The 576,716-nt window shown below is 47.8% G+C and overlaps 1 protein-coding gene and 1 non-coding gene across 2 annotated transcripts; one reads left to right on the forward strand and one right to left on the reverse strand.

The window, feature by feature from the left end:
* Positions 1-37,832: 37,832 nt before the first annotated feature.
* LOC147725821 (uncharacterized) lies at positions 37,833-310,368 on the reverse strand. Its single transcript, XM_086959996.1, has 9 exons — positions 310,218-310,368; positions 294,827-295,067; positions 292,825-293,186; positions 155,930-161,394; positions 150,168-150,387; positions 128,737-129,008; positions 50,643-50,879; positions 39,347-39,453; positions 37,833-38,765 (listed from the first exon to the last, which is right to left on the reverse strand). The coding sequence occupies exons 1-9, from the start codon at positions 310,305-310,307 to the stop codon at positions 38,536-38,538; spliced, it is 7,224 nt and encodes a 2,407-aa protein (XP_086816122.1). The 5' UTR covers positions 310,308-310,368; the 3' UTR covers positions 37,833-38,535.
* Positions 117,865-117,937, forward strand: TRNAS-GGA (transfer RNA serine (anticodon GGA)). The gene has a single exon. It is a non-coding gene; the product is annotated as a tRNA-Ser (tRNA).
* Positions 310,369-576,716: the final 266,348 nt, after the last annotated feature.

Consider the following 576,716-nt stretch of genomic DNA (forward strand, 5'->3'; position numbering starts at 1 on the left):
CCTAGGATTGGATGAGGTCATTGCGGATGCCTAGAAGTCAATGCAGACACCTAGGATTGGATGGGGTCATTGTGGACACCTAGTATTGGATGAGGTCATTGTGGACACTTAGGATTGGATGGAGTCAATGCAGATGCTAGGATTGGATGAGGTCATTACGGATAACTAGGATTGGATAGGGTCATTGCGGATGCCTAGGATTGGATGGAGTCAATGCAGACACCTAGGATTGAATGGGGACAATGTGGACACCTAGGATTGGATGGGATCAATGAATACACTTAGGATTGGATGAGGTCATTGCAGATGCCTAGGATTGGATGGAGTCAATGCTGACACCTAGGATTGGATGGGGTCATTGTGGACACCTAGGATTGGATGGATTGGGTCATTGTGGACACTTAGGATTGGATGGAGTCAATGCAGAGGCTAGGATTGGATGAGGTCATTGCTGATTCCTAGAATTTGATGGAGTTAATGCAGACACCTAGGATTGGAAGGGGTCATTGTGGACACCTAGGATTGGATTGGGGCAATGAGGATACCTAGGATTGGATGAGGTCATTGCGGATGCCTAGGATTGGATGGAGTCAGTGATGACACCTAGGATTGGATTGGCTCAATGCGGACCCTTAGGATTAGATGGGGTCAAAGAGGATACTTAGGATTGGATGGAGTCAATGCTGACGCCTAGGATTGGATGGGGTAATTGTGGACGCCTAGGATTGGATGGAGTCAATGCAGACATCTAGGTTTGGATGGGGTAATTGTGGACACCTAGGATTGGATGGGGTCAATGAGGACACTTAGGATTGAATGGGGTCAATGCAGACACCTAGGATTGGATGGGGTCAATGAGGACACTTAGGATTGGATGGGGTCAATGAAGAAGCCTAGGATTGGATGGAGTCAATGCAGACGCTTAGGATTGCATGAGGTCATTGCGGATGCCTAGGATTGGATGGAGTCAATGCAGACACCTAGGATTGGATGGGGTCATTGTGAACAACAAGGATTGGATGGGGTCAATGAGGACACTTAGGATTGGATGGAGTCAATGCAGACGCCTAGGATTGGATGAGGTCATTGCGGATGCCTAGGATTGGATGGAGTCAGTGCAGACACCTAGGATTGGATGGGGTCATTGTGGACAACTAGGATTGGATGGGGTCAATGAGGACACTTAGGATTGGATGGAGTCAATGCAGACGCCTAGGATTGGATGAGGTCATTGCGGATGCCTAGGATTGGATGGAGTCAATGCAGACACCTAGGACTGGATGAGGTAATTGCGGATGCCTAGGATTGGAAGGAGTCAATGCAGACACCTAGGATTGGATGGGGTCATTGTGTACACTTAGGATTGGATGGAGTCAATGAGGACACTTAGGATTGGATGGAGTCAATGCAGAAGCAGAGGATTGGATGGGGTCATTGCGGATGCCTAGGATTGGATATAGTCAATGGAGACCCCTCGGATTGGATGAGGTCATTGCGGATGCCTAGGATTGGATGGAGTCAATGCAGACACCTGGGATTGGATGGGGTCATTGTGGACACCTAGGATTGGATGGGGTCAATGCAGACCCTTAGGATTAGATGGAGTTAATGCAGATGCCTAGGATTGATTGGGGTCAATGAGGACACTTAGGATTGGATGGGGTCAATGAGGACACTTAGGATTGGATGGAGTCAATGCAGACACCTAGGATTGGATGAGGTCATTGCGGATGCCTAGGATTGGATGGAGTCAATGCAGACACCGAGGATTGGATGGAGTTACTGAGGACTCCTAGGATTGGATGGAGTCAATGCAGACACCTAGGATTGGATGGGGTCATTGTGGACACCTAGGATTGGATGGGGTCATTGTGGACACCTAGGATTGGATGGGGTCAATGAGGACACTTAGGATTGGATGAGGTCATTGCGGATGCCTAGGATTGGATGGAGTCAATACAGACACCTAGGATTGGATGGGGTCATTGCAGATGCCTAGGATTGGATAAGGTCATTGTGGACTCCTAGGATTGAATGGAGTCAATGAGGACACTTAGGATTGGATGAGGTTATTGTGGACACCTCGGATTGGATGGGGTCATTGTGTACACTTAGGATTGGATGAGGTCATTGTGTACACTTAGGATTGGATGGGGTCATTGCGGATGCCTAGGATTGGATATAGTCAATGCAGACTCCTCGGATTGGATGAGGTCATTGCGGATGCCTAGGATTGGATGGAGTCAATGCAGACACCTAGGATTGGATGGGGTCATTGTGGACACCTAGGATTGGATGGGGTCAATGCAGATGCCTAGGATTGGATGGGGTCAATGAGGATACTTAGGATTGGATGGGATCAATGAATACACTTAGGATTGGATGAGGTCATTGCAGATGCCTAGGATTGGATGGAGTCAATGCTGACACCTAGGATTGGATGGGGTCATTGTCGACACCTAGGATTGGATGGATGGGGTCATTGTGGACACTTAGGATTGGATGGATGGGGTCAATGCAGACGCTAGGATTGGATGAGGTCATTGCTGATTCCTAGGATTGGATGGAGTCAATGCTGACACCTAGGATTGGATGGGGTCATTGTCGACACCTAGGATTGGATGGATGGGGTCATCGTGGACACCTAGGATTGGATGGATGGGGTCAATGCAGACGCTAGGATTGGATGAGGTCATTGCTGATTCCTAGGATTTGATGGAGTTAATGCGGACACCTAGGATTGGAAGGGGTCATTGTGGACACCTAGGATTGGATTGGGGCAATGAGGTTACTTAGGATTGGATGAGGTCATTGCGGATGCCTAGGATTGGATGGAGTCAGTGATGACACCTAGGATTGGATTGGCTCAATGCGGACCCTTAGGATTAGATGAGGTCAAAGAGGACACTTAGGATTGGATGGAGTCAATGCTGACGCCTAGGATTGGATGGGGTAATTGTGGACGCCTAGGATTGGATGGAGTCAATGCAGACATCTAGGTTTGGATGGGGTAATTGTGGACACCTAGGATTGGATGGGGTCAATGAGGACACTTAGGATTGAATGGGGTCATTGCGGATGCCTAGGATTGGATATAGTCAATGGAGACGCCTCGGATTGGATGAGGTCATTGCGGATGCCTAGGATTGGATGGAGTCAATGCAGACACCTGGGATTGGATGGGGTCATTGTGGACACCTAGGATTGGATGGGGTCGATGCAGACCCTTAGGATTAGATGGAGTTAATGCAGATGCCTAGGATTGATTGGGGTCAATGAGGACACTTAGGATTGGATGGGGTCAATGAGGACACTTAGGATTGGATGGAGTCAATGCAGATGCCGAGGATTGGATGAGGTCATTGCGGATGCCTAGGATTGGATGGAGTCAATGCAGACACCGAGGATTGGATGGAGTCAATGAGGACTCCTAGGATTGGATGGAGTCAATGCAGACACCTAGGATTGGATGAGGTCATTGTGGACACCTAGGATTGGATGGGGTCATTGTGGACACCTTGGATTGGATGGGGTCAATGAGGACACTTAGGATTGGATGAGGTCATTGCGGATGCCTAGGATTGGATGGAGTCAATGCAGACACCTAGGATTGGATGGGGTCATTGCAGACGCCTAGGATTGGATAAGGTCATTGTGGACTCCTAGGATTGAATGGAGTCAATGAGGACACTTAGGATTGGATGAGGTCATTGTGGACACCTCGGATTGGATGGGGTCATTGTGTACACTTAGGATTGGATGAGGTCATTGTGTACACTTAGGATTGGATGGGGTCATTGCGGATGCCTAGGATTGGATATAGTCAATGTAGACGCCTCGGATTGGATGAGGTCATTGCGGATGCCTAGGATTGGATGGAGTCAATGCAGACACCTGGGATTGGATGGGGTCATTGTGGACACCTAGGATTGGATGGGGTCAATGCAGATACCTAGGATTGGATGGGGTCATTGCGGATGCCTAGGATTGGATGGAGTCAATGCAGACACCTAGGATTGATTGGGGTCAATGAGGACAGTTAGGATTGGATGGGGTCAATGAGGACACTTAGGATTGGATGGGGTCATTGTGGACACCTAGGATTGGATATAGTCAATGTAGACGCCTCGGATTGGATGAGGTCATTGCGGATGCCTAGGATTGGATGGAGTCAATGCAGACACCTAGGATTGGATGGGGTCATTGTGGACACCTAGGATTGGATGTAGTCAATGCAGACGCCTAGGATTGGATGAGGTCATTGCGGATGCCTAAGATTGGATGGAGTCAATGCAGACACCGAGGATTGGATGGGGTCACTGAGGACACCTAGGATTGGATGGAGTCAATGCAGACACCTAGGATTGGATGGGGTCATTGTGGACACCTAGGATTGGATGAGGTCATTGCGGATGCCTAGAAGTCAATGCAGACACCTAGGATTGGATGGGGTCATTGTGGACACCTAGTATTGGATGAGGTCATTGTGGACACTTAGGATTGGATGGAGTCAATGCAGACGCTAGGATTGGATGAGGTCATTACGGATAACTAGGATTGGATAGGGTCATTGCGGATGCCTAGGATTGGATGGAGTCAATGCAGACGCTAGGATTGGATGAGGTCATTGCTGATTCCTAGGATTTGATGGAGTTAATGCGGACAACTAGGATTGGAAGGGGTCATTGTGGACACCTAGGATTGGATTGGGGCAATGAGGTTACTTAGGATTGGATGAGGTCATTGCGGATGCCTAGGATTGGATGGAGTCAGTGATGACACCTAGGATTGGATTGGCTCAATGCGGACCCTTAGGATTAGATGAGGTCAAAGAGGACACTTAGGATTCGATGGAGTCAATGCTGACGCCTAGGATTGGATGGGGTAATTGTGGACGCCTAGGATTGGATGGAGTCAATGCAGACATCTAGGTTTGGATGGGGTAATTGTGGACACCTAGGATTGGATGGGGTCAATGAGGACACTTAGGATTGAATGGGGTCAATGCAGACACCTAGGATTGGATGGGGTCAATGAGGACACTTAGGATTGGATGGGGTCAATGAAGAAGCCTAGGATTGGATGGAGTCAATGCAGACCCTTAGGATTGCATGAGGTCATTGCGGATGCCTAGGATTAGATGGAGTCAATGCAGACACCTAGGATTGGATGGGGTCATTGTGAACAACAAGGATTGGATGGGGTCAATGAGGACACTTAGGATTGGATGGAGTCAATGCAGACGCCTAGGATTGGATGAGGTCATTGCCGATGCCTAGGATTGGATGGAGTCAGTGCAGACACCTAGGATTGGATGGGGTCATTGTGGAGAACTAGGATTGGATGGGGTTAATGAGGACACTTAGGATTGGATGGAGTCAATGCAGACGCCTAGGATTGGATGAGGTCATTGCGGATGCCTAGGATTGGATGGAGTCAATGCAGACACCTAGGATTGGATGAGGTCATTGCGGATGCCTAGGATTGGATGGAGTCAATGCAGACACCTAGGATTGGATGGGGTCATTGTGTACACTTAGGATTGGATGGAGTCAATGAGGACACTTAGGATTGGATGGAGTCAATGCAGAAGCAGAGGATTGGATGGGGTCATTGCGGATGCCTAGGATTGGATATAGTCAATGGAGACGCCTCGGATTGGATGAGGTCATTGCGGATGCCTAGGATTGGATGGAGTCAATGCAGACACCTGGGATTGGATGGGGTCATTGTGGACACCTAGGATTGGATGGGGTCAATGCAGACCCTTAGGATTAGATGGAGTTAATGCAGATGCCTAGGATTGATTGGGGTCAATGAGGACACTTAGGATTGGATGGGGTCAATGAGGACACTTAGGATTGGATGGAGTCAATGCAGATGCCGAGGATTGGATGAGGTCATTGCGGATGCCTAGGATTGGATGGAGTCAATGCAGACACCGAGGATTGGATGGAGTCAATGAGGACTCCTAGGATTGGATGGAGTCAATGCAGACACCTAGGATTGGATGGGGTCATTGTGGACACCTAGGATTGGATGGGGTCATTGTGGACACCTTGGATTGGATGGGGTCAATGAGGACACTTAGGATTGGATGAGGTCATTGCGGATGCCTAGGATTGGATGGAGTCAATGCAGACACCTAGGATTGGATGGGGTCATTGCAGACGCCTAGGATTGGATAAGGTCATTGTGGACTCCTAGGATTGAATGGAGTCAATGAGGACACTTAGGATTGGATGAGGTCATTGTGGACACCTCGGATTGGATGGGGTCATTGTGTACACTTAGGATTGGATGAGGTCATTGTGTACACTTAGGATTGGATGGGGTCATTGCGGATGCCTAGGATTGGATAGAGTCAATGCAGACACCTAGGATTGGATGGGATCATTGTGGACACCTAGGATTGGATGGGGTCAATGCAGATACCTAGGATTGGATGGGGTCATTGTGGATGCCTAGGATTGGATGGAGTCAATGCAGACACCTAGGATTGATTGGGGTCAATGAGGACAGTTAGGATTGGATGGGGTCAATGAGGACACTTAGGATTGGATGGAGTCAATGCAGACGCCTAGGATTGGATGAGGTCATTGCGGATGCCTAGGATTGGATGGAGTCAATGCAGACACCGAGGATTGGATGGGGTCACTGAGGACACCTAGAATTGGATGGAGTCAATGCAGACACCTAGGATTGGATGGGGTCATTGTGGACACCTAGGATTGGATGAGGTCATTGCGGATGCCTAGAAGTCAATGCAGACACCTAGGATTGGATGGGGTCATTGTGGACACCTAGTATTGGATGGGGTCATTGTGGACACTTAGGATTGGATGGAGTCAATGCAGACGCTAGGATTGGATGAGGTCATTGCGGATAACTAGGATTGGATAGGGTCATTGCGGATGCCTAGGATTGGATGGAGTCAATGCAGACACCTAGGATTGAATGGGGACAATGTGGACACCTAGGATTGGATGGGATCAATGAATACACTTAGGATTGGATGAGGTCATTGCAGATGCCTAGGATTGGATGGAGTCAATGCTGACACCTAGGATTGGATGGGGTCATTGTGGACACCTAGGATTGGATGGATGGGGTCATTGTGGACACTTAGGATTGGATGGAGTCAATGCAGACGCTAGGATTGGATGAGGTCATTGCTGATTCCTAGGATTTGATGGAGTTAATGCAGACACCTAGGATTGGAAGGGGTCATTGTGGACACCTAGGATTGGATTGGGGCAATGAGGATACCTAGGATTGGATGAGGTCATTGCGGATGCCTAGGATTGGATGGAGTCAGTGATGACACCTAGGATTGGATGCGGTCAATGCAGATGCTTAGGATTGGATGAGGTCATTGCGGATGCCTAGGATTGGATGGGGTAATTGCGGACGCCTAGGATTGGATGGAGTCAATGCAGACACCTAGGATTGGATGGGGTCAATGAGGACACTTAGGATTGGATGGGGTCAATGAAGAAGCCTAGGATTGGATGGAGTCAATGCAGATGCTTAGGATTGGATGGTGTCAATGCAGACACCTAGGATTGGATGGAGTCAATGCAGATGCTTAGGATTGGATGAGGTCATTGCGGATGCCTAGGATTGGATGGGGTAAGTGCGGACGCCTAGGATTGGATGGAGTCAATGAGGACACTTAGGATTGGATGGGGTCAATGCAGACACCTAGGATTGGATGGGGTAATTGTGGACACCTAGGATTGGATGGAGTCAATGCAGACACCTAGGATTGGATGGGGTCATTGTGGACAACTAGGATTGGATGGGGTCAATGAGGACACTTAGGATTGGATGAAGTCAATGCAGATGCCTAGGATTGGATGAGGTCATTGCGGATGCCTAGGATTGGATGGAGTCAATGCAGAGACCTAGGATTGGATGAGGTCATTGCGGATGCCTAGGATTGGATGGAGTCAATGCAGACGCCTAGGATTGGATGAGGTCATTGCGGATGCCTAGGATTGGATGGGTCTAAACACCACTGGGTATGGGCTCCCAAGCAGCAAGGCCAAGCCACAGCCTTATGTACTATATACTAAAGAAACGCCAATGCTGCCTATCTTGATTTAATGTCTCTTCTTCATCCCACCTTTGAATGAAACATAAAGTGAGGAGACCTTAGTTTCTTGAATCAATCCTTTGTGTCTGCATTGATTCATGATTGTAAATAAGAATGGTATGATTCAAAGTATGTCTGAGAGTGTTTGACAGTGATCTGTAATGATAGTGAGTGTGAATGACAGGAGGGGTTTGGTTTATTGTATAGAATGTTTTGCATATAATGTGTGTTATAAGTTCTTTTGAGATGTATAAATTTGATTAAAAAATTGACCAAAAAAGTTCTAATGAAGTAAAATAAAACAAAACAAAGGATTGATTCAAGACACTAAGGTCTCCTCACGTTATGTTTCATTCAAAGGTGGGATGAAAAAGAGACAGTAAATCAAGATAGGCAGCATTGGCATTTCTTTAGTATATAGTACATAGGATTGGATGGGGTCAATGCAGACACCTAGGATTGGATGGGGTCCTTGTGGACAACTAGGATTGGATGGGGTCAATGAGGACACTTAGGATTGGATGGAGTCAATGCAGCCGCCTAGGATTGGATGAGGTCATTGCGGTTGCCTAGGATTGGATGGAGTCAATGCAGACACCTAGGATTGGATGGGGTCCTTGTGAACAACTAGGATTGGATGGGGTCAATGAGGACACTTAGGATTGGATGGAGTCAATGCAGCTGCCTAGGATTGGATGGGGTCATTGCGGATTCCTAGGATTGGATGGAGTCAATGCAGACACCTAGGATTGGATAGGGTCATTGTGTACACCTAGGATTGGATGGAGTCAATGCAGCTGCCTAGGATTGGATGGGGTCATTGTGGATTCCTAGGATTGGATGGAGTCAATGCAGACACCTAGGATTGGATGGCCTCATTGTGTACACCTAGGATTGAATGGGGTCAATGAGAACACTTAGGATTGGATGGGGTCAATGCGGACCCTTAGGATTGGATGGGGTCAATGAGGACACTTAGGATTGGATGGGGTCAATGAGGACACTTCGGATTGGATGGAGTCAATGCAGACACCTTGGATTGGATGGGATCATTGCGGATGCCTAGGATTGGATGGAGTCAATGCAGACACCTAGGATTGGATGGGCTCAATGAGCACATGTAGGATTGGATGGAGTCAATGCAGACACCTAGGATTGGATGAGGTCATTGCAGATGCCTAGAATTGGATGGAGTCCATGCAGACGCCTAGGATTGGATAAGGTCATTGTGGACTCCTAGGATTGAATGGAGTCAATGAGGACACTTAGGATTGGATGGAGTCAATGAGGACACTTAGGATTGGATGAGGTCATTGTGGACACCTCGGATTGGATGGGGTCATTGCAGACGCCTAGGATTGGATAAGGTCATTGTGGACTCCTAGGATTGAATGGAGTCAATGAGGACACTTCGTACCTCTGCAACTCCCTCGCTTCATACTTCCACAACAAGATCGCGGACATACACAACAGCTTCAACAACCAACCAACGCACACCATGACCGAACAACCACCCCCCACCACCACCCTCCACGCCTGGACCCCGATCAGCACCGAAGACACCATACGCACAATGAACTCCATCCACTCCGGATCACCGACCGACCCCTGCCCTCACCACGTCTTCAACAAGGCCGACGCTGTCATCGCACCCCACCTGCGGGACATCATCAACACCTCCTTCGACACCGCCACCTTCCCTGAGAGCTGGAAACACGCCGAACTCAGCGCTCTCCTCAAGAAACCAACAGCGGACCCCACCGAACTCAAGAACTACCGCCCCATCTCGCTCCTCCCGTTTCCAGCCAAAGTCATCGAGAAGACCGTCAACAAGCAGATGGCCGCCTTCCTCGAGACGAACGGATCCCTCGACCCCTCAGAGTCCGGCTTCCGAGCCAATCACAGCACCGAGACCGCCCTCATCGCCGCCACCGATGACATCCGAGCCCTGATGGACAATGGAGAAACAGCGGCCCTCATCCTCCTAGACCTCTCCGCGGCATTCAACACTGTCTGCCACCGCACCCTAGTACAGCGCCTCAGCAACGTCGGAATCCAGGACAAGGCGCTGGAATGGATCATCTCCTTCCTCGACGGAAGAACACAGAGAGTCTGCCTACCACCGTACAAGTCAGAGGCCTCCGAAGTCATCTGCGGCGTCCCTCAAGGGTCATCTCTGAGCCCCACCCTCTTCAACGTCTACATGAGCCCCCTCGCGGCCATCGTACGCAAACACAACCTCAGCATAATCTCCTACGCCGACGACACCCAGCTGATCCTCTCCCTGACCAACGACCCCGCCTCCGCCAGAGCCAACCTGCACGATGGGATGAAAGAGGTAGCCGAGTGGATGACGACCAGCCGCCTGAAACTGAACTCTGACAAGACGGAGGTCCTCATCCTGGGCTCCTCACCCTCCGCCTGGGACGACTCCTGGTGGCCTCCCGCCCTGGGCACCGCACCCAAACCGACAGACCATGCACGCAACCTGGGCTTCATCCTGGACTCCTCCCTCTCCATGACCAGGCAAGTCAACAACGTCTCCTCGGCGTGCTTCAACATCCTACGCATGCTACGAAAGATCTTCTGGTGGATCCCCTCCGAGACCAGGAAGACCGTCACCCAGGCCCTCGTCACCAGCCGACTGGACTACGGCAACGCCCTCTACGCCGGTACCACCGCCAAGCTCCAGAAGAGACTCCAGCGGATCCAGAACGCCTCAGCCAGACTCATCCTCGACATCCCACGAACCAGCCACATCACCGGACATCTGAGAGACCTCCACTGGCTCCCCGTCAACAAAAGAATCACCTTCCGCCTCCTCACCCACGCACACAAAGCCCTACACGACCAGGGCCCGAGGTACCTCAACAGCCGAATCAACTTCTACGCTCCCAAACGCCACCTCCGATCAGCCAACCACGCCCTCGCCGCCGTCCCCCGCATCCGAAGAGCGACTACGGGAGGAAGGTCCTTCTCCTACCTGGCCGCCAAGACCTGGAACTCCCTCCCGACCGACCTGCGCCTGACCCAAGACCACCTCTACTTCAGGAAGAAGCTGAAGACCTGGCTGTTCGAGCAGTAGCGGCACCCCCCCCCCCCCCCCCCACCCCCCCCCAGCGCCTTGAGACCCTACGGGTAGGTAGCACGCTATATAAGTGTCACTGATTGATTGATTGATTGATTGACACTTAGGATTGGATGAGGTCATTGTGGACACCTCGGATTGGATGGGGTCATTGTGTACACTTAGGATTGGATGAGGTCATTGTGTACACTTAGGATTGGATGGGGTTATTGCGGATGCCTAGGATTGGATATAGTCAATGCAGACGCCTCAGATTGGATGAGGTCGTTGCGGATGCCTAGGATTGGATGGAGTCAATGCAGACACCTAGGATTGGATGGGGTCATTGTTGACACCTAGGATTGGATGGGGTCAATGCAGATGCCTAGGATTGCATGGGGTCATTGCGGATGCCTAGGATTGGATGGAGTCAATGCAGACACCTAGGATTGATTGGGGTCAATGAGGACACTTAGGATTGGATGGGGTCAATGAGGACACTTAGGATTGGATGGAGTCAATGCAGACGCCTAGGATTGGATGAGGTCATTGCGGATGCCTAGGATTGGATGGAGTCAATGCAGACACCGAGGATTGGATGGGGTCACTGAGGACACCTAGGATTGGTTGGAGTCAATGCAGACACCTAGGATTCGATGCGGTCATTGTGGACACCTAGGATTGGATGAGGTCATTGCGGATGCCTAGAAGTCAATGCAGACACCTAGTATTGGATGGGGTCATTGTGGACACTTAGGATTGGATGGAGTCAATGCAGACGCTAGGATTGGATGAGGTCATTGCGGATAACTAGGATTGGATAGGGTCATTGCGGATGCCTAGGATTGGATGGAGTCAATGCAGACACCTAGGATTGAATGGGGACAATGTGGACACCTAGGATTGGATGGGATCAATGAATACACTTAGGATTGGATGAGGTCATTGCAGATGCCTAGGATTGGATGGAGTCAATGCTGACACCTAGGATTGGATGGGGTCATTGTGGACACCTAGGATTGGATGGATGGGGTCATTGCGGATTCCTAGGATTGGATGGAGTCAATGCAGACACCTAGGATTGGATGGCCTCATTGTGTACACCTAGGATTGAATGGGGTCAATGAGAACACTTAGGATTGGATGGGGTCAATGAGGACACTTAGGATTGGATGGGGTCAATGAGGACACTTCGGATTGGATGGAGTCAATGCAGACACCTTGGATTGGATGGGATCATTGCGGATGCCTAGGATTGGATGGAGTCAATGGAGACACCTAGGATTGGATGGGCTCAATGAGCACATGTAGGATTGGATGGAGTCAATGCAGACACCTAGGATTGGATGAGGTCATTGCAGATGCCTAGAATTGGATGGAGTCCATGCAGACGCCTAGGATTGGATAAGGTCATTGTGGACTCCTAGGATTGAATGGAGTCAATGAGGACACTTAGGATTGGATGGAGTCAATGAGGACACTTAGGATTGGATGAGGTCATTGTGGACACCTCGGATTGGATGGGGTCATTGCAGACGCCTAGGATTGGATAAGGTCATTGTGGACTCCTAGGATTGAATGGAGTCAATGAGGACACTTAGGATTGGATGAGGTCATTGTGGACACCTCGGATTGGATGGGGTCATTGTGTACACTTAGGATTGGATGAGGTCATTGTGTACACTTAGGATTGGATGGGGTCATTGCGGATGCCTAGGATTGGATATAGTCAATGCAGACGCCTCGGATTGGATGAGGTCATTGCGGATGCCTAGGATTGGATGGAGTCAATGCAGACACCTAGGATTGGATGGGGTCATTGTGGACACCTAGGATTGGATGGGGTCAATGCAGATGCCTAGGATTGGATGGGGTCATTGCGGATGCCTAGGATTGGATGGAGTCAATGCAGACACCTAGGATTGATTGGGGTCAATGACGACACTTACAATTGGATGGGGTCAAGGAGGACACTTAGGATTGGATGGAGTCAATGCAGACGCCTAGGATTGGATGAGGTCATTGCGGATGCCTAGGATTGGATGGAGTCAATGCAGACACCGAGGATTGGATGGGGTCACTGAGGACACCTAGGATTGGATGGAGTCAATGCAGACACCTAGGATTGGATGGGGTCATTGTGGACACCTAGGATTGGATGAGGTCATTGCGGATGCCTAGAAGTCAATGCAGACACCTAGGATTGGATGGGGTCATTGTGGACACCTAGTATTGGATGGGGTCATTGTGGACACTTAGGATTGGATGGAGTCAATGTAGAAGCTAGGATTGGATGAGGTCATTGCGGATAACTAGGATTGGATAGGGTCATTGCGGATGCCTAGGATTGGATGGAGTCAATGCAGACACCTAGGATTGAATGGGGACAATGTGGACACCTAGGATTGGATTGGATCAATGAATACACTTAGGATTGGATGAGGTCATTGCAGATGCCTAGGATTGGATGGAGTCAATGCTGACACCTAGGATTGGATGGGGTCATTGTGGACACCCAGGATTGGATGGATGGGGTCATTGTGGACACTTAGGATTGGATGGAGTCAATGCAGATGCTAGGATTGGATGAGGTCATTGCTGATTCCTAGGATTTGATGGAGTTAATGCAGACACCTAGGATTGGAAGGGGTCATTGTGGACACCTAGGATTGGATTGGGGCAATGAGGATACCTAGGATTGGATGAGGTCATTGCGGATGCCTAGGATTGGATGGAGTCAGTTATGACACCTAGGATTGGATTGGCTCAATGCGGACCCTTAGGATTAGATGGGGTCAAAGAGGACACTTAGGATTGGATGGAGTCAATGCTGACGCCTAGGATTGGATAGGGTAATTGTGGACGCCTAGGATTGGATGGAGTCAATGCAGACATCTAGGTTTGGATGGGGTAATTGTGGACACCTAGGATTGGATGGGGTCAATGAGGACACTTAGGATTGAATGGGGTCAATGCAGACACCTAGGATTGGATGGGGTCAATGAGGACACTTAGGATTGGATGGGGTCAATGAAGAAGCCTAGGATTGGATGGAGTCAATGCAGACGCTTAGGATTGCATGAGGTCATTATGGATGCCTAGGATTGGATGGAGTCAATGCAGACACCTAGGATTGGATGGGGTCATTGTGAACAACAAGGATTGGATGGGGTCAATGAGGACACTTAGGATTGGATGGAGTCAATGCAGACGCCTAGGATTGGATGAGGTCATTGCGGATGCCTAGGATTGGATGGAGTCAATGCAGACACCTAGGACTGGATGAGGTCATTGCGGATGCCTAGGATTGGATGGAGTCAATGCAGACACCTAGGATTGGATGGGGTCATTGTGTACACTTAGGATTGGATGGAGTCAATGAGGACACTTAGGATTGGATGGAGTCAATGCAGAAGCAGAGGATTGGATGGGGTCATTGCGGATGCCTAGGATTGGATATAGTCAATGGAGACCCCTCGGATTGGATGAGGTCATAGCGGATGCCTAGGATTGGATGGAGTCAATGCAGACACCTGGGATTGGATGGGGTCATTGTGGACACCTAGGATTGGATGGGGTCAATGCAGACCCCTAGGATTAGATGGAGTTAATGCAGATGCCTAGGATTGATTGGGGTCAATGAGGACACTTAGGATTGGATGGGGTCAATGAGGACACTTAGGATTGGATGGAGTCAATGCAGGCGCCTAGGATTGGATGAGGTCATTGCGGATGCCTAGGATTGGATGGAGTCAATGCAGACACCGAGGATTGGATGGAGTCACTGAGGACTCCTAGGATTGGATGGAGTCAATGCAGACACCTAGGATTGGATGGGGTCATTGTGGACACCTGGGATTGGATGGGGTCATTGTGGACACCTAGGATTGGATGGGGTCATTGTGGACACCTAGGATTGGATGGGGTCAATGAGGACACTTAGGATTGGATGAGGTCATTGCGGATGCCTAGGATTGGATGGAGTCAATACAGACACCTAGGATTGGATGGGGTCATTGCAGACGCCTAGGATTGGATAAGGTCATTGTGGACTCCTAGGATTGAATGGAGTCAATGAGGACACTTAGGATTGGATGAGGTCATTGTGGACACCTCGGATTGGATGGGGTCATTGTGTACACTTAGGATTGGATGAGGTCATTGTGTACACTTAGGATTGGATGGGGTCATTGCGGATGCCTAGGATTGGATATAGTCAATGCAGACGCCTCGGATTGGATGAGGTCATTGCGGATGCCTAGGATTGGATGGAGTCACTGCAGACACCTAGGATTGGATGGGGTCATTGTGGACACCTAGGATTGGATGGGGTCAATGCAGATGCCTAGGATTGGATGGGGTCATTGCGGATGCCTAGGATTGGATGGAGTCAATGCAGACACCTAGGATTGATTGGGGTCAATGAGGACACTTAGGATTGGATGGGATCAATGAATACACTTAGGATTGGATGAGGTCATTGCAGATGCCTAGGATTGGATGGAGTCAATGCTGACACCTAGGATTGGATGGGGTCATTGTGGACACCTAGGATTGGATGGATGGTGTCATTGTGGACACTTAGGATTGGATGGAGTCAATGCAGACGCTAGGATTGGATGAGGTCATTGCTGATTCCTAGGATTGGATGGAGTCAATGCAGACACCTAGGATTGATTGGGGTCAATGAGGACACTTAGGATTGGATGGGATCAATGAATACACTTAGGATTGGATGAGGTCATTGCAGATGCCTAGGATTGGATGGAGTCAATGCTGACACCTAGGATTGGAAGGGGTCATTGTGGACACCTAGGATTGGATTGGGGCAATGAGGATACCTAGGATTGGATGAGGTCATTGCGGATGCCTAGGATTGGATGGAGTCAGTGATGACACCTAGGATTGGATTGGCTCAATGCGGACCCTTAGGATTAGATGGGGTCAAAGAGGACACTTAGGATTGGATGGAGTCAATGCTGACGCCTAGGATTGGATGGGGTAATTGTGGACGCCTAGGATTGGATGGAGTCAATGCAGACATCTAGGTTTGGATGGGGTAATTGTGGACACCTAGGATTGGATGGGGTCAATGAGGACACTTAGCATTGAATGGGGTCAGTGCAGACACCTAGGATTGGATGGGGTCAATGAGGACACTTAGGATTGGATGGGGTCAATGAAGAAGCCTAGGATTGGATGGAGTCAATGCAGACGCTTAGGATTGCATGAGGTCATTGCGGATGCCTAGGATTGGATGGAGTCAATGCAGTCAAGTCAAGTCAAGTCAGAGAATTTATATAGCGCACTACATACCCAGAGGGTCTCAAGGCGCTTAGAAGGGGAGGAGGATTACTTGTCAAATATCCACGTTTTAAGTTGCTTTCTGAATGCTAGGTGGTTCTGGGTAAGGCGAAGGTAAGCGGGGAGTGAGTTCCATGTTTTAGTAGCCAGGTATGAGAAAGATCTGCCTCCCATGGTGGTCTTGTTGATGCGAGGTACAGTGGCGAGGGCTTGGTTGGAAGAACGTAGTTGGCGGGAGGGGGTGTAGAAGGACAGTCGAGAGTTGAGGCAATCTGGTCCGATGTCGTAGAGTGATTTGTGTGCGTGGGTTAGCAGACGGAAGGTGATCCTCTTATTGACGGGTAGCCAGTGGAGGTCTTTAAGGTGACCAGAGATGTGTTCGTTGCGTGGAATGTCTAGTATGATCCTGGCTGAGGCGTTTTGGATACGTTGGAGTTTCTTCTGGAGTTTAGCGGTAGTGCCTGCGTAGAGGGTGTTTCCATAGTCCAGTCGGCTCGTGACCAGAGCATGGGTGACTGTTTTCCTTGTTTCGGTGGGGATCCAGCGAAATGTTTTTCTGAGCATGCGAAGAATGTTGAAGCAGGAGGAGGATACGGCGCTGACTTGTCTGTTCATTGAGAGTGAGGAATCCAGGATGATGCCTAGGTTCCGTGCGTGGTCTGTCGGGATGGGTGCTTTTCCAAGGGCTTCCGGTCACCAGGAGTCGTCCCATGCAGAGGGGGATGTACCTAAGATGAGGACTTCTGTTTTGTCTGAGTTCAGTTTCAGACGGCTTTGTTTCATCCATTCGGCAACTTCTTTCATTCCTTCGTGTAGGTTAGTTTTGGCGGTGCTGGGGTCATTGGTGAGAGAGAGGATTAGTTGAGTGTCATCCGCGTAAGAGATGATGTTGAGGTTGTGTTGGCGGGCGATGGCCGCGAGGGGGCTCATGTATACGTTGAAGAGGGTGGGGCTGAGTGAGGATCCTTGTGGTACGCCACAGATGACTTCAGTGGCCTCCGACTTGAATGGTGGGAGGCGGACTCTCTGGGTTCTTCCGGTGAGGAACGAGGTGATCCATTCAAGAGCTTTTCCTTGGATTCCGATGTTATTGAGGCGTTGTAGAAGGGTGCTGTGGCAGACTGTGTCGAATGCTGCAGAGAGGTCGAGGAGGATGAGGGGACTGTGTCTCCATTGTCCAGTAGGGTTCGAATGTCGTCTGTTGCTGCGATAAGGGTGGTCTCAGTGCTGTGTTTTGCTCGGAAGCCAGATTGTGAGGAGTCAAGGGATTTGTTGGCTTCGAGGAAGGCGGCGAGCTGGTTGTTGACAGCTTTCTCGATGACTTTGGCCGGGAAAGGAGGGAGCGAGATGGGGCGGTAATTTTTGAGTTCGGTGGGGTCCGCTGTGGGTTTTTTCAGAAGGGCGCTGAGTTCAGCGTGTTTCCAGCTTTCCGGGAAGGTGGCGGAGTTGAAGGAGCAGTTGATGACGTCTCGGAGGTGCGGTGCTATGACGGAGTCCGCTTTGTTGAAGATGTGGTGAGGACATGGGTCTGTGGGGGATCCTGAGTGGATGGAGTTCATCAGGCGGATTGTGTCCTCAGTGGAGATTGGGTTCCAGTCGTTAAGGGTGTTCACGGGGGGAGAATGTTCAGCAAGTGGTAGGGTGGGTTGGTTTCCGGGTTGGTTGTCGAAGCTGTTGTGGATGTCTGCAATCTTGTTGTGGAAGAATGAGGCTAGGGAGTCGCAGAGGGCTTGAGAGGGGGTGATGTCGTTGGAGTTGGCCGAGGGATTGGAAAATTCCTTGACGATGTTGAAAAGTTCCTTGCTGTTGTGGGCGTTGTTGTCAAGTCGATCCTTGAATGCTGTTTTCTTGGCCTTACGGATTAGTTGGTGGTGAGTGCCGGTGGCGTTTTTGAAGGCGTCCTTGGTGCTAGTGGTTGGGTCTTTTTTCCAGGCCTTTTCAAGGTAGCGGCAGAGTTTCTTGGACTTCTTAAGATCATCGTTGAACCATGAGGCCTTCTTGCTGCCAGGTTTGCTTTGACGTTTTTTCAGTGGTGCTCAGGTGTCGGCGGTGTTGGATAACCATAGGGTGAGGTTGGCGGCGGCTTCGTTTGCGTTAGAAGAGTGGGCTGGGGTGTTTAGAAGGAGCGATGCGGCGATCTGGTCTGTGGTGATTTTGTTCCAGTTTCTTTGCAGAGTTGGTTGGAGGTGGTTGGTGGGTTTTGGTGTGTTGTAGGTGAAGTGAACGCAGCTGTGGTCAGTCCAGAGGAGATCCGTAGTGTGGCTGAAGGAGACATGATTGCTGGAGGTGAAGATGGGGTCGAGTGTGTGACCTGCGATGTGGGTAGGGGAAGTGACTAGTTGTTTAAGTCCGAGGTTGGCGAGGTTGTCTAAGAGGGTGGCGGTGTTGCGGTCGTTGATCTTTTCAAGGTGAAAGTTGAGGTCTCCCAGAAGGATGTAGTCTTTGGAGGGGAGCGCGTGTGGGGTGATGAAGTCCGTGATGTCTTCACTGAATTTAGCGCGGGGTCCTGGTGGTCTGTAGAGGAGGGTGCCTCTGAGAGTGGTCTTGGGGTCGATGTGGATCTGGAAGTGAAGGTGTTCGGAGTTAGCGAGGTTGGCGTCAGAGCTAGTTGAGATGCGGATTGATTTCTTATGGACAATAGCGATTCCTCCTCCTGTGTGGCTGGAACGGTCCTTGCGAGTGATCTTATAGTCGTCAGGGATGGCAATGGTGATGTCTGGGGCGGAGGAAGCGTTCATCCAAGTTTCTGTTAGGAAGGCGACGTCTGGAGAGATGGTGTCTAGTAGATTCCAGAGGTCAATGGCGTGTCTGTGGACCGATCGGGTGTTGAGAAGGATGCATTGTAGGTGGTTGGGGTCGGGAATCTGTGTTGTGGTCGTAGCGGAGGTGTTGTCGGTGCCGATGAATTTGCAGGAGTAGCAGGAGAAAGGTCCATGGGTGTGTCCAGGAGCGGCTTGGACGCAGTTGGGGGCGCGGCCGGGGTTAAGGGCTAGGAGGGTGGCGGCATCGTAGGTAATGCGGGAGGGCTGGGCAGCGCGAGGGGCAGGGGGTCTGGCGCTGGGCGCAGTCCAGGCGCGGACGGGCGTAGACGGGCTTACCTTTGGCGCACCTTCGGCGCGGATTGGGCGCGAACGCTGCGCGTGAACGCTGCGCGCGGGAACTCCTGTCATATATGGATAGTGGAGGGGGAGGGACGAGGGCGTCTCAGCTGGGAGGCGGGGCGGGTACACGAGGACGACGAGAACAACAAACAAAATGGAGGCGGAGGGGGGAGGCACAGCGGAGCGCTACAGGTAAACGCGCTGAAAACGTTAGGGAAGCAGTTACAGTAACACAGAGCGCAAATGAAGCACAAAGCAAGCGAAATGAAATTAAACGGCACAATTCGAGCAAAAACACAGAGCGCCAATGCAGTTCACAATTCTGGCAAATAAACAGCGCAGATGAAGCAAAGCGCGACTTTAGTATACAGCAGGCGAAATGAAACAAGTGGTTAATTCAGGCAAACGAGGCAATGCAGCGCTGAGATACCAGATGTCTGCAGGGACACTGGGAGCGACCCCTCAGCCCGTGAGAGAGGAGCGAGTCACGGCGCTTGCAGGGGGAGAGATCTATTTGTGGACAGTGGGAGGGCGTCTCAGCTGGGAGGCGGGGCGGGTACACGAGGACGACGAGAACAACAAACAAAATGGAGGTGGAGGGGGGAGGCACAGCGGAGCGCTACAGGTAAACGCGCTGAAAACGTTAGGGAAGCAGTTACAGTAACACAGAGCGCAAATGAAGCACAAAGCAAGCGAAATGAAATTAAACGGCACAATTCGAGCAAAAACACAGAGCGCCAATGCAGTTCACAATTCTGGCAAATAAACAGCGCAGATGAAGCAAAGCGCGACTTTAGTATACAGCAGGCGAAATGAAACAAGTGGTTAATTCAGGCAAACGAGGCAATGCAGCGCTGAGATACCAGATGTCTGCAGGGACACTGGGAGCGACCCCTCAGCCCGTGAGAGAGGAGCGAGTCACGGCGCTTGCAGGGGGAGAGATCTATTTGTGGACAGTGGGAGGGCGTCTCAGCTGGGAGGCGGGGCGGGTACACGAGGACGACGAGAACAACAAACAAAATGGAGGCGGAGGGGGGAGGCACAGCGGAGCGCTACAGGTAAACGCGCTAAAAAACGTTAGGGAAGCAGTTACAGTAACACAGAGCGCAAATGAAGCACAAAGCAAGCGAAATGAAATTAAACAGCACTATTCGAGCAAAAACACAGAGCGCCAATGCAGTTCACAATTCTGGCAAATAAACAGCGCAGATGAAGCAAAGCGCGACTTTAGTATACAGCAGGCGAAATGAAACAAGTGGTTAATTCAGGCAAACGAGGCAATGCAGCGCTGAGATACCAGATGTCTGCAGGGACACTGGGAGCGACCCCTCAGCCCGTGAGACACCTAGGATTGGATGGGGTCATTGTGAACAACAAGGATTGGATGGGGTCAATGAGGACACTTAGGATTGGATGGAGTCAATGCAGACGCCTAGGATTGGATGAGGTCATTGCGGATGCCTAGGATTGGATGGAGTCAGTGCAGACACCTAGGATTGGATGGGGTCATTGTGGAGAACTAGGATTGGATGGGGTCAATGAGGACACTTAGGATTGGATGGAGTCAATGCAGACGCCTAGGATTGGATGAGGTCATTGCGGATGCCTAGGTTTGGATGGAGTCATTGCAGACACCTAGGATTGGATGAGGTCATTGCGGATGCCTAGGATTGGATGGAGTCAATGCAGACACCTAGGATTGGGTGGGGTCATTGTGTACACTTAGGATTGGATGGAGTCAATGAGGACACTTAGGATTGGATGGAGTCAATGCAGAAGCAGAGGATTGGATGGGGTCATTGCGGATGCCTAGGATTGGATATAGTCAATGGAGACGCCTCGGATTGGATGAGGTCATTGCGGATGCCTAGGATTGGATGGAGCCAATGCAGACACCTGGGATTGGATGGGGTCATTGTGGACACCTAGGATTGGATGGGGTCAATGCAGACCCTTAGGATTAGATGGAGTTAATGCAGATGCCTAGGATTGATTGGGGTCAATGAGGACACTTAGGATTGGATGGGGTCAATGAGGACACTTAGGATTGGATGGAGTCAATGCAGATGCCTAGGATTGGATGAGGTCATTGCGGATGCCTAGGATTGGATGGAGTCAATGCAGACACCGAGGATTGGATGGAGTCACTGAGGACTCCTAGGATTGGATGGAGTCAATGCAGACACCTAGGATTGGATGGGGTCATTGTGGACACCTAGGATTGGATGGGGTCATTGTGGACACCTAGGATTGGATGGGGTCAATGAGGACACTTAGGATCGGATGAGGTCATTGCGGATGCCTAGAATTGGATGGAGTCAATACAGACACCTAGGATTGGATGGGGTCATTGCAGACGCCTAGGATTGGATAAGGTCATTGTGGACTCCTAGGATTGAATGGAGTAAATGAGGACACTTAGGATTGGATGAGGTCATTGTGGACACCTCGGATTGGATGGGGTCATTGTGTACACTTAGGATTGGATGAGGTCATTGTGTACACTTAGGATTGGATGGGGTCATTGCGGATGCCTAGGATTGGATATAGTCAATGTAGACGCCTCGGATTGGATGAGGTCATTGCGGATGCCTAGGATTGGATGGTGTCAATACAGACACTTAGGATTGATGGGGTCATTGTGGACACCTAGGATTGGATGGGGTCAATGCAGATACCTAGGATTGGATGGGGTCATTGCGGATGCCTAGGATTGGATGGAGTCAATGCAGACACCTAGGATTGATTGGGGTCAATGAGGACACTTAGGATTGGATGGGGTCAATGAGGACACTTAGGATTGGATGGAGTCAATGCAGACGCCTAGGATTGGATGAGGTCATTGCGGATGCCTAGGATTGGATGGAGTCAATGCAGACACCGAGGATTGGATGGGGTCACTGAGGACACCTAGGATTGGATGGAGTCAATGCAGACACCTAGGATTGGATCGGGTCATTGTGGACACCTAGGATTGGATGAGGTCATTGCGGATGCCTAGAAGTCAATGCAGACGCCTAGGATTGGATGGGGTCATTGTGGACACCTAGTATTGGATGGGGTCATTGTGGACACTTAGGATTGGATGGAGTCAATGCAGACGCTAGGATTGGATGAGGTCATTGCGGATAACTAGGATTGGATAGGGTCATTGCGGATGCCTAGGATTGGATGGAGTCAATGCAGACACCTAGGATTGAATGGGGACAATGTGGACACCTAGGATTGGATTGGATCAATGAATACACTTAGGTTTGGATGAGGTCATTGCAGATGCCTAGGATTGGATGGGGTAATTGTGGACGCCTAGGATTGGATGGAGTCAATGCTGACACCTAGGATTGGATGGGGTCATCGTGGACACCTAGGATTGGATGGATGGGGTCAATGCAGACGCTAGGATTGGATGAGGTCATTGCTGATTCCTAGGATTTGATGGAGTTAATGCAGACACCTAGGATTGGAAGGGGTCATTGTGGACACCTAGGATTGGATTGGGGCAATGAGGATACCTAGGATTGGATGAAGTCATTGCGGATGCCTAGGATTGGATGGAGTCAGTGATGACACCTAGGATTGGATTGGCTCAATGCAGACCCTTAGGATTAGATGGGGTCAAAGAGGACACTTAGGATTGGATGGAGTCAATGCTGACGCCTAGGATTGGATGGGGTAATTGTGGACGCCTAGGATTGGATGGAGTCAATGCAGACATCTAGGTTTGGATGGGGTAATTGTGGACACCTAGGATTGGATGGGGGTCAATGAGGACACTTAGGATTGAATGGGGTCAATGCAGACACCTAGGATTGGATGGGGTCAATGAGGACACTTAGGATTGGATGGGGTCAATGAAGAAGCCTAGGATTGGATGGAGTCAATGCAGACGCTTAGGATTGCATGAGGTCATTGCGGATGCCTAGGATTGGATGGAGTCAATGCAGACACCTAGGATTGGATGGGGTCATTGTGAACAACAAGGATTGGAAGGGGTCAACGAGGACACTTAGGATTGGATGGAGTCATTGCAGACGCCTAGGATTGGATGAGGTCATTGCGGATGCCTAGGATTGGATGGAGTCAGTGCAGACACCTAGGATTGGATGGGGTCATTGTGGACAACTAGGATTGGATGGGGTCAATGAGGACACTTAGGATTGGATGGAGTCAATGCAGACACCTAGGATTGGATGGGATCATTGTGTACACTTAGGATTGGATGGAGTCAATGAGGACACTTAGGATTGGATGGAGTCAATGCAGAAGCAGAGGATTGGATGGGGTCATTGCGGATGCCTAGGATTGGATATAGTCAATGGAGACGCCTCGGATTGGATGAGGTCATTGCAAATGCCTAGGATTGGATGGAGTCAATGCAGACACCTGGGATTGGATGGGGTCATTGTGGACACCTAGGATTGGATGGGGTCAATGCAGACCCTTAGGATTAGATGGAGTTAATGCAGATGCCTAGGATTGATTGGGGTCAATGAGGACACTTAGGATTGGATGGGGTCAATGAGGACACTTAGGATTGGATGGAGTCAATGCAGACGCCTAGGATTGGATGAGGTCATTGCGGATGCCTAGGATTGGATGGAGTCAATGCAAACACCGAGGATTGGATGGAGTCACTGAGGACTCCTAGGATTGGATGGAGTCAATGCAGACACCTAGGATTGGATGGGGTCATTGTGGACACCTAGGATTGGATGGGGTCATTGTGGACACCTAGGATTGGATGGGGTCAATGAGGACACTTAGGATTGGATGAGGTCATTGCGGATGCCTAGGATTGGATGGAGTCAATACAGACACCTAGGATTGGATGGGGTCATTGTGGACACCTAGGATTGGATGGGATCAATGAGGACACTTAGGATTGGATGAAGTCATTGCGGATGCCTAGGATTGGATGGAGTCAATGCAGACACCTAGGATTGGATGGGGTCATTGTGGACACCTAGGATTGGATGGTGTCATTGTGGACACTTAGGATTGGATGGAGTCAATGCAGACGCTAGGATTGGATGAGGTCATTGCGGATGTCTAGGATTGGATATGGTCATTGCGGATGCCTAGGATTGGATGGAGTCAATGCAGACACCTAGGATTAAATGGGGTCAATGTGGACACCTAGGATTGGATGGGATCAATGAGAACACTTAGGATTGGATGAGGTCATTGCGGATGCCTAGGATTGGATGGAGTCAATGCAGACACCTAGGATTAGATGGGGTCATTGTGGACACGTAGGATTGGATGGGGTCATTGTGGACACTTAGGATTGGATGGAGTGAATGCAGACGCTAGGATTGGATGAGGTCATTACGGATGCCTAGGATTGGATGGAGTTAATGCAGACACCTAGGATTGAAGGGGTCATTGTGGACACCTAGGATTGGATTGGGGCAATGAGGATACCTAGGATTGGATGAGGTCAATGTGGATGCCTAGGATTGGATGGAGTCAGTGATGACACCTAGGATTGGATGGGGTCAATGCGAACCCTTAGGATTAGATGGGGTCAATGAGGACACTTAGGATTGGATGGAGTCAATGCAGACGCCTAGGATTGGATGGGGTAATTGCGGACGCCTAGGATTGGATAGAGTCAATGCAGACACCTAGGATTGGATGGGGTAATTGTGGACACCTAGGATTGTATGGGCTCAATGAGGGCACCTAGGATTGTATGGGGTCAATGCAGACGCTTAGGATTGGATGAGGTCATTGCGGATGCCTAGGATTGGATGGAGTCAATGCAGACACCTAGGATTGGATGGGGTCATTGTGGACAACTAGGATTGGATGGGGTCAATGAGGACACTTAGGATTGGATGGAGTCAATGCAGACGCCTAGGATTGGATGAGGTCATTGCGGATGCCTAGGATTGGATGGAGTCAATGCAGACGCCTAGGATTGGATGAGGTCATTGCGGATGCCTAGGATTGGATGGGGTCCTTGTGGACAACTAGGATTGGATGGGGTCAATGAGGACACTTAGGATTGGATCGGGTCAATGAGGACACTTAGAAATGGATGGAGTCAATGCAGACGCCTAGGATTGGATGGGGTTATTGAGGATGCCTAGGATTAAATGGGTTCAATGAGGACACTTAGGATTGGATGGGGTCAATGTGGACACTTAGGATTGGAGGGAGTCAATGCAGACGCCTAGGATTGGATGGGGTCATCATATACACCTAGGATTAAATGGGGTCAATGAGGACACTTGGGATTTGATGGGGTCAATGCAGACGCCTAGGATTGAATGGGGTCATTGTGGATGCCTACGATTGGATGGAGTCAATGCAGACACCTAGGATTGGATAGGGTCATTGCGGATGCCTAGGATTGGATGGAGTCAATGCAGACACCTAGGATTAGATGGGGTCATTGTGTACAACTAGGATTGGATGGGGTCAATGAGGACACTTAGGATTGGATGGGGTCAATGAGGGCACTTAGGATTGGATGGAGTCAATGCAGACGCCTAGGATTGAATGGGGTCATTGTGGATGCCTACGATTGGATGGAGTCAATGCAGACACCTAGGATTGGATGCGGTCATTGCGGATGCCTAGGATTGGATGGGGTCAATGCAGACACCTAGGATTGGATGGGGTCCTTGTGGACAACTAGGATTGGATGGGGTCAATGAGGACACCTAGGATTGGATGGGGTCAATGAGGGCACTTAGGATTGGATGGAGTCAATGCAGACACCTAGGATTGGTTGAGGTCATTGCAGATGCCTAGAATTGGATGGAGTCAATGCAGACGCCTAGGATTGGATGGGGTCATTGTGGACACCTAGGATTGGATGGTATCAATGCAGACACCTAGGATTGGATGGGGTCATTGTGGACACCTAGGATTGGATGGGGTCAATGAGGACATTTAGGATTGGATGAGGTCATTGCGGATGCCTAGGATTGGATGGAGTCAATGCAGACACCTAGGATTGGATGGGGTCATTGTGGACACCTAGGATTGGATGGGATCAATGAGGACACTTAGGATTGGATGAGGTCATTGCGGATGCCTAGGATTGGATGGAGTAAATGCAGACACTTAAGGTTTGGATGGGGTCATTGTGGACATCTAGGATTGGATGGGGTCATTGTGGACACTTAGGATTGAATGGAGTCAATGCAGACGCTAGGATTGGATGAGGTCATTGTGGATGTCTAGGATTGGATAGGATCATTGCGGATGCCTAGGATTGGATGGGGTCAATGAGGACACTTAGGATTGGATGGAGTCAATGCAGGCACCTAGGATTGGATGAGGTCATTGCGGATGCCTAGGATTGGATGGAGTCAATGCAGACACCGAGGTTTGGATGGGGTCACTGAGGACACCTAGGATTGGATGGGCTAAATGAGGACACTTAGGATTGGATGGGGTCAATGAGGACACTTAGGATTGGATGGAGTCAATAAAGACGCCTAGGATTGGATGGGGTCAATGAGGACACTTAGGATTGGATGGGGTCATTGCGGATGCCTAGGATTGGATGGCATAGTGTTTCATGCATGAATCAAACTTGAAGAGTGGAAAAGGCAATGGGGCATATTATAAAGGGCACTATCGCCACTTTAGCTGGACTTTTTCCCGCTAAAGCAGCGATAATTTTATCGGCCTATTAGCAAGCTGTCGCTAATAGCAGTTAGCGACAACTTTTAGGTGATAGCTACAGATTTGGGACCCGCTTTGCATGGCAGCAATATTTATCGCTAATGACATGCAAAGTGAGCGTACCCAAATTCTTAGCGACTGAAAACAGTTGCTTACACAGCTATCGCCTATTAGCAAGACAGGCGAAGCGATAAAAAAAATCGCTATAATCTAACACCTGCTAAAAAGTTGACTTACCTGTATAGTCAATGGGGAGTGGATTATCACATTAAGCCCCCATTGGCGTTAATGCTAGAATAACGCTGGATTTCCAGTGATATTCTCGCATTTCGCCGCTATCGCTGGATATTTTAGCACAATGGAGAAAAACGTTTCTAATAGCATGTTTTCTCTGCTAAAATATCCTGCGATAGGCAGCGATAAAAAGAAAGTCTCTAGGCACGTTTAGCGATAAATATCTCTATTCCTTGCTAATATGCCCCAATGTTATTAACCCATGAATTAACCAAACAGCTGAATTTGACTCCGCTACAAAAAAAGGTAAAGGTTCCAACTTTTCAATATGCAAAAGGGAATATGCAGCAAACTTCTCTGACATAAATTGTTGCTTCTCAGTCAAATGAAACGATAAAATAAGAGAGGAAATGTTCATGTTGTCCCATGGAACTTTCCCAGCTTTTAAAGTTTTCAAAGTCCAAGTAAACTGCATATTGGAACGTAATTGATTTTGACCATTGTACAATACAGACACTTCATCTTGCACAATATCAACGACAGACGAAACAATATTATTTAATGTGTAAATCCTGGAAGAAAGTGTATTAGTGCTATTATCGACAACTGCAAGCACCTTTTCTAAATGAGCTTGATCAATAGCTCTTAAACTGGAAGCAGTTTCAATTTGAGACAGTTTCCAAACTTCTTTGTAAATAGCATATATCCATCTTTTGGATCTGCTAGCTGCCGGACACTTTACAAAGTCATTCAAATCAACATCGTCAGTCAATTTAGACAAACGAAGCTTAACTGATGCTAAGGTAGTGACAGGATGGCCGCTTTCTAAATGGGGATCCACCCTAACCTGTGTATAGCCAGGGCCAGGGGCCAGACCCAGAAAACAATGTTGGCATGAATCTGAATTTTTTTACCTTAACAACCAACCCTGGGGATCCAAACTGGAAACGTTAAATGTGGAATTTAGTAACAAGGACTGTAATTCATCCAGTGGTTTATTGATGTGATTGTACCATCTAGGGTATTCTCCCAAAGCAGGAGGAGAAGGAGCATTTCATTTTTTAGACGTGGCCAATCCAAAGCAGGTGATTTGCGAAATAGTCGAATTCAAAAAACTACATATGGTTCGGGATGAGACATGCATGATGCAAAGCCTGAGTGCCTTTCACTTGCCAGCTTTTACAACCCCAAACAGATTTAAGATCAATAGTATCTTTCCACAGCTCATAGCCCCCTATTGCTAAATGGTTGCTAAAGGACTTCGAATATAGTAATTTAGTGTGGGCAGGTCTAACTTTGGAAGAGGACTTAGCAGTTATCCTAAAATAAAATGTGTCAGGATTGGATTGATTAAAATCGGTAAAATAAGTCAACTTTTTCAAAGGAGATTTCGAGCTGCTTTCAACAGGAGCGGGACAATGCTCCCATTGAGTATAATTAACCACATTTTTAAATGAAGTTGCTTTATGCAGAAAGTGATTGCCATAATGTTGGTAGCAAAATCGGTCTGCATAATTGGCTGAGTCTAAATGCAAATCTTCAGCATCAAAAGCAGCTTAATATTTCAAATCAGAAAACAGAGCCTCTACGGCTTGGACATCCCAATCATCAGAGCGTATATTTTGTTTCACAACATCTCCCATTGAAACACGAAGTGCATTTGGAACATTAATAACCTCTGTTGGGCCATGGATCTGAAATTTCACAGCATCCCACACAATCTCATCTAAGACAGGCCAAGCCGTGATATTCAGAAAAGTCTGGTCCCTCTTCATAATGTGTGATGAGGAGTGGGGTGCCAAAGTTCCATCAATTAGTCTAATTGTTGATCGTTCTTTAACATAATGTCCATTCACAAAACGGAAATAATACCCACAAATCCAATTGCCATGAATTAAAAAATTGAAAAAAGTACCATCAAAATGTAAGTCCAAGGGGGCAAAACAACAATCAAAACTTTTGATGGGGACTTTGATGTGTTAGAGTCAGTGTCAAATGAAAATCGTGACTGATTAACTGCACGTGTTTGCAAATCGGGAATCGACATGTCAGTAGGGTAAGTATACTTGGTATCATCCACGGGATCATCAGCCGGTGGATTCAATAATGGATTAACAACTGTATTCATCTTGATGGCAACATCAGACCTGGTGTTACTTGCCAGAGTCAAAACAGAATTCCTCAGCGTAGCTGGACAAGAGACCGCAGGGGTCATTCTAAGAAGAATTGACCACTCGTTGTAGTTTGACATTGTTAATGGAGATGTACATGTTTTCCTTTCGACCTGGAAGTGGAGGTAAAATGACTGTTCTTATGCCCTGCACCCCAAGCACAGGAATTAGTGCACAATATGAGGGACCAAACTTCTTCTTGTTCTCAACCTCCTAACTGATCAGATCTCTGAGCCGGGGTAGCCAGCCAACTACTGGTATCTGAAGCACAGCATCAGTTGTGGAGGGCAAATGTTCCTTTGCAAGACTGTCACAGGTCTTTTGTAGATTCTGTAACACAGCACAATGATCATCTATGTCAAAGGGTGCCGCAGATGCCGCCAGGACTAGACCCTCAAGGTCCGGGACAAACATTTTGATGCCAAAGAGCATTTTGTATGGGGAACGCCCACCCAGAGACCTTCTAGGCAGATTATTAAGTGCATACTGAACGCTATAGAGATGGGCCAGCCAGTTCCGGCCAGTACCTAAAACCCTAGCTGTCAAGGATTGCCCTAAGTCACGGTTAATTCGCTAAACAATTGAATTGCCCTCGGGCCTATAAGGAGATGAAAATTTGACTTGGACCCCCAATGAACGCATGGCATTCTTGTAAGCCTTAGAGGCGAACGCTGGCCCTAGTCCGGGTGAAAGGCACCACTTGCAAAAATTCCTACAAAGAGACGCAAATCCCTTCTGACAGTGTGGGCATCAGCACTCCTTAGTGGCCATACCAAACAAAGCATGTGCACAAATCCACTGCAACTAAGCTGTACTTATAAGCAGTATCGGAGGAGAAAAGACTGCAGTGATATAGATAAACACAACCGAGTGGTTTATTAGATATGTGCAACTCTGGTGGGCGTGCAGCAGTTGAAGGTTTAATCTGCTAGCAAATGTCGCAATAAAGGACATAATCACACGTTTGTTTGTATAAACCGCACCACCAGTAACGCTGTTGTAAAAGAGATACAGTCGCATACACGCTGGCATGAGCAGAGGCCATACCCTCGTGAACGGCTGGTATCAGTGAGGACTTGCGGTCTGCGTTGGAATCAATCTGTCACCAACGTCGTTAATTCTCACATGGGGAACTTTTTCAAAACTTAAATGAGAAGAGTATTTAGAAGGGAGAAGGGAAACCTCTAGGGTAATTACTTCCATTCTCAGTTGCAGCAATGGCTGCCAAGATGTCATCCTCATTCTTACTTTTGGAACATGTAACTGCTGCTACTACATATGTTGCTAATGCTGTCTTCTCTGCTTCATCAGCAATACTATTGCCAACAGCGTGAACCTCTACACGCTGATGACCAAGAGTATGAATTACAAACACGAGTGGCGACCGTTCTTTAAACTCAGCCACTCGAACCCATAGCATTTTGTGCTACCTTTGGAATCACGAAATTCATTTTGTGTACAAAAGAATAAATCGTCATTGTAAGACTGTACACAGTAGTAAGAGTCGCCCACAATGATAGTAGTCACACAAGGGTCAGCATACTCCAGTGCAAGCACTAGAGCACGTAGCTCTGTCAATTGGGTGGTACAGTCCCCTAATATCTGTCTATGCACTACATTGGACTTGAACTCTCCATTCACCATGGTACCAACCACTATTGAGTAGGCCGCTGAATACTCGTGCTTAGATACCGTCGCGTAAATGATTCAATGGAAATCCTCCAGAGGGCACATGGTCAGAGTAGCCGGTTGAACGAATTCATACTGCAAGTACTCTTGTGTTTGCAAAGAGGAATCAAAAATGAACGTGACATCCGGAGACGTCAAGTATGTAGCCATTGTATCCACCGGGGATGCAAAGCTTTTGAATTTGGTACACTACCTTTCGTCACTGCCTCCGATGCAGGATACGGAATAACAACTAACATGTGCTTCTCTTGCGACAGTGCCCGTTCTTTTAGAATCGCCATCTGCACTGCTGTCAAAACTTTTTCCACAGTGGAAAAATGCATTTCAGCCGAAGTGTACAAGTGTGACTTGTAAGCAATAGGGACTGTGTCACCCTCATTAAAAGTGAGGTACGTAAAACCAACCGCCCCAGGCACGATTCTTATCACCAGGTGGGTGTGGTTATCACGAGTCAGAAAGAATTTAGATTCTAGAAGATCAGCCCGCAAAGATTGCAAGATGGCTGAATGTGTAGGCAGCCAGCACGATTTGGTGAAAGTAGGCATACAGAGGCTTGATACGCTGGACATATTTGGGAATGTAAGTACACCCGAAGTTAAAAAACCCAGTAAAGATTGTAGTTTTTTCAGAGTTGTAGGAGCGCGCAGGTATGCACATTTCTCCAGGAAGTGAGACGCTAAACCTCGACCTTCATTGTTGAGCTCATAGCCCAAGAACAACACTGTGTACTCTGCAATGTGAGACTTTGCAAAGTTAAATTTGTAACTGAAGTCCGCAAACATGCATGTGATGCAGTCAACGTGAGACAGATGCCTCCATAATTCATCTTCTGTGAGATAAATATCATCCACATACGAGCATGCATCAGGGTCGAGTCCCTCTAAAAGAGAGACAATGCGGGTGGTTAAGACACCTAGCCTGTTCTTATAGTCCATGACTAATCTTGTGAACTGTTTTTGTTTGCCGCCACAGGTGAAAGCTGTCCATTGACTACTAATAGAGGACAGATTATGGCTGAAAGAGCCATTGGATAGGTCAAGTGTGGTTTTAAACCGTTTATGCACAAGACTATCCACAAGGGCAGAACTGTGAGTATTCTGTACCGCGCAGGTCTGACAATGTGTGTTTAAATGTCGGTAATCCAATACCAAATGGCCATCAGGCTTGGTCACAGTAAAAAGAGGATTATTCATCGGTGACTGGCATGTTTCAATCACACCTTGAAACTCCAATTGTTCAAGGATTTCCGTTACGGGAGTTTTCACTTCACGTCGCATGGGATATTGGGGTTGAGTCTGTGGCATAGATCGCAAAGGAATCTCATGTTGAGGGGAAAGTTTGTCCCATCCACATTGAGTACAGTACAAAGCCAACTCTTCTGAAAAATTCAGGGCCTGCTCTTTTGGCACAGTGTGCGCGAAACTAGGGAGGATTACCTCCTCCCTTTGCGGAGCGGTGAGAACGAAAGGTGGGGGACAGTCATCCTCCACCAACAAAATGTCATAGGTAGGGGTTAGATTTTCACAAAATATCCCTTTTATATACCGGTGAATGTCACCTTCAATTAAAAGAACTATTTCATATAGTCTGTCAGGGGGAGCCACTCTAGTGTCAGCTGTCTCAACACCAACGAATGTGTCAGTTGTTGTCGCCTTCAGATATGGACGCAATGCTTCCTGCACTACTGTAATTTCCGCTGGGCTGTCTAACAGCGTCAGCGCTCATGTCAGGTTCCGAAACTGTGTTCTCACTATCCGTGGCTTTCTTCTTCTGAAACTGGGGTCTTTGACGTGGAAAGTCATCCTGCTTGACTTTACCTTCTTTTGGGCGGGACTGCTCACGGCTTGTCTCCACCCCTGGTCGATGAGACCGATGTTTCCTGTAAAGAGCGAGGAGAACATTGAACAGGAACCTGAAAATGATCAGGTGACCTAATATTATCGCGTATGCGCAAATCATATGTGCGCTCAGTACACAAAGGTATTGGCAATTTAGGACGTGGCCCCTGTTTCTGTTGCTGTTTACCCTGTTTTTTATTCTTATTCCAATTCTGTTTTGGAAAATTCGGGCGAACATCCTTGTCGGTCCTCGCCGTCTGAGTATGCTGCTGTGCTGATTTCTTAGCGAAAGGCTTAACACCCAAACTATTGCGGCCAATGGTCTTATAAGCCTCCACAATGATCTTTGGTAACCCCGGCATTGGGGACATCGCGTAAAGCATTACTCACCTGGAAATTTACCGCATCGCTCTTGACATTTGCAATGACGGAAACTACGTCAAACACTACAACGAGTCTCAGTCCCAATTCAACCGCTGCCTCTGCCCCGTGTTCACCCTGGACACGCTTAATGACGGAGGGTAGGACAGCCATGGACGGAGTGCCGAAGCACTTTGCATAGACTGCCGCAATAATTCTACCCCAGGTATTACAATCAGGCACCTCTGGTATTAAGTCTTTCTGCAAACTAATTGTTCCAATCCTGTGACTTGCTGATAACACGGATGCAGTGTGTAACTGGCCAAAACCGGCCACGTGGCCCCGGAATGGACAAAGGGCCAAACTGATCCGCAGTTATCGATTGGGGAAGGGCGTTATTAAACCAAACACGATGCTGCCAGGCTGTAATAGGAATCTCAAGTGTTCTATATGGGGTGTAGTTTAGAGAAACGTACCAGAACCCGCATCGACTGCAGGAAAGGTAACCCATGAGTAGAAGAGCTCAAACGGGTATACAGCCTCAGCACTCACCACAAAAACAACTGCCATGCTGTCCAAGGTGAGGCCAGACGTGTGCAAATGATTGCAGACTGCCATCCTACTATGCTATGGGATGTCAACGTCTGCCTTGAGGACGCAGTAGAGAAAAGATAATGCAAATGAAATGTAGCACAAATGGGTAGTAATTCAAAGTTCGAACCTTTTTAAATTATCAAGCTTGATTAAACCATGTAAATATTGGTAGGGTATTCCGTCACCACTGTCAACCGGAAACAATAGTGAGGGTGTCGTGGACTGATATAAGCACTACTCGAGATTCTCAAAATAAGACCACATCGTTAGGTGCGCCATGTTGCAGGGATTCTGCTCATACACAGAACTGTGCACAGAGACCCAGGACCTCAGTGAATTGTAGTGTACCAAAAAACTCACATCAGTACCTAGAACCCCCTAACAGACTAGAATCAGTGTCTCATTAGCTCTTCGTCCTATAGCAAAGTTATCAATGATTAGACAACCCAGAAAATGCGACTTAGGGTACTCTCAGGAATGGTGGGATTCAAGAACACTCTTTCGTTTGTTTTTATCATACAAATTCACAACGTGAGGAAATAGAGGCACGGAAAAGTTTAAAATCTTTATTTTTAACGACGTGCTCTAAGATGCAGTATTTTTGCTAACATAAGCAGGCATATGATTAAACATAATACGATCAGCGTTGTTACAATTCCATAAAACACAAATGGAGAAATCATGGTTTAATGATAGTGGAAACAGGACCTACAGAGCCTCATGTACCGCCCTCCCTTGCTAGAAGCTAATTTTATTATAATATTATAATAATAATAGAAAGTCTCTTAGGCTTGAATGAGGGACCCCAAACCTACAAGATCAGTAGAGACGAATCACATCAGGATCTGCATAAGCTCTCTCTCTCTGAAAACGGATTTTCTCCAAGTGTCTAAAATCAGGCATGCAGTGCCATATCAAGAAGCCAGAATTTCAGTTAGCTGCAGCTGCGTGCATGTTGTGTCTATAGCGTGGGCAGAACAGGCCGAATAACAGCTACATTGTTATGATAATTGGAGGCTTCTGTACTCGCTTTGTCGACTAAGGTGGGGATGTAAGTCTAGGGATGTTGAAAATAAGCCATTCTCAATTCAAGCAGGCTAACTAACAACAACAGTTACATGTTGTGTTGTGTGCAAAAAGCAGCAAAAAGGTAAAATGGCGTTTAAACTTCTAGTAAGTCTATGATAACATAGCAATGTGTGCAAACAGGGCTCTGCCTTTACTACTGTAGGTATGCCCTATGAATGATGTGAATTTGTACCGCCATGGAATGAGTGTTTCATGGAACATGCAGAGCCGCAAACTGTCGATCTGTGCAAGGATGGGTGAGGTCAGCCTCCCACCGCTGTCTAAGAGCTGTCAGGGAGACTGTAGTCCGGACACATAATGACGCAAACCAATGTACCAGATGGTCTCCGGATCCTATCACATGGAGGTACTGAACACTGAGATGAATTGGGGGCTTGTGGGATAAACCACCCCATTTGCCCCGCAGTGGGGCGAACATGAAATAGTATCATAGAAAAGGGCCAGGAATGTCTCATAAGGAATAAGGGCGTGTTGATAATATAGGTCACACAATGTATGCCCTCCTCAGGCATGCCATACAGTGAGTTTTGCAGCGGAAGTGAAGACGTTAATCCTCGGAGTGCGCAGGACGCCATCGCTGGTGCATAAGGAGTGTGGGACCGTGGGAGCACGAGGCACCTCCAATAGCATCTGTAATAAAGGTGTATGAGGTCTAGTTTGGGCACGGGAATGGAATAGATGGTAAATAGAGTCCAGGCGGGTACGTTGTAGCTGTGTTCTCAGTCTGCTGGCCAGCCATCTAGTGGCCCACCCATTGAATCTGGGAGGCCAAATAATAGTGCCCAAACTCAACTTTATATTGCGGCACTTAAAAATTAATAAACTACAATGTGTTTGCATATTAGTTACCTCTCGGATCTCCCCTAGGTGTCCCAGGGGTGGGTGGTCTGATATTTATAGGAAGATTCCTTATAAAATGGTTTTTATATGCCCTGGGGTTAGTGAAATTGCACATTTCACTCTCCACATTGCAGTGCAGTGCTTCCCAAAATCGACTTTTGTGCTAGGAGCAATGAGAAATGAGGATCTACAGTATCTTGACATAATCAGAACCTCTAAAGTCTCCCCTAGCTGTTCCAGGGATGGCGGTCCTGTAGGGGTAGGCAGGGTCCTTATAAAACAGGTTTCATAAGCCCTGGTGTTGGAGAAATTGCCCAGTTCATTTTCCCCATTTCAGATCCCCAGCCACATAGGTTCACATGGCAAGAAGTTACTAGCTAATAATTCCTGCTGGCTGAATCATAAAATATAGATCAAGGACTTCCTTGAAATTTATTGATAAATCCAACAATATGCTACTGTTGAATTTCTCCTGAAATGTACATGCAAGAAGTTATAAGACTTTCTTTACTGTTAGCCAAAATTCAGCCTTCCAGCGGTCTGTCCTGATTGGTCAGAGTTAACTGGATTAGCCAGGCTGCTTTGAGGAGGTGATTAGAATATCAAGGGGTCAGCGAGCCACACTGGGTTCTGCTACATAGGAATGCCAGAGCAAGGGGAAGGGGTCGTAAAACATCCTCTTCAAAGAGAAGAGGGGAAAGACGGTGTAAGTAAGGTCCAGTTACAGCCCTACCCTTTGTACCCAAACAAATGGTGGGATTAAGGAAGGAACGAGCAGATGCAACGTGGACAGTGTGGAGATGGGCCACCCTGAAGGTGACCTTAGAGATGGTGCTCTCTGGGAGAAAACAGTGCCACACTTTGGAGGATGTGGTCAAACCCTGGGGTGTTGCCCTGTACCTCATTGGACAAGAGCCCCCACCCCCGGTTTGACCCAGAGAACTTGGAATAAGTGTCTGAGTGGGGAGGAGCGTCTCAGATCTGCTGCTTGAAAATCAAGGAAGAAGAAAGGGCCACGTTGGGGAGTTTGATTTGCACCAACCAGGCCCTGCACACTGAAGACTGCGCCTGCTGCACAATCTAGAACTACAGCCCTGTGGACTACCTTGCTTCAAAAGGACTAAAGAGTGGACTCCCTGCAAGCTACAGGTTAACAGAGCTCACCCGGACCACCACCACCAAGAATTCTCAGCAGGGAGTACTACCAGTAGATTTGTAAGGGTTTTGTCCAAGCGGATTGTGGGAACTGAAGTCCCAAATTTTCCAGGACCATCTTAGAGCTTGCAGACCCTTGGGGTAAGTTTTGGACACTGCGAAACCCTCTGGGTAACTTCAGGAAGAAGTTCCAGAAGTTTGGAGAACTTTGGAGCAATTTTGGAAAAAAGCTCTGTAAGTGGACCAACCCAAACTGGCCAGCCAATCCGGCGACCCCAACCGCGAGCCGGCCAGTCATCCAGGTTTGTCCTGCTGAAAAGCTACGGTGGTCCGACTTCCAGAGTTTTTCCAGGAGTAAGATGAAACACATGCCAGCGAACCCACATCGAAGCCGGCCTGGTGAAGAGCATCAAGAGACCCCTGAAGGAAAAGCTCTGTAAAAGTTTCTAAGACCGTAATGTAGGAGAGGTGACCAGGACCAACCTCAAGAGTAAAGCCGCCCACCTTCAACCTTGTGCCATCCTGGACCTCTGGTCTTCCTGCTTGAAAGATCAAGAGGTCTGACTCTGATGAGTTTGGCCAGGAGTTCGTTGCAAGGCAAGCGATGGAACACTCACTAAATCCGGACTGGCTGAGAGCCTCGAGGGACCCTGGGAAGAAAGGCTCCAGAAATGTTTCTAAGTCAGAAGGTAAACATTTTGACTGAGACCTACCATGTGCTGTATGTTTCTATGTGTTATATAGTGCCAAATCTTTAAAAATTCATATCTCTGGTTCTCATATTGGAATCTTTCCGTTTTGGTGTCATTTTAAGGTTACAAATATTTCCTATTTCTATAAATTTGTGTTGGAATTCTATTGTGTGTTGTGTCTTGATTATTTACTGAATTGGTGTTTTAAATACTTTACCTACCTGTCTTTGCAGTTAAGCCCGCCTGCTCACAGCCAAGCTACTAAGGGTTGAGCATTGGAATAATTTTCTAAGACCGATTATGAAGCCCTAGTCTGTGTTCGTGGCCCCATTGCCAGTGGCAGATGTACATTTGCTAGTATTAATAATCCACTTTCCAATAGTGTGTGAACGATCATACATGTCTCCTCACTCTGCCCCACCTCATGCTCCCCTGGCTCCCACACATCGTACAGCAAATCTTGGACTTATGAGGTTCACATCACCTACACCATCTCTGCTCTATCACCTTGTTGACGCTGAAGAATACACAGGTCGAAACAAGAACACCAGTAAAGGCCACCTCTACCTCCCCGGATACCGTGCAGAGGAAACTGTTCTAGATCTTTGCCACATCATTAAGTAGTTCTCTCCTGAGATGGGGTCTCAGGAGAGACAGTCCTACTCCTGACGGAGACTCTCCAGGATCTGCTGGTATTCAGGCGTGCCCTTCTGCAAGTACGACTCTTGCGCGACCCAGGATTCGAGTGCCTGCCGCTGCGTATCCTGAAGGACATTCAGCTCCCAGTAGATGTTCAGTAGCTGGTAGAAGCCCATCTGGTAGTAGGCTTTGGCGCCTTCATCCGACATGGATCTTGCAGATGAGAGCTTTACACGTGGAAACTGCAGGGCTGTGAATGAGAAACACAGAAGCTGTTGCTTGATGTCCCTTGGCGTCAACATCTGCATCTAGGGGACCCACCCAGGGGGGAATCAATGCTATTGCTTCATGTCATGGGCTTTAGCACTTGAGACCTTTGAACACATGAGTAGATGCGGGATAGTTAAGGATTCACGTGTGATGTCATGGCCATCCAGGCGTTCCACCACACAAATGAACAAATGCATCAGTGTCGGAGATTCAGACATCACGTGCTTCAACATCTGGAGAACCTACCTTAGAAACAAACTCATCAATGGGTTGAGACAGCAGAGATAATGCTTCAGGTGTCATGGGTTGGGGTATCTGCATCCAGTGACCCACCCAGGGGACATCACAGGCACCCACCCACACATCCATGCTAATGCTTCATTCTTCATGGAATTCCTGCAATGCACTCCACCTGCATCCTGCTGAGGTTCCATCTTTAGCGTCCCTCACTGATGCTACCTGTGTGTGAATCTCTCCATCACATACCTGCCTCCTGCCTGAGGTTCTATCCTTAGCGTCACTCACTGATGCTACCCGTGTGTGAATCTCTCCATCACATACCTGCATCCTGCCTGAGGCTCTCCGATGCCAGTGGATGAGCAGCGATCATGGACAGTTTCAGCACCTTCTCCCAGTCTCCACTCAAGATCTCCTTTGCGATCATCGCTCTGTAAATCACAAGGACGCATTGTGAGGCAGCGCTCAGAGTTCAGGTTTCCTTCTTTCAACCTTGTTGCTGCATTGGCCTCTCATCAGTGGGAGTTTGCCACATTCAAGCACTAAAGAGACTATGAGCAAAGTGCAGGTCCCTGTAAAGTAAGGTGAGTGTGGGGTGCATTTGACAGGGGTGCTGAGTGTTTGTGCTTTACAACTAGCAGCAGTTGGATGCCTTGGAGTAGAAATGCAAGCTCGAGAGATTTGGAGACCGGCTGAGTCACACATGCCTAGCTCTAATCCATAATGGCAGGGGATCAAAAATTGATGGAATGGAATGCATCTTTGGGTAATTATTAGTAGTTATGATCAATTCAAACATTTCCAGGATCATATTTTGCCTTCCTGTAGAGTCCGTGTAGGGAGCTGGCCCTCTGTGCAGTGCACTAAAACTAAGCACACTATGTAGAGTTCAAGAATCCCCAGGAAGTGGCATAGTGGTAAAGTAGATAGGACTAACGCTCTATTTTGTGGTAAGTCAGGGCGAGCAGTTAGACTTATCACAGGGTCATGCAAAACCTTTGTTGTGACACAGAGGAAAGAAGCAACACAAACGCTAGAATAAATCTGATACAAATGTTGTATAAAAATAAGACTAATCTTTATATATTTTTGAGAAGCAAGACTTCAAATCGGAGATTTACTTTGTACACCTTATAAATACTCGAAATACTTTGTAGACTGTGAAATTCAAAATAAAAGAGTAGTTCAAAGTATGCAGTCCGTACGGTATCTACGCACTCGGCAGTCGACAGCGTTAAATGTTTACCACCGTGGACAGTGCAGAAGGCAGTGGAGCGGGGTTCTTTGTATTGAGTTCATTGGATCCCAAAGCGTCACCGTCGCGGTCGCCGGTAGCAGCTCACTGTCATTTCATGTGACACCCCCACCCGGCGGTTGAGGTCGCTGGGATGAAGGTGCAGCCTTGGTCGGGGGAGTACCGCTGATGCTGGATTCCGCTGAGGAGTTTCTAATGACCACGCTACTTGGAGGTCTTCTACACTGGATAGATGAAGATCTTTGAGGGTCCATTGTTGAGGTACAACAGGCAATTGGCAAAGGCTGGAAGGTCTTTGGGGTTTTCTTGGAGACCTCGCCGCTCTCGGGTAGGGCAGCCAGCCCAGTTGTTGAGTCTAGGATTTCACCATTTGTTTCTGCAGCAGAGCTCAGTTCCTGATCCATCAGCGGTCTTTTTCCGTTGTCTTCTTCTGTCTGTTGAATCTGAGGTCAGGTTCTCAGAAAGCAACCTAAATACGAAATTTAAGGGCATTTTCAGGTGAGGCCAGGTAATAGCCAATGGGCCGCTTACAGGCAAGGTGCCTACACCCTCTTTATGCTCACCTCATATAGGGGGCGGGCATAGCCTGACTCCTAGCAGACTACTATACTCATATTCAAGATCACGGATAGCCAAAAGTGAGGTCTACCTCACCTGTTCCACCAGAGGGTGGGTACAGGGGGAGGCTGACACACCTCCTAATTTACCTACTTTTCCTGCCAATCCTGCTACCAGCAAGTGAGGCAGGACTGGGGGGTCACCATCTGCTTCTAACAGTGGAGGATGGGGGGGGGGGGAGATGTGACCACGTCCACCCAGACAGGCATTGCCTCTGAATCTGGAGAGCTCTGGCTCTACCCTGGGCCCAGAAACAACTGGCTACAACCAGACAGGGACTACACCAGTGGTTGGTAGGTTTTAGGGGATTCTCTTGAAGGGTCTCCTGTGTGAATGTATTAATAAATCCACCATTGGGACTAGCGAGGATTTAGTAAGACAAGATGTTTCATATCAACATCCCTTGCGAGAGTGAAGCCATCATGGGGCTGGGAAACTCGTGACGAGGGGCACCGAGCTCATGTGCTCTTTATGGCTTCATTGGGCACAATAGCCCCAGAATGGACCTGACAATGTAGGGGCACCCCTGCTCACGCGTGGGGCCTCACCGGAGATATAGTGCACCCAGCCGTAGGGTTATTGAGGCCTTCTAGAGGGGTTACTTATGTTATGTTATGTTAGAGATATTTGTAAAGCGAAACTGTTACCCTAGGGTGTCCTGGCGCTAGCTACAATCCTCTGAATGAAGCATGATTTATGACCGGGTTATCAATCAATCAAAAAGCCACATTTTGAGGGACTTCCTGACTACGGGTAAGACAGCGATGCTCCGCAGATGAAAGGGGAGGTCACTCCACGCCTTTGCCGCACATGCAAAAAAGCTTCTGCCACCCCAACTGGTTTTTTTTGTGCGTAGTACTGTCACCAAATTTGCTCCCATGGAGCGGAGTGGTCTTTTTGGCACATACCACTGGAATTGCCTCTTCAAATTATCTGTTCCAACGCCTTGTAGGGCTTTGAATTCCATACGGAGGGACTTAAACTGTACACGTTTCTTGTCGGGTAACCAGTGGAGTCTTTGGATTTCACTAGAGACAGATGCAAATTTAGATGTGCCGGGAAGCAGTCTAGGGGCCGCGTTCTGCAGCAGTTGGAGTTTGTGCAGAAGGCGATCCTGAATGTTCAGGTAAAGGCAATTACAATGTCTAGCCTAGCCATAGTTAGTGATGTGATTACCATACGCTGAATGTCCCTTGGCAAAAAAGGCAGAATTTTTTTGCATGTTCTACGGACATATGACGTGGCCGAGACTGCTGCATTGACTTGGCCACTAAAATTGAGTCTGTTGTCTTTACAAACTCCCAAATGTGTTACTTTCCTAGTGGTTGTCAGGGGAGAGAACTCATAGACACCGGTCACCAGCTTAGGCTCCAAAAGTTGGGATCATTTCCAAACAGGATAAGGTCCGTTTTACGTGAGCTTAGTTTCAGACAATTTTGAGACATCCACCTCCCCGCTGCTTCTATAGAGTCATGGAACCGTTTAACTATTCCATTTTCCTCCCCTGGTAGCAGCGACACCACAATTTGTGTGTTTTCCGCGTAGTAGGAGAGACAAAAGCCAAAGCAGTCAATAAGGGGGGCCAAGGAGGACACATACTCCACAAGGCTGAGAAAACCGTGTGGAGCAAAATTCACCTTAAGAGACAATTTGCGATCTGTCCGAGAGGAAGGACTTTAAGAGTTTCCATGCTTTACCCTGGACTCTGCAATCCTGCAACCGGTCCATCAATAAATCATGATGGACTGTATCAAAGGCCACAGAAAGGTCCAACATAATCATAGCGGCCTTTCCTCCCTGAGCTAGGGCTACCCTGATCTCTTCCGTAGATTTTAGGAGCGAAGGATATTCAATTGTGTATTCATTTCTTTCTCAATCAGTTTAGCTCAAAGTGGGAGACGTGAGATGGGTAGGAAACTGTTGGGGTCCCTGGGTTCTATCTTAGGTTTTTTTAAGCAGTGGTAATATTGATGCAATTTCCCAGGATTTAGGAAAATACCCGTTGAGAAACATTGCGTTAAATAGTGAGGTAAGTGCAAAGGCAATCGGTTCGGGGGCCAGTTTTAGCACTGCGACAGGACACCGATTATAAAGGAATCCTGATTGTGTCGACATTAAAAGATTATGGGTGTCCATAACGGATAGTGGTGCGAAATTGTCAAAAATAGACTCATGACCCTCTGTTGAGTCTACTGTCCTGACCGTTGTCGGTCCTTTGAATGTTGAAAAGGTGGCCTCCACTTTTTCCAAGAAAGACCTGGTGATTTCGATTTCTTTTACTTATATAAACCTCAAGTAGTGCGTGTAGGCATGGCACACAGAGCTGTGTCTAGATAAGTGATAGAATGCAGACCATCTTTCTTTCAAATGTTCTTGATTGCTTAAGGCATAAAAAATACCCTCCCACGTGCAGACTTGGTCCGTGCCCTGCCTCAATGCCTATAAACACGTTTGTGCACTTTTACGATGGAGGCAAGGGAAGCAGCTGAGGCTGTTGAGTTTGCAATTACCCCTGCCGAAGGGCTATTGAGCCCAAACTGCATTGAGTTTATGTGAATATGACTTTCAGGGATAAATGATGTACGATATATACCCACGTGCTAAAGAGAAAGGCATGGATAGGCTTATTAATCTTTAGCATTTGAAGCTATGGGAAAACATGAGGCCTTGCATGTGGATGAAGAAAGTTATGAATAAACATTTGACAAAATATGGAGTTTAATTGATTAACATGGTTATTAAATGAAAAACTGAGTATTTGGGGTGCTGAAGTATGTTATTGTGCGACTAGTAATGGGGCGCAACTGCTCTCCATTTTCCTTGGATTTGAACACCAGGCTCTCAGTCAACAAGAGAATCATTTTCAAGCTCCTCACACAGGCCTCTAAAGCTCTCCACAACACACAGTACCAGCCAATGTGAACCACTGCCTCACATTCCATGTATCCGCCAGACAACTCCATTCCGTCCATCGCACCCTCGCCTCCGTCCCCAGGATCCACAAGACCAGAACCGGAGGAAGTTCTTTCTCCTACCTCACTGCCAAGACCTGGAACACCCGACCCCTGCACCGACCTGGAACACCCTGCCCCTGCACCGACCTGGAACCCCCAGCCCCTGCACCGACCTGGAACACCCTGCCCCTGCACCGACCTGGAACACCCTGCCCCTGCACCGACCTGGAACACCCTGCCCCTGCACCGACCTGGAACACCCTGCCCCTGCACCGACCTGGAACCCCCAGCCCCTGCCCCGACCTGGAACCCCCAGCCCCTGCACCGACCTGGAACACCCTGCCCCTGCACCGACCTGGAACACCCTGCCCCTGCACCGACCTGGAACACCCTGCCCCTGCACCGACCTGGAACACCCTGCCCCTGCACCGACCTGGAACACCCTGCCCCTGCACCGACCTGGAACACCCTGCCCCTGCACCGACCTGGAACACCCTGCCCCTGCACCGACCTGGAACACCCTGCCCCTGCACCCTGGCAATTAGTGTTGCTGACCCAATTCAAGAAGGACCTGAAGACCTGGCTCTTCGAAAGATCCTCCACATCCAGAAGGACCAGTAGCCCCCATGTCTTGAGACCCTCACGGGTAAGTAGCCACACTTTATAAACCCCTAATTGATGGATTGATGTCGGCTATTTGGTTTCTACTATAGCTAGACGTGTGGCCTGCGATAGCAGTGCTGCATTGTCCAGGGGAGGGGTCCCTAGTAGATCTTCCTCTGTCCCCGTTCCCTAGGTATCAGGGGTACCAATTACTAGGGACTTATAGGAGGAACAGAAGCAGTGCCAATCGTGGTACATTTTTAGGGCAAGAGGTCAGGTTTTGGGGCCCTAGTTGTCAGGACCGCAGCACTCTTACAGGTCGAAGTCACATCAACATCAGGCAAAAAGTGGGGGGCTAACCATGCAAAAGACAAAGCCGGAGAAGGAGCGCAGTCCAGGTGTTCACATGGACATTTACACCGGATGTATGTTGTTACAACGCATGCTTTTTCCACACATGCCTTTACAACGCAGGTTTTACAACGCAAGTCGTTACAACGACTTGCGTTGGGGGGCGATGGATAGTGAATAGTTCAATTTACTATTCCAACTCCAGTCCCCGTGGATAGTAGGGACGGTTTTGGATAGTAAATTAAACTATTCCCTATCCTACTTTGCACTCCAGTACAAGTCTTTGTAACGACTTGCGTTGTAAATCCTGCGTTGTAAAGGTACTGCATGGAAAAAGTTTCGTTGTAAAGGATGCTTCCCTTTACACCACATGGGTCAACCACTGGGTGACTGAAGGGGCCCAGGGATGCTTTTCAACGTATTCAAATGTAAGCACCCGAAATGTACCCCACATTACGGGATGCAAAGGAAGTTGTGCCAGCTAACCCACACTTGACTTTCTAGTCTGCCATGTGTTTTCCCAGGTACTTAGCCTTCACATGCACCAAAGAGACTCCACATCTTCATGGCAGTGGTAGGCTGCTCAAGGGTCAGCTACTGCCCCCTTGTGCTCTGCTGTGAAGAGCCTGGACCTGCTGGTGGCAGCACATTAGAGATCAATACAACGGAGTGACCAACGTGTAGCCTATCTGAAGGGGACGGATAAGAGGAGAAGGGGCTCCTTCAATTTCCAAGACCCCCAGGTGAAAGTGTCCGACTGTCTCTTACCCCTTTGTCACTATGCTGGGCATCATGCTAGGACTCAAGAGAAACAGGGGATGTCCTGGCCACTGTACAGCCTGCCCGGCTGATGCCAGCCTCTCTTCTGTGCTATCCTGGCCACTGTACAGCCTGCCCAGCTGATGCCAGCCTCTATTCTGTGCTTTCATGGCCACTGTACAGCCTGCCCAGCTGATGCCAGCCTCTCTTCTGTGCTTTCATGGCCACTGTACAGCCTGCCCAGCTGATGCCAGCCTCTCTTCTGTGCTTTCATGGCCACTGTACAGCCTGCCCAGCTGATGCCAGCCTCTCTTCTGTGCTTTCATGGCCACTGTACAGCCTGCCCAGCTGATGCCAGCCTCTCTTCTGTGCTTTCAAGGCCACTGTACAGCTGCCCAGCTGAAGCCAGCCTCTCTTCTGTGCTTTCATGGCCACTGTACAGCCTGCCCAGCTGATGCCAGCCTCTCTTCTGTGCTATCCTGGCCACTGTACAGCCTGCCCAGCTGATGCCAGCCTCTCTTCTGTGCTTTCATGGCCACTGTACAGCCTGCCCAGCTGATGCCAGCCTCTCTTCTGTGCTATCCTGGCCACTGTACAGCCTGCCCAGCTGATGCCAGCCTCTCTTCTGTGCTTTCATGGCCACTGTACAACCTGCCCAGCTGATGCCAGCCTCTCTTCTGTGCTTTCAAGGCCACTGTACAGCTGCCCAGCTGAAGCCAGCCTCTCTTCTGTGCTTTCATGGCCACTGTACAGCCTGCCCAGCTGATGCCAGCCTCTCTTCTGTGCTATCCTGGCCACTGTACAGCCTGCCCAGCTGATGCCAGCCTCTCTTCTGTGCTTTCATGGCCACTGTACAGCCTGCCCAGCTGATGCCAGCCTCTCTTCTGTGCTTTCATGGCCACTGTACAGCCTGCCCAGCTGATGCCAGCCTCTCTTCTGTGCTTTCATGAAATCTGGGAAGATGCACTCTGAACGGCTCAGAGGAAAGTTCACAATTTAAAGAAGGTTTTGTGTGTGCTCTACTCCACTTCCTCCAGTGCTCAGAAATCAAGATAAATACTGGATAAATACAACCCGTTGTCCAGTCGGGACACAGGATGACCCCCCCCCCCCAAAGGAACGACTCAAAAGGAGACTTGAGGACCTTACCAGCTAGCCCACTGTGAATTGAACAGAAAAATGTTAGGAAAGGAAAAGTACTGAACAAGCACTGTCCCCAACAAACCCTGTATGATGAACCACTTTGCATCTTTACAGCATGACAGGGAGACAGATATTAGATGTCTTCTACTCCTATCACTGTTCCCCATATTAGACGTTACTTCCTCCTAGCACTGTTCCTAATGTAAGATGTCTCCTCCTCTCCTCAGCCTAGTCCTAATATTAGACGTCTACTACTCCTAGTGTTGTTCCTAATATCAGATGTCTATTACTCCCCTCAGCCTCTCTAATATTATACATCTCCTCCCCTGTGCCTGCTTCATATGTGAGATACCTCCTCCTCCTGGCACTGTTACTAATAATAGATGTGTCTTTACCTGAGCCTGTTTCTAATATTAGACGTGTCCTCCTCCTCGTACTGTTCCTAGTATCAGACGTCTCCTCCTCCTCGCACTGTTCCTAATATCAGACGTCTCCTCCTCCTCGCACTGTTCCTAATATCAGACGTCTCCTCCTCCTCGCACTATTCCTAATATCAGACGTCTCCTCCTCCTAGCACTGTTCCTAATATCAGACGTCTCCTCCTCCTCGCACTGTTCCTAATATCAGACGTCTCCTCCTCCTAGCACTGTTCCTTATATCAGGCGTCTCCTCCTCCTCGCACTGTTCCTAATATCAGACGTCTCCTCCTCCTAGCACTGTTCCTAATATCAGGTGTCTCCTCCTCCTCGCACTGTTCCTAATATCAGGTGTCTCCTCCTCCTCGCACTGTTCCTAATATCAGACGTTTCCTCCTCCTAGCACTGTTCCTAATATCAGACGTCTCCTCCTCCTCGCACTGTTCCTAATATCAGACGTCTCCTCCTCCTAGCACTGTTCCTTATATCAGGCGTCTCCTCCTCCTCGCACTGTTCCTAATATCAGACGTCTCCTCCTCCTAGCACTGTTCCTAATATCAGACGTCTCCTCCTCCTCGCACTGTTCCTAATATCAGACGTCTCCTCCTCCTCGCACTGTTCCTTATATCAGGCGTCTCCTCCTCCTCGCACTGTTCCTAATATCAGACGTCTCCTCCTCCTAGCACTGTTCCTAATATCAGGTGTCTCCTCCTCCTCGCACTGTTCCTAATATCAGACGTTTCCTCCTCCTAGCACTGTTCTTAATATCAGGTGTCACTTCCTCCTCGCACTGTTCCTAATATCAGACGTCTCCTCCTCCTCGCACTGTTCCTAATATCAGACGTTTCCTCCTCCTAGCACTGTTCTTAATATCAGGTGTCACTTCCTCCTCGCACTGTTCCTAATATCAGACGTCTCCTCCTCCTCGCACTGTTCCTAATATCAGACGTTTCCTCCTCCTAGCACTGTTCTTAATATCAGGTGTCACTTCCTCCTCGCACTGTTCCTAATATCAGACGTCTGTTCCTAATATCAGACGTCTCCTCCTCCTCGCACTGTTCCTAATATCAGACGTCTCCTCCTCCTCGCACTGTTCCTAATATCAGACGTTTCCTCCTCCTAGCACTGTTCCTAATATCAGACGTCTCCTCCTCCTCGCACTGTTCCTTATATCAGACGTCTCCTCCTCCTCGCACTGTTCCTAATATCAGATGTCTCCTCCTCCTCGCACTGTTCCTAATATCAGACGTCTCCTCCTCCTCGCACTGTTCCTAATATCAGACGTTTCCTCCTCCTAGCACTGTTCCTAATATCAGACGTCTCCTCCTCCTAGCACTGTTCCTAATATCAGACGTCTCCTCCTCCTCGCACTGTTCCTAATATCAGACGTTTCCTCCTCCTAGCACTGTTCCTAATATCAGACGTCTCCTCCTCCTCGCACTGTTCCTAATATCAGACGTCTCCTCCTCCTCGCACTGTTCCTAATATCAGACGTTTCCTCCTCCTAGCACTGTTCCTAATATCAGACGTCTCCTCCTCCTCGCACTGTTCCTTATATCAGACGTCTCCTCCTCCTCGCACTGTTCCTAATATCAGATGTCTCCTCCTCCTCGCACTGTTCTTAATATCAGGCGTCTCCTCCTCCTCGCACTGTTCCTAATATCAGACGTTTCCTCCTCCTAGCACTGTTCCTAATATCAGACGTTTCCTCCTCCTAGCACTGTTCTTAATATCAGGTGTCACTTCCTCCTCGCACTGTTCCTAATATCAGACGTCTCCTCCTCCTTGCACTGTTCCTAATATCAGACGTTTCCTCCTCCTCGCACTGTTCCTAATATCAGACGTCTCCTCCTCCTCGCACTGTTCCTAATATCAGACGTTTCCTCCTCCTAGCACTGTTCTTAATATCAGGTGTCACTTCCTCCTCGCACTGTTCCTAATATCAGACGTCTCCTCCTCCTTGCACTGCTCCCAATAGTTGGCTTCTTTGTTAAGAATCCAAATATACTTACAGTTCAGCACACATAACCATGTCCTCTTTGAGTGAGCCATTGCAAGCCTCGGTGCTCCCTGTTTGGTCAAAGGTGGAAGATATCACTCACCGGGTCCTAGCAGCGGGTCTACTGATCACTCACCTGGTCCTAGCAGCAAGTCTGCTGATCACTCACCTGGTCCTAGCAGCAAGTCTGCTGATCACTCACCTGGTCCTCGCAGCGGGTCTGCTGATTGCTCACCTGGTCTTAGCAGCGGGTCTGCTGATTGCTCACCTGGTCCTAGCAGCGGGTCTGCTGATCACTCACCTGGTCCTAGCAGCGGGTCTGCTGATTGCTCACCTGGTCCTAGCAGCGGGTCTGCTGATTGCTCACCAGGTCCTAGCAGCTCGTCTGCTGATCACTCACCTGGTCCTACCAGCGGGTCTGCTGATCACTCACCTGGTCCTAGCAGCGGGTCTGCTGATCACTCACCTGGTCCTAGCAGCGGGTCTGCTGATTGCTCACCAGGTCCTAGCAGCGGGTCTGCTGGTCGCTCACCTGGTCCTAGCAGTGAGTCTGCTGATCACTTCCCTGGTCCTAGCAGCTCGTTTGCTGATCGCTCACCTGTTCCTAACAGCGGGTCTGCTGATCACTCACCTGGTCCTAGCAGCGGGTCTAATGATCACTCTCCTGGTCCTAGCAGCAAGTCTGCTGATCGCTCAACAGGTCGTAGCAGCTGGTCTGCTGATCGCTCAACAGGTACTAGCAGCTGGTCTGCTAATCACTCACCTGGTCCTAGCAGCGGGTCTGCTGATCGCTCACCTGGTCCTAGCAGTGAGTCTGCTGATCACTTCCCTGGTCCTAGCAGCTCGTCTGCTGATCGCTCACCTGGTCCTAACAGCGGGTCTGCTGATCACTCACCTGGTCCTAGCAGCGGGTCTAATGATCACTCTCCTGGTCCTAGCAGTGAGTCTGCTGATCACTTCCCTGGTCCTAGCAGCTAGTCTGCTGATCGCTCACCTGGTCCTAACAGCGGGTCTGCTGATCACTCACCTGGTCCTAGCAGCGGGTCTAATGATCACTCACCTGGTCCTAGCAGCGGGTCAGCTGATTGCTCACCAGGTCCTAGCAGCGGGTCTGCTGGTCGCTCACCTGGTCCTAGCAGCGGGTCTGCTGATCGCTCACCTGGTCCTAGCAGTGAGTCTGCTGATCACTTCCCTGGTCCTAGCAGCTCGTCTGCTGATCGCTCACCTGGTCCTAACAGCGGGTCTGCTGATCACTCACCTGGTCCTAGCAGCGGGTCTAATGATCACTCACCTGGTCCTAGCAGCGGGTCTGCCGATTGCTCACCTGGTCCTAGTGGTGGGTCTGCTGATCACTCCCCTGGTCCTAGCAGTGAGTCTGCTGATCACTTCCCTGGTCCTAGCAGCTCGTCTGCTGATCGCTCACCTGGTCCTAACAGCGGGTCTGCTGATCACTCACCTGGTCCTAGCAGCGGGTCTGCTGATCACTTCCCTGGTCCTAGCAGTGGGTCTGCTGATCACTCACCTGGTCGTAACAGCGGGTCTGCTGTAGTCATTGGCCAGCGAGGACCAGCAGTGGTCGTACAGCACGTTGACTGCTACCAGTGTGCTTCCAGTAGTGTCCTGTAGGGCGCGCACTATCAGGGGGTTCTGACTGCTGGGCGAACGCTCTGCTGCCTGCAGGATTGAAGCCTTTGGAGGAATGTACTGGGCTTCGACCAGGAGCTGGTCATTGTCCCCTCGGACGGTGGACGTCGAGACTCTGTATAGAAATATTTTGTATTATTTCAAGTGCAGAAGCATTATTGGAGCTGTAGAGAAATGCAAACAAGAAAAATGACTCCAGCCCCCTTCAGTCAAGTAGTAAAGTACAGTCATATTAGAGATGCAGTGGGCCTCTCACAGCCCTAGGCCTTGGTGCCACTACACCAGCTGCACTATTGTTAGCCGTGCCACTGCACAAGAGACTTCAGAAGAACAAAGCAGGGTGCCCCACTGATAGTGGTAAGATTTGTGGTGCCCCACTGATAGTGTTAAGATCTGGGGCCCCACTGATAGTGTTAAGATCTGGGGTGCCCCACTGATAGTGTTAAGATCTGGGGTGCCCCACTGATAGTGTTAAGATCTGGGGTGCCCCACTGATCGTATTAAGATCTGGGGTGCCCCACTGATAGTGTTAAGATCTGGGGTGCCCTACTGAGAGTGTTAAGATCTGGGGTGCCCCACTGATAGTGTTAAAATCTGAGGTGACCCACTGATAGTGTTAAATCTGGGGTGCCCCACTGATAGTGTTAAGATCTGGGTGCCCCACTGATAGTGTTAAGACCTGATGTGCCCCACTGATAGTGTTAAGCTCTGGGTGCCCCACTGATAGTGTTAAGATCTGGGGTGCCCCACTGATAGTGTTAAGATCTGGGTGCTGCATGGAAAGTGTTAAGATCTGGGTGCCCCACGGACAGTGTTAATATCTGGGGTGCCCCACTGATAGTGTTAAGATCTGGGGTGCTCCACTGAGAGTGCTAAGATCTGGGTGCCCCACTGAGACTGTTAAGATCTGGGTGCCCCACTGAAAGTGTTAAGATCTGGGGTGCCCCACTGATAGTGTTAAGATCTGGGTGCCCCACTGAGACTGTTAAGATCTGGGTGCCCCACTGAAAGTGTTAAGATCTGGGTGCCCCACCGATAGTGTTATGATCTGGGTGTCCCACTTATAGTGTTAAGATCTGGGGTGCCCCACTGATAGTGTTAAGATCTGGGGTGCCCCACTGATAGTGTTAAGATCTGGGTGCTCCACTGATAGTGTTAAGATCTGGGTGCTCCACTGATAGTGTTAAGACCTGGGGTGCCCCACTGATAGTGTTAAGATCTGAGGTGCCTCAATGATAGTGTTAAGATCTGGGTGCCCCATTGATAGTGATAAGATCTGGGTGCCCCACTGATAGTGTTAAGATCTGGCGTGCCCCACTGATAGTGTTAAGATCTGGGTGCCCCACTTATAGTGTTAAGATCTGGGGTGCCCCACTGATAGTGTTAAGATCTGGGGTGCTCTACTGATAGTGTTAAAATCTGGGTGCCCCACTGATAGTGTTAAGATCTGGGGTACCCCACTGATAGTGTTAAGAACTGGGGTTCCCCACTGATAGTGTTAAGATCTGGGATGCTCCACTGATAGTGTTAAGATCTGGGTGCTCCACTGATAGTGGTAAGATCTGGGGTGCCCCACTGATAGTGTTAAGATCTGGGGTGCCTCACTGATAGTGTTAAGATCTGGGTGCCCCATTGATAGTGATAAGATCTGGGTGCCCTGCTGATAGTGTTAAGATCTGGGGTGCCCCACCGATAGTGTTAAGATCTGGCGTGCCCCAATGAAAGTGTTAAGATCTTGGTGCTCCACTGATAGTGTTAAGATCTGGGGTGCCCCACTGATAGTGTTAAGATCTGGGTGCCCCACTTATAGTGTTAAGATCTGGGGTGCCCCACTGATAGTGTTAAGATCTGGGGTGCTCTACTGATAGTGTTAAAATCTGGGTGCCCCACTGATAGTGTTAAGATCTGGGGTACCCCACTGATAGTGTTAAGAACTGGGGTTCCTTACTGATAGTGTTAAGATCTGGGATGCTCCACTGATAGTGTTAAGATCTGGGTGCTCCACTGATAGTGGTAAGATCTGGGGTGCCCCACTGATAGTGTTAAGATCTTGGTGCCCCACTGATAGTGTTAAGACCTGGGGTGCCTCACTGATAGTGTTAAGATCTGGGTGCCCCATTGATAGTGATAAGATCTGGGTGCCCTGCTGATAGTGTTAAGATCTGGGGTGCCCCACTGATAGTGTTAAGATCTGGTGTGCCCCAATGAAAGTGTTAAGATGTTGGTGCCCCACTGAGACTGTTAAGATCTGGGATGCCCCACTGATAGTGTTAAGATCTTGGTGCCCCACTGAGACTGTTAAGATCTGGGATGCTCCACTGATAGTGTTAAGATCTGGGTGCCCCACTGATAGTGTTAAGATCTTGGTGCCCCACTGAGACTGTTAAGATCTGGGATGCTCCACTGATAGTGTTAAGATCTGGGGTGCCCCACTGATAGTGTTAAGATCTGGGATGCTCCACTGATAGTGTTAAGATCTTGGTGCTCCACTGATAGTGGTAAGATCTGGGGTGCCCCACTGATAGTGTTAAGATCTGAGTGGCCCAATAATAGTGTTAAGATCTGGGTGCCCCACTGATAGTGTTAGGATCTGGGGTGCCCCACTGATAGTGTTAAGATCTGGGGTGCTCCACTGATAGTGTTAAGACCTGGGGTGCCTCACTGATAGTGTTAAGATCTGGGTGCCCCTTTGATAGTGATAAGATCTGGGTGCCCTGCTGATAGTGTTAAGATCTGGGGTGCCCCAATGAAAGTGTTAAGATCTGGGGTGCCCCACTGATAGTGTTAAGATCTGGGGTGCCCCAATGAAAGTGTTAAGAACTTGGTGCTCCACTGATAGTGGTAAGATCTGGGGTGCTCCACTGATAGTGTTAAGATCTGAGTGGCCCAATAATAGTGTTAAGATCTGGGGTGCCCCACTGATAGTGTTAAGATCTGGGGTGCTCCACTGATAGTGTTAAGATCTGGGTGCCAAACTGATAGTGTTAAGACCTGGGGTGCCTCACTGATAGTGTTAAGATCTGGGTGCTCCACTGATAGTGTTAAGACCTGGGGTGCCTCACTGATAGTGTTAAGATCTGGGTGCCCCTTTGATAGTGATAAGATCTGGGTGCCCTGCTGATAGTGTTAAGATCTGGGGTGCCCCACTGATAGTGTTAAGATCTGGGGTGCCCCAATGAAAGTGTTAAGAACTTGAAGCTCCACTGATAGTGGTAAGATCTGGGGTGCTCCACTGATAGTGTTAAGATCTGAGTGGCCCAATAATAGTGTTAAGATCTGGGGTGCCCCACTGATAGTGTTAAGATCTGGGGTGCCCCACTGATAGTGTTAAGATCTGGGTGCCTCACTGATAGTGCTAAGATCTGGGTGCCAAACTGATAGTGTTAAGACCTGGGGTGCCTCACTGATAGTGTTAAGATCTGGGGTGCCCCAATGAAAGTGTTAAGATCTGGGGTGTCCCACTGATAGTGTTAAGATCTGGGGTGCCCCAATGAAAGTGTTAAGAAGTTGGTGCTCCACTGATAGTGGTAAGATCTGGGGTGCTCCACTGATAGTGTTAAGATCTGAGTGGCCCAATAATAGTGTTAAGATCTGGGGTGCCCCACTGATAGTGTTAAGATCTGGGGTGCCCCACTGATAGTGTTAAGATCTGGGTGCCTCACTGATAGTGCTAAGATCTGGGTGCCAAACTGATAGTGTTAAGACCTGGGGTGCCTCACTGATAGTGTTAAGATCTGGGGTGCCCCAATGAAAGTGTTAAGATCTGGGGTGCCCCACTGATAGTGTTAAGATCTGGGGTGCCCCAATGAAAGTGTTAAGAACTTGGTGCTCCACTGATAGTGGTAAGATCTGGGGTGCTCCACTGATAGTGTTAAGATCTGAGTGGCCCAATAATAGTGTTAAGATCTGGGGTGCCCCACTGATAGTGTTAAGATCTGGGTGCCCCACTGATAGTGTTAAGATCTGGGGTGCTCCACTGAGAGTGTTAAGATCTGGGGTGCCCCACTGATAGTGTTAAGATCTGGGTGCCTCACTGATAGTGCTAAGATCTGGGTGCCCCGCTGATAGTTTTATGATCTGAGTGCCCCACCGATAGTGTTAAGATCTGGGGTGCCCCAATAATAGTGTTAAGATCTGGGGTGCCCCACTGATAGTGTTAAGATCTGGGTGTTCCACTGATAGTGTTAAGATCTGGGGTGCCCCACTGATAGTGTTAAGATCTGGGGTGCCCCACTGATAGTGTTAAGATCTGGGTGCCCCGCTGATAGTGTTAAGATCTGGGTGCCTCACTGATAGTGTTAAGATCTGGGTGCCTCACTGATAGTGCTAAGATCTGAGTGGCCCAATAATAGTGTTAAGATCTGGGGTGCCCCACTGAAAGTGTTAAGATCTGGGGTGCCCCACTGATAGTGTTAAGATCTGGGTGCCTCACTGATAGTGCTAAGATCTGGGTGCCCCACTGATAGTATTAAGCTCTGAGGTGCCTTCTAGGAAGTTGTCGGGGTTTGGAACCTCTAACCCCCTGGTGCAAGGACTCAGGGCCATATTACCAAGGTGAAGTATCGCGAATTGTGCCGAGAAAGCGGCAATACTTCTCGCGCCCTATTAACAAGGGCATGCTAACGCCTGCCTCAAGCCCACTTTGCACGTCAGCGAGAAACATCGCTAATGACATGCAAAGTGGGCGTTCCCACGTAAAATGTGGGTGGAGGTGGTAACAGCCTATTACCAAGGCAGGCGTTGGGAGAAGGAGGCCTGCGATAAACTTGTTTATCGCAGGTCTCCCAACCCCTGCTCTGATCAGGTGTTAGGCATTGATACCATGGGGGTGTAGATCATAAAGCTGAATCCACCCCCCCCATATTATCAAGGCACACATTAGCGCGTGACAACAACGCTTGTTTTCTCGCGCTAATGTTTCCTATCGCCGGCTATCGCCGGATTTAATATCGCCTACGTGTTGCGCGTTGATAATGACGCGCTAACACGGCGATAAAATCCGGCGATAGCCGGCGATAGGGAAATGTGCGTTTTTTAACGCACATCTTGGTAATACGGCCCTCAGTTCAATGCACCAACACGAATGAGGAATCCAGTTGGACTGTGACTCAGACTCATCCGACTGATCTATACTATGCAGCGGTGTTTTCTGGTCATTGATCCCACTAGGTGAGTTCATGGACACAGGGAACCCCAAGCCCTCTTTAATGAATGAATAACACTTAAAATAGTACTATGAAAAGGGCTGAACTTAAAAACGTTTATTAAAAAAACCCAAGTCTAGTGCATTAAATATGAACACTAACCACGCAGAATGAGAAAAAAAATGTAGTAATGACTGAGAAGGACAGAAAATCAATATGAACATTTCTAACATGGTTAGCAAGTTCCAAGCTTCTTACCACCCTATGGCTAAGTTTAAAATGTATGGTACATTTTAGCACAAGCAGAAAATATATATTGAGTTTAACATAGTTCACACAGCATACCTTTTCATAACTGGTTAGATATTCTCTATCACAGCCCTTGCCAGTGCAAGGCTGAAAGCTACTTCTCTGCACTGCTCCTGGAGCCCCCCCCCCCCAGCAGGTCTGCTGTTGTGCCGCTGCTGTGGAACCCCATTCACCTTTGCTGGTAGGTGTTCGAGGCCCTCCTTCCCCGCAACTCCACTGTTAAGTGCCACCGCTCCGGGCACTGTGCTCTGCTGGCTCAGGTAGGTGTTCGAGGCCCTCCTCCTCTCGCTGGCTCCTGCCAGCGCCTCATCCCTGGTGGTCCAGAGGGAGAGCCTTGCTCTTCTGCTGGTCTGCTGCTGCCTACACTGTGTCTGTGCCCGTTTTTCTGTCTGTTGTCTGTCTTTAGTGTTTTTTGCCTGTAAATTGTCTTTTCTTATTCTGTTGTATTATTGCCTGTTTTTACTGTTTTCCTCCATGCTTGTGCCGTTGTTGTGCCCTCCGTGCCCTTTCCCACTGCTGCTGCCTCTGCGGCCCCTCCCCCCTGCCAGTTCCCACTCCTGCCTCCCAGGTGTGCTTCCCTCTCCTCTTTAATAGTGGCTGCGCGGACTGAGTGCTGATGGCGCACCGAAGGCGCACCAAAGTCAAGGCCATCTGCACCCGCACATGACCCAACCGCGACCAGCACTAGGGACCCTGGATATCCAACCACCCACCGGTACATGGTGGGTACCTGGAGGTACCCTGGAGGGAACAACAACTGCCAGTTGTCTAAGCCAAACACCACCAATGGCTAGTTCTCCTACCAACACTACCAACAATTCTTCACCATCCTCAGCACCCCACGACATCGTACCCACGCCGAACGCCTGCACCACCGAAACCCCGAAGTGCATCCTCCTCAACGTGCACTCCCTGCACACACATTCTGTAGAGATCTGAGAACTTCTCGACACCCTGTCGCCAGACATCCCCTTCTTCACGGAAACCTGGACCAACGCCTCCTCCGCCCCAACATCGCCACTGCCATTCACGACGGATACAAGATCCAGAGGAACGACTGCTCCAATCGCCCAGCAGGAGGCTTGCCATCGTTCACAAGAGCTCCCTCAAACTCTCTACCTCCAGTATGAGCGACTCCCCCTCTAACATGAACACCTCCACTTCCAGATCCATACCAGCCCCAGAACTATGCTTCACGGCACCCTCGCCTACAGACTCCCCCGGGCCTCGTGCTTCGTTCACCACCACCACTGCCGACCTCATCGCACCCCACGCTATCACCTCCATGGACTACATACTCATCAGAGAGCTGAACTTCCGCCTCGACAATCTCAGCCACCCTGCCTCCACCGCCCTCCTGGAGAACCTTGTCAACAACGGACTGAAACAGCTCATCACCACCCCCGCCAACAAGGCAGGATACATCCTCGACCCCATCTTTGCAGAAGGGACCAACATCTTCTTCAGCCACACCTCGCAGCCCCTCTGGACAGACTACCCCTGCGTACACTTCTCTTTCAACACCGCCACTGCTCACAACCCCACTCCGCGCCCACCATAAAGGAGCTGGAGCAAGGTCACAGAAGAGCACCTCGACTACACCCTCATCCACGACCACACCCGCCTCGACCGACACCAACTCTGCTGCCAAGGAACTTCATTGCTGGATCACCAACTGAGCAGACAAGCTTGCACCCAACCACAACCCCGACAGAAAATGCCTCTTGAAGGCCACCTGGTTCACTACCGACCTCCAAGAAGCCAGATGCTCCTGCAGACGTCTCGAATTTCAATAGAGAAACAGCAAAACCACTGAAGACCAGACCACCTACAAGAATGCTGTGATGGAATACCAACAACTCATTAGATTCACCAAGAGGACCTTCATCTGGAACAAAATCCTCACCAACTCCAGCAACCCCCAAAGAACTCTTCAGCATCATCCAGCAATTAACCAAACCCCACAGAGAAACCATGGACGTCACACCCTCCCAAGACCTCTGCAACAAACACAGCTCCTACTTCCATCTGAAAATCAAGGCCCTCTATGACAACTTCACTAAACAGACTTCAGAAACCACCCTTCCCTCCAGCGACGACAGCCAGCCCGACATCACCACCTGGACACCGGTCACCACCGAAGATACCACCACAACCATGAAGAGCACTCACTCAGGACCCCTACCCACCGCACATCATCCACAGAGCAGCTGCCGCCATAGACCTGAGCTACGACGCACCATCAATGCCAAACTGGAATCTGGCACTTTCCCCGATGACTGGAAACGTGTAAAGGACAAACCCCTCCTCAAGAAACCCTCTGCAGACCGAACAGACCTGAAAAACTACCGGCCCATCTCTCTCCTTCCATTCACAGCAAAGTTACCGAGAAGATCCTCAATGCCCAGCTAACTAACTTCATCAAAGAGAATACCATCCTCGACTCTTCCCTGTCTGGATTCCGCAGAAACCACAGCACACAGACTGCCCTCCTCACTGCTACATATGACGTCTGCACACTCCTCGACCAAGGCCACACTGCGCCCCTTATCCTGCTAGACCTCTCTGCAGCCTTTGACACGTCTCCCACCGCACTCTCGCACCCAGACTCCACTACGCCGGCATACAGGGAACCGCCCTCAACTGGATCTGCTCCTTTCTCGTCAGCAGAACCCAAAGGATCAGACTCCCGCCTTTCCTATCTGAACCCACTGAGATCAACTGCGGAGTACCCCAAGGATCATCGCTCAGCCCCATGCTCTTCGACATCTACATGGCCCCCCCTCGCCACCATCGTCAGACAGCATGGGCTCAGCATAGTATCCTACACCGGTGACACCCAGCTCATCCTCTCCCTCACAAAGGACCCTGGAACCATCAGACTCAGCTTCCAGGAAGGAATGAAAATCGGCCTAGCTTGGATGAGCAGCAGCTGTCTAAAGCTCAACCCACCACCTAAGCTTGGACAACACCTGGTGGCCCACCACGCTCGGCAACCCACCCACCCTTACGGACCATGCCCGGAACCTTGGCCTTATACTCGACTCCTCCCTCACCATGACTCGCTAGATCAATGCCGTTACCTCCACCTGCTTATACACACTCCGTAACCTCCGCAAAACCTTCAAGTGGATCCCCCCTGAAGCCAGAAAGACTGTCACCCATGCACTCATAACTATCAGACTGGACTACGGAAACGCCCTCTATGCTGGAATCAACAAATCCCTGCTACGCAAACTCCAGACCACCCAGAACATTGCGGCCAGACTCGTCCTCGGCGTCCCACAAAATGAGCACATCACCCAACACCTGCAAGACCTCCTCTGGCTCCCCGTCGAGAAAAGAGTAACCTTCAAGCTACTCACCCACGCCTACAAATCCCTTCACAACACCGGACCCAAATACCTTAAGAAGAGAGTCTCCTTCCACGTACTCAAAAGAAACCTCCACCCTGGCTGTGACCTCGCCCTAGCAGAAATCCAGCACATCCGCAGAACCAGAACGGGTGGAAGAGCCTTCTCCTCCATCGCGGCCAAGGCCTGGAAAGAGTCAACATCAGACGCTCCCCTACTCTGCACACCTTCAGGAAGAGCCTCAAGACCTGGCCTTTCGGATGACTCGGAGGTGCACGTTCCCCCCTCCCCCGGCACCTTGAGACCCTCATGGATGAGTAGCGTGCTTTAAAATTCTCTGAGTGGTTGATCGATTGAAAGGCTGGCTTTCACAGCAAACCTGTGGGACCTCTGGCTTCAAAGTACTTTCACAAAGTCTCTATGATTAATGATTATTTACCAAGGATTTTATAGTATCCGATTGCTGATTTTATCTCATGTTTATAAAATAAAACAGTATTTAGAGATGCCAAAGTCTCAACAAAACAAAACAAGTATGATGATAAATGTGTCATCTCGATTTACATGCAGATAATTCACTCCAATATTAAGATAGAAACATGTCAGCTTCCACTGTAAGCATCCATGCTATGGCAGGGACTATAAAAAAACAAAACATGTCAGCCAAGATAGGAGGCAGCCATGGTGGTACTTCCGCTCTGGTCTAGAGCTTCACACTTTCTACTGAAAGAAGAAACTCTGCAAGGAAGTACAGAATGAAAACAAGGAAAGGTCTCAATATGGCTTCTTTCTTTAAGCTTAATTGAACAGTTTTCCAAAGATTAGTACAGAAAAAAGGATGAGGCTTGTACATCATGATGTACACTTACTCGTTGCATGACAGGTAAAAGCATTAGTATGCGTCTCATAATTGAGCAAAAAAGCAGTGAGACAATCGCTGACTATGGTAAGGGGGATAAAGAGAGACCCATGAGACGGGAGTTCACGGGAAATCCTCGGAGGACCATGCATTGGCCCCCTCTATTTAAGTGACTTGCCTCACCAATTGCAAATTGGTTCTAATCTACCGCCGAAGATCGCCCAGCAAAGCATAATTTCATTACTCTACGCTGACGATATTGTATTATTAGACCTAACCCCTTTTGGACTGCAGGCATCATTGGACATTCTGTATCAATATTCGAAGGAAAATTATCTAATACCAAATATAAAGAAAACTAAAGTGATAGCTTTTTCAGGAAGAAAACAAAGCGCCAAGTATACCTGGAAGATTGGTGAAGAAAAAATAGAAGAGGTAGACAATTATCCTTATCTTGGAAGGATTCTCTCCAAAAATTTAACAAATTCAACACAGGTATCAAACTTACAAAGGAAAGCTGATATACACGCCTCTGCTCTCTTGAGACTTTACAGTGCAACAGGAAATAGACATTTCTCTGCACTGTTAGGCACATACAGAGTAAAAATACCACCTGTATTATCATATGCGACGGAATACATCCCCATAAAGCAATGGGTTTTCATGGATCAAAAAGAGGGGAAAATTTTAAGAAGGATCATGAAAGTTTCCGATGCGGTACCTGTACAGGCACTGAGATTAGAACTATCAATCATAAGCTCTTATGCTATAGCTATCGCTAATGTAATAAGGTGGGCCTACAACCTGATACACGCAAAGGAGAACACTCTAAGGTCAGTGTTGAAAAAAGAGTCTTTTGGGGCAGTGCCTAATAAGCAAGTCTTTTTGGAAAATTTGGCTGTTGCATTTCGGTTGGCAAACATTAAAATTGAAATGTTGAGTACTTGGTCTCCAGCGCATTTAAAATTGTTCCTAAAAACTTTTACCCCTAAATTGAGCTACGAATTGGACTGTTTACACTGCAATAAATTAACCATCTACAAGCCATTTGTGGAAAAACTTGAATTCAAGCAAACTCGACCTTATATTGGGTTTACCCTGACACATGGTGTAAGAAGAGCGATCACTATGTACCGGTTGGGCATCTTACCACTATTAGCATTTACCTCCAGATGGCTTCCAGGAGGATCTCCTCTATGTACTTTGTGCAAAGGGGGTGACCAAACTATAGAACATTTATTACTTGTGTGTCCCAATCAAAAAGTAACCTTAGCTCGTACTAGATACCTCAATCCTATATTCCGCTGCTGCAGAATTACTAAGGGGAGTGAACTTTTAGATATGTGTGGTCTACCTCTGAATGAATTCATTTGTTACAATTTGTACAAGTTTTTAAAACAATTTTTATCTTTGTATTAATACTGTTGCACTTTTTGTAAAATGTAGATTTCTTTTGTGGTCCTCTGTCGAGTACCAATACAAATAAAATTTTTGACTTGACTGGCCCCTTGGCTGGGCAAGGCCGAGGGTCCCAGAGTCGCAGGGGCCTGAGTGGCGGATACCGGGGACTCCGGATGCAGAGAGAGAAAGCAGAGTCTTGCACGTTGGACGGACTGAGGGATGCTGAAGTGTGGGGTATCCCTCGCTCCTTGGGTCGCATCAGGTCATGCTGCAAAGCCAGGCCTCAGTGATGGGCCGTATACTGTTCCGTATAAACAATGAGAGAGTGAGGTTTATTCGGCGGAACAAACTCCCAATCCCCTGGGGTCAAATAACAGAAAACAAAGAGGGAGTATCCCCAGGACACAGCGTCCTAGCGATTCAAAGACATGGAGAGAGATAACAAAGAAAGGATTATTTCTTTATTTAAGAAACCTCTCACTCGCCAACCTAGCAGGTGTCATGCTTCATCATCGGGCTCCACCCAAGAAGCCGAGTGCCACTTGCGTGTGCTTCGACGCCTGAAACTACAGCGGAGCTGGTTTTGTGATAGTGTGAAGGTGGTGTAAGTGGGTGAATTAAAAATGTCTTTGTTGTACTCCCTAAAACTTTCATTTGGACCCACAAGACACAATAAAAACCAAGTGAGATTCTCATACTGGCTCAATGGACTAGGAAGTATCAGTGTTTTAGGGAAGAGATGGTCAACATGTTTCAACCTTTAAAGTGACCAGGTGTATGAACCGGGAGGTCTGCGCGCGCTAAGGCGCCCCCTTCCCTGGTTCACCAGATTGCCAGACCGTGTGCTTATGGTTCGGCCCCCATACAGCCTTCTGTGTAGGGAACAATGGGTATCTGAAAGAAATAGAGCAGAGCATATGGTATGGTTCACAGTTATATACAATGATCACTGTGAGTGTGCTGCTTCATTAACTTTGTGTAACCCTGCGTGGTTCAAGGGTGAAGGTACTTGAACGTTCACACTATTCATGGTAACATTATTTTGTGACTTAATTCTCATGCACTCGTTCAGTGATGCGTTATAATAGGAGTTTAGTGCGTACTCCCCCCATTCAATACATACCCGCCAACATTCAAAGTGGCAAGTGGGTGTCACGTGCCTCCCTGCATCTTAGGAGCGTTTGGCGTAGCGCCTAAAGGTCTCTTAGTCATGCATCCCCTGCATCACTTGATTCAGCTTAAAGTGACAGTGCATTTAGAGCAACAGACAAAACCGGATGTTTAAATTGGGAGAAACCCCTCTTTTCTTACAAAAGAGCCAAGAGTATTAGCGACACTCTAGTCAACACCTGCCCAAGACAGGAGGAACATGAACAAACCACAACAGCACCGCAGGATCCGATGAAGGAAGGTGTCAGATGAAAAAAAGGATGTGACATGAGGGGTGCCCAGATGTGACTCGTCAGCCTCGGCGCATGTGATTTTCTTGCAGGTGACACACCAAAGGGCCCATGGCTATAATAAATAATCAAGGTGATAGTTGGAATCCCTGTCTGGTGCCTCTGGTGATGTCAAAGAGGTCAGTGATGAAACCCTTAATTCGTATATGGCTCGAATACAATAGAGAGACGCCAAGTTTCCGAAGGGCAGAATGAAGAAAGGTCCACTCCGGAGAGTCGAAGGCCTTCTCTGTGTCTAGAAGGGCGACCACTGCAGGGGATCCGGGGAGATCCCATTTAGGACCGAAAAGGCGGCACGAAGATGAAGTGAAGTGACCCTATGGTCTATGAATCCCGCCTGTCTTGGTGACAATATCGCGAAACCTAGAACGGGGCAGTGCACCCAAAGACAGAACCAGCGCTCACACCCTTATACCCCTACAGTCACAGAAGGTCCTGTGTGCACCACGCTGTATGCACTTTCTGCCCACAAAGTGCTCCCTACACTGGGGAAAAATGCATACAAATACTAAGACCAGAGTAGCACCACATATGAATGTAAAATACAATACAAAGACATGAATATTTCAAAAATTGATAACAGTAATTCTTGAATTGTCTGGTGATATTCTTTGTTTATTAGTGCCTCATATTGAAGTTAATAAAAAAACAGCCAAAGCATTTTGTCCACTAAACAATGGACTTCTCCAGGGCAGAAAATTCACTGGTATCTGATGCTTCCAGTCATCGCATCATAGTGTTCCACATGTGCGCCATTTCTGTTGTGGCATTTGTATTCAAGTATTTCAATGTCATAATAGAAGCGCATTTTACAGACAACGCTTTCAAGTAGTCCTCCACATTCTTGGTTGCTTAGAGTCGGAAGCAAAGTACTGTCATGCGTGTGTGTAAGCTCTTCTGTTGGAAAACAGGAGGTGCCATCTATAGGGTTGACATTCCCCCACACAAATTCCTTATTATCTTGACAAACCGAAGGTGGATGACTACTTGAAAACACTGGACCGAACTTTCTCTAACTTGTTGCTGAGTATCTCCAAGGGCTTGCAACCGAGTTTGCCTCCTATTCACGAAGTCTCAGAGACAGCAAAGACTTCACTTACCTCTGGGCGCCACCTCTGGAATCGTGGGTTTCAGTTGCCGTAGAGGAGGAAAAACAGCCAACTCCGCCTCTCCGCAGTTGCCGCAGAGGAGGAAAAGCAGCCAACTCTGTCACTGGCTCCGTGTCCTGAAGGCACCGCAGAGGACACTGCCGCATCTCGGACCAACGCCATCACCACTGAGCCGCTGCTTGCACTGTGAGCTGTGAGCACCGCATTCCGTACCACCTCCCATTCACCTCACCACCCTGGACTCACCCACGCCATTGCTGCTCTTCAAGCGGCCCTGTCGCCTGCACTGAGATCTGTCAGCACTGCACCGAGCATCGCCCCGCTTCGCACAGCAGCCCTGGTCTCATCGATGCTGCGGTGGTCAGTCAAAACATCATTTTTTAAATATCGACTACATTAATATCGAGTTTTTAATATCGTAGGGACAGAACATTGAAGTCAAGAATATCATTGACCAGAATATCGACCCCCAAGGTAAGTAATATAGTTTTTTTTTATATCGAACTAAGTAATATCAAAGTAATATCATAAGCAAAAATATTGTTGTCAATAAGATTTTTTTTAGTGTTATGTATTTTAGCATGTATTTTATATGTAGTTTAAACTTTTTTGTAATGTATTTTCATACATTTTTAAATAAATGTTTAGAAATTAGTAATTTTGTTAAAGTAATTTTTGTGTTTTAGTATCACAATTATCTTGATTATAAGTAATGTAGTATTATTATTTATTTATTGTTATTGTTAATTAATTTATTGTTAATTAATAATTAATTGGTGAATAATTAATAATTGGTGATTATTATTTAATAATTAGTTCATTTATAAATATATTAATTATAATTAATTTATTATTAATTGTTATTAATTGATTGATTGATAGATACATTAATTGTGTTTTCTGTGTGTGTAGTGTGTTGTGTGTTAAAAGGGGAATAGATTGGGATGTAATTTAATGTTATTTAAATAAATATTAATTTTAATTGATTGGAATTTATTAATAATGTTTTTGTAAATTGATTATTAATAATGTTATTTTTTAATAAAAACATATTTAATTGGTAAGTATGTTAATTATACCCCTGCGCTTTTCCAGCACTTTCCCTACTGTTGCACTCTCTGGAGTTGGAATAGTAATTTTTACCCCTGCGCTACCCAACACATTCCCTACTGTTGCACTCACTGGAGTCGGAATAGTAATTCTTACCCCTCCTCTATCCAGCGCTTTCCCTACTGTTGCACCCTCTGGAGTGGGAATAGTAATTTTTACCCCTCCGCTATCCAGCGCTTTCCCTACTGTTACACTCTCTGGAGTGGGAATAGTAATTTTTACCCTGACACTATCCATCGCTTTCCCTAATGTAGCAATATGTGGAGTAAGTATATATATTAATTTATATGTAGATGTTTAATTAATTTTAACAATTATATGTATTAGTTATTATTTTTTCAATATGTTTTTATATTTATATCTATAACTTTTTAAATTATTTAAATTATTTACTTATTTTTACATTATTAGTAAAACATTTTAAAAAATGATATTTTTAACATCGATATTTTTGACAGCGATATTTTTTTCTGATATTTTTGTACTTACCTTTATGTAGTTAGGACTTCGATATTTTTGACTTCCATATTTCTGTGTCGATATTTTTGTAGGTCGATTTTCTGTATGTCGATATTTTGTCAGACATTCGATGCTGTTGGACGACCATCACCGAGCCACGGCCTGCACTGCAACCTGAGGGCACTACACATCGCACTGCTACGCTTCGCATCGTAACTGCAACTATTGCTACATCCAGTTGGATCAGCCGCAACGAAAAAGGTACTGTTTAGGAGTCTGTCGATTCTATTGCTGACCTGCTGTGAAGCAGTCAGCAGAATTTGTTGGTTTCTGTCGTTTTCAGGATTGTGGTAGCCCCGGATAGAGCTACTGACTTTAAGGAACTGCATTTTTAAAGTTACTCTTGTAAAGTGTATATTTTCAAGTACCGTATATTAGATCTTTTGCCGTTTTGGTCATGTTTTGGATATATACAAATATTGGATATTTTTCTAAACTCTTGTGGTGTCCTTTTGTAGTGTTTTCACTGTATTACTGTTGGTTATGTGCAAATGCTTTACACACTGCCTCTGAGATAAGCCTGACTGATTGAGCCAAGCTACCAAGGGGATGAGCACGGGTTGTTTTAGAAGTGCAACTCCCTTACTCTGACTAGGAAGAAGGGTCCCTACTTGGACATAGGTGCAAGCCATTGTCAACAAGAGACCCCCATTTCTAACATGAAGCAATTCTAGAACGATAGATGAATTACCATGTGGATATTTAATTACATTTTATTTTATTTATTTTTAGAATAAGTATAAAATGATTTTTACATAAAAAACGAATTCAAGGAATGACTCTTATTGTTATTGCAGTTTTTATATTCTGCGAACTTTACCCAAAGCTTTCGGAACGCTTTACATGAGCACCAGTTACATTACAAAGTGACAAATTCTTTTTTGGTAGGCACTGAAAGATTAAGGACTTGATTGGCGGACAGGGTTACTCGTCACAAAAGCAGCAGATACCCCGTCCGCCAGGACTCGTAATGCAGCAGACAGGATATCCGTCATGTTTACGACAGAGTATCCCATCCGCCAAGATTGTAATCAGGCCCCTGGTGATTACCCAGAATCACAGGATGTTGAGCCGACGCCGAGACTCAGACCTGGTCCCTCGGTTCCAAAGTCTGCATCTCTGGTGCTTCCGCCACATCCTCTCCCCATATTATTGATCTTGAGAGAATAAAATGAGCAGAAATATTAGCTGTGAATGTATCATTGTTGCCATAAAATGAATGACTTGCCTTCTTGACTGTCAACTATCTGGACAAGCAAAATAATTTGTGTGAGAAGGTGGCCTGATATATAATGCTCACTATTCTAGTGAACACTATGTATCAGTCCAGCGACCCTTATTGATGATTGGTTGTAAGTCAACCTTATAGACCAGCTATCCTAGTAGCGTGGATACAAGCAGTCTAAGGCGAGAGGGCGTGTTAAGCCAGCTGTTATACCATCACATATACCCCTTGAACACCAAGTGAAAGGACACCACACAAGTGTTATGAAAATAAACAGTGTATTTATTAGAATCACAACAGCCCTGTACTCTTTATGAGGACAGAGTACTAAGCACAAAACAAAACTCTTACGAAAATACTTAAGTTAGCACAGTATATACAAATGCCCGAGGGGCACGGAAAACCATATACTCTGAAAGTGGAATGCGAAATTACTAGCAGGTAAGTACAGTACTAATAGGCTTTGGAATCGCTAGGACTTGTGTAATGGCAGGGTTTTTGGCTTTATTTAGCAGTGATAATAGATCATTATTCTTGCTCGCATCTAGTATAGGCATTCTTAGCCTGTGTTGGCCCTTTTAAGCCCTTTTTCCAGACCTAGAAGAGGATAGCTGCTTAATATGCCTTTATTCTTGACTTTAACCTGTCTATTGCCTATTGGCTTTGACATATTAGACATATTGGTATGGTTTATGTAGGTATTCTGACAGAGCTAAGGAGCATTTCACCCCTTTCAGGCCTAAAGCTAGAGAGACTCCATCTTGATGGAAGCAGGGAGGCTTTTCAGGGCAAAGGCGAAGTTTATAGTTAAGGCTGTTTTCCACTTGGAGAGAACCGGTCTGGGCCAGCCCTTATCGGTAGGCTGTATTATTCTCTGTGTAGAAGACACAACAAAAGGCCGGCCGGCTGGTGTGTGTCCTTGATGCGAGGTGATGCAGGGACCTGGTAAGCGGAGGGCTGATGGATGGAACTTTCCATGAGGAAACAGCATTCTATATTTGTGAAGTGCAGAGGCGGAGTCAGTCAGTCAAGCAGAGGGGAGTCGAGGAGTCAGTCGAGGAGAGAGTCCAGCAGAGAGGAGAGCAGTGGAGTGGAGTTGGCAGAGAGAGAGAGAGGGTTCAATCTGGAGAAGAGCTGAGTTGAATAGTGAGCTGGAACTGAAGGAAGCAGTCAGAAGCAGTTGTTTATCAGGAGGAAGTGTGAATAGCTGGAGTCTGAAGTAATGCCTTTTAGAAGAGATAGAGGAGAGCTCGTGGATTAACCTATGGGAGCAGATGGAATTGGACATTGGCGCAGAGATAGAACGACTAAGATAGTAGAATGAACGGTGATCAGAGCGGCAGGAACTATAAAGAGTGAAGACGCAAAGTGGAGAGACAGGTCGTGTGGGGAAGAGGAGTCCAGAGACAGAGCGATCAGAGCAGAGGTGTACCCAAGAGTGCAGGAGAGGAGAGAGAGCATGAGATGAGCCAAGGCACAGACGAGAGAGGAACCCAGATGACAGCTAGAACAAGACTTCACACTAATCAGGTGATATTGTTTTCATCACATTAGCTACACTTAATCTTTTCCCTTTCAGCGGAGTGTTCCTGTTATGTGTAATCCTTCTCTTTCAAGCGGTGTGTTCTACCTATAGCCTTTGTTAGATTTGTATTAATGTTTATATTACTGTAATAAATAACCCCCCAGTTTATAACTAACTGGTGTGTAGTCCCTATTCTTGTTCACTGAAGGTAAATGTACCTCCTAGGTAGTTGCTGCATGAATGGATGAGTAATCCCAATCAGGTAAGTGGTGATCACATAAATAGGGAGTGAGTGGACCTTTGATGCCAAGAGCAGGTAATACACAATAATCTGGACCCACATCTAAAGTTATTATTGTAGTTTCATCCCGAGTAGACAGCTGAGATAATATCCCAATATATATATATATGTATAGGTGTTCATAGGAATGTGGTCGTCGTTTGACACGCGGCGTTAATGAGAGCACTGGGGGGTCAAACCAGTGTTTATACCCACAGGATTGTGGCATAAGATTAATGAGAGCGGTGAGAGGGAGATCACCGTGTAAGTTTCGCAGGATCGCGAACGATTTGGAAAAGGAGAGCACTGGGGCTGCAGACCCACGTGTGTAGCAGATCTGCCCTAGGGTAGAACGGTCTGGGTCAGGGTGGCCGCGAGACCAACTGATGTAAATAAGTGTGGTGTAGGGTATGGATATCCCTAGTAATCAGTGAGTATTCTTAGTATCCCTATAGATTTAGTGGTGTTCTTAATAATATGAGCTTGTATATTGCGAGTTCCCTATCCTCAGGTAGGTACCAGGTGCCTGGATATAGAGGAGTCCTGAGGACGGAAGGTGAGTACGTTTTGGCTGGGTCACAGGGGCCCCTGGGGGCTGATCCCATCTAAACAGAAAATCCAGCCATTACAGACTTGACTATAGAATCTTGAGATTACTTCTAGGAGGCCCAGGGGACTCGGGTGCAGAGTGTGCACTCTCACGCGGGATGCGGGACAAAGTCTATGGTAGCTAGTAAAAACAAAGTTAGTGTTCTCGGGTGAACCCGACCTGGTAGGAGGAAAACGAAAGTGGATTCTGACCCTTGGATGGTGAGGCTATGCTGGGGCACCGAAATGCCAAAGTTACCTAGCCCAGGGGCTGCAGCTGCATAGGTCTCAAAAGACGTCGGGAATCCTCGTAGACGGACCAGGAGCCTGAAGGAAAGATGCTGGCAGACGACCAGTGGAGAGAGTTCGAAGTGATCCAAGCCTGGATCTTGAAGATGGACGATACCTGAAAGCAGAGGGGACCAAGTTCGTGACTACTAGCCAGTAGTCAGGTGGCACCAGGAGGGCACCGGATGGTAGTCACCTCGACTAGGTGAGTGGGCGACGCTGGGCTCTGCAGATCTCACGGACCAGGAGGCGTTGTCGGCGTCCAGGATGGAGGAGCGAGCTGTCCCACGATGGATGGAGGAGCGAGCTGTCCCACGATGGATGAAGCTGTCGGCGTCGCTGGACCCAGGATTGGGCAACAAAGCCTTGGCTAATTCAAGCCCACGCGGTGGACCTAAAATGGCGTCTTGTGTGGACCAGGAGGGTCCGGGGTGCTCCTCTTTTGGAAGGGAGCAAGGGCCAGTCTGGAGCAACCAGACCAGCAGCGGAGATGTTGTCGGGCGTCGTTCAGAAGGCCACAAGCCAGCGGGCTAGTAGCCAAACAACGCGGTGAGCAGCAAAAAGCAGAAGGGCCCCACGCAGATCGTGGAGATGCTGGGAGGCTGTACTTCGGTGCTGGAGCTGCTCAGGGTCGGGGCTTCTCTGACCCCAAAGCACTCACCAGAGGATCCCTCGGCGGTCGTGCTGGAAAGAAGTCGTGCAGTCTTGAAGATGGCCGGTCCCTCGAGGTCTCGTCGCACCCACGGTTCTCAGCTTTGCTGTAGAGGTGAGTAGAGGTCAGAGGTGCCAGGGAAGCTGGTTCTCGTTGAGCTGGGCAGTCGGATTCCGGAGGAAGGACTTGCAGCAGACCGCAGTGTTCTTAGGATGGTGCCTGTGGATGCAGGGTGACTACTCCTTAGCCACAAGGGAGAATCTTGAAGAAGAAATCTTGAAGTCCTTTCGAAGAAAGTTGTGTCTTGATTCCAAAGATGATCTAATTTGGAAGGGGGCCCGCTCCTAACTTTATACTAGGAAAAGGGGCTGACCCGGTGACTAGGTCCTGCCTATGGGTGGGACCAGGAGGGGGGTGGTTACACCCCTCTCCCATGCCGGACTTTCCCCAGGCCAGGGGCTGGTGTGCCCCTGGAACTGGTTCTAGCCGGCAGATGCGTAGTGAGCACCGGGCTGCCACTCAGCAGTCACCTTCCTGTAAAGCCCTGCCTACCCAGGATACACAAAACCTTGTCTGGGATGGTGCTAGCACCGCCCCTGACAGGAAACCCTTTGTCCAAGCTCTCCTTGCTGGAAGGACTCCCAGCAGCAGGAGGTCAGACTCGTGTCTGTGGTGGCAGCATCCATTTTGTGGAGCTGAGGCTTCAGTTAACTTTAACCGGGGTTCACAGTTACATACATGTCGTGTCCCTCTAGAAGGGTGGAATGCTAACCCCGTCGCCAGAATTGGCGAGGGGTTAGTATTCCAATTCGTATGACACCTTACTCGACATGTTTTGATAAAGCAATACCAGAGATAGCATTTAACCGCGAGGATTATAATGCACTTAAGAGTATATGGTATGCGTTATCATGGAACAGCTATTAGGACTTGGTTCCGCAAGCTGCAAACGGGCTCAGCTCATGCCAGAGCACCATTTCACACGATTCCAAGCACTCTGCCTTCAGGATTGTCAAGGCCTGCCATAGGAGTGACTGATAGGAATCGGTGTGTCCATTTTAGGGTTAGATATAGGTATACTATATCTAAAGCAAAGGGTCATTACACCACCTTGCCCCAGCTGTCGTGCAGCCAGTTGTGTCAGATTTAGATGGCCATCCAGGGGTGGCATAATACATGCTTCAGCCCCTGGTAGGCCCTGGGTACACCTATGCCCTGAGTTACAGGGTCTGATAAGGTGGCCCAGTCCCAATTGGATAATGCACCTAAGGTACACATGTCAATTTAGTGAGAGAACAGCTAGGCTGTGGGTCTGATTGGCAGGCCCACAGCCAGAGAAAGTCGTAAACCAGTGAAACAAAAGCAAAAAATCTGGGTGATCATAGGATTGCAGACCCTACTCTCCTACATGACCCCCCCCCAAACTTTGGGACAATAAGCTAACCTTGACCAGGTGAGTCTTCTTGTTCTAAGTGGAAATATCTGGAGAGCCCATCGGCATTGCCATGATCAGTACCAGGTCTATGTTCCACTGTAAAGTCCATCCCCTGTAGGGAAATGGACCACCTAAGCAGTTTGGGGTTTTCACCCTTCATCTGATTTAGCCACAAGAGGGGCTTATGGTCGGTCTGAATCTTGAAGTGAGTGCCAAACAAGTATGGCCTCAGCTTCTTCAGGGCCCAAACCACAGCAAAGGCCTCCCTCTCAATAGCTGACCAATTCTTCTCTCTGTGGGTCAGCCTTCTGCTTATAAAAGCAATGGGCTGGTCTTGACCATCAAAATTCAGTTGAGATAGAACAGCTCCCACACCCAACTCAGAAGCATCTGTTTGGACAATGAATGGTTTGGAGTAGTCTGGACTCTTGAGGATAGGTGCTGTGCACATGGCCTGCTTTAGGTCATCGAATGCTTTTTGACAGCCTGCTGTCCACTGAACCTTTTTTGGCATTTTCTTACTTGTCAGTTCATTTAATGGAGTCACAATTGATCCATAGTTCCTGACAAACTTTCTGTAGTAACCAGTCAGGCCCAAGAAAGCTCGAACCTGAGTCTGGGTGGTTGGAGGAGCCCAGTCCCTGATTGACTGTATTTTGCTCTCCAGTGGCTGAACCTGGCCTCCACCTACAAGGTGGCCCAGGTACACAACCTGTGTCTGCCCTATCTGGCACTTGGTGGCCTTGATAGTGAGGCCTGCTGCTTGCAGAGCCTCTAACACTTTCCTCAGGTGGACCAGGTGATCCTCCCAGGTGGAGCTAAAGACAGCAATATCATCTAGATATGCTGCACAGAAGTCATCCAACCCAGTGAGAACATGATTCACCAGCCTTTGGAAGGTGGCAGGTGCATTTTTCAGACCAAAGGGCATTACCACAAACTGATAATGCCCACCAGGGTTTGAAAATGCTGTCTTGGGCTTGGCATCCTCAGCTAACCTGATTTGCCAATACCCAGCTGTCAGGTCAAATGTACTTAAGTAGTTGGCAGAAGCCAATCTATCTATAAGTTCATCTGCCCTTGGTATTGGGTGGGCATCAGTCTTAGTGACTGCATTGAGACCCCTGTAGTCTACGCAGAACCTCATCTCTTTCTTACCACCCTGGGTGTGAGGTGTTGGCACTAGAACTACTGGACTAGCCCAAGGGCTATCTGAGGGTTCCATGACTCCCAACTCCAACATTTTCTGCACTTCAGTTTTGATGCAGTCTCTAACATGATCAGGCTGCCTGTAGATTTTACTCTTGACTGGCAAGCTGTCACCAGTGTCAACCTCATGGGTACACCAATTGGTCTGACTGGGTGTCAGAGAGAACATATGTCTGAAAGACTGAAGAACCTGTTTACAGTCTTTCTGTTGATGCTCAGAGAGGCTGCCACAAAAGACAACACCATCTACTAACCCATCATCAGGATTCTGAGTGAGCAGGTCTGGGAGAGGGTCACTCTCTTCCTCCTGTCCCTCGTCTATGGCCATGAGCAAGCTCATGTCCTTCCTGCCGACATATGCTTTGAGCCTGTTGACATGGAGCACCCTGTGGGGGCTCCTGGGAGTTCCAAGGTCCACCAGGTAGGTGACCTCTCCCTTTTGCTCAAGAATTGTGTGGGGCCCAGACCATTTGTCTTTGAGTGCTGCTGGGGCCACTGGCTCCAACACCCACACCTTCTGTCCAGGCTGGTAAACAGTCAGGACAGCCTTTTGGTCATGCCAAGCTTTTTGGAGTTCTTGGCTGGCCTTAAGGTTTTCAGATGCCTTCTCCATATACTCAGCCATCCTGGAGCGGAGACCAAGTACATAGTCCACTATGTTGGTTGCAGGCTTTCTGAGAGGTCTCTCCCATCCTTCCTTCACCAAACACAGGGGGCCTCTCACAGGATGCCCATACAAAAGTTCAAAAGGGCTGTAGCCAACTCCCTTTTGTGGGACCTCTCTGTAAGCAAACAGAAGGCAGGGAATCAGGACATCCCATCTTCGCCTGAGCTTTTCAGGTAGTCCATGAATCATCCCTTTTAGGGTCCTGTTGAACCTTTCAACAAGCCCATTGCATTGTGGATGATAGGGTGTAGTGAACTTGTAGTTGACACCACATTCCTTCCACATAGCAGTTAAGTAGCTTGACATGAAGTTTGCACCTCTGTCAGAGACAACCTCCTTAGGGAAGCCCACTCTGGAGAATACTCCAACTAGGGCCCTTGCCACTACAGGTGCTGTAGTGGTCCTAAGGGGTATAGCTTCAGGATACCTGGTGGCATGATCCACTACCACCAGTATAAACTTGTGCCCTGATGCTGTCTGGGGTTCCATTGGACCAACAATGTCAATCCCCACTCTTTCAAAGGGCACCCCCACCACAGGCATTGGTATAAGGGGGGACTTTGTTGTGCCACCTGACTTACCACTGGCTTGGCAAGTGACACAGGAGCGACAAAACTCCTTGGTATCCTCATTCATGTGAGGCCAGTGAAAGTGTGAGACAAGCCTGTCCCAAGTCTTTGTCTGGCCTAAGTGACCTGCTAAGGGAATCTCATGGGCCAAGGTAAGAAGGAAACCTCTCTGAGACAAGGGGATAACCAGCCTCCTGGTCATGCCAGGCTTGGGGTCTCTTGCCTCAGTGTACAGGAGTCCATCATCCCAGTATACCTTGTGGGTACCTGTGGCGTTCCCTGCAGCCTCAGCAGCAGCCTGCTGTCTGAGGGGTTCAAGGGAAGGGCAGTCTAACTGTTCCTTCCCCAGGTCTTCCCTTGAGGGGCCACCTGAACCCAGAAATTCAACTTGATCAAGTTCGAACTCTTTAGGCTCAGTTTCCCTCAATTCCTGTAGGTCAGCCTCCTCTGAGACTTGATCCACAACCTGGGGCAAGGGGGAAGGCGATGCCTTAACCCTACTGCTCTTCTTCTTGGAAGGTGGCTGGTCCATTGTTCCAGGATCCAGCACCTGTTCAGTGGGGCATTTTCTGGCCTGTGACCTAGTCACAGCAAGCACATGTGCTGGCAAGCCTAACATCTCCATGTGAGTCCTATGCTCCACTTCTGACCATTGTGATGACTCCAAATCATTGCCCAACAAACAATCCACTGGGAGGTCTGAACTAACTACAACCTTCTTTTGGCCAGTTACCCCTCCCCAGGAGAAAGCAACAATTGCCATACTATGACTGGTAGTGACATTGCTTGCATTGGTCACCAGGAAATCTGTACCTGGCATGATCTGTCCAGGGTCCACAAAGTTAGGTGTGACCATGGTGACACTGGCACAAGTGTCCCTATAGGCCTGAGCCATTTTTCCATTAATAAAAGGTGTCTGTCTGTATTTGCCCAAAGTATTGGGACTGACATCAGGGGATATATCCACATCCCCTGTACAGACAAGGACAGCCTGAGTGAGTGTGCCAACTAAGTTGTCACACCCCTCAGAACCCAGGGTTAACCCAACTAATCCCTTGGGAGGCGCACTACTACTGCTTGCTGTACTAGGGGGCACAGGTGCCTTAGGGGCTGCAGTAGTAGGAGCTTGTCCACCTCCTTTCTTGGTGCACTCACTAAACCAGTAAGTTTTACTCTTACAGTATTGGCACCACCTTTTTGATTGGCCTTCTTGATTCTTCTTTTTCTGGGAAGCCTGACCCCCACCTTCTTTGGGTTGTTGGGGACCTGTTGAAGACTTCTGGTCACTTTGTTCCCCCTTAGAATCTTTACCCTTCTGGTCTGCTTTCTTCTGACCACCCTGGTTCTGGCCCTGGTTTTGCTTAACTCTTGTTCTGACCCATCTGTCTGCCTTCTTTCCCAATTCTTGGGGAGAGGTCAGATCTGAGTCAACAAGATGCTGATGCAACAACTGGTTCTGACAATTGTTTAAAATTTGTTCTCTCATCATCAAATTATACAATCCTTGATAATCAGTAACCTTACTGCCCAGCAACCAGCCCTCCAAAGCCTTAGTGGCACAATCTACAAAATCAGACCAGTCCTGAGACTGAGTTTTCTGGGTATCCCTGAACAGCACCCTGTACTGCTCAGTGGTTAGGCCAAACCCATCAATCAGTGTGTTCTTCAGGACCTGGTAATTGTTAGCATCCTCAGCCCTTGTGGTGAGGAGCTTATCTCTACCTTTACCTTCAAAGGAGAGCCACAAGATAGCTGCCCACTGACTTGGGGGAACACCCTACACAGTGCAGGCCCTCTCCAAAGCAGTAATCCATTTGTGGATGTCATCCCCTTGTTTAAAGGGGGGCACTATCTTACTCAGGTGTCTTGTATCAAAACTCTTTTCCCTATTGCTAGGTATAATGCTGCCACCAGTGGGTTTTGACCCACTCAATTCTTGCTCTCTAGCAAAGGCAAGTCTTTCTTTGGCCAGGGCAAGTTCTTCCCTTTCAATCCTCAGATTGAGTTCCCTTTCCTTGGCTTCATATACTCTCCTCTGAGGGGAGGTCATCCTCCTCAGAGCAGAGGCCTGAGAGCCATTGGTTTGAATGGATCTGTTAGAGCCTCTGGATAGAGACCTAACTCGTCCATTCCCAATGTTAAGCTGGCCTGAGAGGGGTCCCAGGGGTCTCCTAGTACCATTCTCATGCCGGCTTAAGTTGTCCCTAGTTAGCTGACTAACTACCTCTGGACCTTTGTCTGCCTCATCCTCAGATGGCTCTTGATCCTCATCCTCCTCTTCATCTTCTGCAGAGAGATGGATACGGTCAGGGTCACCTAAGGTTCCCTCTAGGGGAGGCATGTTCCCATCTGGATTAGAAGGGTCTGGATTACCAGCCCTCCTGGCATCATATGTCTCTAAGAGACCAATCAGGAATGGGATTGTGGGGTTAGACCCCTGTTTTAGTTTCCTGGAGGTACACACTTGTCTCATCTCCTGGAAGCTAAGAGCAGCATATCTGGAAGTGACCTGTGGAGGGTCCACTGACACAAGGGGAGACTCAGAGTTTCCTCCTTTGTCTGACATGCTGATTCTAGCGTGGTGTAAGTGATGCACCTACCTACACTATTTGTTTGCCTACTGATCCCTTGCTAAGAGTTGTAGCCAAGGTGTGCTAAGCCTTGAGGAGCTACAACAGCTGGTTCAGTAGAACTCAGAGTATTCTAAGCTAAGTTATATGTACCTGGAGTATTAATGTGATCTTTCACAAGATATTCTTAGGATACGTGTGGTAAAACAACAGCAAGCTCAAATCCCAACCGCTGCTCACCAATGTGAGAAGTTGGCCTGATATGCAGTGCTCACTATACTAGTGAACACTATGTATCAGTCCAACAACCCTTACTGATGATTGGTTGTAAGTCAACCTTATAGACCAGCTATCCTGGTAGCGTGGATACGAGCAGTCTTCGGGCTAAACTCTAGAGGGCGTGTTAAGCCAGCTGTTATACCATCACATATACCCCGTGAACACCAAGTGAAAGGACACCACACAAGTGTTATGAAAATAAACAGTGTATTTATTAGAATCACAACAGCCCTGTACTCTTTATGAGGACAGGGTACTAAGCACAAAACAAAACTCTTACGAAAATACTTAAGTTAGCACAGTGTATACAAATGCCCGAGGGGCACGGAAAACCATATACTCTGAAAGTGGAATGCGAAATTACTAGCAGGTAAGTACAGTACTAATAGGCTTTGGAATCGCTAGGACTTGACTATAGAATCTTGAGATTACTTCTAGGAGGCCCAGGGGACTCGGGTGCAGAGTGTGCACTCTCACGCGGGATGCGGGACAAAGTCTATGGTAGCTAGTAAAAACAAAGTTAGTGTTCTCGGGCGAACCCGACCTGGTAGGAGGAAAACGAAAGTGGATTCTGACCCTTGGATAGTGAGGCTATGCTGGGGCACCGAAATGCCGAAGTTACCTAGCCCAGGGGCTGCAGCTGCATAGGTCTCAAAAGACGTCGGGAATCCACGTAGACGGACCAGGAGCCTGAAGGAAAGATGCTGGCAGGCGACCAGTGGAGAGAGTTCGAAGTGATCCAAGCCTGGATCTTGAAGATGGACGATACCTGAAAGCAGAGGGGACCAAGTTCGTGACTACTAGCCAGTAGTCAGGTGGCACCAGGAGGGCACCGGATGGTAGACACTTCGACTAGGTGAGTGGGCGACGCTGGGCTCTGCAGATCTCACGGACCAGGAGGCGTTGTCGGCGTCCAGGATGGAGGAGCGAGCTGTCCCACGATGAATGAAGCTGTCGGCGTCGCTGGACCCAGGATTGGGCAACAAAGCCTTGGCTAATTCAAGCCCACGCGGTGGACCTAAAATGGCGTCTTGTGTGGACCAGGAGGGTCCGGGGTGCTCCTCTTTTGGAAGGGAGACAGGGCCAGTCTGGAGCAACCAGACCAGCAGTGGTGATGTCGTCGGGCGTCGTTCAGAAGGCCACAAGACAGCGGGCTAGTAGCCAAACAACGCGGTGAGCAGCAAAAAGCAGAAGGGCCCCACGCAGATCGTGGAGATGCTGGGAGGCTGTACTTCGGTGCTGGAGCTGCTCAGGGTCGGGGCTTCTCGGACCCCAAAGCACTCACCAGAGGATCCCTCGGCGGTCGTGCTGGAAAGAAGTCGTGCAGTCTTGAAGATGGCCGGTCCCTCGAGGTCTCGTTGCACCCACGGTTCTCAGCTTTGCGATAGAGGTGAGTAGTGGTCAGAGGTGCCAGGGAAGCCGGTTCTCGTCGAGCTGGGCAGTCGGATTCCGGAGGAAGGACTTGCAGCAGACCGCAGTGTTCTTAGGATGGTGCCTGCGGATGCAGGGTGACTACTCCTTAGTCACAAGGGAGAATCTTGAAGAAGAAATCTTGAAGTCCTTTCGAAGAAAGTCGTGTCTTGATTCCAAAGATGATTTAATTTGGAAGGGGGCCCGCTCCTAACTTTATACTAGGAAAAGGGGCTGACCCGTTGACTAGGTCCTGCCTATGGGTGGGACTAGGAGGGGGGTGGTTACACCCCTCTCCCATGCCGGACTTTCCCCAGGCCAGGGGCTGGTGTGCCCCTGGAACTGGTTCTAGCCGGCAGATGCGTAGTGAGCACCCGGGTGCCACTCAGCAGTCACCTTCCTGTAAAGCCCTGCCTACCCAGGATACACAAAACCCTGTCTGGGATGGTGCTAGCACCGCCCCTGACAGGAAACCCTTTGTCCAAGCTCTCCTTTCTGGAAGGACTCCCAGCAGCAGGAGGTCAGACTTGTGTCTGTGGTGGCAGCATCCATTTTGTGGAGCTGAGGCTTCAGTTAACTTTAACCGGGGTTCACAGTTGCATACATGTCGTGTCCCTCTAGAAGGGTGGAATGCTAACCCCGTCGCCAGAATTGGCGAGGGGTTAGTATTCCAATTCGTATGACACCTTACTCGACATGTTTTGATAAAGCAATACCAGAGATAGCATTTAATCGCGAGGATTACAATGCACTTAAGAGTATATGGTATGCGTTATCATGGAACAGCTATTAGGACTTGGTTCCGCAAGCTGCAAACAGGCTCAGCTCATGCCAGAGCACCATTTCACACGATTCCAAGCACTCTGCCTTCAGGATTGTCAAGGCCTGCCATAGGAGTGACTGATAGGAATCTGTGTGTCCATTTTAGGGTTAGATATAGGTATACTATATCTAAAGCAAAGGGTGATTACACCACCTTGCCCCAGCTGTCGTGCAGCCAGTTGTGTCAGATTTAGGAGGCCAGCCAGGGGTGGCATAATACATGCTGCAGCCCCTGGCAGCCCTGGGTACACCTATGCCCTGAGTTACAGGGTCTGATAAGGTGGCCCAGTACCAATTGGTAAATGCACCTAGGGTACACGTTGTAATTTAGAGAGAGAACAGCCAGGCTGTGGGTCTGATTGGCAGGCCCACAGCCAGAGAAAGTCGTAAACCAGTGAAACAAAAGCAAAAAATCTGGGTGATCATAGGATTGCAGACCCTACTCTCCTACAATTTGTTCTTGAATTTAATCAACTCAGAGCTATTTTATCTCTCACTACCGCCAATTTATTGTTTTTTTAATGTAATTTTATTATCTAACCTAATTTTACATATTTAATAGGAACTAAAGACCTTGGATATTACCCAATAATGTTTGGATTGAGACAGTTGGTCACCAACCTACACATAATGCAGCTCATTGTATTGACCACATTTTTTCGAATAAAAATTAATTAACTTGAAGACATCAGTATTTGATTCTATCTAAGTTACGTACAGCCTAGAGAGCATTTTCTGCCACCACTGAGAACAATATGAATTGCAGATTAAATGAAACTCCCAGAGCAAACACTGATACAGGTGTGGATTTTCTGGTACAAATCCCTCAATACTGGGTGCAAAGACCCATGAAGTATTGCTCCATAGAAAAGGGTCAGGACTAACTGTAAATATCCCTCAGCAGCAGCTAGAAGGATTTCTTGACATGAGGGAAACTGCCATGTGAGGCCCTTGAAAGGGAAAGGCATGAAAATAACCTGCTTTTGACTTGGCAGCACATATTGGACCCTTTACTATGCAATGGAAGCAATCAAAGTGGAGGAATGGGCCTTTGTGGATAAAATTGAGGTTCAAGTTCAATGTGGATCGCGTTCTCTGAAGCACCACGTAGCCGTCCAAGCCATACACTGGAATATGGCTGGTGAGTACCGTCGCGCTGGTGCAGAGGCAGTAGTTTGTTGGGGACACCGCCTATGGAGTTGTGAAAATAATATTTTAAGGAATCTAATGCTTTGAGAAATTAGTTTAATACTGTTTTTGGTGGAAATTCGTCCTTTTCACTGCGGGTGTTCCAAATTGAACAGGATGGTTTAAAGGTCTGCTCCAGGGGGCAATTAAAATGACTGTTGAAAAAATGAGAAGGTAATTTTAGTTGTGAGTGGATGAATCCAAAGCACACCCTGCCTCAGGCAACTCGGAGCTCCCTGTACAGAAGACATGCAAATTCAAGCTGCTGAGCCACGCACACAAGGCTCCGCACAAACAAGGACTCGCCTACATTAACCACCGCCTGAATTTCCACCAATCGTCTTGAAGACTACACTCCGCCTCCCTTTCACTTGCCCATACTCCCCATATCTACCGAAGCAGGAGTGGAGGACGCTCCTTCTCCCACAACACTACAAAAGCCTGGAACAGTCTCCGCACACAAGTCTAGACCATCACCTCACTTCCGGAATTCTGAACGGCCCTCAAGACCTGTCTGTACGAGTAAGCCTCTGATGTCTGCAAGGGCGTGGACACCCTATTGGAGGATCAGCTGTGCTTTATAAATTCAGACTGATTGATTGGAAAGAAAGAAACAGAAATGACCATTCTACCCAGCACTTGCTCCCAGGAAGCAATGCAGCCACCAGCTGCTAGGGGCAGTCTGTCCTCACTGCCCCTTTGACCTGGGCATACCTTAAGACCTACACCATTTGTCATTTGCTACTACGCCTTAGTCTGCTCCGAATGCTTCGACTGCGTGATATCAGCCTTAAAGCATTCTGTATCAGTTCACTCCATAAACATTATGTGCATAGTTGTGCTGCTCTAACTGTTGCATAGGTGCACAAAATAATTGTGAGTGCATTATTCAATCATGGCTCAACGTTTCGGTCACTTCAGTGTAAACAACATGCTCGGGATTGCTTGTGGTATTCAGTGTTTCCATATCACTCCTTCGTACTCACACACAGTAGGTGTGAACCTTAGGGAGCGGCACTCTTGTCTCAGACACAACCAACATAGAGTGTAGAACCCTGAGAACACCCCCGTCTAGGGATTCTCTCCCCATCCTACTACTTTCTAGCTCATCATGGGGCAGTCACATCCGCTGAAATAGCACTGAGTGAGGCCAGTGAGAAGGAACTCTTGCTTACTCACCTTCTGTACCCCTTACCCCCATTTTGTTGCCTGGTCTTTGATTCAACTTTGACTGCACCCGTACCGGTGATCTTACCCTTAAAACTGTACCTATTGTTTCCACGATTTACACCACTTTAGCTTCCATATGAGTCCCTAGCAAAATAAGGTACCCCTCGTACCAAGGGCCTTGAGGTCAAAGCAATTTCCTCAGGCCTGCAGGACAAATTGTGCCACCCTAAGGGATGCTTCACCAAGCACGTGCATGCTGCTACAGCAGTCTGCGTGTCTTGGTGCACGCAAAACTGAAGAGTCGACATGGCAAACATCTCTGTGTGCCCTGCCTATAGACACTGCATGAGATACAGATTAGATACCCCTCTAGCAGGCCTAAGGCCGGGTGCACTGTATCTCCTGTGAGGGCATAGCTGCATTACCCATATCAATTCTTGGGCATTGTAAGTGACCAGGGAAGTCATAGTAAGTACATGGACTGAACACTTGTCGTTATGGCTTCACTGACGTATGGGATCTGTGGTACCAAACACCTCATAATAATAAACCTGCAGTGATTCTATTGTCAGATTTATTAAGAATTACACACAGAAGACCCCTTAGAGGGGTTCCTGAAATCTACCAACTCCTAATGTGGTTACCAAGTGGCCTATGCCAGCCTGCTACCACCAGACGGTGTTGTGACCTCATGAGGTGAGCAACTTCGTGCTATGAGATCGAGAACATAGCCTTTCCTGGGTGGATGTGTTCACACCTTCTCCTGGTCAGGAAGAGCCATCCATGAAGGGGAGCTCCAAAGGCCTGGCAGCCTTTCAAACGTGACCCCAGCCTCTCCTGATAGGATTAGGCCCCCCTTCCTGTCCACATCCCCTTTTTGCAGGGGGAACAGGTGGGGAAACTCTGTCAGAGTAGGGCGGGTGCCCCCTTTGCCAACTTCACCTCTCAGGTGCTGGAGGCAAGGTGAAGTACACTCTTCAGTGCCCACGCTGTTAAAGATTATGAGCCCTATCCAATCAGGGCTAGGACTATGCCCCCTTTCCACCGGAGCTGAGCATAACAGAGGGTGTAGAAATCCCAGGTAAGAGGCCCATTGGTCACAACCTGTCACTCCCTTGCAGCACCCCTAAATATAGTATTTAGGTGGCATTTACAGACCTTGAACTTCAGTTTATGATGACCTAAGAAGAGCTGGACACCACAGAGTCGCACCAGCAGAGAAGACTCCAAAGAACTACTGACCTGGCTGAAGCCCTGATGGCCTTTCTGCCGCCCTCGATGATCATGCACCAAAAGAGGACTCATTCTGCAGCCCAGTGACCTCCAAAGCCCTGGTAGGACGGCCTGCCGTCGACAAAGGTAAATATCTCCTGAGAACAGCAGATCTGCTCACCTGCAACAAACTACAAGCAGGGACTCTATAACGTGAAGAATCACAAAACCCTGCTCTGCACCTGATGCCTCCGGCCCGAATCTAAGTGACCCATCAGTCCCAGTGAGGTTCTGCAGTGCTCCAGAGCCCGAGTGCAGCGTGAGTTGACCCCTCACAGACTCCTCAACGTCGCCTGCAGGCTCTGCATGGAGATGCCTCAAACGCGACCTGCAACTGTAAGCCATTTCTGACTCCAAAAGATACAGCTGCACCTGTTGACCCTGGGCCGTGGTGAAGAAGACCAAAGGTGTCTCTCTGTCCCGAGCTCATAACTTACCTCTCCAGCTGTGGGTTTCTGTCGTCCGGCTCCCTGGCCTGAGCCTGCAGCCCATTTCCGATGTTGCCTTTCTCCCTTGCTTCACATTGGGCACCCAACACTGTGTGTTGCACCCTGCACTCGGCCGCCCCTGTGCCCGGGGAATGGAGTTTTGGTGCTGCGCTGGACCCTGTCTAGTGCTTGCTGCAACCCCCGGAGACTGGCTTTCTAAGCCACTGGTAATTACCTCAAAGTAGCATCTGTCTGATTTCCCTAATCCCCATTGATCTGCATTCGTCCCTCGCACCATATTTTCACCTTGCACCCGGCCGCCCCTGTGCCGCTGGTGGTACACGATTGGTGCTGAACTGAACCTTGTCCAATATTGACCTCAAGTCCTGAAGACTGGTTTTGAAAGTCAATGTTACCTCTCTGTATGTCAAATGTTTTCTTCCTCCCATAGGTTAACATGGCTCTGTGTCTACAAAATAAATATAACCAAGTTTTTTTTTATAAATTGGATTTATTCATTGAGTGTGTGACTCATTGACACTGTGAGTACAACAAATGCTTAACACTTCCCTCTGATAAGTGTAACTGCTCGCACACACTAACACCAAAGAGAGCATTAGTATGATCTACTTGAGCCTCTGTAAAGCCCCTAGGGATCCACTGGACTCCGTGCACACTACACCTCTTTTTTGTATAGTGTATGGAGAGCCTGCTTCCTACATCTGCTTTCACCTCCATCTAACTATCGCCCGATATCCCTGCTGCCATTCCTATCAAAAATTCTGGAGGCACACGTTGCTAGCTGTCTCTCTAGCTTCGTTGAAACCACTGGATATCTGGAGCCCAATCAAGCTGGGTTTCGACCAGGGCATTCAACCGAGATGGTGACACTGGCGGTCCAGAATGTACTAAGAAGCAATGCAGACAAGGACATTCACCAAGCACTGGTACTCCTTGACCTGTCGGCCGCATTCAACACGGTCGACCATACCATTTTGGTAGACCGTGTCGAACAGGCTGGCCTGAGAGGCTCGGCATTTAGATGGCTGAAGTCATTTATCTCGGAGCGTACCCAGGCAGTGACATTAGGAACTTTTACAGCCCCTAAAATCAAAAACGAATGTGGAGTCCCTCAGGGCTCGTCCCTGTCCCCACTTTTGTTTAATTTGTATTTACGACCCCTGTTATTCTCATTAAAAAAGTTTAGAGCCTTAATTTTTAACTATGCAGATGATCTGCAACTGATCTTCTGTCTGGACTCCCCTGGCGCGGCCACCGAATTTCGGGAGGCCATGATTCACATTCAGAGATGGATGGGCCTAAATCACCTGAAACTCAACCCAGGCAAAACTGAACTGATTTTGCCTGGGAAGAGTGAATTGTATTGGGGACCACACTTCTGGCCTCCAGAAATGGGAAACCCCCCAGCTAAGTCCCAAACAGTTAAAAGCCTAGGAATCACTTTCAACGAAGATCTTTCGCTCAAAAGTCAGGTAGGGACTGTGGTATCTGCAAGTTTCTTCCAACTTCGCAAGATTAAGAAGATTGCCCACCTTTTAACCCACCCTGCTCTGATTCAAGTCATCATCGCTCTTGTGCTGTCCCGTTTGGATTACTCCAATAGTTTATATTTGGGTCTACCAGCCGGGCAGCTCAAGAGACTTCAACTGGTTCAGAACCAAGCGGCCAGGTTGATTTGTAAAATTCCTAAGTGGCAGTCCATCATGCCGGGTCTGGCCAGTCTCCACTGGCTGCCTGTAGCGCAGAGAGCAGCATTTAAAGCGGGATGCATTATCTTCAGGGCTCTACAAGGTAAGGGCCCTGGATTCATTAGCAGCCTGCTTGTCAGTTATACTCCCTCCCGTGCTCTCCGCTCCGGCCAAAAGAACCTGTTAGTGGTGCCCCGGATCAGGAAACAACGCCAGGGAGGAGGATCCTTCCACTTCCTAGCTTCTTCCCTGTGGAACTCCTTGCCACTGCCGCTAAGGCTCCATGAAGATCTGTTAGCCTTTAGACAGGCTTTTAAAACTTGGCTCTTTAAGCAAGCTTATCCTTAGTTAACTTTTCTTTCTGTCACATGTTATGTTTTGCCAGTCTTCCACAGCGCCATGAAGCCTACGGGCGTATGTGCGCTTAATAAATTTAATTTAACATAACATAACATAACATAACCAGGGCCCAAACCCCACTTTCACCTGGCAACACTAGCAGAGATCCGTGTTCTTGGGAAAGGCTATTATGAACTTACAACCGTTTGTTTAAGTGACCACTACACCAGAGGAACATGTTGTGGTTGTCTCACAGCACACTTCTCCAAGCCACAATTAATGATAGCCCTGCAATGTCCACCATTATCAACATGACATCCACAGCAGGGCAGCTGATATTAACATGACTCCACTGCAGGGAACTGGTGAGAGAAAGGCTGACTTAGCATCTGCTTCCAACATATGACATTTAGTTAAATCCTTATTGATTACTGATGCTAATGTCCAGCAGTTGGGAGCATTTCTGTGACAAAGTGATGCTCAGTCTCAGAGGACCATCATGTTTAAGATCTGGAGCTGAATTTTTCATGAGAACGAGTAGTCCTGGCGACTCATTCAGTGTTGAGGAACTTGAGAAAGTTCTAGTGGGGAGTCTTTACAAAACTGAAGTCATTTGTAAGCCACTGAAGGAAGTTTTCACAGTGGACTGATTCAGTTTCCTGAAGAATAGCCAATGGGTTATTTCTTAACAGGTATTTACTTTTGATGTGGAGTATTTTCCAGGTGAAAAACCCACATTGCCGATTGCTTTCCAAGGGTGGTGTCTACAGAGGCTGAAAGTGAAGATGACGACGATGAAGATAAATTGGTTAATTTTAAGGTGTGACGTATCAGGAGGGATTATCACTGATCAAAGGTGGAGAAAAGGAGTAGGCAAAGGTGATGTTTTATTAGAGTAAGTTGGAAGCGCAAAGTGGCATGCAGAGAGCTGCAGAAAATGTAGGAGTATTATAGCTTGTCAGAAAGAGACAAGCTAGGGGCATATTAACAAGGCCAGGTGATAATTATCGCTAAGTGCACTTAGCGCTAGGATAATTATTGCCGGCCAACTCTGAATTTTATTGCGGAGATAGCATGCTATCAGCAACGCTTATCTCCAAAGCGATAAAATTCATAGCGCAAGCTGACAATTGTGAGATTATTTCTGGAAATACAGCGATAATCCCACAAGGTTTGGCGATAGCTCGCTGATAGGGATAGACATACTTAGCCATGATATCCACCTTACGTAGGATATCATGGCTAAGTCAGAAAAATACCAGACGTAAAAAAACTGTGTTAACCGCGGTTAGCGCTGCTTTTTTTTAACACTAACAGGGTTAGCGATATCCTTGATAATAGGAGAAATGTCGCTTAGCAACATTTCTCCTATTATTTTAGTCTGGAACGCCCCCTTTGCATCTCACTAGAGATGCAAGGGGAGGCGTAGAGTAAAAGGGTGCTAACATGCAAATGTGCGTGTGTAGTGATGAATGTCCACACATGGATTTATTTCTAGTACGTTTATTCAGTAACAATCACCAAAGGTGCTCCCAGCTTGACAGGACCGAAAACCACAACATTCTAATGCTGCCTTCAGGGACAGCTACAGGTCATACCAAGTGGGCAGGAGAAGGGAGGGGGGAACAAGGGAGTGTGGAAGATACCAAGTACCAAGTTACAACACATCATCCTCCCTAGGGAGACAAAGGAGGGGGGGCGAAGCATAGAGCAGATGAAAGAGCGAGTGGGTGAAGAGGAGAGAAGGGTGAAAAGTGAGGCAAAGAGGAAACAGAGGAAGATGGGAGAGAGAGAGAGAGTCAGAGTGAGTGAGAAAGAATAGTGAGACCAAAGGGAGCGAGGAAACAGAAATGGAGAGGGAAAGAGCTCGATAAGAGGAACAGCAAAAGAGAAGAAGCAGGGAAAAGAGAAGGAGGGAAAGGGGAGGCACCCCAAACCCCAAAGCCTGCGAAGGCTGTCCCAACGGGGTGGAACTGTTTCAAGGTAACTGTAAAGGAAAACTTATAACCATCCTCTATGAGGAACTAGCAGAAGAAGGGGGGGGCAAGGCAGGAGCCGGTGATCCTGTTCCACTAGGTCCCACACTATATACTGGCTTGTGTCGCAAAGGGATGAGCAGCTAAGTGTCACAGTAGGAGTTGCAGGAACTTCCCATCCCTAAAGCGCGTCCTCAGCCACCCCACCTACTATTCTGCAGTCTAATCGATGGACATTATGAAATAGAGTACTGCACTTCTCCTACTAGTCCTTCCACCCCCCTCAGGAGGGATGATCCAGGAGGTAGCGCTCATATTTACTTCTTTATGCAGAAACTTGGGCCAGGACAATGCCCGGCAGCTCCTTCTGGCACACTATGTCTCTATTACAGTGTCATCAACGGCGACTGGTCTAGGCCATCTTTTATCCTTCCTCCCTTGGCCATTACCAGCAACCAGTACTTTCTTGACTTCCTTATCAAATAGCTCGCACTTAACGACCTGATCATCAACGGTGACTGGTCTAGGCCATCTTTTGTCCTTCCTCCCTTGGCCATTACCAGCAACCAATACTTTCTTGACTTCCTTATCAAATGGCTCGCACTTAACGACCTGATCCACTACTGCCCTAATTCCGTTCTCCTGTTTCATCCCGCATGTTCCCTTGGAGGACTCAGAGGTGTTTTCTGGATCCTGAAACTTATGCTTGCTCCTAAAATCATAGCGTGAACTCTTCAGACCTGACTGGACATTTGGTAGGAAATCTTTTAGTATTATTCTTTGCGTTTCCTTGCTCTCTCTCTCCACCTTCCCACTGTAGGGCCTTTGAAGGTATTTACCTTTCTTCTCACTCTTCAAACTTGAGTCCACTTCTCTTTCCTTTTGACCATTGACCTCATACTCCTCCCTCACTTTAGTCTTGAACTCAGACGGCATGGTCATTTGCCCCGTCTCTTTGCAATTGAATAGATTACCCTTACATTTTATCTTTTTCCGCTCATTTGCTGTTGCACTTATGCGTTCTCCCTTCCTTTTGAATTCTTCTTCTTCTCCAATTAAACCTTCTCTGCTTTTACTCTCTTGTTTCTTACGTATTTCTCTCTCATCCACCAAACATTGGTAAGATTCTCGTTTTTCTTTCATGTTGCCTTTGGCTGTAATTCCCCCTTGTTCTTTAATACTGGCAGCCCCATCAAAAACTTCTGCACCCTTGGAGGGAGGCGTGGGGATCTTCGTTGCACCACCCTTTGTTACACTCATGCTTTGTTTCTGTGCCTGCTCCCTCATTTGTTCTCTTCTTCTTCCCTTGAGTGATATTCTCAGTTTCATTTGATCCTTCCACCCTAGCAGGGTGGGTCCACTTTCTGTTACATATATGGTACTCCTAGTATGATTTCCCTTGTACATTAAGTCCATGACTTGGTATCCTATTACTCTAATGTCCTCCCCTGTATACGACTTCGGGGATATGTTTGCCTCTTTCAATACGTTTCCATATCTTTTTACTAACTTACAGTTCCATTCACTCTTGCTTATCATACTATGACCTGAACCTGAATCTGTTATCATATCTGTCTTCACTCCGCCTATACAGATAGTACACCCCGGGTTTATATTACTTAGATTGACTTCCTCTTGACCACCCATCCTTTCCTTTTTCACTTCATCCCTTTGTACTTTTTCCAACGAGACCTGTACATAATATTCATCCAACACCCACAAGATGTCCTCATAAATATTCCTGACCGTTCCTTTCATGAATGCCTTTTCCATTTCATGGTACTTTTTCCGTCCCCCAGTTCCTAAACCGTATAGTAATATTTCAGCTTTTTCTTTAGGTACAAAGGGCACTGCTTCTTACTCCACAACTGATATGTAATTCTCAAAATATACTTTCCATACCCTCCATTCTGCAACGTTTTGATCATCCCCCTCCATAAACGGCACTGGTGGCGGAAAATTATACTTCTGGCCCCACTCCATGTTGAACACGCTGTTGTCTAAAGGGGTACCCATGAAAATGTAAAGTTCACCTCCTACCTCAAGATAGCGGAACGAGTGTGCCTCGTTATACTCTCTTACGCCCCACCTGGCTGACAGTGATGCGCCGGTATGGTAGGCAAAGTAGAGGGGGAAGACGGGAGTTATACTGAATCTGAAGCTCTGGTCTAGGAGGGTGGGTCTGATTCCAAACTGCGGAGTGAAAAGATGTATAGGTGTATTCTCAGCTGCAGCATATGCTCTACACTTGTTAAATTTGCATCTTAAGACCTGCGAGTGTAGGGGATTCCTCCTCTTCAAATGTTCCCAATGACCCTGAAACAGGAACGAAGTCTACCCTGACCCGTGAAACTGACACTTCCAGTCCCGCCAATTTTCTTCAGAGTCTAATATTCTCCCTTAACGAGTCAATGTGCGTATTTGTACACCTTTATCATTTTTTTTTTTAATATCCCCACACGTCTTCACCGTCCTTATATATATATTTTTTTCCAATCAGGGATTGTAACAAGAGTGCGATGGAAAGAATGGCCCACAGGGTGGCAGTGCAATCTGGCGCTTGTTCGACTACGAGCTGTAGGGGGCGACTCTAGTGCCTGTCACACTTCAAAACTTTTCTCTGCTGTGTAGGAGGACTATAAATCTACAACCCACTTTCATCTTCTCCTCACGATCAACATCTTAGGTGCGCCTTTTGGGAATTCAGGGACCAGTCACATTTCTATCGATTGGGTTGTACCCTTATCCAATACTTCACATGCGCGCTCCCTCCACGTTGCGCAGGAAACCCTTGAATACTTTATCTAATTCTAAATCAAGGAAGTTCGTTAATGACTCACTCAGATTTCTCCTTTAAGGATCGGAAAAGCCCATTTACTTATTTCATAATTTCCTCATGAGCAAGCCAGACCCCCCTCCCCCTCCCCACGATGTTGTACCTCGACTCCTTAAGGGGAGAGTTAGTCAGCCGACCGGATCTAACCTTGAGACGTTTACTGTCCGAGTGTACCTCTAAGTGAAGCGCTGAACCCTCGGTCTCCTCAGTGCAGCTCCCGGCTGGGGCCGTGTGACAACTTGCCTTTAGCACCTCTCCTCATATCGCCTCTCACCACCTCTTAGTGCTTTATCCCGCGAAGGTGGATCTCCCTTTCCTTTTGTTCGGCTCACACACTCGGAATGCCCCACACCTACACCAGGTCCGACTCCGCCTGGGACACCCTCAGGGATGTTTTCCGTTGTCACTTCTTCCTCATCGGCTCAACTGTCATGCGCTGAACAGGGATTTTCTTCACTCTTTATTGCTTAAAGTGTCCACACGGTGGCAGTGTCTTCCCTGTGTTGGTTATTATCGGCGGTATTGGAAGAGAATGATAATGGACGTGACTGAACCTTGGCTGCACACAGAAAGGCTGAGGAGGGTTTATTTTCAAACGCTAATATTTCTAATTCCCCTCAGTATCACCTTGGGAATAAGAGTACGCAGGGCACTCCAGCTTCGATCACTTTCTCACTCGTCCCCTTTTCACACGGACTTTTGCTCCTTTTCCAACTTCATTGCCAAGGCTTTTATTCTTAACTTCAAGATGCGGCGAGAACGATTAACACCAATGTCGTCCCCCGCTCAGCCCAGCTCTTCTCATGCGCTTCAGCAGCTCACCTCACGAACTGTCGTCATGTACTTGGGTCTCACTCCTTCCCATTACACACGGACTTTCACCTTATCCTGAGCTCCGCTCAGCTCTTATCATTAGTTTCAACAGCTCTCCTCACGATATTTCGCCAATTTCAATGCTCTTCAACTCGGGTCTTATTCCTCTTCACCAACTCAATTTCATTAGAACGCCCGACATAGATCATCACTTCACATGCCTCAGTTGCTCATTTCACGGACTTTCTCCTACAGAGCTCTTTTTCAACTTCATCACCAAGGCTCATAATTTCACTTCAAAACGCGGTGGGAACGATTAACAGCAATTTCGTCTCCCGCTCCGCTCAGCTTTCCTCATTAGCTTCAGCTGCTCACCTGACAAACTTTCTCTCCGTTCAAAGTTCATTCACTCGGGTCTTACTCCTCTTCAGCTTCTCAATCTCCTTGGAACGCCCGACGCAGCTTATCAACTCATTTCTTCATCTTATTTTCCTTGTCCAAGCTCAACTCATTCCAGGGGAGAGCACCCCACTGACCCTGGCTCAGCTCCGTTTCCCTCGTCGCCACAAATGTAGTGATGAATGTCCACACGTGGATTTATTTCTAGTACGTTTATTCAGTAACAATCACCAAAGGTGCTCCCAGCTTGACAGGACCGAAAACCACAACGTTCTAATGCTGCCTTCAGGGACAGCTACAGGTCATACCAAGTGGGCAGGAGAAGGGAGGGGGGAACAAGGGAGTGTGGAAGATACCAAGTGCCAAGTTACAACAGCGTGTTAGCACCCTGTTGCTGATAGGGCGCTAGTTTTATAGAGATAAAACTCCACAGAGGCTTCTTTGGCTTTTAAAGCCAAAAAAGCAGAGATAAAGCCCTTGTTAATATGCCCTTTAGTCTTTAGAGGTGTGATACAGATTCCTCTCGGGGTAGGCTCCATTCTCGAACCATTGCCACAAGTCTGTGACTTCTATTTCAAACAGCTGGTACAATAAACGGAAGCCTATGTACAAGATACAAGAGATATACTGAAGCTAATAAAAGTTATGGACTTTGATCCTTCCATGGAGTTTTTAGTGGGGCTGGACATCGAATCATTCTATGCCAAGATCCCACAGGGAGAAACTCTGAGGGTTGTGGAAGATCTCCTATATGCACAAAAATGGGCACATAATACACCCAGATCCTTCACTCTGAACCTAGCAGAGATTGCCCTCCCCACAAACGACTTTGAGTTCGAGGGGACCATCTATCTACAGACCCTTGGTACTTCCATGGGCAGTACATTTGCCCCAAGCCTGGCAGGTCTGTACGTTGGGGCATTTGAAAGGAGTACATCCATAGCCTAGATGGCGGAGGTTCATTAATGATGTTTTACTGATTTGGAGGGGAGATGATTTGTCAGTAAGAGATTTTCTACACTGGCTCAATGGTCGAAATCCTTTACCACACTTCCCTTTGACCATTACACGGACATTAGGACATTATACAAAATCAATTATTAATAAATCAATGAACAGCTTTTAAAATCTATCAGTTTCTTCCATACACTCTACCTCAATCAATCAATCAGAAATTTATAAAGCGCGCTATTCACCCGTTAGAGTCTCAAGGCGCTGGGAGGAGGAGGAGGCGCTACTGCTTGAACAGCCAGGTCTTGAGTTGTTTCCTGAAGGAGAGATGGTCCTGGGTCAGCCGAAGGTCGGTGGGGAGGGAGTTCCATGTCTTGGCTGCCAAGTAGGAGAAGGATCTTCCTCCGGCGGTGGTTCTGCGGATTCGTGGGACGGTGGCGAGGACGAGGCTGGCTGATCGGAGCTGGCGGGTGGGTGTGTAGAATGTGAGGCGGCTGTTGAGGTATTTGGGGCCCATGTCGTGGAGAGCCTTGTGTGCGTGGGTGAGGAGTCTGAACTAACCCTGGGCGGAGTTGGCGGAGTGGGGCTTCGCGGAGCTACGCAAAGTGGGCGAGAAACTACGCCCACCTCCGCACTCTGCGTAGCCCCACTCCGCAAACACCACTGGCCGCCAGCCCCGCCACCCGCCTCCCTCCCGCCCTCCCTAAATACTTTAAATTAAAGGAATCAAATAACTTAAAACGCACTTACCTTGCCCGCCGCTGCCCGCGGCGTCCCCGGGGCTCGCTATCTTCCGTCTTCCGTCTTCTTTACTAATGCGCATGCGCGGGCGGCCGCGCATGCGCATTTTCTCGTACCCCTTTTGTAAAGCCCACCTCTAAGGGATTTTGAGTTGCGCCCACATCTAGGCAACAAATTATCTCCTTTATCTTCTTTTTCGCCTCAGTTGCCCATTTTAGCCTACTATGTCGGATTTCCTCACTGACCTTTTGGCCTTCCCCTTGAGATTGCCGTTTCCAAAATCTTGCCACCGCCATTCTGGCCTGGGTATTCCACCCTATCAATCCTGTTTCCAGTCTGACTGCCTGTAACATTGCTGACATTGGCAAGGACAGAAGCGTTTTTACAGCCTTACCTTCCTCCCGATCCCAGCCGCCTTTACCACTAAAGAAGAGCACCTCTGCACCACACAGTACTTGGGGGGGAACCATGGCTGTAAAAGCTTTTATCACGGGTTTGTGTGACATGTCTCCATAGTTCTTGTTAAATTTTTTCAAACCGCAAATGGAGGAAGAGGCTTTTGCAATTTGGTTTTCTACATGTTTGTCCCATTTTAAGGAGGATTCGAACCATAGGCCCAGATATTTATATTCTTTTACCATTTCTAATTTGGTTTTATCTAGATACCAGAAAAAGCTCTTTGTCCTTTTTCCAAAGCACATAACCTTTTTTTTTATCCATATTTACTATTAGCAATTTACTCTTACAGTATTCATTAAAAGCATTTAATTTCCTCTGTAGCCCTAGCTCTGTCTGGTCGGTAATGACAAGATCCTCTGCATACAATAAGCATGAGACTTTCCTTCCACTCATTCTGGGAACTAGCGCTTTTTCCACCTCCAAAACTGCAGGCATGTCTGCTTAAAAAATTGAAAAGAGAAGAGGGGCCAAGACACAGCCCTGTCTTAGCCCGTTACCTATAGCTATTTTCCTTGTAAGTGCCCCCTGCGTGTCTTTTATTACTTGGGCCTAGTTTCCTCTATGAAGTTATTTTAGTATCACTAGTAGGTCAACTGGAATATCCTATTTAGTCAGGCACTCCCAAAGTTTCCCATGGTCCACCGAGTCAAAGGCTGCCCGGAAGTCGACAAAGCAACAGAACATATTTCCCCTTTGCTCTATCGACTTCCGGGCCAGTGCCAAGAGTACATAACAGTGGTCCACCGTGGAGTGACCTTCCTTAAATCCCCCCTGTTCCACAGGGATAATGAGGTTTGCTTCTACCCAGTTTTTAAATTTGCCTAGCACTATTTAGGCGGAAATCTTCTCCCCAATATCGAGTAAATTGATTAGTCTATCATTTTTAGGACTATACATATCCCCTTTCTTGTGTATGGGCCGTATTATAGCCCCTTTCCAAGTGTCGGGGAGTCTCCAAGTTTCAAGAATTATTTGGAACAAATCTGCAAAGAATTTTGCCCACCAGTCTGGTTGTGTTTTAATTATCTGTGCCGGGAGGTTATCTGGGCCTGCCGCTCTTGTAAGGTTCAAACTCTTTATCATTTTTCTAACCTCAGAGACAGAAAAATCAGGCTTCATATCTACTACCAGACCGCTCCAGTCTGTGTACAGATTCTCTTCCCGATCTGTTCCTGGGCTATACAGGTCCTGTAAATATTCCTCCCAAGCAGCTTCTTCAACAATACAATTCATTGCCCCTGGGTGGCGATCTGCTGCTGAATGCACTAGTTTCCAGAACTGGCGTAGATTCCTTGTTTCAATCGTCTCCAGAAGTTTTAACCAGCAACCTTCTTTAAATTCTCTTTTTGCCCTCCTAGTTAAAATATTATACTCTCTTTTTAGGGCCACTAAAGCGTTTCCACTTTCCTGATCCCTATTTCGGGCATTCCGGCGTGCCATTCTCCTGACTTCTCTTTTCTTCTCCTGACATTCCCTTGTAAACCAGCCTGTTAATTTCCCTAACTTTCTATTACTCACTTTGGTTGTGTTTTTTCTCCCATTTCCATCTCTCAATCCTTTACAGAGTGTTTGGACAACCTCCTCGATTTTCCTTACGTACCAGTCAAGAGTTTGGCCACTAACTGTCTCCAAATCTAAATTTTGTTGTAACCTTATTAATCTTGAGACATATTCTTCTGTTAGCCTAGTTGTGCAACGTCTAGGATAATCCATCTGTTGTTCCATCACTTGTGGGCGGGGTTCTAACTGCGCTTCAGGGAACTCCAGGGATAGCACATTATGGTCACTCCCTTCTCTATTGATGATCCTAAACCCAGATATTAGATGGAAGTTCCAGGGTGCCAAAAAAACATAATCAATAGGGCAGCTTTCTGCAACTAACTTAAAGGTTATTTTAGCGGGACAGTCTAGGTGGCCCCTTCCATTTAGGCAAAAGAGATTTGTAGCTCCCAGGAAATTAACCAACTGTGTATCCTTTGCTCCTATTATACATTCAGGGAATGTTGATTGTGGTATCTCATACGCCTCTAGTATTTCTCGGAAACAGCAATCTACATTCTTTGGATGTAGTTTATGATTAAAAACGCCAAGAAGTATAATCATGTCCTTACAGTCCTTTTCACACACAAAAAAACAAATCCTCTTTAAAAAGAGCCATTTTCTCTGCATATTGCTCCATAGAGGCCCATTGCATATACACATTTATAGTCAGAATTGTATCCAAATTTATGCACCCTGATAGCAGTATTCTACAGACTAGCAGCCATTTGCATTTTACAGTTATTTCAATTACTTTTTTCCTAATTTTTGTAGACACCAAGGTCATTATTCCACCCGCGGGACGCCCAAATCTATTCTTCTTGGCGGGTCGGTTTAGCTGGCAGAATCCATCGAAAATTGGGGTCTTGCCACATAACCAAGTCTCCTGGATACACATGATCTCTATGTTTTCTCCAAGTTCCCTTACATTTTTTTGTTTTTCATCATCTCCTAGCCCATTTATGTTCCAGGAGGCTAATCTTATGCCATGTGGCGTACCTTTTTCCTAATCGATGTCATCTAACCAACCTTCCTCCCCCTGCTCTTCCACGAATTTCTGTGAGGGGCTCGCCTGGCCTAACTCATTGCTCCAGTTTCCCCACCAATGATCAATATTTGAATTGTTTGCTAATATTTTGATGTTTCCTCGCGTCACTCCATCCTCTTCCTCGAGCTCACATAACCTGACCTGTCTCTTTCCTAAGCCTGCGTGACATTTAAGAAAAAACATTTCCTGCCATCCCTTCTCGTCTACGTCTGCCAATACTTCGTTCTCCTCTAGTAGTCTAATTCCCTCCTTCTGTAACTCATTTGCTGCTTTCTTGATCATCTCTTTTACCAGATTGGAGTACCGTGTAATTCTTGTAATCTCCTTGCCTTCTCTTGCCTGTCTGAAACCCACTACCCTTAGGTCGTTCGTTCCTATTGCTTTCAGGTTCTGACATTTTGCAAATCCTTGCAGCAATTGTAACCTATTTAAGGGCGGCCTCTTTCCTAGTTTCTTCCCCCCTTTTCTTATCGGGATTTGTTCAAAGTATAACCCCATATTCTCATTCTTCTCTTTTCTTAACCTGCTTAGTGGCAGCATTTATTTCATCTTGGCCTTTTCTACTTGTTCGTTCTGACTATTTAGTCGAACTCCCTTGTAACCCAGGCCTGCAGATTTCCTCCCAGTTGTCTCCCAGCCACCTTGGGCTGTACAAAGGGGTTGTTACTGTCTAGGTCCTTCTGTGTATTCAAGATCTTAGGTGGAGGCACAGACTTTAACTGCCATTTTGATGTTTCCTTCTTTAGTACACTACTATGGTGAACGGATCCTTTTATATCCCTTCCCCGTGTACCTCCTTCCTTTACCACCCCTGGTTCCTCCTCAATGGTTCGCTTAATTTTCCTTACACTTACTCTTCTAGTTACTCTACTTGTTTGTCCACATCTAGTTTGCTCTGCTCTTCTTATTATCCTCATAGGCCACTTTGATATATATATCTGATGTAATCTTCTGATTCTCTCGGCATCGGGGAGGCCTTAATAGATACACAACAACAAGGTGTGGTGTTTGCCTACACAGCAACTGTTTAATGTACACAGTATGGAAATGTATAGGAAAGAAAGAATGATTGCTTAACTGTCACGCTATGGTGAGAATGTTTTCATCCACCATTCACTAAATAATAATGTAACAGGAAAAGTATACGATACCCATCAGCCGTCGCCCTGGTCCTGAGAAGGGCTGAGTTCCAACCGTCCTCCGCAGTAATACCGGTCCCGGTATTATTCCAACAGAGGACACTGTGCAAAGTAACGGCCGAAAATGCCGTTTGAAGACGACTGATGGGGCAGATTAAGTTCTATGCATAACAGCGCGTGGGTTGGTGACCTTGCGCTGCGTCTTATAACGCTCGGGAATGCCCGGCCGGGCACTCTACCGATGGGTTCTGTTGCTTCTGGAAGGGAGCGGCCGCTCTACCTTCGACTACAACACGCAGGTTTCTGCTGTACCGGTTGGGAGTGAATGCACCATGGGTAGTGCCAGTCACTACACCCCTCTTGGGTTCCCTCCGGTAAGCGTTTGCCAAAGCCCAAGCAGAGACGCGGCTAACACCTCCCTTGGTGTGCGTCTCTGCCCCAAATCCGTCCTGGAAGTGTAAAAGCCACACTCGACCAAGACTCCTTCAGTACTATAACGAGACGAGCAGCCTCTCGTCCTACCTCCTTCCGTGATCCTGAACACCAGAACTGCGGGTCCGTTTCCTTACGTAAAGCTGCTCTGGTCGGGCTTCTACGGAAAACACTGCTACTGCTGGAAGCAAGGAGGCCAGCAAGAAACCAAAATATCCGACGGAGTCCCGTCGTCTTATGCGTCTTATATACGCATTTCCTTGTGCGCGCTAGTCGCGCCAGGCATGCTGGTTGCTGTAGTTTAATGTCCGTCCGCCGCTGCCGGGTTTCCGCGGCTGTCTCCGTTGGTATGCCCCATTGAGCCATACATCGTCCCGGGATACCTGACAGTACATCCTCCACCCATCAGCCCCTTCCAACGGGGCCTGCGCAGTCAGGATGCTTCTTGTGGAATGAGGACACCAACCTGGGGGCGTGAACACCTGACGCGGGCTCCCACGATTGCTCCTCCGGGCCGTACCCTTTCCAATCCACGAGATACCATAACTTGTTACCCCGCCACTTGGAATCCCGTATTCCGGCCACCTCATATCCCACATCGGCGTCCACCGACACGGGCACAGACGGCGCCCGCCGGCCAGGAGCAGAGGGCTTTAACAGGGACACGTGGAACACAGAATGGACTAGCAGGTGTCCAGGCAAACACAGCCGTACGTTCACAGGGCTGATACACTTAACGATGCGATAAGGTCCGATGTACCATGGATGAAACACACGGTGTTTGCGGAACCGCAGGTTCCTGGTGGATACCCAGACGGAATCCCCAACAACATACACAGGTCCAGGTCGCCGTTTCTTGTCCTCCGCAGCTTTGTACGCCGCCTTGGCCTTCTCTAGGAACGTCTTGGTTCGAATAAGCGTGTCCTTGATGTGCGCCACCCTCTTGGCTGCTTCTGGCACCCGAAGGTCCCTGATGGGGTGTATGAACGGTAGAAACCTGGGGTGATGACCATAGTTGCAGTAAAAAGGGGATGCTTTGGTGGAGCTATGCGTGGCGTTGTTGTAAGCAACCTCCACGAGCTACAGAAGATCCACCCAATCCTCAGTTCCCTGATTCACAAAGCAACGCAGGTACGGTTTGAGGGACTGGTTAAGGCGTTCCGTCTGGCCGTCCGTCTGAGGATGATAGCTCGTCGACAAAGCAGATGTGACGTGTAACGCCGAACACCATTTCCTCCAGAACTGGCCCGTGAACTGCGATCCCCTGTCCGACACGATTAGGCTGGGCAGCCCATGCAGACGTACTACATTCTTCAGAAGGAGCAAGGCTAGCTGGCCTGCCAAGGGAACCCTTTTACAGGCTATGAGGTGCCCCATCTTCGTGAGGTAGTCCACTACTACCAAGATTGCCGTACAGCCCTGATCCACCGGCAACCCCACGACGAAATCTAGGGATATGTTCTCCCATGGCCTGCAGGGCGTTGGAAGAGGCCGAAGCAGGCCCTGCGGACGCCGATGGTCCGATTTCATGGCTGCACAGACAGAACAGTCATCTCCCCATCTCCGGACATCCGCACGCAAAGACGGCCACCAGAACTGCCTCCCCAGGATGGACACGGTTTTCTCGAACCCCAGATGGCCCGCGCATGGTGATTTGTGGCACCAAGCAAAGGCCTGTTTCCTAAGCCGTGAAGTAGGCACTAGCAAACGGCGACCATTCACTGGTATTCCGTCCATCACCTGTCATTCCTTGTGGCTCATGAGCCATCTCCTCCAGGCAAAGGTTTGTATCCCCCTCTGGATGCCCTTAAGAAACGTGTCCGTCTGGATTACTCCAAGCACTGCCCCCGGAGGAATGATGGAGTGCACTGGTGCAGGTGATGGAGCCAGAACAGATGATTGACGTGAAAGCGCATCCGCTTTCCTGTTTTCAGTGCCAGGCCTGTAGGTGATGTGGAAGTGAAACCCGGAAAAGAAAAGAATCTACCGCATCTGCCTAGGCGAAAGGTGTCTTGCCGCCGTCATGAACTGCAGGTTGCGGTGATCAGTGAACACAGTCACTACATGTCTGGCTCCCATCAACAAGTGTCTCCATTCCGCGAATGCGTCCTTTATGGCCAATAGCTCCTTCTCCGCTATATGGTAGTTTCTTTCTGCAGTGTTCAACTTCCTGGACATGAAGGCCACGGGATGTAGTGCTCCTGAGTGCTGGTGCCGTTGTGATAAGATGGCCCCCACCCCGACCTCAGAGGCATCCGCCTCCACCACATACGAAAAATTCCGGATTGGGATGAGCCAAGATGGGCGCAGAAATGAACGCCTTCTTCAACGCCACGAAGGCGGCCGGAGCATCCGTATTCCAAATGAAGGGCTGCGACTTTCGCAACAGTTGAGTAATCGGGGCCACCAACCCTGAAAACCCCTCGATGAAACGGCGATAGAAATTGGCGAACCCGATGAAGCACTGTACGTCTTTCACCCCCTGTGGTGTCGGCCAGTCTTCCACCGCCCTGACCTTGCGCTCTGCCATCTCCTGGCCATCCGGGCTCAACATTACCCCAAGAAACTCCACGGACGTGACGTGGAAATCGCATTTGCTGAGCTTGCAGAACAGCAGGTTGTCTCGGAGTTTCTGGAGTACTGTGGCTACATGTCATACGTGTTCCTCCTCTGTGTTCGAATAAACGAGAATATCGTCAATGTACACCACCACGTACTCATCCATGATGTCGCGGAATACCTCGTTTAGGAAGTACTGGAAGGCTGCAGGGGCATTGCAGAGCCCGAACGGCATAACGAGGTATTCAAAGAGGCCGAATCTGGTTTTAAACGCTGTCTTCCACTCGTTGCCGTCCCGCATACGTACCAGATGGTATGCCCCTTTGAGGTCAAGCTTCGTGTAGACCCGGGACTTTTTCACCTGTTCCAATAAGACGCTTATGAGAGGCAAAGGGTACCGGTTTTTCACGGTAATAGCGTTCAGAGCCCTGAAGTCCACACAGGCCCTAAACTCACCATTGGCCTTAGGGATGAAGAAAAGAGGCTCTTATGGAGGGTCTTATGAATCCCAGCCCCAAGAGTTTATCAAGGTAGGCGCGCAGATGGACGTTCTCAGGCTCCGTTAAGGCGTACAGCCTGCCACTGGGTACACAGGCACCCGGAACCAAGTCAATTTGACAATCGTAAATACGATGCGGGGGAAGGACTTCGGCCCGTACCTCATCAAAGACGTCCATGAAGGCATGGTATACTCCGGGCAGCGTAACCTTCTTTTCAGCCGCTGTGGCCACTGTGTGTACCAACCTTTGACCGATGGCGGACCCTGTCTGTACCCCACAGTGTTGGCGACAGTACGAAGAAGACATCAGGATCTCGTGAGACACCCAATCCACGGTCGGGTTGTGCTTCTTGAGCCATGGTAAACCCAGGATTATCCCGTACTGTGGTGCTCGGATGATACTGAAGTCTATGCCCTCCTCGTGCTGTTCCCCATATCTTACAGGCAGTACACATGTGTGGTGTCCTATGGGGCCGGTGACCAGCCTTCTCCCATTCACGGCATAAACGTCCTCTGGTATGTCCTTGGGCATGAGGGCAATTCCCATCCGCCGGGCCTCTTCTTCGTCCATGAACAGGCCCGTGGCCCCTGAATCAACCATGGCTTCAACGGGAATCCACCTGGCATCTACGGATACTTGGACTGTAATATACAAGTGCTGCGGGTTTGTATGAGCAAGGCGAGACAAAGAAGGGATGCTATAACGACTCCGAGAGGCCCCTTCGCTGTTCTGGGAGTCTGTTAGTTTTCTGCCTGGACGTCAACTGCTGCGGTCACCGGTCTGGCGGTACTGAATCGGCTGTTCTTTGGCTTGGCTGGGCATTCTCGTACATAATGCCCCTTCTTGCCGCAGTATAAACAGAGGCCTGTTTGCGGCGTGTCTCTTTTTCCGTGGCGGTAAGGCTGGCCCGAATGGCTCCAATGTCCATGGGCTCCGCTTTGGCGGTGGTGTTGCTATCGGGAGTTCCGGGCGTCACGATCAAAGGCAGAGGCTTCCCTTTCCTTTTGTGGTCTCCTCTGCGTTCGCTCAAGCGATGGTCCAAGCGTAGGACTAAGGCGATGAGACCTTCGCAGGTCTTGGGCTGTGGGTCGATCTGAGCAACAACATCCTTGAGGTCCTCACTCAGTCCTTGGTGAAATAGCGCTATTTGTTTCGAGACCGGCCATTTGGCCTCTGCCACCAAACGACGAAAGTAGTTCAGGTAGTGTACTATATCATTGCTGCCCTGACGTAATTCAAGCATTTCTCTGTCTGCGCTGTATGAATCCGCACGTCTATCGAAGACTTTCAGAAACTCTTCGGGAAAGGCTCCCCAGTCACATAACAGTGGGTCATCCCTGCTAACCAACGGAACCGCCCATTGAGCTGCGTTCCCTGCAAGATACAATATGAGAAAGGCTACCCTAGCCTGACTAGTGGGGAACACCTTGGGTTTGCAGGACAGTTGCAACGCCACCTGCGTCAGGAAAACCTGAACCGTGTTGGGGTCACCGCTGTATCTTTCTGGTGTGGCCAATGGAATGGTTACGGGCATCTCAACCACTACTGCTGGAGAAGTGGGAACAGCCTAACTTCCAGCATCAAAAGGATTCCTTTGCACAGCTTCGAACCTGGCCTTCAAATCCGCTGTTTCCTGCCTGGAGGAGGCCAGCTCGACTTGGACGGTGGCCAGAGCAGCTAATACATCATCAAGGGTGGCCATGATCCTACGTCCCCGATCAGGAGATGATTTGTGGATAAGGTCGGATATTATGTAATCTTCCGATTCACTCGGGATCGGGAAGGCCTTAATAGATACACAACAAGAACAAGGTGTGGTGTTTGCCTACACAGCAACTGTTTAATGTACACAGTATGGAAATGTATAGGAAAGAAACAATTATTGCTTAACTGTCATGCTATGGTGAGAATGTTTTCATCCACCATTCACTAAATAATAATGTAACAGGAAAAGTATACGATACCCATCAGCCGTCGCCCTGGTCCTTAGAAGGGCTGAGTTCCAACCGTCCTCCGCAGTAATACCGTTCCCGGTATTATTCTAACAGAGGACACCGTGCAAAGTAACGGCCGAAAATGCAGTTCGAAGACGACTGATGGGGCAGATTAAGTTCTCTGCATAACAGCGCGTGGTTTGGTGACCTTGCGCTGCGTCTTATAACGCTCGGGAATGCCCGGCCGGGCACTCTACCGATGGGTTCTGTTGCTTCTGGAAGGGAGCGGCGGCTCTACTTTCGACTACAACACGCAGGTTTCTGCTGTACCGGTTGGGAGTGAATGCACCATGGGTAGTGCCAGTCACTACACCCCTCTTGGGTTCCCTCCGGTAAGCGTTTGCCAAAGCCCAAGCAGAGACGCGGCAAACACCTCCCTTGGTGTGCGTCTCTGCCCCAAATTTGTCCTGGGAGTGTAAAAGCCACACTCGTCCAAGACTCCTTCAGTACTATAATGAGACGAGCAGCCTCTCGTCCTACCTCCTTCCGTGATCCTGAACACCAGAACTGCGGGTCCGTTTCCTTCCGTAAAGCTGCTCTGGCCAGGCTTCTACGGAAAACGCTGCTACTGCTGGAAGCAAGGAGGCCAGCAAGAAACCAAAATATCCGACGGAGTCCCGTCGTCTTATGCGGCTTATATACGCATTTCCTTGTGCGCGCTAGTCGCGCCAGGCATGCTGGTTGCTGTAGTTTCATGTCCGTCCGCCGCTGCCGGGTTTCCGCAGCTGTCTCCGTTGTTATGCCACATTGAGCCATACATCGTCCCGGGATACCTGACACCTGATGGCTCTCTTTAGGTTGTTTATCATTTTGTAACTGACCTTTCCCCCGAGTATCCGGGTCTGGAATTGAATTTTATCATCTAAGGTGTATGCTCACTTCGTATAGTAGGTTCATTACTTTCCTCCTGTGCCTGTATTTGTGGTTCATGGTCGGGGATTTGTCTTACCAAATCTGGCATATGAGCCCTTATCCCCTGCAGCTCCCCCTCTATTTTGGCTAAATAAACTTTTTGATTTTTTAAAACCGTGTTATTAGACAGAGTTACTTCTAATAGACCTTGCAGAGTCCTTTGAAGAATCAACATTAGATCCAACATAGAGGCAGCAGACAATGATGATAAGTCCTGATTTAATTCTGGATTTAGCTCATGTGTTGTATTCAGTTTGTCGACCTGATTCAAGCTGTTATCTAGGGTTCCCCACAGACTTTTATAATCCTTTCTTTTCTGGCTTGTCCTGCTGCTCAAGGAAATTTCTGGTACTCTCTCCTTCCCTTCCGTGGTAATTGGGCTGTCCTGTTGAATCAGGTTGTCCAGGGGGTCTTTCTCCAAGTCGTATGAGAAGAGGACCTGCGGTGATGACGGCAACCGTGGCCATGGTAGGCCCCCCTGATCCAATGATAACTGTAGAGAGTGATTGACCATGTTAAGGGAGTCGGTACTGTGCACCTCCACCGGTAGGGAGGCACATGCTTTCTCTCCCCTATCAGAGTTCCCATTCATGGGTGTCAGTTTACTTATTGTCTTGTTCATGTACTTGTGCAGGTGTAACAACTTTTTAAAAATGTCTCCCCACGAAATCCTTTATTGCTGTGTCTCTGCCTGGGGGGTCAACCACTGCTTTGGTCTTCTTTACCCCTTTTCTTTTCCCTTTTGCTGGGGACGGCTCTAAACTCCCACTGCTTCCCTCCAGGGAACCCAGGCTTGCTGTGTTTGCCACATTCAATTTTGACCTTAGGTTATGTTCTGCCACCTTTTTCCCTTTTTTTGAGACCATCTTGGTGATTTCCCCAGTACTGTTGTTACTCCCTGGGGCTAGTGTCTCTTTTTCATTGTATAGGAGGGGTAGTATTATAGGTAGTATAATAGGATCCACTACCGATGTAGCCTAGGTCAAGAGAGCCTTATTACTTAGACTCTTCGTGTGCACTAGAGTTTTCCTCGCTGGGGGTACCAGTTCAGCCACCAATTTGTGGCTGTATTGTCTTTACCTGGCCACCCGAACTCAAAGTCGCCCGTCTGTGCAGGCAAGGTGCCCGCAATTGCACACGATTACAGGAGATTCACACTCCTCTCCCCTAACTTACCTCTGTGTGTTTGACTCGCTTGAAACTCCTCGTGCCCAGCCCGACTGCCTGCCGCTGTGCGCAGGGAGCCCCTTGCACCGCCACGTCTCCTCCGACTCTTAATATCGTGTTTGTTATAGCTTTCCTCGCTGTCCTCGGCGCCGGTGGGCTTACTGCTCGCCGCCGCTTGCGGCTTCACTCAGCCTGCTCACACTGCTCATGCTGTCAGGCTGTCACGCTGTAACGCTGTCACGTCGGACGTACGGGGGGATGTCTGAGGCGGAGGCAAAGGCGGGCTACGACGCGATCAATCAGAACACACAGAGGAATCTGCACCCACACACAGAGGAATCTGCAGTCTCTCCTTCCCCATTACACGGACAGAGCTCCCATTTTTAGGTCTCACCTACGCGGTGCGCATGCGCTGCATAGGCAAAAGACCTTTAGGAATCGCTTCGTCTTTTCAGCCAAAAACGTGCACGCGTTCCAATGGCAACGCGTGCACGTTTGGCGATTCACTTGCGGGAGCGAGCAGCTGGTGCCATATGTTATCAATTAATGTGCCTTGCTGCTTGCTCCCGCAAGGGAATCGCACAGGCCCCCTCGTCTCTCCCCCCACTGCCGTGCGAGGCGTGCATGTGCGCTTGTGCTTGTATTAGCAAGGCAGCAACTTGAATTCAACCACCCATCAAAAACCCTTGCCTGGCATGTGACTTTTGTTAGTGAGCAACCGAAAAACTCAGCGCTGTAATTTGCAACTGCTGACTGGCTTGCAGGCCAAGCGTGAGACACCATTTACAGACTCCCTACGGCTCCGCTTTACCATGAAAAAGCCACTGTGACACAAACACGTTTAACGTTTCTTTATAAAGTGTTTGTGATGAAAACTGCGGCGTAGAACAGAGGATGAACCCCTCTGCATCTGTTAATCAGTAAACAAATTGATACACACAGGTAAACCCAATCAGCCTCTCTGGGACCACGAAGGACGACACACACGATTGAGACATTGGGCAGTACCTGAAATAATCCAAGCTGGGTTCAAGACAACCCTCAGATAACTGTAGCCCCTCCTTAACCAACACAGACACACAATATTGGGTCGTTAAACAAATCCAGCAAAGCCACAAGCTCTTGGAGTAGATCTAGCTGAAATCCCTCCACGGACACACCCCATTATTTTATCTAGTAGTCCCTCAAGGCTACGCGGTCAGGGACAGCATCTGTCAGCTGACTGTTCCGGTGGAGGCCAGTTCTATATGTATGTCTGATCTTTAGTTTCATAAAAATGAAAAAACTAGCCTAGTTTAGAGGATGTAGAGTTTGTAGGGTCAATTCAGGCAAACATGTATAGGAATGTTAAGTAGTAATACTTCAAGTACTCAAATGCCTTTGTGAATTGACACCATAATAGTTTCAATGGCCCTAAATTATTTTCAGTTTTGGTGCATTCTTCTGGCATACCTGAAACCTATTTTTCATACACTCCTATTTTCCAAACTATAAGGCCAACTCATAAGGGCATTTATGACTACGTGAAGTTGAACTCCAGGAGTACGACTTTAAAAAACTCAAATGCTTTTGTGAACTGGCCCGGGCAGTTCGATGTTTTTGCGTTAAAGATTAGCAAGTCTTTAACACTAAGTTGGATTGTTTCTTATTTCTTGGACTCATACATAATGTCTTCTGCTAAAATAATGGTAATTTCAAAATGAGGTAAGGGAAACAATTACCATTTCACATTTATTGATCAGTGGTGGCTTATGTTCATCAAGGCAACATATCCCTCTTTATCTCAGGTAGCGGATGGCAGTTCCATGCACTGGCTTTGCCAATCCTTTTACTTAGGCCGCGTGACATCAGCAAAAAAACAAGCAATGGCAAAGCCAATGGGTCGCGCCTTTGGGAACTATTGCCTTTTCTAGTGGTTCAAGCCGTGTTGTACAGAATCACCAATATTGTGCAGCATGGCTTTTAGAAAAGAGAAAAAAAATTGAGTGACCTGCATGTCATTTTGTAGGTGCGCACACCAAGAATACATGTGCCTAAAAAATGAGTGCCTTTTTTCTATTTATGGATCCAAGTTGAATGGGCAAATGAAAAATAAAATAAAAAAGTTAGCACAAATGGAGTGGGGTGCTTCTCTGTCAATCTCGGTACAAAATGGGGTGGTGATGGACGGAGCATCTGAATCAATCAAACACTCACACCCAGTCAAAAGATCTGGGTTTAATCCATCACCGTTCTTTAGCCCACTCTGCCACCCCAGTTCAGACATGGCTATATGCAAATCAGCCTGACCCTGTGCCTCATGGGAACAGTCCAGCCCGAACTGCCAAGCCATGTCTTCCCTGGACCGGAAACAAGCTTCCGAGGACCGGTTTCTGGCATTCCAGCCGTCTTCAGCCCGGCTTGCTTGAATCCAGTGGCAGAGTGAGCAAGGGACTCACGTCTGAGCATACCCTGCCACACTTATGGCGGCCAAAAGCGGTACAAAAGGGGGTGGTGATGGACGGAGCATCTGAATCAATCAAACACTCACACCCAGTCAAAAGATCTGGGTTTAATCCATCACCGTTCTTTAGCCCACTCTGCCACCCCAGTTCAGACATGGCTATATGCAAATCAGCCTGACCCTGTGCCTCATGGGAACAGTCCAGCCCGAACTGCCAAGCCATGTCTTCCCTGGACCGGAAACAAGCTTCCGAGGACCGGTATCTGGCATTCCAGCCGTCTTCAGCCCGGCTTGCTTGAATCCAGTGGCAAAGTGAGCAAGGGACTCACGTCTGAGCATACCCTGCCACACTTATGGCCCCCCCGAAAATGGGGCTGGGCCCCCCAGACCATGGGGCTGGGCCCCCCAGACCATGGCACTGAACCCCCCCCCCGACCATGGGGCTGGGCCCCCCAGACCATGGGGCTGGCCCCCGACCATGGCGCTGAACCCCCCCGACCATGGGGCTGGGCCCCCCAGACCATGGGGCTGGGCCCCCCGACCATGGGACTGGGCCCCCCGACCATGAGGCTGGGCCCCCCGACCATGGCGCTAAACCCCCCCGACCATGGGGCTGGGCCCCCCAGACCATGGGACTGGGCCCCCGGACCATGGGGCTGGGCCCCCCAGACCATGGGACTGGGCGCCCCCGACCATGGGGCTGGGCCCCCCAGACCATGGGGCTGGGCCCCCCTGACCATGGGACTGGGCCCCCCGACCATGAGGCTGGGCCCCCCCGACCATGGGGCTGAACCCCCCCCCGACCATGGGGCTGGGCCCCCCCGACCATGGGACTGGGCCCCCCCGACCATGAGGCTGGGCCCTCCAGACCATGGGGCTGAACCCCCCCCGACCATGGGGCTGGGCCCCCCAAACCATGGGGCCGGGCCCCAGACCATGGGACTGGGCCCCCACAACCATGGGACTGGGCCCCCCCGACCATAGGGCTGGGCCCCGACCATGGGACTTCCCCCCCTCCCCCAACCATGGGTCTGGGTCCCCCACATGATCGGAGTAGGTCCCGTAAAGCAGAGGAGCCGCGGGGTGAGGACGCAGCCACACGGCGTGAGGAGCGCGATGCCGGGCTGCGGGGTCACCCCCATGAAGTAAGGAGTCGGGGGGTTGTTTTCCAATTCAAACCCGTCCCAGCAGATGGTGTTCTGTGTCACTCCCACACCTTGAACTGCTTGAACAAGAGGGACTTTGAGAGAGTTTGAGCAAATGGACAGAACATCTACTTATAGAAGTGGGGGCTGCCCAGTTACACTGGGCTAGTGAACATGGTTAGCAAGCTATGTCAACTAGTTAAACCATATGGATAGAAGGAGGCTGACCCTATGGATAGCATATATACCTATCGAGGTGGGGCTGCCCATTTTAAACCGGTTACACTCGGCTAGTGAACATGGTTTGCAAACTATGATAACGTGCCCTTTCTAAGGACGTAGACACATGAAACAGGAATACCAGGAAATACTACTTGAAACCAACATTTTATTATTTCTACACAGTGTGTGGCTGCAGAGAGCCGCTCCTACCCCGACGCCACTTCGAGCACACTCACTGCTGAGACTCGGTGGTAAAGGTCCCTTAATGGGGCCTTAGGAGGCCCAGATCTCGGAGCAGTAATATTAATGGGTGTTTGAAACACAAAGAGGTGGTTACACACCTGTGCAATAATGTTTTCTATAATCAATGATTTTACGAAATAAATATTGGGACATTTGGTCGATTTGATCAGAAGGAGTGGATCTGGACATACACTCGTTTGAGCTCCAGTGCCCCTGCATGGGGGTGTGATGTATGAGGGATGTATAATGTGAACAGACACTATGGAATGTATATACCCAACGACTTTTAAAAGGCAGGTTGGTTTACAGTTGTGTTTACTGTGGTAATTCTTACACCCGCAGATACAACGGAAGTGTGTGTTACATGTCCCCTACTGGAAGAGGGAGACTCCCTCGATTGAATCCGACAAAGTTGAGGTAGGACAGGAGGGGTCTGAAGGGGGTCTAGAGGTCCCGATGAAGGCCGTGCAGAGCTTCTATTGAAGGCTAAGGTAAATCGGCTGAAACATGTTCATGCACCACAGTACGGAGGGGTGAACGGGAACTTTTGCACATTTTTGTAAGCTGCACCTATCTCACTTTTATCCTGGAATATCTCACTTTTATCCTGGAATGCACCGATTGATACCTCATATATTTACGTATATTTTTGTTCATTGTGTAAACTGTATCGTGTGCTACCTCATATTTTATTTGTATCCTGCCCTTATATACTATCAGTACTATACCTACACTTACACCTTGTACTTTGTAATTCACCGTATATACCGTATGCTACTATTGTGTATCAAGTGCACTTGCACCTATTGACACTATGGTTTTAGAGCATGTGAGTCCCCATCCGAAATGGCCAGCTGGACTAGGAGTCTGCAAGACTTGTAGGGCGCCAGGCCAGTAGATATTTATTGGTGTTGGAAATCGCTTTGCATATAGTATGTTCTCCGCACCCTGCCCTGAGCACCTCTACTGATAATCTTAAGATGTTGAGGCTGGTTTGCACACCTAGACTTTGCTAGTCCCAAACGGCACATTAGCTCTGATATCCTCACCTTAACGTCCGGACTATGTGCCCCCTTTATGCCCTTCTATTTCTCTTCTCCACCGCTTTCCCAGTAACACCTTCCTCTTATCCCCCCCACACTCCTTCTCCACTTTTCACCATCATGGCCACCCCCCGAGTTAAGGCTGGAACTAATTGCTACAAAATCATTTATCCTCCTAGCCTAAAGCCGCAACTAAACGATGGAAACATAACACTATTGAACGTTTCCCAGATTCCCTTTTTGTGGATCAATTTTACAATAGTCGTTTTGGGAGGCTAAAAAATGATTTCATTTTCTTCACTCATGACATCCCCTCCTGGTCCAACAGTTTTTACTATTCCCTCAACGTCACCTCCTCCTCCTCTATCCCCCATGGGAAAAAACTAAAAATTTCCCCCTCTGCTTGCTTCAAAGGTAACCTCACTATCTCACTCTATAACAACGGTACTGTCCTGATCCAAGGCACAGACAACTGCCTCTCGCTCTTTGACTGCCTCTTCCCCTCCCTACTCCCCTCCTCTGCAACCGGATTCCCCCATCACTCTCCTTCCAGCTCCACCCATTACTCCCTTTCTCCTCCGCAGACCCCACCTCACTCCAATTGGCGGCTCCCTCGAGGAGCACAGGTCGGCCCCCTTCCCTCCCCCTCCCTTGTGACCTCCCCTCCTATTCCTCCCCCCTCACAGTATATCCCTTCACACATCATTTCAACCTTACCACAAGCCAATACGCTCCTCGTCCCATCTGCACCATCCCGTTTCTCCAATCTCTTCTTCTCCCCCATCTTCCTTCCCATCACCCCCCTTTTTAGCCCACCTCTCCTCCGTCCCTCTCCCCAAGTGTACTTTCCTTATGCTCCCCTCACCCCTTCCATCCCTCCCCCTTACCCCCTCCTCCCCTCGTTATTCACCCCGTCCTCTCCTCAATCCCACTGCATCTCTCTCCTCCCTCCTACTCCGCCAGGAATGCTGCACTACTCCCCTTCCCCGCCCGTTAACCACCTCCACTTCCCGCCCTCGGGCCCAGCAGAACCACTTCCTTTCTTCAACTCCCCTTTCTCCCAACACCCCTCACTCTGCCTGATGCCCGTTCCCTCGCAGCCACCTCTCCTAGCTGACAGGTCCTCCACAACCACCTCACCTCTTTTCCTCCCAAACCTCCTACATTCTCATGACACCACACAGGCCTCCCCTCTCATTCTACCCAACCGCCGAGTTTCGCACACCTCTCCCCCTAAATTTGTCCTTAATTCCTCTCCCTCTTGCAACACCAACATAGACAACTCTCCCTTAACCTCCGTTTCACTAACTCCGCTCTCACCCACCACCCTTCCCCACTTATGAACCCCACACCCAAAATTACCTCCTCTCCTGCCACCTCTCCCTGCCTGCCACCACCCACTCCACCCCCCCTTGTTTCAATAGAGCCACCCAACCTTCCCCAACCCAACCTTCCGTGCTCTGCCCCATTCTCACTGGAAAACACACTAGGCTCTCTTATCACCTCCATCTCCCAGCTTACAGCTGCCATTTCACTTTTATGCTCTAAGATTGTCACCCCTTCTTGCACCGCTACTCCTTCCCAACTTCCCACGAGATGCACCTCGCCCCCTCACCCCAGTACAGCCAAGCTTAACCTATCGTCGGGAAACTCTGTTAACTCGCTCAAGCCGTTGAGCGCCACCCCTCCTCAACCGGCATACCCTAGCAACCCCACTATCTACGCCATTCCGATCATCACCTCTGTCAGAACAAAGCATCCACCTAAACCCCCCCGAGCACCCCCTTATAAGTACAATATCCCGATCACCCTTCAGAGCCCTAGTGCCCCCGTCACCAAAACAGTCTTGACAGAGCTGCGCTGCCTGCTTCACAACTGCAGATCTGCAGTAAAACACAAACTTGAAATCTCCGATACCATCACCCCTCATAATATTGACATGGTCTTCCTCACAGAGACCTGGTTCAAAGATACATCTCACTCTATATTTGATCTCCTATTACCCACAGGCTTCTCTTTACTTAGGAATGACAGAACTGACAACACGGGGGGAGGTGTTGCAGTCATCTTTAGAAACACCCTCCAACTCAAGTCCTCTCCTAACAGCTCCTCCAAAACCTTTGAATGCCTTTCTCTTGAGCTTCAATTGCAACACCGTTCACCCCTCAGATTCCATGTCATTTACCGCCCGCCTCGTAGTGGCCCTTTGTTTATGGATGAACTCACCGACTTCATCAGCGACCAATACTCGCGAAGTGACAATCAGACCTTCGTGGGTGACTTCAATATCCACTGGGGAGTACCGCAAGACTCCTCTGCGAACTCACTGGCCACTTTCCTATCTACTAACGATCTTATCCAACACTGCACTGAATCAACCCATTCTAAGGGCGCAATCCTGGACCTTGTTATTTCTAAAGCAGGCATGCTTTCTACCACTACCCCAATTCATGTAGATTGGTCTGACCACCTCCTCATCCCATTCTCTCTTCAACTTTCACACTCTATAACTCTTGGCCAACCCAAGAGGGCCATCTCATGGTTCCGGGATGCTAAAAATATTGATGTCGGTCCCCTCTGTGAATCAGCTTTGCTATCTCTTCCAAGGCTAAACCCGAACCTAGATGTTGACGAACTCACCTCCCAAAGCCTCATAGTTCTTGCAGCTGAAATTAATAACGTTGCTCCACTCAAAAGCAAAAGGTTAAGGCCCACTCCCTCAGCACCTTGGTTCAACAAATCCCTTTATGAGGAAAGGTAGCAGCTAAGATCCCTGGAGAAACAATGGAGGCAAGTGCCCTCCTCCGACAATTTGGCCAAGCTTCGCTCAGCAAGATCCAAGTACCACAAGCACATCTTCCTTGGGAAAGCGACGCACTTAAAAACCCTCCTTGACTCCGCCAAAAATAGACCCAAAAAACTATTTGATCTCATCAAAATGCCTAACTGCTCTCCCCCAACCTCCAAGGTGGAGGATTCTACAAAGAGAGCAGCGGATTTCGCTACTTTCTTCGATGAAAAAGTGAAATCACTTGTGGATCAGGTCGCTCATCCTACCCCTCCAGAGGAGCGCAAATCCTTAGCCATTTGGCAGAGCTTTGACCCCATATCTGAAGATGCCCTTCTCAAGTGCATACGAGAAATGAAGCCATCCAACCATTCTCTTGACCCCATCCCCAGTGCCATTGCCATTGACTTCTATACCCATTCCCTCTCCTATTGGATCACTCTGATCAACCTCTCCCTCTGGCAAGGCTCCCTTCCTGCCTCCTTCAAAACTGGGCAGGTCACCCCTCTTCTGAAAAAACCCACTGCTGATGCGAATGACCTCAACAACTTCCGCCCCATCACTAACCTTCCCTTTCTGGCAAAGATCACAGAAAGATGTGTAGCAAAACAACTCTCCTGTCATATCAAGGACAATGACCTTCTAGACCACTGTCAGTCCGGCTTCATCCAAAACTGCAGCACTGAAACAGCCCTACTGCAAGTGGTTGATGACGCGTTGAGGATACTCGATTCAGGGGGGTCCTGTCTGCTAATTCTCCTTGACCTTTCCGCAGCCTTTGACACTGTCAATCACAATACCCTCCTCAATATTCTTCAACAGAGAATGGGCATGGAGGGCACTGTGCTTAAATGGTTTGCATCCTTCCTTTCTGGCAGATCCCAAATGATCAAAATAGCGAACAGTCTTTCACCTCCTGTGGCGGTAGGTCAAGGTGTTCCCCAAGGCTCGATACTTGCTCCCACACTGTTCAATCTCTATTTAGAACCACTGGGAAATCTCCTAAGTAAATCCGGGATTCACTATCATCTTTATGCTGACGACACTCAACTCTACCTCAAGATTGCCTCTACTCACGATCTCTCCATCCTAAGCTCCACTCTCGACTCCATTCAAAACTGGATGTCAACTCATCAACTGATTCTGAATCCCTCCAAAACTGAATTCCTCCTCTTCTCCTCCTCACTCTCTCCTCCCCCGGTTCAATCATGGATGGATCAGATGAATCTACTAAACAATAAACCCATCATTGTCGGCAGCGCCAAATCCCTTGGTGTCATACTAGACAAAAAACTTAATCTAATTCCCCACATCAATTCCATTGCGAAATCAGCTCGATACCATCTGCGCCTTCTTTGGGGAATCCGTTGCTTCTTCCCGGAGCGGGACCTTATAACCCTGGTGCAAGCACTGGTCCTCTCCAGACTCGACTACTGCAATTCTCTTCTTACTGGCCTCCCCAAATCCCACTTGTCCCCACTTAAGTCTGTTTTCCACTCAGCAACTCGTTTCATTTATGGGGCCAAAAGAAGCGATCACATCACACCGATGTTATCCACCCTCCGCTGGCTTCCCTTCGAGGCTAGAGCTATCTACAAGACCGCTTGTATCACCCACAAAGCCTTGCACTCCTCTTCTCCTCTCTACCTGGCGAATAAACTGAAACTCTCTGGAGGTTCTAGACCTTCACGCAATGCGGAGAATCTACTGCTTGAACCTCCCACTTTCAAGAAGGAAAGAACGATGGCCCAATCCTTTTCAGGCAACGCAGTGAGAATCTGGAACTCATTCCCGCCTCAGCTCCGGACCACCGCCTCCTCCCAGGCCTTCAAAAGGGACCTCAAAGCTCTCCTCCTCCAGAGACACCTCCAAAAGTAACTCTCTTTTATCTGAAGGAAGATCTCCCACTACTGATAATTTCTACTTCCCATGTCCATGGAAGTGCCTTCCCAGTGTGTTCTTGCGGTTAGAGTGTTTGCCTTTTATTGCAGTATTATCCATGTACTTGTGTTTGGTACCCTCTTGCAACTTGCACTCACCACTTTGCCCCTGTAACACACGGTTTGCTTCCTCTCACATGTTTTTTACCTTTGATACTTGCACAAGTGCCACTTTTGCCTACGTAATCGTTTGTTCTTGTGCTTGAGTGTGTAACATATATTGCAGTATTATACCGCAAATTATACTCTATTTTCTCTTGTAGCCTGCATACTTGTCACTTTTCCCTCCTGAGCACTTTTTACTACCTCATGTATTTTTGGTAGCCCACATTTTTACTACCTCATGTAATTTGTTTGCTCACAAGTGTCACAATTACCTTGTCTACCTCATGTATTTTTGGTTTCTCACAATTTTTACTACCTCATGTATTCTTGGTTGCTCACAATTATCACTTTACCGTATGTAACGTAACGTATGCCTCTGCAATCTGTTGCTCGTGTAATGTTCTCAGTTTGTATCATTTCTGTTCCTATTGTGAAGCGCTCTGACACCTTCGGGTAAAGTCCGCGCTATATAAAATTGCATAAATAAATAAATAAATAAATAAAAAGAATCATCTTTCACCCCCAACCTATTTGTTTTTAACACTTTACGAGTAATCCAGGAATAAAGCATAACCACGGATATACCCGAGCCAGTTTTAAAAAAATCATTAACTGCACATTTATTATTTTGTTGATGCTGCTATTATTCCTCTGTGTGTATTGTTTCCCGGCCCCTCCCCTTTGCTCCGCCCCCGGCGTGTCACACTGTGTGAGTGAGGGCAGGCCTTCGCACTGCACTCGATGCTGAAGCCACACCCTCCGTTCCCGCCTCTCTTTTGTGCGGATCGTGATACAGATTCCGGCAGAGAGGCTCAGGGGAGCAGGTGATGATATCAGGGTCTTCATGGGGTCAAAGGCCAGGGAGGAGGCATCGGCGGGCAGAAGAGATGTTCAAACTGAGAGGGCCCGATTCACAGAACTAACTTAAGACAACATCCTACACTTACTACTTTTGGTATTCACAGAAATTAGGATTTGGGACAAATTTAAGACAGACATAAGACAGACTTAAGTTAGGAATCTGTCTTAAGTCTGTCTTAAGACAAACTTAAGACAAAATCCTAACTACTGTGAATACCAAAAGTAGTAAGTTTAGGATTTTGTCTTAAGTTAGTTCTGTGAATCGGGCCCAATGAGCAGGTATGGACTATATGGAGTGTTTGCTAAGGGGTAAGATGCTGACGCTTCGGCTGCAACTCGTAGTGATACAAATATAACCAGGACATCCTTGGGAAGAGGTAGCCTGGATACTTTAGGTCCTCTCCCAGCAGCTTTGGAGCGTTTCATGTACCGGTGCACATTGACGCGTGTTCTAGATGGCTGGAGGCGCGCTCCGGCAGTGGTGTTTACTCAACACTTAAGATAGGATTTTTAAGAGACGAGACGTTTAGGTTAGAGAGGGGACACGGAGCATCCTATTGACTGAGCAGGGCGCACAGCTGGTGTCACGTGAGAGAGACCATCCCACAGCAGGCGGGATAGAAGGATGGCTAGACAGGGTCTCAAGAGACCGTTCAGATCTCCACTTATGGTGGGAAGGGTTGTAAGTAAGACGAATGTAAGAGCTTGAAGTGCACAGCCTTACAACACGACTAGGAAACTACCATTGATACTATTCAGAACTTGGAGGTTGGAGAACCGATCTATAGGTGTCCCCAGCAGGAGTGACTGAGATGGAGACAAGTTTGGGTTTGTAAGTGAGGGGTGATGAGGGAAGGAGGCAAGGGTACTATGGATGTGCAAGCAAAAAGACTGTTGTAGCTGTCAGTGAGCTAGTCTGGACTAGAAACCCTGGGTGTAGCAACGAGGGAAGTCACTTCTCCAGGCCTAGTAGAGTGAAAAGGTTGTTTTACTTGTGATAAAACAGGTCTCTATGATTTGCAATTTAACCAGGAGGTGGTGAAAAGCAGTGAATGTGATGAGGGGAAGAGAGCAGACATGTTAGGACAGGAATCTGTAGCGGGAAAGATTCACTGCGAAGGAGTGAAAGGGAGGCGCAGTTACTGGAGTATCTGCGCCTACCCGAGGCCACGCAGTGGCCATAAGGAGGGCGGGCTCCTAGTCACGGAGGGCTGTCCCGCCCCCGTATGACTCAGCAGTTTCCTCACCCGAGGCAGTCTCCCCTGGTTGGTGGAGGCTGGTAGGTGATGCACGTCCGGGGCGGCTGGGAGGAGTCTTCTGGAGTACTTCAGACCTCTGCCCCTTTGGGGAGGCCTCTTTGCCGCACCGGACGTCGCGGTACAATGTTGGGACACTCTTGGTCACGTCGGGACACTCTTTCCTTCTCCTCGGGTCGCCGTCCTGAGGTCTGGTGTTGCTTCGATGTTATAGATCCGACGTGCTGCTGTTGCTTTGTTTACGGTGAGTGGGGATGCGAGGTGTCCACTCGTTTCTTTGTCCCTCGGTGTTTGTTTTGGTTGTCTCGCGGTCTATGAAATGACCGGGCACTCCCAGCGGTCAAAGCTAAAAGATTGAGCCCATTTTGTAACCCTGTAGTGTGACGGGAGTAACTATTCCTCCTCGGTCCTGTTGCGAGGCGTTTGTGTCGGGGCCTCGCGCCTGAGCTATTGGCCGGATGTCGGATGTCGGATCATGGAGACTTGTGAGGGGATCGGGGACTGTGTGGCGTATGGTATCGGTCATGGCTCCCATCCCGGGCCTCCGAGACCGGGTAGTTGTGTGTGCTGAGCGGTCCCCCCTGTCCGCCCCCCTCCCTCCCCCTCAGCGAGCGCGTGTAGGGTTGCTCGGTTTTAGGACTGAATATGCCGGTGTGTCTCCGGAAGTATGTCCTGGGTCGGCTGTGTTTGTTCTTCCGCGGCCGATATAGCTTAGTGGGTAGAGCGTTAGAACGGAAATCCAAAGGTCCCTGGTTCGATCCCGGGTTTCGGCAGAATTTTTGTGTGGTATCAAACATCGATCATTACAAGTTAAGAAACTTGGGGAAGGAAACGCGGCCGATATAGCTCAGCTGGGAGGACGTTAGAACGATAATCCAATGGTCCATGGTTCGATCCCGGGTTTCGGCAGATGCTTTGTGTGGAATCAAACATCAATCATTACAAGTTAGGTAACTTGGGGAAGGAAACGTTGAATGCACAACAGTAACCTTTTCCGCATGCTCCGGTCGGGCAGGGTCTAGCTGGTATGTGTCGCCTGGTTCCACGTCCGGGGGCTGGACGATGGCCTCTCCCTACCTGCTTGTCACCATGTTGGTTTACGATTGCGAGTGAGGGGTGATTTCTGTGCATAGTGAAGTCCTATTGAGCGGGATTGCCTTGTGTCCCTCGCCTATTTGGCTGATCTGTGGTTTGTATTTGTGGGGTCCTGCTCCGGGGGCATTTCGCTGTGGGCCCACGTGTGGTTCAAGGTGCGCGATGCAGGGCGTGGTGCTTGCCACGAGTCGTGGTTCGTTTCCCGATGGGGCCTCGTGCGGCGTGGGGGTTTTTTCGCGGTGTGTTTGGAGTGCAGCGGGGTTGTGTGTGTTGAGGAGCCTCGCTCGTGCCCACTGCGCACAGATTGCTGCCGCTGGGCTCCCGCCGAGCCTGGCTTGTCCCGGGCCGTCCACATTGTCTTCAGGTGGCCTCCGTTTCCTGGGACCTCGCCGCCATGTTGTGGGTTCGCAGTCTTGCCCCCGCCGCCGAGGGGCATGGGTGTTTGCAGCTTCTCACACGTCGCGTGCTGGTGATGCGTGTCTTGCGTTTCTGCAATGCGCGTTCGGTTTGCAGATCGGTACAGTCCCATCCCTGGCGCGCACGCCCTGGTGTCCGTCCTTCCATCCTTCACCCACCCCCCCCCCTCCCACCCCACCCAGCAGTGCCAGTGTGTTTTGAGTTATGGGTATGCGGCACAGTGCCATCATCGTGCTATGGGGCGCGGTTTTGCGGGGTGCATCGTTTATCCGGCACTGGGTGTTGGGGGGGCATGGGGTGGCCTCACGGCGGTACAGGGGTAGGGTGCTCTCAATTTGCCTCGTAGCAGCAGCATGAGTTGAATGTTAGTTCTCGGCGCAATTCATTTCAGCTACGCTTCTGCGAGGGGGTGTTAGGCTCAAGATTGATGACCTTAGCACATCCGTTGGCCCAGGTTTGTTTGGCAGCGTGCTCCCCCGTGCGCAAGCGACGGTATTCCTATTCCCTGCAGTACATGGCTTGTTGCATATCTGTAGCGGCCCAATCGGGTGTTATTGACGAGGTGTACGCTTCAGCCTGCTAGTCCACAGCGAGCCAATTTAGCCGGCGTTGCACTCGGGAATTGCACTCTAGAGATCCTTTACAGATCAGGGGTACTTCAGTGTTAGTAGGTCCCTTCTGTGTTCACATCCTTTGACGTTGGTAGGCTACCCGTGGCCGGGCCATACAGTATAATCTACATGTGAGATGTTGCCTGCCGCATATTTGTGAGATCTGTTAACACGTCGTGAAACCACTTTAGCGTATGCCCAGCTTGTGTACATTTGATCGGTAATATCCGCGTGCTTGCGGCGCTGCTTTAAGGCCAGAATATGTAAGGGTTCGAAAAATGCAGCATGGTGTCTGACTCGCCAGCTTTGGCTTGGTTGGTGCGAGTCTGCAGGAGCTGCGGTACAGAACATTGCGGGGTGGGGGGGTCTCGGCCCGGGTCTGTCTCAGCCCAGGGTTGCTTCTACCCGGTACCCACGCGGGGAATTCAGGGTCCCGGGCTTGAGCCTCGGCGAAGACACCGAACAGCCTGTAGTACAGTGAGCTATTAACTGCCATCTAAGAGTTGCCTGCAACCCACAAGTTATAGGTTCGAAGCCTTATGTTGTGGGTCAGCATGGATAGGAATGCATTCTTATTAATAATGCCAATTCCAACCACTGTGGTATGTTTGGAGTCCAGAGTTGGTGCATTGACATAACAAACTCACTTAAATATACTGTCTACTGGTAGGGATGCATTTCTTTCCCACACCTTGTTATCCTGTTTGTCTTGTTATATCTCCTATAGACTGATTCAGCATGTTTGATTCATCGTCTGTGTTTATGTGTGCGGGTGATGTTAAGTGCTCTGACTCCCTACACTGGTTGGGTAGTGCTATAAAACAAATGAAATGCATGTGAGATACGTGCCCTATGCTGAATACTTCAGCATCGCGAGTTGACTTACTCCTTGGAGCTCTCCTTTCACCCTCATACCACAGCCGCTCTAGTGTACACATGATTAGATTGCGGAGCTTACAAATAATGCCCACCCGTTGGCACTACAATGCGCCCCACACATCTGAGGCCCGGGGTCTCTGGCTCACTTCCAGGGAAATAATCCTATTCACGTTGTTTTCCCCTAGCTGAGAAACACGCTTTCCCTGATTAAATTGTGCGGGCTCGCGCTAGCTATGCCCTGGGTTAGCCACTGGTCGGCCACTGGCTCTGGCGGTCGGTGAGTATTGTTGTGATTTTAGTCTACACTCGGTCCTTTGTTTGAAGGCGAACGACCAGACCCCTGGTCGTGAGTGTTAATCTTTTAGGACTGCCCTTTAGGCCATCTATCCTACAATGTGATCTCCTCTCCACGGCTTCCCCGCTCACACCCTAGTCTGGCCGCCGATCATACCTATCTTTGTAGACTTGCACGCGGTGTAGAAGGGCAAGGTGTTTCGACACCACGGGTGTCGGTTCAGAGGTGATACATGCGTGGTGGTGTTTGCTGGTCTGGAGAGGGATGGTATGTTGTTAACTTGCATGGACAAGCGCTAATCGCGGGCTTGATGGTTATTGCCTGGATATCAGTTTCTGACAATTCTAGTCATTCATTACAAGTTTGGAGCCGTTGATTCTAGTCCAGTGTCGGCGCACACGTGGAGACGTCTGGCGGTCGCGCTAATGTTTAGGCTTTCAGAAGCAGGGCTAATATCACTCTAGTTTATTGTTGTATATATCACGGACCCAGGCACTTGTCTCCTGCTCTATTAGCCCATTGGGGGGCTAGGCCAATTTCTCACACGGTGTTTCACTGTATGTCATGCTTCTACACTGGTGCTTGACAGGAATTTCTTGTCAGGATGACGCAAAAGATGGTTGTACGCATAGGGTGTCTTGCTATGATGGCCTCTAACGACCCTAGATGGCCAAGTGGGTATTGGTGGTTTGGTGTTGCAACTGGCGTTTGCTTATGCATGTTTGCTGATCCAAAAGCTGCGGTCTTTCGCGGGGCGGTCAGTTTCCGCCGCAGAACCTCCTAACATTTAAATGTTCTGCTACTACCATCGGTCTTATTCTTGTAGTAGGGAAAGGGTTCCTTTCGGCAGCTATGTGCTAAAGTCGGGATTTTACCTGCGCTAGGAAAGTACTCTAGTGCCCTTATCATCCCAGTTGTATCGCTCTGGTATCCAGTGACACTAAGTCCGGGGACATTAACGGTACCTGTCTTTCCATCCTAAATTGACAATTTGTCTAGAAGTCGCTGGTGTCTCCTTTAAGTTGTCTGTGGTGCAGAAATGACTGGACGGCCAGAGGGGTTTGCAATCTTGGTGGGGGCTCCGATATGCTACCATCACTATCATAAACCTTCTGTGCTGTGCCTCCCTCCTTTCCATAGCCCTTCTCTCAAAGGTATTTATTGGTTTGGGGGTTCTTCTCTTACATATGTAGGGTGGCGGGGCCCTGCACTCGACAGGTGGGGGTAGTCTCTACCTACCGGTGCTTCCTGTACAGTCTCGGGAGTATTCGGATACCCTGTACCCCTTTTCTAAAGCCCACCAGTTGGGGCCGCTGTGTCGAGCTAGGGCCAGACCTGTTTCTAAGTTACTTCACAAGTGAGCTTATGGGCCCTTACAAGTGGAAAAGGTCTGGTATGCATGCTGCAAGAGTATATTATGTGCAGGTAGTGGGGTGTTTTAAGAGTGTAGTGCGCACTTTCAGTAGTGGCCCAAGCTCAGAGAGCAGGAAACATGCTGCTTAATATGTGTTGGGGGCAGACTTTCACCCCATCTGTACTCCTTGGGAGGACCTCCGGAGCCGGGGGAAGTTATTACCCTACATTAGTGGCTCCTTTTAGTCCAGAGCAGGGGCTTGTTATTTCGGAAGAAAAGTGACAATGCAGCAGTCTTCCTGTCCTACTCTTGGAACATGTAATTTAGTTTCCTCCTGCACCTCATTTGCGATTATGGTGGTCGACCTGCTTTTAGTCTCTGACATCACACTTGGCCTTGGTTGTGTGCGGCATTTAGGGCCTTGTCCCACCTCAGGATTGCATAATTATATGTGGGGGGGGGGGGGAATTGGCCATTGGGGGCGTGTCGGGACTCCACTTATCGTCATCCCAAATAAGATAGTGTTGCGACGGGCAGAACAGCAGGTATGTATATCTTTCAGCGGGGAATCAGTGTACATTAGGTGCTAATTCTTAGTCACTTGGCAGGTATTCTACGTATTTTGGTCTGTCAAACACGGTAGAATAGGCACTGCATAGATTCTCACGTCCTGTGTGCTATGGGGGAGGCCCCGAGCCACGTCATGTGAACCTTTATTGGCTGTGTGGAAATTTATGTTGGCACCTTATTACATGCACATTACAGTTTTGCCGCTGTTCTTTCTCCTGTGACGCTAAATTGGGTAGGACCCTCACACCTGGGGTTTTATCTGACTGTCTGGCTAGGTTTGGCTACTCGGAAGACAGTCAGGGATGTGCCGAAGTGGGATTGTTAGCAAGTTCTAGGCCCAGCCCTATACTGTGGGAATATCCCCTGGCGCATTTCTACTCCGGGGGGCCTCAATCAAGAGGTATAGCTAGTCCTGTTACCTGTACACCCCCGATACCGGCACAGGGGTTGCTCTACCTATGAGTAGGGAAGGTCGCATGTCAATAGTAATTTCACCCCTTCCATTGGTCCTGTTGTCCATCTTTCATCCAAGGCTCGGGTACCCGATGGCAGCCCACCCGCGGTCTGCAGCCTACAGCGTAACACTCAATTCAGGTATAAGTAGAAAAACTGTGGCAACCACAGCCCGAGCCCGGACTGCCAATAATCCCTAGGAGGTGGGCCCCTAGAAGACTTTTAGAGAATTTTCTATCTGGTATCTTACCCCGTGCCCCCCCCCCACCCCCCCCGGTTCAGTTTTCTATCCCTTAGGGGGGTCCTAAGTTAACCTTAAGGACAAGCTATCCCCGTGGTAGCATAGACTTGCAGCCGACAGGTTAAACTAGGGGGCATGTATTAACTAGGGGGTCATGTGTTTCCGGCTGTCACCGTGGCTTTCTGCATTTCACTTGTAAGTCCACGTCGCAAGTTATATCAATATATGCATTGGCGCACTGCAGTAGACTTCTGTATCCTCTGGGTGTTTAGTTGCTCAAGCGTAAACCTGCAGTTAGAATGGAATTTTGTGACTGCGCTTGTATGTTAGGGAGGGATCTCAGCAGGGGGGGGCCCTCCTCATCACCTGGTCTCTTGCCTGGGATAGTCTACACTATTGCTGTAGAGGGATTGTACCCGGGTGGTTATGCCGACTGGTGTCGGAGTGGCTTTGGTTTCTACAGGCGAGTCTCTGCGCAGGTCAGGAGCTTAGGGGGCTCTTCGTTGCAGTCTCAGCTGTCCCTGGGAGGTGGTCGTAAGTCGACTTACAGACTAGCTAACTTAATGGTATCATGGCTTTAGCCGCTTCCAGCCTAAAACCCAAGAGGGCAGGGGAGGCCGGCTGTAATTGCCTGTTGACCCTGTATTTAGCTTAATCTGGGACTCGCCCAAGTTTTATAGTATATGTATTGAGCCCTCCAATTCCCCGGTCCTCTTTTGAGGTTAGCAGCACAAGCGTCATGTAAGCACACTTTCTTCTGGATTGTGCAGAAGACGGCGTTGCAGCAGTAGCTGTGACTTCACCTTGGCGTAGTTTTCTGACGCTCAGTGGGAGGGATAAGTTGGCGTCCCAGCGGCATATGTTGGACAGCCTAATTCATGATACAAAGGGCATTCTGTAGTAGGGGCCCCTCCTATCCCTTTAGTTTCTCTGATTTGGTGAAAGGACCCGGGGGGGCCTGCAGATCATGTGGCAGAAGGGGCCTTTCTTTCCTTCAGGCATGTAAGGTCATGTCAGGGGCCTTGGTCTCTTCAAGGTGGATAGGGTCCCCGCACCTGGCATTTGGTCGTGTTCCCGGGACTGACGAGGAGCTCGGCCGAGCTGGTTTTGTAGGTCAGGTTTAATGGTGGCGGATGGTGTCATCCCACGCCTATGGGCGTTGCCCTGTTCCTCCTCTATCTGAAGGAAGCAATTCTAGGTGAAGGTTGCAGGTAAAGAGCAGTAGCAGTGGTGGGGGGACCCGTGCGGCAGCGGGAACCACCGCACGGGCTGTGGCGGAGTTACTGGGCGATCCGGAAGAAGAGAGGTGCAAACGCTGGACGTCAGCGGGCACATAGGGGTGCCAGAGCATAACCTCAGAGCCTAACCTGAAACCTCATGGGAGGGGCAGGAATTTGTGTCGGCGCCCCAGTAGTCCTTTGGGCGGTTGTGGGCCTGTGCAACCGGGGGTTTGCCAAGTCATGCCCCGCAATGGGCGTGTCAGTATAATTATGGTAATTGTGCAACAGTTGGGTGGTTCGCCACTGTGTTGTTTGGCTCAACAGGCGGGCAGGTGGCGAGAATGCGGCCTGCCCTAGGATCGCCCGTAAGTTAACCCACCGTCATTACATATGTTGTATGTAATAAACCTGCAGCAATTTTTTCCCAAACCTAACACTTGTGTCTTTGTGTTATTTGCGGGTTTGGGCATTGTGGGGCGGCGGTTCATGTGGCCCTGATGTGACTATGCGCCTGCCCGAGGCCATGCAGTGGCCATAAGGAGGGCGGGCTCCTAGTCACGGAGGGCTGTCCCGCCCCCGTATGACTCAGCAGTTTCCTCACCCGAGGCAGTCTCCCCTGGTTGGTGGAGGCTGGTAGGTGATGCACGTCCGGGGCGGCTGGGAGGAGTCTTCTGGAGTATTTCAGACCTCTGCCCCGCTGGGGAGGCCTCTTTGCCGCTCCGGACGTCGCGTACAATGTTGGGACACTCTTTTCCCGCCCTTCCTCGAACCCAGAGTGTCTGCTTGAGGGGGCTACGGGGGGAGCTTTAATGTGTTCCTTTTTCGTTGCAGCGGAGTTACTGGGCAATCCGGAAGAAGAGAGGTGCAAACGCTGGACGTCAGCGGGCACATAGGGGTGCCAGAGCATAACCTCAGAGCCTAACCTGTAACCTCATGGGAGGTGCAGGAATTCGTGTTGGCGCCCCAGTAGTCCTTCGGGCGGTTGTGGGCCTGTGCAACCGGGGGTTTGCCAAGTCACGCCCCACAATGGGCGTGTCAGTATAATTATGGTAATCGTGCAACAGTTGGGTGGTTCGCCACTGTGTTGTTTGGCTCAACAGGCGGGCAGGTGGCGAGAATGCGGCCTGCCCTAGGATCGCCCGTAAGTTAACCCACCGTCATTACATATGTTGTATGTAATAAACCTGCAGCAATTTTTTCCGAAACCTAACACTTGTGTCTTTGTGTTATTTGCGGGTTTGGGCATTGTGGGGCGGGGGTTCATGTGGCCCTGATGTGACTATGTCTGATTGCAGGAGCCAGTGATGTTGATCTTTATTGCATCTTCTGCTTGCTCATTGCTGTCTGTGATTGTTTTAGGGTTTCATGTGTAGCTTCCATTCACAGTTCATTAATGTATATTCGTTCATCTCTTTCTCTTATTGTATATGGTGAGATTTGACGGGAGATGTATTTTCTTTGCTAAGGACGGGGAAGGGGTCTGCTGTCTAAGTGACCAGTAGGAGGCCTGCTCTGCAGAGGGCCAAGGCAATTAAGCAAAAGGGGGTGGTGATGGACAGAGTTTCTGAATTAAGCAGAATACTCTCACACAGTCAAGAGATCAGGGCTTGATCCAACACCGTTTTTTAGCTCACTGCACCATCCCAGCTCAGTACCTGTCTATATGCAAATTAGTCTGTCCCTGGCCCAGTGCATCATGGGAACAGGGCAGACCAAACTACCAAGCCAATTCTTTCACTGGAAAGGAAACAAGCTTCCGGGGACCGATTTCTTGCATTACAGCCGTCTTCGGCCTGGCTTGCTTGAATCCTGATGGTGCAATGAGCAAGGGACTCACGTCTGAGTATACCCTTCCACGCTTATGGTGGACAAAACAATTAAGCAAAAGGGGGTGGTGATGGACAGAGTTTCTGAATTAAGCAGAATACTCTCACCCAGTCAAGAGATCAGGGCTTGATCCAACACCGTTTTTTTTTTAGCTCACTGCACCATCCCAGCTCAGAACCTGGCTATATGCAAATTAGTCTGTCCCTGGCCCAGTGCATCATGGGAACAGGGCAGACCAAACTACCAAGCCAATTCTTTCACTGGAAAGGAAACAAGCTTCCGGGGACCGGTTTCTGGCATTACAGCCGTCTTCGGCCCGGCTTGCTTGAATCCTGATGGTGCAATGAGCAAGGGACTCACGTCTGAGTATACCCTTCCACGCTTATGGTGGACAAAACAATTAAGCAAAAGGGGGTGGTGATGGACAGAGTTTCTGAATTAAGCAGAATACTCTCACCCAGTCAAGAGATCAGGGCTTGATCCAACACCGTTTTTTAGCTCACTGCACCATCCCAGCTCAGAACCTGGCTATATGCAAATTAATCTGTCCCTGGCCCAGTGCATCATGGGAACAGGGCAGACCAAACTACCAAGCCAATTCTTTCACTGGAAAGGAAACAAGCTTCCGTGGACCGGTTTCTGGCATTACAGCCGTCTTCGGCCCGGCTTGCTTGAATCCTGATGGTGCAATGAGCAAGGGACTCACGTCTGAGTATACCCTTCCACGCTTATGGTGGACAAAACAATTAAGCAAAAGGGGGTGGTGATGGACAGAGTTTCTGAATTAAGCAGAATACTCTCACCCAGTCAAGAGATCAGGGCTTGATCCAACACCGTTTTATAGCTCACTGCACCATCCCAGTTCAGAACCTGGCTATATGCAAATTAGTCTGTCCCTGGCCCAGTGCATCATGGGAACAGGGCAGACCAAACTACCAAGCCAATTCTTTCACTGGAAAGGAAACAAGCTTCCGGGGACCGGTTTCTGGCATTACAGCCGTCTTCGGCCCGGCTTGCTTGAATCCTGATGGTGCAATGAGCAAGGGACTCACGTCTGAGTATACCCTTCCACGCTTATGTTGGACAAAACAATTAAGCAAAAGGGGGTGGTGATGGACAGAGTTTCTGAATTAAGCAGAATACTCTCACCCAGTCAAGAGATCAGGGCTTGATCCAACACTGTTTTTTAGCTCACTGCACCATCCCAGCTCAGAACCTGTCTATATGCAAATTAGTCTGTCCCTGGCCCAGTGCATCATGGGAACAGGGCAGACCAAACTACCAAGCCAATTCTTTCACTGGAAAGGAAACAAGCTTCCGGGGACCGGTTTCTGGCATTACAGCCGTCTTCGGCCCGGCTTGCTTGAATCCTGATGGTGCAATGAGCAAGGGACTCACGTCTGAGTATACCCTTCCACGCTTATGGTGGACAAAACAATTAAGCAAAAGAGGGTGGTGATGGACAGAGTTTCTGAATTAAGCAGAATACTCTCACCCAGTCAAGAGATCAGGGCTTGATCCAACACCGTTTTTTAGCTCACTGCACCATCCCAGCTCAGAACCTGGCTATATGCAAATTAGTCTGTCCCTGGCCCAGTGCATCATGGGAACAGGGCAGACCAAACTACCAAGCCAATTCTTTCACTGGAAAGGAAACAAGCTTCCGTGGACCGGTTTCTGGCATTACAGCCGTCTGGAAGTCTGTTCTGTTGTGTCTACTCGCTGTTGGACGGTGAATTACTTTGTTACATGACCTAGTTGGGGAGGGAAAGAAGGAGTCACAGATCAGCAGCTGTCAAGACTACACTGGCTCTGACTCCATTGGAGGCTGGTGGGGCTGGGCTGGAAGGAAGGCGCTCTCAGGTGTCTCTGTGACCACAGAGTCAGGGAAGACCACCGCTCCAACAGCTGGCAGCGAGAAGCTCCATGCTACTCGTTACCAGTGAAAAGAAACAGATGTGATGGTACGGACGGGGTCTGGGCACCGCAGGCAGGTCCAGGACAGCTGGCCTGCCAGCTCCCATAGCGCCTAGACGCAGCCCTCAACTTACGGGCCCTCAGTGTTTGCCTCATGCCACGCTCAGGATTCCTCCACCCTTCCAGACCATATGCAAACTGGGTAAAAAAACATTTTAATATACAAAAAGAGCACAGTCATACAAAACTATATTCTTTATTTAAAAATAATCAATATTTTGAACGCCTACATTGAAATTTGAAATGACTTTCAGATGGTGATGAGGTACCTGTAACCTCACTTTCAGCTCCAGACATGAAGACAGGGCTATTTCCACTGCCCACTAACACCCTACACATGTGAACAGTCACACGCGTGTTCTCAATGTTCTACGAGGGATGTGTCTGATCATCACCCACCTTGAATACTCATCAGCAGTGCCCACCACTGCCCACTAACACCCTACACATGTGAACAGTCACACGCGTGTTCTCAATGTTCTATGAGGGATGTGTCTGATCATCACCCACCTTGAATACTCATCAGCAGTGTCCACCACTGCCCACTAACACCCTACACATGTGAACAGTCACACGCCTGTTCTCAATATTCTATGAAGGATCTATTTGATCAATCATTCTCTCATCACCCACCTTGAATACTCATCCGCGGTGCCCAGCAGGTGCATCAACACGATGTCCTGCTCGTCGGAGCTCATCCTGCTCAGGCAGCTCCTGTTCTTGTCTGGGAGTATGGCGCTATTCTTTCTGTTACCACCGGAAGTGCCTTGTTCGATGTCTTCCGCCATGTCTCCAGCAGGTGCGTCCGCTGCCTGGAGTGTGTACCTCCCTGCGGCGGTGTAGAGCTTCTCAAACTCCAGCTGCTGCTTCACCAGGCGTCCATACCGATCCAGGTTCTCAGACACCTGCCACGATTTGGAACAAGGAGAAGACAGGAGTCAAGTGACCTGTAACCTGGACCCCCCAGACCTCCAGAACAATCCCCAGAAGGCAGCAATGGAGACTAAAAGGACCTGTTGGAGGGAGGGCTGCAGGTGAGGGTAGATTTATAGCTTTCATCTCCTTTCCTGACCTTCCTGGGGGCATCAAGGTATAGAGCCCCCTCATCAGTGCAGCATAAGGAAAGGCAGCACGACTGCTGCACGCCCTTCGCTTCAGAGGCTTGTAGCTTGTACTGCCTCATTTCCAGGTACCTAGCCTCTGCTGTACAGCCTGACAAATGTCTGAAGAAACTACCTTGGAATGTAATCCTTCCACCACTTCATCCCAGACCAGGCACATCTGAAGACTGAGGCACAAGTTGCCCAATCCAAGGAGTCTGGACCCTGCAGCCACTCAGGGACCGCGGACTAACGGAACAAGGACAATGTCCACGTCCGGCAGGTCGAGCTCTAGAGAGACTGGGAGGAAGAGCTCTCCAGACCGACAACCCCTCCCCCTGAAGAAGAAATACAAAGGAAAACAAAAACAGGCTCAACAAGAGACGAGGACAAGAGCAATAGGAGATCTGGCCCGGGTCAATAGAAGAAGTGAGTGGAGGGGGGGCTGGGTCAACAGAATACAGGAGGGGGGGCTGGGTCAACAGAAGACGTGACAAGAGGGGGGCTGGGTCAACAGAAGACAGGAGGGGGGCTGGGTCAACAGAAGACAGGAGGGGTGCTGGGTCAACAGAAGACATGACAGGAGGGCTGGGTCAACAGAAGACGTGACAGGAGGGGGGGCTGGGTCAACAGAAGACCTGAGGGGGGGGCTGGGTCAATAGAAGACATGACAGGAGGGCTGGGTCAACAGAAGACGTGACAGGAGGGGGGGCTGGGTCAACAGAAGACCTGAGGGGGGGGCTGGGTCAACAGAAGACATGACAGGAGGGCTGGGTCAATAGAAGAAGTGACAGGAGGGGGGGCTGGGTCAATAAAAGACGTGAGGGGGGGCTGAGTCAACAGAAGACGTGACAGGAGGTGGAGCTGGGTCAATAGAAGAAGTGACAGGAGGGGGGGTTGGGTCAATAAAAGACGTGAGGGGGGCTAGTCAACAGAAGACGTGACAGGAGGGGGAGCTGGGTCAATAGAAGACGTGAGGGGGGGCTGAGTCAACAGAAGACGTGACTGGAGGGGGGGCTGTGTCAACAGAAGACCTGAGGGGGGGGCTGGGTCAACAGAAGACGTAAGGGGGGGCTGGGTCAACAGAAGGTGTGACAGGAGGGGGGGCTGGGTCAACAGAAGACGTGACAGGAGGGGGGCTGGGTCAACAGAAGACGTGACAGGAGGGGGGCTGGGTCAACAGAAGATAGGAGGGGGGCTGGGTCAACAGAAGACAGGAAGGGGGCTGAGTCAACAGAAGACGTGACAGGAGGGGGCTGGGTCAACAGAAGACAGGAGGGGGGCTAGGTCAACAGAAGAAAGGAGGGGGGGCTGGGTCAACAGAAGACAGGAGGGGGGCTGAGTCAACAGAAGATGTGACAGGAGGGGGGGCTGGGTCAACAGAAGACGTGACAGGAGGGGGGCTGGGTCAACAGAAGACGTGACAGGAGGGGGGGCTGAGTCAACAGAAGACAGGAGGGGAGGCTGGGTCAACAGAAGACAGGAGGGGGGCTGGGTCAACAGAAGACAGGAGGGGGGGCTGGGTCAACAGAAGACGTGACAGGAGGGGGGCTGGGTCAACAGAAGACAGGAGGGGGGCTGGGTCAACAGAAGACAGGAGGGGGGGCTGAGTCAACAGAAGACGTGACAGGAGGGGGGGCTGGGTCAAAAGAAGACAGGAGGGGGGCTCGGTCAACAGAAGACATGAGGGGGGCTGGGTCAACAGAAGACGTGAGGGGGGCCTGGGTCAACAGAAGGTGTGAGGGGGCTGGGTCAACAAAAGACGTGAGGGGGGCTGGGTCGACAGAAGACATGATAGGAGGGGGGCTGGGTCAACAGAAGATGTGATAGGAGGGGGGCAGGGTCAACAGAAGACGTGACAGGAGGGGGGCTGGGCCAACAGAAGACAGGAGGAGGGCTGGGTCAACGAAAGACGTGAAGGGGCCTGGGTCAACAGAAGACGTGACAGGAGGGGGGCTGGGTCAACAGAAGACAGGAGGGGGGCCTGGGTCAACAGAAGACAGGAGGGGGGCGGGGTCAACAGAAGAAGTGAGGGGGCCTGGGTCAACAGAAGGTGTGAGGGGGCTGGGTCAACAGAAGACGTAAGGGGGGCTGGGTCGACAGAAGATGTGACAGGAGGGGGGGGCTGGGTCAATACAAGACGTGAGGGGGCTGGGTCGACAGAAGATGTGAGGGGGGCTGGGTCGACAGAAGACTTGTTTTCAAAAGGAGGGAGAGCGTGATCCAGGTGGATCGGTTAGGGCGTGATTACCACTCAAAAGGAGTGGAAGGTCCAGCCTCAGTCCGTGCCCTCGGTCGATATTCTATTCAAGAAGTTGGACAAGGCTGTTCCTCAGATGAAAAGGAGGAAGGGGAGTGGGGGGTGGGGTGCACTGGTTAAGGTAGAGAGTGGTAGTTAAAGGGTGTTAACCTCCCACTGGGTATCCATTGTGTTGGATATGTTTGCCTCACACACCCTTGCAGGTGTCATGCTTCATCATAGGCGTTGCTCCTCGTCGGGGAGGCGGTGCAATTCCCAACGGGCTCACCTCAAAGAGGGGCTCTTTAGCGGAGATCTTTTGAATCCAACTGCCTATTGGTGAAGTGTGGGTATGGGGCCAAAGGGATTGTAGACTTAATTGTGAGTTAAAATGCAGCGTAGGGTACCTGAAACTACTTTATTTGGGTGGTCCCTCGTTACAATTAAAAGGTGGGACTAGACTAGACTATCTGGAAAGTAATGTTTCCTTATTCTAGACTAGACTAGGGTATAAAAAGACGGTCGACATGTTTCTCGCTATGTGCATTGACTTGCGATTCGTCAGGACCTATATGGTGTTGTCTACAAAGAAATATTCCTTATGTCAACTAAGAAAGCTCATACATAAGATTATGGGAAGAGTTTTTACCTCAATTGTGTTGTTCCTTGCCTAAAAGTCAAGAGTTATCCGCCCCATAAATACTCGGCGGGTTGTACAGTGTGAAAGATGCCTCTAGATTTGAGGCTTAAGCTCTCCGCGTAGCAGGCTTTAGTCCTACCTTTCGTCCGCCAAGATCGACAGAAGACATGACAGAAGGGAGGCTGGGTCAACAGAAGACGTGACAGGAGGGGGGGGCTGGGTCAACAGAAGACGTGACAGAAGGGGGGCTGGGCCAACAGAAGGTGTGACAGTAGGGGTGCTGGGCCAACAGAAGACATGACAGGAGAGGGGCTGGGTCAACAGAAGACAGGAGGGGGGCTGGGACAACAGAAGACATGACAGGAGGGGGGCTGGGTCAACAGAAGACGTGAGGGGGGCTGGGTCAACAGAAGACGTGAGGGGGGCTGGGTCAACAGAAGACGTTAGGGGGGCTGGGTCAACAGAAGACATGAGGGGGCTGGGTCAACAGAAGACATGACAGGAGGGCTGGGTCAACAGAAGACATGACAGGAGGGGGGCTGGGTCAACAGAAGACGTGACAGGAGGGTGGCTGGGTCAACAGAAGACGAGAGGGGGGCCTGGGTCAACAGAAGACATGACAGGAGGGGGGCTGGGTTAACAGAAGACATGACAGGAGGGCTGGGTCAACAGAAGAGGTGACAGGAGGGGGACTGAGTCAACAGAAGACGTGACAGGAGGGGGGCTGGGTCAACAGAAGACATGACAGGAGGGGGGGCTGGTTCGACAGAAGACGTGACAGGAGGGGGGGCTGGGTCGACAGAAGAGGTGCCAGGAGGGGGGCTGGGTCAACAGAAGACGTGACAGGAGGGGGGCTGGGCCAACAGAAGACGTGATAGGAGGAGGGGTTGCTGGGTCAACAGAAGACGTGAGGGGGCTGGGTCAACAGAAGACATGACAGGAGGGCTGGGTCTACAGAAGACATGACAGGAGGGCTGGGTCAACAGAAGACATGACAAGAGGGCTGGGTCAACAGAAGACATGACAGGAGGGGGGGCTGGGTCAACAGAAGACGTGACAGGAGGGGGCTGGGTCAACAGAAGACGAGAGGGGGGGCTGGGTCAACAGAAGACATGACAGGAGGGGGGCTGGGTCAACAGAAGACATGACAGGAGGGCTGGGTCAACAGAAGAGGTGACAGGAGGGGGACTGGGTCAACAGAAGATGTGACAGGAGGGGGGCTGGGTCAACAGAAGATGTGACAGGAGGGGGGCTGGGTCAACAGAAGACATGACAGGAGGGGGGGGGCTGGTTCGATAGAAGACGTGGCAGGAGGGGGGGCTGGGTCAACAGAAGAGGTGACAGGAGGGGGGCTGGGTCAACAGAAGACGTTACAGGAGGGGGGCTGGGCAAACAGAAGACGTGATAGGAGGAAGGGTTGCTGGGTCAACAGAAGACGTGACAGGAGGGGGGCTGGGTCAACAGAAGACATGACAGGAGGGGGGCTGGGTCAACAGCAGACGTGACAGGAGGGGGGGCTGGGTCAAAAGAAGACATAAGGGGGGGCTGGGTCAACAGAAGACGTGACAGGAGGGGGGCTGGGTAAACAGAAGACATAAGGGGGGCTGGGTCAACAGAAGACATGACAGGAGGGGGGCTGGGTCAAAAGAAGAGGTGACAGAAGGGGGGCAGGGTCACCAGAAGAGGTGACAGGAGGGGGGCTGGGTCAACAGAAGACGTGACAGGAGGGGGGCTGGGTCAAAAGAAGAGGTGACAGGAGGGGGGCAGGGTCACCAGAAGAGGTGACAGGAGGAGGGCTGGGTCAACAGCAGACATAAGGGGGGCTGTATCCGGCAGCTGGACAGGAGGCTGAGGTGGGCTTCCCCACACCTAGTCCTCCTCTTCCTTAGTGCTCTGTACCCTCCCACCTGGAGCGGTACCTCCTTCTAGAATAGTCAGGGCACCTGTGGCAGGTACCCTGCACCATTCATCCACCAGTTCAGGGGTTCTATCCTGCAACTGGTATTCCAGGTCAGGGGGGACCCCCCAGACCTGGCCCTCAAACCTAAGCTCCAAAGCCTCCAGGTCAGACAACACCTGAACCTGGCTTCCCCACCAAGGGACCAACCCCTGCGGTGGAACACTTGCCTGGCACACCAGGACTTGACTCCCTAATGTGCCCACACTAGTTGACAGTACCCGCCTGGCCAACACCAGGGTGTGGCCTAGTCCACCCCCAGGGTGAGACTCCTGCCCTCCTTCCAGGGGCAACCCTGTCCACCAAGACAACCAAGAACACAACTTTCCTACCAGTTCAGGACCTCCCTCCAGCAACTGGTCTCCCAACCTAGGGTTTAACCCCTCAGGTTGTACCGGGGTCAGAGGCGAAGACTCCCTCTCTCTGCACCCCCTTCCAGAGCGCTGCACCCTCCATACTGGAGGGGTACCCCTGGGAACCATATTGGTCAAGGCACTGGTTACAGATGCCCTTCCTTCCAGGTCAGGCAGATCCTGGACCTTGTCTCCCAACCCAGGGACCAAAACCTGTGGTTTTGCATTTGCCTGGCACACCAGGACTTCTGGGGACGCACATGGTACCCCCTTGAGGGTGACACACAACTCATGTGTCCTGTGAAAGTATGCCTGGCGCAGATCTCTCGACCCCTGTCCACCTGACAGTGCGGGAAGATCCCCCAGGACAGAAGTGGTATCTCCATGGTCACTCCTGGGAGACTCAGCTCTTCTGACTGGTCCCTGACCCACTGGTTCTCCCACTGGGGACTCCTTCCCCCTCTCACCCCTCAGTCCGGACTTCTGCACCCTCGCAACTGGGGTGGCACTGCCAGACACCAGAACTGATGGAGGCCTGGTTACAGGCACTCCCCCTTTCAACAGACACTAGGAGTTCCTCCTCAAATGGCCTACAAGCTACAAGTACAGTCTAGGTCCCCAACCTGGTGTTCCCTTAAGGAACCCTCCAGGCCCTGTGTAGGAGAGTAGGGTCTGCTATCCTATGGTCACCCCAAATTTTTGCTTTTTGCTTCACTGGTTTCTGACTTAATGTGGCTGTGGGCCTGCTAATCAGACCCACAGCCTGCTGTTCTCTCTCTAAATTGATGCCCATGCACTCTAGGTGCATTACGAATTGGAACTGGTTCACCTTATGAGCCCCTGTAATAGTGCACCCTAGGTGCCCAGGGCATAGGTGTATCCAAGGCCTACCAGGGGCTGCAGCACGTATTGTGCCACCCCTGGCCTGGCCTCCATCTTTGACACAACTGGCTGATCACTCAGCTGGGGTAAGTCGGTGTAACCACCTCTTACTTAGGTACAGTATGTCTGTGCCTAACCCTAAACTGGACACATATGTTCCTATCAGCCACTCCTATGGAAGGCCTCATCAATCCTGGAGGCAGAGTGCTTGGAAATATGTGAGATGGTGCTCTGGCATGAGCTGAGCCTGTCTGCAGCTGTCGGGAACAACTCCCTAAGCTGGTCCGGGATATTGCCATACCATATACTCTTAAGTGCATTATAATCCTCGCGGTTAAATGCTAACTTTGGTTTGGCTTTATCAAAACATGTCGAGTAAGGTGTCATACGAATTGGAATACTATCCCCTCGCCAATTCTGGCGACGGGGATAGCATTCCACCCTTCTAGAGGGACACGACATGTGCGTAGCCTTAACCCCGGTTAAAGTTAAACAGAGCCTCAGCTTCACAAAATGGACGCTGCCACCACAGACACAAGTCTGGCCTCCTGCTGCTGACCGAAACTCGGCAGATGGTGGCCTGGACAAAGGGTTTCCTGCCTTGGGAGGTGCGAGCACCACCCCAGACAGGATTTTGTGTATTGGGTAGGACAGGGCTGAATAGAATCAGACATGCCCGGGGCACACAAGGTGTCCCCGTGCATAGGCCAGCCCAAACCGGTTCTGGGGCCTTCCAGCCCCAGTCCTGGCGCGGAGCTGGACAAAGGAAAGGGGGTGTAACCGCCCCCCTTCCTGGTTCCTCCCAGAGGAGGGACCTAGTAGGTGATCCACCCCCTAGATTGGAATAAGAGGGGGAGCAGTGCCATTGCACAGCAGATCATCCCGAAATCAACTTAAACTAAGAAGAAGACTGGACTTCGACATTCTGCTGCACAGAAGACTGAAGAAGAATCTCCCTTGTGGCCAAGGAGTGACCACCCTGTGAACACAGGTACCAACCAGCGACTCGACGTCTGCTTTGCCGCCGCCTCCCGCCGGAGACCGAGCCCAGAGCCCGACAAGAACCAGACTCCCAGACCTCTCAGAGCCCGATCCACAGTCCCTGCGAAGAAGGGACCCGTGGAGGCACCGAGCGACGTGGGACCGGACCTCTTGAAAGACACCCGACAAGCTGACTGCGCAGCTTCTGAGGCATCCTCGACGTTGTGCTTTGGGGATTGAGAACCCCCACCACCGAGCAGCCCTTGCACCGAAGATCAGCCCTCCAGCATCTCCACGATCTGCGTGGGGCCCTTTTGCATTGTGCCACTCGACGCGCCATCCCGGCCACTAGCCACGCGGCCAGCGGCCATCTTGGCGACGAACCCGAAGATTTAAACAGCAGGTCTGGTTGCTCCAGACCTACCCAAGCTCCTGTGAAAAGGAGCACTCGCTCTGACCTTGCTGGTCCGAGTGAACAGCATCTTTCAACTCCTGCGTGGCTTGCATTTGCCAAGGCCTGTTTGCTCCGATCAGGTCGCCGACACCGCCAACAGCGAGAAGCCTACGTGGGACAGCTCGTGACCGACTCCTGGACGTCCTCGACCCCGGGTATCCACGTGGCTGCAGAAAGAAGCTACCCGACAACGCCTGTTTGCACCCGACATCGCCTGGTTCCAATCTGGTTCCACGGTAGTCACTGGCTAGTGACTTTGAACACTGTCCCCTCTGCTTTCAGGTCTTCAACTCTTCAGATCCACCCTTGGATCCACCGGAACTCTTCTCATCGAGCCGCCTGCAGCATCTTCAGCTCCAAGCACCATCGACCAGCGTGACGAAACCCGACACATCTTCGACCCTGTGCACCCGCTTCCTGTGGGTGAGGTAACTCAGCTCCGCCGGTGCTCCTGCACTGGTACACATCCCAAGGGCCTGTGTTTTAAGTTTCAGCTCCGTAGGTCACTCGGAAGGTTCCTAACTTTCTAACTTTGTGCTTTTTACGCACCATAGACTTTGTATTGAGAAGTGCGTGCACTTTGAACACTGCACCCGAGTCCCGTGGGCCTTTCCCGACTTAGTTAACTCCAGTCTCGAATAGCTCCAGCGATTCCCAAGGCCCTAGGCCTCTTCACTTTCCTTTAGGTATCTCTTATACCACTTATTTAGTATATGGTTTAGGTGGCCCCTAGGGCTCATCCATATTGTGCAACTTTTGTATATTTTAAACTGTCTTGTGATTTTACGCTTGTGCTTCTGTGCTCATAAAGAGTCCAGGGGGATTTTAATAGTTAATAAATCAATATATATTTTCAATATATATCTGTGTGGTGTCCCTTTCATTTGGTATTCAAGGGGGTTGTGTATGGTATAACAGCTGGCTTCACATGCCTTTCAGAGTTTAGCCTAAGACTGCTTTGTCCACGTTACCACTAGGATAACTGGTCTACAAGGTTGAATTACAACCATCATCATAAGGGTTGCTTGGCATGGTACAAAGTGATCACTAGAACTAGTGAGCATTATATACCAGGCCAACTTCTCACATTGGTGAGCAGCGGATTGGGATCTGAGCTTGCTGTTGTTTTACCATTACAATCTTTGAGATTATCATTTGAAAGATCATACAGGTACCTGCTAGGTACATATAAAACAAGACTAGTATACTTAAGTTCTACTGAACTTAGTTGTTGTAGAGCAAAGGGAGTAGCACACCCTAGCTACAACTACTAGATAGGTTTAGTAGGTAAACACCAGTGTAGGTAGATTGCAACACATCCACCCACACTAGAGCAATGTCTGGAACAGAGGGGTCCAGTGGACTTACTCCTGTTGAGAGTGACCCTCCAAGGGCACCATCCCAGTTTGCTATTTTTCCCTTTAAGGAATTAAGACAGCTTTGTGTCTTAAGGGGTCTGAAGACAGGGCCTACCCCTACTGCAGACCACCTAAGAGAGCTCTTGGATCAGTCTGAAGCTCTAAAGACCTCTAAAGCAAACCCCACAGGGAATGCTGAAGGAGGCCATCCTTCAGAGGATGACACTGTAGACACCCCTACCCCTATCATCCTAGTAGATGAGGAAGCCTCCACCACTGGAGCTCCTCAAGTAGATGTAGAGGAAGAGGAAGAAGAAGAGGAGGAGGAGGTGGAAAGCAGTGAGTCAGATGATGACAGAGATAGTCAGGTGCTGGTCAGTAGACTGAACCAGGCTAACTTAAGTCAACTTGGGAATGAATCAGGTAACAACCCATTCAGACCCTCAGGTGGACTTAACCAGGGCCATAGGAGGAGGAGGCATCACTCAGGTGAATCCAATACCTCCCATGTCTCTAGAGGCTCTCATGGTCACTCCAGGAAGGAGATGACTAGCCCTCAGAGAAGGGAACATGAGGCCAAGATGAGAGAGGCTGAGCTTAGGATCCAGAGGCAAGAGTTAGAGGTTGCCCTGGCTAAGGAGAAACTTGCTAGAGCAAGACAGCCTAGAGAGAGTGGGGTAATAGAACCCACTGGTGGCAGCAATATCCACAAGGATAAAGACAGGTCTTTTGATAATAGAAACCTGAGTAAGATTGTGCCCCCCTACAAAGCTGGGGATGATATCCATAAATGGATTACTGCAATGGAGAGAGCCTGCAGAGTACAGCAGATCCCTCAGGAGCAGTGGGCAGCAATCTTGTGGCTCTCCTTTGAAGGTAGAGGCCGAGACAGACTCCTCACAGTTAGTGATGGGGATTCTAGAAACTACCTGGTCCTGAAGAGTGCTCTGATTGATGGGTTAGGCTTAACCACTGAACAGTACAGGTTAATGTTCAGAGATACCCAGAAGACACAGACTCAGGACTGGTCTGAATTTGTTGAGTGTGCCACTAAGGCTCTGGAGGGATGGTTGCTGGGAAGTAAGGTTACAGACTATGAAGGATTGTACAATTTGCTGATGAGAGAACAAATTTTAAATAATTGTCAGAACCAGCAGTTGCATCAACATTTGGTTGACTCAGATTTGACCTCTCCCCAAGAATTGGGAAAGAGGGCAGATAAATGGGTAAGAACCAGAGTTAAGCAAAAGAACCAGAACCAGAACCAGGGTGGTGACCAGAAGAAAACAGACCAGAAGGGTGGGGAGCAGAAAGCTAAAGACCAGAAGTCTTCAACAGGGCCCCAAACTGAGACAGAGGGTGGGTCCCAAACTTCCAAGAAGAAGAAGAAAGAAGGTCAGAAGAAACCCTGGTGTAAAACTTGTAAGAACACCTCTCACTGGACAAGTGAGTGTAAAAAGGGTGGAGCCCCCAACACTGCAGCCCCTAAGGCACCTGCACCCACTAGTACAGTTAGCAGTGTTGGTCCTCAAGCCAAGGGTTTAGTGGGAATCACTTTGGGAACTGAAGGAGATTCTGACCTAGTCAGAACCCTTACACAGGCTGTTCTGGTTTGTGAAGGGGACATAGATTTGACCCCTGACATAAGTCCCAGTAACCTGGGCAAATACAGACAGACACCTTTGATTAACAACAAAGTGGCTCAAGCTTACAGGGACACATGTGCCAGTGTCACTATGGTGACACCTAACTTTGTGGACCCTGGACAATACATGCCAGGCGATGATTACCTGGTGACCAATGCCAGCAATGTCACTACTACACATAGTGTGGCACTTGTTAACTTTTCCTGGGGAGGGGTAACTGGCCTAAAGAAAGTTGTGGTTAGTGCTGATCTCCCAGTAGAATGTTTGTTGGGCAATGACCTGGAGAACTCTCTATGGTCAGAAGTTGAGTACAGGACTCATGCAGAGATGTTAGGGATATCATCACATGTCCTTGCTGTGACCAGGTCACAGGCCAAAAAGTGCCTCTCTGAACCTCAGGTCTTGGATCCTGGAACAATGGACCAAGTACCTCCCAAGAAGAAGAACAGGAGGGTTAAGGCTGTGCCTTCCCAACTGCCTACAAGTGAGGATCAGGCTTCACAGGAAACTGATCTAGAGACCCCTGAAGGAACTGTCCCTGAAGAACTTGAACCTGATCAGGTTGAGTTTCTGGGGACAGGGGGACCTTCTAGGGCAGACTTGGGGCAGGCTCAGTTAACCTGTCCTTCTCTTGAACCCCTCAGACAGCAGGCTGCTGCTGAGGCTGCTGGGAATGCTCAAGGTGCCCATAAAGTATATTGGGACGATGGACTCCTTTATTCAGAGGCTAGAGACCCCAAGCCTGGTGCTACCAGGAGGTTGGTTATACCTCTGCAATTTAGGGGCTTCCTACTCACCTTGGCCCATGATATTCCTTTAGCAGGACACCTAGGCCAGAACAAGACTTGGGACAGGCTTGTCCCTCACTTTCACTGGCCTCACATGTCTGAAGACACCAAGGAGTTTTGTCGCTCCTGTGAAACCTGCCAAGCCAGTGGTAAAGCAGGTGGAACAACAAAGGCCCCCCTGATACCACTACCTGTGGTGGGGGTTCCCTTTGAGAGAGTGGGGATTGATATTGTTGGTCCAATGGATCCCCCTACAGCATCTGGGCACAGATTCATACTGGTGGTAGTGGATCATGCCACCAGGTACCCAGAGGCAATTCCCCTTAGGACCACAACAGCTCCTGTTGTGGCCAGGGCCTTACTTGGAGTTTTCTCCAGAGTGGGGTTTCCTAAGGAGGTAATATCAGATAGAGGTACCAACTTCATGTCTGGATATTTGACAGCTATGTGGAAGGAATGTGGTGTAAACTACAAGTTCACCACTCCTTATCACCCACAATGCAATGGGCTTGTTGAGAGATTTAACAAGACCCTAAAGGGCATGATTAAAGGATTACCTGAAAAGCTCAGGCGAAGATGGGACATCCTTCTGCCCTGCCTTTTGTTCGCTTACAGAGAGGTCCCTCAAAAGGGGGTTGGCTTCAGCCCCTTTGAATTGTTGTTTGGGCACCCTGTAAGAGGACCCCTGTGTCTTGTGAAGGAAGGATGGGAGTTACCTCTCAAAAAGCCTAAACAGGACATAGTGGACTATGTACTTGGTCTCCGCTCCAGGATGGCAGAGTACATGGAAAAGGCATCCAAAAACCTTGAGGCTAGCCAAGAATTACAAAAAGCTTGGCATGACCAAAAGGCTGTCCTTGTTGAATTTCAGCCTGGACAGAAGGTATGGGTGTTGGAGCCAGTGGCCCCAGCAGCACTCCAAGACAAATGGTCTGGACCCCATACAATTCTGGAAAAGAAGGGAGAGGTTACCTACTTGGTGGACCTAGGAACTCCCAGGAGCCCCCATAGGGTGCTCCATGTGAACAGATTGAAGGCATATGTCAGCAGGGCAGACATGGGCTTGCTCATGGCTACAGATGAGGGACAGGAGGAAGAGAGTGACCCTCTCCCAGACCTGCTCACTCAGAACCCTGAGGATGGCTCAGTTGATGGTGTGGCCTTAGGTGGCAGCCTCACTGAACATCAGCAACATGACTGCAGACAAGTTCTACAGACATACAGGCATATGTTCTCCTTGACCCCCAGTCAGACTAACTGGTGTACCCATGTGGTGGACACTGGTGACAGTCTTCCTGTAAAGAGCAAGATTTACAGGCAACCTGACCACGTCAGGGACTGTATAAAGACTGAGGTGCAAAAGATGCTGGAATTAGGTGTCATTGAACCTTCAGAGAGCCCCTGGGCTAGCCCAGTGGTTCTGGTCCCCAAACCTCACACCAAAGATGGCAAGAGAGAGATGAGGTTCTGTGTGGATTACAGAGGACTCAATGCTGTCACCAGGACAGATGCACACCCTATTCCAAGGGCAGATGAGCTCATTGACAAGTTGGCTTCTGCCAAATATTTGAGCACATTTGACTTAACAGCTGGCTACTGGCAAATCAGGTTAGCTGAGGAGTCTAAAGCCAAGACAGCATTTTCTACCCCTAGTGGGCATTATCAGTTTGTGGTGATGCCCTTTGGTTTGAAAAATGCACCTGCCACCTTCCAAAGGTTGGTGAACCAAGTCCTCACTGGGTTGGATGACTTTTGTGCAGCTTATCTGGACGATATTGCTGTCTTTAGCTCCACCTGGGAGGATCACCTGATCCACCTGAAGGAAGTGCTGGAGGCTCTGCAGAAGGCAGGCCTCACTATCAAGGCAACAAAGTGCCAGATAGGGCAGAGCAAGGTTGTATACCTGGGCCACCTTGTAGGTGGAGGCCAAGTTCAACCACTGGAGAGTAAGATCCAGACCATCAAGGACTGGTCCCCTCCAACTACCCAGACTCAGGTCAGAGCTTTCTTGGGCCTGACTGGGTACTACAGGAAGTTTGTTAAGAACTATGGGTCCATTGTGACTCCTCTTAATGATCTGACATCCAAGAAGATGCCCAAAAAGGTTCAGTGGACAGAAATCTGTCAAAAGGCATTTGATGACCTGAAGAAGGCCATGTGCTCTGCACCTATCCTGAAGAGTCCTGACTACTCAAGAGAGTTCATTGTCCAAACAGATGCTTCTGAGTTGGGAGTGGGAGCAGTGCTTTCACAGCTTAATGTAGATGGCCAGGACCAGCCCATTGCTTTCATTAGCAGAAGGCTGACCCCCAGAGAGAAACGTTGGTCAGCTATAGAGAGGGAGGCCTTTGCTGTGGTGTGGGCCCTGAAGAAGTTGAGACCATACTTATTTGGCACTCACTTCAAGATTCAGACCGACCATAAGCCCCTCCTATGGCTTAATCAGATGAAGGGTGAAAACCCCAAACTACTCAGGTGGTCCATTTCCCTACAGGGGATGGACTTTACAGTGGAGCACCGCCCAGGGACTGACCATGGCAACGCAGATGGTCTCTCCAGGTACTTCCACTTAGAACATGAAGACACAACTGGTCAAGGTTAGTCTAATGTCCCTGCGTTTGGGGGGGGGTTATGTAGGAGAGTAGGGTCTGCTATCCTATGGTCACCCCAAATTTTTGCTTTTTGCTTCACTGGTTTCTGACTTAATGTGGCTGTGGGCCTGCTAATCAGACCCACAGCCTGCTGTTCTCTCTCTAAATTGATGCCCATGCACTCTAGGTGCATTACGAATTGGAACTGGTTCACCTTATGAGCCCCTGTAATAGTGCACCCTAGGTGCCCAGGGCATAGGTGTATCCAAGGCCTACCAGGGGCTGCAGCACGTATTGTGCCACCCCTGGCCTGGCCTCCATCTTTGACACAACTGGCTGATCACTCAGCTGGGGTAAGTCGGTGTAACCACCTCTTACTTAGGTACAGTATGTCTGTGCCTAACCCTAAACTGGACACATATGTTCCTATCAGCCACTCCTATGGAAGGCCTCATCAATCCTGGAGGCAGAGTGCTTGGAAATATGTGAGATGGTGCTCTGGCATGAGCTGAGCCTGTCTGCAGCTGTCGGGAACAACTCCCTAAGCTGGTCCGGGATATTGCCATACCATATACTCTTAAGTGCATTATAATCCTCGCGGTTAAATGCTAACTTTGGTTTGGCTTTATCAAAACATGTCGAGTAAGGTGTCATACGAATTGGAATACTATCCCCTCGCCAATTCTGGCGACGGGGATAGCATTCCACCCTTCTAGAGGGACACGACATGTGCGTAGCCTTAACCCCGGTTAAAGTTAAACAGAGCCTCAGCTTCACAAAATGGACGCTGCCACCACAGACACAAGTCTGGCCTCCTGCTGCTGACCGAAACTCGGCAGATGGTGGCCTGGACAAAGGGTTTCCTGCCTTGGGAGGTGCGAGCACCACCCCAGACAGGATTTTGTGTATTGGGTAGGACAGGGCTGAATAGAATCAGACATGCCCGGGGCACACAAGGTGTCCCCGTGCATAGGCCAGCCCAAACCGGTTCTGGGGCCTTCCAGCCCCAGTCCTGGCGCGGAGCTGGACAAAGGAAAGGGGGTGTAACCGCCCCCCTTCCTGGTTCCTCCCAGAGGAGGGACCTAGTAGGTGATCCACCCCCTAGATTGGAATAAGAGGGGGAGCAGTGCCATTGCACAGCAGATCATCCCGAAATCAACTTAAACTAAGAAGAAGACTGGACTTCGACATTCTGCTGCACAGAAGACTGAAGAAGAATCTCCCTTGTGGCCAAGGAGTGACCACCCTGTGAACACAGGTACCAACCAGCGACTCGACGTCTGCTTTGCCGCCGCCTCCCGCCGGAGACCGAGCCCAGAGCCCGACAAGAACCAGACTCCCAGACCTCTCAGAGCCCGATCCACAGTCCCTGCGAAGAAGGGACCCGTGGAGGCACCGAGCGACGTGGGACCGGACCTCTTGAAAGACACCCGACAAGCTGACTGCGCAGCTTCTGAGGCATCCTCGACGTTGTGCTTTGGGGATTGAGAACCCCCACCACCGAGCAGCCCTTGCACCGAAGATCAGCCCTCCAGCATCTCCACGATCTGCGTGGGGCCCTTTTGCATTGTGCCACTCGACGCGCCATCCCGGCCACTAGCCACGCGGCCAGCGGCCATCTTGGCGACGAACCCGAAGATTTAAACAGCAGGTCTGGTTGCTCCAGACCTACCCAAGCTCCTGTGAAAAGGAGCACTCGCTCTGACCTTGCTGGTCCGAGTGAACAGCATCTTTCAACTCCTGCGTGGCTTGCATTTGCCAAGGCCTGTTTGCTCCGATCAGGTCGCCGACACCGCCAACAGCGAGAAGCCTACGTGGGACAGCTCGTGACCGACTCCTGGACGTCCTCGACCCCGGGTATCCACGTGGCTGCAGAAAGAAGCTACCCGACAACGCCTGTTTGCACCCGACATCGCCTGGTTCCAATCTGGTTCCACGGTAGTCACTGGCTAGTGACTTTGAACACTGTCCCCTCTGCTTTCAGGTCTTCAACTCTTCAGATCCACCCTTGGATCCACCGGAACTCTTCTCATCGAGCCGCCTGCAGCATCTTCAGCTCCAAGCACCATCGACCAGCGTGACGAAACCCGACACATCTTCGACCCTGTGCACCCGCTTCCTGTGGGTGAGGTAACTCAGCTCCGCCGGTGCTCCTGCACTGGTACACATCCCAAGGGCCTGTGTTTTAAGTTTCAGCTCCGTAGGTCACTCGGAAGGTTCCTAACTTTCTAACTTTGTGCTTTTTACGCACCATAGACTTTGTATTGAGAAGTGCGTGCACTTTGAACACTGCACCCGAGTCCCGTGGGCCTTTCCCGACTTAGTTAACTCCAGTCTCGAATAGCTCCAGCGATTCCCAAGGCCCTAGGCCTCTTCACTTTCCTTTAGGTATCTCTTATACCACTTATTTAGTATATGGTTTAGGTGGCCCCTAGGGCTCATCCATATTGTGCAACTTTTGTATATTTTAAACTGTCTTGTGATTTTACGCTTGTGCTTCTGTGCTCATAAAGAGTCCAGGGGGATTTTAATAGTTAATAAATCAATATATATTTTCAATATATATCTGTGTGGTGTCCCTTTCATTTGGTATTCAAGGGGGTTGTGTATGGTATAACAGCTGGCTTCACATGCCTTTCAGAGTTTAGCCTAAGACTGCTTTGTCCACGTTACCACTAGGATAACTGGTCTACAAGGTTGAATTACAACCATCATCATAAGGGTTGCTTGGCATGGTACAAAGTGATCACTAGAACTAGTGAGCATTATATACCAGGCCAACTTCTCACACCCTGAGACTGGGTTTCGGGCACCGTGAGACACACCGTCCCACACTCATTCCTTCTCCACTGAGACCGGACTTGAGCCCCTACACCCCTCCCACTACACTGGGACCTTACTGGGCTACACCGAACCTCTTCCACCTCACAGGTCTGGAAGATATCTGAGCCACTTCCTTTGGGATCACTCCCCAATGCCTCCTCAGACTCTCTGGAATCCACCAAGAGGTCTGCCTCCAACGCAAGCTCTCTGGGGTCAGAGAACTCACACTTCACCGGGTGTTGACGTAGCTCTGGAAAACAGGGACTTAAAATATGCTCTCCAACAAATGAATCACACAGCCCCCCACAGTTGTTAACCAAGCTACCCTTTGCCTCACCCTCCAGTGCCTCACACAAGTACCCCACACCACTCTCCTGAGACTGGCAAGACAGTATCTGACTGTCTGTGTCACACAACCCACACTCTTCTGGCTGGTCTTCACACACACACCAAGATTTCTACCATGGGGGAACCCCTCTCCCTGTACCTCTCATCTAGAGTCAGTAGAGTGTCCCTCCCACCACTAGGAATATGGCCCCCTGTGCCAATCCCTTCAGGGACACTGCACTCCACTGGAACTACATCATAAACCTGAACCCCCTGGTGTATGTTGACCCCCTCCCTCAAGTCAGGCGCCACATCTCTGGGTGTTTGTACCTTTCTCTCCGCACTAGATATCATAATCATGCTGCCACCATCTGAGCTGGACTCCACTCCCAACTCAGCAAAGCTCCTTCCTTGAGCGTCCCATTTTTCTTTCTGGGCTAAGGCCCACCGGATCATACCCTCCTTGTTTAGCTGGTCTAATTCTCTGCACCTTTGCTCAGCAGCAAGGAGCAACTCATCTTTCTCTTCCTCACTATCAGAGAAGTCCTCCTCCTCAGAATCATCTGCTAATGTTGCTTCCCAAATTCTGGCCTCATGGGTATACAGACATGCCTCAAGATCCCTCCTTGTGGAACCTTTCTCCACGGGCAGCCCCCTCTTCTTGCAAAAGGCTGTTATCTCCTCTTCTGTGTAGATGCACAGGTGGAAAAAGTTGACTTCCATTTTGGCAGGATTTTACAGGTGCAACACTTGCCAGAGTCTCAATATCCAAAAAATACTTCTAGGAGGACACCGCAAAAAACAAACAGTATGTGGTGGCATAGTGGTCTGCACTCACTAGTGATGTACACCAATCACTGTGGGGCTAGTACAAATACAAGCTCAAATCCCCACCGCTGCCCAAAAATGTTAGAACTGGGGCTCTCTAGTTGGCAGAGGTAGGTACCACTGTCCAAATAGGGACCCTTGATTCTAGTCAGGGTAAGGAGGGAACCCTCTGAGATAACCCCTGCTCACCCTCTAGGTAGCTTGGCACGAGCAGTCAAGGCTAATCAGAAGGCAATGTGTAAAGTATTTGTACCAACACTCACAGTAACACAGTGAAAACACCACAAACTGACTCCACAACAGTTTAGAAAAATAAAGGTATTTAATCTAAACTACACAAGACCAAAATGACAAAAATCCAACATACACAGTTCAAGAATATGGTTTCAAAAGAGTTCTTATGGTTGCACTAAAGGTTCTTTAGGTTGCGATAAAATAATCCACAGTTGCGTGAAAAGTTCACAGTTGTGTCACGTTTCAGACACAGTACCTTTAGCTGCAACAAAGTTCCAAAAGCAGAAGCTGGTGCGGTGGAAAACAAGCAATGCGTTGCTCCTGAGACCCTGGGGAGGCGTTTGCGACATCCCCGCTGCAGCAGCGGGCGTGTTGCGACGAATCCGGTCTGTATGGGGAGGAAAGCCACTTGTATGGATTCCGGTGCGAAGGTTCCGTAGGAAGTTTGTTCTCGCAAAGGCACGATGCGATGATCTTTGGAGTTGCGACGATCTCCGGGGCGACGATGCGCGGACCAGCGGTGATCTCACTCGCAGCTCCTCGATGCGATGGCTTCGACGATGACTATCGCAGTGACGTGATGTGGTCCGCAAGCAGGCGGTGCAGCGATCTCACCTAGCGACGACAGGTTCTGCGACGACACTCTCAACGATGTTAGACTTCCCGGCACCGATCGGGTGCCTCCCGCAAACGAAGGATGCGACGGCTCTGACAGCGGCAACAGGCGCTGCGACGATCTCGACCTTCGTAGCGGCGGGAATTTCCTCGCACTGTCGGGGATGCACTCCGCAGCGAGCGATGCCATAACTTTTCTGTAGAAAAGTCTCTCAAATATTGGTTTCCAGCTTCCCAGCACAGGTACAACTTCCAGAGGCACCACACATGGGCCAAGCACTCCAGGAAGGACAGAACTCTCTCAGTAGAGCTTAGGGGAAGCTGGGGGTGAAGTCCTTTTGTTCCTGGGACTTCAGAACAGGGAGCCAGCTCTTCTTCCAGCCCTTGGAGATTCCTTCAAGCAAGGGGACACAGCACAAAGCAAAGTCCTTCCCCTCTTCTTGGCAACAAAGCAACTGCAGGTCAGCCCTGGCAACACATCAGGGCAGTCTTCCTTCTTCAGTCTTCCAGCTTGATCCTGGGCAGAGGTTCCTTCTTGATTCCAGGATGATCTATTTTTCTGTTGTCAGGGGTCCTGTACTTATACCCCTAAAAGTCTTTGTTTTCTTTGTACAAGTGGGCCCTGAGCCCGGTCTGAACCAGTTCTGGGTGTTTCTTGAGCACTTTGTTTTCCTGGCTTCTCCTTTCCTTTCAGAGTGAGGGGCAGGGACTTCAGCAGCCCAGCAGGAGGTGGAGCCAGCATTGTGGAAGGCAGGCACAGCCCTATTCAGGCCCTGGTGCTATCTCCTCCCACCACTCAAGTTGCAAATGCAGTCATTCAGCCTAGGGCTGACTCAGCCAGCCTCCTGGGGAATCCCCAGCCCCTGTCACTCTCAAACCAGACAGTCAATACACAAGCAGGCCAAGGCACACAGAAGGGTCAGACAAGAGAACAGCAACTTTCTAAAAGTGCTGTTCTCAAACACAGGATTTAAAAACAACCTTTCCCTAAAAGATGTGTTATAAATTGTGAGTTCAGGGATACTATACACTTATGTCCTATCTTGTTCCTATGGGAAGAAATGCTGGTAGCCACTGTAGCCAGCATCCCCCATGTTAACCTATGGTGCAAGATAGCCTTACAATAGTGAAAAACGAAAAATGGCTGTCATTCACTACCAGAGCATGTCACCTGCACCAGTACATGCTCTACCTTTCACATACACTGCACCCTGCCCAGGGGGGTACCTTGGGCCTTCCATAGGGGAGACCAATGTGCACAAAAAGGGAAGGATTAGGCCTGGTCAGTGGGGACACTGATCAGGAGGACATGGCAGTTCACAGACTGCACACAGGCACTGCGGTGGCAGGCCTGAGACACCATTTCGGGGCTACTCATGTGGGTGGCACAATCAGTGCTGCAGGCCCACTAGTAGCATTTGTCATCACCAGCCCTGGCACACCCAGTGCACTTTACTAGGGACTTCATGGTGATACAAATATGCCAATCATGTATATCCAATCACAATAACAATTTACACAGAGAGCATATGCACTTTAGCACTAATCAGCAGTGGTAAAGTGCGCAGAGTCATATTGCCAACAGCCATGGGTCAGGAAAAATAAGGGAGGAAGAAGCAAAAAGTTGGGGGATGACCCTGCAAGAAGGGCCAGTTCCAACACCCGTCTACATTTTACTCATTCATTAGGGGAAGTAATGATGACATGTAAAGGGCGCCTAGAAGGAAATGGGAGCTCACACTTCTGCGTTAAATGTAGTGCATTAAGTTGCAGTCTCCAGTATTCATCTTGTGGGCAAAAGAATCTGCTTCTTTGTGTACCCCTAGTAGATAATATCGACAAAGAATGAAAAAGTAAATGAAACTGTGAATCTGCCTAAGTTAATTGATCAAAATTTGTGGAGATAGAGAGGATTGATTCAATAGGACGTCTGCTTGTCACCAAAGTTGAAAGATCTTGTGACACTCCGCAAGGGGCACAGTCCATCTGCTTAGGCACTCCGACTCCTCAATAAAAGATTGCCTTACACACATATATCTGAAAGAAGAATGTGGTGCTCATAGGGGTGGGTGGGAACTTTAATTTATTGGCGATAAGCATGTGGAATAATGGTGAGACTACAAAGTCCACTAAAGGAATAGTTAATAAGACACTGACATAGAAGCAAGTCATCAAACTTTTAAAACTCCAAGACCACAACCCAATCATGTTCCCGGGAAGATGGATCAATACTCTGAAGTTACATTACCTCCTTGTGCACCTTCTTTTTCAAATCTTCAGCTGCCTTTGTGATATCCTGGTCTCCCTGGATCCCGTTGGCCAGGATCAGAGCACGGTATAGAGAGTTCCTCACTTCAGACTGGCCTGGAATCACAGACCCATCAGCAGGTACCAAGCTGAATTGTCCCTTGTATAAAGCTTCTTTTCCTTTCACACGATTCTTGACTTTGTCTGTCCAACTTGACCCACTATAAAAATATAAACTTATTAGAGCACTTGTACAAGAATATCTGTGAACAGTGTGATCATGGCTGAACTGCCATGATATATGTGCACATAAGAATGTTAATACCAGTAAATAAAAGTTCGATATTCGCATGACAAATGTAAGCATAGTAATGAAAATGTCAGTTAATGCGATATCAATGACCGCCATGTTAGATGTGCATGCAGTAACAAACTCATTTTCTTGCTGTTGAATCCACCTGAGATGATCTCCCCATCAACCCAGAGTCAGAGATATGTGATCAGACAGGCCCTGAGACACATACCCAAGCCTACCGATTGATAGGTCATAGGTGGGGTTACACTTAGTCAGAAGACTAATGCGATTGGTTTATCGAGCCTGGCAGCTGCAAATGGAGAGGGAACCCTGTATGGACGGATTCACATCTGCGCAACAAGACCAGTGAGCAGAGCCATAATTGATTAAAAGTTCTGCCGAATCCGCGGGGCAGAGGTCCGTCAGAAGGCTGTTGTCACAGGGTAATAGACTACAACAGATCCTTAGTCCACTCCCAGCATGCATCATGTGGAAAACTAGGACAAGCTCGTTAATCATCAAGATGTTACTGACAGACTATCGGGTTAACTTAGCTCTGTGTACCGCGCAATGTATTCCCTCTTCATTGGGCTAGGAGCAAGCTAAGATTCTTTTGGACAAAAAAACATTTTTTCCTTCAATTGTTTTCTCTTGTATTGCCATTAAGGTTTTCAATCTTTGCATTGTTGATGTTGCGGTGCTGTTACATTTTGCAAGTGTAGTTTATGTAGAAATGTTATGTCCTGTCAGTTTATGCATCTTTGAAATAGTAACCATTTTTTCCCACAACTCTGTACTACAACTTGCATTGTTCTGACCTAATCCTTGCACTTTCATAGGTTGTTGTTATTTCATTGCGTTGTCTTTGTTTACTGTTAAGTGTTTTATGTAACGCATCATTCTCCTTAATAGAACTCATAATCAGTGGGTGTGGCCTGCACAACCCTGTGTACACAATTTCCCCACCACCAGGGAAGAATTTGTAATTATTTAAAAGCAGAGAAAGTCAGAAGTTTATGAACTCTCAAAAAGTTTCCTAACTCATCATGAAGTAATCGCTATACAAGAAAAGGTGGATTTGCTATTGGTAACCTGCACATCAAATAGTGTCCCCTTATTATAAAATTTAGCAGCTATACACAAACATCAAGTATTGAATGCAACTTTGGTGTTTAACGCTCATCCACCTAGGGCGTTAAGCTCTGTATCCACAAGGAGTGCAACAGATATCACATTAACAAAAGAACACCAGAGCACATCACATATGGGTAACTTTTATCCTTTGTGCAATCTGCACTCTTCTCCAATCAATGTTCTTGTAGGAAAAACATGTTTTTCAATCAAAGAGAGTCACGTAGCGTAGACCAGTTAGATTTTATTCCTTTCAAAACACAATCTTCCACTTGGCTGTGGAACATTGTGTTTTGAAAGAAATAAAATCTGACTGGTCTACGCTACTTGACGATCTTGGATTGAAAACAAAATTTCCTACAAAAGAGAAGAGTGCAGATTGCACAAAGGATAAAAGTTACCTGTTAGATTTTGGGGTCTCTAGTTGGCAAAGGTAGGTACTTGTGACACATAGAGACCCTCTCCGCTAGTCAGGATAAGGGGATTACACACCCAAAATAACCCCTGCTCACCCTCTTGGTAGCTTGGCACGAGCAGAAGGGCTTTACTTCAGAGGCGTTTTAAGTTAAGCAGTTGTGACCACATACAGTGACCCAGTGACAACACTACAAATAGACACCACACAGGTTTTATATTAAAAATAAGTAGACTTTATATAGAGTTACCACAAGACCACAAACAACAAAAATACACACTATGATAATTTAAGATGGTAGATTTAAGTTTAGTTCAGTTCAGTTCTTAGATGCGACACTCTGCATCATTGTACCTTAGGTTGCGTTGCGCTTCAGCGACAAGCAATGTCGCAGCGATAGGAAATGCGGCAAAATTCAGATACAAAGAAATAAAGCCGTGAAGATCTTCCAGATGCGGCACGCTTCTCGGGGATGCGAGAAGTCTTTGTTTCGATGCGTAGACTGCAGCGGCAACACCCTTACGATGCGACGGCAACAGCTCCAGCGGCAACGCTCTTCTCCCACGATGCGTGAAGCTTCCGCTCGATGTGACAACTACAGCGGCGACATCCAACATGCGACGGCAGCAGCTCCGACGGCGGCGCGCTTCTCGGAGATGCAGGGTGCTCTTGGTCGATGCGGTGCAATGCAACAGTTCCAGCGGCGACACCCTCCTTCGGAGTTTTGACGGCAGGCACAGCGACGGCGACACACTCCGACCTCGTTGCGAGATTCGTCTCCTGATGCGGTGCAGTGCGAGAACTACAGCGGCGACACCCTCCTTCGGAGTTGCGACGGCCGCAGCAGCGATGGCGACACGCTTCCTCTTCGTTGCGGCAAGCTTCTCTCAGGTGCGGTGCAGTGCGACAGTTCCAACGGCGATACCCTCCTTCGGAGTTGCGATGGCAGGCCCAGCGACGGCAACTCGCTTCTTCTCGTTGAGTCGCGCTTCCAGCTTCTTGGGATACGCAGTTCCTCAGAAGGCCCAAAACAGCAGCAGGAACTTCCAAAAGAACTCTGGGGAGCTGGGGGGTTGAAGTCTGTTGTCCCTGAGACTTCAGCAGGAGGCAATCTCTTTTCCAAGCCCTTGAAGATCCTTCACAAGTTGAAAGCAAAGTACACAAAGTTCCTTTCTCCTTCCTTTGGCAGTAAGGCAACTACTGCAGGCCAATCCCCCAAGCAGCACTTCAGCTTGGGAATAGTCTATCTTCAGTTTCTTCAGGTTCCTCTCCTCAGTAAAGGTTTCTTCTTGTAGTCCAAAGTGATCTAATTTCATGGGATCAGGGTCCCAATATTTATACCCCAAAATCCTTTTTTCTCTGAGGGGAGAGGGGCCTTTGCCCAGTCCAAACCAGTTCTGAAGCACTCTGTTTACCAGACTTCTCCTTTCCTTTCACAGTGCTGGGCAGGCACATCAGACACCCCACAGGAGGTGGAGCCAGCATTGTGGAAGGCAAGTACAGTCCTGGAGCACTTTGTTCACAGGACTCCTTCTCTTCTTTCAGTGTGCAGGGCAGAGACATCAGCCTCTCCCCAGGGGGTCGAGCCAGCATTGTGGAAGGCAGGCACAGCCCTATTCAGGGTTCAGGTGCAACTCCTCCCTCCCATCTAGATGCAGATCTCTCTATTCACCACTGGGTGACTCAGCCTGTCTCCTGGAATTCTCCAGCCCTGTCACTCACAAAACCAGACATAGGAATACACAAACTAGCAGAGGCAGGCTTGAATGGTTAGAAAAGCAAATACCTACTTTCTAAAAGTGGTATTTGCAAACACAATATTAAAATAAACTTTACTAAAAGATGTATTTTATTATTCTGAGTTCAGGCATACCAAACTCGAATGTCTACTATATTCTCTGAGACAGTTAGGATTATAAAATGTAATAACTCTAACAGCCCCTTCTGGCCTATGGAGAACAGGTAGCCTTGCAATAGTGAAAATTAAACCAATTTAGAGTAAAATTCCTCATCATTACATGGGACTAATGTGTTTTATGTTGCATTTGCAAGTTTGTTTAATATTCCATAACTAATGTTGTTTTGTCTGTCCTATTGTCTTTGTCAACATTAATGCGGCTGATTATCTGATGGCATGTGCTTTTATTATGCGTGCTTATGTGTTTGTCTATGTTGTGTCTGTTTATCCATGTTGTGTTTGTCTATCTTTTTACTCTTTCAGATATATGAAGAATCCTGCTGGACACTATGACACTATGAAGAATGGTAGATATTAAATGTGCTGCTTTATTTGTGTGCTTCTGCTAGGTGACTTATACTAATGGGTTAACATTAGCTATGTAGGTTGGAAACAGAATGACTTTCATTACCTGAATTAATTATTGTTTTGTGTTTGTTTAAATAATAGTTTTCTGAAAAAGTGACGCAAGCTAAAAGTGGCGCAGTGACGCAAGCAAAAGTGGCGCAGAAAATTGATGCTTTCTGAAAAGAGGCCTGCGGATGAAAAGCCACATGAGAAAAACTTATTTTGAAAAGGATGAGAAGCCTATGAACTTTTATTGTGAAAAGTTTTTGAAAAGAACTGCAAAAGGCACTCTTTGGAGAGGTTTGCTAATGTGCCACGAGAAGCTCAGAACGGACAGGCTCAAGGCCAGGATGTGAGTCGCGGCATTTTTGTGCACTACATGAACAATCTTTGCTACAAAATGTAGCAGCCTAAGGAAGTGCCGCCAGGACTCTGTGCATGAACAATGGCTTTGTGTAAAAGCCTGGACTTGAGGTGGAAGATGTCACAGTTTACTGTGGCGTGAGGCGGTTCAGCCAATGGGGAGCCAGAATTCAGCTGATGGTATGTGAAATTAGTTAGTTTAGCCATAGTTTTAGGGTATAAGAATAGGCTCCGGGAGCAGATTTTTGGCTTACGCTTCTTGATTCCAGAGGGACGTGTTCTGCTGTCCGATGATTACACGTAAGGAAAGCTGACTTTAAAAGATTTTGTTTCCAGGCAATGAGGGTAGAGACAGAGAGTTAGTTAGGGTTTGGAAATGCTCTTTTTCACTTATTTTTGCTAATGAATAATATTTTCTTGAATTAAGCTCTCTTTATAAATGCTGAATAAAACTTTCTTATGACTTTTTAAAATGCTTGCTTAATAAAGTTCCAAAACCTAAGTTTTCCTGAATATGTTTGAATAAACTTTTAAAATGACAAGCTGGTCTTGTTTATTGTAGATAGTTTAAACAACATATCAGATCCATTCGCCTCATGATTCAGCTGCTCTGTTATTCTTATGGGCCTGGTATTGATTGGTAAGTTTGGTGGTAGATGGTGACATCATTTATGCAGAATTTTAGTAGGAGCGCTGGATCACTCTGCAATGGCAGACCTGAGACACACTTTTACAGGCTGCTTCTGCGGGTGGTACAACCAGTGCTGCAGGCCCACCAGCAGCAGTTGGATTCACATGCCCTGGCACACTCAGTGCACTAGACTAGGTTCTGACAAGTAAACCAAATAGTCAATCATGGAATCACCAATTAATACATTCATTTACAGTAGGGAGAGCACATGCACTTTAGCACTGATCAGCAGTGGTAAAGTGCCCAGAGTCATACAATAGCCAACAACAGGTCAGAATAAATATAGGAGGAAGGCAAAACTTTCAGGGATGACCCTGCAAAAAGGGCCTAGTCCAACAGTGGGTATGCATCCACCTCCAGGAGAGAGACAGTTGGATTCTGGGAGCCCCCTGAGGCGTCGCAAAAACCAGGATCCCTGTAGCGGTCTATGGGCCATCTCAAACTGATTCATAAAATATAACATTTGCCACAGTCTCATTTCGAGACCTTTTTGTATCAAATGTGAAAAAATAGTTCCAACACAGAAATATGAATGAATAAATGATTGATTCTTGGTGCCTTACCTTTCGTCCCTGTTCTTTACTTTGAGCAGCTGCAGGGTGATGACGCCGGCTGTGGAGTCTTTGCCCGGGTAGACCTCCGTGGAGATCTTCTTCTGATTCTCGTCCACCATGATGACCTTGATACCTTTCCCCTTCAGCAGGTCACTCTTGGTGAGGATGTTCAGATCCAGCTCTGTGGCTGGGGAGCTTGTGTTCTCCATTTTCTTCACAAAGTCATTCACCTCCTTCTGCTCCGCCTCTGTTAGTTGAAGTTTTTCTCCATCGTCTGGCGTCTTCTTCATCTTTCTTTTGTGCTTTTGTTCAATGAAGAACCGTTCAGTCTTGTTTCTCCCCAGGATATTGTCGATGGTTTTACCAACATGTTGATTCATTTCTCTGCGGATAGGATTGTTTATCAAAATTGTTAATCGGTTTGTGAATATACTAAGCAATTCATCATTTAATAACTGGGCTACTGTATCTAATAATTCAGTTTTCACTGTCTGTACATCAGGAAAATTGTGGCGTTCATCTTTCTTATATTCAGCTACAGATGAAAGCTCACCACACTTCTTAACCATAAACGGGATGACTCTTGTTTCAATCATGTCTTGAGTCGGGGCAGAGTTTATCATCTGCACAAACTCAACAGTGCTTTTACCAATCGCAACACTGAGCTTAAAGCCTTTCTGGATGGCTCCTTTCACCTTGGCTTTCTCCAGAATATCGAGGATACCATTTTCCATGGTCTGGAGGTAAGTAAACACCTTACTCATGGTGTCGTAGTCATCGTTAATATCGGCGACTGCATATCGACAAACCTCTGCCATTACATTCTTCATGATCTCTCTGTGGGCTGCTCTCACCTGAAAGGTGGTCGGGGTTTCTGTCTGAAGAGCTTTTTCTGGAACCCCATTGACTATTACAAACTTGACCATTATCTCGTTCAAAGATTGATCTCCCTTGACTGATTTTGATATCATGTCTTTGAATGCTTTCTCAAAGATAGCTTTGAAGACGGCTTCAAGCCCTTTGTCCATGCCGTATTCCAGGCCTTTTAATGCCCCTTGTTTGGCGATCTCTTGACCAGCATACTTTGCTGCATGCACAAAATTTTTTTTCAAGGCAGAATTTGAGGCGAGGGTCTTGATGGACCTTGCTAGAGACTCTTTGGTCACAACAGAGGCTGTTGATTTTGCTGAAGTAGCAATCGTAGAAATTAGAGCTTTCCCTGTACGAATGATATCATCAGCGACAGATGCAAAGGATTTGGCTCCAGTTATCAGGCTTTTTGCCACTTTGATGACAGTTTCAGCTACTTTTTTGATGGTGCTAAATCCTGCAGTTATGAGTGATAGCCCAATACTAATGGCCTTGGATATTGCCCATTCTGCCCAATCGAATGCACCTTTTATCATCCCCTCGATCCCTGATATCATGTCCGACACACCCTCAGAAATCAGACCCATTCCGAACTGACTAGCTGTTCCTAATGTGAGAACACACACAAGGACCCCAGCGAGGACCTGTAGAGCTCCAAGGATAAAACAGATCAGAGCATTAATGCAAAATTCTGGCTTCTTCTCCACTTCAAACACAAAGGACAGGCCATAGTCATACAGCACATTCATCTCATCAGTGGTGATAAGGCCACGATCCGTTGACAAAGAGAAGACAGCCTGGTCCTTGGTTATAGCATTACTTTTGCTCTTTTGGAGCTCAGTTAGCTTTGCTACAGACTTATCGATGTAGTCGATCCAGGACTTGAATAGACTGTTGCGCGTTTGCATTTGTTTTGTGAAGTTGGGATCGTCTCTGTTGTGAGGTTCAAACTTGGCTAAGCAGGACATCTGGCAGGCAACTATAGTGTTTGACACCTCAGATACATAGACATCGATCATTTGCTTAGATTGCGTTAAAAGATCTATTGCCTTCTGCATGTATCCTTCCTGTCTCATATTAATTGTAATGTAGGCCTGATTGTAGAGGGAGACGGCACGGTACACCCGATCAGTCTTCTCTGCTTTCTGCCAGAATGATAGCGCCCCATAATCCGATCCTTTATTCTGAGTGTGGAGGTACATGCGATCCATAGCCTGTTTGATGAAGTCGTAGAAGTTATCTGATTCCCCTCGCAGGAGGCTGTCTGCTCTCTTCTGAATCACTTGTCCAAGGTCTTTCTTGAGCTCATTGATGTCTTTATGGTCTTCAATGTCCTTGTCATGTAGTGTGAGCCAAAGGGCCCAGCTCTCCTTTAACGCATTCAGAGCCGGGCGGTAGTCTAGCTTTGTCTTTGAGTAGTCAATGGTGTCATCACGCATCAGCAAATCGGAAGACATATAGATATCTTGTTTTTCTTCCTTATTATAATGACCTTGGAAAAGATTTAGATTTCCACAAAAGTTCTCAAAGAGTTCCTCCCGCATCTGTACTTCCAAGAGCTCATCGTTTTCCATGTCTGCAATTCGCTTCTTTTCATAATCTGCTCTGAGCCGTCTCATCACCTCGATGGGTTGGCCCTGATACGATGATGACAGATCAGTTTGGTTTAATATCATCTGCACCATACCTGGGTTTCCTTTACGAGAGGTTCGACCAAATATTTGTTTTTCGACTCTCATGTTTGTGGGGAAATGAGTAAGGATAACAAACAGTCCTCCACTTTTATTCACATCTTTAGTGATTTTAACATCCGTGCCTCTTCCTCCGAGGTTTGTAGCAATGATAACATCTCCTGAATCAAAGATTCTCTTTTCAATATTGTGCTTATCACTTCTGGTGTACAAGGTTATTTTATCTGGATTGCAAACCTTAAATTCTACTAAGTCTTTTTGCAGCCTTTCAGATGTTTTCACATCTTCGCAGACAACTAAAGTCGCTTGACCTTTGCCCCGCTGATTTGGACTTATGCGCTCCTTCACATACTTACAAATACTTTTGATCCATGGATCGCGCCCTCCTTCGACCTGCAGAATGGGCAGTTCAGTTTTTTTGGTATGGCGGTGAGTAGGCATAATATAGCAAGACACCTTGTAGTGTTTTTTAAGAAACTCAACCTCTGCCTCATCCCCTAGGGTCCCAGAGACCCCAAACATGCCTGTGCCTTTAGTGTATCGCTGAAGGAAATGGAAATTTGACATGAAGTTGGTGACATTGGACAGTGGTGAGATCGCCAGCTGGTGCTTCATCTCCAGGAACTGCTGTAAGCCGTCACCCCAGCGCTTGTTCTTCTCAAGGACACCGGTAGCTTTGAAGTCCACTGGGATGATGTTGTGGTATTCATGGATGGGTGTGGTGGACTTCACTTGTCCTGTGTCTGTGGCTGATTCTATCATGTACTCTCGATCCTTCTCCATCACGATTGCCTTCAATGCATTTTCCACCAAGGTCTTTGTCCGGTTTTGTGTATATTCCTTCAGGTAGGCTGGAAGGAGAATAAAGTTCTCATCCTTATTCTCTTGTTTATCTGCTGGCTGGTAGGTATCTGAGTACCTGATTCTGGATTCCAGTTCACTGACCGCTCCTGCCACCAACGCCTTTTGGCTCATCAACTCACAGGCACGGCCATTGTTCAGGAGAAGAATTTGAACCTTGTCATGATCAGATGTGGATATTTTGTCCAATGAGGAGTTATCCAATGAGGAACTGATCTCAAATGCAGATGCTTTACCATCCTTTACCTCATAGTAATCAAAAACAACAGCATCTTCAAAGACTTTCTGAAATATAGACAAGAGATTTCTTTGCTGCTCAGGTCCAAGTTTATCCATGAGTTTCTTAATTTCAGATTCTTGTGGCTCATCTGTAACTGACCTTTCAGAGTTATTCAGGACAGTTTCTATCTGCTTAACATCCTCTTCAGTAAAGAACCCCAGCTGCAATCCCGGAAATAGAATGTCGAGGGAGGAGAAGTGCTCTGATGTGTTTGGCCCCATGACTGCTGCTGCAGCAACTTTGTGAAAGTATTGTGTTCCCGTTGCCCAAAGAATGTCACCAGTTTTGGCCTCCTGGATGCGTTGGCAAGTGCACATCTTGGCCCAAACGGCTGCCATCAGTTGTTCTAAGTGCCGCATTCCTGTTGCTGCATGTGAAAGGTATGTGACTTGGACGCCGCTGTCTAAGGTCATATAGTCCACTTCATCCACAATGGATATGTCAAAGGTCCGGTCTCCACGGGTTTCGCGTTTTTCAAACTCTTGTTTTAGAATGTCAGCAGCAAAGTTTCCAACGGTGCCATACACAATATCAGCTGCATATGCCTTTTTAACTGCCTTGTCAATTTCTCTTGAGTCGGTACATTCATCTAAACCTGGTGGTGGTACAACGCTGCAAGACACATCGAACATCTTGTAGAGTTTGATCCATTCTTCTTGATCACGACGGGCAAGCACTGGTGAACTTGTGATCACATCGACCTTCTTCCCTCGGATGGCATGAACAAGGGCGAGCATGGCTACAATGGTAGATTTACCCTCTCCAGTAAAGATCTCCAAAAGACAACCATTGCATGCAGGATCTTTAGAAATCAGAAGAGTCAACAGAGATGCGAGTTGAGTCATGCGGGGGAAATAGCCCTCAATCTTCTCCCCCGATTGATTTACAATTGTCGTGGTGTCCTGAACAGCCACACACAAACCAATCAAAATTTTCACCAGTGTCTCAATATCAGGATTTTCGAAGTCCATAGATCTGGTCATGGCAATACCTTCTTTCTTCATATTTTCATTCAGATCTAGGGTTTGATATACTGGAAGTCGATTGCCAACTTCGCTAAGCACTTGTTCGAGGATAGAAAGAACCTTTTCAGGATAATTGTTTTTCCTCATTTCAGCTAGCATGGTTTTTAGGTCCTTGTCTTTCTCATTCTTTACATGTTGCTGTAGAGGAAGCATCGGATCCTGGTCCTTCAAAGACGCTAGGGTTGTGTTTATATCGATCTGGTACGTCTGCACACATTGAAGGATGGCCTCCACCTTCTCTTGTGAAACGCTGCTCTCCTGCACCTTTAGAGCAAATAGAACTGACTGGATTGGAGTCCAGGTTCCACTGAATAATATGTGTCCAAGTAGGTCTTGGCTGGTGCTGGAAAGCTTGGCAAACACAACTCTTGATAGCTTTGCAGCTAAAGTCTTGTTTGTTTTGTAGAGTATATCCAGGATGCGTATAAGGTAGCTGGATTTATCATCTAGTTCCTCCTTAAACTGCAGAATGTTAATCATCTCTAGTCCAGCACCCTTCAGTGTCACTTGGACTGTTGCCTGAAGGAGACTCAGATGTTCAGTCAGTGACAAGTTGTCATAATCAAAGGCCTTATCCAAGCTCGCATGACACCAGATGGGTATGTCCTTTTCCAAGAAGTACTGAGCAATGAGCTGTTGCTGTAGTGCTTTCATCCGTTCACCAATGTTCTGTGGTGAGGGACCTTCCTCTTCTTTCATCTTGTTATCAAGTAGGAGCTGGTTAAATTTCTTCTCAGTGTCCTCCTCCTGAAATAAAGGTAAAAAGGATAAGTTACTTCCATAGCCTCTACAACTTTAGAGTTCCATCAGAGACCAACCCCCCCCCTACCTGCACCATGAAAGAAGGAGCACTTTAATCATCACTTGGTGCCTCCCTCTGGTTCCGTCGAGTATTCGTGTTTGTCGCAAAGCTTGAGGGCTGAGGGCTGTGCTACAGTGTACTACCATAGTTATGCTGAAGTATGTCAAATGTTGTTGCTCATGGAGTTTGTTGGCATGGAAACCTGTCTGAAGAAGTACAGACAGTGCCCCAGAAGTTTCCCAACATCCCTCCAAAAGAGGGTGAATGGAAGAACAGTCTCAAGAGAACCCAGTTGGGTTGCTTGAACTTCACAAATGTAGTTTTTTTCCAATCGCATTTCACCATGTCATCCTTAGAAGTATTTTTAAAACCCTGCTTCTAGAGCCAGTGTACCTTCATGCTCTATCGACCTGTGGCCCGGCACCTCTGATTGCAAGATGACTCTTCCTTTAGATTTTATATCACAATCTTCTTGTTCTTCCTTTTCATCATCTCACTCAGTTATCATCACATTTTCCCCCTATAATTTCTCACCCAGTGAACTTCCTGTACTTAGTAACTTATGACACCAGGCGGTAGGCGATCCAAGCTCCCCACAGCATCAAGAAAGGCAACAGTCTTTCAGCTAGGCATATGAATTCCCAGGTCTATTTAATTAAACTAATAACAATTATTTAAACTGTGAATCACCACGGGGAGAACAAAGAACTGAATCTATGTTAGTAACAATATTTATGTGGTACAAAACAAGCAGAGAAGAAAAAAACAGTGACTGGTGGGCTGGAGCCCAGGAGAAAAAATCTATATGGTTTGCAATGCAGCAGATCACCCGTCAATTTCTATTGTGTATGGTAAGGGCCGGCGGACGTGGTGGAATGCAGGCCTCAGAATATATATTTTATGCCAATTTAGACTGAGAAGAGCTCTTGTTTGGGGCTATATTGTGTTCAGAGGCCATAATAAAAACCTTCCAATCCCAACATCAATCATCTTCTTCCAAAGCACATGATCACCTCTCTGAGGGCACAAGTGATCCTGCAAGTGACGCCTTGAGGACTCCCTTGACATGATTCTTTCCATCACATCCTGATTACGCTCAATTGGATTTCAAACACAACCTCATCAAGGTGTCCCAGACACAGGCCACATTAGACCCCTCATTTTAGATGGACGGTCCACCCTTGCAGGAAGGCGCCATCTTGAATTGGGATGGACATCAAGGTGTCTGGTACATGTCATATGCCTGATGTTCTCTCGGTCTTGAGCTGTGCGTTCTCTCTCCGCTGAGAGTGCGCCCATCCTGCTGGATGAATGCATGTAGAGTGCATGTTGTTTCATTACAGGGAATCCCTTGTCACTTGAGGACAGGGATTCCCGAGGATTCATAGGTTTTTGTGCACTGTGTTATATGTAGCTTCACTCAAAAAACATTTGTTCTTAGCCTACAAAACAGCATTGTGGAGCATGTGCTGCAGAAGGGTTAAACATGTTGATGGGGTCTAACTTTGTTATGAAGTCTGATGTTACATACAGAGTTTAAAAAGTTTGAATTCAGAGACTTAAAGTCAGCATTTTCCGCACATCACTTAGGTGGATGAGGGTGTAGCTTGGGGGTGCTTCCCTTGCCGGCTAGAAACAGGACGGAATAACAGCATACCATTCTGTACCAAGCAACAACTTATGATTCTCCTGAGGTCTGCACCAAGATGTAGCCTATCGCTCAATCCTGGGGTTTCAGCGCTTGAATACCCACTTGGGTGATAAGCCTTGCTATACAAGTAAGACTTGATTGATTGACCTCACCCACTCATCGATCTGGTGGTCTGCGCCAACATGTAGCCTATCGATCAGTCCCTCAGAGAGCATTCACTGGTGGTTTGATACCAGGGTGTAGCCTATCAGTCAATCCTGAGGCTATCAATCCCACATGAGTATTCTCTGGTGGTCTGCACCAACATGTAGCCTATCGATCAATCCTAGGACCATCAATCCCTCACAGAGCGTTATTCTGTGTATTTCACTATCAATCAATCCTTGGGTTATCAATCACACACAGGGGATTCTCGGGTGGTCTACACCAGGGTGTCATCTATCAATCAATCCTAGGGTTATCAATTCCACATAGAGTATTCGCTGGTGGTCTGCACCAACATGTAGCCTATCGATCAATTCTAGGACTATCAATCCCTCACAGAGCGTTCTTCTATGTATTTCACTTTCCATCAATCCTTGGATTATCAATCACACACAGAGCATTCTCTGGTGGTCTACACCAGGGTGTAGCCTATCAATAAATCTTGGAGTTATCTATCCCACAGAGAACATTCTCTTGTGTTCCGCACTAATATTTAGCATATTGATAAATCCTGGGACTATCAGTCGCCTCCTTCTGCTTTCACCCCTTTGCATGCTCCTCTGAATCTTCAGCTGGATCCCAACAAACACCAGAAAGTCCATCACGCAGGCCCTCATCACCACCCGCCTCAACTACAGCAACGCTCTCTATGCCAGAATCTCTGCCCAGCTCCTCTGAAGACGCCAGACCATATAGAACGCTGTTGCAAGATTCATCCTCGACCTCTCCAAATGGACCCACATCACTTCACACTTCAAACCTGTTCTGGTTCCACACCCAGAAGAGATGCCTGTTCAAGATCCTCACGCATGTCTACAAAGCCCTTCACGACCAAAGACCATCTTACCTCAACCACCGACTAAACTTCCATCTGCTCCCAAGGAGCCTGCACTCTGTCGCACTCATCTGCCCTCCACCTCCGAACAGCACCCTCCCTGGCAGGCTTCAGAAAGAAGCTCAAGACTTGGCTCTTCGACTGAGACATGGCACCTGCAGCTCCCAGATACCTCTAAAAGTGGCAGGGTTGTGCTTTACAAATACTGATTGATTGATTGAGTGAAATAAGTGTGTAGGTGCTGTCAGGTTCCAACCCCTGCTAACTGTTCCCTGGCTCTAATTTGGTTACCTACATGTACCAATGCTTTACTATCCAGCCTTGTGGTGCACTGATTTGAACTGTTACCTACATTTACCAATGCTGCTTACATTACCAAGCTTGTTCAGACTGTTACTGTAGCAGCAAGGCTTTAGGGTGTATTTACCAATGCTGGTTGCTTTCAGTTCATTGCCAATGCTTGTTAGTGACTAGGGTAGCGTCTTTGTTAACATGCCAATGTTTGTTTAAATTCAAGTGGGCTTCGTTTCTGGTTTCTCGAAGTTTTGCTGTTGTAGTTCTTTTCCCCTTTGCAGCTTCCGTACCTGCTTCCAAGGGTATTTAAGCAGCCACGCCCTGGAATCCGTGCGGATTATTCTCGCCGGTTCCTGGGACACGTCGCCTTCAGCTTCGCTCCGTCGGAAGAATCCTGCAGCTGTTTCCGGTCTTCGGACGAGCCCCGCAGTAGTTCCAGTTAAGGTCCGCAGCTCCAGAAATGGTAGTAGACTACCACGAATCTCCGCTTGCTTGAAAGCAGGTAGGACGTACCCTTTTTCTTCTTTGAAGCACGAACGTCGGAAGTCCCGGCTCATCTTCTTGTCGTGCCATTCTTCTGAGTTTACTTGATTAGAGTGTTCAAGTCCTTGAGCTCTGAATATTTTGGATCCTTGTTTGCAGCGTTCTTGAGTGGCATTATAAACTCGATTTCGAATCTTTTGTTGCAGCGCATTTGAGTGACATTACAAACTCGTTTTCATGGTGAAAGCCTTCCTGCGCTGAATTAAACTGTGGTGTTAACAGTATCAACCTCGCTAACTGATGACTCTTGAAACGCTATCTTGTGAAGTTATCTGTACTAAAGAATATTAACCTTTGCACATCTTTTGGGGCTAATTTCAAAACTCAGTTAAACTCGGGGTATCTTGCATGAAACCAATGCAAGGGAGATATATTGAGAAGTATATATATTTTATGCTGTTCTTTAGGTAACACTGGAATGGGACAATCATATGAATACAGGATAGGAAAACAGGAGTTATGTTGCCTTATTCTGAGTAATGCTAAGTTCCGTGATGTTTATTTAACCTGATATTTTTCTTAGGTGCAGAACAATAGTACAGTTTAGTTTCAAGCTGGAGTACACAGGAGTTCGAGTGTTCCAGTATTTTTTCTCGTTCCAGATCTCCCTCCCCGCAGTACCCTCCCTTACCTCCCCTCGTCTAGCCACTTTGATCTTCTGCGTAACTTTCTAAAAGTGCAGAGTCGAAGCTGCTGGAAGGTGGGCTTTTGGGTACTGCTCCCGGGGAACACTAAGTGGACTTTTAAAATCAAAGTCCCTGACAGAATAATCCGCCCACGAATTTTGTTCCTCGCGAGCAGTACTCAAAATGGCCACTATGAATGACCTATGTGCCTTGATAGGGAATTTGCAGAAGGAACTGACCGCTAGTAGACATGAAACTGCTGCTTTAGCTAATAAAGTTACACATTTACAGTCACGCTTGGATTCAGTTCCGCCCTCAGTTCTCCCTCAAACCAATGTGTCCAATTCTTCTCCATCAGTCTCAGTAACTGCCCCTATGACCGTTCCCTTGGCACAGCCAGAGAGGTTTGCTGGGGAGCCAAGTAAATTCCAGACCTTCATGACCCAGGTTCAGTTACATTTTATGGTCAAGCCAACCTCGTTTCCTGATGCCCAATCCAGGATCGCCTTTCTGATTTCCTTTTTAAGTGGAGATGCAGCAATGTGGGCGGTTCCCTTAGTTCAATCAGATGATCCTCTGTTGTATAATTGGGTACAGTTTAAGGGAGAGTTCGAGAGAGTCTTTGATAGGCGCACAATTACCGGCTCTGCAGACCGAGAACTTTTGGAACTAAAACAAGGAAATAAAGATCTTGTGCATTACCTTACCCAGTTCAATCGTCTAGTGGCAGAGACCGATTGGCCAGAGGCTAAAAGAGCAGCTCTATACTATCAGGGACTAAGGGATGAGTTAAAGGACCTTATAGCTCCCATTGACCCACAACCCAGAACATGTGCCGACTTAATTGCGCTCAGTCTTCGTTTGGATCATCGAGTAGCTGATCGAAAAGGTGATAAAAGAAGAACTGATTCCCGAATCTTTTCTAGGGCCAAGGACAGATCATTTTCTAATCCTCAAGAACCTACAGAACCGATGGAAATCGGAAGTTTGAGAAAACCCCTTACGTCTGAAGAAAAGGAAGCCCGACGAAAGAATGGTCTTTGTCTTTACTGTGGAAAGAAAGGTCATTTCGTTAGAGAATGTTCTTTGAAACCTAAAAACTCTTGGTCACGAGACAAGAAGGAAAACAAGTCGGAAAACTAGAAAACTCGAATCTGGATCAGGAGACTTTTTCGAGTTGGCAACTTCCTCCTGAACAATCAATAGCGAACACCCTACAGTTAACTGTCCCTCATCTAACTTTAAACGTTCTTTTTATTCTACCAGACTAGAAACAGCTCATGGTAGCCGTGATGATTGACTCTGGTGCCACCGGAAATTTCATTGATTCCAAGTTTATTTCCAAGACTAACATACCAATACTTGCAAAAGCAAAGCCAGAAATTGTCTACGCAGTCGATGGCACTCAGTTGACTTCAGGAATGATCACTCACAGTACCCATTCCTTATCAATGATTTGTGATTCTGGAGTCAGAAAACACCAAGAAACCATTTCTTTTGATGTTATCGATGCACCTCAATTCGGGGTTATCCTCGGTATCCCATGGCTAACTCAGCATAACCCTACCATCGATTGGGTAAAACGCTCTATTGAATTCACTTCTCCGTGGTGTAAGACAGAATGTTTTAATCCTGAGCAGACTTTACAAAAATCTCCGAGTGCCATCCTTCATACTGCCTCCGCACTTTATGTCTCAACAGCTGCTGAACAGAACATCATTCTACCCCCGGTTTACGAAACTTTTGCAGATGTCTTTTGCGAACAAAAAGCCGAAACCCTACCACCACATAGGGACTATGATTGTGCTATTGATCTGATACCTGGGGCTAAAATTCCCTGTAGTAGGATCTACGCTTTAACCGAATTGGAAAACAAGCATCTTCGTGAATATCTGGACAAATTTCTGAAAAATGGTTTTATTCGACCCTCCAAATCTCCTGCAGCCTCCCCACTCTTCTTTGTGCCTAAGAGTAATGGAGAACTACGTACTTGCATTGACTACAGGGCACTCAACGATATCACTATCAAAAATCGGTACCCATTACCATTAATTCCTGTACTCCTTGATCAAGTGCGGTCTGCTTCAATTTTTACGAAACTTGATTTGCGAGGTGCCTACCACTTAGTCCGTATTCGACCTGGAGATGAGTGGAAGACGGCCTTCAGAACTCGCTTCGGGCTGTTCGAGTATAATGTAATGCCATTCGGCTTATGCAATGCTCCAGCCGCTTTTCAATTTTTTATTGACGATGTCCTTCGGGATTTTCTAGATAGATTCGTCATTGCATACATTGACGACCTACTAATTTTTTCATCCTCAACGGAAGAACATATACAACATGTTAAAACTATTTTAACCACTCTGAGAACCCATGGCTTATTTTGTAAATTGTCCAAATGCGAATTTCACACTACAAAGGTTGAGTTCCTGGGTTTCATCCTTTCTCCTTCTGGTATCACTATGGCTCCTAGAAAAATTCAAGCGATTCTTGATTGGCCCACCCCAACCACAGTGAAAGACATTCAACGTTTTCTTGGATTTGCCAACTTTTATCGTCGTTTTATTAAGAACTTTTCAACTCTGGCTACTCCCTTGACTCAGTTACTAAGAAAAAACGTGAAATTCATTTGGACCACAAACGCAGAGTCTTCCTTTCAGTCTCTCAAGAAGACCTTCACCCAAGCCCCTGTTCTACGACATCCGGATACAGAGTTACCCTTTATAGTGGAAGCTGATGCTTCTGATTCCGCTATAGGAGCTATTTTGTCACAAAATGACCCAAAAACGAATGAACTCCATCCCATTGCCTTTCTTTCAAGAAAATTTCTCCCAGCAGAAACTAACTACACTATAGCAGAGAAAGAACTCCTAGCCATACGTTATGCTTTCAAGGAATGGCGTCATTACTTACTAGGGGCTAAACATACTGTGACTGTATACACAGATCATCGCAACCTTCAGTTTTTGAGATGTGCCAAAGCTTTGACCCCTAGGCAACTTCGTTGGACACTATTTTTTGCAGAATTTGATTTTGTCATAACTTTTAGACCTGGCACAAAAAACAACAAAGCAGATTCCTTATCACGTTATGACTGTAGACCTGAAGACTCTTCCCAAACTCTCAAACCTACGAGCATGCTTTCTAGCAACCAAGTCATTGGCGCTACAATATCGGACGTCTTCTTTCTGCAAATAAGACAAGCAATGCCGATTCCTAAACTACTAACCTGGGTACAAGAAGGACCTCACAGAACTATCCATCAAAATCTGCCCTTCTTCTCAGGCCTCTTGTTTGTTCCAACCAAAAACTTACAGAACCAGGTTTTGCATTGGTGTCATGACAGTCAATTGGCAGGTCATCCTGGCATCACAAAGACTAAGGAATTGGTTCAAAGGAACTTCTGGTGGCCGACTTGGAAAAAAGATGTGATCTCTTTTGTTCAGGCCTGTGATGTTTGTGCTCAAGCCAAGGGGGAACATGGGCGCAAGAAAGGCCTTTTGCTTCCTCTTCCAACTCCAACCCAAGTTTGGGAGGACATCGCTATGGATTTCATTACTGACTTACCAGAGGATCAGGGAATGACTACCATTCTGGTTGTAGTGGATCGCTTATCTAAAATGGCGCACTTCATCGCTTGCAACAAACTCCCCTCTTCTTTCCAACTTGTGCAACTCATTTTACAACACATAGTACGTTTGCACGGACTTCCTAGATCTATTACATCTGATCGTGGTCCGCAATTCATCTCACAATTTTGGAAGGGCTGGTGTAAAGCTCTTAACATTAAAAGTAACACTTCCACTAGTTTCCACCCAGAATCTGACGGACAAACAGAAAGGGTGAATCAGATTCTCAAACAGTACTTAAGATGTTTTCTGTTCAAAAAGCAGGGCTCTTGGTTGACTCTCTTGTGGGAAGCAGAGTTTACATACAACAATCTACACAATGCTTCCACAGGTCTGTCACCATTCTTTGCTGTGTATGGTTATCATCCTCATTTTACACCGTTGCTGTTAGCTAGTGAGAAAACTAATATTCCATCTTTGAATGTACATTTCCATGAGATGAAAAAGATCACTCAGGTCTTACGAAGGAATGTTTTGAAAGCTAAAGCTTCATACAAAAAATTTGCAGACAGGAAGAGACAAAAGGGGCCTGACCTCCAGGCTGGGGATATGGTATGGCTTTCTACGAAGAATTTCCAGTTCAGGAAACGGTACAAATTTCATCCAAAATTTATTGGTCCCTACAAAATTGTTCAGTGCGTGAACCCAGTGTCGTACAGATTGCTTCTTCCAAAGGACATGAAAATTTACCCAGTCTTCCATGTCTCACTGTTGAAAAAAGCGACCCCTAAAAAGAGATTTCGCCCTCCTGCTGTGCTCGTGAGGGACCAGGAGGAATTTGAGGTGCGTTGTGTGAAAGACTGTAAACGCATCAGGGGGAAACTTTGGTATTTGCTATCATGGAGGGGTTATGGGCCTGAGGAAGATTCCTGGGTGTCCAAGGATAATGTTCATGCTCCTCGATTGGTGCGTGATTTACATGCTAAACATCCGAATGTCCGTTTCTGATTCTCGAGGAATGGGTGTCCCCATTTTTGTTGGGGGGCACTGTCAGGTTCCAAACCCTGCTAACTGTTCCCTGGCTCTAATTTGGTTACCTACATGTACCAATGCTTTACTATCCAGCCTTGTGGTGCACTGATTTGAACTGTTACCTACATTTACCAATGCTGCTTACATTACCAAGCTTGTTCAGACTGTTACTGTAGCAGCAAGGCTTTAGGGTGTATTTACCAATGCTGGTTGCTTTCAGTTCATTGCCAATGCTTGTTAGTGACTAGGGTAGCGTCTTTGTTAACATGCCAATGTTTGTTTAAATTCAAGTGGGCTTCGTTTCTGGTTTCTCGAAGTTTTGCTGTTGTAGTTCTTTTCCCCTTTGCAGCTTCCGTACCTGCTTCCAAGGGTATTTAAGCAGCCACGCCCTGGAATCCGTGCGGATTATTCTCGCCAGTTCCTGGGACACGTCGCCTTCAGCTTCGCTCCGTCGGAAGAATCCTGCAGCTGTTTCCGGTCTTCGGACGAGCCCCGCAGTAGTTCCAGTTAAGGTCCGCAGCTCCAGAAATGGTAGTAGACTACCACGAATCTCCGCTTGCTTGAAAGCAGGTAGGACGTACCCTTTTTCTTCTTTGAAGCACGAACGTCGGAAGTCCCGGCTCATCTTCTCGTCGTGCCATTCTTCTGAGTTTACTTGATTAGAGTGTCCAAGTCCTTGAGCTCTGAATATTTTGGATCCTTGTTTGCAGCGTTCTTGAGTGGCATTATAAACTCGATTTCGAATCTTTTGTTGCAGCGCATTTGAGTGACATTACAAACTCGTTTTCATGGTGAAAGCCTTCCTGCGCTGAATTAAACTGTGGTGTTAACAGTATCAACCTCGCTAACTGATGACTCTTGAAACGCTATCTTGTGAAGTTATCTGTACTAAAGAATATTAACCTTTGCACATCTTTTGGGGCTAATTTCAAAACTCAGTTAAACTCGGGGTATCTTGCATGAAACCAATGCAAGGGAGATATATTGAGAAGTATATATATTTTATGCTGTTCTTTAGGTAACACTGGAATGGGACAATCATATGAATACAGGATAGGAAAACAGGAGTTATGTTGCCTTATTCTGAGTAATGCTAAGTTCCGTGATGTTTATTTAACCTGATATTTTTCTTAGGTGCAGAACAATAGTACAGTTTAGTTTCAAGCTGGAGTACACAGGAGTTCGAGTGTTCCAGTATTTTTTCTCGTTCCAGATCTCCCTCCCCGCAGTACCCTCCCTTACCTCCCCTCGTCTAGCCACTTTGATCTTCTGCGTAACTTTCTAAAAGTGCAGAGTCGAAGCTGCTGGAAGGTGGGCTTTTGGGTACTGCTCCCGGGGAACACTAAGTGGACTTTTAAAATCAAAGTCCCTGACAGGTGCGCTGGTCTACTGGGGTGGCTACCAGTAGGGATTCCTCTTTGAGAGGGGACACAGTGGAGTGATAGCGATGTGTGGTGGAAGCGGCCACGTTAGGGGTGGTGCGGTTTGCTGCTCCACCACACTCTATGCTAGTAGCACTACATCTTGATTTAAACCACTGGTTATCGGTTGTCTGCTGTGTAATTCTAGCCCTACTGCATTGATTAATCAGCTCTCCTGAGACACCCTGGTGATTCCTGTTTTTAAAGCACTAGGAGACGTGAATAAGAAGGACGCAGAGTTTTTAGGGAATTAAGATTTTATAGATATTAACAATAATAATGACTGCAAAAAAGCTGTCATCTGCTCGTCTGCTCCAACGAAGACCCTATGTAAAGACTAAATCAAATCTTCTCCAGAACAAAGATGCCTCCCCTATGGTGCTAAAAGGGAAAAAACTGATATTTAGCTTATGGGAAGATGCTAGAGGAGCCGAATTCTTTGGTGGAGTCAAATGGGGGGTTACCTAAACGCCAATATTGTGTATGTTAATGGTTCTGCTGAGCCTCGTATTAGGGGAGAGGAGTTGCCTCCCATGCAGAAGGATACTATACAGTCTTTGGGGGCATTTCTAGTTTATCCTTCTCAGGTCCATTCCCACTTTCGATAACCTCAGGGCCCACTTTATCAGTCTCTTGGGTGATAATGGATAATCCCGATATAATCCCCCAAGAAGTTCCTTGTCACCAAACAGTTGCAAAGGTCCAGGTTGAGGATCTTGACCTTGCATAATCTAGATTTAGATTTATGTAAAATATGTCAGTTAGAAGAAAAAAGTATGATTTTGGAGACTGTGGGTAAACCCACTGTGATTACTCCAACAGGATGGCAACTGTAGGAGAGTAGGGTCTGCTATCCTATGGTCACCCCAAATTTTTGCTTTTTGCTTCACTGGTTTCTGACTTAATGTGGCTGTGGGCCTGCTAATCAGACCCACAGCCTGCTGTTCTCTCTCTAAATTACTGCCAATGCACTCTAGGTGCATTACGAATTGGAACTGGTTCACCTTATGAGTCCCTGTAATAGTGCACCCTAGGTGCCCAGGGCATAGGTGTATCCAAGGCCTACCAGGGGCTGCAGCACGTATTGTGCCACCCCTGGCCTGGCCTCCATATTTGACACAACTGGCTGATCACTCAGCTGGGGTAAGTCGGTGTACCCACCTCTTACTTAGGCGCAGTATGTCTGTGCCTAACCCTAAACTGGACACATATGTTCCTATCAGCCACTCCTATGGAAGGCCTCATCAATCCTGGAGGCAGAGTGCTTGGAAATATGTGAGATGGTGCTCTGGCATGAGCTGAGCCTGTCTGCAGCTGTCGGGAACAACTCCCTAAGCTGTTCCGGGATATTGCCATACCATATACTCTTAAGTGCATTATAATCCTCGCGGTTAAATGCTATCTTTGGTTTGGCTTTATCAAAACATGTCGAGTAAGGTGTCATACGAATTGGAATACTATCCCCTCGCCAATTCTGGCGACGGGGATAGCATTCCACCCTTCTAGAGGGACACGACATGTGTGTAGCCTTAACCCCGGTTAAAGTTAAACAGAGCCTCAGCTTCACAAAATGGACGCTGCCACCACAGACACAAGTCTGGCCTCCTGCTGCTGACCGAAACTCGGCAGATGGTGGCCTGGACAAAGGGTTTCCTGCCTTGGGAGGTGCGAGCACCACCCCAGACAGGATTTTGTGTATTGGGTAGGATAGGGCTGAATGGAATCAGACATGCCCGGGGCACACAAGGTGTCCCCGTGCATAGGCCAGTCCAAACCGGTTCTGGGGCCTTCCAGCCCCAGTCCTGGCGCGGAGCTGGACAAAGGAAAGGGGGTGTAACCGCCCCCCTTCCTGGTTCCTCCCAGAGGAGGGACCTAGTAGGTGATCCACCCCCCTAGATTGGGAATAAGAGGGGGAGCAGTGCCATTGCACAGCAGATCATCCCGAAATCAACTTTAAACAAGAAGAAGACTGGACTTCGACATTCTGCTGCACAGAAGACTGAAGAGAATCTCCCTTGTGGCCAAGGAGTGACCACCCTGTGAACACAGGTACCAACCAGCAACTCGACGTCTGCTTTGCCGCCGCCTCCCGCCGGAGACCGAGCCCAGAGCCCGACAAGAACCAGACTCCCAGACCTCTCAGAGCCCGATCCACAGTCCCTGCGAAGAAGGGACCCGTGGAGGCACCGAGTGACGTGGGACCGGACCTCTTGGAAGACACTCGAAAAGCTGACTGCGCAGCTTCTGAGGTATCCTCGACGTTGTGCTTTGGGGACTGAGAACCCCCACCACCGAGCAGCCCTTGCACCGAAGATCAGCCCTCCAGCATCTCCACGATCTGCGTGGGGCCCTTTTGCATTGTGCCACTCGACGCGCCATCCCGGCCACTAGCCACGTGGTCAGCGGCCATCTTGGCGACGATCCCGAAGATTTAAACAGCAGGTCTGGTTGCTCCAGACCTACCCAAGCTCCTGTGAAAAGGAGCACCCGCTCTGACCTTGCTGGTCCGAGTGAACAGCATCTTTCAACTTCTGCGTGGCTTGCATTTGCCAAGGCCTGTTTGCTCCGATCAGGTCGCCGACACCGCCAACAGCGAGAAGCCTACGTGGGACAGCTCGTGACCGACTCCTGGACGTCCTCGACCCCGGGTATCCACGTGGCTGCAGAAAGAAGCTACCCGACAACGCCTGTTTGCACCCGACATCGCCTGGTTCCAATCTGGTTCCACGGTAGTCACTGGCTAGTGACTTTGAACACTGTCCCCTCTGCTTTCAGGTCTTCACATCTTCAGATCCACCCTTGGATCCACCGGAACTCTTCTCATCGAGCCGCCTGCAGCATCTTCAGCTCCAAGCACCATCGACCAGCGTGACGAAACCCGACACAACTTCGACCCTGTGCACCCGCTTCCTGTGGGTGAGGTAACTCAGCTCCGCCGGTGCCCCTGCACTGGTACACATCCCAAGGGCCTGTGTTTTAAGTTTCAGCTCCGTAGGTCACTCGGAAGGTTCCTAACTTTCTAACTCTGTGCTTTTTACGCACCATAGACTTTGTATTGCGAAGTGCGTGCACTTTGAACACTGCACCCGAGTCCCGTGGGCCTTTCCCGACTTAGTTAACTCCAGTCTCGAATAGCTCCAGCGATTCCCAAGGCCCTAGGCCTCTTCACTTTCCTATTGGTATCTCTTATACCACTTTCTTAGTATATGGTTTAGGTGGCCCCTAGGGCTCATCCATATTGTGCAACTTTTGTGTATTTTAAACTGTCTTGTGATTTAACGCTTGTGCTTCTGTGCTCATAAAGAGTCCAGGGGATTTTAATAGTTAATAAATCAATATATATTTTCAATATATATCTGTGTGGTGTCCCTTTCATTTGGTATTCAAGGGGGTTGTGTATGGTATAACAGCTGGCTTCACATGCCTTTCAGAGTTTAGCCTAAGACTGCTTTGTCCACGTTACCACTAGGATAACTGGTCTACAAGGTTGAATTACAACCATCATCATAAGGGTTGCTTGGCATGGTACAAAGTGATCACTAGAATTAGTGAGCATTATATACCAGGCCAACTTCTCACAGCAACTATTTAGCAGTACTCCCTCAAATGATTTGTCCTTGGTATCCCATCTCTATGTGACTCCTGTTCGTGATATAAGTGGTAGGTAGACATCCCTGTCATCCTTCCGACCATGAGGTAAAGGTATCAGCCTCCCTACTCTGCACAGAGAGGCTTTTATCTTCAACCCTAAAGTTGTTACACAATTGTTCTGGTGGTTCGGATTGTATTTTTGATACTGTGTCGGCAATACTTAGGGAATTGGAAAGCACTAAAAAAAAAAAAGGATGTAGGCCCCGGAGAATCCATTGAAACAGATGGGGCTTTGATGCCTGGGAGAAAGAACCTTCACAAAGATATTTGTCGTCAAATTGATTTTGGCTCCCAGGCAGGTAAACCACTATGTAAGAAGTTTACCAAAAACGTTTTACATATTAAGAGGCCAGATGACTCTATACATTTTTTTTATAATATCTTCCCAAATGTGGAGAATTTGAATGGTAACGCTTAGAGTGTTGAACAATATTTTAAATCCAGTCCAGACAGGAGTTAAAGGATGGTAAATCATGCGCTCCTCAGGGGAAGGTGGTGGATAGGAAGAAAAAGCGAAGAGACAGAAGAAAAAACCTCTCTGTAGATTTGTTAAAAAGGGCTGAAGGAGATTTTGCTTTAAAGAGGCTATTGATGCCTTACAAAGTGCAGAGGGCACAATACAACCTCTGCAAGTAACTCATCAACTTATGGACCCCGATTGAGGCCCAGTATGTGCATTGGCCAAGGGGTCTATAGCAGTGCTAGTACCGGATCACGGAGTCCAGCCTTCTTGTACACCATCCTCATTGAATCCAATGGCCACCCCCTTTTTAGATTCCAGTATAAAGAGGGGCCCAATTGAGCCAGATGGGTTAAACAATATATGCTGTACTGTGGACACTTAAACGTTGGACTTTATTCCCTTCTCTCTCTTTGAATTGCAATGATTTAAAACTTGCCAGGACTGCATATTTTGCTCTTGATCAGTGATGTGTCTTTAACACTCATTACTCGTTGAATTGTATGGTATCATTTTTGATTAGTGATGTGTCTTTGACATTTATTGTTTAGTTGTTTAAATAAATAGTGTCACTCCTGACTCAATTCCTCCTTCTCAGAAGTTTGTCTTGTTATTTCAAATAACAAATTCAGTGTTAGTTTCTGTGTGATGAAAACCCACCCGCTAACAGTTGGCGACCACGAAGGGACTATTTAATTAGTTATAAATAGGAAAAGGGGAGTTGCTTCTTGCATCTCTCAGCTTTTGCGGATTCTAAGGGGTTAGAACACCTAAGGTTTCTCATCTGTCCCCGTGCTCTCTCTGCCCAGTCTTTCCTTCTGTACCCCTCGCTGCCCGTGTCTCTACCCAGTTTTCCCTTCTGTTCCCCTCGCTGCCCCATGCCTCTCTGCCCGTTCTGCCTTCTGTTCTTAGCTGCCCCTATATTTCTGTATTCTGTATTTTATTTATTTATTTATTTATTTATATCATTTGTAAAGCGCATCTGCAACCCTACGGGCATCCTGGCGCTATGTACAAATTGCTGAGAAATGCTGTGCAACAGAGGAGGGGAGGAGAAGTATTAAGGTTCAGGAGAGATTACGCTTTGGGGAAGAGCCATGTTTTCACTTTTTTCCGGAAAGCCATCAGTTCGTCTGTTTTCCTGATGTCGATAGGCATTTTATTCCACAGATGAGCTGCGGCTATGCTGAAGGCTCTACCACCATAAGTGGCTTTCCTAATTCTGGGTATGCTTATGAGATTGGAGGATGAGGATCGGAGGGACCGTGTGGGTGTATACCATTTGAATTTCTTTTGAAGTGGCCGGGGGCCCATCCCGTGTACTGCCCTAAAGACAATGCAGAGGGATTTAAAACAGATCCTTTGATGTACAGGTAACCAGTGAAGGTCGGCCAGAGCGAGGGTGGTAGAGGATCTACGCTCTCGGGAGAGTGCCAGCTTCGCTGCTGCCGCCTGGATGCTTTGCAGTCTGGAAATCAAATAGGCCGGGGATTCCAGAAGCAGAGCATTACAGTAGTCCAGGCGGCTGAGAATGGTGCTCCTAACTATGGTGGTTCTGACCTGTGCTGGTAGGAGGGGTAGTAGTTTTCGCAGTCCTCTCATTAAAGCAAAGCAGCTACTCACCTGCTTATTAACATTGGTCTCTAGACTCAGACTGTCGTTAAAGCTGACTCCGAGATTCTTCACCGATTTCACTGGGGTTAATGGTTCCCCTGAGTCTAAAGGCCAGAAATCGATGGGTAGACTTCTGGTGATTCTGCCCACTGCGCAGTGCATTATTTCCGTTTTATCACTATTGAATTGTAGTGAATTCTGGTTTAACCAGATTGTCATTTCTGCCATACAGGTATGGAAGGTCTCAAGTGAGTTAGCCTGGGCACCGTCAAGGGAAATCATCAGCTGCGTGTCGTCCGCATAGTTGATCACGCTAATACCGTGGGCCTTAATAATGCCCAACAGGGGTTGCATATATATATTGAAAAGTATCGGACTGATTGCGGACCCCTGTGGGACTCCATGTGGGACTTTAACAAATTCCGACTGATAAGGGGGGATGGCTACTGCCTGCCATCGGTCCTTTAGGTAGGAGTGAAACCAATCGAGCGCCACTCCACCGATTCCAATGTTCTTTAATCTTGTCAGCAGGATATCATGGCTCACCGTATCGAATGCGGCGGACAGGTCCAGCAGAATTAAGATTGCCGATTCCCCCCTGTCCGCCCTCATTCGTAGGTCATCCAGGACTGTCAGCAGAGCTGACTCTGTTCCGTGGGCTGGTCTGAAACCGAATTGTTCCTCTTCTAGGATGTTGTTGGTCTCTAGAAAGAGGGCAAGGGATCTGCTGACCCACCGCTCTACGATTTTTATGGGGTATGGTAGGGTATGGGGTATTTTGCCTCTCTGCCATTAGTTTTTTGTGCCCATCTGCCCTCTGTGCCACTCGTTTTTGTGACCCTTTTGCCTTCTGTTCCACTCGTTTTTCCCTCATTTTTTGTGCCTTCCTGTCCTCTGTTCCACTCGTTTTTTGCCTTTCTGCCCTCTGTTCCACTCGTTTTTCCCTCGTTTTTTGTGCTTTTCTGCCCTCTGTTCCACTCATTTTTTGTGCCTTTCTGCCCTCTGTGCCCTTCGCTTTTTCTTCGTTTTTTGTGCCCTTCTGCCCTCTGTTCCACTTGTGTTTTGTTCCTTTCTGCCCTCTGTTCCACTCGTTTTTCCCACGTTTTTTGTGCTTTTCTGCCCTCTGTTCCACTCATTTTTTGTGCCTTTCTACCCTCTGTGCCACTTTTTTTCCCTCGTTTTTTGTGCCCTTCTGCCCTCTGTTCCACTCGTGTTTTGTGCCTTTCTGCCCTCTGTTCCACTCGTTTTTCCCTCATTTTTTGGGCCTTTCTGCCCTCTGTTCCACTCGTTTTGTGCCTTTACTGCCCTCTGTTCCACTCATTTTTCCCTTGTTTTTGTGCCCTTCTGCCCTCTGTTCCACTCGTATTTTGTGCCTTTCTGCCCTCTGTTCCACTTTGTTTTCCCCTCATTTTTTGTGCCTTTCTGTCCTGTGTTCCACTCGTTTTTTGTGCCTTTATGCCCTGTGTCCCACTCGTTTTTTGTGCTTTTATGCCCTCTGTCCCACTCGTTTTTTGTGCCTTTCTGTCCTGTGTTCCACTCGTTTTTTGTGCCTTTATGCCCTCTGTCCCACTCGTTTTTTGTGCCTTTCTGCCCTCTGTCCCACTCGTTTTTTGTGCGTTTTTGCCCTCTGTCCCACTCGTTTTTTGTGCCTTTCTGTCCTGTGTTCCACTCGTTTTTTGTGCCTTTATGCCCTCTGTCCCACTCGTTTTTTGTGCCTTTCTGCCCTCTGTCCCACTCGTTTTTTGTGCGTTTCTGCCCTCTGTCCCACTCGTTTTTTGTGCCTTTCTGTCCTGTGTTCCACTCGTTTTGTGTGCCTTTATGCCCTCTGTCCCACTTGTTTTTTGTGCCTTTCTGCCCTCTGTCCCACTCGTTTTTTTGTGCTTTTCTGCCCTCTGTCCCACTTGTTTTTTGTGCCTTTCTGTCCTGTGTTCTACTCGTTTTTTGTGCCTTTATGCCCTCTGTCCCACTCGTTTTTTGTGCCTTTCTGCCCTCTGTCCTACTCGTTTTTTCTGCCTTTCTGCCCTCTTGCCTTCTGTTTCGCTCATTTCCCCAGCCGCTGTGGCCTTTTGTTTAAGTATTGCTGTTAATCAGAGCCCCTTCACAGGCTCAGATTAAAAGCAATACTTAAACAAAAGGCCACAGTCTTTACTAATAAAAGCGTAGAGACAGTTTCCAAACACAGTGTGTGCTAAAGTACGCACTGTGTTTGGAAACTGAGTACGCTTTTGTTAGTAAAGCGCGGGGCAGACTATGGCCTTTTGTTTAAGTATTACTGTTAGTTGCGCCACCGCTCACTTCTTTAAAGTGGCTGGTGGCGCAACTCTCTCTAGCGACGTCCTGTGTGCCCGATCCACGCAACGTGGTGCGCTCTGATGTCAAGGGAGGTGCGCGCGCCCTAGAGGGAACGCTGGTTCTGACTACTATGTCAACAGATCCACTGATGATTTGAGGGGCTAGAGGGAAAGCCTTGTACCACAGATGATTCCGTGGCCACAAGATGGATCCTTTGATCCACAGAACATGGCAACGGCAGAAGACTGTATCTTTCACGGGGAGGGAGATGAAGATTGGGAGTATCCTTACATGATGGCAAGCTTAAAGGTATGGGAGAAATATGAGCGTCAATTTGATCCCACACGACCCACAACAACAAATACCACGGTGACCTACCAGATGCCCCTACTGTTCAAAAGCCCAGACGCTGTCCCTCAATGTGTCCCATTGCCCTAAATGGACAAAGACATTTTGAAAAAACAACTACCGCCGCTAACAGAGGCTGCTGGTAAATGGATGGCAGTCTTAGAACAACATACAGCTGGTATCACCTTAGCGGTTGGTGACATTAAAAGCCTGCTCACCTCCCAGATTGGAGTGGAAGCAGAAGACATACTTAAAGCAAGGAATAAAAGTAATCATGCAAACAGAAGCAAATTATGACAGTACTCGATTTAACAAAATGCGCACCGCCCTATGGACCCAGTTACACTTCAAGTAGCCTGATATGCATTAGCAGGCAACATGCAGGGTGTTGCACCCCACATGCAGCAACAGCCCCAAGCAATTCATACCCAAATAATTTACTCTTTCTTGCCTCCAATTCAAAAACAGCACATGCAGCAATCAGTGCCACCCCTCCAGGCACCAGCAGTAGCTCAAAAGCAAGCACCCATCCAGTATGTACAGCCACAGAACACACACAGTTAGGTAATACAAGAGAGATTTCGAAACTGCGACTCATGAACAAGGACCAAACAAGACTACTTTGTGGCCCTGACTTCCTCTCTTTCATCTCCCAAAGAGCTCTTCAGGATCGTGGACTCTCTTACATCTCTTCAGGTCCCCGATCCAGTTGTTCCATCTCAGGAGCTCTGTAATGACATTGCTCGCTTCTTTCAGTCCAAAATAGCGGACATTTACACTGCTCTGGAGTCTCAGAGGCTTTCTACGGTTGAGCCACCAGTTACCGTAGTCCCGGATGTTCCCTCGGCAGAGCCTCCCTTGGCCGGCTATCTGGAATCTTTCCCCCCGCTCTCCCTACAAGATCTCGACACGCTGCTTGATAAAACCAAGTCAGGGTCTCCACTAGATGCTTGCCCTCTTAAGATCTTGAAGCAGTGTAGGGGATCTCTTCTACCCCCCCTACTTGAGATCATGAACGGGGCCATGAGGGAGGGTGTCTTTCCACAGCAGTGGAAAAATGCTGTGGTCAAACCTCTTCTTAAGAAACCCTCCCTAGATCCTGGGGTTTTAAAAAACTTCTGCCCCATCTCACTGCTTCCGGCCCCTGCAAAGATGCTCGAGTCCCATCTTAACGAGCATCTAGCTGCCTTTGTGGAGAATTCAGGCTGCCTTGACCCTTCCCAGCATGGTTTCAGGAGGGAACATAGCACCGAGTCCGCCCTCACCCTGGTTCTCGACTCCATCCGCATGAGTGTGGATGAGGGCCGGACATCCCTCCTGATCCTTCTGGATCTCACAGCTGCCTTCGATACCCTATCTCCCCAGGTCTTAACATCTCGACTGGGTGAGATTGGGGTCCAGGGGGCAGCCTTGGGTCTGCTCTCTTCCATTCTCGACCATAGGGAGCAGAGGGTAATGCTGGGAAAATATCTATCTCCATCCCTGTCTGTGCAATGTGGGGTCCCTCAAGGGTCGGCGCTTAGTCCCACCCTTTTTAACATCTATGTGACCCCCCTTGCCAGACTTATCAGATCTTTTGGGATGGAGGTAGTTTCCTACGCGGACGACACTCAGATCCTCGTGTCTCTCTCCCAGTCAATTGAGCTGACCGCCTCCAGATTTAGATCCTGTATGGAGGCCGTCGGCCAGTGGATGATTTACAATTCACTCAAATTGAATGGGGAGAAGACCGAGGTGATGGTGTTCGGTGGAAGGGACGATATTTGGTCCATGGAGTGGTGGCCTGACTCGCTCGGTCTTTGCCCTAAACCAACTTCTTCGGCTAAAAATCTTGGGGTAATGATTGACCCCACCCTGTACATGCGCCAGTAAGTCAATAGGACGGTATCGACCTGTTGGGGCATAATTCATGTTCTTAGGAAAATTAGGAACTACCTTTCCCAGCCGGCAAGAAGGCAACTTGCTGTCGCCCTTTTGGGATCGCGTCTGGACTACTGTAATGCGCTGTATGCTGGACTGAATAAGAGCCAGATGCAGCGCTTGCAGGTAGTCCAGAATGCGGCAGCTAGATTTGTCCTCGATCTTCCCCGTCGCTCTTCGGCCACGCTGGCCAGGAAGCAGCTGCATTGGCTTCCGATAAAGGAGCGGATTGTTTTCAAATCCATGTGTATGGTCTATAAGGCCCTGGCTAAAAGCAGACCCACAGGGATTAGAGCCATCTTGACCTATTACAACCCTGGCAGGAGCCTCCGCTCCTCCAATCACTCTTTCCTCCACATCCCTCGCATTCGGAAAGCCAGATGGGGTGGTAAGGCATTTTCCTTCTTGGCCCCTAAATGGTGGAACGATCTTCCATTGGAACTTAGGTCCCTCCCTTCCCTCCAAACCTTCAGAGCTGCCCTTAAAACACGCCTCTTTGTTCAAGCGTACATGTAAGTGCATGAGTGCCCGCTTTCTGATCTTTTTTGTTAGGCGCCTTGACACCTTCGGGTTTTAGTTTGCGCGGTACAAGATGCTAAATAAATAAATAAATAAGGAAGTGAGTGACACTGGACTAAGAGCAACAGTAAAATCAGAGCAGATGATGAACAATAGACAGAAGGGAGGGATTAGCAAAACAAGCTTGTTCTTCTCTCCCGATTTCAAGTGCACAAAACTTCTAGGCTTTATGAGTAATACACTAAAAGATGAGGCGTATTACACAACATGCACCTCTGGGGGGACTGGTTTTGACTTTATGCTCACAGGTTCAAATGCCGGCAGGTCTACTCAGCCTCTCATCCTTCTAAGGTGGATAAATGATTACCATTGAGTTGGGTACCAATAAACATCTGCTATTCAGCATCAAGGTGCCCTTCTGGGTGAATGTGTGCTTTGCAAATGCACGTTATGTTAAAATAGGCTTTATTTTAAGGTTAGCAAAATGTAAAATTGGGATTCAGCACAACAAATGCTTTTTGATATTACGAGGTGTTGAAGGGTTGTTATGTTATGTTAAACCGTTTTATATATTGCAACCGCTGCCTCAGCAAAAAGGCGTCCTGGCGCTTTCAGCAGCTTCACCAGTAGTGACGCTGGAGCCTGAGCCAGAGGGAAGGGATATGTTCTAATAGCCTCCCGGAAGGCCAGATAGCTGTCCAGGCCACGGATCTGTAAAGGGAGGGAGTTCCAAAGTTTGGCCACTAGATTGCGGAAGGAGCACCCCCCGCACACAACCTTTTCACCCGGGGGACAGTGACCAAGTGTTGCCCCATGGAGCGAAGTTGGCGCATGGGTACGTAGGGCACCAGCAGATTGACCAAAATGCCTTGAGAGATAAGTTTCACAATTTTAAAGGCCATGCAGAGGGTCTTGAATTTGATCCGCTGAGCCATTGGCAGCCAGTGTTGCCGGCGAATGGCACCCGCTGTCGGGCATTTTCGAGGGAGCCTGAGCAGGGTTCTGACTGCCGCGTTTTGGACCCTCTGTAGACGCGTGACCTTTGCCTTGTTTGTTCCCTGATAGAGCGAGCTGGCATAGTCCAGCCTCGATAGAATTGAAGCTTGAATAATGATTTGCCGGGTAGACAGATCAAAGAACCCCAGCAGAGGTTTCAGCCCTCGTAGTAGGCCGAAACAGGTTCCTGACACTCTCTTTGTATGTCCTGAAAACTAAGAGTCATGTCAAACCACACCCCTAGATTTTTAACCACCAACTTGAGGATGGATGCACCCCCGAGGGTAGTAGGCCACCATCGCTCACTTCAGTACTCAGTGTCTCTCCCCACCAGCAACAACTCAGATTTATTAGCGTTTAGCTGGAGACAGTTGGCGGCCATCAACTCCGCGACCACCACCAGACTGCTTGTAAATTTAGGGGCATCCTGCGTAGAGTTGTCGGGGAGAGCCACCACCAACTGCGCATCATCAGCATAAGAGACAATGATAAGTCCCCGATCCCTAGCCACCGCTGCCAGTGGTTGTACGTAAAGATTGAATAGTACAAGACTCAGGGCAGAGCCCTGTGGCACACCTTGTCTGATACACTGAACGGGGGAGAGGAGAGGAGGGGCTGCCACCTGGAAGAAGATCTAACCCTTTCTAGAGTTGAGCCAACGACACCGGCCTCCTCCAGACAATGTAAGAAAATCTGGTTGGAGACCGTATGGAATGCGGCACTTAGATCTAATAGTATTAGTACCGCAGTGCGCCCAGCATCTAGAGCTGTGCTTAGGTGTTCAGTCACTGCAAGGAGGGCTGTCTCCGTGCTGTGACCTGGGTGGAAGCCATTCTGGGAGGGATCCATTACACCTTTGTCGTTCAAGAATTTGGTAAGGATAGTATTGATATGCACCTCGGTAATCGTTGCTGTCCACGGTAGAAGTGATATAGGGTGGACGTTTTCTGGCTTGGCCGGGTTCAGTGTCGGTTTCTTAAGTAGGGAGACCACCATAGCCTGCTTCCATGGCCTAGGGGCAACAGCAGTGGAGAGAGAGGTGTTGATCACCTGACACAAGGGTGCTGGGAGCACTGGCCGGGCTTAAGAGGGTCTGCAGCAGAGCCAGATGTGACTTTGCTGCACAACAGACGGAGCTCATCCTGTGAGATTGATGGAAAAGCCGCCAGAGTAGGGGTAGGAGGGGGTGTAGCTGCGGCGCTAAGACAGGTGGGGACTGGATAAAAGGACTTATACATAGTTTGCACTTTCTTAACGAAGAATGTTGCAAGGTCCTCACAGCGCCGAGCAGATGTAATCACCGGCGCGGTGGGAGTTTTCCTTGACTTGAAATCATGAAGTATAGTGAAGATACGCTCTGCCGGGTTACTGCTAAACTTAATTTCATTTGAAAGTGGGCAGCCCGTTCTAATTGGATGGCGCTATGACAGCGCTTAATAGCGGCCAGGTAGCATCCTTCGCCGTTGAATCATAATCCCTTCTCCAGCCGCGGTCTCATTTTCGACAGGTTTTACGCAGAATGGGCAGTTTATCATTGAACCAGGGGTTGGAGTTAAAGTTACGACACTTGGACTATTTCACCGGGATGAGGGAATCCAGCGACTGAAGAATCCAGTCACATAGGGCCCGATGTAGGTAAATCTACATTTACCACTTCATAAATACCGAATCATACCGAATCGGTATTTATGAAGTGGTAAATTAGAGGGGGGGAGATGTAGGTATTTCAGATTAGGTAAATACCGAATCTGTAAGATTCGGTATTTACCGATTCTGTAAATACCGATTCGGTATCCCCCATTGCTTCCTATGGGCCTTGAAGCCCATAGGAATCAATGGGCATTACCGAATCGGTAATTACCGATTCGGTAATTACCGATTTGTGCAAGGGTGCAGGGGGTGTCACTTTGACACACTCTAGCACCCTGAATTCAGGCACGTGTGCCATGTGGCACACAGACATGCCCTAAGGGCATGTCTGTCTGTCACATGGCATAGGTGTGCATGCACACATGTGCATGCACACCTGGATTCGGTATTTTAACACCCAATTGGATTGGGTGTTAAAATACCGAATCTGAAGGGCCTGTGGGACAGAAAGTAGTCCCACCTACATCCCAAATTCAAAAAATCGGTAAAATTACCGATTCGGTATTTTTGCGATTCGGTAATTTTACCGAATCGGTAAAATACCGAATCGGACAAAAAAAGGTCCCCTACATCTCAGTAGGCCAAATACCGGTCGGAAACGGCCGAAATCGGCCGTTTCCGACCGGTATTTGGTACCTACATCGGGCCCATAATGCAATAACCTTCCTGTGGTTACGAAAATGACAGAAAAAAAATCTAGTTAGTAGAAGACAAAGAGATGTTTAAATGTGTAAATGTATTAACTGTACTGAAATAATAGGTTTATTGTATAAGTTTCCCTTTGCGAATGTTTAATTTCCAGGTGCAAGGCCATGGGAAAGGAGATGCTTGTTTTTTGTACGCGTCTCTTTTATGTTTTGTTTCATGACGTGTTTGTCGTCAGCTGATGCCCCGTATAACCGATTAGCTCAGTGTGTTGAGTAATATTATTGATGTTTCAAGGACTAGTTATAAATAATGAATTCAGAGAGACTGGTTCTTTTCCCCAGCATGACAGACATGCCAACGTTGAACTAAGAGTTAAGCTAGAAAAGGAGACAAAGATAAATAAACTGCCTAGGATCACACAATTCGGTAACATGGGAAAGCCGGGACTAAATACAGGGTTTCAAGTTTCAAGCTATGCAGTTCAGTCACTGGATATATAGATATGCTATGCTCCCCTATGCCGACTGTACCACAGACACCCTCCTGCCTGACCCCCTCTTTGCCTGGCATCAATTCAAAACACTCTGCTACTTCCGGTGTGGGCTTGTTTCATGGGTAGAGTATTCAGCTTGCTGGCGCAGCACTTCAGGCCTCTGCTCACAGACTTCCCTCCTCTCATGTGTGTGAATTAGACCTCTCTACCAGTGGGTCACAGGGTCCACTGTGCGATCTCTGACGAGTGCCCGAATAAGTGACAGGTTACAGTACAAAAGAAATGTGTTAGTGAAGGAACATGGGGGTGTTTGGCAGCAACAGGAAAGTTAAATAAGGGATTATGGGCCCGATGTAGGTAATCCCAGATTACCGATCAATACCGAATCATACCGATTCGGTATTTATGAACTGGCAATCGGGATGTAGGTATATTTACCGAATTATTTACTGAATCGGAATGATTCGGTAATTACCGAATCGGTAAATACCGATTCGGTAATTGCCATTCATTCCTATGGGCCTGGAGGCCCATAGGAATGAATGCCAATTACCGAATCGGTATTTACCGATTCGGTAATTTAAGGAAACATTGAAGGGTGGCAGGGTGTCACTTTGACACCCTGTTGCTACCCTCAATTATGTATAGGTGCACATGTTGCAGACATACATGCCATAAGGGCATGTATGTCTGCAACATAGCACCGTTTAAAAAGCAAAAAAAATGTTTTTTAGAGGGTGTTCATTATTTACCACCAACTTCTAGTTGGTGGTAAATTATGAATTCTTACACCCCTGTAGCACTGATTTCAGTGCTACCTACATTCCAAAATACAGATTCGGTATTTTTACCGTTCGGTATTTTACTGAATCGATAAAATTACCGATTCTGTATTTTGAAATGCCCCAACATATCTATATCCAAATACCGGTCGGAAACGGCCGAAAATCGGTATTTTCGGCCGTTTCCGACCGGTATTTCTATACCTACATCGGGCCCTATGTCACTACGTGAAATACCACTGGCATCACCTTTGCTTGGAAGAAAAGTCAGTTAAATGTATGTATGTATATATATATAGATACATATATATTACCTACTGGCAGTCGCCAGTAGGTAGTTATAGTTAGGATTTTTTTCAATGGTAAATCTCAAAATTCTATTTGGAATAACTTTGGCGCTGGTTGACGAATCTGCCTGAAAATTTCCTCAAAATGGCCTCGCGGCGCCCCAATCCTTCCCAGAAAGTTTGGGGGGGATTCGTGAAGCGGGGGCCGAGATAAAAGGGGGGTCCCAAAACGTGTTTTCCCCATGTTAATTTCCATAGGGCGGTCGACCTCACTTTTAGCCCGAACGGCTGAATGGATTTCCACCAAACTTGGCAAAATTGTAGGGACTGGTAGCCCGATGTGCCTTTGCTATGTCTCAAGATATGTGGTCCAGTGGATTTTGAGTAATTTAGGTTAAAAAAATATATATATATCTATAGGCGCGCCCCGGTACGCGCACCGGGGAGCGCACCGGGCGCGCCACGCGACTTGTGCACGGAAAGCTGATTGGTTCTCGGGTGTCTGTAAACATTCGAAACAGTCCGGAGCGGCCGCCATCTTGTGTCTCGGTAGGATCGAGACACAAGAGGTGGCATAAAAAAAGGGTGAAATGACTATAAGGGGGCAGGGTAGACCCCCCCCCCACTGACCCCCTAGGTTTGATGTGGGGGCTATAATAGGGTCCCGCGGGGCAAAAAAAAAATTAATTTTTTTTTCGATTTGCGTGGGGGAGCGCCCGGTACGCGCACCGGGGAGCGGACCAGGGAGAGAAGCATGGGGAAAATCCAGGGCCTTATTTATGAAGGCCTTGCAACAGTTTTGCGCCGCCGGTGCATCCCTTTTTGTGACGCACCAGCGGTGTAAAAAATGCGCCTCGTTGCGCCATATTTAAAAAGTGACGCATCTAGGTAGATGCGTCACTTTTTAAACCCCTGCGCCACATTATACCTGCGTCAGGTATAATGTATGCAGAGGGGGCGTTCCCCCGCAAAAAGCCTCATAATAGTGACACAGTGAAATCTATGAGATTTCACTGCATCACTTTTAGGACGCTGTTGCGTCAAAATCTTGCGCCTGCCTCACAGCAGGCATAAGACTGACGCAAGCCCTTTCACATGGGGCTTGCCCCATGTGAAAGGACGCATTACTGGAGTTGCGTCACTTTTGTGACACACTCCAGCAATGCGTCACTTTTGCGCTTACAGATACGTCAGAAATACTGACGTATCTGTAACTCCTTGCGACATGATGCGTCATACATTAAATATGACGCATCAGGAATGTTGTAAGGAGTGCGCAGTGAAAAGTGACGCATCGCTGTTTTCACGCAGCGATGCGTCACTTTTCATAAATGACGTCCCCAGTTTATTCACTGTTTCACCTCTACGACCCTTTCTTGCGTCAATACGTCCCTTTTGCATGCATTACACCTGACGTAGGAATAATGTGGCGCAGGGGCTTACAAAGTGACGCAACTACCTAGATGCGTCACTTTGTAAATATGACTGAATAAGGTGCATTTTTTACAGCACTGGTGCGTCACAGAAAGTGATGCTCCGGTGGCGTTAAAGTGACGTATGGCCTCATAAATGAGGCCTTCAGTCTTCTACTCATGCGTCATATTAAATGTATGACGTATTATGTTGGAAGTTCTTACAGATACGTCAGTATTTCAGACGTATCTGTAAGCGCAAAAGTGATGCATTGCTGGAGTGTGTCACAAAAATGAAGCAACTCCAGCAATGCATCTTTTCACATTGGGCCAAGCCCCATGTGAAAGGGCCTGCACGCCTGCTGTGAAACAGGCGTAATATTTGGAAGCAACAGCGTCATAAAAGTGACGCAGTGATATCTCATAGATTTCACTGCGTCACCTCTACGACCCTTTCTTGCGTCAATACGTCCCTTTTGCATACATTACACCTGACGTAGGTATAATGTGGCGCAGGGGCTAACAAAGTGACACATCTACCTAGATGCGTCACTTTGTAAATATGACTGAATAAGGTGCAATTTTTACAGCACTGGTGCGTCACAAAAAGTGACGCACCGGTGACGTTAAAGTGACGCATGGCCTCATAAATGAGGCCTTTAGTCTTCTACTCATGCGTCATATTAAATTTATGACGTATTATGTTGGAAGTTCTTACAGATACGTCAGTATTTCAGATGTATCTGTAAGCGCAAAAGTGATGCATTGCTGGAGTGTGTCTCAAAAATGATGCAACTCCAGCAATGCATCCTTTCACATGGGGCCAAGCCCCATGTGGAAGGGCCTGCACGCCTGCTGTGAAACAGGCGTAATATTTGGAAGCAACAGCGTCATAAAAGTGACGCAGTGATATCTCATAGATTTCACTGAGTCACCTCTACGACCCTTTCTTGTGTCAATACGTCTCTTTTGCATACATTACACCTGACGTAGGAATAATGTGGCGCAGGGGCTTACAAAGTGACGCATCTAGGTAGATGCGTCACTTTGTAAATATGACTGAATAAGGTGCATTTTTTACAGCACTGGTGTGTCACAAAAAGTGACGCTCCGGTGGCGTAAAAGTGACGCATGGCCTCATAAATGAGGCCTTCAGTCTTCAACTCCAGCAATGCATATTTTCTTACCCTTCCACACCCCCGTTCCTTTTCAACATTTTCTTTGAATATCCACATTCCCCATATTCACTCTTCTTCTCCTTACTTTCCTTCCCAACACTCACCTTCTTTCAGTCCTCCTACTTCACTTCCTTTCTCCTCTCATACCTTTCTGTTCTTTCTTACTCATTTTCCTTTCCATTATCAATGCACTCCACTTCACTTACTCTTTTTCATTTTTTTAAGAATATAGCTCTTTGATGAGAATTGGAGGTAGTTCTGAAAAGAACTTTTTTTTTCTTCTTTTTTTTAAGAACAGAAACAAAAACAGGGAATGGAAACTGCTCAACAGGAGCAAAAAAAACAAAAACAATTAGGGCTGGGAACGGCAGTGATGGTTCTCCAATGCTTGCACCATGAGCAGGACACTTTGCTCCCCAAAGGTAAGTAGTTGATCGCAGTATCTGCATTTTACGACACCTTTGTTGAATGCAGGTTGTATATTAGGAACCATCTCCTGCGATCGCCCCCTCACAGAAGTAGTTGCTCCTCCGGTGGATGTAGAGGCCCCATCACTGGGAACCTCTTGTGCCAGAACCCTGACACTTTCCCGGGCAAAATTCTGGGGGTGCCTCCTCTCCACATGCCGTATCATTGTGAAGTTCCCAAAAGAATTTTTTTTTTTTGGGGTCACCCCGTGACAGGACTTGTTTGCAGATCCTGCACTCCACTTTTGGAGCATTCACCTTTTTCTGGTTAGGTGGTATTGAAAAAAATTTCCAAATGAAATGCTCCTTCACCTTTGGCTGAGGAGGCTCTTCATCGATGAATTCAGGCACATCTTCACTGCTGGATGGTCTGGCAGCCATGATTAACCCAGAAAGATGCAAGAGCAAAAAGCCATGTCTTTCAGTCACAAAAGTGAAAGAAGAAGTGAAGGAAATGGGTGGGGATTTCATTCTATGTAAAAAAAAACTGTTAGCAACCAATGAAAAGTGTTATTTTAAGGTCACATGACTTGACGCGCTGCCGCTGCGCGCACTGGAGCGCTTCCGGGTGCGCACACGCGGCACGAACGTAGGCGCTTCCGGGGCGCATACGCGGCGCGAACGTAGGCGCTTCCGGGGCGCATACGCGGCGTGAACGTAGGCGCTTCCGGGGCGCATACGCGGCGCGAACGTAGGCGCTTCCGGGGACGCTTACGTGGCGCGCCGAAGTGACGTTTTGATAGTTTCAAGGAAAAGCAAAATCATTATCATTTCCTTATTTTAAAAAAACTGCTTTTATATGTATGGTACTAAATGTCTTGCGTTATTATTTACTTTTCATTCATATTTTTTTTCACGAACGAAAGTAGCGCTCTGGGTGCGCTTTCCAGAGAGCTTACCGGAGCGCGCACCCAGAGCGCCCCAGGAAAAAATGATAAAAAAAAAAAGAATAATTAATACTTACTCAAAACAGCAAATTTATAAAAAAAATCGTAGGTTAGAACCTCGATATAGAAAGGAATTAGCTTTTAAAAAGCCTATGAAATTCACTGAACAAAAACATAGGTTTCACACCAGTTATAGTTAGGAATTAGCATTTAAAAAACCTATTAAATTCAGTGAAAAAACCATAGGTTTCACACCAGTCATAGTTAGCTGGAAATTTTACTGACATAAAACCAATGAAATTCCACGTTATAGTTAGTTGGACTCACTATAACTTGCGCATGTAATGCACTGCTGATGACATCACATATTACATCACTCATGACATGGTCAGTGACATCACTCATGACATCACTGATGACACCATCCTTGTGACAGAGTGACAGACCCTGTAAAGTAACCCTTGAAACATATAATCAAAAATAGAAACTAACATTTTCAAACAAGCATTTGCAATGCAATAGGTCTCGCATTAGGAAAGTTTGAGCTATTGGTCTTGTAAATGACAATTTTTTTATTTATGTGTTTGTTTTGAGAATAGCTAAATTAATAGCTTTGTCATTTACAATGCCAATAGTTATATCTTTCGCAAATGTGACACCTATAGCATTTGTAATGCAACATGTTTTGTATTTACGTGACTTAGATGTATTGATATTACAAATAACAATGGCTTTTAATTTTTTTAAATAAATAATACTTAAATAAAAGTGATTGATGTTATGGATGTGTAATTTTCTTTATTTTTTGTTAATAATAGACGTGAAAATGCAGCCAACACGTGTTTCGTCCATATGCAATTAGTACTATTGGACTTTCTCAAGGCAATAAGGCGGTCCAAAATATCATCAAAGGTCACGTAATGGTAGGAACTCCTAAGCGCAGTGTGTTAGGAACCAAATCTTGAAAAAGTATATTTAGAGCTGAGGTAATCAAGCCCTCTGCACAAACAAATCGATGGTTATACACAATCCGTATTAATATGGCCCCCAATGACAAGCAAAATAGTTTTGTAGCGTGACCCGTGCATTAGAAGTTACTTAATCACGGTCAGAATACGATCCATAACAAACAGACATGAAGTCAATAAAGAAAAAATGCGTGTCCACAAGGGAACACACAAACAAAGTCAATAACGACAGGTGCTACAGGTTCACAGACACATAGGCATAGCCATTGATAATCATAGATGTACACACAAACAGAAACATGCATGCAGTCAATAATGACAAATATTAGGGGCCCACAAGGGCACACACAGCCACATACACACATTAATGACAAATTCAATCGTTCACATGGGTATAAATGGACAGGAACACACAACACAAAAATTCACAGTCATCGATAATCAGACGCACACACAAACGCACACCCGGAAATAGATAAATGCACACTCAAAAGTACATAGACACAGAACGCTGCTCTCGCAAACACACAAAGGGGCACAGAACCTGAACACACGCCACTATTGCACTCACATTATAAACACTCTTACCCCATGCATGCATATCATCATAGTAATGGACACATTGCAGAATCTCGAACCCCATCAGAAAACAGAGGCATACAATAGAAACAAAGAACAAACATACATATAAATTTTCACACATGAAAACACACCTATGACGATGCACGCAACCCACAGAATTATGAAACCATGCGTGTACACGTACAAACGGAAAAAAGGGCACAAACACTTGTGCACATACATGCCAGCTAAACTCACAAACAGCAGGCGCCGGCACACATGGTGATGGAGGGGTAAACAAACATTGGCTCACCCAAACACACGTACACAGGCAATATCACACACAAACACGGAGACAGGGCCATGCTCATGCTCAAACACGGATACACAGGTATGCTCACGTGCAAACACGATACACAGGCAAGCTCACGCACAAACATGGATATACACTCATGACCACAAATATGCGGATTCACTAGCATACTCACGCACAAACATGGTCACAGGCATGCTCACGTCTAAACACGAATATGTAGGCATGATCACAATCAAACACGGGTACGCAGGCACGCTCACGCACACACACGCCTTTCATAGGCAGACAGCAACCCGTTTAATGACACACACAGGCATTTCGATTATTGACTGATTTCCTAAGATTGGCCTTGCCTTTGCAAACATTCGAAGGTGCGAGAGTTATCATCAATACCTGAAAAACGCCGTGAAATGAAGGCAAACGAAAGTACCTTAAAATCTGCATAACGAAAACTATATAAACTCCACAAATATTTAATGAATGAAAATGAAGCGCTGCAGTTTGGGAAAGTGAAAGCGGCAAGAAGATTTAAAAGGCTGCCAAAAAAAAAGTTAGTGGCCGTGATATGTAAAAAAGGAAACACCATGAAAATGGAAGAAGCCACCTACAGTAGAACACTAGGGAGAACTGTAGCATGAGTCGACCGGATACAATGCCTGGTGTTGGTAAAGCGAAAGCGCTCTAAAGATCTAAAAGGCACAAACACAAAATGAAGTGCAGCGGCTCGGAAAGTAAAATATAAATCAAGTGAGCGCGGTGTCCTTAGCGGGTACCGCGCTCCCTAAAGTGAATAAAAATTAGTCGCATGCAATAATAAAAACTCACCGCCGCAGCCCAGCTTGAACAGGAAGCCAGGCAACCTGTGTTGGGACGGGGGCGGGGCCGCAAAAAGACAGGAAGCAGACGGGAGCCTACCCCGCGCTCCTGTGCTGAAGCGCTCCTGTGCCCGTCAGCCGGAAGATTTGCGTGTCAGCTAGCGGGCTCCCGTGCTCGTGGAGAGCCCCGCCTGCTGCTGAGGATGACCCGCTGCCTGCCGAGGGAGAGAGGGACACACGAAAAGAACTCGGTGAGTGGGGTGTGGGGGGGGGTAGTGTGCGCATGCGCGTGTGTGTGTGCGAGGTGTCTGTGTCTGTTTGTGCGCGTGTGTGTATGCGTGTGTGCCTGTGTGTGCGCGTCTGTGTGTGCGCGTGTGTCTGTGTGTGTGTATGTATGCATGCATGCATGCGTGCGTGTGTAAAAAGAGCCGATGACTGGTGGGGGGATGGAAAGTGAAAGTAACCAGCGCGTGTGTGTTTCAGTGTGTGTGGTGGCTGGCTGTGTGCGCACAGTGCCGTGCGCGCCCACGAGGAGGAATCTGAGACAGCGAGGCGCGTGGGCGATCGCTGTCTCACATTCCCCCAGACACGCCAGCAAAAGTTGTCGAACAGACAAAGCATGCTTCGCATGCTTTTTAGGTCTGCTCGACCTAAAAAGTGGATATACCCATACCAGTTACAACAACCAATTCAGTAATTCCACCATCTATATACACATCCACTCATTCCCCAACAGTTCTATATAGTCACTCATACATATACTCACTCATCATATGTAGTGATACACCTATACATCCTGTTAAACACCGACAGTCATCAAAAAGTTACTCACACACATATTCACACATGCAAATAAACTAATAAACATCCATTTATTAACATATACAGATATACACACACTACCACCTTACTTCTAAGGAAACTTACACATACTTACTCTCTTAAACAATCACTTATAGAAACACATACTTATTTAAACAGGAACTGTTTCAATCTCTCACTCTCACATATACTGACTTATATATATCAATACTCACATATACTAGATTAAAACAGATGTAGTTACTGATAAAGACACTACTGAGGCAGTCATTCCATCACTAACACACACATATACACACTCATCCACCCATACCGTCCTGCTTATGCTGTCTTCAAAAAACATATAAACAGTAAGTCAGTCATTGATGCATCTATATGCTAAGTAACACCCCCACCAAACCATACAGACACTCATACTGATACTAAAAAATACCCATATACACACACATGTAGCTACTCACCAACCCATGTAGCCATTTATACACAAAATGAAACACTGATACAAACATTTAAATATTTAAACATTACTCGCTGATATATGTGTTCACTAAGATACACTTAATAAGCCAGTTAACCAATCATTAAAAAAAAAAAAAACATTCATTAAGACAATAATTTAAACATTTATTCTTCCATCGACCTTTACATATACATAAATAAAACAATTTATTTTTCAGAAAGACACACATTCACTGGATGGTGTCATCAGTGATATCATGAGTGATGTCACTGACCATGTCATGAGTGATGTAATATGTGATGTCATCAGCAGTGCATTACACGTGCAAGTTATAGTGAGTCCAACTAGCTATAACGTGGAATTTCATTGGTTTTATGTCAGTAAAATTTCCAGCTAACTATAACTGGTGTGAAACCTATGGTTTTTTCATTGAAAATATATATATATATATATGTATATATATATTTGCATACCAGTTCCCCAGAGATGAGGCCGCACTCCTCCACAGGTCGATGTCACCACTTTTATTCTTGAAACAGATTGTTTCACACCTCATTGAAGCCCCCTGGCCTGACGCGTTTCAGGAATTCCATTCCTTTCCTTTTTGTTGTTGTGCCCGGAGCCCGCCCCCTACACCACGCACCCGCCTCCCAGTTGCTCCTCCATTCCACTTAGAGGCAAGGCTTCTCCCTGAACATCAAGGCGCTGTGACCGTCCTGACTCTGTCGAAGGCGGTCGCTCCCTTCTGCCCTGCTCTCTCCTGACCACGCTGGCTGGGTATCGTTGCGCTGCTCTGCTGACCTTCTTTAGCGCTTGAACATAGCTGATTAATTATTCGCACACGCCCGTTGTATCTGCTTGACAGTGCCTGCATTGATAGATTCACTAATTTACAGTGCCTGTGCTTAGATCGCATTTGCGCTTCGTTTGTCTGCTTGTTACTGTGTGCATACCATTGCCTCTGCGCCCCGCTACCCACCACAAAATAATTCAATAATTCAATCTCCCCAACCCGGTCTGCACTTCCCTTTTAGCCGCCATTACTACTGTTGTTGTTGTTGTGCCCAGAGCCCGCCCCCTACACCACGCACCCACCTCCCAGCTGCTCCTCCCTCGCCCCTCCCCCTCCACTATCCATTTATGTCAGATGCTATTGCGCGCAGCGTCCACGTGCAGCGGTCGCGCCCCAGTTGCGCCGAAGGTGCGCCAAAGGTAAGCCCGTCTACGCCCGTCCGCGCCTGGACCGCGCCCAGCGCCAGACCCCCTGCCCCCCGTCCCTCCCACCCCACCCGCATTACATACGACGCCTCCACCCTCTCAGCCCTAAACCCCGGTCGTCTCCCCAACTGCGCCCAAGCCGCTCCTGGACACACCCATGGACCCTTCACATGCAACTCCTGCAAGTATGACGGCACCAAGACCAACTCCTCATCCACTACCACCAAACAGAGATCTGACACCAACCACCTAAAATGCATCCTGCTCAACACCCGCTCGATCCACAGACACGCCATCGACCTTTGGAATCTACTAGACACCATCTCTCCGGACGTCGCCTTCCTAACAGAAACAGGGATGAACGCCTCCTCAGCCCCAGACATCACCATTGCCATCCCGGAAGGCTACAAGATCATCCGAAAAGACCGCACCTACCAAACAGGAGGAGGCATCGCTATCGTCCATAAGAATTCCATCCGCATCTCAACCAGCTCAGATGTCAACCTCGCTAACGCCGAACACCTTCACTTCCAGATCCACACCGACCCCAAGACCACACTCAGAGGCACCCTCCTCTACAGGCCACCAGGACCCCGTGCACAATTCAGTGAAGACTTCACTGACTTTATCACCCCACACCCCTCCGAGGACTACATTCTATTGGGAGACCTCAATTTCCACCTGGAAAAGAGCAACGACAGCAACGCCACCACCCTTCTGGACAATCTCGCCAACCTCGGACTCAAACAACTTGTTAATACCCCCACTCACTACGTAGGTCACACACTCGACCCTATCTTCACCTCCAGCAAACATATCTCCTTCAGCCACACCACAGTTCTCCATTGGACGGACCACAGCTGCGTTCACTTTGTCTACAAAAAGGCCACAACCCACAACCATCCTCAACCTACTCTGCGAAGAAACTGGAACAAAATCACCATCGACCAGATCTCCTCATCGCTTCTTCAAAACCCCCCTGCCCAGTCTTCGAACCCCAACCAAGCAGCCATTAACCTCACTCAATGGCTAACCAACAGCGCTGACAACCTAGCACCTCTGAAAAAACGTCAAATCAAACTAGGCAGCAAAAACGCCCCCTGGTTCAACGATGATCTTAAGAAATCCAAGAAACTCTGTCGCTCCCTTGAGAAGGCCTGGAAAAAAGACCCAAACACCAGCACCAGGGACGCCTTCAAAAACGCCACCCGCATACACCACCAACTGATCCGGACTGCCAAGAAAGCCGCATTCAAAGACCGACTAGACAACAACGCCCACTACAGCAAGGAATTATTCAACATCGTCAAAGAGTTTACCAACCCTACCGCCAACTCCAACGACATCACTCCCTCTCAAACCCTTTGCGACTCCCTAGCTTCGTTCTTCCACGACAAAATCGCAGACATCCACAACAGCTTCGACAACAAACCCGGAGACCAACCCACCCAACCTTCTGCCATACCTTCACCCCCCTGAACATCCTTAATGATTGGAACCCAATCTCCACCGAGGACACCATCCGCCTGATGAACTCCATCCACTCAGGATCCCCAACAGACCCATGCCCTCACCACATCTTCAACAAAGCAGACTACATCATAGCACCACACCTCCGAGACGTCATCAACTGCTCCCTCAACTCCGCCACCTTCCCGGAAAGCTGGAAACACGCCAAACTCAGCGCCCTTCTGAAAAAACCCACAGCTGACCCCACCGAACTCAAAAACTACCGCCCCATCTCGCTCCTTCCATTCCCAGCCAAAGTCATCGAGAAAGCGGTCAACAACCAGCTCGCCGCCTTCTTCGAAACCAACAAATCCCTCGATTCCTCACAGTCCAGCTTCCGAGCCAAACACAGCACTGAGACTGCACTCATCGCAGCAACTGACGACATTCGAACTCTACTGGACAATGGAGACACAGTCGCCCTCATCCTCCTCGACCTCTCCGCAGCCTTCGACACAGTCTTTCATAGCACCCTGTTACAACGCCTCAGAAACATTGGAATCCAAGGAAAAGCACTGGAATGGATCACCTCGTTCCTAGCCGGAAGAACTCAGAGAGTCCGCCTCCCACCATTCAAGTCAGAGGCCACTGAAGTCATTTGCGGCGTGCCACAAGGATCTTCACTCAGCCCCACCCTCTTCAACGTATACATGAGCCCCCTCGCGACCATCGCACGCCAACACAACCTCAACATCATCTCCTACGCTGATGACACTCAACTGATCCTCTCACTCACCAAAGACCCTGACACCGCCAAAACCAACCTACACGAAGGGATGAAAGAAGTAGCCGAGTGGATGAAGAACAGCCGTTTAAAACTTAACTCAGACAAAACGGAAGTCCTCATTTTAGGATCATCCCCCTCCGCCTGGGACGATTAATGGTGGCCACCGGCCCTGGGAACCGCACCCATACCAACAGACCACACACGTAACCTGGGCTTCATCCTGGACTCCTCCCTCTCGATGACCAGACAAGTCAACGCCGTCTCATCATCATGCTTCAACATCCTACGCATGCTCAACAAAATCTTCTGTTGGATCCCCCCCGAAACAAGAAAGACGGTCACCCATGCACCGGTCACAAGCCGACTAGACTACGGAAACACCCTTGAAGGAATGAAAGAAGTTGCCGAGTGGATGAAGCACAGCCGTGTGAAACTGAATTCAGACAAAACAGAAGTCCTTATCTTAGGTACCTCCCCCTCCGCCTGGGACGACTCTTGGTGGCCAAAGCACCCATCCCGACGGACCACGCACGGAACCTGGGCGTCATCCTGGACTCATCACTCTCGATGACCAGACAAGTCAACGGCGTTTCATCATCTTGCTTCAACATTCTTCGCATGCTCAAAAAGACATTTCATTGGATCCCCACCGAAACTAGAAAAACGGTCACCCACGCACTGGTTACAAGCCGCCTGGACTACGGAAACACCCTATACGCCGGTACCACCGCAAAACTTCAGAAAAAACTCCAACGCATCCAGAACGCATCAGCCAGACTCATACTAGACATCCCGCGTAAAGACCACATTTCTGATCACCTAAAAAACCTCCACTGGCTCCCCGTCAATAAGAGGATAACATTCCGCCTCCTAACCCACGCACACAAAGCACTTTACGAACTCGGACCCGAATGCCTCAACACGCGACTCTCCTTCTACACCCCCTCCCGCCAGCTACGCTCTTCCAACCAAGCCCTTGCTGCTGTTCCTCGCATCAACAAAACCACCATGGGAGGAAGATCCTTCTCCTACCTAGCGGCTAAAACCTGGAACTCACTTCCCATTCACCTTCGCCTCACTCAGAACCACCCAGCATTCAGAAAGCAACTTAAAACCTGGATATTTGACATATAATTCCCCCCTTCTTCAAGCGCCTTCAGACCCTCTGGGTATGTAGCGCGCTATATAAATTAACTGACTTGACTTGACTTTCCTCAGAGGCCGGCACGAGCAGCTTGTTGTGGGCCTGCTACACTGTCCTCTGCATGCTGAGCATTTGGCCTCAGGCTTGCCGCTTTGATAATTCGTTTACTTCCGTTTGACATTGCTTGCTGGGACCTGTAGTTTATAGTTGCACCAATACTGACCCTCCAGTGGGTTAAGTGCTCGTGTCGCATTTCGGGGGCATATTTGTTGTCCTCCACAAGAACCTCGTGAGATTCAATCTGTTTAAATGTCAAGACCGGCTGCGCCAAGCACGAAGACACGTTTTCTCCGCGCAGACCCTGAAACAGTATACGGGCGGTGCGTCGCCTCCACGGCCTGGAAGCGCCGTGATTGTATTTGCATACCAGTTCCCCAGAGATGAGGCTGCACTCCTCCGCAGGTCGATGTCACCACTTTTATTCTTGAAACAGATTGTTTCACACCTCATTGAAGCCCCCTGGCCTGACGCGTTTCAGGAATTCCATTCCTTTCCTCAGAGGCCAGCACGAGCAGCTTGTTGTGTGCCTGCTACACTGTCCTCTGCATGCTGAGCAATTGGCCTCAGGTGTGCCGCTCTGATAATTCGTTTACTTCCGTTTGACATTGCCTGCTGGGACCTGTAGTTTATAGTTGCACCAATACTGACCCTCCAGTGGGTTAAGTGCTTGTGTCGCATTTCGGGGGCATATTTGTTGTCCTCCACAAGAACCTCGTGAGATTCAATCTGTTTAAATGTCAAGACCTGCTGCGCCAAGCACGAAGACACGTTTTCTCCACGCAGACCCTGAAACAGTATACGGGCGGTGCGTCGCCTTAACCCACACGAGGTGATCAAAGCTATCTCTAGCCGAAACGCGTCATGGCGGACTGGTGCTGGGCTAAAATTTAAATAAAAGAAACATTTGCACCTTCCTGGGTCTCGCTGGTTCCTGTCTGTTTGTGTGGCCATATTTGCTGCGCCTGCCGACATTGGGAGTCCTACATACCTCATATATATATATATTACCTACTGGCGGTCGCCAGTAGGTATATATAGTTAGGATTTTTTCTCTATGGGATTTTTGAAAATTCTATGTCTAATAACTTTGGCGTTTGTGGACGGAATTGGCTGAAATTTTCAGGAAAATGGAACATTTTGTTTCTGAGCAGCCCCTGACAATTTGGGGGGGTTTCATCAAGGAGGGGCCGAGAAAAAAGGGGGGTCCCAAAACGCGTTTTTCCCATGTTAATTTCCATAGGGCGGTTGGCCTCACTTTTAGCTCGAACGGCTGAATGGATTTGCACGAAACTTGGCAAAATTGTAGGGACTGTTAGCCCGATGTGCCTTTGCTAGGTCTCAATATATGTGCTCCAGTGGATTTTGAGTAATTTAGGTTCAAAAAAAGATATATATCTGGGCGGAGCCTAACCACACATCTGATCTGATTGGCTGTCAGCACTTCATCCAAGAAGTGTTGGCAGCCATCTTGGGACCAATATACATGATAGCACCTCATTAAAAAGCATTGTAGTTAATAGAGGGTTTTAGGACTTTAGTTACATTATAAATCATTTGTTGATGGTACCATACTCGTTTTAGGAATTGTGGTGGGTTCTAAGGTGATTTTACCATGTGAAAAAACCTTCTGCTGTGATATCATGAATATTGTTTGAAAGAAAACTAATATCTCATGATTTTCCCACAGTGGTTTGGAAGGGGATCTATAAGCTAAACTGAAAGCATATTTTCTGTAAATTTACATTATCTTTCTCAGTCATGTGAAAATGAAGTCTGACATTCTCAGTAAAACATGTACATCCAACAAGGACAGAGACTGTCAGTTGATTCCTTTGTGTTCTACTGCAGCCTCCTAGAGTGTTCTAAAGAACAACTAGAGCGCTAACAGTCCTACTTATTACAAAGGTATGGCACACCTGCAGCCATCTTGATTGGAATAAAGTGGTAACTTTTAAAACATTTAATTTAAAAAGAAACAACATGAGGGGGTATATTTTGCCATAGAAAGTATGATTAGTGCTGCAGAATGAAACATTAGGGCACATTTTGAGTGACTTCTCAAATCCTTTTCTATTTCATTAAAACATTCTGACATGCAGTCTCCCAAAATGGCCACCAGAGACAAAAGAGCCCAAATGTAGCCCAAATATCACCCGATGTAGCCCAAGTATAGCCCAATGACAGAATGTCCCAGAGTGTTCTAAAGAACAACTAGAGCGCTAACAGTCCTACTTATTACAAAGGTATGGCACACCTGAAGCCATCTTGATTGGAATAAAGTGGTAACTCTTAAAACATTTAATTTAAAAAGAAACAACATGAGGGGGTATATTTTGCCATAGAAAGTATGATTAGTGCTGCAGAATGAAAAATTAGGGCACATTTTGAGTGACTTCTCAAATCCTTTTCTATTTCATTAAAACATTCTGACATGCAGTCTCCCAAAATGGCCACCAGAGACAAAAGAGCCCAAATGTAGCCCAAATATCACCCAGATATAGCCCAAGTATAGCCCAATGACAGAATGTCCCAGAGTGTTCTAAAGAACAACTAGAGCGCTAACAGTCCTACTTATTACAAAGGTATAGCACACCTGGAGCCATCGTGATGGGAATAAAGTGGTAACTCTTAAAACATTTAATTTAAAAAGGAACAAAATGAGGGGGTATATTATGCAATAGAAGTTATTATTTGTGCTGCAGAAAGAAAAATTAGGGCACATTTTGAGTGACTTTTCAAATCCTCTTCTATTTCATTAAAAAATTCTGACATGCAGTCTCCCAAAATGGCCACCAGAGACAAAAGAGCCCAAATGTAGCCCAAATATCACCCAGATGTAGCCCAAGTATAGCCCAATGACAGAATGTCCCAGAGTGTTCTAAAGAACAACTAGAGCGCTAACCGTCCTACTTATTACAAAGGTATGGCACACCTGAAGCCATCTTGATTGGAATAAAGTGGTAACTCTTAAAACATTTAATTTAAAAAGGAACAAAATGAGGGGGTATATTTTGCCATATGAATTATGATTAGTGCTGCAGAAAGAAAAATTAGGGCACATTTTGAGTGACTTCTCAAACCCTCTTCAATTTCATTAAAAAATTCTGACATACAGTCTCCCAAGATGGCCACCAGAGACAAAAGAGCCTAAATGTAGCCCAAATATCACCCAGATGTACCCCAAGTATAGCCCAATGACAGAATGTCCCAGAGTGTTCTAAAGAACAACTAGAGCGCTAACAGTCTTACTTATGACAAAAGTATGGCACACCAGAAGCCATCTTGATTGGAATGAAGTGGTAAGTCTGAAAACACTCAATTTAAAAAGGAACAACATGAGGGGGTTAATTTTGCCATAGAAAGTATGATTAGTGCTTCAGAAAGAAAAATTAGGGATCATTTTGAGTGACTTCTCAAATCCTCTTCTATTTCATTAAAGAAATTGTGACATGCAGACTGAAACATGCACTTTGAATACCAGCAGCAGAGGTCCCTGGTGAGCAGTATCTTTACTACAGTGATATAATGTGCAACTAGAGTGCTAACATTCAGAATTTATGGCAAATGTGTGCCACATCTGAATGCCTTCTTGATGGAACCAAAGTAAACAAGCATTGAAAATGCAATAGATCTCACCCTCGTTTAAGTTAAAGCCATTCTGTTTGTAATGAGGTGGCTTTTTAGCTTTGCTTTTATTAGTGTTTTTTCAACTTTCATGTAAATAACATGCATCTGTATGCATATAAGTATATGTATGCATGCATTTATGTTTGTATTTATATAGATATACAGATGATATATGTTTATATATGTATGTATATATATATATATTCACTGAAAAAACCATAGGCTATAGACCATATATAGTTAGGAATTAGCATTTACAAAACCTTGAAAATTCACTGAAAAAAACATAGGTTATAGACCATATATAGTTAGGAATTAGCATTTATAAAACCTTGAAAATTCACTGAAAAAACCATAGGTTATAGACCATATATAGTTAGGAATTCGCATTTACAAAACTTTATTTTACTCACACAAAACCATTGAAATTCCATATATAGTTAGTTGCACTAACTATATATCGCGCACCCGCAATCCACTGCTGATGATGTCACATATTACATCATTCATGACATGGTCAGTGACATCACTGATGACATCACTGATGACATCACTGATGACAACATCCAGTGACTGTATGTTTCTGTAAAGTTAAAATATGTCTTACATATTGAAGAATGAGTGGATGTATAAGTGTCTGGATGAAGGATTTAGTAGGTGCATGACTGACTGTATGAGTGAGTGATTAAATGTGTCTCACTGAGTGCATGGGTTAGTGACTAAACTGTCTTAATTTGTGCATCATTATGTCTGTTGTTCTGTAAACTGTTGCATGTGTTGATAAGTAGCTATATGAGTAACTATATGGGTTATTGATTGGTTGCCCAAGTATTTGTATGGGAGACTGAGTGTGTGTGTGGGTGGCTGGGAGGTGTATGACTCTGTGCATAGATGTGTGAGCAGTTGATTCACTAGATGTATGGTTTCAAAAGTGCATGTGGAAACAGCTGTATGGGCGGTTGACTGTGTGCATGAGTGTATTGGTGAGTGGATGGATATCTCAGTGCTACATGTCAAAGTAAGTACATATGTAAAACACAGTACATGTGAGAGTTGACATATATAAATAACTGTGCATAAGAGCCAGTGAATGTGTGAGTGGCTGTATGGATCATTGTGAACTTGTATCAGGGATTGTATAAGAGAGTAAATATGTGTTAGTATATGTTTGAATAAGTAAAGTTTGTATAACTGTATAGTTGAGGAAATGGAGGTGTGATTGATTCTTTGCATGACTGACTAGGTGTGTGAGTAACTCCATGGATGAGTGACAGTCTGTGAGTGTCTGTTTACACTGATTGTATCTAAGGTTATATTAGAGTCTGAAGAGGTTCATCGTATTATCACATGAATGATATCATCAGTGATGTGATCAGTAATGTCAAATGAGATGTCATCAGTGATGTCATCAGTGATGTCATTTGAGATGTCATCAGTGATGTCATTTGAGATGTCATCAGTGATGTCATCAGTGATGTCACTGACCATGTCATGAATGATGTAATATGTGACATCATCAGCAGTGGATTGTGGGTGCGCGATATATAGTTAGTGCAACTAACTATATATGGAATTTCAATGGTTTTGTGTGAGTAAAATAAAGTTTTGTAAATGCGAATTCCTAACTATATATGGTCTATAACCTATGGTTTTTTCAGTGAATATATATATATATATATATATATATATATATATATATATATATATATATATATATATAAATTCACTGAAAAAAACATAGGTTTCATTGATGTTATAGTCAGTTGGACATTTCACTCATAGAAAACCATTGAAATTCTGCTGTTATAGTTAGTTGAGCTAACTATAACTTGCACCCCCGCAATGCACTGCTGATGACATCACATATTACATCATTCATGACATGGTCAGTGATATCACTGATGAAATCACTGATGACATCTCAAATGACATCACTGATGAAATCATCCAGGGACTGTCTCTGTAAAGTTTAAATATGTTTTATATATATATATGCCAAGTTGTATTGAAGAATGAGTGGGTGTATAAGTGTCTGGATGTAGGATTTAGTAGGTGCGTGACTGACTGTAGGAGTGAGTGACTAAATGTATCTTAGTGAATGCATGGGTTAGTGACTTAACTGTGTGAATGTCTGTATCAGTCTATCTATTCCATTGTAAGCTGCTGCTTTGGTTGGTGAGTAGCTAAATGAGTGTCTATATGGATTATTGTTTGGTTGCGTGAGTATTTGAATGGGTTCCTGAATGTGTATGTGGGTGGATGAGAGGTGTGAGACTCTGTGCATAGATGTGTGAGTGCTTCATTCACTGGGTGCATCGGTTCAAGAGTACATGTGGAAACACCTGTATGAGTGGGTGTGTGTATTTGGTGAGTGAATACATATCTGAGTGCTACATGTCCAAGTAACTACATATGTAAAACACAGTGCAAGTGAGAGTTGGAGCATATAAATGACTATACAAAACAACCAGTGATCATGAGAGTGGCTGTATTTGATCAGTGTGTACTTGTATCAATGATTGTATAAGAGAGTGAGTATATGTAGTATCATTGATGTCATTTGAGATGGCATCAGTGATTTCACTGACCATGTCATGAATGATGTAATATGTGACAACATCAGCAGTGCATTGCAGGGGTGCGAGTTATAGTTAGCTCAACTAACTATAACGGCAGATTTTCAATGGTTTTGTATGAGTGAAATGTCCAGCTAACTATAACGTCAAGAAACCTATGGTTTTTTCAGTGAATTTCAAAGGTTTTTTTAAATGCTAATTTGTAACTATAACGTCAATGAAACCTATGTTTTTAGTGAATTTCAAAGGTTTTTTAAATGCTAATTTGTAACTATAACGTCCCTGAAACCTATGGTTTTTTAGTGAATTTCAATGGTTATTTAAATGCTAATTTTCATGAAAAGTATGTTTTTTTCAGTGATTTAAAATTATCATTCCATTCTCAACCTAGTGAAAACAGCCGATATCCCGTTTTCCAGCAATAGCTTCCACAATCTTTTTTTGCCACAAATGAGAGCAACAACTAACGGTAAAAATATGCAGAGTAGAGGTTCCCGTGAAAAATAACACAAAAACACCACTTTCCGATATTTTCAACGTGCAGCCAAATCTGGTGTGCGATCCAAAAACAGGCAATAAGCTGTGTTAGCAGTAGGAATGTAATATTTGCCTTTTACTGGTGTAAACCAGGACGACTACCTACAATGTGAAAGGGAACCCAGCCCAGAATCACATCTGAAGACCAACACAAGTCATAGAGTTACTGATCATGCAGCTCAGACACCCATGAAGGGCACAACACCCACTGCCACCAGCCTCAGGACGTCTACCCTGGACCATCCCCCTCCCTACTAGCACAGAGGCAGCGCAGAATAGGACAGCGGACCTTCTAAAAATGTCATGGTCCCTCAGCCACACAATACTTGAATGTTGGCAGATGTGGCAACCAGTTATGTGTGAAGGACGCAAGTCACCCACCAATTATAATGCAAACAATACCAAGTGTAGTGGTGATGTGCTGGACAGACCTCACTATGCAGAGCACAGACCTCTCCATGTGGACATATACTGCTGGTGCTTGTAGTGTTGTGGACAATAGACGCAACCATGTTACCTCAGGCAGTGGGGAAGATCTCAGACAGGTAGCTGTGTTGTTCTCCCCTGGAAGCGGAAGCGCAGTGGGCTGGTCCAATGTACACCACTCCAGCGTGGGAGAATGAATAAATAAGATGGGGCTCTGGGCGTGGTTCACTTCTGAACTGTGAAGGCCAATGCAATGAGTATGCCAGAGTGGGGGGCCACACCGTGCCACGTGGCTGCCGCGATGACCGGGGGCCTCCTCGACACAGGCCCCCTACGAACCCAGTGGCACAGCACCGCAGACTTATATCTGTACAGACTACTGCCTTCAATATAGACTGCGGACAGCAGGCCTCACAATTCAGATGGAGTAGCGATTGCAGATGACGCAGTATAGTACGCAAGACACATTGCTCCCAGTGCCGCCCTCTCAGACCACGCATCATCGCAGGATGCGCACGTGCTGAGTGCTTCAGGTGCTGATAACTCACTGCACCATAGTCATCACCACGTGGCCTTATTAAGGTAGAATTCAATAGACAAAAGATACTGCTCCGAGTGCGACCCCCACGGACCATGCATCTTTGCAGGAACAATCGCAATGGACCGCACACCGCTAGCCCCTCCTCTGGATCGCCCCTAGGGACTCTGGTACATGTAGTTCTTGAGTGGTGCAAGTAGGTACTTGTTGAACTGATGATCTCTGGACCCGATACATGTCCCGGGTTTTTGGATATCGCCCGAGACATGGCTCGGGTTTCGGGATAACTTCCCTCATCAGTAAAGAAAATAGTTAGGGGTGGAAGAGAAGGCCGCCAAGCAACTGTCAAAGGCCTCGATGCCCAAACCGGCACGCAGGTGCGTCGTCCAGGAGCTCGTCAGCTCAAAGCTCAAGGGAGCCAATTTGTAGAAATGATCGCAATGGACCGTACACCGCTAGCCCCTCCTCCGGATCGCCCCTGGGGACACTGGTACATGGAGTTCTTGAGTGGTTCACCCCAGTGAGTGCAAGTAGGTACTTGTTGAACTGATGATCTCTAGACCCGATACATGTCCCGGGTTTTTGGATATCGCCCAAGACGTGGCTCGGGTTTCTGGATAACTTCCCTCATCAGTAGAGAAAATAGTTAGGGGTGAAAGAGAAGGCCGCCAAGCAACCATCAAAGGCCTCGATGCCCAAACCGGCACGCAGGTGCGTTGTCCAGGAGCTCGTCAGCTCAAAGCTCAAGGGAGCCAATTTGTAGAAAGAATCGCAATGGACCGCACACCGCTAGCCCCTCCTCCGCATCGCCCCTAGGGACTCTGGTACATGGAGTTCTTGAGTGATTCACCCTAGTGGGTGCAAGTAGGTACTTGTTGAACTGATGATCTCTAGACCCGATACATGTCCTGGGTTTTTGGATATCGCCCGAGACATGGCTCGGGTTTCGGGATAACTTCCCTCATCAGTAGAGAAAATAGTTAGGGGTGGAAGAGAAGGCCGCCAAGCAACCGTCAAAGGCCTCGATGGCCGAACCGGCACGCAGGTGCGTCATCCAGGAGCTCGTCAGCTCAAAGCTCAAGGGAGCCAATTTGTAGAAACAATCGCAATGGACCGCACACCGCTAGCCACTCCTCCGGATCGCCCCTAGGGACTCTGGTACATGGAGTTCTTGAGTGGTTCACCCCAGTGGGTGCAAGTAGGTACTTGTTGAACTGATGATCTCTAGACCTGATACATGTCCCGGGTTGTTGGATATCGCCCGAGAGATGGCTCGGGTTTCGGGATAACTTCCCTCATCAGTAGAGAAAATAGTTAGGGGTGGAAGAGAAGGCCGCCAAGCAACCGTCAAAGGCCTCGATGTCTGAACCGGCACGCAGGTGCGTCGTCAAGGAGCTCGTCAGCTCAAAGCTCAATGGAGCCAATATGTAGAAACAATCGCAATGGACCGCACACAGCTAGCCCCTCCTCCGGATCGCCCCTAGGGACTCTGGTACATGGAGTTTTTGAGTGGTTCACCCTAGTGGGTGCAAGTAGGTACTTGTTGAACTGATGATCTCTAGACCCCATACATGTCCCGGGTTTTTGGATATCGCCCGAGACATGGCTCAGGTTTCGGGATAACTTCCCTCATCAGTAGAGAAAATAGTTAGGGGTGGAAGAGAAGGCCGCCAAGCAACTGTCAAAGGCCCCGATGCCCGAACCGGCACGCAGGTGCGTCGTCCAGGAGCCTGTCAGGTCAAAGCTAATGGGAGCCAATTTGTAGAAACGATCGCAATGGACCACACACCGCTAGCCCTCCTCCGGATCGCCCCTGGGGACACTGGTACATGGAGTTCTTGAGTGGTTCACCCCAGTGGGTGCAAGTAGGTACTTGTTGAACTGATGATCTCTAGACCCGATACATGTCCCGGGTTTTTGGATATCGCCCGAGACATGGCTCGGGTTTCGGGATAACTTCCCTCATCAGTAGAGAAAATAGTTAGGGGTGGAAGAGAAGGCCACCAAGCAACCGTCAAAGGCCTTGATGCCCGAACCGGCACGCAGGTGCGTCGTCCAGGAGCTCGTCAGCTCAAAGCTCAAGGGAGCCAATTTGTAGAAACAATCGCAATGGACCGCACACCGCTAGCCCCTCCTCTGGATCGCCCCTAGGGACTCTGGTACATGGACTTCTTGAGTGGTTCACCCCAGTGGGTGCAAGTAGGCACTTGTTGAACTGATGATCTCTAGACCCGATACATGTCCCGGGTTTTTGGATATCGCCCGAGACATGGCTCGGGTTTCGGGATAACTTCCCGCATCAGTAGAGAAAATAGTTAGGGGTGGAAGAGAAGGCCGCCAAGCAACCGTCAAAGGCCTCAATGCCCGAACCGGTACGCAGGTGCGTCGTCCAGGAGCTCGTCAGCTCAAAGCTCAACGGAGCCAATTTGTAGAAATAATCGCAATGGGCCGCACATCGCTAACCCCTCCTCCAGATCGCCCCTAGGGACTCTGGTACATGGAGTTCTTGAGTGGTTCACCCCAGTGGGTGCAAGTAGGTACTTGTTGAACTGATGATCTCTAGACCCGATACATGTCCCGGGTTTTTGGATATCGCCCAAGACGTGGCTCGGGTTTCTGGATAACTTCCCTCATCAGTAGAGAAAATAGTTAGGGGTGAAAGAGAAGGCCGCCAAGCAACCATCAAAGGCCTCGATGCCCAAACCGGCACGCAGGTGCGTTGTCCAGGAGCTCGTCAGCTCAAAGCTCAAGGGAGCCAATTTGTAGAAAGAATCGCAATGGACCGCACACCGCTAGCCCCTCCACCCCTATTGACTTTCTCTACTGATGAGGGAAGATATTCCGAAACCCGGGCCATGTCCCGGGTCTAGAGATAGGGGGAACAACAAGGTGAACCACTTATGAACTTTCAGTAATTCTTCGAACTTCAGGCACTTCACATACCAGAGTGCTTAGGGGCAATCCGGAGGAGGGGCTAGCGGTGTGCGGTCCATTGCTGTTTTTTCTACATAAGGGCTCCCATGAGCCTCCCAAGCTGACGAGCTTCTGGACGACGCACCTGCGTGCTGGGCAACAAGGCCCGTGATGGCTACGAGGCGGCCTTCTCTTCCACCCCTATTGACTTTCTCTACTGATGAGGGAAGATATTCCGAAACCTGGGCCATGTCCTGGGTCCAGAGATCGGGGGAACAACAAGTATCTACTTGCACCTACATAGGTGAACCACTTACGAACTTTCAGTAATTCTTCGAACTTCAGGCACTTCACATACCAGAGTGCTTAGGGGCGACCCGGAGGAGGGGCTAGCGGTGTGCGGTCCATTGCTGTTTTTTCTACATAAGGGCTCCCATGAGCCTCCCAAGCAGACGAGCTTCTGGACGACGCACCTGCGTGCTCGGAAACAAGGCCTGTGACGGTTACGAGGCGGCCTTCTCTTCCACCACTATTGACTTTCTCTACTGATGAGGGAAGATATCCCGAAACCCGGGCCATGTCCCGGGTCTAGAGATCGGGCAACAACAAGTATCTACTTGCACCTACATAGGTGAACCACTTACGAACTTTCAGTAATTCTTCGAACTTCAGGCACTTCACATACAAGAGTGCTTAGGGGCGACCCGGAGGAGGGGCTAGCGGTGTGCGGTCCATTGCTGTTTTTTCTACATAAGGGCTCCCATGAGCCTCCCAAGCTGACGAGCTTCTGGACGACGCACCTGCGTGCTGGGCAACAAGGCCCGTGACGGTTACGAGGCGGCCGTCTCTTCCACCCCTATTGACTTTCTCTACTGATGAGGGAAGATATCCCGAAACCCGGGCCATGTCCCGGGTCTAGAGATCGGGGGAACAACAAGTATCTACTTGCACCTACATAGGTGAACCACTTACAAACTTTCAGTAATTCTTCGAACTTCAGGCACTTCACATACCAGAGTGCTTAGGGGCGACCCGGAGGAGGGGCTAGCGGTGTGCGGTCCATTGCTGTTTTTTCTACTTAAGGGCTCCCATGAGCCTCCCAAGCTGACGAGCTTCTGGACGACGCACCTGCGTGCTGGGCAACAAGGCCCATAACGGTTACGAGGCGGCCTTCTCTTCCACCCCTATTGACTTTCTCTACTGATGAGGGCAGATATCCCGAAACCCGGGCCACGTCCCGGGTCTAGAGATCGGGGGAACAACAAGTATCTACTTGCACCTACATAGGTGAACCACTTACGAACTTTCAGTAATTCTTCGAACTTCAGCCATTTCACATACCAGAGTGCTTAGGGGCGACCCGGAGGAGTGGCTAGCGGTGTGCGGTCCATTGCTGTTTTTTATGCATCTTTGCAGGGTACATACACGGTGAGCGCCAAAGGTACTACTAACTCAGTGCACATAAGTCATCGCCAAGTGGCCTTATTGAGGCAGAATTCAATAGACAAAAGACATTGCTCCGAGTGCGGCCACCCCCGGACCCCCCCATTATCGCAGGGTACATACACGCTGAGCGCCAAAGGTACTATTAACTCAGTACATCATAAGCCATTGCCACGTGGCCTTATTGAGGCAGAATTCAATAGACAAAAAGACATTGCTCTGAGTGCGGCACCCCGGACCACGCATCATTGCAGGGTACGTACACGCTGAGAGCCAAATGTACTACTAACTCAGTGCACCATAAGTCATCGCAAGGAAAAGTGAACAGTTTTATGTCAGCAGTGAGGCATACTATCACTCAAAAATCGCCCAAAAATACTTATAATATAAAAAGAACAGAAGAATCGAAGTACAATAATGATTACAATCCGGTGATTTTGAAGATGTGGACATACAATATGTTGCAGATAACTCAATTGCTGTTGCTCGCTATGTCACGTCATATATTACCAAATCTGAGAAGACAGAATTGAAAGAAATGTGGGAGGAAGTTTCACAGGAGAAGACACTTAGCAAAAAATTGTATAGCTTCAGCTTGAAGATGCTTTAACATTGAGAAATTGGATCCTACGAACGTCCCTGAAACCTACATATTTTGACAGTGTATTTCATAAATGTTTAATCTTTTGTTCCATACATCTACACTGCGGACAGAAGAGATCACAATTTAAATTGAGACATGTTTTATTTATTACAGGGAGAATTGTATTTTATATCCTCGAACTTTGAGAAGAGGAAGTGTCTAAAAACATTCCTCGATGTATGTGCTGACTACTGCACCCGAGATGTGGAGAACGTTACTATGCCTGATGTGATGTGGCAGAGATCGTACTTGCACCTTTCTTTGTAGCTGGACGTAGTTACCAATAAATTATCACTGAAATTACAAATACGTCTGTGGAGTGGTCACTACAACCCTTGATGATACAATATTTTGTGTATAATTTCACATCTGCTGTCCTACCTCAGTGTACCACAAGTCATGGACCCTTTACGATAGAATATTTTCAGTATTATTTCATATCTGGTGCCCATACCTTAGTGCAGCACAAATCATTGACCCTTTATGATTGAATCTCTGTGTCTGATCCAATGATTACTGTTGTACTTGTTGCCAGCACTAACCATTCCCGGAGGGTTGGCTTACAATCACCTAACACGCATTCAGCACAGAAGTCACTGGACATGTGATCTTGGTATTAAAAAGGAGTTGAGCGCACGTTCCCGTACCCAGTTACACTATCTATCTGTGTCCGTGTGTTCATTATGTATGCAAGATGCTGCCCTGGGTCCTACCTCATTACATAGTGCTCTGGACAGCGTATACAGCCATCTTACCTTTGACAGTGGGGGAAAACTTTAGTAATGTAACTTTGTCTTGGTCATTGTACAAGTACGTACGTAGAGACTGCATCATTAGAGTATTGCAAGGAGAGTGCATAGTGAATTTATAAGTGTGTGAGGATTGTCGGAGTGATTGTATACGTACATATGTTGGGGCAGCCTAAATCTGACAACGAGCTTGTCTCTAATTGGCTGCCCTGCATGTGCCAAAAACTGAAACTTCAACTTCCAAGGCCCTGTATTGCTACAGCTGCAACACTCCACTGAATGCGCAATGAACATTCATATCCACACAGATGTGTCATGTCCACCATCTTTCATGTGTGGAAATATGGATAAATGTAGGGTCAGTGATTCCCCGTACCTTCTATGTTGGCCATGTTGTGGGACTTGGCTCACAGAGTAACACTTTGGCTTTTGCAACCCAGGTGACGGCAGCACTCCAACACGGACACCCGCATCCAGTGTTGTCAAATTTGTTAAGCTTTCTATAACCCAAAGCCAACCAAAAAGTAGCCCAAAGTAGCCCAATATTGCTACTCTAAGGAAAGAGGGTCAGGGACAGCGTCAAGCAGGTGGTTAATGCATTGGAATTGATGTTGCAGCAGGCTGCACAGTGAATATTTGTCTAATAAAGCGCTTTAACATACTACTTTGCTGGAGCGCTGTATTTATATCTATAATCTGGCAACTAGCACAAACCAAAGTTTTAACGCACAACTGGGAAAAATAAAGCCCAATTGTGCGTGATCTAGCCCAATCTGGCAACACTGCCCATCAGTTGATTCCTCATAGAACTCACGATGGAGCCACACCCATAGCTCCGCAGTCATTCTCCACAGCCTCACGCTGGACTGACATACGTCAGGCCAGCCGACTCCGCTTACAGAGGACAGCAACGCTAAATGGCCCAGATTTTCATTGTAGTGATCAGCTGGTCACAGGTCTAGTTGTTACTATGCCACTACAGTGTTGCCAGATTTTTTAAGCATTCTCTAGCCCTAAGCTAACCAAAAAGTAGCCCAAGATTGCTACTTTAAGGAAGAAGAGGCAGGGACAGTGTCAAGCAGGCGATGAATGCATCGGAAGTGATGTTGCAGCAGGCTGCCAAGTAAATCTTTGTCTAGTAAAGCACTTTAACATACTACTTTGCTGGAGCGCTGTATAAATATTTATAATCTGGCAACTAGCACAAACCAAAATGTTACAGCACAACCAGAAAAAATATAGCCTAATTGTGCGTGATTTACACCAATCAAGTCAAGTCAAGTTTAAATTTGTATAGCGCACTACTCACCCAGAGGGTCTCAAGGCGCTTGAGGGAGGGGGGGAGCTTTACTTATCAAATATCCAAGTTTTTAGTTGTTTCCTGAAGGAGAGGTGGTTCTGTGTGAGGCGGAGGTGGGTGGGGAGGGAATTCCAGGTCTTAGGCCGCTAAGTAGGAGAAGGATCTTCCACCCATGGTGGATTTTTGGATGCGTGGAATTGCGGCGAGGGCTTGATTGGACGATCGAAGTTGGCGGGTGGGGGTGTAGAAGGACAGGCGTGTGTTGAGGCATTCGGGTCCTAGGTCGTAGAGGGCTTTGTGTGCGTGGGTGAGGAGGCGGAAAGTTATTCTCTTGTTGACGGGGAGCCAGTGGAGGTCTCTCAGGTGACCGGAAATGTGAGCTTGGCGAGGGATGTCTAGGATGAGTGTGGCTGAAGCGTTTTGGATACGTTGGAGTTTTTTCTGTAGTTTGGCTGTGGTTCCGGCATAAAGGGTGTTTCCGTAGTCTAGTCGGCTTGTGACCAGTGCATGGGTGACCGTCTTTCTTGTTTCCGTGGGGATCCAACAGAAGATTTTGTTGAGCATACGTAGGATGTTGAAGCATGATGATGAGACGGCGTTGACTTGTCTGGTCATCGAGAGGGAGGAGTCCAGGATGAAGCCCAGGTTACGTGCGTGGTCTGTTGGTATGGGTGCGGTTCCCAGGGCCGGTGGCCACCATGAATCGTCCCAGGCGGAGGGGGATGATCCTAAAATGAGGACTTCCGTTTTGTCTGAGTTAAGTTTTAAACAGCTGTTCTTCATCCACTCGGCTACTTCTTTCATCCCTTCATGTAGGTTGGTTTTGGCGGTGTTTAGGTCTTTGGTGAGGGATAGGATCAGCTGAGTGTCGTCTGCGTAGGAGATAATGTTGAGGTTGTGTTGGCGCGCGATGGATGCGAGGGGACTCATGTATACATTGAAGAGGGTGGGACTGAGTGAAGATCCTTGGGGTACGCCGCAGATGACTTCGTGGCCTCTGATCTAAAAGGGGGAAGGCGGACTCTCTGGGTTCTTCCGGCGAGGAACGAGATTATCCAGTCCAATGCTTTTCCTTGTATTCCGACGTTGCTGAGGCGTTGTATGAGGGTGCTATGACAGACCGTGTCGAAGGCTGCGGAGAGGTCAAGTAGGATGAGGGCAGCAGTTTCTCCATTGTCCAGTAGAGTTCGAATGTCGTTTGTTGCTGCGATGAGGGCGATCTCGGTGCTGTGTTTGGCTCGGAAGCTGGACTGTGAAGGGTCGAGGGATTTGTTGGATTCGAGGAACGCGGCGAGTTGACTGTTGATGGCTTTCTCAATGACTTTGGCATGGAAAGGGAGGAGCGAATTGGGGCGGTAGTTCTTAAGTTCAGTGGGATCTGCTGTAGGTTTCTTCAAGAGGGCGCTGAGTTCGGCATGTTTCCAGCTTTCTGGGAAGGTGGCGGAGTTAAGGGAGCAGTTGATGACGTCACGGAGATGGGGTGCGATAATGGAGTCTGCTTTGTTGAAAATGTGGTGGGGACATGGGTCGGTTGGCGATCCTGAGTGGAATGTGTTCATCAGGCGGATGGTGTCTTCAGTGGTGATTGGGTTCCAGGCGTAAAGGTTGTTGGAGGGGGGTTTTAGATCGGAGGTAGGTGGGGTGGACTGGTCTCCAAAGCTGTTATGTATGTCGGCGATTTTGTTGTGGAAGAACGAGGCTAGAGAGTCGCAGAGGTCTTGGGATGGAGTGATGTCGTTGGTGCCTGCGATGGGGTTGATAAACTCTTTGACGATGTTGAATAGTTCTTTGCTGTTGTGGGCATTGTTGTCGAGTCGATCCTTGAATGCTGATTTTTTGGTGGATCGGATCAGTTGGTGGTGTTTGCGGGTGGCGTTCTTGAAGGTGGTCAGGTTGTCAGAGGTTGGGTTTTTTCGCCAGGCTTTCTCGAGGGTGCGACAGATCTTCTTGGATTTCTTAAGGTCATCATTAAACCAGGGGGCTTTTTTGCTGCCTTGTTTGATTTGATGGTTTTTCAGGGGTGCTAATTCGTCAGCGCTGTGGGTGATCCATTGTGTGAGGTTGGTGGCTGCTTGGTTTGGGTTCGATGATTTTGCAGGAGGGTTTTGGTGAAGCGATGTGAAGAGCTGTTCGGTGGTAATTTTATTCCAGTTTCTCTGGGGAATAGGTTGTGGGTCATGGTCTTTTTGTAGTTGAAGTGAACGCAGCTGTGGTCCGTCCAATGGAGAGCTGTGGTGTGATTAAAGGAGATGTGCTTGCTGGAGGTGAAGATTGGGTCGAGCGTGTGCCCGGCAAAGTGGGTGGGGGTGTCGACAAGTTGTTTGAGTCCGAGATTGGCGAGGTTGTCCAAAAGGGTGGTGGTGTTGCTGTTGTTGTTCTTTTCCAGGTGGAAGTTGAGGTCTCCCAGTAGGATGTAGTCCTCGGAGGGGAGGGCGTGAGGGCTGATGAAGTCAGTGATGTCTTAGCTGAATTGTGTGCGAGGTCCGGGTGGTCTATAGATGAGGGTGCCTCTGAGTGTGGTCTTAGGGTCGGTGTGAATCTGGAAGTGAAGGTGTTCGGCGGTTGTGAGGTTGTCATCGGAACTGGTCGTGATGCGGATGGTGTTCTTATGAACGATGGCGATTCCTCCTCCTGTTTGGTTGATGCGGTCCTTTCGGATGATCTTGTAGCCGTCTGGGATGGCTATGGGGATGTCGGGCGCTGATGAGGCGTTCATCCAGGTTTCTGTGAGAAAGGCGACGTCCGGCGATGTGGTGTCGAGTAGGTTCCAAAGTTCAATGGCGTGTCTGTGGACCGAGCAGGTGTTGAGTAGGAGGCAATTCAGGTGGTTAGTGTCGGAGCTCTGTTTGGAGTCTTTGGATTTGGTGTGGGTCCTGATGCAGTCGAACTTGCAGGAGTGGCAGGTGAAGGGTCCATGGGTGTGTCCTGGGGCGGCTTGGTAGCAGTTTGGGAGTCGGCCGGGGTTAAGGGCTGAGAGGGTAGCGGTGTCGTACGTTATGCCGGTGGAGAGGAGGTTGCGGGGGCCAGGGGGTCTGGCGCTGGGCAAGGTCCAGGCGTGGACGGCCGTAGACGGGCTTACCTTTGGGGCATCTTCGGCGCGCATGGGGCACATCCGCTGCGCGTCTGTTGCGTTGACATATGTAGATAGTGGAGGGGGGCGGAGTGAGGGAGGAGTAGCTGGGAGGCGGGAGCGGGGTGGAGAGGCTGGCTACGAGGCACAACAACAAATATGGCGGCGAAAGCAAAACCGAAACAGGACGAGATTGGGGGCAGAAAGTTGGATGTCGCTATGGGCAGTGGCACCGGCACAATCAGGCAATAATTGGTAATTTTAAAATCAGGCAATGCGAGCGCTCCAATAATAAATGAATTTGCACAGATTAAAATGCGAGCAGCAGCAGTGAGCAATAGCAGGCAGCAATTCTTGATAAGTAAATCGAACAAAGAGCTACGATACCCAGGCACCAATTCTTAGCAGGCAGTGCAAGCAAAGCGCTTCGATATCCAGGCAGGGAGCGTGGGGAGCGACCGCCTCTCGGAGAGTCAGAACGGTCACAGCGCTACTGCCACCGGGACGAGCCTTATCAGTCAGTGGGAGGGAGGAGCAGCTGGGAGGCGGGAGCGGGGTGGAGAGGCTGGCTACGAGGCACAACAACAAATATGGCAGCGAAAGCAAAACCGAAACAGGACGAGATTGGGGGCAGAAAGTTGGATGTCGCTATGGGCAGTGGCACCGGCACAATCAGGCAATAATTAGTAATTTTAAAATCAGGCAATGCGAGCGCTCCAATAATAAATGAATTTGCACCGATTAAAATGCGAGCAGCAGCAGTGAGCAATAGCAGGCAGCAATTCTTGATAAGTAAATCGAACAAAGCGCTACGATACCCAGGCACCAATTCTTAGCAGGCAGTGCAAGCAAAGCGCTTCATATCCAGGCAGGGAGCGTGGGGAGTGACCGCCTCTCAGAGAGACAGAACGGCAACACTGATGCCACAGCCACTCCCTCACGGCTGGTATATACCCACACCACACCCATCCAGCACAGGCATTACAGGACACGTGACCTTGCTGATATAAAAGACTGGGCGCACGTGCTCTACACCATTTTAGAGTTGCTTGCAACGCATGCACTGCAGCCGGCACAGTAACACCGCCACGGTGATGGCCCATCCCGGTGGTCCGGACACCTCATATTTTGTGTGCTCTGCTGCACCACAGTGTATGCCTGAGCCCAACAGCGAGGGCCTACCACCACGTGAGTGACCTCACTTGTCACTGAATAAGTAGCACCACAACATTGAGTGGGTGTACAACCTGCGATGATGATAGGTGCACTAGTATGTCCTCTGCCATGGCAATATCAAGACTCACTACTAAATGTGAGACCTGGTCCCAGCACGTGTTTGGAGACACAGTGGTGGCATAAAGGTGAGCTGTGAGGGTTTTGTCCACAGTGTTGGCCCTCAGTGTCCCTCTTCATCTCTTCCTTTCCCTCACACTCTTTCTCTCTCTCTTCCTCTCATACTGTTTCTCTCTTTCTCTCTTCCTCTCACTCTTTCTTTCTTATTCTCTCTCACTCTTCCTCTCACTCTTTCTCTCTTTCTCTCTGTCTTCCTCTCACTCATTCTTTCTTTCTTTTTCTCTCTGTCTTCCTCTCACTCTTTATTTCTCTCTCTCTCTCTTCCTCGCTCCTTTGAGGGACGCATGACACGCAAACTTATCTTGCTTTTTATCTAACAGGTAGTAATTCACGAATCAACGTTCCCCCCAACACCACCACAGCTTAGTGTGTGTAGATTCTGCAATGATGTGTGGCCATCCTGACAACGCCTCAGAAAGTTGCTTCGGAACGTGGTGAACCCTCTTACACACACGCCGTGGCGGAAGGTGAGCAGAGAGACTTCTTTCCGCAGCAGCGTGCAGTCACTCTGGGCGGTGGGAGGGGATAGTGTGCAGCAGTCTAGGTGTACAAGAGCGCACAGACATCTCCGAGCAGTAGGAGTGGATGGGGTGCAGCAGCCTCATTGCGCATTGGTGAAACAGAGAATTAGGCGAGTGCAGTTGTATGTACTCTGCAATTACTAATTCTAGTCTATCTTTCAGATCACTAAACTTGAGGGTGCTCTATCTCCTGGCACGTTATTGGAGACACACCGGTGGCACAAAGGTGAGCTGCGAAGATTATCTCCAGTGTCAACACTCCCTGTCCATCTCTCCCTGTTTCTCTCTCACACTTTCTGTCTCTCTGTCTCTTCCTCTCTCTCTCTCATTCTTTCTTTCTCTCTTCCTCTCTCTCACTCTTTCTCTCTCTCTCTTCCTCTCTCTCACTCTTTAGCTCTCTCTCTTCCTCTCCCTCACACTGTTTCTCTAATTCTCTCTTCCTTGTATCTTACTCTTTCTCTCTTTTTCTTTCACTCTTTCTCTCTCTTTGTCTTCCTCTCTCTTCCTCTCTCTTTTTCTGTCTTCCTCTCTCTCACTCTTTCTCTCTTCCTCTCTCACTCTTTCTCCCTCTCTCTTCCTCTCCTTCACTCTTTCTCTTTCTCTCTCTTCCTCTCTCTCACACTGTTTCACTGTTTCTCTCTTCCTTCAAACAGAGAATTATGTGTGTACAGTTGTATTTACTCTGCAACTACTAATTCTATACTATCTTTCAGATCACTAAACTTGAGGGTGCACTATCTCCTGGCATGTTATTGGAGACACACCGGTGGCACAAAGGTGAACTGCGAAGATTATCTCCAGTGTCAACACTCCCTGTCCATCTCTTCCTGTTTCTCTCTCACACTTTCTCTCTCTCTCTGTCTCTTCCTCTCTCTCTCTCATTCTTTCTTTCTCTCTTCCTCTCTCTCACTCTTTCTCTCTCTCTCTTCCTCTCTCTCACTCTTTAGCTCTCTCTCTTCCTCTCCCTCACACTGTTTCTCTAATTCTCTCTTCCTTGTATCTTACTCTTTCTCTCTTTTTCTCTCACTCTTTCTCTCTCTTTGTCTTCCTCTCTCTTCCTCTCTCTTTTTCTGTCTTCCTCTCTCTCACTCTTTCTCTCTTCCTCTCTCACTCTTTCTCCCTCTCTCTTCCTCTCCTTCACTCTTTCTCTTTCTCTCTCTTCCTCTCTCTCACACTGTTTCTCTCATTCTCTCTTCCTTCAAACAGAGAATTATGTGTGTACAGTTGTATTTACTCTGCAACTACTAATTCTATACTATTTTTCAGATCACAAAACTTGAGGGTGCACTATGTCCTGGCACGTGGGTGGAGACAAACCGGTGGCAAAAAGGTGAGCTGCGAAGATTTTCTCCAATGTCAACACTCCTTCTCCATCTCTTCCTTTCTCTCTCTCACACTTGATCTCTTTCTCTGCCTCTCTCTCTCATTCTTTCTTTCTCGCTTCCTCTCTCTCACACTTTCTTTCTTCCTCTCTCTCACTCTTTCTCTCTCTCTCTTTCTCTCTCTCACCGTTTCTTTCTGTCTTCCTTGTATCTCACTCTCACTCTTTCTCTCTCTCACTTTCTCTGTCTTCTTCTCTCTCTGTTAGAATTGGGGGTCTCTGGTTGACACAGGTATACACTTGTGACAAACAGGGACCCTCTTCTCTAGTCAGGGCAAGGGAACTACCCCTTAAGAATAACCTCTGCTCACCCTTTAGGTTGCATGGCGCGAGCTGTCAAGGCTAATCTCAAGAGTGTTAAAGTTAGTTAAGCATTTATGACCATACACAGTAAATAATAATGACCCGCCACAAAAGGACACCAGTCTAGGATGTATATAAAAATAAGTGTTCTGTTTATATATGTTTTAAATGCAGGCTTAAATACAAGACCAAATAACGTTTTAGATTATGTCACAATACTTTCTGGTTAAGAAGAGTTCTTTAAAAATGCTTGCTTTACAGTGGCGGTTCTTCCTTGGGGGCGTTTGGGCGCCGCCCCCCCTGCTTTCTCGCCGTGCGAGAAGGCAGAAACAAATGGTAGTTATTTATAACTACCATTTGTTTCTGCCTTCTCGCACGAAGAGAAAGTAGAACTAACTTCCTGGTTTAGAGTGGGTGGTGTTCGAGGGCAGGGGGAGTGGCTTGGGGGAGTGGCTTTCCCACTGTTGTTAATACTGACTGATTGGGCAGCCTGAGGTCGCCCAAACAGACAGTATTAACAATAGTGGGAAAGCCACTCCCCCAAGCCACTCCCCCTGCCCTCGGCTCGAGTAACACCACCCACTCACTCTCCCTGTTCTCTCTAGAGAGAAAATTACGTAGCCTGGGGCAGCCGGCCGCACCAATCAAGAGGGAGGGAGGCTGGCTGGCTGCCTGCCGCGCCGCCTTCCTGATGACGTGCTGCAGGACTTGAAATCGAGGACGGCGGGATTCGGGACGCAGTCTCCGGACTGTAAGTTTACTTTATTCTATTTTATATATTTGTTTTGTTTTCAAACCCCTCCCGCCTCCCCCCTCATGTCGTCGCGAGTGGGACCCCATTTCCAATCCCCCCCCCCCCCCGCCCGTAATGCCGGCCGTGACTGCACATAAATAACTTACATAAGCTGACGGCACAAAAGAAACAAATATTCGCATTCTCCAAATGCACTTATCACACAGCCTTCTGTAGCACGTGAGGGGCTTGTTCAACAGTGCTCTATTAAGAGCTGGATTGCCCCAAATTCGGAAGAGAGAGGGCATACATCGGTGCAAGTAATATGAACGTTTAAATAGAATATGGATACCGTGGCAAGTGAGAGAGTGTCAGACCAAGTCTCTGTTTCCATTGCCGCCACTTTCCGTACCTTGTACCAAGCGGTGTGTATTTTGTATCGTGTGCTTGCGAGCTTGTCAGGCTGCTTTCAGTTTTTTCTTTCGGCTTTGATGCTCATGAATCCGTTTATTTCTACGGTGCTGGACCCACATTCTGTAAGTGTGCAGAGTAAATCATGAACCTGGCTGTGCAGGCTTTCCAGTGAGTGCTTGAAATCGGCCTGCTGTTTGTTATCTTCACCGGCCTCTGCCTGCATGCTTCCCTGAAATGAAAATGAATCGCAGATGAGGAGGCTGGGCGCGAGCGGCTTGTTGGTAATGCCCAGAGATGGGAATCAGGCGCTTCATTTTCTGCTTTCATGCTTGTGGTCGGGCTTGCTTTCCTCCATGTTCCATGTGTACGATGTTTGCATTGCTAATTCCGTGCACGCTCCTGCACCTTTCCAGCTTGGCAGACCAAATGAGATGCCATTGTCTATGGCCATGCAGGGCAGTGCGATAGAAAGCCAGTTTTATGCCAGCGCCTAGCACGTAGTTGAATTTCAGCATTTCAGTTGTTTCTCTTGGCTATCGTTTTGGACTGCAGAGTAGTTGAGGCTTGAGCCCTGGTAAAGTGCTTGGGTGAGATGTGAGGTGTGGGGTAGCAGAAAGTGGAATCTTTGAAAATGAATGATACCAAATGGCAGTGCTATGTACTAATAACTGACCTCTTTTGGCTCTAGAAATGCTTCATCCACCAAATTCTGCAAGCTTCAACGAAATGCCCCTCCTTCCTTGCTTAGTTTGACAACAGTTCAGAATGGCTACACTGATTGATGCTCGTGAATAATAATTCAGAATATGTTTAATTGCGTAGAAGCGTGGAGAATTCTACCTATTCCAGCGCTATCCAGATTGAAATTGAATTAGCAATGTAAATATAGTATCTGAACTGCGCATGGACAAACTGAATAAAGGATTTGAGTACGGCTATTGTTTTACGCCCTACCACTTTCAAATGTCACCAGCCGCCACTGTTGCTTTATAATTGTTTGTGCGAACCGGGCCTCTTTAGGTTGACCTGCAGGGTTAAAATGCTGCCACAGTGCTTACATCCACGAAGCGGAAGCGCGTGGATTGCAGAGGGGGGCGAGTCGCACAAAGTACCTGGGGTTGGTTGCGGGCACAGCGTTGAGCGAACTTTCAGCGTTACAGGCGGGGTTGTCTTCCTCCGTGTTGTGAGCTACGGCTCGGATGGGCCCAGAGTCGCATCACTGAAGGAAACGGGGCTTTCTGTGGTGCGGGGGCTGCTCGTTGCGGTGTACACGCCGAACTTGAGGAGCGGGGGCCGGGATGTGCTTCCTAGCGCAGTGCGATGCTGGCAGTACGCTCCAATGGTGCGAGACGTACCGCCGGCACGATCCTTTCACACAGGCTGATGTGGGTAGTACGCTCCTAGAGTGCGAGACGTACCACCGGTGCGATCCTTTGGGTGCAGGCTGAGGCTGGCAGTACACTCCGCTTTGAGAGACGTACCTGCCGGGGATGCTCCTTGAAGCGCCGCAGTCAGTCGAGGTTAGAAGCAGGGTGCAGGGAGAACAGGACGGTGCAAAGGGCTGAAGCCAGGGAACACAGCAGAGTCCGGCCTTCGCGTTGTGAGCTACGGCTCGTAGGGGGCCAATTAGTCGCAAATGCTCGGGCCGGGCGAGTCCTGCCTTCACGTTGCGAGCTACGGCTCATAGGGGGGCCAAATAGTCGCGTTGGTAGGGCGGACAGCTGGGCACAGGTCCTTAAGGGGCGCGGTGATTCTCCACTCGGCGCACACGGCCCCCTGCTTCAGGGTGGCGGGAAAGACGGCAGTTTCAGCTCCTCTCCAGGTCGTTTGAACCCAATGGTCCTGGGGCTCTGGTCAGGGGGCAAGCTCAGACACAAGCCCTTGGAGATCCTTTTCCAAAGATGTACAAGTTGAAAATCAAAAGTCTTTCTCAGTCTTAGGGTTCTCTCTTTTTTGCAGCAAGGCACCCACCACAGGCCAGTCTCTCAGGTCAGAGACAGTAATCCTCCATGTAGTCTTTCCTGGGTCCTCCTCTTCGGGCAGAGTTTCTTCTTGGCGAAAACAGGATCGGATTTGTTAGGAGCAGGGCTCCTACATTTCTAATCAGTTTATTTTGTTCTTTCAGGCCAAGGGGGCCTTTGCATAGTCCATTTCAGTTTTGGAGCACTTTGTTTTGCTGTTCCTGGCTTCTTCTCTCAGAGAGCAGGGCAGTGGCATCAGACGCTCTCCAGGAGGTGGAGCCAGCATTGTGGGGACAAGTACAGTCGGGAGCACTTTGTTGACAGTCTTCCCTCTTCCTGGACCAGGTGTAGGGCAGAGTCATCAGTCGCTCCCCAGGGTGCGGAGCCAGCATTGTGGTGGCAGAGCACAGCCCTATTCAGAGTCAAGGGGCACTCCCACCACCTATCCTGGTGTAATCCCTCTATTCACCACCTGTCATCCCCAGCCCTGTCACTCACAGAAACCAGACAGCAGATACACATGAGAGCAGAGGCGGGCTGAAATGGTCAGGCAAGCAAATGCTAGCTTTCTAAAAGTGGCATTTACAAACACAGGATATTAAAATAAACTTTACTAAAAGAAGTATTTTATTATTCTGAGTTCAGGCATACTAAACTTGACCTTCTACCATGTTCCCTGAGCCTGCTGGGATTATAGAGTGTAATAATTACAGCAGGCCATTCTGGCCTATGAGAACAGGTAGCCTTACAATAGTGAAGAACGAAAATGGCTGTAATTCACTATTAGGACATGCCACACACATCAGGGGTTGTCCTAACTTATGCTTACAATGCACCCTGCCCTAGGGCCTACCGGAGGGGTGACTCACATGAAGTAAAGGGAAGGTTTAGAGGCTGGCAAGTGTGTGCACTTGCCCAGCCAGCATGACAGTACTAGACTGCACGCAGGTTCTGCTATTGCAGACCTTAGACATATTTTAAAAGGCTACTTCTGTGGGTGGCACAACCAGTGCTGCAGGCCCACTAGCAGTATTGGTATTTACAAGCCCTGGCACTCCTGGTGGACTTTACTGGGGACTGACAGTGACTCCAATGAACCAATCACGGAAATCAATTACAGGTACACTTTACATTGGGAGCACTTGCACTGCGGCACGGATTGGCCGTGGCGCAGTTTCCTGAGCAGCTAACACCAGTAAAACATCTGAGGCACATCAGCAAAAAGTGGAAGGGAGACTCACGCAAAGGTGCCAGGTCTAACACTCTCACTCTTTATTTCTTTCTCTCTCTCTCAATCTTTCTCTCTTTTTTTATCTATCTCCTTTGCTGGACACATGACGCACCATCTTATCTTTCTTTTTGTCTTCCAGGCTGTGATTCACAAACGATCCAGCGATGACACGCCACAGCTGTACATCGTTTCATTTGTTATTGGTTTTTAAATAAAATGTTTTATTTGTAATTCTATACATGACTAAGATTCTTATTTGTCCAAACTCACAAGCATCTTCTTATTAATGGCTCCCAGAGGGACACTTCCGGGCCCAAGAAAGTTAATGGGAGTATGCTGGTGATGTGGGAAGAGGGTGTGCTACCTGTTAATGTGAGGAGATGCAGCGTAAAAGGGGTATCTCTCACAGAAAGAGCTCCGGTATATTTTCAGAAATGCCTCGGACAGATGCCAGCTGACAGACTGAATCACAAAATGGCTTTTCAATGCTCATATAGTGTGACAATCCGGACTCAGGGTCTCAGAGGGACAACTGCGGCCCATGGGCTCGACTCACAGAGGCAGAACTACTGGCCGTCCACTCCCAAAGGAACAGCAGTGTAGTAGCTCGCAGACGTAGAGGCAGCGCAGCGCAGCGTACTAGCTCGCAAAGGTAGAGAGCTGCGTACCAATGGACTGGCTTCTAAAGGCATAGCTGCGAAGTGGTGATGTTGGGCACAGGGAGCGTGAAAGGGTTATCTTCCTATGTCCTAGAGTGGAAGTCGTGCTGCCTGGCGCTCACCTGTTTCTCCTTTATTGTTAATACATCTTAACCCTTCACTGTGTCCATATCATCATTGCACAGAGCTCTGCTATATTAAATTGCACCCGGGACCTTTCTTTTATAATTTCACTCGATGCGAGGCACAAGATTGCTGCTAACACTTCCTGGTTTGACGTGTTAGCAGCCAATGAGAGGCAAGCTCGTGCTCTGGAGTTAGACACCAACCAGAGATATATATGTATATATATATATATTTTCTTTATTATCTCAAAAACTACTGAACAAATTTACACCATTTCTTCAAAGGCTCGCTGTCTGGACTAAGACCTTTCTCTCTGCCAAATTTGGCAAGATTCCGTTCAGCAGTTTGATCTGTAGCCTCGTCTAAAGTTTCCTATGGAAAATGCATTGACAAAACACGTTTTGGGACACCCCTTTTTTCTCAGTCCCCCTTGACCAATCACCCCTAACCTTTCATGATAGGCGCTCATTTGCAAAAAACAAGAAAAGGGGGCAGGGTAGAAACCCCCTGACCCCCTAGACCTGCTCAGGGGGTCCCAAAAAAGCATTAAAAAAAATTATTGGCTGAATTTGTGTGGGTGCGCGAATCCAGCAGAGAAAATAAAAGACAAACGAAGCGCAGGCTCCCGTTGTATTGAGGACCCCGGGTGGGCCAGGTCCTGGGGGCAGTGAAATGAATGTGTGGGGGGCTCCAATCCCTCCCATACTGCCCCGGGGACTGCCAGCTCCCCAGGGCTTGATTAAAGAGTTGAGGGGGGCACACAGCCCCCCCAACCCCCGGGGACTGCCACCCCCGGGGCTTTTATTGTTTCTTTTGCAGGGGGCAAATGGCCCCCCGCTCTCCCGGGGGCCACCACACCCCGGGGCTTTATTTTTAAAAGAAAATTCACCTGTGTGGGGGCTCAAGTCCCCCCACACGCCCCGGGGACCGCCACCTCCCTGGGGCTGTGCAAACGTTGGGAGGGGGGCCCCCTCCTGGAGCCGTTGATAGCCCTGGGGACGGCCATCCCCCAGGGCCAGCTCCTGCAGTGTCCCAGGGTGCCCACCCCCAGGACACTACAGTTTGCTATGGTAGGGCAGGAGCCTTGCGGCTCCCGCTCTGTAATAGCAAACTGTGGTTTGGGTTTTGAAAGCGAGAGCAGGAAACCTGCTCTCGCTTTCAAAAATGAAACCACATTGCTTTTCCACACGGGGAGCTGCATGTCAGCAGCTCTCCATGTGGAAAAGCAATGCCGGCTCCCGCAGGAAGCGGGGAGCCGGCAGGGACCGTGGGGGGCATTGGGGCTTCCCCCACGGTCCCCAATGAAGACGCCAGGCCCCGGGGGACGGGGTCACCAGGGCCAGAAGTGGCCTAGGAGGGGGGACACGCAGCCCCTCTCCATCATTTATTTATTTATTTATTTATTTTTTGCAATCTTTAAAGCGCGCAAATACCCGTACGGGTGTCTCGGCGCTAGTGTTTACAGAGCTCACTGATGGTGTGACGGGGGAGTTAGGACGATGAGAACAGCCATGTTTTAAGGCTCTTTCTGAATTTGAGGAGCGTGGGGGCAGTTTTGATATGAAGTGGTAGGGTGTTCCACAGTTTGGCCGTGGCGGTTGTGAAACATCTGTCTCCCCAGCTGGCCTTTCTTGTCCTAGGGACGTTCAGCAGGTAGGCAGAGGAAGATCGAAGGGTCCTGCGTTGTTCCAGTGGGCGGAGAGCTCTTTTTAGAAACTGTGGTCCTGCATTATTCAGAGTTTTATAGGCTATGCACAGAGCCTTAAATTTGATTCGGCTCCTAACCGGAAGCCAATGTAGTTCCTTGATATGAGCTGAGGTTGAAGTGAACTTAGGAATGGATAGTAGGGTTCTGGCCGCCGCGTTTTGTACTGTCTGGAGCTTGTTGAGAACCTTTTCTTGGGCATTCAGCAGAAGAGAGTTACAATAGTCGGTTCTCGAGAACACTAAGGTGCTGATGAGTGTTTTGCCCGCGGACTGTGGTAGGTAAGGAAGTAATTTTTTTATTTTTTTTAGAGTGTAGAAGGCAGATGATACAACAGCATTGGCATGGTGTATGAAAGTAAGTTTATTGTCAAAAATGACTCCGAGGTTTCGGACCTTGACCACCGGTTGGGGGGGGACCCCATCTGAGGTGGCCACCATGCTGGGTGCAAGCTCCCGAATGTCATCACCTCCGTTTTGTCGGAGTTAAGTTTGAGGCAGTTTGATGACATCCAGGAGCTTATCGCCTTCATTCCCTCTTGAAAGTTGGCGGCGATAGATACTCCGTTGTTGTGCACTGATAATACTAATTGGGTATCGTCAGCGTAAGTTGTCAGGGCAATTCCATAAGATTTTATCACCCTCGCTAAGTCCGATACATAGATATTAAAAAGCGTTGGACTTAGCGAGGAGCCCTGTGGAACGCCGCATGGGAGGGAGAAGGTCTGGGAGGTGAAATTACCCATCTTGACAGTCTCGGGGCGATTGGCTAGGAAAGAGGCAATCAGGTCTTTAGCTTTGCCTCTAATTCCTAGAGCTGAGACACGGTCGATCAGAGTGACATGATCGACCGTGTCGAAAGCCGCAGAAAGATCTAGGAGTATTAGGACTGCCGCTCCTCCCATGTCCATTGTCGTTCGAATTTCGTCAGCGGCCTTTAGCAGTGCTGTCTCCGTCCCGTGTCCCTGTCTGAAGCCAAACTGAGTGTCATCAAGTAGGTTGTTGTCATTGATGAATTTCGAAAGTTGAATGTTCATGGTTTTTTCGAAGAGCTTGGCTGGGAAGGAGAGACATGCGATGGGTCTGTAACTGGAGGGGAGCAGAGGGTCCAGGGTTGGCTTTTTTAGAAGTGGCTTGATAATAGCCTCCTTCCAAACTGAGGGATATATTCCTGTTGAAAACATGGCATTGCAGATGGTAGTCAACGCGGGGGAAATAGCTTCTGGAATGAGGTTCAGGATAGCAGGGGGACATGGGTCTAGGGGGGATCCGGATTTAGTGCTGGTTATCAGGCGTTGAATATGCTTCTGGTCAATGGTGTCGAAAACTGATAGAATGGGCGAAGTATTCATGGGGAGTGCCATAGGCGAAGGTGAAGGGGAGGAATGAGAGAAGGTAAGGAAAATGGAACTGACTTTTTCCTCAAAGAAGCTGGCCAGATCATCTGTTAAAGACTGGGAACCTTCTAGGCACGGGGCAGGGGGGTTAGACAAAGTGGTAACCACCCGAAATAGTTCTCCAGCTGAATTTTTCGCCTGATCGATTTGGGAAGTATAGTAGAAACTTTTTTCAGCAACTATTAGTCTTTTGTAGATAGAGAGAGCATTTTTGTAGGTCGTTTTGTCTGCGGAGTTGTAGTTGCGACGCCACTGCCTTTCAAGATTCCTGCAGTATTGTTTCTGCTTCCGGAGGGCTTCAGTAAACCATGGGGCTGAAGGTATTTTCCTGTTTCGATGGGAGGATTTTATCGGTGCAAGTATTTTACAGGCCGTATCTAGATTCGTCAAATAATTGAAGGACGCTATAGTGGGGTCCTGCTCACCGGGAATATGATTCTCCTGCATCCTCTCTGCTAACTGAGCTGTGTCGAAGTTTTTCCAGTCTCTATAGGAGGATTGATTAGGGGCAGTGGGAGTAGGTTTGGTATGGTTTGTTTCAACCGTAAAACAAATCGCTGCATGGTCTGTCCAAATGAGGGGGATAGTTTGGGTGACAGTTACAAGGGGACTATTGGTAAATATACCGTCTAATGTGTGGCCTGCCTGGTGCGTAGGAGAGTTTATCAGTTGTAACAGGCCAGCAGCTGATAGGTCTGTGAGTAGCTGAGTGGTATCGTGGTTGTTGGTGACTTCTAGATGAAAATTAAAGTCACCTAGTATGGTGAAGTGAGGGGAGTCTGCAGCTGCTTCAATTAAATTGCCTATATTGGCGAGAAATTTGGCTCTTGAGCCCGGAGGGCGATAGATTAGCATGCCTTTGAAGGATGATTTGGCCGAGAGGCATAGTGTAAAAATGAGAGACTTATATTCAGGGCAAATATAAGGTTTCGTCGTAAGTTTGAAGTGGTCTTTGTAGATTATAGCAATGCCACCCCCTTTTTTTATTGGCCTGTCTAATCTACAAACATTGTAGTTAGTAGGAGTGGCTGCTCTAAAGTCTGGTCCGGAGGCTTCGTCCCCCCAAGTCTCTGTGATGAACAAGAGATCTAGGTTATGCGCGTCAATCAGGTCGGCGATTTCTAATTTGTGCTTGGGGAGGGATCTTGCATTTATTAGTGCAGCTTGAACCAAAGGGGGGTCGGTTGTAGAGGGTTTCGCCGCAGCTATTGTGCAAGTAGGACATGGGACTGGGCCCAGAATTGGGCTGGAGTATCTGAAATGTGGTAGGACATGAGGTAGGGCAGCTGTAGGCCTAAGTTGTAGTAATTCGGCAGAGGAGTATGTCCTTCTCACCGTATTAGTAGGTCGTGGTAGTGGAGCAGCAGGGGGGGTGGCCACTGGCCCGTCCTCGGCGCGGACGAGCGCAGACGAGCTTGCCTTAAGAGCGCCTTCGGCGCGACACCGGCGCGCCCACTGCGCTCGTCCGCTGCGCTTCCGGTATTGACTCATGTTAAGTAGTGGGTGCTCTGGCGTCAGAGGAGGTGTGGCCAGCCGAAGTGGGCGTGCCTGGTGACTCCCTCGAGCGAGGTGATGGCGGCGGTAAACAAGCGTTTACAACCGAGACAGCAATTCGATCAGCTGCTCGGTGTGCTAAGGGTGGTTGCCTGGGTCACTAGCAAGTGCAGAGTAAGTTTAAAATCACATTATACAATTTTAAAAAATAGCGAGTAGTTCCCTTTCCACACTCCCGGCTTTCCGCCTCAGGAGACTCTCTGTGAATGGATCAAAATATAAAAATAAAAAAAAGAGGCACAGCCCTGTGGGATGGGGTCCCCGGGGCTAATAATAGAGGCCTCAGGAGGAGGGCCACGCAGCCCCCTCCTAGTATTAAATTATAATAATAATTAAAAAATAAATTATTGCAATGCCCTGGGGGATGGGTTCCCCGGGGGCCCAAAAAAAGGAACGAGGAATGGGGCCACACAACCCCCTTCTTAACAATAAAAATGTTATAAATAGCCCTATCTCGGCTAGGCCCGCCCCCTCCCTGCAGCACTCAGCAAACACGCCCTCTGGCGCTTTGTAAGTTGGGGAATTAATTCCCCTTGAATACTGAGGGTCCCTGGGGTCAACTAGCCCACCAGGTACCTCAAGTATGTGCCAGGGATCTTTGTTGCAGACAGGTGTTCAGAGGTCACTCCCCTTTTTACACCTCTTTGTAACACAGCTCTGTGGCGCTTACTGGCGGTACTTGGGTGGCTAGTTGGACTCCAGCGTCACTCAGGATTCAGGGGGACTTAATACCCCAACTTAAAAAGCGCCATGGACGCATTTGCACAGTGGAGAAGGGAGGGGGCGGGTCTGAGGTGACATGTGTGCAAACACGCCCTGTGGCGCGTTATAAGTTGGGGGGTTAAGTCCCCTTGAATCCTGAGGGTCCCTGGGGTCCAGCTAGCCCACTAGGTACCTCCAGTAAGCGCCACAGAGCTGCGTTGGAGAGAGGTGTAAAAAGGGGCGTGGCCTCTGAACACCTCTCTGCAAAGCAGCTCCCTGGCACATACTGGAGGTACCCGGTGGGCTAGTTGGACCCAAGGGACCCTCAGGATTCAAGAGGCCTTAATCCCCCAACTTAAAATGTGCCACAAGCGTGTGCACCGTGGTAAAGGGAGGGGGCGTGGCCTGAGGTGACATGTGTGCAAACACGCCTTGTGGCGCATTTCAAGTTGGGGAATTAATTCCTCTTCACTCCTGAGGGTCCCTGGGGGCCAACTAGCCCACCAGGTACCTCCAGTAAGCACCACTGTGTTGTCTTGCGGAAAGGTGGCCCAGACAAAGCCCCTTTTTACACCTCTCTGCAATGCAGCTCTGTGGCACTTACTGGAGGTACCTGATGGGCTAGTTGGACCCCAGGGACCCTCAGGATTCAAGGGGACTTAATCCCCCAACTTAAAACGTGCCCCGGGGCGAGTTTACACAGGGGTGAAGGGAGGGGACCGGGCCTGAGGTGACATGTGTGCAAACATGCCCCGTGGCGCGTTTTGAGTTGGGGAATTAATTCCTCTTCACTCCTGAGGGTCCCTGGGGGCCAGCTAGCCCACCAGGTTCCTCCAGTAAGCACCACTGTGCTGCCTTGCCGAAAGGTGGCCCAGGCAAAGCCCCTTTTTACACCTCTCTGCAATGCAGCTCTGTGGCACTTATTGGAGGTACCTGATGGGCTAATTGGACCCCAGGGATCCTCATGATTCAAGGGGACTTAATCCCCCAACTTAAAACGTGCCCCAGGGCGTGTTTACACAGGGGTGAAGGGAGGGGACCGGGCCTGAGGTGACATGTGTGCAAACACGCCTTGTGGCGCATTTCAAGTTGGGGAATTAATTCCTCTTCACTCCTGAGGGTCCCTGGGGGCCAACTAGCCCACCAGGTACCTCCATTAAGCACCACTGTGCTGCCTTGCGGAAAGGCGGCCCAGGCAAAGCCCCTTTTTACACCTCTCTGCAATGCAGCTCTGTGGCACTTACTGGAGGTACCTGATGGGCTAGTTGGACCCCAGGGACCCTCAGGATTCAAGGGGACTTAATCCCCCAACTTAAAACGTGCCCCAGGGCGTGTTTACACAGGGGTGAAGGGAGGGGACCGGGCCTGAGGTGACATGTGTACATACATGCCCGTGGCGCGTTTTGAGTTGGGGAATTAATTCCTCTTCACTCCTGAGGGTCCCTGGGGGCCAACTAGCCCACCAGGTTCCTCCAGTAAGCACCACTGTGCTGCCTTGCCGAAAGGTGGCCCAGGCAAAGCCCCTTTTTACACCTCTCTGCAATGCAGCTCTGTGGCACTTACTGGAGGTACCTGATGGGCTAATTGGACCCCAGGGACCCTCAGGATTCAAGGGGACTTAATCCTACAACTTAAAACGTGCCACGGGGCGTATTTACACAGGGGTGAAGGAAGGGGACCGGGCCTGAGGTGACATGTGTGCAAACACGCCCCGTGGCACGTTTTGAGTTGGGGAATTTAATTCCCCTCCAATCCTGAGGGGCCCTGGGGGCCAACTAGCCCACCAGGTACCTCCAGTAAGCGCTACAGGTCTGCGTTGCAGAGAGGTGGCCCAGGCCATGCCCCTTTTTACATCTCACTGCAACGCAGCTCTGTGGTGTTTACTGGAGGTACCTGGTGGGCTAGTTGGACCCCAGGGACTCTCAGGATTCAAGGGGACTTAATCCCCCAATGTACAATGCACCAGCGGGCGCATTTGTAGAGTGGTGGAGAAGGGGGCATGACCTTTGTCTACCCTTCACCAATCCCACTGCGTGTGGCTTACTGCAGGTAAAGGGTAGGCCATCCAAGAGCGTGCCAGGAAGCGCGTTTGGAGAGTGTTGGGCAAAGTGGGCGTGGCCAGGTACGAGTACTTACCAATGCTGCTGTGTGGGACTGACTGGAGGTAATAGTTTGGGAAGTTGGCCCCCAAGGATGTTCTTGGAGGCCAACTACCCCTCTTGTTACCTCCAGTAAGTCCCACACAGTGGGTTTGCTAAGATGTCTTCGTAGGCCATGGCCACCTTTCTCTACCACTCTGCAAACGTGCCTCGTGGCAGACTACGGCATGGGGGATGAAGTCCAATTTAGTCCTGAGGGAGTTTGGAGGCCAAGAATCCCTCACGGTACTTTCTGTAAGTCCTACGCAGCGAATTCCTGAGTGTTGGATGGACACCCAGCACCCTTTCTCCACCACTCTGCAAACGCGACTACTAGTTAAAGTAGCATATTTCTGCCCCTCTGGCTTAGAGGTAGGTTTAAACCCCCTGCCCAATTATATACTAGGCAAACACAACAGGTGATGGACCGAATGTGGATCAATGTCACACACTCAACCCAGTCCAAAGATCTGGGCCCAAATCCATCGTCTTTTTGCACTCCACACCACCCTGGGTTAGACAATGGCGATATGCAAATCAGCTCTGACCCTGTGCCCCATGGGAACAGTCCAGTCCGAACTACAAAAGCCATGTCCTTCCCAGAACGGAATCAAGCATCCGAGGACCAGACCGGTTTCGCGGAATATGTCTAACCCAGGGTGGTGTGGAGTGCAAAATAACGATGGATTTGGGCCCAGATCTTTGGACTGGGTTGAGTGTGTGACATTGATCCACATTCGGTCCATCACTTGTTGTGTTTGCATATTCCGCCCTAAGTGCGCTGGGGATGCCCAGACGTGGGTCCCAGGCACTCCACACCACTGGAGTCAAGCTAGCCGGGCTGATGAGAGGTGTTACCTCGAAACCGGTCTGGTCCTCGGATGCTTGATTCCGTTCTGGGAAGGACATGGCTTTTGTAGTTCGGACTGGACTGTTTCCATGGGGCACAGGGTCAGAGCTGATTTGCATATCGCCATTGTCTAACCCAGGGTGGTGTGGAGTGCAAAATAACGATGGATTTGGGCCCAGATCTTTGGACTGGGTTGAGTGTGTGACATTGATCCACATTCGGTCCATCACTTGTTGTGTTTGCATATTCCGCCCTAAGTGCGCTGGGGATGCCCAGACGTGGGTCCCAGGCACTCCACACCACTGGAGTCAAGCTAGCCGGGCTGATAAGAGGTGTTACCTCGAAACCGGTCCGGTCCTCGGATGCTTGATTCCGTTCTGGGAAGGACATGGCTTTTGTAGTTCGGACTGGACTGTTCCCATGGGGCACAGGGTCAGAGCTGATTTGCATATCGCCATTGTCTAACCCAGGGTGGTGTGGAGTGCAAAATAACGATGGATTTGGGCCCAGATCTTTGGACTGGGTTGAGTGTGTGACATTGATCCACATTCGGTCCATCACTTGTTGTGTTTGCATATTCCGCCCTAAGTGCGCTGGGGATGCCCAGACGTGGGTCCCAGGCACTCCACACCACTGGAGTCAAGCTAGCCGGGCTGATGAGAGGTGTTACCTCGAAACCGGTCCGGTCCTCGGATGCTTGATTCCGTTCTGGGAAGGACATGGCTTTTGTAGTTCGGACTGGACTGTTCCCATGGGGCACAGGGTCAGAGCTGATTTGCATATCGCCATTGTCTAACCCAGGGTGGTGTGGAGTGCAAAATAACGATGGATTTGGGCCCAGATCTTTGGACTGGGTTGAGTGTGTGACATTGATCCACATTCGGTCCATCACTTGTTGTGTTTGCATATTCCGCCCTAAGTGCGCTGGGGATGCCCAGACGTGGGTCCCAGGCACTCCACACCACTGGAGTCAAGCTAGCCGGGTTGATGAGAGGTGTTACCTCGAAACCGGTCCGGTCCTCGGATGCTTGATTCCGTTCTGGGAAGGACATGGCTTTTGTAGTTTGGACTGGACTGTTCCCATGGGGCACAGGTTCAGAGCTGATTTGCATATCGCCATTGTCTAACCCAGGGTGGTGTGGAGTGCAAAATAACGATGGATTTGGGCCCAGATCTTTGGACTGGGTTGAGTGTGTGACATTGATCCACATTCGGTCCATCACTTGTTGTGTTTGCATATTCCGCCCTAAGTGCGCTGGGGATGCCCAGACGTGGGTCCCAGGCACTCCACACCACTGGAGTCAAGCTAGCCGGGCTGATGAGAGGTGTTACCTCGAAACCGGTCCGGTCCTCGGATGCTTGATTCCGTCCTGGGAAGGACATGGCTTTTGTAGTTTGGACTGGACTGTTCCCATGGGGCACAGGGTCAGGGCTGATTTGCATATCGCCATTGTCTAACCCAGGGTGGTGTGGAGTGCAAAATAACGATGGATTTGGGCCCAGATCTTTGGACTGGGTTGAGTGTGTGACATTGATCCACATTCGGTCCATCACTTGTTGTGTTTGCATATTCCGCCCTAAGTGCGCTGGGGATGCCCAGACGTGGGTCCCAGGCACTCCACACCACTGGAGTCAAGCTAGCCGGGCTGATGAGAGGTGTTAACTCGAAACCGGTCCGGTCCTCGGATGCTTGATTCCGTTCTGGGAAGGACATGGCTTTTGTAGTTCGGACTGGACTGTTCCCATGGGGCACAGGGTCAGAGCTGATTTGCATATCGCCATTGTCTAACCCAGGGTGGTGTGGAGTGCAAAATAACGATGGATTTGGGCCCAGATCTTTGGACTGGGTTGAGTGTGTGACATTGATCCACATTCGGTCCATCACTTGTTGTGTTTGCATATTCCGCCCTAAGTGCGCTGGGGATGCCCAGACGTGGGTCCCAGGCACTCCACACCACTGGAGTCAAGCTAGCCGGGCTGATGAGAGGTGTTACCTCGAAACCGGTCCGGTCCTCGGATGCTTGATTCCGTTCTGGGAAGGACATGGCTTTTGTAGTTCGGACTGGACTGTTCCCATGGGGCACAGGGTCAGAGCTGATTTGCATATCGCCATTGTCTAACCCAGGGTGGTGTGGAGTGCAAAATAACGATGGATTTGGGCCCAGATCTTTGGACTGGGTTGAGTGTGTGACATTGATCCACATTCGGTCCATCACTTGTTGTGTTTGCCTATTATATACTAGGGGCTTACAGAGGAGGTCATTCTGATCACAGGGGTACCCCAATGCATAGTGTTCCCTAGTGTATGTAGGGGTTTTCACTGCATTCTAAGTGTCTTTCAGCATAGCACTGGCTCTAGGCCTGGTTAGTCAGAGACAGTTACCACCAGTACCCGTCTGAAAAAAATGTGGGCACTGGATGATTTTGCAACAAGGCCTCTTTCTGCTCCTCTGTTGGTTCTTTCTGCACATGTCTAGCTTCTTTCTGTACCTTTCTTCATCTTCGTGGACTTCTGTTGCTTCTTTCTGCATTTCATTTGCTTCTTTCTGTGCGTTTTTTCTTCTTTCTTCACATGCCCTACCTCTGTAGGCATAGTTATAAACTAGCATTTAAAAAACCTTTGAAATTCACTTAAAAACCATAGGTTTCAGGCACTTTATAGTTAGAAATTAGCATTTAAAAAAACCTTTGAAATTCACTGAAATAACCATAGGTTTCAGGCACGTTATAGTTAGAGATTAGCATTTAAAAAACCTTAGAAATTCACTTTAAAAAACATAGGTTTCAAGGGCGTTATAGTTAGTTGGACATTTCACTCGTATAAAACCAGAGAAATTCCCCCGTTATAACTCGCGCCCCCGCTATGCACTGCTGATGATGTCACATATTACATCACTTATGACATGATCTGTGACATCGCTGATGACATCTCAAATGACATCACTGATGACATCACTGTTGACATCATCCATGTGATAATTTGATGCATCTTCTCACACCCTAATATAACCTTTGATACACCCACTGTAAATTACAGACTGCCATTCTCAAAACCATAGACACTCCAACACCAATAACTACATACCCAATCACTGATTCTTAGGTTTACACACACATCCACTCATTCATCCGTACAGTCACTCGTACTTATGGTCACTCAGGACATGACTATCATAGGCACTCACACACCTATATAGACACTCCCAGACCACCACTCATCCACAGAGGTACTCACACACCTAGTCAGTCATGCAAATAATAATCACAGTGCCATTTATTCACCTATACAGTTATACAGACACCTGCTCACTCACTCATACAAATACTAGCACATTCTTATGCTCTTATACAATCACAGATACAAGCACACACTCATCCATACAGCTACTCTCAAAATCACACACTCTCATGTATAGCCATTCATATACTCCAACACACATATATACTGCCTTTCACATGTGTAGTTACTCACACATGTACAAATGAAATATATATTCACTCACCAACACACCCATGCACACACTCACCCTCCCATACAGTCCATCACAGATGCACTCTTGAAACAATGCACCCAGTGAATCACCCACTCACACACCTATGATCAGAGTCACACACACCCCACCCACACAAACAAGCAGGCACCCATACAGATACTCAGACAACCAATCAATAATAGACACTCATGTAGCTACTCACACACCCATGCAGCTGCTTACACACCAACAGACAGACGGATATAGACATTCACACAATTTAGTCACTAACCCATGCATTCAGTAAGATATGTTTAATCACTCACTCATAGAGTCAGTGACGCACCTACTAAATCATCCATTCAGACACTTATACACCCACTCATTCTGCAATATGCCTTTCCCTATATATAATAATCATATTTAAACTTTACAGAAATACACAGGCACTGGATGATGTCATCAGTGATGTCATTTGAGATGTCATTAGTGATGTCATCAGTGATGTCACTGACCATGTTGTAGTAGTGGGCATCAGCAAGGCCTACCAGTGCTAGGGGTTCTCCCTTCTCTGCACAGAGTCCTCAGACCAATAGAAAGAAGTTGGCACAGAATCTGGAATAGAAAATACAGAGTTTATTAAACATCATGAGGTGGAACTACATTCACACAGCACCCTTCGGTAATGTAGGAAGTAGCACACAGAATGGAAGGAGCTTGTTCCTTTTATACCCACACAGGGGCTCAAATGAAAGCGGTACAAGTACAAAATGCTGGTTTTAGGTACATATAAGGTCATACAGAAAATGCACAGTCAACAAGTGGGAGGAGCTAACAGTTCCTAATTCTGGTGAACACATCCTGACAGTTACAGACTGGGGACAGCTGCAAGGACAGCTGCAAGCTCAACTGAGCATGTGCGGAGCAGAAAAGGCTAAATATATCTCATCTCTAGGCAGATTTCAAGAGCAGGTAACAGGAAGGTAGGACAGCACATGGGGAGCACATGGTAGCACATGGCAAACAAAATGGCTGACAGAAACACAAAATGGATTCCACAAAACGGACAAGATAGTCTCTAAATACAGGATGGCTTCTGCTAATGCTGACCCCATCGCGGCCAAATTACAACAATGTCATGAGTGATGTAATATATGATGTCATCAGCAGTGCATTGCCGGGGTGCAATTTATAGTTAGCTGAACTAATTATAAAGGGGGGATTTCTCTCGTTCTGTACGAGTGAAATGTCCAAATAACTATAACGCCCCTGAAACCTATGTTTTTTTCAGTGAATATATATATATATATCTATAAACTCCACTAGAAATAAGAAAGAACTTCACCTGCAAGACAGAATTTGCAATTTATGTCTTGCAATGCACATGCAACAAGAAATACGTAGGGAGCACAATACACCCTGTCCATGTGAGGATATTGCTACACCTATGTGCGATCAGTAATGACAATCCCACATATCCTGTGGCACGCCACATCAATACACACCATGGCGGGATGGCAGAAGATCTGAAATACTTCGTAATTGATAGTTTAAAGAAAAACGCCAGGGGCGGAAACAGACAACTAGCCCTCAGGAGACTGGAATCTAGATACATCATCCTACTAGACTCCAAGACACCGAACAGCCTGAATGCAGATGAAGCAATGAGTGTGCACCTCTAAAACTCCAAACATTTTACACCACAAAGATCTAACGCTCATAGATTAGCAGACTCCTTGTTCCTCGATCCACTCCTCTTAACATCTGACCCATGTCCCTTCAAGACATCTATTTTCACATTTTACTTGCTTGGTAACAACTTTAAACACACAACACTTTCCCTCTTCAAAACTTAATCACAAACACCACTAATCACTTGACCTTCACCTTCCAGTGCCCACCAAACACAAGTTTATTCAACCCCACACTAACCCAGAAGGCAATCACATCGAGTAGGCCTCCACTACAAGGGAAAACCATGTCCCACAGGCCCACTTGGGCAACATGAGAAACACCTGCTTACTTCCGGTACCTAGTATTCATAGACACAGTCGAGATTAAAGGCAAGATCGAAAAATCAGCCGCAACATCGCACTGGAAAGACAGTGACAGTATTTAAACACAAAACATAGCCGGCAGACGACAGGCCAGGACATACAAATATACACACTATCTACACCATAGTCATGATCGTGTAGGTAGCCAAGGTACTAGAATGGCGGGACACAAGCAACAACAACTGCACTTACGGGACATGGCAAATACGACATTGTAGACACGAGCCAAGAATACCCTAGTTATCAAAACTCGGTATAAGAAACAACAGACACAGAAATTACCTATAATTTATATTAATGTTTCGCTTCTGGGCCGCAGTAAACAACATGGGGAGGACACACTGTCCAAACTCGATAAGATTTATCTGGATAAGCACAATGTACATATTGCATAAACCTCTTACTATGATCAAGTAGTTTACATTATTATTTTCTCCACTGGTGAATGGAGATGTGACACACAACATTTCTGGGTCCAAGAATACCACTTGCCTAGCCATTATGTTAGAATTTATAATTGTGATTTATAAATGTGTTTAACTTGAATGGTGTTAAAAGAAATACTGCAAGTCATACCATGACTAACCACCTGTCACGGAGCGCACCTCTTCTATGTCTTTCACATCGGGAGAGTATCCATGACAACCCACGTATGCTGTTGCCAAGTCAATCACTTGTATATAATGCACTATTCTCATTGTGGACAGATGTTGTGAACACCGCGGTTCTGCCGCCGAAACGCGTCAAGTCTATCGCATGGAATACATTTTCTCTTTGATATATTGATCCCACGGTGTCAGCGCCTGTTTGTATACGCAAGGATTCAGGATTGGAATTTATATATATATATATATATATATATATATATATATATATATATATATATATATATATATATATATATATATATATATATATATATATATATATATATATTTCAGTTCAGTTCAAAGCTTTATTCGAATTGAATTTACAATTCATAAAAGTATACAGATAAAATCACAGTTAAAATTCCATCTTTTTCACTCAAGCTTTAAGCAACACTAAAAATAGTTTTTTTTGTTTTAAATATTAAAAGGGTTAAAAGAGAGATATAAAACAATACAATCGGGTCACAAACATATTGATTATTTATAATTAATTGGCTATTGCTATTCCATAGTTATGGTCCTTCTCACTCTTACGATTGCATTCAAATAGGAGCTCACTGTGCTAATGGTAAGGCAATCGTCTAAAGACCTTAATCTATTATAGGCATCTCTGGCTTTTCTTAAGCCCCGGACTAATAGGAGAGGTTTCAAAATTTGCCGCCTGGGGTGGCTGTATAAAGTGCAAAAAAGAATGCAATGAATATTTGATTGGTATGATTTAAAATCACAATGACAGCGTCTTTTTTCTCTCGCCCAATCGTTACATATCGGGAATGTTACAAGTCTGTAAAAAGTTTCCAGGCGGAAGTACGTCAGGAGCCTACGATGATGCAGGGGTTGGTCTAATACAAGATACAACCGAGTGCCCCTTTGGGAGGTCACCTCATCGTGGCTCATGACAGTTATTTTAGTCCTTTCACCCTTCCATCTTTGTAATTCCAAATGTTCTAAAAGAGTCTTTTTTAGCGTGGATCGCGAGAGCTGTTCCAGTGAGGCCGGATTGGAGAAATATTCAGGATGACCAATCTCACTTACAAAATTCTTGATGTACCTGAACCATTTAATGTGTTTTGCCCCATCACAGGCTAAACAGTCCTCTATGATGGATCTATTCAGTTCTGTGGCTGGGTTAGTCCAGACATTATGCCAAAGTAAAACAGGGGCTAATTTTATAGTATCTGTGATATGAAGGAGGGCAACTTCAGCGTGTAGCACATATATGGCAGTACTCTTTGGTGTGGCTGTTAGGAATCGCAGAAAGCTGTTCTCGATTCGCTGTATTGCATCTACTTGCTGCCAACCCCAAATACCCGCCCCATAAGTACCAGTGGCCACACATTTGGATTTGAATATTTGGAGGAGCTCTCTGACTGGCCTAGTCCCTATTTTTTTTGCAAAATTCACAAGATCACCAGTTGCTCTATTGAATGCTATGGCCCCTGCATTCACAGCGGGCTTCCACGTGCCCCGCCTATCAAAGTGCACGCCTAGATAGCAAAAAATATCGGCTAACTCCACCCGCCTATCGTCTAAGATAATTGGACATGGTGTTCTTTGTTTGTTTGGGCCACATGACATGGTAAATGTCTTAGAGACATTTACACGTAGACCCCTGAGCTTCATAAAATTTGAGAAGCACTGTCCTGCTTTTTGGAGGCCCACCTTTGTCTGCGAGAGGATAGCCGCATCGTCAGCATACAGGAGGATGGGGATGGGTTTGCCTTTGATTACAGGATAATCATAATACTGTTGTACTAAGCAAGAATCCACCCCGTTGATATAGAGGTGGAATAGCAAGGGGGCTAGTATGCACCCCTGCCTTACCCCTCTACTGATCTTAAAAGACTCTGTGCATTCCCCCTCCTGCCGTATCTTACACGTGCACCTGCCCCAGCATAGAGTTCTCTGATATAGACAATTATTTGGCTATCCAATCCAATGTCCCTTAAAATTTGCCAGAGATTTTCATGCAGGACGCAATCAAATGCAGAGCTGAGGTCCACAAATGTCACGTATAGGTTTTTCTTTTTGCATGTATGTATTTGGAAACAATTAGGGAAAGATTTAACCCTTGCTCAATTGTCCCCCGCCCTCCCCTAAACCCATACTGGAAGGGCGATAACACTTCCTGACCTTCCATCCAAACCTGAATACGAGCGAGAATGACCCTACCTGCCATCTTCATAAAACCATCTAACAATGAGATGGGGCGATAGCAGGCAGGATCATTCCTGTCCCCCTTTTTATAGATCGGGACCAAGATTGCCTCCTGCCATGACGAAATGAAACCTCTTTTGTTTAAACAGTTTAAAACTCTAGTGAGTAAAGGGGCCCACAGGTCCGGGAGCATTTTAAACACATCAATAGGGACACAGACGGGTCCTGGTGCTTTAGAAGCTGAGCTTTCCCGTAGAGCCTTATAGACCTCTTCCAGTTCAAACTGAATATCTACGGGGAACGGAGGGTCTGCTCCCTCAGCGGCTGTTGCTGGTTTTGGGGGGGGAGGGGCGCTGGTGAAGCTAGCATGCCATAAAGGGCTTGGAAGTGGAGCACCCACTCCTGGGCCGTAATAGCATTGTCTATACGTAGGCCCTGGTCATCTTGGTAGAAGGGAGCGTTCACAGCCTTCCAAAAGGCAACAGTGTCCTTTTGTAAGGACGCTGCGTGAAGCGCTGCCCAAGCTTCAGATTTTATGTCTTTCTTCCTTCTGGCCAGGGCGACACGATAGTTTCGCCTTGCCATTTGTACCTGTGGTCTATCTATTGGTGTAACATGTAGAGCTTGTTTAAGTTCCCACAGTGCCCTAGTGCAATTTGAGTCAAACCACCCAGGGGTTCTCTTAACTACATTGCACGGGTTTCTGGTCAAAAGCTGTTTAATTGAGGAGCAGATTTTTTTAAAGGAATCCAAGACGAGCTCTTCATCCTCTTCTAGGGTCAGGCACGTATTAATTTCCTTTAGGGAGCTAATTACTAGGTTTTTTAGAAAAGTAGCTGGAATTACCTTCTCCCATTTAATGCAAAATCCATTTTGCTGACCAAGAATGGGATTAAGGTCATAGTTACAGTGAGTATTATGGGATTGCACTTCCCGGTTTAATTTAAAAGTAACTGAGATAGGGTAATAATCACTTATACCACTGGTATGTGTCTCCCAATTAGTGACCAGTGGAACATAACGGGACGAAAGTAAAGTAAAATCAATGATTGTTTTTGCCCCTCTTGCGTTGAAAGTGGGGTTGAATAATTTAGGCAGGGAGCAGGCCTCATTAATAAATGCCAGGGAATGATCTGCTAGTAGATTATTAAGCATATCCCCTAGTTTTGTGTGGGCAAAATGGCTAGACGCCCCCTGGTTTTCATCTTCCCAACCACACACTCCATGTAAGCTCATTGGACATAATGGACAATTAAAATCCCCTACCCACAAAAGAGCCATGTCCCCCGGGCAACTATCATCGATGTTCTTAAGGGTGCCTGAAAAGTCCTTAATGACAGTTTCCAGGTGTGCCATGGTGATATTGTTAAAAAAATTAACAATAGCAATATTTTTTAAAGAGCCCCATGTTACCACTAGTATTTGATAATAGACACTATCCAAAAAGCTCTTAAGGACAGTGGGGCCGGTGTAAATCGACAAATATATAAACAACCCTCCCTTATGTCTACCCCTTTTGCTAGGGACTGCCGAAGTAAAAAAGGTTTTATATCCTAACAAGTGGGATTGCTCGATGGCCCATGTTTCCTGGAGGGCTATGATGGAGTCGGTCATAGTTATTGATTGCTAGGCCGCGTCATTGATTTTTGAGGCGAGGCCCGCTGTATTCCATGAGATTATGCTACCGGGAGTTTCGGTGTTGATTAACCATGTTGAATTAATAGATGTTAGAGAAGCCAACTCCGATGAAACACTGGGAGTTATCACCGGGGTGTTAACCAAATGGGGGATGATGGTATTTCTTCCCCTAATAATTGTGTTTGAGGCTGAGGGACTATCTCCTTGTAAGATTCCTGTGTACGTATGATTTGTACAGGTACCAAAGTTTGTTCTTGGGAGTTTAAGTTAGCTTTTATGTCTTTATTCTCACCAGTCGGAGACATGTTAATAGAGAACCCCGTCCGTCATTCGCAGTCATCAAAACCTGAAAAGGCTTCAAATCTGTTAGCGACTTCCAGTGGAGTTAATGGCAACAAGTGATCCATTCTCCTGTTTTCTTGCAGGTGGTCCATGTTCCTAATACCATTACTATGTCCCCTGTAAGGTAAAGTGTCCCACCCAAATAAATTTTTAACAATCATAGGATTGGACATTATAGGTGCCACCAGGGATCTTGGGTAAAAATAGGTCAGTTCACAGGGAACGATGGAATTACCAACGTTCCCTGGAATCCAATTTAGGATGTATCTGACCTCTCCAGGATCTCTAAAGTTTATAACTATTAAATCGCCCTTGATATCTTTCTCTCAGCTCCCCAACCAGGAGACTCGCAAACATGCATATATATTACCTACTGGCGATAGCCAGTAGGTATATATAGTTAGGATTGGCTACCATAGGAAATTCCGAACATCCTATTGGGAATAACTTTGACACCAATTGAGGGATCTGCCTGTAATTTTCCTTAAAATGGTCTCGCTGCGCTCCGCTCCTTCCCTGAAAGTTTCGGGGGGATTCGTGAAGTGGGGGCTGAGAAAAAAGGGGGGTCCCAAAACGTGTTTTCCCCATGTTAATTTCCATAGGACGGTCTGACAAGTCTACTGCCCAAACCGCTGTACGGAATTACGCCAAACTTGGCAAAATTGTAGGGACTGGTACGCAGATGTGCCTTTGCTATGTTTAGTGAAAATTGCTCCAGTGGTTTTTATGAAAAGTAGGTTAAAAAAAACATATATATCTATATGAGCTTACGGGTCCGCGCACCGTACGCGTACCGTACGCGTACGTGCACGTACCCTTACAAGCGTGATCCTGATTGTCTGGCAGTCGTCTGTCAACATTCCAAACTGTCCAAACCAGGAAGAGTTGGCCACCATCTTGTTTCTCAGGAGAACTGAGGCACAAGAGAGCCCAAAACAAGAGTGGAAAGCACGAAAAGGGGGCAGGGTAGAGACCCCCAGCCCTCTAGCCCTTCTCAGGGGGTCCCAGAAGGACCCCCAAGGGCAAAAAAAAGAAACACTGAAAAAATCACGGGGTGCGCGCACGGTACGCGTACAGATCCGCGTACGTACGTGTACCTTGCGCGCACCCCGCGATTTCATGGGACAACCTGAGAAGGGCTAGGGGGTTAGGGGGTCTCTACCCTGCCCCCTTTTTGCGTTTTCCACTCTTATTTTGTGCTCTCTTGTGCCTCAGTTCTACTGAGAAATGAGATGGCTGCTCAGGTGGTACCAGAAGGATATTAACATATAAAAACATTATTCGCTGATAGAATTTGCATTTACAAAACCTTTGAATTTAAAAAAAAAAAAAATAGGTTTCACGCCAGATATAGTTAGGAATTAGCACTAGAAAAACCTTGCAAATTTACTGAAAAAACCATAGGTTTCAGGCCATATATAGTTAGGAATTATCATTTAAAAAACCTTGCAAATTCACTGAAAAAACCATAGGTTTCAGGCCATATATAGTTAGGAATTAGCATTTAAAAAACCTTGCAAATTCACTTCAAAATCCATAGGTTTCAGGCCTTACGCGATTTTATAAAAAGATATATATATATTTTGCCCTTGGGGGTCCTTCTGGGACAACCTGAGAAGGGCTAGGGGGTCAGGTGGTCTCTACCCTGCCCCCTTTTCCGCGTTCTCCACTCTTGTTTTGTGCTCTCTTGTGCCTCACTTCTCCTGAGAAACAAGATGGCTGCTCAGGTGGTCCCAGAAGGATAATAACATATATAAACGTTATCCGCTAATAGAATTAGCATTTACAAAACCTTTGAAATTTATTGAAAAAAAATATAGGTTTCACGCCTGATATAGCTAGGAATTAGCATTTTAAAAACCTTGCAAATTCACTGAAAAAAACATAGGTTTCAGGCCTTATATAGTTAGGAATTCACTTAAAAAACCATAGGTTTCAGGACTTATATAGTTAGGAATTAGCCTTTAAAAAACCTTGCAAATTCACTTAAAAAAACATAGGTTTCAGGCCTTATATAGTTAGGAATTAGCATTTAAAAAACCTTGCAAATTCACTTAAAAAAACAAAGGTTTCAGGCGTTATATAGTTAGGAATTAGCATTTAAAAAACCTTTGAAATTCACTGATAAAACCATAGGTTTCAGGCCTTATATAGTTAGGAATTAGCTTTAAAAAAAACTTTGAAATTCACTCAAAAAAAGTTTTAGGGGTGTTATAGTTTGCTGGACATTTCACTCATACAAAAACATTGAAATTGCTCCTATATAATTAGTTGGACTAACTATATTTCGCGCACCCGCAATGCACTGCTGATGATGTCACATATTAGATCATTCATGACATGGTCAGTGACATCACTGATGACATCTCAAATGACATCACTGATGACATCACTGATGACATCATCCAGTGAATTTGGTTTGCTTCTTTATTTAAATATGCATTATATTTATAGCAATTTGCATTGAAGAATGAGTGGATATATATAAATAAATATTTGGATGGAGGATTTAGTAGCAGTGTAATTGACTGTTTACTTGACCAATTTATAGTGTCTCACTAAATATAGTGGATAGGGACTAAACTGTGCGAGTATCTGTATCACTTTGTCAGTTGTTGTGTAAACTGGTTCTCCAGTTGCTTAGTAGCTATGTGAAAGTCTATATTAGTTATTGATTAGATAACTGAGCATTTGTATGGGAGAGTGAAAGTGTGTGTGGTTCATTGGGGGGTGTGTGACTGTCCAAAGATGTGTGAATAGTTGATTCAGTAGATATATGAAGTTAAAATGACATGTTCTAACAGTTTGGGTGAGTGAATCTCTTTAAGGGTGTGGTGATGAGCAAATATATTTCTCAATGGTATACGACCCGATGGCCAGACTTGCATACAGGACTGCAATTAAAGCTTATAACCGTGATATCCTCTGTGAGAAAAAGGACTACCTGGCTAGGAGGATTGAGACAGCCTCCAATTCATGCAAGGAGATCTTTACTGTTGTGAGGGAGTTTACAGCCCCTAGATCTAATCCCTCTCAAACCGCTCCCTCTGAGTCGTGGGCCTGTGATCTTGCAAAGTTTTTCACGGATAAGATTAAATTGATCCAGGACTCCTTCCCTGGGAGGTCGGTTAAAGTACAACCCAGCAGTGGGGTTGGGTCAGTTCTATCGCCTACCCTGGATTCTGCCTTGTCTGTCTTCCCGCCTATCTCTCCTTCTGCGTCACTGGCACTTCTGGCAAACCTTAAATCGGGGTCGCTGTTAGACCCCTGCCCGGCCAAATTTCTGGCGAAGATGGCGGATGTGGTAAACCCATGGGTTAATCCACTTTTGAACCTCTCTTTGAGGGAGGGGATGGTCCCGCTGGCTTGGAAACGGGCAATGGTGATCCCCCTCCTTAAAAGCCTGGCCTAGACCCAGAGGTGCTCGCTAATTATAGGCCTATCTCGCTCCTTCCAGCGCTGGCTAAGATCACGGAGAAGCACGTGCATAGCGTGCTCTCTGTTTTTTTAGAAACCAACGACCTGCTGCACTCCACCCAATCTGGCTTCCGCCCTAATCTAAGTACCGAGACGGCGCTTTTGGAAGTGTCTGAGGCCATTAAGGAGGCTCTGGATTCTGGAGGCAAAGCCATGCTTGTCATGCTTGATCTGTCGGCGGCCTTCGACACCGTCCCCCATGAGGGGCTCCTCGCCAGACTTTTTAACATCGGTCTGAGGGGGACGGTGCTCAGCTGGTTTACATCTTTCTTAGCTGGCCGTCGACAAACGGTCTGGGCCCCCCCTAGCTCCGCTGACATGCAGCCATTGGGAGTCGGAGTTCCGCAGGGTTCTGTGTTGAGCCCGACTCTTTTTAACATCTTTATGACCCCTTTGGCGGCACTGGTGGAGTCCTTTGGGGCCCAGATCGTTTCTTACGCTGATGACACCCAGCTTCTCTTCACGTGTAGGAAAGGTGAGGATTTCGATGGAGAGAGCATTCGGGAATGTCTCGGGCTGTTTTTACTTGGTTTCAGCAGAACAGCCTTAAATGTAACTCTGACAAGTCGGAGGTGCTGTTCTTTGGCTGTACCACAGACCCTGACTGGCAGGCATGGTGGCCGATTGATATGTTCCCCCCAGCACGGGCATCCCAGCTGGCAAAAAATCTGGGAGTCAAGATCGATAATGGTCTGACGCTGAGATCTCAGATCCTCGGTCTTATGGGCACATGTTTCGGCATTCTTAAGATGTTCCGGAAGTTTCTCCCTCTGCTCACAGAAGAGCACAGGAAGATTACGGTGCAAGCCTTGATTGGCTCCAGATTGGACTACGCCAACGTCCTTTATCTAGGTCTCCCGGATTATCTTGTACAGCGGCTGCAGGTCATGCAGAATTCTGCTGCACGCGCCATTTTTGGCCTCCACAGGCACACTAGAGCGTCCGGCCTTCTGGAGTCGCTCCATTGGCTGCCTATCCGGAAGCGGATAGTTTTTAAGGCGCTGACCCTGGCTCATAAAGCGCTCTTTTGCTCGGGAGCAAAATATCTTCAGCGTAGGCTTGTCTTTTATCGCCCGGCTCGATCTCTGCGATCTGAATCTTTGTCTCTTGCGGCGGTTCCCCGAGTAAAGAGGGCCCGTATTGGGGGGGCGCTCCTTTAGTCTGAGGGCACCTCAGCGCTGGAACACTCTGCCTCTGGCCTTACGCAGTACTTCCAATCTGCTGTCTTTCAGGAAGGGCCTTAAAATCTGGCTTTTTACCTTTAGTATATGTCACTCTGCTGTTAATGAATGTCTGCATTTGTTATGTTTTTCTTTTTATGAGCTGCCAATATAAAGCGCCGGGACACTCCATTGGAGTAGCCGTGTGCTATAGAAATTAAATTTAACATAACATAACATAACATACATGTCCAACAAACTACAAAAATAAAAGGCAGTGCATGTGTCAGTTGTTGTATATAAATAAGTATACATAAGACTCCATGATTGTGTGAGTGACTGTATGGATAACTATATACTTGTAATAATGATTTTATAATTCACTAAGTATGACTTACTATATAAAGGAATAGATGAAGTGGTGTTTGTATAAGTGTGTAGCTAAGTAAATATGTAAGTATGATCCATTGTTTGCCTAAGTGAGTAGGATGACTTCATATGTGAATAAGAAGTGTGCTGCTGTGTAATGTTGATATAGGTGTATATGTATTTTTGATAGTGTTCTATTGTTCATTGACAGCATGTATGAGTGAATCTACAGGTAAGTGATTAGATGTGTGCATACATCTATGAATCACTGAGTGGGTTTTTAGATACTTGTATTGCTGTGACAATGGATTCAAATATGATACTCTGTATTTTACAAAGAGTGATGAAAGATTTTACTAGTGTATGAAAAGGTGTATGTGATTGTCACGTGGATGATGTCATCAGTGATGTCATTTGAGATGTCATCAGTGATATCACTGACCATGTCATGAATGATCTAATATGTGACATCATCAGCAGTGCATTGCGGGTGCGCAAAATATAGTTAGTCCAACTAACTATAAAGGAGCAATTTCAATGGTTTTGTATGAGTGAAATGTCCAGCAAACTATAACACCCCTAAAACTTTTTTTGAGTGAATTTCAAAGTTTTTTTTAAAGCTAATTCCTAACTATATAAGGCCTGAAACCTATGGTTTTTTCAGTGAATTTCAAAGGTTTTTTAAATGCTAATTCCTAACTATATAAGGCCTGAAACCTATGGTTTGTTAATTGAATATATATATATAAAAAAAAAAATAATATATATATATATATATATATATATATATATATATATATATGTATATATATATATATATATATATATATATATATATATATATATATATATATATATATATATATCCACCACGGGTTTTCAGCAAGGCATTCAGCACTTGAAGCAGTCTGACATCGTGCTACCACAAGAAGACAGCAGACCCAGTAATTCCGTGAGTTGATCATTTATTTCAGCAACACAGCAGCATAACGTTTCGGCCTCTCACAGGCCTTGATCACATGGTGTTACCCTAGGGTATGGCTGAATATAAAGTGCAAAAGTGCTCAGTGGTAACCAATCACAATACAGTAAAGTGCTATCGTGCAATGAACATGGTAGAAATACTCTGTGTCACATGACAAAGGAATAAAGAAAATACCATTCAGTTCATTGTAAACATATAAGGTCAGTTCGCCAATAACGGGATAAATCCCAGTTCAGACCCAATGATCAAGTGTATATTAATTCACAACACCTGAATTTCAACAATAACTGGATAAATCCATTTGGGGGTTTATGTGTCCATAGAATCACAAACCGAAAAAAGCCACAATGTATTAAATCATAATCCCATGGTACCACGCACATTTTAAAAAAAATGTTTTCTATTTGTGCTGTATTTTTAAGCATTTGGATAAATCCTATTTGGTGTGTGAACACTCATGTTGAATATGCATATATAGTTATATAGCGTAATTCCATAATATTGAAACATGTTTTTATACACCAGAAACATTGTAAACCATTTCCCTTTGGTCTCATGAATAGGCGAACATGCCCCACAAAGCACTGCAACGGTTACCGTAACCAAAATATCTAAAGTAAAGTGCAAAGTGAACGGTGATTAAAATCCCAAGACAGACCTTTTCAACTGAATATTAATCTGACATGATATTAAATTAATTATAATCAGATCTGTCTAATGGAAAAGATAGGAACACTGGGTGTATTATTTGGACAATTGAGCAAGCGTTAGGTCATAGCATCACCTCCTGGCCAAGCTGGAAATACATTATTTAACCATGATATGAGGTCCTTTGAAACTGGCCTAACAACTCACCCTAAAGGAACATATCTGACTGGAGAAACCGATAATTGATCTATAGACAGGTATAAAAATCCTCTGAAGCATTCAGGCCATTTGGGGACTTACTATCCAGCATGAGGATGTATCTCGTTTCTAATTTTCTCAATGCTGCTTCTCTGTTGCCCCCCCTTCTCATAGGTAAAATACAGTCTATCACATAGTACTTCAGGAGCTCACTATTGCTGTTATGTTTCTCCCTGAAGTGCCTGGCCACCGGGTAAGCTGGGTCGTTGGTCTTTATGGCCCGTAGGTGTTGTAAGACCCTTTTATGTACCTGTAATTTGGAACTGCCCACGTACCGTAGGCCGCACGGGCATTCCAAAACATATACAGAAAATTCACTTTTACAAGTGAGTTTTTTCCTGATCTTACATGAGGATTCTGAGAAGGGAATGGTATACTCTGTCTTGTTCACACCCTGAATGCAGGCCTTACATGAGGCGCACTTCCTGAAGCCCCTGCTACCAGCTAACCAGTCCTGCCTAATAACAAGTTCAGGGCTGGATTTCACCAATGCGTCCTGCAATGAAAAAGCTTTTCTATAAGTGATTGCCGGTTTTATATATATGGCGGTCGCCAGTAGGTATATATAGTTAGGATTAGGATAGTTAGGATTTTTTTGAATAGGGATTTCTGAAAATTCTATGTTGAATAACTTTGGCGGTGAAGGACGGAATTGGCTGAAATTTTCAGGAAAATGGCACATTTTGTTTCCGAGCGTCCCCTGAAAGTTTGGGGGGGTTTTGTGAAGTGGGGGCCGAGAAAAAAGGGGGTCCCAAAACATGTTTTTAACATTGAGTTTTCCGTAGGGCGGTTGGACTCACTTTTAGCTCGAACGGCTGAATGGATTTCTATGAAACTTGGCAAAATTGTAGTGACTGGTAGTCCGATGTGCCTTTGCTAGGTCTCAAGATATGTGCTTCAGTGGATTTTGAGTATTTTAGGTTCAAAAAAATATATATATCTGTGACAGCGACCCGGTTAGCGCCCCGGTTCACGTACCAGACGCGGAACGGAACTTCGCGAGGAGAAGCGGATTCGCTCTCCGGTGACTGTGAACATTCTAAACAGTTCGGAGCGGCCTCCATCTTGTCTCTCTGTAGGATCGAGAGACAAGAGGTGGAAATAAACGAAGGGGGAAATGAATAAAAAGGGGCAAGGTAGACCCCTCCTGACCCCCTCCGATTGATGTGGGGGCTATTAAAGGGCCCCGCGGGGCAACATTTTTTTTTTGATTTTTCCGCGGTGGAAGCGCTTCCCGGTACGCGAACCGGGTAGCTTACCGGTAGCGTAACGGGAGTCCGCCATCTTGCGTTAAGGTCTAATTTGGACACAAGATGGATGATAAACAATGCTGGGATTGTGTAAAAGGAGGCAAGGGAGACATATCCTGACCCCCTAGGTTTTGTGAGGGTGGATGAGGAGGCCCATATATGCCCCCCCAAAAAAAAACATTTTCTAATTTTCGCGCGGTTAGCGCCCAGTGCGCGAACCGGGTAGCGCTCCGGAAAGCGTAAATCGTGAAAATTTGTAAAAAAAAAGTTACATTTAAAATTTATTTAGAGTGATCATAGTTAGGGTAGCTCTGAAAAGAGCTTTTGGGTCTGTGGAAGATTTAGGTACTTATACGTAGGTACCAATACACAGTCTTAAATTCTGGATGAAAACTCTCTTCCCCTCATCTGAGAAGTGCACACCATCTCCTCTGTAGATATCTTGTAGTAACGCAAGTTATTGTTGTAGATGGAGCCCATTCCATGGTCTCTCATGTAAGCTGAAACAGACTTATTTACATGCTTTCTCGCTTTCTCAATTTGTGGACAAAATTGATTGGACCACCTCCATTTCTGTCTTTGGCATATATTTGAATATACCAAGGCAGTTTGAGGAAAAAGTGCCATCAATTGCTCAAAGGTGTCCTTTAAAAGCATTTCCAGACCTACCCCAGTCAAAGTGCCCAAATCATTTCCTCCACAGTGCACTATTATGAGGTCAGGGTTTGGCAAATGCAAAAAGGTTTTCACAAATGGTATCAATTGGTGACATCTCAATCCTCTCTGGCCAATCTAGTTGATTTCCGCATTTTGTAAATTGAGGTTGTGTAAATTTCTGTTATCAGCATACATGTGAGCCCAGTGGATGTAACTATGTCCAACAATCCAGACAGAAAACATGGTGAGAGGAGGTTCTGCTGCAGTCAGATGAAGTGTGGGAATGAAATGGCAGTTGAAACAGTAGGAGTTTGTAATGAAAAAAACTGTGGAGTTTCAGTGCTAATGATTCAGTAGCAGTGATTGGTGGATTTTGATTGCTGAAAACAGAAAGTTAGGGTGCATGGATGTGTTCTTTGAAAGATGTAATTCGAATGGTTAAGAAAAAATCATTTTAAGAAACATTGCACTGGATAAGCAGGTGTACTGAGAGTTCAGTTGAAACATTGTTGTGTGAACTTGTAAACATGAGAGGTCTGTCAGGAGCTAGTTGCTATGGAAAAAAGGCAAAAAGGGCAGGGGGGGAAGGGTGTTGATTTGAAAAAAGTGAGGGAAGAGTTTTGATTGGTTGACATGAGAGATATGTGTGATGATTTACAGCATTTCTGTGCCATTGTTGGTTGCAGCCTCTGGAGTGCATACCCTTTGCTCTGTTAAAGAAAAAATGGTGTGTGTCTGAGACTGTTTTGAAATTCAAAAAGCATTTGCTAAGGTGAGAAAAGATTCATTTAATTTAGATAGAGACTAGTATGCTTTAGGGAGAAAATTAGGAAGCAAGTTGTGTATTTAAAATGTTGCTTTGTATCAAGTGTTTTACAAAAAGATTTTGTTTCTTTGAGAAATTGTAATTGGAGATAATGTAAAGTATTAGTACTGACAGGGTGTGCTTGTTCAAATTATGACTTGAAAATCGTTTTTAAGGAAAAGGAATGCTTTTTAAATTTATGAGAAGTAAAAAATGGTGTCTGCTTCTTTAAACAAATATTTCACTTGCCCCATGAATCAGGGAGAATAATTTGCTTACTTGATGTGTTTAAAAACGTTTCTTGAAGTCATTTAGGTTTCTTGATATGTACTGCTAGAGTTTCATAGCCAGCATGGGGCATATTTACAAGGTCTTTGTGCCAGTTTCACGTTATTTTCCCCATGTTAAAAGTGACGCAAAAGTGGTGCAAGGGCCTTGTAAATACGCCCCCATGTGTGTTAGGGCATTTTAAGTCACTTCCCCATGAATCTGGGAGAATATTTTGCTAACTTGATGTGTTTAAAAACGTTTTTTGAAGTCATTTAGGTTTCTTGATATGTACTGCTAGAGTTTCATAGCCAGCATGGGGCATATTTACAAGGACTTTGAGCCACTTTCACGTTATTTTCCCCATGTTTGAGTTTGAGTTTGAGTTTAAAATTACTTGTAAAGCGCACATACACCAGCGGTTTCTTGGCGCTACAACTAACAAGATCCGGGGCTAGAAGACAGGGGAAACTGTTGGGGATTTAGTCAAAGGACTTAGTGAACAAGTGGGCCTTGAGGTGTTTACGGAATTGCGGGTACAGAGTGATGGTTCGGAGTTCAAGGGGAAGGGAGTTCCAGAGGATCGGGGCAAGGGTGGCAAATTTCGAGCCTCCCCACTTCTTTCTCCGGTAGCGTGGGATGGTGAGGAAGGACTGGGAGGACGAGCGTAGTTCCCTGGTGGGAACGTAGGGGGTGATCTCAGAAGAGATGAACGCTGGTGCCAAGCCCTGTCGAGCCAAGAAGGTGATGGAGGCGAGCTTGAATTGGACCCGAGCTCGCACAGGGAGCCAGTGTAAAGAATTCAAGAGGGGGGAGGAGTGGTGAAATTTGGGAAGATTGAAGACCAGGCAGGCCGCCTGGTTTTGTATCTGCTGCAAGCGCCGTAGGCTATATGCAGGAATACCTGCATATAGGGCGTTGCCGTAATCCAGGCGGGACACCACCATGGCCAAGATGATAAGTTTGAGGGCAGAGAAAGTAAAGAAACGGGACACCCTGCGTATAGTGCGCAGTGAAAGGAAAGAGGAAGATACCACAGAGCTAACCTGGGAGTGAAGAGTGAGTTGAGAATTGAGTTTTATGCCAAGGGTTTTGACAGAGGTAGTGGGTGCAGGAGAGGGGCCAAGAGAAGGGGGCCAGAAAAGAGAGGATCAGGGGCTGGATGAACCACCTGTCAACACCAGCTCGGTCTTATCTGGGTTGAGTTTCAGGTGATTGTGGTTCATCCAGTCCCGGATGTGGAGCATGACAGATTGGAAGTTGAGAACAGAAGAGGGGGAAGAGGACAGGTTGAAGACAAGCTGGAGGTCATCCGCATAATTAAATACGGCGACCTCCATTTGTTGAAGAGAGAAGATAAGAGGGGCGACATAAAGATTAAACAGGAGGGGGGAAAGGGAGGAGCCTTGGGGGACCCCGCACTGGACTTTCCGGAGGTCCGCTGTAAAGTCACCCAGGCGGACGGCCTGGGTGCGGTCACTCAGGAAGGAGGATAGCCAGACTAGAGCAGTCCCCCCGATTCCCGCCGCCCTGACACGGGAAAGTAAGATGGTATGATCCACCGTGTCAAAGGCGGCTGAGAGATCGAGGAGCACAAGGGCCTGGCGCTGGTTGGTATCCATACCCTCCCTGAGGTTGTCCAGGACCGAGATGACAACGGACTCCGTGGAGTGTGCGGGGCGGAAGCCGGCCTGGCGGGGAGCAAGAGCTCCATGCGTCTCCACAAAGGAGCTCAGAGCGCAGGTGACATGGCGCTCGAGCACCTTTGCCAGAAATGGCAAGAGGGAGATGGGGCGGAAATTGGCAGGGACAGAAGGGTCTGCCCCAGGTTTTTTTAGAATCGGCACAATAACCGCGGACTTCAAGGGATTAGGTACTACACCTTGAGCCAGAGAGCTGTTGAGTAGATGAAGGGGGTGGTCTGGGCAGGTAACAAAGATATGGCGAAGAATGTGAGCAGGACAGGGGTCAAGTGGAGAGCCAGATTTGACCAAGGGGACTAAGGAAGTCAGGGCTTCCTTAGATATGGGGGGAGGGTGGTGAGTTCTCCCTTGGGAGGGGGACATTGGGGATCAACAAAGGAGGGAGAAGGAGGCGGGATGTTGGCTTTAATGGTAGTGATTTTGTGAATAAAGTAGCTATTGAGGGAGTGGCAGAGTTCTTCGGACGGGGCGGGTTTAAGGGTTGTTCTGTCCGAGAATGCCAGGTTATGAACAATCGTAAATATCTCCTTAGACTGGTTTTCTGCAGCAAGGATTTTGGAGGAGAAGTAGGTGGTTTTGGCCTCCAAGATGTCTTTTTTATACTGGGTAAGGATGTTGGTGTACTCCAGTCTTAGAATGGGGCAATAGTTTCTCCTCCAAGCCCGCTCCGCGCGGTGTACTGTAAGTTTGGTGGCCTTAAGCTCAGAGTTGAACCACGGGTTGGCATCCTTATCACGCTTGGAGGTGATACGTTTGGGCGGGGCAACAGAGTCACTGCCAGCGGAGAGCCACTGATCTATGGCCTCAACCTGGGAAAGGGTGGAGAGGCCCTGCATGTTAAAAGTGATGCAAAAGTGGTGCAAGGGCCTTGTAAATACGCCCTCATGTGTGTTAGGGCATTTTAAGTCACTTCCCCATGAATCTGGGAGAATAATTTGCTTACTTGATATGTTTAAAAACGTTTCTGGAAGTCCTTTAGGTTTCTTGATATGTACTGCTAGAGTTTCATAGCCAGCATGGGGCATGTTTACAACGACTTTGAGCCACTTTCACGTTATTTTTCCCATGTTAAAAGTGACGCAAAAGTGGTGCAAGGGCTTTGTAAATACGCCCCCATGTGTGTTAGGGCATTTTAAGTCACTTCCCCATGAATCTGGGAGAATAATTTGCTTACTTGATGTGTTTAAAAACGTTTTTTGAAGTCATTTAGGTTTCTTGATATGTACTGCTAGAGTTTCATAGCCGATTTACAAAAAGGGGGTGGTGATGAACAGAGTGTCTGAGTTAAACAGACCACTCTTACCCAGTCCAAAGATCAGGGCTTGATCCATCACCGTTATTTATCTCACTGCCCCATCCCAGTTCAGAACCTGGCTATATGCAAATCAGTCTGTCCCTGGCCCAGTGCATCATGGGAACAGGGCAGACTAAACTACCAAGCCAATTCTTCACCAGGAAGGAGACAAGCTACCGGGGAACGGTTTCTGGCATTTCAGCCTTCTTCGGCCCGGCTTGCTTGAATCCTGATGGAGCAGTGAGAAAGGGACTCATGTCTGAGTATACCCTGCCACACCTATAGTGGCCAAAAATGATTTACAAAAAGGGGGTGGTGATGAACAGAGTGTCTGAGTTAAACAGACCACTCTTACCCAGTCCAAAGATCAGGGCTTGATCCATCACCGTTATTTATCTCACTGCCCCATCCCAGTTCAGAACCTGGCTATATGCAAATCAGTCTGTCCCTGGCCCAGTGCATCATGGGAACAGGGCAGACTAAACTACCAAGCCAATTCTTCACCAGAAAGGAGACAAGCTACCGGGGAACGGTTTCTGGCATTTCAGCCTTCTTCGGCCCGGCTTGCTTGAATCCTGATGGAGCAGTGAGAAAGGGACTCATGTCTGAGTATACCCTGCCACACCTATAGTGGCCAAAAACGATTTACAAAAAGGGGGTGGTGATGAACAGAGTGTCTGAGTTAAACAGACCACTCTTACCCAGTCCAAAGATCAGGGCTTGATCCATCACCGTTATTTATCTCACTGCCCCATCCCAGTTCAGAACCTGGCTATATGCAAATCAGTCTGTCCCTGGCCCAGTGCATCATGGGAACAGGGCAGACTAAACTACCAAGCCAATTCTTCACCAGAAAGGAGACAAGCTACCGGGGACCAGTTTCTGGCATTTCAGCCTTCTTCGGCCCGGCTTGCTTGAATCCTGATGGAGCAGTGAGAAAGGGACTCATGTCTGAGTATACCCTGCCACACCTATAGTGGCCAAAAACGATTTACAAAAAGGGGGTGGTGATGAACAGAGTGTCTGAGTTAAACAGACCACTCTTACCCAGTCCAAAGATCAGGGCTTGATCCATCACCGTTATTTATCTCACTGCCCCATCCCAGTTCAGAACCTGGCTATATGCAAATCAGTCTGTCCCTGGCCCAGTGCATCATGGGAACAGGGCAGACTAAACTACCAAGCCAATTCTTCACCAGAAAGGAGACACGCTACCGGGGACCGGTTTCTGGCATTTCAGCCTTCTTCGGCCCGGCTTGCTTGAATCCTGATGGAGCAGTGAGAAAGGGACTCATGTCTGAGTATACCCTGCCACACCTATAGTGGCCAAAAACGATTTACAAAAAGGGGGTGGTGATGAACAGAGTGTCTGAGTTAAACAGACCACTCTTACCCAGTCCAAAGATCAGGGCTTGATCCATCACCGTTATTTATCTCACTGCCCCATCCCAGTTCAGAACCTGGCTATATGCAAATCAGTCTGTCCCTGGCCCAGTGCATCATGGGAACAGGGCAGACTAAACTACCAAGCCAATTCTTTACCAGAAAGGAGACAAGCTACCGGGGACCGGTTTCTGGCATTTCAGCCTTCTTCGGCCCGGCTTGCTTGAATCCTGATGGAGCAGTGAGAAAGGGACTCATGTCTGAGTATACCCTGCCACACCTATAGTGGCCAAAAACGATTTACAAAAAGGGGGTGGTGATGAACAGAGTGTCTGAGTTAAACAGACCACTCTTACCCAGTCCAAAGATCAGGGCTTGATCCATCACCGTTATTTATCTCACTGCCCCATCCCAGTTCAGAACCTGGCTATATGCAAATCAGTCTGTCCCTGGCCCAGTGCATCACGGGAACAGGGCAGACTAAACAACCAAGCCAATTCTTCACCAGAAAGGAGACAAGCTACCGGGGACCGGTTTCTGGCATTTCAGCCTTCTTCGGCCCGGCTTGCTTGAATCCTGATGGAGCAGTGAGAAAGGGACTCATGTCTGAGTATACCCTGCCACACCTATAGTGGCCAAAAACGATTTACAAAAAGGGGGTGGTGATGAACAGAGTGTCTGAGTTAAACAGACCACTCTTACCCAGTCCAAAGATCAGGGCTTGATCCATCACCGTTATTTATCTCACTGCCCCATCCCAGTTCAGAACCTGGCTATATGCAAATCAGTCTGTCCCTGGCCCAGTGCATCACGGGAACAGGGCAGACTAAACTACCAAGCCAATTCTTCACCAGAAAGGAGACAAGCTACCGGGGACCGGTTTCTGGCATTTCAGCCTTCTTCGGCCCGGCTTGCTTGAATCCTGATGGAGCAGTGAGAAAGGGACTCATGTCTGAGTATACCCTGCCACACCTATAGTGGCCAAAAACGATTTACAAAAAGGGGGTGGTGATGAACAGAGTGTCTGAGTTAAACAGCCCACTCTTACCCAGTCCAAAGATCAGGGCTTGATCCATCACCGTTATTTATCTCACTGCCCCATCCCAGTTCAGAACCTGGCTATATGCAAATCAGTCTGTCCCTGGCCCAGTGCATCGTGGGAACAGGGCAGACTAAACTACCAAGCCAATTCTTCACCAGAAAGGAGACAAGCTACCGGGGACCGGTTTCTGGCATTTCAGCCTTCTTCGGCCCGGCTTGCTTGAATCCTGATGGAGCAGTGAGAAAGGGACTCATGTCTGAGTATACCCTGCCACACCTATAGTGGCCAAAAACGATTTACAAAAAGGGGATGGTGATGAACAGAGTGTCTGAGTTAAACAGACCACTCTTACCCAGTCCAAAGATCAGGGCTTGATCCATCACCGTTATTTATCTCACTGCCCCATCCCAGTTCAGAACCTGGCTATATGCAAATCAGTCTGTCCCTGGCCCAGTGCATCATGGGAACAGGGCAGACTAAACTACCAAGCCAATTCTTTACCAGAAAGGAGACAAGCTACCGGGGACCAGTTTCTGGCATTTCAGCCTTCTTCGGCCCGGCTTGCTTGAATCCTGATGGAGCAGTGAGAAAGGGACTCATGTCTGTGTATGCCAGAAACCGGTCCCCGGGAGCTTGTTTCCTTCCCAGTGTAAGAATTGGCTTTTGTAGTTTGGTTTGCCCTGTTCCCATCATGCACTGGGACAGGAACAGACTAATTTGCATACAGCCAGGTTCTGAAACTGGGATGGTGCAGTGAGCTAAAAAACGGTGTTGGATCTAGCCCTGATCTCTTGACTGGGTGAGAGCTTTCTGCTTAATTCAGAGACTCTGTCCCTCACCACCCCTTGTTGTAAATATTTTTGTCCACCCTAAGCGTGGAAGGGTATTCTCAGATGTGAGACCCTTGCTCATTGCACCATCAGGATTCAAGCAAACCGGGCCGAAGACGGCTGTAATGCCAGAAACCGGTCCCCGGGAGCTTGTTTCCTTCCCAGTGTAAGAATTGGCTTTTGTAGTTTGGTTTGCCCTGTTCCCATCATGCACTGGGACAGGAACAGACTAATTTGCATACAGCCAGGTTCTGAAACTGGGATGGTGCAGTGAGCTAAAAAACGGTGTTGGATCTAGCCCTGATCTCTTGACTGGGTGAGAGCTTTCTGCTTAATTCAGAGACTCTGTCCCTCACCACCCCTTGTTGTAAATATTTTTGTCCACCCTAAGCGTGGAAGGGTATTCTCAGATGTGAGACCCTTGCTCATTGCACCATCAGGATTCAAGCAAACCGGGCCGAAGACGGCTGTAATGCCAGAAACCGGTCCCCGGGAGCTTGTTTCCTTCCCAGTGTAAGAATTGGCTTTTGTAGTTTGGTTTGCCCTGTTCCCATCATGCACTGGGACAGGAACAGACTAATTTGCATACAGCCAGGTTCTGAAACTGGGATGGTGCAGTGAGCTAAAAAACGGTGTTGGATCTAGCCCTGATCTCTTGACTGGGTGAGAGCTTTCTGCTTAATTCAGAGACTCTGTCCCTCACCACCCCTTGTTGTAAATATTTTTGTCCACCCTAAGCGTGGAAGGGTATTCTCAGATGTGAGACCCTTGCTCATTGCACCATCAGGATTCAAGCAAACCGGGCCGAAGACGGCTGTAATGCCAGAAACCGGTCCCCGGGAGCTTGTTTCCTTCCCAGTGTAAGAATTGGCTTTTGTAGTTTGGTTTGCCCTGTTCCCATCATGCACTGGGACAGGAACAGACTAATTTGCATACAGCCAGGTTCTGAAACTGGGATGGTGCAGTGAGCTAAAAAACGGTGTTGGATCTAGCCCTGATCTCTTGACTGGGTGAGAGCTTTCTGCTTAATTCAGAGACTCTGTCCCTCACCACCCCTTGTTGTAAATATTTTTGTCCACCCTAAGCGTGGAAGGGTATTCTCAGATGTGAGACCCTTGCTCATTGCACCATCAGGATTCAAGCAAACCGGGCCGAAGACGGCTGTAATGCCAGAAACCGGTCCCCGGGAGCTTGTTTCCTTCCCAGTGTAAGAATTGGCTTTTGTAGTTTGGTTTGCCCTGTTCCCATCATGCACTGGGACAGGAACAGACTAATTTGCATACAGCCAGGTTCTGAAACTGGGATGGTGCAGTGAGCTAAAAAACGGTGTTGGATCTAGCCCTGATCTCTTGACTGGGTGAGAGCTTTCTGCTTAATTCAGAGACTCTGTCCCTCACCACCCCTTGTTGTAAATAGAGTTTCATAGCCAGCATGGGGCATATTTACAAGGACTTTGAGCCACTTTCACGTTATTTTCCCCATGTTAAAAGTGACGCAAAAGTGGTGCAAGGGCCTTGTAAATACGCCCTCATGTGTGTTAGGGCATTTTAAGTCACTTCCCCATGACTCTGGGAGAATAATTTGCTTACTTGATGTGTTTAAAAACGTTTTTAGAAGTCATTTAGGTTTCTTGATATGTACTGCTAGAGTTTCATAGCCAGCATGGGGCATATTTACAAGGCCTTTGAGCCACTTTCACGTTATTTTCCCCATGTTAAAAGTGACGCAAAAGTGGTGCAAGGGCCTTGTAAATACGCCCTCATGTGTGTTAGGGCATTTTAAGTCACTTCCCCATGAATCTGGGAGAATAATTTGCCTACTTGATGTGTTTAAAAACGTTACTTGAAGTCATTTAGGTTTCTTGATATGTACTGCTAGAGTTTCATAGCCAGCATGGGGTATATTTACAAGGCCTTTGAGCCACTTTCACATTATTTTCCCTATGTTAAAAGTGACGCAAAAGTGGTACAAGGGCCTTGTAAATACGCCCCCATGTGTGCTAGGCCATTTTAAGTCACTTCCCCCATGAATCTGGGAGAATAATTTTCTTACTTGATGTGTTTTAAAAATTTGTTTTTTGACTTAAAATGGCTCAAAGGCTTTGTAAATATGCCCCATGCTGGCTATGAAACTCTAGCAGTACATATCAAGAAACCTAAGTGACTTCAAGAAACGATTTTAAACACATCCAGTAAGCAAATTATTGTAGAAGCATTCCATTCCATTGCTACTATTTGTGGGTTTAAAATTTGTATATGCTGCTAAATTACCGTAAGTAGATTGACAACTAGTGTGTTAATTGTTTGCTTACTGTTATTGGTTTACTGTTTGGTAATAGTGGTTAATAACATTTTTTTTTAAATTTACCACAGATTCAACTCAAGATCTTTTGAAAAATTCAAAAATGCCCTCAAGGCAGAGGAGAAAAAAAGAAGCAAAGCGACTTACACTCCACCTTGGTAAATCTTTGCAGCAGTCCTCTACAATAAAAACTTGTCAATTCACCAAAAAAACTCTGGGTAAGACAACAAATTATTTTTTAAGAAACATTTGCAGACGAAAAAGTATCACTACAGAACATGTTTTAGTCCAGAAGAAGAGAGCCAATTTAAACGGGAAGGAAAGGCCCCTCAAAAATGTTAGTGCTAGAGCAGGAGATAACTCTGTGCATGGCAGTAGAAGGCAAAATCAGTTTAGGGACATTCGTAGACGAATTGTCCGCAATAGGATAATTGGCAATTTGTTAGAAAATATTATGAAAGGTCAACAGAAAGTGGCTTTCTATAAGAGAAAGAAAAATGTAGAGAAAATTATTGATCAGGCTTTTGAAATTAAGCGAAAGTTATTTATTTTGATAATCAATAGAATTAGGAAACTAAACAAGGCAATTTATGATTTCAAATCAAATAGTAGATGGAAGAGAACAGTTAATCGTAGTAATTTCTGTGAAGTTTTTTCAGGAGAATGGATGCATAGTTCAAGTTGTGAGGCTTTTTTTAATGAGGAGAGTTATTTCCAGGACAATGATTTGGTGCATGCAGTTGACACCAGTGGTCGAGCATATGAGGTGAAAGACGGTTGTCCGGTTGAAAAAGAAAAACTTGTGTCAACAGAGGCAGAAGAGGTGTTAGGTAATTAAGTTTTAGGGAGACATCCTAAGGGACCAGTGTACACCTGGAAGTGTAGTACTATTTGCAGTGTGCGACAGGATTCCATCAATTTGCTTTGTGATTTTGTACAGACATTTAATAAGAAAAGTTTAAAACAGAAAATGAAGTTGTTGCAAGAATTAGATCCTTGCAGAGTGAGAGAAGTGACAGGTTTGCATGGTCATTCACTGGCTTGTCTTTCCAGGAGAGTATGCCAGAGTGTTTTTCATCATTTCAGCATGCTAGCAGTGCATCATAATAAAGTGAGGAAATTAGTTAGAATGTTGTATTATGCTAAGAGTCCAGCAATTATGCTTAAACAATTAAGCACTGCTCTTTTGCATGGTTCTGAAGTAGATGTGAAGAATATTTGTGAAGAAATTGAGTTTTGTTACTTTGCTAGTAAAGAGAACAATGTTGAAATTGACCCAGTAGAAGAAGGTAATGTGGAAGAGAGTGTACAGATTTCCAGTACAGATAAGTTTCTGAAGGGAATTTCCACGTTTACGGTGAAATCAAGTGAGAGGCCTAATTTCACTTGTGTGTGTTGTCGACGGACTTATTATAAGAATCAGACTAAGTTAGTGGATTTATATGCAAAAAGTGAAATGGAAAACAATAGTGAATGGAAGGATTTTGTGACATACTTGATGGTAGAAAATTGTTTTGATTTGGGATCAGATCAACGTATGTGTACTTATTGTTTTAACAAATTAAATCAAAACCGAATGCCTGCTAGAGCGGTTCATAATAATCTGGAATTGGTTGACATTCCTTCTGAACTGAAGGATTTAAATACTTATGAATCTATTTTGATTCAAAGTGTCCATCCTTTTCAGGCTATTGTTCGAATGGAGCCTAAGACAGGGAAATTGCCTCCTTCAGATTTACAGAGAGGATTAAAGGGAAGAGTTGTTTATTTGCCTCTGGATTTGAAGAAAAATATTGGTACAATTGGTGTAGACAAAGTGGAAGAGGAACCTCTGGTTATCCTAGTTAATGGGGTTCCGACAAAGAGTAAGAAAATCTGGCAAGATTTAGTGGATGTTAGGAAAGTCAAAAAGGCAACGTTGTATTTGATGAAAAACAATGAGTACTACAAGAATGTATGTGTTGCAGAAGAGGAACTAAGTGAAGAAGAGGACAGCATTTTGTGTGCTGGACAAATAGAGAAAGTAGATGCTTCTAAAAATGAAGAAATTTATGAACATTATAGTGTTCATCCTTTGCATTCTAAAGAAGTCATGGGGAATGCTATTGAGTTGTTTCAAATGAAACAAGCCAAAGGGAGTCCCATTAGTGTTTGGGAGGAAAGTTTGGAAGCTCGGTGTTTCCCACAGTTATTTCCAACAGGTTGAGGTGGAAGATATGATGAGCGACCTGATCAAATTCCTGCTTCTGAATACCGGACTTTACGATTGTATGCAGAAGATCCTAGGTTTCGTCAATGCATTCCCTATTTGTTTCATCTACTGTTTGAAAGTGATCTGTCTGGACTGTCTTATGCAGTGAACCACATCCTGAAAAGTGGTGTACAGCTGCAAAATATCTTGGCAAGGGAGTTTATGGATAAAGTCAATGTGCAAGACTGTATTTTGGATTCTCACCTGATTAATCTCATGGCATGTCAGCGTGGTACTAATGAGTATTGGTACCGTCGTCATGGTGACTTAAAATGTATGCTGAGGAACTTAGGAACTCCCACATGGTTCCTCACTCTCAGCTGTGCTGAGTATGGCTGGGGAGACTTACTTGAATTTCTACGAGAGGCAAATCGAAACATTGAAAATATTGAATTCAAGACACCCGGAGAACTGTGCTCTTTGGATCCAGTGAATGTATGCAGGTACTTCAATCATAGATTTGAAACTATGATGTCTTTCATCACGAACAAGAAAAATCCACCTCTTGGAGAGGTGTTGGATTTCTTCTGGAGAAAGGAGTATCAAGCAAGAGGTGCTCCTTATATACATATGCTGCTATGGATCAAACATGCACCCAAAGTTGGAACAGATCCGGATGACTTAGTGATGAGATTCATAGAACAGTATTCTACATGTGCTGTTCCAAAGACAAAGGAAGACAAAAGTTTAAGAGAACAAGTTTTACGCTTTCAAAACCATCGTTGTGGAAAGTACTGTTGTCGTAAATTCAGAAACAAGAACAAGTTCTATACAAAATGTCGTTTTGGGTTTCCACGATCAGTGATATCTAAAGGAAGAGTGAACAATTTGATGTCTTTGCTGCGACATAATGGGACGAGGAAACCACCCAAAAATACATACAATTTAAAAAGAAACGAAGAGTCCAAGTACATCAACGACTACAACCCAATGATTTTGTCCATGTGGAATGCTAACATGGATATACAGTTTGTGGCTGACAACTGTATGGCTGTGGCTCGGTATGTGACGTCTTATATCACAAAAAAAGAAAAGACAGAACTGAAGGATATGTGGGATGACATTTCACATGAAAAGAGCCTCAGTAAGAAGTTGTACAGTTTCAGTCTAAAGATGTTGTCGCATCGAGAAATCTGAGCATACGAATGTTCTGATCGGTTATCTTCAGCAAGTCTCTATGCCAAATCTAGGAGTATAATTTGGGTGAGTCTTGGTCTTTCTGCAACACGTACTCGAGTTCTGAAACCTGTACGGGATATTGAGTATTTGGCGGAGAAGGAGCCAAACAGTACAGATATTTGAAGACCAACATGTTGGATACATATTATCCAAATAGAAGCAGTCACCTCGAGAATGTTTGTCTGTATGAGGTTCTACAAAATTACATATTCAAGAGGAACATCAAAGAAGATATTGATAAAGGAGTGTATGCTGTAATTGGAAGTGAGGGATGTCTGGTCAAGCAAAGAAAATGCCAATTGGTAAATCATCGAAAATTGAGTTGCGAATCTTCTGAAAGAAAAGAGTTTTTCTATTTAGCTCTTTTGCAACTTTTCAAGCCTTGGCGTGCAGAAGAGGAACTGCTTGGAGATTTCCTCTGTTATGAAGATTCTTTCAATGCAGCCAAGGAGTCCATAGAATGTCCTGTTTTTCCAAAATATCTAGAAATGTTGAATGCATAAATCGAGCAGGAAGCAACAATTGCAGCCGAGATTGCTAGAGATAGTTCTCAGGACAGTCGGAGTTCCACTTCATTGAGTCAGGATCCACTAGGAGGACCAGTTATCGAAAATGAAGCTGCCACTGCCATGATTGAAGTGGAAAGAGCCATGGCACATGCTCAGAAGGATGCGGTTAACTTAGAAGATTTGGAAAGACAACTCAACGTTGAGCAGAGGAAAATATATGACAAAGTTACCAACCAAATTGATCATGGATTAAGTCATGAGAAGAAAGAGTGCTCATGTACGTCGTTGAAGCCTGTCCGACTGTACGTGAGTGGAGAAGCAGGAACTGGAAAAAGTTTCCTCATTAAAGCAATTTCATGCTATTTGCAGAAAAGGACTGAGTCATTGCTGTCTTGTGTTGTCACCGCTCCAACTGGACTGGCAGCACATAACATTAAAGGTATTACTTTGCATCGTCTACTGATGCTGCCAGTGGAGCATGATAACAAATTACAATACCACAAGTTATCTGGAGATGCTTGTTGTGAAGTTTCAAGAGTCCTAAAGAAGATGAAACTTCTTATCATTGACGAAGTAAGCATGGTTTCCAATGTCATGCTTGCCTTTGTGCATTTGAGAATGCAAGAAGTTCTTAAAACAGAGTATGATGTGTTATTTGGTGGCAAACACATCATTGTTTTCGGTGATCTTCTGCAGCTGACACCAGTGAAAGGACAACCAGTGTTTAAACTACTTACGCATGAAGATACCAGGAAGTGCCTAGGGAGCATTGGCAACGTTAATATATGGTTAAACTTCAATTATACTGAACTGCGTGAAAATATGCGTCAGGCGAAGGATGAAGATTATAAGAATATTCTACAAGATGTTAGAATCGGAAAAGTGACAGAGCATGGGAAGGAAGCTTTACATGCATGATTATTGTCAAATTTGTATCCAGATGAAGACGTTCTGCCAGAGAATATTTTTCAGAAAATTACTGAGAAGAAATCTTGGATATGTTTGATGCCAACTCTGCAAGAATGTTCCATCTTCAACAACAAAATTTTGAATTTAGAAAACCAAGACATAGTGAAACTGGAAGCTATTGACAGAATTGAGCATATGGGAGCAACAATTATTTTGTCTGAAAATTTGAAATCTAAATTGAATTCTTTAGAGAAGACTATATCTAAGACTGCTGGTTTTGAAAAGACTCTGAATGTGTGCTTAAATTGCCGTATTATTTTGAGAAGGAATTTAAATGTTGAAAGAGGTCTGGTAAATGGATCAATGGGTAATGTTGTTGATTTTGAGAAATACAGAGAGATGGAATTGAATTTATAAAAATTAAATTTGATGGCATTGAGGATGTACAGCAAATTGGTTGTTTCTCTGCTAGGTTTTTGCTTGTTAAAGACTTATATGTTCGCCGTAATCAGTTTCCTGTTTGCTTGGCATATGCGGTGACAATCCATAAATCGCAAGGTTTAAGTGTAGACAGTGCTTTGGTGAATATTGTCAGTTCTGTGTTCAAGGAGGGTATGGCTTATGTGGCATTATCACGAGTCAGAACTTTATCTGGATTGTACTTGATTGAGTGTGATGAGACAAACATTTGTGCAGATCTAGATTGTGTTAAGGAATACAATAGGTTAAGAAGAGAGTATGCGCCACATTTGCCTCAATATCCTTTGTTTGAAAAACGTGTGGTAGGCCCGAAACGAAGAAATGTAACCAATAGTAGGGAGGTTGTAGCAAAAACACGAAAAGTCGATGAACCTGAAATTGTAAGCAGAAAGAAAATGGATGCTGTTCAAGATGTTGTTGGTTTTCAATTTGAAAATAGTTCTGATGTCAACTGCTATGCTAATGTAGTGGTTAATGTTGTCTTTTCTCTAGAAACTTTAAAAGAACAGATTGTGGTCAGTTCGGATCAAAGATTTTGCTGTTTGTTAAATTCTGTGTTAGAGAAATGTAGCACTGATAGAAGAAAAATAGAAAGTGTGTCTGAAATTCGAAATCTCTTAGACAAATGTTCAGGTCAAATGCAATTCTCTCAAAATATTCAGCAGGATTGTCAGGAGTTTTTAATGTATATGCTTGATGTATTGCAAGATGAAGGTGTAGATGTAGATTATCTGTTTGGCCTTTCTTATCAATGGCAGCATGACTGTGAGAACTGTAGGCTATCAAGTACTACTAGTGTAGACTCAGAAAGATTTATATATTTAACTTTGCCTGACAGTAAATCAGTATCCTTTAATAAGCTAGTAAAAGCAGCTGATCAAAACATGGAGTGTAGCCAATGTAAGTCTGCAATGATGTCCACATTATTTATACGAAGTTATGGCCAGTATGTCATTTTAATGTTCCAACGATGTAGGTCTGATGGAACTAAATTGACAACTTTAATTAAAAATGTTGTGGCTTCGCAGTTGTCAATATCAGGAAGGACTTTTGTAACTGCAGCAATTATATATCATGATGCTCCTTCAACAACTTCAGGACATTACACAGCTCATTTAAAATCTGGAAACGGCTGGTCATTCTGCAATGATTCTGTTTTAACTTTAAAAAAACGTTTACCTTTTGACTTAAAAAATTCTTACCTAGTGTTTTTACAACCAACATTTTAGGGAAGGAAAGTGGCCTACGAAGATTGGAGCAGTTGATAAATTTTAGTTTGCTGTTTTAAATTGCTTTGTGAATTAGAGTGATCATAATAAATACAAATGCAAAGTAGTCATAGAGGTACATAACTGGCCTATAATGATTCAAAGAGTTGATATGATTTACTCTGTTGTTTTAAATTGCTTTGTTAGTAACTGAGATCAAGAGAATGAAAAAATTGGGAAAGTCATAGAGGTAGTGTAAGTGTGCCTCATAGTAAGTGGTATCAATGTTATAGGAAATGTGAAACATGAGTAAACTAGAAGGGGAGATATTATTAGTACAAGATTGTGAAAGTGATTTTGGAGGTTTTCTTTCTGAAAGTCGGGGAAAAAGAAAATGACGGGATTTGCTTTGAGGAATTCGAAGAGTTTAAAATGGCTCTTGCACGATTTGGCCTTGAGGAGAAGTGCGGTAGAGAGCGAAAAGTCATTTATTGTTTCTAACATATTACTCAAAAAATTAGAGCTTTTCTTTCAGAAAGTGGCGGGCACGGATTTTTTAGAGCACAACAGAGTATAAGCTGTTCATAGCATATGATTCGACGTCATGGCAAGTAAGTGTACTTTTGATGAGTTCTGATTTGTTATATTATATGGGTTTTTTAAACACAATCATTTTGATGCAAGAGAGCCCGATCCAGTCCGTATTTTACAGCTGACCTGCAGAAAGCTGTTGAAGCTGATGATTGAAGCCCGCCTGCAGTTGCCTGTCCGTAACCGCTGGACATTGACGGCATCCCGGTGAGCTGGTGAGCCAGGGGCTGGGCTACCTTCTTCAGCAACAGCGGTAAGCCCTGGCGACTTATTGTGACTTATTGTGACATTTTGTGTCTCTCTGCACGGCGGCGTTAAAATTAGGCAGGAGAACGTCAGGATCACGTTTTCCTCAACGCAAGCAGCAAGCAGCAAGGAGCGGTGGGGGAAAAGAGTTGTGAGTAGCTGGGAGCGGGCTACTTTAATGAAAGTAAAAATCAGGCACTAATCCGGTACCAACCCGGTATCACTACTGAGTCCTGACACAACATCAGAAAGCTATCTCCAAACCCAGGGCAATACTTGACCATACAAAATACCTGGTAAATTTGCCCTTTAAAAGCAGCACTTACCGGAACTTGCACGATACACCTCGCTAGTCTCCGCAAAAACGTAACTGCACCTCGCTATCCTCCCTGACGGCAGCTATTCCTATTAGAGGGGTAGATAGGCTTGGGAGGTGGGGGAGTGCAGGTGGAGTGGGATTGGAGGTACAGTGGCACAGTGGTAGAGCTGGTACAACGGACACCAGGATACCAAGTCACCAAGGTATCAGTCTGCTAGGCTTTCTACCTAATAGATTTAAAGAATGAGATCTGGAAAACTGCGCCTCAACACAAGTGTAAGATCAAGAAAAGACGAAGAAGACCAGACCCAGGGTTCAAATAAGCCAAGTAAAAAAAGGAAGAGGATGGCACAACAAAGAAAGAGACTAGTGTCGGCACCTGAGCTATCAACCCCTAGCTCAAAACAACGTAACATAGGGATTCAAAAATTCTTTTCTCCTAAGGAACTCATGACGTCAATTCATGGGCAAATGCAGGAACAAGCCCTCCAATCAAGCCTGATCACACCGGCATCATATGCAAAGGAGGATGTGCAACGCCAATCAACTAGTTCAAAGGAGAAGAACAGGGATTCACAGGACACTCACACTGAGAGTTGTCCTATTAACAAATCATCTGACAAGAAACAAATCTCTCAGTCTACAGGCAAACAAAAATGCAACATTGGCTGCGGCAATCTCATTGTGGCAATAGCCCAAATAAATAAGAACGTTTCACAATCCAATGATAGTAATAAGGAAATAAAGTCCACGGACCAGGGCAAAGTCGAAGAAGTAATACCAAGGAATAAATCAGTAGCGGGTCAAACTGCCGCACAGGAAGACTCATGGCCAACTTCCTTCTCCCTACCTGACGACATAAGCTTGGAAATACAAACAGGAACGGAAAACATCAACCAACCCCAGTTACAAGTTCATCCAAAACCCAGCCAAGGTACACATGACACCTTCAGATCTCAAGATCATGTGAAAAACGGACCAGGGTGTAATGGAAGACTGGAATCTACACCTTTACACCAAAACGTCAACCCCCATGAATGGGACAAAGACCGAAATAAAAATATAGGAAGGAGCAACAACATTTTAAACCTGGAATCTCCAATTACGATATCTTCAATGAGCAGGACAGACGAAGATTTAGATGTCCAGGAAACATCGCCCAAAGAAGAAGACAAGACCCCATGGAGTAAAACACTTCTAAACACCTTAGAGCAGGCAATGAAAGCTCTGAACTTCCAGTCGGATAAAATGGATGTTCAAATCGATTTAATAAATCTCATAGCGAGCCATATCTCTGGCATAAACATCAGGCTGGACCACATGGCAACCCTGCTTCATGGGAGAGCTGACAAGGGACTTTGTACAGAGATTATCCATCCTAGCTGTGTTTGTGGCAAACTAGTGGATAATATGTCAAATTTACCATTAATATTAAATGACATACTAAGGGCGGTCCAGTCATCAATGGATATAAAACATAACTCCAAAACTCTGAGTAACATTGAGTCAATAAAATCAGATGTGGGAATTGGAAGCCAACTTATAGTAAGAGTTTCCACACAAAACAGCTATGTAGAAGAAGAAATAAGCAAGCAGCCTAAAGAAAAACCTGACAACGATCCAGGTCAAAAAGAGGAAGCACAACACGCAATGACCCAGTCTAAAGAAAAGCTAACAAAAAGACAAAGGAAGCGCGCAAGGAAAGGGAGGGTTCAACTTAAATTTCAACCATCAACAGATATTCATACCTATCCAATCTTTCATCACACCGCTAATAGGAAACAGAAACCAGCACCTGAAGTAATTGCATCAAAACACATCAACACGCCCCCGGTCCAACCGAACCAGTCAAATGCTGTGAATGGAACCATCCTGAGTATAGAAACTTCACCCCTCCAAACCTCCTCAAAACCAAACCATATACAATGGATTACACAACCGAAAAGTCAAATAAAGAAAAAAGAAAACTCCCCAAGAACTCAGGATAAAGATAAGATGAAAGAGGAGTCTGATGAAAGGGTCTTAAATAATGAAGTCAGTGTAAATCACACAGTAATGATCCACCAGACAGATGAAACGCAATCACTCCAGGTCAAATCAATAAACCAGGAATTAAGGCATCAAAATGGCCCAATCTTCGTGGATATCGAACAAAACATAACAGATAAATACAAGCAAAGTCAACCTATAAAAAGAGCAGATGAAAAGGAAAACAAAAGAACACCAATAAAAATAAACTTAAACGAAGATGGACGAACCTGCAGTACTTACCAACCAAACAAACAAACAAGGCGCATACATATACCACAAAACCCAATCATCGATAAAAACACGGACAGGAATAATGAACCAACCACCTATCTGAGAAGAACAGACGGTCCATTCGAAGATCTAATAATAAAAACATTAAGTCAAGGGAGAAGAATAATAACAAAAGGGGAAACAACAGTAAATTCAAACCCAGAAGAAGACACACAAGCTAAAACGAGTTCACAATTACAAGCAGAAACAAATAATAAACTGACATTTATACCGGAATACCAGACATCAGGACCACAAGATTTTCTGAATAGAGGTAACATAATGAGGCTATTAAGAGAAATTCCAGAATTGAATGATATAGAATCTCAAGATCTCTTGTCAGTAGAATTTAGGTGCACCAAAAATATGTCAGAGGTAGAAGAGTCCTTAACCACCTGGTCAACTAAAGAAACAGTTGATAGAATACTTGAAATGAGTTCGTCATTTGAAGCCTGGGGCATTACACTGAGGCGAGACGATCGGAAAAAATATCCTTTTCCACTTTTAAAAACTTTAACTTTATGTAAAAAGACAAAGGCTGAGGGGAACATTCAAAAATCATGTTTAAAAGGAGCGTGTGCGGTATCTTCGCAAAAAAATACACCACAAAATAGACAAGAAAATGCAGCGGCACAAAGAGGCACCCGTGAACAGGCAACAGATTGGACCTGGGTGGCTTCGGCTTTGAACAAAAAATGCTCCTAACAAGACGAGTCATTTAGAAAAATATACCATGTCACACCACTGGTCAACAGCTGACAATCAAGAGGAATCCATTGCTGCAAATCCGCACACGATCAGCCTCTGTTCCTGGAACGTACATGGTTTCAGCAGCTTGTGCCATGACCACGAAACTGCAAACTTCTTGGAACAACACGACTTAATACTGCTACAAGAAACCTGGAACCTGCACCAAATCTCCATCCCGGGATACATCGAATTTCACGTCCTCGCCGAAAAACCCTCTAACTTTGGTCACCCTAGAGGAGTTTTATCAACGGTAGGGTGTTAAAATATCGATTACAAAAATATAGCTGACATAAATATCGTTGCAAAAATATCGTTTACAAAAATATCGACACCCTATACTTAAACAGGTAAGTACATAAATATCGACTCCAAAATATCGTTGTAATTAATATAGATGTAAAAAATATCGACTTTTTAAAATAATTAAAATTACATTAAATAATAAATAAATATAAGTACTATTAACAAAATACATTACATTACTTTTATTTTTTAACTATTTCAAAAAAATTTACTACACTTTTCAATTATAAACTTAATAAATGTGGACCTATAAATTGATTTTACACATTACTTTATATAACAACAATAATACATACATATAATTAAAATACCCCTTTACCCAAAAACCCAAAACTGACCCTGAACCCTAAAAATACCCCTTTACCCAAAAACTGAAAACTGACCCTGAACCCATAAAATACCCCTTTACCCATAAACATTTTCACTAAAAAAATCCTGTACACACACCTAAAATTAATTTAAAAATTAACATAATTAATTACATAATTATTATTCAATTAACTAATTGAAATTAATTAACTATTATTTATTACACTATTTACATTCATTTAAAACATTAATTAATCTATTATTTCATTATATTTAAATACCCCTTTACCCAAAAACTGAAAACTGACCCTGAACCCAAAAAATACCCCTTTACCCAAGAACTGAAAACTGACCCTGAACCCTAAAAATACCCCTTTACCCAAAAACTGAAAACTGACCCTGAACCCTAAAAATACCCCTTTACCCAAAAACTGAAAACTGACCCTGAACCCTAAAAATACCCCTTTACCCAAAAACTGAAAACTGACCCTGAACCCTAAAAATACCCCTTTACCCAAAAACTGAAAACTGACCCTGAACCCTAAAAATACCCCTTTACCCAAAAACTGAAAACTGACCCTGAACCCAAAAAATACCCCTTTACCCAAAAACTGAAAACTGACCCTGAACTCTAAAAATACCCCTTTACCCAAAAACATTTTCACTAAAAAAATCCTGTACACACACCTAAAATTAATTAAAAAATTAACATAATTAATTACATAATTAATATTCAATTAACTAATTGAAATTAATTAACTATTATTTATTACACTATTTATATTCATTTAAAACATTAATTAATGTATTATTTCATTATATTTAAATTACTTCCCACCCTACTCCCCTATAAACCCATAACCCGCTACGGAACTATTATTACTAAATTCAACTGAAAATACATTATTAAATAATAATATACTACTAAAAATACTACTTTGACTACAAATATTCATTAAAAACACTACATTACTTATAATTATTTAAAAAACGATATTATTGTAAACTATGTTTTTGTAAACGATATTTATTACAACTATATTAATGTTAACGATATTACTTACCTGTCTGTCGATATTCTGGTCAGACGATATTTTTGTCATCGATATTTCTTCCTGTAGATATTTTTGCAGCGATATTTAGGTTAGTCGATATTTTTACGACGATATTCCTGCTCTGTACCTTATCAACGTATATCGCCCAACAACACAGATGGCATACTGAAGAAGTAGACACTATGGTTAAATGGATACAAGTAATAAAACTCACGGAGAAATTGGTTGCTGGCACAGGCTCTTGTAATCTACTATTGCTCAACGTTTATGTTCATCCGGAAAAGAAGGAAAAAAATGAAAAACTGATTACTCTACTCACCTTGATCAGGGCCTTACAACTCACTCATGAGAAGTATTCCATGATTATATCAGGTGATTTTAATAGCAACCTAAAAAAAGATGACAAGATAACGCAAGCTCTTGAAGAACTGGGCCTTTTTATTCTAAATAAGGAAGTCAGTGGGAATAGTGGTATACCAATAACCTTTCTAAGCGGTAACCGAAAGTCAACAATAGACTTCACAATATTGAGCAACAGCCTGTTACCAACGGTGAGTGCTTTTTCAGTGGAGCAACGTGTGGAAAGTGACCATTTCCCTCTAATTACCAAAATGATAATGTTGATTACCAAGACGGAAAAACAAAATACCATCATCCAGTATACTGAAAAATTTAATCTACGTAAACTAAAATGGAGAGGAAAGGATATAAAACCAACAATGGATAAAATCAAAAATGAACTGCTTAGTTTAACACCGGAAGAAAAAGGAAATCTGGTAAAAACATGGGAACACCTATGCGAAGCAGTAACAAGTATTCCCCACGTACAAATCAAAACCCAATAAGATTCAACACTGGCAAAAAACCTTGGTACACTACTACCCTGAGGGAAGAAAAAAGAAAAATTGCACGCGAAGTCCGCAAGCAGGCATCATTGATAAAAAATGGAAAAAAATCAAATAAATCGGAATTGAAAGTTATGCGAAAAAAATATAAGATCATGCTAAGGAGCGCAAAAACACTGTACCAAGAGGAAATGTGGACTAACTTACTAATAGCTAGTAAACATAAAAATGCCAGTACATTTTGGGGTATTATCAATAAATTGACAAGGGGGAATACCCTAAAACAGGAGGCAGGTATTGGAGAAAGTATATGGACCCAGCACGTTACGAACATGTTCAGCGACAGGATGGGAGGTGAAAAAAGGCACTGTAATTCGGAGTGCAAAGTATGCACTAGAAACTGCGAGCATGCAGAAAATTTGCTGGGAAAAGGAGTTAATGCTCCAGGAGACAAGCTGAAGCAATCGTTGGGTAGTGGAAACGAGATCAACCCCAAAAATTCACAGTTTAGTAAATCAGAAAAAATAGTGAATGCCGTGACCGACACCCTAGTAACAACAGATCAGCTTAAAGACAAAATAAAACGCCTGAAAAAAGAGGGTGCAGCGGGTCCAAACGGGCTCCCAAATGCTATTTTTAAATATTCGCCTGAATTTTGGGCAGAATATTTAACTCCACTCTTCAATGCAATTTATAACCAGAACAAGCCACCAAGATCCTGGAATGGGAGCATAATTCACCCCATTTTTAAACACAGTGACCACAACGAGCCGGGGAACTACAGGCTGATATCGCTAACGGATGTTGAGGCAAAACTATATGGATCATGCCTATTATCACTCCTTCAAGACTGGATGGAAGATACGAACATAATACCAATGTTCCAAACTGGCTTCCGGCCAAGGACGGGTACATTGACAAACCTGACAACCCTGGCGCTCCTGAAGGAAAAAGCTGCAAAAAGGGGGACGAGACTGTATGCTTGCTTTATAGACCTTCGAGCAGCTTTTGATAAAGTGAATAGATCCCGGCTATGGGAAAAACTAAGATCATGGGGTATCCCGAAGAAGTTATTGGAGGCAATTATAGTTCTGCACAGCAACACCTGGGCTTGAGTAAAACTGGGAGACGGTAGCAGCGTAACGGCCGAAATAAGAACACAACAGGGCCTAAAACAAGGCTGTGTACTGGCCCCAAGTTTATTCAACCTGTACATGGCAGATATTGTCAATCACATGGAGATTGGGGAATGCCATCCACCCCACATGTCAAAAATCCCAATTCCCTTCCTGCAGTATGCAGACGATATTGTTGTTCTGAGCCAAAGCCCAATAGGGTTGCAAAGATCGATCAATAATTTGACAACCTATTTGGAGCACGAATGCTTGGAACTGAATAAAGAAAAAACTAAGGTTGTCCGCATTGTGGATCCTAAAAAGCAAATATTCAAATGGTATGCAAATAGCACACCAATAAAGGAGGAAACTTCATACAAATACTTAGGTTTGAAATTGGGGCGAGGGCCGACGAACAAAGAACATAAAACCGAGCTAAAAGCAAAAACACAGTCTCTGATCTACGCATACCGGCAATTACAAAATAAACTGAGTTGTCCAAATTATTCACATCTGCTGAAAGTGATCAAAGCTCAAACCCTACCATCCTTATCATACGCACTGGCCACCTGGTGTGGCAAAGATGCAGGGCTGTTAAACAGCCTACAAACAAAAGTATATAAGGCAGTACTAAACCTTCCAAAATCATCAGCTCCGGCGCAGGTTCGCCTAGAATTTGGCCTTCTAAATCAAAAATTTCGCAGTATGGGAACCTTTGTGAAACTCTGCCATAAAATACGCACGTCGGAAGCCAATACATTGGACAATCTGTGCTGGAAAGAAATTGAAACTCAACAGAAACAGCAAGTTCCAAACAGTTGGGGAGGCTACCTGTCTCAATCCCTAATCTGCATAGGAATTGAAGAATCCTGGGACATGAATCCAGACAGATCCACCTTTGATAAAATTGTAAATAATGCGGTCAAATGGGAATCCTATCTGGAGGACAAGATAATTACCGCAAAAAGACGACACGGGTGGACTGTGATAAATTCATATACCGGGATAAAACCGCAGTCCTACCTAGAAAGTCACTTTAACAATTCGTTAAAACAAAGATATATAAAACATCGATTAGGTCTACAGTTCTCAAAGGACCTGCTACCAGCCTGGAAAAACTGCCACACCGACCCCCATTGTCGCCTATGTGGATATCGAAATGAAACACTACCGCACTTACTATGTGTGTGCCCGGCACTTAAGGACTTGAGGAGACGGCTTTTAAAGAACATTTTTAACAAATTGAATATTCGGACTTGTAGGCAAGCCGTAATCCAATGGCTAGATGGATCATGTCCTATGCTGGCCTGCAGAGGGGTCAAATATATGATGAAAGCCCAATCTCTCCTACAGCAAGCTGACCTTGGAATTATACCACCAACCTGAAATAACTGACTCTTACTTGTCACTTACAAACAGTTTTAATTGCCAAAATTTTAAAATGTGTTTTATGTCTCAAGTTGATCTAGATGCATTTTGTAACGATTTTTAATAATTTTATACAATAAAAATTGACTTGACTTGATTGTGGTTTTTTTCCCCCGCTGTTATATGATGAATACCTTCAACTCACTGTTTTTAGTGAAATTTGATATATTCTGAGAACAGCAAAAATAAACCATTTAACATGTATAATTAATTCTATATTTTGTATTGTGATTTTTAATTTGTACTCGTCTTGTCTCATGCTCACTTGTCTTTTACTACCTTATATCAATCCTCTTTACATACTCACATTGCCTTTTGTTTTATTCTCTTTCAACCTTGTTCTCTAACTCCACTTATCTTTCAACCTTTGTTTCCTTATTCCAACTCTGCTTTTTTCTTTTCTCTCATGCACCATTTTCTAGCTTTTAGACCCTCTGCTTCGCTTCTCTTTTCCATCTTTTCTCCCTTTGTTTTCGAAATTAAATATTTTTGGGTTCTCCTTTTTTGTTGCAATCAGTTAGTATAACTCACCTTAACTCATTTATTTTTCTTTGTTGCTTCACTCAGTCTGTATCTGACACTCTTTCCTTCACTTTCTCTGTCCCCTCTCTTCCTCACTCTCTTTTCCTTATTCACCATTTCCTAATTTAGTTTACCTTACTCACATTCTTTTAGTATCTTACACATCTTCAGTTTATTTTTCTCTTCTATCCTTCTTTTCTGTCACTGAATCTATCCTCCTTTTAATTCTCTTAGTAATTTACTCTATTTCTATTTTTTTTGACTCTGTCTGTCTTTCACCGTTACTTTATTTTCCTTTCTGAATGTTTATTTCTAACTTTCTTTCTTTGTAAAATTGTATGATTTTCATCCTTATGCCTTGTCTTTTCTATTTTTTAAATACATGTTTTAATATTTTTCAAATTTTTGTTCTTTCTTTCACAGATTGAAAGTAAAAAAATTATAAGTGATGGAGTTAACAACAACTATAAAGTAAGTATTTAGTACTCTTTTCCTTACATCTCTATCACATTCAACTTCTATTAGTTCCACTGCTTTATTTCCTTAACCCTCAGTTTCCTTCCTTTGCTTTTTCCCTCAATTATTTTCAATTACTTACTTACTCCACTCCTTCCACTCCTTTTGTCAGTCCCTCTGTTCTCACAGTTCCTCACTCCTTTTCAATCAGTCCGTCTCTCTTACTCTCACTGTCTCTGTCTCTTTACTCTTTTACTAGTTGTTCATTATGCTTTCTCCCTGTAGTTCAAGCACACTATCTTATTTACATTTTTTGCTTCTTCAATTATTCTTTTTCTGTCACTTCTTCTTTTCTTCTTTCTGTTTTTTCTCTCTGTCATTCCACATGTTTTAACCTTATTCACTATCATACACCTTGTTTTAATCCTATTTACTTTCACTCACTGTTTTTTTAACACCTTCCCTCAGGGTTGTTGTTTTAGTCCGGTTCTATCCCTACCTCTCACTCCACATCCTTTACACACTTTCTTCTTAATTTGAACATTCACTCACATTCTCCAAGTAACTCTTGTTTATTATTCATCTACTCTCTTTTTTTCTTTCACGTCCTTATCTATTTTCTTTTTCTCAATTTTTACCCTCTTACATCTTTTCTTTGTATAGTTATCTATTATACAGTATCTCTGTGTTACTCCCTCTAGCTGTCTTTCTTTTAACATTATTCTCTCTGTCTCCTTCCCTTATACTCACTCTTTATTTTTTTTTCATTTTTTTTTTGGTTCGCTTCTGGTTCGCGCACCGGCGCGCGAACCGGGAAGCGAATCAAAAAAAAGAGATTGCCAGAATGTTAAACATTTTAGCAATTTTTTATAAATGGGAGGTAGTTCTGAAAAGAACTTTTTTTTAATTGTTTTTGTTGTTTTATATTTTTTTATTACTTTTCTGAACATTTTTTTTTGTATTTTTTGAACAATTTCAATTTTTTTGCTTTTTTTGAGGGGGAACAACGAAAAACAGGCATTAGAAAGGGCTCAACAGGAGCAACAAAAAAAATTACTTTTTGGGGCGTTTAGAGCACTTGTGGTTTTCATATGCTCTATTCATTAAATTGACACTCCTCTCCCCATAACAAAGTAGTGCACCACAATAAATGCACACTAGCTTTATGTGTGCAAAATTGTTCTGAATGCTTGGGACCGTCTCCCTCGCCTCTGGTCCCAATAGACTTTCCTGTGACGAGGTACTGGCCACAGGAGTTGGTGGGTTTTCTTGGAGGTGACGCACCTCAGCAACACTGTAGTTAATTGGATGCCACCTCTGCATGTGGCGGTGCATAGTACAGTTTCCGAAACTATACTTTTTGTCTGTGCCTCGGGACAGAACTGCTTTGCAAATGAGGCATGTCACATGTCGGGCATTGACCTTTTTTTGGACTTGAGGGAAAGAAAAAAATTGCCAAATAGAATTGTCTTTGTGGTGGGATTGCCGGGGCTGTTCAGGCAAAAATTCTCTGTGCTGTACCTCCTCTTCCTCTTCTTCTTCCTCTTCCTCTGGGTTAGGAAGGAACTGTGTAGGTGGTCCTTCCTTCCTAGGTGGTTGTGGAGGTGGTGGGGGTCCACCAGCTGCAGCTACTACTGATGCCATCACTGAATAATGAGAAACAGGTCTTCCTCTCACAAAGTTGAAAGTCAGAGTGAGGAAAAAAGGTGGGGTCTTTCATCATTTGGGAAAAAAAATTCTAAACCAATGAAAAGTGTTATTTTCAGGTCACATGATCTTTTACGCTTACGTTACGCGTCCCGCTACGCACCCGGAGCGCTTCCGGGGTGCTGCGCTTCGCGCCTCGGTTCGCTCTCCGGAGCACTTCCGGGTGTGCTAATGCGGCGCGTCATAAGACGCATTACGCGGCAACGCGATATGTCGCGCTTACGCGATGCGTCACGATGTTGTTTTTGAACGCGGCAGTTGCGCTAACGGAAGGTTTCCCGGTGTGCGGAGCGGGTCGCGGCACCAAATTGAGCTAACGGGAAGCTACCCGGTGCACGGACCGGTAGCGAAACAAAAAAAAAAAGAAAAAAAAATTATATACATAAAAAATTATATTAAATACATATAAAATATATTTTTCCTTTAAAAGAAGAATACATTTTACAGCTTTTGATATTTGCTATTAAAAAACCATTGAAATTCACTGAAAAAACCATAGGTTATAGACCATATATAGTTAGGAATTAGCATTTACAAAACTTTATTTTACTCACACAAAACCATTGAAATTCGCATATATAGTTAGTTGCACTAACTATATATCGCGCACCCGCAATCCACTGCTGATGATGTCACATATTACATCATTCATGACATGGTCAGTGACATCACTGATGACATCACTGATGACAACTCAAATGACATCACTGATAACATCACTGATGACATCATTTGTGTGATAATACGATGAACCTCTTCAGACTCTTATATAACCTTAGATACACTCAGTGTAAACAGACACTCACAGACTGTCACTCATCCATGGAGTTACTCATACACCTAGTCAGTCATGCAAAGAATCAATCACACCTCCATTTCCTCAACTATACAGTTATACACACCTTACTTATTCAAACATATTCTAACACATATTTACTCTCTTATACAATCACTGATACAAGTTTACAATGATCCATGCAGCCACTCACACATTCACTGGCTCTTATGCACAGTTATTTATATATGTCAACTCTCACATGTACTGTGTTTTACATATGTACTTACTTTGACATGTAGCACTGAGATATCCATTCACTCACCAATACACTCATGCACACAGTCAACCGCCCATACAGCTGTCTCCACATGCACTTTTGAACCCATACATCTAGTGAATCAACTGCTCACACATCTATGCACAGAGTCATACACCTCCCAGCCACCCACACACACACTCACTCTCCCATACAAATACTTGGGCAACCAATCAATAACCTATATAGTTACTCATATAGCTACTGATCAATACATGCAGCAGTTTACAGAACAACAGACATAATGAAGCACAAATTAAGACAGTTTAGTCACTAACCCATGCACTCAGTGAGACACATTTAATCACTCTCTCATACAGTCAGTCATTCACCTACTAAATCCTTCATCCAGACACTTATACATCCACTCATTCTTCAATATGTAAGACATATTTTAACTTTACAGAAACATACAGTCACTGGATATTGTCATCAGTGATGTCATTTGAGTTGTCATCAGTGATGTCACTGACCATGTCATGAATGATGTAATATGTGACATCATCAGCAGTGGATTGCGGGTGCGCGATATATAGTTAGTGCAACTAACTATATATGCGAATTTCAATGGTTTTGTGTGAGTAAAATAAGGTTTTGTAAATGCTAATTCCTAACTATATATGGTCTATAACCTATCAATCAATCAATCAATCATCGAATTTATATAGCGCACTACTTACCCAGAGGGTCTCAAGGCGCTGGGGGGAGGGGGTCTGTTACTGCTCGAACAGCCAGGTCTTGAGTTGCTTCCTGAAGGCGAGGTGGTCCTGGGTCAGGCGAAGGTGGGTGGGGAGAGAGTTCCAAGTCTTGGCGGCGAGGTAGGAGAAGGACCGTCCCCCTGTGGTGGTTCTACGGATGCGGGGGACGGCGGCGAGGGCGTGGCTGGTCGAGCGAAGCTGCCGTTTGGGAGCGTAGAAGTTGAGGCGGCTGTTGAGGTATCCTGGGCCTTGGCTGTGTAGGGCTTTGTGTGCGTGGGTGAGGAGACGGAAGGTGATTCTTTTGTTGACCGGGAGCCAGTGCAGATCTCTCAGGTGTCCGGAGATGTGACTGCGACGGGGGATGTCCCCAGAGCGACCGCGCAGCGGACGCGCGCAGCGGGAGCACCGATTGAGCGCCGAAGGTGCGCCAAAGGTAAGCCCGTCTACGCCCGGCGATGGCGATGTCAGGCGCAGAGGAGGCGTTCATCCAGGTTTCCGTGAAGAAGGCGACGTCTGGGGCTGTGGTGTCAAGCAGGTTCCAGATCTCGATGGCGTGCCTGTGGACGGAGCGGGTGTTGAGCAGGATGCATCTCAGGTGGCTGCTGCTGCTGTTGCTCGTCGAGGTCTTGGGCACTGCTGGAGTGGTGCAGGTCCGGATGCAGGTGAACTTGCAGGAGTTGCAGCAGAAGGGTCCGTGGGTGCGTCTCGGGGTGGCTCGGTAGCATCCTGGGCTTTGGCCGGCGTTGAGTGCGTTGAGGGTGGCGGCATCGTACGTCCGGCGGGTGGGCTGGGATCTGCGGGGGCCAGGGGTCCTGGCGCTGGGCGCGGTCCAGGCGCGGACGGGCTGGGGCGGCAGGGAAAAGCTGGAGCCGGCTCGGCGGCCCTCGGGTGGCTGGGGCTGCGGGAGGCTGGTGTGCGCTCGGCGGCCCTCGGGTGGCTGGGGCTGTGGGAGCGGGAGCTGGCACAGGCACAGGAGCGTGGGGGTGACCAGGCCGAAGGCGCAGTGGTCACTCCCTGGATCTTGGTCTGGCTCCCCTAAGAGGGAGCCGGTCGGGAGGGTCTGCGGGGAGGCGGGAGCGCGAGCCAATCGGCTGTTGGGGGGGCGGGGCCACAGGCTGGGGCGGCGGGAAAAGCTGAATAAACACGCTACCTTATATAATCACATGCAGCATGACAAACAACATGTACACCTAGCAGACACAACAACCCTACGTATTGTGGGTACCGTGGCTAGCCATGAATACAAACCAAACATGGCGTGGCACCTCTGCCACACAATGCAGAATGCAGGGAGAGATGGGAGCAAAGTATGTGCAAAGTTGGCAAGTGATTATTATAAAAGTAAACAATGCAAAGTGTTGAGGGGATGTGCCAGACAGACTTGAGTATGCAGAGCACAGACATGTACATGTGAACATACACTTATGGTCTATTGAGTGAAGTAGATAGTGGACGCAACCATGATAGCATAGTCCGTAGGGAAGATTATGAAAACATAGCGCGTACGTACCCCCTCGCCCACAAATCTTTAACGTAGTGGGCTGGCTCGGCGTACGCAAGGATATCATAGGGGTATGAATAAAAGGCACGTTTGTGTGGGTGAGGTTTTGCTCAGGAATGGCAAACGTGTCTGCCAGGTCTACGCAGCTTACACCGCCATGAGGTTGACCACTTGAGCGAAGGTGGGTGCGTGAATGACGCTCTCAGCGTGCTGGTATCAGAAACCGTCATGGCCGCTGCGACGCACATATGCCCCACAGTTCACCTTTCACTACTGCATTATATGAAAGAGGGCCCACCACGTGTCGGCGGAAGCTCCTGGGCCAAGGTCTGTGAGGTTGGAAGGTTCCTGAGATCAACGCTGGCTACCACGACACAGGTACAGAGCGCCCCAGCCTGAGTCCCAGCACAGTGGAGTGCTCTGTATACTACTAACACAGTAGTCCAACAGGTACCAACAGTGGAACGGTGTTTTGATAGCATAGTGGATGATGCTAGAACTGTATCTGAGAGTGTAGATGAAGGTACTCCCTTCGACCAGGTTCAACCAAATCTGGGTCCCAACAGTGGAACGGTGTCTTGATCCCACAATGGACTGAGTTAGAACTGCATCTGAGAGTGGAGATGAAGGTACTCCCTTCAACCAGGTGCAACCAACTCTAGGTCCCAACAGTGGAACGGTGTCTTGATTCCACAATGGACGATGTTAGAACTGCATCTGAGAGTGGAGATGAAGGTACTCCCTTTGACCAGGTGCAACCAACTCTAGGTCCCAACAGTGGAACAGTGTCTTGATCCTACAATGACAATGTCCGATATTACCTCCTGCTTGCTTTTCACAGAACTGCCTCCATTGAGGTGCATCACACTCTGTGCTTCCGTAGTTAACTGCTGCACATGATTATTGGGTTTGGCTGACAGCAGTTGCTGGACTACACCGCGGTACAGCAGGTCCGAACAGTAAAACAGGGTCTTAATTCTATGATTGAGGATGTCAGAAGTTAAAGTCTGTGATAATTTCTGCATACCCCCTTTGACCAGGTGCAACCAACTGTAGGTCCCAACAGTGGAACGGTGTCTTGATCCTACAATGGACAATGTTAGAACTTCATCTGAGAGTGGAAATTAAGGTACTCCCTTCGACGAGGTGCAACCTACTCTAGGTCACAACAGTGGAACAGTGTCTTGATCCCACAATCGAAGATGTCTGATATTACTTGTTGCTTGGTTTTCATAGAATTCCCTTTGTTGAGGTGCATCAGACTCTGTGCTTGCGTAGCTAACTGTTGCATATGATTATTGTGCTTGGTTGACACCAGTCGGTGGAGTACACCGCGGTACAGAAGGTCTGAACAGTGAAATGGGGTCTTGATTCTATGATTGAGGATGTTAAAAGTTCAAGTCTGTGATTATTTCTGTGTAACCCCTCCGATCTGGTGCAACAAACTCCATGCTTTTGAATTCAACGGTACATGGCATTACTGATTAGTGCCTCTGGCCTACATTGCGGTCAGCAGGGCTCACAATTTAGATCGATTGTTTAAATACAGAATCCAATAGTCAAATAACTAGAACATCCATTGAAATATACACAATATCCTTTTAGTGTACTTGCTTGGAGAAATTTATTTAGATGACTTATAGGTTTACTACAGTGACCAAATTCATCTTGCAAGTCCAAAGGAACACTGACTAGTCTACACTGAGGAAAGCAGAAATCGCTATTCAAATTGTTTTGATTTATTTATTGTAGAATTTTCTGCAAATTATGTTGTTGTATTTTGTGAAGAGGAAGTGAGAAAAAGTATTCATGGTTGTCTGTGTGAATAATGCCTTTAATTAACACTTCAGACAGCAGTGTTCACAATTCAGATCGAGTCGCTATTGTAGGAAAAGACATTGCTCCAGTCGTTCTGTCTGCACCATGTACATGTATCATTACAGGCTACGCACACACTTTTTGTTGCTTTGCTTATGACAAACTGGGGAGCTCAAGTCCACGTTACGTAGCTGTGGGCCCTTGCTGACCGGTCTCTCTGGCCTACACTGCAGACAGAAGTGTTCACAATTCAGATCGAGTGGTGATTGTTTAATTACAGAATCCAGTAGTCAAGTAACTACAACGTCTATTGAAATATACACATTATCCTTTTAGCATACTTGCCTGAAGACATTTTTTTAGATGACATATAGGTTTAGTACAATTACCAAATTTATCGTGCAAGTGGAAAGGAACACTGAAGAGTCAACATCGTGGACAGCAGAAATCGGAATTCGAATTGTTTTGATTTATTTATTGCAGAGTTTTCTGTAATTTATGTTGTTGTATTTTGTGAAGAGGAAGTGAGAAAAAGTATTCATGGATGTCTGTGTGAGTACTGCCTTCAATTAACACTGCAGAAAGCAGTGTTCACAATTCAATTCGAGTCGGTATTGTAGATGAGGCAGTCCTGTAGGAAAAGACATTGCTCCAGTGCACTCTGTCTGCACCATGCATACGTATAATTACAGGCTACGCACACGCTTTTTTTTGCTTTGCGTATGAGAAACTGGGCAGATCAAGTCAATGCCACGTGGCTGTGGGCCCTTGTTGAACGCTCTCTCTGGTCTACACTGCAGACAGCAGTGTTCACATTTGAGATTGAGTCGGTATTGTAGATGACGCAGTCCTGTAGGAAAAGACATTGCTGCAGTGTGCTCTGTCTGCACCACTCATACACATCATGGCTGGGTCCGCACATGCTTTTTTGTTGCTTTGTGTACTGCAAACTGTGGAGCTCAAGTCAATGCCACGTGGCTGTGGGCCTTTGGTGACCGCTCTGCAAACAGCAGTGTTCACAATTCAGATCGAGTCGCTATTGCAGATGATACATTGTTGATGGGAACAGATGTTGCTCCGAGTACGGCCCGCCCGCTGCACGCATCATCGCTGGCTGTGCACATGCTAAATGCTTTTGATGTGGCTATGTGAGTGCACTAGAACTGATGGAGCGTAGATGATATAATCTGTTTGTGTATTATTTCAGATCTATTGATTGTGTCTCAGTATACCACAAGTTGTGGTTCTTTTACGATAGAATTTTTTCTGCATTATTTCACATCTACTGTCCCTACCTTACTGCAGCACAAATGATTGATTCTTTTAATATTGAATCTCTGTGTGTGATCCAATAATTACTGTTGTAGTTGCTGCTAGCAGCAACCATTCCCTGAGGGCGGCTTTACACTCACCCCACACACATCCAGCACAGACCTCACTGGATATGTGACGCTGGTAATAAAAAGGAGTCAAGCGCACTTGCCCGCACCCACTTTCACTATCTATCTGTGTCCGTGTGTTCATCATTATCTATGCATGATACTGCCCCTGGGCCGCACTACATTACATTGTGCTGTGGACAGCGTATGTAACCATGTTACATCCGGTAGTGGAAAAAACTTCTGTTATGTAACATTTAGGTGTATGGCTATCACAGGTGGAAGGCTACTTACAAAGTATGAATATTGATGAAGATGATGGTTGCATGTTGTGTGTAATGTAAGATATGTGTACATTGCAAAAAGTTTAGAAAAAAGCTCTCTAAGCAAAAGAGGTGTGTCTCAACAAATGCAGTGCAGAGATTGATTAAATGGGTGGTGTTTTCCAACTGTTCCAATGGGAAATGTTATGAACTAATGAAAGGCTTTTTTTAATGGTCACATGGCAATCGTGCACCCAGCGCACAAGGAGACCACACCTGACGTGATTTTGAGAAAATATATTTACTATAATAAAAGTTTATTACAATTAGAAATATATAAATGTTTAAAATATTTTTCATTATCGCTTGCTCTCATTTACAGTTATTTAGACATAGTTTTGAGCCCCAAAAAAATGAGGGAAAGGCAGATGCGGCGCGACACCGTACGTCTATGATGTAACACAGGCCGTGGCAGCGTGCACTTGTCGCATACGCAACACTTAGCGGGTGCGACCCCATATGTATTTGACGTAATGCGCGGCTTGGAAGTGCGTACCTGTAGCATACCAAAGTAGCAGCTGGCGCGACCTCATATGTATATGTTGTTACGTGGGACGCGGTGCCACAAACCCGTCAGTTACGAAATGCGCATCATTTAAATGTGGTGGATAAGATTTGCATGCTGATCGAGCTTGGTAGACTACCGGTACGGGACTGTCGTTTTCTAAAAATAAAAAAAAATGATATACATATTTTTGGGGGAAGATATAAAACATAACATAATTTTTAAATAAAAAAAAGGATAATATTGTTGCAAAATATTAAAGATATAGGTGTTATAAATATTAAAATATGAAATTAACATTTAAAAAACCTTTGAAATTCACTGGAAAAAAAACAGGTTTAACAGACGGTATAGTTAGGAATTCGCATTTAAAAAAACTTAGAAATTCACTGAAAAAACCATTGGTTTCAGGGACGTTATAGTTAGTTGGACATTTGACTCCTATAAAACCAGAGAAATTCGCCAGTTATAGTAAGTTGAGTGAACTATAACTCGCGCACCCGCATTGCACTGCTGATGATGTCACATATTACTTTACTCATGACATGGTCAGTGACATCACTGATGGCATCACTGATGACATCTCAAATGACATCACTGGTGACATCACTGATGACATCATCCATGTGATAATCTGATGCACATATTGATGCTCTAATATAAACTTTCATACACCCACTCTAAAATACAGACTACTATTTTTGAAACCATACACACAACAATGCCAGATACTACATGCCACCAACTATTTCCTAGGTCTAGACACACATCCAGTGACTTATACTCATCAATAGAGTACTATAATATGTACTCATACACCTATACATACAGTCACACTCTATCACTCATCCATAGTTACTCACACACCTAGTCAGCCATGAAAAGAATGAATTACATACTCATTTACTCATGTATACAGTTGTACACATCAACTGAGTTATTTATACTCACACCACATCACTTATTTATGCAGATACTAACACATACTTACTGTCTTATACAATCACTGATACAAACAGACACTCATTTATACACCCACTCTTTAAATAACGTACTCTCGCAGATAGTCATTTATATACTCCAACACTGACATATACTGCCTTAAAACATATGTAGTTACTCACACATATATATCAATGAGACATTCATTCACTCACCAACACACCCATACACACACACTAACTCACCCATACAGCCCTTCCCAGATGCACTTTTGAATCCATACAACCAGTGAATCACCCACTCAGACATCTGTGCAAAAAGTCACCCCCCCGAACCACACAGATACTCAGGCACCCATACAGATACTCAGACAACAAATCAATAACCCATATAGACTGTCATGTAGCTAGTCACCAACCCATGCAGACGCTTACACACCAACTGAGAGACTAATACAGAGTTTCACACAGTTTTGTCACTAACTCATGTATTCAGTAAGACACGTTCAATGACTCAGTTATACAGTCAGTCACCCAGCTACTAAATAATCCATTCAGGCTCTTGTAAATCCACTCATTCTTCAATACACCTTGGCATAGATATATATGAAAAATATTTAAACTTTACAGAAACACACATTCAGTGGTTGATGTCATCAGTGATGTCATTTGAGATGTCATCAGGGATGTCATCAGTAATGTCACTGACCATGTCATGAGTGATGTAATATGTGACGTCATCAGCAGTGCATTGCGGGCGCGCTGTTATAGTTAGCTCAACTAACTATAACTGGCAAATTTCTCTGGTCATATATGAGTCAAATGTCCAACTAACTATAACGTACCTGTAACCTATGGTTTTTTCAGTGAATTTCTAAGGTTTTTTAAATGTTAATTCCTAACTATAATGTCTGTAAAACCTATGTTTTTTTCAGTGAATGTATATATATACACACACGTCCAAGGGACGTGATGGGGACATCCCTTTATTAATTCACTGTTGTTCTAAATTGTGACACATGAGAGGCCTTCCTAAAACAGGGGCACAATGAGTGCAGTGGAGTGGCAGGAGAGAGGGACTAGTTGTGAGATATGTGCAGCTCTGTGCAGCATATGAAAAATAGCAACCAGATATCCGTAGGAATAGATTACCACAGATAGCCGCCAGTACTTCCTCCACACACGCCCCAGTGCTGGAATACAAAGATTGAATAATACGTGTTAATATAAAGTGTTTTTCAATGTAAAAGGAAAATATGCATTGAGTAGCGATGCTCAGGAATGCAATATTTTCAGAATACAATTTGTGCACATTTTAAAAATGCCTTTTAGACTACAGGTGAAGGGCCCGATTCACAGAACTAACTTAAGACAAAATCCTAAACTTACTACTTTTGGTATTCACAGAAGTTAGGATTTTGTCTTAAGACAAACTTAAGACAGACTTAAGACAGACTTAAGACAAAATCCTAACTTATGTCTGTCTTAAGTCTGTCTTAAGACAAACTTAAGACAAAATCCTAACTTCTGTGAATACCAAAAGTAGTAAGTTTAGGATGTTGTCTTAAGTTAGTTCTGTGAATCGGGCCCGAAGACTTTAAGGGTGGTAGCAAATATTTTGCAGTTCAGCCACTATACGTTTTTTCCCCAATTGTGTTCCTGGGATGGAGAATCTTAAGATATCTGTTTGGAGCAATAATAGTATAATGCTTTGGTTCTTCTTTTGCTTTTGGAGTTAATTGATGCTTCGAGGTTTTGCATACTGCAGACATCCTCCACCTCCTTATGACTGGTTAGGAGTTCCACTAGTGCATCCGTGTTTTTTATTTCTGAATATTGTGCCTGCACATTTGCACAACTACTGTTTCACACCTAGCCACAGGTCATAGACAGAGAATGGTTGGTGAGGAGTAGACAACACATTTGGTATGACGATTTGGTCAGGTGTGAACATAAACAAAAAACAAAAAAGAGGGGAGTACAACTAGATCCCTTAGATTGTATCTATGGGCAGACTGTAGCAGGACACCAGGTCACGCCACAGGCCCCACTACAAGTAGCATTAGACCAGCTACATTTTCCCACACGTTTGGATCAAAGCAGGACCAGGTGTCTACTGCGATGATAAAGCAGCAGCCAAGTTCAAGCAATGCCTGAACGGTCTGCTTAAAAATAAAAATAAAGCAAGATAAGTGCCATAAAGAAAATTAATTTGGGAAAAAATGGCTTTATTGCCTACCGATTGCCCTGTTTTCTCTCAGAAATACTTCAAGTTGCAACCACCACCTAACGCCCAATCAGCTTGTCACTGGACAATCAATAAATGTATCAGTCCCAGCAACTAGACCTAAAACTGATATAGAAAGTTCTTCTGAAATGATGAAAGCTGAAATGAATGAGTATCTGTATGGGCGAACATGCGCTGTACAGTTCCTTTCTGCTCAGATATCCAAGCGGATGGAGAAGGGCCCCAACGATCCTGTGCTCCTGCTCATCCCTCCCGGAACACAGAACCATCGCAGAAAAAAGCCTAAAATTTGAAGGACCTTATAAAGTCACAGACTTCTCGCCAACAACTGAAGAGCAGAAAAAAACAAAACAATGAACATATTCAAACAAAGAATGATAGGTTTGGGATGATGTGTAAGGGGTACTGTACCTCATGCGTTTCAATGTCACTAGCATCATCTTCCACGGCGTACTGCATGATGTGGGATCGCTCTTGTACATTGGTCCGTCCTCGCTGGTGGCTCATTTGTTTTAATTTTTCTGATGTTTTTGCCAACTTTTCCTCCAGGGATTTGCTTTCTTTCTCCATCTCTTCAGCAATCCTTTTCTCCCTTTCCAGACGTTCATGTTGTCGCTTCTCTTCTTCCTGCTGCTTTCGCTCTGCCTCTGCTCTTTGCCTTTGTTCTTCTTCTCTCTGCTGTTGTTCTTCTCGCTGCCTTCTTGCCTCTTCTTCTCGCTGCCGCCTCTCTGCCTCCTCGCGTTCCTTTGCCATCCGGTCTTCTTCCTGTTTCACTTAAAATTATGTGAGATAAATACATATAAGCCAAGAGTCTTATTGCAGTCAGCAGGTAAACAAAATGGCCAACCTGTAGCATTTACTAACAGAGACATTTATTTCCACTTAATGATGCTGTAATCACTGCATGAATTGTGAGTTTTCCTGTAAAGCAGCAGGAGGACCACAATGCTGGCTATTGCACTTACACCTCTTAAGGAATAAAAGGTTCATGCCTTATAAAGTGAATGCATGCAGACTGCTGTGTAAACATTGCCTAATGTATGCTTCCCTGAGGAACAACATCTATACATTTTTTGATATTTATTTAGGAAATCATTGTATTCTGAGAGCTTATTTATGAGAGGCCTGTATCACTTCTACATCACATAAAGTGGTACATGCGTGACGCTGGGCTCTCGTTTTGATTTGAAAGCGTTTCATGAGAAACCCGACCCATGCCAATTGATGTGTTGCCTTACTCTGCGCTGGGAGGTGTTCCATGGGCGTTGCGGCGGGATTTCCCACGTAACACCCTGTAACCTGGGAATGCGTCAAAATGCTGCGCCTCCTGGCATAAGGCGTAATAAGGAGAAATATCCTCACTTCTCCTCTTTTTTACTCTTTCCATGTGTGCTGCATTCTGCAGCATAAAATGAGGAAAACACCTCGTAGGATTGCTTTTGTGCTGGAGTGTGCCACTTCCTGCACAAAAATAGACCTACCTACAGCACAGGCACCCTTGCACCATGCTGCAAGGGTGCCTGCATTGGTTCTAGGCTGCCAGAACAGTGCCAGCACAGGCTGACAGGACAGGAATACACCATATTGGGCAAATGGGCCATAAGCTGGCAGGGTATGCTCAGACGTGAGTCCCTTGCTCACTTTGCCACTGGATTCAAGCAAGCCGGGCTGAAGACGGCTGGAATGCCAGAAACCGGTCCTCGGAAGCTTGTTTCCGGTCCAGGGAAGACATGGCTTGGCAGTTCGGGCTGGACTGTTCCCATGAGGCACAGGGTCAGACTGATTTGCATATGGCCATGTCTGAACTGGGGTGGCAGAGTGGGCTAAAGAACGGTGATGGATTAAACCCAGATCTTTTGACTGGGTGTGAGTGTTTGATTCAGATGCTCCGTCCATCACCACCCCCTTTTGTACCGCTTTTGGTCGCCATAAGTGTGGCAGGGTATGCTCAGACGTGAGTCCCTTGCTCACTTAGCCACTGGATTCAAGCAAGCCAGGCTGAAGACGGCTGGAATGCCAGAAACCGGTCCTCGTAAGCTTGTTTCCGGTCCTGGGAAGACATGGCTTGGCAGTTCGGGCTGGACTGTTCCCATGAGGCACAGGGTCAGACTGATTTGCATATAGCCATGTCGGAACTGGGGTGGCAGAGTGGGCTAAAGAACGGTGATGGATTAAACCCAGATCTTTTGACTGGGTGTGAGTGTTTGATTGGTTCAGATGCTCCGTCCATCACCACCCCCTTTTGTACCATCTTGTTTTTCAAAGGCATTTCATGTTGAAGCAACAACGTGGACATGGAAAATCCTTCAATACTATCTAAATTTTTGTGACATGAGGATTCTGGCAATTGCGTTAAGCTATACACCTCTGGCATGTGGCTGTGTTCTACTACAGATATTGTGTATAAACTTACCATAGTTGGGGCAGACGGGCGCCTCCCCTCCACGATTACACACCAGCTGTATCTGCGATCGATCCGAGTTGACCACACGGATATAGAATGTTGGATTGTCAATGCCGGTGTATTGGCGCCATAGATCTGCATGCGTGCGACAAGTACTTCCATCATGGCATCCAAATTTGACATACATGAGACTTATAATCTCTCGCTGCTGGGACACGATGGTCTGACCGGGTGCAAGGACAGCTTGATCCTAGGAGAGAAACAAGAGGGTCATGTACTGTACGCTGATGCTCGTCACTGGTAGACAACATCGGTGGCAGATCTCTTCAATCATGAAGTAAAGTCTGAATTCTGTCCATACCATGAATCACTACTGCCACAATAACTTCTCCCCTTCACTGAAGTCATTCCACAGTAAGTATCACTTTAACTTCTCCCCAACCCTGCTTTGTCTCTGTGGCTTCAAATGAAATGAGGAGCTCGCGCAGCCTCTTCCGTAGCTTCACACTAGATCATGACAAGAGTCAGCTGGAACAGACGTGTCATAAGAGGGGTCACGCATGTCTCCAGACAAGTGAGGGACTTGCAAACATGGGGAGGGTGAAACTGGGCTGATCCCCCTGATATGTAAATACAAAGTAGGTGCCTCCATAGACCATGAGTATAAACTGTCAAGGTCATGACCCTGGGATCACTATTGGAACAGATACTAATAGATAGAACAAGGGCATTCAAAGGAAGATAGGAGCACAGTCAAATCAAAGTGAAGAACAATCGATGTGTAATGTAACCATCCGTGTTCCTCATCTCAGGTGTTCAAAACACTGACAGCAAGAGAGAAATGTGCACCGCCTCCACACTCACTCCTGCACCGTCCCTGCCAGGCTGGAGTCTAGTGGTGCTGTCGCCATAAACCATCGGTCAGGCCCTCTACTGTTGGCATGCCTGAAACTCAGAATATCAAAACTTAGGAGATAACAAAATCTCTTAATACTGTTAGGGGCATGAGTGGCAAACCATGAATGTGCGCTGGTTCCCCTCCCCTACCCCCCTCCGTGGAGCACAAGAACTTGACCTGCACTGCTCCCCCAGAGCATGCCCTGTTTTGCATTCACCCCCTCACCCCAGGAGCACCCATTTGACCCCACTGGGCCCATGTAAATGAAGCAGCATGCTTAGGCCAGAACCTGCCTTAGTCCTTCACTTTCTATGTCAGAACCTCCCTCAGACGCCTCAAGTTCAAAGCATCACACCTGCCTTTGCCTCCTTAGATTCCAGGTATTAAAATTCTCTTATGGTAAAACTACCCAATCTAAAGTGGACACCACTTTCATTCCAGCTACTGACGCCTGCATCAAGTGAAGAAGAACCAAGTTTGGTATATGCATTTGTAAAGTGCACTATCACTTGTGAAGGAGGCTTGGTGCTGAGCAGGTTTGTGCGTAGCCCTGCCTATAGTAGCTTGGTTCATCACCCGTGAGGGTAGCTGGTGCTGAGCAGGCGGGTGCGTAGCCCTGCCTGTGGTAGGTTGGTTCATCACTCGTGAGGGTATCCTGGCGCTGAGCAGGTGTGTACGTAGCCCTGCCTGTGGTAGGTTGGTTCATCACTCGTGAGGGTAGCTGGTGCTGAGCAGGCGTGTGCGTAGCCCTGCCTATGGTAGGTTGGTTCATCACTCGTGAGGGTATCCTGGCGCTGAGCAGGTGTGCGTAGCCCTGCCTGTGGTAGGTTGGTTCATCACCCGTGAGGGTAGCTGGTGCTGAGCAGGTGTGTGCGTAGCCCTGCCTGTGGTAGTTTGGTTCATCCCCCGTGAGAGCAGCTGGCGCTGAGCAGGCGTGTGTGTAGCCCTGCCTGTGGTAGGTTGGTTCATCACCCGTGAGGGTAGCTGGTGCTGAGCAGGTGTGTACGTAGCCCTGCCTGTGGTAGGTTGGTTCATCACTCGTGAGGGAATCCTGGCGCTGAGCAGGTGTGCGTGTAGCCCTGCCTCTGGTAGGTTGGTTCATCACTCGCGAGGGTAGCTGGTGCTGAGCAGGCGTGTGCGTAGCCCTGCCTATGGTAGGTTGGTTCATCACTCGTGAGGGTACCTGGTGCTGAGCAGGTGTGTACGTAGCCCTGCCTGTGGTAGGTTGGTTCATCACTCGTGAGGGTATCCTGGCACTGAGCAGGTGTGTGTGTAGCCCTGCCTAGGGCAGGTTGGTGAACTGTAAACTATCAATAAGGAGCTCTAGAGGGAAAAATAATGAACAGGTTGCCCTCCTCTCAATGTACCACATAAACACAAAGACCTGTTCATCCACGGCTCCTCTTCTTGAGGATATTCATATAAGTGGAGGCGGGGTTCCGTCACTCTCTTTCCCTGCCACTCCTCACTTTTATCAAAGGTAGTGTCCTTCCACTTTACTGCCTAAATTTCATAAAACAAAAGTTTTTGCAAATGACAGTCACTACCCACATCCCCACTGTGAATATAGGGGTGTGGTTTTGAAGGTGTATCTAACCCGGTTAAATCAATGTATGCGTTACCTTTTCCAAAAAATGTGAAAGGACAAGATGGCACCTCACATGCGCACAACCAGTCGAGCTTGCTGATTCTTACGCACCAGCTATGCTCACTTTTCTCATCATTGGTAACCATCTTGCCTTGAAATAAAGATGTGTCCCAAAAAATAGTGCAAAAAAATTATAATCCCACAGCTTCAGGGTATGGAAGCAGGATGCAATGAAGCCATTGACTTGGGCGATAATGTCCAATTTGCTGTTGGTGATTTCAAGGTTCCTGGCATGAGCGTGGGACCGAGTCAGTTAGCTGCCAGTTGAAATCCCATGGAGAGGTTTTCTTGCAGAAGATCTCTACTTCTGTCCTGTCCGTGTTGCGCTTGGGACTGTTGGCTTTCATCCAGTGAGTGACTTTGGTCATACGGGCTGTGAACTTGTTTCTTGCTGTGGAGATCTTGTCTGAAAGGAAAAAGTATGAGTTACCTGTATTTGGCCTAGGAGAGGATGGATATGTCATGTACGTGGATGACATTAGCCAGAGGGATTATGGACATGTTGATGAGAGTGGGGCTGAAGGACAAGCCTTGAGGTTGTAGTAATTTAACAAGTGACTAAGTTAGCATTAGCAGAAGACATCTTAGTTTTAGCTATTATGAATTTGGTAAATCAATTATATGTATAAATCTTTATTCGGTAAATTGATCACCATAAAAGACAACAATATACATTTTAAAATTCATTCCATCAAGTTATACTAGCAGCAACAACGGTTGACCATACTTAAAATACGACTCAACACTGACATAATTGATAAAACCACAGACAGGAAATATACTCCAGGTACTTTGATTTAGCAGCTTCAAACAACTCCACTCAAGGTAGGTAGAGGCCTTGCAATCATTCCCAATGATCTTGTTCTAATGATCCAGGCACTACCTAAAAACGTTGCCACCCCGCATATCAATGGGGTAGATGATAGATCCGATGTAATCACTCGTAATGCCGAGCGATGGCACCTCATCCCCAGACCTTTACATACTGGTTTCAACCAGTTTTTCCGCGCCACTTTATACGCGGGGCAGGCAAAAAGAAGATGGGCCACAGACTCTTTAGGGGCCGCACAACCAGGACAAGATCGCAAAAGGCCGCCCTGGTTGGACCATTTTGAAGTGAAGCTATTATCGTGACATTCAGCGGACTCCATTTTGTATTTACGGCATCCATCTTGTCTGCTACATGCTGCCGCGTGTCGCCCGTGTGCTTTGTCCCATCTTCCTGTTAACTGCATTTGAAATCTGCCCGGCGACAAGTTATATTTAGCATCCCCCACTTTTGCGCATGTCCAGTAGGGTCCACATCTGTTAGCGATTAGTTCCAGAAAGGAATGTGTTTACCAGTTCCCAAAACCGTTAGCTCCTCCCACTGATCAATTGTGCCTTTCAATATTACCTTATATGTACATAAATCATGCTCTTGTGTTTGTACCGCCATCTTTTGAGCCCCTGTGTGGGTATAAATGGACCATGTTTTCTTAGTTCATGGTGCTACTTCTTGCAATACCGTAGGGTTGTCTGAACTGTAGCACCACCTCATGAGGTGTAATAAATGTTATCTTTTCTATTCCAGTTTCTGTGCCAACTTCTTTCTATTGGTCTGAGGACTTTGTGCAGAGAAGGGCAAACCCCTTGCACTGGTGGGTCTTGCTGAGGCCTGCTACGACAAGGTATTCAGGAGATGAGTTTGAGGCTTCCAAGGAGTAAGGTGCCAGGCTCGCAGCTTGTTTTCTCTCGATTAAGAAAGAGCAGATTCAGTGGAAAGTGGGTCGATGACTGATGAGGCTGAGGTGAGCGACCCGGTCAAATGCTGCAGGGATATGTAGGAGAATGAAGGCTACTGTGTGTCAGGAACCTACGAATTGTTCGAACCCTTCGAGCTGCCGCCACTTGCATTCCTGCGCGACATAAGAGGGCTCGAATAGTGGTGATACCCAAGAGGTTAAACGTGTGGTTTCCCTGGCCGTGCTAACTAGTTTAGTGCTCTTGAAAATAACTTCTGTACAATACTGGTTAAGTTAGGAAGCCCTGTTAGAATCCCTACACTCAAGATGGCCGACGGACTGAGTCGCTCTGTGTTCTAAGAGCGGTCGGCACTCTAGTTTAACCTGTGGGGAGCGCGAGCTCCGTACTGCGCACTTCAACGCGTATCTTGCTGAGGAAACAGCCGGATTCAGCTTTGCGTCAATAATTCATGACGGAAGCTAGATATTCACTAAAATTACTTTCAGTTTGCCTGTATGGTCAGAGTATATTCCAGTACTCATTGTGTATCTTCATAGAATCAGGGGAATTCGTCTCCTGAAGTATTCGAACTTGAGAAGGCTGAGGAGTTCCAGTCAGACTCGTCGTTGGCAATTCGATATCTTCTTTTCCTTCGACCACCTTCACATCAAAGACTTCTGAGACTGTCAAGCAGCAGCAGTTACTACAACTGGAAGTTACAGTAAGACAGTAGCCAGCGAACCGCAGTAGCGAATTTGAGTCCTTGTTCCCTTCCTTGCGCTTATCCTCTTCTTCTCTTCTCCTTTATACCTACCCCGTACCTTTTTGCACGCTCTGAAGGACATATTGAGTTTGCAGCTGCGAGGAGAACTATACTAGTATTCCACACTGCAAGATTACAGAAACCCCAGTACCGCAGAGGCATGACGCATTCCAGGTAAAAGGCTGAAAGGAGCTTAGGTTATTGGAACTGCATAATAGAATTTAGAGTAATGAGCGTATCTTTATTTTCCAGTCAGGAAGCCTACACTAATACAATTAAATACAGAAGAGAAGCATTGCCTAGAGAACCACTGGTAGGATAACATTTATGTATTTCCCATAGAGTAATTATTAGAGGTAGGCTGTTGTGGCTTATTCTCTCCCTCTTCTGTGCATTAGGCATCATCAAATTGGCGAACTGCAGACCCAACAGATAGTCAGCAGCCAGAACAGGTGCCAGAGGTTTTCAAGGTGTCTCTTCTCTCTCTCTCCACTTCCCCTTTCCCTGTTGCTGGTGTTCTTTGCTCTAGTAGCGGAGACACCGGTAGGAGGGCGATTGGGACTTGCAGCGATACTACCTCTGCGAAGTGTTCAGGAGCCTTCTGACAGTTTGAAGTGCCCACGTATATTACTTAGCCCGGGTGGTATGGCGGAGGGAATGGATTTGAAGACTTTAGGAGATATTCTTGAGGGTATTCAAAGAGAAATAGGAGCAGTACGGGTAGAAAATAAAAGTTTGCAACAGGAATTAGCGGCCTCTCGTTTAGAGACTAGGATGTTGGCTCAGAAGGTAGAAGGATTAGCTTTGGGAAAACCAGTACAGAACATCCCTGCTTCTAGTACCAGTAGTGTTAGTTCAGACCCTAAAACTGTAGCTCAGGTTATTCATTCGGTCTCTCCTTTAATTCCGTTAGCGGCACCGGAGAGATTCACTGGGGATCCACAAAAGGCCCAATTTTTTTTGACTCAGTGCTCCCTTCATTTCATGTCTTGGCCCACCCTCTTCCCTGATGCTCAGTCCCGAGTGGCTTTTATCATGTCCTATTTGGGTGGAGATGCAGCTAATTGTGCCATGCCGTTAATAAGTGGAGATGACCCTTTATTATGTGATTTTTCTCACTTTAAAAGTGAGTTTCTTAGGATATTCGACAGGAGAAGGATTTCCCAGGCCACTGATAATGAGCTGTTGGAGTTACGTCAGGGGTCCAAGGATTTAATCACGTATCTTACGCAATTTAATAAACTTATTTTGGAAACGAACTGGCCTGAGGAAAAGAGAGCGGCATTGTTCTATCGAGGATTGCGAGATGAAATAAAAGACACTTTGGCTCAAGTCCCGAATCGACTCACTGAGTTGTCAGCTTTGGTGGATTTGGTGTTAGAACTAGATTTTCGCCAATCTGAACGCAAAGGAGAGAAGAAAAAAGATTGGAAGGCAACCTTCCCGCGTTTTGATCGGACTCAAACTGAGAAAGGTTCAGGAAATTCAAATGAAGTTGAACCAATGCAGATTGGAGCAGTAAGAGGACCACTTAGTTTGGAAAAGAAAGAGTCTAGACGACAGAAAAAGTTGTGTCTTTATTGTGGAGGGGCGGGACACTTTGTGAAAGAATGTACTAAACGCCCCAAGAATCCGTTTAAGGGAAACGAGAAGAGCCATCAGTAGAAGGAGTCGCTCTGGTGGTGAAGGAGGATAAATCGGCTCCAGAACCTCACTTGATTCTAAACACGTTACAGACTATGACCCCACATGTGATCCTTCACATGACCTTAAACTTCAGGGAGCATCAACTTTCTGGAGTAGCCATTATGTTGGATTCTGGGGCTACTGGCAATTTTTGCGACATTAAATATGCTCGACAAATGGGAATTCGAGCTATTCGAAAAGAAAGACAGGAGCTCGTTCGTGCAGTAGATGGTACGAATTTGACCTCAGGTCCAATCACTTGTCATACCAAAGAACTCACTTTGATCCAGTCTGACGGTCATTGGGAAGTCTTACAATTCAATTTGATAGACGCACCCCAATTTCAACTGATTTTGGGGTTGCTATGGTTAACTACCCATAATCCAACTATTGATTGGGAGAATAGAACGGTCAAGATGCAATCTCAATTCTGCTTGGAACATTGTTTTGGTTTGCAGGAAGTTCACAAAGAACCCTCACAAGCTACTTTGTTGTCGTATGGAGGGCAATCAATTGGACTTATTTCTTCTGAAGAGATTCCTCCCGAGTATCGAGATCTTGCAATGGTCTTTAGTGAGCAAGAGGCAAAAGCTTTGCCACCGCATCGATCATATGACTGTACTATAGATTTGGAGCCAGGGGCAGTCCTCCCATGTAGTCAGATTTATGCTCTAACTGAGGCAGAGAATGAACATTTGAAGAGCTACTTGGATCGCTATCTTGCGAATGGTTTCATCCGACCTTCACAGTCACCGGTATCTTCTCCACTATTTTTCATTCCGAAGAAACAAGAAGGAAGTCTAAGAACTTGCATCGATTATCGGGCCTTGAATCAAGTAACCATTAAAAACAGATACCCTTTGCCTTTGATCTCAGTCTTACTAGATCAAATAAAAGAAGCTCGGATTTTCACTAAATTGAATTTGCGGGGTGCTTATCACCTTATTCGGATGAAGGAAGGGCACAAGTGGAAAACTGCTTTTCGGACAAAATTCGGCCTTTTTGAATATTGCGTGATGCCCTTTGGGTTGTGTAATGCCCCTGCAGTATTTCAACATTTCATAAATGATGTAATGAGTGATCTTATTGATAATATTGCAATCATTTACTTGGATGACATTTTGATTTATTCCAAGAACCCACAAGAACATCCGAAGCATGTAAGATTGGTGTTGGAAAGACTTCAAGCCCATCAGCTGTTTGTGAAGTTAGAAAAATACGTTTTTCATGTGAACCAAGTAGAGTTTCTGGGATTCGTCATTTCCTCACAAGGCATCATCATGGATCCAGGAAAGGTGTTAGCTGTGGAAAATTGGCCTACCCCACATAACATCAAGGAGATTCAAAGATTCTTGGAATTTGCCAACTTCTACAGACGTTTTATTCAGGGATTCTCTCAATTATTCTCTCCTATAACTCGTTTGTTGAAGAAAGGTGTCAAATTTGAGTGGACTAGTGAGGCTGAAAGAGCATTTTGTGACATAAAGAAGAGATTTGTGTCGGCTCCTATCCTACTACATGCAGATCCAATGGAACCTTTTTACCTAGAAGCTGATGCCTCTGATCAGGCTATTGGAGGGGTCCTTTCTCAACGTCATCCAAAGACGGGGCAATTACATCCTGTAGCCTACCGCTCTAGAAAGTTGCTTCCAGCAGAATTAAATTATACAATCACAGAAAAGGAATTATTGGCAGTGAAAGATGCCTTCAAGGATTGGAGACATTATTTGTTGGGAGCTAGACACATTGTTACAGTATTTTCTGACCATAAAAACCTTCAATTTCTAAAGACTGCCAAAACCCTTACCCCTCGGCAGTTACGTTGGTCCTTATACTTCGCAGACTTTGATTTTGTGATTACTTATCGTCCAGGTACCAAGAATCGAAAAGCAGACGCCTTGTCTCGAATGAACACAGAAGAAAGTGAGCACATTGTGGAGCCTCAACCCATCATTCTGGAATCTAAGATAGTGTGCACCCTTTCCATTGACAATTTTCAAGAAGAAGTACGGAAAAGTCTGACCCAAGAGGAAATTCAGAAATGGGTACGGTCTGAAGATGGAAGACGATGTCACCAAAATCTACCCTACATTTAAGAAGCATTGTATCTTCCCACTCCCTCTCTTCAGCGGAAGGCGTTACAGCATTGCCATGATCACCCCTTACCGGGCCACAAGGGAATTTCAAAGACTCTAGATTTAGTACAGCGCTATTTTTGGTGGCCTGGGTTGTCCTCTCAAGTAAAAGAATATGTGCAATCTTGTGAGCTCTGTGCTCGTGGGAAAACCTAGTAGACAGGCTCCTCAAGGGTTACTTCAACCACTTCCTACTCCCACCCATCATTGGCATACCATTTCAATGGATCTTATAGTAGATTTGCCTAAAAGTAAAGGTTTTAATACAATTTTGGTGGTTGTGGACACCTTCACAAAAATGAGTCACTTTATTCCTCTGACAGGCATTCCTACAGCCCCAGAGTTAGCCCGGGTATTCAGTGAAAATATCGTGAAATTGCATGGAGTCACCAAGATAGTGGTGTCTGACCGGGGTTCTCAGTTTATCTCTCATTTTTGGCGGGCTTATCTGAAAGGACTGGGAGTGGAGAGTAGGTTATCCACTAGCTACCATCCTGAATCTGATGGTCAGACGGAGAGGATCAATCAGGAGTTAGAACAATATCTCCGCTTGTTTCTCATAGATCAGGGTGGTGATTGGTCGGATCGGTTATGGATGGCTGAATTTGCAAGTAATAATGCGAAGAGTTCCTCTACTGGTCACTCTCCATTTTACTTAAACTCTGGTCGCCATCCTAATCTATTTGTAACTCAGGAAGATTTGGGAGTTCCTGCAGTGAAGGATTATTTAACTAACATGAACTCATTACATGAATCCGCAAAGCAAAATCTAATCAAGGCTAAGATCTCATATAAAAAATGTGCAGACAGGCATAGACTAGCTGCTCCTCTATACCAGGAGAGTGATTTGGTTTGGTTGTCCACCAAGAATCTTCATTTGAAGGGCAATAGGAAGTTTCAGCATAGGTTTGTAGGTCCTTACCCTGTAGAGAAGGTTTTGGGTCCAGTGACTGTGAAATTAAAGTTACCTAGTAACTTAGCTATTCACCCAGTTTTCCACGTGTCCTTATTGAAGAAGACCAAGTCAAAGATGCATCTCAATAAACCCCCAGGTCCTTTGAACATTCAGGGTCAGGCAGAATATGAAGTCAAGGACATTTTGGATTCCAAGCACAAGAAGGGTCTACTCCATTATTTAGTGGATTGGAAAGGTTATGGCCCTAAAGACAGATCTTGGGAACCTGAGTCTCAGATTCATGCTCCACAATTGATTCAAAGATTTCACGCACTAAATCCGTCCAAACCAGGACCGATAAATCGGTCCTTAAGAGTGGGTACTGTCAGGAACCTACGAATTGTTCGAACCCTTCGAGCTGCCGCCACTTGCATTCCTGCGCGACATAAGAGGGCTCGAATAGTGGTGATACCCAAGAGGTTAAACGTGTGGTTTCCCTGGCCGTGCTAACTAGTTTAGTGCTCTTGTAAATAACTTCTGTACAATACTGGTTAAGTTAGGAAGCCCTGTTAGAATCCCTACACTCAAGATGGCCGACGGACTGAGTCGCTCTGTGTTCTAAGAGCGGTCGGCACTCTAGTTTAACCTGTGGGGAGCGTGAGCTCCGTACTGCGCACTTCAATGCGTATCTTGCTGAGGAAACAGCCGGATTCAGCTTCGCGTCAATAATTCATGACGGAAGCTAGATATTCACTAAAATTACTTTCAGTTTGCCTGTATGGTCAGAGTATATTCCAGTACTCATCGTGTATCTTCATAGAATCAGGGGAATTCGTCTCCTGAAGTATTCGAACTTGAGAAGACTGAGGAGTTCCAGTCAGACTCGTCGTTGGCAATTCGATATCGTCTTTTCCTTCGACCACCTTCACATCAAAGACTTCTGAGACTGTCAAGCAGCAGCAGTTACTACAACTGGAAGTTACAGTAAGACAGTAGCCAGCGAACCGCAGTAGCGAATTTGGGTCCTTGTTCCCTTCCTTGCGCTTATCCTCTTCTTCCCTTCTCCTTTATACCTACCCTGTACCTTTTTGCGTGCTCTGAAGGACAAATTGAGTTTGCAGCTGCGAGGAGAACTATACTAGTATTCCACACTGCAAGGTAACAGAAACCCCAGTACCGCAGAGGCATGAGGCATTCCAGGTAAAAGGCTGAAAGGAGCTTAGGTTATTGGAACTGCTTAATAGAATTTAGAGTAATGAGCATATCTTTATTTTCCAGTCAGGAAACCTACACAGAATACAATTAAATACAGAAGAGAAGCATTGCCTAGAGAACCACTGGTAGGATAAAATTTATGTATTTCCCATAGAGTAATTATTAGAGGTAGGTTGTTGTGGCTTATTCTCTCCCTCTTCTGTGCATTAGGCATCATCAAATTGGCGAACTGCAGACCCAACAGATAGTCAGCAGCCAGAACAGGTGCCAGAGGTTTTCAAGGTGTCTCTTCTCTCTCTCTCCACTTCCCCTTTCCCTGTTGCTGGTGTTCTGTGCTCTAGTAGCGGAGACACCGGTAGGAGGTCGATTGGGACTTGCAGCGATACTACCTCTGCGAAGTGTTCAGGAGCCTTCCGACACTGTGTCTCCTCCGTCAAGAATCATGCAGATGAAGTCTGTGTGGTGATGCATGTTGTTTCTGTACTGTGAAAAGTGTGTAAAAGCTTTCTCGCTTACACCAGATACCACTTCATCTACTGATGCTTGCAACAGAAGAGGAATACCCATGTAAGGGAAGATACATTTCCGCTTTCACATCTTGTAAAATGCATTTCAAGTCTCTTTCGTGAAGGCTTGAATCCATGAAAGCGCTTACGTGGTTTACTTTAGTTGATGTGGTTGGTGGGCACCATCTCTCAAGAGACTGGCGGCCTGATTATGATTTTGGCGGTGAGGGAGTGGGGCCGCACACCACTGCTCCTCTCCCACATCAGCAAACTCCACCACCGACCGGATTACAAGTTGTCATTTTGGTGGGCGGTCCTGTGGCGGCTGGCCCACGGTGCTGCCTTTCAAAGGCTCATAGGAGAGCTTTCGAAAGGCACCGCCATGGGACCGCCACAGCGAGTTCCAGTATGGCACGGACTGCAAAGTCCATGTCATGCTGCAATGGGGTGCATGTGCGCAGGGGGGCACACCGTGTGCCCCACTGCATGAATTCAAGCACCCCTCTTAGTTTCCCCACCGTCACACTTTTTATGACTCGCTCACTACCATGAAGAGCGTGGCAGTGAAAAAACTAGTAATATGCTTGGCGGTGCCGCAGGGGCACTGGACGCCTATTGTGAGCCTCCGACTGCTGCGCCAGCGCCAGGGATCGCGGATCCTGGTGGCTGTGGCAGTTCTACGGTGGTCCGACCACTGCTGTGGCAGTTCCTGCACAGCCACCGTGGGACCGCCACACTCATAATTAGACTGTAGGTAATTAGAAAGTCATAGTTTAGCGGCTCTAGGCAAACAAACCCCAGATTGTGCTGTCGTTGGCGCATATTGCGGCTCCTTCAGTGGCATTGTAGTCTGTGGGACTGCAGGGAATTCTGTTTCTCGTGTTTGTCTGTTCACACTGATGAGGACAACTTACTTTCAAATGGCTTTTTACTTTTTAACTATCTGCATGTTTCGAAAATCCACCACAAGAGACTATTTGTCTTCAGTGTTGATTACAGCAGAATGCGGTGAGAAAGAAAAGGCCCACACGAGGTGGAGTTTATATGTTGTTAATTTTACAAAGTATTCAGGGAAAATTACTGTAGTTTAACACTTGGCAGCCCAAGCAAGACTGAGAACACACACATGCAATGAACCTGAGAAGACACTGAAACAACAGCGCCCTCTATCTACATATGGGAGAATCCATATCAATGTCCGAAGTATCAGAAGCTTTTCCTTCCAAGGAAAACATTGACACATCCCACAGTCTGCCCACCACAGGGAAAACCTTACAAATGTGTGGAATGCGGCACGAGATGTATTCAAAAATGTGGATATTACAAAGGCAGAGCAAAGAAGACAGCGGGGAGGTCTTCACTCGCGAGGGGTCTCCTACATGCGACAAACCTGTCATTACAAACTGATGTCAGAGCTGATCGAGATACTCACCCCAATAGCATCGATCGCGAGGGTCATCGTCACCCAGGCCGATCCCTTGTGCTGCCTCCACACCCCATGAAAGGCTGGGGTGTAGAGGTCCCTCCCGAGTAGGAGTCAGAGGTTTGAGCATCTGCAGGAGATGCTGCTTCCAGACCCACTTGTAACCTTATGCATAGATTGCCCTTCCACCTGGTCCAGGATTGTGGCATCTGAATACAAGGCAATCCACTTCCTCCCAAACCAAGATGGCTCCACTCCCAACTGATACACCTAATGACTACCTTTGCACCATAAATACTTAGATGATGGGTAGAGACGTACAACAGATCATGGCTGGTGGACACTGGCAAAAATACCAGTCCACTGCCATATGTCCCACAGAGTTTGAGCCCTCTCCAGCGACATCAAGAGGAGATGGAAACCTAGAGGTAAACATGGGCTTAGAACTATCCTTCATACCATGTCAACAAGGTCATGAAAAGCATCTACACAATGGAAACGCTGCTACGCATCTGCACATCGCTTGGATACCAACTCATCACACACGACATGGGAACACTTCTCACATGGAATCCAAAATAAAGACACCTCTCTTGCCACCACACGCCCCGGAAGGTGCAGCATGCTCCCATGTAAGCAGGCGCGTCAGCACCCACTGAGATACAGACCTTGGCCTTCTTCTACTCCATTAACTCCATTGGGTGAAGAGGGTCCAAGGCGCTCATGTAGGTTTACACCAAACTATAGTCCTGAATTATTTCAAGAGATTCCCCAAATATTCAATCAGAGATTGAGCAGACAGTGAACAATGATCGATTACTGAGACTGGACATACATACATATAAGAACACTATTCTTTCAACTAGCATTGGATGCTGCAATTACATGTTTGGTAAGACCGACCGATAGGTATTGCGTAATTAAGGATTTGAGAACAATATGAATACTTCGCGTTCCTGACAGGGTCGTTATTTGATTTAGTTTCAAAAGAAGTAAAATGTGTGAGGTCTCATGTCTGAGAGGTGACATCATTTGAGGAAGAAGTCTTGAATAGTGAGGTAAGCTTGGTCCCATTGGAAATACTGCAGTTTGGGATTTTGGAAAGACGTAATAAATAACTTGTGCCTCATGTCTCTTGTGCCTATATCTGATATTAGTTTGCGATTCATTAATTTTTACAGATATTGACCTGGATCAATTTATCAAGGTACTTTGGGGCAGATTTACTACTTCTGGCGCATCTCTGCTAATCAGCAGGGATGCGCCAGAAGACTTGCGACGCATCTGCCCACCCGTGCGCCGCCACTGATGCGCCGCATGTACAATGCGGCGCACCGTGGCACACGGATGGGCAGATGAATGTTGCATTCCCCGGCGGAAATGCGGCGCATTGCTGGAGCCGCATCACAAGCGTGACGTGGCACCAGCAAGGCTCGGGGGTGCCCTATCCCTAACATGCTGCGTCAATCCTTACGCCTGCTTCAAGCAGGCGCTGGGTTTTGACGCAGCATGGCCCTAACAGTGACTGAGTGAAATCTTGTAGATTTCACTCAGCCACTTTTTGGAGACCTTCCTGCGGCGGAACGCCCCCCTGTGCTGGAACGCCCACATGTGGTGCAGGGCTTTACAAGGTGACGCATCTCCCTAGATGTGTCACGTTGTAAATACCCTGCAGCATGGCACTGGCTTTGCGCCGCTGCTGCGTCACAAAAGTGACACAATGGCGGCGCAAATGTGCCGTACGTGGCTTGTAAATCTGCCCCTTTATGTTTTCAGGGTATTAGTGTCTGAGGAGAGCATGTTATACGCATGAGTACATCGATTTCAAATTGCACATCGGTCATTTTTATTAAGTGTGAAGATTCATATTTCACAAAAGTGTTAGTATGGAACTGGATGTTTGAGTGGACTTCAACTATAGATGTGATATTTAGAAGAAATGCTCGTTTAATGCAAACTGTATATATACATTGTATAATTGTGTTTAAAACGGTTGTTAATAATGATTGTCCCACACTTTCTATGGGAACAAATGTGTTTTGAATCAGTCCCTTCTTTCACAAGGCTTGTGTTTTGGGCTTGCACTATGTAAAGACAATTATTCTTGAATTTAACATTTATTACAACCTCAATATTTGTATTACTTCCAGTCCTGAGGAAGTCATAGGGTTCATCCCCATAGATGACGAAACGCGTTGGCATAAGGTAGCGGAAGACCCAGTAAAATAAAAAGAACAGACAAAGCCCAACATACTATTTTCTTGCTCCTTTATATTATTGTACTGAGCTGATGTTATAATTTGCGTGTGCTTCCAAAATTGTTAACTTCTTGTATTCATGTCTCCCTTCTCCCTATTGCAGGCTTCCCACCCTCCAGTGGCCCTCATGTTGAAAGCCTTATACCTGTACACTCTCACATTCCAAGCCTAACACAGCACTGCTTCCCCTTGTATCGATTCCTGAACTGCATGCCCAGCGTGCCAGCGACCTGCAGGTTGATACTCACCCGAATGTCCCACTCGCTGCCCAGATACGAGCGCCCGTAGCTGAACTGGTAAGGGGTCTCGTTGACCAGGGTCACAAAGTAATTCCCCATGGTGGGCGCCCAGCTTCACACCTCTGGTGCTCCGAGGATGCTGTGGCTGCCACAGGCCAGGTATCCCTGTGGTATCAAGACATGTGCACATGACATAAAGGAAGAAGAAGGGTAGAGCAGAAAGAGACAATGATTGAGAACACAACCTGCACAACGGGCCATAACAATCCGGGCAGCAACAAATGCACTTGCATGAAAACCATTATAAATTGGAATAGAAGAGGCAAAAATAGATACCCGCACATGTGAAAGTTACACAGAGACCCCTACAGGAGAAAAATAAAAGAAATCATGCAACAGCTTGCACACAAGAGCTGCAGTCCAGGAGGAGAGCTGAACGCAGCCACAGCACCTTGATATCCTGCACAAAAGCACCAGTAACTCAGACAGTGATTGGAACAACAGAACAAATCACCCACACACCTGTAAGACAACCTCACATGAAAGCAAAGGCAGCAGAAGAATACAGTAAACACTCCCAGCAGCAAACAATACAAGCTCAGCACCAGAGATATACCTATTCAAGAGTCCAAACACTGTAAAAACACAACACAACACCATGAGTGGAAGCAGAAACCTGCATCATTGCACTGTATTGTAATAGCATTTATGTAGCGCTTACTACTCCTGATGAGGCATTGAAGCGCTTTACCCCAGGCACCATGATGCTCCGGAGCGAAAGGTTAGTGCTGAATTCTATGGTTATTGGTTATGGTTAGTAACTGGGATTGGTCTTGTGCTCTCAAGGAAACCATTCACTGCAGTTTCTTTGTGGCAGCATCAATGGATGAGGTAAGTGTGTTCAGTAAAAGGGAATGTGATTTCAAGGAGCTGCTGGGTGGCATTGATAGATGAACTGGAGCTGCTGGGCGGCATTGATAGATGAACTGGAGCTGCTGGGCGGCATTGATAGATGAACTGGAGCTGCTGGGTGGCATTGATAGATGAACTGGAGGTGGTGAGGTGCTTGTGGCAGGGTGTGCGTTTCGAAGAAGAGAGGTTGTGGTTTGTGAAATGAAGAGCAGAGAGAACACAAAGATAAGTTTGTTTGTGGTAACTTATAATCTGGGGATTTTTGATAGGCCCTGGGATCAGGCCTATGCTGCGAGACCACCACTTCATGCAGACTACAGTATGGGGGTAAATCATGCCAATATCAAAGGGGATTTTGCAAATGCTGGACCGAAGATCTCTACACCCTTAACCTTAGGCTCAAAGTAGTGACTGCAAAAGCAAAGTGTGATCCATTTGAATGCCTCTGGTTTAGCACGTCGCTGGATGGGGATGAGGACAGCCGCCCCGGACACTGGAGGACATTTATCAGCAATGAGCTGCTGGCAAGTCTTCCTGAGCGCTACTACTAAGGTTACTCTCTCCATCGTCTCTACGTATGTTACAGACATTAACCGGCTTTTCAACTCCAATTAAATTTTGATTTCATATAGTGTCCCTGGTGCCATTTATAGTTTTTAGGTCTCGCCTGAGCCAGTGTATGCGCTGCACTGGCGAGACATTTAGTAAGCTGCCTTTGGAAGTGCTTCCAAAGCAGCCACCAGCTTGCGGTCACGTGCACAAGCGTGCGCGCCACGCTCCGCCTCTGCTGCGCACCATCCCTTATTTTCTTTCACTTTCGCGCAAAGCTAATTGAGGCACCGACGCTTTACTTTAAACGTCAAAAGTAAAGCGCGGGTGCCGTGATTATAGCAAAAGTAAAGAAATAGAAACAAACATCTATTTCTTGTCAGTCATCATTTTCGGTTTCCAATGCTATTTAAACGCAGTATCTTACTAGTCACAGCACTTTGGTAACTGTTGTGGTTCCTGAAGCCATGTCTTAAATACGTCGCCTTCCATTTTGCTACTACTATTTTGACTTGCCTCAACTGGTGACTTGCTAGTTTGTACTTAAAAACCTGCCTGTATTCTCTCATGGATCACCACCTACCATTACGATCTTCCTGGCCTTTCAATGCTTAAGACTTCGCCTTCCATACATACCTTCAAAGCCTACCTTTTACACTCAAAGCTAAGTCTTTGCCTACTTTTTCAAGAATGTGGCTGCTCCCCCAACACACAGACAACACATACAGACTGAAGCAGACGACACACAACAACAAATCCACTCTCCTGCAGGGATGGTGGAACTGCAAAAGTGTGTGCATACATAGATGGATCGAAGGAACGAAAAGATATTGCAGTATGGTAAATATAATATATTTGGTGTCGATAATTTGACATGTTTTCTTAGCTGCAATGGCATGCCTTCATTGACATTTTTCTACCATTTTCGTTGCAAATGTGTATATCAAACAGCGAACTTTCAGCTGTCTACTGGGCCTGAATTTTGCACAGAGAGACACACCTAAAAGCCATGCAGCTGGCTTCAGATCTGCTCTCTACTGTAGGTGCATCCAGCAGTTCAACCAAAAAAATCGAATGCTCGCTAGAAGCTTAGAGGTTGCAGCCTGAGTACTTTGGAAAAGTAAATACATAGGCCACTTTTCTTTAAGTTGAACAGCGCTGAATGACGCACAGGCAAGTGCAGGGAATGCCTACTTCATCTTAGGTTTCTGGGGTCAGAAGGAAGTCATCAGACCGCAATAATATGAGCAAATGAATCGTGCCGGATCCAATGCCAGATTTCTAAGATAACTACATTTATGTAAATGTGGATATGCTAAACATCTGGCCTGGATCCGGCCCTCCAGGACTGACTTTAGAGAACCCTGCTATATATGTACAGGCTTTACTACCAGAATAGCTTTATCTCAGAGCCAACGACTAAGTCAGCCCAAGGTTTCATTTCCGATAGAGTTTCTCTTTGAAATATGAGGCAAACGTTCCCCGTGCACGCCAGAGGCGTTTTTCGCTTGCGCTTTTAGAAGGGCAAACTTTGACACCATGTTAACTTTCAAGTCGTTCGAGTGTTTGGCTACACCACAGCACTGTGAGAAAGGCTCTATACGAAGCGACCGAAATGCAGTGTTAATGAAGCATCAGATTTGCAACCAGTGAATTTACAGCTGAGAAAGGAGGCGGGCCCAGAAGGCGACAAACTTATGACTGCCAGCTACAATTATAAAATCTGCAGAGATTGCAGATGTGAGGTGACAATGTGAGAAGATGAAAATATATTCACATTTATAGGTGCGTTTGTGCGCATTGAAAAGGCTCCGTGTCTCTATTCTAATTGGTTTTTGGGGAATGTGCTTTACAGGGCATCAGACAAGCAGCCTGTCTTTTTGTCCATATTTACATATGTGGGTATAATGTTTACAAAAATATGTTTAGTTATATACACAAGGTTTGCAATTTAAAAATGTAAATAGGAACCAAAAAGTCACACAACTTTTCAGATTCCCCTAGAACACATTCCTAAAAAACAATTAGAAGAGAGACACTCAGCCTTTCAACTGGCACCATTCATTTAGCCATTGAGCAACCTGGATGACACTATAAAAACAAACATTGGCATAGCCAATAGGTCTCAAGACACCTTTGGGATCTTATAAGTGTTTAGCCATGCAACAGTTGGTGTTGTTGCACCAAGGATATTGTGCTGCATAACTAAATACTTAGAAGGTCCCAAAAGCGAGACCTATTGTCTATGCCAATGCTTGTTAGAAGTGCCATTTAATTTATTGAACACCGTTCACTGTTAGAGAGTTATTTCTCAGGAGTTCCCATATAGGAAGCATTATAGGAGTACAACTTAGGGCCTCATTACGATGTCGAGACAAAAGCCTCTGACCGACATTCAGAGTCTCCTAGACCGTGTTGAAACCCATCTGCCCGACTCGGTCGCAAACAATTCCAACCGACTGATTACGATGCTTGTAGTTGGAAGGGGAACCATTCGGTCATTCCGAATCGGTTTTGACTAGCAATCGGACCGATTACGATGTCGGATTCTGACAGCCTGTCTGACTTGGTCTGTCCAACATGAATAAGCTGTCGGAAACTGACTTTGGGGGCCCCTAGAAGGCCCCCCTTCATCCTGAGTCTTTCTGTTTTCGGTCGAGGTGATACCCAAGGGACCCCGCTGTAAAACCACCAATTGTGTGGCAGGCACCATGGGGTACCTGCCACAGGATGCAAGGTTTTTCACAGACACCCCTTTTCCCCACTGGAGCCAGTGTTGTCAGTCAGAACACAGGCTCCCAATTGAAGTCAATGGGAACCCTTCCGAACTGTATTCAAAAGCATCCTAATAGGTCATGCGTAACCACCGATCGCTAGTCGGTCGGAACTGAATCCGAGAAGGAGTTGGGCGGAAAGATTCCGCCCGACATGGTAATGAGACCCTTAGTGTTGCCACAGCTGGGGCACCCTGTTCCTTTGTTACATAGGGTAACATCTTTCTCAGGTGTTTTAATTATCAAAAGCAAGCGTATTCCTTTTGTGGCCTGGGTTTCCAAGGGGAGACGAGACTCACCAATATTATGACTGCAGGCAATTTTTGTATCTGTAAAGACACAATGTAATTGGCCATCAAGTCTGTATCCAAGCCAAATAAATTGCCTAAAAAAAATAACTACATGAAGATAACCATAAAAACAGCAACAAAATACTTCGGCACACGTCTCAAAGCTCTAAACCTGCAGCAGTAATGAAAGAAGCGTCAAACAGTCCACATAATGTCTTGTGCATTGGACTTTTCAGCCTTGAGAAAGCCCCCGCAACACAGGCATTGCAAGGGGTGAAACATGTTTTGCCTGCAAGTATTTAGTATGAAAAACTGCAGGACAGTCTGCAAACACTAAGTACAAAAAATAAAAGGATTTTAATAACAGCCATTTGCATGGAATTGACTCTCATTCACCTGGATGTCCACAAACTTCTCCTTGAGGCTGAGAAAATACTTACCAGGAAAACTAGACACTCAATTGACAGAAATTTTAACTACGAGGAGAAGTTGGCCAATTCCTGAAGTATCCAAAAGTGTTCCACCCGAGAACTCCTGAAAGCAGAGGGAGTAAGTCGAACCTGCAAGTCTGCACAAATCCCACATAATGAAAATCACTGCATAGTACCAGAAGCAGAGGAAGACACTTACCTCAACCATGGAAAGGAACTTTTGCTATCATCAAGGAACTCACCAACACAACCCAAACCATGACCCCTACAGAAGAACTCTACAACAACCTCTCAGATTTCTTCCATGAAAAAAATCACAAAGATCTACAGCAACTTTGAACCTCAGCCAAACCCCATCGACCTTCCAAGCCTGGTGACCTCATCAGCCAAAGGCTACCAAGTGACAATAAAATAATTGTGCAATTTATTCTGTAATGTCCAAATTATATTTGTTGGTTGTTATGATTGTGAGAATGTAGTGTAGTATTTTAATTAAAATAATATTCTTTTCTGTAATTTACAATAGTTATTAAACATTGTAATAAATATGTATTTTTTTAAATGTAAATTTATATATACATATATATAATTTTTATGTTTAACGTTTTATATTTTTGTTATTTCTTATAGTTGTTAAATTTATTTGAAGTGAAATACTCTGTCTTTTGTTAAAGTAGCTGGAGTGGGGATAGTAAATTACACCCCTCCACAATCCAACACTTTCCCTACAGTTGCACGGACTGGAGATAGAACTTGAACGTTTACAACTCCACCATCTAACGTTTTCATTACTGCGTCATTGGCTGGAGTGGCAATAGTAATTTGTATTTGTTCTCAGTCTAATGCTTTCCCTAGTGTTGCACAGATTGGAGTGAGAATAGTATTTGTATTATTCCTACAATTTTATAGTTTGCTTATATTGTTGAAATTGATATTATCATGAAGATTCTGTGTATTTATAATTGTATTATGTTTAAATAAATCGTAATATTTGTAATGTGTAATATTTATTTGTAAAATATATATTTTTATATTGGTTACTTTTTTATGTGTAATTTAATTGGCATGTTTTTCATTTTTATTAGTTTGCTAGGGTAAACAGTTTGCTAACTGCGTAAAGGGAGCCTCACACAGCGGAGATGTGGGAATGATATCACTTCCCCTGGGATCACAGCTTACCGGACCTTGGACGAGGTTTTTATCTGTTTACCGATTTGTGCCCCCTTCACCCCCCCTTCATGCTCTCTCACCATCTCCTACCGCTTCCCTCTTTCATTCTTTGTCTACTTCCTCTGCCACTTCCCCTCTCCCCTTAATCTCTCCCATGTGCCCGCTACGCCGCGCAGCCCCTTGTCCCTTGTGCCCTTTAACTAAGCACTCCTTCTCCCCTTGTTGGGGAAAGATCCAATTACTTACACTTTGGAGTCTCAGTGATCCCTCCGAGAGAGTCCACAGCGCCAAGGGGGCCACTCACAGCTGAGGTATGGTATGGCACCCCCTGCCAAAGCACTCCCTCTCCCCTTTTTGGGGAAGGATCCAGTAGGTAGGCCTTGGAGTCTCAGAGACCCCTCTGAGAGAGTCCACTGCATAAAGGGAGCCTCTCGCAATGGAGTTGGGGGAATGATACCAAGCCCGCTGGGATCACAGCTTACTGGACTTTGGACGCAGCTTTGCCTCTTCTACCGGTTCATGCTGCGTCTCTCACCCTCCTTTTTCCCTCTTTCATTTGCTCCTACCCCCTCTCCCCTGAATCTTCCCCCATGCCTGCTATTTCCCTTACGCATATTGTCCTTATTGCTTAGCTCGATCTAACATGTAACTCTGCAGCTATGCTCTAATAACTGTGCAAAGTGTTGCGGTGGGATTTACTTTCCAAAGCACATCGTGATTCTCGCTGAAAAGTTGCTTAAACTAACAGAGCCGCACTAGGTGCTACTTTGCATCGAGGCGGGTGTAACAGTGAACACTTTTTAAAATTCCCCACATTTTTCCTACTTTCTGTTTTTACTGCACTGTTTATACTTTTCCTCCTTCGTTTGTGAGCTACAGTATAGTTTTTTCCCAGAAGGCTTCGCTTCAATACAAAATCTAGGCAGCACACACAATGCTGTGTTGTACTTGCTGCTCAGCCAGTGTGAGTGTGGTGTGGAGTGTTGGTGTGTGAGGTTGGCAGTTGGTGTATGGGCTGAGCGGCAGGAAGCCTGCTCCTGCTGGGGCTCTCTGTACTTCTACTCTTCATCTTACCATCTTAATACATACGACTTAAGCTACCCTGGTTGGATCATCGTTTGTTTACAGCATGCTCCAAGGGTGTGTGAGTTGACGCACGGCTTGTTACAGCGCACAAGCACAGTCAGGGAGGTGAAAGGCCAGGTCTGCATGGATATGGCGCTGTTCTGCTCTGTCCCTTTCATGCAACAGCTCTCTGTGAATGGCAATCCACTCACCTGTCTTCTTTGCAGAGGTAGCTCACTAACTTTTCGCGAGCAAGATGGCAACCCCTCTCTTCACCATGAGAGAACTACCCCTCTCTTCTCTGGAGAGATGGCTACTCCTCACTTCTATGGAAAGATGGCAACTCTTCTGATCTCAGGGGAGATGGCTACCCCTCTCTTCTCAGGGGTGATGGCTGTAGGAGAGTAGGGTCTGCAATCCTATGATCACCCAGATTTTTTGCTTTTGTTTCACTGGTTTACGACTTTCTCTGGCTGTGGGCCTGCTAATCAGACCCACAGCCTGGCTGTTCTCTTTCTAAATTACGAAATGTACCCTAGGTGCATTTGCCAATTGGTACTGGGCCACCTTATCAGACCCCGTAACGCAGGGCATAGGTGTACCCAGTGCCGCCAGGGGCTGCAGCATGTATTATGCCACCCCTGGCTGGCCTCCTAAATTTGACACAACTGGCTGCATGACAGCTGGGGCGAAGTCGTGTAATCACACTTTGCTTTAGATATAGTAGCCCTATATCTAACCATACAATGGACACTCGAGTTCCTATCAGTCACTCCTATGGCAGGCCTTAACAATCCTGAAGGCAGAGTGCGTGGGCTCGTGTGAGCTAGGTTCAGGCCCGAGCCGAGCCCGGTTGCAGCTTGCGGAATCAAGACCCAATAGCTGTTCCATGATAACGCGTACCATATCGGTAACTCCGGTGTCGCGCTATCAAGGCATGTCGAGTAAGGTGTCATACGAATCGGGATGCTGCCCCCTCACCAATTCTGGCGACGAGGTTAGCATTCCACCCTTCTAGAGGGACACGACATGTACGTAACTGTGAACCCCGGTTAAAGTTAACTGAAGCCTCAGCTCCACAAAATGGATGCTGCCACCACAGACACGAGTCTGACCTCCTGCTGCTGGGAGTCCTTCCAGCGAGGAGCACTTGGACAAAGGGTTCCTGTCGAGGGCGGTGTTCGCACCGTCCCAGACAGGGTTTGTGTATTCTGGGTAGGTAGGGCTTTGGCGAGAAGGTGACTGCGGAGTGGCACCCCGGTGCTCACTGCGCATCTGCCGGTTAGAACTAGTTCCAGGGGCGACAGCCCTGGCCTGGGGAAAGCCCGGCAGGGGAGAGGGGTGTAACTACCCCCCTTCCTGGTCCCACCCTTAGGGCAGGACCTAGTCATGTACCCACCCCTTTCTTTAGAATAAAGACCGGAGCGGGGACCCTTCCAATTTAGATCATCTTTGAATCAAGAACTACTTTCTACGAAAGGACACTCAAGACTCTTCTCAAGATTTCTCCCTTGTGGCTAAGGAGTAGTCACCCTGCATCAGCGGGCACCAACTAAGAACTCTGCGGTTTGCTGTAAGTCCTTCCTCAAGGAATCCGACGGCCCAGCTCGACGAGAACCGGCTTCCCTGGCACCTCTGACCTCTACCCACGTCATCAGCTCAGCTGTGATCTGTGGGTGCGACGAGACCTCGAGGGACCGGCCATCATCAGAACCTGCACGCTCTTAAAAACCAGCACGACCATCGAGGTAACTCTCTGGTGAGTGCTCTGGGGTCCGAGAAGCCCCGACCCTGAGCCGCTCTAGCACCGAAGTGCAGTCTCCCAGCATCTCCACGATCTGCGTGGGGCCCTTCTGCTCGCTGCTCAGCACGTTGTCTGGTCACTCGCCGCTGGCTTGTGCCCTTCTGTGACGACATCCGAGAATCATCACTGCTGGTCTGGTTGCTCCAGACTGGCCCTTGCTTCCATCTTTGCGAGAAGCACCCCGGACCCTCCTGGTCCACTCAAGACGCCATCTTAGGCCCACCACGTGGCCCTGAGATCTGCCAAGGCTTGTTGCCCCATCCTGGGCCCAGCGACGCCGACAGCATCATCCTTCGTGGGACAGCTCGCACCTCCACCGTGGTCGCCGACAAACGCCTCCTGGTCCGTGAGACTGCAGAGCCTAGCGTCGCCCACTCACCTGGTCGAGGTGACGGCCAACCGGTGCCTTCCTGGTACCCTCTGACTACTGGCTAGTAGTACGAACTTGGTCCCCTCTGCTTTCAGGTTTCATCAATCTCCGATCCAGGCTTGGATCTCTACGAACTATTCAGCACTGGTCGCCGGCCAGCAACTCCTTTCTTCCGGCTCCTGGCTCGTCAGCGAAGACCCCGACGCCTGTAAGACTTGTGCAGCCGCAGCCCTCGTGGCTAGGTAACTCGGCATTTCGGTGCCTGCATAGCCTCCTTACTCTAGGGTCCCGAGTCCCTCGCTTCCGACTTGCCTTATCGGGTCCGCCCGAGACCTTAACCTTTCCGTGTCCCCGGACACTTGTTTTAATTGTGCACTTGAAGTATTTGCTAAAGAGATTTGGTTTGTGCTTAGTACCCTGTCCTCATAAAGAGTACAGGGCTGTTGTGATTCTTAATAAATATCCTGTTTATTTTCATAACACTTGTGTGGTGTCCTTTCACTTGGTGTTCAAGGGGTACATGTGTGGTAAACAGCTGGCTTAACACGCCCTCTCGAGTCTTTAGCCTTAGACTGCTCGTATCCACGCTACTAGGATAGCTGGTCTATAGGTTGACTTACAACCAAACACCATAAGGGTCGTTGGAACGATACATAACGGTCGCTAGAATAGCGAACGTTGCATATCGGGCCAACTTCTCACATTGGTGAGCAGCGGTTGGGATTTGAGCTTGCTGTTGTTTTACCACACGTATCCTAAGAATATCTTGTTGAAAGATCGCACAAGTACTGTTAGTACATATAACTAAAGCTTAGAATACTCTGAGTTCTACTGAACCAGCTGTTGTAGCTCCTCAAGGCTTAGCACACCTTGGCTACAACTCTTAGCAAGGGTACAGTAGGTAAACACGTAGTGTAGGTAGGTGCATCACTTACACCACACTAGAAACAGTATGTCGGACAAAGGAGGAAACTCTGGGTCTCCCCTTGTGTCAGTTGACCCTCCACAGGTCATCCCTTCAGGATATACTGTGCTGAGCTTCAAGGAGTTAAGACGACTGTGTCACTCCAGGAAGATTCAGCAGGGGTCTAACCCCACAACGTCCTTTCTGATTGGTCTCTTGGAGACTTATGATGCCAGAAGAGCTGAGAAACTTCGTAGCTCTTCTAATCCAGAAGGAGACATGCCTCCCCTCGAGGGAACCCGGGACGATCCTGACCTCATCCACCTCGCAATTGAGAACGAAGATGTGGAGGAGGATGAGGATGAGGATCTCTCTGGGGATGAGGCAGATAAGGGACAGGTAGAAGTCGTCAGACTAAGCAGGTCCAACTTAAGCAAACATGATAGCGGTACTGGGGGACCCCTGGGGCCACTATCAGGTCAGCTTAACATTGGGAATGGACGAGCCCGATCTCTGTCAAGAGACTCTGGCAGATCCCTTCAAACCAATGGCTCTCACAACTCTTCTCAAAGAGGGATGACGTCCCCTCAGAGGAGAGTGTACGAAGCTAAGGAAAGGGCAGCTAATCTGAGGATCGAAAGGGAAGAACTTGCCCTGGCCAAAGAGAGGCTTGCCTTTGCTAGAGAGCAACAGTTAAGTGGGGCAGTCCCCACTGGTGGCAGCAATGTACCTAGTAATAGGGAAAAGAGTTTCGATACGAAACACCTTGGTAAGATAGTGCCCCCCTTTAAACAAGGGGACGACATCCACAAATGGATTACTGCTTTGGAGAGGGCCTGCACTGTGCAGGGTGTTCCCCAGAGTCAGTGGGCAGCTATCTTGTGGCTCTCCTTTGAAGGAAAAGGAAGAGACAAGCTCCTCACCACAAGGGTGGAGGATGCTAACAATTACCAAATCTTGAAAAATACACTCGTTGAAGGGTTCGGCCTAACCACTGAGCAGTACAGGGTGCTGTTCAGGGATACCCAGAAAACGCAGTCTCAAGATTGGTCTGATTTTGTCGATTGTGCCACTAAGGCTTTTGAGGGCTGGTTGCTGGGCAGTAAGGTTACTGATTATCAAGGATTGTATAATTTGATGATGAGAGAACAAATTTTAAACAATTGTCAGAACCAGTTGTTGCATCAGCATCTTGTCGACTCGGATCTGACCTCTCCCCAAGAATTGGGAAAGAAGGCAGACAGATGGGTTCGTACAAGAGTTAAACAGAACCAGGGCCAGAATCAAGGTGGTCAGAAGAAAGCAGACCAGAAGGGTAAAGATTCTAAAGGGGAACAAAGTGACCAGAAGTCTTCGACAGGTCCCCAACAACCCAAAGAGGGTGGGGGTCAGGCTCCCCAAAAGAAGAAAGAAGGCCAATCCAAAAGATGGTGCCAGTACTGTAAAAGTAAATCTCACTGGTTTAGTGAGTGCACCAAGAAAGGAGGAGGGCAGACTCCTGCCACTGCAGCCCCTAAGGCACCTGTGCCCCCTAGTACAGTCAGCAGTGGTAGTGCGCCTCCCAAGGGTTTAGTAGGGTTAACCCTGGGTTCTGAGGGGCGTGACAACTTAGTTGGCACACTCACTCAGGCTGTCCTTGTCAGTACAGGGGACGCGGACGTATCCCCTGACGTAAGCCCCAATACTTTGGGCAAATACCGACAGACGCCTTTCATAAATGGAAAGATGGCTCAGGCCTATAGGGACACTTGTGCCAGCGTCACCATGGTGACGCCTAACTTTGTGGACCCTGGACAGATCATGCCAGGTACAGAATTCCTGGTGACCAATGCAAGCAATGTCACTACCAATCACAGTATGGCAATTGTAGCTTTCTCCTGGGGAGGGGTAACTGACCAAAAGAAGGTTGTAGTTAGTCCAGACCTCCCAGTGGATTGTTTGTTGGGCAATGATTTGGAGTCGTCACAATGGTCAGAAGTGGAGCACCGGACTCACATGGAGATGTTAGGTTTGCCAGCACATGTGTTCGCTGTGACTAGGTCACAGGTCAGGAAATGCCCCACTGAACAGGTGCTGGATCCTGGAACAACGGACCAGACACCTCCCAAGAAAAAGAGCAGTAGGGTTAAGGCTGCGCCTTCCCCCTTGCCCCAGGTCGAGGATCAAGTCTCAGAGGAGGCTGACCTACAGGAATTGCGGGAAACTGAGCCTAGGGAATTCGAACTTGATCAAGTTGAATTCTTGGGTTCAGGGGGACCCTCAAGGCAAGACCTGGGGAAGGACCAGTTAGACTGCCCTTCTCTTGAACCCCTCAGACAGCAGGCTGCTGCTGAGGCTGCTGGGAACGCCACAGGTACCCACAAGGTATACTGGGAAGATGGACTCCTGTACACTGAATCAAGAGACCCCAAGCCTGGCATGACCAGGAGGCTGGTTGTACCCTTGTCTCAGCGTGGTTTCCTACTTACCTTGGCCCACGAGATTCCCTTAGCAGGTCACTTAGGCCAGACGAAAACATGGGACAGGCTTGTCTCACACTTTCACTGGCCTCACATGAACGAAGATACCAAGGAGTTTTGCCGCTCCTGTGTCACTTGCCAAGCCAGTGGTAAGTCAGGTGGCACGACAAAGGCCCCCCTTATACCAATGCCTGTGGTGGGGGTGCCCTTTGAACGGGTGGGGATCGACATCGTCGGTCCCATGGAACCACCTACAGCATCAGGGCACAAGTTTATACTGGTGGTAGTGGATCATGCCACCAGGTATCCTGAAGCTATTCCCCTTAGGACCACTACAGCACCTGTGGTGGCAAGAGCCCTAGTTGGAGTGTTCTCCAGAGTGGGCTTCCCTAAGGAGGTCGTCTCCGACAGAGGTGCAAACTTTATGTCGAGCTACTTAACTGCTATGTGGAAGGAATGTGGTGTTAACTACAAATTCACTACACCCTATCATCCACAATGCAATGGGCTTGTTGAGAGATTCAACAGGACCCTAAAAGGGATGATTCATGGGCTACCGGAAAAGCTTCGGCGTAGATGGGACGTCCTGATCCCCTGCCTCTTGTTCGCCTACAGAGAAGTCCCGCAGAAGGGGGTTGGCTACAGCCCTTTTGAACTTTTGTACGGGCATCCTGTAAGAGGACCCCTGTGTTTGGTGAAGGAAGGATGGGAGAGACCTCTCAAAAAGCCTGCAGCCAACATAGTGGACTATGTGCTCGGCCTCCGCTCGCGGATGGCTGAGTACATGGAAAGAGCATCTGAAAACCTTAAGGCCAGCCAAGAACTCCAGAAAGCTTGGCATGACCAAAAGGCTGTCTTGACTGTTTACCAGCCCGGACAGAAGGTGTGGGTGCTGGAGCCAGTGGCCCCAGCAGCACTCAAGGACAAATGGTCCGGGCCCTACACCATCCTGGAGAAAAAGGGAGAGGTCACCTACCTGGTCGACCTGGGAACTCCCCGGAGCCCCCACAGGGTGCTTCATGTCAACAGGCTAAAAGCATATGTCGACAGGAAGGACATGAGTTTGCTCATGGCCCTAGATGAGGGACAGGAAGAGGAGAGTGACCCTCTCCCCGACCTGCTCACTCAGAATCCTGACGATGGATCGGTAGATGGTGTTGTCTTTTGTGGCAGCCTCTCCGAACATCAACAGAGAGACTGTAAACAGGTTCTTCAGTCTTTCAGGCATATGTTTTCTCTAACACCCAGCCAGACCGATTGGTGTACCCATGAGGTTGACACTGGCGACAGCTTGCCCGTTAAGAGTAAAATCTACCGGCAGCCTGATCACGTTAGAGACTGCATCAAGAGTGAAGTGCAGAAAATGTTGGAGCTGGGAGTCATTGAACCCTCGGATAGCCCTTGGGCTAGTCCCGTAGTTCTAGTGCCGAAACCTCACACCCAGGGTGGTAAGAGAGAGATGAGGTTTTGCGTAGACTACAGGGGTCTCAATGCAGTCACTAAGACTGACGCCCACCCAATACCAAGGGCAGACGAGCTTATCGATAGATTGGCTTCGGCCAACTACTTAAGTACGTTTGACCTGACAGCTGGGTATTGGCAAATCAGGTTAGCTGAGGACGCCAAGCCTAAAACCGCATTCTCAACCCCTGGTGGGCATTATCAGTTCGTGGTGATGCCCTTTGGTCTGAAAAATGCACCTGCCACCTTCCAACGGTTGGTGAATCAAGTCCTTACTGGGCTGGATGACTTCTGTGCGGCGTATCTTGACGATATTGCTGTCTTTAGCTCCACCTGGGAGGATCACCTGGTCCACCTGCGGAAGACGTTAGAGGCACTGCAAGCAGCAGGTCTCACTATCAAGGCCACCAAGTGCCAGATAGGGCAGACACAGGTTGTATACCTGGGCCACCTTGTAGGTGGAGGTCAGGTTCAGCCACTGGAGAGCAAGATACAGTCAATCAGGGACTGGGCTCCTCCAACCACCCAGACTCAGGTTCGAGCTTTCTTGGGCCTGACTGGTTACTATAGGAAGTTTGTCAGGAACTATGGTTCAATTGTGACACCATTAAACGAGCTGACAAGTAAGAAAATGCCAAAAAAAGTTCAGTGGACAGCGAGCTGTCAAAAAGCATTCGATGACCTAAAGCAGGCCATGTGCACGGCGCCTATCCTCAAGAGTCCGGACTACTCCAAACCATTCATTGTCCAAACAGATGCTTCTAAGTTGGGTGTGGGAGCTGTTCTTTCTCAACTGAATTTTTATGGTCAAGACCAGCCCATTGCTTTTATAAGCAGAAGGCTGACCCCTAGAGAGAAGAATTGGTCAGCTATTGAGAGGGAGGCCTTTGCTGTGGTTTGGGCCCTGAAGAAGCTGAGGCCATACTTGTTTGGCACTCACTTCAAGATTCAGACCGACCATAAGCCCCTCTTGTGGCTAAATCAGATGAAGGGTGAAAACCCCAAACTGCTTAGGTGGTCCATTTCCCTACAGGGGATGGACTTTACAGTGGAACATAGACCTGGTACTGATCATGGCAATGCCGATGGGCTCTCCAGATATTTCCACTTAGAACAAGAAGACTCACCTGGTCAAGGTTAGCTTATTGTTCCGACGTTTGGGGGGGGGTCATGTAGGAGAGTAGGGTCTGCAATCCTATGATCACCCAGATTTTTTGCTTTTGTTTCACTGGTTTACGACTTTCTCTGGCTGTGGGCCTGCTAATCAGACCCACAGCCTGGCTGTTCTCTTTCTAAATTACGAAATGTACCCTAGGTGCATTTGCCAATTGGTACTGGGCCACCTTATCAGACCCCGTAACGCAGGGCATAGGTGTACCCAGGGCCGCCAGGGGCTGCAGCATGTATTATGCCACCCCTGGCTGGCCTCCTAAATTTGACACAACTGGCTGCATGACAGCTGGGGCGAAGTCGTGTAATCACACTTTGCTTTAGATATAGTAGCCCTATATCTAACCATACAATGGACACTCGAGTTCCTATCAGTCACTCCTATGGCAGGCCTTAACAATCCTGAAGGCAGAGTGCGTGGGCTCGTGTGAGCTAGGTTCAGGCCCGAGCCGAGCCCGGTTGCAGCTTGCGGAATCAAGACCCAATAGCTGTTCCATGATAACGCGTACCATATCGGTAACTCCGGTGTCGCGCTATCAAGGCATGTCGAGTAAGGTGTCATACGAATCGGGATGCTGCCCCCTCACCAATTCTGGCGACGAGGTTAGCATTCCACCCTTCTAGAGGGACACGACATGTACGTAACTGTGAACCCCGGTTAAAGTTAACTGAAGCCTCAGCTCCACAAAATGGATGCTGCCACCACAGACACGAGTCTGACCTCCTGCTGCTGGGAGTCCTTCCAGCGAGGAGCACTTGGACAAAGGGTTCCTGTCGAGGGCGGTGTTCGCACCGTCCCAGACAGGGTTTGTGTATTCTGGGTAGGTAGGGCTTTGGCGAGAAGGTGACTGCGGAGTGGCACCCCGGTGCTCACTGCGCATCTGCCGGTTAGAACCAGTTCCAGGGGCGACAGCCCTGGCCTGGGGAAAGCCCGGCAGGGGAGAGGGGTGTAACTACCCCCCTTCCTGGTCCCACCCTTAGGGCAGGACCTAGTCATGTACCCACCCCTTTCTTTAGAATAAAGACCGGAGCGGGGACCCTTCCAATTTAGATCATCTTTGAATCAAGAACTACTTTCTACGAAAGGACACTCAAGACTCTTCTCAAGATTTCTCCCTTGTGGCTAAGGAGTAGTCACCCTGCATCAGCGGGCACCAACTAAGAACTCTGCGGTTTGCTGTAAGTCCTTCCTCAAGGAATCCGACGGCCCAGCTCGACGAGAACCGGCTTCCCTGGCACCTCTGACCTCTACCCACGTCATCAGCTCAGCTGTGATCTGTGGGTGCGACGAGACCTCGAGGGACCGGCCATCATCAGAACCTGCACGCTCTTAAAAACCAGCACGACCATCGAGGTAACTCTCTGGTGAGTGCTCTGGGGTCCGAGAAGCCCCGACCCTGAGCCGCTCTAGCACCGAAGTGCAGTCTCCCAGCATCTCCACGATCTGCGTGGGGCCCTTCTGCTCGCTGCTCAGCACGTTGTCTGGTCACTCGCCGCTGGCTTGTGCCCTTCTGTGACGACATCCGAGAATCATCACTGCTGGTCTGGTTGCTCCAGACTGGCCCTTGCTTCCATCTTTGCGAGAAGCACCCCGGACCCTCCTGGTCCACTCAAGACGCCATCTTAGGCCCACCACGTGGCCCTGAGATCTGCCAAGGCTTGTTGCCCCATCCTGGGCCCAGCGACGCCGACAGCATCATCCTTCGTGGGACAGCTCGCACCTCCACCGTGGTCGCCGACAAACGCCTCCTGGTCCGTGAGACTGCAGAGCCTAGCGTCGCCCACTCACCTGGTCGAGGTGACGGCCAACCGGTGCCTTCCTGGTACCCTCTGACTACTGGCTAGTAGTACGAACTTGGTCCCCTCTGCTTTCAGGTTTCATCAATCTCCGATCCAGGCTTGGATCTCTACGAACTATTCAGCACTGGTCGCCGGCCAGCAACTCCTTTCTTCCGGCTCCTGGCTCGTCAGCGAAGACCCCGACGCCTGTAAGACTTGTGCAGCCGCAGCCCTCGTGGCTAGGTAACTCGGCATTTTGGTGCCTGCATAGCCTCCTTACTCTAGGGTCCCGAGTCCCTCGCTTCCGACTTGCCTTATCGGGTCCGCCCGAGACCTTAACCTTTCCGTGTCCCCGGACACTTGTTTTAATTGTGCACTTGAAGTATTTGCTAAAGAGATTTGGTTCGTGCTTAGTACCCTGTCCTCATAAAGAGTACAGGGCTGTTGTGATTCTTAATAAATATCCTGTTTATTTTCATAACACTTGTGTGGTGTCCTTTCACTTGGTGTTCAAGGGGTACATGTGTGGTAAACAGCTGGCTTAACACGCCCTCTCGAGTCTTTAGCCTTAGACTGCTCGTATCCACGCTACTAGGATAGCTGGTCTATAGGTTGACTTACAACCAAACACCATAAGGGTCGTTGGAACGATACATAACGGTCGCTAGAATAGCGAACGTTGCATATCGGGCCAACTTCTCACAATGGCCACCCCTCTCTTCTCTGGGGAGATGGGAACCCCTCTCTTCCCTGGGGTGATGGCCACCCCTCTCTTCCCTGGGGAGATGGCCACCCCTCTCTTCCCTGGGGAGATGGCCACCCTCTCTTCTCAGGGGTGATGGCTACCCCTCTCTTCTCAGGGGTGATGGCTACCCCTCTCTTCTCAGGGGTGATGGCTGCTCCTCTCTTCTCGGGGAGATGGCTACCCCTCTCTTCTCTGGGAGATGGCTACCCCTCTCTTCTCAGGATTGATGGCTGCCCCTCTCTTCCCTGGGGAGATGGCCACCCCTCTCTTCCCTGGGGAGATGGCTACCCCTCTCTTCTTTGGGACAAGGCTATTCCTCTCTTCTCCAAGGGGCCAAGACTGTAACACCCAAGGAGCTCTTACAAAGCACCTCTATCCCGACCAACACCACACGCCACAGAGCCAGGTTTGGAACACCCACAGACCTCTCACGATGCACCTCTATCCCGAGCAACACCAATTGCCACTGAGCCAAGACTGTGACACCCACACAGCTCTCACCATGCACCTCTATCCTGTAAGTACCACACGCCACTGAGCCAAGACTGTGACACCCACAGAGCTCTTACGATGCACCTCAATCCCCACTTGCACCACACGCCACTGAGCCAAGACTGTGACACCCACAGAGCTCTCACAATGCACCACTATCCCGACTAACACCACACGCCACTGAGCCAAGACTGTGACACCCACAGAGCTCTTACAATGCACCTCAATCCCCACTTGCACCACACACCACTGAGCCAAGACTGTGACAGCCACAGTGCTCTCACAATGCACCTCTTTTGAAGGACAGAAGTCCGAATTTCCCCCTTGCTGCGGACCTAGGCTCATATAATTATAATTGTTAGCATGATGTATCTATATATTCTCTGATATATAACATATATGTGTAGTATTGGTATACTTCCCTTTACTCAATAACTAGTATTTTAGTGTTTTATTACTGTGTTAGTGAACTAGGCCGAAAAACCATGCAGATGCCATTTCGTTGGCGCAGTCCAATTTTAAGCTGAAGTCACGTGTCTTTCAGTTCAGCAGACAGGATCCCTTTATTTGAGTTACACAGACAGCTGAATTCCTGTTATTCTTCCACTGTTCTGAGACCCAAGGTCGCATCTGGCTTCGGAGGTGATAAGCACATTCCTGGAGGCGCCGGGCCTACACTCCCGGGTACCGAGACGAAAGGGAGTCACCCAGGGCCGGACTGGCCATAGCGGGCACTGGGCAATCCCCCAGTGCGCCACACGGTCGGGGGACGGTTCTGGGCCCTGGGGGCCGTTTTTGTTACAGGGCTGTTTTGCAGCATAATTGGCCCTGCAACAAAATCGTCCGAAAACCGGCCCCAGCAAAGAGCTCGGTGGCACCTCCAACCCCCCCCCCCCGAGTGGGGAGGGGGGCCGTCCGAGCACTTTGCAGGGGCCGGTTTTGCTTCCAATTCCGGCCCTGGAGCCACTCTTCCTGACCTCCCCAGTAATGAATAGCTAAGCTTTGAACTAGTGATTATGTGTGTTGAACTGAAAGTTATAACGACCTGTGTGAATAAGAGCCAGCAGTCTTCTCGGCGCACTGACTGGGTGTGGACGAGGGGCTCCTCTGCGCAGAGTCTTTTTGTTAATAAATGATTGACTCTTCTACACTGCCAACTGCCAACTGCTCCCAGGACACCACCGCACGGCCACCAGCTGCTGCGTGTGCCCCCTGCCCGCTGCCTCTCTCAGCCTCGCTGAGCCTGCCGCCTCTTCCCCGCACCCGCTGCCCCAGCGGGATCGCTCTCCCCGCTTGTGTGCTGCCGCGCTAATTTTTCAACTGTGTTTGCATTTTTCTGTCACTGCATTGTCCACTGTTGTTCGTGTTTTCTCCCCCTGAGCCTGCGATTTAATTCACTTTTCCTCACCGTGTTTCCCCTGTGCCCCCCGCCCCGCTCCCCGCTTCCCGCCGCCGTGCCAGCGGCCACGCCCCTTTCCTTGTGTACCCTCCCCGCTCCCCGCCTCCCAGCTCCTCCCTCCCTCACACTTCGCCATATATGGTGACCGTGCAGACGCGCAGCGTTGACGCGCAGCATTGACGCGCAGCGGGCACGCCCGAAGCGCGCCGAAGGTGCGCCAAAGGTAAGCCCGTCTGCGCCCGTCCGCCCCTGGACCGCGCCCAGTTCCAGGACCCCTGGCCCCCGCAGACTCCAGCCCTCCCGCCGGACCTACAACGCCACCGAACTCTACGCACTCAACGCCGGCCGAACCCCGGGTTGCTACCGAGCCACCCCGAGACGCACCCACGGACCCTTCTGCTGCCACTCCTGCAAGTTCACCTGCATCCGGACCTGCACTACTCCTGCACCGACCAAGACCAAGACGAGCAACAGCAGCAGCCACCTAAAGTGCATCCTGCTCAACACCCGCTCCGTCCACAGACACGCCATCGAGCTATGGAACCTGCTCGACACTACTTCACCAGACGTCGCCTTCCTCACGGAAACCTGGATGAACGCCTCTTCAGCGCCCGACATCGCCATCGCCATTCCAGACGGCTATAAGATCATCCGAAGGGACCGCATCAACCAGACCGGAGGAGGCATCGCCATCATCCACAGGAACACCATCCGCATCAGGACCAACACCGACGACACCCTCGCATCCGCCGAGCACCTGCACTTCCAGGTCCACATCAACCCCAAGACCACCCTCAGAGGCACTCTCATCTACAGATCCCCGGGACCACGCACACAATTCAGCGAAGACATCGCCGACTTCATCAGCCCGCACGCCCTCCCCTCTGCTGACTACATCCTCCTCGGGGACCTCAACTTCCACCTGGAGAACAACAACGACCGCAACACCACCACCCTGCTGGACAACCTCGCAAACCTCGGACTCAAGCAGCTGGTGACCACCCCCACCCACTATGCCGGACACACACTCGACCCAGTCTTCTCATCCAGCAAGGACAACGCCTTCAGCCACGCCACCGGACTCCACTGGACGGACCACAGCTGCGTCCACTTCAGCTTCAAAAGGACCACGATCCACCATCAACAGCAACAGGTTGCACGCAGAAGCTGGAACAAGATCACAGCCGACCAGCTAGCGACTTCCTTGAGCAAGAACCCACCCACCAGCGCAACGAACCCCAGCCAAGCGGCCACCAACCTCACGAAATGGATCAGCGACTGCGCAGACGACCTCGCCCCCCTGAGGACCCCGCCTAGCAGACCCGGCAGCAAGAAAGCCCCATGGTTCACCGACGAACTCAAGAGCTCCAAGAAGAACTGCCGAGCCCTCGAGAGAACCTGGCGCAGAGACCCAACACCTGACAACATGACTGCCCTCAAGCTCGCCACCCGAAAACACCACCAACTCATCCACGCAACCAAGAAAACTGCATTCAAGGAACGACTGGACAACAACGCACACAACAGCAAGGAACTCTTCAAAATCGTCCAAGAGCTCTCCAACCCCAACGCCGGAAACAACGACATCACCCCTTCGCAAGACCTCTGCAAATCCCTCGCCTCCTACTTCCACAACAAGATTGCGGACATACACAACAGCTTCAGCACTCAACCGACGCACGCCACGACCGAACCACCGAGTTCGGCATGCTTCCAGCTCTCAGGGAAGGTGGCGGTGGTGAAGGAGGTGTTGATGATGTCCCGCAGGTGGGGTGCGATGACGGCGTCGGCCTTGTTGAAGACGTGGTGAGGGCAGGGGTCGGTCGGAGATCCGGAGTGGATGGAGTTCATCATGCGGACGGTTTCTTCGGTGCAGATCGGAGTCCAGGCGCGGAGGGTGGTGGTGGGGGGCGGTGGTTCGGTCGAGTTGGACATGGCTTTCTTCGGTTGGGTGTTGAAGCTGTTGTGTATGTCCGCGATCTTGTTGTGGAAGTAGGAGGCGAGGGAGTTGCAGAGTTCTTGCGATGGGGTGATGTCGTTGTTTCCGGCGTTGGGGTTGGAGAGCTCTTTCACGATGTTGAAGAGTTCCTTGCTGTTGTGTGCGTTGTTATCCAACCGGTCCTTGAATGCAGTTTTCTTGGTGTCGCGGATCAGTTGGTGATGCTTCCGGGTGGCAAGCTTGAGGGTGGTCATGTTGTCCGGTGTTGGCTCTCTTCTCCAGGCTTTCTCGAGGGCTCGGCAGTTCTTCTTGGAGCTCTTGAGTTCGTCGGTGAACCACGGGGCCTTCTTGCTGCCGGGTCTGCTGGGCGGGGTCCTCAGTGGGGCGAGTTCGTCCGCGCAGTTGCTGATCCACTTCGTGAGGTTGTCGGCGGCCTGGCTGGGGTTCGCTGAGCTGGCGGGAGGGTGCTGGCTCAGGGAAGCGGCGAGCTGGTCGGCTGTGATCTTGCTCCAGCTTCTGCGGGCGACCTGTTGCTGGTGGTGGTGGGTCGTCGTTCTTCTGAAGGTGAAGTGGACGCAGCTGTGGTCCGTCCAGTGGAGTCCTGTGGCGTGGCTGAAGGCGATGTCTTTGCTGGATGAGAAGACGGCGTCGAGTGTGTGTCCGGCGAGGTGGGTGGGGGTGGTCACCAGTTGCTTGAGTCCGAGGTTGGCGAGGTTGTCGAGCAGGGTGGTGGTGTTGCGGTCGTTGTTGTTCTCCAGGTGGAAGTTGAGGTCCCCCAGGAGGATGTAGTCAGCGGAGGGGAGGGCATGCGGGCTGACGAAGTCGGCGATGTCCTCGCTGAATTGGGTGCGTGGTCCCGGGGGTCGGTAGATCAGGGTGCCTCTGAGGGTGGTCTTCGGGTCGGTGTGGATCTGGAAGTGTAGGTGTTCGGCGGTAGTCAGGATGTCGTCGGTGTAGGTCGTGATGCGGATGGTGTCCCTGTGGATGATGGCGATGCCTCCTCCTATCTGGTTGGCGGTGCGGTCCCTCCGGGTGATCTTGTAGCCCTCTGGGATGGCGATGGCGATGTCGGGTGCTGAGGAGGCGTTCCTCCAGGTCTCCGTGAGGAAGGCAACGTCAGGAGCAGTGGTGTCGATGAGGTTCCAGAGTTCGATGGCGTGTCTGTGGACTGAGCGGGTGTTGAGCAGGATGCACTTGAGGTGGTTGCTGCTGGTGTTCGTCTTGGCGGGTGCTGGTGCGAGGCAGGTCCAGATGCAGGTGAACTTGCAGGCGGTACAGCAGAAGGGTCCGTGGGAGCGTCTCGGGGTGGCACGGTAGCATCCCGGGACTCGTCCGTCGTTGAGTGCGATGAGGGTGGCGGCATCGTACGCCCGGCGGGTGGGCTGGGAATTGCGGGGGCCAGGTGTCCTGGCACTGGGCGCGGTCCAGGCACGGACGGGCGCAGACGGATTTACCTTTGGCGCACCTTCGGCGCTCAGTCGGCGCTCCCGCTGCGCGCGTCCGCTGCGCGGTCGCTGAGGGGGCGTCATAAGAGGGGAGCAGGGAGGGCGGGTCCGCTGGGAGGCGGGAAGGGGTTAACCAATCGTGTGGCGGGGGGGGCGGGGCCGCAGGCAGGAGGCGCGGGAACGGGACCGGCAGAGCGGGCGGCCCAGCGGCGGCTGGGGCGCTGCTGGCGGCGTCGGCAAAGGGTCAGCAGGTAGTCCGGGCTGCAGGCAGGCACGGAGAGGAGCAGGGGGGCGACCAGGCCAGAGGCGCAGTGGTCGCTCCCTAGAAGCAGGCGAGGTCCCCTTAAGAGGGGAGCAGGGAGGGCGGGTCTGCTGGGAGGCGGGAAGGGGTTAACCAATCGTGTGGCGGGGGGGGCGGGCCGCAGGCAGGAGGCGCGGGAACGGAACCGGCAGAGCGGGCGGCCCAGCGGCGGCTGGGGCGCTGCTGGCGGCATCGGCGAAGGGTCAGCAGGTAGTCAGGGCTGCAGGCAGGCACGGAGAGGAGCAGGGGGGGCGACCAGGCCAGAGGCCCCCAGGAGAAGGCACTGGAATGGATCATCTCCTTCCTCGCCGGAAGGACACTGAGAGTCCGCCTCCCCCCGTTCAGATCTGAAGCCACCGAAGTCATCTGCGGCGTTCCTCAAGGGTCCTCGCTCAGTCCAACCCTCTTCAACGTCCACATGAGCCCCCTCGCAGACATCGCACGCCAGCACAACCTCAACATCATCTCCTACGCCGACGACACCCAGCTGATCCTCTCCCTCACCAACGACCCCACCACCGCCAGAGCAAACCTTCACGAAGGGATGAAAGAGGTAGCCGAATGGATGAAGAACAGTCGCCTGAAACTGAACTCGGACAAGACGGAAGTCCTCATCCTGGGATCCTCACCCCTCCGCCTGGGACGACTCCTGGTGGCCCCCCGCCCTAGGCAGCGCACCCCAACCAACAGACCACGCACGCAACCTGGGCTTCATCCTGGACTCCTCCCTCTCCATGACCAGACAAGTCAACGCCGTCTCCTCGTCGTGCTTCAACATCCTGCGCATGCTACGTAAGATCTTCCGGTGGATCCCCACCGAGACCAGGAAGACGGTTACCCAGGCCCTCGTCACCAGCCGGCTGGACTACGGCAACTCCCTCTACACCGGAACCACCGCCAAACTCCAGAAGAGACTCCAGCTGATCCAGAACGCCTCAGCACGACTCATCCTGGACATCCCCCGTCGCATCACATCTGAGAGACCTGCACTGGCTCCCGGTCAACAAGAGAATCACCTTCTGTCTCCTCACCCACGCACACAAAGCCCTACACAACCAAGGCCCAGGATACCTCAACAGCCGCCTCAACTTCTACGCTCCCAAACGCCAGCTTCGATCGACCAGCCACGCCCTCGCCACCATCCCCCGCATCCGAAGAGCCACCACAGGAGGACGGTCCTTCTCCTACCTCGCCGCCAAGACATGGAACTCCCTCCCGACCCACCTCCGCCAGACCCAGGACCACCTCGCCTTCAGGAAACAACACAAGACCTGGCTGTTCGAGCAGTAGCGGACCCCCCTCCCCTAGCGCCTTGAGACCCTCTGGGTGAGTAGTGTGCTATACAAATGCCTTGATTGATTGATTGATTGATTGATTGATTGGCTGATTATTTGGTAATTGGCATTGGGGCTAGTGGTAAGTATAGCCCCATGTTTTTTTTTTTTGGTACATCACTATCCCGACCAACACCACACGCCACTGACCCAAGACTGTGACATCCATAGAGCTCTTACGATGCACCTCTATCCTGTCAGTGCCACACACCACTGAGCCAAGACTGTGACACCCACAAAGCTCTTACGATGCTTCTTTATCCTGTCAACACCACACGCCACTGAGCCAAGACTGTGACACCCACAGAGCTCTCATGATGCACCACTATCCTGTCAACACCACACGCCACGACTGTGACACCTAAAGAGCTCTCACAATGCACCTCTATCCTGTCAGCACCACACGCCACTGAGCCAAAACTGTGACATCCACAGAGCACTTACGATGCACCTCTGTCCTGTCAGTGCCACACACCACTGAGCCAAGACTGTGACACCCACAAAGCTCTTACAATGCCTCTCTATCCTGTCAACACAACACGCCACTGAGCCAAGACTCTGACACCCACAGAGCTCTCACGATGCACCTTTATCCTGTCAGCACCACACGCCACTGAGCCAAGAATGTGACACCAAAAGAGCTCTCACGATGCTCCTCTATCCTATCAGCACCACACGCCACTGAGCCAAGACTGTGACACCCACAGAGCTCTCACGATGCTCCTCTATCCTGTCAGCACCACACACCATTGAGCCAAGACTGTGACACCCACAGAGCTCTCACCATGCACCTCTATCCTGTAAGTACCACACGCCACTGAGCCAAGACTGTGACACCCTCATAGCTCTTACGATGCACCTCAATCCCCACTTGCACCACACGCCACTGAGCCAAGACTGTGACACCCACAGAGCTCTCACGATGCACCTCTATCCTGTCAACACCACACGCCACGACTGTGACACCCAAAGAGCTCTCACAATGCACCTCTATCCTGTCAGCACCATACTCCACTGAGTCAAGACTGTGACATCCACAGAGCTCTTACGATGCACCTCTATCCTGTCAGTGCCACACACCACTGAGCCAAGACTGTGACACCCATGAAGCTCTTACGATGCATCTCTATCCTGTCAACACAACACGCCACTGAGCCAAGACTCTGACACCCACAGAGCTCTCACGATGCTCCTCTATCCTGTCTCAGCACATGCCACTGAGCCAAGACTGTGACACCCACAGAGCTCTCACGATGCTCCTCTATCCTGTCAGCACCACACGCCATTGAGCCAAGACTGTGACACCCACAGAGCTCTCACGATGCACCTCTATCCTGTAAGCACCACACGCCACTGATCCAAGACTGTTATTATTATTATTACATTTGTGTGACACCCACAGAGCTCTCATGATGCACCTCTATCTCGACCAACACCACACGCCACTGAGCCAAGACTGTGACACCCACAGAGCTCTTACAATGCACCTCAATCTTGTCAACACCACACGCTACTGAGCCAAGACTGACACCCACAGAGCTATCACGGTGCTTGTCTATCTTGTCAACACCACCCGCTACTGAGCCAAGACTGACACCCACAGAGCTCTCACGATGTACCTCTATCCTGTCAGCACCACTCGCCACTGAGCCAAGACCGCGAAACCCAGAAAGCTCTTACTGTGCACCCCTAACCTATCAGCACCACACGCCACTGAGCCAAGACTGTGACATCCACAGAGCTCTTACGATGCACCTCTATCCTGTCAGTGTCACACACCACTGAGCCAAGACTGTGACACCCACAAAGCTCTTACGATGCATCTCTATCCTGTCAACACAACACGCCACTGAGCCAAGACTCTGACACCCACAGAGCTCTCACGATGCACCTTTATCCTGTCAGCACCACACGCCACTGAGCCAAGAATGTGACACCAAAAGAGCTCTCACGATGCTCCTCTATCCTGTCAGCACCACATGCCACTGAGCCAAGACTGTGACACCCACAGAGCTCTCATGATGCACCTCTATCCCAAGCAACACCACACACCACTGAACCAAGACGGTGACCCCCCACAGAGCTCTCACGATGCACCTCTATGCCCAACAAAAACACCAGCCACTGATGACACCCACAGAGCTCTCACGATGCACCTCTATCCCGACCAACACCACACGCCACTGAGCCAAGACTGACACCCACAGAGCTCTCATGATGCACCTCTATCCTGTCAGCAGCACATGCCACTGAGCCAAGACTGTGACACCCACAGAGCTCCCACGATGCACCTCTATCCTGACCAACACCACACACCACTGAGCCAAGACAGTGATGCCCACAGAGCTCTCACGATGCACCTGTATCCTGTCAGCACCACACACCACTGAGCCAAGACTGACACCCACAGAGCTCGCACGATGCACCTCTATCCTGACCAACACCACAAACCACTGAGCCAAGACTCTGACCCCCACAGAGCTCTCACAGTGCATCTCTATCCTGTCAGTGCCACACGCCACTGAGCCAAGACTGTGACATCCACAGAGCTCTTACGATGCACCTCAATCCTCACTTGCACCACACGCCACTGAGCCAAGACTCTGACACCCACAGAGCTCTCACGATGCACCTCTATCCCGAGCAGCACCACACGCCACTGAGGCAAGACTGCGACTCCCACATAGCTCTTACGATGCCCTTTATCCTGTCAGCACCACACGCCACTGAGCCAAGACGTGACACCCACAGAGCTCTCATGATGCACCTCTAGTCTGATCCGCACCAGACGCCACTGAGCCCTCACGATGCACCTCTATCCTGTCGGCAGCACACACCACTGAGCTAAGACTGTGACACCCACAGTGCTCTCACGATGCACCTCTATCCCAAGCAACACCACACACCACTGAGCCAAGACTGCGACCCCCACAGAGCTCTAGAGATGCACCTCTATCCTGTCTGGAGCACACACCACCGAGCCAAGACTGTGACACCCAAAGAGCTCTCACGATGCACCTCTATCCTGTCAGCAGCACACGCCACTGAGCCAAGACTGTGACCTCCACAGAGCTCTCACGATGCACCTCTATCCCGACCAACACCACACACCACTGAGCCAAGACTGTGACACCCACAGAGCTCTCACGATGCACCTCTATCCTGTCAGCAGCACACGCCACTGAGCCAAGACTGTGACCCCCACAGAGCTTGCAAGATGCACCTCTATCCTGTCAGCACTGTAGGAGAGTAGGGTCTGCTTCCTATGGTTACCACCACTTTTTGCTGTGATTCTCTGTTTTTTTGACTTTAGTGTGGCTGTGGACTTTAGTGTGGCTTCTCCAATTCCCTCAACGTATCCTCCTCCTCTTCTTTCCCGCATCGGAAGCGGTTAAAAATGTCTCCCTCCGCTCGCTTTAATGGCTTTCTCACCATTACACTTTATAACAATGGCACTGTCATGATCCAAGCTTCTGACTCCTGTCTCTCTCTCTTCGACCACATGTTCCACTCCCTTCGTCCCACCCCTGCGACTACTATCTCTCTAGATTCTTTCTCTTCTTCTTCCTCTAACTTGTCTTCTTTCTCCCTTTCTTCCCCCTTGACCCCCACTCATTCATTCAGACCGCTCTCCCGGGAGTCACAGGTCGACCCTCCCCCCCCTTTTCTCGTTCCCTCCCTTCCCATTCTGCCACCTTCCCAACTGGACCCCCTCCGTTCGTCATCTGCTTTACACCTCACTTCCCCTCTACATCCTGCATCTCGCCACTATTCCACTGCCTTCTCCCACCCCCCAACTCCCCTATTCCTTCCCATTTCCCCCCTTTTTATTCCACCTTCCTTACAATCTGAATTACCGATCAACTCGCCTTATCCTCCCCCTCCCTCCCCTCTGCTCCTCACCCCTCTCCGCTCATCCCCTTTCCTCATACCCTCAATTCTGTCCTCACATCCCCCATCTCTCTACAACCTTCTCTCCCCCTCCCATGCCTCACATCCCTGCCTCCCCTATTGGTAATCCCATCATCTTCCCTCCCACCGTTCTCACCCCCCCCATCCCTCCTCATCTTACATTCCCCCCTGAGCTTCACAACCCTGTTTCCCCTCTTGGTAATTCCTCCCTCTTCCCTCCCTTTGACTTCTCAGTCCTTCACTCCTCCCACAACTTTCATTTTGCTCGACCCCCCACTCAGCCTGGTGCCTTCACCCCTACATTCACCTTTCATTACCCATGGTACCTGGCCTGCACCCTCTCTCTTCTCCCCACTCGTGTGGCTTCCCATAGACCTCCCTCCCTCCTCTCCCTGTTCGGCCCCTTCTCCTCTCACCTCACCGTATCCATGGCCTTGCCATTACCCCACTCCCTCCCCCCTCCTCCTTCAGCCATCCATTTCTACTTCTCAACTATCTCCTCCTAGGTATGATCTCTATTCTTCACCTCTGCTCAACACCAGTAAAAATATCTCAGTAACTTCATTCACTCCTTTCCACCCCCTTCATTCCCCCCCTCAGACCCGTACTGCACATATCTCTCCCCAGCCCCCCACAGCCCACTGCCTTTCTTCGCATACTTCACTACCTCCCCCACCTTCGACCCTCGCACCCCAACACTCTCCCCGGTCCCCCACTTCCCCCTGTCCTCCTTTGCCTAGGCCACTCTCTACATTAACCATTGAGCCACCCTTCACTCCGTGCTCAGCACACCTCTCGCTGGAAACTAAACTTGATTCCCTCATCTCGTCCATTTTCCAGCATGAAGCATCCATTTCACTCCTATGTGCTAAGATGTCTTCCTCCCCGAACAACCTCCCGAGGAGTTCCTTGCTCCCGCGCCCCAATAGAGCCAACCACAATCTATCCTCCACAGACATTACCAACCTATTGGCTACCTACAAGACCATCAATGTCATTTCCCCTACACTCGCCTCTCCTAACAACTCTACTCAATTTGCCATTCAGACAATCTCTTCCGTCAGAACTTACCAGCCTCCCCCTCAAGGGGCACCCTCATTCAAGAATCCAATCCCTATCCCCCTCTTCAGTCCAGACACTCACATCACCAAAACAGTTGCGTCAGAGCTACACTGTATGCTCCATAACTGCAGATCTGCAACCAAACACAAACTGGAAATCTCTGACACCATCACTCACCACAATCTCGACATCCTCTTTCTCACTGAGACCTGGTTTAATGACTCCTCTCACACTTCATTTGATCTTTTGTTACCTACTGACTACTCTATTCTCAGAAACGACAGACCAGGCAAGATCGGGGGATGTGTTGCGACTATCTTCAGAAACATCCTCCAAATCAAAGCCTCTCCCACTACCCTCTTTCGCACCTTTGAATGCCTCTTTCTAGAACTCCAAGTTCATCACGGCTCACCCTTCAGGTTCCATACCATCTACCACCCGCCTGGAAATTGCTCTTCCTTCATGGAGGAATTCATCGACTACATTAGTGACCAATATTCACAGAGCGACAAGCAGATCTTCCTAGGCGATTTCAATCTCCATGGGGCTCCGTGGAAGACTCGGCTGCCAACAAGCTTGCAACCTTTCTTTCCGCTAACGATCTTGCCCAACACTGCTCGGAAATTACAAATGCCAAGGGCTCAATTCTGGACCTTGTGATTTCCAAATCAGACCACATTACCACTGCTTCACCCATCCGTGTTGACTGGTCTGACCATTTCCTCATTCCCTTCTGTTTTCACCTCTCTCACATTTTAAATCTCAGCCAACCCAAAAGAGCCTCTACGTGGTTCCGCAACACAAAAAACATTGATCTTAAGACTCTATGTGACTCTGCTATGCAGTCTCTTCCTAGTCTAGACCCCAATACAGATGTCAACAATCTCACTCCCCTTTGCCTCTCAATCCTTGCAGTCGAAATCGACAAGGTTGATCCACTCAAAAGGAAAAGACCCAGCACATCAGCTCCTTGGTTCAACAAAGCTCTCTATGATGAAAGGAAAAACCTCAGAATCTTGGAGAAGCACTGGTGACAATCTCCATGCACCCCCAACCTCTCTCTTTTACGTTCAGCAAGATCCTTATACCACAAGCACATCTTCCTGAAAAAAAACATCACATTTCATATCCCTCCTCGATTCAGCTAAAAACAGACCCAAAAAACTTTTCGACCTCATCAAAAACCCTAATTGTTCTCCCCAAACCATCAAGCCTGAGGATGCTTCTAAGAAAGCAACTGAGTTCGCTATATTCTTCGATCAAAAGGTAAAATCTCTGGTGGAACAGGTCACCCACCCCACCCCCATCGAGGAGCGAATATCCATAGTCACTTGGCAGAACTTTGCCGCCATCTCAGAGGTTGATCTCCTCAAATGCATCCACGAAACCAAACCCTCCAACCATTCCTCCGACCCCATTCCCAGTGGCATCACCATTGATTTCTATACTAACACTCTCTCCTACTGGATCAGGCTAGTCAACCTCTTCCTCAGTCAAGGATCGCTCCCAATTGTCCTCAAAACAGGACAGGTTACCCCCCTTCTAAAAAAAACCTCTGCAGATGCAAATGACCTCAATACCTTCCGCCCCATAACCAATCTCCCTTTTCTTTCAATGATCACAGAAAAATGTGTTACAAAACAACTCTCCCAACACATTATGGACAATAATCTCCTCGACATGTTCCAGTCCGGCTTTATTCAAAATTGCAGGACTGAAACAACCCTGCTGCAAGTGATCGATGATGCGCTGCATATTCTTGACTCGGGGGAATCGTGCCTTCTGATTCTACTTGACCTCTCTGCAGCTTTTGGCACTGTTACTCACAACACACTCCTTAACATTCTTCAACAGAGAATGGGCGTGGAAGGCACAGTACTCAAATGGTTTGCCTCTTTCCTCTCGGACAGATCCCAAATGATCAAGATTGCAAATAGTCTCTCGTCTCCACTGGTGGTTGGTCATGGCGTCCCTCAAGGTTCTATCCTTGCTCTCACTCTGTTCAATCTCTATCTGGAACCATTAGAGAACCTTCTAAGCAAATCTGGAATCCTCTACCATCTCTATGCGGATGACACCCAAATCTACCTCAAGGTGTCTTCCCCTCATGATCTTTCACTACTCAGCTCTACTCTCAATACTATTCACAACTGGATGTTAGTTCACCAACTAATTCTCAATCCCTCCAAAACAGAATTCCTCCTCTTATCTAGCTCTCTCTCTCCGCCTCCTGTTCAAGCCTGGATGGATCAATAGAATCTACTCAACAGTAAACCCATCATTGTGGACTGCGCTAAATCCTTAGGTGTCATACTTGACAAAAGACTCAACCTAATCTCACACATCAACTCCATGGCCAAGAGCGCATGTTATCAACTGCGCCTTTTATGGGGGATTCGTCGGTTCTTCAGGGAGAATGACCTAAAAACCTTGGTTCAATCGCTAGTTCTCTCTAGACTGGGTTATTGTAATTCTCTTCTGACTGGCCTTCCCAAATCTCACCTCTCTCCCCTCAAATCCGTCCTCCATTCAGCAGCTCGCTTTATTACAGGGTCCAAACGAAGTGACCACATCACTCCTATCCTGTCTTCTCTCCGATGGCTTCCCATCGAGGCTAGAGCTATCTACAAAATGGCGTGCATCACCCACAAAGCTTTGCACTCTTCCTCCCCTCGCTATTTGGCGAATAAACTGAAATTGTCTGGAGGCTCAAGACCTTCTAGGAATGCGGAAAAGTTCCTTCTTGAACCCCCCTCCTTCAAAAGAGAAAAACTGTTGGCACCATCGTTCTCAGGTAATGTGGTGAGAATCTGGAACTTGCTTCCTCCTCCGCTCCGTGCCATCACCTCCATCCAGATCTTCAAAGCGGACCTCAAATCTCTTCTATTCCAAGGACACTTTCAGAACTAATTCCCCCCTTCTAAGACCTTGCCAGGAAGTTCTTTAGTCATTGTAAATTTGTCACAAACAGTTTTATTTTTGTTTGTACATCCTGTGCTTGCTGCGTTTGATATTGTGTTCCTTTTGCCTGCGTTGTTTTGATTCTATGTCCTGCTATTGTTCCCCAGGAAGTTCCTTTGTCTTGCATAATTTGTCACATTTATTCTTATTTTTGCTTGTACAATCTGTTCATGCTGTGCTTGAGATTGTGTGCCTTTTGGCTGCGTCGCTCCGATTCTATGGCCTGCTATTTTTGTTTGTTTTATTCCTGCAACAGTTCTCTCATGTAACGTAACTGGTTCTATTGTACAGTGCTCTGACCCCTTCGGGTAAAGTCTGCGCTTTATAAAAATGCATTAAATAAATAAATAAATAAATACCTAAATAATCAGGCCCACAGCCCAGCGGTTCTCTCTCTAAATTGATACCATGTACTTTAGGTACATACCTAATTGGTTACTGGGTCACCGTTGTGAACCCCTGTATAATGTACCATAGGTACCCAGGGCATAGGTGCATCCAAGGCCTACCAGGGGCTGCAGCATGTATTGTGCCACCCCTGGTTTGCCTTCCAAACTGACACCACAGGTATGTTCTTACAGCCTGGGTAAGGTGCTGTAATCACCCCGTACTTACATATAGTATACCTATATCTATATACGTATATAGACACATATACACCTAAAAGCCACTCCTAAGGCAGACCTCGACAATCCTGGAGGTAGAGTGCTTGGTGTTATGTGAGAGGGTGCCCTAGCATGAGCTGAGCCCCTCTGCAGCTTTCGGAACCATCTTCTTAGAGCTGTTCCATGATATAGCCATACCATATACTCTTAAGTGCATTATAATCCTTGCGGTTAATGCTAACTTTGGTTTGGCTTTATCAAAGCATGTTGTGTAAGGTGTCAAACACTTTGGAATACTACCCCCCCGCCAGTTCTGGCAGCGGGGGTAGCATTCCACCCTTCTAGATGGAGAAGACATGTAGTTACTGGTTTACCCGGTTAAAGTTAAACAGAGCCCCAGCATCACAAAATGGATGCTGCTGCCACAGACACAAGCCTGCCCTCCTGCTGCTGGATGAAACTCCGGCAGGGGAGGCTTGGACAATAGGTTTCCTGTCCAGGGAGGTGCTGGCACCTCCCCAGACAGGCTTTAGTGTATTGGGGCAGGGTGGGTTGCATTCAGTGAATGCTTTTCAGACACTGCCTGGGGCACACAAGGTGCTCCATGCATTTCCCAGTTCAAACCGGTTGCTGTAGGAGGGACCTTAGATTTAGTCCAACTCCTAAACTTAGTATAAGTGTAGGATCCCAGTCCCTAGGACTTTAGATTACCCTGGACGAAACTCTGAAACATATATCCTGGACCTTCGACATTCCATTTCGACTGGAAGACGGAAGACATCTCCCTTGTGGTCAAGGAGTGACCACCCTGTTCAAACAGGCACCAACAGCAACTTTGCCGGTCTGCATTTTCGAGGCTCCTGCCGGATCCAGAAGAATCTGCGACACAGGTCATGGACTTGCAGGCATCACTGACCCCGACCTTCGCTCACAGCAAAGCTGAGACCTGTGGCGGACACGAGGGACCGGAACTCCTGGACATCCTGCTTTTTGCAAGCTGCAGCTTCTTTCCGAGGTATCCCGAAGTTGTGCATTGGGGTGCTTGAAGCCCCAGCCCCGAGCACCTTTTGCACCAAAGCTCAGAGGCCCACACTCCACGAGTGTCCCGTGGGCCCACTTTGTGCATTTCAGCTCGACACGTCTTTGAGGTTCCTACGGACATATTATTAAGAAAGGGTGATACATTATTGTCGCTTTTATCGGCAGCAAACTGCCGTTAAAGCGGCAATAATGGGCTTGATAATATGCCCTTGTGAATTCCTATAGAAGCCCAGGTTAACACCAGAACCTGGGCTTCTATGGGAATTTACAAGGGCATATTATCAAGCCTATTATCGCCGCTTTAGCAGCAGTTTCCTTCCGATAAAAGCGGAGATAATGTATCGCCCTTTCTTGATAATATGGCCCTCGACCGTTGGCTAGTGAGCCCTCAGGAAGACAACTCTTGAAACTACTTTGCTTTCCTGGTTGCTCCAAGCTTTCCCCAGCTTCTCTGCAAAGGAGAAGCGCCCCAGACCTTGCTGGTCTGCACCAAAGCCAATCTCGACATCTTGCATGGATTGCGTTTGCCAAGGCTTGTTGGGTCCAATCCAGATACCGACATAGCAGTCAACTAGATCCTTTGTGGGAAAGCTCAATCCAGCTCCTGGTCATCATCGACGCCTCCTGAACCTCGTGGCTGAAGAGACAAACTTCACCATTTCACCTGAAATCACCCGACATCTGGTGGCATCTTTGTATCGCCGACCAGGTCACTGGCTAGTGACCCAGACTCTGTCTCCTCTGCTTTCAGGTTCTTCAGATCTTCAATCCACCCTTGGATCCACTCGGACACTTTTCCTTTGGTCGCCTGCAGCACTTCTTCGGAGCTCTCCATTGGAATCGACGACGAAACTCGACACCAAAAGACACCTATGCCCCCGGCTTCCCTGGGTGAGGTAACACGAGTACTCTGGTAGTCTCGAGGGTATTGGCCCTCCAAGTGTCTAATTCTAAAAGGGTTCCATCGTAGTTCATTTAGAAGTGTCCTTAAATTGTAAATTTGTAACTTGTTTGTTTCCCATAGAAAGTCAATGGTGACCCCCGGCTGTGTTTAGACACTGCATGTGTCTCCCGTTGGCCTCCTACATCCTAACCTTTGGTTGTTTAGAGTAGCCCTAGTGATTCTACGGGCCCTAGGCCAGCTTTCTGTTCCTCACGTGATTCTTACACCACTATTTTAGTATATGGTTTGTGAGGCCCCTAGGGCAAAACGCATACTGTGCAACTTATCATATGCTAATTAAGTTCCTTGTATTGTACTTTTACCTCTGACCTCATAAAGAGTCCAGAGGGTTGTGTTTAGAATAAATACATATATATTTGATATATACCTTGTGTGGTGTGCTTTCATTTGGTACTCAAGAGATTATAATTGGTAAAACAACTAGCTTAATTCGCTCTCTGAAGTCTTCGCCTGATGACTGCTGGTCCATGCTACCCCTAGGATAGCTTTCTATAAGGTTGACTTTACAACCATCATCAATAAGGGTCGTTTAGACTGGTGCAAGGTGCCCACTAGAATAGTGGGCATCATATACCAGTTCAACTTCTCACATTGGTGTGCAGCGGATGGGATAAGAGCTTGCATTGCTTTACCTAATAATCTTGAGAATATCATTTGAAAAATCACATCAAGGTACCAGTAGGTACATATAAATCAAGTCTGATCATACATAAGTTCTACTGAACTTAGCAATTGTAGGTGGTAAGGGCCTAGCACACCCTGACTACAACGTCTAGAGAGGCTCTAGTAGGAAACAAGTAGTGTAGGTAGGTGCACATAACAAACCTCACTAGTCATGGCTTTAAGGGCAGGAGCTAGTGCCTCTCTGCCAGATGTCAGCAAAGAGCAGACCTCTAAATATGACACATTCACTTTTCAAGACTTAAGAGCCTTGTGTGTCAGAAGAAAGTTAAAGCAAGGACAGAGTCCCACCACCCAGCATCTGATAGAGATCTTAGTGGCAGATGACTTAGCAAAAGTATCAGAGCTGGATACTCAGAGTAATAGGGATGGGGCCATCCTTCATCAGAAGAGGATCCCAGTGGGGAAGCCCCACTGGACTCTGATGATGATGAGGATGAAGGCCAGGATGAGGTTGATGAACCTGACCTGGGAAACACAGGACTACCTGAGTGTGGAGAGGACCTAGGAAGGCCTCCCTCTATCCCTTCACGTAGGCCTAATGATGTGCCCAGAGGAAACAGATCTCTTTCAGATGAATCTGGACATTATGGCTCATCAGTGGGGTCCTCTGTCTCAGCTCAAAGGAGAATGACTTCCCCTCAGAGAAGAGAGCACAAACCTGGGTGACTTCTCTGCGGACTTCCGGAAGGTCCAGTGCGGGGTCCCCCAAGGTTCCTCCCTCTGACCTCTTCTGTTCAACCTTTACATTTCTCCCCTCATTTTTTCTTTAGAACAAATGGAGGTCACCGTATATAACTATGCGGATGACCTCCAACTTGTTTTCAACCTGTCTTCTTCTTCTGCCTCCATTTCTAATTTCCAGTCTACTATGATTTTTATCCGGGACTGGATGGATTTCAACCACCTGAAACTCAACCCTGATAAGACCGAGTTGGTGTTGACGGGTGGTTGCTCCAGTCCCTGGTCTTCACTTTTTTGGCCCCCTTCCCTTGGTCTCCCTCCGGTCCCCTCTACCTCTGTCAAAACTCTAGGCATCAAACTCAACTCTCACCTTACCCTTCACTCCCAGGTTAGTTCTGTGGTTTCTTCTTCCTTTCTTTCTCTTCGTACCATCCGCAAGGTCTCTCGATTTTTGACCTTCGAGGCCTTGAAGCTGATCGTCCTTGCGATGATCATCTCCCGCCTGGATTATGGCAACGCCCTATATGCATGCATACCTGCATATAGTCTCAGGCGGTTGCAGATGATTCAAAACCAGGCGGCTCGGTTGGTCTTTAACCTTCCCAAATCCTCACATGTCACTCCCCTCCTGAAAACCTTACATTGGCTTCCTGTTCGGGAACGTGTCCAATTCAAGCTTGCGACTATCACCTACCAGGCTCGACTGGGCACGGCCCCTGCCTTCATTTCCTCGGAGATTATCCCTTACCTTCCAGCCAGGGAGCTCCGATCCTCTTCTCAATTTCTGCTGACAGTCCCCCGGTTTTGCAGGAAAAAGTGGGGGGGGGTCAAAATTTGCGACCCTTGCCCCAGCTCTCTGGAATTCATTACCCTTAGAGCTCAGATCCCTAACTCCATATTCCCAGTTTCGAAAGAAACTTAAAACTTATTTTTTCAGCAAAACCTTTATTTAGTCCCCTGTCACCTGTCCTCCCTCCTTTGTCCCCTGTGGAGATCGGCCAGCTACAGCGCCATGAAACCGCTGGTGAAAGCGCGCTATATAAACACTTTTAAACTCAAACTCTAGGATGAAAGAAGTCAAGCTTAGGATCAAGAGGCAAGAAATTGTCCTTGCCAAAGAGACCCTGGCTCTTGAAAGAGAGAGAAAATTGTTTGGGCTAGAGCTCATTGGTGGCAGCAACAACCCTAGTGGTAGGGAAAGGTCTCATGACCATAGAAACCTGAACAAGATTGTCCCGCCCTATCAGATTGGGGATGACATCCACAAGTGGATAACTGCTTTGAAGAGAGCCTGCAAAGTATGGCAGGTACCCCAAAGTCAGTGGGCAGCAATCTTGTGGCTCTCCTTTGCAGACAAAGGAAGAGACAAGCTCCTCACTGTCAGAGAAGAGGATGCTAACAACTACACTGTCCTGAAGAGTGCTCTGATAGATGGGTTTGGCTTAACCACTGAGCAGTACAGGTTGCTGTTCAGAGATACGCAGAAGACACAGACTCAGGACCGGACTGACTTTGTAGATTGTGCTACTAAGGCTCTGGAAGGCTGGTTACTGGACAGTAAAGTAAGTGACTATACAGGATTGTATAACCTTATAATGAGAGAACAGATTCTTAATAATTGTCAGAACCAGTTATTGCATAAACACCTGGTTGACTCTGATTTGGCCTCTCCCCAAGAATTGGGTAAGAAGGCAGACAAATGGGTCAGAACCAGGGTGAAGCAGAAGGTACAGAACCAAGATGGTGACCAGAAGAAGCAAGACCAAAAGGGTGGGGAGGAAGCTAAAGACCAGACGTCTTCTCAAGGTCCCCAAAAAGCTTCTAATGGTGGGGGTTCCCAACAATCCACAAAGAAAGAAGGTCCAAAGAAACCCTGGTGCAAGATTTGTAAAGATAATACTCACTGGACCAGTGATTTCTGTTCCCCCTAGTTCAGCTCCAAGTAGTGGTTCTCAACAGAAGGGTGTAGTAGGGTTAACCCTGGGAACTGAGATGGACTCTGGCCTAGTCAGAATACCCACTCAAGCTGTTTTGATCTGTGATGGAGGCATGGGTATGTCCTGCCCTGTGAGTCCCAATAACTTGGGCAAGTAGAGACAAACTCCTTTAGTCAATGAAAAAGAGCCTCAGTCCTACAGGGACACAGGGGCTAAGGTCACCATGGTGATACCTGACTTTGTGGACCCTGGACAGATCATACTAGGTGAAATTTACCTAGTGACCAATGCTAGCAATGTTACTACCACACACAGTATGGCAGTTGTTAATTTCTCCTGAGGAGGGGTAACTGGCCTTAAGAAGGTTGTTGTTAGTTCAGACCTCCCTGTAGAATGTTTGCTTGGCAATGACCTGGAGACTTCAGCCTGGTCTGAAGTGGAGTGTAGGACACATGCAGAAATGTAGGGCATCTCAGAACATGTCCTTGCCGTGACCAGGTCACAGGTCAAAAATTGCAACACTGACCAGGCACTGGATTCTGGAGTAATGGACCAGCTGCCTGCCAGGAGGAGAAGCAGTAGGGTTAAGGCTGTGCCTTCCCCCTGCGTCAGGATGAGGATCAGCCTTCCGAGGAAGCTGATTGTGAGCCTGAAGAAGGAACTGTCCTAGAAGAACTTGAACCTGATCAGGTTGAGTTTCTTGGGACAGGGGGACCTTCCAGGGCAGATCTGAGGCAGGCGCAGTTAGACTGCCCTTCTCTTGAACCCCTCAGACAGAAAGCTGCTGCTGAGGCTACAGGGAATGCTAGTGGAACCCATAATGTTTACTGGGATGAAGGGTTCCTGTATTCAGAGACTAGAGACCCCTTAGCCTGGTGCTTCCAGGAGGTTGGTCATACCTTTGGCATCCAGGGGCTTCCTTTTGATGCTAGCCCATGATATTCCCCTTGCATGACATCTTGCCCAGAATATAACTTGGGATATGCTTGTCCCTCACTTTCACTGGCCTTACATGTCAGAAGACACCAAGGAGTTTTGTCGCTCCTGTGTGACCTGGCAAGCCAGTGGCAAAGCAGGTGGCACCACAAAGGTCCCCCTTATACCACTACCTGTGGTGGGGGTTCCCTTTGAAAGAGTTGGGATTCACATTGTTGGACCAATGGATCCCCAAACAGCCTCTGGGCACAGGTTTAATCTGGTGGTAGTGGATCATGCCATCAGATACCCAGAAGCTATTACCCTTAGGACCACTACAGCACCTGTTGTGGCAAGAGCCCTCCTGGGAGCTTTCTCAAGAGTGGGTTTTCCTAAGGAGGTTGTCTCAGACAGAGATGCAAACTTCATGTCTAGTTACTTGACTGCAATGTGGAAGGAGTGTGGAGTGAACTATAAGTTCACCACACCCTATCACCCACAGTGCAATGGTTTAGTTGAAAGATTCAACAAGTCCTTAAAGGGTATGATTAAGGGTCTCCCAGAAAAGCTCAGGCAGAGATGAGATATCCTGCTGCCCTGCCTTTTGTTTGCATACATGGAGGTTCCTCAGAAGGGGGTTGGCTACAACACATTCGTACTTCTGTTTGGACACCCGGTCAGAGGCCCATTGTGTCTAGTGAATGAGGGATGGGAGGTACCTCTCAAACCCCCTAAACATGACAATGTGGACTATGTACTTGGTCTCCGGTACCGGATGGCTGAGTACATGAAAAAGGCAACCAAAACTCTGGAGGCCAGTCAGGGATTACAGAAAGCCTGGCATGACCAAAAGGCTGTATTGACTGTTTACCAGTCAGGACAGAAAGTGTGGGTGTTGGAGCCTGTGGCCCTAGCAGTTCTCCAAGACAAGTGGAGTGGAGTGAACAGAAGGGATAAGTCACCTATTTGGTAGATCTTTGAACTCCCAGGAGCCCCCATAGGGTGTTTCATGTCAACCGACTGAAACCATATGTTGACAGTGCAGACATGGGCTTGCTCATGGCTACTGATGAAGGACAGGATTAAGAGAGTGACCCTCTCCCAGACATGCTCTCTCAGTACCCTGACGATGGCTCCGTTGATGGTGTAGCCTTGGCTGGCAGCCTCACTGACCTACAGCAGAGTGACTGTAGACAAGTTCTGCAGGCCTACAGACATATGTTTTCACTGACTCCGAGTCAGACTACCTGGTGCACTCATGAAGTGGACACTGGGGACAGTCTGCCTGTTAAAAGTAAGATTTACAGGCAACCTGATCATGTCAGGGACTGTATAAGGACAGAAATACAGAAAATGTTGGAATTGGGAGTAATTGAACCTTCAGATAACCCTTGGGCCAGTCCTGTAGTCCTGGTGCTAAAACCTCACACCCAAGATGATAGGACAGAAATGAGGTTTTGTGTGGACTACAGAGGTCTCAATGCTGTCACTAAGACAGATGCCCATCCAATACCCAGAGCAGATGAGCTCATAGATAATTTGACCTCTGACAAATATCTGAGCACATTTGATCTGACAGCTAGCTACTGGCAAATCAGGTTAGCTGAGGAGGGCAAGCCAAAGACAACATTTTCTACCCCTGATGGACATTATCAGTTTGTGGTTATGCCCTTTGGTTTGAAAAATGCACCTGCCACATTTCAAAGGTTGGTGAATAAAGTCTTGACAGGTCTGGAACCTTAGTGCAGCTTATCTTGATGTCTTTAGCTCAACCTGGGAAGATCACCTGATCCACCTGAAAAATGTTTTGGGGGCCCTACAAAAGGCAGGCCTAACTATCAAGGCCACCAAGTGCCAGATAGGGCAGAGTCAGGTTGTGTACCTGGGCCACCTAGTAGGTGGAGGCCAGGTTCAACCATTACAGAGCAAACTCCAGACCATAATGGACTGGGTTGCTCCAACCACCCAGACTCAGGTCAGAGCTTTCTTGGGTATGACTGGGTATTACAGGACCATGTGCACTGCTCCCATTCTGCAAAGTCCAAACTACTCCAAAGAATTCATTGTCCAAACAGATGCATCTGAGTTGGGGTTAGGGGCTGTGTTATCAAAATTGAATGATGAAGGTCAGAAACAGCCAGAAGCTTTTTTAAGCAGAAGGGGGACCCCTAGAGAGAAACATTGATCAGCTATTGAGAGGGAGGACTTTGCTGTGGTTTGGGCCCTGAAGAAGCTGAGGCCATACTTGTTTGGTACTCACTTCACTGTTCGGACAGACCATAAGCCCCTCTTGTGGCTAAATCAGACGAAGGGTGAAAATCCCAAACTGCTCAGGTGGTCCATTTCCCTACAGGGGATGGACTATACAGTGGAACATAGACCTGGGAGTAACCATGCCGATGCAGATGGACTCTCCAGATATTTCCACTTACAATATGTAGACTCAACTGGTCAAGGTTAGTTTAATGTCCCTGTGTTTGGGGGAGTTGTGTAGGAGAGTAGGGTCTGCTTCCTATGGTTACCCCCACTTTTTGCTGTGGTTTTTTGACTTTAGTGTGGCTGTGGACCTGCTAATCAGGCCCACAGCCCAGCTGTTCTCTCTCTAAATTGATACCATGTACTTTAGGTACATACCAGATTGGTTACTGGGTCACCCGTGTGAGCCCCTGTTTAGTGTACCCTAGGTACCCAGGGCATAGGTGCTCCCTAAGCCTACCAGGGGCTGCAGCATGTATTGTGCCACCCCTGGTTATCCTTCCAAAATGAAACCACAGGTCTGTTCTTACAGCTTGGGTAAGGTGCTGTGATCACCCCTTACTTAGATATAGTATACCTATATCTAGATACTTATATAGACACATATACACCTATAAGCCGCTCCGAAGGCAGACCGACAATTCCTGGAGGTAGAGTGCTTGGTTTTATGTGAGAGGGTGCCCTAGCAAGAGCTGAGCCCCTTTCGGAACCATGTCCTTATAGCTGTTCTATGATATAGCCATACCACATACTCTTATGTGCATTTTAATCTTCACGGTTAATGCTAACTTTGGTTTGGCTTTATCGAAACATGTCGTGTAAGGTATCAAACACTTTGGAATACTACCCCACTGCCAGTTCTGGGGGTGGGGGTAGCATTCCACCCTTCTAGAGGGGGAATATATGTAGTTACTGGTTTACCCGGTTAAAGTTAAACAGAGCCTCAGCTTCACAAACTGGATGCTGCTGCCACAGACACGAGTCTGCCCTCCTGCTGCTGGACAAAACTCCGGCAGGGGAGGCTTGGACAATAGGTTTCCTGTCGAGGGAGGTGCTGGCACCTCCCCAGACAGGCTTTAGTGTATTGGGGCAGGGTGGGTTGCATTCAGTGAATGCTTTCCAGACACTGCCTGTGCCACACAAGGTGCTCGATGCATTTCCCAGTTCAAACCGGGTTGCTGGGGCACTCAGCCCCAGCTCTGGCATGAAACTGGACAAAGGGGAAGGGGTGTAACCACCCCCTTCCCAGGTCCACCCATAGGAGGACCTTAGAGTTAGTCCAACCCCTAAACTTGCTATAAGTATAGAACCCCAGAAGATAGCGCCTTCTCTCTGCGTGACCCTGTGATAGCGCCTTCTCAATGGGTGACCCTATGGTAGTGCCTTCTCTCTGCGTGACCCTGTGATATCGCCTTCTCTCTGCGTGACCCTGTGATAGCGCCTTCTTTCTGCGTGACCCTGTGATAGCGCCTTCTGTCTGCGTGACCCTGTGATAGCGCCTTCTCTCTGCCTGACCCTGTGATAGCGCCTTCTCGCTGCGTGACCCTGTAATATCGCCTTCTCTCTGCGTGACCCTGTGTTAGCACTTTCTCGCTGCTTGACCCTGTGATAGCACCTTCTCTCTGTGTGACCCTGTGATAGCGCCTTCTCTCTGCGTGACCCTGTGATAGCGCCTTCTCTCTGCATGACCCTGTGATATCGCCTTCTCTCTGCGTGACCCTGTGATAGCGCCTTCTCTCTGCGTGACCCTGTGATAGCGCCTTCTTGCTGGGTGACCCTATGGTAGCACCTTCTCTCTGCGTGACCCTGTGATAGCGCCTTCTCTCTGCGTGACCCTGTGATAGCGCCTTCTGTCTGCGTGACCCTGTGATAGCGCTTTCTCTCTGCGTGACCCTGTGATAGCGCCTTCTCTCTGCATGACCCTGTGATAGCGCCTTCTCTCTGCGTGACCCTGTGATAGCGCCTTCTGTCTGCGTGACCCTGGGATAGCGCTTTCTCTCTGCGTGACCCTGTGATAGCGCCTTCTCACTGGGTGACCCTACGGTAGCACCTTCTCTCTGCGTGACCCTGTGATAGCGCCTTCTTGCTGCGTTACCCTGTGATATCACCTTCTCTCTGCGTGACCCTGTGATAGCGCCTTCTCTCTGTGTGACCCTGTGATAGCGCCTTCCCTCTGCATGACCCTGTGATAGCCCCTTCTCGCTGCGTGACCCTGTGATAGCGCCTTCTCTCTGCATGACCCTGTGATAGCGCTTTCTCTCTGCGTGACCCTGTGATAGTGCCTTCTCGCTGCGTGACCCTATGATAGCGCCTTCTCGCTGCGTGACCCTGTGATAGCGCCTTCTCTCTGTGTGACCCTATGATAGCGATTTCTCCCTGCGTGACCCTGTGATAGCGCCTTCTTGCTGCGTGACCCTGTGATATCGCCTTCTGTCTTCATGACCCTGTGATAGCGCTTTCACTCTGCGTGACCCTGTGATAGCGCTTTCTCTCTGCATGATCCTGTGATAGCGCCTTCTCTCTGCGTGACCCTGTGATAGCGCCTTTTCTCTGCATGACCCTTTGATAGCGCATTCTTGCTGCGTGACCCTGTGATAGCGCCTTCTCTCTGCGTGACCCTGTGATAGCGCCTTCTCTCTGCGTGACCCTGTGATAGCGCTTTCTCTCTGTGTGACCCTGTGATAGCGCCTTCTCGCTGCCTGACCCTGTGAAAGCGCCTTCTCGCTGCGTGACCCTGTGATAGCGCCTTCTCTCTGCGTGACCCTGTGACGCTGCGTGACCCTGTGATAGCGCTTTCTCTCTGTGTGACCCTGTGATAGCGCTTTCTCTCTGCGTGACCCTGTGATAGCGCCTTCTCGCTGCGTGACCCTGTGATAGTGCCTTCTCGCTGCTTGACCTTGTGATAGCACCTTCTCTCTGTGTGACCCTGTGATAGCGCCTTCTGTCTGCTTGACCCTGTGATAGCGCCTTCTCTCTGTGTGACCCTGTGATAGCGCCTTCCCTCTGCATGACCCTGTGATAGTGCCTTCTCGCTGCGTGACCGCGTGATAGCTCCTTCTCGCTGTGTGACCCTGTGATAGCGCCTTCTCTCTGCGTGACCTTGTGATAGCGCCTTCTCTCTGCGTGACCCTGTGATAGCCCCTTCTCTCTGCGTGACCCTGTGATAGCGCTAGCAACTTCTCTCTGCATGACCCTGTGATAGCGCCTTCTCTCTGCGTGACCATGTGATAGCGCCTTCTCTCTGTGTGACCCTGTGATAGCACCTTCTCTCTGCATGACCCTGTGATAGCGCCTTCTCTCTGCGTGACCCTGTGATAGCGCCTTCTCGTTAGAGTGTTTGCAGAATGCCAGTGCTCTGAGATGGACACGAGTGCCAGTCTGTCTGCGCCCCTCTGCGCTTCTGAGAGGTTCTTTAGGCGCCTGTTGTGCGCTGGGCGTGGGTGGACAGAACAGTGAAAGTGCAGATATTAGGGGGGGTCCTTTATGCCAGGGGGAGCCGCGGGGGCTCAAGGGGCGAGGTAGCATCACCGACGGTTAGGAGAGTGACAGTGTGTGTCAGGAGGGATAGGTCAAGGAAGCAAGGGGGTGGAGGAACAACGAGGGGGGCAGCATCGACCTGCCGTGCAGTGGGGGGGCAGCATCGACCTGCCGTGCAGAGGGGGGGGCAGCATCGACCTGCTGTGCAGAGAGGGGGGCAGCATCGACCTGCCGTTAAGGGAGGGGGGCAGCATCGACCTGCCGTGCAGAGGGGGGGGGCAGCATCGACCTGCCGTGCAGAGGGGGGGCAGCATCGACCTGCCGTGCAGAGGGGGGGCAGCATCGACCTGCCGTGCAGAGGGGGGGCAGCATTGACCTGCTGTGCAGAGAGGGGGCAGCATCGACCTGCCGTGCAGTGGGGGGGGGGCAGCATCGACCTGCCATGCAGAGGGGGGGCAGCATCGACCTGCCGTGCAGAGGGGGGGCAGCATCGACCTGCCGTGCAGAGGAGGGGCAGCATCGACCTGCCGTGCAGAGAGGGGGGGCAGCATCGACCTGCCGTACAGAGGGGGGGGGCAGCATCCACCTGCCGTGCAGAGAGGGTGGCAGCATCGACCTGCCGTGCAGAGGGGGGGGCAGCATCGACCTGCCGTGCAGAGAGGGGGGCAGCATCGACCTGCCGTGCAGAGAGGGGGGCAGCATCGACCTGCCGTGCAGAGGGGGGGCAGCATCGACCTGCCGTGTAGAGGGGGGGCAGCATCGACCTGCCGTGCAGAGGGGGGGGCAGCATCGACCTGCCGTGCAGAGGGGGGGGGGCAGCATCGACCTGCCGTGCAGAGAGGGGGGCAGCATCGACCTGCCGTGCAGAGAGGGTGGCAGCATCGACCTGCCGTGCAGTGGGGGGGGGCAGCATCGACCTGCCGTGCAGAGGGGGGGGCAGCATCGACCTGCCGTGCAGAGGGGGGGGCAGCATCGACCTGCCGTGCAGTGGGGGGGGGCAGCATCGACCTGCTGTGCAGAGGGGGGGGGCAGCTTCGACCTGCCGTGCAGAGGGCGGTCCCAGAGAGGTTCACTGGGAAATGGTCTTTAAATGCCCTCCTGTTAAGTTTAATATGCCCAACAAAAGCGTGCAGGCCACCTCAGGACAGCGAGTACAAGGTGGGGCAGATGTAGTGGGCAGCTCGCCAGCTGGTTTACGTCTCGCAAATGGCACTTCCAGTTCTCTTCTTTATTTGACATTTTCTTGGCAATGAGCCTCTTGGACTGATGTTATCTCTTGTCCCTGTACGAACCCCGTGCACTGTGGGTAATGAGCTCAGCACTCCTGGGCGCAGGTGGACAGAGCTCAGTGCTCCTGGACGCTGGTGGACAGAGCTCAGCGCTCCTGGACGCTGGTGGACAGAGCTCAGTGCTCCTGGACGCTGGTGGACAGAGCTCAGCTCTCCTGGACGCTGGTGGACAGAGCTCAGCGCTCCTGGACGCTGGTGGACAGAGCTCAGTGCTCCTGGACGCTGGTGGACAGAGCTCAGACCTCCTGGACGCTGGTGGACAGAGCTCAGACCTCCTGGACGCTGGTGGACCGAGCTCAGCGCTCCTGGACGCTGGTGGACAGAGCTCAGCGCTCCTGGACGCTGGTGGACAGAGCTCAGCGCTCCTGGGCGCTGGTGGACAGAGCTCAGCTCTCCTGGAGGCTGGTGGACAGAGCTCAGCTCTCCCGGAGGCTGGTGGACAGAGCTCAGCGCTCCTGGATGCTGGTGGACAGAGCTCAGCTCTCCTGGACGCTGGTGGACAGAGCTCAGTGCTCCTGGACGCTGGTGGACAGAGCTCAGCGCTCCTGGACGCTGGTGGACAGAGCTCAGTGCACCTGGACGCTGGTGGACAGAGCTCAGCGCTCCTGGACGCTGGTGGACAGAGCTCAGCGCTCCTGGATGCTGGTGGACAGAGCTCAGTGCTCCTGGACGCTGGTGGACAGAGCTCAGCGCTCCTGGACGCTGGTGGACAGAGCTCAGTGCTCCTGGACGCTGGTGGACAGAGCTCAGCGCTCCTGGGCGCTGGTGGACAGAGCTCAGCTCTCCTGGAGGCTGGTGGACAGAGCTCAGCTCTCCCGGAGGCTGGTGGACAGAGCTCAACGCTCCTGGACGCTGGCGGACAGAGCTCAGCTCTCCCGGAGGCTTGTGGACAGAGCTCAGTGCTCCTGGACGCTGGTGGACAGAGCTCAGCGCTCCTGGACCGGACGCTGTTGGACAGAGCTCAGCTCTCGTGGACGCTGGTGGACAGAGCTCAGCGCTCCTGGAGGCTGGTGGACAGAGCTCAGCTCTCCCGGAGGCTGGTGGACAGAGCTCAGCGCTCCTGGACGCTGGTGGACAGAGCTCAGCGCTCCTGTACGCTGGTGGACAGAGCTCAGCTCTCCTGGACGCTGGTGGACAGAGCTCAGCGCTCCTGGACGCTGGTGGACAGAGCTCAGTGCTCCTGGACGCTGGTGGACAGAGCTCAGCGCTCCTGGACGATGGTGGACAGAGCTCAGCTCTCGTGGAGGCTGGTGGACAGAGCTCAGCGTTCCTGGACGCTGGTGGACAGAGCTCAGCTCTCCCGGATGCTGGTGGACAGAGCTCAGTGCTCCTGGACGCTGGTGAACAGAGCTCAGCGCTCCTGGACGCTGGTGGACAGAGCTCAGCTCTCCTGGACGCTGGTGGACAGAGCTCAGCTCTCTCCTGGACGCTGGTGGACAGAGCTCAGCTCTCCCAGAGGCTGGTGGACAGAGCTCAGCGCTCCTGGACGCTGGTGGACAGAGCTCCGCGCTCCCGGAGGCTGGTGGACAGAGCTCAGCTCTCCTGGACGCTGGTGGACAGAGCTCAGCGCTCCCGGATGCAGAGAGGGGGGCAGCATCGACCTGCCGTGCAGAGAGGGGGGCAGCATCGACCTGCCGTGCAGAGGGGGGGCAGCATCGACCTGCCGTGCAGAGGGGGGGCAGCATCGACCTGCTGTGCAGAGGGGGGGCAGCATCGACCTGCCGTGCAGAGGGGGGGCAGCATTGACCTGCTGTGCAGAGAGGGGGCAGCATCGACCTGCCTTGCAGTGGGGGGGGGAAGCATCGACCTGCCTTGCAGTGGGGGGGGAAGCATCGACCTGCCATGCAGAGGGGGGGCAGCATTGACCTGCCGTGCAGAGGGGGGGCAGCATCGACCTGCCATGCAGAGGGGGGGCAGCATCGACCTGCCGTGCAGAGGGGGGGGCAGCATCGACCTGCCGTGCAGAGGGGGGGGCAGCATCGACCTGCCGTGCAGTGGGGGGGGCAGCATCGACCTGCCGTGCAGAGGGGGGGGGCAGCATCGACCTGCCGTGCAGAGGGGGGGGGCAGCATCGACCTGCCGTGCAGTGGGGGGGGCAGCATCGACCTGCCGTGCAGAGGGGGGGGCAGCATCGACCTGCCGTGCAGTGGGGGGGCAGCATCGACCTGCCGTGCAGAGGGGGGGGCAGCATCGACCTGCCGTGCAGTGGGGGGGGCAGCATCGACCTGCCGTGCAGAGGGGGGGGGCAGCATCGACCTGCCGTGCAGTGGGGGGGCAGCATCGACCTGCCGTGCAGAGGGGGGGGCAGCATCGACCTGCCGTGCAGAGGGCGGTCCCAGAGAGGTTCACTGGGAAATGGTCTTTAAATGCCCTCCTGTTAAGTTTAATATGCCCAACAAAAGCGTGCAGGCCACCTCAGGACAGCGAGTACAAGGTGGGGCAGATGCAGTGGGCAGCTCGCCAGCTGGTTTACGTCTCGCAAATGGAACTTCCAGTTTTCTTCTTTATTTGACATTTTCTTGGCAATGAGCCTCTTGGACTGATGTTATCTCTTGTCCCTGTACGAACCCCGTGCACTGTGGGTAATGAGCTCAGCGCTCCTGGGCGCAGGTGGACAGAGCTCAGTGCTCCTGGACGCTGGTGGACAGAGCTCAGTGCTCCTGGACGCTGGTGGACAGAGCTCAGCGCTCCTGGACGCTGGTGGACAGAGCTCAGTGCTCCTGGATGCTGGTGGACAGAGCTCAGCTCTCGTGGAGGCTGGTGGACAGAGCTCAGCGTTCCTGGACGCTGGTGGACAGAGCTCAGCTCTCCCGGAGGCTGGTGGACAGAGGTCAGTGCTCCTGGACGCTGGTGGACAGAGCTCAGCGCTCCTGGATGCTGGTGGACAGAGCTCAGCTCTCCTGGACGCTGGTGGACAGAGCTCAGCGCTCCTGGACGCTGGTGGACAGAGCTCAGCTCTCCCAGAGGCTGGTGGACAGAGCTCAGCGATCCTGGACGCTGGTGGACAGAGCTCAGCGCTCCTGGACGCTGGTGGACAGAACTCTGCGCTCCTGGACGCTGGTGGACAGAGCTCAGCGCTCCTGGACGCTGGTGGACAGAGCTCAGCTCTCCGGGAGGCTGGTGGACAGAGCTCAGCGCTCCCGGACCCTGGTGGGCAGAGCTCAGCTCTCCCGGAGGCTGGTGGACAGAGCTCAGTGCTCCTGGACGCTGGTGGACAGAGCTCACGCTCCTGGACGCTGGTGGAAAGAGCTCAGTGCTCCTGGACGCTGGTGGACAGAGCTCAGCGCTCCTGGACGCTGGTGGACAGAGCTCAGCTCTCCTGGACGCTGGTGGACAGAGCTCAGAGCTCCCCGAGGCTGGTGGACAGAGCTCAGCGTTCCTGGACGCTGGTGGCCCGAGCTCAGCGTTCCTGGACGCTGGTGAACAGAGCTCAGCGCTCCTGGACGCTGGTGGACAGAGCTCAGCGCTCCTGGACGCTGGTGGACAGAGCTCAGCTCTCCTGGAGACTGGTGGACAGAGCTCAGCGCTCCTGGACGCTGGTGGACAGAGCTCAGCTCTCCCGGAGGCTGGTGGACAGAGCTCAGTGCTCCTGGACGCTGGTGGACAGAGCTCAGCGCTCCTGGATGCTGGTGGACAGAGCTCAGTGCTCCTGGACGCTGGTGGACAGAGCTCAGCGCTCCTGGATGCTAGTGGACAGAGCTCAGCTCTCCTGGACGCTGGTGGACAGAGCTCAGCTGTCCTGGACGCAGGTGGACAGAGCTCAGCGCTCCTGGACACTGGTGGACAGAGCTCAGCTCTCCTGGACGCTGGTGGACAGAGCTCAGCTCTCTCCTGGACGCTAGTGGACAGAGCTCAGCTCTCCCGGAGGCTGGTGGACAGAGCTCAGCGCTCCCGGAGGCTGATGGACAGAGCTCAGCTCTTCTGGACGCTGGTGGACAGAGCTCAGCGCTCCTGGATGCTGGTGGACAGAGCTCAGCTCTCCTGGAGGCTGGTGGACAGAGCTCAGCGCTCCTGGACGCTGGTGGACAGAGCTTAGCTCTCCCGGAGGCTGGTGGACAGAGCTCAGCGCTCCTGGATGCTGGTGGACAGAGCTTAGCTCTCCTGGAGGTTGGTGGACAGAGCTCAGCGCTCCTGGATAATGGTGGACAGAGCTCAGCTCTCCTGGAGGCTGGTGTACAGAGCTCAGCTCTCCTGGACGCTGGTGGACAGAGTTCAGCTCTCCTGAAGGCTGTTGGAAGGAGCTCAGCGCTCCTGGACGCTGGTGGACGGAGCTCAGTGCTCCTGGACGCTGGTGGACAGAGCTTATCTCTCCTGGAGGCTGGTGGACAGAGCTTATCTCTCCCGGAGGCTGGTGGACAGAGCTCAGCGCTCCTGGACGCTGGTGGACAGAGCTCAGTGCTCCTGGACGCTGGTGGACAGAGCTCAGCTCTCCTGGACGCTGCTGGACAGAGCTCAGCGCTCCTGGATGCTGGTGGACAGAGCTCAGCTCTCCTGGAGGCTGGTGGACAGAGCTCAGCGCTCCTGGACGCTGGTGGCCCGAGCTCAGCTCTCCCGGAGGCTGGTGGACAGAGCTCAGCGCTCCTGGACGCTGGTGGACAGAGCTCAGCGTTCCTGGACGCTGGTGGACAGAGCTCAGCTCTCCTGGAGGCTGGTGAACAGAGCTCAGCGCTCCTGGACGCTGGTGGACAGAGCTCAGCGCTCCTGGACGCTGGTGGACAGAGCTCAGCTCTCCTGGAGACTGGTGGACAGAGCTCAGCGCTCCTGGACGCTGGTGGACAGAGCTCAGCTCTCCTGGACGCTGGTGGACAGAGCTCATCGCTCCTGGATGCTAGTGGACAGGGCTCAGCTCTCCTGGACGCTGGTGGACAGAGCTCAGCTCTCCTGGACGCAGGTGGACAGAGCTCAGCGCTCCTGGACGCTGGTGGACAGAGCTCAGCTCTCCTGGACGCTGGTGGACAGAGCTCAGCTCTCTCCTCGACGCTGGTGGACAGAGCTCAGCTCTCCCGGAGGCTGGTGGACAGAGCTCAGCGCTCCTGGACGCTGGTGGACAGAGCTCAGTGCTCCCGGAGGCTGGTGGACAGAGCTTAGCTCTCCTGGACGCTGGTGGACAGAGCTCGGCGCTCCTAGATGCTGGTGGACAGAGCTCAGCTCTCCTGGAGGCTGGTGGACAGAGCTCAGCGCTCCTGGACGCTGGTGGACAGAGCTTAGCTCTCCCGGAGGCTGGTGGACAGAGCTCAGCGCTCCTGGATGCTGGTGGACAGAGCTCAGCTCTCCTGGAGGTTGGTGGACAGAGCTCAGCGCTCCTGGAAAATGGTGGACAGAGCTCAGCTCTCCTGGAGGCTGGTGTACAGAGCTCAGCTCTCCTGGACGCTGGTGGACAGAGCTCAGCTCTCCTGAAGGCTGGTGGAAGGAGCACAGCGCTCCTGGACGCTGGTGGACGGAGCTCAGTGCTCCTGGACGCTGGTGGACAGAGCTTATCTCTCCTGGAGGCTGGTGGACAGAGCTTATCTCTCCCGGAGGCTGGTGGACAGAGCTCAGCGCTCCTGGACGCTGGTGGACAGAGCTCAGCGCTCCTGGACGCTGGTGAACAGAGCTCAGCTCTCCTGGACGCTGTTGGACAGAGCTCAGCGCTCCTGGATGCTGGTGGACAGAGCTCAGCTCTCCTGGAGGCTGGTGGACCGAGCTCAGTGCTCCTGGAGGCTGGTGGACAGAGCTCAGCTCTCCTGGACGCTGGTGGACAGAGCTCAGCGCTCCTGGATGCTGGTGGACAGAGCTCAGCGCTCCTGGACGATGGTGGACGGAGCTCAGCGCTCCTGGAGGCTGGTGGACAGAGCTCAGGGCTCCTGGAGGCTGGTGGACAGAGCTCAGCGCTCCTGGACGCTGGTGGGCAGAGCTCAGCCCTCCTGGACGCTGGTGGATAGAGCTCAGCCCTCCTGGACGCTGGTGGACAGAGCTCACCGCTCCTGGACGCTGGTGAACAGAGCTCAGCGCTCCTGGACGCAGGTGGACAGAGCTCAGCACTCCTGGACGCTGGTGGACAGAGCTCAGCTCTCCTGGACGCTGGTGGACAGAGCTCAGCTCTCCTGGAGGCTGGTGGACAGAGCTTAGCGCTCCTGGACGCTGGTGGACAGAGCTCAGCTCTCCCGGAGGTTGGTGGACAGAGCTCAGTGCTCCTGGACGCTGGTGGACAGAGCTCAGCTCTCCTGGAGCTGGTGGACAGAGCTCAGCGCTCCTGGACGCTGGTGGACAGAGCTCAGCGCTCCTGGAGGCTGGTGGACAGAGCTTAGCTCTCCTGGACGCTGGTGGACAGAGCTCAGCGCTCCTGGATGCTGGTGGACAGAGCTCAGCTCTCCTGGAGGCTGGTGGACAGAGCTCAGCGCTCCTGGACACTGGTGGACAGAGCTCAGCGCTGCTGGACGCTGTTGGACAGAGCTCAGCGCTCCTGGATGCTGGTGGACTGCTCAGCGCTCCTGGACGCTGGTGGACAGAGCTCAGCGCTCCTGGACGCTGGTGGACTGAGCTCAGCTCTCCTGGATGCTGGTGGACAGAGCTCAGCTCTCCTGAACGCTGGTGGACAGAGCTCAGCGCTCCTGGACGCTGGTGGACAGAGCTCAGCTCTCCTGGAGGCTGGTGGACAGAGCTCAGCTCTCCTGGAGGCTGGTGGACAGAGCTCAGCTCTCCTGGACGCTGGTTGACAGAGCTCAGCTCTCCTGGACGCTGGTGGACAGAGCTCAGCTCTCCTGGAGGCTGGTGGACAGAGCTCAGCTCTCCTGGACGCTGGTGGACAGAGCTCAGCGCTCCTGGACGCTGATGGACAGAGCTCAGCGCTCCTGGACGCTGGTGGACAGAGCTCAGCGCTCCTGGATGCTGGTGGACAGAGCTCAGCTCTCCTGGAGGCTGGTGGACAGAGCTCAGCTCTCCTGGACGCTGGTGGACAGAGCTCAGCGCTCCTGGACGCTGGTGGACAGAGCTCAGCACTCCTGGACGCTGGTGGACAGAGGTTTGTCATGCAGCATTGCAGCGTCGGCAGGTGTGTGGAGAAAAACCACTTGCTGCTCATCGAAGAGTCCTCTGACCGAGCAAAGTCCGCGTCCTGACCTGTTCTTGCAGGACTTCCGGTGGTCTGGAAATAAAGCTCTTTAAAAGGCAGCCAGTGTCAAGGCCTTGATGGTCTGCATCAGAAGTGGCGCATCTGAAGTGGCATGAAGCAGCCCCCCAGGCACCGGTGGGTGGTCGTGCACTGTCTGCTGAGCCCACACTGGACCCTGGCTGAGAGGCTGCTGGGGCGGGTGAGGGTCTGACTGCCAAGTAACAATGCCAAGGGTCAACCCGGTGCCCGCTGGCATCGCTGCTCTTAAAATGCATCTCACCACTTTGCGCACATTTTGCAAAGTGATGAAGAGAGTCCCCCGTCCTGAGGTCACCGCGCATCTTATAAAAGAGGCGACAGCGGGAGTGACACGCCCGGAGGACGTTGCAGGCGGCGCTTCTTGAGGGTGAGCAGCGCCAAGAAGCACAGCGAGGGGTATAACGCCTACAGCGGGAGTGACACGCCCGGAGGACGCCGCAGGCGGCGCTTCTTGACGGTGAGCAGCGCCAAGAAGCACAGCGAGGGGTATAGCGCCTACAGCGGGAGTGACACGCCCGGAGGACGCCGCAGGCGGCGCTTCTTGAGGGTGAGCAGCGCCAAGAAGCACAGCGAGGGGTATAGCGCCTACAGCGGCTCGTGCTCCTTGGAGTTAAGAGTGCAAGCACTAGAAACGCAAGTTTTGTCATGTGTGTATTGTGTACTAATGCCCCAACACATGGATTTCACCTCCACGAAGATCAATTAAGCACACAATGAATAAATCCCTCTGGAGGATAAAGAATGTTTGTTTATAATTTGAAACAAAAGAACAACATTTAATTCCTTCTACAGGTCTGCAATGTGAAGCCTCCCCCCGGTCTTTTTAGGGTGCGCAGTTTAAACAAGGGAACGTTCAATAAACAATTACTTAACCCCCCCTCCGCCCCCCTTACCTGCACGAGCCGCTGCTGGTGGCCCCGCTGCTCCGGAGCCAATGGATGAATGGTGAATGAGTGCCTGTGGGCGCGGGCACCGCGCGGACTCTGAGCTGGCACTGCGCGGGCTCTGCTCTGGCCCTGCGCGGGCTCTGAGCTGGCACCGCGCGGGCACTGAGCTGGCCCTGCGCGGGCTCTGAGCTGGCACTGCGCGGGCACTGAGCTGGCACTGCTCTGGCTCTGCGTGGGCACTGCTCTGGCTCTGCTCTGGCCCTGCGCGGGCTCTGAGCTGGCACCGCGCGGGCACTGAGCTGGCCCTGCGCGGGCTCTGAGCTGGCACTGCGCGGGCACTGAGCTGGCACTGCTCTGGCTCTGCGTGGGCACTGCTCTGGCTCTGCTCTGGCCCTGCGCGGGCTCTGAGCTGGCACTGCGCGGGCACTGAGCTGGCACTGCTCTGGCTCTGCGTGGGCACTGCTCTGGCTCTGCGTGGGCACTGCTTTGGCTCTGCGCGGGCTCTGAGCTGGCACTGCGCGGGCTCTGAGCTGGCACTGCTCTGGCTCTGCGTGGGCACTGCTCTGGCTCTGCTCTGGCCCTGCGCGGGCTCTGAGCTGGCACTGCGCGGGCACTGAGCTGGCACTGCTCTGGCTCTGCGTGGGCACTGCTCTGGCTCTGCGTGGGCACTGCTCTGGCTCTGCTCTGGCCCTGCGCGGGCTCTGAGCTGGCACTGCGCGGGCACTGAGCTGGCACTGCTCTGGCTCTGCGTGGGCACTGCTCTGGCTCTGCGTGGGCACTGCTCTGGCTCTGCTCTGGCCCTGCGCGGGCTCTGAGCTGGCACTGCGCGGGCACTGAGCTGGCACTGCTCTGGCTCTGCGTGGGCACTGCTCTGGCTCTGCTCTGGCCCTGCGCGGGCTCTGAGCTGGCACTGCGCGGGCTCTGAGCTGGCACTGCTCTGGCTCTGCGAGGGCACTGCTCTGGCTCTGCGTGGGCACTGCTCTGGCTCTGCGCGGGCTCTGAGCTGGCACTGCGCGGGCTCTGAGCTGGCACTGCTCTGGCTCTGCGTGGGCTCTGAGCTGGCACTGCGCGGGCTCTGCTCTGGCCCTGCGCGGGCTCTGAGCTGGCACCGCACGGGCACTGAGCTGGCACCGCGGGGGCAGGCTGTAGAAGAGTCCTGGGCACAGCCTGGAGTCCAGCGGTGCCCGCTCAGGCGCGTGCTCGCACACCTGCAGGAACCTGCATAAGAGGCGCGGCCACGAGCTGGAGAGACACAGCTCAGTCATCAGGCTATCATCGGGCCGCAGGCCATAAAGCAACACAAGAACACACCAGCACGAGACGGCTCACAACATACAACATACAACATACAACATACATGAGTCTGTGAAATACATCTTTAGCATAAAACACTAAGGTCACAACTAGAGGATTCCGATAAAATGCCTTAACATTGATTTTAAAATATTAGTGAAAATAAACAATGGCAAAGCAGGCCTACGACTGAAATGGGACTTTTGCTGCAGGGCCGGAGGACTGAACTTGCCGCCCCCTTCTTTGTTGGTAAGGAAATAGAACCCTCTAGGCGCTGGAAGCAAATTCAAGTGGCTTAAGCTGAGCACTTCTGTGGCACCACATGGAAATTAAAAACCTTGAGCTCACAAATACCAATAGAGGGAGGAATCATTTTTTAAAATACGATACACTGGCTTTTAATTCCCGATGCCCAGGGTTTTGCAGAGTTGGATAATCCACGTGGCGCTGGCGATGGCACATGAAGGACAGAAAAGTAAGAGGTGCGAGTCGGATTCTGCGCTGGCGTTACCACCTGGGCAGCCCTCAGAGGCAGAGCTTACACCTGCCCACTGCTTTGTCAAGTCCCCTGCTGGAAGTCTTCCGTGTCTGAATTGCACATAGAGGTCTTTTGCTAGGGGGGGCTGAATACAGTCCAGGAATTGTTCGAAACAATATGTGCGCTTCACCTCCAGAAATCTTGAGCGTAACCCCCTATAGCGCTATTCTCTAGTATGTTGGCGGATGATATTCCTTGAGTGTAAGTGCAAGAGATTTTTTGGAGGTACAGGGACATGTCTGTTCTGGTGTGAGCCATAAGTCAGCCCTTCCCAGTGAGTGACGTAGGTGTTTAATGTGCACGAGCGGGGGTCTTCCCTGCACCTCGAGTAGTTAGGAAGTCCTTCAATTCCTCCCTGAAGTTGATAAGCTCGGGGGTGCTCCAGAGACGCCTCCAATAAAATAGAGGGCGATTAGCAATTGTATCCCTAGTTGGGGTCAAGCCGCATCTAAGAATAATGGAACAGGGGGGTGCTCTGGGGCAGACGTAAGAGACGTCTCAAAAAACCATTCTCAATCGCTTCCAAGGAGGTAGCGTTGACGTGTCCCAGAGCTCCACTCCGTACCGCGCACCGCGCACCTCCCCTTGCTTTCTAGTGGAGGACCTAGAATTTTTTTAGGGCAATCATTATGTACTTTCAAAATACCCCCTAAAACTTGTGCTAGTTTTAAATTTGCTTTAGCCACATGTGACCGCCAGTCCATCCGATCATTCAAGGTGATCCCCATATAATCAAACGTGGAGGTTCTTTCCAGGGCCAGACCGTTCATGTGAGGGTGAGGACAGTCTACTCATCTGGCGTGGTAGACCATATATTTGGTTTTGGAAAGATTAATCTCCAGGGTCCTTATTGAGCAGAAATTGCAAAATGCTTCCAATGTTCGCTGGATACCCATTGATGATTTAGAAAGAAGTAGCGTATCGTCAGAAAACATTAGAGCTGGTACAGTACGATCTGCCAAGCGAGGAGAATCTAGATCCTTCGAACCTTGAAGGTGGTCAACAAGGCCGTTGAGGAATAGGGAGAAGAGTGTGGGGGCCAGAACGCACCCCTGCCTCACCCCCTTTTCGACTCTAAAGGGTGCAGAGCGCTCCCCCTTTTTCCCATGGCACACCCTTGCATAATTGCTTTGGTGCAGGCGTTGTAGCATTTGGCAAAGATCAGGTGGAATACCCATTTTTTGCAATATGGCCCAGAGCTTGTCCCTATGTACGAGGTCAAACGCCGATCGGAGATCTACGAAGATCAAGTGCAGGCTACCACCCCCTTTGATCACCACTTTCCAGTGGAATAGTTGTAGTCTGAAAAGTTGGTCCGTGGTGGAAACCTTTGCCCCAAACCCTGCCTATAGGGGGGTGGGGGGGGGGGGGGGGGTTAGAATCTCGTGTTCTTCTAGCCATAACTGTAGCCTAGAGAGTAGTATTCGGGCAAACAGTTTTTGTAACATGTCAATAAGGCTGATCGGGCGATAGTTCGCCGGATCTACGGGGGAGCCCTTTTTGAAGATAGGAATGATTTCTGCTCCTAACCAGGTGTGCGGAACCTCCATGCCCTGGAGGATGGCATTAAACATCACCCAAATATACGGGGCCCATACCTTCTGCTCGCTAAGGAACAAGTCACCCGGGATCCTATCCAGGCCCGGCGCTTTTCCAGGGGGTAAGGTCCTCAGGGCCTCTAGAACTTCAGTCATGGTGCAGAGCGGAACAACCGAATCTATACGTTCAGGATCTTTGCACTCTAATAGCTCTTCAGAGGAGCAAGGGGAAGCCGCAACAGAAAAGCTGTTGGTTTGAGAATACAGTTTTTTGAAGTGCAAGGTCCAGGCCTCTTCGCCTACACTAGGGGCTGTGGCAGCGGAGCCATCTGCCCTGCCTGTTTTTACCAGATTCCAGAAGGCCCTATAGTCGCATTTATCGAGTGCTGTTTCAATATCAGCCCATCTATCTTCCTCCCGTTCTAGCTTAGACTTAGCAATAATGTTCTTATAATGAGACCTTGCTGATCTGATTGTTTCACTGGTACCACTCTTAACCTCCCGTAAGAGAGCAGCTTTCGCCTGTCTACACATTTTAGTGTACCATTTGTTTTGGAAAATGGCCGGGCCTTATTAATAGCAGTAGTATAAAAAAAAAGTCGCCATTTTGTCGAAAAGGTCGGAATGGGTGTTGTGCAATACATTTAAATGAGCGGCTTCGAGCTTGTCCACAGGAAGAGTGGAAACTCTCAGTAGAGTGTTTGCAACTTACTGGTACATTTCACCCGCCTTATCATGGGATTGCACAAAGTTCCCCCATCCGATTCGTCTACCTCCACCAGTGACCATTACATTTCGGTGGTGGGATCGCTCATTACGTCGGGGATTTTGAATAGGGCCGATTGGGTACTTTAGATCTAAAGATAGAAGATTGTGATCACTATCTACTCTTCAGATTACTGCAAAGGCCCTGATGTGTGACCAGAGTTCGAGGTTGACCATTTTATAGTCAATAGTGGTACTTTTTCCTGGTCTGTTGAATGTTACCTTGCCAGGGGTGTCTGTGGGGAATCTTCCGTTGCATGCTCTAAGGGAGTGTGAGATAGTTAGTCTATTTAGTTGTAAGACAAGCGGGGTCCAACCCTTTGTTGGGTACATGGAGCAATCAGGAATGGACCAGACTGAATCCTCCTCTTGGTAACAGGTGTGGTACCTCCTAGGGGTTCGAAGTGGCAGTTAAGATCACCCCCTAAGATTTTATGGATCGAGGCTGGGAGCGAAATAAGGAGTTCTTCTAGCTGGTTTAAAGTTGTTAAGGCCTCTGTTGATGGTGAAGAACGTAGTTAAACATTGACCACTGCCACCCTTAGGTTTTCTGGAAAATTGAGAAGGATGGAGAGGATGTCGGAGGAGTGGGTGTCTAACACTTTCACTGTACAACCCAGGTGGGTAGCCACCCAGATACAGAGTCCCCCGTAGTGTCTACCCCTAATCCCACGTAGAGCAGTAGTACAAAAAGTTGCAAAACCCACTCTATGGGGGGCGGTCAAGGCCCAAGTTTCTTGAAATAGACAAAGATCGTACTGGTCTATTAGTTCCCCCCACTCCAGGTGGTCCAGTTTTGAATTAATCCCAACTAGATTCCATGAGGTGAGCTTGAGGGTGGTGGTCTCCTCTTGTGATGTAGTGGGAGCAAGAGAAGGGCATCTCACAGGGTTTAGACGCGACGTCTCAGTTTGGTTGTGATCGATAAGTACGGAGGATCGGGGTGCGGAGCGAGATGGCGTTGTTACCTTCCTCCCAGCTTGGCCACTATTCCTAGTGGAGGAGAGCCGCCTGTTTAACCCCTTCGTCTCCCAAGTAGTACCTTGACCAGGTGTAATTTGGTCAAACTCGGGGGTAAGTAGTAGACATAGTCAGTCTACAACATTCAGGTGGTTAAATCTGTTTTCTAAAGGGAGAATAAAGTCTTTTCTCTGTAGTCCTAGAGGATATTGATTTGTGGTACTGATTCTAGATGTTGAATTTAAGGGGTAGAAATAAGCGAAGGGGAGGGTGTGGATTAGGCCATGTGAATCAAAGTTGTCCCACTTGAGTATATGGTTAACCACCCCCCTGTCTCTGAAGTTTATTACCACGCAATCACCGTCAATGTCCTTGTTTTTCAGTCCACTCTTAAGGGAACAGTGTTTTGAAGAAGGGCTGCCTCCCCAGATATTATGTGATATCAGGGATCGAACTTTTAAGTTTGAATTAACAGTCGAAGAAGTGTTTCGGAATGTCGAGACACTGATACATTATCGGGAACGCATGCATAGGAAATGTCCAGACTGGGGGGCACAACATCCTATGAGAGAAGTGCACCCCCTCTTCCATCCTGAGATTCCCGAGGTAAAAGATGTTGGTGGAGCAGTGATTAGAAATCGTGTAGAGTCGCGATTCCAAGGACAATGGGTTTATACCCCTTGGAAGCGAAGTGAGGTTCTTACATTAAAAGTCCAATTTCCTGACCCACGTAAAAATCCTACAAAGAATTAACCGAAGCTGAAAACTCGGCCGTCATGACTTTAGCTGATATTGAGTTATTTTTCGGCCTCTTGATCCCAGTAGATATATGGAGACAGGTACATGACTCGGATCATACTGCGGAACTTGGAGGGACCTGGGATCAGATTAAAGTTTGGGATAAAGATCGGAAGCCGGGTGATAAACCTAAAGATGAGATTTTAGCTATACCCGCCCGTATTATGACATACGTGCAAACTCTTATTCCCCCACGAAAAGTGGATTGGGATAAATTAACGGCTTGTAAACAGGAAAAGGATGAAAGCGTGTCTGATTTCTTCACCCGGTTTGAGAAGGTATTTATTGATTTTAGTGGACAAGACTTGTCCTTTGAAGGTGGCATACGATTATTTGTGAATAGATTTGTTACTAATTTGTTGCCTGAAATAATGACACGGTTGCAGGCTGCTGAAAGTACATGGACCACTTCGACCCCTTCAGTTATTCTCAGCATGGCCCAGTATTATGAACATCGGGAATATTGGAGCAAGGACAAGTCTGATAAAAAGGTTAAAGAGTTAAAAATCTGAGTGCTGCTGCAACAGGTTAGTAGGGGACAAAATGCTGGAAGGGGAGGAAGAGGTTAATTTCCAAGAAGGGCAATGATGGGACGAGGAGGAGGAGCGGGTCCGGCTCCTGATATAGGGATAAATCAGTGTTCCAATTGTAGACAAGAGGGACACTGGCGAGCTCAGTGTCCATTATTATATGGAGGAAGAGGACGAGGTGGTAGTGATCGGAATAATATGAGACGCGGGGACATGTCCGGTGGTGAGTCAGGAAAGAACTATTTTGATGATCCTCGAGGGAGACAACACTTCAATGAGGATTATCGGAGGATGGATATGATGGAAATGGTTACGCATGAGACAGCCACGGATAGAGCAGGGGCCACATTTCAGTACCAGTCAACCAGCAGGGGCCTTATACAGGGGCAATTGATGGGGCAACTGAGAAGTTTCTGGTGGATATTGGAGCAATGAATAGTTCTGGTGCTCGTTCACTGGTCCCAGGGGCTGCTCTGTCTTGACAAAATAACGTATCAGTGGGTTTCTCAGGAATCCCAGTAGTAAGCCCTGTTTCTAAGCCACTTCCATTTACTATTGGGCCAATTACTGTGGACTCTCCATTTTTGCTTACTGCCAGTTGTGGCGAGAAATCTGTTGGGATTGGATATATTGAAGAAACTGCATGCTCGCATTTATTGTTCTCCTGATGGTGTTTATTTAACCATGCAGCCTCCTACTAAATGCACGTCTCAATGTTTTGTCAAAAATGAGCATCTTCCACCAGAATTTTCCAAAATTCCTGAAACCCTTTGGGCAACGGGGGACACGGATGTGGGATTGTTAAAAATACCCCCTGTATCGATTACCTTAAAACCGATTGCACATTTGCCACGTATCCTGCAATATCGAATTTCGCCAGAAGGCGAACAGGCCTTATTGCGGATCATTCGTGAGTGGTAGAGGAAACAGCTGCTAATGTCTGTAATATTTTACCGATTTAAAAAAAGGCCTCACTGGATGGTGACCCTGATTATAAAAATACGTATCGTTTTGTGATTGGCTTAAGAGAGGTTATTAAAATAGTGATTCCACAATATCCTGTGGTTCCGGATATCAAGTAGAAAGAGCAATCCAATGCATTGTCCCGAACAAGGCAGCGGGTCCGGACGGAATCCCAGGAGACCTAATCAAGAACTACCCATCTCCTTGGAGTACATTAATCGCCTCGCTTCTGAATGAAGTGGTGTTGGGTGGAGTCTTTCCTGACTCATTGAGGGGCGCTGAGGTCGTACCTATTTTTAAAAAAGGCTCTAGGGACGACCGAGCAAACTACCGCCCAATTAGCTTATTAGACTCTTTTCAAAAGGTAGCAGGGAAGGTGGTATTGGGCAGGATCATCGAGTGGGCAGACGAAAATCATATCCTGTCAGATCTCCAAGCAGGTTTTAGAACAGGAACAGGCACAATCGAGCAGACGTTCCGTCTTTTAATGATCTATTGGAAAGTGGTGGTGCTGGGAGGGGGCAGTCTGTATCTAGTCTTCATTGACCTACGGACTGCCTTCGACCTGGTACCACGCGCGCTCCTATGGAACGTCCTCGATGGGTTAGGCCTCCCCCCCTATTTGCTGTCGCTGCTTGTTAAATTCCACGATAGGAATTTTGCCCAAATTAGATGGGGTGCACAGGGAGAGAAAACATCCCGTATCCCTGTGGACAGAGGCGTCCGCCAGGGGTGTGTGCTTGCCCCCACTCTGTTTTCTCTCTATATTAACGGAGTGGTGGAGCATCTTCTACAACAACCATCAGATGCACCCACCCTGGCAGGAAGGAAGATCCCTACGCTTCTGTTCGCCGACGATACCCTCCTAATTTCAAAATCACCAATAGGCATCCAATCGTTGCTTTCCAGGTTCCAAACCTTTTGCAATAAAAGGGGTTTGGCAATAAATATAGGCAAAACCAAGTTTTTAGTCCTTAACCCGCCAAAAAAATCTGTTTATCCCCCGGTCCTGGATTCCGTCCCACTTGATCGCGTGAAAGAATTTGATTACCTGGGTATACGCATCAGTGATACTATGAGCTGGAAGGCACACCACCAAAAAGTCTTCCTTACCCACAAAAGGGTGGCAGGTGCGCTGCTCAAGGAGCAGCGAGCATCATCATCAAAACCTATTGGGGCTCCCCTAGATATCTATAGGGCAAGGGTTGTAAGCGCGGCACTCTACGGTGCTGAGCTGTGGGGCACTCAAAAAGTTGACACTCTGGCCCACCTTGAGAACAACTTCCACAAAGATCTAATGGGTTTGGCCCACAGCACACCAACAATCCCATTGCTGATAGATGCAGGTACCCGGGCAATCTGCGACCAAGCGAAACTACGCCCACTCCTGTTATGGTCCAGAATCTGGAATGTGCAGGAATTAAGTAGTTACGCAGATGCTTTAAACGACATTTTGTCACTACCGGGCTCTCACAAGATCATCTGGCTTAGGGAGGTCAAAAAGCTGCTCTACAATTAGGCCTAGGAGAGGCTTGGTCCAATAAATCTGCACCCACGAAACAACAGCTAAAGAAGGTCTATTGGGCATGGGTAGACAGTGAGAGGGCCCGAAGCTCAATCCATTGTAAATCTGTAGTTTTGTTTTTGTCAGCCAAGGAGTTACCGTTAAGGGAACCTTATCTAGACACCATTCAGAGCCCAAGGGACAGAGCATTGTACATCAAGTTCAGGTTGGGGGTGCTTCCATTATGTGAGTTTACTTCCACATGGAAACCGCCTGCTCAAACTGTACCCTATTGCCCCTTTTGTGATCTAAGGGTAGAGTCTGTGTCCCACATGTTGTTCGAATGCAGTGTCTATGTAGCCCCGAGACGTAGGTGCTTGAAGCCCCTCTGCAGAAGTCTGGGAACTCGCTCTCATTTGGAAGCCCTGCGTATTTTACGTACAGATGCTAGACCCTTCTTTTCCACTTGCATGGCAAAATTCTTGGGTTGGGCTTGGCGCCTAAGAACTGCAAGACAACTGTTAATCCAGTAAATGGGCCTACCCACCTAATATGCTGTTCTGGATATGAAACGTTTTTATGCTGATGATTGTTGTAAAAATGTTTTTTTTTTAAAAATAGATGTGTAAATGCTTTTATGATATGTTTTTATCGAATAAAGCTACTACTACTACTACTACTGCAATCCTTACTATGATTCCCCCTACTGACCAGTATTTCTCAGTGATAGATTTGAAGAATGCTTTCTTTAGCATTCCAATCCACCCTGACATCCGTCATATTTTTGGATTCTCGTTATCTGGCCGTAGTTTTAGATTTTGTCATGCTCCTCAAGGCTATGCAGAGAGTCCTAGTATTTATAGCCAAGCACTAAAAGCAGTACTAGATGAATTAGTTCTACCCCCTGGTAATGTCCTCCTCCAATATGTGGATGACATACTGGTGGCGTCAGACATGGTAGAAGGTTGCAAAGAGGCCACTGTCAAACTATTGACTCATTTAGCGGCTAATGGTAATAAAGTATCCTTATCCAAATTTCAGTATTGTCTACAGGAAGTGACCTACCTTGGTCATTTACTGTCGAAAGCGGGGAGAAGACTAACTCCTGAACGAATAACTGTTATTTCTAACATGTCTGTGCCCCGTACTCAACGTGATGTTTGTGCTTTTCTTGGCATAACCTCTTGCTGTCGCCAATGGATTCCTAATTTTTCTCTTTTTGCTAAACCCTTGTTGCATTTGACTACCAAAGATGTGCATGAACCCTTGCCCTGGACGGATGAATGTCAGGACGCTTTTGATTCTTTGAAATCTGCTCTTTGCTCTGCACCCGTCTTGGGTATCTTGGATTATCGAAAGCATTTTGTACTCTACGTACATGAGGTGGACGGTTGTTCACTTTCAGTGCTAAGGCAGGGTTTTGGCGGAAAGCAACGACCTTGCGCATATTTTCGGCAGTATTGGATAATGTTGCCAGAGCCCTTCCTAGCTGTCGAAGGGCTACTGCTGCTGTGGCGGTGGCCATTCGACAGTTGGAGGGGATTGTGTTGAATACTGACCTCAAAGTGATGGTACCTCATGCTGTGGATATATTATGGAATCAAACAAAAACCCAGCACCTTATGAGTGCGCGATTGACTGGTTACGAATTAACTCTATTTGCACCCCACATTACTATTAAACGATGTGCCATTCTGAATCCAGCCACGTTACTACCCCTCCCTTCGAGTGATCAAAAGGACGAAGTCCATGATTGTATATTTCGGACCGAAGAAGAAACTAAGGGACGAGTAGACCTCACCGACACCCCTTTATCTGAACGCCAAGGGGAGTTGTATGTGGATGGCTCATGTTTTAAATTACCAGATGGCACGACAACAGCTGCATATGCTATAACTACCCTCAGAACTGTAGTGGAGCCCGCTCGGGTTTCCCATCACTCAGCGCAAGCAGCTGAACTAATAGCATTATTAAGAGCATGTGAACTAAGTGAAGGTTTAAGAGTAAATATTTTTACAGACAGCCAGTACGCCTTTGGCGTAGCCCATAGTTTTGGGCGGCTGTGGAGGGAACGAGGATTTCTTACCTCCCATGGTCAGAGGATACAACATGGCCCTTTGATTGAAAGATTGTTGAATGCCTTAACCTTACCAGAGAAGGTGGCCATTATCAAGTGTAGCGCCCACAAGAAAATGATTGATACCACAAGGGAGGGAAATGCCGTTGCCGATCAGGTAATGAAGGATACAGCGCAAACTAAAATGCCCGATATGTTCCCCAGTGTATCAGCAAGATGGGTGGCGGAGACAACAGTGTTTGACAATACTATTGAAAGTAGGGAAGACGGTGGCAGTGTCTTCCCGACCCGCTTGTTCGCCTCCGGTGAAAGAATTGTGCTTTTATGCTTATGCTGCAATTTTAAAAACCACTCACTTATTTTAAAACTGGAATATTGAAATATTGAAATTTATCTGTGCTAGCCTGCCGTCAGGAAACGCTATCGGTGCCACTTTAACTTTAATCTGAATTGCAAGGGGGGCTTGGCACTTACAGTGTCGCGCGCAGGGGAGCCGAAGACACGCCGAAGAGTAGCCAAAGAGTAGCCCGTCTGCACCCGTCCGTGACTGGACGGGGCCAGGGGCTATGGACTCTGCTCAAGTCGGTATAGATCCTACTGTGGAACTCCGTATTATGTATACAGCTCAAGCTTTATTAGATCTTCAATAAGTGCCTTTAGTGGGCTGTGCTCGTGACTCCTGGCCATGCCTGGAAGGCCCTTTTGCGTGTATTTATTGTCGATTTCAGGCATCTCATACTACTATTTCTATTGGGCGCAATAGTGGGGAACTACCCGTGCCGACTGGTTTGAAGAGTCTTCTTCTTAACATCCGCTCCTTACCCAAACACCACATTGAACTATGGGATCTTATCTCCACTGCAAAACCCGAAATTAGCTTTTTGACCGAAACTTGGTTAAAACCGCATACGGTCCCCGCTATTACTTTGGGCATCCCTGCAGGATATAAAATATTAAGGCTTGACCGACCGGTCAAAACTGGGGGCGGTATTGCCATTGTTTATAATGAAGGGCTGAATGTTTCTATACTGGAACAAAACCCATTGGAAGGGGGCACTGGTCTACCGTCCGCCAGGGCCAAGTGCCGGTTTTACACTTTCCCTTACTGAACTACTGGCCCCTCACTTTAAAGCCAGAGAGGATTTCCTTCTTCTGGGGAATTTTAATATACATGGCAATCTTCCAAATCATTCTGAGACCTTATCTTTGTTTTCAGACCTTAGGAATGCATGGGGAATGTCGATGTCCCTGGTAGTTCCTGATGCGTGAGGCGTGCAGGCTCGAGTTTGGTATGTGCGGACTCGTGTGATTGAATGCTGCGTATTTATGTGTGCGGCGTGAATGTGTCTAGTGTGGAAGTGCTACTTCTAGACATGGGTGTGCGTGTGCAGTGAGTGTGCTGGCACATGATTGGCTGGAGCTGGCTGGTGAGCCTGGCTCCAGGAGCCTGGATGGGTCTGCCCCGGTGGTGAGTGTGGAGATTAGCATGCTGATGGCTGGGGAGAAGTGCACCTGGGACCTGAATAGGGCTGGGCTTTCCCCACACAATGCTGGCTTCGCCCCCTGTGGTGCTTCTAATGTCCCTAGCCCTGCCAGTGAATAGAGTGAGGGGCTGAGCACATCAAGAGTGCTCACAAACCAGCTGCGACTGGTTTTTCCCCTCACCCTGAAGCCAGACAAAGGATTTATTAGTATGAAAAGGGGCTGTGTCCTCTTACAATTTGTTCTCTTCTTGGATCCTGTTGTTGAGGGGGGCTGCTGCTGGGCACCAGGAGGACCGCCACCAGGGATTGCCTCCCTGCCTAGGAGGACCCTGTGAGCTGGCTCTGGGCCCAGCCTTGCCCCCCCCCCACCTCCTGAAGGACTTTGTTCAGGACTTTAGGGGCCCTAGCGCATGAGAAGCACTTTATTTGTACTTTGCTGAGGTCCTACAGCGCCTGGGAGCGGTGGATTTGCCCCTAGCGCCCGGTGCTGTGATCCTGCCTTCCTCGAGGGATTCCCCGGTGTGGGGATCCCCCCTTTTTACGAAGCTGCGGCACGGGAGCCCACCCCGCTTATTTGACGTTTTTATGCCCCCCAAGCGAGTGCCCACCTCGCATTTGTGCAAGAGAGCAGGCAACTCCAACGTCGGGGCACTTGTGTTTGTCCAGCCCACGAGGCTCCCGCACCACGGGGGCAGTTGTTATTAAGCCCGCGAGGGCTCCTGCATTTCGGGTGGTAGAGCGACCCCAGCAGACAGCGGGCCGCTCCCCCAACACTGGGCATGATTCTTGAAGAGCCCCAGAGAGGCTCATGGAGGCCTATTTGTTTTATGAGCCCTGAGAGGCTCTGGAGTGCCATTCTGTTTGTTTAGAGCCATGAGGCTCGTGGAGACACGAGTGCTTTGGCCACAGCCTGCAAGGCTCCAGCGTTGGCCACATCATCTCCACAGCTGCCCAGCACTTAGTGGGCAGCTGCTCCGTTTAGGCCCCTGACTTTGGGACACAGGGCGTCCTAGCCCCAGAGGGGCCAGTTGGCCTAGGGACTGCCACAGGTGGTGGCTTATGTGAGTGCTGCGCAATTGCTCTTACACCGCTGAATGTTTTTAGGCATCATGTGTTTTCCTTCCCTGCACCTCTGAATGTGTTTTGATGCATCATGTGTAATGTGCCTATACCCCTACATGTATTGTGATACTTAGGTGGTTGTTTTTATCCTAGTACAGGTGTTGCTAGTGAGGTCCTGGTTCCCTGCGTGACCTTTTCCTAAGGTGGATATGGTTGCGTAGGTGGTACTTACTTGTTATCAGTGATTACTGGTTGTGTGCTACACTTGCTAATTTGTGCTACAGTGATTTTATATTCTATGTTCTAAGTGCTAGTTCTAAAAGTGCCTATTCCTGACAGTGGTCCATGTGGCCCTGTCTTGTACATATCCCCTGTAAATTCTGCCCGGGCCTGTTGGAACATTGTAAAGTGTGTGTTCTTATCTAATGTGTTTTGGTGTAATACAAAGGCTATTTTTATATATAAGCTTGTGTGGAGTTTCCTTTGTGGTGGGCCTTGGGTGTTGTTGCTGGGTGCGCGCGCAAACACTTAACCTACATAGCCTCCGAGATTAGCCTTGCTGCTCGTGTCACCTTACCTAGAAGGTGAGCAGGGGTTATCTCGGCGTGTAACTCCCTTTCCCTGACTTAGAATGGTGGTCTCTGACTGACTGTGGCGCAAGCCTTGGCCAGCCAGAGATCCCATTTCTAACATTGATAAATAAGGTCTTTGGGCTATTGGTAAGTATAGCTCTATGGTATATAATTTTTAGTACTTCAGGCTCTCACCTCAGAAGTAGGGGAGGGGGGCTCTCACCTCAGGAGGGGGAGAGGGGCTCTCACCTCAGGAGGGGGAGGGGGCTCTCACCTCAGAGGGAGGGGAGGGGGCCTCTCACCTCAGAGGGAGGGGAGGGGGGCTCTCACCTCAGGAGGGGGGCTATCACCTCAGAGGGAGGGGAGGGGGGACTCACCTCAGGAGGGGGAGTGGGGCTCTTACCTCAGAGGGAGGGGGAAGGGGCTCTCACCTCAGGAGGGGAGGGGGCTCTCACCTCAGGAGGGGGAGGGGGGCTCTCACCTCAGGAGGGGGAGGGGGCTCTCACCTCAGAGGGAGGGGAGGGGGCCTCTCACCTCAGAGGGAGGGGAGGGGGGCTCTCACCTCAGGAGGGGGGCTATCACCTCAGAGGGAGGGGAGGGGGGACTCACCTCAGTAGGGGGAGTGGGGCTCTTACCTCAGAGGGAGGGGGAAGGGGCTCTCACCTCAGGAGGGGAGGGGGCTTTCACCTCAGAGAAGGGGAGGGGGCTCTCACCTCAGGAGGGGAGGGGGGCTCTCACCTCAGAGGGAGGGGAGGGGGGATTTCACCTCAGGAGGGGGGCTCTCACCTCAGAGGGAGGGGAGGGGGGTCTCACCTCAGGAGGGGGGGAGGCTCTCACCTCAGAGGGAGGGAAGGAGGGCTCTCACCTCAGAGGGAGGGAAGGAGGGCTCTCACCTCAGGAGGGGGCTCTCACCTCAGAGGGAGGGGAGGGGGCTCTCACCTCAGGAGGGGAGGGGGGCTCTCACCTCAGAGGGAGGGGAGGGGGGTCTCACCTCATGAGGGGGAGGGAGGCTCTCACCTCAGAGGGAGGGAAGGAGGGCTCTCACCTCAGGAGGGGACTCTCACCTCAGAGGGAGGGGAGGGGGCTCTCACCTCAGGAGGAGAGGGGGGCTCTCACCTCAGAGGGAGGGGAGGGGGGCTTTCACCTCAGGAGGGGGGCTCTCACAGAGGGAGGGGAGGGGGGTCTCACCTCAGGAGGGGAGGGAGGCTCTCACCTCAGAGGGAGGAAAGGAGGGCTCTCACCTCAGGAGGGGAGGGGTCTCTCACATCAGAGGGAGGGGAGGGGGGCTTTCACCTCAGGAGAGGGTCTCTCACCTCAGGAGGGGAGGGGAGCTCTCACCTCAGAGGGAGGGGAGGGGAGGGGGGATTTCACCTCAGGAGGGGGGCTCTCACCTCAGAGGGAGGGGAAGGGGGTCTCACCTCAGGAGGGGGAGGGGGGGTCTCACCTCAGAGGGAGGGAAGGAGGGCTCTCACCTCAGGAGGGGGAGGGGGCTCTCACCTCAGAGGGAGGGGAGGGGGCTCTCACCTCAGGAGAGGGAGGGAGGCTCTCACCTCAGAGGGAGGGAAGGAGGGCTCTGACCTCAGGAGGGGGAGGGGGGCTCTCACCTCAGAGGGAGGGGAGGGGGGCTCTCACCTCAGAGGGAGGGAAGGAGGGCTCTCACCTCAGGAGGGGGAGGGGGCTCTTACCTCAGAGGGAGGGAAGGAGGGCTCTCACCTCAGAGGGAGGGAAGGAGGGCTCTCACCTCAGGAGGGGGCTCTCACCTCAGAGGGAGGGGAGGGGGCTCTCACCTCAGGAGGGGAGGGGGGCTCTCACCTCAGAGGGAGGGGAGGGGGGCTTTCACCTCAGAAGGGGGTCTCTCACCTCAGAGGGAGGGGAGGGGGGTCTCACCTCAGGAGGGGGAGGGAGGCTCTCACCTCAGAGGGAGGGAAGGAGGGCTCTCACCTCAGGAGGGGACTCTCACCTCAGAGGGAGGGGAGGGGGGTCTCACCTCAGGAGGGGGAGGGGGGCTCTCACCTCAGAGGGAGGGGAGGGGGGCTTTCACCTCAGGAGGGGGGCTCTCACCTCAGAGGGAGGGGAGGGGGGTCTCACCTCAGGAGGGGAGGGAGGCTCTCACCTCAGAGGGAGGGAAGGAGGGCTCTCACCTCAGAGGGAGGGGAGGGGGCTCTCACCTCAGGAGGGGAGGGGGGCTCTCACCTCAGAGGGAGGGGAGGAGGGCTCTCACCTCAGAGGGAGGGGAGGGGGGCTTTCACCTCAGAAGGGGGTCTCTCACCTCAGAGGGAGGGGAGGGGGGTCTCACCTCAGGAGGGGGAGGGGGCTCTCACCTCAGAGGGAGGGAAGGAGGGCTCTCACCTCAGGAGGGGACTCTCACCTCAGAGGGAGGGGAGGGGGGTCTCACCTCAGGAGGGGGAGGGGGGCTCTCACCTCAGAGGGAGGGGAGGGGGGCTTTCACCTCAGGAGGGGGGCTCTCACCTCAGAGGGAGGGGAGGGGGGTCTCACCTCAGGAGGGGAGGGAGGCTCTCACCTCAGAGGGAGGGAAGGAGGGCTCTCACCTTAGAGGGAGGGGAGGGGGCTCTCACCTCAGGAGGGGAGGGGGGCTCTCACCTCAGAGGGAGGGGAGGAGGGCTCTCACCTCAGAGGGAGGGGAGGGGGGCTTTCACCTCAGAAGGGGGTCTCTCACCTCAGAGGGAGGGGAGGGGGGTCTCACCTCAGGAGGGGGAGGGGGCTCTCACCTCAGAGGGAGGGAAGGAGGGCTCTCACCTCAGGAGGGGACTCTCACCTCAGAGGGAGGGGAGGGGGGTCTCACCTCAGGAGGGGGAGGGGGCTCTCACCTCAGAGGGAGGGAAGGAGGGCTCTCACCTCAGAGGGAGGGAAGGAGGGCTCTCACCTCAGGAGGGGAGGGGGGCTCTCACCTCAGAGGGAGGGAAGGAGGGCTCTCACCTCAGGAGGGGGAGGGGGCTCTCACCTCAGAGGGAGGGAAGGAGGGCTCTCACCTCAGGAGGGGACTCTCACCTCAGAGGGAGGGGAGGGGGGTCTCACCTCAGGAGGGGGAGGGGGCTCTCACCTCAGAGGGAGGGAAGGAGGGCTCTCACCTCAGGAGGGGACTCTCACCTCAGAGGGAGGGGAGGGGGCTCTCACCTCAGGAGGGGGAGGGGGGCTCTCACCTCAGAGGGAGGGGAGGGGGGCTCTCACCTCAGAGGGAGGGGAGGGGGGTCTCACCTCAGGAGGGGGAGGGGGGCTCTCACCTCAGAGGGAGGGAAGGAGAGGGGAGATTTTATCTCTCAAAAGGGGCACAGAAGAGAGAATTCTCACCTCTAGAAGGAGTTGTGCTTCTCTCGGGGCTGGGTGGGGAGAAGAGGGGGTGCAGAGAGAGAGATGCTCTCCTAGCAGGGAGAAGAGGGGGTGCAGAGAGAGAGATGCTCTCCTAGCAGGGAGAAGAGGGGGTGTAGAGAGAGAGATGCTCTCCTAGCAGGGAGAAGAGGGGGTGTAGCGGGGGAGATGCTCTCCTAGCAGGGAGAAGAGGGGGTGCAGAGAGAGAGATGCTCTCCTAGCAGGGAGAAGAGGGGGTGCAGAGAGAGAGATGCTCTCCTAGCAGGGAGAAGAGGGGGTGTAGAGAGAGAGATGCTCCCCTAGCAGGGAGAAGAGGGGGTGTACCGGGGGAGATGCTCTCCTAGCAGGGAGAAGAGGGGGTGCAGAGAGAGAGATGCTCTCCTAGCAGGGAGAAGAGGGGGTGCAGAGAGAGAGATGCTCTCCTAGCAGGGAGAAGAGGGGGTGCAGAGAGAGAGATGCTCTCCTAGCAGGGAAAAGAGGGGGTGCAGAGAGAGAGATGCTCTCCTAGCAGGGAGAAGAGGGGGTGTAGCGGGGGAGATGTTATCTTCGGAGAGAGTGTGCCATGTTTGTTCCTATATCAGGGCAGTAGAGGGGGTTCGTAGGGCAGGGGATGGGGGCTCTTGGGGCAGTAGAGTATGACTCTTGGTACAGGGGGCTCTTGGGGCCAATGGGGGTTCATGGGACAGGAGAGGGGGGCTCATGGGACAGTCGAGGGGGGCTCTGGGTGGGAGAGGGGGGTTCATGGAACAGTCGAGGGGGGCTCTACGGCAGGTGAGGGAGGCTCAAGGGGCAGTAGAGAGGGGCTCTGCGGCAGGAGAGGGGGCTCATGGACAGAAGGGGGCTATGGGGCAGGAGAGGAGTCTCATGGGGCAGTAGAGAGGGGCTCTGGGGCAGGAGAGGGGGTTCATGGGGCAGAAGGGGGCTCTGGGGCAGGAGAGAGGGGCTCATGGGGCAGAAGGGGGCTCTGGGGCAGGAGAGGGGGGCTCATGGGGCAGTGGAGATGGGCTCTGGGGCAGGAGATGGGGGCTCATGGGGCAGGAGGGGGCTCTGGGGCAGGAGAGGAGTCTCATGGGGCAGTAGAGAGGGGCTCTGGGGCAGAAGAGGGAGGCTCATGGGGCAGAAGGGGGCTCATGGGGCAGTAGAGAGGGGCTATGGGGCAGGAGAGGGGGCTCATGGGGCAGTAGAGAGGGGCTCTGGGGCAGGAGAGGGGGCTCACGGTGCAGTAGAGAGGGGCTCTGGGGCAGGAGAGGGGGGCTCATGGGACAGTCGAGGGGGGCTCTGGGTGGGAGAGGGGGGTTCATGGAACAGTCGAGGGGGCTCTACGGCAGGTGAGGGAGGCTCAAGGGGCAGTAGAGAGGGGCTCTGCGGCAGGAGAGGGGGCTCATGGACAGAAGGGGGCTATGGGGCAGGAGAGGAGTCTCATGGGGCAGTAGAGAGGGGCTCTGGGGCAGGAGAGGGGGTTCATGGGGCAGAAGGGGGCTCTGGGGCAGGAGAGAGGGGCTCATGGGGCAGAAGGGGGCTCTGGGGCAGGAGAGGGGGGCTCATGGGGCAGTGGAGATGGGCTCTGGGGCAGGAGATGGGGGCTCATGGGGCAGGAGGGGGCTCTGGGGCAGGAGAGGAGTCTCATGGGGCAGTAGAGAGGGGCTCTGGGGCAGAAGAGGGAGGCTCATGGGGCAGAAGGGGGCTCATGGGGCAGTAGAGAGGGGCTATGGGGCAGGAGAGGGGGCTCATGGGGCAGTAGAGAGGGGCTCTGGGGCAGGAGAGGGGGCTCACGGTGCAGTAGAGAGGGGCTCTGGGGCAGGAGAGGGGGGCTCATGGGGCAGAAGGGGCTCTGGGGCAGTAGAGGGGGGCTCATGGGGCAGAAGGGGGCTCTGGGCAGTAGAGGGGGGCTCATGGGGAAGAAGGGGGCTCTGGGGCAGTATAGGGGGGATCTGGGCGGTAGAGGGGGGCTGTTGGGGCAGGAGGGGGCACATGGGGCAGGATGGGGCTCTGGGGTGTAGAGCAGGCTCTTGGAGCAGTAGAGGGGGGCTCTTGGGCCAGGAGGGAGGCTTATGGGACAGTCGAGGGGGGCTCTGGGGCGGGAGGGGGACTCATGGGGCAGTAGAGCAGGGCACTTGGGCAGCAGAGGGGGGCTCTTGGGGAAGTGGAGAGGGGCTCTGGGGCAGGAGAGGGGGGCTCATGGGGCAGTGAAGAGGGGCTCTGGGGCAGGAGACGGGGCTCATGGGGCAGAAGTGGGCTCTGGGGCAGGAGAGAGGGGGCTCATGGGGAAGTGAAGAGGGGCTCTGGGGCAGGAGAGGGGGCTCATGGGGTAGAAGGGTGCTCTGGGCAGTAGAGGGGGCTCATGGGGAAGAAGGGGGCTCTGGGCAGTATAGGGGGCTCTGGGCAGTAGAGGGGGGCTGTTGGGGCAGGAGGGGGCTCATGGGGCAGGAGAGAAGTCTCATGGGGCAGTAGAGAGGGGGGCTCTGGGGCAGGAGAGGGGGGCTCATGGGGAAGTGGAGAGGGGCTCACGGGCAGGAGAGGGGGGCTCATGGGGCAGGAGGAGGCTCTGGGGCAGGAGAGGAGTCTCATGGGGCAGTAGAGAGGGGCTCTGTGGCAGGAGAGGGAGGCTCGTGGGGCAGAAGGGGGCTCTGGGGCAGTAGAAAGGGCTCATGGGGCAGTAGAGAGGGGCTCTGGGGCAGGAGAGGGAGGCTCATGGGGCAGAAGGAGGCTCTGGGGCAGTAGAAAGGGCTCATGGGGCAGTAGAGAGGGGCTCTGGGGCAGGAGAGGGGACTCATGGGGCAGAAGGGGGCTCTGGGGCAGGAGAGGGGGGCTCAAGGGGCAGTGGAGAGGGGCTCTTTGGCAGGAGAGGGAGGCTCATGGGGCAGAAGGAGGCTCTGGGGCAGTAGAAAGGGCTCATGGGGCAGTAGAGAGGGGCTCTGGGGCAAGAGAGGGGGCTCATGGGGCTGAAGGGGGCTCTAGGGCAGGAGAGGGGGGCTCATGGGGCAGTAGAGAGGGGCTCTGAGGCAAGAGAGCGGGGCTCATGGGGCAGAAGGGGCCTCTGGGGCAGTAGAGGGGGGCTCATGGGGCAGAAGAGGGCTCTGGGCAGTAGAGGGGGCTCATGGGGAAGAAGGGGGCTCTGTGGCAGTATAGGGGGGCTTTGGGCAGTAGAGGGGGGCTGTTGGGGCAGGAGGGGGCTCATGGGGCAGGATAAAGCTCTGGGGCAGTAGAGGGGAGCTCTTGGGCCAGCGGGGGCCTCTTGCTGCAGGAGGGGGCGTCTTGGGACAGGAGGGGGCTCTTTGTCTTACCTCCGCTGAACGACGAGGCAGCCTGGGTTTGCAGAGGGTCACAGGGAGGCGTCTGAGAGTGTCTTGTTTTCGTCTCTCAATTGTCTTCTGACGGTGATGAGCTTTTGTGGCTGCCAAGGCGGTTGCCTTCAGGCAGGGATGAGTAGTTTTTGGATGTGGTGTTGCAACAGGGAGGTGTCCTCGCCATGCGCCCTTTATATGCCCCAGAGCTGCCTGCTGAGCCCCCGCCCTCCCGGGACCGCTGCCAGCAGGGGTTGGAGGGAGGGCCCGGCTGAGGTCTGCCAGGGGGCGCTCACGGGGCAGGAGAGGTAAAAACCTGCCAGACCAGACCAAACCTGCCCGCGCCCCCCCCCCCACCCCCCCGCTGAGCTATGCAGGGACTTCAGCCCCACCTGGGCTCCTCATTTCATCTGAAGGAGGAAAGGCCGAGCCAGCCACAGTGTGATTCCAGCAAGAGGTGCAGCCCTGGTGCCAGGAAGTGAATGGGCCCCTGGCCGCCATGTGAACTGTGACAGGGTGCGACAGGCCCAGGGGCGGCCAGGCAGTGCCGGGGGTCTCATCCGACAGGGCAGAGTGGACCTGTGTGTGGTCTCATGATGGGTGCTCTGATAGTAAGCAGGGTCGGGCCCACGCAGACTCTCATGCTTGCAGGGCACACTGCCCCATGTTCAAACCTCCATCTCTTTTTTAGATGTTCTGGAGGGCGCTGAGCGGGCCCGACCCAATAACTTCAAGGACGTTTGCAAACCCTGCGGTGTTGGACGTGTTAAAATGCGGAGCACCAGCTCGCCAGAATGTCATCTAACCCACGGAGAGGGCACTTTAACTCGGTGCCCTGGCCTATTTATTGTCCCAGTCCGACCCTGAAAAGAGCAATAATCCGGGTTCATGAGGCCCCTCTAGGCCCTGGTGCCGCTGAGCCTGCTGCACCAATAGGAGCCACTCCTGGCTCCAACCTGCAGGCTAGCCTACTGATAGACCCAGCAGGGCGGGCCTCAGCCCACTGAGCTATCCGCAGTGGCAGCCAGTGAGCCGAAGGAGGTAGCACGCATCAGTGCAAGGGTGCACAGGATCACATGTGCTGTCAGCGGCGCTGCAAGGGTGCTGTGCCCCCCATGTGCCCCAACCATCAGCACCTGAGGCACGAATGACTGCCTTGGCCCTGCTTTCCTCACCTCAACCCCTGAACCCCCCAAAGCCCTGCTTACCTCCCACCCCACCCTCTCACCCCTGAACCTCCTGAAGCCCTGCTTACCTCCCACCCCACCCTCTCACCCCTGCACCCCTGAACCTCCTGAAGCCCTGCTTACCTCCCACCCCACCCTCTCACCCCTGCACCCCAGAACCTCCTGATGCCCTGCTTTCCTCTGACCCCCCACTGTGAAAACCCTACACCCCTGAACCTCCTGAAGCCCTGCTTTCCTCTGACCCCCCACTGTGGAAACCCTACACCACTGAACCTCCTGAAGCCCTGCTTTCCCATGATCCCCAACCCTAGAACCCCTGCACCCCTGAACCTCCTGATGCCCTGCTTTCCTCTGACCCCCCACTGTGAAAACCCTACACCCCTGAACCTCCTGAAGCCCTGCTTTCCTCTGACCCCCCACTGTGGAAACCCTACACCACTGAACCTCCTGAAGCCCTGCTTTCCTCTAACCCCCCACTGTGGAACCCCTGCACCCCTGAACCTCCTGAAGCCCTGCTTTCCCATGATCCCCCACTGTGGAACCCCTGCACCCCTGAACCTCCTGAAGCCCTGCTTTCCTCTAACCCCCCACTGTGGAACCCCTGCACCCCTGAACCTCCTGAAGCCCTGCTTTCCCATGATCCCCCACCCTAGAACCCCTACACCCCTGAACCTCCTGATGCCCTGCTTTCCTCTGACCCCCCACTGTGAAAACCCTACACCCCTGAACCTCCTGAAGCCCTGCTTTCCTCTGACCCCCCACTGTGGAAACCCTACACCCCTGAACCTCCTGAAGCCCTGCTTTCCTCTGACCCCCCACTGTGGAAACCCTACACCCCTGAACCTCCTGAAGCCCTGCTTTCCTCTGACCCCCCACTGTGAAAACCCTACACCCCTGAACCTCCTGAAGCCCTGCTTTCCTCTGACCCCCCACTGTGGAAACCCTACACCACTGAACCTCCTGAAGCCCTGCTTTCCTCTGACCCCCCACTGTGGAAACCCTACACCCCTGAACCTCCTGAAGCCCTGCTTTCCTCTGACCCCCCACTGTGAAAACCCTACACCCCTGAACCTCCTGATGCCCTGCTTTCCTCTGACCCACCACTGTGGAAACCCTACACCCCTGAACCTCCTGAAGCCCTGCTTTCCCATGATCCCCCACCCTAGAACCCCTGCACCCCTGAACCTCCTGATGCCCTGCTTTCCTCTGACCCCCCACTGTGAAAACCCTACACCCCTGAACCTCCTGAAGCCCTGCTTTCCTCTAACCCCCCACTGTGGAACCCCTGCACCCCTGAACCTCCTGATGCCCTGCTTTCCCATGATCCCCCACCCTAGAACCCCTGCACCCCTGAACCTCCTGATGCCCTGCTTTCCTCTGACCCCCCACTGTGAAAACCCTACACCCCTGAACCTCCTGAAGCCCTGCTTTCCTCTAACCCCCCACTGTGGAACCCCTGCACCCCTGAACCTCCTGAAGCCCTGCTTTCCCATGATCCCCCACCCTAGAACCCCTGCACCCCTGAACCTCCTGATGCCCTGCTTTCCTCTGACCCCCCACTGTGAAAACCCTACACCCCTGAACCTCCTGAAGCCCTGCTTTCCTCTGACCCCCCACTGTGGAAACCCTACACCACTGAACCTCCTGAAGCCCTGCTTTCCTCTAACCCCCCACTGTGGAACCCCTGCACCCCTGAACCTCCTGATGCCCTGCTTTCCCATGATCCCCCACCCTAGAACCCCTGCACCCCTGAACCTCCTGATGCCCTGCTTTCCTCTGACCCCCCACTGTGAAAACCCTACACCCCTGAACCTCCTGAAGCCCTGCTTTCCTCTGACCCCCCACTGTGGAAACCCTACACCCCTGAACCTCCTGAAGCCCTGCTTTCCTCTGACCCCCCACTGTGGAAACCCTACACCCCTGAACCTCCTGAAGCCCTGCTTTCCTCTGACCCCCCACTGTGAAAACCCTACACCCCTGAACCTCCTGAAGCCCTGCTTTCCTCTGACCCCCCACTGTGAAAACCCTACACCCCTGAACCTCCTGATGCCCTGCTTTCCTCTGACCCCCCACTGTGGAAACCCTACACCCCTGAACCTCCTGAAGCCCTGCTTTCCTCTGACCCCCCACTGTGAAAACCCTACACCCCTGAACCTCCTGAAGCCCTGCTTTCCTCTGACCCCCCACTGTGAAAACCCTACACCACTGAACCTCCTGATGCCCTGCTTTCCCATGATCCCCCACCCTAGAACCCCTGCACCCCTGAACCTCCTGATGCCCTGCTTTCCCATGATCCCCCACCCTAGAACCCCTGCACCCTTGAACCTCCTGAAGCCTTGCTTTCCTCTGACCCCCCACTGTGAAAACCCTACACCACTGAACCTCCTGATGCCCTGCTTTCCCATGATCCCCCACCCTAGAACCCCTGCACCCCTGAACCTCCTGATGCCCTGCTTTCCCATGATCCCCCACCCTAGAACCCCTGCACCCTTGAACCTCCTGAAGCCCTGCTTTCCTCTGACCCCCCACTGTGAAAACCCTACACCCCTGAACCTCCTGAAGCCCTGCTTTCCTCTGACCCCCCACTGTGAAAACCCTACACCCCTGAACCTCCTGAACCCCTGCTTTCCTCTGACCCCCCACTGTGAAAACCCTACACCACTGAACCTCCTGATGCCCTGCTTTCCCATGATCCCCCACCCTAGAACCCCTGCACCCCTGAACCTCCTGATGCCCTGCTTTCCCATGATCCCCCACCCTAGAACCCCTGCACCCTTGAACCTCCTGAAGCCTTGCTTTCCTCTGACCCCCCACTGTGAAAACCCTACACCACTGAACCTCCTGATGCCCTGCTTTCCCATGATCCCCCACCCTAGAACCCCTGCACCCCTGAACCTCCTGATGCCCTGCTTTCCCATGATCCCCCACCCTAGAACCCCTGCACCCTTGAACCTCCTGAAGCCCTGCTTTCCTCTGACCCTCCACTGTGGAAACCCTACACCACTGAACCTCCTGAAGCCCTGCTTTCCTCTGACCCCCCACTGTGGAACCCCTGCACCCTTGAACCTCCTGAAGCCCTGCTTTCCTCTGACCCTCCACTGTGGAAACCCTACACCACTGAACCTCCTGAAGCCTTGCTTTCCTCCTTCCTCTCGTCTTCACCTCCCTGCCCTCTCCGTTGAGGCTTCTCTCCTCCACAGTGGCTCTCTCGTCTCTTTAATTCCCCCTCTATAGCTTCACTGCCCCATTCGACCCATATCTTTGGATCCTTTGTTACATTTCTCCAAGCCCCCCTCTTGCTTTCTTGTGCCTCTCCACTTCCCCTTCGCTTTCCCTTTCTGCTGCAAAGTCATCCTGTACCCCCAGCCTTTTTCTGACGGGTTCTGGTGGTGACTAACTGACTGACCCTGGGCTCTGCCTAGCCAGGCCCGGAGCCAGCGCTGAGCTGAAAGAGACACGGTGTAAACACCTGCATACACTAGGGTGCACTACGGGGTAGGGCACCCCTGTGATTGGCATGACCCACCCACTAGGGCAGGGGGATTGAAACTACCGATCAGTCCCTAGTATACATAGATCATGGCAGTTTAGAGGCAGCAGCTCTTTCTGCACTTGCATGTGTGCACTGCTGAGGCCCGAGGTCAGTTTGAAAGCAGCTCTGGTGCCAGGACTGCTTTTAAATGTACGTTGTGCTCAAACTCGACGTTGGTGTTTAGGGCACTTAAAAATGGATAACCTATAATGTTTTGGCATATTAGGAACCCCCAGGGTCTCCCCTAGGTGTCCCAGGGGAGAGAGGGGGTAGGTATTTATAAGGTAGACCCTTATAAAATGAGTTTTATATGCCCTGGGTTAAGTGAAATTTCACATTTCACTCCCCACATTGTGATAATAAAGTGCTGTGAAATTCGACTTTGATGCTATGAGCCCTGTGGACGGAGATTCTGCAATATTTCTACAGATTCAGAACCCCTAGAGCTTCCCCTAGTTGTTCCGGGGGGTGGGGGTCCTGTGGATATAAGCACCCCATAGCCTCTCTTCTTCATCTCACGGCAGCACAAGCTCCCATTCTACCCTGCGGCCAATCGTGACGCTGCTCTTATGCATTAGAGCAGCACCAGGATTTGCACTCACAGGTAGACTGTTGATTGCCGTGTCCGATTCGGCAACGCAGCAGGGGTGGGAGACAGCCCTGTGTGCATGTCGGCTTGGTCATCCTGAAAGGCCCGGACAAACCGGCATGCAGACTGACAGCAGTGCACGCCCACTCCTCCTACTGACTGCAGACTGACAGCAGTGCACGCCCACTCCTCCTACTGACTGCAGACTGACAGCAGTGCACGCCCACTCCTCCTACTGACTGCAGACTGACAGCAGTGCACGCCCACTCCTCCTACTGACTGCAGACTGACAGCAGTGCACGCCCACTCCTCCTACTGACTGCAGACTGACAGCAGTGCACGCCCACTCCTCCTACTGACTGCAGACTGACAGCAATGCACCGCCCACTCCTCCTACTGACTGCAGACTGACAGCAGTGCACGCCCACTCCTCCTACTGACTGCAGACTGACAGCAGTGCACGCCCACTCCTCCTACTGACTGCAGACTGACAGCAGTGCACCGCCCACTCCTCCTACTGACTGCAGACTGACAGCAGTGCACCGCCCACTCCTCCTACTGACTGCAGACTGACAGCAGTGCACCGCCCACTCCTCCTACTGACTGCAGACTGACAGCAGTGCACGCCCACTTCTCCTACTGACTGCAGACTGACAGCAGTGCACGCCCACTCCTCCTACTGACTGCAGACTGACAGCAGTGCACGCCCACTCCTCCTACTGACTGCAGACTGACAGCAGTGCACGCCCACTCCTCCTACTGACTGCAGACTGACAGCAGTGCACGCCCACTCCTCCTACTGACTGCAGACTGACAGCAGTGCACGCCCACTCCTCCTACTGACTGCAGACTGACAGCAGTGCACGCCCACTCCTCCTACTGACTGCAGACTGACAGCAGTGCACCGCCCACTCTTCCTACTGACTGCAGACTGACAGCAGTGCACGCCCACTCCTCCTACTGACTGCAGACTGACAGCAGTGCACCGCCCACTCCTCCTACTGACTGCAGACTGACAGCAGTGCACGCCCACTCCTCCTACTGACTGCAGACTGACAGCAGTGCACGCCCACTCCTCCTACTGACTGCAGACTGACAGCAGTGCACGCCCACTCCTCCTACTGACTGCAGACTGACAGCAGTGCACGCGCACTCCTCCTACTGACTGCAGACTGACAGCAGTGCACGCCCACTCCTCCTACTGACTGCAGACTGACAGCAGTGCACGCCCACTCCTCCTACTGACTGCAGACTGACAGCAGTGCACGCCCACTCCTCCTACTGACTGCAGACTGACAGCAGTGCACGCCCACACCACCTACTGACTGCAGACTGACAGCAGTGCACGCCCACTCCTCCTACTGACTGCAGACTGACAGCAGTGCACGCCCACTCCTCCTACTGACTGCAGACTGACAGCAGTGCACGCCCACTCCTCCTACTGACTGCAGACTGACAGCAGTGCACGCCCACTCCTCCTACTGACTGCAGACTGACAGCAGTGCCCACCCACTCCTCCTACTGACTGCAGACTGACAGCAGTGCACGCCCACTCCTCCTACTGACTGCAGACTGACAGCAGTGCCCGCCCACTCCTCCTACTGACTGCAGACTGACAGCAGTGCACGCCCACTCCTACTGACTGCAGACTGACAGCAGTGCCCGCCCACTCCTCCTACTGACTGCAGACTGACAGCAGTGCACGCCCACTCCTCCTACTGACTGCAGACTGACAGCAGTGCCCGCCCACTCCTCCTACTGACTGCAGACTGACAGCAGTGCACGCCCACTCCTCCTACTGACTGCAGACTGACAGCAGTGCACGCCCACTCCTCCTACTGACTGCAGACTGACAGCAGTGCCCGCCCACTCCTCCTACTGACTGCAGACTGACAGCAGTGCACGCCCACTCCTCCTACTGACTGCAGACTGACAGCAGTGCCCGCCCACTCCTCCTACTGACTGCAGACTGACAGCAGTGCATGCCCACTCCTCCTACTGACTGCAGACTGACAGCAGTGCCCACCCACTCCTCCTACTGACTGCAGACTGACAGCAGTGCACGCCCACTCCTCCTACTGACTGCAGACTGACAGCAGTGCACGCCCACTCCTCCTACTGACTGCAGACTGACAGCAGTGCACGCCCACACCTCCTACTGACTGCAGACTGACAGCAGTGCACGCCCACTCCTCCTACTGACTGCAGACTGACAGCAGTGCACGCCCACTCCTCCTACTGACTGCAGACTTACAGCAGTGCACGCCCACTCCTCCTACTGACTGCAGACTGACAGCAGTGCACGCCCACTCCTCCTACTGACTGCAGACTGACAGCAGTGCACGCCCACTCCTCCTACTGACTGCAGACTGACAGCAGTGCACGCCCACACCTCCTACTGACTGCAGACTGACAGCAGTGCACGCCCACTCCTCCTACTGACTGCAGACTGACAGCAGTGCACGCCCACTCCTCCTACTGACTGCAGACTTACAGCAGTGCACGCCCACTCCTCCTACTGACTGCAGACTGACAGCAGTGCACGCCCACTCCTCCTACTGACTGCAGACTGACAGCAGTGCCCGCCCACTCCTCCTACTGACTGCAGACTGACAGCAGTGCACGCCCACTCCTCCTACTGACTGCAGACTGACAGCAGTGCACGCCCACTCCTCCTACTGACTGCAGACTGACAGCAGTGCACGCCCACTCCTCCTACTGACTGCAGACTGACAGCAGTGCACGCCCACTCCTCCTACTGACTGCAGACTGACAGCAGTGCACGCCCACTCCTCCTACTGACTGCAGACTGACAGCAGTGCACGCCCACTCCTCCTACTGACTGCAGACTGACAGCAGTGCACGCCCACTCCTCCTACTGACTGCAGACTGACAGCAGTGCACGCCCACACCTCCTACTGACTGCAGACTGACAGCAGTGCACGCCCACTCCTCCTACTGACTGCAGACTGACAGCAGTGCCCACCCACTCCTCCTACTGACTGCAGACTGACAGCAGTGCCCGCCCACTCCTCCTACTGACTGCAGACTGACAGCAGTGCCCGCCCACTCCTCCTACTGACTGCAGACTGACAGCAGTGCACGCCCACTCCTCCTACTGACTGCAGACTGACAGCAGTGCCCGCCCACTCCTCCTACTGACTGCAGACTGACAGCAGTGCCCGCCCACTCCTCCTACTGACTGCAGACTGACAGCAGTGCCCGCCCACTCCTCCTACTGACTGCAGACTGACAGCAGTGCACGCCCACTCCTCCTACTGACTGCAGACTGACAGCAGTGCCCGCCCACTCCTCCTACTGACTGCAGACTGACAGCAGTGCACGCCCACTCCTCCTACTGACTGCAGACTGACAGCAGTGCCCGCCCACTCCTCCTACTGACTGCAGACTGACAGCAGTGCCCGCCCACTCCTCCTACTGACTGCAGACTGACAGCAGTGCCCGCCCACTCCTCCTACTGACTGCAGACTGACAGCAGTGCCCGCCCACTCCTCCTACTGACTGCAGACTGACAGCAGTGCACGCCCACTCCTCCTACTGACTGCAGACTGACAGCAGTGCACGCCCACTCCTCCTACTGACTGCAGACTGACAGCAGTGCACGCCCACACCTCCTACTGACTGCAGACTGACAGCAGTGCACGCCCACTCCTCCTACTGACTGCAGACTGACAGCAGTGCACGCCCACTCCTCCTACTGACTGCAGACTTACAGCAGTGCACGCCCACTCCTCCTACTGACTGCAGACTGACAGCAGTGCACGCCCACTCCTCCTACTGACTGCAGACTGACAGCAGTGCACGCCCACTCCTCCTACTGACTGCAGACTGACAGCAGTGCACGCCCACTCCTCCTACTGACTGCAGACTGACAGCAGTGCCCGCCCACTCCTCCTACTGACTGCAGACTGACAGCAGTGCACGCCCACTCCTCCTACTGACTGCAGACTGACAGCAGTGCACGCCCACTCCTCCTACTGACTGCAGACTGACAGCAGTGCACGCCCACACCTCCTACTGACTGCAGACTGACAGCAATTTGCGAATTCGCGATCCGTGAATTGGTGCGAAAGCGAACTCGCAATTCGCAAAATTTGAGAATTCGTGCGAATTTGCTGTTTTTGCCAGTTCGCAAGGGTTTTGTACAAGTTCGGGAACGCAAACCTACTTGTGTGGTCGCAACGGTTGCGACCATGTTGTTTCTACGTGTCCAGCCTGTTGCGACCCTGTGGTTCATCGCGGCCACCCTCCGGTTCATCACTGCCACCCTCGGGTCACCAATGACACCCTCTGGATCATCACTGTCCCCCTCTGGTTCATCACTGCCACCCTCTGGTTCATCCCTGCCACCCTCTGGTTCATCACTGCCACCCTCTGGTTTGCCACTGCCACCATCTGGATCATCACTGTCCCCCTCTGGTTTATCACAGCACCCTCTGGTTCATCACTGCCACCCTCTGGTTGATCACTGCCATTCTCTGGTTCATCCCTGCCACCCTCTGGATCATCACTGCCACCCTCTGCTTCACCAGTAGCACCCTCTGGTTCATCACTAACCTAATTTGTTGTCCTTTCGCAAGAGGTTGAAGACTGTTCTTTTCCAGAAGGCCTGGGGTGGGCTATAAATTTCTGGGAAGTGTCTTTTTCAGGTTGCCTGCGGTGCTTATTGGACAAGCGCTTAGAGACCCCTGGGTTATAATGCGCGATACAAATCGAAAGAAATAAAAATAAATAAATAAATCACTGCCACCCTCTGGTTGATCACTGCCACCCTCTGGTTCAAGGCTGTGGATTGGGGCAGGGAGGGCTGAATGAAACTAGACACTGGCTGGGGCACATAATGTGTCCCATGCAAAGTCCAGTTCAAACCGATGCTGGGGCTCTCCAGCCCCAGCTCTGGCGCGAAACTGGACAAAGGGAAAGGGGTGTAACCACCCCCTTCCTGGGTCCCACCCATAGGAGGGACCTAGGAGGAGATCTAGCCCCTGAAGTTGGAATAAAGGTAGGAGCTGTGCCAATGCATACCAGATCATCCTGATTGAAACTTTGAAATGAAACTCTGGACCCTTTGACATCCCACTCGACGTGGAAGACTGAAGAATCTCCTTTGTGATCAAGGAGTGGCCACCCTGTGCAAGCAGGCACCATCAGCGCATCAAGACTTTCTTTGCCGTTGCTCCCGCCGGAGCTCGAACGCCAGAGATCAACAAGACCCAGACTCCCAGACATCCAACAGCCCGATCCACAGTCCTGGCAAAGATGAGACCCGTGGAGGCGACGAGAGACGTGGGACCGGCCATCTTGAAGAGTCGAAGAAGTGCTTCCTGTGCAGCTCCCGAGGCATCCTCGACACTGTGCTTTGGGGTTTGAGAAGCCCTAGCCCTGAGCAGCCAGTGCTCCAAAGATCACCCCTCCACACTTACCGAGTGCTGCGTGGGGCCCTTTTGCACTTTTCCTGCTTGCCGTGTTGTCCGGTCGCTTGCCCGTTGGCTAGTAGCCTCTGTGACAATGATCCATCAAAACTACACTGCCTGTCTGGTTGCTCCAGACTGGCCCTAGCTCCCCTGAAAAGGAGCCATCGATTTGACCTTCCCGGTTCGATCCAGAAGACATCTTTGAGTCCTGCTTGGGTTGCATTTGCCAAGGTTCGGTGACTCCAATTCGAGAACCGACACCGCCGACAGCAAGAGCCTTTGTGGGACAGCTCGTGTCCACCAGCTGGTCATCTTTGATCCTTCCTGGTCCACGTGGCAGCGGAGACAAACTACTCAACATCGCCTGATCGCAACCCGACACTGCCTGGTTCCTTCCATCCTGGTTCCATCCTGGTCACTGGCTAGTGACCTAGACTCTGTCCCCTCTGCTTTCAGGTACTCTACATCTTCTATCCACCCTTGGATCCAAGCGGACTCTTCTCTCCTGGCCGCCTGCAGCATCTTTACCTCCAGGTTCCATAGAACTCCACAAAGAAACCTGACACACTTTGGCATTTATGCACCCGCTTCCTGTGGGTGAGGTAACGAGATTACACCGGTGCTCCTATAGTGGTTTACACCTCTAGTGTCCTACTTTTTAGTAGCTAAGTTCTAGTCCAGTCGGAAGACTCCTAAACCTATAACTTTCTGATTTTTACGCACCATTGACTTGTATGGTAAACGCGGTTGCCTATAGACACTGCACCCGCATCCTGTGGGCCTCCTATGTCCTAACCTTTGTTAGTCCAGTGTAGGCCCAGTGATTCCCAAGGCCCTAGGCCTGTTCATTGTTCGTGACGTGGTACTTATACCACTTTCTTAATATATGGTTTGAGTGGCCAAGCGGCCTATCCATAATTGTGCATCTTATTGTATGTTATACTATGTTCTTTGTTTAACGCTTGTGCTCCTGTGCTCATAAAGAGTCAAGGGGATTATTCTAGAAATAAATACATATATTTTATAATATATAATTTGTGTGGTGTCCTTTCATTTGGTATTTAAAGGATTGCATATGGTAAAACAGCTGGATTCACATGCCCTCTTGAGTTTAGCCTAAGACTGCTTTTGTCCATGCTACCACTAGGATAGCTGGTCTATAAGGCTGACTTACAACCAATCACCATAAGGGTCGTTTGGACTGGTGCAAGGTGCTCACTAGAATAGTGATCATCATATACCAGGCCAACTTCTAAACACAGCACCCTCTGGTTCGCCACTGCCACCCTCTGTTTAATCACTGCCACCCTCTGGTTCATCACTGCCACCCTCTGGTTAATCACTGCCACCCTCTGGTTCATCACTGCCACCCTCTGGTTTGCCACTGCCACCCTCTGAATCATCACTGTCCCCCTCTGGTTCATCACTGCCACCCTCTGTTTCAACCTTGCCACCCTCTGGTTCATCACTGCCACCCTCTGGTTCATCACATCACCCTCTGTTTCACCACTGCCACCCTCTGGATCATCACTGTCCCCCTCTGCTTCACCACTGTCACCCTCTGGTTCATCACTGCCACCCTCTGGCTCATCACTGCCACCCTCTGGTTCATCACTGTCACCCTCTGGTTCATCACTGCCACCCTCTGGTTCATCACTGCCACCCTCTGGTTCATCACAACACCCTCTGGTTTGCCACTGCCACCCTCTGGATCATCACTGTCCCCCTCTGGTTCATCACTGCCACCCTTTGTTTCACCACTGCCACCCTCTGGTTCATCACTGCCACCCCCTGGTTCATCACTGCCACCCTCTGGTTTGCCACTGCCACCCTCTGGATCATTACTGTCCCCCTCTGGTTCATCACTGCCACCCTCTGTTTCACCACTGCCACCCTCTGGTTCATCACTGCCACCCTCTGGTTCATCACAGCACCCTCTGGTTCACCAGTGCCACCCTCTGGATCATCACTGTCCCCCTCTGGTTCACCACTGTCATCCTCTGGTTCACCACTGCCACCCTCTGGTTCACCACTGTCACCCTCTGGTTCACCACTACCACCCTCTTGTTCACCACTGTAGATTATGGGGGGAAAGCACACCTGCCCAGCCTCAACTGAGATGAATTATTTGGGGCTGGTTAATGTGTCACTGAATTTGTGCTTCAAGTCTGGCACCTGCTTCCTTAGCTGTACGACCTTCCTGTTGCAGTTATGTTTTTTACAGGAGCATTGTGCCATACTTGTAACTATTCTCTGACCCTGCTTTGAGGGTCAGAGCAGGGTCAGAGAATAGTTGCAAGTAGGCAACTGAACTCTGGAGGGGCCCCTCAGAAAGAACTAGAGGGAATGGTTACAAATTAGCATGAACTTTTGCGCCAGCTAAGTGCTTTCAGTTTTCCAAAATTCGTTTTTCTGCCATTTCGCGAGGTTCGCGGGGCGCAAATTCGTGCGAAATCGAACTGGCAATCTGCAAATTTGTGCTAATTTGCTGATTTCTTTTTTTTTACGTGTTCGCGCGGTTTTTTGCTTATTCGTGGACCGCTTGCAGCGCACCGACCCCGAGGTTGCCCATGCGGTCGTGTATGGGTGTGGCCATCTTGTTTGCGTGACGTGTTTCCGTTTCCGGGCGCTAGTTGTATGCTCGCGTCGTATGCAGCGCGCGATTACGTGTTTGTGGGCGTTTTTGCGTGCTCGCGGGGGAAATATTGCGCAAACTTACCCAGGCGGTCCTCTATGGGTGCGGCCATCTTGTTTTCCATTCACTGCTATGGTTTTGGGCATGCTACCTTTCTATCCATCTTACATCTTTGTAATCCTATGTTTTTCTTCACTATTTTTTTTTGTTTTTTTTTGCTTATTATCTCTCTCTTCAATTTCCTACATCTATATTTTGTGTTTTTTTAAAACTTTTTGTTACTTTATTACCTACTTTATTTCTTTCGCTCTCTCTCTTATTTTTTTCACACCTATTCTTCTTTCCTTCTTCTTGTGCCCAGGACCATGGCTAAGGAAGGCGACAAGGGCAAGGGGAAGGGCCCAGCACCCCGTACCCGGCTCCCTTGCGGGCGTTTGAGCGGGGGAGGAAGTCCAGGCCAGGGAGATCTTCTCTGCGGTGGAGGTGGCTGCCTTGATGGTTTTTGTACAAGTCCACCTCCCTAAGACTGTGGCAGCAGGTGGGCGGATTGCTTCCGGTTACGGCCTCCGGGAGCGTCGCCAGCTGTGGGAGAAGGTGTGCTGGCGCATGTATAAGGAGTGTGGGGTCCGGCGCACATACCAGCAAGTGACGCACCGGTGGAGTGACATCTTGGACAGGGAGCATGACATGCTCGACCTGCTCGGTGTGGAGATCACTGGCCTTGGTAAGTAGCTCTTTAATAACTACTTTTTTTCCTTCTCCTCTGTTATATTGCTAATCTATTTTTTTCCTGAAGAGTACGAATGCTGCTGATTCGATTACATTGCAGGTAAGTTAATGTTTAAATAGCTTTTGTCATTGCAGGTGCTCGCCTGGTTATTGGCGTTGCTACTATGCTTACTTGTTTGCAACTTTTTAGTCATTTGAGAGCATTACTGCGTAATGGTAGAGACAGTAGACTCAAGTCTAGTCCTTCTTTGTACTCCTGCTGCTGCCACTTTGAAGAGATAGTGGTGGATTGATACGTTGAGTATATTATTTATTACTTGTTATAGGACATTTGTTAGTGGTCTGCAATCATGAGGACGGACTGTGTCTGTCACGCGACGTCTCGTGCTGCTGAGTGATGGCAGTCGTAGTAGAACCTTTTTGTTGTTGATGTAGTTAGTGAATTACATAACTTTCCTATTAGACGGTCTGCCAATCCTGCAATACTGTACTACTATCCTCCTAGTTGACCAGATCAGATGCAATTGATGTTAATTTGTTTCCCCAACATAATTTTAGATTGAGTACAAATAAATCAAATATTTCCAAAAAAACAATCATCCATGTTGTGTTTCTTTATTTCATGATCACCTGGACCTCCCAGGGGCAAGGTGCCGGCGGCGACAGAGACTCCGGTGGCAGAAGGTGGACAGGAGCAGTCCCTTGCAGGCTCTTCTGCTGGCACCAGTAAGTTGTTCTATTGTTATATTAATACTCATACTTCCCTAACTTTTACAGCTCCTATTTATTACAAACTGGTTCCTAATAATTCTATGTTTTACAAAAAAGTCTTTGATCTTCTAATGTAGACTACTTTCTACATTCTTATCCTGCCTCTACCATCACTCTCTGTGCTACTACTATTTACAATTATGAGTCGGTCTGTGTAGGTAGCTAAGCTTGCCCATTCAGCAAACGGTGTGAAACAAAACTCTGATACAGCATTAGCTCTAGGCACTGAGTGCAGTCCTCTGGGTTGCCCTTGCTGTCTATTCCAGTCCTCTTAATGTAAGTGCTTTGACAATTTCCAACAACAAAATTTCATTGTTTACACCAAGTAAAAGGTAGCAGTTGCCTTTTTGATTTGAGAGGAGCACATCCCAAACCGCTAGTGTTTTAGGGACTATTCTGCACACAATGAAGTATGGACAAGATGATAGGTGCAGTTCCACTTTCAGCATACCTCAGTCTGTTGTGTTTTATCTAGGACCCCGATCAATATTGTGACCTCATGCCCCTATACGCTATAATCAATACATATCCCTATAATGGCATAAGAATCAGAGCCATATTTCAGTAAACTCGCCTCTGCAGTCCATGACAGTCCATGACACAGCAGAAGCCACTTCCTTAGATTCCTAGATAGCACACCGAGTTCTTTCGACATACCAAACCCCCAGCAACCTGGGAAAGCCCCGCTTGCTTTGTTTTGATTAGTAATAGAACTCCTGCGAGCACTGTAAGAACGACCAGTTCTTAGTGACATCTTTACTGACGTCTTATGTCCAAAAACGTACGTCAAACTCGGCAATATACCAACGTTGCCTTAAGCAAGCACACAGTGGTGGTGAATACTGGAGACGAACAGCTGTCCCCTTGCAGAGAGCCCAGCAGATGCGAGAAGCCCACGGACGCTGCCCCTCCTCCTTGGCGCGTTGAGAAAGACGCTGTCTTTTCTCCTGCCGAGAAAATCCAGCTCCGGCGTTTCCAGCCTACCCTTGCGGGTGACTGGGATATCGGGTCCTAAGAAGGAGATACCAGACCTCCTACATTCTATTCCAGAGGTACGGTGCTGACTAAACCCTAAGAGAGAATTCTTGAACCAAACTCTTGGCAAAACCAACTTAACTTAAATTTCTACTTACTTACTCCCTCCCATGTATTAGGCTTAGGTCAGGTACACCGGGGTAGGCGTAGTTAGAAGCACCAGTTTAGGTCGTTAGCCAATGTATATATGAGTGTATATATTTTATTCATTTTAACTATCTTATGGCTAAGAAACCATATCAATGCTTTTACAGTATTATTTCGTAATACTCCTTTTACTGTGCGCACTTTTCATAATAACAAGTCTTGCAATTGTGGCAATTCATTTCTCTTGCATGAGAAGGAAGACTGCTCAATAAATAATATCTTTTATTGAAAACGCCCGTCTCTCCATTCTCTGCACTCTGGTGAAAGTAAATCTGCACAACTGACTGAGTGAAATAGCTGTCTATTGTTTCACACGACTCTAGAGATTGACTCTTATTCTGAGGAGCAAAGTTGTCATGTTTATGCGGTTGTCGGAAGCTGAATCCCTTCTTGTCTGAGCCAGGGAAGCTGATCACTTCCTATTCAGTCAAGAACGTTTCCAGTGACCTCTGAGCTAGCTGGCGCAAACCTAAATTAAGTCTAACATAGTCAGTATAGACCTAGAAGACCGCAGTCCTACGTCTATACTGCTGTTTATGTTATTCCAATGCGCAGGGCCTCTAGGGAAAATAGGAACTACACTACATGGCGCCCAACGTTTGGTAAGGCGATAAAACTAACGCAAGATGTTAGAGTAACTCAGTTGTGCTTTTTCACACAGACCCTTTCTCCCGTAAATACTCCAATAGACGTCTGGAGTGGGTGAAAGGTTAAAATCCGCCGGAACTTAGTAGGAAAAAATTCCTATGTAGAGTTTCTGGTTTAGTCAACGTTGAAGGATACAGTGTTCCAAAATATTGTGCACCTAATCTTTGTTTCCTTAGAAACCTGCTCTGCAAACCTTCATTAATACAATGTCAGAAAATGGCAATAACAATGGAACCAATGAAGTCGCAGTAGACGCGAATCAACTGGGTCCCGATGTTACAGGGGTTAATGAACCGGGTGCGATTATCATCCCGGCAAACATAAGAAAATCTATAACTTCAAAACTTATAGAAAACGGACTGACATCACGAGGTGGTACAGTCATTTTCGTGATAGAGGCACACAAATATCTGCAGACAGAGGTATTCTATTCTTGGATAAACTTTCCAGCGGCAAACGCTACAACACACGAGTTCCACTTTTACAAAATAGAGGAACCACCGGATGAGTACCCTCCTTTCGAGGAGATTGAAATCCCATTAAAATACCAAGAGCACCTGCTCTGGTTTAAAGGCGCCCTAAAACATAATGATCACATTACCAGGCTTGGTCCACTAGGTAGACCAGGAGCAACGTGGCCGGTTCTAGCCAGCTACACACCACATCCAGACATTGAAAAAATGTCAAAAGAAGAACTTTTAGCACAGCTAAAATTATTAATTAAAATACACAGATAGTTAGTCCAATATGTAATGCGGACTGCAACAGTCCAAACAGCTGTTAATATTCCACAGCTAACCCCTCATCAGGGGAACACAAATAAAATTACACCACAAAACATACAATCATGTCTTGGAAAAACTCCTGCAAAACGGGAACAAATTCCTTTCTGGTTAGCACCGAAAATTACTCAAATAGAGGCAGTATTCCCGAATACTACCCCTATTGAGAAACACAGAATTCTGACTATCTGCCTTCCAATGGGGGTCGCACCACATGTGAAGGACTGTGACACTTGGGGTACAGTCTTTGCTTCCATTTACACAAAAACACATGGTGTTCCATCCATGGCGGTAATTCCAGATGTGCTAAAACAAATTCAGAATGAATACGGTCCAGAACCTGCTTTAACTCTTGGTATGAAATTACTGAAAGACATCAAGCAGGTCTCGGCTATATTACTAGCCTACATAAAAGGAGAAGTAGCATCTGTGGCGATCCGCCAGAAATTGAAAGAAACAGATATAACAGATCAACCAATTGAGCTTGCCAGAATCATAGAAAAATGCTATGAAGAATTAGGTAGAGATAGTTTGGGTGGGAAACCAGTAAAACCCCAACTACTTGAAAATCCTGAAAAATTATTTATTCAAAATAATCTAAACACTCCTAAAAAGAGCTGGGATGGAAATAAACAATCCACTCCCAAAGAAAAAGTTTTCCAGTCCAGAGGAAGGTCTCCTCGGCGGAGAGAAAGAACTCCAAATCGAGAACACCAGTCTCCCCAGAGGGAGCACTCTGAGAAAAGATATAATCTTAGAAATAGGGATAACTTGAAACAGCCTGATAGATATCAAAGTATTGATACACGTCCCTCTCGATCTTTTTCGCAGAAATCGGATAGAAGAGGACGGTCAGACCCAAGGGAAGAGCACACCTATTCCAAAGACAAGGAACCTGCTCAAAGTAAAAAATTACAATTTCCAAGGAAGAAGGTAGCCAGTATTAGAGTGATCGAACATGCCGAAAATACTGAGGACACAGCTGAAAAACAGGGAGTGGGCACAGACAATGCTAGACAGTGCAGCAGAAATCAGCATAGCTCGCAAGATCCTGATGAGTCTTCTGGAGACAGTGGACACGAATGAATACATTCAAGTAGAAACTGCAGACACAAGAGTTAGCGAACCTCATAAGATATACGAAATAACACTGCGTATAGAGGGAGATAAGACTAGAAAAATAAGAGGTCTCTTTTGGGATAACCTCTCAAAAGGCTATGACATCCTGTTAGCCGAGAAAGATTGGCCCCCAGAGTTTGTCAGGGAGTGCCCTCATGGCGAAGAAATGATTATGCCTGCCTTCTCGAATCACATTCCAATTCACACTAAATATATATATGCAAGGAAATGGGCAGTAGCCCAGGCACCAGCACTATATAAGAATCAAGTAGGATGGGATGAGGACTCTCCTCCTCACAAAATCCAGTTAAAATGTCAACCAACTGCACAAAGGCAGTACCCAATTAAGCAAGAAGCTAAAAAACAGGTCAGGGAGATTTTAGATCAACTTGAATACCAAGGGGTAATTAAAACATGCACTTCTCAAATGAACAATCCTTTGTTTCCTGTCTCCAAACCGGACGATTCGTATCGTCTAGTCTTGGACTACAGACACCTTAACTCCTGTTGCAAAACATTTGCAGTACAAAATTCGCATAGTGCTGCGCTAATGAATAACATAGTTCGCAAAAAATACAAAACAACATTAGACATATCTAATGGGTTCTTTTGTCAAAATATTGCACCAGAAAGCAGGTACTTGACCGCTTTCTCAATATTTGGGGTCACAGAAAACTTTCTGTAGGCTCCCACAGGGATTCAAGAACAGCCCAGGACTATTCTCAGCCAGAGTAACAGAGTTACTACAAATGTATGATGATGAGGCATTATCTTATGTCGATGACATCTATCTCACAGACGACAACTTGGATACTCACTTGAAAAGAGTGAATACCATAATACTTGGGTTCGCAGCAGAGGGTTACAAATTCAACTTTAAAAAATCAAGAATTGCCCATCTAACAGTCTTATTTTTAGGATACGAATTATCAAGTGAAGGAAAAAGCCTAGCGGACAACTTCTTAGAGAAGCGCGCTGTACTCCAAGCACCGAAAACGCTGAAGAACTTACAATCGATTCTTGGCTTCCTGAATTTCGGAAGAACTTACATACTAAACTATGCAGAGAGGATTAAACCTCTCTACGAATTAATAAAACCTGATTTTACACCAATCAACTGGACTCAAAAACACACAGAAATTTTGAGATCACTGCAAACAGACATGTTAGCTAAAACAAAATTAGAAACACGTGACAATACACGCAACCTTGTAATCCGGGTCATCCCAGGAAGATGCGGATTCACGTACCTGACCTCTAATGAGGGAGAAACGGTACCAATAGCTTACAAATCACATTTGTATACAAAAGCTGAAATAAAATTCAGTTCAACGGAAACAATTCTAACTGCGGTTCAGACTGCCGTAGCAAAAGAAAGGGCCCTAGCACAAGGTAAACGAATAATAATCGTTACACCAATACCTGCTTTAAAAGCGGTAACTAAAGCGAGCATTCCGAATGCTAAAGCTCTGCATCCAAGATGGATCCAATGGGTTAATTCTCTTGCTGCAACATACGTAGTATATGAATTTGATCCTAATCTAAAGACACCGGAATATTTACAGTATGAATATGAGTGTTCTCTGCCAACTGAAATCCTGCCTCTAGAACAATATGAATGTATTATATATACAGACGGATCAGCACAACCCGCTGTTGGGGGTAAACAAGCTTACAGTGCTGCGTGCGCGATTGTTAAAGGTCGTTGGCACAAAGGAAAATTTAGACCAATGGTCACTTAAACGCAATCTCTAGGAGATTGTACAGCTCAGCGAGCTGAACTACTAGCATTTAAGATGGCGCTTGAAAATACCGATCGCAAATTCCCCACACTTATAGTGTGCGATTCACATTATTGCGTTCAATCTTATAATGAATACTTGCAGAATTGGGTTGAAAACGGGTTCAAAGATGCAAAAGGTGGCACAATCAAGCATAAAATGCTTTGGGAACAAGTAGTTCTTTTACAGAAGGAACTACAAAAGACTCACGTGATACACACTCTGAGTCATCAGCGTGATGGCGTTCACGTTGCAGGGAATTCATTGGCTGATGAAGCTGCGAAGGCAGATGTGCAAACGGCTTCCGTAGCTGCCATCACCCGGTCAAAAACAAAAATAGACAGCGATATACTACAAGCTGTCAGTGCGTCAGTAAAAGATGATAGAAAAACACTCCCAAAAGGCTTTCCAGAAAAGTACTCATATTTAACAGATACGAACAATGTTCCTTTTGCTCGAATCCCTGGAGTGGGGGATAGAGTAATTCCAAACATGGAACACAGGTTAGGACTAATTACGGCGGCACACGAAGGGCTTGCTTCTGCACACGCTGGCGTTTCCCCCACAATATCATTATTAAAACAGAGATATTGGTGGCCGCGCATGAGAATACAAATTAAGAAATATGTGCTGGAATGCTAAATATGCCAAAAAATGAAAGTATCAACAGTGAAACGACCAGCGCAGACACCCCTTCTCATCTCAGATAAACCATTAGCATGTGTTTACCTGGACCACTGTGGTCCCTTACAAAGGGATGGCAACTATAAATATATCATGGTCGCAGTGGACTATTGTACGAGATTCATATGGATGTGGCCCCAGCGCTCGGCTGACGCCAGAACTGTTATAAAAGATTTGCGAGTCTTTATCGGCACATACGCAATTGCCATGCTTCATTCTGACCAGGGTCCTGCTTTTAGCTCTAGAGCTTATAGGGAGGCCATGACCAGTATGGGCATTGGATTGCGATTCTCTTGTCCCTTCCATCCTGAGGGAAACGGGGTAGTGGAAAGAAAAAACCGAGACATAAAGCAATCTATAACGGCAAAGGTATTAGGTTCGGGTGATGGGTGGGTCCAACATTTAACAAGTGTCCAATGTAGTCTTAACAACTTGCCAAGAAATTCTCTACAAGGTTTCAGCCCGTACGAACTATTGTTCAGAACTAGAATGTATGTTCAGGACTTAGATAGTCTTGCTTCAGTGGTAGAAGATAAGAAAAAAGACTTTGACATCAAAGATCGTTTGGCTGTTTTACAGGACTTAAATGAAACAACAAAAGCCCTGAGCAACATAAAGTTAAAGCAACAGACAACCACCACTGAAGACACACCACCTGTCCTAGCAAGACCTGTCTGGATTCCAAAGATTGGGGACCTGGTCAGAGAGAAAATAGCGGTGAAGTAGGAATTTGGGCCTTCTTACAGAAAACCAGTACCTGTCTTAGCAATCAACGGAACAAGATCAGTAGTACTACCGCCCCTTGCTGGTAAAAAGGAGAACAGAGTTGTATCAATCGACATGGTAAAACCACAATCAGGTGGCCTATAGTCAATAGCAGGCCCAGTGGACTCCCAAGAAGTAACAGAATACCCAAATCTGCTAGTATCCAAGAGGTTCAAACTGAAAGACTAATCACATTTGATAAACCTGCAGTGAATAAAAAAGGACTATGCAGAAATGCCATGGAACTTGTGCCTCTTGAAAGCCAAATTGAAACAGTTCGTCATGAAACACCAGTCTACAATGATGTAGCATAAGAATGTGCTAATGAAAGGCAAATTGAGATAACAATTCCAACAATCGACAGAACTGCATCTGGCTACTTCATCAATTTCGACAACTTTTCTGAAGATCAAAGCGACCCTGAAGTGACGCCAGAAACAAAGAACTAAAGAAAAAGCAACAGAACTATTTCTTCAACTCAAAGAAACCTATCTTATTTCTCCATGGTTAGAATTTTGGATTGGGCTAGGTGTATTTGTCCTCCTGCTTTGGCTCGTCATGGTACTTTGTTTGGGAAAATTCATTGAGGGAAAATACAGTTCAATGGACACAGCAAGTCAGAACATCAACTTAGTTCTAAAGCCTCATAAATCATCTCACATCGCGAAAAGAGAACTATCATCAGTAAATGTCACAGCCATTCCAATACCCGGCGGGGTAGTTTGGGACAAGACAGACTATGAAATATATGGCCCGGTCGAGCTCTTGAAATATCCTGACCAATTTAAGGTTTCATTAAGTGACTTTGTAAAACCAAGTACATTCTCTGATGATTGGGACTTTAAAAGTATACAGGAAATGATGTCGGATTTAGTTTTATCAGCAAAATTTACAGAACATGATTATTTGCAAGGTTCATCTAATTATGAACAGATGTACTGTTTTACACATTATGCAGACCACTATTTACATAAATTTGCTCAACCTAGAAATGTTTTTAAATATAACCAATGGGAACATTGTGCTACTCCACCTAAAAGCAGTTCAAAAACATTCTATGAGAAATTCCAATACTTCTCAGGGTTTAACACAAGTAATGCAGAAACATTTTATTATAAACTGTTGGATAAAACAAGGACGATACCCATGCTGACAAATACTAAATTGATATATTCAGAAGCATTTTATGAAAAAATGATTACATTTGGTTTTGATTTCTGAAAAAACAACATTGAAACAAAAACCATCTGGGGTACAAAAGATTGGCAGGTACAAGGCCCAGAAGCCTTATTTCGAGCCTGCATGATCCCAGAACAAATAATGTTCTTGAATGACACAATTCAACAAACAACCTGTCTTGGCCTAGCTAAGATTAAAGACCTTAACAAACCGTCTATTCCAAAGCCAATACCTGATAATGCAACCACAGATATTAAAGTAGACGTATCCCAAATTTTAAACGAAAACAGAACACATCCTGATTGGAAAAAGTGGTTAATCTGGCCTACAGACACAAATAACTGTCAAGATAGATTCCTGAACAAATTACAGGGGTTAAAAATAACCAGACCAGACCCGAGATACTCCCAGAGACAACATCCAGGGATAGTAACAACTTACAGTGTAGGGAAACTATGCCTTGAATGGCTACAAACATCCACACTGGCACAAATTAAGCAACACTTGTCTTTACCTAAAGATGGTGCTGATTTGCGCGATTTCATTATGGGACCACGCAAACATGGTCAAAAACGTTTCATAGCGGCCAGCATATATGCTGCATACAACGAGGCATGGAAAGAAACTCAAATTGAAACAGCTGAGAAAATACGAGAAATTGATCGTATTAATTTGGAAAAATCACTTTCTGTTGTAGACAATGGGTTAATGACTCTGTCCTCTAGAATATATTCACTGGACAGTATTGTATCATCTGCAATTGATGTTATAGACCAGGACTTGCTAATGTTACAACATGGCCAGTCCCAATTACGTTCTATAGTACAGCTAGGCTGGACGTTGCAAAATCTTCGTTCAGGCTATGTGCCATGGCGTTTAATCAACACAACGTCATTGTTTTCTATCTTTAACCTTACGGATAAACAAATCAGTTTGGCACAGAAAGGAGCAGACTACACAATCCTGAGCATCGAAAAACTTGAGAGATTACCATTGACAATGTCAGAAAGACCTGTCATTGAATGGATAATACACGGGATTATCACAATTCCGATAACAACTTTCCAGTTTAAAAATTGCCTTGAGTATATACCGGCAGGCCAGTATGAAAAGTTGGGTAAAGGATACATTAAGTCATCATGGAAATTACCTTATACACACACATGCTATAGTGACAACAACAAAAATGTATTTCTTAGTGTTAATGAGTGTAAATCATCACTAAGCGGTATACTTTTGTGCCAAGGTATTAACTTACATGGGGCCTGTGAGGGTACTTCAAATAACCTTTCATGCCACCAGCACGGCACACCTGCAGAACAAATAGAGCCATTCTTTAGGCAACCTTCTAATGGGAGTTACATTCTAATAACGGTTCACAGCTGTTGTGGCTTGGTGCCAGGGAAAGCATATCTCTTAAGCGTGAGTTCCATGGTCACTTGCTGTATGCAAGCATTGTATCCAAATGGCCCTGGAGACTCAGTGGCTTCGATTTGGCCTCGTTTGAATATCTCGTCTATATGAATTGATACTTTAAGCAGAATGAAGTCTGTGCTTTTGCATACAACAGTGCCCATCTAGTCATCAAAAGAGACGTATGATCTCCAAGTTGCAAGGACGGCGGCAGAGATACATACACTTTTATCAACAAATTGCCCCGTGCATTTCACAGAAATGCTCAGCCAAATCCTAAATATGTCGAATGCCAGTGGTATCTCGAATGTATTTAAGACAATTTTTTCGGGACTGTTAACACCATTTGAAGCAGTCCTGTGCATCTTTCCCAATTTTGTCCATTCGATCTTTGGCGGCCTACCACTACTTTTGGGACTCACAGCAGGTATTTTATTTTTGACTCTCCTGCTCCAATATGGCAAACCAAACCGCAGACATGGCTCCGGCACGGATGGAAGAAACGATCCTAGCAATACGCTACCGGGACTGCATAACTAAAGTCCTTGGGATAGCCCGGCTAAGAGATCTGAATATGACCTGGTTTCTTTCATTCAGACCTATATGGCAGACCTGCATCTTACCTGTGCTTCGATGTATGCTATGCGGAGAGGAATGCATGTTAGACACCTGTCTTGCACTACAATCAGCAGTACCTATGGACGTCGATACTTTGCTAAGTCCAGTAACGGCTCACGCATCGTGTTGTCCCCAGCGGTTACCAATCCTGATGACGGCATTCGTTGAGACTCCTGCGCTACGACTAGGTGGTGGCAGTGAAGCTAGAAATGAAAGCAACATCGCCCAGGTACGACCTTCTGTGAGCATTGCTGATCCTGAAATCGATGATAGCAATCATTCTCACAACTGCCAAGTTACAGCATTATCGAACATGGTCGAACTGTCACCTGAATATGTAGACCAGTTCTTTGCGAGCCTGTCTGAAATGATGTTCTCCCCTGAACAGAAACAATAACTTTTGGAAAACAATCCGGCACACAGCGTTCCCATGAACTCTGAATTCGGCCTTCAGCTTTGATAAACAAAAGCTACTGTAAAGCGTTTTGAACTATTTTTTTCCCCGCTCATCCTGAAATTATTTTTTTCAAAATTTCCAAAATATTTACCTTTTTTCTGGCACACGTTCTTTGCTTAAAGTAGAACTATCCATAAAGAACAGAGCTTCTATTTTTAGTAGATCTAGAGACTAAATATAACCTCAGCCTCTAGCGCATTTTACAGCAATTGTATTTATATGTGATGAAATAGTCTCGCCCTTCTTTTCTGTATTGAGAGACGTTTCATGTGTAATTTTTCGCAAAATCGTTCAACTGAATATATATGCATAATTTTTTTTGAATGATTACTATGCTTGATAACGTACAGTACCTATTCATTTTCATGTATTTCATATACACCATTTCAAATGCAACAGGTATTTTGGGGTGGGTAGGAATACACGTGCGTCTTATTGCTCTAGTTTTTAGTAATTTGATGGACATAAATTTGTGGAGTGGGTGATGTGTTTTATCTAGGACCCCGATCAATATTGTGACCTCATGCCCCTATACGGCTATAATCAATACATATCCCTATAATGGCATAAGAATCAGAGCCATATTTCAGTAACTCGCCTTTGCAGTCCATGACAGTCCATGACACAGCAGAAGCCATTTCAGTCTGTGTAGGTAGCTAAGCTTGCCCATTCAGCAAACGGTGTGAAACAAAACTCTGATACAGCATTAGCTCTAGGCACTGAGTGCAGTCCTCTGGGTTGCCCTTGCTGTCTATTCCAGTCTTCTTAATGTAAGTGCATTGACAATTTCCAACAACAAAATTTCATTGTTTACACCAAGTAAAAGGTAGCAGTTGCCTTTTTGATTTGAGAGGAGCACATCCTAAACCGCTAGTGTTTCAGGGACTATTCTGCACACAATAAAGTATGGACAAGATGATAGGTGCAGTTCGACTTTCAACATACCTCAGTCTGATGTGTTTTATCTAGGACCCCGATTAATATTGTGACCTCATGCCCCTATACAGCTATAATCAATACATATCCCTATAATGGCATAAGAATCAGAGCCATATTTCAGTAAACTCGCCTCTGCAGTCCATGACAGTCCATGACACAGCAGAAGCCACTTCCTTAGATTCCTAGATAGCACACCGAGTTCTTTTGACATACCAAACCCCCAGCAACCTGGGAAAGCCCCGCTTGCTTTGTTTTGATTAGTAATAGAACTCCTGCGAGCACTGTAAGAACGACCAGTTCTTAGTGACATCTTTATTGACGTCTTATGTCCAAAAACATACGTCAAACTCGGCACCTTTCAGGTATAAATATACCAACGTTGCCTTAAGCAAGCACACGGTGGTGGTGAATACTGGAGACGAACAGCTGTCCCCTTGCAGAGAGCCCAGCAGATGCGAGAAGCCCACGGACGCTGCCCCTCCTCCTTGACGCGCTGAGAAAGACGCTGTCTTTTCTCCTGCCGAGAAAATCCAGCTCCGGCGTTTCCAGCCTACCCTTGCGGGTGACTGGGATATCGGGCCCTAAGGAGGAGATACCAGACCTCCTACATTCTATTCCAGAGGTACGGTGCTGACTAAACCCTTAGAGAGAATTCTTGAACCAAACTCTTGGCAAAACCAACTTAACTTAAATTGCTACTTACTTACTCCCTCCCATGTATTAGGCCTAGGTCTGGTACACCGGGGTAGGCGTAGTTAGAAGCACCAGTTGAGGTCGTTAGCCAATGTATATATGAATGTATATATTTTATTCATTTTAACTATCTTATGGCTAAGAAACCATATCAATGCTTTTACAGTATTATTTCGTAATACTCCTTTTACTGTACGCACTTTTCATAATAACAAGTCTTGCAATTGTGACTGCTCAATAAATAATATCTTTTATTGAAAACGCCCGTCTCTCCATTCTCTGCACTCTGGTGAAAGTAAATCTGCACAACTGACTGAGTGAAATAGCTGTCTATTCTTTCACACGACTCTAGAGATTGACTCTTATTCTGAGGAGCAAAGTTGTCATGTTTATGCGGTTGTCGGAAGCTGAATCCCTTCTTGTCTGAGCCAGGGAAGCTGATCACTTCCTATTCAGTCAAGAAAGTTTCCAGTGACCTCTGAGCTAGCTGGTGCAAACCTAAATTAAGTCTAACATAGTTAGTAGAGACCTAGTAGACCGCAGTCCTACGTCTATACTGCTGTTTATGTTATTCCAATGTGCAGGGCCTATAGGGAAAATAGGAACTACACTACAAGTCCGAACAGAAGTTGAACCCCCAATCCCCTGACCGACTATCTAGAATGTCTGACCAATAATTTTACGACCTAGAAAAACAGAAGAAGACTACCTCCGAGTCTCGGCCTATCTGAGCCACTGAAACATGACTGCCAAGTGCAGTAGTTCAAACCTTTCCGCTCACTCGTAAACAAAAACCACATAGTGTTTGTTAGTTTTAAAGTTTTATTTTCAATTAGGAAATGAAAACATTATTTCTTTATTTTTAATAGCGTAGTATTCTGATGGATGAAGATGACAAAGTTGAAACAACATTCCCATGAATAAAATTAGTATGACTCAAACTTAATAATAGTTAACAGACACATGAAATTATTAGAATACCTGTGCGGGAGCCCCCACCTTCTTTAAAGTACTTAAAGTACTGCTGGTGATGACTTAGTAGTAGTTGGTGAATCGTCTGGCAGAAGGGCAATGGAATCTTCTTTCTGTAATGAGAAAAATGGTGCCCGTTAAGGAAGCATTCATCAGTTGTCATAAGAAGAAGTGTAGCATTTAATGGAATAAGCATATAAAAGGTTAACACCCTCCCCAAAACCGTTACTTTTTTTCAATCCCAGTAATAAAAAAATGTGTTATGTAACATTTTCTTTCATTACGAGACAAAATAGGGGGTTGTGTATGGCATCTGAAAATATGACATGTTTTTCCTAGACGTCACAACATCTGATGCGGCACAGATGACCACCAGTGCCAGGGCCAGCAGTGCGGAGAGGTCCACTCTGGATGCGGCGGCGCCAACAGGAGGAGCTGGGGGGAAAGACTCAGCGGCGGCGGATGGTGGTAAGTTATTATACTCCTTACTTATTGAAATTTTTTTGAGTAGGCTCGCAAAGGAGTGTGCGATGTACTGTACAGTAGTTGACACAGTGCACTAGTATAAGTACACTGTACTGTCAAGAACATTTACTAATTTAGAACGACTTTTTGGGCTATCACGGAGAAGACAGTCAACCTTGACTTTTAATAGCATTAGCGGCGGTACTTCTCTGGTAACCAATGGCCCCCTCTATTTCACTTCAACTCGGCTGGCAAATTTTTATTGTGAAGCCAAGTCATATCAGATGAAGTTTAGGGATGTGAAGAACGAAAAGTTAAAGAAGAGTGATACGAAGGACGAGCGAGTCTTAATATTTATGACTGTAAAGAATAGTTTTGTTCAATGCAATTCAACATAAGAAGACGGCGCTTTCCAAAATATAATGAAAAGGGTGTTAGTTGGTTTTTGACAAAAATACATTTTGGTACATTTGAGACATTAAGAAGAATCATAGATGTACTTTCGAAGCCTGGATGTTATCTTCTTTATCCACCTCGTCGATAGCAGAGGTGTAAGATGTAGTAGAGCAGACGCTGAGTGGATGAAGTGTGGCCAGTGGCAGTGCCACCCCTATAGAAAAGTAAGACATTCCTATCCCCACCTGCATGTACTGCTTGAAGTACTGCAAGTCTGCATCATCATGGCCTGTGTCTGTATTTCTTGGGTAAAAGCTGAGTGAGCTGCCATTATGGCGGCTACCACAAGTTCACTTACCAGTAATTTCTTTTGCAACCCAAGAGAAAAAAAGTAAAAAAGACCTTTTTTTAGTACTCTCTGACTATGTATGTAGTAGTGGGTCCACCCATAGTGCTGCTAGTGGAATTCCTGAAACTCCCGGTAAGGTCACAGGCTTACAAAGACGGCGGAAAGATACATGCCAAAATGTTATACTGTTACAACAGTTATCTGTGCACACGTCGCCTTTTACAGAGTAAATGCTGTAGGTAATCAAACAACACAACCAATAGACAAACAATGTGGAAGTAGTCTTGATAGAAGTTTTTCTTCAATTCAGATTTTATCCATCACGCCCAGCCAACACGTGTTTCGTCAGGGCTAGTAGCCCACGACTTCATCAGGGCTCCCGCGGGCAGCGGTTCCAAAGCTATTGCCACAATGGCTATGTGCTCTCAGCCGCTTCTAATTCCGACCCGGCTACCGGGTACTGTGGAGGTTCTCGCTGATTCGTCTCAGCCGTCTGTGTGATGGTTATGTTATGTTATGTTATGTTAAATAGGGTTTTATTAAGCGCTCAGCTACTCGAACCGAGTGTCCCGGCGCTGTCAGACCCAATACCACACAACCAACATGACAGAGGGGAATGAGTTACAGAACAACCACGTCTTAAGCTCCTTCCTGAAAGACAGTAAGGTCACACATTTTCTTAATGACCGTGGCAGTGCATTCTAGGCTCGAGGTGCAAGATAGCCAAAGGAGCGACCCCCGATGCAAGCACGCCTCACTTCCGGGATCGTAGCCAGTGAGAGGGACGCCGAGCGAAGTGCTCTAGATGGAACGTGAAAGCCCAGCCGCTCCCTTAGGTAGCCGGCACCGATGCCATGGAGAGCCTTAAAAGCCAAGGTCAGCGACTTAAACTCGATACGTTTCCGTATCGGAAGCCAATGAAGGGATTTCAGCAGGCCAGCAGCATGAGCCCTTCGACCGAGGCCGAAGATAGCTCGGGCGGCCAAATTTTGCACCACCTGTAGCCGTGAAAGAAGATAATCGGGGAGGCCAAGATATAGCACATTGGCATAGTCGAGCCTGGAACCTACCAAAGCTTGCACTATGCTTTTTCTGTGGGCAATGGAGAGGAGAGGGAGGAATTTCCTGAGCATTCTCAGTATCATGAAACATTGACCCACCAGACCCAGAATCTGTAGTTTGAGGGACAGGGCGGTGTCCATCTTGACTCCCAAATTCTTTGCCAACCCCGTCTCAGCAGAGGGAGGGTGGATGTCGGCGGGCCACCAGGTCTTCCAGCACGGATGCGGAGAGCACCCAAAGAATAGGACTTCAGACTTGCCAGGGTTGCATTTCAACTGGTTTATGTGAAACCAACCGAACACAGCTCCCAGGCAATTCTTAATAAGCTCTCCGTCAAAATCCCTGTTCCTGCTGCAGGTAAAAAGCAGCTGGGTGTCATCGGCGTATGAGACAATCTGGGCACCGCACGCCTCGGCCAGCACCGCCAAAGGGGACATATAGATATTGAAAAGGGTGGGACTTAGAATCGACCCTTGAGGGACTCCCACCTCCAATGGCGGTACTGCGGCCGAGTACGGCGGGCCCAGACTGTCTGTTGCCGGTTCGAGAGAAAAGACTCAAACCACCTTAATACCAAAGATGCGACAAACCATAGGAGTATCCGTGTGAGCGGCAGGTTAAGCTGTACTGCTTTCCAGCGTCTCCGCGTGTAAATGCGGAAGTCATTTACAGTTTACACGCGGAGACGCTGGAAAGCTGAGACGGTTGAGACGAATCAGCGAGAACCTCCACAGTACCCGGTAGCCGGGTCGGAATTAGAAGCGGCTGTACCACCTGTACCATTGTCAGGAATCAGCACTTTTATAACTAGAAATACTGTTAGAATTAGCACTTAGAACATAGAGTATAAATCACTTTAGCACACAACCAGTAACTACTGGTAACCGGTAAGTACCACCTACGCAACCCTAACCATCCTTAGGAGAATATTGCGCAGGGAACCAGGACCTCACAGGGAACACCTGTAGTAGGAGAAAACAACCAATTACATATGACCGTACATTTAGGGGTATAGGCCTGGGAACGAAAACACATGATGCATAAACATACAATCAGCGGTGTAAGAACAAGGCACATGATGCATAAAACACATTCAGAGGTGCAGCACAGGAGAACACATGGTGCATAAACAACACATTCAGAGGTGTAAGAACAAGACACATGTTGCATCAACACATTCAGAGGTGCAGTACAGGAGAATTCATAGAAATTACCTTAGTACAGAACTTACATCAAAGTCCAGGTTGCGCAACTGCACCAAAACCTAAACGTAGCAGCTGGCCCCTACTTGCTGAGCAGCTGAGGACAGAGACAGAACAGGGCCTAAACGCTGAGGGAAATGGATAGGGGGAGTCTGGAGGAGGAGTATAAAGGAGCATGATTGAGTTGTGATCTTGTGAACCTCAGAAATGCAGACTGAGGTACCTTCAAATCAATAAGGAATATAAGATGAAGACAGTGCTGCTGATGGACTTGTTGTGATTAGGTCATTATAGTTTTGTTGTGGTAAAAGTTGCAAAACAAAGAAAGACACACAGGAATAAAAGTGAATAAGGACGAAAAAAAGGAAGTCATTTTCAGGGCTCGGTGTCAGGGAAGTAGAGCTCGTCCTCCAACTCCCTGATTTGAGACGGGAGTAGGTCAGGTAACAGAGAAGAACTTCCGTCACCTAAGTCAGTGTCCTCTTCTTCCTGCGTGCATTCACGTACTTTGTAATCTGGTGGTATCAAGTGCTGATTCATCTTGATCAGTGTTAACCTCTCCACATTTTTGGCGGAGAGCCGAGACCTTTTCGAAGTTACTGTCAGGTACGCTCCACAGGATCCGGATGATGAATATAAGGCCCACCTCCCAACGTCACAAACACTCTGATATAGTCAACAGAGGATTTGAGCCATTAGGTGAGGGGTAAATGCAAAATAATAAACAGGGAAGGGAAGGAAGGGGTCAGCTGGGAAAGGGAAGTACCTGAAACGACAGAACATATAGAGGTAAGGACACCGTACATCCAGCACTGTTAATATCTAACTACCACCCCAAGAAACTAGATACCTGTGTGATAATGCAGGACTTGGTAAAAAGGTGTTCTCTGATCCCCCCTCTGATCATATACGCTTGAGCCCTATAAGGAATGTGCATAGATTAGAACCATTCACATCTCTGATACCAAAACAATGAAACAGACAAGACCCTTCCTTGTACCTGAACAAGAGCTTGAGCTATCTGAAATAAGGAGTTCCGGATATAGCTGTTCGAAAGAATAACTGAACGTAGGGGGAGAAAGGATGGAAGCAGCAGTGTTGACCAACAGACTACGGTAGTGCGTGGGAAGCAAGAACCACAGCACTCTGCTCTGCTTGGTAATAGCACACAATGTCTCCTAATGCATCACAGGCACTATAAATAATAAGGCTCCACAAACAATAGCAGCAGGTTGTTGAACAGTAAATGAAACGGCAAATACCGTAAGAGCACAACCTCCTCAAGTCTTAACAATACGCTTCCACGGCAACACGCAGTTGCGACCGCCACAGTGCTCCGCAAGCGTTACTGTAAACAAAGGATCCAGACTTACAAGCGCTTGTACTGGATACACGGAGCAGCTACTGCCACCGTGCACCTCCTACCCAAGGTAGTAAACTTCCGCAACTGAAGTTCTAGAAGATACGGCAGCGTGCCTTTTACCACTACGCTCCGCTCTTCAGTCCAAACGATAATTACACTATAGAACAAAGTTACTGTCTGTTCACCTAACGGTAGCGAGTAGTGGAAAACCACCGCGCTCCGCTAAAAGTATTGTACAGCCAATTACAAGGCGCCGCAGTTCCTTCACTGCGCGCTCCGGGACACGGCAACGCGTGGGAGCCCCCACAGCGCTCCGCTCAATGGCGGTCACAGAAGGGCGGGGAACCGCTCCTACCTGATGAGGAACTTCACCTCGGCAGCGTCCTAGACGGTGAAGCGGCAGCCCCGAGACGAACCTCCTTCCTCTAGCTCCAAACCAGGATACAGAATAACACGCAACAGGAAGCGTGTCACAAGGTCTGAAATAGCCTCAGCCGAGGCTTCTGGGTAATGTAGTCTTTTCATGCCCGATTCCCAATGACAGTAGTATCTTCCTCTAAGCCCTGTAATGCAGGCGCTTAGTCGAGCCCTGACAGTATGTCCTCCTCTCAGCGCCTACTAGGCCCAGGCCGCGTAGGAAACCTTCGATGGAAGGAACGGATAGCCTCAGGGGCGTGGATGTTGGACACCGGTTCCCAGGAGTCGTCCTCAACTGAATACCCTTTCCACGACACCAGGTACCACAACACTCCCCTCCTATACTTGGAATCCTTGATGCTCCGCACCACATATTCAAATCCCCCATCACACAACACAGGAGGGGGGGCCCTGCGTCTGTCCGAAAATGCAGGTTTCAGCAGGCTGCAATGAAAGACAGGGTGAATGCGAAGTGAACCAGGCAGTTTTAACTTATATGCTACAGGATTGATCTTCTTTAATACCACATAGGGCCCAATGAACTTGGGGTGAAAGATGCTGCGGAGTTTAAATTTGATATTCCTAGTTGAAAGCAATACCTTATCCCCCACGGCATACGTTGGTCCTTGTTTCCTGTGTCTATCTTCATATGTCTTGTACTCTCTCTTAGCCTTTGACAGGTGAAACCTGATTTTCTTGTGTAGGGCTTGCACTTTACGCATCTGACCCAAAACCGTAGGCTGATTGGCTACTACTTCAGGGATGGAAATGGGAAGGATTTTAGCATCATACCCGTATGTAGCACAAAACGGAGACACACCCAGGGAACAGTGCCAGGCGTTATTATAGGCCACCTCAGCCATCCATAACAACGAAACCCATGAGTCGTTAGCTTCCGCAGCATAGCACCGGAGATACTTCTTCAGGGTTTGGTTCAACCTTTCCGTTTGTCCATCCGTCTGTGGATGGAAGCTGGTCGAAAGGGAAGACCGAATACTTAAGGCCTGACACCAAAACTTCCAAAACCTGGCGATGAACTGTGGACCCCTATCTGAAATGATGACCTCGGGTACCCCGTGTAGCCTGATGACGTTGGTCAACAGTAATTGTGCAGTCTGTCCTGCCGTAGGCAGATTCCCGCAGGGAACGAAATGACCCAATTTGGTAAGACTATCAATCACCACTAAGATGGCGGTCATTCCTTGATCCGGGGTAACCCGGTATCGAAATCTAGGCTAATGGTCTGCCACGGTCTTTTAGGAGTAGGTAGTGGAATTAACAATCCTTTCCTTTTCCCGGTCTCATTCTTGGCCATGGCACATTCGCTGCAAGACCTCACCCATGCGACAACGTCTTTCTTGACTGTGTCCCACCAAAAGTACCTTTGCATCAACTGCACAGTCTTACACACCCCTTGGTGTCCTGCCAACTGAGAATCGTGACACCAGTCAAAAGCAGTCTTTTTTGTAGCATCATCTGGGAGAAACAATTTGGTGTTTTGAAAAGGAAGTCCTTTCTTTAACGTGCGACCTCTCCCCTGGGTGGCCCACTCTACCCACTCCCCCGGAGTCTTCGCTCAGCTGATGCGATCCAAGAATGAGTCAGCGTGTATCACACACACAACCTTATCTGGATCCACAATGGACTCAAGTCTGGTTATCCCTGTTGAGTCCTCCCCCTGATGTTGTCTGGATAGGGTATCAGCCTTTCTATTGTCAGCCCCAGGACGAAAGGTGATAATGAAGTCGTATTCGGAGAAAAACAGCATCCACCTCATTTGTCTCTGAGTGAGATTGCGCGCAGTTTTCATATACTGTAAATTTCGGTGGTCGGAAAAAACAGTAACAGGAAACGCAGACCCCCACAAATGTTGTCGCCATTCCTGAAATGCCTTTTTGATAGCTAACAGTTCCTTCTCCGCTATAGTGTAGTTCTTTTCTGCCAGACTGAGTTTCTTCGAGAGGTACGCTAGGGGATGTAATTGCCCCGTGAGGTGATTCCTTTGAGATAATATAGCCCCTACAGCTTCATCCGAAGCATCAGCTTCGACTATGAAAGGATGTTCCGGCTTAGGGTGAGCCAGGATCGGTGCCGTAGTAAAAGCAGCTTTTAGGGTCTGAAAAGCTCCCTCAGTAACGTCAGTCCATAGGAAAGGAACCCCTTTTCTTAACAATCGAGACAGAGGGGCAGCCACCTGAGAGAACTGAGCTATGAATCTACGGTAGTAGTTAGAGAACCCTAGAAATCTTTGCACATCCTTAACACTTGCCGGGACTGGCCATTCTTGCACTGCCTTCACCTTTCTCTCAGACATCTGTAAACCCGAATGACTCAATATCACTCCAAGGAATTCCACTTCATACACATCAAACTCGCACTTGGATAGTTTGCAATACAATCTGTTCTCCCCTAGTTTCTGCAAGACTTGGGACACCTGAGCATGGTGTTGTGTGGTGTTGTCGGAATAAACAAGGATGTCGTCTATATAAACAACCGCACAAACATCAACAAACTCCTTCAGGACATCATTGAGGAAATACTGAAATGCCGCAGGGGCGTTACACAACCCAAACGGCATAACGGTATACTCAAAAAGACCATAACGGGTCTTGAAGGCAGTCTTCCATTCATCGCCTTCCTTCACCCGGACCAGGTGGTATGCACCCCTCAAATCTAGCCGAGTGTATATTCTAGCATCCTTCACCTGATCCAATAGAACTGATATTAGGGGCAATGGGTATCGGTTTCTGATGGTATTCTTATTTAACACCCTATAATCGACACACGCCCTCAACTCCCCATTGGCCTTTTTGATGAAAAACAAAGGAGAGGCAGCCGGGGATCTCGAGGGACGGATAAACCCAATATCTACGTAATGGTCTAGATATTCCCGCAAGTGTGCTGTCTCAGGAACTGAGAGGGCATACACCCGACAAGAAGGTAATGTAGCCCCATCTACTAGGTCTATTCGGCAATCGTAGGAACGATGAGGAGGCAGTTGTTCCGCCAGACTTTCACTGAATACCTCCTCAAAGCCCTTATACTGTGGGGGCAAGACCACCAGTTTCTCAGCAGCAGTGGCTACTATCAATGGTAGAAAAGATACAGCAGCGGTTGAACCAAAAGAGGGAACCACATGCTCTCTGCATTCCTCGGACGCAAACCGAACCTCCTTCGACCTCCAGTCAATCGTAGGGTTATGGTGACTCAACCAGGGCATACCCAAAATAACCTCGTATTGAGGCGCCTCTATAATATTCAGCGTCAATTCCTCTCTATGATGACCTTCTGGTATTTCCACGGACAACACTCGTGTGTCAGTTTGTTCCGTGATTTTTCCTGATTTCAACGGTTTCCCATCCACTGCTAGTACTTCCTCAGGAATATTTCTTGGCACTCGTACTAAGGACAAAGCAGTTACCAACCCACTATCAATGAAGTTCCCAGTGGCTCCTGAGTCAATCATCACTCTCACCTAATGGTTCTGTGACTGACTCTCCAGACACATGGGAAGGAGTATGTGGGTTTCAGTTTCCAGCAGAGTCAGCACAGACAACGAAGGGATCTGATACTGGGGGCCCCTGATTTCTAAAGCAGAGTCTACCCTTTCTCCTTCTTCCTTGGATCCCATTGAAGTAATGGCCAACCTTTTGTTGCGATTCCATACTCCACTCGTCTTGGGTTTAGTAGGGCAGTCCCTAGCATAGTGACCCTTTTCCCCGCAATAAAGACAAAGACCCAAGGCTCGACGATGTTCCTTCTCTTCTTTGGACAAAGGGGTTTTGACGGCCCCTAACTCCATAGGTTCAGAACTTGACTCAGTGGACCTTAACGCCCTACGTGGACTAGAGTCGGACCCAGAATACCCCCGGTCCCATCGTCTCCTGTCACCCCCTCTGTCACTCATCCTACCATCCAGACGTAAGGTCAGGTTAATCATATCTTTGCAGGTAGCTGGCTGAGGGTCTATCTGAGCTATGACGTCCTTTAGACCTTCCCTCAATCCCTGATAAAAAAGGGACATTCTCTTTTCCTCTGGCCAAGCCGTTTCAGCTATCAACCTGTTAAAGTCCGTCAGATAGGATATCAAGTCTCTTTTTCCTTGTCTAAGCGCAAGTAGCTCTCTGTCTGCACTGAAGGTAGTGGCTCGTCGATCAAACACTCGTTCAAATTCAGCCCTAAACGCAGTCCAGTTGTTTAACACAATTAGCCGCATCACCAATTAAATAGGAAATGGCAAAAGCCACTCTGGAGTGGTTCGTCGGGAAGGAGGCCGGCTTACACGAAAAATGCATCAAGACTTGTGTCAGAAAAACTTGTGTTTTTGCTGGATCCCCTGAATATCTTTCTGGACTAGCAAGGGGTATGGGAGGCGGAACAGTAACCTGGATTTGTGAGGGAGAGGCATCGAAGGGGTTCCTACTTAACCTATCCACCTTTTCTTTTAGAGCAGTAGCCTCGGCCTTGGAAGCAACAAGTTCCTGTTGCACCAACACCAAGGCCTGAAGCACATCCTCCAAGGTAGCCATAAAGTCCCCACCCGGATCGGGTGTAGCTATTTTCGTGGGCGTGTTATTCTGTCAGGTACGCTCCACAGGATCCGGATGATGAATATAAGGCCCACCTCCCAACGTCACAAACACTCTGATATAGTCAACAGAGGATTTGAGCCATTAGGTGAGGGGTAAATGCAAAATAATAAACAGGGAAGGGAAGGAAGGGGTCAACTGGGAAAGGGAAGTACCTGAAACGACAGAACATATAGAGGTAAGGACACCGTACATCCAGCACTGTTAATATCTAACTACCACCCCAAGAAACTAGATACCTGTGTGATAATGCAGGACTTGGTAAAAAGGTGTTCTCTGATCCCCCCTCTGATCATATACGCTTGAGCCCTATAAGGAATGTGCATAGATTAGAACCATTCACATCTCTGAAACCAAAACAATGAAACAGACAAGACCCTTCCTTGTACCTGAACAAGAGCTTGAGCTATCTGAAATAAGGAGTTCCGGATATAGCTGTTCAAAAGAATAACTGAACGTAGGGGGAGAAAGGATGGAAGCAGCAGTGTTGACCAACAGACTACGGTAGTGCGTGGGAAGCAAGAACCACAGCACTCCGCTCTGCTTGGTAATAGCACACAATGTCTCCTAATGCATCACAGGCACTATAAATAATAAGGCTCCACAAACAATAGCAGCAGGTTGTTGAACAGTAAATGAAACGGCAAATACCGTAAGAGCACAACCTCCTCAAGTCTTAACAATACGCTTCCACGGCAACACGCAGTTGCGACCGCCACAGTGCTCCGCAAGCGTTACTGTAAACAAAGGATCCGGACTTACAAGCGCTTGTACTGGATACACGGAGCAGCTACTGCCACCGTGCACCTCCTACCCAAGGTAGTAAACTTCCGCAACTGAAGTGCTAGAAGATACGGCAGCGCGTGGTGCCTTTTACCACTACGCTCCGCTCTTCAGTCCAAACGATAATTACACTATAGAACAAAGTTACTGTCTGTTCACCTAACGGTAGCGAGTAGTGGAAAACCACCGCGCTCCGCTAAAAGTATTGTACAGCCAATTACAAGGCGCCGCAGTTCCTTCACTGCGCGCTCCGGGACACGGCAACGCGTGGGAGCCCCCACAGCGCTCCGCTCAATGGCGGTCACAGAAGGGCGGGGAACCGCTCCTACCTGATGAGGAACTTCACCTCGGCAGCGTCCTAGACGGTGAAGCGGCAGCCCCGAGACGAACCTCCTTCCTCTAGCTCCAAACCAGGATACAGAATAACACGCAACAGGAAGCGTGTCACAAGGTCTGAAATAGCCTCAGCCGAGGCTTCTGGGTAATGTAGTCTTTTCATGCCCGATTCCCAATGACAGTAGTATCTTCCTCTAAGCCCTGTAATGCAGGCGCTTAGTCGAGCCCTGACGGTTACAATGGCACCAGCAGCACTGAAAACACTCTCAGAAGACATGCTTGCAAGTGGGCAAGACAAATAATTTAGAGCCAGGTTGGCGATCAGTGGCCATAGAACCATTTTCCTGTACCAATACGGCAATGGGTTCGTAGTAACAAAGACCTGTGTTGACTCATCCAGATAGGCCTGCACCATCAACTCAAGGTTCTCCACGGTTGCTCCACTTTGCGTACCATCTGTGGCCTTCTTAGCACTGAAACGAACAAACCCTTGATGAGTTAGCCAATCCGCTTCCGACAATATTATGGCTGGGCCTGGTGCAGGTGAGGATGATGATAGGGTGGCTGTTGGTGTCGTTAACGGCTGTGAGGGATAGTGACTCCCTTCGGCAACAGATTAAGAAGTGGAACTTGACGCTGGATCGCCTGCTGATTCAGTTGGACTTCTGACGGCTCCTTGAATTCTCTGCCAATCTTTTTCGAACCGTCTGGCTGACACAGCTATCCAATGTTTGTACTTTGAAACATCTGCCTCATCAAAAGGAATGAATGCTTTGTTGGCCACTGCCTTTTTGTACCGTGGATCCAGAATAGTGGCACAAAGGTAATATTGTTCTGTATGTATCTTTTGAAGCCTTTCATTGGCAACTAGGTGGCTTAATAAGTTCTCTGCCAACAGATATGCAGCTTGCTTTCCACCATCATCTCTCAACGTTGAAGACACCGCCTTCAGTTGGTGCATTAGCATGCGCAACAATGGGATAGCTTTGCTCACAGAACAGTCCTCCCTGCTGACTTCACACGTGAAGACCTCAAAAGGACGAAGCATGTCTGTCAGGCTTTTAACTAGCTACCATTCCTCCAACTCTAGGCTCAGGTCAATAGAACCTACTGTAAAGATATAGTCATTGATTACCATGCACTGCTCATGCAGACGCTCAAGCATGTAAAAGGTTGAGTTCCAACGTGTTGCCACCTCCTGGATGAGTCCTTTGACTGGCACTTTACGTGCATGTTGAAAGGTCCTCAGCTGCTTCCGGGCCTTAAAAGAATGGCTGAAATGTGTGCAGATTCTTCGGCAAATAGACAGTAACTTCTTGACTTGGGATTCAGTTTTCAAGAAATCTTGAACAACCAGGTTTATACAGTGCGCCAAACACGGCACTCTGAAATAGTCACCGTCCTGCATGGCCCTAACTATATTACTGCCATTATCTGTGGAAACATAACCAGCTATGCAATTTCTTGGTTCCAGCCATTCAGAGACCTTACTTTTAAACTCATCCAAAATGTTTTTTGCAGTATGACTTTTCGCCATGGCAAACATGGCTAATGTTGCATGTTTCCGAGAAGCTTGAAAAACTGTGTCCAGGTCAGCATCAACTGCACTTGACTTGTCTCTAACCCCTGCAAAAGACCCTGCAAAAGAGACCCAGTGTGCAGTGATGCACATGTAATCAAGGGCTTGGCAACTGGTCCACATGTCTGTTGTCAAGTGGATAGTGTGAACAGCACTCTTCTGCAAAGCTGCCCCAATCACCTCCAGCACATCTTGATGTAGTGCTGGAACCGCAACTCTGGCAACATAGGACCGGCTAGGAACCTTCCATTTAGGGCAGACTGTTGCCACTAATTCTAGAAACCCCACCCCTTCACGAAAGAAAAAGGGAGAAGATCCAGCGCTAGCATTTTAGCCAGCTTCGCGTTATACAGACGTACCGTTGGGTGGTTGCGTTCAAATGGCGCCTCCGACCAAAGCATGCTTCTAATGGTGGGCTGGGTCATTTTACGTGATGATGATGATGATGACCTCTTCAAACCAGTTAGGCCCATTGATGTAGTTTTTCGCATTGGTGTCTCTCCGAGTCCAGAACTCTTAGTGTGCCTCATAGATGTTGCAGGGGTAGAGGGTGTGGGCGATACCACTGCAGTGCTGCTGCCAGGGGTACTGGGTGTACCAGAAAAAATGTCTGTCGCTTCTTCACTTCCCCCCTGCACAATCAGATTCTCGTCATCATCAGATTCAATATCAAGGGATACATTTGGATTTTTTTTTCTTTTGGCTTCCTCGATCTTCCTCATGTGTGCTTCCCACTGGATAGGGTGGTGTAACTTGAGATGACCTCTCTGGCCTCCGGTACCATAGTTGGTACCAAGCTTAACCCGACTAACTGATGCTTTACAAATCGAACAAATGATCACGTTTTCCGCCTTTGCGCTAACAGTAAAGAAGTCCCAAACTGCGGACTGGTGATGTCTGCTGGTGGTGGAGGTGCTACTTTGACTTTCAATGCCAGATGAAGTGGAGGATGGGCGTGGCTGAATTTGTTTCTGTTGTTCACTTACAGCACCACTGCTTGAGGTCGAGCTGGATGGAGGTCCATGCCGGCCCTTCTGACTAAAAAAGATGGAAGCTGTAGGTCGTGTTGGTGTTGTAGTTAAAGCTGGCGGTACCAGTTCCACGCCACCCATATCCCGCTCAGCAGCCATCCGGGCTAGGGTTAAAATGTCTGTCTGCTGCATGCCCGCTGGGGCTGGAGTGACGACTGCGATGACTTGGTCATTGTCAGACTGTTCATCAGCAGAAGATACCACTTCTTGTTCGTCGTCATCACCCATAAGTGGAAGCTTTGCGGGAGCCTTCCTTTTAGGCTTAGCTACCTTTGTCGGCTCATCATGGGGTGAATCACTCTCAGACCGCATTGGTGGGTTCCAATCAACATCAGCATCATCAGAAGGAAGGGGGCTTGAAGAACAACTTCTAGTATCCCTCCTTGACCTTTTTCTTGCTGGGGATCTGGAAGACAATGGATAATTATCATCAAGAGGAGTGGCTTCGTCGGATACCTCCTCTTGAATAGCAATTTCCTGATGTGCCCCTACTTCTGGAGGAACAAGCGTTGTAGGCAGTTGTGCCGCTCCATGAACCTCTACTTGCACCTCTCCTTGTGGCTGTACTTACACCTCTCCTTGCCCATGTACTTGCGCTTGTACTACTTGCACCTGTGTTTGTGGCTGTGGTTGTTGAACACTTGTCAGCTGAGTTACACCCGGCGTTGGTTGGATGGTACTTTCTTGTGATGAGCCAAGATCACTGGTCGATGGTGATTCAACAACCAAAGTGGCTGCCGCAGCAGCACTCATGGTGGTCTTGGACCTAACTTTGCGTAGTGGCACTGAGCCCAATGAAGCGGAGGTGCTGCTTCCAGATTGGTTCCCGGCAGACACCGCTGCTGCTGCAGGCGTAGTTTTTTTTCTCCCAAAAAAGGTGTCGGTGGGCACACCAGTCTCCTTGGTAGGTGGTGCCACTTGCTTCTTCTGCTCCTTCTTCCTGGCAGTGGCACTGGCGACTTTTTTCTCTGAGGCGCTACGGCCAACTTTCTTTGGGGCCATCTTCTTGAGATGTCAGAACAGCAGGCCGCAGTTGCACGAGTTGCAGAGTTGTCTTGTCTGTGGCCACATGTGACGTTGTGCTGCACACACCGCTGCAGGACTTCCTCCTGGCACTGGTGGTTCTCTTGTGCACCTACAAGCAATGGAAGCCAGAGGAACATCAGTTATACACCCCAAAAAGTCAAAAAACACTCAAAAATCACCACAATCCCATGCCATCCATGCCCTCAATGATGTTTAAATTCAAGACACCCCAGAGAAAGACTAGGCCCATGCACCACTGAGTAGCCCTTGGGCATAATGGTTGAAAGCAAGGCAAAGTGGGTGCAGGCCTGAGCACACTGCCTGATTTCAAAATGGCCCCTTGACCCCCACCACATGGCCAGGCCCTGCCTGTACCAGGCCTCAAGATGCCCCCCACCCACATGGTCAGGCCCCAAAAACACCCCCAAAAAGTCGAAAAACATTCAAAAATCACCACAATCCCATGCCATCCATGCCCTCAATGATGTTTACATTCAAGACACCCCACAGAAAGACTTGGTCCATGCACCACTGAGTACCCCTGGGCCTAATGGAAGAAATCAAGGCAAACTGGGCGCAGGCCTGAGCACACTGCCTGGCTTCAAAATGGGCCATTGACCCCCAGCCACATGGCCAGGTCCTGCCTGTACCAGGCCTCAAGATGGCCCCCACCCACATGGCCAGGCCCCAAAAACACCCCCAAAAAGTCGGAAAACACTCAAAAATCACCACAATGCCATGCCATCCATGCCCTCAATGATGTTTAAATTCAAGACACCCCAGAGGAAGACTAGGCCCATGCACCACTGAGTACCCCTGGGCCTACTGGCTAGTTAGGCTTTACAGGCATCCTAAAATTTAAAATAAAAAACAACATATAACAGTGAGCTATATTCCATGACATAAATAAGAATTAAGTTTAAAACAAATCACAGAAACTGTTGTATCATGCACCCATGACTAACCCTGGGCCTACTGAATACTGTGGCTAGCTACCCACCACAATATATATTTTCTTAAAGTTGTGAAAAAAGTTTTAGAACTGGAGTTGCCTCAACTGCAATGCCCCAAACAAACAACACCAACTTACTTGTAAAATCTCAAGTCCAAAAGTGATCCAAACTCCAAAGTCCAAAAAGTCCTCAAATACAAATATACAGCAGCAGCCACAAAGAGTAATCCTTCCACCTCCAGATCCAAATGAAAAGTGACCAGGACATGGACAAAGCACTGGGCCTGCTGGACAGGAACGGGAAGTTGGAGACTCTGGGTCACTTCCTTCCTCCCACCCTCCCCAAAAAAAAATTGACTCCTGCACCAAAAAGTGCAGCCAAATGTCAATCTCAGGAGTTATTCTGATCAAAATCATCATTTTCACAAGGTTTATGCTTCCTGCGGTGGATTTCTTGTGCAGAATTGCAATTTTTGCAATTTCGGTAACGCGATCTGTTCAAACCTCCCGCCGGAAGTCAGCTGCACGCCGTCGCGGGTCTTTATGACGTACTCGCGTTGTCAAACTCTCGTCGTGCAAGATGGCAAGCCGCAATGACGTAATTGCGTTCGAAAAACTCTCGCGCGATCACGCAGCAAGATCGAAAATGGCGCAGCACAGGCAAAACCGGGAGAAAAAAAACATGGCAGGCTCAGAGTCAACGCCGCACGCGCGATATTGTATTTAGATGCCGACTTTGGAACTGCGAGCCCAGGTTCGAGTCTCGGCGAAGGCTCAACATCCCGTGATTCTGGGCAAATCGCTGCATCGCCCCGAGCCTACAAATGAACGTGACCCATGTAGTGTAACAGATGCTCGTGCAAACGCGCTCCAATGCCCCCGGCAAACAAAGCTGCCAGTGTGCCCAGCCCGTAGGTGCTTTGCAGCGCGCGTCGGTGCACCTCCGTCCTGTTCCAGCGCCTTGCCCTTGCTGTGCCGCTCTCCAGGCGCTGCCTGCCGGTGCCGGGGAGGGCAGGGCCTGCCGCGGGAGTGGTGCAGAGAGGGCTGACTGTGACACCTGCTCTCTCTCCGCACTGCCGGGGTGTCCGTGGCGTCGGAGGGCAGCGGGAGCCAGGAGGAAGAGCTGCTGCTGAGGGCAGGTGGGGCAGTGTGAGGGGAGCTGCGCACTCGGCATCCCACCTGCATGGCGCTCTCTACTCTAAGTGCTATCCTTGTATAGTCATTCAGTGCGCCTATGCTCCCCTCGCCCCCTCCCATGGTCTCTCTTTCTCCCTGTCCATCAACCTCTATCCCTGTCCGTCTACCCTCTCACCCTACCAGTGTCTGATACCCTCGGCCTCCCATGGTGTGTGTCTCTCTCTCCCCCCTCTCTATCTCCCTCCCTCCCTCCTATCCCTTTCCATCAGTATCTATCCTGTCCCAATATACCCCTCACCCTACCAGCGTCTGGCACTCGCGGCCTCCCATGGCGCCTCTCTCTCTCTGTCTGTCTTTCTTTATCTCTCTCTCCTTCTCTCCCTCTCTCCTATCCCTTCACATCTACCACTGGCCCACTCTACCCACTCTACCCTCTCTCCCTACCAGCGTCTGGCCCTCCCGACATCTCATCTGCTCTGTTTTTCTGCCCCCATTCCTCCATCTCTGCCCCTCTATCCCTCTCTCGCAGTGTCAGGCCCTTTCAGCGTTTTTTTTCTTCTCATGATGTTCTTCCCAACAAGAATGTAGTGCGATTATGGGCATGCGCAGAGGGGGGGGGGGGGGGGGGGGGGGGGGAGGTACCGCCATTTTGAGTTCCCTAAATTTCCGGCCTCGTTTACTGACCCTTGCTCGGAGCTTAGAGTTCGAAATTTGGCAAATTGGCATGATCTAGAACCACCAAAACAGTAGCCAGGAAAATAAAATGCTTCGCATTTTGAATGGCATTACATAGCGGAGAAAAGTGAGCGAGCCCAGCCTTTGCCATGGAAGACAGTGAGAATTGTTTCCTCAATGAAAATGTGCAAAATGAATGATACAGTTTATAGCATGAAAAGAATTTTAACAACAAGCATTTACAATGCAATGGTCTCTGCATTATTAAAGGTAGAGCTGACACAGAGCCACGCACACACACACACACAGACAGAGCCACACTCAGACAGAGCCCCACACACACAGACAGAGCCACTCACACAAACACACAGACAGAGCCATGCGCACACACGCACAGACAGAGCCACGCACACACACACAGACAGAGCCGTCTGTCTGTATGTGTGTGCGTGGCTCTGTCTGAGTGTGTGTGCATGGCTCTCTGTCTGGGAAGACTCTCTACTACTGTCTAATGCTCACCTATTGCCATTGTAAAAGACAATACCATTTATTTATGTTTTAAAAGAAAATTTAAAAAAATGTCATGAGCAATGCCAATAGCTCTACCTTTAATAATGCCGAGACCATTGCATTGTAAATGCTTGTTACATATGCATCACCCTTAAAGTATGTCCTAAACAGTGTTTAAAATGTTGCACATATACTTTTAGGTTTTACATGTCCTTGTAGTAAAAAACTCACTAGTTCGTTTTTCACAACTTTGAGGCCTACTTCTTCCATAGGATAACATTGGGTTACCTTATTAAATTGAATAAGTGATAACATTTGCTTGGGAGCAGGAAAACATATCATGTTAGGTGTTGAATTTATTGTAATTTAAAACCGTATTTAATGGTAAAGTCTGATATTAAGTCACAGTTCTCCAATTGTCACTTCTAAAAAGTTGGCCTTTTCTAAAGCTAACCATTAGTTGTCTGCAGCCTGTTTCCTGGGTGTGAGGAAATGGGCTAAATTAAATGGTGTGTGTGAGAAGTTGGCCTGGCATATGCTGTCCACTAGTTATAGTGGGCACCTTGCACCAGTCCACACCACCCCTTTGTGGTGATAGGTTAAAGGCAACCTTTATTGAAAGCTATCCTAGTGGTAGCTATGGAGAGCAGATTTCAGGCTAAGTCTTGAAGGAATGTAAAGCTGTTTGTTTTACCAGTCTATAATATCTTGAATGACCAAAGGAAGGGAGAACCACACCAGGTACTTACATAAAAGATATGTATTTATTCTAAACACACCCTATTAGTCTCTTTATGAGGCTAGAGGTAAAAGCACATACATTATACTTAATATCACACAGTAAATTAGCACAATATACGTTGAGCCATAGGCGCGTACCAAACCATATATTAAGAAGTGGTATAAGAACCACAACTTGACTAGACACAAGGCCTAGAGCCTATAGAATCGCTGGGCCCACAAGGAACCACCCAAGGTAGTGACACAGGGGACCCAAGGGGGACGCGTGCAGTGTGAGAACACAGCCGCAAATCACCGTTAGCTTCTATGGGGAAAGTCGCGGTTGGAAATTTAAAGATTAAGGACACTTAGCAGAGGACTTTGAGCAAACCCCTTTAGACTTAAGGGGTTCTAGGGCCAACACCCATGGGAGCACTGGAGTACTCGAGTTACCTCACCCAGGGAAGTCAGGTGCATAGGTGTCTTTTGGTGTCGGGAATCGTTGATTTCAATGGCGATCTGCTTTAAAGTGCTGCTGCCGTCGAAGAGGAAAGTGTCCGATGTGATGCAAGCCTGGATCAAAGATGAGAAGAACCTGAAAGCAGAGGGGGCCAGTGACCAGGGCCACGATGGTCGAATGCCCAACAAGCCTTGGCAACAGCAACACACGCAGATAGTGAAGAAATGCTTCGGTGCAGACCAGCAAGGTCCGAGGGACTCACCAAGTAGAGGAGAGTCAGGGCAAATATAGAGCAACCAGGGAAACCCACGGTAAATCAAATTTGCCTTCTCAGGGACCCACCAGTCAATGGACCAGGGATCGCAAAGGTACTTTGAGCGGAAATTCAAAGAGCGGGCCCACGGAACACTCGTTGAGTTTAGGACAGCAATCTTCGGTGGCAAAAGGTGCTTGGGGTCTGGGCTACAAGTAACCCAATGCACAGCCTCAAGGGACGTCGAGAAGCTGATGCACTTGCAAATATGCACGTTGTCCAGGAGTTCCGGTTCCACATCACTCACGAGGGCTGCGGGTCTCAGCTTTGCTGGGGACTTGGGTCGGCCTCAGAGAACTTTGGCCTGCAAAGTCTTCGACATCAGGCAGGAGCTTTGGAGATGCAGACTGGTCAGATGCGTCATTAGTGCCTGCCAAGCAGGGGAGTAACTCCTTTACTCCGAGGGAGATTCTTCAGAAATCTAGTTGTGTAGATTGTCGAAGTTCCAGGATATCTGTAGCAGAGATTTGTCAAGGTGTAATCTAAAGTCCTGTAGTCAGGGGTTCCTTTCTTATACCCAAGGAAGGAGTTGGACATACTCTAGGGACCCACATTTGGGAGGGTTTGGAAAGAGGGGTAGCCACACCCATTTCCTTTGTCTAGTTTCGTGCAAGAGCACTGGCTGGCAGCCCCTGCAACCAGTTTGTACTGGACTATGCACAGGGACACCAAATGTGCCCCCAGTGCTGACTTCAAAGCACTCTCTGAGTGCACCCACCCAGCACCAATACACTAAAGCCTGTCTGGGAGGTGGTTACACCTCCCTGTGACAGGAAACCTATTGTTGAGGCCTTCCCTGCCGGAGTTTCATCCAGCAGCAGGAGGCCAGACTCATGTCTGGGGCTGCAGCATCCATTTTGTGATGCCAGGGCTCATTTAAACTGGTACGGGGTATACCGGTGTGTACATGTCTGTCCCTCTAAAAGGGTGGAATTCTACCCCCACCGCCAGGACTGGTGAGGGGGGGTAGGATTCCAAAGTGTTTGACACCAAACTCAACATGTTTCTTTGCAGCCATTCTAAAGTTAGCATTTACCGCAAGGTTATAATGCACTTAAGAGTATATTGTCTGGCTGCCCCAGAGAATCGGTTCCGAAGGCTGCAGAGGGGTCCTGCTCATGCATGAGCACCCTCTCACACAAAACGAAGCACCCTGCCTTCAGGAATGATAAGGCCTGCCATAGGGGTGACTGATAGATTTCTATGTGCAGTGCTTTAAGGTAGGTATAGGTAACCTATATCTAAGTAAGGGGTGCATGCACAACCGTACCCAGGCTGAAGTAGCAGTCCTGTAGTGTCATTTTGGAAGGCTTCCCAGGGGTGGCATAATATTTGCTGCAGCCCCTGGTAGGCCTCAGGGGTACCTATGCCCTAGGTACCTAAGGTACCATATACTAGGGACTCATAAGGGTACCCCAGTAACCAAACTGGAGTGTACCCCTTGTACATAGAATAAATTTACAGTGGAAGCAGCTAGGCTGGGGTCCTGGATCGCAGGGCCCCAGCCAGACTAAAGTAAAAAAACAGTGAAACATCAGCAAAAAGTGGGGGTAACCATAAGAGCAGAGCCTACTCTCCTACAGAATCCCCCCCCCCCCAACCGCAGGAACATAAAACTAACTATGACCAGTTGAGTCTTCATTTTCTAAGTGGAAATATCTGGAGAGTTCATATGCATTGGCATGGTTACTCCCAGGTCTATGTTCCACTGTATAGTCCATCCCCTGTAGGGAAATGGACCACCTCAAAAGTTTGGGGTTTTCACCCTTCATCTGTTTTAGCCATAAGAGGGGCATATGGTCAGTCTGAACAGTGAGTGCCAAAGAAGTATGGCCTCACTTCTTCAGATCCCAAACCACAGCAAAGGCCTCCCTCTCAATAGCTGACCAACGTTTCTCCCTAGGGGTCAGCCTTCTGCTAATAAAAGCTACAGGCTGGTCCTCACCTTCATAATTCAATTGTGATAGCACAGCCCCTACCCCCAACTCAGATGCATCTGTTTGGACAATGAATTCTATGGAGCAGTTAGGACTTTGCAGAATGGGTGCAGTGCACATGGCCTGCATCAGGTCATCAAATGCATTTTGACAGCTAACTCTCCGCTGAACTTTCTTGGGCATTTTCTTGGACGTTAAGTCATTCAGGGGTGTCAAGATGGATCCATACCCCTTGACAAACCTTCTGTAGTACCCAGTCAGAACCAAGAAAGCCCTGACCTGAGTCTGGGTAGTTGGAGCGACCCAGTCCAAGATGGTCTGGATCTTGCTCTCCAATGGTTGAACCTGGCCTCCGCCTACAAGGTGACCCAGCTACACAACCTGACTCTGCCCTATCTGGCACTTAATACCCTTGATAGTTAGGCTTGCTTTTTGCAGGGCCTCCAAAACATTTCTCAGGTGAACCAGGTGATCCTCCTAGGTGGAGCTAAAGACAGCAATATCATCTAGATATGCTGCACCATAGTCTTCCAGGCCTGTTAGGACTTTGTTCACCAACCTTTGAAAAGTGGCAGGTGCATTCTTCAAACCAGAGGGCATTACCACACATTGGTAGTGCCCACTAGGGGTAGAAAATGCTGTCTTAGGCTTTGCATCCTCAGCTAGTCTGATCTGCCAGTAGCTAGCTGTCAGATCAAATGTGCTCAGAAACTTGGCTGAGGCCAAAGAATATATGGGCTCATCTGCTCTGGGTATTGGAAGGGCATCGGTCCTATTGACTGCATTGAGACCCCTGTAGTCTACACAAAACCTCATCTCTGTCTTACCACCCTGGGTGTGGGGTTTAGGCACCAAGAATACTGGACTAGCCCAAGGGCTATCTGAGGGTTCGATCACTCCCAATTCCAACATCGGCTGGACTTCAGTCCTTATACAGTCCCTGACATGGTCAGGTTGCCTGCAAATCTTATTGTTAACAGGCAGACTGACCCCAGTGTCCACTTCATGAGTGCACCAGGTAGTCTGACTTGAAGTCAGAGAGAACATATTTTGGTACTGATTGAGCACTTGTCTGCAATCAGCTTGCTGCTAAGCAGTGAGGCTGCCTGTCAAGGCTACACCATCCACTGACCCACCATCAGGGTTCTGTGAGAGCAGGTCAGGGAGTGGGTCACTCTCCTCCTCCTGTCCCTCATCAGTAGCCATGAGCAAACCCATGTCTGCCTTGCCAACATATGGTTTCAGTCTGTTGACATGAAGCACCCTATGGGGGCTACTGGGAGTTCCAAGGTACCAAATAGGTAACCTCTCCCTTCTGTTCAAAAATTGTATGGGGGCCACTCCATATGTCCTGGAGGGCTGCTAGGGCCACAGGCTCCAACACCCACACTTTCTGTCCTGGCTGGTAAACAGTCAGCTCAGCCTTGTGGTCATGCCAGGGCTTTTACAATTCCTGGCTAGCCTCAAGGTTTTTGGTTGCCTTCTTCATGTACTCTTCCATCCTCGAGCAGAGACCAAGTACATAGTCTACTATGTCCTGTTTAGGGGGTTTGAGAGGTAACTCCCATCCCTCCTTCACCAGACACAATGGACTTCTTACAGGATGCCCAAAGAGAAGTTCAAAAGGTCTGTAACCAACCCCCTTCTGAGGAACCTCCCTGTATGCAAAAAAAAGGCAGGGCAGAAGGATGTCCCATCTGCGCCTAAGCTTTTCTGGGAGACCCTTGATCATGGCCTTTAAGGTTTTGTTGAACCTTTCAACTAAACCATTGCATTGTGGGTGATAGGGTGTGGTGAATTTGTAATTCACTCCACACCCCTTCCACATTGCAGTCAAGTAACTAAACATGAAGTTAGTACATACGTCTGATACTACCTCCTTAGGGAAACCCACTCTTGAGAACAATCCCAAGAGGGCTCCTGCCACCACAGGAACTGTGGTGGTTCTAAGTGGAATGGCTTCTGGGTACCTAGTGTCATGGTCCATCACCAACAGGATAAATCTGTGTCCAAAGGCTGTCTGAGGATCCATGGAACCAACTATGTCAATCCCCACTCTTTCAAAGGGAACCCCCACCTCAGGTAGTGGTATCAGGGGGGCTTTTGTTGTACCACCTGCCTTACCACTGGCTTGACAGGTGACCCAGGAGCGACAAAACTCATTGGTGTCTTCAGACATATGGGACCAATGAAAGTGAGGGACAATCCTGTCCCAAGTCTTGTTTTGGATTCAACAGGGAGGTCTGCACTTACAACATCCTTCTTGAGGCCAGTTACCCCTACCCAGGACAAATTAAAACTGCCAGGTCATGGTCAGTCCTGACATTGCTAGCATTGGTCACTTGGTACATTTCACCAAGTATAATCTACTCAGGAGCCACAAGGTCTTGTGTCACCATTGTGGCACTTTCCCCTGTGTCCCTGTATGCCAAAGCCTCTTTTCCATTTATCAAAGGCTGCTGTCTCTATTTGCCCAGATTACTGGAACTCACAAAGGAGGACATATCCATGCCTCTATCACAGATAAGTACAGCCTGAGTTGGAACTCTGACTAGGCCAGAGTCCATCTTAGATCCCAGGGTTAACCCTACTACACCCTTCTGTTGAAAACCACCACCTGGAGCTGAACTAGGGGGAACAGTTGCCTTAGGGGCAATGTGTAGGAAGGTGGATATCTGACTATATGGTTGCCACAACTTTTTGCCTAGTGTTTTGCTGGTTTTCAACTTAGTTGGCCTGGGATCATGCTATTCAGGGCCCCAGGCTACCTGCTCTCTCTGTAAAATGGACTCCATGTGCTTTAGGTACATACCTAATTGGGAATTGGGTCACCTTTGTGAGCCCCTGTATAGTGTATCATAGGTACCCAGGGCATAGGTGCATCCAAGGCCTACCAGGGGCTGCAGCATGTATTATGCCACCCCTGGCTGGCCATCCAAACTGATACCACAGGCTGATCACTCAGCTTGGGCAAGGTGGTGTAATCACCCCTTGCTTAGATATAGTATACCTATATCTACCCTTATATATAGACACATATATACCTGTACGTCACTCCTATGGCAGGCCTTGACAATCCTGAAGGCTGAGTGCTTGGTTTTATGTGAGAGGGTGCTCTAGCATGAGCTGAGCCCTTCTGCAGCTTTCGGAACCATGTCCTTATAGCTGTTCTATGATGTAGCCATACCATATACTCTTAAGTGAATTATAATCCTCACGGTTAATGCTAACCTTGGTTTGACTTTATCAAAACATGTCGCGTAAGGTGTCAAACACTTTGGAATACTACCCCCTTGCCAGTTCTGGCGGCGGGGGTAGCATTCCACCCTTCTAGAGGGAGAAGACATGCAGTTACTGCTTTTCCCGGTTAAAGCTAAACAGAGCCTCAGTATTACAAAATGGATGCTGCGGCCACAGACACGAGTTTGACCTCCTGCAGCTGGACGAAACTCCGGCAAGGGAGGCCTGGACAATAGATTTCCTGTCGAGGGAGGTGCTAGCACCTTCCCAGAAAGCCTGTAGTGTATTGGGGCAGGGTGGGTTGAATGGAAAGATGCTTTTCCAGACACTGCCTGGGGCACACAAGGTGCTCCAGGCATAGCCCGGTTCAAACCAGTTGCTGGGGCACTCCAGCCCTGCTCTGGCATGAAACTGGACAAAGGGAAAGGGGTGTAACCACCCCCTTCTCAGGGTCCACCCATAGGAGGGACCTAGCAGATAATCCAGCCCCTAAAATCAGTATAAAGATAGGAGCTGAGTCGAGAGACTTTAGATTATCCTGGACTGAAACTCTGAAACGAAACTCTTGGACCTTCGACGTTCTATACCAACTAGAAGACTGAAGACATCTCCCTTGTGGTCAAAGAGTGACCACCCTGTGCAAACAGGCACCACCAATAACTTGCCGCTCCCGCTGGAACCCGGAGACTCAGCGACTCAGGAATAGGACTTCCAGACTTCTCTGACTCTGATCCACATCCACAGCAAAGCTGAGACCCGTGCCGGACATGAGAGACGTGGGACCAGACACCCTGGACTACCTGCTCTTTGCTAACAGTGCAACTACCGAGGCACCCTCGCAGTTATGCATTGGGGTTTGAGAAGCCCCAGACCCGAGCGCCATTTGCACTGAAGCTCAGCCCTCCACACTCCACGAGTGCCGCGTGGGGCCTGCTCTTGCATTTCAGCTTGACGCGTCTTCCCAGTTGCTACCCTGTTGGCTAGTTAGCCCTCCAAAGACTTTCTTTTAAACAACACTGCTTGCCTGGTTGCTCCGGGCCTGCTTCAGCTTCCCTGTAAAGGAGAAGCTCCCCAGACATTGCTGGTCTGAACATAAGCTAATCTTCCTTTCCTGCGTGGATTGCGTTTCCCAGGGCTTGTTGGGTCCAATCCGGATACCAATACTGCAGTCAACTACATCCTTTGTGGGACAGCTCGAATCCAGCTCCTGGTCATCGTCGACACCTCCTGGTCCTCGTGGCTGCAGAGACAAGCTTCACCTTCTTCACCTGAAAGACTCAAACTTCGCCTGGTTCCTTCCTGGTTCCTTCCTGGTCACTGTCTCTCCCTCTAGAAGGGTGGAATTCTACCCCCGCTGCCAGGACTAATGGGGTGGGTAGGATTCCAAAGTGTTTGACACCAAACATGACATGTTTCCGTGCAGCCATTCCCAAGTTAGAAAAGGGGGTGGTGATGAACAGAGTGTCTGAGTTAAACAGACCACTCTTACCCAGTCCAAAGATCAGGGCTTGATCCATCACCGTTATTTATCTCACTGCCCCATCCCAGCTCAGAACCTGGCTATATGCAAATCAGTCTGTCCCTGGCCCAGTGCATCATGGGAACAGGGCAGACTAAACTACCAAGCCAATTCTTCACCAGAAAGGAGACAAGCTACCGGGGACCGGTTTCTGGCATTTCAGCCTTCTTCCCAAGTTAGCATTTACCGCAAGGTTATAATGCACTTAAGAGTATATGGTCAGGCTGCATCACAGAACAGCCCCATAGAATATGTTCCAAAGGCTGCAGAGGTTCTGCTCATGCAGGGGCACCCTCTCACACAAAACCAAGCATCCTGCCTTCAGGATTGATAAGGCCTGCCATAGGGGTGACTGATAGGCTTCTATGTGCAGTGATTTAAGGCAGATATAGGTAACCTATATCTAAGTAAGGGGTAATGCACCACTTATCGAGGCTGCAGTAGCAGTCCTATGGTGTCATTTTGGAAGGCTTTCCAGGGGTGTTAGAATACATGCTGCAGCCCCTGGTAGGCCTTTAGGGTACCTATGCCCTTGGTACCTAAGGTACCATATACAAGGGACTTATAAGGGTACCCCAGTAACCAAACTGGAGTGTACCTATTGTGCATGGAATCAATTTAGAGAGGAAGCAGCTAGGCTGGGGTCCTGGAAATCAGGGCCCCATCCAGACTAAAGTCGAATAACAGTGAAACACCAGCAAAAAGTGGGGGTAACCATCAGAGCAGATCCTACTCTCCTACAGTGTGGTTGTGCAACCCCACCCTGTAATACACTTACCAACCTCGTTTCATTTGCCAAACCTTCGGTTCAATCCTTGGAAGCTGTGTCAGAGTCTGGCTGCTCAAGTTGACTACATTTGTTGTTCTCTGCTCGTTGTTGGTCCCAGGTCTTTCCGTTTGCTCCTTGTCACCACCATGTTGGGCATTTGGGGGCAGATTTATGTCGGACTTGCACCACGTTTACGCCGCCGTTGCGTGACGCAACGGCGCGGAAACGTGGCGCATCCCTGCGACCTATTTACAACGTGACGCATCTAGGCAGATGCGTCACGTTGTAAAGCCCTGCGCCACATGGAACCTGCGTCAGGTTTCATGTGGGCGTTCTGTCGCAGGGTGGGCGTTCCCTCGTAGGAAAGCCCCGTAAAACTGACGCAGTGAAATCTACAAGATTTCACTGAGTCAGTTTTACGAGGCTGCTGCGTCAAATCCTTACGCCTGCTTGAAGCAGGCGTAAGGAGTGACGCACCACGTTATGTATGGGTGGCCTCTGTACATTGCAGGAGTTGCGTCGCACTTGCAAAGCTACTCCAGCAATGCGCCGCCCGTACACCACAAGATGCGTCACGCATCTGCCCTTCCTTGCACCATGGTGCGCCGCATTATAAATGCGGCGCATCTGTGGTGCCGCAAGGAGGGAATTGCGTGACGCATCAGTTTTGGCGCATCCCTGCTGATTTGCAGAGATGCGCCAGAACTCATAAATCTGCCCCTTGGTCTCCCCAGTGGACTTAGGCGGGTTGTCTGTTTTTTTTTGTCTTCCTCTTCCACGGTTTCGGCCCCTTATAAACAAGCATTTGCAATGCATCAGTCACGCCTTTGGGACCATAAATATATTTAGCCATGCAGCACATTAACCTGGGTGCTGAGACATCTACTGTTCTTTAATATGGAGGGTAAGTAAGCACCAAACTGTGTGACATGCCAGGTATGGGAACACATGGAGAGAAATATTGCCTTTCAGCAGGTAATGGTATAGTTAGGTTTTCCTCTTTTCAGTTTCTATTTTTGGTCAATTCTAGTGTTTTTTTCCAGTGTTTTCCAGTGATTTCAAGACCTTAAAAAAACAGTGGTTATCAGTGCTTACACATTTTCGTGCCATTAAAAACAACAGAAACAGTGTTTTTCCAGTGTTTATGGAACATTTCGCTTTTATTATTGCTTGCTTTCTACACTGATTGTGCATGGCTTATAGAAAGTGTACATACAATGTATATGAGGATACAAACACATTTCTACAAATCAAATGTATTGTAGTACCCCCATACAATGCTTCTTCAGTGAGTCTCTGGTCATGCGCACAATGCTTTTTCAGTGAGTCTCTGGTCATGCGCACAATGCTTCTTCAGTGAGTCTCTGGTCATGCGCACAATGCTTTTTCAGTGAGTCTCTGGTCATGCGCACAATGCTTCTTCAGTGAGTCTCTGGTCATGCGCACAATGCTTTTTCAGTGAGTCTCTGGTCATGCGCACAATGCTTTTTCAGTGAGTCTCTGGTCATGCGCACAATGCTTCTTCAGTGAGTCTCTGGTCATGCGCACAATGCTTCTTCAGTGAGTCTCTGGTCATGCGCACTCGCTCTTTCCTTCCCATGTAAACTCTTATATTTCAAAAGGTCCTCTCAAAATTGATGGATGCACAGTTGTTTTACAGGAAAGAGCCTGTGCTCTGAATCATATTACCAGGTCTTCCGCAGGCTGTGCCTGGATCATGGCTGAGCTCAGACCAGGGAACATGGAAAGGGGAGGGGTTCAACCGCAGCAGAGGCAAGGGGAGGCCCTCAGTGAGCACTATAAGGCTGCCCTACTCTAGCGACAGCTGTTGTGCTTGTTTTACCAAATGCGTTTCTGACACATTCCAGCTGGAGACTGCTTCCCCAATGTAGGGCCTGGGGGCAAGCCTAGTGTCAAAGTGCAGAGTGACATTATATGATCTCTCCATGACTGGGTTGGTGCAATCACAATCTAGTACCACCAGGCTTAAAATCCTTGTTCCTCAGAGCGGAGACAGGACTGCAGTCAGCATAAAAACACCCTCTCTTTGAACGGGCCCACAAGTGAGGCACCAGCTGTCTTGTTCAAACATCTAGTCTTCTGGCTTTTCTGTTGCCGGACAGAGAGACTGTTTGTTCCAGGAATGGGCCCAGATGGAGGCTGGCCAAGGAAGAGAGTTGACAATGATATAACCATAGTTGCCATGAGTGTGAATGAGCTGAAACAGCGTTGTTCTGTGCAGGGGGCACCAAAGAGATGCAGATGATGTGCAACAGATATAGATGCAAGGTACAGCATTAACAGATATTAGCACTGTGGGGCCGATTCACAGAACAAACTTAAGACAAAACCCTAAACTTACTACTTTTGGTATTCACAGAAGGCATTTAGTAGTAGTAAAGTTAGGCTTTTGTCATAAGCTTGACTTAAGACAGACTTAAGACAAACTTAAGACAGACATAAGACAGACTTAAGACAAAATCCTAACTTTACTACTACTAAATGCCTTCTGTGAATACCAAAAGTAGTAAGTTTAGGATTTCGTCTCAAGTTAGTTCTGTGAATCGGGCCCTTTGCCAACAGATAAAAAGTGTAGCAGCCTATGAAAGGTGCATCACTAACAAATACAAAAGCTTGTTATGGAGCCTCGTGAGTTGAAGCCAGATGATGGATTGGTTGGCATTGGTAGCAGCCACCACATCCTGTCAAGGAGCAGTTCAAATACTGCCAACTCCGAGACACTCCTACCACTCTGCGGTCTTGGCGGTGAATGCTGGAGGGGGACAGCCCCACTCAGACACTTTATTACTACAGCCTTGTGAGAACCACTTGATGGAGATTCTGAATGCTACTTTGGCCAGAAATTGGCAAGTGCTCTTTCAAAAAACTAGCCCGCTTTGCCTATTGCCAGCCCACCCAAAGAGCCTTTCTTCTTCCCTTTTCCTATTTCTGCAGCTTGCTGGAGGTATTCTCCTTCGGTAATTATCAAGTGCAGTTAAAGGAAATGTAAATGTGTGGGCGCGGGTGCTGTGGCATGTCTTCCTACGTCATGCTGAGCAGTGAGGCTGTTAAGTTTAAAATTGTTAAAAGGCAGAGACCCACCTCTCTGTTAAATTAAGAGGGAAGGTTTGTGCTCCCCGTCTCCCAGCACCAACCAAAGGGATAGCATAGGAGATAGAATTTTGAAACCAAACCGCAAGACATAAGTCCTTAAAAAGGTAGTTGAGGGGACTAACCTGGTTAGGAAGTATCCAAATGAAATCATGATGCTTGCCATCACAGCACATGATGTCACGACGTGTGACATTGCACGTGACATAACAGGAAGTGACATCACAAGGAGTGACATCACATATTAAGACATGATACATGTTTCTCTGATATATAAAGAGTCCATTTCAGCACATCATCAGATTTAACAAATGAGATTTGGCATCAGGGTTGTGCTAAAGCAGTGGCGCTACCCCGACGTAAAATATGGCCCCCAACTTATATATTTACTTTTTTAAACACTATCACAAAGAAATTGGAAACAAGGAGAAGCATGGCAGTAGATCTCTTTTGCTTAATTGGTTACACAGTCTGCATTTTAAAATATTTTATGGGTTAAGACATCTGCTGTAAAGGTGCCCAGTACATCTCAGGGAATAGTAATAAAGGTGAGATAACTCTGGAGGTGAGCGCATTTGTTGTAGAGATCTTTATTTTGTGAAATTCACATTTTGAATCGAAATAGTATAAGGTTAATGTGTCTCCTGCAAAGCACATCATGTAACATGCAGATGACAGATTTTTATTTTATGGGTTACTACTTTTCACACAGAGATCCTTTTGTTACCTGCAGTTTGTAAATTGTAATCCTTTTAATATAGCACAGTGAGCAATGAAGGACACGTGGGACATGTGACTCCTACACCTTGTAACCCTGTCTTGTGTAACTCATCTTGTACATTGACTTAAACGCACATGATTTATTGCCAATGTATAATGTGTATGTCACGTAAAGAGCTCTGACACCCTGCATGTGGTTGGGTAGGGCTATAAAAGAAATAAAATAGTGCTATTGAAATTGTTATTTGTGTAAAAACACGGGCTACCTAGCTGTACGCCCAGCTATCATGTCCACTGCTGTCCGAACTTTCACTCTCTGCCATCTATAAACAGCACACTCGCCTCAGGAGCGCAACACTGCCCTCTGTCGCTAGAGCACACGACGAAAAACACCTCCCACATGTGCACTTTCACTCTCTGCCATCTATAAACAGCACACTCGCCTCAGGAGCGCAACACTGCCCTCTGTCGCTAGAGCACACGACGAAAAACACCTCCCACATGTGCACTTTCACTCTCTGCCATCTATAAACAGCACACTCGCCTCAGGAGAGCAACACTGCTCTCTGTCGCCAGAGCACACGTCGAAAAACACCTCCCACATGTGCACTTTCACTCTTTGTCATCTATAAAGAGCACACTCGCCTCAGGAGAGCAACACTGCTCTCTGTCGCCAGAGCACACGTCGAAAAACACCTCCCACATGTGCACTTTCACTCTTTGTCATCTATAAAGAGCACACTCGCCTCAGGAGAGCAACACTGCTCTCTGTCGCCAGAGCACACGTCGAAAAACACCTCCCACATGTGCACTTTCACTCTTTGTCATCTATAAAGAGCACACTCGCCTCAGAAGCGCAACACTGCTCTCTGTCGCCAGAGCACACGACGAAAAACACCTCCCACATGTGCACTTTCACTCTCTGCCATCTATACAGAGCACACTCGCCTCAGGAGAGCAACACTGCTCTCTGTCGCCAGAGCACACGTCGAAAAACACCTCCCACATGTGCACTTTCACTCTCTGCCATCTATACAGAGCACACTCGCCTCAGGAGAGCAACACTGCTCTCTGTCACCAGAGCACACGACGAAAAACACCTCCCACATGTGCACTTTCACTCTTTGTCATCTATAAAGAGCACACTCGCCTCAGGAGAGCAACACTGCTCTCTGTCGCCAGAGCACACGTCGAAAAACACCTCCCACATGTGCACTTTCACTCTTTGTCATCTATAAAGAGCACACTCGCCTCAGAAGCGCAACACTGCTCTCTGTCGCCAGAGCACACGTCGAAAAACACCTCCCACATGTGCACTTTCACTCTTTGTCATCTATAAAGAGCACACTCGCCTCAGAAGCGCAACACTGCTCTCTGTCGCCAGAGCACACGACGAAAAACACCTTCCACATGTGCACTTTCACTCTCTGCCATCTATAAACAGCACACTCGCCTCAGGAGAGCAACACTGCTCTCTGTCGCCAGAGCACACAACGAAAAACACCTCCCACATGTGCACTTTCACTCTCTGCCATCTATACAGAGCACACTCGCCTCAGGAGAGCAACACTGCTCTCTGTCACCAGAGCACACGACGAAAAACACCTCCCACATGTGCACTTTCACTCTCTGCCATCTATACAGAGCACACTCGCCTCAGGAGAGCAACACTGCTCTCTGTCACCAGAGCACACGACGAAAAACACCTCCCACATGTGCACTTTCACTCTCTGCCATCTATACAGAGCACACTCGCCTCAGGAGAGCAACACTGCTCTCTGTCACCAGAGCACACGACGAAAAACACCTCCCACATGTGCACTTTCACTCTCTTAAACAATGTGGAAGGGCCCAATATGTGCATGTAATTACTTGTAGTCACTGTTTGTGGCATGAGCTGGGACCAAAAGACCCCTCACACACCAACCTAGTTGGTGTCATGCTGCGTCATTAGGGTCCCAACCGGGTGGCCGAATACCCCCGGTTGTGCTACGACGCCTGATTACAGCGGAACTGGTGATGGTGCGTAAGTGTGATGTTAAGTTCTACAGTTAAAAACACCTCTGAGAATCCTTGCTTTAATTTTATTATTGGCGGCTCAGGATATGTTTAAAATATGTGTAATGCAACTAGTAAGGATTAATTACCTACCAGTTGAATATGTGTGGTGGTCTACATGTTTCAGCCCCCGCTGAGTAATTAACAGGGCTTTCTTCAGGACCAAGAAGGTGATAAGTGAGTGGAGAAAGTGAATGAAGCCACGTGACAAAACCAATGTGGTACCTCCTTACGCGCTAAGGTGTGTGGTAAAAAGTGTCAAACATGTCGGCGTACTCACTGACACTTCAAATAAGTAAAAAATTCTTGTGGGAAGCAAGAAGACAAGACACAACATATAAAGTTTCACAACATAAAATGCAATTTTATTGGTTGTATTAAAGCTATGTAGTTGTCCTCGTGGAAGGCCACTACAGTGACTGTTAAACTATGCTCATGCAGATTGCGGCATGCGTTGATACTGTGAGGCGTGCTGCTAGCTACGTAAATACACAGGATGACGTGGGTCAAGCTGCGTTCCTGTGGAATAAAATATGACAGCAATATGAGTGCTTAGGGCACTATATATAGGCACTGTACAGTGGTGCATGTGGCACTGAAACGTGCGAGTAGGCCACTGGGAAAAGTGCCCTGTGGTCCCGTGCGCACTGCATGCTTTATTGTGAATATATCATGCATTAACGCAGTACAGGGCACCTGAGAGAATGGCCCCAGTTGTGGAGTCCTCTGCTAGGTGACCTGAACCTGGTGCCCGCGGTCCCGGCTGGTGCCTACAATGCCAGGATGCGAGTCCCCTGCTCCTGTCCGTGCCAGGCGTCATTGCCGGGTCTAGACCCGGGAGGTGCCGGTGTGTCGCGCATGCGCAATAGCCTGGGACATGGAGTGTGTCCCATTGGACATCTTGGAAGGGGGGATTTGATTTGTTACTAACCCAGGATAAAGTGCTGGGCATGTAGGTAATGCAGACCCTGATGGGAGAGACCAATGTTAGGAAATAATACCTGATGTAGGTTAGGAGTGGACGAAAAGCATCGCAAGTAGTACAGCGTGGAGTGCCAGGCAGTATATTAAGAGTTACCTGCTGTAGGTATAGGCGGCATTGGGTATGAGTGAAAACTCAAAGCCAAGCTCGCCATGTGTCGTGCATATTTACAGTGCGCGCAAAGATTACACCAAAGATTATACAGTGAAGCGTTGGGTTAGAGCGCCTGAGGCATTTCACAGACCGTGATCTGGCCTTGACGGTATGGGGTGGCCAGAGGCAGGGTGGGCCCTGCGCAGCTGACAGTGGCGTGTCACATGACCCAGCCTCCAGTATTATAGATTGGGCAGCTGGGTACCTGTGTCCCGGCAGGGTGCCCGTGTGTGCCAGCACAGAGACGCTATGCGTGGCACTATATGTGGCCAACGGAGTGTCTTTTGGCGACCCTCCTATAGGGGCGTCTGCTAAAGTTATGACATGAGTCCTGTCTGCTTATTGCCTGCTGAGACTGTTCCAAGGGATATTGTCGTTTAAACCCACTTTGTGGCTGGAGAGACGGTAGATCCATCTTTGTTCCTTTAGTAGTGGCTGTTGTTGAATGTTGGGCATATTCGGGTCTAGGGCCTCATGATGACCCATCTCATGTCGTTGGTTGTGTCCAGTTTCAAGAAAGTGGTTGGTCCTTTTCGTCGTGTTCTTCTTGCATCATATGGTGCTTCGGGGCTCACATATTTGGGTTTTCACTTTCCTGTTTGTCATCCCGATGTAGGTAAGGTTGCAGGGACACGCGATACGATAAATAACATGTGCGGTGTTGCAATTAGTGTGGTTACGCAACTGCCATGTCTTGCCAGGCTCTAGAGGCATAGGTGTGGCTTCACGTGGATGTGTCTCAATCCGCCCTTCACGGGTTTGGTGCCACACCTATGCCTCTGACGCGTGTCACCACCTTTAACATGCTCTCCAACCAAGTGTCAAGCACAATAAAGAAACACTGGAAGAGCCTCGGGACAGGACACCTCAAGTGGGACCCACCCCTTCTGTCTCACAGAAAAGCCAAGTCCATCAAAGACGCCTTCGTCTCCACCAGACCTACACCGGCTCAAAAACAAGGGAATACAGTCCTAAATGCACGGGGCTACCGAAGGTCACTGGCCACGTTGCATGCGGCAACTGCAGCGTATGCCACCTGACTACAACCACCAAGACATTACACCTAGAGCCTGGCAAGAAATGGCAGTTGCGTAACCACACTAATTGCGACACCGCACATGTTATTTATCGTATCGCGTGTCCCTGCAACCTTACCTACATCGGGATGACGAACAGGAAAGTGAAAACCCGAATATGTGAGCACCGAAGCACCATATGATGCAGGGACCACCACTAATGGCAGCCCCGCTACAATCACGGATACAGGGACCACCACAAACAGCACCGCTCATCATTCACAGATACAGGGACCACCACAAAGAGCAGCCCTCATCACTCGTAGATACAGGGACCACCACAAAGAGCAGCCACTCAGCATTCAGAGATACAGGGAGCATCACAAACTGCAGCCGCTCTGCAGTCAATAACACAGGGACCACCACAAACAGAAGCCCCTCTGCATTCACGGATACAGGGGCCACCACAAACAGCAGCCCCTCTGCATTCACAGATACAGGGACCACCACAACCAGCAGCCCTCAGCACTCATAGATACAGGGAGCACCACAAACAGCAGCCCCTCGGCATTCAGAGATACAGGGACCACCACAAATGGCAGCCCCTCTGCAGTCAATAACACAGGGACCACCACAAACAGCAGCCCCTCTGCATTCACGGATACAGAGACCACCACAAACAGCAGACCCTCTGCATTCGCGGATACAGGGACCGCCACAAACAGCAGCCCTGTGCACTCGTAGATACAGGGAGCACCACAAACATCAGCCCCTCTGCACTCAATGGCTACAGGGACAACCACAACCAGCAGCCCCTCTGCATTCACAGATACAAGGACCACCAGAACCAACAGCCCTCTACATTCATGGATACAGGGACCACCACAAACGGCAGCCAGCACCTCAGCATTCATGGATACAGGGACCACCACAAACGGCAGCCTCCCTACACTCACGGATACAGGAACCACCACAACCGGCAGCCCCTCTGCACTCACAGATACAGGGACCACCACAAACAGCAGCCCCTCTGCAATCACAGATACAGGGAGCACTACAAATGGCAGCCCCTCGGCATTCAAAGATACAAGACCGCCACAGACAGCAGCCCCTCCGTACTCATGGATACAGGGACCACCACAAACAGCAGCCCCTCTGCATTCACAGATAGAGGGACCACCTCAAACATCAGCCCCTCTGCACTCACAGATACATGGACCACCACAAACGGCAGCCCCTCTGCACTCATGGATACAGGGACCACCACAAACAGCAGCCCCTCTGCATTCACAGATAGAGGGACCACCACAAACATCAGCCCCTCTGCACTCACAGATACATGGACCACCACAAACGGCAGCCGCTCGGCACTCACAGATGCAGGGACTACCACAAATGGCACCCCCTCTGCATTCATGACACAAGACCGCCACAGACAGCAGCCCCTCTGCACTCATGGATACAGGGACCACCACAAACGTCAGCCCCTCAGCATTCACGGATACTGGGACCACCACAAATGGCAGTCCCTCTGCACTCACAGATACAGGGACCAACACAACCACAAACAGAAGCCCCTCTGTCCTCAAGGATACTGGGACTGCCACAAACGGCAACCCCTCTGCTGTCACAGATACAGGGACCACCACAAACGGCAGCCACTCTGCATTCACGGAGACAGGGACCACCACAAGCGGCAATCCCTCACCATACACGGATACAAGACCACCACAAACAGCAGCCCCTCTGCCCTCACGGATACGGGGACCACCACAAATGGCATCCTCTCTGCATTCATGGATACAGGGACCACCACAAATAGCAGCCCCTCTGCATTCACGTGTACAAGACCACCACAAAGAGAAGCCCCTCTGCCCTCACGGATACAGGGACCACCACAAATGGCATCCTCTCTGCATTCATGGATACAGGGACCACCACAAATGGCAGCCCCTCTGCATTCATAGATACAAGGACCACCACAACCCCTCTGCTGTCACAGATACAGGGACATCCACATACGGCAGCCCCTCTGCACTCTATGGATACAGGGACCACCACAAACGGCAGCCCCTCTGCATTCACGGAGACAGGGACCACCACAAACGGCAGCCGCTCTGCATTTGTGGATACAGGGAGCATCACAAACGGCAGCCCCTCAGCACTCACGGATACAGGGACCACCACAAATGGCACCTCCTCTGAATTCACGGATACAAGACCGCCACAGACAGCAGCCCCTCCGCACTCATGGATACAGGGACCCCCACAAACGGCAGATCCTCAGCACTCACTGATACAGGGACAGCCACAAACGGCAGCCCCTCAGCATTCACAGATACAGGAACCACCACAAACTTCAGCCCCTCTGCACTCACAGATACAGGGACCACCACAGACAGCAGCCCCTCTGCATTCATGGATACAGGGACAACCACAAATAGCAGCCCCTCTCCATTCATGGATACAGAGAACACCACAAATGGCGGCCCCTCTGCATTCGCGTATACAGGGACCACCACAATTAACAGCCCCTCTGCATTCATGGATACAGGGACAACCACAAATAGCAGCCCCTCTGCATTCATGGATACAGGGACCACCACAAATAGCAGCCCCTCTGCATTCATGTATACAGGGACCACCACAAATATCAGCCCCTCTGAATTCACCGGTACAGGGACCACCACAAAGAGCAGCCCCTATGTATTCATGGATACAGGGACCACCACAAATGGCAGCCCCTCTGCATTCACGGATACAGGGACCACCACATACGGCAGCCCCTCTGCATTCACAGATACAGTGACCACTGCAAACAGCAGTCCCTCTGCATTCACAGATACAGGGACCACCACCACCAAAAACAGCAGCCCCTCTGACCACCACAAACGGCAGCCCTCTAAATTAATGGATACAGGGACCACCACAAACAGCAGCTGCTCTGCATTCATGGATACAGGGACCACCACAAACGGCATCCCCTCTGCATTCACGGATACAGGGACCACCACAAACGGCAGCCCCTCAGCACTCACGGATACAGGGTCCGCCACAAGCGGCAGCCCCTCTGCATTCATGATACATGACAACAACAAACAGCAGCCCCTCTGCATTCACAGACACAGGAACCACCACAAACTTCAGCCCCTCTGCTTTCACAGATACAGAAACCACCACAAACTTCAGCCCCTCTGCACTCACAGATACAGGGTCCACGACAAACAGCAGCCCCTCTGAATTCATGGATACAGGAACAACCACAAATAGCAGCCCCTCTGCATTCATGGATATAGGGACCACCACAAATAACAGCCCCTCTGCATTCTTGGATACAGGGACAACCACAAACAGCAGTCACTCTGCATTCACAGATACAGGGACCACCACCACCAAAAACAGCAGCTCCTCTACACTCTATGGATACAGGGACCACCACAAACGGCAGCCCCTCTGCATTCACGGATACAGGGACCACCACAAACAGCAGCCCCTCTGCATTCATGGATACAGGGACCACCACAAACGGCAGCCCCTCAGCACTCACGGATACAGGGACCGCCACAAACACGGATACAAGACCACCACAAACAGCAGCCCCTCTGCATTCACGAATTCCAGACCACCAAAAAGAGCAGCCCCTCTGCATTCATGGATACAGGGACCGCCACAAACGGCAGCCACTCTGCATTCACGGATACAGGACCACCACAAATAGCAGCCCCTCCGCATTCACATATACAGGGACCACCACAAACAGCAGCCCCTCTGCATTCATGGATACAGGGACCACCACAAACAGCAGCCATTCTGCATTCAGAGATATAGGGACCACCACAAACAGCAGCACCTCTGCACTCACGGATACAGGGACCAGCACAAACGGCTGCCCCTTTGCACTCAAAGATACAGGGACCACCACAAACGGCAGCCCCTTTGCACTCACGGACACAGGGACCAGTACAAACGGCTGCCTCTTTGCACTCAAAGATACAGGGACCACCACAAACGGCAGCCCCTTTGCACTCACGGATACAGGGACCACCACAAAGGGCAGCCCCTTTGCACTCACAGGTACAGGGACCACCACAAACAGCAGACCTTCTGCACCAATGGATACAGGGACACCACAAACGGCAGCCCCTCAGCATTCACAGATACAGGGACGACCACAAATGGCACCCCCTCTGCATTCACGGATACAAGACCGGCACAGACAGCAGCCCCTCCGCAGTCATGGATACAGGGACCACCACAAACGGCAGCCACTCTGCATTCATGGATACAGAGACCACCTGTAACCGCTGTCCATCTGCATTTACGGATACAGGGACCACCACAACTGGCAGCCCCTTTGCATTCACGGATACAGGGACCACCACAAATGGCAGCCCCTCTGCATTCATGGATACAGAGACCACCAGTAACAGCTGTCCTTCTGCATTTACAGATACAGGGACCACCACAAACAGCAGCCCATCGGCATTCACGGATAAAAGACCACCACAAACAGCAACCCCTCTGCATTCACAGATACAAGGACCACCACAAATGGCACCTCCTCTGAATTCACGGATACAAGACCGCCACAGACAGCAGCCCCTCCGCACTCATGGATACAGGGACCCCCACAAACGGCAGATCCTCAGCACTCACTGATACAGGGACGGCCACAAACGGCAGCCCCTCAGCATTCACAGATACAGGAACCACCACAAACTTCAGCCCCTCTGCACTCACAGATACAGGGACCACCACAAACAGCAGCCCCTCTGCATTCATGGATACAGGGACAACCACAAATAGCAGCCCCTCTCCATTCATGGATACAGAGAACACCACAAATGGCGGCCCCTCTGCATTCACGTATACAGGGACCACCACAATTAACAGCCCCTCTGCATTCATGGATACAGGGACAACCACAAATAGCAGCCCCTCTGCATTCATGGATACAGGGACCACCACAAATAGCAGCCCCTCTGCATTCATGTATACAGGGACCACCACAAATATCAGCCCCTCTGAATTCACCGGTACAGGGACCACCACAAAGAGCAGCCCCTATGCATTCATGGATACAGGGACCACCACAAATGGCAGCCCCTCTGCATTCACGGATACAGGGACCACCACATACGGCAGCCCCTCTGCATTCACAGATACAGTGACCACTGCAAACAGCAGTCCCTCTGCATTCACAGATACAGGGACCACCACCACCAAAAACAGCAGCCCCTCTGACCACCACAAACGGCAGCCCTCTAAATTAATGGATACAGGGACCACCACAAACAGCAGCTGCTCTGCATTCATGGATACAGGGACCACAACAAACGGCACCCCCTCTGCATTCACGGATACAGGGACCACCACAAACGGCAGCCCCTCAGCACTCACGGATACAGGGTCCGCCACAAGCGGCAGCCCCTCTGCATTCATGATACATGACAACAACAAACAGCAGCCCCTCTGCATTCACAGACACAGGAACCACCACAAACTTCAGCCCCTCTGCTTTCACAGATACAGAAACCACCACAAACTTCAGCCCCTCTGCACTCACAGATACAGGGTCCACGACAAACAGCAGCCCCTCTGAATTCATGGATACAGGAACAACCACAAATAGCAGCCCCTCTGCATTCATGGATATAGGGACCACCACAAATAACAGCCCCTCTGCATTCTTGGATACAGGGACAACCACAAACAGCAGTCACTCTGCATTCACAGATACAGGGACCACAACCACCAAAAACAGCAGCTCCTCTACACTCTATGGATACAGGGAGCACCACAAACGGCAGCCCCTCTGCATTCACGGATACAGGGACCACCACAAACAGCAGCCCCTCTGCATTCATGGATACAGGGACCACCACAAACGGCAGCCCCTCAGCACTCACGGATACAGGGACCGCCACAAACACGGATACAAGACCACCACAAACAGCAGCCCCTCTGCATTCACGAATTCCAGACCACCAAAAAGAGCAGCCCCTCTGCATTCATGGATACAGGGACCGCCACAAACGGCAGCCACTCTGCATTCACGGATACAGGACCACCACAAATAGCAGCCCCTCCGCATTCACATATACAGGGACCACCACAAACAGCAGCCCCTCTGCATTCATGGATACAGGGACCACCACAAACAGCAGCCATTCTGCATTCAGAGATATAGGGACCACCACAAACAGCAGCACCTCTGCACTCACGGATACAGGGACCAGCACAAACGGCTGCCCCTTTGCACTCAAAGATACAGGGACCACCACAAACGGCAGCCCCTTTGCACTCACGGACACAGGGACCAGTACAAACGGCTGCCTCTTTGCACTCAAAGATACAGGGACCACCACAAACGGCAGCCCCTTTGCATTCACGGATACAGGGACCACCACAAAGGGCAGCCCCTTTGCACTCACAGGTACAGGGACCACCACAAACAGCAGCCCTTCTGCACCAATGGATACAGGGACACCACAAACGGCAGCCCCTCAGCATTCACAGATACAGGGACGACCACAAATGGCACCCCCTCTGCATTCACGGATACAAGACCGGCACAGACAGCAGCCCCTCCGCAGTCATGGATACAGAGACCACCTGTAACCGCTGTCCATCTACATTTAGGGATACAGGGACCACCACAACTGGCAGCCCCTTTGCATTCACGGATACAGGGACCACCACAAATGGCAGCCCCTCTGCATTCATGGATACAGAGACCACCAGTAACAGCTGTCCTTCTGCATTTACAGATACAGGGACCACCACAAACAGCAGCCCATCGGCATTCACGGATAAAAGACCACCACAAACAGCAACCCCTCTGCATTCACAGATACAAGGACCACCACAAATGGCATACTCTCTGCATTCATGGATACAGGGACCACCACAAATAGCAGCCCCTTTGCATTCACATATACAGGGACCACCATAAATAACAGCCCCTCTGCATTCACGATACAGGGACCACCACAAATAACAGCCCCTCTGCATTCACAGATACAGGGACCACCACAAACAGCAGTCCCTCTGCATTCACAGATACAGGGACCACCACAAACAGCAGCCCCTCTGCACTTTATGGATACAGGGACCACCACAACCAGCAGCCCTCTGCACGCATGGATACAGGGAGCATCACCAACGGCAGCCCCTCTGCATTCACGGATACAGGGACCACCACAAAAGGCAGACCCTCTGCATTCACAGATAGAGGGACTACCACAAACGATAGCCACTTGGCCCTCAGAGATACAGGGACCACCACAAACAGCATCCCCTCTGCATTCACGGATACAAGACCGCCACAGACAGCAGCCTCTCTGCACCCATGGATACAGGGACCACCACAAACGGCTGCCCCTCAGCATTCATGGATACAGGGACCACCACAAACGGCTGCCCCTCAGCATTAACAGACACAGGGACCACCACAAATGGCAGCCCCTCTGCACTCACAGATACAGGGACCACCACAAACAGCAGTCCCTCTGCATTCGCGGATACGGGGACCACCACAAAAGGCAGCCATTTTGCATTCATGGATACAGGGACCAACGCAACCACAAACAGCACCCCCTCTGTCCTCAAGGATACAGGGACCACCACAAAGGGAAGCCCCTCAGCATTCATGGATACAGAGACCATCAGTAACAGCACCGCTCAGCATTCACAGATACAGGGACACCACAAATGGTAGCCCCTCTGCATTCAAAAATACAGGGACCAACACAAACAGCAGCCCCTCTGCATTCACAGATACAGGGACCACCACAAACAGCAGCCCCTCTGCATTCACGGATACAGGGACCACCACAAACGGCATCCACTCTGCATTCATGGATACGGGGACCACCACAAATGACACCTCCTCTGCATTCACGGATACAAAAAATCCACAGACAGCAGCTCTTCCGCACTCATGGATACAGGGACCACCACAAATGGCAGCCCTTCAGCAATCACAGATACAGGGACCACCACAAATGACACCTCCTCTGCATTCACGGATACAAGACCGCCACAGACAGCAGCCCATCTGCACTCATGGATACAGGGACCACCACAAACGGCAGCCCCTCTGCACTCACAGATACAGGTCCCATCACAAATGGCAGCCCCTCTGCATTCATAGATACCGAGACCACCTGTAACAGCTGTCCTTCTGCATTTATGGATACAGGGACCAGCACAACTGGCAGCCCCTCTGCATTCATGGATAGAGGGACCACCACAAACGGCAGCCCCTCTGCATTCATGGATACAGGGACCACCACAAACGGCAGCCCCTCTGCATTCACAGATACAGGGACCACCACAACTGGCAGCCCCTCTGCATTCATGGATACAGGGACCACCACAAATGGCAGCCCCTCTGCATTCACAGATACAGGGACCACCACAAATGGCAGCCCCTCTGCATTCATGGATACAGAGACCGCCAGTAACAGCTGTCCTTCTGCATTTACGGATACAGAGACCACCACAAACAGCAGCCCATTGGCATTCACGGATACAGGGACCACCACAAACGGCATCCACTCTGCATTCATGGATACGGGGACCACCACAAATAGCAGCCCCTCTGCATTCACGTATACAGGGACCACCACAAATAACAGCTCCTCTGTATTCACAGATACAGGGACCACCACAAATAACAGCCCCTCTGCATTCACAGATACAGGGACCACCACAAACAGCAGCAGCTCTGCACTCTATGGATTCAGGGACCACCACAAATATCAGCCCTCTGCACGCATGGATACAGGAAGCACCACAAAGGGCAGCTCCTCTGCACTCACAGATACAGGGACCACCACAAATGGCACCCCCTCTGCAATCACAGATACAAGACCGCCACAGACAGCCGCCCCTCTGCACCCATGGATACATGGACCACCACAAACGGCTGCCCCTCAGCATTCACGGATACAGGGACCACCACAAACGGCAACCACTCTGCATTCACAGATACAGGGACCACCACAAACAGCAGTCCCTCTGCATTTGCGGATACAGGGACCACCACAAATGGCAACCCCTCTGCATTCACGGATACAGGGGCCAACACAACCACAAACAGCAGCCCCTCTGTCCTCAAGGATACAGGGACCACTACAAAGGGCAGCCCCTCTGCATTCACAGATACAGGGACCACCACAAATGGCATCCAATCTACATTCATGGATACAGAGAACACCAGTAACAGTTGTCCTTCTGCATTTACGGACACAGAGAACACCACAAACAGCAGCCCATCGGCATTCACGGATACAAGACCACCACAAACAGCAGCCCCTCTGCATTCACAGATACAGGGACCACCACAAATGGCATCCACTCTGCGTTCATGGATACAGGGACCACCACAAATAGCAGCCCCTCTGCATTCACGTATACAGGGGCCACCATAAATAACAGCCCCTTTGCTATCACGTATTCAGGGACCACCACAAATAACAGCCCCTCTGCATTCACAGATACAGGGACAACCACAAACAGCAGCCGCTCTGCACTCTATGGATTCAGGGACTACCACAAACGGCAACCACTCTGCATTCACAGATACAGGGACCACCACAACCAGCAGTCCCTCTGCATTCACGGATGCAGGGACCACCACAAATGGCAGTCTCTCTGCATTCACGGATACAGGGACCAACACAACCACAAACAGCAGCCCCTCTGTCCTCAAGGATACAGGCACCACCACAAAGGGCATCCCCTCTGCTTTCACAGATAAAGGGACCACCACAAATGGCAGCCCCTCTGCATTCATGGATACAGAGACCACCAGTAACAGCACCGCTCAGCATTCACAGATACAGGGATCACCACAAATGCCAGCCCCTCTGCATTCAAAGACACAGGGACCATCACAAACGGCAGACCCTCTGCATTCACAGATACAGGGACCACCACAAATGGCAGCCCCTCTGCATTCATGGATACAGGGAGCACTACAAACAGCAGCCCCTCTGCATTCAAAGATACAGGGACCACCACAAATGGCATCCTCTCTGCATTCATGGATACTGGGACCACCACAAATAGCAGCCCCTCTGCATTCACGTATACAGGGACCACCACAAATAACAGCCCCTCTGCATTCACAGAAACACGGACCACCACAAGCAACAGCCCCTCTGCTGTCACAGATACAAGGACCACCACAGCCCCTCTGCTGTCACAGATAGAGGGACCCCCACAAACGGCACCCCCTTCATTCACGGATACAGTGACCACTACAAACAGCAGTCCCTCTGCATTCACAGATACAGGGACCACCACCACGACAAACAGCAGCCCCTCAGCATTCACGGATACAGGGACCACCACAAAAGGCAGCCCCTCTGCATTCATGGATACAGGGAGCACCACAAATGGCAGCCCCTCTGCATTCACGGATACAAGGACCGCCACAAATGGCAGCCCATCTAAATTCACAGATACAGGGACCACCACAAATGGCAGCCCCTCAGCACTCACAGATACAGGGACCACCACAAACGGCAGCCCCTCTGCATTTACGGATACAAGACCACCACAAACCGCAGCCCATGTGCACTCATGGATGCAGGGACCACCACAAATGGCATTCTCCCTGCATTCATGGATACAGGGACCACCCCAAATAGCAGCCCCTCTGCATTCACGTATACAGGGACCACCACAAATAAAAGCCCCTCTGCATTCACGTATACAGGGACCACCACAAATAACAGCCCCTCTGCATTCACAGATACAGGGACCACCACAAACAGCAGCCACTCTGCAGTCTATGGATACAGGGACCACCACAAATAGCAGCCCTCTGCACGAATGGATACAGGGAGCGCCACAAAGGGCAGCTCCTCTGCACTCACAGATACCGGGACCACCACAAATGGCACCCCCTCTGCATTCATGGATACAAGACCGCCACAGACAGCAGCCCCTTTGCACCCATGGATACAGGGACCACCACAAACAGCAGTCCCTCTGCATTCGCGGATACAGGGACCACCACAAATGGCAGCCCCTCTGCATTCACGGATACAAGACCACCACAAAACGCAGCTCATCTGCACTCATGGATGCAGGAACCACCACAAACGACAGCCCCTTAGCACTCACGGATACAGGGACCACCACAAACGGCAGCCCATCTGCTCTCACGGATACAGGGACCACCACAAATGGCATTCTCTCTGCATTCATGGATACAGGGACCACCACAAATAGCAGCCCCTCTGCATTCACGTATACAGGGACTACCACTAATAACAGCTCCTCTGCATTCACAGATACAGGGACCACTACAAACAACAGCAACTCTGCTGTCACAGATAAAGGGACCACTACAAACGGCAGCCCCTCTGCATTCACGGATACAGTGACCACCACAAACAGCAGTCCCTCTGCATTCACAGATACAGGGACCACCACAAACAGCAGCCACTCTGCACTCTATGGATACAGGGACCACCACAACCAGCCACCCTCTGCACTCATGGATACAGGGAGCACCACAAACAGCATCCCTTCAGCACTCACGGATACAGGGACCACCACAAATGGCAGCCCCTCCGCATTTGAGGATACATGGACCACCACAAACAGCAGCCTCTCTACTTTCACGGTCCACAAGACCACCACAAACGGCAACCCCTCTGCATTCACGGATACAGGGACCACCACAAACGGCAGCCCCTCAGCACTCATAGATACAGGGATCACCACAAACAGCAGCCTCTCTGCATTCACGGATACAAGACCACCACAAAGGGCAGCACCTCTGCAGTCATGGATACAGGGACTACCACACACTGCAGCCCCTCTGCACTCACAGATACAGGGACCACCACAAATGGCACCCCCTCTACATTCATGGATACAAGACCACCACAGACAGCAGCCCCTTTGCATTCACGGATACAAGACCACCACAAACGACAGCCCCTCTGCATTCACGGGTACAGGGACCACCACAAATGGCAGCCTCCCTAAACTCATGGATACAGGCATCACCACAAACTGCAACCCTTCTGCACTCACAGATACGGGGACCACCACAAACGGCAGCCCCTCTGCACTCACAGATACAGGGACCCCCACAAATGGCACCCCCTCTGCATTCACTGATACAACACTGCCACAGACAGCAGCCTCTCCACACTCCTGGATACAGGGACCACCACAAACGGCTACCCTTCAGCATTCACGGATACAGGGACCACCACAAACGTCAGTCCCTCCGCATTCATGGATACAGAGACCACCAGTAACAGCTGTCCTTCTGCATTCATGGATACAGGACCACCACAAATGGCAGCCCCTCTGCATTCACAGATACAGGGACCACCACAAACGGCAGCCCCTCTGTATTCATGGATACAGGGACCACCACAAACGACAATCCCTCAGCATTCACTGATACCAGACCATCACAAAGGGCAGCCCCTCTGCCCTCACGGATACAGGGACCACCACAAATGGCAGCCCCTCTGCATTCATGGATACAGGGAGCACCACAAACGACAGCCCCTCTGCATTCACGGATATAAGGACCACCACAAACGACAGGCCCTCTGCATTCACAGATACAGGTACCTCCACAAACAGAAGACCCTCAGCACTCACGAATACAGGGACCACCTCAAACGGCAGCCCCTTTGCATTCTCGGATACAAGACCACCACAAACAGCAGCCCCTCAGCACTCATGCATGCAGGATCCACCCCAAACAGCAGCCCCTCAGCACTCAGGGATACAGGGACCACCACAAACGGCAACCCCTCTGCATTCACAGATACAGGGACCACCAAAAACAGCAGTCCCTCTGCATTCGCGGATACAGGGACCACCACAAATGGCAGCCCCTCTGCATTCACGGATACAAGACCACCACAAAACGCAGCTCATCTGCACTCATGGATGCAGGAACCACCACAAACGGCAGCCCATCTGCTCTCACGGATACAGGGACCACCACAAATGGCATTCTCTCTGCATTCATGGATACAGGGACCACCACAAATAGCAGCCCCTCTGCATTCACGTATACAGGGACTACCACTAATAACAGCTCCTCTGCATTCACAGATACAGGGACCACTACAAACAACAGCAACTCTGCTGTCACAGATAAAGGGACCACCACAAACGGCAGCCCCTCTGCATTCACGGATACAGTGACCACCACAAACAGCAGTCCCTCTGCATTCACAGATACAGGGACCACCACAAACAGCAGCCACTCTGCACTCTATGGATACAGGGACCACCACAACCAGCCACCCTCTGCACTCATGGATACAGGGAGCACCACAAACAGCATCCCTTCAGCACTCACGGATACAGGGACCACCACAAATGGCAGCCCCTCCGCATTTGAGGATACATGGACCACCACAAACAGCTGCCTCTCTACTTTCACGGTCCACAAGACCACCACAAACGGCAACCCCTCTGCATTCACGGATACAGGGACCACCACAAACGGCAGCCCCTCAGCACTCATAGATACAGGGATCACCACAAACAGCAGCCTCTCTGCATTCACGGATACAAGACCACCACAAAGGGCAGCACCTCTGCAGTCATGGATACAGGGACTACCACACACTGCAGCCCCTCTGCACTCACAGATACAGGGACCACCACAAATGGCACCCCCTCTACATTCATGGATACAAGACCACCACAGACAGCAGCCCCTTTGCATTCACGGATACAAGACCACCACAAACGACAGCCCCTCTGCATTCACGGGTACAGGGACCACCACAAATGGCAGCCTCCCTAAACTCATGGATACAGGCATCACCACAAACTGCAACCCTTCTGCACTCACAGATACAGGGACCACCACAAACGGCAGCCCCTCTGCACTCACAGATACAGGGACCCCCACAAATGGCACCCCCTCTGCATTCACTGATACAACACTGCCACAGACAGCAGCCTCTCCACACTCATGGATACAGGGACCACCACAAACGGCTGCCCTTCAGCATTCACGGATACAGGGACCACCACAAACGTCAGCCCCTCCGCATTCATGGATACAGAGACCACCAGTAACAGCTGTCCTTCTGCATTCATGGATACAGGACCACCACAAATGGCAGCCCCTCTGCATTCACAGATACAGGGACCACCACAAACGGCAGGCCCTCTGTATTCATGGATACAGGGACCAGCACAAACGACAATCCCTCAGCATTCACTGATACCAGACCACCACAAAGGGCAGCCCCTCTGCCCTCACGGATACAGGGACCACCACAAATGGCAGCCCCTCTGCATTCATGGATACAGGGAGCACCACAAACGACAGCCCCTCTGCATTCACGGATATAAGGACCACCACAAACTGCAGCCTATCTGCATTCACAGATACAGGTACCTCCACAAACGGAAGACCCTCAGCACTCACGGATTCAGGGACCACCTCAAACGGCAGCCCCTTTGCATTCTCGGATACAAGACCACCACAAACAGCAGCCCCTCAGCACTCATGCATGCAGGATCCACCCCAAACAGCAGCCCCTCAGCACTCAGGGATACAGGGACCACCACAAACGGCAACCCCTCTGCATTCACAGATACAGGGACCACCAAAAACAGCAGTCCCTCTGCATTCGCGGATACAGGGATGACCACAAATTGCAGCCCCTCTGCATTCACATATACAGGGTCCATCACAAACTTCAGCCCCTCTGCATTCATGGATACAGGGAGCACCACAAAGAGCAGCCCCTCTGCCATCCCGGATACAGGGACCAGCACAAATGCTATCCTCTCTGCATTCATGGATACAGGGACCACCACAAATAGCAGCCCCTCTGCATTCACGTATACAGGGACCACCACAAATAACAGACCATCTGCATTCACAGATACAGGGACCACCACAAACAACAGCCCCTCTGCTGTCACAGATACAAGGACCACCACAGCCCCTCTACTGTCACAAATACAGGGACCACCACAAACGGCAGCCCCTCTGCATTCACGGATACAGTGACCACTACAAACAGCAGTCCCTCTGCATTCACAGATACAGGGACCACCACCACGACAAACAGCAGCCCTTCAGCATTCACAGATACAGGGACCACCACAAACAGCAGCCCCTCTGCATTCATGAATACAGGGAGCACCACAAATGGTAGCTCCTCTGCATTCACGGATACAAGGACCACCACAAACGGCAGCCCCTCTGCATTCACAGATACAGGGACCACCACAAATGGCAGCCCCACAACACTCATGGATACAGGGACCACCACAAATGGCAGCCCCTCTGCATTCACGGATACAAGACCACCACAAACAGCAGCCCCTCTGCACTCATGGATGCAGGAACCACCACAAACAGCAGCCCCTCAGCACTCACGGATACAGGGACCACCACAAACGGCAGCCCATCTGCTCTCACGGATACAGGGACCACCAAAAACAGCAGTCCCTCTGCATTCGCGGATACAGGGACGACCACAAATTGCAGCCCCTCTGCATTCACATATACAGGGACCACCACAAACTTCAGCCACTCTGCATTCATGGATACAGGGAGCACCACAAAGAGCAGCCCCTCTGCCCTCACGGATACAGGGACCAGCACAAATGGCATCCTCTCTGCATTCATGGATACAGGGACCACCACAAATAGCAGCCCCTCTGCATTCACGTATACAGAGACCACCACAAATAACAGACCCTCTGCATTCACAGATACAGGGACCACCACAAACAACAGCCCCTCTGCTCTCACAGATACAGGGACCACCACAGCCCCTCTGCTGTCACAAATACAGGGACCACCACAAACGGCAGCCCCTCTGCATTCACGGATACAGTGACCACTACAAACAGCAGTCCCTCTACATTCACAGATACAGGGACCACCACCACGACAAACATCAGCCCTTCAGCATTCACGGATACAGGGACTACCACAAACGGCAGCCCCTCTGCATTCATGGATACAGGGAGCACCACAAATGGTAACTCCTCTGCATTCACAGATACTAGGACCACCACAAACGGCAGCCACTCTGTATTCACAGATACAGGGACCACCACAAATGGCAGCCCCTCAACACTCACGGATACAGGGACCACCACAAATGGCAGTCCCTCTGCATTCACGGATACAAGACCACCACAAACAGCAGCCCCTCTGCGCTCATGGATGCAGGAACCACCACAAGCGGCAGCCCCTCAGCACTCACGGATACAGGGACCACCACAAACGGCAGCCCATCTGCTCTCACGGAAACAGGGACCACCACAAACGGCGGCCCCTCTGCCTTCAGTGCGCATTTTGTAAGGGGTATGGACACTGGAAGTCCCAATGCCTGATCCTGTTAGGAATTAATAGGGAAAAGGAGGCGAGAGAATTAGCGAATGGACCGAGAGGTAAAGGACGTGGAGGAGGGTACGCAAACGACGCTAGTGAAGAGAGGTCAGGTAGGGCAAATGCATTTGACCGTCCCCGACAGAATCAGTACCAACAATCTGACTACGACAACACATACGACTTTGCATAGGACTGCCAAGGGCAAGGGAGCAACACATAGTGTATTATCTAAACGACTGATTCCATGGGCACCCTTGTCTGGCTCACACGTGACATCAATAGGATTTGATGGTACGCCCTCCACTAACCCCTTGTCCAAACCGATCCCTTTTAATCTTGGAGATAATATCATTGACACAACATTTCTCCTCTCCTCCAATACCCCATGCCATTATGGGTCTCGATCTGCTGAAACATTTTCGAGCGACCATCAGATACTCGCCTGACGGGGTACGAGTCATCTTATATGACAACCACCACCAACTAAGACCTCACCCATCCCAACACATGTACCCCATTACCGTAGCAGATGTGTCCCTACTGGACACTTTGCCATCGCACTTGTGGTCTAAGGCTGACTCAGACGTAGGATGAATGATAATAGACCCAGTGCTTGTGACAATACGACAGGACGCAACCTTACCGAACGCACCCCAGTACAAGATATCGCCAGAGGGCGAGAAAGCATTGGTCGAAATAATACAGTCACTAGTAGAAGCAGGAGTGGTAGAGGAGGTTGTGAGCAATGTCTGTAACAGTCCGATCTTACCGATCATCAAGAGACAAGGAGAGGGAGATGGGAAAGCATACTGCTTCATCATCGACCTACGAGAGGTCAACAAGATAGTTGTGCCACAGTACCCTGTAGTCTCTGACATCACCACCATCCTGACCCTAATCCCGTCCACTGCCACCACGTTCACCGTAATTGACCTCAAGAATGCCTTCTTATCCATACCCATTCACCAAGACAGCCGCTATCTCTTTGGATTTACCCTAAGATCCCGCTCGTATAGATTTTGTCGAGTGCCCCAGGGGTACACCGAGAGCCCGAGCATCTACAGCCAGGCGCTCAAAAGACAGTTAGATGCAGTACAGTTACCAGACGGGGTGGCGTTGATACAGTATGTAGACAATATCCTTTTAGCAGCAGACACCACTTCACTAGCAGTCACAGCCACCATCCAGCTCCTACACTTCCTTGCAGAGAATGGCCACAAAGTTTCCCGAAAGAAGTTACAGTTTTGCAAACCCCAAGTAACATATCTAGGACACCTCTTATCAAAGGAAGGGAGGAAACTCACGCCTGACAGAATCTAGACTATTCTAGACACTCCCGTCCCTAAAAATCAGAAGCAAGTCCGCTCTTTGGTAGGCCTCACCTCATTCTGTTGACAGTGGTTGCCGAACTTTAGTCTCATTGTCAAACCCCTACTTTCCCTTCTAGCCAAAGACATTCCATTACCACTCCCTTGGACTCCCGAATGCCAGAAAGCGTTCAAAGAACTGCAAGACGCCCTTTGTTCGGCACCCGTTCTAGGAACCCCAGACTTCTCCAAACCATTCTCCCTCTACACACACGAAAGAGAGGGATGTGCCTTATCTGTCCTGACACAATCGATTGGCCCCAAGCGGCACCCTTGCGCTTATTTCTCAGCCACCCTTGACCCAGTAGCCAGAGCACTGCCGGCGTGCTTACGCGCTGTAGCAGCTACAGCAGTTTCGGTACGCCAGAGTGAGGGAATAGTACTCTACAACTCCCTTACAGTGTTAGTACCCCATGCAGTTGACACAATTCTGAATCAGACCAAAACCCAACATCTGATTAGTGCACGACTGACAGGATACGAGTTGACCCTGCTAGCGCCACACATTACTCTGAAGCGATGCACCACTCTAAATCCAGCTACGTTGTTACCTCTGCCCGAACACATCCCCAGCGTGACTCCCCTTCATGACTGTGTGACCCTCACTGACGAGCAGACGAGGAGCAGGGTAGATCTGCAAGACACTGCTTTTCCAGAACCTGACGGGAAACAATGGGTAGATGGCTCGTGCATCAAACTCCCGGATGGCACCACCTCAGCTGCATTCGCCGTCACCACTGCCCAAAACATCATAGAAACAGCCTGCATTGCCCAACGATCCGCACAGGCGGCAGAACTGATTGCCCTCACAAGAGCATGTATTTTAGCAGCAGGGATGACAGTAAACATATACACAGACAGCCAGTACGCCTTCGGGGTGGTTCACCATTTTGGGCTCCTTTGGAGGGAAAGAGGATTTCTGACCTCGCACGGCACACCCATCCTACATGGAGATCTAGTCTCCGCCTTGACTGAAGCAGTCCTCCTCCCCAAGCAACTAGCAGTAATCAAATGCCAGGCACATAAGAAAGTAACGGACGTTATTGGACAGGGAAATGCACTAGCTGACATTACTGCCCGAGCCACAGCCGAAGACAGAACCGCAACACGAATGTATGTGACTAGGTCACAAGCTGAGAAATGGACAGATACTAGGGCCACTATAAGGGACATCCAATTGACGAGTACACCACACAAACTGACTGAGTGGGCTCGGGTGGGAATAAAAGACGATGAAGGTTCCTGGAGGACAAAGGACAAAGACAAATGGCTACTACCTAATGCCTATCTGATCCCCATATTGACCATGGCACACCTACCCGCACACATAGGATCCACTCCCATGACCAAACTGATTACTAGGGTATGGCATAATGGCAAGATAGCAGATTCAGCAAAACGCCTAGTACAACAATGCATGGTATGCCTACAACACAACCCAGGGAAAGGGACAGTAGTAACACGGGGAGGGTTTGGAGTCCCCAACAACCCCTTTGAAATCCTCTAAATGGATTACATTCAACTAGAAAGGTGCCATGGCCTGAAATATGTCCTAGTTATTGTATGCGCCTTCAGCAAATGGGTGGAAGCATACCCCACTCGCGACAATACCGCCACAGCTACTTCAAAGGTGTTGCTGAAGGAATTCTTCCCTAGATACGGCCTTTGTAGAATTTTTATGGAGCGACAATGGCCCCCACTTCATAGCAGAGGTCATCCAAAACATACTGAAAGGGTTAGGGGTAAAACAAAAGTTCCATGCCGTTTTCCACCCCCAGTCAGCGGGCCTGGTAGAAAGACACAACGCCACACTGAAATTGAAGCTAGCAAAGATAGTCGCCACCACTGGGCTGAAATGGCCAGATGCCCTCCCACTGGCATTGCTATCCATGCGCTCCACCCCAACCAGACACCAATTGACTGTACGAGGTTGTCTTCAGCCGATCTATGAATGTTTGGGCGGCCCCGAAACTGACAACCATTAATGACGTCCCAGACTTACGCATGTCTGACTATTTGCATAAATTTATGAGCGAACTAACTGTTATCCACCAACCGGTGCAGCAAGCCATACCAGACGTATCCAGGGGCCCAGGACACAATATCAAACCTGGGGACTTCATACTGATAAAGTACTTCCAGAGGTCGAAGAGCCTGGAACCCCAGTGGACAGGCCACTGGCAAGTCTTGATCACCACCCGCACTGCACTTCGAGTGGAAGGGAAGAAAAATTGGCTACATGCTCACCACTGCAGATGAATAGCACCAACACTGGCAACGAACGAAGACGTGGACACCCAAGATGAGCTCCTGACCAAAGACCGACCAGCCTTGAGTTGTTACCCAGAAACAGAGACACTTGAACTAACAGAGTTTTCAGACCCCACGGTGCCGTCCAAGGAAGGGTACAACTTACGATGAAAGGAGAGTGCTCTAACGAAGCAGGCCACTAACTAAGTCAAAAGTCTCAGAGCGGTAGCTAACACTACAAAGGCTACCAGGAGAAACGTTAGACGAAAGTATGTGGTCCTGCCTGTCATTGAGCCTCTTAAAGGTGATGTAAGATCCCGGACAACCGAAGAACACCCACAAAGACTCCACAGTTGCCAGACTGCGCAGCTCAAAGACTATCGTGCTTTTTACAGCATGTCTCATCTGCCTCTTGCTAATGGTCACCGTCTGGATCATGGAAGAGAGTACTCCCACATACAGGACAATGTCACCCACCAGGCAGCCCACCACCAAGGAAGAACACTATCTGGTGTCACTGTCACTGCACCTCCGAGGACGGCGCAAAGAGTTCTGGAACAATTCTTTTGTACAATTGTTGCACCAACACAATCTTGCCGCAAATGCCACCAACTGTTGGATCTGTGGGTTGCTACCACATGCCAATGAACATTCAAATCCTTTCATCCCTTCACCCTTCTCTGTTCATGGGTCCTACCTCGCTTGGTTAATGCTCCTGCAAGAGAGCTACAAAGACAATGCCACTTCCGATGGAATGATTAAACCGTTCTACAACGAATTCTGGCTGAACAAAACTGGAAAACCCTTTTGCCCTCTGACCACAAATGCAACCTTTCTAATGAACATTCCTGAAAAAGAACGAATTGAAATGCAAGTGTTCAACAACCCAGCCAGACCCACCTTCTGATATCTGAGGAAGCGAACTGCCGCAACTCTGACTGTAGCTCTGTCTGTGGTAAACGTCTCAGGCCTGGTCTGCCTCGAGGGCTATGGGACAAAAATCGTGAGCCACAGCTCTTGCCCTATAAAAAGGACTCTAAACACCACCGACCCGCCTTCATTTGTTGTATCGCCAAGCATGTACTTTGTCTGCGGTACAAAAGCCTACACCTGGCTCCCAAAGGGCTGGGGGGGCACATGCTACATCGCCTTTGTTCTACCTCCGACATAAACGGCACCGGCAAGCCATCACAGAGAAAGGCGCTTCAAAGACACAGAGCAAGCAGACTCCGCTGCATCACAGTTCCTCAATGCAGTCAAAAGACTCATCCCTCTATGGGGTCCGATGGAAAACAGTCGAACCATTAGACACCTGACCCAAGCAATAGAGACAGCCTTGAACATCACAGATGGCATCCTCACCAACAACACGGCTGAACTGCAGGCGGTCCGCCTGGTGGCTTTGCAAAACCGCCTTGTTCTAGACGTGGTATTAGAGGATCGTGGAGGTGCATGCCGCATCATCGGCGCTAGCTGCTGCACTTTTGTCCCTGACAGTTCACCTTCTGTCTATAAGGCGATCAAACATCTCCACAGACTGGTATCAGAGATCCATCAAGAACAAGAGACTTGGACACTTGAAAGCTGGTTTTGGGACATATTAAAAGAATGGGGTTGGAAAATATTGATAGTCCTCTTGGTCCCAGTTTTTGTGATATGTGGCTGCTGTTTGGGGGTACAATGCATACCACCCCTGTATTCTTTTTCTTTGAACTTTTTATGCCCTAAGGATTTGGACACTCGATCTGAAAATATGAGAGCGATGTACGATAGAGAGGTACAAGACATTAAAGACGTCACTCTTGATTGACAAGCTGGCTAGGATATGTTCAAAGGAAGGACTGTTGAAAGTTAGATTACGATGTGAACATTGCCAGCACCATCTTGTCCAACTTAGGCCTCTGCGAGCGCGTAAGCAGCAACCATTTTAGATGCCATGACCATTCCATGCATTTCCGATCGCCTACGCGTCATCCCCTGCACGCTCCCAGCCCCCAAGCACACTGCTAGAGTCATAAACCATCCTCAGCGTGACCAAGCCCCAGAGCCACTTCCCGTGCCAAACACACATGCCCTTTCATCCCCCACGCACGAACAGGCCCCATCGATAACCTCCTCCCCTGCACCTGGCTGTCCGATCAGGTCCCAGGCAATAACCAACCCCTGCGTATACCGTTTATTGCCCTCGTACAGTAGAACTTACTCCACCATCAAAGGGGTCGGAATTAATCAATACCACAACCCCCCCAGATCTGACCGATTATGCATATTTCAGATCCTGCCGGATTACCCAGCTCCGCAATAGCAATCACGTGCTGAGACCGGGTTGGGGGACATCTGCTGTTGGGTATGTGTGGGAACTAGCTGGAAGCGGGGATTCCGGGGATGTAATAAACCAATGTCAGGAATGTTTTACCCTGCAATAAAGAGTCGAGATCATGTATAAAAGGCTACGCCACAGAGATGCAGTTAGAGCACCTCGAGAAGACATTTCGTTCGTCCAAACTGACGTGTTCTCCTCTTTGAATAGCTAATAACTAAGTGAATTAGGGGCGACTAACGCCGAGCAGTGTTTGGTAACGACAAGAGAAAAACTGCTTTTCCACAGGTTTGGATATTGCCTGTTAGCTGAGCATTGATAATACGCCACTAACAGGCCAATGCAAATCGGCGATAGACGGCAAAAGGATTTTGAGCGATAAACGTATTTATCGCAATTCTTAGATAATATGCCCCGTGGTCTTTATTTTTTAATCAGATCACTGGGAAAAAAAGTTTTGATTGGGCTGTTTTTCTGCATTAGCCTGAATTTGCACAATAGTCAAACATTATGGGACATATGTATGAAGAAACCGTTTTGCAATTCTAAAATTGCGATTTTTAGAGAAACATAATTAGAGAATCGCAAAATGCAATGTATGTAGAATTTGCAAAAAATGTTGCAAATCCTACCTATTCCTTATTTGCGAATCGCAAATTGAGATTTGCAAATGAGGACTACCTCACCATTTATTCCTATGGGCTAGGAGTCCCATAGGAATGAATGGGAAGACATTCTCAATTTGCGATTACCAATTAGATAATCACAAATTGAAAATGCAATTTCAAGGGTGCAAGGGTGTCATAAGGACACCCTGATGCACCCTTGAAATGAGCATGTATGCACTAAGGGCATGTATGTGTGCCACATGGCACTTTGAAAAAAGCGAAAAAGTGCTTTTTTCAAAGAATTTGCAAATTACCACCAAATATCAGTTGATGGTAATTTGTGATTTCTTATGTTAAATTCGCACAACTGAGGTGCTTTCTACATCGCATTTAAGGAATCGCAATTTGCGATTCCTTAATTACAATTGCAAAATAGAAAATCGCAAATTTGCGATGCCCTTTTGGGATGATGCATTCCAAAATGCCTTTTCCCATTCGCAAACGGGCCAATTTTGAGAATCGACCCGTTTGCTAACGAGAAAAGGGCTTGGTACATATGCTCCTATATCACTGGTCTCATAATCTGCAAAGTTGAACAAAAAGGATTGGCCCGTTGCAAAAAATTGATTTCTGTCTTATTCAGTCACTGAGAAGTCAGTTTTGCTCGGATTGTGTAAAGATCCCCGATTAACAGTCAATTCAAACAGTGCGGAAACCATGATACATTCAATGGTTTGCTTTACTTTTGACCCAAATTTATGTTTGTCTGACAAATGCTCTTCTCATAAAAGCAGTTATTTCAAGAGAATATGCATACTTTAGAGGAATCCCGAACATACTGCATCACTATTTAAGTACAGATGTATTGATTTTGAAATGCTCCCTAATGAGAAGGGTATGTAATAAAAATGTCCTGCAGCATCATTTCAACTCCAGAAATCAAAGGTGTTCTCGGACAGTGGTGCCTGACAAGAGAAATACTGAACAGAAGGTTTTAAAACCTGAATAAGATATCCAAACTCATTATTACATGGAGTGTGAATATGCAAAGTGGCCAACGATTCTTTGTGAAAGGCCAACAAACACCCATTGCCCAGGACTAAAAATGAACCTCTCTGCCAACATTAACAGAGGCCCTTAAGACTTCACTTTTCCAAATGTAGTTTATTTCAGTAAACATGCATTTCTTGATCTTTATATTTGTTAATACTTTAGACGTCTAGATGATATTTTATGTGGTGCCTTGTTAATATATCAACTAGGAGCGAGAATAAAGTAATTCCGCCCACTAGTTAGGTATTTTTAATTCACACCACTCCACCCACACTTATCACTGCACCACACATAGTTCCTCACTGTAAGTGCTCCTACGTATTTCACAAGTCGCAGCACGCTTCAACCCGCAGCGGATTGGGATGGCCCCAATGATGAAGCATGTCACTGTGAGGAAACTACGGTGAGTGAGGGGACTCAAAAAAAAAAAAAAGGATATTTTTTTCCTTTTAAGATTACATCTGTCACTGATAGTAATCTACTCTACCAGCTAGGTTCTCTATCCGATATTTCGGATTTTTGCTTTTCATACACTAGAATAGGAGGGTGAACCTAGCCAACTCCCTCCAACTCCCCCCCTTTTTTGTATTTCGTAATTTACAGCGTCAAGATGTGGGAGTTTTTTTCTAAAACATTTTTTCCTCTGATCCTTTAAGTGACACACAAAAGAAACATGGCTGAGGTTACAGGCCTCAATTTTTCGGAGGAAGAAGGGGAAAGAATTATAGAATCCATGCTTCCCCTAACAGATGTAACACAGCGGGACTCAGATGGGTGAACAATCTGAACTGAAAAAGAATCAAGTCAAAACACTAGTACATGGCATCATGATGGCCGAATATCTGCGATCAAACTCCGCCCCCGTAATGAACCATTTACCTTTCAACAGAATAAAACATTCAAAAAAGATTGGTCTCTCATTTCCGGGCAGTGCACCAGGGACTGGCTTGTGCTAATTATAAAAACAGCAGGATGGCTATGTGAAGAAATGAAAGTCGAGGCACTCAAACTGGAAGTACATCTCAAGAGTTTACAGAATGTGACAGATTTAATAAAACGTTTAGAGGAACTAAACAAACAAACAACTGACTTTGAAATCAGCCTCAAAGATACAAAATACACAGTTTAAACAAGCATTGCCAATAGGTCTCATCTTTGGGACGTTATGAGTGTTTTGACAGAGCTATGGGCTTTGTTAACTTTTTTAATAAGTGTTGTATAATATTGTGAATGTTGTGCATCATGGTTAAAAGTTATAAGAAATAAGAAAAAAGTGCTATAACCATCTCTGGCAATATTCTTCTGTCGCTCCCAGGCAAGGGTCTTTTCCTGAACATCTTTTGGAACGTACAAAATGGGAGGTGCACTCAAATGAAGTCAATAGAGAAAGTAATTTTTAAGTGTCTTCTTCTTTATTCAAACAGTGTTCATGAAGCAAAGGCACAGCCAACGCGTTTCGTTCCCATTTTTTGCCTTTAGGAACTTCGTCAGGGCAAGCAAGTATTTTTAAAGGGCAGCACTCATTAGCCAGCAGAATTAAGTAAACCTGAGATAACGGCGAGCTCGGTGGGTCAAGTTTGAATGCCTTAAATTGGGAGAAATGCGCCCTAGTAGAGATGAACTCGAGTAGTCCCAGTCGGTATGGTGAGGACGAATATGTTCCAGGTGCTATTAACAGCCCCAAGTTAGAGAAACAATCAAATTGGAAGGGTCGTGACGTCTTCAATAGGAATTCTCATATTGGGGCGGCGACGCGATATAAGCAGTCCAATGTATTAAAAATCCAAAGAGTAATTGCCGCTAGCGTAGCGTAAAAGCCAGGAGTCCGTTAGTGACCCACGTCAAGAAACAAGGAAGTAATGCCGCACCTGTGATAAGGTCCCGGCTACGAAAACGTCAACGAAAGAGGCGCCTGTTTGAATAAAGAAGAAGATACTTAAAAATTACTTTCTCTATTGACTTCATTTGAGTGCACCTTCCATTTTGTTTCTTTGCATTGTGGTAAATTGTACATCCTACAGCAGCGGATGTTGGAAGAGATTGCACCACCTAACCACAAGAACTTTCAGATCCGTTGTGCTTGACCTTGTCTGCTGCTTCTGGTCTTTTGGTTGTATCTTTTGGAACGTCTCAGCTATTAGGCATGCCCATGCCAAGACCAATTGACTATGCCAATGCTTGTTTGCTTCAGGAGTAAAGATTTCCATTTGCAAATGAATATACTGCTGAAAATAGGCCATACAAATACACTCTAGAATGTGAGTGAGTCTGGGGCAGCTTGACCCCTTTGGTATCGCTTTGTTCGCCATAAGTGTGGCAGGGTATGCCCAGACGTGAGTCCCTTGCTCACTTTGCCACTGGATTCAAGATAGCCTGGCTGATGAGGATTATGAATCCGAAACCGGACCCAGGATGCTTGATTCCGGTCCAGGGAAGGCATGGCTTAGCAGTTCGGGCAGGACAGTTCCCATGAGGCACAGGGTCAGACTGATTTGCATATAGCCATGTCTGAACTGGGGTGGCAGAGTGGGCTAAAGAACAGTGATGGATTAAACCCAGATCTTTTGACTTGGTGTGAGTGTTTGATTGATTCAGATGCTACGTCCATCACCACCCGCTTTTGTACCACTTTTGGCCGCCATAAGTGTGGCAGGGTATGCTCAGACGTGAGTCCCTTGCTCACTTTGCCACTGGATTCAAGCAAGCCGGGCTGAAGACGGCTGGAATGCCAGAAACCGGTCCTCGGAAGCTTGTTTCCGGTCCCGGGATGACATGGCTTGGCAGTTCGGGCTGGACTGTTCCCATGAGGCACAGGGTCAGACTGATTTGCATATGGCCATGTCTGAACTGGGGTGGCAGAGTGGGCTAAAGAATGGTGATGGATTAAACCCAGATCAGTTGACTGGGGGTGAGTGTTTGATTTGCTCAAACGCTCCGTCCATCATCCCCTTTGGTATCGCTTTGAGTTAAAAGTTCAGCGGTAATCTGAGCTGTGCATTTCATCTAATTAGACCAGGCATTCTTCTCTGCCAGGGGCTTCAGGTTTTGGACCAAACTGATCATTGCATGTGCCACCAGAGTCAAACCTACGCGAGTAAGTCAACCCGCACGTCTACGTTTGATGAACGCTGGCCGGCTGTTGACATAGGATGAACGCTAGGGGGTGGGTGGACGATTATTAAGAACCAACCACTCTAGAGGGAACATTGAACCCACTCTTTTTCCAAGGCTGGAACTAGTGACTCCTCGAGGCTTGTCTTATTCATTCCCTTCAGACACCAATACGTACGTGTGTCCGAAGAAAACAGAACAAGTGAAGGAAACGCGCTTTACTGACTGCTTGTGGACAAGCTTTGTTCCCGATTGCAATTTAGCAATCTGCAATAAGGGTAGCTGTAACATACCTTTTGTGCACAACATGATGCAACGCTAGTGAGCCGGATGGTCCCCAGCTCAGCAGTTACCCGCGCTCGAGAAAAGCGCACGCAAAGAAATAACAAGCCTGGGAGTGGTGCGTGCGTGCGTGCGTGCGTGCTTGTGCCCACTACTGCACATGAAAAACAGATGGCACACTGCGCGCCGCTGCGCGTAACAGCAAGCCGGAGGCCGTGGGAGGCTACCATTCCTGGCAAAAGTGGGACATCACACGCCTTTGCTCGATTGCATGAAATCGATTGCGTGAAATCGATTGCGTGAAATCGATTTCAAGAGGTCGTTTTCCTAGAGCAGCAAAATGCGCCAAATAGGCTTCTGTGCTGTGACTGTCTGTTTACACACACAGACATCTGTCTGCGGTGATGTCATGAACCAATGGAGCTTTCAGAATACAAAAGGAAGCATTTCAGACCAATTACTTAAACTTGCATTTATTTTTTATTTACAGAGCGTGTAATATGTATGTATTTACCTGAAGATGAAAGGCCAACAAAATAGTTGAGAATATGTTGCTGTTTTTTAGCCACGTCTCTGGCCTCACCCCCTTGACCTCAGATCACAGTTCACAGACATTATTTTGCACATTGACGCCTGGCTGCCCTCCAGGACCCAAGGCGGCCACTGACGCCCCATCTCCAGCGAGGCCCAAACACAGCAGGTGTCACTGTGTGTGTCCTGGAGCTGCAGCAGGCCGGGCTCAGACACCTGAGGGGGTCTAAAGCCCTTCCTTTTAACCCAAAGAGCTCCTCGTACCTGGCACCTGTGTTTAGTGGTATCTGGGACTGCGCATGCGTGCTCAAACATTAATGGCCCATCTTGAGATCTGGCAGTGCTATAGACTGCAGACCGAATGGGACCAATTCTTTAAAATAGGCAAAGAGTGGTCTTTGGCGCCACCGAGTGGAGTATTTCCTAACTTCATGTATTCTTCTGTCCCTCGGGGGTGCTTGCATTGCATTGCATGAGGGACTGTTTTACAATCTCAATAGTATTCTGAATTGTTATAAATTATGTTGTATCTCCTAGATACACTGTATACAGATTATTTTGTTTGATTTTACACTGTAACGGGGTTTTATGTTTGTTTTCGGGCTCAAAATGCATGCCAGACGTATTGGCTTTGCCAACGCTTGTTTTGCTTCTGCGTGTGTTTGACTCAAATGGTGTTTGAAGGAGTTCTGTCGTGTCAGGCACACAGTTGTCGCTGGGCTATCCCTGTGGTGTAATGTCTGTGTAACGCACCTGGACAGCGCCCAGCGCCAAACCCCCTGATCCACACAAACCCCACTCCACCCGCATAACGTATGACGCCGCCACCCTTCTAGCCCTTAACCCCGGACACACACCGCAATGCTACGAAGCTGCCCCAGGACGTACCCACGGTCCCTTCACCTGCCATTCCTGCAAATTTACCAGCATCAAGACCCATACCACATCACTAACCCCAAAAACAGCTCCGACTCTAACCACCTGAAGTGCATCCTGCTAAACACCCGCTCGGTCCACAGACACGCCTCTGAACTCTGGGATCTACTGGACACTACATCACCGAACGTCGCTTTCCTTACTGAAACATGGATGAACGCATCATCAACACCCGACATCGCCATAGACATCCTGGACAACTACAAGATCATCCGAAAAGACCGCACCGTCCAAACAGGAGGTGGCATCGCCATCGTCCACAAGAACACCATCAAAATCAAGACTAGCTCCGACGATATCCTTACAACCGCTGAACACCTCCACTTCCAGATCCACACCAACCCTAGGACCACACTCAGAGGCACCCTCATCTACAGGCCTCCAGGAACCCGTAAACAATTCAGCAAAGACATCACTGACTTCATCAGTCCACATGCCCTCGCCTCCGAGAACTACATTCTACTAGGAGACCTCAACTTCCACCTGGAAAAGAAAAACTACAGCAACACCACCACCCTTCTTGACAACCTGACCAATCTTGGCCTCAAACAACTTGTTGACACCCCCACCCATTTAGCCGGACATACGCTCGACCCAATCTTCACCTCCAGCAAACACATCTCCTTTGATTACACACCACAGCTCTCCATTGGACTGACCACAGTTGTGTTCACTTCAACTACAAAACCACCTCAACCCACAACCTATCCCTCTAAGAAAATGGAACAAAATCACCACCGACCAACTCCTCACATCGCTCAACCAAAACCCACCCACCCTCTCATCGGACCCAAACCAAGCTGCCATCAAATTCAAACAATGGATCACTCACAGCGCTGACGAATTAGCACCCTTGAAAAACCATCACACCAAACTAGACAGCAAAAAGGCCCCCTGGTTCAACGATGACCTTAAGAAATCCAAAAAGCTGTGCCGTACTCTCGAGAAAACATGGAGAAAAAACCCAACGACCGACAACATGACCACCTTCAAGGCAGCCACCCGCAAACACCACCAGCTGATTCGATCCACCAAGAAATCAGCATTCAAGAATCGACTCGACAACAACGCCCATAACAGCAAGGAACTTTTCAACATCGTCAAAGAATCCACCAACCCCACAGCCGGCTCAAACGACATCACTCCCTCCCAAGACCTCTGCGATTCGTTATCCTCCTTCTTCTACAACAAAATTGCCGACATACATAACAGCTTCAAGAACATTTCCAACGAACAACCCTCCCCACCCCCCTCCGAACCTACACCGCCCGCTAACAACCTCAGCTCCTGGAACCCAATCACCACCGAAGACACCATCCACCTAATGAACGCCATCCACTCTGGCTCGCCAACCGACCCATGTCCCCACCACATCTTCAACAAAGCAGACTCCATCATCGCACCCCATCTCCGTGATGTCATCAACTGCTCCTTCAACTCTGCTACCTTCCCTGAAAGCTGGAAACATGCCGAAGTCAGCGCCCTCCTGAAGAAACCCACAGCAGACCCCTCTGAACTTAAAATCTACCGCCCCATATCCCTCCTCCCATTCCCGGCCAAAGTCATTGAGAAAGCCGTCAATAGCCAACTCGCCGCCTTCCTCGAATCCAACAACTCCCTCGGTCCCTCACAGTCCGGCTTTCGAGCAAAACACAGCACCGAAACCGCCCTCATCGCAGCAACAGACGACATCCGAACATTACTGGACAACGGAGAAACAGTGGCCCTCATTCTACTCGACCTCTCCGCCGCCTTCGACACTGTCTGTCACAGCACCCTCATACAACGCCTCAGCAACATCGGCATAAAAGGAAAAGCCTTGGACTGGATCATCTCATTCCTAGCTGGGAGAACTCAGAGAGTCCGACTTCCCCCATTCAGATCAGAGGCCACCGAAGTCATCTGCGGTGTACCACAAGGATCATCACTCAGTCCCACCCTCTTCAACGTTTACATGAGTCCACTCGCTTCCATCGCGCGTCAACACAACCTCAACATCATCTCCTACGCTGACAACACCCAGGTAGATCCTTCTCCTACTTGGCGGCCAAGACCTGGAACTCACTCCCCACTCACCTCCGCCTCACACAGAACCACATCTTCTTCAGAAAAGAACTTAAAACGTGGCTATTCGATAAATAATGAACCCCCTCCCCAAGCGCTTTGAGACCCTCTGGGTGAGTAGTGCGCTATATAAATTCTTGAAATTGAACTTGAACTAGATCCCGACACGGCTGCTCCTCCTTTCACCATTGTGACCAGTATGTTTGCAAGACTATAATCCCTTCCGGGAGGTGTTTGCACAATTGTTCTGTATCTTCTGAAGCTGTGTGTCTGAATGTTGTGTTGATTTGTGTGATACTCCTTACACACGCCCGCGTGTGCCAGTGATGTCACGGTGGTGTGTCAGTCAGTGCGTGAGTCTTAACTAGGGTGACCAACTGGCATAGGTGCAAATTCAGGACGGAGAGTGTAAAAATTCAGGACAAAGGGACAAAATTCAGGACAAAAACATAGGGTCAAAATTCAGGACAAAACTTCGGGACAAAAGTTAAGTTTTACAGACACGTCAGAGGTGGTCGCGCAATATTGTATAAGTAAGTAAATAGACAACCACCTAAGTAAAAGTCAAAATAAGTTTATATTAGGTTGAGACAACCGTGCACGTCACGGTTTTTCAGTATGGCCGCAGCTTGCTACCTTAGACATTTCAAAATAAATTTGCATCTCGCTCCAGCAGGTACATTAGTCACCAGACAGTGGTGAACCACACCTGAATATAAGTGAGGCTACTTTTATTGTTGATTGAAAACTACTGGATATACAAGGAGGTTTGCAGTGCCAGCCCCCAGTAACAAAACCGCTCTCCCCCCCTGCCTCCCAGGGAAACACCCAATGCCCGGTCCGGCCAGTCCTGCCTTGCTATCACCCTTCAATGGTGCCCCTCATCTTCACTTAGACCGTCTCTCGTGCATTTAATTTCTCTTATAGTGTTACTCATCCCAAGTATGTAGGGCAGGGTGTCAGAGTGCGTTACATCACACACATTATATAAAGACAATGACTCCTATTAACGTGAAAGTCAATGTATAGGAAATGCTACTTGAGATAATGGGTGCTACAAGGTGTAATCATTCTTTCATCCATCATTCTGTCCTTCTCTCTGTGTGCCCATCTATATCCAAACACATTCAACCATTTGCAAACCTATCCACCATATATCATTCCATCCATCATTTCACTCATCCATCCCTTCATCCACCCTTTCACTCATCCATCCATAATTCATCTACCCACCCTTTCACCGCATCCATCCGTACACTCATCCATCCACTCTTCCACCCATCCATCTATTCACTCACCCATCCAGCCATTTACCCTTTCACCCATCCAGCCATCCATTCACTTACTCATCCATACATCCATTCACTTGGCCATCATCTACCCTTCCACCCATCCATCTATTTACCTTTTCTCTCATCCATACTTCCACTCATCCATCCATCCTTTCTTTCATTATCTATCCATTCACCCTTTCATTCATCCATTCATCCTTTCAGTAAACCATCGAGCCATTCACACATTCCTTTACTTTTTTACTTTCCCACCTTTTCACATTATGAGCTGAGCCTTTCTCTGCAGAGTCGCAGACAGAAGAGGCCCATCAAGAACTTCACCTCGCTCTAGTTCCTAAAACAAGGGGTGGGGAGGGTTCACTATGCCCCTGCACATAGGCAATCTGAAAACGTAGAAATCATGAGTCATGCATGATGCACACTGCCAGGATGTGAGGTGACTGTGACATGGTGTTGTTTCCACGCCTTTAAGTGGTGTAAAAAAACTTGGGGGTCTCTTCAAAGTGTGTGTTCGATGTAATTAAGGGTGTGGTTTAAAACACCTAGGTAAAAAAATCTGCGCTTATTATGTTTCTTATTATAATGTTTCTTATATAGCGCCAGAATCGACCCCCGAAGGGGTATCCCCGCGCTTGCCTTGGGAACCCGTCCTGGCTTTTCCCTGTGAGATAGCCCCTACAGGGCTTCCCCAAGGTGAAAGCCAGGCATCCCGCCGCGGGGGGCCGTTGTGGAGATTAAGCAAGCTTAATGCCCAGAGTTGCAGAGTGTGAACCCATGATTAGGTCAGGCACCGAAGCGAGAATTATCGAGTCCGTGGACATTTGAGCTCAAGACCCTGCCGCGTCGGGAATTGAACCCTGGTCCCAGGTCTGACCTCTGCTTCAGGGTCTGCCTGCTCTAACCAGTGAGCCACACTTCTCCACTGCTTAGCATAGTCTTCCGCCCGACGGGTATCATGTTGTTTTTGTCATTGCATCCAGATGTATAATTAAGCAAGTATCATTACACCAACAAGAAGCCAGGACTATTGGCTTCGTCAATTGGTGTTCGTTGCTTAAAATAAAAAAAAAAGCAGTAACAAGGGCTTTTTTTAATATAATATTGAAAATACCTCACTCTAAAATGATGGGAAAGTAAAAGAACGATAACCCCTTCTTTTTAACTTCAAGGCGGCCCCATCAGGGGGGTGAGGCCTCTCACAGGGGAGCAGTGCTGCTCCCTGCAAGGCCAAAATTACGGACAAAAGGCGTCCGTAAAAGGGATCCTCACGGACAACGGACGTGAGGTCCCAATTATGGACGGTCCGTGAAATTTACGGACGGTTGGTCACCCTAGTCTTAACGCCTCTGGCCGGTGCGTGAGTGTATGCATTTGTATCTGTTGTTTGTGTGTGTGTGTGTGTGTGTGTGTGGGTCTGTGTTACTATCCTTGTGGGGACTTGATTGCACTGTGGGGACCTGAAACCAAGTCCCTTCAAGGCAATGTCTTCTAAATGATAAAGAATCAGGAACATCTCGGCCAAATGTTACAACATTTAAAAGCATTTGGGGACCTGTGTTTTATTGTGTTTCTATTTTTGCTCGCTCTGCCCCTGTAGACAGGTGGTGGTACTGCAGCCTTAAACACACTTTGCTCACCAGAAGCACCCTCTAGCAGCAGAAAGGACAGACTTTTCAAAGTAAAAGCAGCATAGCCATATGTGTATCCAAATATTTTTCATTCAAATTGACCATTTCTCTATTTATTAATTTAAAAGTTTATTTGCATGAAGCTATTGAATTTAGACAGTTGGGTCCAACATTGTTTGTGCTTGTAAAGGATTACTGAAAGCCATTTGGGTCAGGTTTGAACCCCAGATGACCTCATTATTGACATTTGATCCTTGCATGCAGTTATAGAAGAAAGGTGGGATATAATGCGATACAATATAAACGGATGTTCTTGGTTTCGGCCGGTAACCTAGGGGCACGAGTGGCAATTGTTACAGTTTAATGTTGCGTCAAACACGCATCGCCTTTACATTGCTTCGCCTTTGTTTCAATATCGCTCTGCGCCATGGAACACGTTCTTTTAGATGCTGGCGAGATGAGTGAGGGAACCGCGCTGTTTTGTGGTAAAGGCTCCATTCTCTCAGGCCGCGAACGGAAGCAATGTTTGTCCACCTCGCAGTAGCCTCGAAGCGCTTTGGATGAGATACATAGAATGAGATAATTAGTGATGTCGTGAACCTCGGCTTCAGCAACAAAAGCAGGATCGGGGTTCAGTTTGGGCCTCCCAAGTCTTCAGCTCAGCAGACAAAAGTTCAAAATTAACGCAAAAAAGGAATATAGGGTCAAAAGAAGAGCGGGCAGGAGCGCGGAATGAGGAAAGGTGCGAAATAGAAAAGAGGAAGAAGGAAGGAATATTGAATGGATGAGTGAGTGAGTGAGTAAAGGGATGAGAAAAAGGGTAGGTGGATGGACAGGTGTAACAAATAAAGTTCTTGAATCCAGTAAGTAAAATAGGTTTGATTTATTGTAGATTAATCCAAGTAAAGTTAGCAATAAAATGATCCATAGATGTAATAATAAAAACCCCACCAGGAGCAGTTCTTCTCTCGCTCAGCCTGTCTGCCATCAACTGCCTCTTCTCAGAGCAGTCAGGTACCAAACATTCTAGGGTATCATCAAACATTCTACCAGATGCAGTGGCTAAGCGATGGGGAAATCCAAGCAAGGGAAATGCAGAGCATAAGCAAGATGTAACACATCCCCCTTCCGTAGAAAACAACAAACAAAGATAAGAGAATACATTACATTGCATTCTCAAATATATATTAAAAAACACAACACAATATGAAAGGAACACATAACATTGCATTCTTAAATATATAACAGTTGAAATATAATAAGGATTGTATTTTCAACTATATTGCATTCTTAAATATATAACAGTTGAAATAGAATAAGGATTGCATTTTCAACTATATTCACAATTACGTTCTCAAATATAATGATAACCCCATCCCCCTTCCTAGGGAAAAATTAAACAGATGTTCCTAAAATTTCCGACAACCTCCATAACTAAAATAAATACAATATGAACTCCTCTAAAAAAAATTAGAGCACTTGCGTGGTTCATATCAGCCAAATAGAGTAACTATTGAACCCCTCAGAGTCCATAACAAGAAAATTGAGCAACTACGGCTCTTCACAACATAGAACAATTGAACCCCTCAGAGTCCATATCGAGATTAAACAATTGAACCCCTCAGAGTCCTTATCCAGTAAATACAGAATTAAACAATTGAACCCCTCAGAGTCCATTTCGAGATTAAACAATTGAACCCCTCAAAGTCCATATCCAGTAAATTGAGCAAACGTGGCTCCCAGAAAGTAAATATCAAACGTGGAGCGCCTCAAACATGAGCACCGAAATGGCTCCAGTAAAAATACACATCCAATAAGTCCAAACAGCTGAACAATTAATCTTCAAAACAAAATCAAGATGGAATTGAACACCTCAAAAACAAATTGAGCACACTTGTGGTTCAAATCAGCATATCAGTATCAAACATATCTGCAAATAACACGACAAATAAACAAATTGAGCACCACAACCAAAAGTAGAGTATAATAATGGCTCACTCCATAAATAACTAAAACGAGAAATCTAAATAAAAATGATAGGGCACCTCAACATACGTTGAGCATAAACATGGCTCCCACATTCAAAATACATCATGCAAAGTACACACATACAAAGTACACACATGCAACTAATATGAGAAGAAATACATTGCAAATTAAAAATGAGGTGCTGTCCTCCCAATAAATACATAAATGAAACTTCCCTCTTAAAACAAGTTATAATAAAGATGTTAAATTTCTACAAAAAAATGAACATACACTCCGGTGAGCGATCTCTCACCCGAATGGGTTTCATTTATAAGTAGTAAAATTCGCAGTTCCAAGGAAAGTGCTGAAATTTCTTCTTAGAAAACAGTTTAGATGTTATGACAGTAAATCGCCGAGACGGGAAGTTCACAACTGAAGCCTTAATAAGCATCACCAATGCCAAAGTCATGTAAGTAGGTTCTTCACAATTTTGCAAGTTCCCTCAAAGAAGACAAAGTCATGACCTCTATTTAAGTGGACTTCAAAACTGACGAAAAATTAATGCGTGTTTCAGGCGGCTTCAAAAATTGGGCCAGAGATCCTCCATGAAGTGTACAATGATAAGAAAACTCACCCCAGGACTCCGTTCCGCCATGGGATAAGAAATCAGCGATGTCAATCTGCCAGCATAAAACAGTACCTTTCTTTGAAAATCGCATCCACATTTCAGACGCAAATGGAGAGTTGGTGCTTCACAACGCCATATCTACTCTCAACACACAATGAAAACAAACTGGATGTTAAGCGTAAATCAGTGACGACAGCACGCAGCAAGCATCATGCTGTCACGTCTTCACCAGATGGCTCACGGCGAAAGTGTGCTGACTCCGACTGGACAAAGGCCGTGACTCAAAGTCTGACATCACAGCAGAAGAACGCGAGAAGAGCTTCACTTCGCTAACTCCTCGGAGCCCTCTGAAGACGTCATCAATCACAGTGAGGCAGGGAAAAGGCAAAGATCGCTGCAAACCAACTGACAGCTCAACTGTCATCCGCTAACCGGACAGTGAGTGTTAAAGTTTCCCAAAAACAAGTCGAGAACGCCTTTACTTAAAATTATGAAAGGCAAAGAAAGCGTTTCGTTTGGGCAGCATGAAATAACTCCAATGCATGTAACTTGACATAAAATGCTGGTAATGTACTTTTGTAATCTCAAAGCAAGCTCAATGTCAAGCAGAGTGAAAACATCAGTCATCAGTTGAGTTTCTTTTTAAATTTAACGTTGCTAAGCAAAACTTTCACTCTCAAAAAAAAAAATGTAGCCAATATGTAAAAGTTCACTCTCCAAATATGAAAATTCAGACCAATGTGATATAAAGTTCTCTTCCAAACCAGGCCAACTCACGTAGTCTGAAGTCAAACACCCTGGGATGGCAGGCTGTCCAGATGACTGGGAACACTGGTGGGGCTAACCAGGGCGTTTCAGTTACCTTTTCTTTTCCAGCTTTAAGAAGTTCCTTAGTTGCAGTAGTAATATATTAAATCCGTCTTCCTTCCACGCATAGGTTCTGTTCTGTACCTCGTCACCAATTTGTAACATATAAAGTTCTTGTCCAGTAAGTAAAATAGGTTTGATTTATTGTAGATTAATCCAAGTTAAGTTAGCAATAAAATGAACCATAGATGTAATAATAAAAACCCCACCAGGAGCAGTTCTTCTCTCGCTCAGCCTGTCTGCCATAAACTGCCTCTGCTCAGAGCAGTCAGGTACCAAACATTCTAGGGTGTCATCAAACATTCTACCAGATGCAGTGGCTAAGCAATGGGGAAATCCAAGCAAGGGAAATGCAGAGCAAAAGCAAGATGTAACAACAGGATGGCAGAATAAAAGGATGAATGGATGGATGGATGGATGAGGGAATGAATAGGCGGATGGAGAGGGGAAAGAGTTGCAGAGTAAAGGGATGATGGGCGGATAGTTTGATGGACAGGTACATGATGGGACAGTAAAGGGACGGAAGGGAGTGCAAAAAAATGAAAGAATGGATGACAGAGTAGCTGGATGTGTGAATGGATGATTGATACTGAATGGAGGGGTGGGTGGTAGACTGTTAATGGCAGAGGGATTGGATGGATTATAATGGATGGATGCAGAAGAAAGAATGAATGGATGACTGAATGCAAAGGTGGAATGGTGGATGTCAGTGAGTGAGTGAATCGACGCTTCAATGAAAAGAGCAGTTCACGCACACAGTTGTCTCCTGCACATGACTTGTGTCATGCCTTGGATTCATGCAAATGCTGCCTGTGTGCACATGTTCGCTGATGCACGCGCTGCATTCTTTCATGGCTGCGCCTCTCATCAGCACCCGTGTTGTTTCATAGGCCCGCTGTTTCTTTGCACAAAAGTCGTTTATGTGCGCTTCTTCAGGCTCACAATGGTTTCATGATAGCACTTCTGTAGTGCTCACTGCTCATGACAAGCACTTCAATGCGCTGACCGTGAGCTGTACTTAAAAATGACTGGAAAAATCAATGAGTATCCGATCGTAAAAAGCACCTATATGTATTTATAAAAGCCTTTTGTGGGGTCAGCAGCGGGTGATATTTCATAAATGAAGAACAAGGGGAGCTTGGCCCTAAGAGGACAAGTGAGAAGGCTGGGCCTAATATATACGTAATCAAACAAGAGTGCCTCCCACTAATCAATCACAGCCAAAAATCAAGGCAAGTTGAAGAAGCTATTTGTCGTTTTCAACAAGGTACTTTTATTTATACCAGTTACTTTTTTAGTTTATACCATGTTTGTCGAACACAACGTATGATAGGCAGAAAAAGACCTATACATATCATGAATTTTGAACAAAGTTAGGTTATTCAATGCAACATAATGTCAAAATTAAATGTGGTCCTAAATGTGGTCACAACTGTACAAAAATCAATGTGGAACAGACAGAAACATTAGACATATATTACAAATACATAGTGCAACACATTTTTTTACATACGTAGAAGGTTTGATTAAAGCAAAGAAAGTGGAATGCAAAGAAAGGAAGAATTAGGAAAAGGAGCGCGAAAGTCAATTCGAAACTCTTTTTGTCGCCAGCAATAGCTTAAAATTAGATTGTCCTTTTCTAATTGGCCGACGCGTTTCGAATCCAGGAATTAACTGTCCGGATTCTCCTCAGGGCATAATTAATCTGTCTGTGGAATTACAAAAAGGGAAAAGGGTTTTCAGTGTCATGAATAAGCGAAGAGGCAAAACTCCTTACGTAGTGACAATCAGCTAACACCTACCGCTTTTTAAAGAAGTTAATTCAGCGGGAGGATTTGTAAGTGCAGACTGGAGAATGGGTCCAAAATTTGGAGTGCCTACAATCAAAGTGAGTGGGCATTAGCACAAAAGTAAACATTTGGATGCTGGCGCATAAAAACAAATGGAGAATGAGCGTACCGTCATTAATTTCAAAGTTGATGAAGACGGCTGTCTATTGCGGAAGGAGGGGCTCAGCGGCGTGCTCGCAATTACAGGACAACATCCATCTTGGTAACCAGGCAGAGTGTTGTGAGCGGTCATCCGAGCTACACCGAGGTAAGCGATGCTCCAGCGGCGAAGCGCCGCGGACCAGTGCGCTGCATAGGACAGACGCCAGACCCATTCTAACATTACTCTAACATTACTTCCGTTTTCCCTTAGCGGAGATGGAGCCCGTCTAAAACCTTTTGACACGTCGAAGTCCTTCCAGGCATCAGGATCCTCTTGGACCAATCCCTGTGAAAAACCTAAAAGGTACTATTTCCGCACGTCGGAATCAAACTGTTTTTAAACCCAGACCGCAGCTCTTTAATACCGATAAATATTTTTCCACACACAGCGCCACGGTAACAAACAAGCACGGTACTTGAAGACTGGAGAAGAAAGACATTCCAGGGGGACCCGATCCTTCTGAAACCAGTCTGCTGCAGCTGTCACTCCACTATCACCCCAGCGAAAGCCACATACTACAAGAGGGCATTCAACAGAGCAATCAACAGAGGCATTTCCAATATAAGGCTGTCAAACAGCGTGCCAACCCAGAACCAGCTGTCCCAGCCACCGCCAACAGATGCAGCACTTTCAAGCCCTTATTCATGGAAACATCAATAAAGTCAATTTTTTTTGTATATCAAATTTTATTGGCCTTGTGTAAAACAAGGTAACCAAGGTAACATTTGTATCACTGTGACATGTGAAGCATTTCATTGCAAATCCAAATATTATCCCCCCATCAGGTTGTCTTAAAAAGATAAAAGGAAAGCGCTCGCCCCTAGTGCCAAGAGTAATCAATCCAGTGGCCCTGTTCATTTGCCCCATATTCGTTCATGCTTGCTCGACATCCTCTTGCCTCCTAAACCACTTTTTGACAGCACACCAATCAGCTCCCCTGTGCCATTTTGAAATAGAGAGAAATTTTGAGTCTTTCCGAGCCATTGCAACATCTCTTTAAGCAATAAACATGGCTGTTCCTAGAAACAACATGTCGGCTCAGGAGCCGTCCATTCCCTCCATCACCCCCAGAAGAAGAGCAGGAGGATTAGGGGGGGCCTCCCCCCCCATATGCTACTCAATTCAGATGTACCCGCGCAGGCCCAGGCCATATGGAAGAAGTCGGCTGGTTCGCCTTCACAGTGTGGACATTGCGGGGCTGGGGGAAGTCCAGCTTTGTGCAGCCAATAAAGTCAGGTTTAACATCAGCCATTCATCAGTATCGACCACACAATCACCTATACCCGGCCCGTACACCACTAACTGGTCATTGTTCAAGACTATCTCCCACAAAGAGCTCTCTAGCATTCTGAATTCACTGAGGCCGATCTCTCACAAAGATGGGAAAAGATTTATGAAGGTGCAGCCGATGAGAAAAAATCCAAAGTATCCAGTTTTTTTTAAAGAAAAGGCTTCTTTATTTTTATTTCTTTGCCAGCCAACCCGTTTCGTCCATAAGAATGAACTTCTTCAAGGCTTACAAATAGCTTCGTGCAGTCAAGAAATTGGATGATGTAATACCTCGGTATTATGTTATGTTATTAGTTTTGTAGAGCGCATATCTGCCCCAGCAAAGGGGCATCCCAGTGCTGATCTCACACCAACATGAGGGCAGACAGATTGACGAAAAGAGGACAACATATTTAGGAAAGAGATATGTTTTTGTAGCTTTTTGGAATGACGCGTGATTTTGGATGCTTCTGATGCGTGCAGGGAGGGAATTCCAAAGTTTAGGAGCAGGAGCATGAAAGCAGCGCCCTCCCGCCATTGCTTTCTTTACCGGAGGGCCAATCGCCGGATGCTGACTAATAGAACGCAGCTGGCGGGTGGGCGTGAGGGCGTGAGAAGATTAGCTAAAATGTCAGGATTGGGAATTCATAATTCTATGGGAGATGCAAAGAGCTTTGAAGTGGATAGGTTTCTCTACCGGAAGTCAATGTAATCTCCTGATTGAATTAGAAATAAAGCAGGTTCTCAGCAGACCAAGTCGCATCCGAACCGCAGCGTTTTGTGCCCTTTGTAGGCGGTGTATCTCTGCTCCATTGGCCCGTAGTTACGGAGAGCCTGCGTGATGTGGCATAGATAGAACTGTGGCCTGGATGATAACCTGATGGGTATTAGCATTAAAAACAGCACAGGTTTGAGGCTGCATAGGAGCACAAAGAAGACTCCGGCTGCTGCTTTTGTTTGAGCCTCTAAGGTCAGTGCAGAGTCGACCCATATGGCAAGACTTTTAACCGTCTGCTTAGGGGCAGGCGGGAGGCCGAGGGTGGAGCCACCAGTGCTCACTGCACAGAGGAGTATTTTCACCTACTAATAGGATCTCAGATCTACTGGCAGTTAGACGCCATCCACACTGCAATAGCTGTTAAATCATACTTAAATTTGAGCACATCCTATTCAGAGTTGTGAGATAATGCAACCCCTAGCTGTGTGTCATCCGCATAGAAGACCACAGTTAGGCCCCTGTTCCTAGCAACTGCTGCCAGGGGTTGAATAGAGATGTTAAATAGAGTAGGGCCCAAGGCAGAGCCTTCAGGAACCCCTTGGTACACAAAGTGCCTCTGAGAACAGAAGGGGGGATGATAGACACTTGGAAGGATCTCTCGATAGAAAGGAAGTGAACCAGCCCAGGGCCATGCCAACGATGACGAGATCTCCCAAGCGCAGAAGAAGGATCTGATGGGACACTGTGTCAAATGCAGCGCTTAGGTCCAGAAGGATAAGTGCCAAGGTTTGTCCTACATCTAGTGAGCTCTACAGATGTTCCATCACAGCCAGAAGGGCAGTTTCAGTGCTGTGACATGGGCGGAAGCCATTTTGGAAAGGTTCCAGCAGGTTGTTAGCTTTAATGAAACCAATTTATTTAATTCGACTGTTGCTACTGGGTTGCCGAACTCATGGAAATACTCAATCATTATCCCAGTGTTTAAAAAGGGCCAAAGAGGGGATCCAAGGTGCTATAGGCCCATATCGCTGTTGGAATCCTTGGTTAAAATCCTTGGAAAGGCCATATTAGCAAGAATTTCGGTTAGGGTATCTCAGAAAGAAATACTGTCAAATGCACAGTATGGGTTCAGGACTGGCCGAGGTACGGAGGACCAATGTCTTAACCTCTTCCTATTAATAAATAAGTATACCACTGTAACAAAGGGCTCACCATACCTGGGTTTTATGGATCTGTCCACAGCCTTTGATCTAGTTAATAGAACGAGGCTGTGGACGGTCCTCCTGCACCTAGGGGTGGACCCAGCCCTGGTGTACTTCCTGGCTGATCTACACCGGGACTTGCACGCCGTAATTAGGATGACACAGGAGGGCAATTGCACTAAAGGGTTCAAATCAGGTAGAGGGGTGCGCCAAGGGTGCATATTGGCCCCTTTGTTGTTCACCCTATATATAAACTCTTTGGATAAAACTTTGGAAAAGGCATCACTGGATATCCCGCGGGTAGGAGATACAAACCTCCCAGTACTCCTATACGCGGATGATACCGTGCTAGTGGCTCGAACACCTTTAGAGCTCCAGAGACTACTTAATTCCTTTGGGGATTATATGAAATCTTTGGATCTCGTGGTGAATAACAATAAATCGCACATTATGTCCCTAGGACAGAAGAAAAGCAAAACTAGGGCTTTTTACTGTAATGGGACAGTGATAACCTGTGTAAAAGTTTTCACCTATCTGGGGGTCGTCTTTGACGACAAAGGCACGTGGGAGCCCCAACTTACCGTCAAAGTCAATGCTATCAAAAGATCTTCTGCTGCGACACTTGGTTTTGCAAAACGTTTAGGTGGGAAATCGAGTGCAGCAATTTTAGCAATATATAACGGGAAATCTATATCTACGATAAGGTATGGGGCAGGAATCTGGGGTTATAAACAAACTGACCGCATCCAGATGGAAGAAAATAAATTCCTTTGCGCCGTCCTTGGCCTGCCTCAGTCGACACCTACCTATGCGGTTCACCTTGAATTAGGTATGGGCTATGTGTCTGACATAACAAGCATCGGCCCTATTGTGCTGTGGATTAAAACATGGTTGAATCCCGAGCTTACCCTCAATCATAAAATACTGAGGGACTGTATGTCACTTGAGAAAGTAACAGAAATAAAGTGGCTATCTTACATAAGAGTAACAGCTGAGAAGCTGGGGCGCCCAGAGATATTTTCATACCCAGAGGGTCTTAGGAGGGCTGACATAAATTGGGCAAAGTCCAACTTCCTCAGGTTTAGAGAGCAGGAGCGGGAAGCTGAACAGTTGAGGAAACCAATGGTAAGGGCCCCGTACTTGTTAATCTCATGTATGTCAATTCAACCTTACCTTTGTATAGCGACCAAACCATTCCATCGATGGTTACTATCTAAATTTCGATTTAATCAGATGCACTTTATCCTGAGTGAAACTGCTGGGTGGTGTAGACCAGATGCTGCGGCCCGTGTAAATGTGATGGATTCTCTATCCAGGATACAATGCATTTTACCTTCTTTTGTATTTTTTATAAAGAAAGTAGGAACAAGTTTATTGTAACCCTGGGCGTAGTTCGCGGAGGCGGACTCCGCGGAGCTCCGCGAAGACGTAGTTGCACTCCGCGAACTACGCGTAGCTCCGCAAGCATGCGGAGTTGCTTGCTGGGCCCGTTCGCGCGCCGTTTTTCGTCTTCGGGAGCGCGGTGCGCGTGTTCGGGGCGTTGCCTGCATGCTCGGGATGGCTAGCGCGCTAAATTACCACAGAGGTTTGTCCCGCCTGCTTGCGTTCCCTTATTTCCTGTTCCGGGTCACAATTAACGTGGTCGCGTTGTGCAAGACATGTTCGGGAACTCATCTTCTCGTTCGCACTACAAAAGTGCGTGATCGCGCTAAATATCGCGCGAACCTACCCATGCGGTCGCGATGGGCGCAGCCATCTTGTGGATCACACACTCTGGCTATGGTTTTGGGCCTACTTTTGCATCCTGTTAAAATCTCTTTAATCCTTGTCTTTTTACCCACTTTTTCTAACTTTCTTTAGTTATTACCTATTTCTCTCTGTGCCTAGGTTTATATTTTTCATTTTATTTCTACTTTTACAACTTTTCTATTGCTTTTTGCTTCCTTCTTGTTCTTTTACCTTGCTTCTTCTTTCCCCTACCTTTTTGTCTTGAACTTTTAGTTTTCTTCTACCCTCCACCCAGAACCATGGTCAAGGGCGCCAGCAGCAGCGGCGGCTCAAAGGGCAAGGCGCCAGTGCCCCAAAAAACTAGGCTGCCTTGCGGCAGAATGCGCCCCCAAGGGGTGAGGCCCCGCCAACTTTTTGGGGAGGAGGAGGTGGCTGCCCTTGTTTTTTTTATCCAGCGCCACCTCCCCTTGATGTTGGCAGCAGGTGGCAGGCCCGGCTCCGGCTACCAGCATATTGAGGAGCGTCTCCGGCGGTGGGTGAAGGTGCGCCGGGCAGTCTTCCGCTGCTCCGGAATCCGGCGTACCCACCACCAGCTGACCCACCGTTGGGCAGACATTTTGGACCGGGAGCAGGACCTGTTGGACCTGCTTGGCGTCGAGGTCGTGGGTCTTGGTGAGTGGCTACCCAAAAAAAAAGTGTGTGTAATATATCTCTATAGTAGTATAAGTATTGTTGTTGTATCTTTGTAAATCTTGGCTGAATAAGTAACGCAATGACTGGTGCTCCTAGTTACATTTCCGATGTATTCCGTTATTATATCTACTGTAATTGTATGACACTGGTCTATGCTGCGCTTCTTCATCTTCACTGACTCTTGCGTGTTCAATTTGGCGCTAGCTTTTGCTGTTTATTGGTGTGAGATTTTCTTTATTGTAGAGAACTGAAGTTAGTTAATGCTATTAATAGAGTCTTGTCCTTCCTTTGTCCGTCAGTGAAATAGCCGTTGATGGATAATTGTACGTGTTTGCAATGCATATTGTATCTTTTTTTCACGGCCTTCTCTTCTGCATGAATAATACTCCTCTGGCAATGAATGCAAAAGTTACTTTGTTCTTCTTACCTCAGCCAGGGCCGGATTTAGGCATGTTCAAGCTGTGCAACTGCACAGGGCCACCAAACGCCAGGGGCCACCCCACCAATATATATCCTTAATTTAATAATCCTCAGAGGATGGATACATATTTGCGTGGCGGCCCCTGGCAGGGATTTGGTGCCTCCGGCTCTGTTCCACTTCCAAACACCCTGACTCCCCCCTCTTCACTGGCCTCCGTGCTCCGCCCCGACCTCCTCTTCCGGGCCCCCCACCTACGCTCCCTGGCCAGGAGTCCAGGACCACCATGAGCCTATAGCTGCCCCTGCCTCAGCCCTCCATAGAACTGATGTAGTTTGTTTATTGAGTGGGTAGGGCAGCAGTAGCATTCAGTCAGTAGCAAAACAAAATATGATGCCATGAACGTACAATTTCGTGTTAGTTAGTATGCACAAAGTTAAGCTTGTCTCCTCCTTGCGATCTATGTATTTTGCTGGCAAAAAATGAAAAAGAAATGGCTACTTACATTCTTGAATCTGTGGTGTTGTTCAGGTCTTACTGCCTCTGTGTTACTTAGTAATCTGCAATCAGAATGTTTATGGAACATTTGATTTGTTTTCACCAAGTACACTAGTCAGTGAATCATGCAAGGCAGTAGTCATTTGGTAGACCAATGTTTGTTTCTTTTAATGTTGTAGCAGTGGTTTTTGAAATGCTTGCTGTCTATGTTTCACAGCACTCAATGTTTTCTCTTTCTTTATTATTTCTTACATGAACCACAGAACCCAGGGGCAAGCAGAAGGCTGGGACCGAGTCGGCGGGTGAACGTGATTGTGAACCACAGGCACAGAGCTCCTCTACTGAGGATCCTGCTGCTGTCCCTAGTAAGTCCAACAGTGTTTTCTTTTGGAACAATGATATTTCCCTAACTTTCTAACGGAGCTTTTTTTCCAACCGATTAATGACATTTCACCTAACTGTTTAGTTAAGGTATCAATCTTTTCAAAAAATCTGTGATCGAATAGCGGAAGGCACAGGGTCCACTCCTGTCTTATGCTTTTTCCTCTATAATGTCTCTTCTTTGGCAATTGACACCAACCAAGTATGCATGCAGATAATGGTCTACTATTTTGTAAGCGTTAGTAAGAATACCACTACTACTCTTGCGGGTATTGTTCTATGCAGTGACATACATAACTATGTATGCACCCCAAAATTGGATGTTGTTGTTGATAGGCAGGTTGGACCTTACTTACTTACAGTCTTACACCTCAGTCACAGAACTCAGAGGAACCCACAATTCAATGAACGACAACCTATATGGGCTCAGTCATTGGTCAATTATTCAATTACCCCTTTCCTGAACCCCAATATGAAGATGCCAAATGCTTTTTTTATTACACAATCCATAACCTAAGTAACCCCCTTTTTCTCACTCTCTCGTGTAAGTCTACAAGACAACAGACACTGAAAATATACTCCCGAGTCAATGTGGTACTTCAAAACCTTTATTTTGTTAGAAGTAACTAAGTAAGTAACATCAATGTTTTTAAGTTGTTCTGTCAAATACGTCAAGGGCAGGGCCACCAGAAGAAATCCAGAGTTAAAAAAGGCTCAATAAAAAGTATCCTACATTTGTACAGCTACCAGTGCACGATAGGGAAATGTGGGAAATGTCCGAGACCCCTCACCATTGAACGTATACTGGTTGCATATGCCTCTTGTTGGTAAGCTCTGCAAATCTTTGCTTCGTAGAAGTAAATCTTCTCATCTGCCGAAAGATAATGACAAAAGTGGTGCACGTTAGACAGTATGAAAACATTACATACATTTATTCAACTTTTTAGCTGTCATGCAAAAAAGAAGGTGTAACCTGAGGCTGTAAGGAAACTGGACTCCACAATCCACATTCAAAAAGTAAATACGGGCCTCTATTTTCCAAACTCTTCAGGTGTATGCTTTGAACTATCATGTGGCCTCAAAGGCGTCTCCTCGTACTGCGCAACAAGCTGTGAGGTAGCATGCGCAAAACTGTAGACATGTCATTGATGTACAAAGTAAACTGGTTAGGTTACATGGTTCAGTCTAACTTTCCAAGGACTAGAGTACCAGTATAGAATAGATGAGATGAGCTTGGGTACCATACCATACCAAATAAATGCTGATATGTGTAGTGTGTTACTTACTCTGCTGTACTAGGCAATGTGGACTACTAGTGATTACGTTGTACTTAACTGTTTTGCAGAACTCCGTTCTTGGTGAACAAGTACAATGGGGGCTGTGCATCCATCTAAAAAGGTGTACTTAATTACTTATTTTTATTTTTGCAGAACCGGTACCATCCACCAGTGCCGACGGGGGCAGCGGCGCTGCAACGCCGTCAGCAGAGGCGATCCCGGAGGGGAATGGAGGACCACCACAGGCACCTACAGCAGCACCGGCAGCAGCGGGGGAGGAGACAACAACGGTGGGCGATGGTAAGTTACATTCAATAGTGATCCGCATTACTTGGTGGGTGGGGAAAACTTCCTCACTGTACTCTGATATTTATAGTGAACTTGAAGTTCTACTGGACAATATATGACGCCACTGTTCTCATTACCAAGCTTAGCAAAAGCATTACCACCGGCCAGAATTGATAAAATTAGTTATACATGCCTCTTCTATGTGACTACAACTCAGCTGTGAAAGGTTGGTGGCAGACTAAAAAAGTCTTATCCACAACATTACATGACCGCGATGGATTAACATGAGATTGATTTTAACTAAAGTATGATGAAAGTTGCAAGGAAAAAGCTCTAATCATATAATATAGAAGGATACTTTGGAATCAGCAATGCAGGTGTTTGAGAGCAGTTGGATGCGTGGGTTGTTGTGGAAGCATAGAAAGTGGAAAACACAGCTGCCTGCGTGGGTGGGAGACACATCCAATATTGGTGGTTAGTGGATAGTGGATACTAGTGTTGGCAGCGGTGTTTTGGTTAAACACAAAGGCAAGGGAAGGAGGGGACCACTGGATGCATTCTGGGTCGTTGCTGGCGAAACACAAACCACCTAACGTTTGTTGGCGATATAAAGAATGATAGTCTCTAGAGTAGACATTTATTAGTACTAGCTGGCCACTGTTAATTTAATGTTAGTTTGAGACTGTCACTTTTCCCGGAAGCACAGAGTATATGATATAAAAGAACGAGATATGAAAAAGACAGGTGTTCGTATGTGACCGTTCAAGTACACCCATACTATGTTACTAGGGCAGGCATAATGCCGTGCCAAAAAGGCAGACAAATGAAGTATATAAGGCGTAGAATAGAATGTTCAAGATAGATAAAACAACATTTTAGGTACTCAACTTGCTTGCTATTGCTACTGTACTGTGCCGCCCACTATGTGTTGGATCCATTTTGCGTTCTTTATTTGCTGGGATTTTTGATTACAACAATTCTGTCTCTTTCTTTATAGTTACTCCTTCTAAACCAACCAGGAAGGAGCTGGCAGTCCGGGCCCGTCAGCGGAAACTGCAGGCCATCGTTGAGGCCTACCGCCGGCTGGTGGCTCAGGCCGAGGAGGAGGAGGAGGAGGCGGCGGCAGCAGCTGCTGCCTCTTCCAATGCCCCGGCCCCCAAGCCTGCAGGAGTACGTCGGCGTGCTCAGGCAGCCGCCCGCCGCCAGATTTTCCCTGCATCGTCCACCCCCCCACAACAACATGGCTGCCAATGTAGGTGCCGCCAGTTCCAGCGAAAAATTCTCCTCCGGGTAGCCAGGCTGGAGGCTCAAAGCAGTCAGACTAAAAAACAGATAGAGGAGCGTGTCAAGATCCTGGTGGATCAACACTTAAAAGCCCGCCGGCTATAAGATGGACCCTGTTTGCCCCTTTTTCAATCCTTTTGTTGGTGGGTGGGAATTGGGTGTTGGGTTTTTACTTTTTTTTTACATGACATTGAGCGTGGGAATTTGGTTGGGGTTAGGGGAGGCGGGTAGGGGGACAGCTTGGTGTAGGATTTATATATATTTTATTTTTGTATCATCTTTAGTTATATATATATTACATTATGTTAAAATAAACGAGACAAAGTTATTGTAAAAAGAAAACATTTGAAGTTCATTTGCGTTTCTTGTGGGGTTGGAGGGGGGAGTGTTTCACCAAAGAATGTACGTTGTGCAACCTCGCAAGGTTTAATTTGGCCATGCAGGTCGGCGGACAGTGCTTTTTAATAATAAAATATATTGCCCACATCTTTAACATGCAAACAGATAGATGCAGTAAACCCTCACCGAGTTATATTGGTAGTATTAGAAGAACGACCAGTCTGTCTTGCGTTATACCTCACTGCAAACTTATCTTACCTGTGATTGCTGATGAGATGATGATGATTTATCATGAAGTGTGGCACTGCAAGGGCTGCATTTGATTTCCAAGACAATGGCGAAGAATCTGTGGTTCAGAATCAGAACTTCTGTGATAGTAGACAGACCCTGCCAGTAGCGACAAAAAGAAAGAGACAGTCATTCGCGTGACAGACAATGTGGGGGTAGTATAAGTAAGTACAGTACATTGCATGGGTGACCCAATATTGCAACTGCTAAACTGAAACAAAACAATGGTTTTGGGGACTGGAAACAAAGTGCAAGAGAAGATAAGAAGTTCAACGTTACTTGTAGTACTCACGGCAACGTCAAACTTTTCTAAATCATAAATGCTTTACACTTTAAACCCAAAAAATAAATTACGCCAATTCATTAGATGCATTCGTTGTTTGATGTTAAATGGTAAATTATTTGGCGTTATACACAGAGCTTGAGTTGGGAAGCCGCAGAAGATCCTGGCCATGCCTTGTTGACATTTCACTATTGTTGCTTTGACCACATCTGCCCCAGCAAGCGCGTGATCAAATTGTTGGTGTATATTTAATGTAAGAAACATCACACCTCAATGTAACCACGCAGCCCGGGGGAAGAGGGTTAGGGATTGTTTAATGGATGGGTACGGGGGTTTTGGGAAAGGTTTGAGAAAGAAAAACAGTACGCATGGAGATTGGAGACAACAAAAGCAAAACAATGAAGACGATGATTTATGATGTTGATCCGCTAGCTAATGATTGTAAGCAATGGACGTAAGAAAAGGACACGCTGAATATGATTCTTGGTTTCCCGCAATCCAATTGCTTGATGATGAGGATCTGTGGTAAGGATGAGAGTTGATGCTCATACTATAAAGCAGTGGGTGAACCGTGAAAGATGTCCAGCCTGAAAAAGAAAAGGCAAATACAAAAGAATGTGAATGACCTAAACAAATTGTAATACAGTGAAGATAAAAAAACAATACAAAACAAGAGGAGTAGTCGTATGAGAGGACTTTCAGACTGAGGCGGCTTGGATACAATTTGTATAAGTCTACTAGTTGCATATCATTTTTAATGTAGAAGTACAAAAAAAGACAGGAGCAAGCACACAACAACAGGCCCACGACGACACAGGTTTGGCCGTTATACAAACTGCATTTCCCTAAAAATTTCAGACCCACAGAAAGGTGAATGAAATTGAAAAAGCAACCTAGCATTTACCAAATTAATCAACAAAATCAATGCGTCATTCTCAGTCATCAATCATACCACTATTGTACTCTACCACAGCACTGTGCACAAACATGTAGTAGCCTGGGTCTACTGTGCTGTGACTCTTATTTGTATTTTATTTATTACCTTGTATTCCACTCCAAGAAACATCGTGCATCAATCAGCTCAGATCCAACCGCCGGACAGCAAAGATAAATTAAGTCCTGACTGCATCTGTAGTAGTAGGAACACAAGTGCGTAAATAATTTCTATTATTAGTAAATAACATGGAAGAATTGGCTATCACGTGAGTCTGAACTGAAGTTACTAATATACTTCAACTCCATGCACATTAGCTCAGAGTCAGCCAAAAAATACATCCCATGCAATGCATGGCATTCATTTTTATACCTGTTTTGCTCTTCTTCTCTTTCACTGTCAGAAGATTGATCACAGATGCTGCCGAGCCTTTGTAATGCGAGTCAACATCACAACAAGTTGACTTCAGTTGTGGATGCCTGCTCAAGTTTCTTTTGACACAGAAGAGTCGTCTCTGAATGCCTGCAGACAGAGGTGGTAGCCTTAACAGTAAGACTCAGCAAGGCAGTTATTATGAGTTGCAGATTTCAAATGAAATAGAGGATGGCTGTAGTCATGTACGGTTCACTTATTATGGAGGGACTGTTAGAGGCTACATTATTGTTATTGTACTATACTCCATCTACAACATCAAATGTATGGCTGCCAAGATGGAATTGTATTGACTTGAGTGGGAGTCAAGAAGATGCAGCAAGACTCTGAGGAGTGCAGTCAACATGGAACATAAATGCACAGGCGTGCAACTCCAGGAGGTAACTAAAAAAGATACAGCGAAAATAAAATGCACAGGTGTGCAACTCCAGTAGGTACATTAAAAGAATGAGTGGTGGGGATGGATTTGGTTGAGCTTTTTATTTTAAGATTAGCAGTTATGCACCAGAAAGTCATTTTTAATAAGAAAATAAATAACACAAATAAAAGAAGGGAAAAAGTCACAATTTAACAGCCTATTGGTCAGGGAAGAGGTGCTCGTCCTCAAACTCTGCGGGTCCGGACAGCAGTAGGTCATGTAACCCAGCAGTGATAAATTCTTCGGGCTCGCTTTCTTCATCCTGCTCTGATTCACGTACAGTATAGTCTGGTGGTATGAAGTGTTGATTCATTTTTATCATTGTCAGCCTCTCGACGCTTTTGGGGGAGAGACTGGTCCTTTTCGATGTCACAATGGCACCAGCAGCACTGAAAACCCGCTCAGAGGCGACACTGGCTACAGGACAAGCCAAATACTTTATCGCCAGCCTGCTCAGCACTGGCCACTGTCTCCTTCTTTCATACCAATAGACCAATGGGCTTTGCTCCATGAACACCTCTGTTGTGTCATCCAGATAGGCCTGAACCATCCGCTCAGTGTTCAATGGTGCTCGGCTTTGCTGCTCCTCTTTCCCCTTTGCAACAGCAACGGACTTACCCATTCCCTTCTGTAGAAAAAAAGCAGTTATGCTTTTGGTTGTGTCTGCTGAATCAGATCGTGCAGGTGCTGCTTTTGGTACTGTTGGTGCCTGCTGGGAAGCGGACGCACCGCTCTCATGCTGTGATGAACTTGCCAGAGTTGCCTCAGGAGGATGGCCTGGAGTACTTTGACTGTCCTGGGCTGGCACTGTCAGGCCTTTAAGTAACAGCCGTTCAGTTTCGAAATCATTAGCTTCCACAGCTATGGAACTTTTGTAATTGGCAACATCCCCATCTGAAAAAGGAATGACTGCGCTACTGCTGACAAACAATTTGTACCGTGGATCCAAGATTGTTGCAGTTATGTAATTTGGATCTGACACAATCATTTTAAGCCTTGCATTTACAGATAAGCGGTTGCGTAAGGCCTTGGCCAAGGTACATGCATCAACTTTTTCTTCGTCACCTTCGTATGCTTCACAGACCTCCTTCAGCTGTTGCTCGAGCATGTACAACAATGGGATGGCTTGGCCCATAGTACAGTCCTCCCTGCTAACTGCACGTGTGAACACCTCAAAAGGTTGTAGCATCTCTGTCAAGCATTTAATGATGTCCCACTGCCACATCTCAACGGTCAGGCTTTTAAGATTAACAGTAGGATCCACTAATCTTCTTGACATTACATAAGCATTCAGTGGTATGTACTGCTCAAAGAGACGCTCAAGCATGAAATAAGTCGAGTTCCAACGTGTTGGGACCTCCTGGATCAGTGCTTTGACTGGCAAATTATGCTCCCGCTGAATGACGCGTAGCAGCTTCCGCGCTTTGAAAGAATGGTTAAAATGCGTGCATATTCTTCTGCAGATGGTCAGTATGTTGCTGACTTGTTGTTCATGTTTCAGAAAGTCTTGCACGACTAAGTTAATGCAGTGTGCCAAACAGGGTACCCTGAAATACTGTCCATCTTTCATTGCCCTCACTACATTACTGCCATTGTCGGTGGCAACAAAACCAATCTTAAGGCCTCTTGGTTTCAGCCATTCAAAGACCTTGCTGTTAAAGTCAGACAAAATGTTGTCAGCAGTATGAGTTTTCTCCATACCAAACATGGCTACAGTTGCATGTTTGCGAGTGTCATTGAAAATCCCAGCAACATCAAGAAGGCCTGATGTTAACTTGTCTTTCACACCTGCAAAAGAGATCCAGTGTGCGGTGATGCACATGTAATCTGCTGTGGCTTCGCGACTGCTCCACATGTCGGTTGTCAGGTGGATACAATGGACAACACTCTGTTGTAAGGCTTTCCCAATCAATCCCAGCACGTCGTGGTGTAGTGCTGGAATAGCAACTCTTGCAAAATAGTAGCGACTGGGAACGTCCCATTTTGGGGCGAGTGTTGCCACTAATTGCCGAAATCCCACTCCCTCAACAAATGAAAATGGGAGAAGGTCCAGTGCCAACATTTTTGCAAGTTTCGCATTGTACAAACGTGCTGTTGGGTGGTTCCGCTCGTACTTTCCCTCCTGCCTAAACATGCCAGTAATGGTAAGCTGCTTGGTAATTCTGTCTGTTCTGCTAGACGGACCACCTTTCAACGCAGACTTTTCACTCCTTGCCCTTGGTGTCTCCGGCTGACTCTGGTGCCACTGAGAAGTTGCTGATGCTGAGGATTTGGACTGCACCACTCCAGTGCTGGCGACAGGGCTCATTGGTGTACCACTCCCAGATAGAAGGTCATCGTCTCCCTCTTCTTCCATGAGTGGACCTTGTAGTACTGTATCCTCCCCACCAACACCAGTGCTTACATCTTTTTGTAAGCTTGCAAGGTGGTTCTCCCATACAATTGTGTGTGTGTTTTTCATATGGGTCGTTGGGCCTCCAGTACCATAGTTTGTACCAATCTTACCACGACTAACATTGGTGCGACAAATGGAGCATATAGCAATGTTCTCCTGATGTGGGTGAACCGTAAAAAAATCCCAGACTGGGGAGCTAAACTTTTGTCTCCTGCCATAGGAAGAGGAGGACCCACTTCCAATCCCGGATGAACTGGAGCCTTTTGGTTGCATTTCCCTATGTGACAGTTCAGTACTAGTACTGCCACTACCTCCTTCTGTTGAGGTGGCGCTTGCGCTGGATGTCGCACGCTGCCGGGCCTTCGCTGATGCAAAAATGGGAGCTGGTGTTACTTTGGGCGCTGAGTGTGTAGGAGTTACACGTGCTACCTGCTCATCACTAATCGCAGCCCTTCTAGATAGGGTGAAAATGCTGGTCTCTACATCCTCTGCACCAGGAATAACGCTTGTGATGATGACATTGTCAGTGTCAGACCCGTCTTCATCACCATCAGCATCCTGTTCACCTACATCGAACTCCGGAAGTTCAAGCCTTGACGGATCCTTCCTTTTTCCCAGCCTGGTCTTTTGATGCCTCTTCTTTGAATGCTCAGTTCTTCGTCGTGGATGATACTCCTCATCAAGGTCATCTGAAGGGATGCTATGCGAAGAACTCGATGCACTGCCACTAACCCTCCTTTCCTTTCGTAAATTTAAAGACAGTAGATCACCTCCAGAAGTGGCTTCCTCTTCTTCTTGCTCGTAATGAGGCTCTACTTCCTGAACTGCCCCGACATCGGGAGGAACAACTTCCACTATTGCGTGTGGAGACGGTGGTTGTTGTTCTTGAGGAAGTACTATAGCGTGCTGTGGTTCTTCAACAACTACTACTGTGGGATTTGGTTGTTGTTGTTGAACAACTATTGCGGGCGGTGGTTGTGGTTGTTGAACATCTACTGCTGGCGGCGGTTGGTCAGCACTTTCAGCTTGCATAGATTGTGTGCTACTTTGAGACAGCGATAAGTTAAGTTCAGGCTCAGTATCACTGCTTTGTAACACTATGTCGGCTACCTCTTCGACCCTCATGTGCTTGGCCCTGGGTTGGTGGCTTGCCCCCGCTAATGCCGATGTGCTGGCTCCAGCTTGCACCATGGACACCGCTGCTGCAGGCGTACGTTTTGGGGGCCCAAAAAAGGTTTGGGGGTCCATACCAGCCTTAAGTGACACTTCCTTTTTCTGTACCTTCTTCTCAGCAACTTTCTTGGTGGTGGAGGACCTGGTAACTGCTCTCTTAGGACCCATCTTCTTCTGATGTCAGCAGCACACAGCAGCACTCAGTAGCACAAATTGCAGAGATGTGTGGTCAGATGAGTCACACCCCACACGTGGCGTACAATTGAAGGACGTCCGTCTGGCAGTTGAACGGGCGATGGATGAAAACAGCCAGCACCTCCTCAGTCTTTTTCTGTGCACCTACAAGCAAAGAAGACAGAAAACGTCAGTCAAACAAGCAGTAAGCCAACAACACATGAACAATTGAAAGACACACAGGGCAATGTATAAAACACAAAAAAGAAGACTAATAGTACGAGCACCACAGCTCCCAGCTAGAAATAACCAATAATAAAGTCAAGCAGGCCTATCATATACCAACATGGACAGAAAAAGGAGGTTGCCTGCTACACATGAGTCATGACAGGTTAATGCAAGGAAAATCAAAATACACCATGGCTAAGAGTTTGTAAAACTTCACGGCAAAAACACATACAAGTCATAAAATTATTCCACACACAAAAAAGTTACCTACCCCCCTGCCCAGACAACCAACTTGGAAATGCAATGGCATACACACATGCCGTAATGATGGTAATTAAATAGACCAAATAGAAACAGCTACATAAAGCAGCCCCGCTCACTAGTAACTACCACCTCTGGGAGTCTGTCCTACTATCAGATCAGACCAAAAGCAGGGAGGCCAATGATAAATGCACAAAGGAAGTACCTACAAAATGGCCGCCACCACATGGCCTGTTCAGGAAGACAAAGCTACAACCAAAGAAGTAAATAACACAAAAAATGAGGACTTTTTGGTAGCACAGGGGACACATTAAACATTTTCGAGGAACTTTTATGCAACTCGGGACATATTGTTCGCGAGAATGCAAAATCGGCGTGTTCGGCAACGCGAATCGAGTAAAAAGTCGTTATCGCGTTCCCGAGCCAGTACATTGAGCGCGCGAAAAAGACAAAAAAGGTAAGGTCGCGTTCCCACACGGCGCGACGTTACCAAAACTACCCGAGCTGTATTCCTAGGGTTACCTAATGGCAGGGAGTGCCATAATAGCTACACACAAGCAACCAAAAAACTAAAAGTACCACCATTACAAAAAAATGTGAAGCAATCCAAAGCCATACACGGTGTAATTAAAGTTACACCACAAAAATAGTTGATTAACTTGAATGCACCTATGGCTTTGAGTGGTAGTACCTACAAAAGCCTTGGATGGCTATGGCAAAAGAAGAGGACCAGGGAAGGACACAGAAAATGGCCGCCTCCATAGGGCCAGGAGGACAGGGACACCCAAAGACAACATGGAAAGGGGATGCACCCAAAATGGCCTCCACCACATGGCAAAATCAGTCACAAAGGAAGCATACACAAAATGGCCGCCACCACAAGGCCTGCCCACCAACAACAACATAGCAGAATCATCACAAAGGAAGTACACACAAAATGGCCCTCACCACTACATGAAAAGAAAGAGAGGACAGACAATAAATGCCTATGCCAAAGGGACAATGCTTTGCTTCACAAAATGAACACACCAGACACCACCCCCCAAATTGGTCACCCCAACCATAAACCAGAAATCATTACATAGAGGACAGAAAGGAACTGGGAGAGGGCCATGCTCCAGGAAGACAAAGCTACAACCAAAGAAGTAAATAACACAAAAAATGAGGACTTTTTGGTAGCACAGGGGACACATTAAACATTTTCGAGGAACTTTTATGCAACTCGGGACATATTGTTCGCGAGAATGCAAAATCGGCGTGTTCGGCAACGCGAATCGAGTAAAAAGTCGTTATCGCGTTCCCGAGCCAGTACATTGAGCGCGCGAAAAAGACAAAAAAGGTAAGGTCGCGTTCCCACACGGCGCGACGTTACCAAAACTACCCGAGCTGTATTCCTAGGGTTACCTAATGGCAGGGAGTGCCATAATAGCTACACACAAGCAACCAAAAAACTAAAAGTACCACCATTACAAAAAAATGTGAAGCAATCCAAAGCCATACACGGTGTAATTAAAGTTACACCACAAAAATAGTTGATTAACTTGAATGCACCTATGGCTTTGAGTGGTAGTACCTACAAAAGCCTTGGATGGCTATGGCAAAAGAAGAGGACCAGGGAAGGACACAGAAAATGGCCGCCTCCATAGGGCCAGGAGGACAGGGACACCCAAAGACAACATGGAAAGGGGATGCACCCAAAATGGCCTCCACCACATGGCAAAATCAGTCACAAAGGAAGCATACACAAAATGGCCGCCACCACAAGGCCTGCCCACCAACAACAACATAGCAGAATCATCACAAAGGAAGTACACACAAAATGGCCCTCACCACTACATGAAAAGAAAGAGAGGACAGACAATAAATGCCTATGCCAAAGGGACAATGCTTTGCTTCACAAAATGAACACACCAGACACCACCCCCCAAATTGGTCACCCCAACCATAAACCAGAAATCATTACATAGAGGACAGAAAGGAACTGGGAGAGGGCCATGCTCCAGGAAGACAAAGCTACAACCAAAGAAGTAAATAACACAAAAAATGAGGACTTTTTGGTAGCACAGGGGACACATTAAACATTTTCGAGGAACTTTTATGCAACTCGGGACATATTGTTCGCGAGAATGCAAAATCGGCGTGTTCGGCAACGCGAATCGAGTAAAAAGTCGTTATCGCGTTCCCGAGCCAGTACATTGAGCGCGCGAAAAAGACAAAAAAGGTAAGGTCGCGTTCCCACACGGCGCGACGTTACCAAAACTACCCGAGCTGTATTCCTAGGGTTACCTAATGGCAGGGAGTGCCATAATAGCTACACACAAGCAACCAAAAAACTAAAAGTACCACCATTACAAAAAAATGTGAAGCAATCCAAAGCCATACACGGTGTAATTAAAGTTACACCACAAAAATAGTTGATTAACTTGAATGCACCTATGGCTTTGAGTGGTAGTACCTACAAAAGCCTTGGATGGCTATGGCAAAAGAAGAGGACCAGGGAAGGACACAGAAAATGGCCGCCTCCATAGGGCCAGGAGGACAGGGACACCCAAAGACAACATGGAAAGGGGATGCACCCAAAATGGCCTCCACCACATGGCAAAATCAGTCACAAAGGAAGCATACACAAAATGGCCGCCACCACAAGGCCTGCCCACCAACAACAACATAGCAGAATCATCACAAAGGAAGTACACACAAAATGGCCCTCACCACTACATGAAAAGAAAGAGAGGACAGACAATAAATGCCTATGCCAAAGGGACAATGCTTTGCTTCACAAAATGAACACACCAGACACCACCCCCCAAATTGGTCACCCCAACCATAAACCAGAAATCATTACATAGAGGACAGAAAGGAACTGGGAGAGGGCCATGCTCCAGGAAGACAAAGCTACAACCAAAGAAGTAAATAACACAAAAAATGAGGACTTTTTGGTAGCACAGGGGACACATTAAACATTTTCGAGGAACTTTTATGCAACTCGGGACATATTGTTCGCGAGAATGCAAAATCGGCGTGTTCGGCAACGCGAATCGAGTAAAAAGTCGTTATCGCGTTCCCGAGCCAGTACATTGAGCGCGCGAAAAAGACAAAAAAGGTAAGGTCGCGTTCCCACACGGCGCGACGTTACCAAAACTACCCGAGCTGTATTCCTAGGGTTACCTAATGGCAGAAATTGACAGACACCCGAAACCTGACATACCCCACACATAAACATAAGATTTTCTAAATCAATCCAGTCCATCCATGATTTCCTAATTAGAGGTACACCAGAAAAACAGTTGATTACCTTTCATGACCCTATGACTAGTACCTCTGGCCTACTGGAAGAGTAGGCCACAAGTTTGGAGGCCTATGGCAAGACCAAAGTGGCTGGGAAACATAAAATGGCCGCCAACAACACATGGCCAGGCCAACCACAGAAAGTTATTACAATGAACTCAAACATGCCTACACACTAACTACATGGAGTACTAGGGTCAGCTATTGGCTTAAAAAAATAAAAAAACTTTTTCATTACACAAACAGAAATTCCACAGCAGACATTGCTATTGCATAATGATGACCATAATCCAATGCCAGCCATGATGTTTGTTTACAAACTTGAATAAAAATTTAAACACAGAATTATGATTTTACCCATGGGTACCTCTCTATGTAGCCTGGATGAAATTTAAAAAGAAATACAAGTTGGGACCTCATAAAAGTAGGCACCCATCAATAATTTAAATCAAGGAATGAATAATGTAGTTAAAACATTTTAAATCAAACAAACACAAGTCTACAACATCATACTCACTCATACATTACTGAACTTACTTGAAAAAGAGAATTCAAAATCCAAAAGTCCTCAGTAAGATTCAAAAAAAGCAGTAATGCAGCCAACACACACAGAAAGTGATCCTGCCAGCTCAAAATCCAAATGAAAGTGACCACCTCATGGACAAAGCACTGGGAGGAGCCTGGTGGACAGGAACAGGAAGTTGTAAACTCCAGAGCCCTTCCTCCTTAATATTCAAAAATACAGTAGAAACAGAAAGAGGACTCCTTCCCCCCAAAAAATACATCCAAAGGTACAACTTTGAGGGGTTTCTCACTTGTTTGCTAACCAAAATGGTAATTTATTATTATGGTTTAACTTTTAACATGCTCGCGAGTTATTCTGTGCAAGATTGCAGGTTCTGCGTGTTCGGCAACTCGATCTTACCAACAAACATACTCGCGCGTCCTTATGGCTTTATCGCGCTTCCAATGACGTTATCGCGTTCGCACAGCTGCACGGAAGGGTTTACAAACATGGTGGCCGACGCGACCGGGAAAAAGCGAACGCAGAACCAAGGTAAGCCATTGCCGCGCACGCGATAATGTTATTTAGCGCGCGACAATGTTATTTAGCGCGCGACAACTACGCTCCGCACCGGATAGCGGAGTTATCGGCAGCTACGCGAACTCCGCGGAACGCGGAGTTGCCATAACTCCGCAAACTCCGCAAACGGAGCGTAGTGCTTCGCCCAGGGTTAGTTTATTGTACCTTTGTTAAAGGGAAAAGGGTTCATACAGGCTAAACCAGCACTTTTGTTCTTACAGTTAATGGGTTCTCCATTCATCATGTTCAGCGTGGCAAATTTTTTTAATGATATGCTATGCATTATGTGGTAAAGATGTTGTATAGTATACTTTTATGATTTTTAGTAATCGAAATAAAGTGGTTTTGATTTTTGATTTTAATTTAATGAAAGTGGTAAGAATGGAGTTAATGTAGGCTTCAGTAACCTTAGCTACCAAGGGAGGAGAGAGCTAGAATGAACATTGTCCGGCTTTGAATCATCCAGCATGGGTTTTTTTAGGTGAAGAAACCACGTTGGCGTGTTTTCAGGTGATGGCTCCTGGGACTGCTCGATCCTTAGAGAATCGGAAGCAGGAAACAGGCGGACGGATACAGGTTAGCGGGCTACTTTTCATCCTCTGCAAACCTTTAATTAGACACGCTGACGCGACCACGCAACGCTGCCTCCTGGTCAGAGCTGTGTTCAATGCCTGCCAGAACGGTTTGTGTACTTTAAACTTGGTTTATTTGCACAGTGATTTTAATTGTTTTTAAACAACTATTTGCACTTTACTCACTTTATCTGTTGGCGCTATATGCACGGCATTTTGGGGCTCAGTATCATGGCTCCTGGGACTGCTCGATACTTAGAGAATCGGAAGAAGGAAACAGGCGGCCGGATACAGGTTAGCGTGCTAGTTTTCGTCTGCCGCAAACCTTTAATTAGACACCAGATAGAAAAAATTAAATTTTACCATAACTATTACTAGGCATCTCAAATCCAAGCCGGACCCTTTACCCAAGGCGGAAATGAGGGCCTGGAACAATATTAACAGCCTCGAGTGAGACAACTGTCTTAAAGCAACGATGTGTGCCTGGCCCTCCTCTGCTGAAGAGGCTTCGGCGGGATACAGAGGTTGGCTTGACTCAGCTTGTAGGACACTAGTCCCGGTCAAAAGGTGCATTCCCAAGAGCGCTTTGCCATCAGCCCCTTGGTACTCGGACAGTTTAAACATGCTTAACCCTTTCGATGCTGATGACGAGCTCAGCTCGTCATCACCCACGGGTGTCGTGTGCTGATGACGAGCTGAGCTCGTCATGAATATATGACATCCTGAATTTTTCAGCACAGGACGGGAAAACTGCCAGCAGCCATGTGGTTAAACTTGAATGCAAACGGCTGGAACGCGCCTGGAGGAGAGGATATCCCAAAATCTCCAAAGAGGCCTATAAAGAAAGTCTCTCCCATTACAAAAAGCTGCTTCTGGATACAAAAAATAAGTACTCTACTACTCTACTAAGGAACTTTATAAAATGATAACAAAAACACAACTCCCTTCAGTGCCAAAACACAGAGTGGCCCTGAAATTTGTGAAACCCTAGCATCCTTTTTTAGGCATCAAGTGGACATTATCTTCTCCTCTTTTATCAATCTGCCAAAGGATGGCACTAAGATGGGGGTCTGGGGCCGTTAAATGACTCCAAGTTAATCCCCATCCTAGATAGCTTCACGACATTGGAGGCTCAAGACGCTACCACGCTCCTTTCTGCTATCCAATCTGGGTCCCCTCTAGACCCAAGCCAAGTATCAGTGGCCAAACTTGTCCCGAACACTATTGGTCTGGCCCTTGCCCCGGTCTTCAACACTATCGTGCGCGCAGCGGACAAGTGCAGCAGGCGCGCCAATGGCGCGCCGAAGGTGCGCCTAAGGTAAGCCCGTCTGCGCCCGTCCGCGCCTCGGCAGCGCACAGTGCCAGGAACGCTGGATGTAATACGGCCAGGGCCGCGTCTGAAAGGTTTTCGTATGACCGGGAGACATTAATAAAGCTAGACACTATTTCTTGCATCAGTGCTAGAAAGTGGGAGGTTCTTAATGACATGACGCGGACCTGTCCCTCTTGTTACTTTCACTTTCAAATAGACCAGCCTGATCCCCCTCTCCCCCAGTACGGAAAACTAATATTCGTGCAGCTCTTATTAATGCACGGTCGCTGGCGAAACACGCCGCAGACGTGCACGAGCTGATCGTTGACGAACAATTAGATCTTCTGTTTGTCACAGAGACCTGGTTGAATGATTCCTGCTCACCAGTGGTCGAATTAGCTATCCCTTGGGGTTATAAGATTGTCAGGGTTGACCGTCAGTCAGGTAGAGGGGATGGTGTTGCAGTGGTTTTTAGAGAAATGTGGGCTCTCACCAAGGAATTCACGGGGGAGATTATGGAAGGCGTAGCTCTGGAGTTCTCGCTGAACATATCTCCTCATTTTACTTTGGGTGGGGTATTGGTTTACCGTCCCCCGGGCCCGCCGGGCACCTTTCTTAAATTTCTCAACGAGGTTATTGCCTCGCGAGTGCTCTGTTTCTCCAGGTTTATATTGTTAGGAGACTTTAATATTCATTTGGAGAACCCGCTAGCTCCAGGGACGAGCGACCTGTCGGATCTATGCAACCTGACTCACCTGACCCAGTGGGTCCCTGACTCCACTCACAAATGTAGTCACCTATTAGATCTAGTATGCTCCGACTTCGAGCTTAGTGTGTTAGCTCCCAGACCTGTTACCTGGTCGGATCATTTTTTGGTTAGCTTTTCCTGGAACACCGGCAGCTCTCCTCTACTGGCTGGCAAGGCATTAGGACAGTATCCTAAGAAGATTAACATCCCGGCCTTGTCCAAAGCGCTGTCCCTTACGCTCCGGGATGAAGCCTCGATCTTGATGGAGCGGTGGAAAAGTTCGCGAACTGGATTAGCCAGGCCGTCAACTCTCTCCCTCAGTCCTCCTCGAGATGCCTACCACGCAGCTCTCCCTCTCAGCCATGGTTCACCGATTCCCTTAAAACATTGAAGCTAGGATGTAAAAAATTAGAGCGGGGTTGGCGTCAGGAGCACTGCCCCAGTACTAAGGTGGCACTTCGTACCGCCCAGAGGGAGTGCTATACAGCCATTAAAGAAGCCAAAGGCAACTTCTTTGCTGAAAGAATATCTAAAGCCAAGAATAACAGCAAAGAAATCTTTGCCATTGTCCGTAGCTTCCTGTCACCTGCTGCTGAACTCTAAACACCTCCTATCTCCTCTCAATGGTGCAACGATCTATCCACCTTTTTCATTGCCAAGATTCAAAAGATACAAGATAGTTTACGGACCACCCCCCTAGCGCAGTACTCTCCATCCACACCGCTCGCCCCGTGCACTAATGCACCCAACCAGCTCTTCTCGCATTTTATCCCAGCAAAGGAGAGCGATGTTTTAGCCATCTTGAAATCACTCAAATCAGGTTCGCCTGAGGACCCCTGCCCTGCAAGGGTCCTGAGTGGGGTGTCGGAGATAGTCTCCCCGGAGGTAGTGGTGCTTGTCAATCTGGAAGAGTGCCCCTGCAATGGAAACATGCTAAACTCCTCCCTCTCCTTAAGAAACCTTCAGCTGATTCCACGCTTCTTTCCAACTATCGCCCCATCTCCCTTCTTCCGGCCTTAGCCAAGGTGTGCGAAAAAGTGGCCTTCAGACAGCTGGAGAGATTTGTTGAATACTCTGGAGCTCTTCACCCGGCGCAATCCGGGTTTAGGGCATCCTTTAGCACCGGGACAGCACTAGTGGAGATTGCGGAGGCTATCAGGGAATGTCTGGACGCGGGCGGCAGGGCGGCTCTGATTTTGCTCGACCTCTCTGCCGCCTTCGATACGGTACCCCACCTCCAGCTTCTCTCCCACCTGTCTGATATTGGCATTAAAGGCATGGCCTGGGACTGGGTCAAATCCATTTTGGACAACCACTCCCAACAGGTGTGGATGCCCCCCTTCTCTTCATCTGACAGTAGAGTGGCCACTGGGGTCCCTCAGGGGTCTACACTGAGCCCCCTTCTTTTCAATATTTACCTCACACCCCTGATCTATTTGGCAGAGAAGCTGGGTTCTAAAATCATAGCTTACGCCAATGACAATCAGCTTCTCTTCACGTGGAAGGGTGATGATCTTCATACCGAGGTGGCCCATCGGTGCCTGTCATCTGTATTTTCTTCGTTAGCTCAAGCGAGCCTTAAGTGCAATGAAGAGAAATTTGAGGTGCTCCTCTATGGCCATTTCCCTCCTGCTTTTAGAGAGTCCCTCTGACCTCCTGGGTTCCCATGTCCCAGTGGAGATTGTGGAGTAGCCAAGAATCTGGGAATTTGGTTTGGGGATGATTTGGGCTAACATGAGCAGATCAAGAGACTCTCAGGGGTGTGCTTTGGCACACTTAAATCCTTGAGGAGGTTTTTTCCCCTGCTTCCCCGCTCTGCTAGGGAGACGGTGACCAGGGCGCTTATCTTGTCTCGTCTGGACTATGCCAATGCCCTCTACCTTGGCATCCCAGGGTACCTCCTGGGAAAGCTGCAGGTCATCCAGAATGCTGCAGTTAGACTTCTATTTAACATCCCGAGGTGTGTGAGCATTGACCATGACGCATAAGGCACTCCACGGCTCTGGCCCTGCCTGCATTAGTTTCAGGTTTGCCTTTTACATTCCTAGCCGTCCCCTCCGCTCCGCTTTGCAAAGACGGCTGGCGATCCCCAGATTTCGGCGAGCGCGGCTCGGGGGGCAGGCCTTTGTGGTAAAAGCCGCCACCCTGTGGAATGCTCTGCCAGATGATCTACAGCATACTAAGGAGCTGTTCACCTTTAAAAAACTTCTAAAAACTCATCTGTTTAAACATTCCATCTAGCTCTTGCTGCCTCCTATGTAACTGTTCCCCTACGCCCCAGGGCACTCTTGAGTAGCAGGGCGCGATACAAATCCCTTTATACCATAACATATCTTGAGGTCAGTTCTGTTTCCCAAGGCTTGGAAGAAAGCTTCAATTCTTCCACTCCTGAAGAAAGCGAGCCTATACCCGAAAGACCCAAACAATTACAGACCCATCTCCCGCCTTCCGCTGCCGGCTAAGATGATTGAAAAGGAAATTAACTTTCAACTAAGCTCCTTTCTCAAGACCAACGGCCTATTAGATCCAACGCAATTTGGCTTCCGTGCTAAACACAACACAGAGTAGGCTTTGATTAAATCTACTGAAGAAATCAGAGAGGCATTAGACCAGGGAGGTGCTGCTATCCTGATCATGCTCCATCTGTTGGCGGCCTTCGACACGGTCCACCACAAAGTGTTGTTAGACCAGTTAGCCGAAAGGGGGTTCAAGGCAAGGCCCATGCCCTTTTAAAATCTTTTCTCACTGATAGATCCCAAACAGTGGATCTGGGCAAGGATCGATCAAGGCCTTTCTCCCTGCCTTGCGGGGTTCCACAGGGGTCTGCGCTCAGCCCTACATTATTTAATGTATATATATCCCCGCTGGCAGCCCTTATAAGATGTTTTGGGCTCCAGCTGACCTCCTACACCGACGACACACAAATAGTGTTGTCGGTACAGAAGGGCAAAGAGGTTGAGATGAGTTAAGACTGTCACATTTGCATGCAAGGCACAGCAGGCTGGATGCCAGCAAACGGACTCAAATTGAATGCTGGGAAAACTGAGGTGATCATCTTCGGTAATATCTCGAACCTCTGGTCACCTGACTGGTGGCCTGAAACCATGGGTCCACCCCCAGTCCCTACCCCCAAGGTGAAGAGCTTGGGGGTGATGGTGGACTCTACACTCTCCTTTGGGGATCAGATCAGCCCAGTAGTGTCTTCTTGTTTCCATCTTCTCAGGATTATGAGGAAAATTACATTTCTTCTTCCGGAAGATAACCTTAGGACAGTAGTTACTGCTCTTATCTTGTCTCGACTTGATTACTGCAACGGCCTTTATCTTAACATTAAAATAAGACACTTAAGCCGACTTCAGGTCGTGCAAAATGCAGCAGCCAGATTCCTCCTGGGTACTCTGAGGTTTGTCTCAGTGAAGAAGGGACTTCGGAACCTACACTGGCTTCCTGTGAAACAATGGGTAGAATTTAAGGCAGTTTGCATGGTTTTTAAGGCCCTAAGGGGTTTGGGCCCGGCCTACATGAGACAACACCTCCAATGGTATGTTCCCGGCAGAGCACTGCGCTCTGCTGAGGCAAAACTAACAAAAACTCTGCGAGTAAAAAATAAACAGCTGGGGGGGCAGGAGTTTCTTCAGCTGTGCAGCTAAAGCATGGAACGGCCTTTCCCTCCATCTCAGAAGTGCAACGAGCTCCTTTCCTTTAGAAAGGGGCTGAAAACTTGGCTTTTTTCTTGAATCGGTCACTTAACCAGCATTCCAAGTGGGCAGTTCTTTCAGTGCCAGGACTCCTGAGGGTAGCAGAGCGCTTTATAAGTTTTAATAACATAACATACCATGGGGACTACAGCAGACGACATAGACAGATTTATGGGATCACTGAAGTAGGAAACGAGCTGAGGTAGAAATTTCTGAAATGTATCTGGTTTAAGGGGATCTGCTGGGGATCCTGATTTAATAATAATAATCCACATTTGTAAAGCGCACAATCACCCGTAAGGGTATCTAGGCGCTGGGGGCCGTCGGGAAGATTAAGCAAGCTATTGCCCAGAGTCACATGGTGCTGGGCTAATCTGCCGCCGGCCCTGGGGATCGAACCGTGATCCCCAGATTCAGGAGTCAGTCACCCTAGTTTGTTCAAGGCAGATCCACAAGAAGTGTGACAGTCTTCCAGACAAAGACCTATGGTCTATCGAGTCTCGACATCTTTTGGGCTCAGTACACAGGTGACTCTTTATATGTATTCTATCACTTTGCTTTGCATTACTTCTTGGGAGAGCACAGGGAAAGCAGAGAGTGGAGAGGCGATGCTAGGCTGCAGTGAGGGACCTGTTGTAATCACAGAGTGGAGAAAGATTTTGAAAATGTCCTCAACCTTCTTAATAAAAAAAGCAGCGAGTGCCTCACATTGATGATTAGACGAAGGGGGGATGTGTTAGGTTGCCCTGAAGAGTTGAGATGCTTAACCAAGGAGAAAATACATTTTGCAGGATTGCTGTAATTTTTAATTTAATCTGCTAAATATGCAGCTCTTTCCTACTGGATGGATTTATGATATTTTTGATGGAAACCCAATATTGTACTTTCAGGGCTGGATCACATTGCCGTCTCCAAGCCATTCGTTCCAGGGCTTTGCAGGTTTTCCGGGCCAGGGCCAGATTTGTCATTGAACCGCGGGCTCAACTGGGTTCTACCTCTCGAAGACTACTTGGCGGGGATAAGAGTATCAAGGGAGTGGGTGAGCCAATCAGACAAGATGCTGTCAGCCCTTTCAGGATTATCTGGAAGATTAGGGGCCCCCTTAGGACGGCGGGTGGATTGCCCCCGCCGGGCCGGGGGTAGCCACCGCCGGCCAGGCGGGGCTGATCCGCCTAACATCTGTGCAGAAATTACCTCCTGTCATATTACAATGGCTGGGAGGTCCACGGCGGACGGAAAGACCGTTCGCTGCTTTTCCGTCCGGTCGACATGTCGACCGGGCGAAAAAGGGTTCAATATGGTGGTGGTGTCTGAAGGACACCGCCAGCCATATTAGAATGTGGGATTTGAAATGCCTTTCCGTGGCAGCATTGACCCACGGGAAGGCATGCGGAGTCTGCTTGGGGTGCCCATTGCAGGGGGTGGGGGTGCACATGGGGGGTACCTATGGTACCCCCCTGCAGTTCCATGCACAGCATGGCAGGCACCGCGCGATGCCTGCCATGTTGTGCATGGAAGTGTACAACATGCCTTCCTGGCACTGTGGCGGGCGGTGCTGAGTGATTGGAAATCCATCAACATTTATGAGATTGTTAAAAGACAAGATGATAAACTGTGTAAAATAATCATTTTCAAAGAAAAGAAAAAAAGAAAAGAAGAAAACAAATCTATATAAAGATTAATTAAGAGAATATTTTTCCATGGAAAGTTTCTATGTTTTAATTAGAAGTGTTCAACGCATGGGCAGTTTTTAAATGTATGCACAAAACCCTGTGCTGTGCTGCCTTTTCTAAACATCAGCATCAAGTTTGTGCCAGGATCGCTTTAAAACAGATTTTGCAGGGACATCCTGAAGAGGACCTACTCCAGGATATATATGACTCCAGTCTTCACATAACATACCACATCATGAAATCACAAGCTCCATGTATATTGGGTATGATGTACCCACTAGAGACACCCGCATCCATGTCTAAAGCATCCTTCCGTCCCGCTTTGCATATCCCGAATCACTGGGGGAAAATAGGCACCCTTGAATAAAGGGATTACGTCATCTAATTAAAAAAAAGGTAATAGATAAATACACAAATGGGCAACCCAATAACCCCCTTTGAGCTTGGGTAAAGGTTGCAGAAAGTTAAAGAGCTTGCAAGGGAAATGTTTTCAAAAACATATTGCAAAAATAATTCTTAACAATTTATTTGCATCATCACTTAATAATAAATTAGAAAATCATATTGTTGAAATGAGTGTCCCGAGAGGAGATCATGTGAAGCAGTATATATTTTTTTTCTTCTAAATTGGAAAGTAAGCTGAGACCAGGCCTAATCCACCTTGTGCATCTGAACTGCACTCCGTAGAGGTCAGCCATAACTTCTGAGTTTGTCTCGGTCTCACTGTACTAGATACGCTTTGATCTTTTAGATGCAATTTTTCGCTAGGAACTTTCAAACCTCATAACTCCGGTTCAACTGATTGAATACCACCAGAATAGACACTCTGGGGCATACTTACAATCCCCGATTGCCACCACAATGTCACTTTTTCAGACGGTGCGGTGGCAATAGTGGCTTTGCCTTGTTTACAAGGCAGCATTAAGCCGCTTAATGTGGCTGAACGCTGCCTTGAAAAAAAGGCCCCCTTTCACGCTACACTAAGAATGAAAGGGGAGGGAAATGTGTGTTGCTGTGGGCTTTCCACTGCAACACCCATTGATTCTGACGCTGCCCCCTATTTACAAGGGCAGCGTAAATAGGAGGCAGCACCAAAATTAAGACCAGCAAAACCTGGTCTTAAACAGGCAAAACGAGGAGAAATGCTATGTTACTCCTTGCTTTTCCTGTGCCCATGTGTGCTGCATTGAAACCGATAATTGTTTATGCGCAGGAAGGTGTCCCTTCCTGCGCGTAAACAATCATTTAAAAACATGACATTGTACAACTTGTATGTGTGCTGCATTAAGCATCACACACAGTAGTTACAAAACACAAGTTTGTGATTGTTTATGTGCAGGAAGGGGGACCTTCTGCACATAAACCATCCTTCCCCTCAAAGTAGGCACGCCTGCCCCATGGTACAAGCATGCCTTTGTTGGTGCTAGTCAGCTGAATTTAGCGCAAGCACATGGGAAACCCAGGCCTGCAGCACACTCGGGTAAATATGCTGCAGCCCTGTGTTTCTAAAGTGACAGAGCGCGGCATTAGCCTTCTTGGCTTAACAGCATGCTTCACTACTTTCTTGTTAATTTGCCCCTATGTCTTTCTCTCACTCTTTGAAAGATGGCTCCTCACGAGGACAGTGACAAAAAGATTGTCTCAAATCCTCACTGACTGTAATTAAGTCTTCTGCTCACATATACATCACAGTTGTTGTCAAGACGTATTAGGGCAAGAGTGGCCATTACTAAGCTATCACTGTACTGCGATCAAATCTCTACTACATATGGTACCTTAGATGCCCTGACAGGTGCCGGAGACAGTGTGGAGGAACATGGCACATTACTGTACACAGGGTGGACGGCCCTAAACTCCCGCAGTTCTGGTCATGGATGTTAATGATAGCATGTTTCAAATGAGTATTGCCGGATTCCCTGGCATACATGTGCTTGGGTTCCCTATGCACACATATACCCACTGCTTGCTCAGCAGATGGCACAGGGACTCTGTGTGGTCAGCCAGCTGATCATCTCAGACTAGGGGGAAAGCGCCTACCAGACATCGGGGAATGGCACCTGAGACCTTGGGACCTACTCAGTATGGAGAAACCAACCATAGTTCAGGTTCCCTGACTTCAGTCTTCAGAGAGTTTACATGATCCAGATCCTTCAGGTTCAAAAGAGTATCCCATCAGGACTTTCTCAGCTGGGCTCCATGTGGCGTGTGTAAGAGCAGACAGAGCGCAGTTGGAAAGATGTTAATGGTGAAAAGCTGAGACAAGGAAAGTTAAACGCAGCTAACAGATGTTCCTGTTAGTGAGGAAGGGAAGTGGATTAGTTGAGATTGTATATGCTTCTAAGTGAGCCCTATTGGCTAGGTGGCTTGCCACTCATGACCAATAGGCATCATGGTTCTTCTTCACCGGCATACTTGGTTGGCGACACTTGGTAAACTAGTGGGCGGGCTGGTTCCCACTGTTTGTACCATAAAGTGTGTTTTCTTTTGCAGTGGCCTGCATCTCAGAATCTACTCTTTCTAATCGATATTTTACAGTAGAATGGCACCCCCCGAATGGAAAACATAGAGTGTGAATTCCTATGGCACTATGACTTGAATTAGCAATATCACAGCTGCTATGCATTGGCTCAGATGAAATGTACTTTTTGCAGTTGTAGTTTCAGAAAATTCTCATTTTGCTTTGTATCTGATATTTTTGCGGTTATATGCCTTTACACCATATTGTGTAGTTACATGCTGTTTCAACAACCATATGGGAATAATGTCTATCACCTAAGCGCGATTAGCTATTGATCCCACCACTTGTGGTTATTTTTGTGCAATCACTTTACTGTGAAATGTGCCCTTGCATCAAAGATTCATGCAAAGAAGCGTTTCACACTAAAATTCAGTACTAAATGGCAGATATGCATTTGGCATAATTACATTGCAAATAATGTCAATTTCGCACATTCCCTAGGTGTGAGTGTTACAGTGAAGGTCCAAACTGACACAGATTATGACAACACCCTCCAGCCACAAGGACCTACAGTCTGGGGGGTTAAGAACAGTTGTCTGGGTCTCATACAGCAGTGACAAAGCCAGTAGGTCCAGGGGCCTTACAGGTACAGGGGAGTTGGAGAGGGAGCAGACTCAGCCTTCTCAACTTGTGAAGGGGACGGAGCTGCCCCTTAGCCTGGGGCTCTTTCCTGCTTCTCTTGGGCAGATGGTCTGGGGTTATCGCAGGGATCCTTCCCTTCCATGGAGGTATCCACCCACACATGTACTTTCCGATAGCTGAACCTTGATCCTCTCCCCTTAGATCAGGTAACCTACTCCTGACCGGCATAATCCAGCTCCGTGTTCAAGAACCAGGTCTTCTTTCTCTCTTTAAATTAAGCAGTATAACTACTTCCAAGGACTTTACAGACTAAGGCCCAAGCTGAATGGGCTCTGGTGACTAACATGGTTCTGCTCAGTCCTCTTTCCTTCTAATGCTGCCCATAGGCTATCCTTGGTGATAAGTTAAATTGTAAACAAAGGACTGGGTAAGAGAAACAAGTCCTTACTCTCCTATGGCAGCCAGATCTGCCCAATCAGGGACTGCAATTTGTCTTAAGTTTCGAGGATCACACAAACCTCGGAGAAACTATTCTCATCTTGGAGTAGATGTTTTCAGGTTCCAGGCTCTTTTCAGTGTCCGATGAGCTGACCAGTGGTAGCATTTCCACATCTACTATCTCTGACAGGATGAGAACTAGGCTTCTTAAATTAACTGACATATTCTGCCCAGGAACAGACTTTTTCTGGCCATGGTAACCCATGCAACCTAGTGTCTGTAGCTAACACGTTTCACAAAATCTTGTTGTCCACATTCAGTATAGACAATGATCAAAATGCTGATAAGTCTATTGAGTTTGTCCCGGGTTTCATTAACAATACAGTATCTGTGCATCTATGGACTGGGGGCCAATTCACAGAACTAACTTAAGACAAAATCCTAAACTTACTACTATTTACTCACTTTGGTATTCACAGAAGGCACTGACTCATAAATGAGTAAATGAGTAAGTACCTTCTGTGAATACCAAAATAGTACTACGTTTAGGATTTTGTCTTTAGTTAGTTCTGTGAATCGGGCCCTTTGATCATGACTGAAAGGGTGTTTGTACATAATTTCAAAATTCAAAGGGGCCAATTACGATGGCGGGCGGACAAAGTCTGCCCGACATCGTTGGTACAAAAGGGACTGCCCGCCATAGGGGCGGTGGTCACGCAAAACGAATTAGGATGCGCCCGACACACTGTCAGGCGCATCCTGTATGTTTACATTGTGGCGGGTGGCAGCACCCACCACAATGTAAAAATACATGTTTTACATTTGCATGTACAACGTTGCAGGTACCGTGCGGTGTCTGCCACTTTGTACATGCAAATGTAGGGGGTACCATAGGTACCCCCCATGTGCAGCACCCCGCCCCCCACCCCCTGGGGGCCCTACAATGGGCCCCCAAAAGCAATTTCCGCCTGTCTTTTGGCTGCGGATCTCCGCCGCAAAAGACAGGCATCCTAATATCCACAGCGGTGCCTGCACGGCACGGCCTCCATTGCCCCATTGTACCTGGTCCCGCAAGGCGGGCGGAAAAGGCCCGCCTTGCGGGACCACGGCGAACGGTCTTTCCGTCCACTGAGGTACCTTTCCTCTTTCAAAAGTATCTATATATATATCAGAAATATATATATCTTGATTTTGTTCCCACCCAGAACTTGCGTGGCCCCCTAAAGATTTCCCTGAATCTGTTCAATGTGTGGAGTAAGAAATTGAGAATGAAGATTTTAGTGGCATGAGTGTAATATCATGTTGATTTCCTCCCATGGCAAACTATGAAACAGTCATCTGACTTCAAGGCTGAGTTTGTAAAGTGGCTGTTCAGATCACGAAGCAGTCATGCCAACGGACACCCTGATTTATGTTCCTCCCAGTGTTGTCTGGGTAGTACAAACAGTGTATTAGTCATCTTGTGTAATCTGAGTTAGCACGGAACTGTGTTCAGACGGAACTCTCTGTTCTCATTTTCATTTCCAAGATTGCTCAGATCTTTAGTATGATGTACATGTACCACAGGGCATAGTCATGTGTGGTGCAGAGACAGAATATCGAGTACAAGATATCGCGTTGCAAAAATATTGAGTCATTAATATTGTGCGTCAGGAATATCGACAGCAAGAATATCGAGGTCAAGCATATCGACTTAAGCTTAGAAATATAGTTATAAAAAATATCGAGGTGTTCAATATGGTTTGTGAAAATATAGTTGTTAAAAGTATTGTTTTTTATTATTGTTATGTATTTTAGTATATATTTTAAATGTATGTGATATATATTTTTTTGCATAAAATGTGTTTGTATTTTTAATATATGTGTTACATTTTTAGTAGGTAATATTTTGTTTTAATTAGAATTTTGCACTTTTAGTCATGTTACAGGTTGTAGGTTTATAGGGGAATAGCGTGGGAAGTAATTTAATTATATTAAATTTATTTAAAAAATAAAATAAAATATTTAGCTTTTTTAGTTCGGTGGAGGCTTGTTGTGGGTTTATAAGGAGATAGGGTGAGAAGTAATTTAATTATATTCAATTTATTAATTATTTTAAAATTAATTTTTACATTTTTATTTCTGTAGCAGGTTGTGGGTTTATAGGAGAATAGGGCAGGAGGTAATTTAATTATATTCTAAATTGCTGATTAATTATTAATTACTAATATTTGTTTAATCGAGATGCCTTAGTGTTAAATATGTAAATTAATGTATTATTTAATTAATAATTGGTGGTTAATTCATTTTAATTAATTGGTAATTAATTATGGTAATTATATAATTAATGTTAGGTGTGTGTTGTGTGGTAATAGGTGTGAATGTTGGGAAGAAATTTATTTTTAATTTATTATTAATTGGTTGTTAGTTTTTATCAATTAATTTGTAATTCATTTGGTAACTGTGTAATTAATTATATTTGCGTGTGGTTGTTTTTAAAGGTGTAAAGGATGGGAAAGGTGGGAAGTAAATTATTTTAATGGATGAATTACTAATTAGTTGTTAAATCATTTAAATTAATTAATTGGTAATTATTTATGTTTATTGCGTAATTAATGTTATGTGTGTGTTGTGGTGTTTTAGGACTAAAAGGTTGGCAGTCATTTGTGTTCAATTGATATATAGTTGTTAATGTGGTATATTTATTTTGGGTAATTGTTTATTTTTTATGTTTTTTTTACTTTTAAAGGGGTAAATGGTGGGTATTAATACAATGTTATTTCATTATTAATTGTTAATAATAATAGTTGTTCTTTAAGAAATAATATATTATTGTGTTTTAACATTTTATAATTTAATTTATGTGTTTCTTGTGGATATTAGGTGTTAAAGCTTGTGTTCTCAATGTTTCTTTTTCTTTTTTCTTAATAAGATGTTTTTTATATATTATTAATTATGGTAATTATTGAAATAAATGTAATTAAAAATGTTGAAGTGTTTTATTATTGGTGTGGTGTTATAGGGTATGAAATAAAAGATATACGTTTACGTTTTACATTGTATTTTGTTTGGTAATATTTGCTACTTTAAAATATTTATTGTTTATTCATGTATTTATTAATTTATTTTATATATTTGTAGATTTTTGTTATATTTAATCAATATTATATGTGTTTTCTTTTTATATGCTTAAAAGATTTAAATATTGTTTTTTAATATTAAGATTTTTTAAATGTTGTAATATGTTTTTTTTAACTGTTCAAGTGCCATTTACCACATTTTTGTTTCTCTGCTAGCCAACAATTTCACTAATGTTGCACTCACTGGAGTGGGAATAGCAATTTTTACCCCTCCTCTATCCAGCACTTTCCATATGGTTGCAATCACTGGAGTGGTAATACATTTTTTTACCCCTCCGGTATCCAACACTTTCTCTACCGTTGCACTCTTTGGAGTGGGAGTAATAAATATTACATAAACAAAATGGAATCCACTCTGGCAGTGGTAGTGGTCCCTACAATGGTGGGGAGCACACAGTGTTGTTTTGAATACCCCTCACACACCAACAGGCCCCTTGGTGTCATGCTTCATCATTGGTGTCTTCGCACCCCTCTACGGGATGCGGCGTGCTGCAACTCACGACTGCGTAGGAGCACTTAAAGTGTACTATGTGTTGGTGTGTGGAGGGTGATTGAATGTGAGTGGTGAGGTGGTCTAGTCTAGTCTGGAAATTTGTATTGCGCAAAACATATCACGTCCCGTGAGGGAGTCTCATGGCGCATGCGGACAGCCCCGGAGTAAAAAGGAGAGAGATCTTGCGAAAAAGGTGGTAAAATGTGATAGTTAAAAGATACCTGGCTCGTAGGATGAAAAATAAAATTTATTAAGCCCTTGGCTGGTATCGTTAAAAGGGGTGTAGAGTGAGGTTGCTACTGTGTATTAAGGTACATCAACCTCAGAAAGTGCGTCGACAGGTTTCGGAGTGTAAAAACTCCTTCTTCAGGACGAGGATATGCACAACTCTCCTCACCCTACTCACATGTGGTGTAGGTGTAAAAGTGAACTCTACAAAAAATATTTAAAATTAACTATAGGTGTAATGTTCCTAATAGTGTTTCAGTATAGTAGTCTGTTGCTCCCAATTGGCGCTAATAGAACAAGACCTGTAAAGAGAAAAAGCAGAATAAATCATACCGTCACAATAGGACGTAGCTTTTAACCAGGGAAAAATGACCTGTTCAAAACAAAAGTGGGTAGTAAAGGACCAGTTGTGGTCTAGAACCCTGAAAAGAAAAAAGGGACAAGGACACACAAGTAGACAAAGACACACACATATTTACCGTATTTTTCTCCTTAGTGGTTGGATTTCTGGAGAAAAAATGGTTTTGACAATGCTTACTTATAAGCTAAGGCTAGATGGCCTCATGAGCCTTTGCGTGGTATTGGGGGTTGTCTTCCAGCTCAATGCGGCAACCTAAAGGATATCAGAAGGCTCAATTCAGGTTTGTGTTGGTACTACTCACGAGTAATGTAGACATCATTCCCTAGATCACTAAGCACCAAACTCACGGTTTCTGCAAGACCCGGTAGGCTGCCTTCGCCTCAACGCTGCTCCGACGTTATGCCGTGTGGCTGAGACTGGCCCCCTTATATACTAGGAATAATTGGTTCAATTGCTGCTTAATTCGAAATGGATCATGCCCAAAGAAGGAGTGTGACCTTCGATTGCTTTGCCGGTTCTGCGCCGATGTCATGGGAGTTCCCCTTCCTGTGCGCATGTGCGGCGGAGTAGCGATATCTATGTAGACACTAGCTTTAATGTTTAGCGCATGCGTGATGGTGCGCGATGTGACTGCGCATATGCAAAGGCGAGAAACCCAGATTCTTGCACACAGTGACAGAAACGGAGGGTGTATATTAGAATCGGCGGACAGGTGCTAAGTCCGGAGGTAACCGATTGCTCAACCCTGATGTAGAGTGTATAAAAGGCCTGAAAAAAGTATGTAAAACGCCTCAAAAGTACCCTCCAGGTCATGGAATATCACACAGAGTATGGGCTGCTTCAGTTTGTGTTGCGACGGGGGTTGCAGTGTGGCAAGCCCTTACATATGTCGGTGTTATTTTAAATGGACATATAATCAAAACTGTGAGGATACCTCTTATTTATGGGTTTGGAAAGCGATATAATCATGAGGGTGACATACTAATTAAGTCAAGGTGAGGTAGTGCCCAGCATGGGGGTTCTTGGTTGGGATCAAGACTCGTGAGCCTTTACGGTAGTCAGTAGAAGGGGTTTTTTTGGTCATCGCAACTGGCCCTATGGGATGGAGTCATTGAGTCCAGTGGTATCCGTGCCCAGACGGAAGACCCACCTTTGCTCCTTCTCTAACAGGCCCACGTCTGTGGGTAGCTGTTCGATGACAGTCCAGTGTAGGTCGTTGACACAATGTTGCGCCTCCAGAAAATGTGCTGCCATTTTTGTGGTTGATTTTCTGCACCTCACGTTGCTCTTATGCTCATTTATTCGGATCTTGACTGCTCGGGTAGTCATGCCCACGTACTCCATGTTATATGGGCACGTAATGAGGTAGATAACGTTCTTGCTGTTGCAGTTGGTGACCCCTCGTTGTTCCCACCTTGTGCCAGTCTTAAAAGTTAGGGTCTGACTTTTCTTTGTTAAGTGGCAACTGCTACAGTTTCCGCATGGGTGGTGTCCATGCAACCCTTGAACCGTGGTTGTTGGTTAACCGGGGTTTGTGGTCTCGTATGTACGAGGATGTCTTTGAGATTCTTTCCTCTCCTGTGGGCAAAAAGAGGTTTTTCCAATTCTAGTGTACCACTCGTTAGTATGCGCCAGTGTCTGTTCACCAGTTTGGAAACCTGGTTGGAAAGTGAGCTGTACGTCGTCGCACATGCAGGTCTGTTCACTGTGTTGTCTTTTGGAGCTCTGTCTTCAAGGAGCGCCTCTCGGTTATTGTTATGTGCCCTTTTCATTGCATTGTTTATCACCCTGTCTGGGTATTGTCTTTATTTAAGTTTTCTGCTTTTATGAATATGACGTGTGAGTGCAGCATACTCATCAACAATTTATTAATTATTTGAAATGACTTAGCAAACTTCCACAAGAAACCCTCCTTCGACCCCCATCTTTAGTCAGGACATTAAAAAATTGAGAACATTTGAGCAAATTGCACAGGCCACAGCTCATACTAAAAATATATCTTAATCTTCCAATCAAATGCACCACTATTTACAGTTACACTATAACACGTTTTATAGGACTCACTATTGAGAGAGCGTAAAACTGAGTTAGGAATTGTAGGGGTGCACCATATTCACGTATAATCAGCACCCATATATATATATATATATATATATATACGTATAAAGGACTATAATCATGTTTAAATGTGATGTAGGGCTATGAAACACTGTGCCAGAATTTACATAAAGAAACGTAAAGTGTTTTGAATATATTAATGCCAACTTAATCTAGAACGTTATTTGCAGTGAAGTATTTACCCAATTTCATGTATGTATTAAGATGCTTTATCAGAAATTCATGATTGTATTTATATAATGAGATAGAAGTACTTAAGTTAGAAAATGTATTCTTTTGCTATAATGATGAAGGCCTAATGAACAAAAATGGTTTGCTCATGTTAGGATGTGATACCCAGAAACGTGCAGAGGCCCAGGTGGGGAAAAAGACTGTGTGGGCCGAATTGAGAATGTTTCACTTGACATTAAATCATGGAAATGCCTTTTCTAGAAGGTTGCTTTAGAAAATTAATTGCAAGTAGCATGGAACTGTGAACCGATTTATGTGCGTTCCTTTGCAGGTGCAAGGTTGACTAGAGATAGTAGAAGAAGGGCCCATTGTGTATGAGCGTTAGGATGGTAGCTCCAGACCTGGAGGAGCTGCTGCGGAATTTAGGGAAGCAACTTCAAGAGAAGAAGACTCTGGGACCCAAGGACGTTTTTCAACGAACAAGAATGAACATGTCGTAATGGAAAATACTGAGAGTTAATACCTTCGAGAGGGGCGTACTCTAGGGCGTGTCGCCCATATTGGGGGGGTTTGTATTAGGGACAGCACCCCGAAGGGGAGAGAGAGCAGATGCGCATGAGGGCGAAGGAAGATGTTGGTCAGGCAGAGAGCTTCGATATGCGAGATGGGTTCTTAGGCTGAGTCCGAACAAATTGAGTGTGCTTCTTTGGAAGTCACCACGGCTGACACCTTTGATAGGAGGGAACTTTGTTAAGTAGGGATGTCACTTAGTATAGTGTAGGGACAGATGAATCTGGATTTTATTGTTTCCTTTCCTTTTCCGATGCCTACCAAAACTCAGGTTATAGCAATTCTTGTTAGTTTGATGATTTTGGAATTGATACTTGTATTGTTTCTCAGCAGATTGAGACTTTTCCGTAGGATTGTTATGTTATGTTATGTTATGTTACATAAATTTGTAAGGGCGCAACTAACACCATTAGGTTTCTTGGCGCCAAAGTAAAGAGAGCAGAAGATAGAGCAAAAGCCATCTATTGATAAGATTCTGTAAAAAGAAAAGTTTTAAGGGCAGATCTGAAGCTGGGGTACGAAGTGGTCAATCTGAGGGACAAGGGGAGGGAATTTCAAAAAGTGGGGGCCAGGAAGGAGAACTTGAGCCCGCCGTGTTTCTTCCTCTTATATCTAGGGATGGAAAGCAAGACCATTTGGGAAGACCGGAGAGTGCGGGAAGGGACGTAGGGTTGAAGAAGGGAGGAAATAAAGAGGGGGCCCTGACCGGCTAGAGATTTAGAGATGATACAGCCCAACTTGAACTTACAGCGGGCGGCTACAGGGAGCCAATGAAGGCTTTTTAGAAGGGGGCGGACATGTTGATCCCTTGGGAGGAAATGGATCAGGCAGGCAGCCTGATTCTGGATCAGCTGAAGCCGCCTGAGTTGGTAGGCTGGGATGCCTACATAGAGCGCGTTGGCGTAGTCTAACCTCGATATTACAAGCGCCATCAGGGCCAAGGTAAGGGCCTCGGAAGTAAGTAACCGGGAGATTTTCTTAATTTTCCTTAATTGAAAATGGCTGGAGGAGACTACCGCGCTAATCTGGGGCGTCATGGAGAGGTTGCTACTGATGACGACTCCCAAACTTTTGACACAGTTGGCGGGGCTGGGTGGACTGCCAAGGCTGAGAGGCCAGAAAGAAGAATCCCAAGGGTTGAGGGAACCCCCGACAAGAACGAGCTCGGTCTTGTCGGGGTTGAGCTTCAGCTGGTTTGAGCTCATCCAGTTGCTAATAAAGCACAGGGTATTTTGAAAGGTGGCAATAGAGTCAGCAGAGGAGTCAATGTTGAAGATTAGTTGTATGTCATCAGCATAGTTGAATGCTGTGACATTGAACTGACGGAGGGCACGAATAAGTGGGGAAAGATACAGATTAAAGAGGAGGGGAGAAAGGGAAGAGCCTTGTGGGACACCACAGGACAGTTTAACCTGGGAAGCAGTAAACTGGGATAGTCTGACAGCTTGATGGCGTTGGGTCAGAAAGGATCGGACCCAGGCCAGAGCGGTGCCCCGGATGCCAGCCTCCCCGACACGATGTTTGTATTAGTGCCTGTTTACCTTCTGAATCTTTTACAGAGGTGTTTATATACACAACTGTTTTTGGCTTTATAATAAATCTTTAAACTTGGCCTTTTGTCAGTGGTTCTTCGGGGAAAGCAATGGAGATGGTTCAAGTTGACATTAGGATGTGAAGATAGATTGCCTTCTACACTCTATGACAGGTAAAAAGGTCTAGTTGACCTGTGACGGGATTCTAGAAAATGCTATTCTGATTCTAGAGTAAAAATCCCGCCTTCCCACTATCACCACTAATCAATAAAACACACAGGTCAGTTTCTTTTGTAAAGGTCTTAAGCGGACACCCTTTAGTCCTACCCTCCAAGGGCCTCATTTATGAGGTTGTGCGTCACTTTTACGCCGCTGGTGTATCTATTGTTGTGACGCACCTGTGGTGTAAAAAATGTTCTTGTTGTGCCATATTTACAAAGTGACACATCTAGGTAGATGCGTCACTTTGTAAACCCCTGCGCCACATTATACCTGCGCCAGGTGTAATGTATGCAAGGGGGGTGTTTTGACGCAAGGAAGGGTTGTAGAAGTGACTCAGTGAAATCTATGAGATTTCAAAGCGTCACTTTTAGGATGCCGTTGCTTCAAAATCTTGCGCCTGCCTCACAGCAGGCGTAAGGCTGACGCAGGCCTTTTCACATGGGGCTTGCCCCATGTGAAAGGTCGCATTGCTTGGGTTGAGTCACTTTTGTGACACACTCCAGCAATGCGTCACTTTTGCGCTTACAGATACGTCAGAAATACTGACGTATCTGTAACTCCTTGCGACATGATGCGTCATACATTAAATATGACGCATCAGGAATGTCGCAAGGAGGGCGCACTGAGAAGTGACGCATCGCTGCTTTCACGCAGCGATGCGTCATTTCTCATAAATGAGGCCCCAAGTGCTTTGTTATCTGTGTAAATGTAGACTTGGAGTGTGAAGATTTCTAAACATGTTTCATATCCAAATATTCCAAACTCTAGCATTAAAGTTTGCCCTGCTGTCCATGTTTTCCTTCTGAGCCTCCTTCAGTGCTGTGTAGTTTGGTGCAGTCCATTTGGTCAGACCTTTGTAAAGCGGAGGTAAACACCCTTTGTTTATCACAAGACGTGTGCATGCCTAGACTTGTGTTCACTGATTTCAGGATGGTTGATACACTCATCAGAATATAAAGCCTGTATGTGAACACATCTCCCAATAAAGGGTTTGAATTTTTTGATTCCACCTTTCATAGTTGCATTTTAGATCTGTTCCTCAGCGTTAGGTCACTCTGCGTTCATTCGGGTCTTTAGAAGCATTTCATAACATTCAAAATGATGCAGAAGATGATGGCTCTTTACCCGTGTTTAATGGAAGTGTCTCTCTAGGAGGCACTGCATGGCTGAAGACATTACACCTTAAAAAAGGTACATTATTGGGATTTTTAGGTAGATTTTACTAGACAGCACACGCGCTGTATGTTGCAAGGCATAATTTTGCTTCCAAGATCACAGAGGGGCTTATGATCCTATTTATCAGGTTTCACTCGCAGATTCAACCGTGCAGGGGGTCAAAAAGCAGTCTATTGAAATGGGCCATTATTCTGCCAGTGTGAGGCATACACCTGTCTAGAGCCAATATGCACTTAAGCTCTGTTAACATATGTCGGGCTTAAATAAAACGTTTTCTGGCCCCTTTCCCTTTCATAATTACTGCATTGCTTCAATGTAAAGAATAAATATTATTATTTCTATTAAAACCACATTCATACTTTTTCAATTTGGCACCTACAGGCCTAAAAAGATACATTTTACTTAAAAGATCAGTTGAGCTCACATCTCTATTCCACGCAGAGCATCGCCACATCTTGCTGGCAGGGAGGGCGCCACGTATTAGGAGGTCGAGGAAAGCCTCCCAGGAGAAAGTGTGATCCTCAGGCTTAGGAATAGCGAATCAGCACAGAAGACCCTTTCTTATCCTCTAGGCGCATTTGCAGTAGAGACAGGTATCACACCTTTACTGCTGGGCGTCTTGAGAAGCCATCCCCTACCTCGAACTGTCTACAATGTCACGCAGGACAGGGAGAAGGATTAATCTGGGGGGCAGGCCGGTTGCCCTAAGCAGCGTGTTTGCCCCACTGAGGTACCCTGTGTCATGGGGAGGCTGAGGGAAGAGTCACTGACGCCCCAGGGGTTCACACTGGCACAACAGGGAGGAGCTCACCCGTGGGACAGCACCGCAGACTATACATGAATGTAGAGACAGGGGTCACCAGGGGTCAAACACATCTGAGAGGGCTGTTCCATGCCTGGCAGTGTACTGACTGCGGACCCTAGGGCAGGGAGTGCGGGTGACATGAAATAATCTCCTGTGAGAAAGTTTCAAATAATGTGCCTACAGGAGACAGGACATGATGTTTTTATGGAAGGATATAAAACCTTCATCTGTCCAGCAGGAAGGGTGGGCTCAGGACCAGCAACCAGCAGGGGGTGGCCTGACCACGTTTATAGATCTTGGGATTCAGGGTAGTTGCAATAATCCGGCATGGGGTTGGGATGTTGCCCTGGGTCTCAAATGTTCTAATACTAAGGCTTCAGGAATATTGCCCAGGGAGCAGATAGTGTTTCGAGAGCCCCTGTTAATGGCTTTCACCCTGGGAGTCCCAGATGGTTCGATAGCCTGTGCTCGCGGGCCTTAAGAGAGCTGAAGCGGCCCTGAGCCGTCCCGGAGGGATAGGGAATGGGTGGTGGCTTCCCCTATGAACTATAGCCAAGCGTCAAGGAAAGAAGGCGCAACTGCAGCAGAATGCCTGGGAGGAACTCACAGAGGCAGCAGAGCTGAAGGATTCCCCCCGCGTCTGGAAAGGTATTAATAACCCTTGTTTTAATGACGCAATTAGACCTGGACTAAGGAACAATATTCTACCAGAGCAATGGCCACAGCATCAGAGGCGCAACTAGAGCCAAATTTCGGGGGTGGGGGGGGGGGGGGGGGCTAAGAAAAAATTTCGGAGGGGGGTTGAACCTTTAATCAGTATGCAGAGTGGAGCTGCAGGGGCTCTTAGAAGGGGTGAAACAACTGCAAGGCCTAATTACCATGCAAGTGGTCTTTTAAAGACCTGTGAAACGTTCGGGTGCAGCTTTGTGTGTGCCTGGTATCTGTCTCATCCCGGGCTGCCACACACGACGGGGGGGAAGGGGGTTGGGGGGGGGTGGTCTGAAGCCCGGTGAGTTCAATGGGTGTTGCACGCCTGTGCAGCATATACAGGGCCTGTATAATCAGCCCCGGAGATCGGAACATCCGCAGACCGCAACCCCAGGACAAAACTCGCCCCTATTATATTTTTAATGGATGAGGCAAAAACAGGTATTGAGGGACTCACAAGGAACAAGGCGCCTGGCCCGGAAGCGATCCCTCCAGACCACTTTCATAGTCAGCGCGGCAGTGAGCTCAGTAATGCCAGCACCCTGGGCAACTGCCACAATTGTTCCGACCTTTAAGACAGGTGATCGGGCCTTTAAGACAGGTGATCGGGCCTTTAAGACAGGTGATCGGGCCTTTAAGACAGGTGATCGGGCCTTTAAGATAGGTGATCGGGCCTTTAAGACAGGTGATCGGGCCTTTAAGACAGGTGATCGGGCCTTTAAGATAGGTGATCGGGCCTTTAAGACAGGTGATCGGGCCTTGGTGATCGGGCATTTAAGACAGGTGATCGGGCCTTTAAGACAGGTGATCGGGCCTTTAAGACAGGTGATCGGGCCTTTAAGACAGGTGATCGGGCCTTTAAGATAGGTGATCGGGCCTTTAAGACAGGTGATCGGGCCTTTAAGACAGGTGATCGGGCCTTTAAGATAGGTGATCGGGCCTTTAAGACAGGTGATCGGGCCTTGGTGATCGGGCATTTAAGACAGGTGATCGGGCCTTTAAGACAGGTGATCGGGCCTTTAAGACAGGTGATCGAGCCTTTAAGACAGGTGATCGGACCTTGGTGATCGGGCCTTTAAGACAGGTTATGTTATGTTATGTTATGTTATTTGGGTTCTTCTATAGCGCAACGGCTACTCCAGTAGGAGTGTCCCGGCGCTTTAGCGAAGAGGTCCTTTAAGAAGAGGAAACATAACTGCAGAATAAAAGGAACAGCGAAGTTAACTGGTAAACAGCCAGGTTTTTAATGCCTTTCTCAACGACATCAGACTAGGGGCCTGTCTGAGAGAAATGGGAAGCTCATTCCAGGCGCGCGGGGCCAGGTAATGAAAAGAGCGCCCCCCTTGTCTGGTTCGCTTGATGGTCGGAACAACCATTTTAGACAAGGAGGCAGATCGCAAAGTTCTGCTCGGCTTGTAAAGAGCAAGGCGCTTCCTAATGTACCTAGGGCCTGAGTCATGAAGGGCCTTGTAGGTCAGCGTCAGGCTTTTAAAGAGAGCCCTCTTGGCTATAGGAAGCCAGTGCAGTTCCTTCAACAAGTCAGAAGCACTAGCTCGTCTGGGGAGTCCATAAATAGCCCTGGCAGCTGAATTTTGGACTACTTGAAGTCTCCTCACGAGATATTTAGGGAGTCCTAGATAGAGGGCATTTGCATAGTCCAAACGCGACCCGACAAGTGCTTGGACAATGACCCTTCGATGGTTCATAGAAATCAAAGGGAGGAATTTCCTGAGCATCCGCAGGATCCCGAAACATTTCCCCGAAAGACAGGATATTTGAGGCCCAAAGGTTAACTCATTGTCAACAATGATACCTAGATTTTTAGCCTTGGTACTTGCATTAACCGGTGGAAACAGGTCTTGTGGCCACCAACTTTTCCAGTTTGGTTCAGAGACACATCCAAAAAAAAGCAGCTCCGATTTATCGGAGTTGCATTTTAAGCCATGTCTTTTGAACCAATCAAAGACTGCTTCTAGGCAGCCTCTGATGCGGATCCCATCGAACACCTCATTCTTGTCGTATGTGAACAAGAGCTGGGTGTCGTCAGCGTAAGACACGATCTGAGCGCCGAACGACTCCGCAACCTCTGAAAGGGGGGCCAGAAAGATGTTAAAGAGCAGGGGGCTAAGAATAGACCCCTGAGGGACCCCCACTTCCAGAGTTGCCATAGCTGCGGAGTGAGGTGGCGCCCAGATCGTTTGTCGACGGCTAGCTAGAAATGATTTGAGCCAGTTCTACACCGTCCCCCGGAGACCACAATCCCAGAGTCGAATTAGGAGGGTATCATGGGGAACGGTGTTGAACGCCGCCGACAGGTCCAACATGACCAACATGGCCTTTCCTCCAGTATCCAAGACCTCTCTGATGGCAGTGGTGACTTCAAGTAGCGCGGTCTCTGTGCTGTAATTCGCACGAAACCCAGATTGAGTGGGGTGCAACAGATTGTTATTCTCGATGAAGTCAGAGATAGATTTGTGCACATGTCTTTCCGCCACCTTTGCCAGAGCAGGGAGGAGAGAAATAGGCCTATAGTTGGCGTGTATGATGGGATCCAAAGCTGTTTTTTTTATGAGTGGAAGGATGAGAGCACTCTTCCAAGCCTGGGGGACTACGCCAGAAGACAGTGAAGAATTAAGAATGGAATTGATGGGGCCATTTAGCACAGGGGCTATTTTGTTAAGGCAAGAGACCGGGCAAGGATCTAGAGGAGAGCCCGACTTCAAGCTTGTCAGATGGTCTAATGAGGCAGCAAGGCTCAGCTGCGGGAATTCCCAGAGGGTGGGTTGTGAAGAGGAGAGGGCACCAAGAGCAGCATCCTGAGGCTGTTTTGAGTAAATGGCAAGAGAGGCTTGAATAGATGTTATTTTATCTACAAAATAATGCGCCAGTTCAGTCAGCCAAGGTTCTGAGTGAGACTGAGCAGAGATGCCTAGGGACGGAGAAGTAAAATCCTTGACAATTTTAAAGAGTTCCTTACAGGAGTTTTCAGATTCGTCTATCCGACGTTCAAGATAGGATTTTTTTCCGCTCCAAATCATCTTGTGGTAAGATCTAGTTAAGTTTTTGAATTTTTCTTTCTCAAGGTGATCGGGCCTTTAAGACAGGTGATCGGGCCTTTAAGACAGGTGATCAGGCCTTTAAGACAGGTGATCGGGCCTTGGTGATCGGGCCTTGGTGATCGGGCCTTTAAGACAGGTGATCGGGCCTTTAAGACAGGTGATCGGGCCTTGGTGATCGGGCCTTTAAGACAGGTGATCGGGCCTTTAAGACAGGTGATCAGGCCTTTAAGACAGGTGATCGGGCCTTGGTGATCGGGCATTTAAGACAGGTGATCGGGCCTTTAAGACAGGTGATCGGGCCTTTAAGACAGGTGATCAAGCCTTTAAGACAGGTGATCGGGCCTTGGTGATCGGGCTAGCCCACATTGTTATCGCCCCATATCCCTTATCGATGTCTTAGTGAAGGTTTGGGGCGGGTCATTTTAAATAGACTGATGGAAAGGGCAGAGGCATATCAAATCCTAACGGAGGTCCAATATGGGCTTCGCCCGGGGAGTCCACCACAGATCAATGTCTTAACCTGTATCTTATCGCTGCAAAATACACCGTAGCGAGGTCAGGGGCGGCGTATCTTGCTTTTATGGATCTCACCGGGGCCTTTGACCGAGTGAACTGTTGATAATCTGGGTGACCTAGGGGTGGAACATGGAATTATCAATGTCTTGAAGCCAATATATTCCAATACCACGGCGACAGTTAGATACACGCAGGAGGGGAAGGTAACAAACCATGTGAAGAGCTCCAGTGGAGTTAGACAGGGCTGCATACTGGCGCCGTTTTCATTTACATGATATACCACCGGTCACGATGCCGCCCTGAGCTTGTTACACGCAGACACCCAGAGGATAGGCACAGGAGCGGTTCCTGTTCTGTGTACGCAAGCGACGCGGTATTACTCGCTCGTACGCCACAGGCTTTGCAACTCCCAATAGATGGCCCCATGACTTTCATTAATACTTTGGACATGTCACCCAATCTCACAAAATCGTATATTATGGAAATTGGGGAGAAGTCCAGCAAATCCTTCAATTTTACAAAAGGGACTCACATCTTAGGGAAAGTTCCAGCCTTTACCCATTTAGGTACATCATTTGATGGACACTGGGATTTTACATTTGTATTAGACGAGAATTGTCTCTCTTTCGAGATTAGGACGTGTCGAACTCTTCCTAAACCCTGATAACCTGAGAACCCAGGATAGGCACTCATTAAAGACCTGTATTTTAAGTATGCTGCGGGGCAATGTGAGGCTACAGAACTCTCCAAGCCCACGGTGGGAGAACATGTATTAGTGAAATCAACCCAGGGAACAGAACCTTATTTATTGTTTACAATCAGCTCACACAACAGATTTTTATTCACGCATTTCAGATTAAATGTATTCCATTATTTATTGGCCGTTCCTGGGGATTTTACATTGAACATAGCAGATAGAGGACCCTGTGACTGCGGTCTCCACAGGACACCCCACCCTTCATCCTAGGCAAATGTCTCTGAAGGCCTTTTAAAAGCTCCTGTTTAGACGAGCACGTGTAGCCTTGTTTTTAAAATTGTCATCAGATGTTTTTACACTTTTCTGTATTTCCAATCTCCTAAGAGCTCCTTTAAAGTTATGAAATACGAGGGGGGTCTGAACCTGAAGGGAATGTTTTGCGGGGGACAATGAAAGTGTATATCCATGATCTTTGTTTGGTTTGTGGTAACCTCTCGAGAGGTGTTTTGTTTACCTGATGTTTTACTTAAAAAAAATATATATGGGAATCTTTAGTGGTATTATTTATATGCTGAATGAAAATTATTATTATTATATATTTTACTTAAAAGATCAGTTGAGGTCACACCCCTAGTTCCTTGTTCGACGGGTCAGACAGCGCAGCGAAGCGCCATGGCAGCGCCGGGAGAGCTGCTCTGACAGTTGTATGTTTGTCCTGAGGGGCCAGTTTTCACAGTTGATGTTCGTGAATATCGCCGCATGTTTCCTCCATCATTGCACACATGCATGCAGCCTCCATACATTGCCAACCACCGATGCAGCCTTCCTTTACCAGTTCAGCACCGCCCGAGCCACTAATGGGGCCTCTTTTATGTTGGGGCTGCACCTCTCTTATGTCCCAGTCTGACCTGCTTCTTAGTAAGACTTGTCGTCATTCTTTACATAAATATTTTTCTAAAATATGGGCCACATCACTAAAGCGCTCGTGTGATCATACTTGTGCACATCAGCACCCAAGCGCTGTGCGCTGCTCAGTTTTGCTTTTGAAACAATTTCTTACTGGTTTACATGAGGGCCATTTTCTGCAATGATATGAAAATTACACAAATATCACCCAATTGTGGGGAGTTTCGCGTTTGAAAGCACATTTATTCTTGTAAGGAAAGCATGCTTTGCTTTTTTGACTGTTTATCCAGAGTAAACATTTATGTCTCTGCCTGTAAATGAACCCTTCTTGTGTGAGGGTGTATGCGGACAATCCGTGAATTGCAGATATCAGGCGGCCAGCCTTCTGAAAGTGAGCAATTCAGACACGAAGCAGCCACTAGTTGGGATTTTGACACCTTTGAAAGGTGCTTAGAAGGTGTGGCGTGAGTGGGTGAATGACAATGAACAGCAGGACCCGAAAAAACAAAGGGGCATATTATCAAGGGGGTTTATCTCCGCTTTTTTGGCTTTTAAAGCCAAGAAAGCGGAGATAAAATTATCTCCCTATTACCTAGCTGTCGCTAACACCAGTTAGCGACAGCTAGTAGGAGATAGCGACCATCTTGGGCCCCGCTTTGCATGTCAGTCATATTTATCACCAATGACATGCAAAATGGGCGTGCCAAGATGTCAGCGACTTTTGGAGATATTCGCGCTTATATTGTTTGGAATCGGAGGAGCAAGTTGTTTTTAAGAAACTTTCACAAACGGAAGGCAGTGGTGACAGGAATTGTTTTGAAGAGGCTACGATTCAAATAGTAACTAGATTCAAACCTACGTCTAGTGTTGAACTAAACAGGTTTAAATGTTATACAAGAGCTCAAGATGATGGTGAAACATTAGATGATTTCCTTACTTGGTTGCATGCTTTGTCAGTAAACTGCAATTTTTGATCAATCCCTGATGAGATGATTAGGGATAAAATTATTGTGCATGTCTAGAGCAAGAAAGTCCAGAACCCAAGGACTGGACAAAGGGCTGTTAAAAAATGTGTTAAGGAATTTCACTGTTTCAGATGTAGGAGTGTTTATAATAATAATAATTATAGTAATAATAATAATAATAATAGTGCTACTTAATGTAGCGCAAACACCTACCTCAAACAGAGGCGTCCCGGCACTTAGCGGCAGTCAGGAGTAGATGAGGGCAATAGTTGACCTAGTCAAAGAGCAATGTCTTCAGCTACTTTCGGAACTCGGATTCATCATTCAGCATACAGAGATGCTGATGTAAAGCATTCCATAGCAGAGCTGTTTTTACAGAGAAAGCCCTGCCTCCCTTTCTGACTTTGACAAACCTGGGAAAGCTCAATAGGAGCTTGAAGTTGGATCTCAGCGAGCCGGTCGATTAGCATGGGAGCAGTCTCTTTCTGAGGTAACTCAGTCCTTTGTTGTGGATTGCCTGAAAAGCCAGGGTCAAGCCTTGAAATTCGATGCGTTTTGCAACCAGGAGCCAATGGAGGCACCTGATGTGAGGGCAGATGTGCTGGCGGAAAGGAAATCTGTGAATAAGCCTCACAGCCGACTTCTGCATCTTCTGAAGTCTGTGATTCAGATAACTAGGCAGTCCTATGAATATTTTGTTAGCATAGTCCAGATGGGATCTTACCGCTGCGTGAACCATTGTCCTCCTGCTCTCCTCTGGCAGAAGGTGCAAGAATATTTTTACAGTTTTTAATTTGCCAAAGCAGGTCGACAAAGTATGTGGATTTCAAAGGATAGATCTGAATCCCACTTAACACCAAGATTTCTAGCTGACTTTACCAGACAAGGCAGAGTACCCATCTCAGCATACCACCAGAGTCCTGAGGATGGGGGGAGGGCTGGCCAAAAAACATGATCTCTGTCTTGCCGCATTTAATTTAAATTTTCTTATTGTTCATCCAGATAGTGGTGTCTTTCAGGCAGCTCCTTAATCTGGCAAATGGGTCCTTTGACTGATCCTCAAAGGAAAGTGTTAGCTGGGAGTCTTCAGAATACGACACAGCCTTTAACTTCCAGGTGTCAATGAGAATAAAGAGTAGTACCAGGTAGATGTTAAACAGTAAGGGGCTTAATGCCGAGCCCTGTGGGACCCCACAACTCAAAGGCTTAGATAATGATTGATATGTAGGGAGAAATACACTTTGAGTGAAGATAAGAATGGATCCATGCTAGGGCAGTACCCTGGACACCAAACTATTCATCTATTTAGTAGTATGGGTGAGCCACCACATCGAGGGTCTCGGATAAATCCAGCAGGATCAGCATCTTTGATACTCCTGCGTCCATTGACATTCTTATAGATTCAGCCACCTCCACCAAGGTGGTTTCAGTGTTGTATCAACTGCCAATAGATAAAGGGAGTCACGGGTCAAAACATTTTAGGAATCCCTTATGTAGACAATAAATCCCCCATGAAAGGATGCTGGTCACAGGAATGCTCAACCAACAACAGCAATATTGCCTAAACCACACTTTCTTTTTAAGCTTTTATGATTCTGGCTCGCAGGCCAAACACTACTTCTTTTTGTGTGCACAGGTATTTTATTTATGCCTTTTAATTTCAAATGTTTCTATTTTCATTAAATCTTTTATGTGTGAAAAGGAAAAAATAATCCACTCTTCTGTACAATATATACAAACACTTATACAAATTATTTACAATAAACTATTTAAGATCCACATATTCACTAGGACATACTTAACATACTACATCTAAATACACAATTTTACACAAAACAAACACATACTTATGACCTTAATAAATTGAAAATGAGTGAGTCATTGTCCACATTTTAAGACCAATCATTATAGTCCAAAGGAACAACAAAACATTAATGACATATTTCATCAATAACAGAATTTAATTCAAACTGTTTGAAAACGGTCTTGATTCCTTGTCTTATTGTGCTCCTTAGATGTGCCGACAAGTTTAGAATCAAGGGGAATCAATACCTAGATTCTCATCAGGGTTTTTATTATTTTCTGTACAAGTTGTATAAAAAACAGAAAATATTTACAAGTTGTTTGTTCGTCCTCTTTTCAACACACTATCACTACCTGTGTATTCAACGTAATAATATACCTGGATAAATTGCATATATGCCTTCTTATAGATTCAGATTTCAAAGCTTTATTCGATTATTAAAAACAATCACAAAAGCGGGATACACAGAATACATAATAATAAAACACCAGACTTTTCCTATGCGACACAGCTTTGAGTAAAAAAGTAGCAGTAAAAAAGCAAATATCAGAGGAGTCAAGTGCAAATAGCAATTTCATGGCTTGGGCAGTAATATACACAAAGTGTTTTATAAAAACAGGTCTAAGATAATAGCGCCGAAGGTGCAAATAAAAAGGGCAGATAAGCATAAAGTGCAAGGTGCATTGCCTAGATTGACCATCACAGGGACAAGGGGATTGGCTGTGGAATTTCATCACTGGAAAGGCCACTAAATTATGAACAATACCAAGTCTTAATCTCGTAAGTACAAACAGATGTGATTGCTTGGTAATAAACTTTAAATATATAGGCATGCCCTTGTCATCCAACAAATTTGAGTGATAAAATACAAAAGTTGACATGGAGCCACATTTTGCTTTACGTAAGCTGGATTTAGTCCCAATAAAAGTATTTTTAAGTTCCTTTTTGGATACAGTAACAGCACTATATGGATCTTTAACAATGTTGAGGTTAAGGATAGTGCTGTAAGAGGAAGAAACATAACTTAACCAGGGAATTTTACAGGCTTTACTCATTTTAAGACAATCTAAAATGATCTGTCTAGTAAAATCGGTTTCTACTTTAGCCCATATAGACCTCCAAACCATTAGGGGTCTCATTCCGATCAAGTCAGTTAAATAGTGCAGGCTCGCCTCGCTATGACACAGTTCATTGGAAGCCGAGGATGGCAAACAAAGGAGTCTTTTAAGGAACCCGTTCTCTGTAACTTGGAGTTCCTTATGAGGGCTGTAGCCCCATAAACCAGATCCATATAGGGCAATAGATACACACCTATGCCTATATATGTTAAGCATGTCCGGTATGCGGCGGCTACCAAGCTTTGACGCAAAACGAAAGACTCCAGTGGAGCTCTTAGCCATCCTAGCATTTACATTAGAAAGCTCCTGTGTCCAAGTCCCTTTATTGTTAAAAGTCACTCCGAGGTAGCAAAATCTATCCGCCATCTCGATTTTTTGGTTATTAAAATGAAACTGCTTTATTAGATTCATACGTTTACCACAAGCCATGATATAGGTTGTAGAATTATTGACTTTCAACTTTCTGTCCTTAATAAAAGCATAAAAATAATTCATTAATTTTTGAAGCCCGTTTGGGGTGCGCGAGAGTAATACTGTGTCGTCGGCATAAAGCAAGACAGGCACGTCTTTGCCACCAATCTGAGGAGAGTCAGCCTCCACCTTCTTCAATTCAGATTCTATAGAATTTATAAAAAGGGAAAAGAGAAGGGGGGCCAACACACAGCCTTGTCTGATACCAGACTTAACCTTGATTTTCTCTGTACATTCCCCAGCCTGGCCAAAATGAATCTGAGCTGATAGTTTACTATAAAGTCTAGCCAGAAAATGTATTATTGCTGGGGGGCCGCCCATACCTAAAAGAGTGGACCATAATAAATTGTGGTCCACTAAGTCAAAGGCGCTCGAAAGATCGGCGAAACAGAGAAATAAGGATCCCTGTTTTGCTTTAGTGTACTTGCCAATAAGGAGGTCAAGATTAATGCATTGCTCTATTGTACCTAGTCCTTTGCGAAATCCATATTGGGACTCTGCCAAGATTTTGTTTTCCTCTGCCCATTCCTCCAGCCGCACCAAGAGAACCCTACTCATGATCTTAAGGGAGGAATCAAGAAGGGAGATAGGGCGGTAGTTCTTAGCCTCTCCTCTATCTCCCTTCTTGTAGATTGGTAAAATTATAGATTCACTCCAGGTAGGTGGGGTGCTCTCTAGGACAGAAGCGTTAAACACCTGGGTTAAAAGTGGGCTCCAGAGTGTCTGGTTGGACTTATATAGGTCAACCGGGACCCCATCGGGTCCTGGGGCCTTTCCCCCTTTACTTTGGCTGATAGCCATGACAACCTCAGGAAGTGAGATGTCCGAGGGCAACTTCGTTCTGGGCAACAGGGTAGGAAGACTAACACTGTTCGTCCTAGGCGGGTTAAATATCCCTGTAAAGTGAGCAACCCAGTTTGCCTCGCTCACCTGGGCGGACATGATTGGGAGATCTTCTTTTGCGAGGAAAGGACTATTAACCGTTAACCAAAATAGCCTACTGTCGCGCAATGCTTAGGCTTGGTTAAGGGCTGCCCATGCTTGTTCCCTTAACTCTTGTTTCCTCCGTATCAGGTTCTTTTTATAGGTGAGTCTGAGAGATTTAATAACCTCCCTATCTCTGGGGTTTACAGCTAAAGCTAGCTTAAGTTCCCGCAGGGATTTGGTACACATACTATCGAACCACCCCACATTTTCTTTCTTAATTTCGGCTTTGGTGATAGTAAGGCAATCTTTTATGACAATACCAAGCTCCCCAAAATAAGCTATAATACGCTCACTAGGGACTTCAGGGTCCAGATATTTATAAATTGCGGCAAACCCTGTTTTAATAATTTTCATCTGTAGTTTCTCAGAATTGTCTAAGCACCACTTTATACGGAAACCATTCTGTCTGCAGGGGGTAACGTCTTCAATTATCAGACGGTGACTGTTTGCTGGTATCCCCCAGGCGGAAATAGACATAGTGATGGCATTGTGGTCGCTACTTCCAAGGTCAACAACAATGGGGACCGTACAAAAAGAAACAAGATGCGTTGAAACCAATAAGTGGTCGATAACAGAAGCCGAGTTCAATCCTACAAAAGTTGGAACAGGTTTGCCGTCAGCGTCAGGAGCCGGGTGGTGTATCATAAGGTCCATACTTAACATAAATGAATTAAGAGAGTCTCCATAAGGTGAGTGAGCAAAATGGGCCCGGGATTCTCCATTATCCCCATCAAACCCACAGATCTTGGTGAAGGAATGAGGGCAAGTACGAAGGTTAAAGTCCCCTCCCCAAATGAGGTCCATTGGTTTTAGTGTTCCCTTTCGAATGATACTTATAGCAGAGCCCAGCTCCTCCACCATTAGGGTGTCAGATACATCAAACTTGTTATTATAGTGATTGACTATCATTAACATTTGTCCCTTGGCAAGTTCTAATATTAGGATTTGGGAGTGTGGGCCTACGGACTGATAAAATTTCATGCGAGCTGGGAATTTTACAGATAATAAGATTACCAGCCCCCCTTTCGCCCTGCCCATGCTAGACCTTTGAGCCTGGTTGTTATAGGACACAAAACCATCTATATTGACGTCAGTAATTGCCCAGGTCTCTTGTAGGCATAAGATGTCGAAGGTGGTAAGAATATCTCTCCAGCCTAGGATCGTAACATGTCGACTCCATCCAGCAATATTCCAGCTAACAAACTTAAAACCTGGGGGACGAGGCGGGGATTTAAGAAGGGCTGGAGTAAGGGTAGTAGAAGTTTCATTACCAACAGAGGGAGCCATTGGGACAGGGAGTACAGTGGGGACAATTACGTGTGAACTTAAATGTACCTGGGCACTAGTTGGAAGTTTTACAGGGGTGTGGATAGTGTAGGAATTAATGCTGGTTAATGCAAAACCAATGCCAGGTACAGGTAGAGTAAGGTCATGGACAGGGGGCAGTCAATCAACCCCCTCGAGTCCATTCAGGCAGCTAAATCGATTGAAATCATGGAAGGGTGTCACCGGACGATGAAAAACTGGCCGAACTTTAAAATCATGGTGTCTACCCCTCCGGGCGACCCTCGTCCAGTTATCGTGGGCTTGATCAAGATACATAGGGGTAGGAGGGAAGAAAAACGACACTTTTAGAGTCTGGATTGTGGATTCGAGGGATCTATTCTTCCCGTGACATATATGGATAACAGTCCTAGTGTCACGAAAACTCACCAGGATACAGTCCCCTGTTATAGATTTGTTTGTTTTACCCACCCAAGGTACCCTTCTCACCATGATGATTTCGTTGTTAAGGTAGGCCGGAAGGGGTCTGTTCCAATTCAACCACTTGATAACCTTGCTTTTCAGTGAGCAAAAGTTCTCACCTTCGCCCACTTCAAGTGGTGGAACACCGGCCATAATTACCATAAGATCATTTGCCTCTGGAGGGAGATTGGGTCTACGGGGTCTAGGAACAGGCTTCATTGGGGGTGGGGGAGCAGTACTGACAGTGATTGGCATAGGGGGGGCTAGGCCTACAGTTGAAGATGGGATATTGGGTATTCATAGATGGGCTGGGGCTAAATTAGCCATAAGGGGTTGTTGGGGGGGGGGGCAGCAATGGTCGCCAAGGGGGGTGCCAAACTAACTGGGGTTTCAGGGAAATTGGGAGGGACAGTAGGAGAGGGATTAGTCTCGAAAGGTCTACCCTGGGGGCTAACCGAAGATTTCATGCTACTTAATTTAGCCTCCAGGATAGTGAGTCTAATCTCAACCTTTTTGATGCTCTCGCTAATCGGCAATAACAGTGACCTAAGCAAAAATTCCAAATTTCCTAGTGGGACAACAGAAAGAGGAACATTGGGAACATTATTTACCACGGCATCGGCCAAATCGGTAGTAGTGATAGCTTTTTCGGGAGGTATTATATGTACATCTTCCAATAACCTCTCCGTGGTAGGGGGGGGGGGGTTTAAGGTTCTCCCAAAATCAGAGTGGGGGATTTTTGTTTTTGTTTTTCCCAGGCCGCCCCTCGACTTCCTCCTGCGTTTATTAGGTGGGGGGCCATGTACCCCTTGCACAAGAGTTGGCTTAGGTTTGGCTTTCCTGGCTTTAATGGCGGGGGGGCTGGGTAATTAAATCAACAGTCACGCAGCTTGGGTTAATGGGGGGTAACGTTAGTGGTTGATTTAATAGGATTAGTGATACAATCCCTCAACGAAAGGGGGACGTCGTCCAGTGATAATGGCTCCTCGCTAAGTGATATAGAGTTATCTACAAGGGGCCTATTTTTCAAATTTTCGATAGAGCGTCTACGCTCCGCCCTGCGCTTGGACAAAGTGCTTTCCTTGTCCCCATCTCCCACAGCCTGGGGAAAATAATTGTCTAAAGTTCCATTTTTAACTCCCCCCAACTTCATAGGGGTGCCCTCCGTGGCCGGGGAAGGCATACCAGATAACTGTGGGTGCAAGACTAAAAAGAGAAAATAAATTAATAATAGTCCAGTATACAAACAGTGAACTGAAGAAAGTAGGCCCAGCCCGGCCTTATCCGGCCTATGAGGGCCTTAGAGGGCCCGCCCTTTGCCCGGGCTTCGCCCCGGGCCGCGACCCGCGCGCATCCCACGATGCGCGTCGTTAATCCTGCTTAAGTTTGTGAAGGAGGCGTGGCTCTGGGAGGGGGGCGCGGCTCAGCCGGGAAGAGGAACCAGCTGATGGTGTTTGGAAGAATGCTGGTCCTCGCAGTCCCATGCGCCACGCCTCTCACCTCCTCTGTGGCCACTGGAGTCCACAAGGCAGTCAGGAATCCGAGGGTGCTACTCCTGCAGCAAAGGTCCAAAGTCCGACGGCAACAAACACCTCAGGCGAGCGGCTCCCGCGAAGCGGAGGCCGCGAGGGGTAAAGTACTGCCAACAGGAGGCGTGGCACTGGGAGGGGGCGCGGCTCGGCCGGGAAGAGGAACCAGCTGATGGTGTTTGGAAGAATGCTGGTCCTCGCAGTCCCGTGCGCCGCGCCTCTCACCTCCTCTGCGGCCACTGGAGTCCACAAGGCAGTCAGGAATCCGAGGGTGCTACTCCTGTAGCAAAGGTCCAAAGTCCGACGGCAACAAACACCTCAGGCGAGCGGCACCCCTTAGCGCGTTCGTTGTAGCGAGACCTGTGGTCAGGTAGGAAGTCCTCTTCGAATACCGTTCACCTATCTCTCACGATTACCAAATCCACAGCTCTTGCAAACAGCGCACCAGCCAGACTAGCGGAAATAAGCTGAATTTCAGGTTTTCAAGACTTTTCTTATATCAAAGTTTTGGCCACCATGTTTATTTTCTACAAAGAAAGGAACTTTGTTTAACGGAACGGAATAATTTCATTTAAGGACATTCAAGGCTGTGTCTTGCATTACTGACATTTAAAATTTGACGAAACGCATACCTCTATACTTTTTTTTCTTTCCAAAAAAAGAGAATTTGTTTGTTTGCTGCTAGGCCGTTGCTGTCGCAATATTCATTGCCAGTCTGATAGGGGAGGAATGCATATATTAGTTCCTCTCTTGGTGTGTTTGTTTACAAAAACTATTTAGTAATTAAGGAAAAAGAACGCGTACCTCACAAACTTCGCGGTTACACACGTCTCTTTTTTCACCCTTGTGTTTAGTATTTTATCATCGCACCATTCATGTTTGGGAACTGCGTGAAGGAATACATATGACATATCTTTTACCTGATATTTTTGTATCAAAATAAATGCAAGCAGAGACGAATAGCAAGCGAGTACCTTGTGAGGGCGTTTTCGCCGGTCGTGCTGCTTCTTGTTTCTTTTACTCTCTATTGTTGAGGTTTCTATAATCCAATTCATACCTTCAAGTAAGCCCAAAGTCAGCTATTCAAAAAATTATAGCGGACATCATAGAGGTGGGCCCATGTTTTTGTACCCTTACTATGAATGCTGGAAGACGTAGTACTTAAACCGGAAGGCTATTCCTTTCCACCCCAAATGGTGCATTTTGGGGCACGAAGTTCTTATCGAATAATCAGACTACAAATAATGCATGCCAGTATTATATTCTTGTATTATATTCTTGATATTTACGACAAATTATTCTATCCAGTCTGGGCACTATTGAATTTTAAAATCAAATAAGCTTCTTTTCTGTAATAAAAATTTCTCAATGTCCAATGGACGTTTTGCCACATTGATGGTAAATGAAATTGTCCATTTAAAGTTGTTTTCCCCATGAGATTTCTCTATGAAATGTTCCACCATTGGGGCTGTGACAACCTTTTTTTTTAATCCTAGACCTGTGCTGTGTAATTCTCATATTTACTTATTCATTTGCCTTCCCTATGTATACCTTCATACAGGGGCATAGTATTAGGGGTGGGTGGAATTTGCGAAATTCACTTTCACAAACTATCGCGAAAATGTTAAAAATCTCTTCGAACACGCAGAAGTATCGCGAAGACGCAGAAGTTTTTTTCCCGCCCGTTAGCGGTATTTTCTGCGTGATCGCTTTGAAAATGTCTCGCTTACTTACCCATTCGGTCGCTCATGGGTGTGGCTATCTTGTTTTCACTTGTCCCGCTTGCTCGCGCTGCTTACTTCCTGGTCCGTGCATGCAAAGCATGCTTGTGCTCGTTTGGGTTACGTATTTCCTGTTCGGGAATGCTTTTACGTGTTCGAGCCGCTTTTTGCGTGCTCGGGGGAGAAAATATCGCGCAAACTTGAGCATGTGGTCGCAATGGGTGTGCCCATCTTGTTTTTCACTCTATTGATAATGTTCTGGGGCCTGATTTTCAATCCTCCCTCTATATTTCCAATCCTTTGTTTCAAGACACTTTTTTAAAATCTATTTTATTTATTAGCTCTCTGACTATTTTCCTCCTTCTATATTTTTGCCTTTTGTCTACTTTTTGTGTGTCTTTTAGCTACTTCTTCACTCTATTTTCATTTCTTTTACTTACTTTTAAAATGTTATTACCTTTTCTTTCCCGCCCCACTCTCCCCAGAACCATATCCAAGGGTAGGGCTCTCCGCAGTCAGAGCCGCCAGCGCCTTCCTTGCGAAGGTGGCGCCCACAAGGGGTGTAGGCATGGGCCATATTTGGGGAGGTGAGGAGGTGGAGTTGGCTGCACTCATTTTCATTGTGCAGCTCAACCTTCCCTTAACCCTGGCAGCAGGTGGCAGGCCTCGGTCCGGGTACGGGCTCCAGGAGCGTCAGCAGCGCTGGGGGAAGGTGCACCCGGCAGTGTTCCTCTGCTCTGGGGTTCGGCGCACCCAGGCCCAGTTGACGCACCGGTGGTCCGACATCCTGGACCGGGAGCAGGACCTGCTGGACCTGCTAGGAGTGGAGGTCCCTGGTCTTGGTGAGTAAATATTTAATTAATACTACTTTGTGTCTGTTCTTCTGCTCTGTGTTATATAATTATATTGTGAATATCTTTTTTTTTCCAACCAGCTAGAATGCTGCTGCTTACATTACAGGTAAATTATAACGTTTAAAAGTCTTCTGTGATTGTGATGACCCAGGTGCTCTTCTGTGCTACTAATCTTACTTCTTTGCAACTTTGCTTTTCTGCTCAGCTTAGCGTGATTGTGTAAGAGTTTATTTTAGAGTAATTAAGTTACGTAATGCTATAGTGACTTTAGTCCTTACTTTGTCCTGTCACTAAGACATAGGGGGGAATGATACTTAGGTTTAGTTACTTAGTATGAGTTTGTAATTTTTTAGTGGAATGCGTGATGCCTCCTTTGTTACGTCACGTGCTGCTAGTGCTTACCCCAGTCTTTAGTAAAACCTTTTTTAGTTTGTTCAATGAGTCGTAATAGGCACTAGCCGAACATCAGCACCAATCAATCAACCAACAATTTGGTGTATGCAAAAATGTAGTCATGTGTCCTCCATTTGACCATATGTATTGTTGAGGACTAAAAGAAGTGGAAATGCATACATAATGTACAATTGGCCCGCCTGGAATAGGTGGGCTAGGTCAGGTGGTACGTCGTACTTAGGCTTAGTTAGTTTTCTGGAATCAGAATGGAAGACTGGATTAGTGTTGATAAATAGTAAGTAGTCGATCCGTGATTCCCCGATAATACTTGTTGACCAGATGAAATCAGTCAATTTAGTTATTGCAATTGTTGTTTACATAAGTGTTTTTTGACCGTTCTTCAAAAATATTTTTGTTTTAAACCATCCATCAATGTTTGTCTCTTTCTATATCTTTCCTGTTCAGCACCCAGGGGCGGGCAGACAGGGGCGCAGTCGGCGGGATGCCAACATCAGGATGTATGACGTTACAACGCATACTTTTACAATGCATACCTTTACAACACATTTTTTACAACGCAACATCCATTACAACGCATTCCATTACAACGCATGCCATTACAATGAATTTTTTAAAACTACCTTCACAACGCATTCCATTACAACGCATATTACCTTTACAACGCATACCATTATAACGCATAACATTACATTGCATGTATGGTAAGTATTGTATAGTGCAGGGGTAAAAATGACTATTCTAACTCAAGGGGGTGCAACAGTAGGGTAAGTGTTGGATAGTGTTGGGGTAAAAATTGCGTTGTAGTGTCATGCGTTGGAATGGTTGCTTTGTAATGGCATGCGATGTAATGGATGTTGCGTTGTAAAAGTTTAGTTGTAATGGCAGTGCGTTGTAAAAGTTGCGTTGTAAAGGTTGTTTCCCCCAACATCAAGAGGAGGACACTAACGCGGGCTCTTCTGCAGGCCCTAGTAAGTCTTCTTGTGTTTAATAATAATTCTTATTCCATAACTTTTACTGCACCATACTTTTACTAAACTATAGTTTCCGTTTCCTAAGGTTATTTTTTACCAACAATTATCCTTCGATCTGTACTGTTTCAAAAATCTTGTTATCCCTGCCTCTGCTGTGATGACTCTCGGTACTATGACTACTATTAGTCTGTCTGTACTGTAGTAGCTAAGCTTGCCCAGTTGGCCACTCTTTATTTAAAAGGTTTTAAATAAAACTCAGATTCACCAGTAGCTCTAGCCATTGAGTCCAGTCCTTTGGGTCGTCCTCTTGTACTACTTCTAGTCTTATTGATCTTGAGTCTTTGTTAATCTTTAGGCTTTGACAATTCACACCAACAAATGCCCAACCAGATTTATTTATATTTTGATATGATAGGACATACTACTACTGTTGCAGGGATTTTGCTCATACAGAACTTTGCACAAGAAAATAGAATGTTGGTGAAGGGAGTTTGGACCTTCCTCACACACCTCAATCTGAAGTTCAGAACCCACCACAATCTCTGTCCGACTAGTTATAGTAGTGTCTTGTCATAACTATTAGCTCTCCGAACCCTCCCCCCAAGATACCCAACAAGTAGACAACCCAGAACATAACACACCCAACCTCTCAGTTGTGGAAGCAATGCACATGCACACCCTTCCATTCGCACGCTCACTTGTGTAAGTCCACACCAAATACAACCAAGTCTATGTAAGTTCAAAATTTGTATTTTGCATTGACAAGCTCTGTACGTTGTTCTATGTTGAAGCACCAACAGGAACATCAATAACATTAAAACAATAAACATTGTTACACTTACTTACAGTTGGGAAATAAATCATGATAACTGAACAGTGGTGGAAGCACCACCATCCCCTAGGTAGGAATATAGTTTATATAAATGTATAAATGAAGAACTCTGAGTGGATTCTGGGGACCCCTCACATTAGAAGAACCTTGTCCTGGTAGTTGTTGTATCATAAGCTCTGCAAAGCTCAGGTTTGTAGAAGGGAATATTCTGTCTGTAATTAGAAAAATGAAATGGTGCGCGTTAGTATATTACAAGCATTTCTCAGCCGTGCCAAAAAGTGTAGTATTTATGGATAAGCAATATGGACTAACAGTACACCAGAACTTCATAAAAAAGTGGCTTGTTAATGTTTTGGTTGACAGCTTGCATGCAGCGCTTAGACAGTAGCAGTATGAGGTCATGTTTGCTCAAAGGTGTCTTATACAACAAGCTACAAGGTAACATCACATGTGCAAAAATAAAAGACACAAATGTAAAATGGTTGCATGGCTCGGGCTAACTAAGCAAAGGCTAGAATGACCCTAGGGACCATATACTACTAGTGTCTACTCTACTACTACCTGATTTGTGCTAGTGATGTATGTTTTATACTATTAAATAATTTTTTAATCTTGCTACTGACCAATAGGGGGAGTTGTATATGACGTCTAAAAAATGTGTAATGTTTTCTATGCGCACTACCGACCACCATTGCCGGGGCCAGCGGTGAAGGCAAGGATGCAATGTGATGGAGCGGTAGGGGGAGTGCTAGCACCAGTGGTGGGCATTGGTAAGTTACATTCATAATCCTTAACTATTGACATTACACTCACTGCAAGGGTGTAATGAATGTATACTGTACTTTTGAGACTTAGTGCCCGGTAGCGACAAACCGCCCACCATGCCTGTAGAAAAGACCCCATCATATTATAATTGCTGGGGGGTCCACGGCAGATAGAAAGACCGTCCGTTGAGTTTCCACAAGGTCGACATGTTGACCGGGCGGAAAAGAGTTCAATATGGTGGCGGTGTCTGAAACACACCCGCCAGCCATATAATGTGCATTTTGGAATAGCATGCAGAGTTTGCTTGGGGGGCCCATTGTGGGCCCCCATGGAGGGTACCTATGGTGCCCCCTGCCTTTCAAAGCACAACATGGCAGGAACCACACGGTGCCTGTCACGTTGTGCTTGGAGAAGCACAACATGTATTTTTAGCATTGCGGCGGGCTGTGCTTTCAGCACCGCCCGCCACAATGTTAAACATCCTAATGATGCCCTAGCAGTAAATAAGAGTTGTTGTGAACGTTTGACACCCTTTAATTGGCATTAGTAAAGGCATTAGGGGCATATTAAGTAACCAATGGCCTCATCTATCTGTGATTTCAACTCTGCTTTGAAAGTGGTATGGAGAAGACTAAAAGTCAGATCAGATCACCTGGTGTTGTACTAAAAAGTGAAAGACGGGTGGAAGGAAGAAGGACGGGCGAGATTTAATATTTATGACTGACAGAGAGAAGGATATGTGTGATGCAAGTATGCAAATTGCAAAGGTGGCTGATCGTAAAGAATCTGATGCATGGTTGGTTGAATGCCTGAGAAAATCCTGCAAATGTTAAAGCCCAAGCAAGTGGGAGGATAGATACATACCACAAATGTTATGTACTGTGCTTTATAGTGCTACCATGCCACTATGTGTACAATTAACTTGTCTTAGTGTTTTTCTAAGAGTATATTTTACAATTGTCTTGTTTTTTATTTTTTGATATACAGCTACACCTTCCAAACCAGATCGGAAGGAGTTGGCCGCCAAGGCACGGCGCCGCAAGCTGGAGGCAATCCGACTAGAATATTGGCGGCTGATGGTCTTGGAAGAAGTGGAGGAGGATGAAGAGGTGCCAGCAGCTGAAGCCTCCTCCAGTGCCCCGGGCCCCAGCCACCACCCTCCAGCGGTACAGCACCACCGTCTGGCGGCCGCCCGCTGCTGCCTAACCATCTCCAGTGCCCCCCCCCCACTGTGGCTGCAACTGCCGCGCTCTAAAGCGCTGCGTCGCCAAACTAGAGTAGGAAGTGTGACGTGTCCTCCAGAGACAATCCCGCCACACATAGACCCTGTCTATTGCCCCTTTTTTAATTCTTGTTTTGGTGGGTGGGAATTGGGCATTGGGTTTTGGACATTTGTACTTTCTCATTACGGTTATGGACATTGGTTAGGGTTAGGTAGGGGGTGGATCAGCTTTTGTGTTTTCTTTTACATAGTTTATTTTTGTTAGGGTTATATTAAATCTATATTTCTACTTTACATACAATGTTGTTAATTTTTTGTAGGTGGGGTTACTGTTTTACATCACACTGTTTCCTTGCTGGTGCAGGTCCGCCCATAGCCAGTGTTTGATTTAAATAATTGGATGACTGTGTAGGACAAACAGATAGATGTGACACCCCTCACTGATTTAGTTGTCCTACTAGTACTGTCAGTCTCTCTCTTCTAGTCTATGCATTCTTTATCTGGACTCAAAGGAGTGTGTGAATTGATTGAAAACATGTCCATTATTAATTATGCCTCCCCCAAACTTATCTTACCTTTGCTTGATGTTTAACTTAGGCACAGCGATGGCTGCATGGTGATGATGGTTTCCTTTTTCTAGCATGCTATGATTGTGGTGGTGGTGGTAGTAGTTGTATTAGACACTGACAGGGCAGCAGCAATTGCAAAAAAAGAAAATGAGACAGTCAGTCACCTTTGAGAGACTGTTTGAGGAGTAGTAGAAAGAAGTACAGTACAGAACTTACCGAGCAACAATAATATGCAAAAATATTGTACAACAAAACATAATGGTAGTGGCGATAGCCTACTAGATAGAGTTACAAACTATAGTTGTGTCGAGTCACTTGACTAGGCCTACAGCGTAACAGTTAGTGTTGTGTATGAGGATGACAACAAATCCAACTAATGCCGGCAATTAATGTGGAGTTATATGTTCCTTTGTTAAAAATCACCTCTAAATTATATTGTTTATGGGTGGGCAAGCAGAAGAAGATCCTCGCTCTGCCTTGAAATTGAAGTACTGTTGCTTTCGCCACATCTGCCCCAGCAAGTGTTTGATTAATTTTTGGTGTACATTTAATTTAGTCACACCTCAATAAGTCACACAGCGCGGGGAAAGAGGGTTAGGGTTTGTTGAATGGATGGGAAGGAGGTTTGGGGAAAGCTTTGACAGTGAAAAACAGTACGCATGGACAAACAACAATCGACAATCTTTGTAGACTACCATATCCATATCAATATGTTAAGGGAGAAAAAGGAAATGCATGCATGATGATGAGACCCGGATTACATACACTTCTTGTTCAGTTGTTCCAGGCTTAATACGTTTACAGATAGCAAATACAGTTTTTAAATATCGGAGGGATGAATCAAAAATAGAGAGCAAACCTAATGATAATAACAACAACAAGAAGAACACACTGTTGTAAAGATTGTAGACAAAAAAACAAATCAAATTATTTAAAAGAAGATGAAAGTTGATACTGTTCTGTGTTATCCTGGTAAAAAATGTGGACTGGATTTGCATCTCAACATTCCTCTTGGTCCTCTCGTCCATCAATCTTGGGTGTCGCCACTCGCCAATGCCCGTCTGGAAAAAAATGTAGATTTATTGGTAAGGTAAGTGTGCATTGTAATGTTTTCCCAAGTATAGGGCAAGGCCCGGCCTGTAATTGTAGATGGAAAAACAAAGGGGATATTGAGAAAAAAAGTTGAAACAAATGCTCAAGTTATAGTGTAGTGCAATAAGAACAGTTTCCGAGGTGGCTTGTATGCATCATCTCTACTCTAGTCTGTTTCCAGCATTGACCTTCAACAACAACAGGACAGAGCAGGCCCACAGTGACGGCACGTTGCTTAGCACATACTCCGTTTAGAGTACTTTTTTTTAAAGAGTTGGACAAAGCACATATCCATTCCAAACATAGCATTTTACAATTTAAGTTAGTAAATCAATGCACTGCAGTCATCCCACCGCTACACTCGACACCACTTCTACACAGACATTTGGGTCTGCTGTGGTTGTTGTTGACATGTTTACCTTTAGGATTTTTTTATGCCACTCATGAAACGTCCTCCTGACTTGTTTTTATTCCATCACTCATCAATGATACTTGTACTGACTCACTGTGAAGATTGACCTTCAGTAGAAGTAAAATTTTGTTATTACACAAGAAGAGTAGAAATATTATTGACTTGAGTCACTCTTTAGTGTGTACAGTAAGAGCACAAATGCACTTTGACTTCACTTCATGCACAACAAACAAACAACAAAAACACAAACACCAATCGCTCAGAGTCAGGTGTCGAATGCATGCCATTCATTTTTATTACCTGTTCCTTCTTATCTTAAGTTAACAGGCCGCCTTTTTCGCCATCATCATCATGGACGGTGCTGTTGTCATACTCAGTGTGCAGATTGAGTCCCCTTCCTGTATTCAATCAAAAGAAATGTATCAAGCTTCCGTAGAAGTACAAATTTTCGTACGAGCAAGTAGGGGAACATTGCCTTGAGTTACGTTTAGTGTGTACTGTAGAAAGATGATTAGTGCACAATGACATAACTTCATGCACAAGAAACAACAGCAAAATCACTCAGTCTGCGACTCTGCATCCAATGCATGGCATCAATCATTACCTGTTCCATTAATGGGCAGTCTCTCTTGGCTCTGAAAGGAGGATAGCTATAGTAGTCATCATGTTCCATTACTTTTGGCGGGACTAGGAACGTTTTTATTTTTTCTTCTATTTTCCATCATCCAATCATCATGAGGGCAATGGATTTAGGCGGAAGATGCAGTATGATGGAGTGGAGGAGCTGGATTCGGAGGACTGTACTGTGAAATGGAGACACCTGAAACTTGTATATTGAAATAAGAAGAGTAGAAGACGGTGGTAATGGATTTGTTGTGATTGAAAGTTTGTAACTGGAACGACAGACACACAAGTAAAAGGAAAAAACGGAGGAAGACAATAAGTGCAGCCTAATTGTCAGGGAAGTATAGCTCGTTCTCAAACTCTGGGGGTTCAGCCAGTAGTAGGTAATCATGATGTGACACACTACTTCTGTCACCTGAGCTGCTGTCCTCATCTTCTTTGCTTGCTTCATGTATTGTGTAATTCGGTGGTATGAAGTGCTGATTCATTTTGATCATTGTTAACCTCTCCACGTTTTTGGGCGAGAGACTGGTCCTTCTCACTGTTACAATGGAACCAGCAGCACTGAAAACACGTTCGGAAGAGACCCTTGCGAGAGGGCAAGCCAGATAGCTTATCGCCAGCCTGCTGGGCAGTGGCCATTCAGCCCTTTTCCTATACCAATACTGCAATTGGTTTTGATCAATGTACACCTCTGTTGAGTCGTCCAGATAGGCCTGGACCATCCGCTCAATGTTCAGGGGTGCTGCTGCTAACCTTTTGGGCTCTTTTCTCTGTGCATCAGCACTGTGCTTATTAATGCCTAACTGTAAATACCGATTGTGTAACGATTCTACTAGGCCTAATGATCCAGTTATTGTTGCTGTTGTCGATAGTGATGGTGAGTGTTGTGAGCCAAGCACACTGCCCTCAGCCTCTGAAGTTGCACTTGATGCCACATGCCCTGCTGCAGTACTTCTTGTGGGTTGATCTTGCGGGCTTTTAATTGGAACCGTTCATTTTCCAACTTACTCGCTGCCTCAGCTATCCAAGTTTTGTAGCGGGCAACATCCATCTCTGAAAAAGGATTGAATGTCTTCAGTCCCAATTTTGCCCTTTTGGGCTCTTTTCTCTGTGCATCAGCACTGTGCTTATTAATGCCTAACTGTAAATACCAATCGTGTAATGATTCTACTGGGCCTAATGATCCAGTTATTGTTGCTGTTGTTGATAGTGATGGCGAGTGTTGTGAGCCAAGCGCACTGCCCTCAGCCTCCGAAGTTGCACTTGATGCCACATGCCCTGCTGTAGTACTTCTTGTGGGTTGATCTTGCGGGCTTTTAATTAGCAGCCGTTCATTTTCCAACTTACTCTCTGCCTCAGCTATCCAAGTTTTGTAGCGGGCAACATCCATCTCTGAAAAAGGATTGAATGTCTTCAGTCCCAATTTTGCCCGTGGATCCAGAATTGTGGAAGAAATTTAATGTTGTTGTGACAAAATCTTATTTTGCATCCTTGTATTTTCAGTTAAGCAACGGGCTAAGCTCTCCACCAAGTCATAGGTTTCCTTTTTGTCCTCACTTTTGTGTGATCCAGACACCTTCTTCAGCTGGTGCTCTAGCGTTTGCAATAATGGGATAGCTTGGCCCATTGTACAGTACTTGTTGACTTCACGTGTGCAAACTCAAAGGGATGAAGCATCTCAGTCAGGCATGTAACTAGGCACCATTGACCCACCTGAAGGGTCATGCCTTTCGCAGTAGCATCCAGTATTTGCATGACATATTCATTGTGTGACAGGTGCTGCTCAACAGACAATCAAGCATGTAATACTTTGAGTTCCAACGTGTTGCCACCACCTGGATGAGTGCTTTGACTGGCATCTTACATTCACGTTGAATGATCCTCAGCTGCTTCAGAGCTTTAAAAGAATGGCTGAAATGAGTGCATATTCTTCGGCAGATGGTCAGTAAGTTGCTGACTATGGGTTCTTTTTTCAGTAAGTCTTGAACTATAATGTTTATGCAGTGCGCCAAACACGGAACCCTGAAATAGGAACCAAGGTCCATGGCCTTAAGTACATTACTGCCATTATCTGTGTCAACAAAACCAATACTAAGCCCTCTTGGGCGCAGCCATTCAAAAACCTTGCTGCGAAACTCTTGCAAAATGTTTACAGCAGTATGAGATTTCTCCATGGCGAACATGGCTACAGTTGCATGTTTCCGAGTAGCTTTAAAAATCTCAGCTGTGTCAACAGCACCTCGTTCAGATAGCTTATCTCTAACCCCCACAAAAGAAACACAGTGTTCAGTGATGCACATGTCATCTGTGGCTTGGCAACTGGTCCACATGTCTGTTGTCAGGTGGATATTGTGAACAGCACCCTGCTGCAAAGCTTGTCCAACCAATTCCAGCACATCATGATGTAGTGCCGGAACAAGTCCTTTAACTTCAACAGCAATTTTTGTGAAATAGGAACGGCTGGGAACCTTCCATTTAGGGCAGATGGCTGACACAAATTCAAGGAAACCCACCCCTTCCACAAATGAAAAAGGGAGATGGTCCAGTGCTAACATTTTAACCAGCTTTGCATTGTACAACTGTACGGTTGGGTGGTTGCGTTAGAGCTGCCCCTCCAACCTAAGCATGCTTTCAGTGGTAGGCTGGATTACTTTCCTTTGTGGTGCTGTTGTTTTCATTAACCCACTTAGGCTCAACGACGCAGCTTGTCTCATTGCGGTCCTCGGTCGCCTTGGTGTCTCAGCCTGACTCTGAGTGTGGCTCTTATTGCGGTGCCACTCAGATGTTACTGAGGAGGATGTGGGCGGTACCACTACACTACTGGGGAAAGGGCTAGAAATGTCTCCCTCTTTTTCACCTTCCACCGCAATAATATCGTCCGCTGATTTTTCCTGACCAACATCAATAGGTTTTGTTTTTCTACTTTGTTTTAAGTGAAGTAGGTGATTCTCCCACATGATACTGTGGTTTATACTGAGATGACTTGCTTGGCCTCCGGTACCATAGTTTGTACCAAGCTTACCCCGCCGAACACCTTTTTTTTTCTTTTTTTTTGTCCTCATTTGCCTGTCCCTTAATATCGGAGATTCCAACCACCTTGCACGACGCAAGGACGTCAGTTGTTATATTGGTGGCAGAGATGTCCCAAAACCAGAGGGGCTTTCGCTGACTCCATCTAGGTATATTCCAACCTGCAGGACCAATCTCGTAACTAGGCTAGACCCGGTCCATGGAGTGTTCGTGGCAAAATCATTGGACCCGGGGAAAAAAAAAACCCGGAATACTATCTCCATTTGACCAACAGATCCCAGAAAGCCAAGTTACGTTTACTGCATGTTCTATTAAGGTCAGCTTTAGATGTTTTGTATAGAGACGAAAGCCACCCAGAATGTGATGGGGCTGTTTTCTCTACCCAATGTATACAGATTTGCCTTCTGGCCAATAAAACTGCATAGAAGAGGAAGGACCTTGCTTTGCCAATGATGTTATCTTCCAACCCAAAGATGACAAGTGGTAGAGTTATTGACAAGGATGCATTTAGAATAGAGTTTAAGGTATTCTTCACTTCTTCCCAGAATCTGGCAATGTCAGGGCAGTCCAAGAACATATGAACATCACAGGCTCCGATAAAGTTAAATTTATTGCACTTTTTGTCGGGGAGAAATTTAGACAGGTTCAACGGTGTTATATATGCGCGATGAGCTGAGAAGAGATGATTTCGTTTAAGCCATGATGGTTTCACGATTTTATGAAGAAGAGCGAAGGAGTTTAGCCACATCTCCTCACATTGAAGGCCAGTCACCTCCCCCCATAACTCATCTGGAAGGAGAAACTCCCCATCAATTTCCTCCAACAACTGCCAATACCATATGGCTACTTCTTTCCCTCCCATTGGTCGTTCCACTAACCGTTGCTCCAATATGCTAGCCTTTCCAAGGTTGGCGTCTATGTAGCGCTGGGATCCCACCCAGCTTTCCAGTTGAATGTACTTGGATCTAGAAAGCCCAAGACCAACGTGATCGTATAACTCACCCCAGGCTATTAGTGATCCTTCCTTAAATAGCTGACCCCATCTTGTAATCCCGGCTTGTTCTATTATGGAAGACAGACTATCTCTCAGACATGGTGGTAGACCAGGCGAGTCCCAGATTGGGGAAAAATTAGAGTAGTAAGACAACCCTGATCTTTTTCTGATGATAAGCCAAGCTTTAGTCCTTGACTGTAAAATTTTAAGTTTAATTTTTTTAAAGAACTTCTGACTCCCAAATTTGAACATGAATCCGTCTATTGCTAGATTCGCCCCCATTAGCATAGCTCTATACATTGATCTAGTAGGAAGATTAGATGGCGTTTTTAAAAGCATCCTAGAGTGTGACATCTGGAAGGCCCATGCATAGTACAATAAATCCGGCAGAGCAAGACCACCCTTCTCTCTTCTTCTCCTCGCTGACATTTTTCAATTGTTTTAGGGTCAAATGCCATGGGAATAGCATTAAAAATGAACGTGAACTTTGGAAGGATACACATTTTGACCAGATTTACCCTACCCATTATAGAAAGAGGCAAGTGAGTCCAGGATTTTAAAAGTCTTTTACTCTCACTGTATATTCTGTCCAAGTTGGTTTGTCCAATGCTGCCCACTTCTTGGGTGACTCTTATCCCAAGATAGCACACGGAGGTTGAGATATTTACCCCAAGCTGTAAATCTAATAGGTTCCATGCCATTATTTCACTTTTACTCGAGTTAATATCATAACCCGAAATGTGACCAAACTCTTCTGCCAACTGAATGACGACTGGAAATGCCTTTACTGGGTCAGATGTAAAAACCAGGATGTCATCTGCATAGAGTGCTATCCGCCGTTCCCATTCTCCAAAGCTAAAAGATGGAATATTAGCCTCCTCCCGCAAAAGCTGGGCAAACGGTTCGATATATAGGTTGAAGAGGAGGGGGGAAAGCGGGCAGCCCTGCCTTGTACCTCTGGTTATATTAAAGGCATCCGTTAAAACCCCATTGACCAGCAACCTGGCCGTAGGGGCACCATAAAGCTGGTTTATAGTTCTGCAAAAACCCTCCCCACAATTGAATTTTTTAAGTACGTCATTTAGATAGAGCCAGTTGACTCTATCAAAAGCCTTAGTTGCGTCTAAGGTTAGGGTAGCTAAAGGTAGGGAAAAGGCTGTGGCAGTGTCTATGGCCCCTATCAATTCATGTGTTAAGTCTGATAGTTGTCGACCTTTAATGAATCCTTTTTGATCTGAATGAACTATAGTACCAATAACACCAGCCAATCTTGCTGAAATAATTGTTGTAAAAATTTTAAAATCATTATTGAGTAATGATGTTGGTCTATATGACCAGCACTCAAGGGGAGATTTCCCTGGTTTTGGGATAAGTACGATTGTAGCCTCCCCCCAAGATTTAGGCGGTAAATCTCCTTCTATTAGGATACCATTAAATAAGGCCGTCAGCAGGGGGGCGATGACATTTTCCAATGACCTATAAATCTCCCCCGGAAACCATCTGGACCTGCTGCTTTCCCTTTTTTAGATTGACGAATAGCTTTTATCACCTCAGTCTCTGTTATCTCCGTCTCTAAGGATTTACTCTGTGTTGTTGAGAGGGTAGGAAGCGTGATGGCTTCTAGCCATCTGTCCCTTGCCTGCTGGTCATTGGGAATATCTTCCCTATAGATTGCCTCAAAAAATTAAAAGAAGGCTCTACCTATATCTAGGTTGGTGGATCTTGCCGTGGTCTCTCCCTCTATCCCGATTTCCTTAATATATTTGAGGGCTTGGTCAGATTTTATTTTCCATGCTAACACTTTCCCTGCGGCTTCTCCGAATTCAAATTGAGAAATCTTGCTCGCTTCCCACCTTTTATTTACTCTCTTCTGTAGGATATTTTCCAGTTGTGCTTTTAACTCGGCCAGTGTTTCCTGTTCCTCTGATGTTCCTGATGACGGGTCGATCTTTAACTCTAGAAGTTTCATGTCTTGCTATAGGCTAGCTACCCTTTCTCTATACATTTTTCGCCTATAAGAGGCTCTGTTAGTAATCTGACCTCTCAAAAAGGCCTTGAATGTCTCCCAGACAACAGCTAAGCCTGCAGAGTCCCTATTTATATAAAAAAATATTGAGGACTCAGCTACCAGAAATTTAACCTCTTCATCTTGGAGCAAGAGTGTCCGGTCGAAAGACCATGATGGGTATTTAATGATGTTTTCAGATCTCAAAGTGAATGTTAATGCGGAGTGGTCTGATAAGTGTGATGGTAGATAGTCTATCATTGTCAGAGTGTCCTTTAAGCAATAGCTGAAAAGAGCATAGTCAATTCTGGATTTGTGTTTGAAGCGACTAATCTGGAAGGACACCCCTAACTTGTTGCCACCTCTTTCTCTCCACAAATCCGCCAAGCCAAGTTGTGTCATAATTGTAATAAGGGTTTGCCTAGATTTGGCGGAGCTACAAGTTCTAGATTTGGTCGATTTATCCAGCCTGGGATTAAGGACGATGTTAAAGTCCCCCATCCAGATCACTGGATCCTGGACTGATACTAGTTGGTTCCTAACAGCATCCAAGTGCGAGGGATCATCTGAATTGGGGCCGTAGTAACCCACTAAGGTACGGATCTGACCATCCAGCGAGACTTTCACTAATAGCCATCTCCCTGTGTGGTCTTCTTTGCAGTCCAGGATTTGCGCTTTTGCGGATTTAAAAAAAAATAATATTACCCCCCTGATGTTAGCATTGTGGTCTGTGGAACAGAATTTATCGATCCACCTCTGTTTTTTAAGCAGGGTAGTAGCCTCTGTTTTAAGGAGATGTGTTTCCTGGAGAGCTATGATCTGCGCTTGAGAGTCTCTCAAATATTGAAGAATACGATCTCGTCTACCTCTCACACGCAGACCATTAACGTTCCAGGACATATAATGAATGAATGTCATGCTATAGATGCTGTCTCTAACTCCTTCATTCTTTTACACCCCGCTTGGTGACATCTTGATTTTAGCATGTTAGAAATCTGATTTTGGAAAAAAGGACATGCTGGAAAAATAAAAAGGGCAGACAGATGAGGATTTTTTGCTATAGTAGCCTTTCTCCCGTCCCCCCCCCTCCCCACCCCCCGGGAAACCCACCCTTACTAACTCTGGCCAGATTTACGCCCACCTACAGCCTTACCCTTTGACCCCTCGCTGCTATGTTTTGAGGTAAGAAGCTGCTATTGCCAACCAGTATGGACGCAAAATAATCCGTTAATAGTATCCAAAAAGGATGTTTGGACACTACCTCCATTCTTTTGAGTTTTTTTTCTTTTATATCTTTATTTTTATATACACATATATATTATGTGATCAAGGGTATTCCATACCCGAAACGCGTCATGCCAGAGGGAGAATCAAGGCGATAATAAACTGACCTGTTGTACTGGACGAGCTGTGTGGTGGTCTTTTTGTCCTGCGTGCCGTGCCTGGAGAAGCAGGAAGGAGTGGAATATATTTACATAGATATATATATATATATATATATTTTTTTTTCCTTAGATAACATTATATATTTTTTATGTGGTTTTAAATTTAATTGTGTTATTTATTTGTTATATTTTATTTTATTTTTTCCTTTTTTCCCCTTTTATTGTATCATTCCTTTCAGATTAGTGCAGGAAATTGAGATGATGTATATATAGGGACATATATAGGGACCTATAGGGGCCCAAAGGGACCTCTGTACTACTACTAGTCACACCTAAGTTACTTTGTACTCCGGGCCTAGGCGTGTTCTCGGATGGATTCTAATAAGTCATCAGCATCGTGTATAGAACGGATGTTGTGCATCTTGTTGTTGTACATGATCCGTAGAAATGCTGGGAACCTCATCTGCACTGTGGCTCATAATGACCTAAATTTGCACATGCGCTGCCCCAACTCCCACTGTCTGTCCAGTGTGGTTTTGGAAAGGTCTGAACGTATCTCAAAGGAGAAATCCGGGCCCTTCATCGTTCTAGCTTTCAGAGCAAGATTTAGGATCTTTTCTTTAAGTGCGTAAGTCAAAAAATTGATTAATACTTTTCTGGGTTTAGTTCTTGCCGGGTTCATGCGAAACGGATCTCTATGTATTCGCTGAATATCCTTGTCTAATTCTTCCGCTGTTTCGTCAAGTTTGAGGGAGTCCTTTAATAGCTGAATTACAAAGCCTTTAAGGTCAGCACCTTCCTTACCTTCTGGGATTTTCAGAAATCGAATGTTATTGCGTCTTGAATAATTTTCCAACACTTCAATCCTCTCTCTCATGTTCTCTCCATCTCTCTGGAGGGTGTGTATTTTAGATCTATCAGTCTCTAAATTTGTAGTCAAAAGACCTACTGAGCTTTCCAATATTTCAGTTCTTTCACATAGGCCATCCACCATTTGACCTAATACCTCACATGTTGCTCTTATTTCATTCTGATTAGTTTTAGAAACTGCAAAATCATGCCTTGTCTCCTCCCTCATTGCAGCAATAGAGCTGACTAGGGCCTCAAGTGCATTACCTACTCCCAGATCTTCCTGACTCCGTTCTGTTGCATCCCGCTTCGTCTCCTTTCCTGCCGCTGTTGCATTTTGTGACCCTTCATCTAGCGTTTTATCTTATTGAATAGATGTTTTGCTGACAGTAGCAGTCTCTATGGCCGTTAACGAGTCGGGCGGGATAGGTACTAGGGGAACCTCGGGCACTACCTCTTCAGTGGACGGGTTAGAGGAGGAGACTGAGCTGGAAATAGCATTAGATATAACCTGCCTTTCTTGCTTATCCTGCTGCAGGCTTTCTACCCTGGATGCTGCCATTTCCTGCGTAATCTCTAACACTTGGGGCAGAGCTTTAAAATATGAGCGCAGTGAAGGGGTTATACCTCCTGGGGTTTTCAGATTTTTGTTTTTGGTCTTTTTTTGCCTAGTGTTTTTCTTTCCCTCCTTCACAGTCTCCCCCTTGGTCTCAGCTAGCCTTATTTTAAGCTCCTGACCTATATTTGAAGCCTGTCCCAAGGAGAACTCTGGGAGCTGTAGTTTGCTCTCTTCCAACTTGTACTCCTTACCTCGATTCCTAGTCTTACTCCTTGTGATCCTTACTTGCAGGTCTTTACTTTTGTTACTGCCTGTGTTAAGCCCGTCCCTAATCAAGTCAAACACCTTACTTTCATTTGAGGAAAAATCAGCCCGGTCTTCTGGCTCCTCCGAGTCAACTGCCGCTCCGGCTGTTTCTGGCGCCAATGTTTCTCTAATGAGGGGAGAACTGTGCAATGTTGAGTCCCGCGGCGCTGACTCCCCTCCTCCTCTGCTGGTCGAAATCGCAGTGTGGAACCCCCGTCTCCAACACGGGAGAAAGGCGGAGGCAGGAGAGGGAGGTACCGCCGGCAGACACATTCACCGGATCCTGCCGTTCCACGACATCAATTTCTCTTGGAATCCTTGGAATCAAACACGCTCTGTCACCAGAGCTCTCCGCGGGTCAAATTTGTCGGCATAGCTTTGAAAGTCAGCAATGCAGCGGTGCGGGCTTCAGGAGGCTGATTGGAGCGTGCGAACCGCTCTAGCTGGCGGCCGCCATGTTTCTCCGCCAGCCCCGCCGAACACCTTGTTGACAAATTGAGCATATAGCAATGTTCTCCTCTTTGGTGCTAACAGAAAGGAAGTCCCAAAATGGGGAGGAGAACTTTCTGGCACTGCTGGATGTGCCACTTTCAATACTAGATAATCTGGAGGGTGTGCTTGGAATGTGACTCTGTGCAGCTACACTGTGACTTTTACTACCACTACCCACTGAAATGGTTGAGCTGGATGTAGGTCCCTGTCAATATGGCAGCTGGAGGTCGTGGTGGTGTAACCTGTGTTGTTGGTATCCGTGCTACATCCTGGCACCCTTTCTGGAAAGGGTGAGAATGTTGGTCTCCATCCCATTTGGGGCGGGATTGATGTGCGTGATGACTGGCTTGTCTTCATCAACCTCATCCCCCTCTTCTACATCTACCTCCTTAACACTAAGGTTTTCAGGAACCTTCCTTTTCAGAAGCATTGTCGTGTGGCATGCATCACTCTCAGACTGAGCTGGTGGCTGCCAAGTGGCATCACGGTCATTAGAAGCGGGGTTTGAAGAGGAAGATGATGGACTAAGCCTCCTTTTCCTTGCTGGTGGTCTGAAAGAAAATACATCTTCTGAAACAGTGGTTTGCTCCACTTTGTTTGCAGAAAGCTCCATTACCTGAAATGCCCCTACTTCAGGATCAACAACTACTATTGTGGGCTGTTATTGCCGCTGCTGCTGTTCTTGCGGCTGTTGCTGCTGTTCTTCTTGCGGCTGCTGCTGCTGTTCTTCCTGCGGCAGCTGCTGCTGTTCTTCCTGCAGCAGCTGCTGTTCTTGTTGCGCCTGCTGCTGATCTTGTTGCGCCTGCTGCTGTTCTTGTTGCGCCTGCTGCTGATCTTGTTGCGGCTGCTGCTGATCTTGTTGCGGCTGCACACTTTTCTGCTGAGTTTCCGTCTGCATTGATTGTGTACTACTTTGCGATAATGACATTTCAACATTGCTGCTCGTTAGTAGACTGGCTACCTCTGTGACATTCAAGGGCTTGGGACTAGGTTGGTGGGGTTGGACCACTGGTGCGGAGGTGCTGCTTCCAGCTTGGTTCCTGGACAACACAGCTGCAGGTGTAACTTTTTTGGACCCAAGAAAAACATTGGCCGGCACCTCAGTCGTGGTTAGTGGCACTTTCTTTTTCTGTTCCTTCTTCTCACCGGAAACTTTCTTGGTACTGGACCTGGTACCTTTCTTTGGGGCCATCTTCTTCAGATGTCAGGCAGGACGCAGATGCACAACAAGTTGTGGTCACACGTGGAAGTGATGCGCAGCAGGACTTCTGTCTGGCAGTACAGCGGGTGATGATGATGAAACCTCCTCCTCTGGCTTTTTGTACACCTAAAAGCAAATAAGCCAGGAGAAGAACATCAGTGAAATGTGCTATTTGTTGTTGTGGTTCAGTTACTTACTACTGTACTAGTGCAAACAAAATATATAGTCCAGCCATTTCTGAGACTTTGTCAACAAGGGCTATGTTATACTAATGTGTGTACACACTACACTCTCAGGAAGGATAGCAAAGAGAATAAGAACCACCAAAATGAAAAATGTAATGTAAGTGGCTTAGGCTTCAAAAATGGCCACCAGCGTCATGGCCAGGCCCAACAACATCAGAAAGCCCACCCCAAAAAAACACACTTCCCAACTTAATCCATTGCCATCAATGCCCTAAATGATGTCTAAATTCAACAGACCACAGAGAAACACTTGATTACTAAAGCTGTGGCTACCAGCTCTGATCCTACAGTATAAAAGCAGGCCTGTTGGCAGACAAGGTCAGACAAGCTTGCAGGCCTAGGTTTCAAAATGGCCAGCAGCCACATGGCCAGGGCCAACATCAGAAAGCCCACCCCAAGAAAACACACTTCCCAACTCAATCCAATGCCATCCATGTCCTAAATGATGTCTAAATTCAACAGACCACACAGAAACACTTGATTAATAAAGCTGTGGCTACCTGTTCTGATCCTACCGGATGAAAGCAGGCCTGTTGGTAGACAAGGCCAGAGAAGCTTGCAGGCCTAGGCTTCAAAATGGCCACTAGCCACATGGCCAGGCCCAACAACATCAGAAAGCCCACCCCAAAAAAACACACTTCCCAACTCAATCTAATGCCATCCATCGCCTAAATGATGTCTAAATTCAACAGACCACACAGAAAAACGTGATTAATAAAGCTGTGGCTACCTGCTCTGAGCCTACTGGATGAATGCAGGACTCTTGGCAGACAAGGCCAGAGAAGCTTGCAGGCCTAGGCTTCAAAATGGCCACAAGCCACATGGCCCGGCGCAACAACATCAGAAAGCCCACCCCAAAAAACAGACACTTCCCAACTCAATCCAATGCCACCCATGCCCTAAATGATGTCTAAATTCAACAGACCACACAGAAGCACTTGATTTATAAAGCTATGGCTACCTGCTCTGAGCCTACTGGATGAAAGCAGGCCTGTTGGCAAATAAGGCCAGACAAACTTGCAGGCCTAGTCTTCTAAATGGCCACCAGCCACAAGGCCAGGCCCAACAACAGAAAGCCCACCCCAAAAAACACATTGCCCAACTCAATCCAATGCCATCCAGGCCCTAAATGATGCTTGAAAATGAAATACATAAAAAAAACACCAAAGGAACAGTTGCTTCATCATGCACACACCCATGAGGCCATGACTAGCTAAAACCTACTACTGACCACTAGTCTACTACCCACAACATTTTTTAGAAAAAGGAATGATAGTTACCAAAATTAAATTGTACTTGCAACAACTGCAATGCCCCAAATCAAACAGACACAACAATCACTTACTTGTAAAATATTCAATTAAAAAATCCTAATGAGCAGGAGATGGACATAGCACTGGGAGGAGCCTGCTGGACAGGAACAGGAAGTTGGAGATTCTGTGGCACTTCCTCCGTCTTTTTAAAAAAGGACTCCTTGCACAAAAAAGCACAGCCAAATGTCAATCTGATGAGTTTTTTTCATCAAAATCATCATTTGCAGAAGGTTTCATGCTGCTAGAGCTGATATTCTTCTCCAAATTGAAATTTTTACATTTTCGAGTTCTCGAGCTACACGTTACTTCTGCCGGATGTCGGTGGTGCGTCCAAAATGACGTGATTGCGTTCTCTCGCTCCCTGTCACGTTGGATATTACGTGTTTGGGGTCTCTCGCTCCTTGTCGCGTTTGATATGACGTGTCCGCATCCTCACGCTCTCGCTCGCGTGGAGAATGACGTGTTTGAGATCTCATACACCCGTGGTGCATGATTGCGAGACGAATTACGTGATCGCGAGATGAATGACTCTCGCGAGATAGCTAAAACGGCTACCAACAATCCAACATCTTGTGGAGAACGGGACCGGATCGGGAAAAGTTGTCAGCGAACGCGGGGATTCAGGTAAGGCGATCGCGCACGAGAACTAATTTTACAGCGCGAGCGAGAAAATATTTTACGGGACGATGTGGATTGCTGAAATTCTGACATTTTCACGCTCTCCGCAGAATGTGCAAAAAGACAAATTATCGCAATTTACATGAGCGGAATTGAATTTGACGCCCAGGCCTACATAGTATGGCCTATACTACATTCTTTGTTTTACAATTTGAAAAACCAGAATGTTTCCATTTAACGCCAAGATGATTGAATTCATTGCATTCAATAGTATTTTTACGTGTCACACAATTCCCACACTTGTGGTGGCCTTCAACTGGTTTTAAGTTTCACTGTGATAACAAATCGCTTTCTTACTTTGGCAACAAGATATCAGCACGTGTGATCTGTTGGCCTATACTCTGAATCTTTTTCATGGCAAAGATTGGTTTTGGGAATGCACATTAAAGATCCTCAAGGAGGTGCCAGTTTTTGAGTATCATCTGTCTGAACCTGTGTGTATCAGGTCCAAAAGTGGTGACACATACTACTCGATCTAGTTCCTTCCCTTCTTTAACCTGGAGGAGACATTCTCTAGTTTTTGAGGGTATCCCCTTTGTGCCATCTCGTTACAAAAAGTTTGCAATTTTTTTTCAAACTCCCTGACCTCTGTACAATTTCTCCTGATTCTTAGGAGTTGCCCATAGGGGAGATTTGCCTTTAAGCTCCTTGGATGGGTGCTCCTATGATCTAAAATTGTATTTTTATCAGTTTCCTTCTTATAGAGGGATGCTTTTAACCGACTTTCCACGCACATGATCTTCACATCCAAAAACGTCATTTTAGTTTTGTTACATTGTATGGAGAATTTTATATTTTCATGTCGGGAGTTAAGCCATTCATGGAATGCCATTAACTCCATCTGGCTCCCCTGCCACAGGAGCCAGATGTCGTCAATGTACCCCATTGGAGTCTTTAATAAACACCAAGGAGTGCCTCTATAACAGGGATGCATTTGCACTCTAAGCGTGCACAAATCATCAGTATTACATATGCGCCACCCAGACAGAGACACCTGAGAGAGCACCCAACTATTTGAAAATTGTACCGATTCTATTGTTAAAACATTAGCGTAACCACTAGCAGTGCACCCTCTACCACCATTTTAGTCATTAACTTCTTCTGCCCAATTGAGGGTGGCACGCCATCCTCATGAAATTCGATGAAATTAGCAAATCAACTGAAGCCAGAGCCAAATTTCTCGCCTACAGTGAAGAAGAACGCCAGCTTATTACTCACTGATGGAAGAAGATATTAGTCAAACCTCTACCGGACGCACCAAAGAGCAATGCATTAAACAACTTTTATACCTGTCAAAACGTCATGTCAATCAAAAGCTCCATGCGAGCACATTACTGAAGTACCACAGAGCCCTAAGAATTCCACGCGGACTACGGATAGCTCTCAAGCCTTCCCTTTGTAAAAACTCAAAAGCCTTTAAAGAAAAATGGAACAGCATTCCTAATAAATGCAGCCTCGACTTAATCCTACTAATAGTTGAAGAACTATCCGCATTCTAAAAGATTTAGACAAGGAGATTAAAGACATTGAAAGTGAATTAACCGATTTGTTAACATCTGATGAACTAACGAAAACTCTGGAAGACATTAACCTAATACTAGACAAACACAGTAAAGAAATAAACGAGAGAAAGGTGAGAAAATTCAGGAGAGACACTCTGGATTACAAACTGGAGGAAGTTTATGCCTGGGCTGACGTATACGCCCAAAGATGCCGAAATAAACCATATTGCGCTCAAACAGACACTTCATCATCTGAGAGTGACTCATCTTATCGTCCATCCAAAAAAACTCCGACACAAACCACAACTGCTTCTAGAGCCGATCTACAGCCTAGTAATCAAGCCACCACTTCAAAAGAAGGACAACAACCTACCCCGGTTCATATTTTAGAATCAGGCCAGGAGGAAACAGAAGACCCAGGAGGAGCAAAAAGAAAGGAAAAGGAAAGAGCCCTCCAACCACACGAAGTACTGTGACCAAGAAAGATCCAAAACCCAAAAAAACACCTAGTGATAAACATCTCAGATACCATCCTTTCACCACACCAAATGCATCTACTAGAAAAAGGCACGTCGTTTATACCGACCACCCAAACTAATCTATTGGAACTTGAAGTCAGCACGTTTAAACTGACACGAAAACTCAAACTACGTCATTTTTTTGACAACGTGTTACCCCCTAACACTGAAGAAAAGCAAGACCAACTTAAGGGCCTAAAACCCCCTAGTAACTATCAAGCACCATGCAGCCATAAATGCATACATCTATTTGAAAATCTGGTCAAAAATGATTTATTTAAAATTAACTTCAAGAAAACAACAATGCATAGTAACATCACCCTAAAAGATAAAGACACATTGAAAAGTTTGGCTAACAATTCGGATATTAAATGCATTAAGACCAACAAAGGCGGCGCTCTTGTGATTCTCAATGCGGATATGTACAATAGGAAACTTGATGAGCACATCAATGATGTGACCACTTATATGAGACTGGACAACAATCCAACGCATGAATTCCAAATCACACTACAAACCATAGTGACCAAAGCATATGACGCTGGTACCATCGAAGACCGCACAAAAAATGACCTTCTACGTGAATATCTCAAGAGTCCTTCAATTCTTCTCCGAAAATTCATAAAAACCTCAACGATCCGCCTCAGGCCCATCGTATCCACCGGAGGATCTTTGCACGAACCAGTGGGTAAATTCATAGATTGATATCTCCAGACTTTAGTCATCAAGATGAAAAGCTACATTAAGGATACCACCAAATTTTTATTGAAACTATCAGAAGTCAACATTGATGAATCAGAACCTTTAGCGTTATGCACTGCTGACGTCAGTTCCCTTTACACTTCCATCCCCCACAAACGGGGAATTGAAGCCATCGAAAAAGCCATTCTTAACAGTGAAATTAACACATCCATGCAAGAATTTCCTATGGAACTCATGCTATACACATTATATCACAGTTATTTCAAACATGACAACAACTGGTATCTCCAACTATCCGGAATGTCGATGGGGAATTGTGCGGCTCCCACGTACGCGAATATTTACATGCAAGAATTTGAAGAAACATACATTTATGGCGACAAAGATTTCAATGACAGGATTATACTATATATTAGGTATATCGACGATCTATTCATGATCTGGAAAGACACTAAAGATTCCTTACAAAACGCATTGACCTCACTGAATACCAAGGACAAAAGGATACAAGTAACCTGGCAAATAAGTGAAACCGACCTTTCCTTTCTGGATGTCAACATTAAAATCACAAACCATGGATTTATCACGGATTTACATCGTAAACCCACGGACCGCAACAATACCTTACATTACACCAGTTTCCACCAGGGATCACTCAAGAAACATCTTCCATACTCACAAATGCTACGAGTTAAACGTATCGTGTCTGATGAAACCACATTCAAACAAAGAATCAAAGAAATGCATGATCGATTCGCAGAAAGAGATTACCCTGAAACTGTCCTTGAGGATGCTATCAAACGTACCGAAGCAACTAACAGACAGGAAGCTTTAAAAAAAAAAAACTACACCAATAGACCAATGTATGGTACTCGTATCAAAATTTTCCATGTCTAGTGCTACTTTCAAGAAAATCATTCTCAAACATTGGCCCATTTTACAAATGGAACCTGATTTCAGAGACATCTTCAAAACACAACCTCTATTTGCCTACACACGTAGCAATAACATAAAGGAAATATTGGCAATTTTTTTTTTAAATCGTTAAAGAAAACAAAGGAACCCGCCCATGCATGAACTGCAATAACTGCAATTGCTTTATTAAAGGCAATAACATTACGCATCCCATGAAAGGCCACACCATCAAACTCAACGTCAATGCCACCTGTGATACCTCAAATTTAATCTATGTCATCAAATGTCCCTGCGGAAAAATCTCTGTAGGAAAAACAGAGAGAAAAATTAAAGTGCGCATCAATGAGCATAAGTCGAACATTCGCACCAAGAATGATAAACCTAATGTGGCCACCCATTTCTTTGAATTTAAACACACCATTGCCCAACTGAAATTCATTGTTTTAGAAACCATCACCAAAATCGAAGGAAGAGACAACCTTAAATTTCTTTTACAACGGGAAATGGAATGGATTTATTGTCTTCAATCACTGAAACCGTTTGGACTTAATGATCCCACAGAATTTAGCTGTTACCTGTAAATGTGATATATAAATGTATTGCTCTATGATGTGTCCTTATGAACAATCATCCTGTATCTTTTATCTCCATCTACTATTTTGTTCTATTACTTTGCTTTGGTCAGAACTCTTTTTTTCCCCTACCCAGTATGGTTTCCACGTTAGTCCATCATTCATTTTTAGCTTCGCTCACCCAGCGTGTTTACTTTTTGATTAGAAAACTTCCTCTTTTCTATCTAGCATGGTTCTCATGTTAGTCCATCATTTATTTTTAGCCCCGCTCACCCGGCATGTTAACTATTGTCACATTTTAAATACTCCATCACGCTCCTTCACGTAACTCCACCCCGAAAGCACATCGGCGTCGTTTAACTGCACCGGCGTTCGCACTACTAAGTAAGTTTCTCACAATCGCCTTCGGTTTACATTGGTATCCGCTTTTTAACTAACCCACAATTAAGTGATTCCACCACTTTTTGTCTTCTTCACCTTGAAAGCCCTAAGCGAAGTTCCGCGTTCTGTAAGTAATGGCTTATGCCATATCCCCCCACTCACACTGCTTAGAATCCCAAACACAGCCAAACCACAACCCAATTAACCCACCATCAATGTACTTTCCCTCACATTATGGTCTTGTCACGTTTTTTTAACTAGCGTTTTTTTTTATCACGGGCACGCTGCACATTGTTCTAATCCCATAACTTTATCTGTTCAACTCCATTTATCTGACAGCCTGTCATATCTTCTTCGTTTTCAGTACTCCTTGATAAAGGGCTGGAGTAGCCCGAAATGCATTGGAGTTTAACTATATGGAATCTATCATGATTTAAATTTGAAACTATCTAATTTTGTGATATGCCATTAATATCATGAAACGACAACAACTTTATGAAAAATAAAAGAAACTCATAACTAACTTTGGAGTCTTTAATGAACCCCAAGGAGTGCCTCTATAACAGGGATGCATTTGCACTCTAAGTGTGCACAACTCATCAGTCAATGTAGCGCAACCATTTCTTTATTTTTCTCCAAAAGCATTGTTGTTTTCCACAAATCTTTTCTCGTACTGGGCCATATACAGCACTGCCATTTTTGGGGCGTAAGGACAACCAATAGCAGTACCTTTAACCTGCATAAAAAATTGGTCATCAAACTTAAAGTAATTCTTTTTAAGCGCAATTTATGGAAGTTTCAAGATAAATGATTTTGGGACTCTGTGAGGTTGTTCTCCTCTATCTAAGTACAACTCTATCGCTTCCAACGCCTCATCCTGAGGGATCTGCGTATGAAGTGATGTAACATCCATAGTTACGATCATTTGGGTCTGTTCATCAAAGGATATTCCTTCAACCTTTGTGAGGAAATCTCTAGTATCTCTTAGATACAAATTTACTTCTTTCAAAAATGGCTTTAGAAAGAAGTTGACGTATTTTGAAATGGGTTCTAAACACGAGTCACACCCTGAGACGATCGACCTACCAGGGGGTTCCTCAAGGATTTTATGAATTTTGGGCAAAAAGTATACAATTGGCGTTCTGGGAAATTTTTTAACTAGAAATTCATATCCTTTTAGTCCCAAAAAACATACCTCAATGCCCACTCGAAGAATTTGAGAAATTGTCTCTTGTATAGGCTGTACCGGATCTTCTTGAACTTGTCTAGGAATGCTGGCAGCTGATTCTGGCTGCTGCAGCAAAAAAAATCAAGTGCCTCCTGGTGCTAAAAGACAACGACCGTGCCTCCTGGGGATAGGGATTCTGGTGTTTGCCGTCCCCTCACGCAAGGATGCTGGCCACAGGAATGCTGGTGGCTGATTCTGGCTGTAAGTTGTTTTCAAAAGTTACATCCCACTTCAGTAGTTGCCTTGTTCTAAACACATGTCCCTTGTGCTGGCGTAACTGGACCTCTGTTAACACAAACACTTCTAACAACAGGCAGAAAAAGGTCCCAGTCACTGAGCTTTTTGAAACACTGGCCCTGATATAATGATCAGGTGTCACCAGTCACAGGACGTTTTCGCAACTGTCAATACCTGCTCCTATAGTGAGCCACAAGAAAGTATGCCCCCGGGGGCGTGGCTAGCCGAGCAGCGAGATGGCCGCTCTTTGAGTGAGCTCCGCCGGCTATATTAATTGATCCTGAAATTATCCTGCTCCTGGGTGCAGCGGACCCCCATTATCCCGGGGATCTTTGCCCAATGCTTGGCTGAACCTCCGACCCAAGTTTGGGGAGCGGCGACGTTGATCCTGTGAAGCGGTGGCTGGGCGCAGATCTGCCGATCTCCGCGCCCGCCCTTCTCCTTGCCGGAAGTGCCGATCTGTGGGCGCAGTGGAGCACTGTGGGCCGGGGATGTGCGGGCCTCCGCCGATGACCTGAGCTGTGCCGAGAGACGCCGTCCACGGTGCAGCTGACGGCACATAGATCGCCAACGAGCGTCATCAGCGATCGAGCTGCTGCGGGACGACGGAGGGAGAGGTGAGCCCGTTACTCCCTGCCTAGCTGCCATATCTGCCGGAGCGCCGCCGGATGCATGATCGCGCGCCCGCTGAGGGGGGTACAGATCGGAGCAGAGACGAGGCGCGCACAGGCATTGTGCAGTGTGATACCGGCTGCCGGCCCTGTGGGACAGCGGAACTCCGCGAAAACAGTGAATGGAGATCCGACAGTTGATGCTTCGGAGCCCGCCATTTTGAGCACTGGTGAGGAACCGATTTGCACACTGTGGCCTGAAAACATCATTTGGTCATTTTTACATCTGTGCTTATTATAGGGCTGGTGCACAGTTGTTCCTCAGACGCACCTGATACACCCTGCCACCCGCTGGGACATTACACGAGGGCACAGGGCTGCTGTAGGGGACGCAGAGAGGCGCTGATTATTTGGGGCACTGGAAGACACCTCCACACAGTGGAAATGGGGAAAAACGAGGCAAAACAAAACAAAATCAATTTTCCTGCCAAGAAGCCCCCGACTAACCCGACGACGGACCAAGAGGGCGGCGCATCGTCGTCACATGGCACCCCTCCGGACATAGACTTTGGGGTACTTATTATGGAGGTGCGGTCCAGCCTGAAGAGTATCGACGCCAAACTAGACTCCATGGCCTCACAGCTTGATTCTGTGAAGAATAAAGTGGACGCACATGAAACCAGGCTTGATTGCCTAGAAAATAGACAAACTGAATGCTGCGAATTCCAGAAACAAGCCAAACAACATATCACATCTCTGGAGCGGGAAATTGATAATTTGCGCGCCAAGTCGGACGATTTAGAAGCGCGCTCCAGAAGATCCAATATCCGTATTACAGGTATTCCGGAATCAACGAACATTGGCAGGATGGAGGCGTACGTAACAGACCTCCTACATGAACTGTTTGACCCGGATCTGTCCCCTGTATTCACAGTCGAGAGAGCGCACAGATCTCTCGGGAAGAGACCTCCGCCGGGCGCCACTTCTCGCCCGATTTTGGCTAAATTGCTCAATTACCAGGATAGAGACCTCATTCTGCGCCTGGCGAGGGAGAAGGGCAACATCACGCATCAAGGGAATAACATCTCCTTCTACCCAGACTTCACCCCTTTGGTCCAAGCGGCTCGCAAAGAATTCCTTCCGGCGAAAAAAGTGCTGCTGCAAGCTGGTGTGTCTTACTCTCTACTGTACCCGGCGAAATTGAAGGTGCAACACGACAACCAGTCACATTTCTTCACGGACGCAAAATCTGCGCTCAAATTTGCTAAACACATCTGTGCTGGTGCCAGAAGAAAATCGCCGCGACTGGAGGAAGCTTCGGAACACCTCAGTGACAATGACTGAAGGGGACCGCTGCTGCATTTAACTGTGGCTGCACGTTCGCCCACTTGTCTCTCAATTGCATGACCGTGAGCATCCTGGGCACTGGACGGGCACGCTCGAACTGTGCTGCTGGGGGTAAGTTGCTGGTGAGCCCCTGAACGCTGGTCTATGGCTGCTGCCTCCTTGCTCGTTCCGCAACTATAGTTAAAATTGGGCTTTATGTTCCCTGGGTTGGGGGCAATGTTCGAACCCAGGAGCTTTAACAATTGAAGTGTAGCCACCCCATCCAAACGGGGGTGTATGTTGGGCACACCACGCCTCATGGGGTGCTTCCCATTGTTGCTGACGTTGGGGTTTTTGCACGCTTTGCGTGCCCGCTTTTGGGATAATTCACGACCTGATTGGGGGGTTGGTGAGGGAGGAGGGTGGCGGTGGGTGTTTCTGAAGTTGAAAGTTCGAATTTTGATCTGGTGCACTGTACTGTTACAACTACTCATCTATTTGCGCGATGCGCTGGGAAGTCATGATGTCTGGAAGGTCTTATTGCTGCG

Source organism: Lissotriton vulgaris, chromosome 3_1 (genome assembly GCF_964263255.1).
Source record: "Lissotriton vulgaris chromosome 3_1, aLisVul1.2, whole genome shotgun sequence".
Taxonomy (NCBI): domain Eukaryota; kingdom Metazoa; phylum Chordata; class Amphibia; order Caudata; family Salamandridae; genus Lissotriton; species Lissotriton vulgaris.

Bases quoted from the DNA above. Each gene is read 5' to 3' on its own strand.
- LOC147725821 (XM_086959996.1), bottom strand. From the start codon at position 310,307: ATGGGGAATTACTTTGTGACCCTGGTCAACGAGACCCCTTACCAGTTC. The intron at 293,187-294,826 runs GTAAGTTTATAC...CATAATTTTAAG, and splicing joins GCCCGTCTGCCCCAACTATG to TGAAACAGGAAGAAGACCGG. The intron at 39,454-50,642 runs GTGAGTGATCAG...TGTGATTTACAG, and splicing joins AGACCCGCTGTTACGACCAG to AGCGATGATCGCAAAGGAGA.